The sequence below is a fragment of the Marmota flaviventris genome, chromosome 17 (assembly GCF_047511675.1).
Source record: "Marmota flaviventris isolate mMarFla1 chromosome 17, mMarFla1.hap1, whole genome shotgun sequence".
Taxonomy (NCBI): Eukaryota; Metazoa; Chordata; class Mammalia; order Rodentia; family Sciuridae; genus Marmota; species Marmota flaviventris.
In genome coordinates this window covers 27,339,690-27,916,405 of record NC_092514.1, presented here as the reverse complement: position 1 = coordinate 27,916,405, position 576,716 = coordinate 27,339,690, and the positions used below count along the sequence as shown (strand labels likewise).

Below are 576,716 nucleotides of genomic sequence, written 5' to 3'. Positions count from 1 at the left end.
TTTTAGAATTTTTAACTATTGTTCTTCAAACATTTTCATTTATTGTGACCTATATTATGCATACTTGTGTGTGTATGTATGTAGTTCTGATCAGATTCATTATTGACCTATATAAATTCATTTCTGACCTATATTCTCTTTTCTGGAATTTCTATTACATATTGTCCCCATGAATTTCCGTGGCCACATTCATTTTTCTCCAATCTTTTTCCTGTCTACTTTCCTAAGATTGGATCATTTATAGTGATCTGTCTTCAAATTCACTTATTCATCCTCTATCATCTCTAATCTGCTATTAAGCTCAGCCAGTACATTTTTTTTTATTTCAATTACTATAAATTTAAGTTCCAAAATTTCCCTTGGGTTCTTTTTAGTTCCCATTTTTCTGTTGAGATCCCCTATCTGTACATTCATTAAGATTGTATTTTCCTTTAGGTTTTGAATTCTGTTTATGCTTTAAAATCTCTGCCTGCTAAGTGTAAGATCTGAGCCATCTCAGGGTGAGTTTCTATTAACTGGGGTTTTTCCTTTGCTGGAAGTCAGTCACATGTTCCTGTTTCTTTGTGAATGAATCCTTGTCTCACCAGTCCCTGCCAGTTCCTATATACTGAGGGTCTCATGCTTTCAGCCCCTGTACACTGAGGGTCTCATTCTTTCAGCCCCTGCATACCTGTAACTCCACTTCATTTATAGTCTACACAAGGTATTACTTTGTTTTTAAATATGACTGCTCCTGTGAAAAATAAGACAATATTATATTTGTCCATGCAGGGTGTCTACATCTATATATATTATTTGCATGTGATTGAAGCAGAGCAGAGAGATTTCAGTGTGTGCTCATTCCAATGCCAAGTGAGATTGGAAGTCAGGAGCATTTTTTTTTATTAATATTTAGAGCTATTAAGAGAAAATGGCACAGGCTTTTAGAGTGTGAGTATTTCTCACTGCAAGAAAGCCTCTAGCTCCATACAGTGGGATGTTGTAGAGGAAATTCCTACATGATGAGGTCGCTAGAGCAGATGAACCCTCAGAATTTGTCCAAACACATAACCCATCAAATTTGAAAGTGCCCAGCACAGACCGGCACCTAAGAGAGGTTGGCAAAGTGCATATCCTGGTTACGATTGCCGAGCACTGGGCTCATCACAGCCCAGGCTGTTGCGGCCTCTCCTCTGGGTGACATTTACCTTTAAGCAGCAAAGAGCTCCAGTCCCAGTGCCCAGGATTGAAAATTGCTCCCACCATTTCAGAATAGAAAAGAAAATGTTTCTCAGCTGAAAACCATATTTGCTGGTTATGAAAATGATTCAGAGCATTTTTTTTGCACATTCCTGTATTGATTCCCAGCCTTCCTGTTTTATTGTACAATAACAGGCCCCGGGACGCAGAATATATTACGGCACGAACGTAGAAGAATCTCTTCCCAGGGAATTGTCTGCATACCAAGAGCTGTGGCTTCCTCGGAGTTTAAAACAAAGGCAGCAGGTGGCCAAGAGAGCATCCGGGTTCTCTTTCTCTGTGGCTGGTGCACTGGGCCTCAGAAAGCCCAAAATGGACCGTATGCCAGGATGGGTTTCCTGTCTAAGCACAGCACAATAGGGCTGGCTGCGAGTGGCATTGGCCCTGCGGAGGAACAGGTGAGCCTCTGATGTGATTGGAGCCAGTGGGTTGTCATCATCATCACCCCCTAATGGGACTCATCTGTCCACTGCCACCCCCCCACAACCACCACCACAGGCAGCTGCTAGGGAGAGGTCCTAATTGTCTTACTGGTGAAACCTCACACTTCCCCTCCCAGCACAACTAAATGACTGAGTAATGGCTCCATAAACGGCCATCTGATTAGCCTGATCCCGAGGGGAGGACTACATGGACCGGCAGAGTATGCAGAGCCGTGCACCGGGATCCCCATCCATCTCTGTCACCCCAGGTGCCCATGTTCATTTCTCAGCCCCTGACAGGAGCTGGGTAAAGAGAGGAACAATGGGCTCTTTGTTCCGTACCCACACAGGGCCCACTCCCCTACCTTCTCCTTCCTACAAGGGAGGTGGGCTCTGCAGAGCAAGGTGGGGGTCTTTCAGGGATGGAGAAGGCCTGGGTTCAGACAGGGGAGGGGCCCAGAAACTTGGGAGACAAAAGAAAGCAATGTCTAAGGAGAATACAGCCTGGAGAATCCCCTGAGAGCAAGGCCTTTTGTTTGACTTGTGCCGTAAAAGCATATAATTGCCTTCTCCACATCCACACCTAGGTCATGGAGCAAGCAGCCAGGGACCCCTTCCCTAGCTACCAGGTAAGGTCATGCTGGGAGGGAAAAGGCCAACAGATGGGCCCTCCCTTGTTCACTCCTCAGAGATTCTCACACTGGGCCCAGGACATGCATCCTAACCATCTTCTACCACCCCTCCAATGTCCCCAAGAGCCCCCTGCTGTAACCAGTCACGTGGTGATGGTGGGCACCCCTCCCCATTTGAGGAAAAGGACTTTAAGGCTAGACCAGGCTGAGAAGAGATCAGGTCAGGTCTGGTGACCCTTGCCTCTGAGCACTCAGGTTAAAAGAACTGTCTCCTTGACCAGCCACATTTTCTTCTCTGTCCTAAGAAAATCCTGATGGGATTGGGATGATCCAGAAGCAAAAGGGATTTAAAAAATGAGTCCCAAACCAAAAGGAATACACAAGCACCTGAATGCAAAAATGAACTGAGTCTGTTTTTCCTTGCACATAAAATGGAGATGTTAATCCTCACCCAGGGAATAGGCCTCAAAACCTTTAAAAGTGCCCAGCACAGTGCTGGACATAAGGAGGGCAAGCGGAACCATGCTGGACTGGAAAGGACCCAGAGGCAGATTAAGTTCAGGACAGGGAACAGCCTTGCCTCAGGAAGCTGAAGTCTCAGGACAGGAGGGGAGCTGGAGGGCTCACTGACTCTCAAGTCATGCTGCTCAAAGTTTGTTGAGAGCTGATCAGGAAACCAACAGAGACAGGAGACTGGCTGAATCAAGGAGCAGGCCTCTTAGCTACACACAGGACCACCATGTACCTGGAAGTAGCCGTGTCCTAATCCTGACCCTGATGGAGCCTCAATCTGGTCATGAGCCAAGACACAACCTTGGCCCCTCATCAAGCGAGCTGGAACCCTGTCACCAGTCTTGACAATTTGATTGCTCTCTGACTTTAAGCATGATCGAGCCCCAATCCTATCTGTGGACCGAACATTGTGCCTGCCCATCTGCCTCCCAGAATCTGCTTCTGGCCCCAAGGTTTGGAAGACCCTGGAAGATGCCCATGTCTTGCAGTGGAGGGGACAGGTATGAACGCTTTAAATCCCAGAAGTCCTTGTCCACCATCCCACATGGCAGAAGCCAGGAGCACTAGTGATGACCCCTTCTCCCCTCATTCCCTTCTGACCCCTTAACAGAAAAGCAAATTTTATAGACATGTGTTTATATGCCTAATTAGAGGAAGAAAAAGAGCCCAAATGAAGGAGCACAGCAGGCCCTGGGTGCAGCCATTAGGTCAGAATCCACAGGCTGGGTGCACAGTTCCATTCCATCCCTCTAGAGGAATAACTCCTGATGTCCTCAGAGATCCCCCTGGTCACAGAGATCCCCTGGCCACAGAGGACCCTTGTAGCCACCACTCTCCATTTTGGATGTCTTTCCTCTGAACTTGGTTACCATTTTTAATCCCCACTCCAGCCTCCACCCTATCCTAAACCCCAAGGCATTCTGAACACCACGGTAACTCCATGCCTTTCCCTCTGCCAGGAGCTGTCAGATATTAGACCTCTCTCTGTCCTCTCTCAAGGCTCACCAGCCATGTTCAGGCCACAGCTTCAGCCTGTCCCAGCATCCCTGGGGGACACCTGAATTTGCTGTTCCTATAGATAAAACCTGAATCCAAATAAGACTTCACACCAGCCAGGCATCCGGGCACATGACTATAATTCCTTGGTAGGTGGAGGCAGAAGATTGCAAGCTCAAGGACAGCCTAAGCAACATAGCGAGACACTGTTTAAATAAAAAAAATTAAAAAGGCTGGGAATGCAGCTCAGAGGTAGAATGCCCTGGGTTCAATCCCCAGTACTGAAAGGGGGGAAAAAAAGACTTTATGCCAGACTTCTCTAAATCCCAGATTCACATGTGCAACTGTCTGTTTACCATCTCCACTCAGAGGACCATCTCACATCCAGCATGTCCACTTCCAGACCCTCTCCTTTCATGCTCTCCCCAGCCACTCTTCTCCCCAGTCAATGAATGGAGTCCCAGGCACCATCGCTTCCTGCCTGCTAACTGGTCTTCCTGCTTCTACCTCCGCTGCCCTACAACCTAGTCTTGACAGAGCATTCAAAACACTTCAGCCCCAACCCTCCTGGGATCCCACCCCACTTCCCTTGGAGAGAAAGCCAATGTCTAGACAATGATCTGTGAGCTCCATGGGACCTGATTCTGGGTACCTTTCTGACCCCTCACTTGTACTGGGCCAATCACACTGGCCCTCCTTGCTGCTATGCAAATATCCAGGCCTAATCTATGCAGGGCCTATAAATGGGGTTTTCTTTGGACTGGCTAACTCCTTCACCTTCCTCAAGACTTTGCAAAGGTCACCTTCTAAGGAAGTCTCCCCTAACCATCTCACTTGCAAAACCAAACCTCCCCCAGCCCCCAAACTCTGGACATTCCTGATATCCCCTGACCTTGCTCAACTCTCTTTTTTTTTCCCCCAAAGGACCTGTCAATCTAACATACTGCCTGATTGCTTGATTGATTATACTCATCCTTGTTTGTCCATCCCCTCTAATAGAATGGAAGTTTATGAGAACAAGAAGATTTTTTTTTTCACTGATGGATCCAAATGCCTGGTGCATGATAGAAACTTAACAAATATTTACTGAACGAGTGGAACCAGCATGGGTTCTGGAGTCAAAGACAGGTTCAAACCTTGTCTCTCATTTGTGACTCTGTGACTTTGGTTGATTCACTTCTCACCTCTCAGCTTCAGTTTGGCTTCCACACCTGTAGAACAGGGATTGGGTTATTCCACCCCCACCAGACCATTGGGAGGACCCAGTGAGACAAGGCACTTAATAAATGGCAGCTGTTTTGAGGGCGACTGTGTATTGGTACCTGCCGTAGTCAGCGTGACACCTGGATGCAGCTACATCCACAGCACTCGGAGGAGGTCATGGCTCATCTGGCATCTTCCACCATTGGCCGGATATGAAGCATTCAGGGTCCTGGCAGGGGCATCCGTGGAGTCTGTAAATGCTGCCAAGAAGGAAGAGGAATGTTTAGACATCACAGGCTGCAATTCAGCACACGAGGCTGGTTTCTAAGGCTGGCGTTCAGAAGCACAGTCTCCCCATGAATGGACTCTCAACAGAGAGGAAATGATTTTGCTCAGCAGACGGAACACGAACGCCATCCATCTTCTATTGTTTAAAGGAAGAATTCATCTCCAAAGTGGGGCAGTGAAGGTGATGAAGACAGGCAAGCTGGGGCAGATTTCAACAATAAAGAGAGAATTCTCCATAAAGCAACGGAACCAGAGGGCGAGTGGGGCCCAATGGTAATATTCTGTGTGTGTGCCCTTTCTGGTAGGTGGAACATGGGGTAAAAATTATAACAACCTCTGTCATGTTAAAAATCATACCAACAACCTTTACAGATTAGAAAACACTTCCATATTCATTGCCTCATATAATTTTCATAAAATCCATTTGAGGTTGACATGACTCACTTGTTGTACAGATGGGAAGAAGAGGAGTCACAGACGCCCTGCTGAAAGGGCCTTCAACCTGCCACCGGGTCTTTCATTAGCTTGTTCACAATGAGTGTTCTGTTGCTGTGTTTCTTTTCAACCTTTTTATTGATGGATAGCCTACCTACAGCACAGCATCCAAAAATGCAATGAACTTGCACTAAGGGGACCCTGAATGTTGCCAGCAACCCAGCAGCCCTCCCCAACCTCAGACTTCTTCCCACTCACGCCCTCGTTTCCCCCAGAGTAATCTGACCTCTATCATCATGCATTAGTTCTGTCTCTGCTTTAACGTTCTGTACATGCAGTCATTTGGAATGTTGTTTTCTTTTCCTCATGATTATGCTTGTCGCATGTAGTTAGAGTTCATTCATTTCCATTGCTGTTTATTTCATTGTCCGAATATAACAAAATCAATTAATCCTTCCCATGGTTGACAAGACATTTGAGTCACACTGGCAATCCATCTAGGAGTGGAATTTCTATGTCATCCTGTGGACAGTATACTTAAATTTCATGTTCCAAATAATTAGGCACATAGCCTTCTAGAGTAAGTAGAACTTGTGTTCTACCAATTTACCCTCCCCGCAGAGTACAAGAGTTTCAGCTGTTCCGTATCTACGCCAACACTTTATATTGTCGGCTTCTTGAGTTTTAGCCATTCTGGTGGGTGTGCAATAGGATTGTATTGCGGTTTTAATTTGCATTAATAAGCTTCAGTTCCAATTCCAGTGTTTAATTGGCTCTTTGAATATCCTCTTTTGTGAAGTAGTTGACCAAGTGTTGGATTCATTTTTTATTTTCTTTTTTCTTGATTAATATGTGTTATTTATATATTCTGAAAATGAATCCTTTATCAGAAATATAAATTGCAGACCTGGGGGCAGAGATTTTTTCTTTTTTTCCTAATGGCTAGAGAATTGTCCCACCAAATTCTACCTTTCCCTTAAGAGAGTTTTCCCGTGTACTAGGGTCTATTTCTAGATTTTCTTTATTGTTTTCATCCACTTGCAGTTTACTTCTTCACCAGTATCAAACTGCTTTAATTTCTGAGTTTCAGGTGTTGTAGTATCTAATCAGGCTGGCCCCACTTCTATAAATTTTTCTTTTCTTTTTTTCTGAATTTTCTGTTATTTTTGCAGATTTTTTTTTTCTGGATAAACTTTGGCTTTTATTTCATCTGATTAAAAAAAATCCTGTGAATTCCAATTTTTAATTGGAATTTCACTTACATTTATCATTTTGAGACCAAGCTCATCTCTATGGTGTTTAATATTACCATCTAATAACATCTTGCTAGATCTGGCTTCTCATTTGAAGCATGCTTCAATATGTCTTTTAAATTAGAAGTCTTCTTCATAGGGAGATTTTGACCAGTTCTGGCTAAAATTATATCCAAATGTTTTGCAATTTTTCAATAGTTTCTATATCTTGCAACTGACTATTTTTAGCAAAGAGCAGAACTGCTGGTCTTGAATATTAATTAATGTTGAACTTCACCACTTTACTGAATTCTCCTTTTTATTTCTAGCAGTTCTTCAGTTGGCTATAGTGGCATATAGTCACTTTTTGCAAATAATGACACTGGGCTCCCTTCTTTTTCAGTATTTTTGAGTCGTCTCGTGGCACTGACTTGTGCTTGGAGAACAATGCTAAATATTCAGTGAGGTTACCCAAGAGAGCACAGCAGGAATTGTGCACACAAACCAGTGAACCTGAGAGCATAAACAAGGGTTTCTCTTCCTCAGCACTCCTGACATCTTGGGCTGGAGAAGTCCTTGTTGAAGGGAGCATCCTTCACATTGTAGGATGCTCAGGTGCAACCTCGACCTCTACCCACCAGCTGCTGACAACTCCACCCCTCCGGTTATGACAATCATGTCTCCAGACATTGACAAATGTCCCAAGCTGAGATTTTGAGCAAATCACCACAGGACATCTTCTTCTCTGATCTATTCATTTTAGATTCCCCAGGGCTGTTAGACCCTTTCAACCTCTTCTTTATTCCATCCCTCTTTGACCTCCAACTCCATAAATCTAGGATTTTTCCCTGGCTATCTTTTGTGGGTACTGTTCTCATCTTGTACGCCCTGGATTGAATGAGAACATCTCTAGTATTTCACCACTATTTCAAGGAAAGCTAAGCTTTTAAATTTTTACTATGAAGATATCAGTCTCAGCTGGTCACAGTGTTTTTGGGTGCAAATAATAGAAAGCCAATTCAAATTGGCTTTCCCATAAAAAGAATCCATAATCATATTTTTTGCATAAAAATAGCTCAAAGATATATAAGTTTCAGGTGAAGCTTGGTCAGAGCTCTAGTTTCATTTCTCTGTGACTCTCTGAGCTCTACCCTCTTCAGGCCAACTCTGTTGTCTGCTTGGTTTACCTCTTGGGGAAAAACTTGCCTGCCATGGTTCAGACCTATATATCCAGGTTATATGATATATATATATATATATATATATATATATATATATATATATATATATATATATATATAAAATCCAGAAATACAGGATTTTTCCCAGGTCATGGGTCCTTTTGTGGAGATTTTATATATATAATTATAGATAGATAGATAGATAGATAGATAGATAGAGATAATCTCCATCCCAGGAGAAGGAAAATATTCTCTTACTTTGTGGGAAAAAAAAAATATCCTATTCTTTACTCTGATTAGAACATCCTAGGTCTCTTTTTCAAATCTTAACTAATCACTTTGGTCAATTAAGTGATAGATCTGAACCAATCACTGTAGTGAGCTATTGCCCACCCTTAACTGTTCCCTGTGGTGATGGAATTATACTAACCAATCTGGGGCTATCGGTAGCCTCTCTTAGGACAGGGGTGAGCATCATCAGTTCAACCCAAACCCTTGACTACCCGCACTGGAGGAAGGATGGACAGTGGACAAAGCGCTACCTATCCCTATTTTGTAAGGCTAGTTAGAGCTAAGTTATTAGTGAATATTGAATTCTGTTAAAATTTATTTTTGCCCTCTATTGAGTTGACCCTTAGGTGGTTTTCCCCTTTGAGATGTTAATATAATTTCATGATTTTGAAAGGCCTGTAAATGAGGGCGGGGGTTCCCTAATTGAATATAATGTTTTATTCTTTAAATATGTTGGGGGGAATTTCTGCCATTACTTCATTTAAATTCCTTTTTAGAGTGGTCATAGTAAGACTGGCTTAACGTTTTCTATTTTTTGTGCTAACGTTGTCAATTTGGTATCTCTGCCATACTGGTTTTGAAAAAAAAAAAACTAATTTGGAATCCATCCTTACTTCTCTAGGCTCTGGTAGAGTTTAAATAGTACCCAGATCATCTGTTCCTTGAACATTTGAAAGAACTTACCTTTGAGACCATCTGGCTCTTGTACTTTTGTGGAGAATTTGCTTTTTTATAAAATTCCTAAATTTCTCCCATTGTTTTTAGTCTATTTAGGTTTTTTCATCTCTCACGGAGTCATTTTGATCATTTATGAGTTCTACCCTCTTCCTAGAAAAATATCGATTTTACTCATCTTTTTAAATTTACTTTGACTAAATTTTTCTCTAAATTTTTCTGTTTTAAAATGTTCCTTCAGATCTCTCGCACTTTCTCTTACTTATTTCTCAGGAGGCGCATTTGTGCTATTTTCTAATGATTTGTCAGTTTTATTGTGCTTCCTCCCACATAAACTACTTCTCATATTTATCACTTGTACCGTTTTTGTTTTCTAACTTATCCATGGCTTTTTTCTAATTTCCTTGAATTTATTAGGTTGGTCTTTCCTAAATCATTGAAGTAGTTGTCGCATCTCACGACTAAACCAGTCAGGGTCACTCCACGTGAATTTGGGGAATAAATAAAAACACAGACACAGAAAGAACCTTTTCTTTGGGTTCAGTGATCGCTCCTCAGCTGCAGCTCCCACAGCAAGAAAAGCACGTGCTGAACCCTTTTACTGGGGAAAAGCCAATGACGTTGAGCCAGAACCACCCTGCAAAGCCACTCCCCAATACCTGTCCTATAGAAACTGTGAGAAAATAAATGATTGTTGTTTTAAACTGCTAAGGTGGGGCAATGAATAACATACAAAAGCTTCCTTCAAATGTTTGGTAATGCTTTGTTGAGTTGTTTTTTTCAAGAATGAGGCTATCTAAAGTTGTGAGAAACTCTGAATACATGGACAGGACTTATCACTTCAGCGTGATTGAGTAAGGAGAGAACCAGAACACTGAAGACCTCCTAAATTTTAGGAAGAGGTCTCTCAACAGATTTAAGAAAAAAAAAAAAAAAACAAAAACAAAAAATAATACTCTGATGGGGGCTCTGGGTAGAGTATTTGCCTAGCACATGCAAGACCCTGGGTTCAATCCCCAGCACCACAAAAAAAGAAGAAGAAAAAAAAAAAGAACTCTGATGGCTGCCAGACTGTATTAGGCAGCTTTTTGCTTCTGTGACAAAATACCTGAGAAAATCAACTTAAAAGGAGGAAAGGTTTATTTTGGCTCATGGTTTCAGAGGTTTCAGTCCATGGCTATTGAGCTGCTTCACTCAGGGCCTGTGGCAAGGCAATACATCATGGTAGAAGCATGTAGCAAGCAGAGGAAACTTTTTCAACTCATGGTGGCTAAGAAGCAAAAGAGACAGGAAGGCACTGGAGCCCCAGAGTCCCCTCCAGGACATTCCCTCGGGGGCCTGACTTCCTCCTACTGGGCTAGGCCTTACCTCCTAGAGGCTCCATCACTTCCCAATAGCACCACAGGCTTGCAACCAAGCCTTCAACACATGGCCTTCAGGTACATTTAAGATTCAAACTACAACGGATTTTCTGTGGAAAGAAAAGGGAAAGAGGAACTGAGTGGGAAGACACAGAATTAATCCCAATTCTTAGCCCCCACTCAGTTTACTAGGGCTTTAGGATCCCACATCTCTCTGGGTCCTAGCAGGCAAATGGGCACCTTCTCATCTGTGTCCCTCTCCACTCGGACTCTGCACTGCAGCTTTCTTAACCCGTCCTTGTCCATCAACACTCTTCTATCTTTTGGGGGGTGGGGGGCGGCAAGAGGTACAAGGGATTGAACTTGGGGCACTCGACCACTGAGCCACGTCCCCAATCCTATTTTGTATTTTATTTAGAGACAGAGTCTCACTGAGTTGCTTAGTGCCTCACTTTTGTTGAGGCTGGCTTTGAACTCGGGCTCCTCCTGCCCCAGCCTCCCAAACCGCTGGGATTACAGGTGTGCACCACCATGCCTGGCACCACCCTTCTAATTTAAAGGAAACTGTCAGTCTCCTCTCTCTTGCTGGTTTTCACTCTTTGACTTTGGCAATCACAATGGTTGTTTCTTTGACTATTACTTTAGTAGGTCCCTGGAGGAAAAGACAATGTCTAGTCATTTAACCACGACTGTCTTTACTCTTAATCCTTGCATCGCTTTCTTTATAGTTCAATTTGTTTCTTAACCAAATAAGAATCTGTATTGTAATAACCAAATTTGTCTTATTTGTTTTCTCTAAACCATAGCCATATTTAATATTGTATCTTAATTGTGTTGTCTTAAATGCTTTTGGGTGCTCGTCATTTCCTACGTGGATTTTTCTCATTTGTTTTATTTGAGTACATGTTTCCTTCCTTGGAAAGTACACAAAATTCATTCCAGGTTTCTAAGAGTTGTCTTTCTAATTTATGAAGGATATTTAATCCATGCATTTTAGATGTCTTAATGCCTTGCTCTAAAAGAGGGCCACCATAGTTTGGATGTTGAACGTCCCTCAAAGGCCCATACATAACAGCTTGTCTCCAGGGTTGTGCTATTGGAAGGAGGTGGAAGCCTTAGGAGGTGGGGCCTAATGAAAGATCTTTAGGTTATTGGTGTCATGACTTTGAAGGAGATTGTTGGACCCTAGCCCTTTCCTCTTCCTCCTTTGCTTTCTGGCCATAAGGTGAGCAGTTTTCTCTACCATGTGCTCTGGCCATTACCATCCAGCACCCCAATCAGAGGCCTAAAAGTAATGGGTTTGCCTGATCATGGGCTGAAACCTCTAAAACCATGAGATGACATAACCTTTTTCTCTTTATAGTTTAATTATCTCTGGTATTTTGTTGTAACAACAGAAAGCTGACTGACAAGGACTCAAATGACCCTTTGTTGTGTTGATATTGTATAATGCTATACAAGACTCTGCCATTGGGGAAGGAGTCATGAAGGGGATGGACTACCTATCTGTGTAATCCTTTGTAACTTCCTATGAATCTGTAATCGTTTCAAAGCAAAAAGTGTTTTTAAAATACAAGGAATTGAAATAACAAAGAGAACATCATTGTAACAAGAGCAACCTTGAACAAAGGTGGGGATTATGCAGTGGTTATACAAAAATAAACACCTCAGCAGGGCCCAGGCTGATAAACCATCATAGTTTTCTACTAGCAAAAACAAGCAATTTATCACAAGACCTTCAGCACCTTAGTGAGACCCAAATTGTTTAAAAATTTAAAAGGACTGAAAACGTAGCTCAGTGGCAAAGCACTCCCAGAACAGAATACCCCTAGTACAGAAAGAGAGAGAATATAAAGAATAATAATGAAAAATAATTCTGACGTGACATAAGTGAAGAAAATGGTCAAAAATCCAAATTTACAGTTAAACACTATAAACAACATAGAAAGAGAAATAACAGAAAAGAATATACCAAAATATGAACAGGAATTTATTTTAAAAATTGAAATTCTGATGGCTTTTTCACTTGATAACTAAATCTTCTCTAATTATATATAAATTTTCTATAGTCATATTATGGTGTCTTTATGATCAATTGCTATATATACATGAGAAGGGACATTTTTAACTAGTTAACTTATTTATAAGAACTAAATCAGAAAGATAAAGACTCTCGGGACTCCATCTCATAAATGTTTCGGGATCCAGCCGAACTGTCTGGGGAGGGCCAGATTAAGACAAAGTGGTCTTGCTCATCATTTTTCAGTACTTGAACCCCGTCATTAGTGAGAAAAATTGGTCTTATTCCTCGGGATTCTGGAGAACAGAATGGAGACTCTCAGGGAAATGTCCCTCTGCTCAGCCTAAGAAGAGATTCTCCAACAGCAAAACTTCCCACCAAGAACCTGGGCTGCCTGTTGGTAGAGAGCATCCCATCGCTGGAGGTGTTTAGCCAAGGTCATCGCTGTGGGTCTCTGACATCCGGAAGGTGTTGAAAGCAGGTGGAAGAACTGGGTGTTGGCGTGTGCATCTGTAGTCCCAGTTACTTGGGAATCCGAGGTGGGAGGATAACTTGAGCCTACACATTCAAGTCAAGACCTATCTGGGCAACATTGATACCCCATATCAAAAAAGGGGGGGAGAAGCAAAAATAGAATTAAATGAGTGGTTGAGATGGGACCAGTAGCCTCTGTGAACCTGAAGTCTCTCTTGCAGGTTACTATAACAGGGGGTTCATTCCCAGGGGGTTCATCAAAGGAATCAGAGTATGAGGGAAATCCCACAACATAATAATTGTGATAGAACACAGGAGCCCCAGAGGACTCTAGAGGCCAACTAGGGTAGTGTTCCCCCATTGCCTATGAAGCAAGCAAGAGAATCAGAGTGGGCCATCATGTGCTTAGGGCACACAGCTAGTGTGTTCAGAGATGTTCAAGTATGCAGCCCAGGTGGCTGACTCCCAGGCCACCCACCCATTGCTACAATGCCTCCAGGGTGACAGACTCTCGCTCTAGCCCTGTGCCACTGGGCATTTCTGCCCTCCAGAAATAAGGACAAAAATCAGCAAGGACTGGGTCCTTCCACTTGGAAAATGAGAACAGAAACATCCAGAGTCAGAAGAAAAAGATGATGGCTATGCCACTCTGACTCTCTCACTTTGCTCTTTGTCACACACACACACACACACACACACACACACACACACACACACACACACACACAATCAACGGGTTTCTCAGGAAAAAAAAAATTAATGACCCCTAGGCTACTTGTTGTTCTTTCGTTCTAGTGACAAAAAAGCACTCGTGATCATCCCAGTTTCCTATGCAGTCAATATTAGAACGAAGGTGATATTTGTTTGGAAAGAATAAAATGTCTGAGCCCCAGGCACCCCAGTGCCCCGAGGTGAGGATGGAATGCACCCCACTTCATAGTTCATTCTAAAGAAATGCCCTTCTGTAATAAAAAAAAATTAATCATGTCCGTGTCGCTGGGTTGAGGCGAAGAAGCCACAGCATTTCTTGAGGAGACACAGGAAGAACCGATCAATAAAAACCATCAAGGACCCTGCATTCCTGAAGCACTTTCTGTAATCATTTATCCTGGACTTGGGAGTGATTGTATTGGGATCTTTTTTTCACAAGGAATCTGAGAAAACAAACAATTTGGCAGCCTAATTCTCTTTCCTGAAAGGCTTTGGTTTCTTCAAATGTGCACTTGCGGTTGATTCGAGCCTCCCAGGCAGCTCAGGGTCATTCGTGATGACTTTATTGTTGGCAACAGGTGTCTTAGGGCTGCTGAGGCTCCTCATTGGTGGGCTCTCCAGCTTCTGCCTGCAGGAAGCATGAGGAAAATTATTTGGTCCTTTTGAGAGCCTTGACCAAGAGTTGATCCGTCATCTCAAAGTCCTCAATGTTGAAGCTGATGAGCCATCCCTAGCCCACCACGGGGTGAGCAAGGCCTTGCGGCTTCTCCCACTCTTGAAAACAGAGGTTTGAGATGATTGTAGGTTTACATGCAGTTTTAAGAAATAATACAGGGTGATCCATGTACCCCCCAGCCCAGCTTCCCCCAAAGATAACATTTCACAAAATTATAATATGAAATCATCATTAGGATATTGGCACTCATATAATCCACCAACCTGTTCAGAGTCCCCTCGTTTTACGGGACCTCATTTGTGTGTGAGCAGAAGTGTTAAGTTCTGCACAATTTTATCTCTTGTGTAGGTTCATGCATACAACACCAGGGTCAAGATCCCAAGTGGTGTCTTCCTTCTACCTACCTACCTACCTACCTACCTACCATCATCCCCACCATCCATAGACCCTGAAACCACTAGTCTGTTTGAATATCTCAAATTCATCAAAAAATTATCCAATTTATCCAAAATGTTAAATAGGTGGATTATTCATACAGTACACAACTTTTGGGGATTGGTTTTTTTTTCTTTTCATTCCACATAATTCTCTGGAGGTTCATCCAGGTGGTTGTGTCGAGCATCCATCCGAGTTTTCATTTCTCTGAGATAAAAATCCAGAAGTGCAATTGTAGGGTGGTTGCATGTTTAGTTGATATATATATATATATATATATATATATATATATATATATATATATATATTAGTTTTAGGTGGACACAATATCTTCATTTTATTTTTATGTGGTGCTGAGGATTGAACCCAGTGCCTCATGCATGCCAGGCGAGCACTCTACCACTGAGCCACAACCCCCGCAGTTTGTTTGTTTTTTTTTATTTTTTATTTTTTATTGTTGGCTGTTCAAAACATTACATAGTTCTTGATATATCATATTTCACTATTTGATTCAAGTGGGTTATGAGCTCCCATTTTTACCCCATATACAGATTGCAGAATCACATCAGTTACACATCCATTGATTTACATATTGCCATACTAGTGTCTGTTGTATTCTGCTGCCTTTCCTATCCTCTACTATCCCCCCTCCCCTCCCCTCCCCTCCCCTCTTCTCTCTCTGCCCCCTCTACTGTCCTTCATTTCTCCCCCTTGTATTATTTTTCCCTTTCCCCTCATTTCCTCTTGTATGTACTTTTCTATAACTCTGAGGGTCTCCTTCCATTTCCATGCATTTTCCCTTCTCTCTCCCTTTCCCTCCCACCTCTCATCCCTGTTTAATGTTAATCTTCTTCTCATGCTCTTCGACCCTACTCTGTTCTTAGTTACTCTCCTTATATCAAAGAAGACATTTGGCATTTGTTTTTTAGGGATTGGCTAGCTTCACTTAGCATAATCTGCTCTAATGCCATCCATTTCCCTGTAAATTCTATGATTTTGTCATTTTTTAATGCAGAGTAATACTCCATTGTGTATAAATGCCACATTTTTTTTATCCATTCATCCATTGAAGGGCATCTAGGTTGGTTCCACAGTCTAGCTATTGTGAATTGTGCTGCTATGAACATCGATGTAGCAGTGTCCCTGTAGCATGCTCTTTTTAGGTCTTTAGGGAATAGACCGAGAAGGGGAATAGCTGGGTCAAATGGTGGCTCCATTCCCAGCTTTCCAAGAAATCTCCATACCCCGCAGTTTGTTTTTGAAGAAACAGACTAAATGTTTTTCACAGGGTCTGCGCCATGACACATTCCACCAGCAAGAGATGAGCGATCTGGTCCCTCCATGTCCTCACCACCATGTGACCTTGTCACTATTGTTTTTAACTTTATCCACAGATGCTGATATCTTGTAGGTTTAATTTGCATTTCCCTAATGGCTAGTGATGTTGAGCAGCTTTTCATATATTTATTGCTCATCTGTATATCTGCTCAGGTAAAATGTCTGTTCATTGAGACTATTTCCTAATGGGGATTTTGGGGGGGGGGCTTATTGTTGTTCTCTGCTTTTGAAAGTCTTAACCATTCAAGGCAAATTTCCACAGCAAGCACAAACCACCCCGCTGGCCTTGTCTAACAGACAACCCCTAGCCCACCACAGAGGAAAAGGTCACCTCTTCCCCTCCTTCCTTACCTCTTAGCTGGTCAATGTCATGGAGAAAGGGCTTTGCAACCAGCCTCAGGAGAATTAATTTGAATCCCAGCTCTGCCACAAACCTGTTATGCAGTCGGGGTGTGGGGGGGAGCCCATTCTTTCTTCTTCTAACCTTTATTTTCAACTCTATAAAATGGCAATGTTGGACTTAGTGATCTCTGGAATCCTAGAGCCTGGTTTCTTTCTTGTCCCTATCTCTGGGTTGGGCACACCACCACAGAAGCCAACTTTTTTTTTTTTTAATCTTTTTTTTTTCAATTTGTTCTTTTTAGTTATACATGACAGTAGAATGTATTTTGACATATTATACATACACAGAGTATAACTTCCCATTTTTGTGATTGTACATGATGTGGAGTTACGTTGGTCGTGTATTCATATATGAACATGGGAAAGTTATGTCCCATTCATTCTACTGTCTTTCCCATTCCCAACCCCTCCGCTTCCCCCCACGCCTCCCTGTCCAATCTGGTGAACCTCCACTACCCCTCTTCACCACCACCCCCACCCTGCCTATTGTGAATCAGCATCCTCATATCAGAGAGAGCATTTGGCATTCGGTTTTTAGAGACTGGCTTATTTCACTTAGCAGGAGAGAGAGAGACCAATATTTTTGCAAAGAGAGAGGTAGCTGATTGCACTCTGGCTCTTTGGCTCTGCCCAGCACCAAGTTCCCTTCACTTGGTTAGCAGCATTGAACATCCGGGCATCAGATATCAACTCTCCTTCCATCCATCCTGGTCCTTCAGAGAAAGCTAAAACCACCCACCAGCTCCTGATCCCTCCCCCATGAAGGCCAATGACCAACCCTAAAGCAATCAGGTGGCTCCCTCCCCTTGGAGATCTGTCACTTAGGCAGAGCCAACCCAGGAATGTCATTTACTGGTTAGGGACAAAAATATCATCTTCCCCAGAACATGAACCGGGGAGCACATAATCCCCACAAATTAGCAGACTTCTTAGGACCTCAGGGGGAGATTCCTACTCAGAAAAGAACTAATATGAAGGAGGAAGAGATGAGAAATCAAGAACCTGAGTCCTGGTCACATCATCGGAGGCCCCAGGATAAACACAGGCTCTGAACCAAGATAATTAACTTTAGCCAGTGGGATTTCTGTTAATTGCATCCAAAAAAGAGGCCCAGGGTGTATAGATGCCCTCCAGAAATCCTGACCACTTGGAGTAACTCGGGGACACCTCCCAGTTTCCTGGCACAGGGCATCTGCCTTTGGAAATGCTGTCACATGTACTATGTTTGTGAGCCCTGCAGTCCTTTCTCTCTCATGTTTTTAAAAATGGCCTGCCTTTATCTTGCTTGCAGCTCTGCAAATGCAGAGCCCTGACCTCAATATCCTGCCTGCCCCTCCGCCTAGCATCTTCCCTGGTGTGCAGAACAAGGAGACGGCACCTCTGCTCCTCACAGCAAGGAGCCCACCTTGAGGGGGACTTAGGAGGGTGACGCAGGCCAGTGCCTGGTGCAGTCAGGTGCTCACGGAGCGGCTCATCCTCGGGACCACCCTGCTTTGTGACCTTCCCAGTTGCACATGCTCAGGCTTCCTCTGATGGCATATTCACTGCCTGCAGTGACCCCTCCTTTCCATCCAGGCTCACAAACACCTCTCGCCTGCCTGCAGCTGTGCATGGTCAATGAGGCCCCTGTCCTTTGAGGGGTCTCTTGAGAGGTCATCCATTCCAAGGTTATGACCACCACTTAGTTCCCTGTTCCACTCTCCAACCCAGCATGGCTCCCTGGCAACCAAAACCACTCTGCCTGCCAGTGGCTTATATCACAGCCTGAAGCATAACAAGGGCCCAAGAGTTGCTTATCAAGTTCATAACCTCAGTGTACCAATCTGTGCAGTGGGCACATTCCTTTTCTCCACCAAAACCCTCTTCTGGGTTCTAGTGCCAGTTCAGTAACATGGGGGAAAATCAGAACCCATCTGTGGTTTCTGGTCTCACCCTCTGCTCACCTGGGAGGAACCAGGATCTGGCTTTGGGCATTCGGGCTGTGTCAGCAGCCAGGACTCAGTCTAGGGCCTCGGCCAGGCTCGGTCTGGAAGAGTGCTGTTTTGTTTTGCTGACAATCCCCTCATTGGGGTCACACTGACCCTGTGGTTCTGCCCTCATTAACACCATGTTCCAACCTCTGAACTGACAGGTCCCTTCTGTGGTCACCTCAGTGCATTCCAATTTTCCCAATTATAATTCCAAAGAGAGGGTTTCCTTTAAACACTAGACCAACACTTCCTGAGACTGGTGCTAAAGAGGATTCATCTCTGGGGACTCGTCCCCTTGTCCCCTGCCCCCTGCCCCAAGGAAAACACATGAGTGAGCAGGTAGCATTTTTTCAATCCAATGAAATGAGGTCTCGCTCCACATCCAAGCCAGGTGTTTTTGTGGTCAAAAACAATGAGGAGAGCGGTGATTTTGTTCCTTCCATCTCCACGTTTGTGAATGGTGGGATTCCACAATCGAGGACACAGCCCTCGAGTCCCTACTATGTGCTAGGTAGGCACTGGGCAAAAGACAAGGGACTTCACTATAAAGGATACAGCATAGCTCTTGCTCTCAGGATGCAAGTTTGGAGGGAAGAAGGATAAGAATTGGAGCAATGAGACCACTTGGGAGCCCAGGCTGCTGTAGAGTCCAAAGGAAAAGCCCCAGCTCAATCTTAGAAGATCCTGGAAGGCTTTCTACAGGAAGTGACATCTAAGATGAGACCCAAAGGATGAGTGGGATTAGGCAGGTGATGAGGGAGAACAGCAGAGGGAAAGAAGCATTCCACCCGAGGGCCCAGTGATAACAGCCAGCTGATGCAAACAGGGAACTTGAAGTATTTGGGGTGTCTGGCTGTCCTGGGCAGAGGGTGGCAAAGAAGGAGAGGCACAAGATTCAATCTAAGGGGCAAGCAGGACCACAGCATGGAGAGGCCTTTGGATGTCATCAAAAGGACAAGGGAAGCCATGGCTACCTTTGATGCAGGAGAGTGGCATGAACAGATTCCATTTTACAATACTCTCTCTGGCTACAGGGAGGAAAATGGACTAGAAGCTGAGGCCAGGTTGACAAGGTAGTGATTTGGAGAAATGCAGACATGCAAATTAGAAAGAAAGCTCCTCTGGAGTTCAAGGAAGGAAATGAAAGGCGTGTGGCCTTAGAGCTCTGGGTCACTGGGCACAGCTGCCTGACACTGACCTAGGTGGGTGGTAGCAAGATTCCAGGGAGAAACAGCTGTGGGTATGCAGGGGCTTCAGCCTGGCCTCCCATTTGGGCAACAATGGCTGTTTCCCCAAAGGGGACCTGGAGGCAACAAAGAATTCCCAAGACCCAAAAAGCCCTGGGTCCCTATCATGGGTCCACCTAGTCGTGCTCACAAAGGTGTAGCCTCACAGGGAGCCACAGGAAGGCAGGGCTGCTAGAGCCCAGAGCACTGTCTACACAGAGCATCCTCAGCATGGAGGGAAGGGGCTTGAGGACACAGAGCCACAGTCTGTAATATTTAGATAGTAGTGCTATTTGGGGACAGTTGCTGGGAAGACTGAGCATGACACAAAAAGCCAAAGGAAATAGCCACTCACAGAAGTCAAGCGCACACTCTCTCAGCAACAGTCGCTCAATGTTCCAGCCTTTGGCTGAGGTTCCTTCAGATGTCCCTCCCTTGATTCATTTGTGCTCATTAAAAAGATAAGGGTGGGGAAACACAAGAGAAGGGGGAGGAAATGGTCTGTCCCCTCCAGGAGCATTCAGTCTCATTGGGGAGAATCTGGGTTAAGTGCAGAAAATGGCAGTGCACTATTTGGATATGTCTAAATACCCGGATGCTTTCTGTTACATAGAGTTGACGACACTTTCTCGTTGCCTGCTGGATTATTGGTCATGGTAAGTGTAACTCGAAACCTGAGACATCTCACTGGAAGGAGAAGGATGACTTTAAGATCCAGAATAGCAGAATGGTCAAACATTCCAGAAACCATCAAAATTGGATTTCATCTTGGCCACTGAGATATAAGCCGTGTGATCTCAGGTGAGTTAGTTGATATCTCTGAGCTTCAGGGTTTCCAGATGAAATGAGGACATCATTGCTATTTAAAGTTTGATATGATGAGTCCCTCAATAAATCACTTAAATGAGATGATGTCCAAAAAGTGCATAGGACAGCGTGGCGTGGTGGCGCACGCCTGTAATCCTAGTGGCTCGAGAAGCTGAGGCAGGAGGATTGTGAGTTCAAAGCCAGCCTCAGTAAAAGCGAGACCCTAAGCAACTCAGTGAGACCCTGTCTCTAAATAAAATACAAAAAATAGGGCTGGGGATATGGTTCAGGAGTCAAGTGCCCCTGAGTTTAATCCCCAGTACCCAAAAAGTGCATAGAACAGAGTAAATGTAGCAGCTGTAAATATTTAGATAGCAGTGCTATTTGGGGACAATTGTGAGTTTCCATTCTGTGTTAAAGCCTGCATGTGGCCTTTAGATGCTGAGGAAGGTTAGACATCTTGCAATTGCAAAGTGAAATCAGCCTTCCCAAAAGGAAGCTGCCCATTATCTTAGCTTGCTCAGGCTTCCCTAACAAAATAGCACAAACTGAGTGGCTTTAACAACACACATTTATTTTCTCATAATTCTGAAAGCAGAAAGTCTGACATCAGGATGCCGGCAAGGTTGATCTTCTCATGAGGCCTCTCCTCCTGGCTTGTAGACAGCTGTCAACTCACTGTGTACCCACATGGCCTCTTTTTTGTGCATGAGAAGAAAAGAGCACTCTCTAGTGTCTCTTCTCATAAAGGCACTGATGCTTGGGATCACGGCCCCACCCTTCAGGCCTCATTTAACCTTAATTACTTCTTTAGGAGCCCCATTTCCACACACAGCTACCCTAGGGCTTCCCTATACAAATTTGAGAAGGGAAAGAAAATGTGCAGTCTGTGACACGGAGTTTGGGCGAGATGGTGGGATCAGCCAAGCCTGAAGGTTGCCCGCCCAACCCCTCTCATTGTCCCATGATCATTCTGGAAAACAAGACCCGTCTCCCTGCTGCAGAGAGATGCACGATATTGAAATTGCTCCCCCTAATCTTTATGCGATTGCCTTCTCCCTGATAGAAATATTGCCTCTTGCTGAGTATTTATTGTCTCCTTCTCTCCAAAGTATTGACTTTATGTAACAGTTTGATATACATCAAATCCTTTACGGATTTAATAAACTCCTCTGGTCAGCCTTCTGTTGTGAACACAATGAGATTTATAGTCGTCTTGGTGTAAAACCCTTTTTCCTTGAAATTTTCTACTTCCAGATATCAAAAGATAAGAAGGGAAGCATTTATCATCTTGGAAATCGTACCCCATGTCTGCCTGCTGGGTATTAGTCAGAAATGACTAGTGGTTAAAGGACTAAAATATGACAAATGTTTGACTGCCAAACAGCTGAGGCTGGGAGAAAAGTAGGATCTTTTAAAAAAAAAAATTTCTCTTCTTCCCTTCACAGAGGATTTTTCTTTGCAATTAATCATGAGAGCATGTGGGGCAGAGAACAGCCTAATTTGACTTGGATACATAACCTTGGGAAAACTTGACTAAAAGTTTAGCAAGTTGACTCAATTTGGAACCCATTTAGCAAATGCTCATTTCATACCAGGTGAGTGCTAAGCACCTGCAGAAAGAGGGCACGGTGCAGGATGGAGAGGGCTCAGGGAAGTAGGAGGTCAACCTGTGGACAAACTAATTTTTCCACCAGGAGCATCCAATTCCCCTGTTTTACCCCGGATGCACACAGTAGACCCACTTTATCTGAAGTTTTGCTTCTACAGTTTCAGTTACCTGTGGTCCACCACGGTCTGGAAATATTAAATGGAAAGTTCTAGAGATAAACAATTCATAAAGTTGTGTGCCATTCTGAGCAGCATAATGGCACGTCACACTGTCCTGCTCTGTCTCTCCAGGGACAGAGATGTGAACCACCCCTTGTGTAGAGTATCTACTCTGTATATGCTACCCATCTGTTAGTTACTTAGTAGCCATCTTGGCAATCAAATTGACTCTCAAGGTATCACAGGGATTGTGTTCATATAACCCTTATGTACTAGCCTAATGCTACATCATTTATCTCACTTCATCTCATCCCACAAACACTGTATCATCTCACATAATCCCAAGGTGGAAAAGGATAGGTACAGAACAATTAGATATTTTGAAAGAGAGACCACATTCAACTTTTATTACAATATATCATATATTGTTATATTTTATGATTAGTTGTTAATCTCTAACTTTGTCTTATTTATAAATTTTAAACTTCCTCGTAGGTATGTATACACAGGAAAAGCACAAGCATCTATAATGTTCAGTAGGAGCCACAATTTCAGGCATCCACTGGGGGTCTTGGAACAGATCCCCTACCGGTAAGGAGGGGCTACTATAATCACCTGCTTGGGTTTCTTTCAGGCTGAACTTTATAAGAGCAAAATCAGGCCGACCAATCTCCTAGAGGAAGAAGAGATGGCCAAAGTGTTCACTAAATGAATGAACAAGAAATAGTACAGAAATCTGGCCAGGATTAGACAAGAACAGGAAGATCATCTAGGAAAGTGACTGAAATATATTGATGTCTGAAATTTTCCTTGAGATCAAAAGCAACTTCCTGTAAGGAAACAAAAGCCGAACAAGTAGGTAGAGAGGGAGACAGGGAGAAGCCTCTTAAATGTTCTAGGTGCTTCTCTGAAGAAATTATGGGAAAGTGGAAAAGAAATAGGAAAGAGATTTATGGAGTCTCAAAGCCTCCTGTTAAAATTAAATGTGGTGAGGAAAGTGGGTTTCCACATTTAATTGTCTTTCTCCCAGTAACTGTGTGTCAGTCTTGCCTAAGAGCCTATTAATTCTGTAATTTAGTGCGGCGAGAGCAAGAGAGATCGACAGAGCCAGCGTGGGGTTTTTTTCTCTCCTCATTGACTAGCTGTCATCTGGCATGAATGTTAGGGTGGCTTTCTCCTTGAACACTCTAAATACCCTCAAATTAAAAAGTTTTTACAGTCTTTTTAATAATAAAAAAAAACCTGCTTGCACATCAGTTAGCAAAAATGGGGTCCATGACACTGTATGTTATGATTTTAATTATAGCTAAAAATAACCAGGCTTGTTGGAAGGGCCCCGTGGAAGCCAAGTCCTGGAGAGAGAGAGAGAGAGAGATGACTCAAGGCGCTCTACAGGGCGGTGGGAGCGGCATTCAAATAAAACAGTGATTTATTAATGTGGCCCCCAAACCCGCTGAGCAGTGCAAGCGTGGACATTTGATAAATAGTTGGCTTTGCCCTGTGCCAGCTATCTCCCCTACTGGAGGTATCATTGAGGACACTGTCTTGTCCTGTGTTTAATTAGGACCTCCAGCAGGACAGACTTCTTTAAAGAAAGGGTACTCTGCAGCCCATGGGGTACTGGCCACTGGCAGCCTGGGCTGTATACAAGAAGGATCTAGGGGCAGGTGAGACCCTGTGAACTTATACAGCTGTGTTTCCATTTGCAAAGGTCTCCCTGTACTTTTACCACATTCTCCCCATAGTCCACCTGTAATAGCACCGATCTTACATGAAAGAAATAGCACACATTTGCAGAGAAACACATCCAGCCCCACCTCTCTCACTTTCTGGCTGCACATTAAGGATTTGTTTTAATGTAAGGTATGAGATAAGGATCCAGAATTTATTATGCTGCAAATAGATAATGAATTGCTTAATAATGTTGTTTGATTGCCCTTTGATTTAAAAATTCTTCCTTTATCATAGAGAAAATGTCCTTACAAACTTAAGCCTGCTCCTAAATTCTCTATTCTATTCCATTGATTTGTTGGTCCATTTATGTGCTAATGGGCTTTAATTATTTTTACAGCTTCCTATTTATTTTTGTAAATTCATACCACCATTGTAAAGAACCAATAGCCTATTTGGTAAAATATAATGGGGTGGAAGAGAAAGAGAAAGATAAACAGAAAGTACCCAAGAACAGTTGCGTGGAGGTAAAGGGAGGCAAAGAAATGGGATCTGGGAAGAACACACAGTGATTTCCACAGAACTGGTTTTTTCCCCAGTACTTAGGTGGGAGGCTAGTTCATGGGCATATGCATTATTATCACGTATTGTTATGCTTCGTGACCAAGAGTACATATATTCTTCTGTATGTGCAGTAGTTCCCCATATCTGCAGTGTTGCTTTCTGTAGTTTCAGTTATTTGTAGTCAAACCACAGTCTGAAAATATTAAATAGAAAATTCCAGAATTCAACAATACATAAGCTTTAAATTGCATGCCATTCCGAGGAGCATTGTGAAATCTCACACCATCCATTTCCATGCCCCGAGGGATATGAATCGTTGCTTTCTCCAGTGTTTCCCTCCTATATATACTGGCTCGGTTATCGGATTGACTACCTTGGTATCACCACTCTTTTATATAGGGCTTACTATCATCCTTGGTTTTAGGCATCCTCTAGGGGTCTGGAGTGTGTCCCCCATGGATGAGGAATGACTACTGTACGTACTTCATTTTAAAAGAAATAATATTGAGAGAGGGTTTCTGATTCAACCTGGTAGACGAAGATGATTAAAGCCTTACTTTCTTCCCCAAGCCTTTCTAGCAGTGAGAGAGAAAAAAATATATCCATATTCAAAAATAAGGAATGGAAATCTCTAAAGCTTTTAAAGTAAGGCTCCTAAAAGAGATAGAAACAGGGCTGGGGTTGTGGCTCAGCGGTAGAGCGCTCGCCTCACACGTGCGAGACCCTGGGTTCGATCCTCAGCATCACATAAAAATAAATAAGTGAAATAAAGGTGCTGTGTCCAACTACAAATAAAAAATAAAAATATTTTTTAAAAAAGAAATAGAAACACAGGGGCCATGTAACAATATTAAGTAGAGGCTGAAACCACACACCCCTCCCCAGACTGCAGACCAGAGGCTTGCCAGAAGCCAAGGATCACTTCCTGTTCACCCAAGATAGTGCCAAGACCTTCTGGACCCAAGTGTCAAGGGGGATTTGAGGAAACACAAAACAGATGAGGATAGCAGTCATCGTGAAGGGCTAACAGCAAATTCTACACACACACAAAAAAATGTGGTTACGATTGAAGGAAGAGGGATCAAATAGAATGCTCCAGGCTGGACCTCAGAACAAGCACTGTGTTGGATTTACAGAGGTCAAGGCAGAAATCACAGCCAGGACACAAGAAATAAGATGATGGTGTAAAGAGGAAGAGGGTATGATAAGGAACCAATTAGAAATGAGAGAGAAAGGTAATGAAATGTCACAACTCAGTAGAAAACCCGACCAGAACACCAGATATGGCCAAAGAACAAAATTGAGAATGCAAAGATCAAACAGAGCAGAGTAAAAAGGAGAGAAGGAATTTAAGACTATGAAAAATAAAGCTGAGAGACATGAAGAGTTCTAGAAGCTCCAACAGAGGGCCAACCCGAGTTCCAGGATAAATGCAGATAACGGAGAGTCTGCGCTTGAAGAGATACTAGCCACGAATTTCACAGAGCTTAAGTGAAATCTGAGTCTATGGATCTAAAAATTCTATCAAGCATAAATTTTAAAAAAAAAATATTAGATCCATGATGATAAAACTCCAGAACATAAAAGATCAAGAGGGAATCCTAAAAGGAACTGCAGATAGAGATTTCTAGATGGGAAGGAGAACACATAGCCCAGTAGCTGAATGAGTGAGTACCACAGCCCAAGCCCAGTCCTGATTCCATCTCTTCTATCTTTGTGACCTTGAGCAGGTCATATGGCCTCAGTTTCCTCCTCTGTAAAAGAAAGGTGCTTCTAGTACCACCCCCATAAGTCTGCTGTAAGAATCAAATGACTTCATCTGGGTGAAGACCTTCGAACAATCCCTGCCCGGATTAAAAGATTGAAAAACATCTGTTTTATTAGATGCATCTATTTCTGTCACTATTGTCAAATTTCTTCTAAACAACACTAGAAAGCTGGAGAACAGTGGAACTTAGTGCAACCCATGTCCGTTGATGGGGGTGGTCTTTTTAATCATCTGACAGGAGGAGAAACAAGATCTGTACTTAACAGCTCACCTACCATGTATTGGGACTTTCACACAATGTCTCATTTAATCTTTGCAGCATTTTGAGATGACTCACGGTATTGACTCATCAGTATTGCTGAGAAGCTAAAGGACTTGTCCTAAGTTCCTCAGCCAGGAAATAATGGAATCAGTGGGCCCAGGGGTCTCTGACCCCCCAAAACGCATACTCTTGATCACCTGGTGGGAAGACAGGGGCTGGGATGCAGGATCCTGGACTTGAGTCTGGTTTCAGAGTTTCTCTCTTTAGAATTACCTCCTCTGGCCTCAGAAAATGCAGCGCTACCTTAGAGCAGGAAGGAAATAAACCATCCTGATTTCTTACAACAGCTTCAATAACCAACATGACATTGTGAAGGACGTGCCAATATTTGTAATCTCCCCTGACAAGTTGTTAAGTATTTATAGAAACATTTTCTCCTGGCCCTGCTTAAGGAAAGAACTGTATCTAATTTCCTCTGGAGACATGTGCTGGGGAAAATCAGAAAGATAATCTGTCATCATAAATAGCAATAAATAGTCACCCTGAAAGAGTTGCTTGTTTAGCAAGGTTGCTTGAATATTAACAGATTTTCTTTTAATCTTGCCTTTGTGAGGGCAAGTTCATGACTTGAGAAAGTGCTGAGTCCCAGGGGTGGGGTTGGGGGGGAGCTCAAGGCCAGGGGTGGTGGCTCCTAAGCTCAGGGATCAGACACAGGATCAACCTGGGGAAAGCACAGATAATGAGAAGAAGATGCATCTCCAAATTTCAGGGGGCAAAGCTCTCTGGGACCACAGGAACCCATAACACTCAGGAGTCTTCAGTGTCTCTCTTTCAGATAAAATATGATTTCACCAAACTTGAGAACCAAAAGATCTAGGATCCAATTTTTCCCTCCCACTGGGAGACATTCAGTTCCTCTTCTCGGAGACTCCTTCTTCCCCATCTGTAAAATGGAATAAGAGGCTAAAGCAGATTATCTATGAAGACATTTTTTGCTCTGAAATTTTATAAGAAAGGCTTGGAAAGGTCTGATACCAAATGGGGTTTGCATTCTGACCCTAAGATTCAGAGCCAGGCAGAGCAATCCTGATGGTTATTTGATCTGAGTACACCGGCATGGAACCCAAGTGGCCCAAACACACCTTCTCCATCCTTGGCAAATAACTGAAGTGACTTTTCTTCAGGTGTTACAGAATCCAGCAGAAGCTTGGAACTGCTTATTTTGTATGTCAGGTGACACCTGAAGAAGAGAGTTCTACATCTCCCTCCAAGATGAGGAAGAAACTGGAAGCCATGTGCTTAGCAGAACAGGTACTTGGTCCTGATGCTGTTGAGCCTTGAAAGAAGATTCTAGTGAATGAGCTCAATTTACAAATCTCTTCAAGACTGAACTGGTGAACCATGATGCATCTTCAGGTGGGCAGGCCCTAACGGGGACCAATCTCAGCTCAGTAGATGGCAAATGGATGCCACTGGAGATACCCTGGAGTTTTGGGGGGAGATAATGAATTTCCTATCACTTGGGCTGCACATGCTAAGTTCATTAAATATCTCTTGGGGATGATGAGGAAGGAATCCCTAGCCTGGATGGGAGCGTTGAACTAATTTACTCTTGGGACCTTCCTAATTATCTGATTTTATTTCCAGGTCTTCCAGTAGTTTTTGCCCCATTAGCTATCTTAGGACATGTAAAAATATCATTGGTCCTCTAAGATCCTGACAAGTAGGGGGTGACCCTTCCCACCACAGTGGCCAGCAACAGCATCAAGGGGCCTTTTTTTCCTCTGGACACACCTTCTCTCAACCTCCTACGTTGCAACTTTTGTTTATCAACCTCAGACGAGTCAAATATCAAAGCAAGAAACCAAAATGAACAAACTATGGTCCGGGGATTAGTGCCTGCTTAATGATTTGAACAGTGCATTAGTCATATTTCTACCGGTATGACAAAATAACCTGAGAACAATCAGATTATAAGAAGGAAAGGTTTATTTTGGCTAGCAGTTTTGGAGGTTTCAGTCCATGATTGCTTGGCTCCGTAGTTTTTGAGTCTGTGGTAAGGCAGACTTGTGGTAAGGCAGTCCTTGTTCCTGATGCCAATTCAATAAAGAGGACATGGTTTTGGAAAAAAAAAGGGGGTGGGGGAAAGGAAAGCTTATTGCTTTGCTAGCAAAGAGACCTGAAGCGATCAAGCTTCTCAGAGACCCCAAGGAGATGGTACATAAGCACTCCTAAAATTGCAGAAGATATTGCCCAGCCCAGGAGGTAAGGTCAGGCACCAGTGATCAAAAGGAGGCAGATTAAAAGCTGCTGAACAAGGCTTTATTGAGATTCGCTCCCAGGCAAAGACCCTGCAGTCCAATAGAGTACATCTGGGAATCCTGTCCAGGCTCAACTGGATTGGAATTTTATTGGGCTTAGGGCAGGGAGTGAGGGCTTGGGAAAGGAAAGGGAGGTTTTTGGAGTCCCTTGTCCTCCTGGGGTTGGTCAGGGATCTTGCTGAGATCCATGTCCTTCCAGGATTAGGCAGGACACCCCGCTGATTGACAGGTGGTTAGGAGGCACCATAATTGCTTGTCTGTTGGCGCCTGATTGGTTTTTCTTTCGCACTCGGGCTGCCTGGTACTTTGTTCCCTTAGCCGCCTCAAACCGACCTAACAGAGATTGAAAGGACACTGAAGGAATTCTAAATTTCTCAAGCTGTTGTTCCTGATGCCAATTCAATAAAGAGAACATGGTTTTGAAAAAAAAAAAAAAAAAGGGAAAGGAAAGCTTATTGCTTTGCTAGCAAAGAAGAAACAAGGGGACTTCTGTCCCAGAGGCTGTGATTCTGCCCGTCAGCAAGAACAGGGGGCTTTTAAAGAGGTGATTCAGCTGAATCAAGAAGAGAAGCAATGTGGTATAACAGCAGGGTGCTGTAGGTAGGAGGAAGGATATGGCATAAGGAAAAATTATAAAGAGTAAGCTCTTTAGGGTTGTAATTTATGTATATGTTTACATATAGAGAGATGTACTTTTTTTAAGTAAAATATAAGGTAGCATGGACTAGTTGGGAGAACGTTGTGAATTGAAATTTCCTATTAAAAACTTTCTTCTACCAAAAAAAAAAAAATTAAAAAGAGGTGATTCAAAGGCTACATTCCATGTGTTCTCTGTTGGGGTTATAATTCGCTTGTTAATTTAGGAGATAGTCATTTCTGAGATCTTCTGGTACCATCCCCAAAATCTGGATTACTTCATTCCTATGGTGAGTGTGTACTCAGGACAGATAACTCTGTCTAGGATGGAGAAGAAAGGTAATCCCTGCTATTAGGGATGGGGAGAGATTAGGGAGGAGCAGGGAGAGAAGAAGAGAAAGAAACATGTCCATTTAAAAAACAAGTCGCAGTGGCAGATCAGCAAGGCCTATATCCAAAGCATAAAGTGGGCCACGGTTACAGTTGTTTTAAGGAATCTGATGAACATGTAGGTATAGGGAAAGAATTCTGCTTCCTAGAGGCAACATCCACCATCATTGAAAGATTTTCATTTTTCTGGCAGAAGCAGTAACTTCCAGAAAGCAATGCTGGGTATTTCACACATTTGTGCATTTTATCTCAATCTTTCAACATAAAAGAATGCCAACTTAAAAGAATGTCTTTGGGACCTGGAGTTTATAACAAAGGCCATCTCTTGACCAAATTTATTTGGCATTTATAATGACTTGCCTGTGACCTGACTTTAACATCTTCTGGTGAAACGTCATCCTAGGTATAACCTGCAGGCAGAGGGCTCTGACCTAAAGAAGTCATGAGAACATGACAGGTACCTGTTTTAAAATTTTCTGTTGCTTTAACTTAATGCCACAGACCCAGTAAATTATAGAGGTTTATTCAGCTCACGGTTCTACAAGCTGGAAAGTCTAAGATTATGGTACCGGCATCTGATGAGGGCCTTCCTACTGCATATTCACATGACAAGAAAAGCAAGCTTGGTAGCTAGGGTCTCTCCCCTTCATCTTATAAAGCCACTATGCCATAGTTGAGACCCCACCCTCAAGACCTCATCTCATTTCCTCCCAAAGGCCCCCACCTCCAAATGCATTAACGTATGAATTTGGGGGGAGGGGGACACATCAAACCATAGTAGCACCAAACCATTCCAGACAAGCCAACCCTTCTCAGACTGCAGAAGGTGGCCTCTGTCTGCCTGCAGATGCCAGGGCACAAGGTGCCATTCTAACATGGGGGAAAGTCTCTTTGAAGGGATACACTGTCCAGAATCCACTTGAAAGAAGATGTCCAGGAAATATAGGAGCAGTCTGCATTCCCTGACACCCAGTGGCCAATGATCTGCAGGTGGCCTGGGTGGAGCCAATCCAGTCTTCTCCTAGGAGTTTTAAATTAGCACACACACACTGTAATCAGTCTCGAAGGATTATGAATCGGGAGGCCATGGAGAACCAAGACCAGGGTAACCGCACCTGAGCCATGCTTTAGATAAAATAGAAATGATCAGGCTGAAGATAGAGGAATGAATAGATGCTCAAAAGGAAATAGAAATCAGAGACCACCTGGCAATGAGGGCAAGAGGCCACCTGTGTCCTGAGGGTTTTCCTGCTGGGGACCAGTTCTAATGAGGCAATGCCCTTCAGCCCTGGGGTTCTGAGACATGCAGTATTTTAGTCAGCTTTGTGTGGCTGTGACCAAAAGATCTGATAAGAACAACTTAGAAAAGAAAGAGTTTATTTTAGATCACGGGTTTCGTTGATTCAGTCTGCAGTCAGCCAACTCCAGAGATCTGGCCCAAGGTGACAGAACATCATGGCAGATGGGTGGGTGGAGGGGTGCAGCTCAGGACATGGCAACCAGGAAGTAAGAGAGAGTTCTGCTCCCCAGGGACAAAATATAAACCCCAAAGGCACTCCCCAAGTGACCTACCTCCTCCAGCCACACCTTCCTACCTACCTATAGTTACTATCCAGTTAATCCATATCAGTGGATTAATCCATTAACTAGGTTACAGCTCTCATAATCTAGCCATTTTTCCTCTGAACCTTCTTGCATTGTCTCACACATCAGCTACGGGGGGACACAGCCAATCAATCCCTGCCCTGTGCTTATGCTACTCTAAGAAGCCTCTTGCTATTCTTTGCAATTTAATAAATACACTCTTTTCCAAAGTTATGCAGTCATTACAATGTTGAATTTCTATCATGGGCTCCTTCTCCCTCTAGCAGACAAGCCTTTCGGGAAGGAATGAGTTCTCAACATTGGAAAAGAAGAGTTGAACAGATTCCTCAAGACTTCATGAATTTCTTGATAGAATAGAAAAGAAAATCCAGAGGGATAAGGATTTGGCTGCCCAGAATATGGGGCCCAAGAGAAAAGGTCATGCAAAAACCTAGCACTTTGACACTGAGTTGGGATCAGCAAAAAGATAGGCCAACTTCTAAATTGTAGGTTAGGATTATTTTGTGGTGGGGAGGTGAGGACACGTACCTATTGATCATTTTAGATACCAGGTCAGGACCCTACCTGCTCACTTTTATTTTGTTCCAAAATTTTAGGCTGCATCTGACACCCAAGATTTTCTCAAACTGAAAGTTCGTTAAATATGCCCTAGAGCTGTCATTTTCCATGGCCACTAGTAGGGTCCCAAAGGGCTGAAGCAAACAGAAATTAAGCAAAATGCATAAGTGAAACCTATCACGCACATAAACCATAGGTAGAGTCCTCTGAAGGGAATGTCTGCCTTTTTGACTTAGGGTCCACATGCCCTGCAAGTGACCCTGTGAAAGATGGGCCGGGACTGTTCCCACCAGCCATATCAGGACACAGAACACAACTGCACTATGTGGATTTGAATGGGGTTTGAGTTGGTCCCCCAGAGTTCATGTGTTGGAAGTCTTGTTCCCAGTGTGGTGGTGTTCTCTCCTTCTCACACATACTCTCACCACAATACCCTCTACCACAAAGTCCTCATCACAGACAGCACCATGCTAAATGGACTTTTATCCTCCAAAACTATGTGCTCCATAAACCTCTTTTCTTTATAAAGGACCCCACTTCAAGTATTTCATTATAATAATGGAAAACGGATTAATACACACATGCTGGGAATGAAATCTACCAGCCTGTCACTGTAAAGGATATTATAGGCTGCACAGGCCCTGAAAGAACCAAGGATCACAAAAGAGCTTCCCACACACACACTCAATATCAATCAACATGAAATTACCAGGAGCAAGGAAACACAGCCTTGAGTGCCGTAAGCACTGCTTTGTTTCCTTCCTGTCAAGTGTGTTAGGGAGATCCAGCTCAAGCCCCGCGGCTTCCTCTTCTTTCAAGTTTTCTAGACCTGACTCCTCAGCCTTTCCTCCTCTTTTTGGGTCACAGCTTGGCCCCTTTTCCTTGACTCATGTGTTTCGTTGCCCCAGTATCTCCAACAGAAAAAAATGCTTTCCAGGCTTCAATAGCAGCACTGAAAACACCCAGCCAGTCTGGCCTTCTCTCTATCTCAGGGATTCTCCATCTCCCTCCAAATTCTGCTTCCCTTAGTAAGAAACTTAGGATCCATGGAAACTTAGAGAGGGTGGTTCTTTGCTGGTCATGGGACAAGACTCCAAGTCACTGGCCAGGAGGAGGTTCCTCAACCCCAGGTCAGTACCACTGTCTGCTCTAAGGATGGTATTGGAGACAGACAGAGGAGCTCTCCCCGGCCCTAGGTTTTTCTCAATGACCCTGTGCATATGCGTTTCTCATACCTTTAGTATTTCCACCAACACCGTCAGTAGATGAAAAATCAACCAAAAAATATCAGGGAAAAATCTTTCCCAAACATCAAAATAAAACCAAATGAAACATGAAAAATTGTCCTGGGATAAGCCTGCCACTCCAGGCAGATGAATCTCACCCACACAGTTCAAGCTGGGTGATTTCCATAAGCCCATTCGTCCTTCCTAGCAATGCTTGGTTCTGAACCTCAGATAGTAAACGTCAAGACAAGCCCCCCCTGAAAATCCCACCCCCCTCTAGCCCTGCCAGAGAAATAATTCTCAGGTTCATTGAGAGCCCTGTGGCTGGACAGCTGTGTTGGCTACAGCATGTAGCTACAGCAAAGGGCTGGGCTTCGTGAGGTCTGAGGTCTTCGCATCTTTAGCATTTAGCAGAGTGCCTGGCATGCACAGGATGCTCAATAAGTGTTTGTCAAAGTACCTTCCGGAAATCTCATATGCTACTCAATGGAATTCCAAGCCATCCTAGGCAAAACTCCAGCCCCTTTTCTGAAAGAAATGGAAAGAGTCACTGGATATTTACAGAGCAGTGAGCCATCAGTCCACCTTGGGAAGACCCCCAATCATGATCCAAGTTGAAACTTCTAAGTCAACTTTTTCTGTGAAGGACTGAATAGTACACTTTTAGGCTTTGCAGGTCATATGGTCCGTGTGTGTTCAGCTTCATGTTGTAGCTCAAGCTTAGGCACAGACAATAGGTGGGTGAAAGGATGTGGCCATGTTCCAGTAAAATTTTATTTACAAAAAATAAGCTAAAGGCTGGTTTAACCCATAAACCATAGATTGCTGATTCCCTACTATAAATTGTTAACAAACATTCAATTCTTCAGTAGCTTCTCATCCAAAAGTAGAAGTTCTAATACTTAGATTATCCTACAATAATGTCTACATACACCCAAATTCAAATCACCAAATTAATCAATTTTCAATGTGAGAAATATATCCAGTAAGAATTACCATCTGAGTAGCCAGGCCTGGTAGCATATGCTTATAATCACAGCTATTCAGGTGGCTGAGGCAGGAGGATCTCAAGTTCAAGGCCAGCCTCAACAATAGACCCTGTCTCAAAAATTTAAAAACTGGGAGGGCAGAGATGGGGGGTGGGCATATAGCTCAATTAAGAGTACTTGCCTAGCATGTGCAAGGCCCTGGACTTGATCCCCGTTATTATAAAAAAAAAAATTGCCAAGTGAGTCCAGCTAGAATTACCATATGTTATTACTAGAAGATATATAGCCTCATTTCATTTTATAAATGCTCTAATTTAATGTCCATCCAAAAGGTACATAAGGCAGTCTTCAATTTCCTCTTCCTATGAACCTGAAGTCAACTAATCTCCCTCTATTCATCTATCATTCAGCAAAAATTATATTGAATTCTTGCTATAAATCAGACTTTTTGTGCTGTGGGTCCACAGAAGCAATGGTGTGTAGGATCCGTGAGTCCTAGCAAAGAAATTGGGCACATAACTACATATCACATGCCCAGGGTCATGGGATGACAGAGGCACTAAGGAAGGTGTAGTCACCTGGACTAGGATGGATCTGGAAAAAACTTCAGAGAAGAAGAGAGCTCAGAGGAATGAAGAGCGTGGAGGTGCTCAGGGAGCAGGAGAGAAGGGAAGAGTGTTCCAGGACAAGAAGGAGGCCGTGCAGATGATGTGTGTCTGGAAACTCCAAACAGCCTGGCAAGGCTGAAGGAAGGGGGCGGGGGGAAAGGAAAGGAGAAAGAAAGCTGTAGGTCCTGAGTCAGGAAAAGTCCTGCAGGGAACTTCTTGAGGGCACAAGGAGCTCAGTGGGCATCTAGGTAGATCTAGGACTCTGGGAACCTACGGAGTGTCACAGAGCAAGAACGCCCAAAGGGAGGATATTGCAATAGCCAAAGAGAGCCCTGAGACCTGAGGAAGGGCCAAAGCAAAGGCGATGGAAGGCAGGAGGTCATATGTACGGTGACAGCAACAGGACTTTGTGACCATGGGCAAGGGCACTATTGGTCTCTGTTCTCTATCCCTCCACATCCTTTTCCATTTGACTTTGCAGCTCCTCCCACTTGAATGAGCTCAGCTGGGGAATGTGCTTCACTCATAGAGTAAGGCAGAAGTAACATGCTGTTCCAAGCCACAGTCTTGAGAGATTTCTTGTGTCTATTCATCGGGAAGGAAGAGGAGAGAGACTCAGAACAGAGCCACCATAGCCAAGCCCAGCATAGCTCATTCAACACCCAGAAACCACAAGGATGGTTGGTTTAAGCCATTGACTTTGGGGTGTTTTGTTACCCAGCCAGAGTCAACTGCCATGGTGATGGGACTATAAGGATTGGGGAAGAGGAAGGAATGGCAGTCCCTTCCAGGTAGTTTTGTTGATGGGATGCGTGGAGATGACATTAACCAGAATGTGAAATATAAAGACAAGGAACAGGTCTAGGAGAAAGTGACAAGTTCAGTCTTGATGTAGGCTGAATGTGCTATAGCTGGGGTTGGGGTGGACTTTACTACGGGGACATTTGGAAGACAGAGGATATGTGGGGGTTCGGCTTAGGAAAAGGATTTCCGCTGGGGAGATACAGTTTTGAGAAGCATCAGTTTATAGAAGGAAATCGAAGACACGGAAGATGTAAGAAGGGATGGAACATTGGCCAAGAATGAGTCTTGAGGGATCCCCTATATTTATGTGTCAGGTTAAAGTATATGACTATCCGATAAATACACCCTCCCTCCTTTATGGGCAGTGTCTAATACATAATGGGCACTCAAGAAGTATTTTGTGAAAGAATTGATCATTCAATGGGTTGGACAAATTATGGCCAATAAATAAGAACTCTTGCACATCAATTTTCTAAGAAAGTCAGAGCAGCCCTACAGGCCCCTGGCTTGTGAGTAAGAAAAAGAAGCAGAAAAAAAAAAAAAACCCACAGATTTCATCAGTAACATCTCATGTGTTCCATCACTTCTATTCAAAAGCAAAAGTTAGGTATTAGGCAGGAAAGAGTTAACATGGTAGGATTGAGACTGCTCTCCTAAGGCCTGCTTGTAAAGGTGACACCCGGATAGCATCTGGGACCTTGAATGGGAAATGATCCCTTACACTGATGTAAAACTGTAAATGATAAGAGTGACTCTCTGTGCCTAAACCCCATTTGTACAAACAATATGGTGTATGCTGAATATCTGCTTTCCTTCCAGAATGCTAGAGCTTTGGTACATGCTGCAGAGGGTATCTAGTGGCCAGCTTCCAACAAAAGCCCTGGGCACTGAGTCTCCCCTGAGTTTCATTAGCAGAGCACTTTCACACATGCTGTCACCATTCGTAGCTGGAGGAATTAACTGCACCTTGTGACCCCACTGGATGCCACTTTTGGAAGCCTACACCTGGTTTCTTTCAGACCTCACCCCAAGTGCCAAAACCTTTGACAGTTCTTTGTATCCTTTGCTATAAGGGACCTCAGCCATGAGAATAGCTCTATGCTGCTTCCCGTGAGTTCTCCTAGCAAATCCAACAAGGGAATGATCTTGGGAACTTCTGACAGAGGTATCATCTTTAATATTCATTAGTCAAATAAGCGTCAAACCACCAGACCCAAGTTCAGCAACCATATTTTTTTTTCTCATCCTAATCAATATACATCATCATTTTCGCTACCCCCTGAACAGAAATTTATATAATCCCCTGTTAATATTTTAAAAGTTAAATTTTGAAGGGATAAATCTCAGAAGAGAAAATTACAGTAAGAAATACATTTACTTCCATATTTACTGACCTTAGTATCTTAATCTCTGACCACACTATTTGTCCTGGGTGTGGAGTTCATTATTCTCACCCCGTGACCCACAGGCCACTGTAAAGTCTTGAAATGCACAGGGGAACGAAATGATCATTTTATAGGGCAAAATGCTTATATTATTTATATAAGCTATGTTTCTTGTAAATCTTATTCCTTCTATAGAGATACAACTACTTTCAAATGTATAAGGGTTACACGGAGGTTAATAACACATGGATTTATTTAACAGTGCAATTGCTTTTGTAGAGTGGGGATGGCTATATATCATTCTATGCAATGAAATAAAATGACTTTCAAAATCTATAACAGCCCAGGAAAACAATAAAAAGTGATGCTGGCAGTTCGGCAATGGTGAGGACATTTTGAAGAATGGAACTAGGACTTGATCCGAAAGGCAAAGAAATCTGAGGAAAACTGCTAAAGGAAAAGATCATGCTGAAGGAAGAAGTGGTCCCAGGGAACTCCAAACTGAAAAGCATTCCATAGAAGAGGAGGGATTATTCCCTGGTCATTCAGAAAAAAGGCGAACTGGGAGAAGCCATCACAGACGGGCCAGGCCCTTCCCTCTACCTCCAGACAGAGCAAAGCTATGCCCAGTGTGTCCATCAAGGGCCCTGGGCCATACAGACCACATGGAAGGATGGATCCGTACACCCAGAAAGATGAGCTCCTGGCAAACACTCTGTTCAGTACCTCCCACCCCGCCTCCTTCACAATCACTCCAGGCAAGCCGTGGGAAACACGAGGGTCTGGTACTCCACCAAACCAACACGGAGACACAGAGAAACCAGACTTGGCAATCTGATAGCTAAGAGTTAAGAGGCACTCAGAACAGACTTCCAAGGAGGAATAATGTGTCTTCTTAAAAGATTAAAATTTAGACCATAAGCCAGGTGTGGTGACACACACCTGTAATCCCAGTGGCTCAGGAGGCTGAGGCAGGAGGATTACAAGTTCAAAGCCAGCCTCAGCAACTCAGTGAGGCCCCAAGCAAGATAGCAAGACCTCACCTCTAAATAAAATATATAAAGGAGGCTGGGGTTGTGGCTTAAGTGGTAGCGCGCTCGCCTAGCATGCATGAGGCACTGGGTTCGATCCTCAGCACCACATAAAAATAAAATAAAGATATTGAATCCACCTAAAAAAACTAAAATAAATAAATAAATATTTTTAAAAACATTTATATATATATATATATACATATATATACACATACACACATGAAGGGCTGGGGATGTGACTCAGTGGTCAAGTTCCCCTGGTACCCCCCAAAAACTAGACCATTAAAAAAAACTCAGAAAATATATATTAAAATATTTTCTGTCTCAACATAAGGAATAGGAACATAATATATAAAAGCAAGAACAAGATCGAAAAATAGACTTGATCAGTAAAATTAAAACTGTCCCTTGAAAAATTATCAATAAAATGTACAAATCTCCTATAACAGCAATGAAGAAATATCAGAAAGGGGCAAAATAAATAACATTCAAAATGAGAAAGTATACTTAATTACAAATATGGAAAAGACTATTAAAAGCATAATATGACAGTAGAGTATATTTATGTGTAAGATTTTAAAATCCAGATAAAATAAATCATTTCTTTGGAAAATTACCTAAGTGTACTCAAGCAAAAATTCTGAATGGACTAATTGTAGAAGAAATTGAAATAATAGTCAACAATTATACCCCAAATAGACATCACCCCACAAATATTTGTGAGCCATTTATAACAAATCTTGAATACCTAATGATTCAAATTATCGAAGAAAATATAGAAATCATCCCATTCATTCTATAAGGTATCCATGATCATGTAGCAAAACTGAATAATACCCAAACAAACCCACATGCCAATCTCATTTAAGTTCTTTAATGTGAAAATTTAAAAGTATACATTAATATTACAACTGCATCAGTGTGTTAAAATATCAATACATTATTGTCAAGAATTTTCCAGAAATATAAAAATGATTCAAAATTAGGAAATTAGTATTTATAAATCATCTGATTAATAAAGCAAATGGATAAAGCCATAAGATTATTTCAATTGATGGTAGAAAAGTAGTTGGCCAAATTCAACATTCTTAAATCCCATGGCCCACTAGGAATAGGAGAATATTTTCTAAATCTCACAAATTTCATCTGTCAGTAGCCAGTAGCCCAACAGAGATCAGGCTGAATGGTGAAAACACCTGAAATATTTCCAATAATATAACTATTATTCCCCCCAAATTAATCCATAAATACAAAGTAATCCTATTTAAAAAATAAATTGGTATACACACACACACACACACACACACACGAAATTACTCAGCCATAAAGAAGAATGAAATTATAGCATGTGCCAGTAAATGAATGGAACTGGAGGCTATCTTGCTAAGTGAAATAGCCAGTCCCCCCAAACCAAAGGCCAAATGTTCTCTCTGATATGTGGTTACCAACACCCTATAAGAGGGGCAGGGGGCAGTAGAAGTTTATTGGATTAAATAAGGGGAATTAAGGGAAAGGAGGGGGGATAGAATCAGGAAAGACAGTAGAAGGAATCAGACATAACTGTCCCATCTTATATATGAATATACTACCAGTGAAACTTCACATCATGAACAACCACGAGTGGGATCTTAATTAGAATAAGATATACTCTCCATGTATATGTAATATGTCAAAATACACTTGACTGTCATGTGTATCTAAGAAGAACAATTTTTTTAAAAAAATAGGAAGATGACTGCTAACATGCAATTATACAACATGGCATTGGAGGTTTAGTCAAGGCCATACAGCTAGCAAATTTAAACTCTAATTGGTTGTTATACTGTTTCATTTGATTCTTCTGAATTTTCCAGAGAAGGGAATATATGGTATGAAAATGCTGATGTCTCTTCCTCTCCCTTCCTGAGAATTACGCATCCCGCTGAATTTCCTTGCCTTATGGCCTGACCATACAACCTGCAAAGCCAAAATAGTTACTATCTAGTCCCTTACAGGCAAAGATTGCCAACCTAAGGAATAGAACATTCCATTCTTATTAACAATGAAATCCAAAAAATATTTACAAATGAATTAGTGCGTAACTTACCCAACAATAAAAGTACAGAACTCAGTAAACTAAGGCCTAAGAGAAAATTTAAGTAAGTAGAAATATATCTATATCTAGATAGAGACATAGACATTGTGTGTGTATGTGTGTGTGTGTGTGTGTGTGTGTGTGGTGTATTGTTCTAGAACAGAAAAACTCAATATTGTAAATAGGTCTATTCTTTGCCGAGTGAATCCATAAATACAAAGGAATCCTGTTCAAAATTTCAACAAAAATTTGTTAAATTGGACCCTGCACCTCCAAAATATAAATGAAATAGAAAATGAAGGGTTTTCACTTTCAATAATGGCAAAACCATTTCACTTCAAACCAACTTCTCCTCACATACCTTAAAGACAAACCAGGTAGACGATAGATAATATTTAAAACCAACTTCCTAAATATATAGAAAGTGTTACAAGACAGTGACAAATTATCTTATCAAGATCTGAAAAAAAAAGACACAGCCAAAAAGATGAATCTGGCATTGAAAGACATCTTTGCTCAGCAAGCAATTACAAAATCTGAAGAGGTGATTTATAAGCTAAGAAACACTTTTGAAATCTTTACAAGACAAAAGAACAAAAGCTGGAGTCCAGGAAATGGACCCTAATTAACCACCCACACCCAGGGTTGAGATGCCAAAAGAGCTAGGGAATGAACCAGAATAGACCAACCCTCACAAAGACTGCCTGTCAGTTTCGAGTCTTCAGAATATTTCCAACCTCAAAGCTCAGAATGGATTAAGGTGACCGAGATTGCTCACCCCTGACAGAATCAAATGAAAAGGAACAGGCAATATACAACCCTTCAAAGCAGATATGAAAAAGAACCATACACAGAAAATTCTAGGCTGAAAAATACAATGGTTGAAATTAAGAGCTCAAGGCATAGCTGAAAAGAGAATTGATGAACTTAATAGTCCAAAGGAAAGTACTTACAATGAAGCACAGAAAGACAAAAAGATGAAAATTACAGACAATACAGGATGAAAAGTTAACAGGTGTTTAGTTGAAGTCCTAAAAGGAGAGGAGAGACAAAAATAGGTCAGAATGAACACTCTCCCAAACGAAATGGCTTTGAAGACCTCCAAAACGCATGAGAGAAATTAACCCATGGATCCAAGATCCAACAAATCCTCAGCAAAGTAAATAAAAAACAAATACACACCCAGACACAGCCTGATAGTGAAACTGCAAAAAAAAAAAAAAAGACACAGAGAAAATCCTAAACACAATTAAGGCTGGGGTTTGCAATAAATTACACTGGTGGCTAACAACAGCAAGAATGGAAGACAGAAGACAGAGGAACGGCATTCTCTTTGCTCAAAGAAAACAGTGAAAAATCTAGAATTCTATAGTCAGTGAGAAGACTCTTCAAGAACAAAGCAGAAATAAAGAGACTTTTAGAAAAGTAAAAACCAAGGGATTTTATCACTAACCACCTTTTGTTTTATTGGTCATGTAAATATTATATTTTTCTTTGTTGACAAGATTCTGCCTAATGGCTTACTGTCATATGTCAACCAAGGTAGTTAGTGTCTTAGAGAAATTTCCCCTAAAGACAAATTCAGGCTAAAGCTGGGACATAACCTTTCATAAAATCATTAAAGTAAAATTTTACAAGCTGTCTTTAAAAACAAAACAACAAAAACCAGAAGCTATCAGGCCAGGCATAGTGGCAAATGCCTGCAATCCCAGCTACCTAGAAGGCAAGTCCAAGGTCAGCCTGTGCAACCCAGTGACACCGTGCCTCAAAATAAGAAACTAAAAATGTGTACTAATGAAAATACTAAAGGAAAATTATCTCAGATGCAATGCTGAAAATAAAGAACAAAAAATAAAATGTAGATAAACCAAAATGAATACTGACTATGTGAAAACAGAAAAAAACCTTGGGCTAGGGATGTAGCTCAGTGATAGAGTGCTTACCTGGCATGCATGAGGCCCTGGATTCAATACCCAGCACTGCAAGAATAAAAAATTAATACTATATGTATCTAAACCCTCACAGGGCAATATTATTAAGGGTTTGTTTGTTATTTGTGGTCCTGGAGATTGAACCCAGGACCTCATACATGCTAGGCAAGAGCTCTACCACTGAGCTGCATCCCAAGCCTAAAATACATATAGAATTAAAATACACAACAACATCCCATGAAGCACTTGAATAAAGACAGCAGTAAACAGAATAAAAGTGTTCTGAGGCCCTTACATTGTATAGGAGGAAAACGAAAGTACTGGTTAAAGTTAGATTTTGATAAGTCAACAAAGCATGATATAATCTAGAGAGATCACCTTAGTGAGAGATCACTAAAGTACAGAAGAGCATATTCTAAATATTTTCAGAATAGGTATGGATGAATATACCCAAGAAAATTTTGATAAATAACTGAAGATGAGAAGATTTGTCCAAATAAAAGTTAGAACAAATTTTAAGCCTATATTTACTTAAGTGGTGTGTTAGACAAATAGAAATAATAATGCAGTGTACTAAATGTTATGCTCCATCCCTTCCCGCACCAAAAAAAAAATTTCACATGTTGAATCCAATTCCCAATGTGACAGTATCTGGAGATGGGATTCTAGGAGGAGGCATTTGGGTCAGGAAGGGTAGATCCCTCCTGGGGGATTAGTGCCCTTTCAAGAAGAGACAGGAAAGAGCCTGCTTCTTCTTGCTGTTCTGTGCCCTGTGAGGATACAGCACAAAGACAGCCATCTGGGAACCAAGAGAATACCTTCTCAACAAAATCCTACTGTGCTGGCTCCCTAATCTCAGATTGCACAGTCTTGGGAACTGTGAGAAACAAGTTTCTGTTACTTAAGCCACTCAGTCTATGGTATCTGTTATAACCATTCAAACTGACAGAGACATACAGATGCTTAGATCACAAGAATGGAACAGAATCTACAAACGGTTTTATGTATATGGCAATTTCATCTAAAGTGACAATAATAATAATATTATTAAAAAAGTGAGAACTGTTTTAAGTGTTCTACTTTAAATAATTTAATATACACATTAATAATAAAATATTATCTACTATAAAGATAACATTTCCAATTCCTTGGAAAGAAAGGGCAAATCAATAAACAGCTTAAAGAAAACTACAAATCCATTTGAAATAAATTAACTTACTTATATAACTTGCATGATACAAGAAAATAAATCCCTGTTACATTAAAATGGTAACTAAAAAAAAGGTACTATAAAAGAGCTGGAATAAAACTATAAAATAATTCTTATAACCATGGTATTGGACAGAGTTTCCTAAAATAAGATGTATAACCCACAAGGCATATAAGAGAGGATTAGCATTTTTAATCTCATAAAATTTTAAAATACTTTTGTTGAAAATGACACCTTAAATACAAAGTTAAAATACAAGCAGCAATTAGGAGACATTATGTAAAACATAGTTAACACGTACAGAATTTAGAGCCAGAGTATATCAAGACCTTATAGAAATCAATAAGGAAAGATACCACAATAAAGAAGACAAATGATATGAATAAGAAATTCACCAAAGAAAAATACAAATGCCAATAACCATATGAGAAAGTGCACAACTTATACTAATTGGGGGAACAGAAATTAAAACAATAAAGAGATGTGATTTTTGCACTCCTTATATTCCAAAACTTAAAAAGATTGATAGTAACAAATATTAACAAGGATATGGGGAAACAGACTCTTTGGGATATTTGCTGGATGCGATGTGAAATTGTGAGGCATCGCATCATCAGCCAGTGTTTAAATGTACCCCCCCCCCCCGAGCCCTGGCAATTTCACTACTGGAAACCCAGCTTAAAACACTAGAGGCACATGCACACCAACATATGCATACACTGATGGTTGTTGTAGCCTAATTTGTGTGAGCAAAACTTTGGAGGGCTGGGGATTTATAAACAGCATCAACAGGAGAGTGGCTTAAACTATGAAACCATGAGATTCTCTATGGACATTAAAATAATGCAGTAGACATCCATGTACTGAAACAGGAAGACGTCAGACACATACCACCAAGTAAAGTTAAATTAAAAAACATAGTACAGCACCATTTGCTTTTATCTATATCTTGTACATACACACTTGCACACATACTTGTGCACACATGCGCACACACAAGTACATTGGCAGAATGAACACTAAGATTTTGACATCAGGTCTCTATAGGGAAGGGACAATCAATAATGAGCCAAGAAATGACGACATTTGTGTCTGAAAGAAAATGTTTTGTCCAAAACTCAGACTGAAGCAAACTGTGTGTTCAGCATCTATAAAGACATGCGGGAGACATTTTCTGAGCGGTTTAAGGGAAGTCTGGGCCCTGGGCCGCTGAAAGCTGACACCTCATGGTGAATGGGCTGCTTGTCAAGGATGTAACCCTGTTGCTTGGTACATCCAATTAATAGCCCCTGATCGATCTGTTATCCTTTCCTTCTCAGATACATAACTTGGTGTTCTTGATTAATGAGTCATGTCTGATGGTGGTTCCAAATTATCCATGCCACAAATGTAACCCTAGTACTGAGAGAAATATGATTTCTTTATGACCGTGTAAAGTCAGGCAGAGAGCGATGTCCAGCCGGTCAACAATGGGACAAGAAAAAGAGGGTCCCATCCAGCTAAGAGAGGTAAATCTCTCCCAAGACGTTTGAATGCTTTGCTCCCTTTGCTGCCTGAGCTAAACCTTCATTAATAAGCAGTAAACCCTGACTCGTGTCTGGAAATTTTAATTGACCATCCGTTGCTCTGTACTATTTAAATCTTATAAAATTCTACCAATAGACTGATGTAACACCTGTAAAAAGTAGAGTCATATATAAGTGTCCCCAAACTGTAGCTTTTTATTGGACATTCTCTTAATCAATGGGCATTGAATGACTCATCTGTAAATTTAGAAAACAATTTAATGTTAAAAATAGTTTTTTTTAATACTCAAAAAGTTATTCTGCACTACGTTGGGTATTTTTCTCCGTAACTGCAATGGATGAAAAGGTATGAGCTGGAGGGAGAATGACACAGAAATAGATGAATTTTTCATCTTAGAGAACAAACCCCCAAAGAAAAGGACCATCACCAAAGCCAAATTCAAAATGAATCCCATGTCCCTCAAATGGCCTGAGTGCACGCACATAGCCTACCATCTGGATGTCACAGGCCAGTGAATCTGCCCCCGAAAAGTTTCCCTGCACCCCTCCCTCTGTCTATTGGCTACATCCTCCCGGAAAGACCCCAGCCTGGTCCAACATGATCATCTCACGTCTGCACACCTGCACTAGAGCAGGTAAGAGTTGGCCAGAAGATCACTTTAAATGAACGGAATAGGTACCCTTGAAAACCATGACCACAATCTTCAAACAAGGACACACTCCTCAGGGTTGCCCTCTGTGGTTTACCCTTGGGTTCTCTTTGTTGCTGATCATGGTCGGAACATGTTCTCCAAAAGTTCATGTGTTGACCTTTACTTAACCAGTGCAGCAGAGTTGGAAGTGGGGCCTAAGGGAAGGTGTTTAGGACATAAAGTTTCCACCCTCATGAATAAATTAATGCCACTCTTGCCCACGTGAGATAGCTCTTGTAGGAACTGGTTATTATGAAGACGAGTTCTGCTCCCTTTGTTCTCCCTGCCTTCTGCCATGTTAGGAAGCAACATGAAGGCTGTTTTGGTTTGGATCTGGAATGTTCTCCAAACACCCATAGGTTAAACTCTTGGTTCCCAGTGCTGCAGAGGTGGGGCTTTGGGGAAGTGATTGGATCATGGGGGCGATGACAGCATCAGTGGATTAATCCATTGATGAATTAATAATCTGAATGAACTTCTGGCAAGTGGTGAAAACTATAGGTCACTGGGGTATGCCCTCGAAGAGCATTTCTTGTCCCCAATCCCCCACCCTCTCTCTCTCTTTTTCTTCCCACCCCCCACCCCTTCTCCTGGATTTAATGAAGTGAGTGGGTTTCCTTTACCATTTCCTTCTGCCTTGCTCTTCTGCTACATGTTCTGCCTCATCTTGGGTCCAAAGCCATGGAGCTGACCAACCCACGGCCTGAAACTGTGAGCCAAAATAAATCTTTCCTCCCTTAATGTGTTTGTAAAACAAACACATTCACCAGTAGCCAGCATCATGCTGCTTATGGAATTCAAGGCCTCTGGAAGTATTAGCCAGGATAAACTTCTTTTCTTGATAAATTATCCAGTCTGTGGTATTTTGTTACAGCAACAGAAAATGAATTAAGATAGTCACTTTTTCAGAAAATGGTTATGTAATTTCTCATTCCTATGTTAACTTCTTCCTAACCCCACTAGGGCCAATGAAGGCACCTCACTCTACATGGCAGAAATAAAACAATCAACAATGGAAACTTTCTCCTCTTCCCAGCACCCAACCAGCCAATGAGCCCAAAGTTGGAGTCTCTCTCTCTCTCTTTCATGTCAGCTGAAAGTGCATCCTTGCTCTTCTCAGAGGCTTGTGTGCCCTAGAGCCCAAACATCCTCCCTTCCTCAAGACTTCATGCCTCTCCTGCATTTTAAAAATTAAAATTAGGTCTTTTCACTCCTCTGCTCAAAACTTTCCATGTCTCCAGGTACGATGGGCACATGCCTGCGATCCCTGTGACTCAAGAGGCTGAGGCAGGGGAATCAAGTTCAAGGTCAGCCTGGGCAACTCAGCAAGACCCAGTCCCAAAATAAAAAAAATAAATAAATAGAAACAGTTGGAGGGTGGGTTTCAAGATGTCAGAATAGAGAAGGTGGCTTTCCTGGCTACTTTGTAGCATGAAATCAAGAAAACAGACAGGCAGCTCCTCACCAAAGTGGGTAAAACAACAACAAAAAAAGGGGGCATTTAAAACAGATCAGGGACTCAGGAGGGTGGGTATAATAAAATGAGGAAGAAATACCTAGAGCCACAGCCACCGTCATGGCCAGAGGCACTAGCCAGAGTGGTCCCTCCATGAACAAAGTGGAAGGACAAAGGAATTAGAGGAACCAGCATATTGAGGAGTCCTGAGGCATGGCTGGGTAGGGAGAGTTTAGAGATCAGAGACACTAAACTGAAAAGCACGCGGCACAATATCCTGGTGTGGGAAAGAAGCTGAATCTCTCCTGGCTGTGTGCAGGAACAGAGGAAGGAAACATTTTGCAGTGGTGGTGCGGGGGAAAAGCAGCTGGGAGAAGTGATGCCTCACAAACCCCAGTTTGACCAAAAATAATAATAATAATAACAGGGCTGGAAAACCCACACTGCTCAACACAGAGTGTGTCTAGTGAGCAGGAGAAAATCAAACATGGAGGCAGATTTACAGAGGGCAATATTGGTCGTGGAAACCCACGCAGCTCTCCCCATCCCCCTCCAATCCAGCTGTTTACAGGATCCTGTATTTCTTAATAAAATACAGGAGTTTGAAAGGGCATTGATGAGAGAGATTGAGTTTGGAGACTGAACCTGAGACCAGGAAACGTGGGGTCTGCAGGAAACATAGTGTACCTGGGATGCAGTTTCCAATGTGGACCAGCAACTGCTGGGACCTGGAGGTGTGCTGTTTGAAAATCTCCCAACAACTGGCATTCAGTGAAGAGCCTGGAGCCTTCCTAAGCCTAAACACCACCTCCAGGAATTCTGACTATGGAATTAACTCTCACCCCAGCAACCTCACCTAACACTGCTGAGAAGCTGAGAATCTTTTCTCAGCTTCAATGGAAACTACTTTCCAACTTCAATGGAAACTACTCTAAAACCTAGAGACTAAATAATATGCTATTGAATGACCAATGGATAGCAGAAGAAATCAGAGATGAAATAAAAAAAATACTTAGACATAAATAAGAATAGAAATTCAATATATCCAAATCTCTGGGACACTATGAAGGCAATGCTAAGAGGAAAGTTCATTGCATTGAAATCATTCATTAAAAGAAGTCAACAGATAAATAACCTAACATTACATCTCAAAACCCTAGAAAAAGAACAAATCAACACCAAAAGCAGCAGCAGAGAGGAAATAATTAAAATCAAAACTGAAATCAATGAAATGGAAACAAAAGAAACAATCGAAAAAATTGACAAAATAAGAAGTTGGTAATTTGAAAAAATAAATACTATTGATAAATCCTTAGCCAGGCTAACAAGAGAGAGAGAGAGACAACTCAAATTACCAAATTTACATTGCAAAAGAAAATATCCCAACAGACACTACTGAAATACAAACAGTAATCAGAACTATTTTGAAAATTTATACTCTAATAAAATAGAAAATCTTGAAGACATCAACAGATTTCTAGAGATGTATGACCTACCCAAACTGATTCAGAAGGATACAGAAAATTTAAACAGATCAATTTCAAGCAATGAAATTGAAGACACCATCAAAAGCCTACCAAGAAAGAAAAGCCCAGAACCAGATGGTTCTCAGCCAAGTTCTGTCAGCCCTTCAAAGAAGAACTAACACCAACCCTCCTCAAATTATTCCATGAAATAGAAAAGGAGGGAACCCTTCTAAACTAATTCTATGAGGCTAGTATCATCCTGATTCCAAAACCAGACAAAGACCCATGGGGGGGGGGGGGGGGGTAGAGGGGATTCATACCAACATCTATGATGAACATGGACTCAAAAATTCTTAATAAAATACTGGCAAACCACATACAAAAACATGTTTTAAAAAATAGTGCACCATGATCAAATGGGGTTCATCCCAGGGATGCAAGTTTAGTTTGACATACAGAAACCAATAAATGTAATTCATCACATCAATAGACTTAAAGACAAGAATCACACGATTATCTCAATAGACACTGAAAAACATTTGACAAAATACAACAACCATTCATGTTCAAAATACTAGAAAACCTAGGGATAGTAGAAACATACCTCAACATTATAAAAGCTTTATATGCTAAACCCAAGGCCAACATGGTTCTAAATGGAAAAAAAAATTTGAAAGCATTCCCTCTAAAAACAATTGAACAAGACAGGGATGCCCTCTTTCACTGCTTCTATTCAACATAGTCCTGGAAATTCTAGCCAGAACAATTAGAAGAAAGAAATTGAAGGTATACCAAAAGGAAATAAAGAACTTTAACTATCCCTATTTGCCAACATGATTCTCTATTTAGAAGACAAAAAAAAAAAAAAAACTCCACCAGAAAACTTCTAGAATGCATAAATAAATCCAGAAAAGTAGCAAGATATAAAATTTAACACCCGTAAATCAATTTCATTCCTAAACATCAGTGATAGATCAATTGAAACTAGGAAACTAGGAAAACTATCCCACTGACAATAGCCTAAAAAAAATAAAACACTTGGAAATTGATCTAACAAAAGAGGTGAAAGACCTCTACCATGAAAACTACAGAACACTAAAGAAAGAAATTGAAGACCACCTTAGAAGATGGAAAGATCTCCCATGTTCTTGGATAGACAGAATTGATATTGTCAAAATGGTCATACTACCAAAAGTGCTATACATATTTAATGCCACTCCAATTAAAGTTATGATGACATTCTTTATAGAAATAGAAAAGGCAGTCATGAAATTCATTTGTAAAAACAGGAGGCTCAGAATAGCCAAAGCAATCCCCAGCAAGAAAAGTGAAGCAGGAGGTTTCTCAATACCAGACCTTAAATAATACTACAGAGCTAGTGTAACAAAAATGGCATGTATTGGCACCAAAATAGGCATGAAGACCAATGGGACAGAATTGAAGACACAGAGACAAACCCACATACATACAGTTATCTCATACTAGACAACAGAGCCATGAACAAATACTGGAAAGAAAGACAGCGTCTTCAACAAATGGTGCTGGGAAATACTGGATATCCATATGTAACGAAATGAAATTAGACCCCATCTCTCACCCTGCGTAAAACTAAACTCAAAGTGAATCAAGGACCTAGGCATTAGACCAGAGACCGTGTACCGACTAGAAGAAAAACTAGGCCCAAATCTCGATCATGTTGGATTGGGAACTGAATTTCTCAATAAGATTCCTAAAGTACAAATCAAGAATCAATAAATAGGATGGTATCAAATCATAAAGCTTCTTCACAGCAAAGGAGACAATCAAGAATGTGAAGAGAGAGCCTACCGAATGGGAAAAAAAAAAAATCTTTGCCACCTGCACCTCAGATAGAGCATTGATCTGCAGAATATATACAAAACTCAAAAAACTTAACACCAAAAAAAAAAAACAAATAACCCAATCAATAAATAGGCAAAGGAATTGAACAGACACTGTACTGAAGAAGAAATAAGACTGGTCAAAAAATATATGAAAAAATGTTCAACATCCCACTAGCAATTAGAGAAATGCAAATTAAAACTACACTGAGATTTCATCTCACCCCAGTCAGAATGGCAATTATCAAGAATACAAGCAACAGTAAATGTTGACCAGGATATAGAGAAAAAGATACACTTATATATTGCTGGTGGAACTGAAAATTGGTGCAACCACTCTGGAAAGTGTATGGAGATTCCTCAGAATATTTGGAATAGAACCATCATTTGACCCAGTTATCCCACTCTTTAGTTTATACCCAAAGGACTTAAAATCAGCATATTACAGTGACACCAACATATCAATGTTTACAGAAGCTCAATTCGCAATAGCTAAGCTATGAAACCAACCTACGTGCCCTTCAACACATGCATGGATAAAGAAAATGTGGTATATATACACAATGGAATATTACTCAGGCTTAAAGAGGAATGAAATTATGGCATTTGCTGGTAAATGAATGGAATTGGAGACTGTCATACTAAATGAAATAAGCCAATCCCAAAGAAACCCAAAGGCTGAATGTTCTCTCTGATAAGCTGATGCTGACTCACAATAAGTTGGGAATAAAGGAAGAGGGATGAGTAGAGAGAGAGAGAGGTTCACCAGATTGAGCAGGGGGAAGTGGGGGGTGGGAAGGGGAGTGGGAATGGAAAGACAGTACAATTAATGGGACATAACTGTCCTATGTTCATATATGAATACAAAACCAGTGTAACTCCACCTCATGTACAACCTTAAGAATGGGAAGTTATACTCCATGTATGCATGACATGTCAAAATACATTCTACTGTTATATATAATTAAAAATAACAATAATTTTTTTTTAATTTAAAAATAGGCTGGAGATGGAGACTGTGACTCAATGGTAGGGTATCACTGGGTTCAATCCCCAATACCAAAAACACAAAACAAAAAAAAAAAACTTCATGACACTCACTGTGCTTAATAGGAAATCCTTAGTTCTTAGCCGTGGCCTCGGAGCAGTGGGCCTGGTCTCTGTTCCACTCCCCAAAGAGTCAGCTGCTCCATGCTGTCATGACTACAGCTGCCTTCAGATTAAAAGTCATAAAAAATGGGAGACTTACTTCATGCCAGTCCCTTCTTCTAAGTTTCAAATACCCTACAAAATCTGCCTGCTTCTATTCTCTCCTCAGAGTCTTTAGGATTTTTATATTTTGTCTAGAGTTTATACTTAGTACCTAAAGGAGGGTGTGTCTGTGAGGAGATTACCCCCATGCTAGAAGAGGAACTAAAATATAATCAACACCGTGGCTTTGGAAGAATGCTCAGTGTCATCAGTTTGATTATAGCCATACTTTAATGCCAGTGCAAAGTCAAATATCATGAGAATGAGAATTTTCAGATTTCATTAGTTAATTTTTACTGTTTGAAAACCAAGAAACAGCAGCAGATGTATAGAGAACAGTTACGATAAAACCTTTCAGTGGAGGAAAGCAATTGAGAAGAAACTCTGGAATTTTCTTGCTGCCAAGAAAACAAGAAAAGTTATATGGATTGCCTATGATTTAGGGTCGAGTAATAGGAAACCTAACAGTTCATGGAGGAATTCACTCTTGTGGTCCTGAACTCAATGGTGTGATGTGGCCTCTCCTGTTGGTAATAATACTCACATATACCAAGTTTTTTCTTTTCTTTTTTTTAACACTGGGACTTAAAGGTTAAATGGAATGATTCAGGTAAAGAATTCCCCACCGTGCCCCGTGCCCATGAAAAGCAATGATCATGAAAACGAGGTAGGGAGGGTCAGCTGATAACGGTGGCAGTGGTGGTATGTTTGAAAAGAGGACCGCTTTCACTTACTGATAGATTTTAACCCACTGTGTCAATGACTCCTAAGTCTGAATGGCTCTGGTATGAAACTGTCTCCAAAAAAAAAAAATAGCAAAACCATCATCCTGGAGGCTGAACACCATCTGCTCCCTGGGTAGACTCTGGGCACCAGCCTCCCAGCCCCTCAGAGGCTGAGACAGAGTAAGCACGCAGCAGAGGCCTGGGAGCCAGCACTGGGGACTGCCTGTGGGGTCTTCCATTCAGTCTCCACATAAGTACCCGGAGCTTTGTTCTGAGGAATTAATCAGAGAAGCAATGATCTGGAGAAGGTGCTTGGGGAATGGGGGAAAGCATGATGCGCATTAATCAGCCTTGCGAGGGCAGCCTTTCTTATGTAGTACTGATGTTCCCAAGGCCTCCCCAGCCCCCAGCCAGAGGCCACCAAGGGAATGTGGGCTTTCAGTTGTGTCTCCAGGCATGAAGGAGGAGGGTACCCTGCAGAGAGTATCCACATCCCCTCCCTCATCCCTCTGTGCATGAGGGGGCTGGTGGAGTGTGGGCTGGTGGAATACAAGCTTGCAAAGGGTCAAAGGCAAGGGTTAGTTTGCATTTAAAATCAGGGCTTAATCTGTGACTGCAGTCAATATTTAAGCTATGGTCATGGGCAGAGGTCAGTATGTGGCAAGAATTAGAGAAAAATATGGTTCTCCCTTGATAGCCTCAGGGGATTGGTTCCAGGACACACACACACACACACACACTCAAGTACCCAAATCCATAGATGCCCCTGTCCCTTATATAAAGTGCCATAGTGTTTGCATACATCCTATGTAAATTACATCAAATCTAAATTACTTACAATATCTAATACAATGCAAATGCTATCTAAATAGTTCTTATACTGTGTTTTCAGGGAATAAAGACAAGAAATAAGTCAGTTTGTGGTCAAAACAGATGCAATTTTTAAAAAAATATTTTTGATCTTCTATTGGTTGAATTCATGAATGCAGAAAGCCCCAGATACAGAGGGCCCACTGTGTACGGCCAGGATCAGAGTTCTGTCTGTGGATCTGAGTTCTATTAGGACTGTCCTTGTCTCATTCAGTGACCAACATACTCAGCTTATAGTTCATCTATTAGGACACCAGAGACACTGATTAAAACTCAGATGCCTCTGAGGTCAAGGAGGTTACCCGCAGGTGTGAGGGAGCTCAGATGCACACCTGTCAGAAGCTGCATGAGCCATATATCCCAGTTGACTGGAATCTAACAGAAACTACATCAAAGCTATTTGGGGATGCTTCTTTAAAATGCAGATGTTGCAGCCTCCCCAGTTAATCCATGAATCTAGGAGTTTGCATTTCCACGATAGCTCCCAGGTGATCTGATACACATTAAACTTTGAAAATCTGCTTGAAATCTCCCCCCAAGGCTTCTGGGAGCCACCAAAGCCACACTCCTTCAGTCCCAGCACATCTACATGCAGTTCCCACCCCTCTCCCCACTTTGGGACTCAGGGCTGTGGCAGATGCAGCAATTCACTCCCTGTCTCCTGCCAGCACTTAGCCTTGGAACTTTAGATGCCTCAGAAGTCACCTATTCCCTCCTTTAGACAATAGGGAATGAAAGTGCCTTACACTTTCACTGTGTGCACCCCTGGCTGGTTTTCCCCAGTCATAGACAGCAGATCCTAAATGACAGTAGCAGAGATAATAAATAGTAGCAGCTCACATTTAGGGAACACTTACAGTTTAGCAGGCACATAGTAATGCATGAGCCACTTGAATCCCCATAACATTTAAGGTAGGCCACTCTCATTCAGAGATGAAAAGACTAAGGCCCAGAGAGGTTCAGAAGTTCCCAGGTTCAGAAGATTAGGGCCACATAACTAAAGAGAAGCAGAGCCAGGATGGATACCGAGCATGCTCCTCTTAACCTCCCCCTAAGTCATAGCAATCCGTGATGTCATTCCCCAAAAATGTGAGTGCTTGCTAAAATGGACACTGTAACAAGAAGCATCGCCCTCAACAACTCCAGCTATTTTCCTTCATTGCTTGATCAGATGCTGAGTTGATCTTAACTTGGCAAAATGGAACTTGTGCCTTTTTCTTATTTGAATTCCTTAAAGGTTTGAGAAAACTCTGGGCCTTGCCCCCAGTTTCTAGTTGTAGAAAGAGCTGTTGCTCTCTTCTCTGCCTCTTCCCACACATCTGCAAAGACTGTTACCCTTGCAGAATTCTGCTGTCTCCACACCCCAGGGCCCCATCACCCTCAGTCTCCCCTACCGCAGGCAAGAACAGGGCTCCTTTTCTGACCTGGCATTTTCCACCCATCACAGTCATCTCCCAGAAGCAGCTTCCTAAAGAAATATTGCTCTTTTTTCCCCTCTGAATCACTGAAGGCATTTGGACATAATTGGGATATATAGTGGTTTCTTTCCAAATCTAGGCCACCAAGTGGGTTGCGGAGATTTGCCCTTACGAGGTTCATGCTTAGCTGATTGGAATATGGCATTTTCCCCTCTAGTAGGTGATTTCAGTGGGAGAGGAAAGAAAATGTCATTTGTTTCATTTGTTAAATATGCATTTTACAGTCAAAGTAGTGTATACACATACTCTAAAAATTCAAGCCCTTCAGAAGGGCTTATGAGACACAGCCCAGCTCCTCCCCATCCCCAGGTGGCTCTTTGCAAGGACTCAGGAAATATTTGTTAATGAACAATTTCACATTTCTATTTATCTTTCTCAAAATCCAGCAGCACAAAAATGAAAGCCTTTTTTCCTCATTTATTTTATTCAACATCTACTTGTGAAGTGGTGGTCATTGCCAGGTTGGGCACAGGACAGAGACTATCAATACATATGATCTCCCACCTTGAAATAGTCTCTAAGGCCAAGGGAGTGAGCATTAAAACAGATATTTATAATGCCAGAAAGAAGGAAATAAGCAGCATAAAAGTCCAGGTGAACATTTTTGGAACCTGGGGGAAGATACATCCGGGGCTTGGGTGGGCATTGAGAGAGGAGAGTACTAGGCATCAGCCCTTCAGCCAAGACTTGAATGATAATAGGAAAGCAATGAGCAACTTCCTGCAAGTGGGAAAATTTACTGGATGTTATGGAGGAGTATAGTAGATTCCAGACCAGAAAGAGGCAGACACTCTCTGGCTTTCATGCTACAGGGCCTGAGGAGCAATATTTCAAGGGACCTTGATTTCTTCATCTGTAAGGTGGAGAAAGTATTACTGATCAGAATTGCATGAGGTAATACACATGGAGCACTTGGCACAGTGTCTGAGAAAAGTAAATTCAATAGATCTTAGCTAATAACATCCCATCCTCCTACTTGCCCCTCTACTCCAGCTGCCCAAGACATCATTTCCCCTCCAAGTTTAATACATGGGAGTCTCTCACCAAGATCCTCAACTGAATCAAGTGAGAGGCAGGGTCCAGGAGACTCTGGCAGGGACCTGGGTTGCAGGAGGGATGTTCTGAGGAGAGCCTAGTGCACACCTGCTCCGGACAAGTCAGTATGGGGCTTCTGGAAGCAGACTGCACAGGTGTCCACTGGTCCTGTTAGAATCCCCAGTGCATCTGCATACACGAATGTCAGGCAATAGAAGCTGGTTGGGAAGGTGATTTGTGCAGGGGTCTTGGCTCTGTGGGGCCTGCTGCCTTTCATCTGCATCTTCTCATCATAAGGGCAAGTTCAGCCTCAAACCAAAGCCCCAGGTCTGTTGTATCTCTGGCATCTAAAAGAGCAATTGCCACAGCAAGAGTTTGGTGAATAATGGCTAGCTAAGCAAGGGTGGACTTTCCTCCTTTCCTGGCAGTCCCTGGCATGGGGAGCCAATGGCAGTGCCAAGGTGTACCTTCTAGCTGGTGGCCATTGCTAGAATATTCTGTCCCTAGCTCCTCCCTGCTACCCCACCTCCCTGAGTCAGACTGAGGCTATCTTGCTCTTCCCCACCCCGGCATGGCGTGGGGAGAGAGACCAGGAATTCCAAGGCCGGCAAATCCCTAAGATGATCCTGTCTGATCATTGATGCAACTACTGACTGACAGCTTTCACCTCCCTCCTGGGAGCTCATCTAGTATTTGCTCACATAATGTTAGCTGCCTCCAGTGATGGGGTTCTCACCACCACATCATTCCTTCACTGAATTAGAGCAGATTGAGAAGAAAAAAAAATGATGGTGAGCTGAAATCTATCCATCCTGGGAAGGGTTAATAAGACAATCCCTAGACCCTTCTTGTCAGAGCCTCCCCATCCCTCACTGAGCCTAAAAGCATTAATTCCATTATCAAATGGTCAACCCTGGGGAATGAACTTTTAAAGGCTTAAAGCAAGGTAGGTTAATTAAAATCTTTGATCAAAGCCTCATAAACAGCATAAAACTTCCTTCTCTTAATTATCCTGGATGGTCTCACATGCATTAAAGCCAAAGAGAAGAAGATGAAGAGGCAGGGAGGTGGGGGTAGCAGTGAGGAGCTAGGGAGAGAATATTCTGGCAATGGCCACCAGCTAGAAGGTACACATTGGCACTGCCATTGGCACCCCATGCCAGGGACTGTCAGGGAAGGAGAGAAGTCCACCCTTGCTTAGCTAGCCATTACTCACCAGACTCTTGCTGTGGCAATTGCTCTGTTAGATGCCAAAGCACAAGAAGAAGGACCCAGATGCTTCCACTGAGGCGGTCCCACGGGGAGACCAAGAGTGGATACTGGCAACAGGGTGTAAGAGGTCCCCACACAGAGCAGGCAAGAAGGGGCTGCAGAATCCAGAGTGGGAGCTCCTAGCCCAGCATAATAAGGTTCAGAAACACTTCCTGAAGAGTAACCTTGAGCTTGGATGGGGCAGATGTCTTGGAGTTAGTGAAGTCCTGGTTATGAACAAGTGCCAGACAGAGTGGAGAGGTCTGGAGGCATGGAGGGGTCAGCAGGAGTGGGAGGTGGAGTCCAGGAGGGCAGAGATCAGAGATGAAGACCAGAACAGAGCGGATCACAAAACAAGTTGTGCTGAGGACAGTTTCCAAGGGAAATCCCTTAGAGATCTCGGTAGTTTAGAAGCATCAGTCTTGCTATTGTGTGGGGAGGATGGAGGGAGGGGCCAGTACCAGGAGACCAGAAGGCCAGGTTGCACATGTTCACTGTCCAGGTCAGAGAAGGTGCTGCCCAGTCTCGGGTAATTTCAGGAGAAGGGGTGATGGAGAGAAGCAAATGGATCCGAGAGATGTATGGAACAAGACAGGTGATGGCCAGTCTTCCTGATTAGGTGTCCGAGTAGGTGGTGATGACACTGAGTTGGTGACATCAGAGGGAGAGCAGGTAGAGGGATGGTGGAGAGTATGAGCTTCGATTTAGGCATTTGGATGTAATGGGCTGGTGATCACATCAAAATCTCACTTCTGGGCTGGGGTTGTGGCTCAGCAGTGGAGCGCTCACCTAGCAGGTGTGAGGTCCTAGGTTGGATCCTCAGCACCACATACAAATAAATTAATAAATAAAAGTATTGTGTTCAACTACAACTAAAATATATATATATATATTTTTTAGAAAACACCTCACTTCATTCACCCACTCACCCCTCAAGGACAACCCTCAGTGACTTTCCACATCTCTTAAATGGGATCCAAAATGCTCAGATGGCCTCTAGGCCCTGCCCAGGGCTCTTGCTGCAGCCTCATATCATACAACCTCTTCCACACCAACCACTCTCCAGCCACCAGCACTTCTGCCCAATCCACAAGCATCTCAGGCTCCTTCCTACCTCGGAGCCCTTCCACATTCTGTTCTCTATGAAATACCTTTTCTCTTGCCATCCCCTCTCATCCATTCTTTCTGCATCACTTCCATCATTTCATTCACAGAGAAGGATTCTCTCACCCCAATCCACCAAGGACTGGAGGACTGGGTTAATGTGAAGACTCTCTGGCCCTACTCCCCTGCAGGCCCAGATTCTGATTCAGCAGCTCCAGGAGAGGGCCCAGGGATCCTCATTTGAGCAAGCCTCCCACATGGTTCCAGGCATGTAGTCCACGGACCAAGATCTGAGAAGACTGCACTGCAATACCCTGTCTCACCTGGCAGTAAATCTCTACCATTAAGTAATGTGTGATGGCACCAGAGAGAGGTTGAGGAGAACTTTGCTGCCTTCCACTCCACATCTTCTGCTCCACGATGGACATGCATATAAATTAATAGCATAATATTATGTCCATTACAACCATAACTTTTGATGTGGAAAATTCATGCTTTTGCAATCTTAAGTAAAATTTAAGTGACAGCAACCTAAGAAAACTCCTGCTTTTACCAATTTGTATTCATATGCAACCCAAATAAACACAATATGCTTTCTATGCAATTGCACTTTCAAGGGAATATTCTGGTCCTCCTTCCCTCCAGCCAGGTTGTTTCTCTTAAGATTGCATGTAGAAATTCTGGCATGAAGATGTTGAAAATTCCCCAAGTCCCATGTTCCAGGAAAATCTCCCCACCCTTTTTCTGTGTTTAGGAAAACATTGAACCTCCAAGCACCATGCTTCCCCATAATCCTTAGATAAGACTTAAAGATGAGACCCCTTTGTTGACCAGGATAAGACCAGACACCGCCTCTCCAATTCCCATTCCTTGTCTCATAAATGACTAGCTCAATTGTTTGTCTTCCTGAAACTAGCTAGACACAGAGATAAACATTTCCTGTTTGGCAAACTTAAGGAGACCTCCCCGGATTACAAAAACAATCCCAACTACAAAATCACCTCACCTATTTATATCTTGGCTACTTCTCCCCAGAAAAGTCCAAGACACCCTATGGAGACACTGATCTCTGGATCTGGGTGCTCTCCCTATTGCATAAATAAAATCCATTGCTTTGTGTATTTGGTTTTATCTTCAACAGGCATCACTACAGCCAATATCTACCCATTGGGAAGATGATTGACCACCAAGGTCAGAACAAAGGACTGGGGCAAGGCCATATTATAGCTTCCAATAAGACCTCCAGTTATTGCCCAGAGAAGGTGGGCAAGGGGTGGGGGATTCTGTGTACAAGAACCAGGGGCTGTGTGAGCTCTGCTCTGGGCACAGCAGTTGAGAGGGTGGAGCACAGCAGGGAATCATGGGAGGAAAGGGGTTCCCAGGTCCAGAAAGGTAGGAGCAAAGGTCCAGAGTCTCTCCAGGGAGGTCCATTCCTAAGCACTGTGCAGCTGGGTCAGGAGTTGTGTGGCTGGTCCCTCTGTGGTCACAAATTAAGGGAAAATGAAAACTTTCCTGAATTGCTGTCATCCTGTCTGGAATCTTTTACACATCTGAATCCCGGAGACCACAGCCACTAAGTTGAGGTTTCCGGTGAGTGGTCCTCTTCCTCCCCACCTCAAATAGGCTTGCCTCCTTCTCGGCAGGTCCTGTTCACTCTTCAAGGGCTGATTTCAAATGCCTCCCATTCCAGAAAGCCCTCCTGGTAGTTTCTGTATTTTCTGTATCCTAGGGAAGGATGTGTTCCTTCCCTTGTACTCAGCTCTACAGCTGCGCCGCAACCTTGGCTTTGCCAACAAGAATTGAGTCCCGTGAAGCAGCACTTCACAGTGGGAAACAACCAGGTCTTGGAACCAGGATGTGCGTTTAAATTTTCCATTTAACTTCTCACATCCCGTGGCCTTGACTAAGCTGCCCCATTCCCACTGGGCCTGTTTCCTTGTCTGTAGAATGGGAATAATAGTCTGTACAGGAACCACCTGGGGGATCTTGTTAGGCTGCAGATTCGATTCAGTGGTCTGTCTTTCCAACAAGATCTCAGGCGATGTCATTGGTCCTGGTGCTGAACCACACACTTCCATAGCCAGACATCATACATTCAGTTCCTATGAGGGATGCAGAGAGTGTTCTAAAGGGCCAAGCTTATATGAGAAGCTAAATAAATGAGAGCTGTTATTAATCCTATTAGTATCTCTATCATCTGTGCTTTGGCAGCTAGTGATCTCTTCTTCCTGGGGAGTGTCCTGAGAACGGGATGTGTGCCTGAAATGCTTTGCACATAGAAAGTTCAACTATGCAGCTGTAAAGGAATCTCTGAGGAATAGTCCTTCTCTCCTGGGTTCTGAGCATATATGCAGAAAATTATGGCCAAGGAGGGACCCTGCCCAATGCCAGTGCAGCCCTGTCCTCTCCTCCTGGAGAAGGAGTCTGGGCTTCCCCCAGAAGCCTCCATCTTCAAGGGCCAATTTCAGATGGAAATGAACTCCCTGCCTCAGCGCATCTGTACAATGAGGGAAACAGTTGGCTTAGTAACCTTGGGGGGAAAAAAAGACAAATAAAGGAATCTCGGGAGATTTATCAGAGACCTCAGGAAGCCGTAAAACATATGTTGCAACAAATTGATCCTCGACAAACTCCACCAGCAGAGGAAACCCTTTCCCTTCCACCCTGGCTAATGAGGACCGAAGGGCAGTGTCCTCCCCGCTGCCCACCCTAGCAGGGTTCCATCTGCAAAGTCTCTATCTCAAGCCTGTCCAACCAGGTGAAGAATAATCCACATCCATTGGAGAACTCTTTCTGCCTTCAATGCCCCCAAGATACAAGTGCGCAGCCCAGGTACTGGCAACCCTACTCAGGGGTACAGCCCAGGTGCCCAGAGCCTTTCAATCTTCAAGTGCCATGAGATTAAGTTGACCTCTCCAGGGATGAGGAGGGCAGTTACAGTCTGGAACAATACTTTTCTTAAGGAGAGAGAGAGAGAGAGAGAGAGAATTTTTTAAATATTTATTTTTTAGTTTTTGGCGGACACAACATCTTTGTTTGTATGTGGTGCTGAGGATCGAACCCAGGCCGCACGCATGCCAGTCGAGTGCACTACCACTTGAGCCACATCCCCAGCCCTGGAACAATACTTTTCTACCCTGGTTACTTATTAGAACCACCTGGGGACCTTTAACAATTCACAGATGTCTAGGACCCACCCTCAGGAATTCTGAACTCTGGGGTGCTGCCTAGGTTTTTAAAGCTTCCTACATAATTCTAACCAGCATCCTAGGGTGAGAACCACTTGGCCTCAGTGGTTAAAAAAGTTATTACTCAGATTTAACTTTCAAAACTGAGCTTTGAAAAGATCTCCATATACAATAAAGTATTTTTCATTTGCAAGAAATTTTTTTTTAATGCCACTTGAAAAGATCAAATCCTGGAGGGCCAAGATCACAGAGTTGGAAGATGCTGAACACAGAGGGAGAGCAGTTTTTCCACTCAAAAGGAAATTAAATTCTCTTAGAAGAGAGCCAGTAGAAAGGACATCAAGCAATGTATCCATAGGAGGATATCTCCTGCCCCCAGATAAGGCTGAGAAGGGTCTTGTGTTTCCACACTAGAGCTCTGGCAGCCATCTGGAAGACTAAAGGGATGACATAAATAGAAGAGAAGTGATGGCAGAGAGGTCAACATAAAAAGAAGGGTCTGAAGGAACCTCCTGTGTGGTTCAGAGACCTGACCCTGGTCTGGAATCTGGAAGTGGTTATCACAGAATCAGCCCCAGCTGTGGCGCCAGCATCCGCCCCTGCCCCTGGTACAGAGGTGCCCCCCAAAGACCAAGGCACAGAAGAGCAGCAAATAGACCAAAGGAATGAGAGCCAGAGTGGGAGGCAAGGCCAGTGTTCACCTGGAAGTGACTAAGCCCGAAGTTACATGGACTCCAAAAGTGGGTTTGTTTCTGCTGAGTTGGAAATGGGGGGAAATTCAGGAGTGAGTTAACCTTAGTTATAAAAAATGAAGACAGGTACATTTCTGCACATCGGAATGTAACTATAAATCTCACACCTACTGTGAGGTCTGTTCAGAAAAGAAGAAATATACATGGCCAAGGAATAGGAAGAGATGCTCACCCTCAGCAGTAATCCGGGAATCACAAATCAAAACCCTAGCAATACACTGTTTGGGTCTCTCGGATGGGAGGCATTTTAAAATCTAATACCCATCTCAGCGAAGTTAAAGAAGCCAGTCTCTGATATATTGGTGGTGAAGTGCATGTAATTTTTTGAGGGGCAGCTGGGTAATGAGAATTAAAAGAATTACAATAAGCACACTTTTGGTGCAGCGGTTTTAGGAATTTATTTTAAGAAAATAATAAAGGATCAGAAAAAGCTTTAAGAATAGGGTTGTTCATCAGAGCCTTATTTCAATCCTGAAAAACTGGTGGACAAAACCCCAAATAGCCAACAAAGTAAAGCTGGACAAAAAGTACTACATTACTAAATACATCATGAAATAATATGAACCTTTAAAATATTTTTGCAGCTAGGGATATAGCTCAGTTGGTAGGGTGCTTACCTCACATGCACAAGGCCCTGGGTTCAAACCCTAGCACCACAAAAAATAATAATAATAGTAATAATTTTTTAAGAGAGAGAGAGAATTTTTTTAATATTTTTTAGTTTTTGATGGACACAACATCTTTATTTTATTTTTATGTGGTGCTGAGTATCAAACCCAGCACCCCGTGCATGCCAGGCGAGCTCGCTACCGCTCGAGCCATATCCCCAGTCCAATAATTTTATATTAATATAAATAGAAATAGTTTTAGAAATAGGCATGATATAGCTAAGTGAGAAAACAGATTAAAAATAATGTTTATTGGCTGGGCGTGGTGGTACATGCCTATAATCCCAGAGGCTGGGAAGTTTGAGGCAGGAGGATCATGAGGTCAAAGCTAACCTCATCAGAACTTAGTGAGGCCCTAAGCAACTCAGTGAGATCCTGTCTCAAAATAAAATACAAAAAAGGGCTGGGGATGTGGCTCAGTGGGTTAGTGCCCCTGAATTCAATCCCTGGTACCAAAATAATAATAATAATAATAATAATAACAACAACAACAACAATAATGTTTATTGGTTCCCAATCATTGTATACACATATATATTTAGATATATACGTGATGTTAACCATTGTTTTCTCAAGGTAACAGCTTTATACTCTTTATCTTCTTTCTTTTTGACTATATTTTCTAATCTTTCTATGGAAAATATTATTTATGATTTTTAAAAAGTTAAAGATGGCATATTAACACATGCATTTAGTTCTGCTCTGTCTCCTACCCAACTAAAACAACAATAAAATTGTTTCTCTTAAGGGATCAACCCATAGATTTTTTTTTAATAAGTGAAAAACATAACTAACAAAATTTTGGAATCTGGAAAGCAGTTGGAAGAGTTGTGACTAAGAAATCAATTCTCAGTCAAAAGTAAGGAAAGCCAAGAATGAACCTGGCTTACTTCTCAGACCACCCACTACCTCTACCTTGGTCCACTAGAAATGGAGATTAAAATGCAAGGAAAATAAAGCCATGGCTGAGAGTCTATTTAAGATCTCGAGACCCTGTCCCCGGAATGCCAAGCAGGACATGGGAAGATCTTCTGTACATCTGACAATCCCACAAGAAAAAAACCTAAAGATCCCAACATCAGGGCCTCCCAAAGACCAATAAGTTCCACTGAATAGCACAGCTTCCATTCAGTCTTTAAGCAGGAGTCACAACCATGCCCCACCCCAGACATTTGAGAGGAAAACATGGATGTGAAAGACAGGAACAGAAACCCACAGGAGCAGAAGAGCAACTTGGAGGAAGCAGAACCCATGCAGAGAACAGAGAGTGCTATCCATCACAGTATGGAGAAGAAGACTGCTGTCCAAAAAGAAAAGAACTGGAACAACAAAAACACCCAACAGCTCTCAAAATTGTTCAGAAAAGAAAAATCCAATAGAAAACTGGAAGATAGAAATCTTCTAGAAAATAGAAAGAGGACAAAAAGATGAAGAAAATAGAAGAAGATCTAAGATATTAGACCAAGCAGAAGGTCTAACTTGCAAATAATTGAAGTTTCTGAAAGACAGGACCGAGAGATAAAGGGGAGAACATCATAAACAGAAAAATTGAATATGAATGGCTGAAACTGGAGGATCCATGTTGAAAAAAGGATGATTTCCAACCAGCATGTCTTCACCCAGCCAAGCTGTCAACTATGTGCAAAGGTCAAATAAAGATCTTTTCAGATGTGAAAGATATCAAAAAAAAAAAAACTACCAATTTGGCACCATTTTGTGTGTGTGTGTGTGTGTGTGTGTGTGTGTGTGTGTGTGTGTGTAAACATTGGAGATAAGTGGCATCTAACCAACGGGTCAACAGAGAAAGAGAAATCTGGGATAGAAGACACAGGCAATTCAACCCAGAGAAGAGGAAAAGGGAGTCTCAATGGTGAGGAGACAGAAGTCCCAGATAACAGCCAAGCAGCAAGCTAAAGAAAAACAACTGAGATGGGATGATCAGAGACTTCTTCAGGAAAATGAAAAAACAGAATACCTGATACCTCTGAACACAGGGGACATTTTTAGACAACTGGTGAAGAGTTTGCCATCGGGTTGATGATGAGTCCATAGAAAACCAATGAAATGAAAAATCCCATGTCAATTATTGGCTACATGGAAGACAAAAGGTTGAGCAATGGTAGCACATAGGAAAAGTAACCACGGGATGCATCATGGTCCTGCTATGAAGGGACTGACATAGAGATCATAATGCAAACATTGCAGAGTGTGTTAGCTTTCCATGATGACAACAAATATTTCTGAGATAATCAAATTGTAAAGAATAAAAGGTTTGTTTTGACTCACGGTTTTGGAGGTTTAAGTCCATGAATGGTTGGATTTGTTGCATGGGGCTACCGCTTGAGCCACATCCCCAGCCCATTGATAATAATAAATTCTAGGTGATGATTTCCAACAGTACATCATGGCAGGAACACATGGTGAGAACATGTGACAGAGGAGTAACACTCACCTCATGAATAGGAAGCAACCAGGGTCCCACAGTTCCCTTTGAGGGCACACCTTCAGTGACCTGAATAACTCTGACTAGGCCCCAGCCCTTAAAGGTTCCATCACCTCCCAGGAGCACCAAGCTGGGTTCCAAGCCTTGAACACATGAACCTTTGGGGACCTTCCAGATCTAAACGATAGCACCAAGGGATCTCACCAAAATCATCCCTTACTGTTGGTAGGAGAAGGGGAGTGCTCAGCACAGGAGATGAAAGAGCTAAATCTGTCTCATCACAGTTGGAAATCAGTATCTGTTGCCCAGAACAGAAAAATAAGAAGTAGCTACACACTCATTATTTAATATAAGAGATTAAGACAAGAACAGACAGAGTTGAAAGTTGTTGCCTCTGGGAATAGGGAAAAAAAAAAAAGAAGAATTATTTCTCCTAACAAGTCTCATAGACTTATTGGGCTTTTTGAATTATATATGTATGTGTAACTTGGATGAAATAAAAATAAATGAGACCTTTTGGAACTTGGGCAGTTGAACTAAAGGATTTCTGAAGTCACTTTCCGCTGTGACAGTGTGTGACTCCGAATGAGTTTTCTTGAACTCTGAGATAGATCTTCCAACCTCACTTGGTAATTGCAGAATGAGCCCCTTAAGTCAGCAAATAAATCGGATTCTCATTTCCTCCGTGTATTTAGTTTGAGTATATTTTGGCACAATAGTGACCCTGAGCCCTGTGTTTCAACTGTAAAGCACAGGACTAATGAGATGTGGGTGCAGATCGGCTCCCCCACCAAACTCCCAACTCCTATCCCAGACAGACCTCTCACTGGCCAGTCAAGGGTAGCTTGGGTCCCCTGCAGGGCACTCTCCTCCTCTCTCCCCCTTCATGGGGCTGCAGCACAGGTTCCCTGAGATGGTGCCACTCTCCCTCAATTAAACACCAGTCTATGCTCCGCCACCTGTTCACCACCAGGATTGCATTTGTGCCCACTTCACATCCACATTGAGTGCTGGAGGCCATGGCCTGCGGCTGAGTCACTGCCCGGAAAATGCTCAGCAGCTTCCAACCAGAGAGCAGGTGGCACCAGCAGCCACCCAGCTTGGTCACCCCACAAACACAGCAGCAGGGGGTTTTCTTTACTGTGAAGCTAGCATTTATTATTCTTAAAATAAAGTGGTGCCATGAGGCATTAATTCAGGAGGAGAAGCTGCAAATTCCAGGCCCTTTTGAAGGCTTGTTTTCACAATGAATTAATGGGCCTTAATTTAACACTGCATCAACAAACCCCGGCTGCTGAAAGAATTCCAAGTAGCTGCTTTCTGCTCTGGTTCTGGCCCTCAGCGGCCACCACAGTAACCTCACTCATCATTGTGTAGGACGGTCACAGCCAGAGCTGATGTTTACTGAGCGCTTACTATGTGTCAAGCACCGTGCCAAATGCTTTATGTGCATTATTCCACTCCATCTTCACAAAAAGCCTTTGAGGGAGACACCACTGCAAACTATTTTACAGAAGAGAAAAGCTTACAAAAATGAAGTGGCTTAAGATCACATGGGTAGGGAGGGGTAGAACCCAAATATGCACCCGTGCATTGGCCAGAGACCTCAGAAAAATCCTGTTTGGGGATCCAGGTGCCCTAAATTTACCATTTGGTGACCAAGTACTTTCCTTTTGCTCATCAGATCATTTAAAGTCGATGACAGTGGGCTGGGGATGTGGCTCAGTGGTTGAGTGCTTGCTTTGATGCCTGAGGCCCTGGGTTCAACCCCCAGCACTGCAAAAATAAATAAATAGGTGAAAAACTTATCAGCTTTAAGTACAAACAGACTGATGGAAACTGATTAGAATTTAGCCATTCATCTCATTGTCCCACTTATGGAATATCTAAAAATCTTTTTTTTTTTTAAGAGACAGAGAGAGAGAATTTTTAATATTTATTTTTCAGTTTTTTGGTGGACACAACATCTTTATTTTATTTTTATGTGGTGCTGAGGATCTAACCCAGCGCCCTGCACATGCCAGGCGAGCACGCTACCGCTTGAGCCACATCCCCAGGCCATTAATAATAATAAATTCTAGGTGATGATTTCCAACCTGTTTTTAATGCATCTGTGTCAAGTTCATTGAACTATTCACAGAATTAAAAACTTGGGACTTAATGGGTTAGTTAGGAGGAAATGCTTTGTTTGAAATATAAAGAAATATAATTTCCAAGGCTTGTTGGGCTAGTTATACCTGAATGGCCCTGCCAGTTGGGTCCTGGCTATTCTCATGAAGAGTTTGAATTGGGCCCAAGACCAGTTCTCTGGGACAGCTGTGGCTCTGACTTTGCCAAGGATCTCCAGCTGGGCTGCTGTGCCACCTGCCTGGGAAGGTAACCCCACTCACTCAGCATCCTGCAGGCTGCCAGTGCCCCGCTCCCCTCCTCCTTCCAAGTATTAGTGGGTCTTCCAGGAAGAGTGAGAGGCTGGGACCCTTGACTCCCCAGGGGGAAGGGACTCCTTGCCTTCCTTCACACTAGACTTGGGCAGGTTGGAGGAAAAACTTGTCCAGACTGTTTTCCATGTCAGGCCTCATTTATTTAAAGCAAAAAGAGGCTGCTTTCATTCCAGCTCAGAACTAGAATTTGGGGGTTTTATAATAGGAGAAAACTCCCAGAACCTGTGTTCTTGGACCCTGCTCACTGCTGCCTCTCTTTTCTGATCAAGAACCTGATTTCATTTGGCCACATATTTTCCACGTGGTGGCCTCTTTTTGAGGCCTCTGGATCATAGAGATGAATCAGGCACAGTCCTGCCCTCCACAGAAGTTTCCAGACCAGTGGGAGAGCCAGACACACACTCCACTCCCTCTCCAGGAGAAGCTGGATGTTGATCAATGTCCCAGAGATAACAACAAAGGGCATTGGAGAAAAGGACAACTGGTCCCCCTGGGGGTTAGTCCTGGTGTTAGAGAAAATTTGATGTGTAAAAGATGAGTAGGATATCGACCAGGCAGGGATGAGGGGAGAGGGCAGGCACAGGGAAAAAGGAACAACAGGAGGTGAGGCAGGGAATCGTGAATGTGCACTAGTTCCTGCAGAGAAAAGAGAATGGTGTGTGGAGGGGGAATAAAAAGTTCAAAAGGGCAGAGAAGAGGAATAATGAGAGATGAAATTCTAAGGAGGCTCAGGAAGGCAAAAGCTCTGAATGTTCTGCAGAGAACTTGGGACATTGTGCTCCAGGTATGAGGGAGCCGTGCATGCTGCCAAGCAGGATGACAACATGGTCTAATCTTCGCAAAGAACCCACTGTGTCGATGTGGAGGACAGAATATAGGGAAAGAGGTGGGATGTGGATAAAAGCATCTAGAAATCAGCAAATAACTTCAGGCAACATCTTCTTAGTCTTGGATGGGAATGACATGTGTATAGGTTTTCTACTCCCCTCACCCCCAAAGGGCATCTGAAAGCTCTATGTGATCATAGAGGATGCTCTAAGCCCTTTTTGAAACAGTCACTGTGACATTCAGTCTTCTTGTGAAGAAACCTGAACGATAACGTTGTGATTTATATGCATGGTGTTTTTTTTTAAACAAAGAGATTCAGGTTCAAGATGGTAGGTTGAATATTCATACATATCTCCCCTTCTGGCCAGATCACATTAAAATGACAGAAGAAAACTAAATATGAGAAGAAGCCCATAGCTGCATTGGAAAAACAAGGAGAAATACTATTGTTAAAAGTTAGCAATCATGAACAAACAGCAAAGAAGTAAAATATAGATTGAAAAAATATTCAGAAAAATGAGGAGATAATAGCACAGTGGAATACATTAACACAAACACCTCTCTTGCAAATTATCTCATCAAGCATACCCCCAAAAGAAAAAGAACTCAATTAGAAAATTAACAAATATGATTTGATAGATACATCTAGAAGAACTTCATAACCTACAAGCCAAGCATTGTGCATTTACAAAGACTGGCCAGGATGAGGTCATAAAGAAAACTTCAACTGGTGGCACTTGCTTATAATCCTAGTGACTCAGCAGGCTAATGCAGGAGGATCACAAGTTCAAGTTCAGCCTCAGCAACTGTGTGAGTCTCTTGTCTCAAAACAAAAAATAAAAAGGATTGGGGATGTGGCTCAGTGGTAGAGCACCCCTATGTTCAATCTCCAGTACAAAGAAAGGGGGCAGAGAGAAAGATTCATTAAATCCCCAAAGATAGGATGTTTATAACGTCTATTTTCTGGCCACAATATAATAAAACTAGAACTATTTAACAAAGGAATGATATTGAAAAACTAATCATTGAAAACACTGTCCAAAAATAACTAAAAATCAAAATGACAGATCATTTAAAAGTCAAACATACAAAGATCACTATGTATAAAGTCCCACAGGGTAAATACCAAAGCCCAAACCAAAGAAAACTTGATCACCCAAAAGACTGTTAGCATTTTTCAAAAAAATGAAAATTAATCAACCAAGCTTCCAATTCAACAAGTTAGATAATAAACCATGAGACTTTTAAAAGGTAGGATAAAAGACTAAATCTCTGTGGTTTAAAGCAAGTTACAATACATTAAAAATGTTTTAATTCTATAAAACTAAACAAACTAAAAATTGGCTATTTTAAAATTTTAATAAAATGTATAAACTTCTGGCCTGCCTGCAAAGTATAAAAGAAAGAAAAAACAAATACTCAATCTTTTAAAGACGTGATTAGAGCTATAAAGATTTAAGGTCACAAGAGAATACTAGCTACAAGGCTGCCAATAAATTTGGAATAATGATTTTCCTGGAAAAAAATCAATATTTCAAACTTGACTGAGGGTGGAGCAAGAATCTGAGACCCTCAGAGAAGCATAGAAGCTGATTAGATTGTCCAATAAGCACCCCAAAATGGCACCAAAGTTGAAGGCTTTCCAGGGAATGCCTATTGAACATTCAAGGAATGAATGCAGTTCATGTCATTTAAATTGTTACACAGCATAGGAAAAATATGGAAAGCCTCTCAAATCACTCAAAGAGGTAAGCAAAATCTTGAAAACCACAGCATGCAACACACCGTGCATGCCTGCGCACACATACACCAATAATCTATCAACCAGGTCACTTATGAATACTGATGCAGCAATTCCAAATAAAATATTAGCAAATTAAATTTAGCTGTGCATTAAAAAGAAGACTTCAGCGTGTACAACTAGGATTTATTCGATCAATACAAGAATTGTTCAACATCAGCCAAAATATTAACATAATTTACTATATAACAATGGGTTACAAAAACATCCTTTGTGGAACTTCGGTTTCCAGGGAGATGGAAGAGACGTATTTGGGTCTATTCCTTCTATCAAGCACAACTAAAGTTCCTGTGTGAGTGTGTGTGTGTGTGTGTGTGTGTGTGTGTATGTGTATGTGTGTGTGTATTCATAACAAGATTTGGAAATGTGAAGAGAGGAAGGCAAACTTAGAACTTCAAGACACAGGGAACAACATAGCGGCCAATTTCCTGGGTTATCTTTTGGCCTCATTTTGAGGTGAAGAAGCCAGCCACCCCAATTCTAGTAGTGCAAACCAAAAGACCCCAACAAAGCCTGCTCTCTCAAGCCAAAGGGCCAGGGGAGAGGTATCCTGGCGAGACAGAAAACTTATAGCTAATAACTACTCCAACAAATCACCACATTGAAATACTGTGGCCTCTACTTCCATACAATTCAGCAAAGGCTAAATGAAGAAACTACACTTCCACCCCACCAGATAGTAATAAAGTCCCTCTCCCCAGTGGGTTGATACCAGAAGAAACCTATTAGAGTTATAACTTCTACTATCACCAGAAGTTATAAGGGCCCACACCCCAGTGATGTTACCAGAAGTTACATGGGGTTCACCAATGAGGCATTCCTATCCTCTCTCACACAGGGAAATACCAGTGGAAGCTGAGTGAGAAATGAAAAATCCCACCCTGCTCCCCAGTAACAGAGAGCTCCACCAATCCTGGCATCAGGAAAGCCAAGGAATTCTACCCACACATAGAAATAGCAAGGAAGGGTCCCCCTCCCCTGATGGAGTGGTATCAGAAGAATCCAGATAAAACTGAAAGTTTGAGTAAGGTCCAGAGTCTCGCCTATGGTTTGAGTATCCTCCAAAACAGTATGTGTTAGAAATACAGTACAATAGCATTGGGAGGTGGGGCCTATTGACAGGTGATTAGGCCAGGAGAACATGGAATGATGCTATTATCACAGGAATGAGTTGTTAGAAAAGGAGGAGTTTGGCCCTCTTTCTCTCCATTTCTCTCTTCACTCCCAATCCTAGGCCTTCTGCCTTCTGCCATGGGATGATGCAATGAGAAAGAAAGCTCTTACCAGAAGCTGGCTTTCACCTTGAGCTTTCCAGCCTCCAGAAATATGAGAACATAAATATCTGTCCATTATGATTTATCCATTCTGCGGTATTCTGTTATAGAAATACAAGATGGTCTAAGACAGTCTCATAATATAATGTCCAAATAGTCCAGGAACCAACCAAAAATTCTGATTAGCTAAGAAGTAGAAAAGATCTAAAAGTGAATTTTTTAAAAGGCACTCAAAATATACTCTTAGGGGTTGAACTGTGTTCATCTAAAAGATATGCTGAAATTCTAACCCCTAATACCATAGAATGGGACCTTATTTGGAAATTGGGTCTTTTCAGATGAGGTCATACAGGAGTTATCCAATGTGACTGGTTTCCTTCCTTCCTTCCTTCCTTACTTACTTACTTACTTATTTGTTTATTGTTTCTTTATTTTAAAAAAAAAGGAACAGATTCAAGATGGCAGGTTAGAGGAGGGCCGCATTCGTAGTTGCTTCATAGCTTATGATTCAAGTGGTGGGAGTACTGCTTCTCAAAGAGATAAGTGAAAGAGGGATTTCACTAAAATTCAATACTGGGTAGTCAGAGTGTCTTAGAGACTCAGAAATTCTGATTCATTGAAAAACAGAAGAAAGAGGACACTGGAGCCAAGTCAAGTGTGACAGCAGCTGCAACTGCGGCACTGCTCCACCTCAGAGGGGCGGGATCACAGAGAAAGAAACACAATTTGGTATAGAAAAACTGTAGATCAGAAAAGCAACCTGAAGTTAGCTGATCCAGAGGCTACGCTGCAAACTAGTGTTTGAAAAGTGCTCCGTATTTCTCAAGTGGCAAGCAGAGTTGAGGGAGAACTCACCTTGCAAAGGTCATGTGGAGCTTGCTGCTGCAGGAGCCTGGGAAGTCATAGCTAATGTTGCCATACTGTCCCAGCAGGGTCTACCATGTGACTCAGGGTGTACCTAGAAGACTGTGAGTGAAACAGGCACAGAGAAGATTGAATGAAGTGGAGCCCAATTTGCTTTTCCTTTGAGTCTGGAGCTCACATGACCAGCTGAAGAAGGTCAGGAATCTGAACAGGTGGGTGTGAATACACTCAGGGACTAACTGGGAGGGCTGTGTTAGTGGGTTGCAGAGTGGATGGACGATGGGCTCCCCTGCCCCATGAGTAGAATTCTTGGGAGGCTCCTGAGATCCAGATTCCTGACAGAGATCAGCAACTGCCTGGGCCTAGGGATGTGTTGATCTAATCTTTCCAGAGCAGATTCCACCAACAAAACCCCCAAGACCTGATTAGACCAAAGCCTCAGCCATAGGAACAACCTTCACAGAACATTGCAGCAGCCAGACCCTGGGAGTGCATTGACCTGGTCTGTGCAGACAAAACTCCACTTCCCATTCCATCCTACCTTATAAGTAAGAAGGGAAGCTGAGAGCTATTTGAACCAGCTTCAGTCTTACACCACTCCACTGGCAGCTCAGTGAGCAATAAAAAAGAGCAAGGGGTTAACAACCCCCAACTTTGTTCTCTCTCTCCCTCTCTCTCTCTCTCCCTTTTTCTCCCTCCCTCCCTCTCCCCCATAACCCAAGAAGAAATGGAAAGAAGGACAATTCAACATATGCACACATGTACATATACTTGTACATATGGATTTGTTTCCTTTTTCTCATTTTTTAGCATTTTTAAATATAGTTATTTTTTTCTTGTCTTTTGAGGATTAGGGTTTTTGATTTGTTCATTTGAGTTTGGGCTTTGTTTGATTGTCTTGTTTCTCTTCCCCTCCTTTATTCATCCACTAATAACCAAATTATTTTCTTTCTCTATCCCTTTACATTGCTTTTCCTATATCTTCCCCTTCCTTATAACCATCATTTGTTATATCTTGTCCACATTCTCTCTGTTTACATTGTAAACATTACAAACTCTCTCCTACCTTCCTATCACATTTATTTTTCTCTTAATGAACTATATGTGAGTATCTTTTAGAATTAATCCATTTTTATAACCCCTGCCTCACCATTCATGTTGTTGGAATTATTACTGCTACAAATGACATATTAAATGCCTGCTGTTTCTTTGATGCCAGATATAGTTCATGGTTATTTGTTTTTGCTGTTAGCAGTTGCTGACCCCATCACTCATGTTTTGTGGTAATTGGTGTTGTAGATGTCATGGTAGAAACCAGGTATTTAGTTTAACGCTGTATATTATTTGCATCCGTTGTTGCTATTATTTTTCCCCTTTCCGTGAAGTGCTGGAAACCTACAGGGACACTACAAGGTCACAGGGTAGAGACTCTACTGCTTAACTCAGTCAAAAGATAGCACACCTTGCTTCACACACAAAATAACAACACTGAAATTTCAACTGCACTTTAATACAAAGAATAGAAAAGACACAAACCCAAACTAACAACCAGGTCCCAAGTAGGAATAGATAGGGGTGGACACTCAGATTCCTCTCACAGATAGCATCTGCTACAGCAAAAGCAGAGAGAATTAAAACAAAGGCTGTGGATACTACACCTATGAGGGAATCTCAATCTAGGTCAATCTAGGTCACTTTCACAAGGGAAGACTGTGTCCTACAAAAGCCCACATAAAAGATTGTAAGAGAAATTCATTCCAACTTGCATAAAGCCCAACACAGGAATACAAGAAATATTTTTGAAAGGTATCATGACACTGCCTAAAGTTCATAATTGAGCAGCAACTAACCTCAAAGAAATTGAAATAGATGAAATATTAGATAAAGAATTCAAATGAATGATTCTCAAAATGATCAATGAATTTCAAAAGAACACAGAAGAATAACCAAATGAATTGAGGAAGTCAGTACAGGATATGAATGAAAAATTCAGTGAGATAGAGAAATTAAAAAAAAAAACTAAACACATCTTGGAAATGAAAGACACAGTAAATCAAATTAAATGTTCAGTTGAAAGTCTAATGGAGTAGACTGTACTGAAGACACCATCTCAGAGCTGGAAGACAAAGTGGCCAGCCTTGAATATTCAGATAGAATTAAAGAAAAGAAAATAAGCAGCAATGATCAGAGCATACAAAAACTCTGGGACAATATTAAAAGATCAAATTTAAGAATCATTGGAAAAAAAAGAATCATTGGAATTGAGGAAGGCTGTGAGATGCAGGCAAATGGAGTGGCTAACCTCTTCAGGGAAATAATAACAAAAAATATTTTCAAACCTTCAGAATGAGATGGACATCCAGATACAGGAGGCATTCAGAACCCCAAATAGACAAGATCAAAAAAGAACTTCTCTAAGACATATTATAATTAAAATGATAACATATAGAGCAAGAATAAATTCTTAAAATCCTCAAGAGAAAAATGTCAGGTCACATTTAGAGGCAAGTCAATCAGAATTACTGTCAATTTCTTAGCACAAACTCTAAAAGCCAAGATGGCTTGGAATGATCAGTTCCAAGTGCTGAAAGAAAATAAATGTCAGCCAAGATTGCTATATCTAGCAAAGATATACTTCAAAATCAAAGAAGAAATAAAAACCTTCCAAGAGAAGCAGAAAGTAAAAGGATTCATGACTACTACTTCAGCACTATGGAACTTACTTAAAGAAATACTCGACACAGAAAAAAAAAAAAAAAAAAACCAAACCCCAAAGCTCACAAATGAATAAATCTTATTTGAAGAGTAGTTAAGAAAATGAATTTGAAGAGTAGTTAAGAGAAACAATAGCAAGTTAAACTTTATAAGTAAATCAAAATGGCAGTAATTAATAAAGATTTTTTAATAATAACATTGAATATAAATGGTCTCAACTCTCCAGTTAAAAGACATAGGTTTGTAGAATGGATTTAATCATAAGACCCTACTTTTAGTTGTTTGCAAGAGACTCACCTTAGAGGAAAAGACATCCACAAGCTCAAAGTGAAAAGATGGAACTTGATATATCATGTTAATGGCACCTGAAAACAAGAGGAAGCAGCTACTCTCATATCTGACAAAGCAACCATCAAACTAAAATTAATCAAAAATGACAAATAAGATCACTTTTTATTGGTAAAAGGAACAATACAACAAGAAGATATAGTGATAGTAAATATTTATGCTCCAAACGTGGTGCAGCTAATTACATAAAAGGGACACTACTCAAATTAAAGCCTCGGATAGACCCCAGTATGATATGGGTGATTTTAACACACCACTCTCATCAATACATAAGGCATTTAGACAAACATGTAAAGACTCTGGAACTGAAAATTTTTATAAATCAAATGGACTTAAAAGACATCTATAGAATATTTTTTCAAACAACAGCTGAATACACTTTCCTCTCAATGATTTATGGAACCTCCTTCAAAATAGACCATATTTTGGGCCACATGGTAACTCCTGGAAAATACCAGAAAAAGGTATAATTTCTTGCATCTTATCAAATCATAATGGAATGAAATTATAAATTAACACAAAAAACATACAGAAAATATAAAAACACATGGAGATTGAACAGTGCATTTTTGAGTGATGGATTGGTGATTGAAGAAATCAGGGTAGAAATTTTAAAATTCTTAGACTTAAATAAGAGTAGTGATACAACATATCAGAACTTCTGGGACACTATGAAGGCATTTCTAAGAGGAAAGTTTATAGCTATGAGTGCCTACATAAGAAAATCAGAAAGATCCCAAAGAAACAGCCTAATGATGCATCTCAAGACCCTTGATAAACAAAAACAAACCAATTCAAAAGCTAGTAGAAGGAAGGAAATAATTAATGTCCTAGCCAAAATCAATGAAATTGAGAATTAAAAAACAATGCAAAAGATCAATGAAGCGAAGAGTTGGTTCTTTGAAAAGATAAACAAGATTGATAAGTACTTGACTAAAAATAACCAAAAGAAAAAGAGAGAAGATCCAAATTAATAAAATCAGATCAAAAAAGAGAAATCACCACAGTCATCACAGAAATCCAGAGGATCATTAAACACTATTTTGAAAATTTACACTCCAAAAAATTGGAAAACTTAGTTGAAATGGATACATTTCTAGATACATACAACCTGCCAAAATTGAATGAAGAGGACATAGAAAACCTACACAGACCAATAACTAGCAATGAGTTGGAAGCAGTAATAAAAAGCCTTCCAGAAAAGAAAAGCCCAGGACCAGATGAATTCTCAGCTGAATTCTACCAGATCTTTTTTTTAAATTGTTTTAATTAGATACACATGACAATATAATGATCTTGACATATCATACATTTGAATCAGATGGAGTATAATTATAACAGATTATGCTAAGTGAAGTTAGCCAATCCCTAAAAAACAAATGCTGAATGTCTTCTCTGATATAAGGGGGGTGACCCAAAATGGGGTAGGGAGGAAGAGCATGAGAAGAAGATTATCAGTAAATAAGGAAGAGAGGTAGGAGGGAAAGGGAGGGAGAAGGAGAACTGCACGGAAGATGAATTTTACCAGATCTTTAAAGAAGAACTAACTAATCCCAGTGCTCCTCATATTATTCCACAAAATAGAAAGGAATGGAACATTTCCAACACCTTCATTCTGTGAAACCAGAATCACACTTATCCCAAAAACCAGACAAGGACACATCAAGGAAAGAAAACTGCAGACCAATATCCCTGATGAAACTAGATGCAAAACTCCTTCACAAAATATTAGCAAGTTATGTTCAACAACATATTAAGAAGATTGTACTTTATGACCAATTTGGTTTTATCCCAAAGATGTAAAGATGGTTTAACATATGCAAATCAGAAAATGTAACTCATAACATGAATAGAATTAAGGACAAAAATCATTTCATCATCTCAACGGATGCAGAGAAAGCCTTTGACAAAATTCAGTATTCGTTCATGATAAAAAGCTGTGACTACAAGATCTGAGCAGAACAATTTTAGGGGAGGAAAAGTTCATTTAGGGGCTCACAATTTCAGAGGTTTCAATCTGTAGATAGCAGGCTCCATTCCTCAGGGGTCTAGGTGAAGCAAGATATCATGGTGGAAGAGTGGTCAGAGATAACCAGCTCACATGATGATTAGGAAACAGAGAGTGGTCTCCACTCACCAGATACAAATATATGCCTCCAAAGGCACACCCCCAATTCCCCCCTCTTCCAACCATACCTTACCACTTGAATTACTGCTCAGTTAATCCTTATCAGAGTATTAATTCACTCATTGGCTTAAGACTCTCACAACCCTCCTTTTTGGGTCACCCCCCTTATATCATTTCTCCTCTGAACCTTCTTGCATTTCTCACACGTGAGCTTTTAGGAGACACCTCACATCCAAACCATAACAGTATTTCCTTTAAAATTTATAACAAGACAAGGATGTCTGCTTTCACCACTCCTCTTTAATATAGTACTAGAAAAATCTAATCAGAGCAATTAGGCAAAAAAAGAAAAAGGATAAAAATGGAAAAAGAAGAAGTCAAACTATCACTGTTTTCAGATGATATGATCCTATATACTTAGAAGATCCAAAAAGTGCTATCAAAGACTGCTAGAGGTATAAACAAATTCAGCAATGTAGCAGGTTACAAATCTAATCAAAAAGGTTAAATACCTTTACAATGAAAACTACAGAACACTGAAGAAAGAAATGAAGAAGTCCCTCAAAAGATGGAAAGACCTCCCCCATGTTCATTTATAGGCAGAATCAATATTGTTAAAATGTCCATATTACCAAAAGCAATATACAGATTCAATACAATACCCATCAAAATACTAATGACATTCTTCATAGAACTAGACAAAAAAAGGCATAAAATTCATTTGGGAGAATTAAAATATCCAGAATAGCCAAAGCAATTCTAAGCTCAAAAAAAGCAATGCTGGAGGCATAACAATACATGATTTCAAATTATACTATAGGTAGAGCTATAGTAATAAAAACTGTGGGTTACTGGCATAAAAAGAGACATACCAATGGTACAAAATAGAAACCACAGAGACAAACCCACACAGATACCTTGACAAAGTTGCCAAAAACATACGCTAGAGAAAAGACTACAATTTTAACAAATTGTTCTGAGAAAACTGGTTATCCATATGTAGAAAATGAAACTAGACCTTTTCCTCTAACCCTGCTCAAAAAAAAATCAACTCAAAATAGATCAAAGACCTAGGAAATAGATCAGAACTATGCAACTTTAGAAGAAAACAGGGTCAAAACTCCAGCTCATAGGTGCAGGCAATACTATCTCAATAGTAACCCTAAAGGTTAGGAAATAATTCCAAGAGTTAATAAATGGGATGTCATCCAATTTAAAACTTCTTCACAGCAAAGGAAATTATTAAGAATCTGCAGATAGCACCTACAGATTTGGAGAAAATCTTTGCTAGCTACTCTTCTGAAAAAGGATCGATATTTAGAATACATAAAGACCTCAAAAATTTAACACCAAAACCCCCCAAATAACCCAATTAATAAATGGGAAAATGAATTAAATGGACATTTATCAAAAGAAGAAATTCAAATAGCCAACAAATATATGAAAAAAAATGTTCAACATCACTAGCAATTAGAGAAATGCAAATCAAAGCCACACTGAGATTTCATGTCACATTAGTCAGAAGGGCAGTCATCAAGAATACAAGAAATACATGCTGGAGAGAATGTGGAGGAAAGAAAAACTTTGAAACTCTTTTTGAGATTGTAAATTAGTACCATCACTATGAAAATCTGTATGGAGATTCCTTAAAAGATTAAGCATGGAAACACAATATGACCCAGTCATACCAATCCTCAGTATTTACCCTAAAGAATTAAAGTCATCATACTATATACATGTGTGTGTTTGTGTGTGTGTGTATGTATGTTTATAGCATCACAATTCATAATAGCCAAACTATGAAACCAGCCAAGGTGTTCATCAATGGATGAATAGATAAAGAAAATGTAGTATATCCACACAATGCAGTTTTATTCAGCTATAAAGAAGGATGATCTTATGTCATTTGCAAGGAAATGGTTGGAACTTGAGAACATTATATTAAGCAAAATAAGCCTAACTCAGAAGATCAAGGGTCATATGTTTTCTGTCATATATGGAAGCTAGAGAGGTAAAAAGGGAAAGAAATATGAGGTTGGGGAATCTCATGAAAATTGAAGAAAAATTAGTATAAAAGAGGAAAATGACCGGGAGAGGTAGGAGAATGAGAGAAAGAGTAAATAGGGAGAATTAATTATATTGGTCAAATTATATTGTTTTAGTGTGTGCATATACTAATATGTAACAACAAATCACACTAACTACAATGCACCAATAAAAAATGTGGGGGAAAAAAAGAAAGAGGGAATTTGCTTAAGAAAAAAAGTCACAGAGAATAACAGATATACAGAGAATCATGTGAAGACAGAGACAGAGGTTTGAGTGATGCATCTATAAACCAAGAAATGCCAAGAACCAGAAGTTAGATGAGAAGCTTGGTTTGGACTCTCCAACAGAGCCCTCAGAAGGCACCAACACTAACAATACCTTGATTTCAGACATCTGGTCTCCAGAACTGTGAGAAAAATACATTTTTGTTTTGGTTTGGTTTTAGCTACCAAGTTTTCGGAACCTTTTTTACAGCAGTGCTAGAAAAAACTAATACAGAGGGCAAAATTGATATAAAAGATATACTGGAATTATCTGATAATGATTGTAAGTCAAACATCGTAAAATACTCAGCCCAAAAGAAAAATGAAATTATGGCATTCACTGGAAAACAAATAGAACTGGGAGAACATCATGCTAAGTGAAATAAACCAGACTCAAAAAAAAATCAACAGTCAAATATTTTTCCCTCATATGCAGAAGCTAGAGCAAAATGAGTGGAGAAAGGAGAAATTCCATGAAAATAGAGGGATATCAGTGGAGCAGAGGAAGGGTATGGGTGGGGAGGAGGAGGGAGAAAAGAAAAGAACTACAGAATGAAATTGACCCAAATTATCCTATGTTCATATATGGATATACTACAGTGAAAATTTCACTTTCATGTATATCTTTAAAGTACCAATTGAAGACACAATAAATTAATAGAAGGAAGACCAATAAAATAGGGGGAGGGAAAGGGAAAAGGAAAGTAAAGAAGAAGTAGTGGGGAGTGAAATGGAGCAAATTATATTCCATGCATGGATAATCAGATCAAAATGAACTCCACTATATGTATAGCTATAATGCACTAATAAAAACATTTTTAAATACTTCAATGGGAAATTGCAAGCACACTGAAAACAAATGAAAAAAAAAAAAACACTTCCAATCAAGAAATAGGAAATTTTAAAAAAATAGAAAATGCAAGTAAGAACCAAATAGAAATTTCAGAATTGAAAATACAGTAACCAAAATGAAAGATTCAATGGATGAGCTCAACAGAAGAATGGAGGAAAAGAAGGAATCAGTGGGTTATAATATAGAACAATATAAATTAACCAACTAAACAACAGAGTTTTAAAAGAGTCTAACATTCATATTATCACAGTCCCAAAAGAATATGAGAAAGAGGATAGAGCTAGAAAATTACTCCAAAAAATGGTTAAAAACTCCCCAAATTTGGCAAAATACATAAACCTATGAATTCAAGAAGCTGAATTAATCAATCCAAATAAATCCATACGAAGACCCTTGAAAGCCAAACACTAAAAGTTAAAGACAGATTTTTAGGAAATTGAAAAAAGTAACATCTTACCTATAGGAGAAAAAGCAATTTGAATGACAGCAGAAATCATGGACACCAGAGAAAAAAGTTCCAATGTATTTCAAGCACTCAAAGAGAAGAACTGTCAATCCATAATGCTATGCCCAGTGAAAATGTCCTTCAGGAATCCAAAAGGATTTGAGCAATCCTCATCTGAAGGAAAATTAATTTATTCCCAAAAAAACTACCCTGAAAGAAGTTTTTTCAACATAGAAGAAATGATAAAGGAAAGATTCCAGGAATATCAAGAAAAAATCAAATATATGGTTAGATACAACAGATTTTCCTTCTTGAGTTTTATAAATTGTTTTTAAGAATTGAAGCAAAAGTTATAATACTTTCTCATGTGGTTCTAAATGTATATAGAGGAAATAGTTAAGAAAATGATATTAGATATGCAGGAGGAAAAAAGATTGTAAAGAGAAAGGAGGTTTCTACATGCCAGTTGATCTAATCAAATAACAACATCAGTAGACTGTCATAAATGATATATGTATATACATATATCATTTTTTAACAATGCAAAGACATACACTCAAACATAATAAAAGTTGAAGTGGGAAGGCAGAAAAAATAAAACAGAAATGAAAAACAGAGTGAGCAATGAAAAGATAAAATGAAATTTAAGCCCTAGCATACCAATAGTTATATTAAATGTACTTAATATAAATATACCGATTAGAAGAGAGAGATTGGCAAAGTAGATTTTAAAGTATGACTCAACTATGTCATCTATAATAAATGCACTTCAACAATAATGTCATAAGTTGAAAATAAGAGGATGAAAACATATATATCATTCAAATATTAAACAGTAGGAAACTAGAAGTGTTTATGTTGATAGAAAAGAGCTAGACTTCAAGCCCAGTGCAGTGGTGCATGCCCGTAATCCCAGGGGCTCGGGAGGAAAAGCCAGGAGGATTTCAAGTTCAAAGCTAGTCTCAACAACTTAGCAAGGCCGTAAGCAACTTAAAGAGATCTTAAAAAAATTAAAAGGGCTGGGAATGTGTCTCAGTGGTTAAGTGCCCCTGTTACCAAAAAAAGATCTGGACTTCAAAGCAAAGAAAATTGTTGAAGACAGAGAGATACCATTATATAAGTAATGATAATCGAGTCAATTCTAAATATATAAGTACCAAAATATCACACACACACACACACACACACACACACACACACACATACATATTGAACTAAATGAAGACAAAAATACAAAAAATCTTGTGGACACAGCTGAAGAAAGACTGACAAGGAAACTTATGGGACTAAATACATTAGAAAACAGGAAAAATCAAAATATCAGTTTTAAAATATGTGAAACAAGAATCAGAGAAATAAAGGAAAATATGAAAAGTATGGCTATAATTGAAAAGTTTTACATTCCTCTCTCTACAATTGATAGAACAACTTAGAAAATCAGCAACAACATAGAGAAACTCAACACCGTCAACCAAAATAAACTAATGAACATTAACAGGACATTCCACCCCAAACAGAAAAATGCACAATCCTTTCAAGTACCCACAGAGCATATGCCAAGATAGACAATACCCTGGGTCATAAAACCAACCTCAATGAATTTAAAGAATTGAAATCATAGAGTATGTTCTCTGACTATAATTGAATCAAACTAGAAATAAATAAAATAAACATAACAGGAAAATCTTTAAATACTAGGAAGCTAAACAACACACTTCTAAATAACCCACAGTTAAAGAAGAAATCTCAAGGTAAATAAAACACACACACACACACACACACACACGTACATATTGAACTAAATGAAGACAAAAAAACAACATACCAAATCTTGTGGACACAGTTAAAGAAAGGCTGACAAGGAAACTTATGGGACTAAATACATTAGAAAACAGGAAGAGTCTCAGTCATCTAAGCTCCCACCTCAGGCACCAAAAAAAAAAAAAAAAGCAAAACAAAACAATAACAATTGAATAACAAAATAAATCAACCAGAAGGAAAGAAATAATAAACAATAAAAAAGATCAGTGCACTGAAAACAGAGAAAAACAATGGAACCAAGATCTGGGTAATCTTGAAAAAAATAAAATTGACAAATCTCTCAAAATGACAAAACATTTAAAAGATACAAATGAATTCAGACATCAAAAGAATAATAAGAGAGTATTACAAACAACTGGTACACACAACTTTGACAATGTAGATGAAATGGATCAAGCATTTACAAATAAATGAGAGAAAATAGAAAAATAGGCAGAGAACATAACAAAGCAGTCTATAGAGAAAACAAATGCATATGGCTTATAAATATGCTCAGTGTCACTCATAATTTAAAATTGTAAGCATTTTCAGTGTGATGTGCATTTTCATGTACTTTCTCCTGCTCATGTGCCAACACAAAGATAGATTAAAATTTTGCTTTATTTTGTTATTTCTTCTGTCATATATTTACAACACTCACCTTACTCAGAACATTGTTATATTTCTCAATATATCATGGTCCTTTTACAAAAATCTCTTTCCTTTTAATAGCTGTGTACTGTTCCATAGCATGAATGTGTCATCATTTAGTCAACTGCACACCTGGTTAAGGACGTTCCAATACTGAACTCCTCAAATATTGAGACACTCTTGCTCTGCTACCTTTGATTCCTGGCATTTTCACCAAAAAATAGAATGCTAAGTCAAAAGGTACATACTTTCCTGATAACAAGGCAGGGGGAGAGGGCGGGGATCAGTTAATTTAATTTTTTTTTCCAATGCTAGACATTGAACCCAAGACCTCGCATATGCTAGATAAGGATTCTACCACCAATCAGGGCAATTTAATTTTTAAAAAGTCTCTATGTTACAGGTGTATCCAGAATTTAGTGTGACCTAGGAGAAAGAGAACTTAAGGCAGCCTGGAGAGTCAAATAAAGTCACAGAGGTGGTAGCATGTCAGCTGAGGCCTGAGAAGGAAACGGATGTTTGCCAGATGACAAACAAATGTGGGAGGCACAAGTCAGAAGGGAGAGAGGACACTGATTCCAGGGAAAGGGAACATGAGGTGCAAAGCCTGGAAGTTTCCAAGTGAGAGCCTGGAGACCATCACTGCTGACTAGGGAGACAGGGGTTGACCAGATGGACCAAGGGAATGATGCTCCAGGTGAGGAGAAACATGTGTGTGTGTGTGTGTGTGTGTGTGTGTGTGTGTGTGTGTGTGTTGAGAGAGAGGACAGGATAGTGGCAAGAAAAAAGATAGAGAATATGATTTACCTTAAATCCAACTGGAGTCCATTGAAGACTTTTAAGCAGGAGAATGACATTGTGAAATCTATTTTTTTTTTAATCTCTGTGGGGAGAATATCATCGATGGAAGAACCCTGGGGAATGGAGAGAGTGTGCTCCAAAAGAGGATTATTTACAAAGGCAATATAAACCCTTGCAAACTCACATATAGGGTGAAGGGATCAGTGGTCACTAAAGGACCTGAAGCATGTGACTCCGTGAATATGTCCCTGAGGCTTCTACTCGTGAGCTCCAGAGTCCGCAAGCACACGGAGTCTGCCGAAGCTGTGGCCACACAGGGTGGCTGATGTCAGATGTGTTTATCCACTGGAGTGAGCCCAACAGTCACGCCCTGCAGCCGTCCCCGACTGCTCCATCCCAGCATTCTCTCCACCCCCTTGGACACCCAGCTATGATTACACACTTTCTTAAGCATGTCCGTGTTCTGCATTGCTGTGCCCAACTTCACGGCAAGTCCTCCAGGGCAGAGACTCAACTTGGCCTCCATGTCCACGAAGAGTTGAAAGCAGGGCTCCAGCCCACAGGTGTTAGTAACACATGTGACAAGTGACTGACCAGCTGCTCTGTGGTCAATTGAGAATCACTCAAGTTGCTTGAGGTTTAGAGATTTCAAAATAGAAGACAAGAGTTGTTCTTTCCCCTTCATTCCCTCTTTTGCATAAAATATCCTAAAAATAAAATCAAGATGCCCTGTCTGCTATCTTCCCAATTTGAGAAGAAAAATCCTTGGCTTCCTTCCAATACATTGTCTTTTGCTTGTAAAGACAATGCTCCTGACCTGTCCCTCCTCTCAAGACAGGAACAGGAACTGGCTCTGCATTCTGTTCAAGGAAGAAGGCATTTACAACACAACACACACTTGTGACATAGTCTGCAGAGGTCACTGGGGCTTGGAGCTTGTCTTGGGATTGTCTGTTCAGGATCAGAGCTCCTTTAATGGCTGGGGTCAAAGACCACTGTGGCTTGATGAGCATGCCTCTCAGGTATCTCGTGACAACCATGGCATCCTGGGCTCCTGGATCTCACTGAAGACTTAGGAGGCCCAATGCCTCCAGATCCAAGACTGCAGATATTCCTAGTCCCTCAGTCATTCTGCTGCAGACCAGACCTGCCTGGAACTAGAGCTGCCTCGGCATCCATGCTACAGAGCAGCCTGACCAGCATCCGCCTCGGATGTCTGGATGCTCAGACACAGATTTATTATCCAGCCCTGGCACCTTCTCCCAGGATGTTATCTAAGTGTGTGCTGGGGCCAGCAGCGATCTGTATCAACATCACAATCATGCGGCAGCCCAAGCATCTCTTCTCCTTATTGTCTGTCTCTCCATCTAGGCCTGTGGGTTGCCTTTCAAAATTAAATTAAGAAGTAAGAAAAAGGAAAAAAAATTACTGTTTCCGCAGTGAGGGTGGTGCCCAGGAGTCTATTTATGAAAACCCAGGAATAGCACCTTATCTAGCCACAGCTGAGCCCTATCATGAATTAACAGGAGTCCTGGGTCCTGGAAGATGTCCCTTGAAGGAGAAGGACATATGGAAGAAGGACACTAAGCTATTAAGCAGAACTAGGGAGAGGGTTTGGTTCCCTGGGGATGAGGGAAAAGTGCCCCTGTTTTCACCAAAGCTTGGCTGTACTTAAGATCTCATTCTGCAGCTAGATGAAAGCTTCCTTATATGGCCTGTGGCCAGAGGAAGACTGTTATCCTCCTGGTACGCTAACACATTTTGTAGTAACTGGATCTGGTTGCAGCACAAGCTCCCTTGGCTTTGTGGAATCCAACAGTGTTGCTGAGGGAGAGCGTCATAGAGACAGCAGCTCTGTGGGCCGGGAGCAGCAGAGCAAAGACAAACACTGAGGGGCTTTCTCCAGTCTGCAGATTCACGCAGGGATGACACATATGGCTCTGGGACCAGATCAATGTGCTAAGAAAGCTTTTTACATCTTTCAAATGCAAGAAGAGGAGGGGAGGAAAAAGAGAAAGGAGTATAAGGAGGAAAGAAAGATGTGTCACTATATGTGGCCTGAAAAGCCTAGAATATTTACTCTCTGGCCCTTTTCAGAGAAACTTAGTACTGAGTCCTAGTCTAAAGCAAATGTCTAGAATTGCAATCACAGTCCACACATTTAATTGTGAAATACACACACACACACACACACACACACACACACATCACATGCTTTATTTGTTTATTTGTAAGTTTATTGTATTTACATCACCTGTTCTTCCAGGGTGGCATAAACCAATCTCAGTCCAGTTGAGAGCCTGCTCCTTTCCCTGGGGTTGTGGTCACATTCCTGCATAGTTCCAAGGTAACAGGATGCTTCAATGCGGTCCATCCACATAAGCATCCCCTGAGATTCCCATCATCCTCTCTGTTCCTCACAGGTCCCTCACTCCCACATCTAGGCCTTTCCAGTTTGGACACTCCCCCCTCTCTCTCAGTGCTTGTCTGCAAACTGAAGAATCATCAGCTGCTTCTCTACCGTAATAGGGGGCAGGAATTTCAGCAGATAGCCTACGACCCCATCATATCTATAACTTCTTTCTCTAAGCCTGGCTGTGGGTCCTCCAAGAGAATGTCCTCTCTGCTCCTAGATCCCACAGACATCCCTTGGGTCATGCTGTCTTTGCAGTTCTCTGTCCAGGGGGTAAAGAATAGATTGCCCTACATGGGACCCACAGGCAACTATACGCTCAGCCTTTCCTCCACCATTTTGTTTGTTCCCCATCAGCATTTGAATTTTTATCCATTCCGGAAACCATATGGTTGTTACTGCTCTCAATCCTCTAGTCTTAAACGGTTGTGTCTAAATGTCCAAAAGAGCGTTCTGTTCTGTCTAATTACATTATTTTAGAACACAGAATTCAGGAGGCAAATTCACAAGTCTTTCCCCACGACCATACCTCACTCCTTCTCTGAGGCAATGAACACAGAATGATTAGTCTGCTTGGAACTAGAGGGAGGGTTATACTAAAGGAGAAAAAGAAAAGTCTGGAATATTTTGCAACTGTCTTCCTGTCGTAATAAATTGTTCATTTATTTATTTATTTATGTACTAATGCCAGTTGGACTATTGTTGCCAATTGTTAAAATTTCAGGACATTTGCAAACTATTGGTAACTTGCAATTGACTGTAATAGGGATATTTACAACAAGTGGCAAGCATTGCAAATCAGGGCATTCTCCCCATGCACCTCCAGAGAGCTGATTGTTAACATTATTAGCACATCACTGCTGATGTAAAGAATTTAAGGTCTATTTTCCAAATTTTAGTGTGTGAGAGAGGTTAATCAATGCCAATTCCACTTATGCCCTTTTCTAATATAATTTTTTTCTAGTCACAGTTTCTGCTTTTAAAAAAATCAGCTATATTTTACACTACATGGCTTTGTCCTACCCCACCTCATACAGAGTCATAACTAACTGGCTTGCAGTGGGCCCTTGAAAAAAGGCCAAGCGATCCATACACTGGCTAGGAAACCATGTCTTGGAGACCTTGGCTCAAGAAGATGAGCCTGTATAGGATTCAACTTATGTGCCACCCCAGACCTGCAAATTTTATTTCCACCTGGAATGGCCATCACCATAGCATGTCCCATTCCTATGGTCTTACGGTCTAGTTGGTATTGCCTCTATCACTGTGGAAGATAAGGGACTTGCTCAAACCTATCATGGGCACACACAAGTGTCCCCTAACCTCATGCCTATTCCACAAGCCTCTTGCCTCCCACCTCTTGAAGTTCTTGTTGTCACTGAGAAAAGAGACACCAAGGGACCCAAGTGGAATTCACATACTGTGTTAGTTACTTTTCCATTATTTTATCAAATACCTTATATAATTCACTTATAAAAAGAAAAAAATGTTTTTCTGGCTCACAGTTTTGAAGTTTTTAATCCATGGTCAATTAGCCCCACTGTTTGTAGGCCTGTGGCGAGGGAGGACATCATGGCTGAAGCACATGGTGGAGCAAAGCTGCTCAATTCATGGCCTGGAAGCCAGAGAGAGAGAGAGAGAGAGGGAGGGAGGAAGGAAGGGTTTGGGTTCCCACTGTCTCTTTTGAGGACATGTCCCCAATGACCTACAGCCTCCCACACGGACTTACCTCTTAAACACTCCACCACCTCCCAACAGTGCCAATCTGGAGACTAATCCTTTAACAAATGGTCCTTTAGGGGACATTCCAGATTCAAACTACAGCACACAAACAATCTGGAAATGTGATGAATCAATATCCCATGATGCAAATTCTAGCCAAAGGGATATGGGAGCCAAGAGATAAATTCTTAATGTTTCTCCCCTTAGAGTTCAGACTCGATCAGTATTTCTCAGCCTCAACCCTGTTTACATTAGGGACTGGTCTTTGGGGATGCGGGATGCTGTGCATGGCAGGGTGTTTGGCAGCATCTCCTGTTTCCACCCATTCCATCACTAGACACTAATAGCATTCCCCCTAATTGTGACCATCAAAAAAGTTTCCTGCCAGGCCTGGTGGTTCATGCCTGTAATCCCTGCAACTTGGGACACTGAGAAAGAAGGATTTCAAGTTTTAGGGCAGCTTCAGCAACTCAGCAAGACCTTTTGTCAAAAAAAAAAAAAAACCAAAAAGGCCTGGAGATATATCTCTGTGGTAAAGCACCTCTGGGTTCAGTCCCCAGTACCCCCCACCAAAAAAAAAGTCTCCAGACATTGTCAAATATTCTCTAGAAAGCAAAATCACCCCAGCTGAAGAATCACTCACTCAGACCATTTGGAGATACCATAGTTTCATTTTGCATCTCCGAAGATATCCTTCAAGACCCAAGACACCAGCTCGTTAGCAGCTGCAGTCAGCTTTGCAATATACTCCCTTCCATTTGCTCCCCCCAGTTTCCCACTTCAATTCTTTTCCTTCACTCCTGCCTCCCTGTGCGTGTGCACTTCCCAATAACCCAGAAACCTTTTGCCTCAACTTCTATTTTCTACAGAACCTGGGCTAAGGCACTTGCTCATCTGATTCCATCTCAAGAATGTGAACTAGAGAGAAATGTTATTTGGTAATGGAGGCCACGGCTGGAAATGACTGCAGGGTAGGAAAAAGCCCCTGTGGCTGAGGTTAGGAGCAGGGTGCAAGATCTATGAGTGAGTGCAAAGCAGAATAAGCTGCAAATAAGAGAACAGAAGCACAGAGGAGCCACCCTGCTAGAGAGGGAGAGCTAGAGGGGGAGAGAACAGGGATCCTCTCCTGTGCTCACTGTAGACTCCTGACTTGAGTTAGTTTTAGAGAGTCTCTGCTTTTTACACAAAAAGCCTCCCACTGAAACATCTGGAAAGACCCTAACTTCTTGCAAAATTCATACAAGGCTGATTTCAGCTCAACTAAGAAAGAATATCAGAACAATTAGAGGAGTTCTCGCCTATAGTGGAGAGATGCAGGGCGAGAAATAAGCAGAAGCCCCTCTCCCACTGCAGTCCACCCAAAAGGAGTGGACAGCCAGCCTCTCATCAGAAACAAGGCAGGGGGTCTGCTCCCACACTGGAGAACTGAGGGGAGCCTTCTGGGGACAGTCCTTCCCCACTCCACCTCTGACTCCAAGCTTCCACGATTCCTGAACTTAGATTCAGAAAAACTGGGTTCTCTACCTTAATCCTCTTGCCAACTTGCTGTGTGCCCCTCAGCAATCTCCTGCCCTCGGTCTAGGTCTTGTTTTTCTCATCTGTGTAGAATAAGGTTTAACACCATACCTGAGAAATAGCTGAAAAACCTACCATTTGCATGATGGATGTCAGAATCAGGAGCCCAAGTAATCTCAGCAGTAGGAATGGAAGGAGTTCATCAAAGTAAAGACCTACACCTGAGTCCAGAAACGTGTCTGTGTTACACGGCGGCATCAACAGGCCTACAAAATGACTTGGAAGAAGTAGTTAACTGTAATTTCATTAACTAGCAGTGTGATATACCATCTGGGCCACATCAGTAGGAGTACAGAGTGCAGAATGTGGGATAATACTCCTCTTTACACGGCTCCAGGCACATCTGAGGTAGTGAGTCCTCCATCCTCTCACAGGGACATGCGCAAGCTAGACTTGACCAAGTGAGGGTGACCTAACCCTAAATGAAGGACCAGAACCCACTGCATTGGAAGAACATTCAGAAGAACCTGGAGAAGAAAAGATAGGTGAGAACAGGAGCACAAATTCAAGGACCCGAGGGATTGTCAGGGGTCAGAGGGAACTGGCTTCAATGGTGTGACCCTGTAATCCACACCTAGTTGGAGGTGAATGATTAGAAGCTACTCGACGACTGAGCACAGCTAAATGTGAGGCAGGGCTTTCCCATCCTTGTGGATTGGGTTGCCTTAAAAGGAAGGGAGCTGGATGGGGTCTGCAGGGCCTAGAAGAAAGCAATGATCATGGTTGCTGGCACTCCCGCTTGCTGAGTGCAATTTGCATGCCAAATACTCAGTTCATCTCTATAACGACCCATGAGGCAGGGCTTACCATCTCTAACTTACAATAAAGGAAATCGAGGTTTGGAGATGGTAAGTGACTGGCTGGTGGAAGATGTGGGAAGCACCCATCTATGATCTGACTGCAAAGCATGTGCTCCGGTGCTATTGAACTTGGCAGAGATACCATGGAAAAGACAGAAGCGTCAGCTGAGAGCAAAATAAAGATAATAGAGGATGCCTGCACGGCACCTAGGGAAGGTAGGCCCCATTTAGAGTGTCAACAACACAATCACAACAGCCCTTTGAGACAGGGACTATTATCATTCCCAACTACAGCAGGGGAAACTGAAGCATGGTGAATTTAACTTGTCCAAGGTTACCAGTTCAGAAAGAGTGGGGTTGGAATGCTCTTAGTTACTACATTACCCTGCCTCCTACCCATATGAGGACTAGAAGGTTTCTCTCTAGTGGCTTCTAGATTCAGCATATGTTACTACCCACCTAGAAGTCCCAGGAGAAAAATCCTTTTTCCCCAAGGCTCACCCCACACTCTTGCCAAAAATCATAATTTGGTAGGGGGTGCCTTTGTCTCCTATAGTAGCTGGGTTTTGTCCCTTGCCAGTTCCAAATCCATCTGAAACAGTTACTCCAATTCACAAGGGTGATGAACGATGTCCTTGGATACAGGCACCCGCCTCATCGCCAGCCCCTCCCACATCTCCAGGCTCTGAAGCTCGGCTCTGCCTCTGGGCCACTTCACTCTCCGACAAGGGCAGCTATTTTGGGTGAGAAATGGGGCAGGCAGAAAAAAATTTCATTCAAGCAATTAAAGAATCACTGCATTTTTCATGATTAACTTCATGTTCGCAGATTGAATGCAAAAAGCTGTTAGCAGAGCATTTCCATTTCTGTACCTGACATGAGCAATGGGAATATTTGTTCTGCCCGGGAGGATTACACCTTCCATTAATCTCCGTTTTATTGAAAGTTTAAATAACAGACAGACACAATGTGATCAATTAGCAGTGTAATTCCAAGGAGATGTCATAGTAAAATTAAATCTCGAGCACATTCGCAGCAAAGATGCCTGCAAGTTCTCTCCAGTTTCCCTTCACCATCACAGTGTGTATATTTTAATTGAAAGTTTATTCTGCTATGTGCCTCGTCTACTAAATTTTAATTTAACATTGTAATGAGGAGGGTGTTTCTGAGGAGCTCTTCACAGGCAAGTCAAGGAGGTTCCACAAATTAAGAAAACAAGTGAATTAGCGGTACTTTTCCAGACAGCCATAAGGAGGAAAGAAGACCCCCTCCACCCTATCCCCTCCACAAATCCTTTGGAGAAGATCTCAAGGCCTGGGAAAACAGCCCACAGCATCTGTGGCCATTGAGCCAAAGGGTGAACGCACCATACAAGCAAGCTTCCCAAGAGACTGGGATATCCAGCCAGGCCACTTGCAAAGAGCAAAAGGTATCTGTCTCCTCTCCCATCCCCTGTCTTCCAGTAACCCTTCAGCACCCCCTGTTGGCAAAACCCAGTGGGAAACCAGCTGTCAAAATAAAAATGACTTTTGCAGTCTCAGCCCCAGCTTGGCAGAGTATGAAAGGATAGGACTGGAGTGAGAGGCAGTCGCTGAGTAACCAATGAAACAATATTTGGGAATATCACTTTGCCTCTCTGACCTCTAGCTTCCTCAACTATAAAATGGGATTAATAATATCCAATTCTGAGGGTTTTGATAAGAATAAAGCAAGATGGAGACTGGCTGGGGGTTCAGAAAGTACAGTGCAGAGGCAGAAAGGATTATTAATTTCTGTTGCTTCTCAGAAAAATCTCAAGACTCCTTCTTTCCAAGTGACCTAAACCAAAAAAATTATGGCATAGAGCTGAAGTGTCAGAGAGGCCTTGATTGGATTGGGAAGTACTTTGAAGCTCAGGAGGAGATGGAATGTTAGAGCCCACAGTGACCCTTGACAACATAACAAAAGCAGAGTGAGCACTGGGCTCTTTTGTTTCATCAGTCATAAATTGGCCATCCCATGGGTCACTTCACCAGCACCTTGAATTTACAGTCCACTAGACTGTGCCTGGCTTACTGCTGAAACCCAGAAGGAGCCTCCATGGTCCCTGACCCTAGGAGGCCCTCAACAAATGTGGGATGGATTTCAAATGGAGGAAATTAGAGAACTGTAGGCATTGAATGCACTAGTGGCCACTGCTGGTGAAAGGTGTTATTACAACCCAGCTATATTAGACACTATTTCTGCAAAGAAATGTCTCTGAAAGCTGCCAATGTGGAATCAAGAGATTTCCAGGAAAGGGGGAGAAATGCTAATGGTAAATTTTTAAAAAGCTAACAAGAGAGGAAAGAGTTGTATTCTCTCTGACTCTACTTTTCTCCCACTCTATCCTTTGCTCACTCCACTTTAACCACAATGCCTTCCTACCCTTTCCCAAACATATCAAGTAGGCCCATCTCAGGTTCTCTTTCCTTGCTTCTCCCATTACCCAAAATACTTTTGTATATGAGAGAACATATACTATTCAAATGTCATCCCCTCAGATATGACTTCTCTGCATTTAAAATAACAAAAATCCCTGTACCTCTTGCTTCACTTTTTTTCATTGAATATTACCTGCCATTATCTTTATATCTATTCAATTTTTTGTCTGTGTCTTTCAGAATACAAATTCTCTGTGGGTAGATGTCTTTGTTGTCTCCTCTATTATATTCCCAGCACCTAATGTAATATAAGAGTCACTCAAAAAGCAAGTGTCATATTATTAGAGAAAATCAATGTAATATGACTTAGTAACTGTGCTTTGAAGGTGATTCCTACCTTCCTAATAAGTTGTGCTATGAAGACATTTCTCAGCTGATCCTTTGCAAGCATCTTCATGAGAAAGGAGCTCCAAATCTGGGATTCAAGGATCTATCAGGGTAATGGGTTCTGCCATTGTCCTTCCCTAAATGTTGATTCTTGTCTTCTTTGGTGAAGTGTGCTCTACAGCTCAGATATGTGCACCTTGTCTGTGGTGGAGGTAGTATGTCATACTCTAATGTCAGGATAAGAGAACAGTAAATAGTTCATCATGCACTCAAAGACCTTAGACAACAGTGCTCACAGGCCCTGGGCACTACTGTCTATGGAATATCTGTCAGTGCCCCACATTATATTGTTACCCACCTCTTGTATCCACATATGAGCAATCATTAAATCCTCTCTCTGACATCTCTCTCTGACTTAATACTAGACCTTAATGGAGAACTAGGATTCATTTTCAGAAATTAATTTTTCCATCACATTGGCTGATATACAACTCATTCTATAAAGCAATAACTACCCTGATGGTGTCACCAATCCCAACCAGTCTATTCCACCTCGTTGCAGACAACTAAAGAGGAAATATTGAGTAACTTAGGGACATAAAAGGTTTTTTAACAATAAAAGTTGAAGTACATTAAGGGCCAACAAGGTTTCCTCTTGAATATGGTTGATCTTGTGTCCATGATACACAAGAAAGGTGCTTAAGGAAACAGCACCTTCTTTTATAAACTTCAATCCAAGGTGACCTAGCCAAGATCAAGTTTACCTTATCCATTAGATTATGGTCTGCATCTTCCAATGGACCCTTCAGAGTCACTGTCACTGGATCCTGTGCCCCAGTGTCCAGTCACACAACTTAGTAGGCAGATAGAAAGGAGGTCTTCATCTGTGGCCTTCTTTTCCTCTTCCAAGAAGATGCTACTACATCTCACAGATAACATATCTTCCACCCCTCTGGCCCAAGAACTCTCTAGATCTTTGATTCATCTGACCTCACATGACTCACTTTCCAAAATTTTCATCCAGGGCAGGTGAGGATATTCCCCCAGCATCCCTCCCATCCAAGCCTTCCCATAGCATCTCACATATCTGCTATTTCTCAACTCCAGCCTTAATTGCTTATATTATACTTCTAGCTTCAAAGGAAATGTTTCCCACATCAAAATTCTTCATCAAAAGTCTCTGGTTTTCTTGTTAGAAATGCTTGTAAATATCACCTGTGTCTTTCCCATAGGAGGCTTTGATTTGGGCCTTTCCTCTATCAAAATAACCTTCCATTATGACAACCAGGCATATCAAGAGCCAGGTACCAAACAGACTCTTCTTGAGAAGGATTCTGAAGACCCCATGGTGCCCAGCCCTGAGGGCTGGTCCTGAGGCTTCTCCCTCCAACCTCCTCCATCAGCCTCTCTTTTTCTGAAAAGCCTTCACCCTACCCCTTCATTGTACCAAGAACCACACCAAAGTCAAAGCAAACCACATCCAGCCCACCATCAGAGGAACAAAATTATGATCAAGATGGCATGGCCCTGAGAATAGAAACCTTGTCAGTCAGTTCCAGCAAGACACAAGATTCAACTGAAGAGACGCAAAAGAAGAGACCCAAATGAAGGGACTTCTCCAAGCCACTGTGAGTAGAAATGATGAGGCACCCAAAGTCCAGGCACAGTGGGGAGGTGTTACAACGGAGGAAATAAGGTGACTAAGGTGACTAGAGCCCCAGAGTCATTAAAAAGAACCACCAGACAGGACTTGAAAGGATCCAGAAACTTCTAGAATTGTGACCCAAAGCAAAGAAGGTCTGAAGAAACTGCCCCTTAACACATGTCATCCCTCCTCCTTTTTCTCCTCCTCTCCTCTTTTCCAGTCTTCTATCAGTGCCTCAATGGTCAAATCCAACAAAATATGCAATAAGGAAGCCCTGGGTGGTGTCCTCCATATGAACCAGTTTACACAGTCACAGAAGAGAAGGTTAAGACATGGATCTACAGAGTGGTGCAAGGTTGCACAGAGAATAATAGCAAGTATAAGCAAAGTCGGGTCATGAGTATTTGTTCTTCCACCCCCTCCTTCCTCCCCAACACCCGAGTATCCCCCACAACTCCTCACCACTCTGTCCTGCTTTGCAGTCTCTGACTGTCTATCCTAGCTCTGTCTGCGGAGTCACTGGTGAACCTGAGGAATGTAGAATCTACCCAACCTCTGCCTCTTCTTGCTATTTCCTCCATTTTCTTGGGAAAAAAAATTCTCAAATATGCTTTTTACCTAAGTCCCTGGTCCAAGACAGCTCTATGGAGCCTAGAGTCACTTCAGTGGCCATGCAAGGAAGCAGGAGGGCAAACACATAGGATCCTCTCCTAAAATTCAAGAGCTAGGAGCCAGACAGGCATGGGTCTCCACAATTTCCTCCTCTGCAAACTGGCCAGGACCGTGGACATGTGTTTTTTTCTCCACAGGGCAGGGGATAAGCTGCTTTCTAATTCTTGCACCACCGCTGATTTCCTCCCAGTGCAGTTACCCATCTCATACCAACAAACTGCTAAAGAAGCCTTCTTCTTAAAAAAAGAAAAAATTCTATGGGAAGAGTCACAGAACTGGAAGAAGCTATCATTGTTCCTTTGGGGTAACTGGGGATTCGAGGCAAACCCAGCACTACAGACTTAATATACACTGAACGAGACGGAGATCCGTGGAAACCCCAGGGGTGAGAACTCCATTTTGTCAACTTGCCCCATTCCCAAGTTGAGCCCTAATCCCTCTCTCCTCCCCCACGCTAAGGCACACTCCCATGTTATTGATGTCTTTTCCATGGGGTGCTCCCATGGCAGGATTGCCTATTAAAAATGAGCTTCGCTGGCCATTCCACCAATTCACAGCCTTGCCTGACAGCTAACAAGCTCCGTGGCCAGGAAGCGCAGCAGAGTGAGGGCCCAATTACAGCCGAGGAGAGCCTCCTACAAAGGCCTTAAATGTGCTAACAAGCCATTGCAGAAGGGCAGGGAGCCCCTAATGGCCCGCCTGCTGTCAGAGAGGCAGCAAAAGGCTGAAAGCAAAACAGGGCCGCTCCACAACTGCAGCATGCGATGCTTGTCACAAATCTCTCTTGTTCAAAAATCAGTCCTGTTGGCCAAAATAAGGGGGAAGGCATCGCCAGGCCAGGGGACAAAGCAGAGCCATCGGGTCATTTTTGTAAAGCACGGCTCCACGTGACTTCTTATGCCCTCCTCAAATACTTTTAGTGGTACCCCATTGCCTGCAGAACAAAATGCCAACTTTCCCCTCTCCCCATAATCAGAAAAGTCCACTTCCCCACAGCTGAGGGCTCAAAGAGCAATTTGTCACCAGCATTTACTTACAAGGCAGAGGTGCATACTCCTTCCAAGTTTCTGAACTAAAATCTTGGGGGCAGGGCAGGAACTGGATTCTGGTTATTTGACCAGCTTTCCTGAGTGATTCTCAACAAATTCATTCATTCACTCATTCATTCAGTGATAGGTATTCAGTGAGCAGTGTCTCTGGGATAGGTGCCATGCTAGGAGCTGGGAAGAAGGAGGTATGCAGCAGATACTGAATCTCTGTTCCCCCAGTGGGGGGCACAAACCCAACAATCACATGTGTGAATGCATCCCTAATTACCAACTTTGGGTATGGCCAGCTCACACTCAGTGCCCAGGACAGCAGCATGACATGGGAGTTGAAAGCCTGACTTTGGAGTCAAACCCAGGCTTCTCTGGACTCTGCCTCTGGCCATGAGGCCCAGGACAAGTTACCACACTTCTCCAAGTCTCAGTTTCTTCCTCCATAAAATGGAGCTAATCATACATCCCTTGGACAACTGAGAAAGGAGTAAGAGAATCCACGGGAAGACTTTTCAACATGTCTAGTGCTTTGTAAGTGTGTAATAGATTTGGGCGGGGGGGTTAGGGAGGTGGCTTCTGGTGGCAAGGACTAGTGTTCGTTGTAATACATCAGCAGGTGTGCAATAAAGCTTTGATGGAGTTGAATTAATCTTTGACAGTTTCTCCTAATCATATATACTGATGTGGGTATCAGAGTTCAGTTGGGTACCAGAGTGCCTTGCTTTCCTGTAGAGTCAGCTGTTCTAACCCTGTGCAAGGACCAAGATCTGCCCCCCAGATCCTGGGCAGTTGAGACTGTCTCATGTCCTGGGTCGAATCGCTTGCTCCCTGAGCAGTGGCTTCCTCACCAAAAGAACAAGGAGAATGGACTAAATGATGGCTAAAAGCCTCCATGCAGGGATCAGTTTCTTGTTCTGAGCTAGGACATTTTTTAATGCAATCATTAATATTTTATTTGAGAATGTTATTTTAGCACTAAAAGAATAAGGAGGACATTGTTTCAGGGGAAAAAAAGGACAATCTTCCCCCCCCCAAAAAAAAAGAAATGTTGACAATATAGCACATATATGGCATTGACATTGGTTCTCACTTTTGACTGCCTGATGAGAACTTCCCTTCCAGACCAGCCCCAGTCTTCAGACCCACATTTGGGACCAATGATGATGATGATGGTGGTGGTGGTGGTAGTGGTGACAACGATGAAAGTAATATTTACAGTAAACAACATTGCACTCTCTATATCCCAGGCACTTTGGATCTATTCACTCAATGCTCTCTGCAGCTCTATGAATTAGATCTATGGTTGTCCCCCTTTCACAAGAAAAGTAACATTCCCAAAGTGTCGCTGGTGGAAAGTAACAACAAGTTGGAATGTAAACCCAGCAAATGTGGGTTAAAAGTCCAATACTCTTAAGCATGCCACTCTACAGATAGACAAACTGAACTCAAGAAAGAAAAAAATAATTGCCCAGGGTCACAAAACTAGTAACACAGCAACGATAGCACAAATCCTATCACCTCCTGACTTTTACCCTCACCACACTGGTTGATTGAGTCAGCCTTCTATGAGCCCAAACCCAGCTCCCCTCAGGCAGTCACACGTACTCCCATTGGCCCCTTGGAAAGAACCATATGAAGGAGCACAAACAATTCACATTTTTAAAAAGAGGCATCTCATCATTGGGATGATTTGATAGTTCTTTTCTGCCAGATTTTTCCAGCCAGCAGCCCAGGTTGCCCAATGGAGACAGTCAGCTGCTGGTGGATTCTACTGGACCTTTGGTGGCCACCGGGAGTGTGAAACCATGATAAATGGCTTGAGGGCCCAGCACCCCCAGACACAGAAGAACAAGTCCAATTAATCATCTCCAAGCCATTGCCAAAACCCGGCCATCCAGAATCACCACAGAAACCTGTGATAAGGCTGTTTCAGCCCCACCCAGAAGTCCAGCTGAGGCTGCTCAGATGCTCAGCGGGGAGGAGATGTCTGCCTCTCCTCTCCTCTTATCTCCAGCTCTTCATCTGGCATTGACTGGGCTTCTGCTGTATGTCAGGGGACTCAGGGATACATCAGAGTCAGGTCTGGAGTCAGAGCTTAGAAGGAGAAAAATGAACAAAACAACTCACCACAACACCATGCGGCAAGTGTCACAGCAAACAGGAGAATGAACACTGTGCAAAACCAAGGAAGAAACATCCGCCTCAGTGTGCAGCCTTCAGTGAGGATGTATTCTCCAAGGTACTTGACGGACAAGGAGGCTGGTTAGGGCAAGGTGAGGCCGTTAGCAGAATGTCCCCTGTGAATCCAACAGAGGCTGCTGAACCATGGAACGTCCCAACCTCCAAAGCAGGGTGGGAAGCCCCATGAGCCCTCTCCCCTCCTCATGGGGTGACCAGCTTCCCTCCTTATCACAGAGGAAAGACGTGAGTTCCCCAGCTGGGCCATGCCAAGCCATCACTCAGAGGAGGCTTAATGGTGGGGAACAGTAAAGAGGCACAGATGGCTGCCTGCAGGACCCACTTCCTCAGCTGAGTGCTTTCTTGTATTGTGCTTAGATTCACAGATGCATAAAACAGGCAATTTGGACTTGACCTCGAGGTTACTTTTCTGTGCTGGGAGGTAGTGATCTGACCCAGTAGAAACAACAATCTTTTAAATTTGCCTAACATTATATAGTTACACCTCATTTCATCTGGCTGGTACCTGCAGATGTAATCAGTGTTCACATTCACCCTTGTGATTGCCCAAAGTAATCCTCTGTGGAATGTGGTATAAACCATGCATCCAGCCCACCAGCCAATTCTGCCCTAATCTTTGTTGCCCATGTACCCAGGTGGATTCATGGCTTGGGCAAAGCAACCTTCCGGTCCTTCTGCAAGAGAATAAACTGTCCTGAGTAACTGAAGGGAATCTGAGATAATAGGCAATCTTAATGAGCAGCTCGCACAACACCCCGCTCGGTGGAGCACAACGAAGCTGACAGGAAACATCTCATCTCCAAACACAAACACCATGTCCTGCAAAAAGCAGCCAGCACAGGGATATGCTTGACTGAGAAAGAGAAAAATGACTCTGAGTGGAGGGGGAAAAAAAAATCCCAATTACCCCAAACTTGGCAATTGATTCTCCTTGCAAAAATGGAAGCCCAGCCATGCGTGGAGACCAGAGGAAATCTCCTGGGAGAGCAATGGGAATTGCTAGTGAAAGGTGCTTTGAGACTATTTGCTACACAGCCCCACGGAGCTTGGGGGACACAATGGATTGGCATTGGATCCATGTCTGAGTCGAAAGTGCAAAAGATTGGCTGAAGGGACCAGTGACAGCATTGTAGAAAGCTGGAATGAGACGATCTTAAAAGAAATTTCTCAAAAAGGGCTACCTGGGGAGGCAACAGGGCCCCCAAGAGATGGTCTGCATAAGGTCTCCACCACCAGGAATGAGAGACAAGGGGAAATGTCATAAACTGTCCATGGAGACTGTGTAGGAGAGAGACCCCAAATGGGGATGAGGCCATATATTGACTGATGAGTCATAATCATTCATTCCTTTATAATGATACAGTCATAGGCTGGTTATGGCCTTATGGTGAGCACAGCTAACTGGCATGACCCTCTACTTTGAACTGGGTCAAGGACTTGCCATGGCCAAATAGGTATCACTGGAGCAAGACGGGGCTGAGCAGGGGAGGACTGTAATGCCCTAACACAACAATTAGGCCTGCCCTCCTGATTTCCAGTGATCCACCATGTCTAGGCAACCACTTAGACATCCTCAGCCTGGACCACAGACTAAACATGGAGGTGCTATGAACCAAATCCATAACCTGGAGCCATGGCCAGCTGGACCCATGGACCAAAACAGACCCACCAGCCAAGCACAGTCTAGACCAGCCAAGCTACAGTCAACCTGCAGACCCGTGACCATGAGGATTAATGCTGTTTTGTATGCCAATGAATCTAACAGCCATTTCTTATGGAGCATTATCCAGCAAAGGTTATTAGTGTCACAGGTCTGAAAAACTCAGAAGCACCTGTGGGTGAAAGGGTCAGCTGTAATCAGCAGCAGATGCCAGAGGAAATCATTGCCAGACTCTCCTCACCAAGTCATTAAGACCATTCCCCCTCTCTCTCCTCTCCTCGTGGCCCAGCCCACTGGGGCTGTACTCAGACTCCTCATTAGCTAGTGGACTGCGGGTAGGAGAGTGTGATGATCAGTTTTATGTGTCAACCTAGCTAGACTACAATACCCAGTTATTTATCCAAACACTAATCAATATATTGCTGTAAGGTAATTTAGAGATGTAAGAAGAATCCTTAATAAGTTCACTTTAAGTAACAGCAATTGTTCTACACAATCTGGGTGGGTCTGATTCAATCTGTAAAAAGTCTTAAAAGCAAGACTGAGATTTCCATTAAAAAAGAAGAAATTCTGCCTACAAAGAGCTGCTTTCAGTTCATGCCTTCAAGTTCCACTTTCCTCTCCTGACAGGCTACTCTACAGATTTCAGACTTGCCTAGCCAGCCCCTATAATCATGTAAGGCAATTCCATGCAATAAATCTCTTAATGCATATCTCCTATTGGTTTTGTTACTCTGGTTAAAAGCTGACTGATACATATTTTTCAATGCCTGGAAATGAAGCCCTGCTATAAAAAATACCCCAAAATTGGGAAGTGGCTTTGGAACTGGGAAGGGGGCAAAGAATGGAAGAATATTAAGGAGCATGACAGGAAAGGCCAAGATTGTCTTAAACAGACTACTAGTAGAAATATGGATGTTCAAGACCATGCCAGTGAGGGTCCCAAAGGAAGTAAGAAACAGCATATGAAAATCTATATCTGGTCTATACCCAAAGGACTTAAAAACAGCATACTACAGGGACACAGCCACATCAATGTTCATAGCAGCACGATTCACAATAGCCAAACTGTGGAACCAACCTAGATGCCCTTCAATAGATGAATGGATAAAGAAATTGTAGTATTTATACACAATGGAATATTACTCAGCGATAAAAGAGAATTAAATTATGGCATTTGTAGGTAAATGGATAGAGTTAGAGAATATCTTGCTAAACAAAGTAAGCTAATCCCCAAAAAACAAAGGCCAAATGTTTTCTCTGATAAGTGGATGCAAATCCATAATGGGGTGAGGAGGATGAGTAGAGGAACTTTGGATGAGGCAAAGGTGATTTCACAAATGTGTGACCCTACTTTGGGTACAACCAGAAAATTTGTGCTCCATTTGTGTACAATGAATCCAAGAGCATTCTGCTGTTATGTATAACTCATTTAAATAAATAAATAAAATCTACATCATGTTTATTTTAAACATCTAAATCATCATGCACACACTGTTGTCAGAAATATGAATGTTCATGGTGTGTCTAGTAAAGAAAGTCTCAGAAGGAAATTAGGAACATTTTGGAAACTGGAGAAAAGGGGATCTCTGATATATGGAGGCAGAAAACTTAGCTTAAATGTGTTCTACAGTTATAAGTAATGTTTATTAAGCAATAAACATGGATGTTTAGATGAAAAGATTTCCAAGCCAAGTGTTGAAGATACAACCTGGTTTCTTCTCAGTGCTCGTAGCAAAATACCAGAGGAATGAGATAAACTGAGGAAATGACTGTCAAGGCTCAGCCTATCCATTTTTGCTAAATATTCTAAATTTGGGGGATTTATTGTCAAGAAAGTATGCACTGAAGAGAAGGGAGTGTAACATCTAATGGTGTGGGCCCACAAGCCATCGAGTGCTGGCAGCCTCTAGAAACTAGAAAAAGCAAGGACACAGATTAACCCTTAGAAATTTCCACATGGAATGAGGTTCAGGCCACCCATTTTAGACTTCTGAACTGTAAGATAATGGATCCAGAACTGTAGGATAATACATTTTTGTGACTTGATCACTACATTCATGTTAATCTGTTATAGCAGCAATAAGAAACCGATACTCGGAGCAAAGAGAGAGAGAGAGAGATACTCCAGCTTCCTTTTCTCATTGCAAGTTTTAAATAAAGTTTGGAGCTTGGGTTATTACACCAGTCTGGACATTCTAATTACTGAACTGAGATTTGAGATTGTCTGGAGGCTAAGGTGACCAGAGGACATTTTGTGATCTAAGTGTGAGCAGAGAAGTGTGGGACCTTCTGTAGATAGCAGGAGCAAAGAGAAGCCATCCCTATAGAGTGAGTCTAAAGAGGCAAAAATGAAGTTACTTTATGAAGGTATCCAGGACTCCCTCTAATTCCTGCTTGGACATTTCAGTGAAGAGACAGAGATATGGGTTTGATCCCAATACAGGGAGAACATGGGATGGTTTTGCTTAGGATGATTGGCATTGCTTAGGATGCAAACGCCATTACCATGGCTACAGCAGGATCCCAGCAAAGAGGAAGGTGAAGTCCTATCACATCAGCACCCTTGGACCCCCCTCATTATAGTTTGGCTCTGGAATGTCACCCAAAGATTCATGTGTTGAAGGCTGGGTCCCCAGTGCAGCAATGCCCAGAGGTAGGGCTTTTAGGAAGTGACTGAATCACAAGGGCTCTGACCTCCTTGATGAATTAATCCATTCATAGATTTATAATTTGATGACATTATCGGGAGGTAATGGAAACTTCTAGAAGGTGGAGTCTCACTGGAGGAAGTGAGTCAGTGGGTTGTGTCCTTGAAGGATATATCATGACACCAACTCCTTTGTCACTGTATCTCTTTACTACTAGGAGGTAAACAGCTTTCCTCTACCATGCTGTTCCTACATGATGTTCTGTACCACCTTAGATCCAAAGCCATGGAGCCTGCCAACCATGAACTAAAAACTCTGAAACTGTAAGTCAAATTAAATCTTTAATCATCTAAGTTGTCTTTCTCAGGTATTTTGTCATGGCAACAGAAAGTTGACTAACACACTGCTCATGGGTGTGGCCACTGGTTTTGTTGTTGTTGTTGTTTTGTTTTGTGTTTGTTTTTATTCCTCTGTCTTCAGCTCAATGACACTTTAAGCCTCTGGACTGTATCATCTCTGAGCCCTCTTAGCTGCACCCCAATGGAGGGTTAAGTCACATAAATTCCTTCAAGCTTGGGAGCATTTAGGAAATAACGGGCCAAAGTCCCATGCACTGGGTCCAATTCTAGAGTCAGAAGTCAATTCGCTGAACATGAAAAAAGAGACATGTTGGAGGCCATAATGAGCAGACCTAGGCACCGAACAGTGAAGCTGAAGCCTGGGTGGTCTTTATATTTAGATAGGACTGTCTCCCTCTCCAAACTCTGCCACTTCTGAGATGTGTATCTTGAACAACAACAAAAAAAAAAAAAAACTGAAGTTCTCTGGACCTTGCTTCCCTTACTGTGAGGATAGTGATGCTCATCTCATTGGGCTCTAGAGAAGGTTAAAGAAGACTGGTGCACTGGGTGGTGGATAAATGCTCAACGAACAGTAACTGGCATAACAAGAATTATGAACAGCTGGACACCCCTTCCTGCACCTGCCCCCGAGCCATCCTCCACCTGCACCTCCACCTGCACCTGCGGTGCACTGCCACCTCTACTGCTGTTCTCCGCCAACCCCAGCCCAGCCCCAGCCCAGCCCTACCATCAGCTAACGCAAGAACCTCTCTCCTGAAAGCCCTGCGGCCGTAAACAGTTAATGTGATTATTGCATTTAGCTCACATTTGCAATAGCTTCCTCTCTTTAATCACTTTGAAAGTATTTCAAATTCCTTTCCTACGTGACTGAAATCAAAGTGGCACCTGGGAAGGCAGAAAGCCTGACTGCCAGAGTGAGGTGGAGATGTAAAACAGTCAGGCTTTGATGGAGAGAAATTATGTCTTTCTTAATTCCCTTTACCCTGTAATTACCAGGCGCGGCCACGTGGATTCATAGCAAAAAATAACCTGACACATAAAGACGTTGTCTCTAGAATCCCTATTGGAGTCCTCATGGAAGACCCACAGGGGAGGCCCTGATGCAGCCCTGCCCCAGGCATCTGCACAGTGCCACGGCCCACCTTCCTCGACAGCTTCCCAAGGCCACCACTGACACCCACAACCATCAGTGGTCACAGGTTGCTCCAAGCACAGGAACCCAAGTTCAGGTTCAGGTGCTGGAGATGTCCACTCTTCCATGTCTCCTCCCGCCTCTGCAGCATTTGACTAGTAATCACCTCCTCTCACACCCTCCTGGGCTTGATGTCCCCCCTATTGCCATTCTCTCTCCCTGCCTTCACCATCAGTCTCCAGGGAAAAACCTCTCTCTCCTCCTCCTCCTCCCTTTGGCCCCGGGCAATCTCCTCCCTGGGGCTTGGTCAATGGGCATCTCTCTCGGCCTCCTCTCTCCCCTTCCTCATCTCTGCACTCCCAGACACCCACCTGTCATGTCCAGACTCCAGGACAGCAGCTGGTGCCCATTTAGCGTTTTGACTGGGCTCCCCTCCTGGGTCTACACCCACTCCCTCCTGAGTTCTCTCTCTCCAAATAAGGATTCCATGCCAAGGCTTAAATCTCAAAAGACTTCTCCACATTGTCTTTCTCCTCACGTCGGGATCCCATCTGAAGCCACCCACACAAGATCTATCACAGTGTGGCTTAGAGGAAATCACAGGTTGCTCCAAGCTCAGGAACCCAAGTTCAGGTTCCGGGTGACATGATTTTGGGCAAGTTATTTCAGCATTCTTATTTGTAAATGACAAGGAAAATTCTTACCTCCAAGTCCTTCTGTTGTTGTTGTTGTTGTTGTTTTAATTAACCTATTTATTTATTCTAATTAGGTATATGTTTTTTTAAGAACTAAATTACATGGCATATGCATGTAGTGAACACAGTTTCCCGACCTCCCTCCACCCCACTCTTTTCTGCCCTGCTTCTGGCTTTTTACTGAGTTTATATCAATCATCGTAGACTCTTCCCTTCCCTTCCACCAGTGCCCCCACAGCCAGAAAGCTCTTGCCAACACTCAGTTCTGAATCTCTCTCACTCCTACCAAGAACCCTCAGGGGCATCTCACCCCTTGGAGGGTAAAAGTTCAAAGCAGAAGACACATGGTCATGATGGAGGGAGAAGAATCTTGACCATGGCATTGTCCAGGCTAATTTCAAATCCTCGTTTCTTAATGAATTAACAGTTGGAACTTCCAAGTCTTGGTTTCCTCGACAGTTTTATGAGAATGATAATTCCTAACGGAACAGATTGTGCTGGGAATTAAACAAGCTATGACAAGGGCCAACCTGGGTTTCAGCCCCTGAGAGGTGGCTCCCCTGCCCTCCTCAGCCCACACACACCTTCCACCACCACCACCCCCAGGAAAGGTGGTCCACGCTCTTTCAGGCTTCAGTGTTTCTGCTTCTCAACCCTCCTCAGTTTGCACATCCTCCTCTTATGCTCTTTGAAAGGAAGAAATGATTTCATCTTTCTGCCTCCATGTTGGAGAATCCTCTGGGATGGCCAGACATGGCCCATGAGGCTATTGATGACACAGCTTGAAAAAAAAAATGTCCTCACAGCAGTGTCCACCTTGCTGGAAGTTTGGACAATGTGCTGAATAAATTCCTTTACTGCCCAAGATTTTTTTTTTCTATCCTTAAGTGGTCTCTCAATGAAGAAGTAGCAAAGGTGGCAATGCTATCAGTAGAGGAAACACTTTGATGAAGGAAACAGACCCTGAGTATCCACCTCCTGCCTCCCCAGGGTGGAATCTGAGCAGAACCATGGGAACAAGGACCCAGATGAAAGAAAGTCTCAGAACGAAGCCCTGCAGAGGGGGACACACCCCACAAGCAAGAATTCCTACAAGGGAGAAAATGATGATAGAAAGGTCAGGACTGATGTGCCCAGTTGGTTTTTATTGCTTGGTGTTATGATTTGGAAAGAAGGTCTCCCCCTTGAAGCTCCTGGGTTAATACAGGAATGTTTGGAGGTGAAATGATTGGATTGTGAGAGCTGTGACCTACCTACTCAGTTGAATGGACTAACTGGGTGGTGTCCGTAGGCAGGTGGGGCATGGCTGGAGGAGGTGGGGATGTACCCCGGAAGGGTTTATTTTCCCTGAGATCCCTTCCCCTCTCTCTGCGCCCTGGCCAGCCATGAACAGAGCAGCGTTCATCTTCCACATCCTTCCACCATGATACTCTGCCTCCCCTTGGGCCCACAGCAATGGAGTCAGCCCACGATAGACTAAACCTCTGAAACCATGAGCCAAAATAAACTTTCGCTCCTCGAAGTTGGTCTTGTCAGGTATTTTGGTCACAGCACAAAAAGCCGACTGAAACACTTGGTTCACTAATAAACATATGCAAGTGTCCATTTTTCCCTGAAAAGTGTTTACACACTGCTAATAGTTGGATGCTATGTAGCCAAAGGGTGGGAAAAATAATTTATGGCTCTTGCTTTTTCTTTCTTCTGAGAAAAAAAGAAATTATTTTGATCTACAAATATTTTAACTTTAAGCGGAGTTCAGTGGCACATGCCTGTAACCCAGCAGCTCCGGAGGCTGAGGCAGGAGGATGGTGAGTTTAAAGCCAGCCTCAGCAAAAGAGAGGCACTAAGCAACTCAGTGAGACCCTGTCCCTACATAAATAAAAAGTAGGGCTGGGGATGTGGCTTAGTGGTGGAGTGCCCCTGAGTTCAATCCCTAGTACCAAAAAAAAAAAATAGTTTTAACTTCAAAAAGTTATTTAATTGGTACATACAATTAGTATGTATTTATGGGATACAATATGATCAATAAGTATATGTCTACAGTACATAATTGCCGCAGTCTGGCTGGGCACAAATCATGAGCCACTGAAGCAGGAACAAACCTTATTTCTGAACTTCACCAGCACACTCCACACACGCTCCCCGGGAACTCCCCCGAAAGCCACGCAGCTCCTCCAGGAACCACCAACCAGAAATCCCTCCTCCGGCACTTTCCGAACCAATGCGAATTCTTCAGGAATCCCCGTGAGAGCTCAACCGGAACTCAACGGGAACTCCGCGAGAACTCACTGGCATCACCTCTCAACCACTCCATTCTGGCAAAAATGCCATGCGTCATTCTGACTGGGCTATGGCTCTCAGCACGTAATGATCAAATCAGTGTAATTAATATTTCCATCTTTTCCAACATCTACCATCTCTCCTTGCTACTCATGAACAGAGCCAATTGCAGCCAACTGTCCAGAGGATCGTGAACTTGGCTTCAGTCTGCAGTTGCCTTCTCTACATGCTCTGTGCCTTCTGAGCCCTCCTCTGACCATAGCCTCCCACCTGTTGTCCACCAAAACCTTCCCCCTCCTTCCTCTCAGCCCGTGGCACCTTACTCAGACCTGTATCCAACCACTTCCCCTTATTTCCCTATTGCATTTATAAAAGCCTTTTGTAAATTGTGTTAAAATATACCAAACATAAGGTTTACCGTCTTCACCATTTTTAAGTGTACAGCTCAGTGGCGTTAAGTACATCCACCCTGTGCTACCATTCCCCATCCTTCCCTAGAACTCTCCTCCTCTTGCTAAACTGAAACTTCACACCCATTAAACAACTCCATGTTCCCCCCGGCCCCCAGCGCCTGGCAACCACCGTTCTACTTTCTGTCTGCATGAATTCCACCACTCTGAGAACATCATACCAGTGAAATCGTGCAGTATTTGTCTTTTCGATCTGGCTTATTTCACTTAGCCAATGTCCTCAAGGTCTGTCCGCGCTGTAGCATGTGCCAGAATTTCCCTGCGTAACATTCTATGATACCACATTTTGTTTAAGCATTCATCAGAAAATAGACACTTGGGGGCTGGGGTTGTGGCTCAGTGGTAGAGCGCTCGCCTAGCATGTGTGAGGCACTGGGTTCGATTCTCAGCATCACATAAAAATAAATGAATAAAATAGAGGTCCATCAATATCTAAAAAATATATTTGAAAAAATAGACACTTGGGTGCTTCCACCTCCCGACTCTTGTGAATATCGCTGCTGTGGGCATGGGAGTCCAAATCTCTGTTTGAACCCCTGCCTTTGCTCTTTTGGGGAATGTATCCAGAACTGCCTCCCTTCAGCTTTAAAAACAAAAGAAAGCCAAGAAGTGCCCATTTTTCTTAGATACCAAACACTCAAGCCCCTCCCTTGTGCTTCCTCTTAGTGGGGAATGTCCCGTCATTTCAGGCCCTTGGGAGTGTGGTAGGAAACCTCACTTGCCAATAAAGCACCCTTTTGGTAGGACAGGGCAGCAAGGGCCAGAAAGTAGGTCAGAAGCCCGTGAGGTGAAGCTGACTTGACCCAGATGTGGCATTAGAAGGTGCAATGCCCTCCTGGGCCAGGTGTGCAGAGAGCACTGGGGATCCCAACTCTGGATCCCAAATGCCCAGGGTGCCCAAGACCAGGATGGGCCATCACCAAAGGGACTGGGAAGAGAAGTAAGCTAAACTGCGGGGAGCTGAGGTATCCCTGAGCCTCCCCTCACCCCCACCTCTCTCTCTTTAGGTGGGGTACTGGGGATTAAGTCCAGGGGCACTTAACCACTGAGCCACATCCCCAGCCCACATTTTACTTAGAGACAGGGTCTAACTGAGTTGTTTAGGGCCTCACTAAGATTCTGAAGCTGGCTCTGAACTCGAGATCCTCCTGCCTCAGCCTCCCAAGCTGCTGGGCTTACAGGGTATGCCCCTGTGCCCGGCCCCGAACACCTCTCTTGCTGACTTCTCAAGAGAGAAAACAAAAGCAAATCTGTGCCATGGCAAACTGGGGTCATGAATCATAATAAAGCAATACCAGACATGGCTGGAGAGGACTAATAAAGTCCCAACTTCAAGGGAGAGAAAGAGCACCAAAAGGAATGAGCAAGCCCAGGGAGAGTGCTCTATGATTCAGCCTCACCATCCCTTTGCGCTCTTCAACGAGGTAATTCTGCAGCCCTCCCCACCCCCAACCCCCAACCCCAGACCCTGACTTCAGGTTCCCTTATGACTTGCACTGACCCAGAGACTCCAGTCCAGCGATGCCTGGGCCTTTTGGGACAGACCTTAAGAGACCCTGTTGTTTCTGCTTTTGCCCTCTTTTTTTTAATTGATTTTATTTTTTAAATACATGACAGCAGAATGCATGACAATTCTTATTACACATATAGAGCACAATTTTTCATATCTCTGTATATAAAGTATGTTCACATCAATTCATGTCTTCATACATGTACTTTGGATAATGATGTCCATCCATTCCACCATCATTGCTAACTCCCTGCCCCCTCTCTTCCCCTCCCACCCCTCTGCCCTATCCAGAGTTCGTCTATTCCTCCCATGGTCCCCCTCCCTACCTAAGGAGGAGTCAGCCTCCTTATATCAGAGAAAACATTCAGCATTTGTCTTTTGGGGATTGGCTAACTTCACTTAGAATTATCTTCTCCAACTCCATCCATTTACCTGCAAATGCCATGATTTTAGTCTCATTTATTGCTGAGTAATATTCCATTTATTATGAAGACAAACAACAATAAGTATTGGTGAGGATGTGGGGGAAAGGTACACTCATACATTGCTGGTGGGACTGCAAATTGGTGCAGTCAATATGGAAAGCAGTATGGAGATTCCTTGGAAAACTGGGAATGGAACCACCATTTGACCCAGCTATCCCTCTCCTTGGTCTATACCCAAAGGACTTAAAAACAGCATACTACAGGGACACAGCCACATCAATGTCTATAGCAGCACAATTCACAATAGCTGAATTGTGGAACCAATCTAGATGCCTTTCAATAGAGGAATAGATTTTTTTAAATGTGGTGTATATACACACAATGGAATATTATTTGCTTTTGCCCTCTTTCTATCATGAAATTGCTAATGAAAGAAAATCCTTCTCAAGCAGCCAGATGGAGGTAAATTTGGGAACCCAGGCAACAGCCAGAATTAACTACCGGGCTTGCATTGCGAGGCCCCACTGACCTTCCACAGAATCAAGTAAGCCCATCAACACTGTGCAACAGCCAGCCAACCCACCCAAGCATAGCAAAACAAAAAGTCTCTGTGGTGTTGAGTGGCTAAGGTTTGCAGCATATGTGCAGAGAGCAGGGCCTAGGTAGGAGGCTGGTGTGAGGACAGGATTTTTTTCCTGCCACAGCGCAATGCCAAGCCAGCTTCTTCGAGATGGCAATGAAGACCCCAGCCTTGGCCACCTGCTACTGTCTCTCTTAGAGGCTCCATCATGCCCTTGAAGATGCCCTCCCAAGCATCTCCTTGCAGAAGAGAAAAAAAGAAGTCAGAGTCTGGAATTGGGTTCTCTTTCCACTCCTGACGTTACCCCAGCCCTTTCCACCTCAGACCTTGACCTTGATCACACCTTCCTACTTCCAGGTTCCCAGAGCCAACACTTGGGAGCTGAACTAACCTAGTGAGTTGGCCATTGAGCCCCTAAATCTCAAAATCTTACAGCGTTTGAAGGATGCAAAAGGGTTGCTGATTCTGGTTTGGCTCCAGGCAGAGGTTGGGAGCAGAAGTGGCTCAACGAGGGGTGTGAATGATCCATGAACCACCCAAGGGCAGCTGACGCACAGTGTGTGGCTCTCTCCCACACTTTTTTTTTTTTTGCATTTGGAGCTGGATGGACCAGTAAGCCAGGATTGCTGAGTGGACATCTTTCCCTGTTCCATAAAGTCCTTATTGAAGTGCTTCCATTAATCATGCTTCTCGACAAGTAAGCAGCCTGTGGGAAAAATCCATCCTACCTCTTGAATTCTCATTTCTAATGATCCTCAAGAAATTATTGAGAAAATCAAAACACTATGTTTCCAAGTGCTCTTCAATGCACACCACAGTTCAAATGGTTTCCATAAATCCAGAACGCAAAAAGCATTTTTCAAAGGTTTACTGTTCCCCAAATGACAATAACACCGTATTGACTGACTACAGGGGAGCCCTGGGAGTTTGGAAAAACCAGTCAAGCAAGCAAGATCTTTAAGTGAAAAAAAAGAAGAAGAAGAAAGTTGGTGAACTTGACAGTTTTGTTAAAGTTCGCAGCATTTTTCTGTTTTGACAGCATTTTTGCAGGTCTTGATGCCTCTGGGTGTCGGATCACACCATCCTCTCTGTCTTACAGCTCTGGCCTCCAGCATTGCCGACACCAGTCTGCCCTCCTTGCAGCCGCCGGAGCCGTCTTTCTAGAACACAAATCGAACGTCACAGCTCAAAAGCTCGCTGCAGCTCCTGGAGTGTTATTCTTGAAAGACACCATGACAGTCTTCCAACTTCTCAAGACACCAACTCCCCTCACCTCAGCTAGAAAAGAAACTTCTGGAAATATTGGCAGTCAAAGACAAATATTTTTTTTAAGTACCCATTATAGGCCACACCCTGAAGATTCAGTGATGGGAGGGGGGGGCGAAGACCCAAATCTCCGCTTTTGTGGGAATTGCATGATAGAGAGCAAAAGAGACAAATAAGATAAATAAGGAAGATACACTGTATGTGAGGGATACGTCAAAACATCAATTTGTTGGATGATAAAAGCGGACCTGGGCCCAAGATACAGGGCAGGAAGCAGGCCACATCCCTCCTCATTGATATCCACGTGACTCCCACCCAGTTGTAGCCCTCCTGGGAGTAGGTAGGGTGTCCCACCTGGGGTGGGGTTCTAGGATGCCTTGTTCCTACATCGTAACGCAAGCTGAACTGTCCCATCCTCTCTGCCCTCTTCTCCCCAAGGCAAACACATTCCTCCTTCTCAGGTACAAACCTCTCACTTTTTTTCTCTATTCAAGGCAAGCAGCCACTTAATAATGAAAGTCTTGCAAAGAGGAGGAGGGAGACAGCACCACAGAGTTCCTAATAATCCAGAGGGATTGCCCCATAGAGAAGTAGGAGGTAGGGAAAGTCCCCATAGCAGGCTGGATCTCAGAGAGAGGGCAAATGCATGCTGGTCCCCAGAATCCAGCCAGCGGTACTTCAGCCCAAATCAGTTGGCCCAGAAAGGCGAAGGGCTTGCCCGTGTCCGTAAAGCCCACTATGGATGGAGAAGCAGAACTGATCCCCAGGGGGCAGGTCTTCTAGGCAGTGTTAAAGTCTAAGGGTTCAGAACAAGGGCTTTGAAGGCAGAGAAACCTGGCCTTAAACTTGCTTTTTGCTAGCCATGTGCTACGCATACATCATCTCGTTCTGTGCCTCAGTTTCCTCACCTGAAGAATGGGGAAGGCAACCGTAGCTGTGTCCCAGGCAGGTTGTGAGAGCTGAAGGAAGTGTTGCCCAAATTGCTCCTGTTACTGCAGCATGTGCTTAGTAACGTTGTCAGCTCTTTGTCATTGCTATGCTGACCCCCAAATTGTCCTGCTACACCACAGCCCCACAGACTCCTACAAAGGTGCCATTCAGTCATTCACTGTCTCTGTGGTCTCTGTGCACCCCAGTGTGTATTCTCTGTCGGTTTGTGTGTTGGGGTGTCTATGTGTGCATATGTGTGCGCACGCATGCATGCATGCGCAATCGAACTCCTCTCTCTGCACTTCTATGTGTGTTCATCTATGACTGTGACTGTCTATTTCCAAATCTTTTTCTCTTTGTTTGCTTCTGTCTTTGCACCACTCTCAATATTTCTCTCTCCCTCCCTCCCTCTGTGTCTCTGTCCCTGTCTCTCCATCTTTCTCTCTCTCTCTCTCTCTCTCCTTCTCTCTATCCCTCAGTCTGCCCATCTGTCTCTGTGTATCTCCGTCCCTGTCTCTCACTTGCTCTTTTCTTCAAAACCAGGAGTGACCCCGCTGACTCTCTCAGTTCATTACCAGGAAAACATGGAACAATCATTCTGTGCTTGTGCAAGGAGCTCGACAGCTGGAGCAAACAATGAGAAATTCAGAATTAATTGGGCCCTGATTATTTGCCAGAGAGAGAGAAAAAAAAGAAGTTGTGAGATATATATGAAACAAAAGACAACCTAGCAACAGTGAATCCCTCGGCACGTAGCAACAAAAGCAATCTTAATGAAGCATGACGGTGCCAGTGTGGAGCCGGCAGCCGGCCACTGCAGCTCAAAGGAAGGAAACAAACGATTGTGCCGCCCAGGAGCCAGGCAAGGCCATTCAGGGGCACTCAGGGGCTCTCAACAGCCCAGCCACAGCCTCCTGGCACCTCCGTGCTGAGATGTCAACCCCATGGCCCACACATGGACCCGGCCCCTTTCACTCACTCTCCAGGAAAAATATAACAAAGCACGTGCCTTGGCACTAGAGAGGTGACCATGACCTAGACAAATAATGCCCACCTTGGACTGGAGGGGAGAGCAAACAGACAAACCACTGTGACATGTTACAAGAGCTGCAGCGCTGACCGCCCCGGAGCCCAGAGCAGTACCATTTTGGATATAGAGGTTTCAAAGTGGGAGTAACATGTGGGCAGAGTCTAGAAAGGAGAACAGAAGTTCATTACATGAGGAAAGAAGGACAAGCATAATATGCTCGAGGAAGAGCATGTGTGAGGAAGGCACAGTGGGCCCCAGGATCAAGAAATGAGGCCCAAGGTGGTTCCCAAAAAGGTGACTTATAGACTTACCAGATAACCCCACAATTTTACCCCTTGGTATAGTATATATATGCCCAGAAGAATTGAAAACAGGCCTTCAAGCAAATCCTTGTGCCTTAATATTCACTACCAGCCTTATTCATCATAGCCAAGATTGAAAACAACCCAAGCGTCCATCAGCAGATAGATAAACAAACCCTAGTACATACATACAATGGAATATTATTTAGCCATCAAAAGGAGTGGAAGTACTGGTCTAGATTACAACCACCATGGATGAACCCCGAAAACATGGTAAGTGGAAGAAACCAAACACAAAAGACTGTATGGGTATGTTTCTATTTGTACAAAGTGCCCAGAATCAGCCAATCCATCAATAGATTCGTGGTTACCAGGGGCTGGAGGGAGGGAGGAGTGGGGAGTGGCTGCCAAAGAGTACAGGATTTCCTTTGGGGTTGATGAAAATGTCTTGAAGCTAAACAGGGGCCATGAGCACCCAACACTGTGAAAGCACTGGATGCCACTTAAATGGTACACTTTAAAACAGATCGTGGTTAATTTAATGTTCTGCAATTTTTATGTCCGTGAGATAAAATAAAAGTAAAAGTAAAGGAACCACAGCTGAGGTTTAGCACTCGGGGGGAGACGGGGCAGGGCCCAGTTGCCAAGAGCCTTAAGTGCTGCTGCCTTCGCCTTATCAGTGTCAAGGGGCCCTGGAGGGGTCCTTAGGATATTGGATCTAAGAGGCGGTATCACCTCCCACATGCATACTTCAGGATTACCTCTGAGGCTTGCAGGGAAGAAGGACTGGAAGGAGTTCATCAGAGACAGCAAGACTCCGCAAGAGACTGATATAGCTGGGAGCATTTTAAGGGAGAGTCAAAAAGGCTGGCAGGTGACAGGCTCATTTGGAGGATGGGCACCAACAGGTACATGGGAATATGGGCTTGGACCAGCGAAAAAAACCTCAAAAGGTCTCTTCTCCTCAAGCTGTTCACTTTAACTCCCCAAAGCCCTGGTACCAGGTTCCTGGGCCGGGGGATGGGGGGGACGCTCAGGGACGTGAGCCCGAGCCCTTTGTCCCAGAGCGGGGCAGCTCTGGAAGCACTGGGGGGGGAGCTGCAGCTGAGGTGCAGGGTCCCATCATTAGCAACACACTCCAGCAGAACTGTCCGTCTCCGAGATTTCCCTCAGGAGCCAGCTTCCAGGTCTGTGCTTTAAAGATTTGTTTTAATTAGATCCATCTCAGTGAGAGGCATTGAACATTATCTCCATCTCGGCTGGCTCCATTCCTTTGCTTCTTTCCTATTGACTTTCAGAATCGCTGCCAACCACGTTGGCGCTTTGATTGTTTTTTTTTTTTTTTTTATAAAAAGCAAAGCAAGTTTTCAGAAGCAAAGAGCCTGCCCCTCTGGGAGTAGAATGGAAGATGCAAGGTAAGGCCCTGCATCTGGGGCGACTGGCTAATGGCCATTTTAGGACACGGCTCCCCACCTCCCGCAAACTGGCCCTGGTCCATGCATGCCCCCTGCCCCCGGCTTTGACCATGAGTGGCTCGACTAGAAGTGCTGGCATAGGGAAGGCGAAATCTGAGGATGGCAGGGACCAGAAACCAGCCAAACATGTCACCACATACCCGTTGAATGGGGCCCCCAGGCAGGTAGTAGGCTGGCTGTGCACCAGAGATACCAGGACAAAGTCCTGGAGGGTGACAGAAAGGGGATTCCGGGAGTGCAGGCCAAGCTGATCATGACCGAGCAAACCCCATCTATGCTGCAGTTCAACCATTCTTCCATGTGGTCATTTTCCATCTATTCATCTAATTACTGTTCACGGAATGCGCTCTCTGTACCAGTAACAGTTCCTTAACTCAACAGAAGATAATGTGGGACGATAAAAACAGAGAAAGACTAGGACCACATGATCAGGTGCTTCCAGCACCCAGAGCAACTAAAATGTGTTCAGAATTTGAAATCAGACAAAACATAAGAGGCCAGGAGTCTTAGAGGAAGTAGAGTCAGATTTCAGACTCCTGAGATGAGGCCACCACCATACAACACAGCAGAAGACCCAAATAGGAGCCCCCACACATGGTCACAACTGGACTAGCAAAGAGCACTCTGAGCCTACATCCTGGAACAGGCTTTTGAAGCTTTCAAATACCTCCTGGATGGACCCAGGGATGGTCCTGAAGCCTTCAGAGGAGTTGAGCCTGCAGGTGGGGTTAGAGTAAGGCCCAAATGAGAGATTATGAGACTTCAGGAAAGAGGCAGAGACTGAGACTCAGGGGTCCAAGCCCCATGGTACCCTTCACCTTAACTATGGATGATGCTGCATGTTTCTCTTCTGTCCACATCTTTGTGCCTCACTGTGCCAGCCAGGAATCAATTCTGGGTTCAGAAGCACTCCTGTGGTTTGCTTGTGAGAGCTGTTCTTACAATACTAGAGGTGGGACCGTGGACTTACTTGCCCAGTTTAGGGGGTCTAGACCTTATCAAGGAGGAGCTGGGCATGATGGCACATGCCTCTAATCCCAGAGGCTCAGGAGGCTGAGGCAGGAGAATTGCAAGTTCAAAACCAGTCTCAGCAACAGCAAGGTGCTAAACAACTCAGTGAGACCCTGTCTCTAAATAAAATACAAAATAGGGCTCAGGATGAGGCTCAGTAGTTGACTGCCCATGAGTTCAATCCTCGGTACAAAAAAAAAAAAAAAAAGAACCCAAGTAGGTCCTTGCTGACATAAAGCTGTTATCAATCTCAATACCCAAAGGGACATGTCCTTCTGGAAAGTGATATGGTGCTCAGGAGAAGAGGTGCCATTCCCTGAGTTCCTAATGTACTCCAAGAAAGGTTCAGAGTTCCCACTGAATAAAAGCATTTTGGAAAGAGACAAAATAACAAGCATCACAGCCTCCACCTGGCAGGGTATTTGGTGGGCAAGATGTGACCTGAGAAGAAGTGGGCCACCTGGCAGCAAGTTCATTACTACCTTCGTAATTGTTCTCATGGTTCTCAGGGTGATCACAGAAACCCGGGGAGGGAAACAGAGCTATTACAGGAAATGAATGTTTGTACCTGATGATGTCCCTTGTCCTTCACCATTTAGACAGTTACCCAGCCAGATTGAGACACAGGTCTCCCAACTGCCGCAGTCCGGCTGCAGCAAAATAACTGGGGGGGGGCGGGGGGGGGGGGTGCTGAACAACTTGTGTAGATTGATACGGCAGGAGTAGGAGTCGTTTATTGTAGGACAACAGAGGTATTTATACATTCCACACAGCTTATCTTAATTAGCATAAACTCGATACAGCAGTCAACCAATAAGGAATCTCCACACTTAATGGCTCGCTGGCTTTACTTCACAAACCACTCCCTCTGGCAAAATGCCAGGCGCCATCCAGACTTGTTTACAGACCTTAACATTAACCACTCCCTCTGGCAAAATGCCAGGCGCCATCCAGACTTGTTTACAGACCTTAACATTAACCACTCCCTCTGGCAAAATGCCAGGCGCCATCCAGACTTGTTTACAGACTCTAACATTTCCCCCTTTTGTTTAATTTAAATAACGACCATAGTGGTTTTTACACAAACACCATAAATAATCTGCTACAAGCAGAAGGGGAGGATACAAAATGCCACAATACCAAGCCAATTGATGGCTCCATGCAAGAAGCCCTTGGAAAAATTATACCAGCAATGACACCGTTAGCAAAGATACCGAGTTATAATTTGTTGTAGATTACAGTTTGTTGTCTCAGTCCAGGTAAAGCAGTGTCTCAATAGATTAACTCACAGTCCAGGTAAATCACAGTCCAGGTAAGTTCTGCAGGCAGCTAGCTTAAATCACAGTCCAGGTAAGTTCTGCAGGCAGCTACCTTGATCCGAAGTCTCGTCCGTTTCTCAGCAACATTGGAAATTCTTCCACTTTCGTTTTCACCGGCACTGGGATGAAGGCAGGAACTCCGGATGGCTAAAGAAAATCCTGTGGCATTCCACTAAGAAAACAACCTTTTGAACAATTTAGTACATTATCTCAAGGTTTTTTACATTTGAAATAAGCCTTAATAGTGCTCATTACTCATCAGCCTCCAGGTGTGGGAGAACCATTGTAGCTTAGTTATTGGCATTGAAAATGACCAAACATCAGGGACACTGGTAGCGTCTTCTGCCGGCTGCAGCGTCCTGGGCAGCCCCAGATGGCCCTGGGGAGTGTCCCGGACTCAAACTGCTACCGGGCACAGGGAGCAAAAGCTTTCGAGACTGGGCCTCCGGGTCAGGTCTGGATTTGGGCTCTTGCAGTGGTGTCCTACTCCCCCGGCAGGGGGCGGGGAAGAGCCGGCTGCCGCCGCTTGCAAAGTCCTTGCTGCGCCATGACCGGCTTGTGTACGTGGCAGCCGCCGCGTGGATTCACGCACCCTCCGGTAATGAAGAGTATTCAGTAATAGCCTTTTGCTGCAACTATTTTTCTGATAATCCTTCTTCTTCTGAACTTTCTTTTTCTTTCTGACTAGAGTTCCTGGGCTCTTATCAACACATGTCCTAACTATTCTTGGTTCCACTGGGGTGCCTTCTTCCCTTAGTAATTTACTTCTCACCCCTTCCATATTTTTGTCACAAAGACAATACAACATTTCAAGACAAAACAAGACACAAACATACTGTATCACTCTTCTCCATTTTCTCAAAATGGCCATTTTTCCTCTCGCCCTATCTGCTTAGGGATGAGCAGATTTGCTCCCGTCCATCTATGGACGGGCAGCTTTTTTTTTTTTCCGTCACTTACCCCCGAGTGTCCCAGGGCTCCCCGTACGGGCCACCATCTGCCGCAGTCCAGCTGCAGCAAAATAATCAGGGAGTGAAGAGCAACTTGTGTACATTGATACAGCAGGAGTGGAAGCCGTTTATTGTAGGACAGGAGTGGTATTTATACATTCCACACAGCTTATCTTAATTAGCATAAACTAGATACAGCAGTCAACCAATAAGGAATCTCCACACTTAATGGCTCCCTGGCTTTACTTCACAAACCACTGCCTCTGGCAAAATGCTAGGCGCCATCCAGACTTGTTTACAGACCTTAACACCCAACTCCACCCCCCACTGTGTCATGCCTCCTCCTCAGGACATCACATGGGATTGGACTGCACAGGGCTCTAGTTACTAGAAGGGTGTGCAAGAGAACAGGGCTGGGATGACATGGGCACCAAACCCACCAGAGGGGTTGGGGTTGGGAGGCAGGTAGTTTGGGACACCCCCAACCTCAGGCTATTTTAGACAGCAGTCTCCATCTGGAAACCTCCCTGGGTGATGAATTCAATATATTAATTTAGAGATCTCTTATAAATTTACCAATATTTCTTCTTCGGCTTCCTGTACAAATTCTCTCTCTCTACCTCCTCAAGAGTATTTGAAATCCTTTGTCGGTTCCCCACTTTATCTCAAGCCTAGTTACGTGGTAGACATTTAGCACCCACCTGAAAATGTCACCCACTGCCTGGTCTTTAAATCTAGGTGTCCAGCCAAACACTAGCAGCTCCATGTTCACCCTCCCCTAACTTAACAACAGCAACCCTTCCTTTCTGCAATGGTTTCTACAGGACCCCACCACGATGAGCCTACTCAGATCACCTGCCCATTCCTGGGCCATTTGCTGTGGCTGCAGAGGTGATATAGATAAAGACAGGCGGGGACTGAGTCCCAAGACCATCCCTGAAACTGGAGTGAAGAGGAGCTTAAGTAAGGTGCTGTGGCCAGAAAATAGGAATGTGGATGCAGGTAAAACTACTAGCTATGCCCCACAAAAGGGCCCAGGCTTTGGATGGAGCATCAGGAGCCCAGTGGGGCTTAGGCTTCTGCTACCCCAGTGTGGTTTTGAAGCCCCATGAGCTAAGCCCTCACTGCATAAAACAGCTCCATCAGTGGAATCAGATGCAGCCCTGAGCTCAGTAGAACCAAGAGGAAGCGAGTTAGAGAGAAGAGAGCTCCCAGCCCCTCACACCTCCTCCTTGATCAAAGCCATAGGACCCAGATATAAGCTAGCAGTTCACTCCCTATCAGTCAGAAGGATGGCCACTGCCCCCCCACACACACACATTGCTGATGGTCACAGAGCCATGGCCCTTCCCTTGCCAAAGAGAAGGGGATGTTACAGTTCGGGAAGTCTCAGCAAAGCTGTATGAAAAGGTCACAGTGGAATAAATTATGGAGATTAACAGAATGCCCAGATCTTCGGAGGTCCAACCTGCACACAGCCTCTCAGCTTTCTCTTTAATCATCAGTCTAATTCTGGGACATAAAATTACAAGCTCATTGATAATGATCAGTGATTTACCGGAGAAAAGCCCAGCCCTAATTAAGAGCGGGAGAAGCTGACGCTGCTTTTCAACTTTCTACCAAAGTCCAGCAAGGAAATTACCTGGTTCTGCAGAGCAAATCACACCAGCGGGCACGTGGGGGGCCTGGGTTACTTGATGAACATGTGCTTGGTCGAATTAATATGCAGAGAAGGTTGCTTCAAGTGTTAGCAATTTTCTAGTAATTGGGGCATTGACGGACACCGGGGAAGGAGGCTGAGCTCTCAGGTCCATGAACACAGGGCTGCACTGTCTGCTCTTACAGGAAGACAGAAGATTTGCGGACAACAGCCATGAACAACTCTCGCAGTAACCGCCTAGGGGTCAGAGGTCAAGGGCCAGTGTGTAGCCAGACTCTCAGTCTTTGTAGAGAGTCAGGGATCAGAGCTCAGTGATCAGCATGTGGTCAAAGAGAGGTGAGTCCATGAGCTGTTCTGCATCTGGGGTGAGGGGCTCAGGCTCCATCTGAGTCTCCGTCCTGTCCACTGCCCCTCCAGCTTCCCTTCTTATGCCTCGCAGCAGAATTTCTTCTCTGTGTATCTCACCTCTTGTTGCCTCCTCTTTCTCATGACCTTAGCCATAGAAGAGTCAGAGTTTACTCTCCCAGCATTTGTACAAAGGGAACCTATTCAGGCACTTTGAGGTAGAGGCTCTGACGGTTTGAGAGCTTTGGCATCCACAGGGCATATTGTGACACCCCCGCCCCTTGGAGTCATGGCCAGGGAAGGGCAGGAGGGCAGGTTGTACAACTCCAACTAAGGAACACCCCCCACCCCCTGCCCCGTAACCCTGAGCCCAGGATCCCCTCGGGGCTCTTGGTTCTCAGTGCCCCTCATCAAGGCACTGAGAAGTCTAGCAGGACAACTACTTGATCACGTCAGTGGTTCTGTCCACTGAATGAGGACTTCTTCCAATGCCAATTCATGGCGGTCTTCTCAAGATGGCTCCAGGAAGGAGGGCCTGGTGCTCCAAAGCACACAAGATGCTAGGGAAAGAACTGACGCTTTGGTCAACACCATCAGTCCAGATTTTCTGCCTAAGGGGTGTCCAACCTGGAAGGGAGCAAATACAGCATGCATCTTGTGATCTAGTGATGAACCATGTGGTTTCCCGGGACACAGGACCTTCAATACCAACACAGGGAAAGTCCCAGGCCAATTGGGATGGGTGGGCACCATAGATTCCCAGGAACATTTGTTCATCTTGTCCCTGGGTTCCAGGGCTGTTCTGAGCCTCCAATGTTCAAGCTGCAGACAGGGGGACAAATAGATTCGTCATGCAGAATGATAAAGCTTAGGAAGGGGAAAGAGGATCAAGAGTCAGAAATGAGATAGTGGATGTTTGCGAGTTTTCAGGTAGACTTGGAGGCAGATCTTCTATATGGACCTAAGTAGTATTTAGGGTTCTTTCCAGATTCATTTTTATTTAAAAATATTATTGATTTTAGTAATATGTGTTCAGCAATAATCCTGATAGCTTAGACCTCTTGTCAGGAAACTGGTATTCTCTCCCTAATAAAAACAGTAAACAATAGCCTGTTATTATTTTAACAGCAGTTAAAATGTATTGAAAGCATATTACCTGCCAGGTATATGGCAAGCACTTTGCCTGTAAAGTTACTTTTAATCCTTGCAACCCAATGAGAAAAGTGCTATCATTATCCCCATTTACAGATGAGAAAATTAAGATTTAGAGAGATTAGGTAATTTGCTGAAGCTGAATAGCAAGGAGGTGTATAAAGTAACTTGAGGGCTCGTGGGTTTTACAAGAGGGTATATACTATGGCAATGCATTAGAGAGGAGATGCCCCAGTTTCAGCCTATAATTTAGTCATATCTGGGTCAGTCTGAAGGTCTTGGGCATCCATTTATATAGGGGATGAAGGAGCTTCCTGCAAAAGAACTCCCTCTAGCAAAAGAGAGTCAGGACCCCATGCTTACTTCAAAGACTGAGAGGCAGGCTTGGGAGAAGCGATTCCGCATTTGGATTGTTACTGAGTGACACCCTCCTCCCAGACCCAAAGAATTACCTTTGCAGTTGGCCACCTCCTCACTGTGCTCACATGACCTGTGCCAGTGGAGGTGGATTCTGATGTCTCTTCTTCTTCTTACAAGGGTACATGCCTGTCAAATTATGGTCCCATCTTCATTACCATGTTTGTCCCTCACCACGTCCTCATAGGTTCTGTCTCCAAATACAGTCACATTAGGAGCCTAAACTTCAATGCATAGATGGGGGGTGGTGCCTAACACATTGGGGGGATAAACACACACATACACACACGTGCACACACACACACCATTCATCAAACCCAGAGAGTGAGTAGGTATTACTGTCCCCATTTTGTGAAGAAACTGAGAGAGGTTAAGTCACTTCCCAATACCATTAATAATCGCATGATGATTTTTCCAACACTTTTCTTCTGATTTCCAAAATGGTTCTGTTGGTAGCAGAGCCTGTCAGCACTCTGCCCCTGTCCTCTCAGCTCCTGCCATTCAAGTATATGAGTGTGTCTACTGCAAGCACCTGGGGCCACCCTCAGCCATGACAGGTGAACCGAAGGATGAGTCCCACAGCCTCCTCTGATGCACAGGTTTGCACAGAGCCCCCAACCGGCCATCGCCCACGTGGTGGTCCACTCAGCAAGGCACCCAGTTTCACTCCCTTCCCTTCCCTGTCTCCTCTCCCCACTCCCCTACCTGGGATCACCTCCACTCAAATCCGGGTCTCAGGGTCTGCTTCTAGGGGTACACAACCTTTTTTTAAATTTATTTATTGTGGTGAGAACTTGAGATCTACTCTCTTTTTTAAAATATCTTTATTTTTATTTATTCATTTTTATGTGGTGCTGAGGATCAAACCCAGCACCTCACACGTGCTAGGTAAGTGCTCTACCGCTGAGCCACAACCCCACCTCCACAGGGGTACACAACTTCAGACAATGTTTTTGGACAAAAGTTGGAAATCATTAAAAAAAGAAAATTCTCAAGCCCACTCACCAAGCTCTTTGAGTACCTGCCTACCAACTACATATCAAGTACTGTGCTAGGATTGGAAATTAATGATAAGCAACATCATCTCTGATGTCATAAAGTTTCAAAAAGAGATTTCAGAATCTGTATCTTACCCACTAGAAATGACATTTGTTACTTTCCTCCATAATATATATATATAAATATATATATGTATATATATATATAATTAGTAAGTATATTATATATGTATAAAATTATATACTTACTAAGCCTGACTCTTGATAGTTTTGAATCCAGTTTTTTTATGATCGTGTTGCAAGTATTTTCCTGTGTCTCTAATTAGTCTTTAAAAACCCGAGCTTTAATGGCTATGAAATATTTTCTCATATGTACCCCTGCTTATTTAGCAATTCCCCTGTTGTTTCCAATGTTCTATGATTACAGATAACACCAGGATAAACCTTAAGCAGATTCCAGGCATGCTGTGATAGAATCATATTAGCATTTGAGAAAAATCACCCCAGTCTCTCCGCAGAGGCAGATTCAAAGAAGATGGAAGCAGGGAGACCAGTTGGAGCCCATTCCAAGTCAGAGAGGGGTGAAGCCTAAATCAAAGTGTTGACGTGGAGGTGAAGGGTCAGGGAAGAGGAGATGAGAAAGACAGAACTGGGACAAGAGCCACTTCTCCACCTCCACTTACCACCTCTTGTATCTGATTTAGAGCTTACACCTTCTTTAATGGTCTCTGTATTATTCTTGACTTCCCTATTTAATTTTCAGTCCCTTCAAGGGAAAAGCCTGTCTTGTCCTCCAGATCCTTCACAAGACTTAGTACAGATCTAGACACATGTTAATGGGTTGAGATGCCCTCCTTCCTTTAATAGAAATAATTCTGGGGCAGGGAGTTCAAACAAAAAAAAAAGAAAGAAAGAAAGAATTCGGGGGGGCACAATTATGCTTCATAGAGATTACCAACATGGGTACTGTCATAACCAGGAGACATCCAAGGGAACCTCATAGAGTGTTGCAGAACTGGTCATTTGAGAAGGAAAGGACTTGATCAATTTGAATCCAAGACATCAATCATCTCTCTTCTACCAATCAATCAGGACCTGAAGGACACCGTTGGAGTCAACCATGGGAATGAGGAGAGAGACAGTCCTAGTACGGTCAAACTGACTCCAGGGTAGGAGAAATGGTCAAGAGAAGGCTTCCCAGAACCCTCCTTCAGGGATTCGTAGGGAAGGCACAGAAGGTAAACCTTGAGCTTAGGATAAATATATACAACTCAGACTGAAAAGAGATATCCTCTCCTAGAAGCCAAAAGTATTTTATCACAAGTGTGAAGTAGAAGTAAAATGAAAGTTCAGTGAGGTCCAGAGTGGCCCAAGAACATTCATTTTGTGACCACTACCTCTGTGCCTGGCCCTGTGCTGGCTTCAGGGGACAAGACGGTGAGCAATATAGGTACGACTCCCAACGTGATGGGGTTTGCAGGCTGACACATGTCAAGAGGACTGGGAGCCAGTAAATGATCTCATCTCACTCTCTCACGACCACCCTGTGAAGTGGGTGGGCTTCCCACTTTATAGCTGTGCAAGCTGAGATTCAGATGTTAAGGTAACCAGCTGAACGTCCCCATTGGTGAGTAATGAAGCCGGAACCACGACATCACTAACTCCACCATTCTTATATATCTTCCACTAAAGCAGTGGTCCTCAGCTAGCAGCCATGTTTTTTCCCAGGGAAGATTTGGCCATTTTGGAAGACATGTTTGGTTTTTGCAACTGGGGATAGGGAGTGCTACTGGTCTTTAGTATGAAAGGCCAAGGATACTGAGCATGGTGGACCACGTCTATAATCCCAGCTGCTCTGGAGTCTGGGGCAGGAGGATGGCAAGTTCAAAGCCAGCTTCAGCAACTTAGTAAGACCCTGTCTCTAAATAAAATATTAAAAGGGGCTGGGGATGTGGCTCAGTAGTTAAGTGTCCCCCAGGTTCAGACCCTCGAATTCCCCCCCCCCAAAAAAATGCCAGAAATGATACCAAACCTCCTACAATGTACAGAACAGTCTTTCACAACAGGATAACATCAGGCCCAAGATGTCAATAGCACGGAGATTGACAAACCCTGGGCTAGCATGTGTTCCATAAACATCTATAAGTGGGGGGTTTGATTCCCCTGGACAATTCTCAGGGTTTGCCTGAATGAACAGCCAGTCTGACCAGTGAATCCAGCTCTAAGCCAGTGGATAAGGTCAAGGCCAACAGAAGCTCACTCCAGGCTCTAGGTGAGGTTGGCTCTGGCAGCTGGAGTATGAGCCATCACAGACACAGACAGATAAGGGCAGAGATGGGACAAATGATGCCCACGAGAGGAAGAGAAGACAGGTGGCCAGGACAGCTCCCAGGGCAACTTTCCCTCCTTCGCCCCCCTCATGCCCTCCCCACAAACTGCTTGTCCTTAGCAGTGTGTTCATCAGCTCCTGGAAGAATGCAAAACACAAACAGTTCTTGGAGCTGCTTGCTCTCCCTGGACAACACTGAACTAATATTTGTTTTAGCAAATGGCTGAGCTGTTCATCTTCTCTGCGATGGGGATTTGTTTTCCTCTCCAGAAATCATTGAGGTTCTAAGTCTGAGGCTGACATCCAGAGGACCAGTCTCCTTTAAGCACAGGAAAGTGTAGTCCATCAGGAGGAGGCAAGAACAGGAGAAGTAGGGGTGAAATTTGCTGTGGTCCTACTGTGTGCTGGGTTTTATATGCATTGCTTCATTCACAAGAGTCCTGAAAGGGGCGGACTGATTCTTTAAGCCCATTTTTCAGAGAAGAAAACTTAAAATCAGAAAGATCAGGTACCTTGTCCAAGGTCACGCAACTCGTGAGGGACACTGAAAGGATTAGAACACTCACATGTGCCTGATTCCAAAGCCTCCCTCCTGTGCAGCAGTAGGGTCTCATCATGGAGGCAGATGTCTCTGCCCCATGCTTCTCTTTGATGAGATAAAGAAGAATCACACAGCCAGGCATAGTGGCATACACCTGTTATACCAGTGACCTGGGAGGCTGAGGCAGGAGGATCACAAGTTCAAGACCAGCCTAGGCAACTTGGAGAGACCCTGTCTCAAAATAAAATATTAAAAAAAGGCTGGAGTGTAGCTCAGTGGTAAAGCAAACTTGGGTTCAATCCTCAGTACAGAAGAAGAAGAAGAAGGAGAGGGAGAAGGAGGAGGAGAGAAAGAGGAAGAAGAGGGAGAAGTGTTACACAAGGAACTGAGAGAGGAAAGCCAGGCCAGCAGAGAACTCTACAGACCTTGATCCTACCAAGACTCTCTATGTTGCAAGTCAAGAAACTCAATTCAAACTAGTCTTTTTTTTTTTTTTTGGTGGGGCAGGGGGTACCAGAGATTGAACTCAGAGGCTCTCAACCACATCCCCAGCCCTACTTTTTATTTTATTTAGAGACAGGCTCTCACTGAGTTGCTTAATGCCTCACTGTTGCTGAGGCTGGCTTTGAACTCATGATCCTCCTGCCTCAGCCTCCTGAGCTGCTAGGATTACAGGTGTGTGCCACTGCACCAGGTTTCAAATTAGTGTTAATAGTACATTGATTTATCCACACATAAACTTGGAAGTTATGGAAGGTCAGGAAGGCTTCAGGGTCAATTGGATTTAATTGTTCAATATTCTCAAGGACCTAACGCTTTCTGTTTCTCCTGACGTCATTGGTGTCAGGTTACCACTTAGTGGCAAAAAGGCTGCAGCAATTCATAGTATTGCTTCTATATCTTCTATATCTTAGTATTGCATCTGGAGAGAGAAATGCTGGCTTCAGTAACTCTCTCAGGCCAGTGAGGAGCCTTCTTCTCGTAACCTCCTTACATTTCAATAGCCCAATGTATGTCACATACTCATTCCTAAACCAACCTCACAGGTAACGGGAAGGCCTTGCAGCAAATGGCTTAACCCTGGGTTAACTAAACAAGACCCTATAGCAGGGGGTGAAGATGAGGAAACTAAGTAAAAAGAAATCAGAATCAACCCTTAGGACTCGGATTGATGTTAATGCCATTTCACCTGTGGGAGGGGGATGGCAGAGAGGTTGGGAGGAGCCACTGAGTCTACCACAGGCCCTAAGCAGACTAGTTTCTGTTGGAGTCAGACTGGGGCTTGGGCAGTTATCAAGCACATAATGATTATAATCTGCAGAATAAAATGAGGATCCACAAGACAGCACTGATAGAGGCTGAGCATCCCTAATCCGAAATCCAAAGTGCTCCAAGCTCTCAAACATGTTGGGAGCCAACATGGTGCCACAGGGGAAAATACCACACTTGACCTCCTTGAAACTCGTCACAGTCAAAACACAGGTGTGCTGAAAATAGCGTGTACAATTACCTTCAGGCTATATGTATAAGGTGTATATGAAACATAAATAAATTTGGTATTTAGACTGTGATTCCCTTTCCCAAGACTTCTCCTATGTACATGGAACATTCCAAAATCAAACATCCAGAACACTTCTGGTCCAAGCATTTCACATAAGGGATACTCGTCCTATATAATAAAAACATGAATAAACAAATAATCAAAAGAGAAAGAAAATTTATTTCATTTAATAGAATTCCAACTAATAAAAATAGAAGGAATGATAGAAATAGAAAATCACTGTTTGTCATATACCATAGTAATAATTGCTTCAGTCAAGAATCATCCACGGATGTGAAATTGGAGGGGGAAAAAATAGAAGAAGCAGGATATTTATATAATCTCAAAGTGTCCTCCCACGACTTAAGTGCCAAGGGGAAATTGGTAACTTCACAGAAGAGAAACCTGGTACACACCATCTTAACCAACTGATCAAAGTTAATATAACTGGTAAAGGGACAACTCAATATCATGTTTCTCCTCATAAGAAGTACTGAGAAGAACATAATGTCACTTCTGTGGGATCTATGCCAAAAATGCATGACCCAAATTAATCATGAGGAAACATTCTATAAACCTAAATCTAAGGACACTCTATGGCTAGTTGCTATGGTTTGGGAAGAATGTCCCACAAAGGGTCACTTGTTGAAGGCTTGGTCCCCAGGGTGGTGCTGTTGGTAAATGGTGGAATTTTGGAGGCAGGACTTGGTGGGAGGTCTTTAGGTCGTGGTGTGCATGCCTTCGTAAGGGATTCTGGGACACCAATCCTTCCTCTTCCTCTTTTTTCCTGGTTCACGAGGTGAGTTGTTTACTCTGCCACATGCTCCAACCATGATTTGCAGGCTCACCCCAGGCCAAAAGGAAAGGGACTGATCAGTCATGGACTGGGACCTCCAAAACTATGAGCCAAAATAAACCTTCCCTCTTTAATTAACTCCAGGCATTTTGTTATAGTGACAGGAAGCTGACTAGCCATCAGTATTCTTCCAAAGTGTCAAGGTCATGCAAGACAAAGCAAAATGCACTAAAGGAAACTAAAGAGACGTGATAACTAATTGCAATGTGTAAACTGGATCCTAGACCACACTAAAGACATTAATGGGGTCCGTGAAAAATTGTGAAAAGAACTATGATAGAGACAATAATACTGTATCAATGTTAATCGCCTAATTCTTGCAATTGTACAATGTACCATGTTAACATTTGGGAAAGGTGGGTGAAGTGTTTGTGGAAATACAGTGTAGTATTTTTGCAGTTTTTCGTAACCATAGAATTATTCCAAAATAAAAAGGCTTTAAAAAGAAACTTTTTCCCTAAAAGACCAGAAATATCTAATATTTGAATTCAAGCTATTTGCTATGCAGTACAGCCGTCCAATTCTCTTCCATCACTCCCACATATTTAATGAAATGCTAGGATACCCAATCCCTTGGGATAGTGGCTTTTCAAGGAAACCAAGTTTGGTCTGACCAATAGGCATGAGAGTAAGGGAGGGTCAGACCAGGGGAAATGTAAGAGCTCCAAAAAATTCCCTGAGGCCTGAGGGCATGACACTAGATGTGCCACCATTTTTGAGATGGAGGCTGAGCCCATTTTTTGACTAGCAGAAGATTGAGCAGCTCCATGGAAATGCAGACCTCAGGCAGACTCGGAACTACTGGTCAGACTTGGTGAGGGAAAACCTGGTGAGGCTGCCCCTGGCCCGGTGTCTGAGAGAGGCTGATTTAAGAAGAACTGCCCATTTACAGAGAAAAAAACTAGTTTAACTATTACTGAACCCCTATTATGAGTCATTCATTCAAAAATAGAGAAGGAGGAAAATATCAGGAAAGGGTGCCATTAAAGAAGAGAGGGAAGCCTTGTGTCCTGGGTTTGTAGAGATAGGTATTCGTGCAAGGAGAAGGGAGCAGGAAGGGGAAAGCAATCAGGGAAGGCTGAAAGTAGGAGGCAGCATTTATTCTCGACTTTGAAGACAAAGATTCTGGCAGATGGAAGGAAATAGTGAGGTGGTCACTTGAAGCTCAAGAAAGAAAAAACAGCCAGGTGCAGCAGCACACACCTGTGATCCCAGCAGCTTGGGAGCCTGAGGCAGGAGGATCATGAGTTCAAAGCCAACCTTAGCAACTTAGAGAGTCCCTAAGCAACTTAGCAAGACCTTGTCTCAAAATAAAATATAAAAAGGGCTGGGATGTGGCTGAGTGGTTAAGCGCCCCTGGTTTCAATTCCAAGTACCAAAAAAAAAAAAGGAAGAGAAAACATGCTAGGTGCAGTAGCACCCACCTGTCATCCCAGCAGCTCAGAAGGCTGAAACAGGAGGATCTAAAGTTGGAGGCCAGCCTCAGTAATTTAACAAGGCCCTAATCAACTCAGCCAGACCCTGTCTCAAAATAAAAAAGGACTGGAAACGTAGCTCAATGGTTGAGAGCCCCTGGATTCAGCCCCCAGTATCAATTAACGAGAGAGAAAGAGAGAGAGAGAGAACTTAAAAACAAAATCCCCCCTCCCTCTCCCCTACCTCCTTGCACCCCCATCCACACATCCCTCCATCCCTTAGGGCTGTGAGCTGAAACTCCTCCTCAGATCAGATCAGGAACTGCTCATTGCTTCTCTCCAGATAACTCATTTGGAAAGTGCAACCAGGAGATAATCCCAATACAACAGGTGTGCAGCTCTGAGCCAGTGCTCTCAGGAACAAAGACCACCTGCCCTTTCCAGCCCTCTGAGCAGCTCAGGCTCCTGTCTGTCAAGTGCAAAGTCTCCGGGAGTGCAAAGGCAGGGTCATGGAAGTATGTAGAAAAGGAAGCTGGTCCAGCTGGGGGGTCCTTGCAGGACAAGCCAAAGTCCTGGACCAAGGGACCGAGGCCCCCAACTCCCCACCCTGGCAGATGTCCCTGAAATCTCCAATCCTCAGCTTCTCCCAGATGACTAAGAACCAAGAGCGGAAACCACAGCCTTCTCTTAGCCTTCCCCTGAGAAAGTCCATGAATAAGAGACAGAGAAGGAGCTGGGGGGAGTGGGGGACCTGAGGAGAATGAAAGAGAAAGAGCACAAGGAGAGCAAAAATGCTCCAATAGAGACAGGAGGTGACAGGTGAGAGGGATGGGCAAAGAGTTAGAAACCCTCACAGGTGGGATAAAGAAAGGACCCTGGATAGAGACAGAGACTGAGGAGGAGGGAGGAGGGGAAGGAAGGATGGGTGGAGAAGTGGGGGGGAGGGAAGCGGTTCAGACAAGACTTAGCAATGAAGGCAGGTCAGACTCAGGCAAAGGCAGGAGTAGAGAAAGAGACCAGAGCCCCCAGAATGAAACAAAATGACGGGGAGGGGAGGCAGACTTTTTGAAGGAAGAGTGAGATTGGGCCAGAGGAGCCCTGCGCCCCTGTCTGGCCCCTCCAGCCAGTGATTCTGCAACTTAAAAGGACCGGAAAGAATCAAAGACAAAAGAGAGAAAGCGATCAAGGGAAAAAAGAAGAGGGAGGAGAAAGCTGAAGAAAATTGAGAAGGCTGGGAGGGAGGAGCTATGAAGAGAAAGAAAGTAGAAAGAGGCCGCTGGGTTAGCTCCGGGGAGGAAAAGAGCCAGAGGGTGCCAGGGAGGGAGGGACCGTCCGCAGGGCGCCAAGTAGGTGACTCAGCTCCCGGGGCTCCCGGCGGAACCCAGTCCTGCTCAGCAGCTGCGAGCTCAGGGACTGCCCCCAAGGAGCCCCAGGTGCCCACGTCCCAGGCGTCGTCCTGATGGGGCTTGCGGGTTCCCGCAGCTGGGTCCGCGATCTGGCTGTTCTGCAGGGGTCCCCCCACCCCCGCCTGCTCTTCTAGGGGCAATGGGACGTGGCGGCGTCTTCGTTTCCTGACTTCCTTGGGCAACCAACGTTTCCCTACACAGTTCTGTCTAGCACTTATTATTTTTAAATGGAAATGTATCAAAATTAATTTTATTTTGAGAATTATCTGAGAATTTCACAGCCCCTCTCGAGAACATCAGTGGTACCCTAGGGGAGCTGCGAACGGAACTGGGAATCCTTCTGCGGCAGACGGGTGCCATCTGCCAGCTTCGGAGCGGCTGCCTGCCAACAGTCGATGCTATAGGCCCCCTGGGGGACAGCAGGAGCTCTGAGCGATGACCAGCTTTCCCCCACAGAGGTGAGTGCCAGGATGCAGCTGGCCCGGATCAGCAACCACCAGCCTGTGGCCAGGGACATAGGTCAGGCAGAGTCTACTCTCTGAGGTCAAGATTCCTAGAAAAGCCCAGGCTTCATGGCCTCCCCATGGGCTAGTGCCCAAGTTTCCTCCCAGTCCAAGCTCACACCACCTTCCCCTGTGCTGCCCTGGACCTGCCCAGCTCCTTCCCTGGGTCTCTGCCTCCCCCTCTGAGAGAGGATCAACCTCCCAGGAATTCGGTGGTTTTACAAAATCAAATTTGCTCTGGCCGGTGGGTGAGATGAATACAAGTACTGTTACCCAAAGAAATTTAAATAGGACTCTTGCCTCAGGCTGCCCAGCATGCTGTGCCATGGACAATACCTGAAAGCAAACAGGTTTAAGGACAGATCTTCCATCAGATCTGCTGGAGGCTGACACTAATAGTGAATGCATCAAGTGCACGGCCAAGTGCACGTGATCCCCCGCAACAACCTCAGGAGGTGGATACTGTTACATCCTCTCCCTTCTGCAGAGAAGCGAGCTGAAACACAGAGGACAGAAGCATCAACTACCAGATCAAGTGGCAGTGTAAACTGGACCACTGCTGACTCTACTGCACTCTTCAGTGACTGTAGAAGGAATTCAGGCATCCAGGAGGGAGTTTGACTAGATAGACTCCAAAGTCCCACTCAGCCCAATCTCCCATGAATAGATGTCCAAAAGTAGCCCAGGCAAAGGGGAAGGGACATGGAGAGCTGACCGTTAGTCCTTCTCACAGAGGGGAGTGTCTGTCCAGAAAGACACCTTCATATGTGTTTGGTTTTGAAAAGAGGTTTGTTGCAAACTTTGTGCTCACCTGGAAGGTCTGTTCTCTGCTGTGTGTGCAATTTACAGGGGAATGGTGTGGGCGGGGGGGGGGGGGGGTGTCTGAGCCAAGGAGAAGGATAAAAAATAATGCAGGCTGGAGCCCAAAGAAAGGAGAATAACATTGGAAATTACTTATGCCCAGGCCTAGCCAAGGGGTTCTGTGCACATGGATTTCTAACATCCCACACTCTGTTATTAACTATGCTGCTATCAGGAAGAAACTCCCTCCACTGCCCCAAATCTTTATTAAATTGTGCTTCACACACAACCCGGCCCCACTGGTGTCTGGGGAGTAAAGAAGCTGGGGAAGCGCTCGATGTGGTGATATGATAGCAATGCAAGAAATTCAAGGGAGAAAAGGGACAAAATGTTCAAGAATGCCATAGGATGACCCAGATCTTAGAACCCGAACTCAAGAATCCTCAAGGTATGAGGAGACATACTGAGCTTCCCATGACACAGGAGATACATTTCTGGTCAAAAGGTAGTAGAGAGAGGGGAAAAAAAAAAAAAAAGGCTAGTAGAATGTGCTGCAGACCACTCAGCACCACCCGATTCCTAGAAATTACATAGATGTTATGAATGAACATGCACATACGTGGTCCCACTTGAAAAGCACGGAGGGACTTGTTAGAGATCTGAATAGTGAGAGGACTTTCTGCAAGAATGAAAAAAAAATGCAGTAGATCCTCACTTCCTTGGCTTCAGTTACCTTTGGTCATCGGCAATCCAAAAATATTACATGGAAAATTCCAGAAATAAATAATCTGTAAATTTTATTGAAATACATTGCTATATTTGGTACCAGGGATTGAACCCAGGGGTGCTCAACTGCTGAGCCACATTCCCAGTCCCTTTTTGTATTTTATTTAGGGGCCTCTTTAAGTTGCTGAGGCTGGCTTTGAAAACTCCAGTAGCAACACAAGGCTGGCTTTTTCCTCCTGCCTCAGCCTCCCAAGCCACTGAGATTATAGGCATGTGCCACCATGTCGGGCTCTATTTTATTATTACTTGTTGCTGTTCATCTTTTTTTTTAAGAGAGAGAGAGAGAGAGAGAGAGAATTTTAATATTTATTTTTAGTTTTCAGCGGACACAACATCTTTATTTTTATGTGGTGCTGAGGATCGAACCCGGGCCGCACGCATGCCACGCAAGCGCGCTACCACTTGAGCCACATCCCCAGCCCTGCTGTTCATCTTTTATTGTGACTAATTTACAAATTAAATTGTATAATAGGCATATATTATAGGAAAAAACACAGGATTCAGTAGTGTTCATGGTGTTGGGCCTCTGTTAAAGGTCTTGAAATGCATCCCCTGTGGATAAGAAGGGCCACCGTAGAAGGAGTCAGCTAAACAGGGAACCATAGGCTGCCTATACACAGGGGAGGGGACAGTGCCCAGAGGAGTAGCTAGTACCGTGAAAGAATGAGGAGCACCCACCTCCAGAAGACCAGTCCCTGAGGTACTTGAATGGTGGCATGGCCCGTTCAGTCATCCTCAGTGTTCACTAAAAATAATCAGCTATCCACCCAGCACCCAGGTGGGCTACCCAGAAGTCTAAGAGGAAATCTCAATGACAAAAGTGAGTGGACAGTTACTCGGGGTACTTACACGTCACCAAGTGGACATGGGAATGAACTTGGATTAACTTGATTTAAATCTTGAAGGAAAATGTGGCCTTGGGTAAACTGAGGATTTGGAGACTTCTAGGTAGAAGCTATGGCTTCTAGAACCATCTTTCACTGACCTTCACAGAAGCAGATCCTAGGCCGAAAGTCCTTGAGATTAAGTAAACAGTTGGTCTGGGGTGATCAAGGGAGGAATGGGAAGGAGAAATAGAAAGGTCCAGGGGTTCAGGATTTACCCTCTGAACACATCATACCCTGATGTTATGGAATCTCCTCCCACCTCTGGTAGAACTCCCTAAATGAGCCCTTTTCATTTTCAGAGAATTCTTGGCATAATGTTAGCATCTTCAGATACCCTCAAATGTGAAATGAAATCCTGGAGGTGAGCAGACCACAGCAGGGGAGATAATGGATCACATTTTCTAGACATCAGTTTCTATTAGTTGCAAGCCGAGGTCTATATTGCAAATGGGGTTTGTCCATGAGGAGAGAACACGCAATGCAGTTAAATTGCAGCGCGGCTACTCACAGAGGCTTACAGACACACGCAGTTGCTGTCAGAGCAAAGCATTAGATTCATTCCGTTCAGTCTGCTTCCCTCTGCCAGCAAGTGAGAGAGGAAGTAAAAACCTCCCTGGACTTCTCTCCCATTCTTTTTATACTATTCTATACCTCAGTGGCTCCAACTCACAGGCCATGGCATTATTACAAAGGACCCTGAATCCATATATGCTCAGAGCATCATCTGCAACCTGAGTAAATTACATGCATACATGCCAAAGAACGGTTATGCTTCTAGTGGGTACAAATGCTCAGTTAATGAATTCGTGGTAGCTTTTTTTTTTAACATTAGGTATTTATTTACTCCATCTATAATTCATAAAAACATGGCTGCTAATATGTAGGAATCTCAAACATTTTGTGACATAATCAAGTTTCTTTATATCCCAAAAGATGATACCCAGTACTCAACGAGCTTCACCCTTTAGCAAAGGTCCATTTGGTTTGGGAGAAGCAAGAGAAAAAGAATCTATGCAATTAGGTGTGATTGAATCTGAATAAACATGATGGGTACTAATGAGTATGGTGGGTAGGGGAGAGAAAGATGGGACATCAGCTGGATATTACACAGATCAATGCATAAGATGGTTGGGTTTGGGTGAGCAAGAGAGGTTATGGGCGGTATAAATATCTGTGGGTAAGAATGAGTCTTGGTGGGCATGAGTGGGTATCCATAAATGTGAACAGGCGTGGGTGGGTGGATGTATAGTCATGTGTCACCTAATGTTGGGGGTGGGTATCTTCTGAGAAACACAGATGATTTCATCACTGGGCAAACATCATACAGTGTACTTACACAGTACTAACCTAGAGAGTTACAGCACACTGAGGCTATATGGTGTGTGTATATTAACAAATGTATATATTAAATCAAATATAAGAAAAAAGGATGTGATCAATGTATGAGTCCTCAGCCAGTGTAACTCAGCATACAGTTTTACAGAAAAGGTTTTTTAAGTACAAGAATGCTCTAAAATAACAATAAGTTATTAATAAATATATATACACAATACATAATCCTTTATTATCACTATCAAGGATATACTATATATAATTGTGTATGCCATACTTGTATACTATCAGTAACACAGTGCAATTATTTACATCAGTATCATCACAAACATATAAGAAATGCTTTGTGCTATGACAGCTATGACATTGCTAGGCGATAGGACATTTTCAGCTCCATCAGAATCTTCCGGGACCACAGGCATATATGCCATCCATAGTAGACTGAATGTGGTTCTACAGCATATGACCCATGAGCTTGAAGGGGCTCCTGAGGATTTGGCAGACAGCACAGCTCCCTGAGCTTTCAATCTTCTCCCACACACCTCTCAGCTGCTTCTTCCAGGTAGGAAGGACCCCTGTGGCTAGTCAAAAGTCTGTGGGCAGACATGACTCATGACCCTTCTGGGCTGAAGTACAGAAGAGCCACTGTGGGATCCCTTAGCTGTCTACCCTGGCACCGCAGTGACCAGCAACATTCCAGATGAAGACTGAAAATTTGACCCCCACATATAATTGATTGTCCACCTAGCATGAATGCAAACAGACTCGTGTCCGACACACTGGACAGCACTCAGCTCACACTCTGCATGGCTCACGTGCCCTCTCCTGACTCCATGGAACTCATTTGCTCTCAGAGTCCAGAACCTCAAACTCAATTGGTCCCTGCAGGTGTCCTCCATCTTCCTCGAAGGGTTTCACATGAGTAGGGAGGTTCTCAGAGAAGCCATGATGTTAGCCCACAATTAGGTATGGGGTTCCTTCTACCCACCTCTGTTAAGGCCCAAGGATACAACTATTTTTAGCCAGAGTTACAGGGTTTAAGATACCTTAACTTTTTTTTTTTTCAATAGCACTTATCATCTACCAACATACCTATTTATCCAATTAATTTTATTGTCTGCCTCCCGCCTGCTAGAATGTAAACTCCACAGGGATAGATTTTTGATTTTTATTCACTAATGAATTCCCAGTACCTGCCACATAATGTTGGTTAGACAAATGGAGAATGATGAGTACCTGCCTCTACCCCTTTATCACTGCCCCTTCTCACCTGTCAGTCATTCTCCACCACCACCCTGCATTAGCCAGGACAGGTTATGTTGTGGGCAGGAAAATCAACTCTGAAACCTCAGGGAGGAACACTTGCTATCCAGTCTGTCTGATGTGGATCTGCCTAGGACCTGGAACAGAGAGGTAAGAAATGAAATTAAAGTGTGCTGACTTTGAACTCTGCCATTTTTTCCTCCTTAGTTTCTTCCCATCTTTGGATTTGCACCTCAGGGTCTTGGGATTAAAGCTCTGGGGAGGATGGGATCCCATTGCTCCTTCCCTTTCCTGCAGCTGAAAGCACAGAGGCTACACATCCCCATTTCCAGACTTCCAGTCCTTCTAGGTAAAGATCCCCCAATTCGGTCATTAGCATTGACATCCCTGCCCTTCTCCCTCTCACCTTTTAAAATCATATGCAGTAAATAAAAGGCGTTACTGAGTCCAGCTTAGTAGAAAAAGAGGAGGTCTTGAGCCCCAGGAAGCTTTGAGGGCGACATTTGAAACCTTGTGTCTCCTGCAGCGCCAGACAGACTGTCTCAGACCCCTGGGAGGAAGATGTAACATAGACAGTCAGTTGACAGTGTAGAAATTAAGTACAGTTCATTAAAACACAATATCTAGGTATAATAATTCTGTAGGAGCCGCTTTGAATAATTGAAGATGCATTTAATCGACTGTATTGCTTTGGTATGAATACTAAAAATGAGACAATAGCAATTTTTAAAGTTAAGTAAATATTGGCTAATAAATTTTCAACATGAAAGGTCCTTGGTACCAGGCACCTATTTAATTCTGGGTACACACCTAAACTCATACAGGCTCTCAATTGGTGAAGAAGTTCATTTTAAGGTCTGCCAGGGTCCCCATTATCCGTTACTCACCCTACACGCCAGTTTCCACCCACCAACCACGAATCCTGATCCCTAGCTGCCTTTCATGATAGATCCTGCAGACGTGCCAAATCCATATTATTTCTGGATTTCTAAAATATCTGTTTCATAGTATAAAGCGAATAACTATGTTTCACACGAATGATTTATTAAACTTTTTAAAGTAAAAGTTCACATTTTCCCCATATACAATGAAAATGCCATAAAATAACTCTTCTACCCTTTTTTCTTTGGAGACTTGGGTTGGTCCTAGGTCCAGTTCAGCTAATCAGTAATTTTGTGTCATACTAAATAAAGTTCCAAGTTACTGGCCATCTAAGAAATTCCAGTGTTGAAATATTGGCAACAATGAAGAAGGAAAATAAAAATGAAAAAAAAGAAAAAAGAAAAACAGTCAATGGATATCTACAATACAATAACGAGACTGGAAAGAGGATGGAGTTATGGAAAAGTTTTAGGCAGTCATATGGGAAGAGTTCAGGGCTTAGAGTTGGGGGAGGGGCCTATGTTAGAAATTCAACTTCATCACTTTGTGTGAGCTTTTAAATATCAAGCCCTCTACTTGGCCCTTTCACATGCATTAAATTGTTCTTATCATCTATATTTAGGATCCCTCTGCTTTCACTCTTACATTTGACACTAAATATTACCAAACGCTACACATTACAATATAATTATAGGATGCTATATTGTAATACAATTACATGATAAAGTAGGCAAAGTAATTGAAAAAGACATTCATAAATTATGTGTCATAATTTGTAAGCACCTGAAGGATTTACAAAGCATTGGTCCATATATTTTTGTCTTCCATGATCTTCCCAACACCTCTTTGATGGACATCATCCTTCAACTCTGTTTTTCCCATGTGAGGAGGCTTAGAGAGCCTGAATGGCTGCTCCCTGTGGGCCTGGAAGCCAGGTCTACTGACCCTGGCTCCAGAGGCCAAGCCAGTCCTATTAGCATTCAATGGTCTATTGCCTCAGTGCCAATGAGATCCTGGTGACCTTCTTATGTTCTCTTTATGTCTTCCAAACACAAGCAGATGAACATAATTACCAGTGGACAAATAAAAATCTCAAGCATTACAGATAAAGAAAACTTTGTCTGACCATCACTTTTTATTCCAAGTTCTTTCCTCAAAGGTACTGCTGTTCTTAGATCGGTGCCTACACCTCCAGAATCATACAGACATACATGTATCTATGCTGTCATCCTTCAGAATCTGCAGGGGATCAGTTCCAGGACTCCCCTCAAGATATCAAAATCTGTGGACACTCAAGTCCCTGATATAAAATGCCATAGAATTTGCATAGAACCTATGCGCATCCTCTCATGTGCTATAAATCACTTCTAGATGACTTGTGATACCTAATACAAAGTAAATGCTGTGTAAATCATTGTTAAACTGAATTGTTTAGGGAATAATGATAAGAAAAGGTCTCTACATGTTTAGAACACTTCTTTTTTTAAAATGTTTTCAACCAGTGGTTCATTCATGATTGCAGAACCTAGAAACACTGTATATACTGTACATATACAATAGAGACAAATAAGGCAAAATATACATGTATAATGTAGACTTTATCAAGCTATACAGGGCCTTCTTTTGTGTGTGCATGTGTGTGTGTGCACGCATGAGCATGCATGAATTGTTTTCACTTATCACAATTTCTTGGGCCTCTTTTCCACATGAGAGTGGATAATTGGAAGAAAATAGAAGTTTCTAGTAGGTGACTTAGGGAAGACTCTTTAAAGAGGACTAACTCAGCTATATGTCTTGCACAGTTTCCTTCCTTTCTCATCCTTCTTTTTCCTGCCTAGAATGCAATCTGATGGCTGGATCTTAAACTCTGAGAAAACCATGAGAAATAAAACCACAGTCTTAGCATAATAAGACAAAAACATAAAATATTGGGTTTTTGATGTTCACAGAACTGTCATATCAGTTGAAAATATCAGCTTACCAGAAATAATTAATACTTTATGTGGATTAAGTCACATATTGGGATTTCAATATGTGCAGCTAGTCCAATCCTGATTTAGATTTTAGTACCAGAAATGAGATGTTCCAATACGTGAATTCAAAATATGGAAATGGCTAGAGGTAGGAGGCAAGGAGGTACCTATTTAGGACCCAGATCCTGCAGGCTAGAAAGCTAGCAACACTTATTATGAGATGGCAAAATATTTCATCAATCTTCTGCCTTGGAAAGCAGACCTCATGCTGTATGAGACTACAGTATTAAAGGAAATAATAAAGAAGATTCCAGAAAGTTAGAAACAGCTGATCCTTTTTCTTCACTTTTATAAAAGTTGGTAGCAGGCATGCATTCAGTCCACAGGAAGAAATAAAAGTAAATGCCACATTGCTAAGGACAACACTCTGCTTGTGGCCTACAAACTAAGTGGACTGAGAAGCCCATTATTTTGATCCTTGCAAAGTTGAAAAACCCTACTGTTTTTGTGACTCAGACTAAAGCCGTTATATGCAATTGAGAAATGGCAACCTTTGCAAGAGGTAGACTAATGAGTCTCCAACCAAGTTGGTGAGTCTGCCTTCCCCCCACCCTTGTCCAGTGTTTTTCATGGCTTTAAGACTTCACCCACTGAGAGGGCTACATCCTAGTAAGTAGGCTTGAAAGCCATGCCTCATCAAGGTCATTAATCAAAGGTACACCCAGATGATCTGTAGGATTCCAACCATTAGGGGAATTAAATTGTTGCTATGCAGATAGATGATGAGATAAATAGATAATAGATAGATAGATAGATAGAAGAAATAGGAAAGAGAGTTAAGGGGCTATATCTCTAGATGCTTCTTTACTTCATTTTATTTCATAGGGTCCAGCTTAAGAGCTTTATAAATTACCAATGCCTGGGTCCCACTCTGATTCAGTCAGAGTGGGATGTGGTCCTGACGGACTTGGACTGAGGACCAGGAGCTCAAACTCAGCCTGTAAATCTCTTTTATCAAATGAAAGAAGTTTGACACTCTATCTAGTTTAAAGAGACTTTAAATAGGGAATGGAGTTTTATTTGGTACTTTTTCTAGTTTTTTTTTTTTTTTGAGCTGAAAGATTAATTTGATTTTAAGCTCTCTTTTATTCTCATAAAAGCATTTATGGTTACAATGTTTCCTCAGGATATCATTTTTGTCTATAACTCTCAGATTTTGCTCTATAAAATTCTTTTTTACCAATATATAAAGAGATTTTAATTTCCATTCTGATTTCTTCTTTCACTCAAGGGTAGTTTAATAGGTATTATGTGGTTTTTTCCAAAACTTTCAAGTGGATGAGATCCCTCAGTTATCTTTTTGTTGTTAATATCTAATTCTAGTGCATTTCGCATACGAAAATGACCCACTTTTGACTTTCAGAATTTATCATGATTTCCTTCGTGGCCCAACTTGAGTTGATTTTTTTTAATCTAAGACATAATTACAAGGAATATAATTGAAAACTGTATTTTCTGTTAGGCACAAAAACTACACAACCCTCCTTTTTCCAAATGATCTATATCCTTAATTATTTCTTAACTCTTTGACATGTCAATTTATGAGTGAAGTATGAGGCAGTGTCGATTTTTCCTTTCATTCCTGTTTCAACGTCACATGTGACTGTGGCTTTGTGCACTCCTCTTTGTATCTCTCTCTTGTTTTCCTTTATGTTTCAAATGGATGCTGTGGGTACATGATGGTCGTATTAGGCAAGGTTCCCTGGAGACAGAACCAATAGGATACATACATAGATATGAGAGGGGATTTATTAGGAAAATTGACTGGTGGATTCTGTTGGCTCAGGCATCCACGACAGCCCACCTGCAAGCTGGAGACCCTACTGTGCTGGCAGCAAGACTGCATCCAGAAGCCTCAAAACCAAAGAAGCAGGCTTGAAAGCCATGCCTCATCAAGGTCAGTGGAAGGACAAAGGCTTAAGAACTTGGGATCTTCAGGTATAAGTTCTGGGGCATGAAGACCAGAGAGTCTGGAGTTCTGGTGTCCAAAGGCAGAAGGAGAGGGAGGGCATCCAGCTTCAGGAGACAGATGGACACTTTCGCCTTCTATGTTTTTCTTCTCTTCAGGCCTTCAGCTACTAGATGGTGCCCACTGGCATTGAAGGTGGGTCTTCCCCATCTAGTCCACTCAGACTTACGTGCCAATCGCCCCCGGAAACACCGTCACAGACACACCCAAAATTGTGCTTTGCCAAGGTCTCTGGGTAACTTCATGCAGTCAAGATGACCCTTAAAAGGGTGACCATCCTTTTTATCTACAAGTAGTGTCCTGACTTCATGCTTCTCACCCATTCCATTCTGCTTGACATGAATATTGACTTTTTAGATTTACTCGTTGATATTTTTTCACTTTATTTTCAACATTCCTTGGTTGTTTTAAGAACTTCTTATACAAACAGCATATATCTGGATATTTTAATTTTTTAATTTTTTTCCCTCAATCCAAGAGTTACTGTCAATTGATAAGTCAATTGAACCCATTGTTATGGTTTCTTGGACTCAGTCCTGCCCAATGATTTTATGTTTTCTATACTTTCTTATTGTTCTTATCCCCCCCTTTCTGACTTTAGTTAAATTGATCTCACTTAGCTTTATTTCATTCTTCTTCTAAGTTTGAAATTTACATATTATATGTAGGCTCCCACTGAATCGTCTCAGCTTCTCAAAGCATCTACTTAAACATATTTTTCTAGCACTATCCAAAGTACATAGGCTGTCCAACCCAGACCCTGCCCTGCCTCCCTGACCCTAAGAATCATACACTGCTCCCTGTTGAAAGAAGACCCTGTTGTTCTTTATTACCTGACAAATGTGGCATCTCCCATCAAGCACTCTGTCACAAGGTTTGGGGCTTCATCTCATTCTGGTACCTCAGACTCCAGGCTTGCCATACCCTTAAACCCATTCCTGTTTTCTGCAGCTTCTTCTCCTACGTTGGCCGTTTTGACTGCAGTTTCTTTGCTCAATCTAAGAGACTTCTCAAAATTTCTGACCATCAACAGTGTCTCTTCTTCCTTCTCAGCATGGTGATGGGAGTATCTCACAATAATTATCGTCACTTCTCAGAAGTTAGGGCAGGAGGGAGATACTGCCACATATACCTTAACTGCCCTCTTGAACCGGTTATCTAGTTACTTCTAAAAGTTTCTTATTCTCCAACTGGCTGCGCCAACCAACAGACTATTTTGGGGAGGATCGTGAAACAGAGAACAGATAGTACTGTGGCTTTCATGCATTTATCTCTTGTTAAGCAAACAGGAATTTTCTGATGGCCAAATATTTTGACAAAAGCTTTGCAATTTCCTTCTTGTACTCTCTCTAAGGAATAGCTTTTTCTTAAGCCCAGAGAGTCTGTGGATTGGCCTAATAATATAAATGCTCCTTTTAGTAATTTAGGTTTGTCCTGACCTATCTCCCACAGCAGGCTGGTTTTTATATACTATGCAGTTAAAAGGAGACTTTTTTCCTAATATCAGCAACCAGTACAAGAATTCCTGCTAGACCCAGGGAACATGACTTTAATGGGGACAGTTCCTAGAACCCACTCCCAGGATGGAAGCTGAGACTCTGCAGGATTGGAGTTATGTAAGGAAGGGATTTATTGTGGCATATGGGAGGATTCAGTGGTGAGTAACTCAAAGGAATGGGGGAATTGGGGGTTTGTACATCTAACTTAGTAAGGGAAAGGAAGTAGGGAAAAAAAGAACTCCTATAGAAAATATAAACAGATTTCCTTGGGAAAAAAAATAAATGAACTTTTTAGAAGAATAAATGGAAGATAAGAAAATTTGCAATAGCAATTTTCCATATAGGTATGAGTGGCCTTTCCATCTTCTTCAGGACCATAAAACTCCTGTGGCGGAGCGATTTATGACAGCCTCATTTTCCCAAATTTTGCTGCTTTTAGTCACATATGAGAAGATCTGAGAAGGCTTTTATCCAACATCTGTTGAATAGCAAATGTCTTCAACTAGAAATAATCTGTATACCAACTCTGGGATTCTGAGTGGGTTCCCACAGTAGTCTCCTACAAGCCTGAGGTGCTGGGGAGAAGACTGTTGATCCCAAAAGAGAGGAAGAGGAAGGGAGAAAGGAACCGTGAAATGGTGGAAGACTCTGGGGACCCTAAAAAGACTCCTTATGTCTTCAGTGAGTCCACTACACTCAAGAATCTTCTGTTGGGAGCACACTTTAGGGAAACCAATGCAGACAAGGGTTTGCATCCAAGATGGCTGGAGGCTGGCACTCTCTCAGAGATCTGATAGGAAAAGACTGAGGCATGACACTACCAGGAATTCTCCAGGCTCACGGGCAAACCCTGCACTTTCACCGACTGTGAATCAATCTGGAGGGCTGAACAAAGTTGACCTAATTTTCCAGGAATTAGAAGACTTGAGCTGAAAAAGGCAAATGCCAATCAAAACTTCTCAGAGGCATGGACTTGGAGCCGAATATTCAAAGAGGGGACTCAGAGCCACTTCCTTTCTGTGTCCCAGTCTTCCGGAGGATCCATCCCTCCAGGGGCAACATTCCTGATTCCAGAACCTTAAAAATATCCTGTAAATGCTGTATTTCAGCATCTAATTCATATGTCCCAATCAGTCACTCCTGTTCTTTCTGTTACTACTTAAGACCAAAGTCCTGTGTCAATCAAGTTTCAGTTTGGAGACGAATGGTGACAGTAGTTACACAACAATGTGAATGTACATCATGCCACTGAACATACACTCAAAAATGATCAAAGTGGTAAATTTTATGTTATATATATTTTACAACAATCATGCTTTTTCAGAGTTTTCAAAAGTTTTTAGAGACATAATTGACAAACACTAAATGGAAGTGCATGTAATTCTATATGTATCTGTTGACACTTATGAAACCATCTCCATAATCAAGATGAGGAACAAATCCTTCATTCCCAAAAGTTTCTTCATGCATCTTTGTGATCTCTCCTCCCACACAACCACTGATCTGCTTTCTATCATTGTGAACTAGTATGCATCTCATCATTTTTTAATGAATAGACTTATAGAGCATTTGTTCCTTTCTTTTTTTGGTCACTTCATACTTAGTTTTTGACTTTTTTAAAATTATTTTTTTATTTGTTCTAATTAGTTATACATAACAGTAGAATGCATTTTGATACATAATACATAAAGGGAGTATAATTTCTCATTCTTCTGGTTGTACATAACACAGAGTTACACAGGTCATGTAATCATATAGGCACATAGGATAATAATGTCCAATTCGATCTACTATCATTTCTATCCCCAAACCTCCTCCCCTCCCTTCACTCTAATACAAAAGTACCACTATTTTTCACCCCCTGCCCTTATTGTGAATTAGCATCAGCATAGAAGATAAAACATTCAGCCTTTGGTTTAGGGGGAATGGGTAATTTTGCTTAGCATGATAGTCTCCAGTTCCATCCATTTACAGTCAAATGTCAAAATTTCATTCTTCTTTAAGGCTAAGTAGTATTCCATTGTGTATATATACTACAGTTTCTTTATCCATTCATCTGTTGAAGGGCATCTAGGTTGGTTCCATAATTTGCTATTGTGAATTGAGCTGCTATAAACATTGATGTGGGCTGCATCACTGTAGTATGCTGATTTTAAGTCCTTTGGGTATAAACGGAGGAGTGAGATAGCTGGGTCAAATAGTGGTTCCATTCCAAGTTTTCAGAGGAATCTCCACACTGCTTTTTTTAACACACACATCCCACCTTTATGCCTAATCTTAGAAAGGCCTAGGAACAACATGAAGTGCACATGTAACAGCCCGTGTTTTCCATAGTGGTTGCACCAATTTGCAGTTTCACCAACATTTGCTCCTTTCTTGCTTGTCTTTTTTCACTTGATATGAATTCATCAATGTCACTGCATGCTATCAATCATGCATTCCTTTTTGTCCATTGAGTAGTGTTCCCTTGCATGGATGCACCACAGTTTGTTTATCCATTCATAAAAAGTGATGTCATCTACAAATAAGTAGAGTTTTATTTTTTTCCTTTATAATCAGAATGCATTTTCTTTTCTTTCCTTGCCTTGTACCTCTAGTACAACACTGAACAGAAGTCATGATAGAGGGTCATATTTCGGGGGGAAGATATTCAGCCTTTCCCAAGTAAGTATGATTTCAGTTGTAGGTTTTCAAAGATGTCTTTTACCACATTGAGTGTGTTTCCTTCTATTCCTAATTTTCCAATAGCTTTTATCAGGTATGCATGTTGGATTTTACCAAATACTTCTCTCTGCATTATTAGTAGCATGTAGTTTTTCATTTTTCACTTTGTTAACATGGTGAATTACATTGATTGGTTTTTGAATGTCAAATCAGTCTTGCATTCATCAGATAAACTTTACTTGATCATGGTATGTGATTCTTACAATATGTTGTTGGATTCAGTTTTCTTAAAAAAAAATTTTTAATTTTTTTATATTTTTTAAATCAATGGACTTTTTATTTTATTTATTTATTTGTGGTGCTGAGAATCGAACCCAGTACCTCACACATGCCAGGAAAGCACTCTACCACTGAGCCACAACCCCAACCCCCAGTTTGTTAAAATTTTTGTTTAGAGATTTTCATCTATGTTCATAAGGAATGTTGTGCTCTAGTTTTCTTGCAATGTCGTTTTAGTGGTATGCCACAACTGTGTTATCTTGTGTTTTCATCTTCATTCAATTTAAAATACTTTCACATTCCCTTTTGATATCTTCTTGGACCCTTGAGTTGTTTAGAAGTATGATGTATAGTTTCCAAGCATTTGAGGATTTTTTTGAGCTGTCTTTGCTATTGATTTATAATTTAATTCCACTGAGATCAAAGGGAAACATCTGAAGGAGAGACAGGATGGTTACCAAATTTTTATTTGTAGATGTGAGAGAGAAAGGAACGTACACAGGAAGCCTGCAACTGAAATGGAAAACACGGAAGATAGGCAGGAGAGGGTGAGGTTTTCATTTGCACAGGCTGGGTTCACATTCCCAGGAAAGAGGAGTCCAGAAGATGAATGATACCACTCTAGAACTCAGGGTAACAGCCCAGGTAGGGTTAGGTAATTGCCATGAGAGGGTTTAGGCTTCTTAGGAAGAGGTAGACCAGATGATCGACTCTGGCCAAGACCTAGCTGAAAGTAGGACTGTACATCCAGGGTTAGGTCTTGGGACTTGGGACAAGTCATCCTGCCTTTATGCCTAATCTTAGAAAGGGCTAGAAGCAACCTGAAAGTGCACCATGTAACCGGCCATTGAACTCTGAGGCTGGACACACACCACACCACAAAAGAGCCAGGGGGATGAGTCAGACTGTTATGGTTTGGACAAGTGTCCCCCAAAAGCCCACATACTAAAGCCTTTGTCACCAGCCTGTGGCACTATTGGGAAGTGGTGGAACTGTTAGGAAGTAGGGACTGGTGGACAGAAGTTAATTTACTCAGTGTGTTCCCTTGAGGGGGACATTGGGACCCTGACCCCTTCCTCTCTGTGTCTCTCTTTGCATCCTAGCTGCAACGGGAACATCTGCAAGGTGAGGTGAGCAGCTTTGCTCTATCACACCCTCCCCACCATGATGTCCTGCCTCACCCACCACAGGCCCCAAAAAATAGAGTTAACCAACCATGGATTGAAACCTCTGAAACAGTGAGCCAAAATAAACTTTTCCTCCTTTGAAAGTTGATTCTCTCTATTATTTTGTCACAGCAGCAGAAAGCTAACACAGACAGACCTAAGCTCAAATGGTGACTCTTATTGTTTACTGATCATGTGACCTTGGATAATTTCTCTTGGCCTCCATATAAAAAAAATTGCAAATAATAGTGCCTGTCTTGTGGAGTATACATGAGGATTAAATGAGAAAATCTATGGAAAGCATCAAGTAAATACATGATAGATACTCAAGAAATGATAGCTTTAGTCACTTCTTTAGTCCCAGCCACTTCTTTCTTCAGGGCCCATTTGATGTCACATGTCACATCAGTCTTAGATTAGCTCTCTCTAGACATTCTCTAATTCCGTCACTTGTGCTGATGAGAAACAAGAAAGCTACCAATTCTATAGCCAAATCATCCCTAAAGAATTAGTAAGTTTAGGTCTGGGGATGTAGCTCAATGGTGGAGCACTTGCCTACCATCTGCAAGGGCCTGGGTTCAATCCCCAATACCAGAAAGGGGGGGAAAGGCTCATTAATTTGGGAGGATTAGCAGGTTTAATGAGAAATGTTTTCATCAGACTGATCCATACAACTGGCTCCAGGATCTCAGACAAGTCACCCAAAGTGCCTGAGCCTCAGTCTCCTCCTCTGTAAATGGGTAACAACTCTGCCTCCTAGGACTGTTCTGAAGATTCAGTGAGATCCCAGACACAACCACACCACCAAATCTGGTATACAGCAGGTACTCAATAAACATTCACTCCTATCACCTTCATTCTTTCTACTCTTTGGAAGTCCAAAGCACTATCCACCTTCTGCCTCCTGTGACCTTTATTTCTGACAAAATCCTGCCTTCGCTCTAGACAGGGAACTGCCAAGGGTCAGGGACTATGGGTGACCCACCTCTGTCTTCCCCAGACTGTCTGGTTCACATTAGGTACATAGGAAATATGCTCTGAATAAATGGATGAATGAATGACTAAGTAAATGACATTGCAGTTACAACAGAAGCTGTGAGTGAGAGAAAATTAATTTGCAGATGGAATTATTACATTGTGTACCCAATCTTGCAAAACAATGAGGCACAGCTTGTAGGAGTTTCAAACACTTTTTCAGGAATTTAATTGCCAGTTAATTTTCCTGCAAAACACAATAATCTCTATAAGCTAAAGGAAGTAAGGCACGGTGCTGAAAACCTCATTAGGCTCTGCCTGAAACTATGGTGGCTTTTTCTGAGTCTGAAACCTGAGAATGCAAGCTGCTCTAATTGGCATGTCTTTGCTCATGTGCAGAATGCCTTCACTCTCCTTTCCCGCTTCATATCCTGCTGAGAGAACAGGGGTCCCACCTGTGACTGTACAGTGAGGGTAGCCTGAGCTGAGCCATTCACAACATCTCTCACTGTCTTCTGTGACAGTGACCAGGGCTCAGTCTGTGACCAGGATCAGGGCTCAGCCTGAAGCCAGAACCCAGTCTCAGCCTCTGTCTGTGATCACACACAAACAGCTGCAATGGAAACAAGACAGATATAATGCACATGGCAGAGATGCTTGCTGTACTACACAACAGATAATTATTGAATTTATAGTTATTGTTATTATTGGATTAAACAAATAAATATTGACTTAAACAAATGTTAGCTGATTCTTCGGAGTTCTAAGATGAGGTGGGTCATGGGTACAAGAGGCGGAACAGGTCAAAGGATGTCATCAGACCCTGGTGTGGAAGGACCCAATATTCGGGTGGATCACATGGGGTTAAATTTTGGCCTTGACCCATTTAAGCAGCTCTTGGCTGGATATATCACCTTCAGTCACATGGTAACCCACATTAAGACTGCAGAGTTCCAGACAGCCCGCCTGGAGACAGTGTGCCCTCCGGCCAGATTCTGTCAGCTACAGTAGCTGTCACCTGCTTGGGTATCACCCCTAAGTGGGTCAACACTTGCCGGCTACTCTACTGATTAATAGTGTGTAAAGACTACCTCGTGGTGACAGGAGCACTGTGTCTCGAGCTTGGGGAATACCACCAGGCCAGCAACGAGCCCACTCCTTGAGCAGCAGTGAGGTTCTGCGAGTGTTAAATCTTAGCTGCCACTTTTTGGGGGACATTCATGAATTTGTCCCTTGCTTGGTCTCCCCTCTCTGTTTCCTCCAGCGTCCCATGTGAAGGACACCTTTGAAATGAGGGATGAGATGTAATGAAGCTAGATACAAAATTAATCAAATATGACACAAGAATTGATGTGGAATGCAATCCTGTCGGCATATTATTCACCTCCTTAGAGTAGAGATCTTTGTTTACTGTTTGCAGCATGTGTGAAGGACTTGGCTGAGGAGCAACATCGGGGATTAGTTCTCACTGTGTCTCGCTGGAGACACTGAAACAATCACTAAGGCAGGTGGGTCCAATATTTAAATGCACTGAGGTTGTTTTTTCTTGTTTGGATCTAGTTAAAAGTGTCTTAAGATGGCTTCAGGGAATTTGGTTGCCATGGATTAGAGAAGAAACCATTCATTGATTTGCTGGTTCATTCATTCATTTCACCATATTTGCTGAGCATCTACTCTTGCCTGATCCTGGACTAGACACAGAAGCAAGTCAGCCAGAATAACAGTAGTTGTTGCAATAACAGTAGAATTTACTATTATTACTGTTAGGAAGTTTTTTCATGACTGTAACAAATATCTGAGAAAAACAGCTTAGAAAAGGAAAGATTTATTTTGGCTCATGGTTCCAAAGGTTTCAGTCCCTCATCAGCTGAGTCCAAGGCAGAAACATCATGGCAGAAGGATTCAGCAAAGGAAAGCTGCTCATCTCATGGCAGCCATGAAGCAGAGAGGTAGGGGCCAGGGACAAGATATAGTACCAGAGGACACACCCCAAGGATCCATTCCTTCCACTTGGTTCCACCTCCTGCAGTTCAACCGCCCCCCAATAATCCATTCAGATAATTAAATTCATCGATGGATTAATCCACTAATGATCCAACCATTCCCCCAAAAGCCCCACCTCTGAACATGGCTGTATTGAGGACTATATTAGTCAGGGTTCTCTAGAGGAACAGAATCAACAGGAAGTATAATTGTAAAAAGGGGACTTATTAGGTTGGCTTATTAGGTTGACCAGAAGCTGGATAGTCCACAATGGCCGCCTGCAGCCTGGAGAGCTGGAAGAACCAGTAACTGCACAGTCCAAGAGTCTGAAGCCCCAGAACAAGAGGAATCAACAGTGCTACCCTCGTCTGAGACGGAAGCCTTCTGGAGAATCACTGGCAGAGTCTGCTTTGGAAGAGTGAAGAAGTGAGAGTTCGATATCCTCAGACCATCACAGCAGCAATCAAGAACCCTTTCAAGAAGACTCAAGCTTGCATCTGCTGCTGCTTCTTTGCTCTCCCAACTTTTATTCCATCCAAGCCATCATCCTACTGGACAGTGATGCCAGACACTTAGGGAGGGTGTCCATTTCAGTTGGCTATCCCTCATGCCAGTCATTCCTAGACACGCCCTCACTGACACACCCATAAGCCTCTTGATCCTCAGCATCCCTTAATCCAATCAAGTTGACAGTTCAAGTTGACCATTACAGGGACCAACCTCAACACATGAACACATGAATATTTCAGATTCACACCTAAAGTTGCGGACCAACATTTATTGAAGATTTACCATTCACTGGACTTTGGGCTGACTCTTTGTAAGTATAATCTTATTTAATTGTCACATAACCTAAGAAGTAGATAGTATTAGTGTCACATTTTTACAGACAAGGAAACTGAGTCATGATGCAATTTAGTAACTTGCCCAAAGTCAAGCAAGTTTTTAAGTGGTAAAACTCATGGCACCAAGCCATTTGGGTCTTCCCTCCTTGAAATTCAAACTTCGAACAGAATTGCAAAATGATTAAAAGATGAATTGGAATTTATTTATTTATTTGTTTATTTATTTATTTTGTCCAAGTCATAGCTTAACAAGACTACCTCTGGCACTATCCAGATTCTTTTTTATGCCAAGCCTAGATCTTTAGCCTTTTCTTCAATCTTTCACTATTTCCCTTGGGCCACTACATTCCCTGTGACTGTAGTTAGCCAGAATTGACTTGTACTGCTTACAATCAAGGTAAACCTAACCAGACAAGTAGTGACCTCCTACCACAGAAGTGTAAGAGAGTAGAGGAGCCTGGGTGACCAAGTGGTGGGCCACAGGAAGGGAGTCACATGTGAAATGGTGTGACAGATTGTATTTTCCAAAGATGGTTGCAAAAATGTCTGCTAGCCCACATCCTCTTCGAAGCCTAGTCACTTGCCCTTCGTGTGGCAGGGTCAGTATCCTCTTCCCTTGAAACTTGAAAGAACTTTCTATCTACCTGGGCCAAGGAAGTGGTGACAGAAATAAACACTCTGTAATCTCCCAGGCTATGTCACAAAGTGCCGCATGCTCTGCCTTGCTCTCTTGGCATCCCTGTTTGGGTACCATATCAAACTAACCTATACAGGAAGACCACATGGGGAAGCTAAGAAGAGCTGCCTTCTCCAGTGGTCCAGCTGACAGCCAGCATCAATCTCCAGACATGAGCATAAACATCTCCAACCCAAAGCCATCAAGTTACAAACTCCCATCACCACCAGCAGCAGCCTTCAAATCTTCCACCAAGCTCCCGGACATGATGAGGCAGAAACACACAATCCTCATTGGGTCTTGTCCAAACGCCTGACCCATGGAATCTGCAAACAATATAAAAATGGTTCTTATTACCTCCCTCGATCTTGCAGCAACAGCTACTAAAATGGATGGGGTTTTTAGAAGAGAAGAACTGTAGAGCCATGTGCAACCTGAAAGCTCTTATCTCAGTGACTTCCCACAGGATCCGCTCCCCACACCCACCAATACACCAAGGCAGCCTTCTCACTGCTAATGATATCCCTGGTCTGAGGGCCCCAGTGCTACAGAGGCCAGTCTTTTGAATGAGACATGAAGCCCAGGATCTGAAAAACTAAGTCCTTGTGTTCAGCAGACAAACAGCCTATTTTCTGGGGAGAAGTTTCAACGGAGGAAAAGTACCTTCTGAGGAAGAATCCCATTTGGAAACTAGCAGAACAAGAGGGGAATCATAAATTCCTCTGAAGGGTGTATCCTATTTGTTATTCAGGAAAGGATCATTTGTATCTAAGGAACATCAAACAAACCAGCAAAGCCTCCTTTATGGGCCAGAGAGGGGGGGGGGGGGGAGCAGGTGAAATAAACAGAGTATGCAAAAAATGATAGCATCAGGAAGTTGTCTAGAGAGAAACAAAATGTCCTGAGCCAGCTGAGAATTTCATTAAGGCAAGTCTTTGTTAAAAGTAATTCTCTGTTCTTGTCACCTCTGCAATCTGGTCATATCTCTTCTGAAAATGGAATGGTATTCGTGCTGGGGACAAGGACAATCCAGAGTCTAAGGGTGTGTGTGTGTGTGTGTGTGTGTGTGTGTGTGTGTGTTCTCTATCCCCAGTCTTCTGTCTTGGTGTCTTTATTTTGTGGCTAAGGGGACAGAATCCTGAGTCATTATGCCTGGGTTCAAATCCTGTATAACCTTGGGAAAATTATTCGTTCTCCCAAGGTCTCAGGTATCTCAACTGAAATAAATAAATATAATAAATATATTTTATATATATATATATATATATATATATATATATATATATATATATATATATATATACACACACATATATGTATCTCCTAAATGTATCTATACTGCAGGCCTATTATAGGGTTTAATAAAATATTAGCATAGTCCTTAATACTAAAGGAATTTCAACTTTATTATTATCTTTATCTATCATTGAAAGCCTTTCTGGTTCTGTATAGGTATTCTGATTGATGAGGCCCTACACATCTGTGTGTCTATGCATTTCTGTATCTATACTCCTGTCTTCTTTCCCACTTCATGGACTTTCAAGAATTCCTTTTCTACCTATGTCTAAAATGAGCTTCTTCATTCTTCCTTGGACAAAGAGAAAGTTGGAAACCACTGAAATTCCATGGATGAACTAGGAAAAAAATATGAGCCCAACTGGTTTATGGTGGACCTGGTAAGTAAGATCAACTTCTGTAAGCAACAACTTCAACATGTCAGAGGCTTAACAAGATGCAGATTGGTTTCTTGTTCAAGACTAAGGCCTGAAGCAAGATAGGAAGTTTCCCTCAGGGTCTCTCTTCCAAACAGGGACACTCAGGGATCCAGGTTCTTTTTATTGTAAAACCACCATCGGGGACACATGAAGGGTTGTGTGGAATGTCTTAACCCCGTCTTGGAAAACATCTACATAATTTCTGCCTATTCTCCACTAGTCAGAACTCAGTGTGATCAATAATAGCATTGACTTCACTACAAAGAATGAAATCAGAGAAATGTTACTTTCTACCTACAAAAAAAAATGTAGAGCCAATTGCAAGTTGTTATTCCTAGAGCAGGGGTGTATTATGATGTAGATATGAAGTGTACACCCAAAGCTCCTTTGTTAATGCAGGAGTATTCAGAGGTGAAAGGATTAGATTCTGAGAACTTTAACCAAATCCCTTCATCCTAGTTTGAATAGACTGGGTGGTAACTGTAGGCAGATGAGGCATGGCCAAGGAGGTGAGTTTCTGGGGATGTGCCCTGGAAGGATGCATCTTTCCTGCAGATCCTTTCATCCCCTGCCACCACCTGTTTTCTGCCACCCTGAGGTGAGCAGCTGTCCTTCACCATGCCCTTCCGCCATGATGTTCTGCCTCACTTTGAGCCCAAAGCAATGAAGGCATGAGCTTAAATTAATTTTTCTTCCTCTAAGTTGTTCTTGTTGGGTATTTTGGTCACTGTGACAAAAACCTGGCTAACATAGGGTGCTTTTAAAGATCCTTTACTCAATCCATGTCCTCTTGTCCATCACACCTCCATGTAGGCCACCGGTCCCTCTTACCAGAACTGCTACAATATCTGCCTATTGCCGCCTCTGCCCCCACTCTAGCCTTCTCTTTTCCATCCTGCACAAGGCAACCAACTTGACTAAAATGAACATCTGAACCCATCTCTTTCATATACAATAATTCCCCATTGCTTGTGGAAATGGATTCAAAGTCTTTCTGCTTATAAAGCCCTCCCTGCACTTTCATTCACCCCCAGTCTCACCTCTCTTCACACCTTTCTTTGAACTCTGGGCTTCAGTTAGACCTTCCAGTGGTTCCTCAATTTTCTTGTGCTAATCTCATTTCTGAGCCACAAGTGCTATTGCTTCTGCCTAAAATACAGCTGCCCACCCACCTCCAACTCTTCCAGCTCTCTCAATCCTACCCATCATTCAACATGCAATGTCCTCCTCACCCCCAGACTGCATGAAGCGACCTCCTCTTCCTTCCCATAGCACATTATCTGAAAGCTCATCTCTCTTCATTAAGTTACTTGGAATCCTTATTCTTCTCCAAGATCCAAGAGGGCAGGGTTCACGTCCATGACCCATTCACTGCTGCCTCACCAGCAACAGCCCTGGTGCCTGGCACACAATAAGTCCATGGGTTCTGCACCCACAGATTCAACCAGAAGCAGATTAAAAAATACTCGGCGGGGGGGGGGGGGGGGAATCACCAGCAGATATTTTTTTGTTATCATTCTTCCCTAAGGAAGATGGTAAAATAACTATTTCCACTTCATCTACATTGTATTGGGTATTATAAGTAATCTAGAGATGATATAAAGCATGTGAGAGGATTGTGTAGGTTATATGCAAATACTATGCCATTTCATTTAAGGGACTTGAGAAATACACAAATTTTGGTATCTATAGGGTGGGGGTCCCTGGAACCCAATCACTCTTAAATACGGTGTTCCAACAGTTCTCAATCAATATTTGCTGGGTTAATAACTCCCTCTATCAGAGCATTCAGTGATATTCTATCACCTACTTGTTTATTCCAGAGTCATTTACTTGACAGAAATGTCTCAAGGTCTCCAGTATATTTTTGGTGCCTGAATCAGGACTTTGCACACAATAGAGAAAAATGAGGGATTGACTCATGTTGACAAAAAAAAAAAAAACTTATTTTTCATCTTCATCTGTCAGCTTTGACAGCGTATGAAACCAGTCATCACGTGAGCCAGAAATTAGGAAGAGGTTGACATCAGGATCCGGATCCAACAATGGTGAGTTGAGTGGTGGGATCCATTTCAGGCCTTGAAATTGTCAAACACTTCCCCGCAGAGCCACCTTCTCATTAAACAGACCCTAGGGAGAGTCAGGCATTTGCTTTTGAGACTCTGCCCTCTGTGCTAGTTAATTATCCATAGCGTACAGTAATTGGCTTTTCTCCTCAGGACAATATTATCTGAGAACTAGACCAACAGAGGCTTTCCTAGGATGGGGCAGCAAATCCAAGCCCCTGGTGTCTTTCCTGAGCTCTGGGGAGAGTCTAGGTGGGAAAGGGGCCAAAGCATGTATTTCTTCAGATCCCAGAGGGAAAGCAAGGTTGGGATTTCGCAGCACATTTTTCCTGAACATGAAGGGAAAGAAAGTCAAACAAAGTGATGGTTCGGCAACAGATGGTGAGCAAGATCAGTTGGGAAAATCTCTTTGGGGGTTCAAAGGAAAAACAGCAGAGATGCCTGAATCAAGGGTGACACCGACTCCCACCTACCTGGTATGTCTTTATTTTCTAGCCTAAAAAGCTTCATCCAAGGGAAGATCAAATCCAAAGAGCTGTCTCACACCTTTCATCTGAACCAGCACAGATGCATGTGCCTCAGAAGGCTGGGGAATAAAAACTAACTGGAGTCTAGCACCGTCAGGATCCAGGACCAGCAGCAGGGAGCTGGGTTTTAGGGATGGAGATGCTGATGTTCAGAAAGGCCACTACAGAGCTGGGCCGTGAGTTATGACATGGACAGAGGACGGTCAGTCTTCCCCTACGAGTGGACTAGGATGGAGGGGCTGTTGTTCTGATGTGATCCACATCACAAAGTCCCCCTGAGCAAGGTGACTCTGCTTACAGAATGGCTTCCCACCAGCCTCAGCCACACATAGATCACCTGAGACGGATTCACATCATGACCCTTCTCATAGGATGTGGTAAGAAAGGCCAAGTGTGGCTTCTATTGTCACATTGAAAAAAAATCAGACAAACCCAAATTAAATGACATTCTATAAAATAACCAGCCTGTACTCTTCAGAGGCATCAAGACCATGAAAGAGAGATAAAGACAGATTTAGGAACTATCACAGATTGAAGATTAAATGGGTATGACTGCTAAAGGCAATGAGGGATCCTAGATTCAGTTCTAGACCAGAAAAAGGACATTAGTAGAAAACTGGCAAAATTCAAATAAGGTCTGTAGATTAATCAATAGTATCAAGTCAATGTCAATGTTCTGGTTTCACTAACTGTACTATGGTGATATAGGATTTTAGCATTAGTGAATACTGGTTGGAAGGTATACAGAAATGCCTTAGATGGTTTCTGTGACTCTTCCATAAATCTAACATCATTGAATTGTTTTTTAAAGACCAATGAATCTGACCACAATTTTTTTTCACTGAGATAAATTTATTTGCTATCACTCTCAAAAACCAGGATTGTTAGCCACAAAGTGAATTGGTAAAAATGAATACAGTGATTACCAGGGGTTAGGGAGTAGGGACTGGGGAGATGTTGATCAAAGGGTATAAAATTTCAGTAGGCTTGGCATGGTGTAACACCCACTCAGGTGGTTGAGGCAGGAGGGTCCGAAGTTCAAAGTGAGACTTGGCAACTTAGCAACTTAGCAAGACCCTAAGCAACTCAGTGAGACCCTGTCTCAGAATAAAAAATAAAAGGAAGGTCTGGGATGTGGCTGAGTGGTTAAGTGTCTCTGGGTTCAATTCCTGGTACAAAAAAAAATCAGTTAAATAGGAAACATAAGTTCAGGAGATCTATTGCATGATACAGTGACTACAGTTAATAACAATGTATTATGTTGAAAATTGCTAAGAGTAGATTTTAAGTGTTTTCAACATGAAAAAAAAGGTAAGTATGCAAGCTAACTTTTATGTTAACTTGCTCAATTTAGCCATTCCACAATGCATACATAATCCAAAACCCCATGTTGTACACAATAACTTATATACAATTTTTATTTGTCAATTTAAAAGGAAATTAATTTATTTTAAAATGAATACAGTTAGGCATTGCTGCCCCCTGAAGCCTCCTAGCTCAAGACCTCTTTGTTAGAAAAGGAACTTAACTCTTAAAGGAATGTTCAAATACATCAGAGTTCAACAAGGACTTTGTCCCTGGTGGATCAGAGGAACAAAGGGATTGAAAGGTGATTCATTTTCTTACTGTGTGATTCAACATTAGTTAGTATATTGTCTATACACCCTTTTGTACATTTAGTTTTTGTTAGTGCTAAGGAAGGATACCAAAAGCATTCTCCCTCCAAGCTATATACCCAGCCCTTTTTATTTTGTTTTCAGACCAGGTCTCACTAATTTGCAATCCCCTAATTTGCCTCTAATTTGCAATCCTCCTGCCTCAGTCTCCTGAGTAGGTGGGATTACAGATATGCACCACTGTGCCTAGCTCTATGTACTTTTTAAAAATCATCTCTGGTACCACCTAAACTGTTTTGAAATCTCAACCTGCAGCGCTGAAGAACAAGAGTAAACAGTTGCCCGTGTATCATTCCTGGTGTGGGGAAGGAACAGTTGTCATATACTGATGATGGAAGTGTAAGTTGATTCAACTTCTTTGAACTTAAGTTTTGTCCTGGCCATTTCTCCTTCTAGGTATTTATCCTACAAATATAATTGTGAGTCATTACAGTATTATTGGTATTATTGGTAAACAGCAAGGTGACTTGCCCAAGGCCAGACAGCCAAATCAAAGCCAAGGCAATGCTAGAACCAGGCTGCCTATGCCTTGGACCAAAAGCATCTTGCCATACATGCAGCTTGTAATCCCCAGTCTACCGGCACTGACCAGAACAGGGTCTCCCCTGTGGATGGGCAGAGGCATAAAACACACACACCACGTGGGAGAACCTGAATGTGGACCACTCCTCAGAGGTCATCTTGTCCAATTGGATTGTTTTACAGATGTACAAAGAGAAGCCAGAATCACATCAGGCTCTCCTCTCTCTGAATGACCATCTCCGTGTGTTTCAGACGGGACCTTTGCACTCACCTGAGACCTTCGAATGCAGGATGAAGACCATGTATATGGAAGTGTTTTGGAGGCAGGATTTCAGGAACTAGCTAGCTCCCCATCCATTCTCCACAAGAGAGCCGGGAGGCTCCACCCTCGCCCTTTGTCTTGCCCAGAAATAATACAAACTGACCAAGTTAAAGTAGCTGAGTTTTCAGAAAGCAAAAGCCAATGGTTTCAAGAAAAGCCAAAGGGCTTTGAGCAGGTTGCTCTGCGATAATGCGCATTGGTTTTGTGTAGCAAATATGTCAGAGAATTGTTCTGCAGCAGATTTCATGCCTGAGCTGGGATTGGGTTTAATGGGAGCTCCTTCTGCAGCTCAGCCCATAAATCGTTCCCTTCCCCAAAGCTCTGTCCCTGCGGGAAGGGCTGAGGTCGCTGCAGCACTTATATCTCCCGGCCCCTACCCCACCCCCCATGGGTTTTCCTGGTGACTCTCCTTTCCTACCAGTCCCAGCGCCCCAGGAGGAAAGGATAGGAGGAAAAAAAAGGGAGGTGCCAGATGCTGGGTTGGGAGCAGAATGAGTGGGGCCCTGAGTCGCACTTAGGCCATTTTCAACTTTGCATCAGATGGAAATGCCTGTGAGCGGTGCCCAAAGCTCCTACAATGACTAATGTCGCCCAGCGAGCTCTAGGAACAAATGGATGCTAATTATTTTGTGGAAGGCGAGACAAGCGGAGAATTTAAACAGGAGGTCTGACTAAGCAGATGGTGGGAAGGAGCCTGAACACCCAGGCAGGCCTGGCTGCCCCTCCCCAGCCCCACCTGCCCCGCTCAGCTCAGAGGAGGATTTCCCAGAGGCCCTGGGTCTGCAGGGACACTGCTCTGCACAGTTCCCCAGATGGCCTCCCCACTCCTGGCTACCACGGGCTTCGCAGCTGGCCAAGTTGGGCTCACTCACAGCCATGCAGGAAGCTCTGGGATTGACGTCACAGGGCTTTAGGAATAAGGTGCTTAATGCCCCTTTTGAGTTCAACCCCAAGAAAAGAGGCACAGAGTGCTGCTGTGTTTTTCCAGGACAGACTGAAAAGGGCTTCAAACTAAGAAACTGAGGCTCAGAATGGTTAAGTAATTTGTCCCAGGTCACACGGCAAGTAAGCAAAAGAACTGGGATTGGAACTGTGGCTTTGGAGTCTGTGGCCACATAACTAACATGGAATTCCTGCCCCTTCCATCCCCACCCTGACACAAAACAATGCCAGTGTACTCAGGCATTGTCATTACCTGTGGGGATCCCTACCCAAGAGGGACTTTGGTAATCCTGAAGAGGATACCCAAGGCAAAAAAAAAAATCATCAACTTTTTTAGGAAAGAATTAACTGAGATCAAATGCATCTTCTGAATCAGGGCAGAGGTCCGGATTAGCCATGTCCCTTATTTGCCTTCATTAATCTATGGCCCCATCCCTTTTCAAAAAAATTAAATTTCCTGGATTTTCCCAGTGAGTTATTATAACCAGCCCAGAGAAAGCCTAGAGGACATTAGGAAAAAGAAGACCTGAGTACTGGTGCCAACTTCTGCTCCTCTTATTAGCTGTGTGACCTTGGATGACATCCTGAACCTCTCTTAGCCTGGGACTGAATGCTCAGCAATGTAATGAGATATGATGCCTTCACTCCGGTAGCACTGTGTTAGGCACTGGGAAATGAGGGTTGAGCAGCAGGTAAGATGTGCTTTGCTCCCAGTGTGGCAGCAAAGGGCGATGGGGTCAAGTTATCACTACACCTGAACAAAGTGGAGACAGAAATAGCATCAGGGGGGAGACATCATGGAGTACCCCGAGTGGAGTCTGGGATGGCAGCTAGGTGGTGGGCATGTTTGGAGAACAGCAAGTTGGTTCTTCAAGGAGTGCCAGGCGTGAGGGGTTGGGACAGGGGTGGCAAGTGAGACAAAGGTTTGTAATATGATGGCCACAAAGGTCCTTACAGAGCATCCACCCAGGATGGTGCACTCAGATGACTTCAGGACTCTGGCAGGTGACATGAGTGAAGTGTGCCTAACATGGGAGAGTGGGGAACCTGCCTAAAGGGATCCAATTTTATGTCCATGAAATATGTCTATCCAAGTTGAATGAGAACTCCTGCACTATTCTGATCCATTCACTATACCGACTGTCATGTTTCAAAGACAGGTTGAGGCCTGCTGAGCCCCCTTATACACACGTGGCTATATTAGCCACCCTCGGGTCCTCAGTCTTCCCCTTCCTCTGGACACACATGAGATCATGGCAGCAAGCTCCAAAACTCTCTTCCCTAGTTCCCTTCCTCTGTCTTCTTTAGGTCTGGTCTCCGGCACAATGTCCTGCTCTGCCACCCTCTGCTGGTGCCATAGAGCCAACCCAGCTGCCCAGTCCTCCTCTGCCCCAGTCACAGATCCTCCCCTTTGCTGCCTCCCTGTGTTGCAGAGCTGATGGAGACACGTGTCCTCTTCAGGGAACTTCACACACCAAGATGGGCCCCACAGCTGGGTTGCTTGGCCCTTAAGAATTATAGCTCTCTCTGACAATCACGTCTCTTCCCAGAGTGCATACCAGTTGCCATGGTGATTGGGTCACCAGGTGGAGGGGGAGGGTGGATTTTCAAACTGCAGACATCATACTAGTTCTCTCGGCCCTCCTGCTGAGCACTATGGGCCCTGTCCCACTGCTCCTGGGCCCCTTGCCATGGGGGATAGGAGGAGCTGCAGCCCCAACCCAGGTGCAACAGACACATCCACAGATGTGTGCAAACCAGTCAAGCACAGTCTGCAGGCCTCCTGGAGATGCTGGAGGTAGTGATGAGAGAGAAGTGCAGAGGAAGAGAGAGAGAGAGAGAGGAGAGAGATAAAAAAAGACTAGAGAAAGAGGAAGAGAGAGAGAAGTGGGGAAAAAAGAAGAGAGAGAAGACAGAGAAAGAGAAAGGAGAGAGAGAAAGAGAGAGGAGAGGAAGAGAGAAAAAGGAAAGAGAAAGAGAGGAGAGAGAGAGAAAGGAGAGAGATAAAGAGAGATGGAGAGGGAGAGAGGGAGAAAGGGAGAGGAAGAGAGACAAGGAGAGGGAGAGAGAGAGAGAGAAGAGAGAGAGAGATTGATTGATTGAGATTCTTACCAATCTCCACCTATCAGCAATATGCAAATCTCAGCTCAAGTCTGGCTAAATTCTCTGCTACATGTTTATGATCATAAAAATAACACAAGATCACTATGAAAAATTGGTGAAGGTGTTTACCTCATCTCAAATGGCCTCCTTCTAGAGGAAAAACTGATGTAAACATTTGACTTGGTTCTTTCTTGCCCTTTTTTCCAAGATTATATATGGAGAGATAAAGGGATGGAAAGAGAGATGAAAACGGAGGTTCACTAGTTGAACTCTATGTGCTATATATACGGTTGCAAATCCTCCTTTTTTAAATTAGATATTGCATCTTAAAGGGGCTGGGGATATAGCTCAGTGGCAGAGCACTTGCCTACCATGTATCATTCAATCTCTAGTGCCAGAGAGAGAGAGAAAGAAAGGCGGGGGGGAAAGAGAGAAAGAGAGAGATAAAATATTATATTATAGCATTCTCTTATTTCATTAGAATCATTTTTAAATGATTCATAATAATTTATCAAATGGATATATCATCATCTGCCATTGTATCTTAATGGTAGAATATTAAAACTGGATCTAATATAAGGTTGCAAATGCAAAGATCTTTATCTTTGATCATTTTCTTAGAATATAGTTCTTGAGTTGGAACTTCTAAGACAAAGAGTATAAATGTTTTAAGGCTTTGACAAACACCAAATGCCCTCTAAAAAGTTATTCTCCTATTGATTGATTGAAAATTCCCATCTTACCACATTCTATATACTATATTTTTTAAACCATAGAGATGTATATGTACCTATATATGATATTGCAAGATTCAAATTTGCGATTAACATAAATTGAGAAGCTCTGATTTTTAAGTGCAATTTAAATTAAAAGGATGTTCTTTGCCTAGCCCCAGCCTTTGGGGACAAACAGGCCTCACGCTGGAAGTGCTGCTAGGCCTGACAGTAGCGCCTGCCAGTAATGAGTTGGAAAACCCGTAGCCTTTACCCACCCCTGCTCCTCCTTACTCTCCCCACTGCTGACTGGGAGGTGGATAAATTGCTCTGTTGGCTAACCTTGTTCCCAGAACCCACTTCCTAGCAATACAAGGGGGGCCATTTGTCATTCTGCCACAGAGCCCAGCTCTGCCAGACATCTTATTCCACTTCCCCTGCCAAGGACATGGCTACCAAGGATCAGTCTCAAATCCTGGTCTATATAGAGCAATGGATGGAGAAGCTAACCAAGAACTGGGAAGGTCCAGTGTCTAACTTGCAGTGTGATCTTGGGCCAGCTACTAAGTTTCTCTGAGCCTGAGGATCTTCCGCTGGACTGCACCCTATCCAAGGGCGACCACATTTGGAGCTTTCCTGGTCCCAAGTGAGAAAAATGCCACCTTGTTCCTATTGATGGCCAGGGCCTGGCCAGCTAGTTGGAGCCCTAAATAAACAGCTGAAATCATATTCCTGGCCACGTAGGTAGACAGTACTACATGGGGGTTGGAGCGCAGGCTGGAGACGTGGAAAAAAAAAAAATCAGGGAAGCTCCCTAATGATCCACTGTGTCTTCCCTGCCAAGGTAAAGCCAGATGGGCAGGGAAGTGGATGGGGAGGGGGTGTCAACATGTGGAAAACTGGGCAGCAACCAAAGGAAGTTGGTAGCATTGTCTGACCGGCAGGGCTCTGAGCTCCAGCCTGCTGTGACAAACGGTGGCTCCCCGCTGCCATCAGAAAGGTCCCATCTCCCCCCGCTGGAGGTTAGAACAAAGACCGCCCCACACCGTCTTTTCCATGGAAACCTGTGTTTCCAGATGTTTCAGTGCCTGCTGCTTCCTGAGAAAAAGCAGTCGGGCGAAAGGTTCCGAGGGTGGGGGCGACGGGGCGGTCTGTAGATTTAAGCAATAGGAACCGTTGGTTTCAGAGACTCCCGGAAAGAGAGAGAGCGCTTTTGTTCTCTGTCCTTCCCGGTTTCCCGGGGGTTTGAATGGAAGCGGCTGACTGATCAACGGTCTCTGTTGAAAAGGACCACAAACAAGGTGCTTTAGAGCCCCGCGTGGGTGGGTCGCCACCGTCTTTACAGCCCCATGAAAAATACGATTCTATTTATTTCATTGCTTTTTGAATCGTACGAGGGGATTTGATTTTTGTTCTAGTAAATTGCGGCTTGCAAGAGCCCCGGGTGCCAATGCAATTCCTGGAAACGAGGGATAAGATTGTGGCGCTGAAGACTGGCTCCTCCGAGGGATTTGCGTCTTGGCCAGGAAGAAAAGCACCCGGATCCTGTCTGTGATTCTGCGAGGGAGGGCCCAGGGCCACAGCACTGCAGGAGCCGGGGCGCCAGGAGATTGGGGTTCTAGCGACCACGCTATCCCTGGCAGTCCTGTGGGCTGTTGAAGCCGAGTTAGTACAAAAAAAGCAGGCGGACGTTGGTGGAATGTTAAAACCTGTGCGCACCACAGTCCGGAGTTGAGCCTTGCGCAGGCTGTGACCCCCCTGCAGCTCCCCAAGCTCCCCCCGCTGCCTAAGTAGGGTGTCCACGACTGCACCGCAAGGAAGCCCCATCTCCGCCTCCTCTGACAGGGTCCCAAGTCTCTTCCCCCCCCCCCACCCCCAGCTCCCTATGAATATTTTTCTGTAAGAGTCGGGAAATTTAGTCTGAGGTTTTACAAGAGCGGAGTGCAGGGACACATGCATGCATCATGCCTGAGGAGATCCAGAGATCCTGGCAGCAGCTGCCTAGCCTTTCTGGGGTCCCACGGGGTCCCTTCTTTCTTCCCTTGAAGCCATCTTCTTTTCTACCCCCCTACTGAGTGTATCCATTCTACCCCTTTTTTCCCAGGAGCTGACATCCCTCTCTGCAGAAAGAATCAAGTATCAGAGGCCATCAGCCTCAGCTGGTGTCTTGCAAATTTTGCAGCCTCAGAACTTGAAAGTTGATGGCAATAAATTATCATTGAAGTAAGTAGGAGTCCTCGGTTCACCTAAGTGCCTTTTCAGTCCAGGTGTTATGGACTTTTCTCCAGTATATCTCATGCCCCCACAGATAGCCTTGTCCAGCTGAGCCTGTGAGAAAATGCACCCATTCAACTCACAAATATTTCCTGAGTGCCTATCATGTGCCAGACACTGAGCTAAAAGTTGTAGATACTGCCGTATGTAGGACAAAGATCATTTCTGCTCTCATTAGAGATAGACGTTAAATTAAATAATGATATGAACTGGATACCATGGTACACCCCTTTAATTCCAGCTCTTTGGGAGACTGAGGCAGGAGTATTACAAGTTCAAGGCCAGACTGGGAAACTTAGAGTGATCCTGTCTCAAAAAAAATGAAAAGGGCTGGAGATGTAGTGCACGGGTAGAACACTTGCCTAGCATGAGGAAGGCTCTGGGTTCAATTCCAGCACAGTGAGAGAAAAAAAGAAAAAGAAGAAAAGCATAAAATTACATAAATAATCAGTGTTGCAGTAACTTTTACAGGGCTGGAGTATAGCTCAATGGTAGGATGCATGCCCCACACACAAAAAAAAAAAAAAAAATAGAGTAAATAATATGGAAGACTAAACTCAATTGGAGGATCTGGAACGCTTTCCCTAAACAAATGATTCCTAAACTGAAAGTGGAAGGACTAGTAGAGGTTGACCAGGAGAAGGAGAGAAGAGTATTCCAAGCAGAAGAAACTGCATGTTCAAAGGCCCTGAGGCTTGAAGCAGCATTCATGGTGCACACAGGAACTTAAAAGATTGGTGCAGATGGAGCACAGTGAGCAAGGGATCGAGGGTTGCAAAATGAGTCTATCACCAGGCAAAGAAGAACTACATTGAGCAGAACTGTGGAGGTCACATTAAGAATTCCTGCTTTTCCTAAAAGCAAAGAAATTGAAAGGTATTCAGTAGAAAGCGATGGACCAGTTCTCACTTACGCAGAATACAAACCTAACTCCCTCCCTGTTAAGTTACAGACTTGGACTCCATTCCATCTTTTGGGACCACGAGACAATAGTGAAAAGCACTCATAGAACCTGCCAAGTGCTGGCTTCCATTTTAAGTGTTTTCTTGCAAAAGTCCTGGGAGATGAGTGCTGTTTTATCTCTATTTTATAGAAGAGACACAGAGAGCATAATTTGCCCAAGATCTTGCAACTAGTGTGCAACCGAACCGGGAAGTGAACCCAAGCACTCAGCCTCCAGGGGCTGAGCTGGTAGCCGCTAGGTTATTGACACAGGCAGCACCCTCATTGCTAAGATGGAGCCTTGAACATTTGAAGACAGCCATCCTGTGTCTTTTTAATTTTGCCAGAGGAAAGAAAGGAGAAGGAAGGGAGATTTAATGAGCATCTGCTCTCATTAAGTAATTTGCCCAAGGTTCCGCAGCTGGTCTGACTCCGCAGCCCATGCCGTCTTGAATACATCAAACATTCTCTATTGTTTTCTATTCCTTTCTCCCATCCAGTATATTAGCTGTCCCTCCCAGCATCAAGTCATTAGGAAGTCTGATAGACACTGCTGTGACTCGTGGAAGTAGTCCCTGTACAAAAGGCCTGTGGTGGGAGTACACCAAAGATCTCTCATTCGGCCACCAAATGCCACAGGCATCAACATTCAATCTAGAACACTTTCCCATCACATTGGAAACACTTCTCTTTCCAGTCCTTAAGGTCACACACAATGTCAAATGTTTTGCTAAAATCAAAATACATCCTGCAGAGTCATACAAATGGTCCTGAAGTAGAGACAGGTGAGCTGAGTTTGATACATTGTACGACTTAGCTGCAGGGTCCTGGGTGAATCCCATCTCCTAGCTCTCTCCTCTCATCTGTACAATGGGCATGATGTTGTAATTCCCTGCCTATTTCCTAGGACTACCGTGAAAGAGAGGGGAAAATAGGTGACAGTAAAGAAAAATGTCTTTAAAACTAGGAATTAGTGTGCAGCTGTGTGATCATTTTATGGTGTTTTCATGCTGGAATGAGTTAATAATTCTCACAGGGAAGTTCCTGGGCATGATTTGTCTCCAAAGAACCCACATTTGCTCCCTAGCTTCACTATTTTTCCTGCTCCCTATTCCCCTGTTTAGCTGGATGTTGTCATCCAATCCACCAGCCTGCAGTCTTTAATCTACATTTCCCCTTAGAGTTGTGGAATTTCAGGGTGGGAAGAGACCCTACAGGTGAGGTTATCCAGATCTCATGACAGGCTTCTGCAATACACCTCTCTCCCTCAACTGGCCACACATAATGCCTTCTGCTCATTGTGGAAGGTACAATTAATTGCACTGCTGTCCACGCTCTGGTGAAGTTGTCCTTGGGTCTGCCAGGAACAAACGGCCTCACAGCCACCCCTTAACCTGGGCTAAGCTTAGAGAGGTCAGATGGCTCTACCCAGGGTGCCAGACCAGGACTGCTCATAGTCCCCTCCAAAGAAGGGAACTCCAGGAGCATTTAGGACAAGCTTCAATGCAATATCTTAGGAACCTGGGCAGGTGCAGGTGTGTGGGTGTGGGCCAGAAGAAAGCATCAAGGGCCCCACTTGGAGCAATACCAGGACAACATGAGAAACAGTGCTAATCTGCAGGGCAAGTGACCAAATCTGAAGCAGCCTGCATGTCTATGATGACCAGAAACAGATGTTAGCAAGGAGATTCCCATAACATTTGAAGGAAGACTCAAATGCTGAAACTCGGGGTGGGATACTACATTCACCAGCTGGGGTATCACCAGGTATCCAGGTACAGAGGGACCTGCTTGTCACCCACGTTGTGGTACAGGCATCTGTACCTCAGCCCAGTCTCTGTGTTCAGACCCCCTTGCATCCTCTTTTCTGGGGAAAGTGTCTCTCCTCTAGAGCTCCAACCCCAGGGCCACCTTCCCTGAGTGCTGGGGGCCCGTCCCCCCCCCCGGAGCTGCTAAGACACCAGAGCGCTCCAGCAGAAGCCTCCTGCATGGCCAAAAGTGCTCCCAAGGGTAGGTGTGACAGAAACACCCCACAGCATGCCAGTCCAGCACACAGATGTCCTGGGGATCACCAGCTCTGATCCTCTTATGGCAGCCAGCACCCTTCAATCCCCACAGGACCAAGGCAAATGGTGAAATTAGCCTATTTATTGGGACTGCATGGGATGGCACATAGGAGCCCTGATGCTGTTGTATGAAACTGGGGAAGCAAACATCTCTGTGCCTCTGCCTCCTTAACTGGAGTGTGGGGATCATAACAACGCTGGGTTATTGTAGGGATTAAATTGAGACAATAAATGTAATGTGCCTGGAATAGCACCTGGCCGGTGGAGGGCCCATAGAAGCCCTGGCTAGCCTTATTATGAAGCGCCTCGGGATGCCTAAGAATGCTGTCTGGTAGATCCTCCTGTTTTTACTGGTTCAGGCTTGACTCTGTCTACACCACGCTTTGCCTGGCATCACATTCCGAGTGCTCCTGCATCCATGATGGAATGGGATTCATCCACAAGAAGTATGCTCAGCACAGAAATGGCTCCTGCTCCCGGGAACACCTCATCCCAAAGGGAAGCAAACCCCCCTCCCCTCATCTTTATCGGGAGACCCAGGGTAAGCATGCATCCTTGTTTGTTTCACAGTCAAGTTGAGTCAGGGAAGAGCATGCACATATATTTGCGCTGGAAAGGGAACAGACTTGGTTGAAGAGTCCATCGGAGCCAGTAAAAAAGAGCGATGTGTTAGGTATTTGGAAGAAGAAAAGAAAGGAAGCCGCAGATGAAGTGCAGCAAGAGGCGTTTTAATGTTCCCAGTAACTGATTTATAAATTCCGTGGACGGCTCTGCACATTTGATTCTTTGCCGTGAATACGGCATCTCCATTTTTCCATTTTATAGTCTTGGCGGGAAATGGCCTTTTTCGGAGCCTCCACTTAAAGCACTTAACTGTGCCGCAGGGCATCCTGGGATGATGATAAGAGCTGTCTTTGGCCTCTGGGGAAGAGTTATGCCTGTGAGGGCTTAGGCAGGGCACCTGCCCGCCCTCCCTCCCAGCCCCAGCCCCTCCTGCTCCTGCTCCTCTCTCTTTGCTCACACCATCTGCGAGTCAGAAAATTGCTCCTCCAAAACCACAGCCTTGGCTTCTTGGGGAATCTCTGAATAATCATAACACCATTCCTATTTTTTTGGAAATAGCCCCGTAGACTACATCTCAGTTGTTGTTTAAAGTGGGGATAAATGTGAGCCCATGACACATTTTGGAGGGTTTTTTTTTAAATGAATCTTTCTTTCGGCTGCCCTTTTGGCCTGAGTGATGGCAATGGATGAACAGTTTTTTCCGTGTTCCTTTCCTACAGGAATTACCTCTGAGCAGGCTTCTCTGAGTGGAGTGGAGAAGTTAAACCTTGCGGTTAGACAGACCTGGCTGGAGCACTTACCAGACGCAGTTTCCTCATCTGTAAAATAGGAATACCATTGACATCCCCCTCACCAGGCCTCAGGCACACCTGATACCACCAAAGTGACTCCTCAGCTGGAGCCCTTGGGGAAGACCAGGCTTTGAAGCCATAGCTCAGCTCAGCGTAACTCAAGGTCGGGCATCTAGAGCCCCTGGCTGCACCTTTCTCCTGCTGGAAACTGAGTCAGCGATTGCCCCCCAGCCTGAGCATGGAGGGTCTGCTTCTTCCACACCTGAGGGTCTGGGGAGAAGGGAACACAGGGATATCAGTGTCAACAAGTCCATTAACAGACAAATGGATAAAGAAAATGTGGTATATATACACACAACAGAGTTCTGTGCATAAAGAAGGAGGTTGTGTCATTTGCTGGTATGTGGAAGGAGCTGGAGAACATCATGCTAAGTGAAATAAGCCCAATTCAGAAAGTCAAGTGTCTCTTATTTATGGAACCAAAAAAAAAGGGAGGTTGGGAGGGGATAAAGTAGAAATATCATGAAAACAGAAGGAACTGAGAGTAGAAGAAGAGATGCGGAGGGAGGAAGGATGGGAAGGCAAAGGGAAGGACTGGGGAACAAACACCAATAAGTTATGCAATGTCCATGTACCAATGCACTACGATGTGCCTGGGTTTATATATAACCGTAATGCACTAATTGAAAATAATGGCAATAACAATAGAAGGGAGACAGTTGAGGTCTGGTGCAAGGACATCAGTGGGAGGGAGAGAGGGAAATGGGGGGAAACGGAGCTGATCAAATAATGCTATGTGCATGGTGAATGTGGCATATGGAATCCCGCTATTATATATCATTATAATGTAGCGATACAAAAATAAAGACCCAGGCTGTTGTTAAAAACAAAAATGATAAAGTAAAATCAAGGTAAGAGCCCAAATCAGCATTTCTGCATGACTTATCGCTCTCCTCCTCCTGTCCCCATCTTCTTCTTAATTTCCGGTCCATTTCCGGTTCCCCATGTGCTCTGTCCCTCCCCACATCTGCATTTCTCTCCTTTCCCCATCCGGCTCCCTTCTCTTCTCCCTCTCACTACCTCACCCTCTTCTCCACACCCCCTCCCTGTCTCCCTTTCCTTTTCTCTCCTCCCTCCCTCCTCCTTCACTTCCATCCCCCTCCTCTTCCCTCCCTTTTCTCTCCCTCTCCCCTTCCCTCTCTGACCATCCTCAGTTCCTCAGCAGTAAGAGGATCATAGCAGCTGTTGTGATAATCAAATAAGATAATGGATAGAAAGGGGCTTTGTCAACTGTAAAGCACTTTACAAATATTCACTTTTATGGAAGAGTCCTCTAGGGAGTTATCCAAAGAGGGGAAGCCTGGCTCCCTCCCAAGAGCAGCAAAGCTCTCCCTTCCTGCTCTCCAGATGGCAGTTTGGTACTCCATCACGTTAGAGAAGAACACCCAGGCAGGGAACTTGAACACCAAATCCAGGGCACCACGGTGCTTCAGTTGTTCAGCTGGGGCTGCCCTGTCCCTTCAGATTTGAATGAAATTGACCAAACACTGAATCCCAAGGAGTCTCTCAGTGATCAGGGATTCAAGTTGTTAGGATCACTTTAGGCTCTGCATTATAGCTTCAAATTTTAGCTGTTAGCCAGGCACAGTGGTACACACCCCGTGACTGAGGCAGAAAGATCATGAGTTCAAAGTCAGCCTCAGCAACTGCAGGGCACTCGGCAACTCAGTGAGACCCTATGTCTAAATAAAATGCAAAATAGGACTGGGAAGGTGGCTCAGTGGTTGAGTGTGCCCCTAAGTTCAATCCCCAGTTCCAGAAAAAGAAAAGAAATTTCAGCTGTTGTTAATCTAAAAAGTAACAGCCAAAGATTATTAAGCTCTTCACAGTGTTTGTGCATATTAGACCATTTACTTCTCATAACCCCTTATGAGGTAGAGATTACCAACCCCATTTTACAGATGATGAAAGTGAGGCACAGAGAAGTTAAATAACTTGCCCAAGAATACACAGTAAGGATGCACCAGAACCCAGGCTCTTAACTTCCGGTGCTTCTTTGTCTCACATCGGAACTCCCATGCCTGCCCCATCCTTTCCCTTCCTCCCTGACCCCAATGTGGAATTCTGCCCAATGAGACCTGCAAACCATGTCCTCAAAACCAAAGAGCTCAGGAAAGTTTGCTGGTGATCAAGGACTTTCATACTCTTGAAACCACATCACAGCAATGAGGGACATCACTGTTTCACAAGGCATTGGTATGTGCCCTGCAAGAGGGGGTGTAAAGTGGAAAATAGTGTGGTGGTCCCTGAACACAGCGGTACCATATGAACCGCAGTTCCACTTCTGGGTTTTTAACCAAAACAATTGAAAAAAGCATCTCAAATATATTTGCACAGCCATGTTCATGGCAGCATTACTCACAATAGCCAAGAAGTGGAAGGGACCCAAATGTCAATCAACCAATGAGTGGATAAAGAAAATATGGCTAGACATAAAATGGAATGTCATTTAGACTTAAAAAAAAAAATCCGAGTGCAAAGGCACACACCTGAATTCCCAGCGGCTCAGGAGGTTGAGGCAGGAGGATCACAAGTTTATAAGCCTGCCTTAGCAATTTAGCAAGACCCTAAGCAATTCAGTGAGACCTGGTCTCTAAAGAAACTATTTTTTTTAAAAGAGCTGGGATGTGCTCAGTGGGTAAGTGCCCCTGGGTTCAATCTCTAGTAACACTAAAAAAAAAAAGAAAGAAAGAAAAGAAATTTTGACGCATGTCACACTGAGCTAAGTAAAATAGACCAGTCACGATAGGGCAAATGCTGGCCAGTCACCGTGGCACACTCCTATAATCCCAGCAACTCAGGAGGCTGAGGCAGGAAGATAGCAAGTTCAAGACCAGTCTCAGGAATTTAATGACACCCTGTCTCAAAATTAAAAAAAAAAAACAAAAAACAAAATTAAAGGGCTGAAAATGTACCTTAGTGTTAAAGCACCCCTGGGTTCAACCCCAAGTACAAAAAAAAAAAAAAAAAGATCCCCCTTAGAGAAGGCTCCTGGAATAGTCAGATTCGTAGGAAAAAACAGAACTGTGAGTGCCAGGGCCCGGAGGAGGAGGAGAGGGAGCTATTGTTTAATGGGTGCAGAGTTCTATTTGGAAGGATGAGATGTTCTGAAGACAGATAATGGCAATGGTTACACAACATTAGGAATGTCCTTAATGCCACTGAATTGTCCATTTAAAAATAATGAAGTTGGTAAGCCTAATGTGTATTTTACAACAATTATAAAAACCACATTATTGGCGACCCTGCCCCTGGGCTCCTCCCTGGCGTCGAATCCCCAGGCTGTGGTCAGCTCCCCCACCCCTCAGCTCATCTCCTCTCATTTCATTATGCTAAGCAAGTCTTGCACTGTCAGTCCAAATCTCCCGCACAGCTGTGCATGAGCAGCTCAGGTGTCCTCCATCAACACAGAGAGCCTGGCCTTGAACTTCCACTCTTCCTATTCTCCCTCCCCTGATCTGTCTCTACCAATGGAAGATCTGGGATTTATTTCCTACTGATATGAACTGTGGATTGGGAGAGGGATGGTGGAAATGGATTAAATCGGTGGGGGATGAGCATCTCAGGAAATAGGGTGAGAAGAGAATGTTGGAACATCTGCATTTTTATATTAAAACAAGAAATTAAGCTAGGCACAGTGGGGCATGCCTATAATACAAGCTACTCGGGAGGTTGAGGCAGGAGGATCACAATTTCAAAGCCAGTCTGCAACTTAGTGAGACCTTGTCTGAAAATAAAAAATAAAAAGGCTGGGGATGTAGCTCAGTGGTAGAGAATCCCTGGGTTCAATCTCTAGTACAACATTTGTACTGGAGATTGAACCCAGGGATGCTCTACCACTGATATTATACATAATATTAATATTTTAGTAACGTTATACTGATATGTAATCTGCAGATGGATGATGGTATGATTTACAAATAAATATGTCTATATGGAGAATGGATGCTTAAAAATTCTTTACTCACAGGAATTCTCTTTTTTTATTTTATTGGTTGTTCAAAACATTTCAAAGCTCTTGACATATCATATTTCATACATTTGATTCAAGTGGGTTATGAACTCCCATTTTTACCCCGTATACAGATTGCAGAATCACATCGGTTTACACATCCACGTTTTTACATATTGCCATACTAGTGACTGTTGTATTCTGCTATCTTTCCTATCCTCTACTATCCCCCCTCCCCTCCCCTCCCATCTTCTCTCTCTACCCCATCTACTGTAATTCATTTCTCTCCCTTGATTTTTTTTTCCTTTTCCCCTCACATCCTCTTATATGTAATTTTGTATAACAGTGAGGGTCTCCTTCCATTTCCATGCAATTTCCCTTCTCTCTCCCTTTCCCTCCCACCTCTCGTCCCTGTTTAATGTTAATCTTTTTCTCATGCTCTTCCTCCCTGCTCTCACAGGAATTCTTTACTAACCAAAAGGCTTGAAGAACAAGGTGACAATATGGTGAGTTGGCCATCAAGATGGCAAGCAGGTAATCCCGCAGAGGACTGGCCAATCTGAAACCCAGTCTCCAGTGATCTGCCACAGGCCTCTGTCTGTCCTCCTGCGTGGTTTGGGAAAGCTTATACTCTAGAGAATATGGAAGTAAAATAGGTGTTGTGTTAGCCTATATTTTCCTGTCACATAATGACATTGTGCCATTGACTATGTATTCCAAACCCTCTGAGTTCTTTATTATCTACCTTACCCAACTAAAACACCCACTGCTTTTGAAAAAAAAGAATCAAAGGAAATACTCCCAAATAGAACGGGGCTTGTATTTACATGGTGACTATGCAGGTCATTTCACATCCTTTCTCTGTGTTCCAACGTGTAGCTCTACGACTTTCACAAAGAGCAAAAGCAGGAGCTCTTTTTCTGCATGAGCATTTCTCCCACCCCTCAGCATACTGCAGTTTCATGTGGCCTGTTGAGAGTCACACAGGAAACGGCTCTGCAGATGCTCCATTGTTCTTCGGATCAGCAGAAATGGCCACGGGTGCAAGGAGCACTAGCAGAATTTCCTTCACACCCTGAAGAAGATTCTAGCGATGACATTTCACATTTGGCTAGCACTCTGCCATCTGCAAACACCGTCCCCACCGAGGTGCTCCTCTGAGCTCAGGCAGACTCAGAGCTTCCTGTCCTTCCTGCCTGGAGCAAGGAGGGGTGGTTAAGACCTTGGCTGTGGGAGCCCACCCTGGGCTCAAGCCCTGGGACTTGATTACGCAGCATGGTGGGGACAGTGGCAGGCTCTCAGGGTGTTATAGGGTTAACTGGGTTGGTCCAGGCAAAGCCTTGAGAGTACTTCCTACACTTAGTACCTTTATGGAGGATTCAGCTGTGATGATTCTTTCCCCCGTGTCATTTGCTCAGAGGTCACCGCCTCCAAGAAGCCTTCCCTGACCATCCCATACACTCTCCCACACAGCTGTACTCTGCCACCTGATACCCGGGTTGATTTTTTTTTTCTCCATAGCATTTACATCTGTGTGCCCTGCTAAAATGCATGCCCCATGACAGCAGGACTTTATCTTCCTATACTCCAGGATAATCCCAAGTGCTTAGAACTCTACCTGGCCCATAGCAGTCACTCAGTAATATTTGTTTAAATGAATGAATACATTCTGTTTCTTTGTCCACCACCCAAAACACTTGAGAAAACAAACTCAGAGTTTAAGCAAGTGTCCAGACACACAGCCAAAAAGTGATCCAGAGAATCCTGGAGGCTGAGACTTCTAACCCCTGGAGGACCCCCACCTCTCTCAGTCAACCCCCTCAGAACCACCCAAAGCCACATCTAGTCTGTGATGGATTCACTCTTCCTGGTCTGGACACTCACCTCTGTCCTCCATAATGAACACCCTGCAGTCCCTTCATCCTCCTGAGCTATCCCTCACCTCTAGGAATTCACCCACAAAGCTCCCCTGCCAACTTTGAGCCATCCTGTGAAGCTCTTCATAAAGGCCTCTTCTTCCGGGAAGTCTGCCCTGATTCTCTTGTTCGGTTATGCACCCTTCCTCTGTGTTCCCATAGACTGCAGTCCCTCCCTGGCTCCCCCTCACCTCACTGGATTGTCAACACTTAATTCTTTCTCTTCCTGTCCCCCATCCCCATCTTCTAAGCTCCATGAAACAGAAACATTTCATTGAGCTCACAAAACTCCTGCTTTTATAGATGCTCAGCTTTCTTGGCTCAGCCTGTGCTTTGGGTCCACACAGACCCCTAATCCACCCCCAGGGGACCTCTCAGCAGAGACAACCACCCACTTCTTGATTCTGCTTTTCACCTTCCTGAGGACGTTCAGCAAATGGGCTGCTTGTGAGCTCTTCAGAAACTACCCACCCCCTTGCCTGGGGATCTCTTGCCTGCAGACCCCATGATTGGGCCATACTTCTTCTGCTTGACTTCCTGGGACCTCCCCCTCAGCACCTGGGTTTCCACTGGACCACCTGCCCTCAGGTCTCTCTCAGGACCACACAATCAGGCTCCCTTCCCAAGGTCAGACCAGACCTGTGAAATCTGCACCCCTGATTTCTACAAGTAGGGGTACCAGGGCACCAACTCCTCACCCCGACCTTCAGTCCTGCTTACCTCTTCCTGCCTCCTCTTCCATTCTCTCAACCCATAACAGGTCATGACTATGCGCATTTTCTGCAAACGCTGCTCTGGGCTCTTACACATATCAGCACTGACTTTTCATCACAACCCTGTAAGGGGGTCACCGCTTTTCTCCCCATCTCACCTAGTAAGGAGGAGGCAAGGCTGGGATTCTCTAGCACTGCCTAATGCTGAAGCCCAGTTACCCTGGAGCCCCGCCCACTCCTCTCTGATGACCCTATTCCTTCTGCCAGGATCTCCCTCCTCCCCTGACTGGGTTCCCCCTCATCCTTCCTCCACCCTTCTCCATGAAGCTCCTGTCATTTCTGCTGAGCGTCTCACAGTCTGGGGATGAACCTCAGGCTCTGCACTTACCCTGTAGATCACCCCGGTAGACAGGGCAGGGACCGTGCCCTCTGCTATATAGTCTCTGCTCGCAGCCTCCGACACCAGGCTTGGCAGGCAGGAGGTGCTCGTTAAATATTTAACAAATGAGCCCCCGAGGGATGGAGCCAAGGGGCCCCGACTCGCGCCTCTCCAATTTGGAATGCTCTCTCCTCTCCAAGACAAAGGCTTCGCATTACTCACGGATATAAATCGACAGCTTCAAAGGCTTAATCCTTCCACACTTACCGCAAACCCATACCCACAAGGAAATAAATAAGTTTCTTTTTTTTTTTTTAGGAGGAAAAAGGAGGCTTTTCATGGCGTCATAAACACAACGCTTTATTTGTCATCTCGCAGAGCCTGTCTGGGCTTGGTTCTGCTCGGGAGCAGATGAAAAATCACCGTCGCCGCCGCTGCCGAGCCCGCGGAAGAAGCAGACGTCTCTCTGGCTGTCCATCTGTGTGTGTCCAGCAGTCATCCATCACTCCCGGAATGGGGCCCGTGTGGGTGGGGCGGCTCCGTGGTGGGGGGGTAAACGGCAAAGAGATTTGGTGGAAGAGAGATCGTGTGGGCCTAGGGGGGGCTGTAAAGGACGGAGAGAAGAAAGAACACTAGTTCAAGAGTTTTTAAAACCCGAGAGCGCAGGTGCCTTTATGCTGGATTAGTTCCAAGTCGACCTTGTCGTTTTCTGTGCCCATCGACAGACAGTCGCTGAGCCCAGATAGGATTCTAACTGCACCACTCATTCGTTCATTTATGAGATCAGGCTCCACACCCAGCCCCTGGCTGCTTGAATAGCGGCTGTTTTGGGCTTTGGTTTGGTGTAAAGGGAGAAGAAGGCACCTGGAAGGAAGAAGGAGTGGTTGGAACCCCAGGCTCATGGCCTCCCCCTACTTACATGTGAGCCAGGCCCTCAGATTCCACGGGCCTCCGTCTCTTCATTTCACAATCTGAATGTGTAACTCCAATACAGAGATGTATGGGGATGTGCCTTGTAAACTGTAAAGTGCTTGACAAATGGTGACTGTTTCAGAGATTTTGTGAGTCAAGCTATGCCTTCTCAAGAAGCCAAATTGCAACCCCACTCCATTCCTACCTTGAACTCTGATGTCCACTGTGGTGTATTTGGAGCTGGGTCTCCTTGGGGAGATAATTAAAGTAAGATGAGGTCATGAGGGTGGGGACCTAGTCTGGTAGGATTAATGTCCTTATAAGAAGAGTCACCAGAGAGCTCTCTTGCCCTGTGTGAGGACACAGCAAGTAGATGGATGTCCACAGCCAGGAAGACAGCCCTCACCAGGAACCAAATTGAATGGTACCTTGATCTTGGACTTCCAGCCGCCTCCAGAATTGGGAGACAGAAATGTCTGTGTATTAAGCCGCCCAGTCTTTTTCTCTGGTATTTTGTTATGGTAGCTTAAGCAGACAAAGACAGCATGCTGTCCCCTCCTGATTGCAGAGCTTCACAGACATGGCACATACCCAAAGGAAACGAAGATTCCTAAGGATTCTTACTAAGTCCTTGTGTCCTCACCTGGGCTTGCCCAGTGTGGGCTTTCTCTAAGGCACCTCCATGATTGTTCATCTTCTCTTTCTATAAGGACACTAGTCAGGCTCTGCAAGGGCCTCGTTTTGACTTAATTACCTCTTATAAGGCCCTACCTCCAAACACAGTCACATTCTTAGGTACTGGCAGTTGGGCTTCAGCCTTTGAACATTATAGGAGGCATGATGTATTTCATAGCTGGACTCCATACATGTTATTTCTTACAGGAGGTTAAGATAGGAACACACTCTCCCCTAAATACTGACAGTGGAGGTGCAAATTTGCCCAATCATTTTGGGGTGCAATTGGGCATCATCTATTCAAGCTGAATGGATACATACCTTACTTATAACCCAGTAGTCACACCCCCACCAGAAATGCATCCTGTGTTCACCCAAAGCCAGATACCAGAATATGCATAGCAGTGTTGCCTTGTCCCCAATGGCAATCCAATAACAAGGACACGATTTTGAAAAAAAAAAAAAAAAAAGGAAAAAGAAGTTTTATTGCTTTGCTAGCAAAGAAGAAACACAGCAGATTCCTGTCCCAAAGGCTATGATTCTGCCCATCAGCAGGAACAGGGGGGCTTTTAAAGGGAGGATTCAAAAGCTACATTCCACGGGTTCTCTGTTGGAGCTGCACTTCAATTGTTAATTTGGGAGACAGTCATTTCTGAGATCTTCTGGTACTGTCCCCAAATTCTGGATAACTTCATTTCTATGGTGGATGTGTACTCAATCTGCCTAAAACGGGAAAGAAAGGTAACCCTGTTTCCCCAGAAATTAGAGGAGGGAAGAGATTAGGGAGGAGCAGGGAGAGAGGAAGAGAAAGAAACATGTCCATTTTAAAAATCAGTTGCAGTGGCAGAGCAGCAAGGGCTACATTCAAAGAATAAAGTGGACCACGGTTACAGCAGCACTATTCATAATAGCCCCACACTGGAAGCTACCCAGACACCCAACAAGAGGTGCCTTGATAAATAACAAGTAGTGTGTTTGCACAATGGAATGTGCCATAGTGCATGTAGAAAAGACCAACAACTACACACAACACCTGGGGTGAACCTCACCAACAATGTTGAACAAAAGAACTGGACACAGGCAAGCAAATGTTTTTGATTCCACTTATGCAAAATGTACAAAGAGGCAACACTAACAAAGAAGTGGTGTCAAAAGTGCAGGTGAGACCTGGGGCTGTAGCTCAGCTTAGCTCAGCAGCAGAGCACTTGCCTAGCATGCATGAGGCCCTGGGTTCAATCCTCAGCACCATATAAAAATAAACAAATAAAATAAAGGCATTCTGTCCATCTTAAAAAAAAAAGTGCAGGTTATACTTAACCATGGGGATGAGAGGCAGATAGGAGATAGAAGGGCATATACGAGCCTTCCAGGGTATTAGAAATATCCCATTTCTTGATCTGGGGGTTAGGTAAACCCATGCAAACTCAGAAAATCCATGAAGCTATACGCTGGTGATTTGCACAACTTTCTGTAAATGATACAGCAATTAAAAGTGTTTCTGGGCTGGGCATGGTGGTGCATGCCTGTAATCCCAGCAATTCAGAAGGAGGCTGAGACAGGAGAATCACAAGTTTGAAGCCAGCCTTAGCAATTTAGCAAGGCTCTAAGTGACTTAGCAAGACCTTGTCTCAAAATGAAAGAAAAAAAAATGCAAAGGGTTGGAGATGTGGGTCAGTGTCTAGGCACCCCTGGACTCTATCCCAGTACCAAACAGGAAAAAAAATAGGTGTTGTGGAGGAGACTTCCCACCTACGTAAAACCCATGGCTCTCTCTTCCACCTTCTGGGACCCCAGTCCCAGCTTCTGCTCTGTCAAGCCCCGACCCTCCAAATCCCATAGAGCCCCAGCCCTGACCTATGTTCAGATGGCTTCCCATGGCTGCCCACCTCTGAGGACCCCAGGTTGGCTCAGGTTGCAAATGCTCCCTCTCATCTGTTCCCAGTAAGCTCTTACCTGCCTGACCTGCTTGCCCTTGACAGAGCTGCTTGCTGGAGCAGGTTTGTGAACAGGAGTACCTTCCCAGGTCCAAGCCAGGAGGCAGATGGCCTGTCTTTGCCCTTCCCCGACCTCCTTTCTAATTCGTGGGACTGACAACTGCTCCTTGACCCCGCTCTTCAGGGGAGAAAAGCACATTTTCTACTGACCCAGATTCTGTGCCTTTGACAATGAATAAGAAGTTGGACTTTTGCCCCCAGAGATTGAAGCTTTGCAAAATGCTCACTCCAATCAGGTGAGAAAGAGGAAAGAAACCAATTGGCTCAGGGGCTGAGGTCACTCTTTGTGGAGAAAGTGCTAGCCGGAGGGCAGCGGGAGAAATCTGGTCTCCCAGCAGTCTTGGTAAGTGAGACTTCAACTTGTCCAAGGGTTTCAAGGTGCTTTTTCTGTTTCTTTTTAAAAGCTTTTCAGAGATATAATTTACCTACCATAAAATTCACCTTTCTAAGAGTACAATTCCCTGATCATTAGTTTATTACAGAGCTGTGCAGCCATCACCATAATCCAATTTTAGAACATTTCCATCCCTCCCAAAAGAAATAACTGTGCCCATTACATTCACTCCCATTGTCCCCCAAGCCCCCTCTGGCTCTAGCCAATCACTAATTCATTTTCTATCTCCATAGATGTGCCTATTTTGAGCATTTTCTATAAATAGTATTATACAACGCATGGGTTTTTCCATCTGGCTTCTTTCACTAACGTGCTTGAGGTTCATGCATGTTGTCCCATGCGTCAGGACATTGTTCCTTCCTGTTGTCGAATGGTATTCTGTTGTATGGCTATTACGCGTTTTCCTTCTCCATTCACCAAATGATGGACACTTGGGCTCTTCCACATTTTTGACTATTGTGAATATGACAGCCATGAACATATGCATAGAAGTTTTTCTATAGATGTTATGTTTTTATTTCTCTTGAATGGATACCTGGGAGGGGCGTTGCTAGGTCGTGTGATGGGAGTGGAACAGGTAACAGGGCTGGGCTTCATTTCAGGTCTGTCTGAAACCAAAGCTGTTACTTTTTATCTATTCTGCATTTCCCCGACCTCATAGCTCAAGGCTCCAGGATTCTGATAACCACAGAATAAGTGTTCCCACATTGGGTCACAGGGGATGAGGTTTAGAGAAGAATGAGCATTTATAAGGCAATATTCTAAATGCTTTACATAGATTAATTCACATAATCCTCATAATAAACAATAAGCTGGATTTTATTATTGCCGTCTTTCCTAGATTAGAAAGCCAGGCTCAGTGTCCTATCCCTTGGTCAAAGTCACCCAGAAAAGCAATAAATCTAACTAGGGAGTGTGGTTCCAGAACCTGAGATCCCACACTTACTGAGCCTGTGTTATTGGTAACCATTTCAGAACAGGAGCTTAGTTTATTCTAAAGTAATAGAGTTGTGTCTCCCATTCCCTGCCCGCTTCATTCTAAATCGTATTCATCTGCTTCTTGTGAGGAAAAACAAGTTTTTCCTTATAATGAGAACATACTCTATAATTACAAGGAAATACAGCCTGGATGGACCTGCTCTCAGACCAGGTGGCCTAAGTCCTAGGACCCTCCTCTGGTGCTGCTCGGTCCCCCAGGGAGCTAGACAGACATGCATCATCTCAGGCTCACTGCATACCTGCTAACTAAGAACCTGCCATTTAACAAGATTCCTGGTGCCTCATGTGTTCATTAAAGTTGGAGAAACATAGCACTAAGAGTCTATGCCCATGGTGGCATCTCCAGCCCCTCTCTTACCTTCTACTCTCATGACCACCACTTGGCACACCATCTTGGGGAAGCTCATCTCCCAAGCAACCATATTTTGCAAGCATCTGAACACCTCCCAGGTTCTTACCCAGAACTCCCCAGCCACCATCTGCATGCTCATCCTCCAGGGGACTCCCAGGATTCTTCTTTTCATTCTTCCAAAAGTCTCAGCAATCATGGGCCAAATTTTTAAATTTGCTATTGAATGTTGAATCCAAGCAACATGTGGACCAACATTTCCCTCTGCCCTCGCCACTCCCCATTGCTCACACCCATTTTTTTCCATCCTCCGCCTACCTGCCCAGCTCCTGAAAGCATGTGACTTTGTGAGTCCCAGCTTACATGCCCCTTGGGACAATGATTCCACAAAATACTGATCCCCACAAAATGGTTTAGGGAAAAGATATGCCAAAGTTAAGTGCACTTGGGAGACAGTAATTCCTCTCAAATAGATTAGGAGGCATTTTAAAAGTTCTGCAGTTTAAAAAATAAATTCTAATTTGCTCAGCATTTCCAAAATGTATTGGTAAACCAAATACCTGTTCTTAAGGAACCCCTATAAATATTCAATGGATATAGTGTCACCAAGAACACATCCTAGGAAAAGCTGCTACAGGCAGAGTCCCATTATGGTTATTTAAGGCCAGTGGGGCCCAGGTAATCTGCATTTCATCACATCATTGACACTTATTGGGTAATTTTGATGCAGAGTCACCATGTACCAAGCTTAGTGTGACTCGTGAAATCTCTGACAACAATTACCATTTCCTCAGTACTTCACAACTTACAAAGTTTGTTCCTATACCTCCTTGCCTTGGAGATGCTATAACATTCAGCTAAGGCTGCATAACAAAAACACAGCCTGGGTGGCTTCAACAGCAGAGGTTAACTTCTCATAGTTCTAGAGACTAGGGAGCCTAAGATCGAGGTGATGGCAGATTCAGTGTCTGGTGAGGACCAATTTCCTAGGTCACATGTGGCTGTCTTTTCACTGTGTTACCATGTGGTAGAAAGTGAACAAGCTCTCTCAGGCCCCCCCTTTCTAAGGGCACTAATCTCATTCATGAGGGTTCCATCCTCGTGACCTAATCACCTCCTCAAATCTTTACTTCTTAATCCCAGTATTTTAGGTTTAAAGTTTCATATGACTTTTGAGGGACAAAATATTCACCCCATTGCATTCTAACCTTGGCCCCCGAAATTCATGCAAAACACCCCTGTAGCCTCCCAAAGTCATAATGTATTCCAACATCAATTCAGAAGCCTGAATTTCAAAGTCTCCTCTGAACATCATCTAAACCAGATAGGGGTGAAATTCAAGGTACAATTCCTTCTGAGGTGAATTCCCCTCCAGATGTGAGCCTGTGGCATCAAACAAGTTAGATGCTTCCAAAATACAATGGTGAGACAGGCCCAGGACAAACATTCTTATCACAAAAAGTAGAACAGTGAAGGACAAGTTCAAAATCTTATGCTCGAGAATAATATTCATTAGCTCAGTGCTCTTCCCTGGGGTGGAAGTCAACCCACAACCTTTTTGGTCAGAGGTTGGTTTCAAAGACTCCAGGTGGTCCTGCTCCTCCCTGAGCTGTGTGGGGTCTATCCCAGGCATTCAGCCCTCACAGGTTGGAAACACATGCTTGTGACTCCCCAGAGCTAAAACCACACACAATGCCTCTACTTTTCTGGGGTCTCAGGAACAACCTCTCTCCTGTCGTTCTTCTGGGCATGGCTCTAGTCGAAGCTCTCTCTAGTTCTCTGCCTGGATCATGCATTCATGACAGTTCTTCAAAATCTAGGTATAGCCCTGCCACTATGGCTCAGTGCACTCTGGGCACCACATGCTTGGTATCTGTGACTTTCAGAGGAGTGACACCCATAGTTCCTGGGACATTGGGTCCCACTGGAGCAACACCTGGTAGTGGCCAATGACCAAAGCACAAGAGAATAGGGGCTTTGGTCCATAACCTGGGGGTCATGCTGCCAAGGTATGCCTCTTCCTTGGAAATTGTTCTGATGGTCTCTGGATCACCTTGTGGGTGAGGTGGGTCCTTCTTCCATCATCTTAAACAGGAGTTCCTCCTTCAATTTAAACAGCTGTCTGATCTTCTTATCGGATGGTAATTCCCTTAAAGTTGTCTTCCAAAAAATCCTTCTCATTCTTTACAATATGGATAAGCTGAGAATTTTCCAAGTCTTTAAGATCAGCTTCCTTTCCAATTCACAATTCCATCTTTAAGCCATTTCTCTCTTCTCACACTTTACGCTAAGCAGTCAAGAAAAGCCAAGCTGTGCCTTTAACACTTAGATATTTCCTCAGCCAAATATCCAGTTTCATCACTCATGAGCTCTACCTTCCATTAAACAGTAGGACACAAACACAACTCAGCAAAGTCCCTGACGCTTTGTAATACAGACCATCTGTCCTCCGTTGTCCAATAACACATTCCTCGTTTCCATCCGAGACTTCATCAGAATGACCTTTTCCATCTGCTACAATTTGAATGTGTCCCCCCAAAGTTCATGGTTAGGAACTTGATCCCCAGTGTGGAAGTGTCAGGAAGTGGGACCCAATGGTAATTTTTGAGTGGTTTGGGGCATTGCCCACATGAATGGACTAAGGCTGTTATAGTGGGAATGGTTTTTAGTTATCATGGGAGTGGGTTCCTTATAGCAGGACTAGTTCACCCCTCTTGATATCTCCTTCTTGTCTCCTCTCACTCCTCACCTTCTGCTATGAGATGATACTGCACGAAGGCTCTCACCAGATACTGGTACCTTAATACTGGACTACCCCAACTCCAAAACTGTGAGAAATAACTTTCTTTACTTTGTAAGTTACCTAGTCTCCAGCATTCTGTTATGGTGCAAAATGGACTAGGACGTCCTTCACGTTCCATCCACCAACATTGTTGATCACTTAATTATTCCTGAGGAACACTGAGATTTGCTCTGTAGCTCTCCTGTTTGCCCTCTGAGCCCTCATCCAAATCATTCTCAACAGTCCATTCACAGCATCGTAGACCTTATCTGGCATGTACCTCAAAACTCTTCCAGCCTCCACATGTTGCCTGGCTCTAAAGTCACTTTTACACTGTTAAGTATTTGTTACAGCAGTGCCTCATTCCTCGGTACGACCAATTTTCTCTTGTTATGTTTTGGATCTGGAATGTCCCCGCAAAGTTCCTGTGTTTAAAACATAGTACTCAATACAGCAAACTTCACAGGAGAGGCTTTTAGGCAATTTTAGTTTGGTTTTTTTCATCGCTGTAACAAAATACCTGACAACAACTTAGAGGAGAAAAATTTTATTTGGAGATCATGGTTTCAGAGGTCTCAGTCCAAAGATGGCCAGCTCAATTGCTGTGGGCTCAAAGTGAGGTATCACATCATGGGGAATGCAATCAATGGAGGACAGCTGCCTGGCTCTTGGTGGGGTCAGGAAGGAGAGAGAGAAAGAAGGAAGCAGCTGCAGGAAGAACAACCCTTCCAGATCACACACCCAGTGACCCATGCCCTACCTCCCTACAGTTACTACCCCGTCAGTCCATTCAAACCAGGATGGACTGATTAGCTTACAGCTCTCATAATCTAATCATTTTACCTCTGACTATTTCGACATCAACAGGAACTTTGTAGGGACAATTCATATTCAAACCATAACAGTAAATGATTGGATCATAAGGGTTCTGACCTCATCAGTGGATGAATCCATTTAATGGATTAATCCATTGGTAGCTGGATGGACTGTTTGGAGGTGGGACCTAGTTGTAGGAAGCAGGTCACTGAGGAAGGATTTATCTTCTCAGTCCCTTTTCCTCTCTCTCTCTCTCTATATATATATATATATATAGATAGATAGATAGATAGATAGATAGATAGATACAGATATAGATATATATCTTTCTCTTTCTCTTTCTCTTTCTCTCCCCCCTCCCGCCTCTGCCATTTCCCAGCTGCCATGAACTGAGTGGCTTACAGATTCCAAGAAAACAAAGCCTGTGATGGGTTTTGCTGACCCCTGCATCCCTAGCACCTCACAGAACCTGGCACTCAGTTGACACTCAAGTAAATATTAGGAGTGAATGAATGAAGTCATTCTCTATCCCTCTGCCTCTGCCCGCTCACAGATGGAATACCTTGTGCTGATATTGACTGTCAAGTTCTCAGCCCCAGGAAGGTGGTGACAGTATCTACTGGGCTCATCCAGTGACTGAGGGACACAGCTCCAGGCTGGAGGAGAAACAACTCTAATCATACTGTTTGGCTGAATGAAGTGGGAGAAGAGCTTTGCATACAGGCTTTGGAGTTAGGTATGGTGATCTAAGAGTGACCCTAAGCAAGTTACTTGATCTCTGTACACCCTGGTTTCTCATCTGAAAAGTGGAGATAATTACACACACACACACACACACACACACACACACATAGAATCATTTTATGGGTTAAATGAGCTAGCAATCATGAACCCTTAACACGATGCCTGGCACAAAGTAATCACTCAGCCGGGGCTGGTTATTATTATTAGGATCATTAATAACCACCAATAATGGGTTCTCAGCACAGGTTAGCATCCTTGCTCTTTAGGTGATAAAGAGCATCAACCTTCTGTCAAAGCTCCTGTCAAAGCACAAGATTTCCTTCCTTCCTTTTATGCAAAAAGACAAAGATTATGTTCGATTTAGACTTGAGCAAAGAGCTCTTCCTGAGACTACGGGAAGGTGAAAATGACTTCATTTTCATTCATCTTCCCCGGGCTCTTTCGTCTGACACTGGCAACAGAGCTTTAAGCATTTGATATTGGCTTGTCCTGATTCATTACCCTGGCCTCTTCCTGCACACCCACCTCTGCTGGCTGAGTTGCAAAGCTTGGCTCCAGATGGTCCCCATCAGAACCTGCGCACTCACCCAGGGAATGCAAAGCACCTGGGCCGCCTCTCTGCCACTCCTTGACTTGCAAAGCTTCCTTTCCTGATTTGCCTTTTCATCCCCCAAGAAGCACTACCAGACCTCCGTCGTCACGTAGAGATGACCGCCAGGTAATGGCTTTTAAAACACCAAGTTGCATCCAGTACAAGGGCTGTGCGAGTCCATCTTCAGTGAGGAATTTTCCCCTGTTTGGTTTGGCCGTCCAGCGGAGCATTAGACAGCAGTTTAATCATTATTACCAGTGCTGCACTGCGACTCTCTGGAGAAGCACTAAACTGGAATGAAAAGGAACTGACATAATTAGTCTGACACAGTTCAATAGGGAACTATTACACCAAAGGTAATGAGCTCCAATGATATGTTAATGTTATTGTAAGAAATTATGCCAGCGCAACAAAGTGGCTTTGAGTTGGGGGTGGGGTGGGGGGGCGAGCTTGGAATTTTCCCAGGCAATGGGCTAATGTGAAAAAAATAGAGAAGGTGACTATAACCCACTTTCCTACGACTCCTCCGAGATGCCTGTGGTCACTTGGGGCTGGGACTCAGAGCTACAGGGTGCTGCCAAGGCCACATGGGCAATGCTGTTTGGGTGGATATGCACAAGAGGCTGGACATTTGTCCAACTAGGAAAATTAAAAAGCTCCAGAAAATCACTGTGATCACTAAAAATCAATAAAGGGCCTGTTGTACTAATAGACCCTTCCAGTCACTCAACACCGCACAGTTTATAATGTATTTCCATGTCCCTTGTGAGAGGCAGAAGGGGGCGAGGAACAAGGACTTGGCCCCCCACACACACTAAATTGTGACCCTCGTCAAAGTGAACATCTACAGGTCTCAGTGTCCTCATCTCTAAAGTGGGACCAATAATACCAGCCTTCAAAGTGGAAATTAAAGCCCCTGTTGTGCAGTAGACACAGTTCATATGGTGCCTGTTGCTTGTGTTCGTATTTGCACAACGCTGGCGGAAGTCGGCTCAGAGGGTTGTCCACATTCACTACACCCCCTTGATCCACATCCACTCTTAAAAGAAAGCATGCAGAAGCACCATGACTGCCCCAAACCAGCAAATGTCAACATTTCCAAAACACAATGGACCATTTCCCAAAACCAAACAATGAGCCAATTCCATCTTCCTTGTTAGGGAGAATCCTGGCTAAAGCCAACACCCCAAACCCATGGTAGTGACTCTCTTCGTGACATCTCCACTTCTCTTTTCTCCCCTTGTTTAAAATTTAAAAAATAATTGGAGCTTTTATCCTGTCAGCCTTCCATATCCGAAGTTTCCGCATTGGCAAATTCAACCAACCATACATCAAAGATATTTGAAAAAAAAAATTATCTTTTTTTTCTTATCATTATTCCCTAACTATATAGCATAACAACTGTTGACACAGCATTTACATTGTGTTCACTATTGTCAGTAATCTAGAGATGATTTAAAAGTATGGGAAGATAAGTGTCGTTTATGTGCAAATAGGACTCCATTGTATATAAGAGACGTAAGCACCTGCAGGTTCTGACAGCTGAGGGGCAAGTCCTGGAACCAATCCCCCATCCCACCCCTAAGGATACTGATGGACGACTCCTTGTCCACAATTTACAGGTGACATATTGATTCCATACCCATTGCCTTATCCTCCCCAAACAATTCCAGAGAACTGTAAGGCAGGTCTTTTCATTGTTCTCATTTTACAGATAAGAAAATCAGAGATCAATAGGTGAAATGCGCCCCCAGCCAGTCACACAGCACAAAAACGTGGAGCAATATTTGAACATGAACTTTGATGCCAATCCCTAAGGTTCTGTCTCTGAGCTGCTCCCCACTCCAACACCCCACCACCTCTGCCAACCTCAGCACCTGGTGCAAGGTATTCTTGGCATTAACTATCTTAGCAGGACCCCCCTCTTTGCATCCTAGGAAGAGTGTCAACCCTTTGCCTCTTGGGGGAGTGAGTGACCCAGAGATCAGCCTTAGGATCTCAGGCTATAGAGTGGCTGGTGTTCTGCTATCCCCAGGGAAAGAAGGGCCAGACTCCAACCCCACGACCCGAGGGATTCTGTCCCACTCTGTTCCCCACTGATGCTCCCAACCTATCAGACTAAACCCTGTAAGTTGCTTTGATGTTGTTGTTATTGTTGTTCTAATTGGTTATACATGACAGTAGAATGCATTTTGATATATTGTATAAAAATAGAGCACAACTTCTCATTCCTCTGGCTGTATATGATGCAGAGTCACTCCAGTAGTATAATCATACATGTATACAGGGTAATAATGTCTGTCTTATTCTACTGTCCTTCCCATCCCCACAGCTCTACCCGTCCTCTCACTCCCCTCTATACAAACCAAATTTCCTTCATCCCTTCCTAAACCCCCACCCCACCCCACTATGGATCAGCATCTACTTATCAGAGAAAACATTCCGTTTTCGGTTTGCGGTAATTGGCTTATTTCACTTAGCATGATATTCTCTAGCTCTATCCGTTTACCTGCAAATGCCATAATTTCATTTTTCTTTAAGGCTGACTAATATTCCATTGTATATATGTACCATATTTTCTTTATCCATTCATCTGTTGAAGGGCATCTAGATTGGTTCCATAGTTTAGCTATTGTGAATTGAGCTGCTACAAACATTGATGTGGCTATCACTGTAGTATGCTGATTTTAAGTCCTTTGGGTATAAACAGAGGAGTAGGACAGCTGGATCAAATGGTGGTTCCATTCCAAGTTTTCTGAGGAATCTCCATACTGCTTTCCATAGTGGTTGCACCAATTTGCAGTCCCACCAGCAATGTATGAGTGTACCTTTTTCCCCACATCCTCGCTTGTATTCTTGATCTGTAAGTAGCTTTTTAGCTAAAAAACTCAAGTAAGTGCCCAGAAGGTGCCTGAGAACAAGAGGTAGCATCGAGCCCAGTAGCTCTCCAAGTGTGCCTCTCTGATCAGGAGAAATACACATTCCCAGGTCCTATCCCAGATCTGCTGAATCAGAAATTCTGAGGATGGGGCCAGCAATTCTTAGTGTCACACACCCTCCAGGGAACTCTGATGCACACTGCAATGTGACAGCCACTAGTCTAACATCTTGACCTTACATGTCACAGGGTGGAGAAACAGGATCAAAGACTCATTTGGGACACTCTGTCATTCTCACTCTCTCATTCCCAGTCCCTCTGCATCTTCCACCTGCAGCCTCTGCCTGTAAACATAACGCCATCTGCATCTTTCTAACCCTTTTGAGAGTCTTGCCTTTGGTCCTGCACACATCCACTCCATTGCAGCCAGATATCCTGAGGCTTCCCCCTCCCTGTCCCAGGACATCTAGGACTTCCAGGCTGGTGGGGGAATGAGCTTCAGTTCCACTTCAGGCTCTGCCCACCAACCACTGCTGCTGCCAGCTTTCTCCTGACAGTTTAAGGACAAATTTGTCTTTCAACCAAAGAATTGATTTTCTCCTGAAGACGTCACGTTCTAGTTTACAAGAGAAGCGTGTGTTCTTCCTACCAATATGACTGATCCCCCTCCTTGGGAAAATAATGGCTGCCCTAATTTACCAGAGCAGTACTTTCTGCCTCCCTGGGCTATTTTCACACCAAGGGGCCAATACTTGGCTGAAAGTGCCTCTGAGTCACCCAGGCTGGTCTTGATTTCTCACTTCTTTACCAATGGGGAGGTGTTCCGTGCATCCTAAGTCGCTCACTGCATGAGAAGCAAATTCTGGAAGGGCCGGCAAAACAGTAATCCAGGGGTGCTGGATTACTCACCAGCAGGGCCCCCCCACCCTCGCTGCCTCAGGAGATGGAAGCTAAGCTTTATCTCAGCCTCCATCAACACCTACTAGGGCTGAGCCATGTGGACGGCCACTGTCCCTAGAGAGGAGATAGCAGAGCAAAGCACCCAGGAAGGTGCTGGATTATCCCGAGCTTTCCTGGGATAATCCACAAGCATAAGACATGCCAAGATCCATGACCTGTCCTTTCTGCTCATCCCACATAGCCCAGGACCCAGAGCCTCCAGAAGGAGGTGGCCTCCAGCCATCACACAAATTGCTCCGGCAAGCACAGCTCTAGAAATTCAGAACCGCCCTTCTGCATTGTCCTTAGCTGTCCACATCACAAGGGCCTCCCTCCTCTCACAGCCTGCTGGGAGGCACAGGTGGAGCTGGCCCCTCATCAGCAGGTGCAGGGAACCCCTTGTGGTGTGCTAATGCCTCCTGTGTGGACAACAATGTTGCCCGTAGGAAGAGAGGGCCTTCCTCTCCCCACTGCAGCTGGGAAAGCTGCTGTCCTGGGTCCTGCCCAATGGTGAGCCAATCCCATGAGTCACAGGGAACCCATCAGGAGTTTTTTCCCAATAGGTTCCCCCATAGCCACAAGCAGGAAGACCACCCTTCCCCAACCAAGTTCTGGCACAGAAGTAGGTAGATTGGGTCCAGCCTCCAGCTGCCATCTTGTCAGATGGTGGCTCTATATTGCATTTGGGGCACTCCTACCATGAGTCCCCCAGTACTATCTCTGTCAAGCAGCAAGCACCATAGTAGTTAGAAGTTGAGGTACCAGACCCAGATGGACTGTGATCAAATTCCAGTCTCCCACTCCTATCTAAGCCCCAGGGAAGCTGTTTTCCTTCTCTGGATGTCTATTTCTTCACCTGTTTTTTAAGAATAATAGCAACAGCTACTTCATACTCACTAGCACATGGGACACACTCAATTTTAAATGTAGAAATTATTTTTTTCCAGTATTATCCTTTTATCCTCTGCAGCAGATGCAGGATGGAAGAACTTTCCACTAAGCTCTAGTAGAAACTTACAGGAAGGGAACTCTTACCCCCAAAACAGCCAGGCCTAAATCCTGAGCTACATCCAGCACTGGAGAGAGATGAGCAACCACACTCTCACCAGCACCTTGGCAGCCAAGGGGTTCCATCTGCGGTAGGGTCTGAGGCCTGATGTATGGCAGCATACCGACATATCCCGTGCTGGTGATTCTTCTATGGCCACCAGAGCAAGGTGACCATCAGCTTGGAGGCACTGTGACCTCATGATTTCCTCAAAGGGCAAAAAGGGTTCCTTGTGCCTAGAGTATGACCAGGAGCTCTGAGGCCCCCACCCTGCATCCAAGGCTGGGTCTGAGTATCCAAGGCTGGACCATTCCATAGCAGGATCAGGATACAAGCCAGGTCTAATATTTCATGTAACTAAAATATTTAGGAATAGACATTTTAAACATCAGCTGCAGGTATGGCTGGATGTAGGATCTCCCAGTATTTATTAGTTAACCAATATTTATTAATACTTTTATATTCCAGGTAGTGTTCTTAGCATGCAAACTAAACCTCTGTCCTCATAATAATTGAGCTGTTTAAGAATATATATTCTGGGGGCTGGGGATATGGCTCAAGCGGTAGCGCACTCGCCTGGCATGCGTGCGGCCCGGGTTCGATCCTCAGCACCACATACAAAGAAAGATGTTGTGTCTGCCGAAAAACTAAAAGTAAATATTAAAAAATTCTAAAAAAAAAAAGAATATATATTCTTACCCCATCTCTCTGAGTGGGCACAGCCAGATGCCCCCTCATGGTCACAAGTGCTATAACAGTGACTTTCAAGGCTATGTCCTTCCAGATTCAAATACATCAGAAAAGGGTGAGTCCTGGCAAAAATCCTGAAACAACTATCTGGACATCCAGGGGTCAAGCTCCCATCCCTGGAGCAGGAACTGTGGCCAGAGCAACAGGAAGTGGTGGCTGGCTCAGGCACTGGGCTCATGATCCATTCAGAGTATTGAAATGGGGGTGGGGGAAGGAGGGGCATGTACAGGGAGAATTGATGCTGGGGGGCAACAGCAAACCCCTTCTCTACTCCCTCTACCCAGGGTTTCCTTGCCTGAGCCTCACCTTCCTCTCCAGACACAAACAGCTCCTCAGATGCACTCAGCAGGGAAAGTTCTACTCGTCCTTCTCCCCTATTTCTACCCCCCCACACACACACACACAGGTAAAACAATCATAAAAATTTATTCAGGTATACAATCTACAGTTTGCACATTAATTTCACATCTGTTGTCTCCTCCTTTCCAAATGATCCCTGTGAAATAGCAAGTGCTACAGAATGAATGTGCCCCCACCCCCACCCCACCCCATCCCCCAAAAAAAAAACTTATACACTGAAGCCTGAATGCCCAAGGTGATGGCATTAGGAGATGGGGGCCTTTAGAAGGTAATTTGGGTTAGGTGGGGGCCTCGAGGTGCAATTAGTGTCTTTATAAGAAGAGTCAAAGGAGAGCTTGCTCATGCCACCCCCACCCCAACTGGCACAAAGGAGAGACCAGGTGAAGACACAGAGAGGAGGTTGAGCCAGGAAGAGTCGAGAGCCCAGCCATGCTGGCTCCCTGCTCAGACTTCCAGCCTCCTGTAGAAAACAAATGTCTGCTGTTAAGTTCTCCGTCTGTGGTATTTTATTGTGGCCACCTGAGCTAAATAATACAACAGCACAGGTTTCAGCTTCTTCCTGCACCAGACCCCCTCCGAGACCATCTAGAGGTGTGGCGCTTTGAGGAACTCACGAAGGAAGCAGAGGCAGGTGGAGAACAGGATGGTTCAAGCCAGCGTTTCCCTCCACAATGTCCTGCCTTGGACTCTGACACAGGAACCGGAATGTGGGATCCAGGAAGAGACTCGCTTCCGGTCCTCTTCCCGGGCTCTGCACAAGAGTGGGAACAAGATGAGAACTGGGGTGTGGGAGACCAAGTGCTAGCCACTGACTTAGGAGTTGGGACGCCTAGTCTTTAGTCTCAGCTTTGCCCCGACGTGCTGGCTGATCCTGCTGATGTCTTGCCTGCTCTGAGCCTCAGTCTCCATATCTGTCCCCACATACCTACCAAGATCTCTTTCAGTGTGGACCCACCAGTCCTGTGCTCTGGAGCTGCTGGGGACAGCAGAGAGAAGTGCACAAGGTTGAATGCCCAGGCGTCTGGACCTTATCCATCCCTCCTTCTCTCTCTCTCCCTCTTCTGGAGCACCCAACTGCTCCCAGCAGGACCAACAATCCATTCATCCCTGCATATTCCCCGCCTGGCCCTGGGGGTCGAGCTGCTGATAGAATTTCAGATGCTTAGTCATACTTTTCTGAGTAAATATCATGGTAAAAAGACATGACATTTCCGGGGCCGGTCTTCAGCATTAATAAAAGATTCTAAGAACAGGGTGACCTTTTCACAAAGGATTTGTAAATGCCAAAAACTACATAAAACCTCTCTTTCTGAGGCAGACAGGATTGTCACAGCTCAGCATTTATTCCCCCCACATGTGATACGGGCCAGTTCTATGTGCTGGCCGGTGAGGAGCTGGGAGCACTAGACAGGGGAGGAGGAGGGAAAGGAGGAGGAAGAAGGGGGAGGAAGGAAGGAAAAACATGGAGAGAGAAAGGAAGAAAGAGGAGAACCAGGGGCTGGGGATGTGGCTCAAGCAGTAACGCGTTCGCCTGGCATGCACGAGGTACTAGGTTCCATCCTCAGCACCACATAAAAATAAAAAAGATATTGTGTCCACTGAAAACTAAAAAATAAATATTCAAAAAAAAAAGAGGAGAACCAGGGAGAGAGGGAAGAAGAAAATGAAGGAGGAGGAGGAGAAAAGAAAGGAAAGCAGCAGGTTACAGAGCAAGGCCAGGCCTGGGAAATTGTGTGTATGGGTTGGGGGGAGGTGGTTACTTAACTGAGGGCCACTCATCCACTTAGCAGACCCCTGAGGACAAGGCATGTGAACTGCCACTCCTTAAATACCACCCCAGGGCTGTCTATGTTACTTCCGGGCTAGCCAAGTAAAGATGCTCCTATAGCCAATGCATGAGGACAACGAAGGTGTCTGAGTGGCTGGCCAGTCCCATAGATAGGAGCCCAAATACCCATCCTTTGCCAGCCTTCTGCAACCATTGAGAAACTAATGTGACTCCATTTTTGAGAAACCAGCTTCTACCTCAGAGCAAAGCCTGTCCAAGGAAGGGGGCGTGACCCTTGTCCTTGGAAAACCCACAGAGCACTCCTAAGCACATACCCACCCTGCTGAGTTGTTTGTCTGTAAATAACAGGAGAGGTCTGTGGCACCAGGTGTCCCTGACTCAGTTAGGCTAGGTGAGGACCCATAGCAACCGCCCCCCCCCAGCAACCTCCAATCAGCATGAGACAGGGAAAATACCTGGGATGCCAGATGACCTTCCCAGTAGTTTATGGTGGTTGATAACATGTTGGGAAACCATGTAGTTTAGCACGTACACCCCTCGTGGCCTAAACCAATCAGTTCAAATGAATCCCCCTCTTGTACTAACCAAGCACCCCTACCCAACTTGTTCCACCATTGAATGTGCTAATCAATGTTAAGAGTTGTTGTTTGACTTTCCCATGGTATGGAATGATTTGCTGTGTGGTGTTGTGACGCATAGAGTATCCCCCCAAAACCTATAAAATCTCACTGAACAAAGGACTGGGACTCACTCCCTGGGACCTCTGCGACAGGAACGGTTGTGAGTCCAGGCTCAAGCTTGCAATAAAGATTCTTGTGTGATTGCATTGGATTCGGCTCCTGGAGGTCTATTGTGGTCCCACGAATCTGGCATAACACCATGTCTCGCTGTACCTTAGGAGGAGGGCAGGCAGCATGGGGCAACGAAAGAACCCAGGCTTTGGGGTGAGACTCAACCTAGTTCCAGGCTAGACTTGCCAAGCCTCAGTTTCCTCATCTGTAAGGACTTCCCTCTTAAGGGTACAGGGATGATGCCATAACATCATGGACACAAGGAGCCACTCCTATTAGAGTCATGAGCTCCATCCTTCCTCTTTGAGGGCTTTGGCATTCGTCTTTTTCTTTTGTACTAGACTCCATTGTACTAGACTCCATTGTATTTTCAGAAGTGGACTCCACTACTGGGCCAGAAATTTGCATCAGGCCCTTTCCACCGCACTCTCCGGGACAGCTGCCAGGGACCTGGGAGGAGAAGAAGATTCTCCAGCGGAGCATGCATAGGTAATGACCAGGCCCCCAGAGAAAGGCTCCTCAGACAGCTGCTTCTGCTCTTCCGAAGCTTGATACGCTGCCATGGGCTGCCCTTTCTCTGGGTTCACTGTGTAATGGTGCTTGACAGATCCTAATTTTCTTTTAAAAAGACATGCATTATAGCAGAGGACATAATAATACACATCGGTGACATGAGGCAATTGTCCAGTTAGTGAGGATAGAGTGGGTTTCACTGCCCAACTCCAGTGCCTGACTTATGAAGGATTTCAGAATGTGGTTTGCAAAGAGTTTTCAATTTAAAGATCCCATTTTCAGGGCTGTGAACGGGCCAGGCCACATGCTGAGCAACAGGGAATTCCACATAGACAAGCCTGGTCTCCACCCTTTATGAGCCCAAAGATGAACCCTTACAACAGCCCTGTGTATTAGGTAACATGAAACAGAAGCCCAAAGGGGCACACAGATACATGTGGCAGAACAAAGGTTAGAGCTCAGAATGTTGCCTATTTTCCCACTGCTTTTTAGCCCATCCCATGGGAAGTGAGCTCAGGACTGATTTCCACTTATCTTTCAGATAGACTAGAATGATAGTTGAGAAAGCTGAACTCTGGAATCAGATAAATCTGATATTAGTTATAGTAAATAAAGCTGATTTCCTCTTCAGGGTGGGTAAGGTGATCCTGTTTCCTGGACAAGATGGTTATGTGGGGTCTAGATGTTGGAAAAGATTCTTACAATCTGCCCCTCACCCTACCTCCTTTTCCTGACTGGCTTGCCTTTCAATGGGGATGCTCAGAAAGTGACATAAAGTTGACTCTGGATGGATCTCAAGGTTATTCTGCAAGAGCTTTCTCTGCTCTTGGCTTTGTCCTCGTTATGATTCATTCATCCAGTGTATATTCACCAAGCACCTGCTGTGTCCCAGGCTTATGCTAGCTGGCAAGAATATAATAGAGAATAAACAGATCAAGTCCCTGTCTCCATGGAACTTACAGTCTGGGGTTTCAAAACTAGTAACCGCAAGCAAAATCCATTGAGGGTGCCAAGCTTGGAGGCAGAATTGCATCGGAGCATCATGCTGAGAACAGCATCCACAGACTTGTGAAAGGTTAGACAGGTAAACATAGGTTCCAGCCAAAGGGAATAACATCTGCAAAAGTCCAAATTTTTGAGGGAAAAAGGAGTCCTGCTAATAGTCCAGTAAGGCTAGAACAGGGACTTGTGGGGGGGGCGGGGTATGGATGTCCTGAGACATGAAATTGGAAGAGAAAGCGGGACCTTATCAAGAAGTGCTGGCACCCAAGCCTTCTCCAAAATCAGAAGCTATCCATTGAAAGATTCTGACCAGAGTTCCCATGGCCAGCTTTGCTCTCTAGAGAGAATTATCTAGTTGCTATTGAAGAAGGTGTTGAAAGAGTAAAGGATAGAAGGTCCACATAGCAAGCCCCAGGAGCAGCCCAAGTGGGAAATGGACATGGTTGGACTGTGGGGAATGGACAGAACTGAACTAGAGGTATCCAGGAAGGGAAAAAGATGGATGCTGGTGATGAAGAAGGTGCTACTGAGACTGAGCAGGATGCTAGCCGATAATGGAGTTCACATGGCAAGAACAAGCTGATGGCCCTCAGCCCCAGCCAAGGTGCACAAGTTCAGGGGTCAAAACCAAATTCACATCCATTAGAGGTAGTCTGAGGAGGAAGAACCAGGGAGATACATCCAAAACAGGTCATCAAGGGGGTCCAGATGTGGGAGCTGAGGGCAAAAGCCATAAAAGGTCAGAAAATCAGGGAAGGTGAGCCTAGGAGGGCTGGCCAAATCGGGAAAGGAGGGAGGGAATGTCACTGTCAGCCCACTACCCTTTGAGTATGGATTAGGTCAGTGTAAAAGAGCCAGAGCAGGAGAGATAGACAAGGTCCCAAGTCATAGAAGAGGCTGACAGTTAAACTGATGGCCACATAACAAGGCCAGGCCATGCAGCCTGTGCTCAGATGGACACCCAGGCATGCAAGTCTCCTGCTTGTAGCTGCTTCTGTGGAGAGGTCTGGGTGTCTCCATCTGACTGTAAGGTCTGTGCAAGCCATCAGCTACCTGCTCCTGCCAAGAAAGCAATTGCCTTCTCTGACTCCATTAATAGGAGTTTAGTGTCCAGATCAATGTGGCTGCGAGTCCTGCTGCACTTGGCACTTGTCAAGTTGTATCTGGAGACTGGGCTGTGAGGAGCCCACATGCTCAGACACCTCCCTGGGGACTCCCCAAGCCTATGCTAACCCTGTTGGGTGATTGCAGCACCACCTCCATGACTTTGGGCCTGCCTCCCCTGGGGATGTCCCACCTGCAGCAGGGGTTGACTGGGAGATGTAGCAGGCAGGAACAGAGGGCCAATGTCACCAGGCCATCCCTCATGGTAAGATAAGTCTGCACTTTAGATTTCATTTCAGTGAGACATAATAATGCTTAATATTGTCCAAATGTTATAGAATCGGTGTAGATCAATTGTGTCTGTGAACCAAATCAAGCCTGCAGCCTCCCATCTGTGATTTCTAAGCTAACCTAAACCTCCTTTTTTTAAAATTTTTTATTTATATATGACAGCAGAATACATTACAATTCTTATCACATATATAGAGCACAATTTTTCATATCTCTGGTTGCATACACAGTATATTCACACCAATTCGTGTCTTCATAACTATACTTTGGATAATAATGATAATCACATTCCACCATCATTAATAACCCCATGCCCCCTCCCTTCCCCTCCAACCCCTCTGCCCTATCTAGAGTTTGTCTATTCCTCCCATGCTCCCGCTCCCTATCCCACTATGAATCAGCCTCCTTATAGCAAAGAAAACATTTGGCATTTGTTTTGGGGGGATTGGCTAACTTCACTTAGTATTATCTTCTCTAACTCCATCCATTTACCTGCAAACATCATGATTTTATTCTCTTTTATTCCTGAGTAATATTCCATTGTGTATATATGCCATATTTTTTAATCCATTCATCTACTGAAGGGCATCTAGGTTGATTCCATAGTTTAGCTATTGTGAATTGTGCTGCTATAAACATTGATGTGGCTGTGTCCCTGTAGTATGCTGTTTTTAAGTCCTTCGGGTATAGACCGAGGAGAGAGATAGCTGGGTCAAATGGTGGTTCCATTCTCAATTTTCCAAGAAATCTCCATACTGCTTTCCATATTGGCTGTACCAATTTGCAGTCCCACCAGCAGTGTATGCGGGTACCTTTTTCCCCACATCCTCGCCAACACTCATTGTTGTTTGTATGCATAATAGCTGCCATTCTGACTGGAGTGAGATGAAATCTTATAGTAGTTTTGATTCACATTTCTTTAGTTGCTAGTGATGATGAACATTTTTTCATGTATTTGTTGATTGATTGTACATCATCTTCTGAGAAGTATCTCTTTAGGTCCTTGGCTCATTTATTGATTTGATTATTTGTTGTTTTTTTTTTTTTTTTTTTTTGGTGTTTAGCTTTTTGAATTCTTTATATACCCTAGAGATTAGTGCTCTATCTGATGTGTGAGGGGATAAAGATTTGTTCCCAAGATGTGGGCTCTCTATTCACCTGACAGATTGTTTTTTTGTTTTGTTTTTGTTTTGTTTTTTGCTAAGAAATTTTTTAGTTTGACTGAGACCTCCTTTCTACAAATGAAGAGGGCAAAGCCGCAGAGCACACAGCTAGACACCAAACTCACCTTGACAGAATTGAGTCCTTCCTTTGTTCTTTCTACAGCTGCACCCAATATCCAGCTCCCAGGTCTCTTTTTTCCCCCTAGTACTAGGGATTGAACCCAGGGACAGTCAACTACTGAGCTCCACTTCAGCCCTTTTTATGTTTTATTCTGAGACAAGGTCTCACTAAGACTGGCTTTGAACTTGTAATCCTCCTACCTCACTCACTGGGATTACAGGTGTGGGCCACCAAGACCAGTTCCAAGTCGTTATCCTGATCCTTAATCCTTGAGCCCCAGTCTCTGTGTCATGCCTAAATCTCAATGCCCCGGAGACACCGTGGAGCAACTTTCCAGGGATCCCTGACTGTGTGCTGATCCCAGCCCACGCTGAGGCCCTTTTCCACTCCCAGATCTGTCTCCATGATCTGTCTGCAGCATGAGTCTCTCAATGAGTCTGGAAAGCCAAGGCGCCCAGCTGCCCCACACCTGGGGTTTTTTGACTCATTGCACTTTTCCCTCTGACTGCTGTAATTTAGTGCTTTAAAACAACACAGTATGTTATCTGATGTTTCTGGAGATTAGAAGCCCAAACAGATCTCATGGATTAAAATCAAGGCATCAGCAGAGCTGCATGGTTCTAGGGGAGGACGTGTGTTCCCATCTCTCCCACCTTCTAGAGGCTACCTAGAAGGTAACCTTGGCTTCCTGGGCTCATGGTCCCTTTCCTCCATTTTCAAAGCCCCAACCCCTGTCTCCATCATTGTATCTCACCCCTGCCTCTGACCCTCTGCCTCCTTCTTAGAGTCCCTGTGATTACACTGAACCCACCTGGATAATCCAGGATTATCTCCTCCTGAGATCCTTAACTCCATCATAGCTAAAAAGTAGCCTTTGCCATGCAAGGTAACAGCTCCACAGGGTCCAAGTAGTCACATGTGGACATCATTGGGAAGCCATTATTCTGTCTTCTGCACTCCTTGTCCTTCAATATGAGCTCTTACCTGTCCCAACAGGGCCATTACTCATCCACCATCATACACTCTATGGATCCTGGTAAGCTATGGTTGTGACAAAAAGACATACATACAGATCAAAAGACATGTAGACAGAAATCCAGATCAAGAGCCAAAAGGGAAAGACAACATACATACGATGGGGAGGTGTGGCACTGGGAGAGGGTTCTCCTGCCTTATCTCCTGCTCACAGAGCTACATGTATTGCTACCTAAGCCCCCACCTCTGAGTCCACTCTCCAAAGTGTCAGGTCAGCATTTTTCCCCATCCCCAAGTCACTTACCAAATTGGATTAGCTGTGGACAGAGCCTATTAAACAAATGCACCTCCTAGTCTTGATTTACTGGAAGAAAACAAGAGATGTTTTCCTTTCTGGGAAGGTATCATTCTTGTGTGTGCCTACACGCAAAGACTTCACTCCTGCAAGATTTCGGTGTGACCGGCCTCAGTCAGACCAGGGGACCCTACTATTTAGAATCTCAGAGTCTCAGAGTTGAGAAGGGGCTGAGTCTTCATTCAAGCCAGAAAGAGGCAAGGATTTGAACAGGTTGCACCATTGGTCAGGAGAAGAGCAGGTTAAAAACGTCCTGGGTCCTAACTCCAGGGACCCAAGAGGCAGAGGAAGTTTGGAAGCTGAGCCTGCCAGGGAGCATGACAACTGACATTCACAGGTGACAGGACTTCAGGTACCGCCCCATCCCATCCCACACCCAACAAAAAGCTTACAGTGGGACCCTACTGGGCAGGGAGGAGGAGAGTTTTCAGACTAAATTATGAGCCGAGCTGATTGAAGAAGGCAGCATGCACTTGATTAGGAGAACAACTTCTAGTTTCAGACAAAACTGTTCTTAGTCCCTGGCTCCCTAACCATTCACCAGTCCCAGGGACCCAGGAAAGTCACTTAACACCTCTGGTCCTCAGTTTACCCTCCACAAAAAGGGAAAAAAAACTACCTCTTCTAGTTTTAGAGAAATAAACAGCACGTTATGTTCAAAGTAATCAGCACAGAGCTGACACCATGATCCCTATGATTCATACTATTTGTAAAATTCGAAAATAAGGACAGAACCAGGTGAGCAACCTGGGGGACTGGCATGGAGTTCTCAGGATGAGTTGGTAGAGTTCTAGTTTGGAGGTAGCTTTTACCAAGTCCCTTAGCCTTTCTGAGACTCAGTTTCTGTTCTACTAAATGGAAATGATTAGAATCCACTTCCCTGATTTGGTGTGAAGTTTAAAAGGTCAGGCACAAAAAGAGCCCTGCCTAGCACTGCCTCTACCCCTTGTGCCAGGCCTGGGCTGAGACTGAACCTAGGTGGAACAAGGAAGCTCACGGTCACCTAGAACCAAGAGACCCTGTCCACACACCAGCAATGCCTCTCTCTCTCTTCCTTCTGTTTCTTTCTCTGAACTCTCTCAGGAGTCGGTAAAAGCTATCTCCAAGCTAGAACTCCACCAACTCAGTCCTGGGCGTCCTGATCAGGCCTGAGTGGGACAGAGGAGGACACCAGACAAAAAGAAGCACTGAGGTCTGAGTGGTCTTGGGTAAAGGCTTTCTCCCCTCTGGGCCGCTGCCTCCTCATCTGTGAAACACAGAGTTGAACCCAGTGATCCTGTGGGCTCTTTCATCCAGTTGTAAACAACAGAATCTTCTCTCCAGATAGTTTCAGCAGAGGAGGGATTTATCAGGGTAGAGACAAAACTGACCCTTGCTCCTGGCACCATTATGAACAGCCCAGATCTCCCATCCGGAAAATATAAACCAAAAGCAAGGGGCTCACCCTATCTGGCGCTGACTCCCCAAAACAAATGAAATCTTGAGGCTTCCCATAGATGAGTAGCGTGGGAACAAAACAAACTTAATCCCTTACTTTGGCAATGCTGCTATCTGAAAATCTGTCCCCCTCTTTGTGGATGTTATGATATGTGAGAAAATTGCTGTTTTCCACCATCGCTGGACTCGCTGTGAACTCAGAAACATTGCTAAGTTCACCCTGAGCTTTTGGCTTTAAATTCCTGGTGTGTTTTACTTGATGTAAGACAGTCCTTATGAAGCCTGATTCCCTTGAACTTCTTTACAAGTTAGCTTATTCTTTTCTTCTCTAAATGCCAGTGTCTCTGGGCCTCACTTTCCACTAGATAATGGACATAACTGTTGAGCAGGGTAGAGAAACAAATTCAAGGTTAAGGTTCCATAAGGCACATCAAACCAGAACTGGCCTGACGTGGAACCACATGGTTGATACTGCTCTGCACTAAATGTATAGACCCCAGTGGGACAGCCCAGTTCAGAAGATGCACACCTGGGGACTAGTCCTCTGGGGACATCAGGCAAGTTGGTGACTTGTGCACCAAGATCAGCACAGTCCTTGGAGCCCTGTGAATGTGGTTTGGAATCTTGTCTGTACTATTCATGTTACATTGGGTAAGTCCCTTAGCCTTTCTGAGACTCAATTTCTCTTCTACTAAATGGGAATGATTAGAATCCACTTCCCTGGTTTGGTGTGAAGTTTAAAAGGTCAGGCACAAAAAGAGCCCTCGTTGTATATGACTTTTTTTTTTTAACTAGAGATTAAACCTAGTGGTGCTTTACCACTGAGCTACATCCCCAGTCCTTTTTATTTTATTATTTTTTTTAATTTTGACATTCAGTGTCATTAAGTTGCTGAAAGTCTCACTAAATTGTTGAGGTTGGACTCAGCCTTGGAATCCTCCTGCCTCAGCCTCCCAAGTCACAGGAATTACAACCATGCACCACTGCATCTGGCAATATATATGACTTTGCTTCCTGTTCTTGGGTCTATACGCACTAACATAGGGCGGGGGTCTAAGGCTAAGCTGCTGCTTACAGAAAGGGCAATCAGCAAACATAGGAAGGAGAATAGGTCCCAATATCAAATGAAAGAAGTAGAGCTTGGAATGGATTCAGGTGCTAGAAATGGGAACACATACCATTGGAGGGAGGGAGAAGGGCTGGGGTTCCAGACTGAGGCTAAGGAGGCCTGGTTAGCATTACTCAGCCCTAGAACTGGGGTCTAATGGGTTGATGGTAGGACTCAATGCTGAGCTCAAAAGGTGCTCAAAAGACTAGAACTGTAGGACTTCTCCTGGTACCAGCCTTGATCCTGGTACCTTGGCTCTGACTGAGCCTATTTCTGGGTCTGGTGGCCCTTCTACGGGAAGAGGAGGGTCTCACAGGGTTGCATCCAGAAGGTAAAGGTACCCTGGGCTATATCCTGGCTCCTACATCTCCCCATGATAGACTCAGATATGCCTATTTCCAAACTTGGCCACATTCCTTACCTCTGAGCCCTGCTCCCCAATCATCTGTTACCTAAGAACCTTCTAGCTCTGCAGACAATCTTGGCCATAGCCAGTAAAAGAAGTCAAGTTGCCTTTCAGCTCCAGCCCCAGGAGGCATATCACCCCCTCTCTTTGCAACCACACTCTGGTGGATCCTCTGTGTACACAGTAGCCAGTCTTCCCTGCCACTCAGCAGATGTGAGGGACAAGAGAGGGCAGGTGCAATGAGACATCACCAAGCACAAGTGTGGACCAGCCTGCATCCTGGTTCCTAAACCCTGGCTGGCCCTAGGGACCAGAGGCCTCCTTAACGAAAAAAAAAAAAAATCACCAACATAGCCACTGGATGTCTGCAAATGCTGAGCCTGCACTCCCCACCCTGACCCTTGGAAAGGCATCTTTGCTTTCTAGTACTGGGACTCAGGACTGTTAGACCCACATAAATCTTGTATAGACACATGGCTCACCCTTATGGGTTTACAAAGCATTTCCAGGTTTCCAATCTTATTAAATCCTTACAACAACCCTGATAAGCAGGCCCAGCAATAATTATCCTCCACACTGCAGTCAGAGCAACTGAAGCTCAGAGTGGGGCAGGTGATTTGCACAAGGTCACACAGCTACTAAGTACCAGAAATAAGATAAAAACCCAGGTCTCTGGCCTCAAGAGCTGTGCCTTCTCTTCTCTGCCTCAGGCATACTTTTCCAGAGGTGAGCTCTCTTTAAAATGAGAAACAGCCTCCCCCACTAACACCCCATCTCCACAGACCTGGGGTTCTCTACTTCAGACCTGGAGGACTTTGGATCTGAACCTTCCTCTCTCGTCCCCTCCTGGGAAAGAGAATTTCTGCTCTGAATCCCCTCCCTGCCTGCTGATCCCCAGCCTCCAGTTCCAGCCCCAGCTCAAACCCACTTTGCCAAAACAAGGAGCTTAGTTTCGTAGACGAATCAGCCCAAGCAATTGTCTGACCAAATTGACTTGTCAGTCACCCTGCTCAGACAGGACCTTGGAGAATCACCTGATCTGCACACAGGAAGGAATGATTTGTAAGCTTTGAGGCCAAGAGGGAAAACGCCCAGTGAAGACTCCGCAAAGAACAACTCTATTATCCTGGGAGAAACAAGAGGAGCTTAGGCCAGGATAATTTAAGAGATGGCAGCCAGCAATCACTGGCTTCGGATGCTGCTGCCGCTGAGTCGTCTGTTCCCACATCTCTCACGCAACCAGTTCCCTCCTCAAAGCCCCAAATCACCCATCTAACCCCCAGTCCCTGAATCCAAGCAAATGTCCCTCATGGAATGACTCACTCCCTCTATGGAGCCTGGAAGGGTCTGAGAGAGAAATCTTAAAATCATATTCACACAATACAAATAAAGTTTGTGTAATCTTAAAGTATCACATGGTTGTCCTGAGAATCTAGGAAGAAAGAGCTCCAGAAGGCCCAGCTTGCCCCCTCTAAGGCTTTGCATGCCCTATGGAAGATCCACACCTCAAATCAGAGCTATGAAAAGAGGGTTATTACAAATATAATGTGGGCATTAACTTCCTCTGAGATTGTAGCATTAAAAGTAGTTCTTTTGCTAAATGTGCTTTGACTTCATCAGCCTGATAGCATCTCATACTTAGCAATCGGTATTTCCTGTGCCTGCTCTGCAAATAATAAGAAATGCAATCCAGGTGTTGCGAAGTCTGTCCTGCTCTGTTCTGAATGGTTTTCAATCACCTGTGTGGGGTGAAGGGGGTGCTGGGAATTCAGGGAATTCAGAGAGGTCTTCTCTACCTCTTCTCCTCCATCCTTGTTTCTTTCCAGCTTCTATCTGTTTCTATTAGTCCATTTTCTATTGCCATAATCAAACATCTAAGGCTGGGTCACAAGAAAGAAAAGAGGTTTATTTAGCTCCCATTTGGGGAGTCTAAAAATCCAAGATCAAGTGGCCTCATCTGTTTGGCCTCTGGTGAGGCTCCCTTTGATTGTGTCCAACATGGAGGATGACATCAACATCATGGTAGGAGGGAGAGATTTGGCCAGTTTTGTTCTTTTTTATAACAACTCAATTTTGCAAGAATTAAGTTATTCCAGGAGATCAGCATTAATCCCTCCCAAGGGTGGTGCTTCCACTCACATAACCTAATCATTTCTCACTAGGCCACACCTTCTAAAAGTCCACTACGTCTCAATACTGCCACAATAGGGATCAAGCTTCCAACACATGAACCCCTGAGGGGAAAATCACATCCAAGCCACAGCACCCCTCCTTTGGTGACTCCCCCACCTCCAGTGGGCCTTTCTGCTGTGTTAATTTAACATGCTGCAGCTGGAAGCTAGTACAGCCCCCCTCCTGCTCCATCCTCACTAAGTCACAAAGCAGAGGGTGTGTATAGGGGCACTGAGTGTGGTGTATACAGGAACTCTCTGTGGTATTCTTGCAAATTATCTGTAAATCTAAAACTATTCGAAACTCACATGATTATTTAAAAGTTAAATAACCAGCCAAAGTGGTAGGTGAGGACTCTAGGCTCGAGACACAGGAAAAGATGGAGCCCCATATCCTCCTTCTGACTGCCCCCCACTCGCCATGGCTGATTTCCTCGTGAGTTCATGCAAGGTGCAAACACTATGTCATAGACAGTAATCATTTTTCCCATATGAGAAAAGGTTATTCCTCCTGCTAATACAACTTTGGCCTTGTCCTTTAAGAAAAATGACTCCAGCACAGGGTTGTGCTATGAAGCATTTGACCCTCCATTCTGGCTTGATTGACATTCTCTCAGAGGGCATGGCACCAACTCTAACTGGTGTTTTTTGTTCATATCTTACACATATGTGCACACACAGCCACACACACACATAAAAGGGGAAATGGCCCCAGTACCTCTTGCCACATCTTAAAAATTTAACTAACATATCTCTCTCTCTGTTCTTTTTGTGTGTGTGTGTGCTGGGGTTTGAACCCAGGGATACTTAACCACACTGAGCCACACCCCCTGCCCTTTTTTTATATTATATTTAAAGACAGGGTCTTGCTGAGTTGCTTAGGGCCTCACTAAGTTGTCGAAGCTGGCTATGAACTCGTGATCCTCCTGCCTCTGCCTCACATACCACTCATCCCTCTATACCCTTGGGTTTCACGTCCTTGGATTTAACCAACTATAGATCAAAGATACTTTTTTAAAAATTATGTATACTTAACAAGTACAAACTTTTTTCTTGTCATTATTCCCTAAACAACATGGTATAACAACTATTTAATAGCATTTGTATCATATTACACTGTTCTAGGCAATATGGAGATGATTTAAAATACAGGGAAGATGCACATATGCAAATATTATGTCATTTTATAAAAGAGATGTGAGCGTCCACAAATTTGGGCATCCTTGGGTATTCCTGGAACCAATCCCCTATGGATATTGGGGAATGGCAATATTCATGATTATTTCAGGAGTATTATATCATAGCATTTATTATAATTGTTTGAGCATTATTTAAATGCCAGGAATATAATGGTAGTTGAGATATATCACCTCCCTGAACCTATGTGTCAGCTCTAGGAGATATCTACTTTACCTCATTCATGGGGTGGGAATCTCACTCAACAGTATGACCACTTGCCTAAGGTGATTTTAAGGTCAATCAGTAGTAGAGCTGAGCTTAGCCCCAAGCCTCTTTGGGCGCTCAGAGTTTAGTGATTTTTCCCACAGCTCTGCCGTGAATAGCATGAATGGGGCTTAAACCAAGGACTTAGGACTCTTTGTCTAATGGTCTTTCCAAACCATTATTGATATGTAAGCTAAAACTTAATTCTGAAATAACGAACATGGAAAGAAGACACCAATAGAAAACAGGGGTTGATGGGGGAGGGGATGCAGCACAGCTGAAATCCTCTCATGCAGTTTTGCAGACTGAACCCAGAATGGGCAGAAGCATGTGTGAAAAAGGTAGACAACAAAAACAATTACAATCATGCCTTTTATTGAGTTTTGCTCTATGGCAGATATTGTACAGTATTCACATTGGAAAATCCCACTTAATCCTCAAATCAATCTTACTAGATAGATACTTCTATCAGCTAGGATATTTTAGGTTACAAGCAATAATATTTTTAAAAAATAGTTTAAACAATAAAGGAGCCTTCCATTTAAGATGGCACTGTAAGTTCATGCTTTGAGCTCTCCCTCTGGCCCCAACACATGGCACTCAGAAATAGTGAGAAGTAAGACGGCCACTTTCAAAAGCAAAATAAGCATCTTTCTTCACTAGAAATGGAAGAAAAGGACAAAGAGAAAAGACTGGCTGAGTTGTGGGTCTGCTGGATTGGAGGCAAGAGCTATAACCTGTGGGTCAAAAGGGATTCAAAATACCATACGTGAGGTAGGGATTCTGAGCCAGACACCTCACCTAGGTTAGAATTCCCCTGAGATGGGAAAGAGGTAAAAACACACTGCACCATACCCACCTCAGGCTTGGGGTTTGTGTGGTGCTATTGATTAGGGAGGTGGGAAGCAGGGACATGCAGGCTTCCAGCCAAGACCTAGGAAAAACCAGTCATGCTCTTGAATCTTCATCGTCTGCTGTCTCCTCAAAGAACCAGAGCTCCAACCACAAAGTGAGACCAGGTCCTTGGATGGGTGCCTCAGTGTCTGGGTTGAGAATGACTACAAAAGAGGAATGCCGGGCTGGGGAACTGGGGGGTGCTGTGGTTTGGATATGGTTTGTTCCCCAAGGGTTAATGTGTAAGGAGCTTCTTCCCCAGTGTGTCAGTGTACAATGCAATGAAGTCTTTAAGAAGTGGAGCCTAATGGGAGATCCTTAGGTCACTGGGGACACTGCCCTCCAAAGAGAATGCTAGCCTCAAGGGGTAAGTTCTCCTGAGAGCAGATTGAAACCAAAGCCTAAAAATGGCCTCCAGATTGGTCGCTGGCTTCCTATCTAGCAATGTAATCTCTCCGTCTCATATGCTATTCCATAGTGAAACTAAAGAGCATAAAGGATAAAGAAAAGGTTATTTATGAAGTGAGGTAGAAAATCTGGGCATAGTGGTACACACCTGTAATTCCAACTACTCAGGAGGCTGAGGCATGTGGATCACAAGTTTGAGGCCAGTCTGGGAAACTTAGAGAGAGATCTTGTCTCAAAATAAAATTAAAAGGGCTGGGAATGTAGTGTGATAGTCTAGTATGTACCAGGCTCTGGGTTCCATCTCTAGTAATGAAAAAAAATCCGATAGAAAACAAAAAGACAGATTATCTATCAAATAAAATAATATAGTTACTGCAAGCTTCTCATCGCCATAATAGAGGACAGAAGGGAATGAAGTCAGATCTTCCTATGGCTGAGCAAAAATATCCAGAGGCCTAGAATTATATCCCCAGCTAAACTAGCATTCAAGACTGTAAGTGAAATCAACACATTTCCAGACATAAAAGACTCTTAACCAGGCTGGAGATTTAGCTCAGTTGGTAGAGTGCTTGCCTTGAATGCACAGGGCATGGGTTCAATCCCCAGCAAAACACACACACACACACACACACACACACAAAGACCCTTTACCATCCAGAAAAACTAACTGAAAAAAAAATTAGCAATACTTCAACAAGAAGAAAATGTCAGCAAGAAAAAAAGGCCAATTTAGAAATTGGTAAATTGTGATAATGAATTTAATTATCACTATTTACTATTTCATTTCTATATAATTACTAAATAATGATAACCTCTAGACCAAAGTCAAGATGACAATAGTAAGTACACAGAGGTTCTGTGGGTAGAGTATCCTAAGGTTTTATCCATAGGAGAACAAAAATAATAAATAACCTTTGACTTTATTAGAAAAATTAATAGTAAAAGAGACACACTAAAATATAAAGCTCGTGGCGATGAGAAGAGTAGTACAAATTATAGTTTCCGAGTCAACAAGAATAAGGAGAAATGGAGAAAAGAAAACTTGATCAATCTAACAACAACTTAAAACAATAGAAAAATAGAACCCCCCCCAAAAAAAAAAAAACACAGAACAAGATGGTAAACATCATACACAAAATGTGAATAGATCAAACTTACCTGTTAAACAACAGAAAACTAGATGAGACTTCTAAATATCTAACTGTATGTTACTAACCATGACAGAGAATATTTGAAGTAAAAGAACAAAAAAGGGATCCATGCTAGACAAATATTAAAGGAAAGCTGGTATAGTGATGGAAATGTCAGATGACATTTCGGAGCAAAAGCTACAAGAGAAATAAAGAGACATTGTAAGTTATGATCAAAGGAACACACTCCACCAAAGAGACATAACCATCATGAAGTTCTATATATTCAAATTCCCTGCCTTAAATACATAAAGCAAAAGCTAGGAGAGTTACAAGAAGATGCTAATGAATACCCAATCACTAAGGAGAGTTTAATGCCCTTCCCCAGAAACAGAAAGATCAGCAATAAGGATATGGGTTCTTTGAATCACATAACCAAAAGTCTTGGTCTAATAGATTAATCTGGAATTCTGCTCTCAATAAGCATGGAATATTAATTCCTCTCCGGCACAGAAAGCACATTATAAAAATTGACTTTTTACTAGGTCACAAAAACAGTATCAATAAATTATAAAGAGTCTACATCACGCAGAGACTACTCTCCAACCAATGCACTTATATCAGAATTCAACAATAAGCATAGTTTAAAATGCATTTGGGAAGGAAAAAAACACACCCCCAAAAAGCATGAGTGAAAAAGAAATTCACAATGGAAATTTATGAAATATTTAGAACTAAAATGACAAAGACTATACTTCATATAAATGTGTGGGACATGATTAAAGCCTGTCCTAAAGGGAAATTTTAGCCTTCGATGGATTTACTTAAAACCGAGAAGATTAAAAATAAATGAGTTCCTTGTTCAGCTCAAGAAGCTAGAAAATCAGAGTAGAATAAAGAAAACAATGAAGATAACAGCAGAAATTAATGAAATGGAGAAAGTATTAGAGATGATTAACCAAAACTTGCCTCCTTAAAAGATTAACAAAATAGTCAAACCTCAAACCAGGAAAAAGTATATGATGAGCATTAGAAATCATGAAAGAAAACGATGAATGATTTCAATCAATGAGACATGGACAATTTTCTCTAAAAACATAATTTACAAAAACTGACTGAAAGAGAAATCTAACACTTGAATAAACCAATAACATTAAGAAAATGAAATGAGTATAGTCCAAATTTTCTTCCCTTTCCGAAAGACACCAAGCCCAGCTTATCACAGAAACATGTTTTGCAAAGCTCCAAGTGACAGGTGCTTCCTATTTTACACACTGGTTCAGAGAATCAGGGGCTGAGAAGATGATTACCACTCCCCCCACCCCATTTTGGTATGATCTTACTACCCAGACCAGCAAGAACAGTATTAAAATGAAAAAATCACACCTTGAGTCTGTTTATTAATATGGATACAAAAACAGTGAAAAATCCATTCTAACAGTGCGTGAAAGACATAACCAAATAGGGTTTATTCCAGAAATGCAAAGGAAACTCAATATGAAATCCTTCCACATAATGCAACATACTAGCAGGTTATGGTGAAAAAATTATATGGTCATAACAAAAAGATGCACAAAGAGCAACCCATTCGTGGTATTTTTTAAAGGGGAAAGGAGAGAAAACTCTTCCCAAAATACAAATCGAATGGGATTTCCACAAACTAATCAAGCATGCATACTAATAGCTCCCAGTAAAAATTTTACTTAATAATGATATTTTAGGGTCCTTCTTAATCAAATCAGAAAAAAAGACAAGGGGGCTGGGGACATAGCTCAGTTGGTAGAGTGCTTGCCTCACATGCACAAAGCCCTGGGTTCAATTCCCAGCCCTACAAGGAAGGAAGGAAGGAAGGAAGAAAGAAGTGGCATGATGAAAATTGTCCTGGAAGTCTAGCTAGTGTGCCAGGGAAAATGACTGGAAGGGAAGCCATAAGTATAAATTTGTCATTTTTTTCCAAAATAATATGATTACCCACATAGCAAAATAATCCACAGGTGGTCAGTGAGTGAGTGAGTGAGTGAATAAATAAAATGCAGTTTGGTTCTACTGGATGGGGACAAACTCACAGGAGAACTTCACAGCTCCTTGGGAGCACAGAGCAGCTGAGATCAGGTGACCAGCTCATCAGGCCACATACCTGTGCACCCCCCACCCCACCCCACCCCCCATGAAAGTCAGAAAGTCTTTCCATGTTACTGATCCAGTCGCGATTTAAAACACTGATGGTATTTCATCATGGATATTTTGAATTTGTTCTAGTTTTCAAGCACTGAACTAAAACATCATTTATCTCCATTACTGAGGGTTTTGTTGTTGTTGTTGTTTGTTTGTTTTTGGTTTTGGTACTCCCTTTAATTATTCAAGCTCCTCCTTGCCCTGCTCTAGCCCCAGCCCTGGATAGGTTGACGTGTTCTCTCGTACCCTGATGCAGTTCCCACCCTCCCACCCACACCCCCACACCCCCACACCCCCACACCCCCCACACCCCCACACACACACCCATACCCCCACCCCCACACCCCACCCCCACACACACACAAAAAGACTGGATAGCAACCCTCAGGGCTCACAGGCACCTGCTCTATTAAGGGATCCCTGCTTTAGTGCCTCCTACGCACATGTCATTGCTGTCACTCAGTCAGATGTGACAAGTGAGGCTGACAACAGCCTTCCCGTCTCAGTCTGAAGAGAAGGGAGGTGGAGCTGCACCTGGGAGCCATTTTTGTGCCCAATTCAGCGGGGGGGGGGGGGGGGGGGGGGGGGGTGTTCCTTTCCATAGATGGGCAGGCCCTGTTCACTGTTCAGCTGAGCCCCCTTCTGGTGGACTATGGTCGGGAGGACCCACCCTTCTCTAGAAGACCACAACCCACAGGGCTGCCATCCTACCACCTTCTGAAAAACAGCCACCTCACACAGACCCACAGGATCCCCCACTCTCCTGCCTGCTCTGCAATCTTGGCCCAGGAATCTGGCACTTGTGCTAAATGGGTCTTACTTCTTAGGGGTTGGGAGAAGCTTCCATTCCAATTCTAGCTAGCTCTACCATTTACTAGCTGTGTGCCCTCGAGAATGTCACATTGAATTTTTCCTGAGCTTCCGTTTCCTCATCTGTGAAAAGGCAATCAGAACACCTGCTCCCAAGGCTCAGGAAAGAATTAAATGGAGACAATGACCATAATGTGCTTGGCACAGTGCCTGGGACATGCCGTATTCTCTGAACATGGCCATCAACAATCACGTCATCGGTGGTATTTTAAAAAGACGCAAGCCATAGGATGTGGGAACAGAGCATGAAAAGGTGATTTTTTTTTTCTGGGAACAGGAGGGTTTTATGGAAGAGGTAGCACTGAACAGGATCTGGGGGAATGAGCAGATCTCTCCACGGGGAGAGAAGGAGTAGGGTGACATTCTAGGCTGAGTGTATACGAGCATGCTGGACCTCATAGAGCAGAGTGAGGTGGAGGGAGCTAAGGACAGGTGGGAAGATGCCCATGGGGTTAGCAGGTTGCTTGGGGTCAAAGTAAGGGGCTCCCCATGCTGTGTGAAGAGTCAAGCATATAGGAGGGAGCCATTGCTGCTTCTGGGGAAGAAGAGAGGAGTAAGATAGGGGATGGGGAGCCTGGTGGACCTTATCTCTTCCTATTTCCCAGTCTTACCTCTCTCCCTCCTTAGATTATAAGCTATTGAAAGCAGGACTGATCAGGTTCATCTCACCGTTCCTGATGTCCTGCATGTGGCCTGATTTGGTGCTCTGTAAATAAACTGTGGCTTTCCTTCCAGAAGACCTAAAGGCCCTCTATCCCATCTCTCTCTCCCCAGGAGGATGAGATCAATGACGAAGGCACAGCATTGGCACAGGAGGTCCACCCAAAGCCCTGATCCTGGCTATTAGAGCATTGGAACCCACCCAGCCCAGGGACAGCAGAATCACCCAGTAAGTACCACACCAGTCTTGCAGACAGGAAATATGTGGAGTAATGTCAACTTAGCTCAGATGGAACTGCATTTCTCAGAGTATCCTTGCGCAGGTGCTTTCAGGCTCAGGATGGCTCCAAGAGAAATTTGCACAATCTTTAGGAGGCAGAAATGAAGCACCAGCCATTACTCTCTGAAGGGCAGGTGAAAGACAGCAGACAGTGTTGCATTCACAACTGCTAGCTCACCTTGATGGTGCAGAGGGCACGTGGGCTGTGCCTCCTACAGATTCTGCTGGGTCTCCTGCTTCGATTTTTTTTTCCAAATGTTCAGCTTTTTTTCCAAATCGTCTGTTTCAACAAGATCGGAGACAGTGAGGAACAGACACAGCTTGTAGTCTATCCTTGTGGGATCCAGTCAATAATGTGCTTGTAAATATTTAACAACCAGCTTTCCAGTTATAGTTGCCACATGAATGTTGGTTGATATCTTTGTTTATGTTAACAAGTAAGATAAAAGTGAAACCACAAAGACGAGTGTTAGAACTTCACTTGTTCATCAACGTTGTAAGTTATTTCTTTGTTAAACTGAAAAAAAATAGTTTTGGATATCACAAGAGTATTTCCTTTATTCCCAACGTGTAATTTTTTGAAGTTTTATTTGCTTTATTAACATTTTCTCCTTTACTATCTTAAGTCTGGACCATCAATGAAATAATAAATCAAGTACTGATTTGTCGTATTCACCAGTTTTTGTGGTATAAGTGTTCCCATGGGGGCTAGTTGAAAGCTACCAACATGATATCACGGAATCTAGAATTGTCAAGAGATGCACAATAGCACACCATTATACAGCGTCTCCACCATACAGATATAACACACATAAATGTGTTCAAGAGTGTAGGTGAAATAATAAGACATAGCAAAATGATTAGGAAGTAATGAGTTTGGAGTATTTACCTCTGTCTTTAATGCAATGTATTTAACTGTAAGTTTGCTTAATCTAGTTTTTAATAATGACTATATTTAACAACTGGATCTAAAAAATCCTGAACATTTAATAATCAGCTCTCCTGAGTCAGTACAAACTAGTTTGGGCACACCATTCGTTGCGATTGCCTTCAGGATTTCCAGCTGGTCTTTTAAACTCCCCAAGTTCATATCCAGTTTTCTTTTCCCACTGTCAGCCTTGCTGAACCATGGTGACTTTGGGCACAATAGCAGATGCAGAAGTAGCAAGAGTCCTTAACAAGAGTCCTTACCAGCTTCTGCCATTACACAGTCTAGTCCTGTCATGTGTCCCTCATTCTATGAAACTCAATGTGTTTCTTCTTCCATATTTGAACCCTAACTGATACAAAAATGAAGGGATTTCATGAGGCAAAAAAGGACCCCGGACATCCAGGCAGCAGACCCTCGCGGTCCATGATGACCTTCTCTCAACAGTGCAAACATGTTCCCATCTTCCAAACTGCTCCTATATCAGGTAAATCCATACAAATATACACACTGTCCCTATGAACATGGGATGGAGGGATATAGAGTCAGGGTTTAGACCATTATTCCCAGCCTGACAGAGCAGTTGGAGTAATAGGATCAAGAATGACATAAAATGGACAGTGCTCTCTCAAGGCTGGCCAGAGTGCAGCAGGGTTGATCAGGCCTCATGCAGTTGGGCCTCAGTGAACAACTAGGGTCTCCTAGCATGTTTGGTACCCCAGCTGTGAATCCTAGTCACAACTAGTCAGGAGGGAAAGACTGTCTTTCATTAGCACCTGTTCATTCCTGTTCATTCACATTCTGCCAACTCGGGCTGGGCTTGGGGCAGAGTAAAAATAGATACTTAAAACAGGTCTTTATTTATTTATTTATATTTTCTCTACCACCTTCTTCAGTCTAAATCATCAACAAAATATCATATCACACCCTGATTTGTGGTATTTGCCAATTTCTTTGATGTGAGTACTCCCACCGGGGTTAGCATATCATGATATCCCATATTGGATTCTGGAATAGAAAAAGGGCATTTGTAGAAAAAACGGTGACATCCAAATAAAGTCCATAGTTAAATGAAGAAATAGTGCTTTATCAATGTTAATTTCTTAGTTTTGACAAAAAGCGCCATGGTTATTTAACATGTTAACATCAGAGGAAGCTATATGAAGAGAATACAGGAATTTTCTGTATTATCTTTGCAACTTTTGTGTAAACCTAGAATTATTCCAAAATGAAAATTTTATTTAAAATTGTAAATTTAAAAAAAATGAGAGGAGAGGAGAAGACTGTCTTCCTCCCACCAAGGCTAGGGCAAATCAGATTGGAAATAAGCAAGAGGAAGGTATGGTTTTTTCTCCCAGGAAGGATTATGAGGATTAAGATATTCACCTCACTTAGAGCAGAAACTAATCCCAAAGCATAAAGAAAGTCTCTGAAACAAAGACTTGGGTCCCCAGCTCAGGAACCTGCCACAGAAAAACAATGGAAGTTCAAAGCATCTTTATAGTTTCTATATGAAAGTCTGTTTTTCATTACTATAATTAAATATCTAAGGCAGGCTAATTTTATAAAGAAATTAGGTTTGTTTAGCATATGTTTGGGGAGGATGAAAGTTCAAACAGCACTGATTAGGGTTGACTGGCCTCCCTTGGATACATCAGTTCATGGTCAATGGCAATGTCAGAAGTATGTGCAGAAAGAAGAGATCACATCACAAAAACAGGAAGTCAGAGTGTAATTCTAGGGTTGGGCTCCCTTTTATAACAACTTGCTCTCATTCTCACAAAAGCTCAAGGTACCATGAAAGTTACCCTAATTCCTCCCAAGGGTAGTGATGTAAGGACCTCCCAGTAAGCCTCACTTTTAAAATCTCTACACCATCTCCCAACACCACCACCCTAAGACCAAGCATCCAACACATGCATCTTTGAAGGACACATCTAAATCACATCCAAATCATAGCAGCTTCTAATAAAAGGGAAATCTGGAGAGGTGACCCAAGCAAATGATAGAGTTTGTCTTGATATCATGTTTGACTAAGGTTGGTAGAACACTCATGGTTGGCCCATTATGTGATGGTAATGTGCTTTGTGAGCCAAGGAACTGTTGGTTTGGAGTACACTGTACTAAGAGGGACACTAAAGAAGGAGGACCACTCTTCTCAAAGAACACCTTGAACAAGCAAGTGCATCATCTCAGCCATGCTCAGGAAAACATCACACTGGTTCTGGACCAGTCTGCAACAACCATCCCATGTGGCAGCAATAGCATCAACTGCAGCTGAAGCCAGCCCGCCCATGGGCAGGCTGATCATATTTCCCAGTATTACCAGCATAAGAATAAGGAAGTCAACTCACCATTTAGGACCAAGTACACACCAAGACTTTTATAATCCAAAAGCCCCAAAAGATTTACTGAGATTTTTGAAAACATGGCAAGTGATGGGAAAATAGGAAATGTGACCAAATTCACGCTTATGAAACTGGACAACCTAGTTGCAGTAACTCGCTCAGTTCAGAATCCTTCCCTGATCAGCCTCCCTTAATCGCAACCTATTTGTCTATACCAGAAGCTTGTGCTTAGAGTTTTGAATGCAGGACTTTAAAAGCATTTTTTGTTTATTTTAAATAAAAATAAATGGTATAAGTGGATGAAGGTGCCTTGGAGCTGGAAGTTGAGGCTGCATTTGGAAGAAGGCAGAAGAGCAGCTCCAGCTGTTTACAGAATCCTCAGGCTGGGTTTTTATTGCCAATGAGAGGAGGCCCCTGGACTCTAAGAAGTTCCTTTTTCAGGCACAGTTCTGCTCTCTCTGGACACATAATGCAGCAGACACCTGGTCTCTTTAACCTCGTAAGCCCAAAAGTGTTGGAGAAAGCCATGGATTCTGAAGGTAATTTATCTCAAAGAGCACAGAGCAGATGGTCCCTTCCCTGAGGTAAGGAACTCCAACATCTTCTTTCTCCAAGTGTCCTCTGGTGTGTCCAAGGTGAACCTCTTGGCCATCTCAGGATGGATTTGCCAACTCAAACCCTGCCATCTGCCTGGGTCTCAGTCAGTCCATCAAAACAACTAGGCTGCAGGGATATCAGCCATAGCTTATCCTCCAAGACAGAGTCAGGGATGGGGCACAACGAAAGACACAAGAACTTGGGAGTCAACAGACTTGAATTCACTTCCCAGCACTCACTACGTTCCCTGCCTCCAACAGTGACCTTGGGAAGAACTCACAATTTCTCAGAAGCCTCAGCTTCCTCATCCCTTAAATGAGACACATACCTACCTCATTAGGATTAATGATTGCATAAGATAATGCATGGGAAGTGCCCACCCCAGAGCCTGATCTTAAAAAAGCACTTGAAAAATGTGAGCTATCAGAGTTTGCACAATGCTTGGTTTCCAGATTCCCTCATATTGATTTCTGTTTGATACTTACAGCAACTCTATGCAGAAGACTGAGCAGATATTTGCCCCTGGTTTCAGATGAAGAAACTTATCTATCCTCTGCCCAAGATCATAGAGTTAGGGATGGGCGAGGACTGCAACTTACTCATGGCTGCTTTTAAATTCTGTGATCACATTTTACCTCCTCAGAGCACCTGGCCCCTTCCCCTAATTGCTGATCCCTCTCCCAACATATCATCTGCTGACAGGGACCAAGAGAGACAAAAATCTCATAGCCTTCCTCATTTAATTCACTTTGGGTGATATTAAAGAAAGATTCTTTGGGGGTAAAGGGATACAGCTTTTGACATCATTCTCCTGGTAAAGGGTTTCCATGGAGAAAGTGCCTGTGTTTCTGGAAAGACACACACACACACACACACACTCACATTCACACACAAGGGAGCTGCTATGCACCACTAGAGCAGGAGAAATAAATCCTCTTCCAATCTGTTTCACTGCAGTCCTGAGACGAAGGAGGACCTGCTGCTCCAGCCCCCATGGAGGCCATATGGGCAAGTACAAGGCAAGATTAAGTGTGTTTGTGGGAAGGGGGCAGAAAAGCAGCTGCTCTCATGACCAAGGGGGGTCCTTCGTGCTCTAGAGGAGCTGGTCCCATAAGGGAAGTCACTCTACCTGCACTAGCAGATGGAGAACCCCTGCTGGTTGGCTGTTCAAGGAAAACCACCACCATCTATCTCTGTTCCCTAATGAAGGGTGGAAGACGGGAGCCTGCTGTCCTCATCAGCACCAAGGACAGCAGCCAGCTCCTGGGTCTGAAAAGCAGAGCTGGGCTCTGGGTCTGGCAAGAAGAAAAGGAAAGAGAGACAAATAGAATAAGAAAAAAGAAATGAAGGAAGGAAAGAAGGAGATGAGGAAGGAAGGAAAGAAAAAGAATAAGAGAGAGAAAGTGCACAGTGAGGGACAGAGACAGACGGACAAGTAGAGATAAGTACAAAAATTAGAGATCAACCAAGAGACAGGGGAAAAGAGACAGACTGAGATACAGAGACTAAGACAGACAGAGAGAGGAAGAGGGGAGAGATGGCATAGAGGAGGGACTTAGAATTTAAATCTTCAGTTAAGCCCATCTCTTCAGTTAAGTTAAACAACACAAATTAGTGCTAGTATTTATTAAACACTTACTGTGAACCAAGGACTGAGAGTTCAGCACTTTTGTAGATTCTAGCTCTTGATCCTCACAACAATCCTACAAAGTGGGTACTAAAACCATCCCAGTTTTTTAGATGAGGAAACAAAATGTATCCGCTGGGCTTCCACTGCCAAGTGCAGTCTCATGACAGCACCCTCCAAGATAACTGGCTCTTCTCTCCTGAGTATGATGATGCATGGCTTTTGGCTACTAAACACTGAAAAATGCCTCTTACATCCCCTCACCCCAACATGCAACTGCCTTTCTTTATGGAAGCAAGTTCTCCCTGAAAACTGAAGTTTATCTTCTCACACTCTGCTTATTAAATAAGTCTAGAAAACACCAGGCTTTTCCGACCTCGGGACCTCTGCACTTGCCATTCCTCCTGCCTAGAACTCTATTCTCCCAATCTTTGGAGTTATTTAATATAATTCAGATCTAATGCAGTGTCACTGCTCAAAGACACCATCTTTGAATCCCCAATATAAATATCTCACACACACACACACACACACACACACACACACACACGCTCATTCTGTTTCCCTATCCAGATTCATTTATTGCTTTATGTCTCTCTCACTAGAAGATAAGCCCTGTCAAGGGTGGGGATTTGTTAATCTTCTTCATACTTGTGTTTCTAGCTCCTAAATGAAGTCACTCATTTGATATTATTTGAATGAAATTTGTATGAACTCTTCCTCTGGAACCAAGGAGATACTGCCCAGGAGCCAGGAGCTATAAGTTGAGCAAACTGTGCCTCTGACTCCAACCAGGACCCCATGCTAGCAGCTAGCAATCCAGGAATACTTGATAAATGGGCTTTTTATGGTCCTTATAGCATTTTATAAGAGAATGTGAACACTGGACAGATGATAAGAAGTCACATGATGAAGGGGTCCTGACATCTCCACCAAGCAGCCATCTCGGGTGGATACCTTAATGTACTGCTCAGATCCCCCTTTGGGCCCAAGTCTCTCATTTCCTCAGCTCCCAGGAATGTGGGCAACTGGTGGCTCCCAGAGGAGCTGCCCTCCTAAGACTTCCCTCCCTGCAGGATAGCTACAACAGTGACTGGCCAGTGCGATATTGCAAAGGGCTAGTTCCCTTGCCTCAATTCAGAACAGAGCTGAGGGCAGTCCCAGCCCCAGGGTTCTCTGTAAGATCAGCTAAAGTTCTATTGCAGTTTTGCCACTGCTCAACTGCTCCCTCTGCCCTCTTGTTCATCCTTTACCAGGTATTGATCAAGAAGGCCCTCCCCAGTCCAGGTTGTGCACTCAGAGAGCCACCTCAGAGTTACATGCCAGGGACCTCCTTTACCCAAGTCTTCCTCAGACTGATCTGAAGTACACCTCTCTATATCCTCCCATCCCTAGCTACTAGTTCTCTCCTTGAGGGCCACACAAAACAAATCAGATCCTTCTACTATCAAACTGCCTCTCGGATATCGGAAATTGGCCATCACCTCTCCTGAAAGCCATCTACTACCCACTCCAAGCTAATCAACCCATTTCCACCAATATCCACATCTTTCTGCTTGCACAAATTCCCCTACTGAGGTGTGTCAACTACAAAAAAAATAAAACACGTCCCACTTTTATATAACACCCCTTCCCTCTTATCACCACCACACAGTAGGGCCACCTTCGTGATAGAGGTAAGGATGCCTGGTCTTGGACACCCTGGAAATTTTCTTCTGTTTTGGTTACTTCTCCAAAACCCAGGATCTTTCCTTTGGAGACTGACATGGGTAGACAGACCCCACCACTCTGCCTCCATAAGTTGTGCACCGTCACTGATGATTCTTTCATCAGCGACTACAATTCTTAGACAGAAAGAATCTAGCTCTATGTTACCCCACATGATTAATAGCCAGGTATCTCACCAGGAGAAGGTAATCCTTTTTTTTCTATATTTCACTTCGGTAGAATTTAAAATCTAATGAATATTGTTCTGTTGGGGGGGATAAGAACATGTTGTAAAATAGGCTGTTGTCTTTAAGGGGGAAAATTCTCATATTAAGGGGCGACACATGTGTTACTATGACTACAGTTTTTTAAAGATTATGAGCCAGCCAAACATCTTCTATTATTCATAAAGAAAAGATAATGTCTTGCCATCGCCAAATTATGTGCCCTGCATCAACATGCCACCTTTTATCTGGATGTGTGGAAGGGAACCACTTCTTCTAAAGTGCTCATCTTCTCCGTGTTGTGCAGTCTTACTTGCAGATCAGCACTCCACATCAGCACGGTGGTAATGCGATAATCAACTCTAAGTGTCCTGCTTTGGCTGAGACAACAGGCTTGGAGAGGCACCCATCTCCGAATAAATTTACACACTGGAACCAGAAGGGCTTTTGACTATCTCAGACTCCAAACAGGAAAAGGGAGGCGGTGGCAGAAAGGGGAGCTTTTCAAAATGTGGAGGGCTACTTCAGAGGTGTGAAGCCTGGGAAAGAAAATGAGAGGGTGACATCATTGGAGATGAAGCAGTGCTCAGAGTCACTTGGGGCTCTGCTAAGGGGAAGAGAGTGGAAGGCAGGGGCTGAATCCCCATATCAGAGATCAGGGCTGTGGAGACCATGGTATTGACTGTGCATCCAGCCTTATGCCAACCCCCGGGGGACAGAGATGGCAAGTATGAGACTCAACCTCATCATTGGAGAGCTCACATTATTATAAAATGATGTCTACAGAGTCTGGAAATTTCCCTAGAAACACTATGTGGCCTGTGCCCTAGTGAGAGATGGCTAATTGGTTTGGACTGGGATGGCCAACTTGTGTCCCCAGACCAGAAGCAACACAGTTTGATTGACCTGCCTAAAGGTTTAAAACTGGGAGAATTTACCTAAAAACCCAGCCTTACCTTGGAAAGTCAGAAGAGCTGACCACATTAAGGCCATGCCCTAAGGTGACAGCTATTATCCAGGACCCGGTATCAGCTGCTCCCATGGATGTACATGGGATCTCCAACACACACACACACCCTATCTCGGACTTCTCAATAGGAAGTCTGGAGCCTTCTGGAGTCTTCTATCCAGGAAAGAACATTTTAGATTAGCCATTGAATTCACCCAAGTAGGAGTCCTCCAGGTTGAGAGGATAAGAGGTAAGAAGAGTAGAGCTGACCAGATGAAGAACATTTCACATGCACAGGAACATGGGTGCATTAGCACTGTTTGCCCCAGTTGCTCCAGGTGGCTAGAGAATAAGGGTATGGCGTCTGGCCTGACTCCCCTGGGTGAGTGGGAGAGGTTGGTATGAGAATTCACAATAAGGAATATTATGTCTGCTGTATTCTTAAGATGGGGAGCTTTAAGGAGGGGACAGACCTAGCCGAGTCTGGAACTGGAAGGTAGTCATGACCCAAGGCAGATCTACTGTTGCTACCTAAAAAATCCCCTAAAACTTACTGGCATTAAAGCCACTATTTTGTTCATCTGGTAGACTCTGAGGGTCAAGAGTTTGGACAGAACCTGTCAGGGACAATTTGTCTCTTCTCTTACTGTCTAATCTCAGCTGGGGAGATTCTGGCTGGATAACTCAATGGCTAGGGGCTGGATCATCTTAAGGCTTCTTTATGCACATATTCAGTGGTTGAAACTCTCTGCTGGACCTCAGGAGGGCTCTTGGCCAGAATACCTACGTGTGACCATGTGACTCCTTTCCTCATAGCATAGTGACTGAGTCCCAAGAACAAGCACCACAAGACAGTGAGACAGAAATACTTGACAGATATACAGTTGCACCTTGAAATCACAGCGTCATTTGAGCACCCTCCCTCGGTCAAGGCAATCATAAAGATCTTTCCAGATTAAAAGAGAAACAACATAGATCTCACACAAAAGACTCTTAAGAACACAGCATGATCTTAAGGGGTGGGAGATATTGTTGTAGCCGTCCTTGGAAAACTTAATATGTTATATTTAGCTCTTTGGAAAGATCAATATAGACAGTTTCCATCCCGTGATAGGTCAACTTAAGATTTTTTCAACTTTATGGTGGTGCAAAATCAATACGCATTCAATAGAAACCATACTTCAAATTTTGAATTTTCATCTTGAGCTGATAATATGTGTTATAATAGTCTCTCATGATGCCCAACTGTGAGCTAATGTAAGAGTCTGAACATGCTTAAGGTGAACTGGACTAAGCTATGATGTTCAGTAGATTATGTGTATTAACTGCATTTTTTTCGACTTATAATATTTTCAAGTGAAAATGAACATGACCCCATTGTAAATCAAGAATCACCTGCACAACAGACTGGAGCTGCTCAATTGGTTTTTTACCCCCAAGAAAGTTGAATGTATGAGGCTAAGATTAAAATAGTGGTCTGAGCTAGAGGTGTAAATTTGAAAGTCTTCCGCAAGCAGTTGCTATTTTAAGACATGAGAAAGGATGGGATCAAGGGAATAGGCAAAGCTAGCAAACCAAAGAGGTACAGGGACTGAGCCCTGGGGTGCCCAATGCTTCAAAGTCTAGGAGATGAAGAGGAGCCAGCAGAAGAGACTGAGAAAGAGCAATTGGTGAGATACAGAGATACCAGAAGAATGTGTACTCTGAAAACCAAGCAAGAAAAGTGTTTCAAGGAGGGAAGAATTATCAACCAGTGATCCCCATAGTCCATTGGGAATCTCTGGAGCCTTTGCATCCAATAATGGTAAAGTCTGAGCTACATTTGGGGAAGAAATCTGGAAATGGTGTGTAAAACAATTTGAACATAAGGGGGAAAGGAGAACAAATCAAAGGTGACCAAATAGCAACCTTGTATCTCAGTCTTGAGGGAGTTTAAGAAACCAGACAGAGTTGCCCACAAAGTCTTGCAGGGAGAGTTGAAACTGAAATTGGAGGTGAAAGGGAGAAATGAGCAGACATTGATGGTGAGGAGGCCCCACCCTGTCAGAGACACAGCCCAGGCAAAGACTTCAGGCTGCCATAATGAGGGGTAACTAAGCCCAGGTGTCAAAGCTAATTACTTGTGAGCATCCAAGGGCTCATTCTCTGCTCTTCAGCCCCAATTTGACCTATAAAACACACCTCTCTTTGAAGACAAAGATTATCAAGGAAATAGGAGAGACTCAGTAACCCTACACCACTGTCAAGGAAATAACTACCTTCGTGTATAAAATAGACTTCAAATACCCTAGGAGGATGCTGGAGATCCAAAGCTCTGAAAACTAATAAAAAGGTTTTTTTTGTTGTTTTTTTTTTTAATTTTTTATTGTTGGCTGTTCAAAACATTACATAGTTCTTGATATATCATATTTCACACTTTGATTCAAGTGGGTTATGAGCTCCCATTTTTACCCCATATACAGATTGCAGAATTACATCAGTTACACATCCATTGATTTACATATTGCCATACTAGTGTCTGTTGTGTTCTGCTGCCTTTCCTATCCTCTACTATCCCCCAATAAAAAGTTTTTTTAAAGGACCATGGCAATGACTTCACTGCCTCCATTTGGCCTCAGTTTATTATTGATAAGGATTCTCTGCTCTGTACATTTAATACCAAAAAATTTTTTTTTAAATTAAGTCCTCTAGGCAGACTTCTGTACCAAGTTCCCTGAAGGAGGAGTTAAATGTTGCAGAGGCCTTCGAGGCTCATTTTCTTGGCTTCTCCTGCCAGGCAAGGACCTATTTGCTCTTTGTTACATTCTCTTTCTTCTTTGTAATTGGCTTGTTTGTCACAGTGTTTGCTCTGTGACCTGTAAGGAAGACATGGTCTCCTGGACAATCAAGCCCAGGGTTTTACTGCCGCAGGTCTCCTGACACGCAACTTTATGCCATTGTTAAAGTGACAGCTGGTGTTATATCTGTGTGTTCAGGGATGTCACAAAGGCTGTTGGCCGTAGTGGCTGATGTCATCAGTGTGACATGAACTTTGAGGATTTGATATTCCCAATATGAGCAGAAAATCCTGACCCATTAAACTATGTAGCAGCTTATAAATAATCTTGTTTGTAAATATATGAAATACATATTTATATATCACATTCTACTTCTTTGTGAGGGTTTGCATCCAATAATGGTAATGTCTGAGCTTAGTGCGATGCACAGGATGGGCACAGAATGTAGAGGGACAGGGACCAGAGGTTCAAATTTCAGCTCTGCCATCTACTAGCCTCCATTTGCTCATCTGTAAAACAAGATCAATAAACCTTCTCTGTTGGGTTAGCTAGAATGTATGCAAGACATCCAGCACATATTAGAGGTCTAATAGTTGAATGGTTGTTATTCTTATAATTAATAACTTCTCCCCTCAAAACTTCATTTTTACTCTCTCTCTCCTCATCCTGCCTATCTACATTTTTATTTATTTATTTATTTATTTATAGAAAAGTACCAGTGCCTTCTTTTAAGTGCAAATATCATCTCCCATCATTTGTGTCTAATGGAGTTTCTCACAGCAGTTGGTATGTAAGTAGGGAATTTCCCAGAAGGTCTGAGGTTCTGGGGCAAGAGAAGCCACATCCACAATTCAGTCTTGCATTAATCAGGAACCAACGAGGAAAAAAGAAGCCACCCAGCTGCTTAAGACAGAGAGACTTGAATGTGGGGAATTGGTTACAGCAGTGATGGGAGAATGACAGCAAGGCAATCAAGTGTTAGCATCACAGGAAGCCACCACCCCTGGGCCATAGGGACAGAGAAAGTAAGGATGAACAGGAGGCACATAGGTTACCCTGAAGAAGCTGAAATCACAAAAGAGGTGCAGCAGATACTGAAGTCTCCATCCAAAGCAGCCAAGGAAGAGATAAGAACCCTAGTTTCTCCCTTCTTCTCCCTCCCCACCTTCTACCAGTGCCTCCCATTGACTGAATCCCTCTGAGAGCCACTGACATAGAAGAGTGGGACATGCCGCCTATAAAAGTCAGCTCCTACCACAAACAGCAGGGCAGAGAAACGGGGGTGAAGATGGATCTCTTTCCAGACCAGTACAGTGCTCTGAACCCTCTGTTCATTCTTCGTGTAGTTCAGGCATCTGTACTGGGCCTGGCCCTGCCCTGGGAGTGGAAATGGAAAGAGGGGCATGAGTCTCATATGGTCCCTGCCTCAAGGAGCACATGAAAGCCAGACATAGCATGCCTTGCAGAATTTCTCCCCAAGGAACGTTTCCCCATTCAACATCTCTCAGTTTTTAACACTCATAACTTCATAGAACATTAAGTATCTCTCAATACAACATTTTTTTGGCTGATACTTAGATAGAAAAAATATTTATCTCAAAAAACTCAATCCACATTTTTAACAAAACACTACACGACAGTAACCATCTCAGCCTCCTATGTAGATAGATAGACGGTGGGCGGATGGATGGATGGATGTTTGGATGGATGGATGTTTGGAGAGTGGGTCAGTGGGTACAAATGTGGGTGGGTGGGAAGACAGAGGAAGGAATATATGGAGGAGACATGGTAGCTCCCATATGTGAGTGTTAGAAGAATGTATCACTTACTAGATAAGCTCTGGGAATGAGACTTTTTCAAAATCTGGCATGAATAGTGCACAGGAAATGTATGCTCTCTTAATTTTTGCTTCACCTACCCTTTTCCTACCACCTGAAGGAGACCTGTGTTCCTGTAGAAAAGAGTTCTGCAATACTGTGGTTCGTGCTTCAGCTACTGAGGGGCACCAATAAGCCATTTGGATCCAATATGGGTTCTAACCTATGAGAATCCCTTTTTAATCATATCTCTTGGTTTTAATAGACACAAAGTGTCTAAATTTGTTTCTTCTTCTTTCCATAGACCCAGGAAATTAATCACTTCTTCTAGTGATCCAGGGAGTGGAAAAGGAGGCACAGGAGTCCTAGACTAGAGGTTAAAAGCAGAACTGGTGGTATGGGATCTTCCTCAGATGAAGAGTCATAAACAAACCCCAACATAGAGTCAATGGCCATCCCATTAAAATGGAAAATGTGAAGGCTAGTTTTACAAGCAACTTGTCTAGACCATGGTCCCCAGTTATTCAATCAAACACTAGTCTAGTGTTGCTATGTATGTATTTTATAGATATGATTAATGTTTATAGTTGGTTGACTTTAACTGAAAGAGAGTGTCCTTGAGACTCAGGGTGGAAATGATCTAATCAGGTAAAAGGCTTTAAGAGCAGGACTGGCATTTCCCTGAAGAAAAGGAAATTCTACTTGTGGTCAGAAGTTTCAGCTTATGCCTATAATTCCAGACTGCCCTTGCTGGTGGCCTGTCCACCCAGCTCCCTCCCACCAGGCCCTTGCCCAGTTGTATAAACCAACTCCATATACACACGCACATACACATATAGTCATGCATCACTTAATAACAGGAATGTGTTCTGAGAAATGTGTTGTAAGTCAATTTCACCATTGTGCAAACATCATAAGCTGCACTTACATAAACCTAGGTGTACAGGCCGGTCACACAACATAGCCTCTTGCTGCAATCAAGAAACCTAGTAACCAGGAGCTACATGAAGATGCTGCCAGCATAACACAGTATACTATTTTACAGTGAACTGTATTTTTTTTTCTGTGTTGAGGATAAAGCCCAGGGCCTTACTCATGCTAGACAAGCACTCTACCACTGAGCCCCACCCCCAGCCCTTTATTGTTTGTTTGTTTTTTTGTAAGTAGAGGGAGTATGCACTAAAATAATGATAAAAAGTATTATAAATACATAAGCCAACAATATCCATTTATTACCATAGTCAAGTATCATGTACTATACATAATTGTATGTGCCTTATTTTTATATGGTGGCTGAACAATAGGTTTGTTTACACCAGCATCACTACAAACACATGAGTAATGTAGCTCGCTGTGATGTTACAACAGCTACTATTATATCACAAGGCACTAGGAATTTTTCAACTCCATTATAATCTATGGAACTACCAGTGCACACACAGTCCATCATTGACCAACACAACATTATGTGGCACATAACCATACATATTCATATATATGTCTAAGCATCTTCCTGTTTTGTTTCTCTATAGGAACCCTGAGTGATCCAGGGAGTGGGAAGGGAGGCACAGGAGTCCTAGACTAGAGGTTAAAAGCAGAACAGGTGGTGTGGGATCCTCCTCAGATGAAGAGTCAGAAACAAACCCCAACACAGAATCAGTGGTCATCCCCTTAAAGGATATGAAGATGCCCACAATGTAGGTGACTAGCCCCATCCCAGAAGTCCCCTGTATGACCTAAGGTGCTATTCAGAACCCAGAAATTGATCTAAGAGGCTCTACAACTCCTTGAAATGGTTCATTTCAGTGTTCAAGGAGCACCAAAGGCGTCTGCACAACAGCAGGGCTGGGGCCTCTCCTCTAGAACACTGCAGGCTTCTCCCCAGCCAGGCAGGGACTGAAGTTAGGACTGACCTGTAATCTGGGGTCACTGGTCTTCATGTCAGTCAACTGTTCCTTTAGACTGTGACCTCCCTGGGGCAGAAACGTCATCCTTTTTCTTCTCACAATTTTCTCTCTTTACGCGGACTCTCTCAGTTAATCCTTACAACCTCTCTTTTAGAGAGCTTCCCATATGATATCTTCTCTGCCAATGAAGAAACTAAGAAACAGAGAGAGAGAGAGGTTAAATAATTTTCCCAATATCATATAACTAACTAGTGAATAGTGGTGCTAGGGTGGAGAATGTAGGTAGTCCAGGTTGAAAACCACAGTGCCACACTGCCTAGTCAGAAGAAAGGGGGATCCAGGTAAAGAAGACACGGATGATATGTCAAAATACATTGTAGTGTCATGTATATCTAAAAAGAACAAATTTTCAAGACGAGGACATGGATATCATGCAGAACCACAGTAAAAACTGCATGCAAACTCTACTCTTTTCCAGAACTAGATTTTGAAAATATAACTGACAGCTAGGTATGGTGGCTCCTGCCTATAACCCAAGACTTGGGAGGCTGAAACAGGAGGATCATGAGTTTGAAGCCAGCTTGGACAACTTAGCAAAACCTGTTCCAAGTAAAATTTTTAAAAAGATTGGAGATGTAGCTCAGTGGTAGAGCACTGGGTTCAATCCCTAACCCCACAAGGTGCATGTGTGCATGTGTGTGTGTGTGTGTGTGTGTACACACTCACACGTACAGATCATTTGTTTCTATTAAAACCAAGAAAGTATGGGAGTATGAGATTAATTCTAGATAGGGAAGAGGGGTGGGAGGGAAAAGGAGGGGGCAGGGGATTAGCAAGGATGGTGGAATGTGATGGTCATCATTATACAAAGTGCATGTATAAAGACTTGAATTGGATGTCAACATATCTTATATACAAACAGAGATATGAAAAAATGTGGGATATATGTGTATTAAGAATTGTAATGCAGGGCTGGGGTTGTGGCTCAGTGGTAGAGCACTTGCCGAGCATGTGTGAGGCCCTGGGTTTGATCCTCATCATCACATATAAAAAATAAAGATCCATCAATAACAACAAAAAAAAATTTTTTAAATTGTAATGCAAACCAAATAAAGTACATGTATAATGACATAAAAAATTAAAAATAAAAAATAAAACCAAGAGAGTAAAATTGTAATAAATTCTGGCCTGGGGTAAAATCACTTACTGAAATAAGTGTAAAATCACTTATAAGTGTTGATACATCTACTTTTCTATTTCTCCAATATTTAAGTAAACCTTTTTTAAAAATATGCAAAAGCACACATATAAGGATGCACTTTTTCCCTTTGCTTCAGGATCCAAAATAGCTCAGCACAACAGTGTCAGAGCCTGTTTATGTGAAATTCTGATATACGTTTCATAATAAATTTTTAATTAATTTTGATTTTTTAAAATATTTATTTAACATATTACTGTCTTATTGAGATTTTTTTGGTAAGGTGAATTTTTTGCCTTACCCTGGTCCCAAGGCAAAGAGCTATGAGAGTCTGGTATAGCTAGAGTAAAGGTTGAATGTAGAAAATTCCAAAGAAAGGGCATTAGAAAGGCAATTTCAGGCCCATTTCTCCTGTGGGCAATGGGGAGCCACTGAAGTATTGTAGTGAATAAAATTAGAGTCAGACTTTAGAAAGATCACTCTGGCTATGGACCGTCCCGAAGGCTAATGCATTGCTAGGACAAGAAGGGATAAGCTTGATCTAAGGCAGGGCTATTGGATGACTGCTGGGGCTCACAAGGTGAGTGGCATTTCTAGGACTCCCAGGACTGAGCAGCAGGGAGTTCATGATAACCCTACAAAATTCATAAAGATGCCAAAAACAACCTCTAAGGCAATCCACCCATTTTTTTCAACACATTTTTCAGCCTTTAGTGAATCCATTCCAAATGATTTTGTCTTCCTTTTGGTTAAATTTTATACTCCCCATGCCTCTCCTCTGCATCAGAAGACAGAAGCTAAAAATTGTCCTTCAAATTTTTACCAGGAACCCCCAGCCCAGGTGGGTCCTATAATCTGACAGTGTCCAAGCCAAGAAGTTCCTGAAGAGGGAGAGACCTGTCCCCAAAAAGACTTAAAAACAATGTCTATAGCATCTTTATGCATTACAAACAAAAACTGGAAACAACCCAAATGTTCTTCAATGGGTGAATGGATAAACAAATTTATGCAATGGAACACAGCCTGGCAATAAAATAGAACAAACACAACATGCACAAAAAAAACACACAGCATAAAGGACTCTCAAAGGCATCTCACAGAAAGAATTGGATGCTAAAGATATACTATGTGATCCCATGTGTGAGTTCAAAAACAGGCAAAATCTACAGTGATAGATTTCAGAGCAGTAGTTACTTGGGAAAGAGGGAAGAGAGTGAGCTGAAATATTGGAGAAAGGGTACAAGGGAACTTTCTAGAGTGGTGGAAATATTCCATATATCGATTTGAGTGGTAGTCACACTGGCATATACAAGTTAAAAATTCATCAACCTGTACACTTAAGATTTGAGTATTTTGCTATATATAAATTATGCTTCAATTTAAAAATATATAAAAACAAATTAAATATTTTTTTAAAAAGGAAGTGATTGATGTATGTATGTGTTTTTATAAATCTCTGCAATGATGTTAAAATACAAGTTTGGACTGAAACCTATTGCTATAAATCAACACTGCCCAGCAGAATTTTCTTCAATGATATAAATGTTCTGCATCAGCTCCAGTCCAACATGATAACCACTAGCTACATGTGGCTACTAAAGACTTGAAATGTGGCTAGTGAGAATGAAGGATAGAATTTTTTATTTTGTTTCATTTTAATTAATTTAAAGTTAAATATAAATAGCTACATGTGGTTCATAGCTCCTGTTTTGATCATTACAACATGTAATCCAGAAGCCCAAGTTAAACAAATATGTGTAAATTTTCCACATTGACCCAAGAGTGAGACCCGTGGACAGCACATTCAGGGTGCTGCATACACCCAGGGTCAGCATGAATGCTTTGGAGAGAAGAGGCATTTTAGGAGTTCTCTTCAATTCCCCAATCATCTTGGTTTCCTCTGAAGTCAACTCTCCTTTTACCTTTTTCTTTGTCTGTTGTTCAGATTCTCCTGAAATGTATGGGGATCCTTGGTCCTTCATTCATGTTTTTGAATGAAATAACAGATACTCTGACCAGGAGTTCTGTGTCCAAGGCTGGGGCTGGCTTCATGCCACAAGAAATACCAGAAAGTCACAATTACACCCAACCAACTCACACTTGCTGATCTGATTCTGCCCTGAAACTTCAGACAATTTCTTAAGAAATAATCATTCTCAGGACGGGATGTTTGCAGTCGCACATATCTGTAATCCCCAAAATTTAGGAGGCTGAGGCAAAAAAAAAAAAATTGTGAGTTTGAGGCCAGTCTGGGAAAATTCTGGAGACCTTGTCTCAAAACAATAATTTTTTTAAAGGGTTGGGGCTGTAGCTCAATGGAAGAGAACTTGCTTAGCATGTGTGAGACTCTGTGTTCAATCCCCAGTACCAAAAGAGAGAGAGTGAGAAGAAAGAAAGAGAAAAAGAAAGAGAGAGGGAGGGAAGGAGAGGAGGAGGGAAAGAAGGAGTCTCATTTATTCAGGGGATAAATTTGATACTATAATCTGGTCTCCAACTTGAAAAAGACAAGTTTGCAAGGGTTATCTGTTTTTTCATATAACTTCAATTATTCCTCCTTGCTTTCTCATCTTAGGCCACCTGAATTACCTGTTATCTAAATCTGAGGCATCTCTAGCTCCACTAAGCATGTTCCCTTAGCATGTATTCTGAGCTAAGAGTTTCTCCACTCTGCCTCAACAGCCAGCATTTCTTTATGCATCTTCTGCCTGCCAGACTCATGTTAAAATCTCTCATCCACTGTCCCCACCCCCCATGGTCTTCCTTGCTAGAGGGTTATACTGGCTGTATTCCTTTACAGATAGCAAAAGGAAGAGAAATAACATGTGCTCAGTTCAGCCCATGGAACGGAATGACTTTACTAGGCTTCCAATCTTCACAACCTTTTGGAGAACATTCCTAAGATCTCATCATCATAAGATCTTACATTCATCCTCTAGACTAGGGGATGGGGCAGAAGGGAAAAGCAGCTTTAAAAGGACAGGAACTTCCACCCAAGATGAACTATAAAAGGACATTTAATGATCCCCCAACTCAAAACCACTTCAGGACATAGGCAATCAAGAACCCTGAACTTACCCCTGGTTAGTCCTGAGTAACCTTCTCAAAAGGCTTGGGGAGAGTAGAATGCCCAGACCTCCCAGAAAGCCAGACATCATGACACTAGAATGAAGAACAGAACCACAAGTCCTAAGAGCCATGCTGTGCCTCCGGTGGGGCTGAATGTGGTCAGTTTGACAGCTTTGGTGGGGACCAGACTGGCGAAGGCCCAGGGGTTGGCACTCACACATGCTGAGTGGATGTGTATTTAGATGGCAGGACTGAAAGACTCAACCTATTGGGTGACTATGTTTGAAGGTCAAGAGCTTGTCATCTGGGGCACAGAGAAAAAAAGTGACGGCACAGGTGGGATATGATTAATCCCCAAAGTATATCTGTACTGATCATAAAAACAACCAAAAGAGTCTTGAGAAATATCCACTTGGTGGAAGGGTCTCTGTGGTTCCATTACACACATGCTCAGTCCATTGCCCTCCTTTTCAGCATTATAGAGAGCTCCATGTGTGTCAACTAAATCATTTATGTGAATATATAGTTTGAACTCTGGTGGACTCCAGGGTTCCAGATTAGAGCTGGGAATAAAGTGGTCTATCATCAAGAGAGGAAAGCAGCAAACTTAAAAGCCTTGTACTACGCAGAAGTGCTACTCAGAGGTGCTACTCTAACATGGCCTAGGCAACCACCAACCAGAACAAACATTGACCTTAATATCGCATCCAAGAGCTGGGTATGGAGGTGCACACCTGTGATCCCAGCAGCTCGGGAGGCTGAGGCAGGAGCATCCAGGGTTGAAAGCCAGCCTCAGCAACAGCAAGGTGCTAAGCAACTTGTTGAGACCCTGTCTCTAAATAAAATACAAAATAGAGCTGGGAATGTGGCTCGGTGGTTGAGTGCCCCTTGGTTCAATCCCCAGTACCTAATAATAATAATAATAATAATAATAATAATAATTCCAAACATGTGTAGTCAGTCAGCTGCACCTGTGTGCACACAGCCTCTGCAAAGTGGAATGGGCTCTGCTGGGCTGCACAGCCTGGTTACTTAGCCATGCTGGGCACATTTAACCTATGAACTATAAAAGGACATTTAAGGACCCCCAACCCAAAACCACTTCAGCAGATTTGAGGCAGGATGTATTGGATAAACATTGCACAAATTTGTTTATCCGTTCACCCATTGAAGAACATCATTGCAGAGATTCATAAAAACACATACATATATCAATCACTTCCTTTTTAAAAAAATATTTTTATACATTTTTAAATTGAAGCATAATTTATATATAGCAAAATGCACCAATCTTAAGTGTACAGAATGTGACTTTCTGGTATTTCTTGTGGCGGGAAGCCTACCAGGTGGCCAACCCCAGCCTTGGACATGGAACTCCTGGTCAGAGTATCTCATTTCATTCAAAAACATGAATGAAGGATCAAGGATCCCCATACATTTCAGGAGAATCTGAACAACAGACAAAGAACTATAAAAAAGACATTTTAGGACCCCCCAACTCAAAACCACTTTGGCAGATTTGAGGCAGGATGTATTTGAGGCAGAGTATCCCGAGTAAATTGCTGCTTTACTCAGGATACCTGTATCGGAGGAATCTCTTGGAAAATCTCCTTTGGACTCTGAACTCCCCTTACATCTACCACTTTATAATAAGGTTTTCTCCCTTTGATCACCTGACCATCCCCAAATTATGGAGATGCCTGTAAGCCTTCAATCAAAAGGAAGCGGGTGCCGCACTATTACAACGTGCCTGTGGAAAATGAGGCTCCAGTGTTCTGCTGGAAAGGAAAGAGCATGTTTAGGTTTCAGTGATAGAATTTTTAAAAGTCAGTAGATTACTTGAGCATGAACCATCAGACCCTGAACACCCAACTATTCTTGGTAAGAGCTATAACTGTATAGCCTCATATATCCAGAGTTGCAAAACTAGTAACAGAAAAATGGAAATCATTGATATCTCCCTCATATACAGAAGTACTGGGTTAAGGAGTAAAAAGTATACCCTAGTAAATGGGAATCAGGATCCTTAGTCTTTCTGCTCCATCATCTTTAGAACATGGAAGGTCACCTAATGGAAAGCTGAAATTCTCTTGGCCTGGATCTTCTCCTCTTTCTTCACTGGTGGCACTGAAACTTAGACACCTGATTTCTCCATGGAAGGTCTACCCCTACCAGGAAACTGCTGCTCTTAACACCATCTTGAGTAAAGAAAATTAGCTTTGATCCAGCCAAGGTGTCCAAGTGGGGTACCTCAACATAGGGGTGAGGGTGGAGGAGAGAGAAGATGGTCAGGCCTCATTTGGGAGGGGCGGTTACCTTTTCCATTTTAGCTAATCTTTCTCAGGATTTTGTGAGCCCAGGGAATGAGGGTGATCCAAATGGACAAGTGATAGCATTAGAAACCCTTCTTAGGATGTGCAAGGGCATAGATTCAAACCCTAGGACAAAAAAAAAAAAAAAACTTCTTGGGGAAGCCAGCGACAGAGAGTCAGGGGTGACTTCTAACCTCAAAGAAATTACATCAGAAGAAATTTGCACTGAAGCCCAAGTCAGAAATTTGTACTGAAGCCTATGTGCCGAAAATGGTTCCGATCTTGACCTGGGAGGGAAGGGGCTGTGGGAGGGAGCATCCTCCCAGTTTGGGGGTTCAGAGAAACCATCGCTGGTGGCACTGGTTTAAGTTAATTTTTAATTATGGGACAGATTAAATATGGGCAGCATCTTTTGAGATGTCACAGTGGCAGGAGCACAGTGAGGAGAAGGGACCTTGCTAGCCTGGGGTTTTGACACTTTGTCCCTCCCTCTCCCTCAGGCTTCTTCTCTCAGCCCTTGAATTTCTTCATGGCTTACTGAGAAGGATGGTGGGAGACTTTCTTGCAGTTCTAGAGTTGTCCAGTAAGCAAGGACCAGCTAGTGCCCCTCAACCACAGCTCTCACCCCCTGCCTGGATTTGGTCTGCACACCACTGGCTTTGATACACTCTTTTGGACAAATTAATGGGTGAGCAAACGAGCAATTAAAAGGGGACCACCAGAGCAGCTGAACTTGCCCGTGGAGGGATGTTCTCCAAGCAGAGAACGCCAGTCTACAAAAGCGACTTTCTTGGGGTCCACTCAGGACTATGTCTCAAAGGGAAAAAGAAACCTGTAAAATATGTTTGTGGAGTAAAATGAATGATCCTGGTGTCAATTATTTAGAAACAAGCCTCTAACGTGAACAATCAGAAGTGAGGAAAAATCAATACATTTCTTCTCATTGTGTAGAAATGGGAAAAAAGGCTTCATTTTACTCCAGCCCCAGGGAGAAAAGAGCAAATTAATGGTGCCTGTCAAGGGCTTCTGTGCTACCTCTCAACCCGGGGTCTGGCTCAGGAAGGCGCCAGCTCCCCAGGTTAGGAAGTGGCTGATTTCAGGCCTGAAATCTCCAAGTGAATTAAGGGTATACACACACATACGCACACACAACACACAGGAGCATACATGTGTGTTCTTGTGCACCTCATTTATGTACGCTCCTACCTGCAGAGATTCATACTTATCTGTAAATGCAAGCACAACAGTCTACATGCATGCATGAGCAAGGATGGCATGTGTCAGGCCAAACATATGCACACAAGCACCCAAACATGGATGCAAGCTCACATGGATACTTACCTGTAGATCCTCTGTCACATCACTCTTACTGAATTAACTCACAATGTTGTGTTGGGCTGTGGTCAACTAGTAAAGGAACAGGTGGAAAGTGGGCAGCCCTCCCAAGAATCTGCTAGCTTCCTAGCCCAAAGGGGCTTGCCTCCCTCAAGGACATTTAGACTTTGATGAAATATACACACTTAGAAAAGCACCAGTGGCTGTACACAGAAAGCACACATTCAGGAATACTCATTGCATTGGTTTCCGATCGCTGTTATAACAAATGACCACAAACCTCATGGCTTAAAACAACACACATTTATGTTACAGTTATGGAGATCATAACTCCAAATACTGAGCTAAAATCAAAGTATCAGCAAGACGATTCCTTCTGGAAGTTCCAGAGGAGAATCTGTTCCCTTGTCTTTTCCAGCTTCTAAAGGCTCCATTCAGTTCTTCAACTGTGGCCCCTTCCTCCACTTCCAAAGCCAGCAGCAGAGCAACTTAGACTATCATGCTCAGTACAATGAGCCAGTCCCCAAAAAACCAAATGCAGAATGTTCCCTCTGATATGTGGATGCTTTCTTCTCATTGTGTAGAAATGGGAGGAAAAAAGCTTCATTTTACTCCAGCCCCAGGGAGTAAAAGAAGTAAAAGAAAGGAGGGGAAGAATAGAAGTTCATTGGATTAGACAAAAGGGAAGGGAGGGAGGATGGGAATAGGAAAGACAATAGGAAGAATCGGTCATAACTTTACTATCCTTATGTATGAATACACAATCAATGTAACTCCACATCCATGCACAACCACAATAATGGGATCCTAATTGGAACAAGTTATACTTATTCTGTGTGGGTAGAATATGTAAAAATATATTCTACTATCATATATGTCTACAAAGGGCAAATAAAAAATAAAATAAAAGCATAACAATTTAAATGTCCCTCTGACTCAACTCTTCTTCTCCCTCTTCTATGTATAAGGACCTTGGGCCCACCCAGATAGCCCAGGAGAAACTTTGCACTCTCAGATCAGCTGACTAGCAAAGCTAATTCTATCTGCAACCTCAAGTTCCCCTTGCCATCTTCGGGGATTAGGATATGAATAGATTTGAGGTTCCATTATCCTGCCTACCAAATTCACACATAAAGAAGACAGAGACATTAAAAGGCAGAAAAGCATGCTGAATTAGAGAATAGGTTTTGGAGTCAGATCCACCATCGAGTTCCAACTCTGGATCTGCCTCATGATCTTAGGCATGTTTCAAATACCTCAGTTTTATGGTATCTGTGAAATGGAAATAATAGCATCTATATTCTGGGATTATTATGAGGAGTACATGAGCTCATGAATGCACAGCAACTGATAGAGTATCTCTTAGTCCACTATTACTGCAAAACAACCCACAAAACCTTAAATTTCATTCCCCAAACCTGTGTTGTTGAGGCCACACCTCCAGCTTGGTGGAAAATCATTTTGTTTTCCCAGGGCAGTTTCTGTACTGTGTAGGTCCCTTGGAATTCTGCTTGCAAACTGGCCAATCCTTCTTAAATTTTTCACTTCCAAATGCAATTAGCAGCAGCCAGCTCATGCTTTCAACATCCTGCCTCAAAATGCCGTCATCCAACTTTACAAATGCCTCAGGCACATTTTCTATCTTCCAGCTTATTGCAAGTGACAGTCTTACCAAATGTTTTGCTATTACATAACACTAGTGAGTGCCATTTCACTAGCCTCCTAGGACACTTTCCTCACCACCTGTCACCCATTCCCAAAGCCAACGTCATGTATTTCAGGTTCTTGTTATGGGAACATTCCACTTCATACACCAGCTACTGTATCAGTTAGCTATTGCTGCATAACAACCACAGAAAAATCTCAGTATTATACAAGCATTTATTTCTCACCCATTTGCCTGTGGGTGAGATCAGAAGGGAGGAATTAGTGATGAACAATGATTTAATTCTATCACACACTGTGAGGACATGGTGAGTTTTCAATAAATGTCAGTCACTATTAGCTAATGTGCCGGTTCTCATATTGTGACTTAAAATGGCAGGTATGTAGAAGAACCGACTTTCAATGCCAACTCCACCATTACCTCACTGTGAAGCTTTAGAGAAGTCACTAACCACTCTAGCTTCAATTTCTTCATCTAAAGAATGAGGTTTATGGGGGCTGGGGTTGTGGCTCAGTGGTAGAGTGCTTGCCTCACACGTGTGAGGTACTGGGTTCGATCTTCAGCACCACATCAAAAAAAATAAAGTTATTGTGTCTAATACTAAAAATATTTTTTAAAAAAAGAATGAGGTATATGGGAGTAAAATGTCACATAACTAATACAACTGTCACCACTTCCCTTCACAGTTCATGACAGACTCAGATGGTTCAAGGCATTCTTCCTCTGGCATGAATTTGAATGCAGAATTACTCTCCCAAATGTGCTTCATGTGACCACTATGACAATGATTGGAGACCAATTTTCCAAATGAATGATTTTTTCCCTCCTGCACAAAAATTGCCCCCATTGGAGCAAGATGTGACATTGGTTATTGTCCAGGTTAACCTATCAATTTGAAGATAACAGAACTAAGGGCCAGAGAGGAGAAATACAAGACTTGAGGGCACATGGTCAATTAGTGGAGGGCCATGCTAGTGAACAGGTGTTCCTTTCACACCACATAGCCAGAAAGATGGCACCAGGTCTCAAACACAGGTCTTCCAACTCCCAGGATGCCCCCTTCACCAAACTCCCTCATAGACCCAGAGCTGATGGAAGGGATTCCCCTGGGTGTGAGAGGTGGGGCTTTTTACCATTATTTGGAAGGGGTAGAGAGCCCTAGAAACGTGGTGCCCTTTGACTGCCTTTTTTCTACAAACTCATGGTCTTCATTCACCTTGGTTCATTCAACATCTCTTCTTTATAGTCTTCAGAGACATCAGAGTGGCATATTAAAGTAAAGAGGATGCACACTCCAAGAAGGCTGGAGAGGAGAGTGGATAACAGCTCAGACTTGAGCAACATCACCTGGATTTGAATACTAGTTCCAACACTTATCAGCTCTAGGATGTTGGACAAGTCGCTTAGTTCTCTGTACCTCAGTTTCCCCACATGTAAAGTGAGAATGCTAATGGTTATTATCTCAGAATAGTTATGAGAATGTTATGTATTCTATATATATTTTTTTTTCATTTTTCACACTTTGTTTATTTCATTTTTTTTGCAAGTATCACATTTATTATTATTATTATTATTTATTGGGGTTAATTTATTTTGGGGTAGCCGCAATTTATTTTTTTATTTTTTATTTTTTTTTAATTTTTTATTGTTGGTTGTTCAAAACATTACATAGTTCTTGATATATCATATTTCACACTTTGATTCCAGTGGGTTAAGAACTCCCATTTTTACCCCATATACAGATTGCAGAATCACATCAGTTACACATCCATTGATTTACATATTGCCATACTAGTGTCTGTTGTATTCTGCTATGTATATATAAAAGACATATGTGGGGGCTGGGGTTGTGGCTCAGTGGTAGAGCGCTCGCCTAGCACGTCTGGTTCCATCCTCATAAAAATAAATAAATAAATGTATTGTGTCCAACTACAACTAAAAAATAAATATTTTTTTTAAAAAAGACACGTGAAACTTAGTGCATGGCACTCATTAGAACTATTATAAACTTATGCTATTAACTTATTTTATTACCTTAAAGTTCTGGGAAATGCACTGATTTGAAAAGCCATGCTTAATACAGCTCTTCCCCAACATAGCCACATTGTGTCACCTCCCTAAAGAACATTAAGGTTCCTCAGTCACCTCCCTAATGAACATCAAGGTCCCTCAGTCACTTCCAGGATATCCCTGATTTCTTTTATATCCCATGGACATAAGTTAGGTATGAGTCGCTACTGAGGGGAATTTCTTCATCAATTGAATGAGAAATTGGGATGTGATTTTCAAAAAGAGCCAAGCTCTTTTTGACATTCTACTACCATAAACCTCATTCTTTTAAATATATATATTTAGTATTAGATGGACACAATAACTTTATTTCAACTTTATTGTTGAAAAACCTATATGCAGTTGAGTACCTAAATTCTGGGTACAATGATGTACATTGCAGTATGGAAAATATAATCTTATTTTATGCTCAAAAAAAAATAGAAGCTACGTGTACAGCAGTAAGCAGCCACTGAGTCAGAAGTTTCAGAGGCCCTTCCTGTGGGTCTGTGTGACTCATTTAGAGCAATGGTGATAAATGAGGGAAAGTGGTAAAAGCCAAGAAAAAGGCAGAGTCTTGCTTCAGGTGGCAAGAGGGAACAAAGCATCATTGTTTGCAAAGGATTGCTGGAGGAAATGCTTCTTGCTTGTGAGTTGTTTGTAATTAACTCAACCTAGCATGAAAAATGTTGGGTGTATGAAAATGTTATACTACCTGTGTAATAATAAATCGTTAGCAGATGCTGCAGGGACGGAGATTGTTATTCATGACTTTGGGGAGAAAAAAAAAGGTTTGTGGGGAATGTTTGCTTCAGAGGGAGGATGCGCTTCTTGCTCAGCTCCTGTTTGGCTGGCACGGGCACCGAGGGTTATAGCACAGTGTGAAAAGCATAAAATCGCTGTGTGCATATGATCCGATCGGTTCATCCAAACTGCTGGGAATTCTGCTCCCAGAATGGGAAGGTCTGGAGCTCACCTGTGCCCTCCCACAGAGAGCCTGAATCTGCTCTTCTTCTGCTGGAGGTAGACTCTGAGCTTTTGGAGATCTGGAACTCATTTCTCCTATGCATCCTTCAAGGGCATCTTGGTGGAATTGTCAGATTCCACGGGAGAACCCACAATTTGGTTCAGCACAACAATCATTTTGGCAGGGTATTCATTCTGTACCAAATTCTCAACTGTCACCAGAGTGTTGTTCCCAAAATTTCAACCCTGAGAAGAAGCAGATAAGCCTAACCCCTCTTCTCCCAGCAGTCTTTCAGGTAATTGAGACGGGTAGCACATTCCACAAACATCTGATTTTGCACAAAGCTGAGGGTTCCCACTCCTCCTGCACCTCACATGAGACCAGATGGAGCAGGGCTGGATATATTGATGCTGGAGCTGGATATATTGATGCTGTATAGCTCAATGCTGGTTGACACTAGGCTGAAAAGCCCGGTCAAGGACAGCTCAAAGCTAGATAAAATGGGCTGGTTAGTGAAGTGCTAAGAGTGCTAAGTAGCTCAATGCTGGCTTAGTACAGTGCTGGTAGCTTAATACTGGTTAGCAGAATGGTTAAGTGTGGGCTTTGAGATCAGCCCTGATCAGGTGTGGTTGCAGCATTGCTACTTATTAGGGCCATGAGGGTTTGTTTTTGTTGTTGTTGTTGTTGCTGTTTTGTTGTTTGTTTTTTATAAATGGGCTTACCTCCCTGATCCTCAGTTTCTTCATCTCTAAAACTAATAAATTAATAGTATCTATCCCCAAGCACTTTTGAGGATTCCTTAAAATATATGAAACATGCATCTGGCCATGATTGGGCTCTCCAGGTGAAGAAATAGGTGAAGAGAAGTTAAATGACTTCCCCAAGGTCACTCAGTGAGGACGTTGGGATTCAAGCTCAACTGTCTCCGGTTCTTATTATGAAGAATCCAGGATTTGGCTGAGACAAGATGACAACCAAGGAGGAGGAGGAGGAGAGGGGGAATGGAGGGCTAAAGCACAAAGATCTGCAGCACCCCCGTCACCTCAGTGTTGGGCAGAGGAGGTAGAATGGAGATGTCTCTTGCCAACACAATCCTGGACTGAGTTCTGGGGGCATGGAATAAATTTCTGCTCCAGCTCTTCTGCCCACAGGATCTGGCAAAGTGGGAATACCCGGCCCTGAGGAGGCATGTGCTAGGTGCTGTGCAGCCCTGATCTCTCATGTGTGCTGAAGGATGGTGGGAGGGGAGACGCTGTGATGACGGCTTTGGAATGCCACCATCACAAACACATGAAGGCTGGCTGCGACTTGTCAAGGATTGCATACATGCTCTGCCAAGAATCTTGGAGCATGAACTTTGGGTTCCAAACCCTGCCTTCAAGCCCTGGCTCCTCCACTCACTCACTCTGTGAACTTGAACATGTGGCTTTAGTTCCCTGGGCTGCAGTTGCCCCACTTGCAAAATAGGAATAGGAACAGCACCTAGCACATCAATGCAGTTGTGAGGACTGAGAGATCAGGGCTGCAGAGCACCCAGTACCTTCCTTTTTAAATCCAAGGAAACCATCCAGAGGTTTGCTGAAAGACTCTGAGAATAAAGCTTCCTTGTTGTTATGGGGGGAAAAAAATCTTCTAAAAGATTTCTCTTCCTCTGGATTTGATATGTGAATGTAGAGCTGAAAAGTGCTACCTCTTTTTTTGTCCCCATAAAGAAAGCAGCCTGAAGACAAAGACAAAGCAAGAAGAGGGAACTGCAGAAATATGGACACCGGAGCAGTTGGATTAAACTGATCCTTATACCATTTATAACCTGGCCTTCACAGTATGAGCCAATAAATTCCCTTATTGTTTAAGCCAGTATGAGTCAGTTTTCTTCTATTTGCAGCCAAAGTCATCCCAATTGCCATCTCTCTCTCATAAAATGAAGAATAAATTTCTCCTAAATGGCTATGCTTCTCCTCTCTGCAAGTACTTCTCTCACCCTATCTAATGGCCAGTACTAGTCATGGGGTGACACCTTTCTGCCTCTGAGCCAATGGGTCTCTTCCCTGGGAATTAAAAACTGGTGTCCTTGTATTAGTCAGTAATCCCTAGAGGAATGGAACCAACAGAATATAAATATATATGTGTTATATATGTGTGCATGTGTACACACACTTATACATATTTATTAGATTGGCTTACACATTCTGAAGCTGGATGGTCCCAAAATGCTATCTGCAGACTGCAGAGCTGGGAAATTAGTAGCTGCTCAGTCCAAGAATCTGGAAGCCTTAGAACAAGAGGGACCAATGATGCAGCCCCAACTGAAGACTGGGAGCTCCCTGGAGAGTCATTGATGTGAATCTGCATTCAAAGGCTGAAAAAGCTGAAGTCTGGTGTCCACAGGTGAGGACAGCAGCAAAAGAAAAAAAAAATTGTCCTCACTCAAGAAGAATCCAGCTTGCACACACTGGGAGACTTCCTGCTTCTACAGCTTTTGTTCCATCCGGACCCCCAGGTCACGGGATATGCTGCCCATATTCAGGATGGTTATTCCCCTCTCAGTGCACTGACTCACATGCCAATCATCTCTGGAAACAGACACACACACAGAAGTGTGTTTGGCTAATTTTCTAAGCGTCTCTGGATCCAGTCAAGCTGACAATCAAGATTTAACAATCACAGTCCTACAGAAGCATTCTCTTTGATGTTTAAAGCAATGAGAAATAAGATGCAGAACTGCCATGTGTCCTGCCACGTGAAGAAAGACATTTATCACAGAGATAAGGCCCAATAGATAAGGTATGGAGAGAGGGGGGGGCGGGGGGAGGTGCCTGTTGGCCCTGAAATTCCTGGTTCCGATTGTTCTCGAGACTCAGCCACTTCCCTGCCTTCCCCACTGATGTTGACTGATGTGCACTTTCTGGGATACTGGAAGCCAATAAATTATCCTTTTTTGCTTAAGCTTCTTTGAAATTGCTTTCTATAATTTTCACTCTGAAGAAGTCTTTAAAATGTGCTCTGTACTCCATCCCTTGATATCATCCTTGATGAATTCAACATCCAAAATGATAACCTCTACTCTATTGTCTTACAGCTTCAGCCTCCTGAACGCCATTGACAGTCTCCTCTCTTCCACTGCCTCCCAAGCCTGGGGCCCTGTCATAACTCTGAATTCCACCTCCAACATTTTGGACACAGCTGTAATGCACACATAATGTACTAGATTCAGAGTCAGACAACCCGAGTTTATAAACAAGCTCCTGAAGGATGATTTGAGCTTACAAATCAAACCTACCTATTTTCACAGGCCAATATCTCAACTCCTGTTTCACTTATCCCCTTAACAAATTGTAAGCCCAGTTCTGCTCTTAGCAACAGGCTGGGATCCTTTGAACCCATGCCCTACAACCTTGCCCTCATGGTCAAGGACATTGCCCTTTGACCCATCTATAATTCTCCTACCTTTACTAGAAACTAAATAAGCATCATGTGTCAGCACTTCTCAGTCATTCATTCCACAAACATATATTGAACACCAATGATATGGAATGCATTGTTCAACCAGAGATCAATCAAACCAGCCTCTGCTTCTGCCAACTCTCAGTATAATGAGAGATCCATACTAGGAACACAGTATAATAAGTCCTACATTTTAAAACAGAGTATTCTAACAGCCCAGTGGAGAAGTATGCACTTGGGAAAGTGCCCTAGAGCTGGGGAGCCCTGAATTTAGTTTTAAAAACTAATAAGAATTTGAAGGCAAAGGATATTCCAAGCGGAGGGTAAATGCAAAGTTGCTAGAGTGTTCATTCATAATTCAACAAATATTTATGGAGCACCTGCTAAGTAGCAGGCATCGTTACAACCATAGAGGAGGCAGCGAACAAAACTCTGCCTATTCCTGTCTCTTTTCAGACAAGCTTCTCAGCTTCCCTTCAGCTGGGGGATGAAAAACCACGGCACATGCAGAGAACTATTTCACACCTCAGTCACCTGTGAATCTTCCTTCCCCCTCTCCCCAGCCACAAGAGCCATTGATTCTCACACCTTTATATGAGTAACACTTGCAATTTACCCATATTCAGTGGCCGCTTGTTAATTTCAGGCAATTCTGCCACCCTTTCAAAATCTTTTCAAATACTAAGTAATCATTCCATGCGCTCACTCTCACTTCCAGATTTGCATCACCCACAGTCAGTGAAGCATCTGCCCCTAGCATCTTCCTTCAAGCCACTCACAGAAGTATTTTTACACATTGTGCTAGAAATTGAATAAGTATCGTGTGCCAGACACCTTGTGCAGACCAAGCAGAGATGTCCCTCTACTGAGACCAAATCATTCCCTCACTCAACAACCCACACTCTATGTGCTTGACATTGCTCTACTGCTGGATAGACAGATCTCACTAACTCTGCCCTTGAAATGATCTGCATCTAGCCGCACTTACAAAGAAGGAAGCTACTGATCCTGACCAAGGGAAGGGGAACTTGATTCTAAAAAATGGGGACATGCGTGCTGGCTTTTGGCAGATGCATAAGAGTTTGCAGGATGGGGGCTGGGGCTGTAGCTCAGTGGTAGAGAGCTGGCCTAGCATGTGTGAGACACTGGGTTCAATCCTTAGCACTACATGAAAATCAGTAAAATAAAGGCATTCTGTCCATCTACAATTCCAAAAAAAAAATAATTAAAAAGAGTTTGAAGGATGGATAAGTGGAAAGGATTATCCAAGGGGAGGGAACACTACATGCAAACATGATGCATCAGGAATCTCTGAGCATCTGGGAGTGGCTGCATCTTGGGACATCTGGAGACTGGAACAGTGGGGTCAGTTACCAAATGATGAAGGGTCCCCAGAGTAATTCTTTAAATTCATGTCATCCTCCCTCATGGCCACAAAGACATCTTGAGAAGCCACCCAGTTTTGCTATGGGTCTGAAATGTGCATGACTTTCAAGAAGCATCTCTTCTTGATAAATAATTCAAAGCCCTGGATGGATTCACGGATCCACATACATCTTCCCATTCAAGGAGCACTGATTTATGAACACTTAGCTTTTGAACACAAAAGACTCTGATTCTATTTTGTTAAAAAAAAAAAAAAAAGGAAAGAAAGGCAGGCAGGCCCAGGATTTACTACTACACTGCTAGGCATGTACAGAAATGAGAGCAAGAAGGAGTTATGGGCTATTTGATATAAATATACAGGGATGCTAATAGAGTCTCACTGGGGAGGAGCTGTCCTGCCACTTATCTCCCAGTCTCTTCATCCCGAGGAGTGAAGGGGATCCGGAATGCTTTCTGGCAACCCAGATTTTTCCCTATTACCGTGTGGCCCCTCTGTATCACAGGGAAATTGTCTGAAGTCACACAAGAAGCACGGCAGAATCAAACCACTCAGAGCTCTGTGTCTCAGGCTACAGAAGGTTCCACTCTCTTGAGGCCGCAACAATTTCCAAAGTATGTGGCGACTTCTACACGGAGGGTGCACGTTTAAATAGAGCAGATCCTGATGTTAGGGAGGTATGGGTTCTACTCCTAAGCTGACATTCACCATCCACCTGGTCTTAAGCAAACTACTTTTTAATCTCTCTATTCCTCTGTTTTCTCATCTCTAAAATGAGGACGATAATGAATAGCATCATAAGGATTTGAGCATGTCTGCATAGTGTTGCCTACACTCCTAACTTTTGTTCAAAGGTGTGCCATCGGAGTCTCATGACTTTTGCCATCTTTTTCTTGGGCTGTTGTCTCTTTTGTATTATGTGTGCCTATTTGTGGCATAAAGTAGATGACTAAGTTACTTTCATATGAACATCTTTTTCACAATCGACATACACATTTAGTTGGATATTTCTTTCATCAATCAGTTATAAAATGAGTTATAAATCTAGTATTGGTTAAGGATGAGGATACAGGCTCTCTTATTACATGATCAGTGAAAATATAATTGGCACTGAATTTTGGAAAAAACTCTGTAAATATATAATCATATTTAATGTGTATATACTAGAATCCTGTAATCCCACCCTAGAACTCTCTCTTGCTCATAAGGCCATGTAAAGCGCCCAAGGTCACATTACTTTTAATGGTTTTTAAAAAGTAGAAACAATATAAATACCCATAACTGGATGAATAAATTATAGTACATCCCTACAAATAAAATTCTACACAAGCATTAAAGAAGTACCATATGTACCAACTTGGAAAGAAATCTACAGCATATTGTAAAGTGAAAAAGGAGGCTGAGGCACAATATGTGTAGTGTTCATACTCATTTTGGATTTTAAACAACATATATAATAAAAATAGCTGATGATTTATCAAGTACTTCTTCTTTGCCAGACATTTATCTAAATATTTAATCCCTACAGCAGCCTCATGAGATAAGTACTCTTGTCCTGTTTTACAGATGAAGAAACTGAGGCACTGAGGAGGTTAAGTGGCATTTCAGAAGTTGTGGAGTTACCCAGGGGCGGAGCCAACCCAAGCTGGCTCCTGAGTTGGCCCCGCCCACCACACTCTGTCTGTTGGAGTGAAGGAGAAGATCTCTGGCCGGGAGAGGGAGGCAAGGCTTTTCTCCACCTACTTTATCTGCCTTGTGTTGTTTGGATTTGTTACAATGAGCATGTAATTGAAAACTGAAATTTTTATAAAAGCTCTCAACCATGTGGAATCCACTCCTGGGATGGGAGCCAAGAGGGGGTGGAAGGAGCCACAGACGCTCTTCTCAGCTGGGCTGAGCTCGAGTCTGACTTCACGAGGGTCCCCAACCTACATCTTCCTCATGGGCAAGGAGAGGTATGTGGGCAAAGGCATTGGTTTGGAAAGAACGTAATCAGAATTCCATCCCGTCTCCTTCACCTACCAGGGGAAAGACCTTTAGCCAGCGTCTTCATCTCTCTGAGCCTCCACTTCACCCCTGTAAGGGACTAACACCGCCACCAAAGGCTTGCTGCCAGGCTTGCATCTCCAGCTGCGACAGATGATGACTGACACTTAAGAGTGTCAGGAAGCCACTGCAGTGTGTCTGCAGCCACTGGGTCCCATTCTCTGCAACAGTGGCTCCTAGGACCTGACATCCCATGAACTAAGACAGAATCTCTTGGCTGACACCAATCAGAAAAGTTTTTATTGCCACAGGGTGTCCGGGTCCAATTTTCAGGTCCAGAGTCAATTTACAGACAGAGGGTTTCACAATGATAGTATCAATTCAAAAGTCCAAAAATTCCTGTCCCCACCCCTAACTTCAAGCTTCCTCCCACTCCAAGAACAAAATCAGAGTGCTGTTCTCACTCTACCCAATGATCTAATTCCAAAATGCGGGGTTCCAAATCTGATCCAGCATTTGCAAGAAGTAATCGGCCTCAAGTTTCCTTGGGGGGGGGGGGCGGGTTTGAGAACCACCAAGACAAGTGGTGCAAAGCTGGGACATAGAACAAAGAATGACACTTGGATTCTGTCCTTGGAAACCCAGGCTTGGGCTAAGACTGTAGCTTAGTGGTAGAGTAGTTGCCCAACAGGTTTAATCCCTAGCACAGAAAGAAAGAGAGTGGTAGGAAAGGAGGGAGGGAGGGAGGAAGAAAAAGAAACTCAGATGTAAGGGTGCATCTGGGACAGAGAAGGTTGGGAGTTGTTCTGAGCCCCACCCCTTTTTGGTTTTCTTAGTAGTACCCATGGCCTCGTGCATGCTCAGTGCGTGTTCTACCACTGGGTACATGCCCAGCCCTTTTTATTTTCTGACAGGGTCTCACTAAGTTGCCCAGGCTGGCCTCAAACTTGTGATCTTCCTGCCTCAGCCTCCCAATCGCCAGGATCACAGGCATGCACCAACACACCTGCATTTTGACCCCTTTGAAGTCTCTACTTCAATCTCAAAATGGCTCTAATGTCAGTGCTCCCAGAATCATCCACCATCACCTGCACAGATGGATTGTCCAGATAATTACTGGAGTCTGCACCACCTCCACCTGCAGCCCCTAACTGAGTATCAGCCTCAGAGACAGAGCCTTTTCCATCTGAAGGTCCTTGCGAAGTCTGCGTGAGGCTGTGCAAATCTCCCCCAGCAGCTTCGTTTATCGCTATTGTGCGTTCCTACAGATTCTTAGTTTAATGACACCCTTTCTGAAGCAGCAGCGATGGTGCCAAATGGCACTTGCGTTTCCAGGAAAGCAGCCAAACTCATTAAGTTAATAAAGGAATTTAGCTGTATAGAGATGCCTCCTTCACATACATTCCCGAAAAAAACCCTCACTCTCACAACTCATCAGCAGCCATTAAACCTCTGCCTCCACCTGCAAAGCTCCAGTCCCACTGATCACACATCGGCCTGCAGTGGCCTGCAGAGGACAGAGCACTCCACGTGCAAGCTCAGGATGCACATCTCAGAGCCTGGCAGGCTGATGCCTCTGCCCTTCTGTCCCGAAAGCTGCTCACTGAGACCCCTCTCTCCATTCCAGAATGAGCCCCATGGATCCTGGTTGGGGACAGGACAATTCCTGTCTCTCTGCCTGGTTGTTTCAGCTGGACTGTTTGGGTCCACAGCATAGCCTGGGGTGGCAGGAAGCAGTTGGCAGACAAATCATAGCAGCCACCACCTGGGTTCATCTCCCTGTCTCACTCTTATTCCTCTTCACTCCTGCTTCCCTGTCACAGCCAGGATGATCTTTCTAAAGCACAAATAGGATTGTGTCACCCCCTGCCATATTGCTTTATCAGTTTTCCACATCTCACAGGAGAACATTCCAGCCTCCCAGAATCAAATCAGGCACTTCTGAGGGCCCCTTCCTCTACCACTCAGCTCTCCAGCCTCTCCTAACATTGTCACCCACCTGCCTCCACAGCAGTGCCCAAAACGCATCCTTCTGTCCCTCGTGACAGGTCTTTGGATACCAGTCTCTAGATGCCTGCAGTACTTTCCCCGACTCCACTGCTTCCTTTCTTCCTGCATAACCACAGACCATGCTTCAGGATGCCCCACAGACATCTCTTCCACCAAACTTGCCCAACAGGTGCTCCTCCTCCAAGCTTCCACAGCAACGGGCACATACCAGCACACTTATCACACTGACCCATGGTCATCTGCTTTATGTTCAGTCTCCACAGCCAGAGCATAAGTTCCCAAAGAGAACTGTGACTTCACCACCTCTGCATTGCCAGGCACCAGGCATGCAGAAGTGCTGATCCCTAGAGCCAAAAGATCCTGCTTGCAGAATGGGGATTGGGGCCCCTCAAGCTGGATTCCTATCTTTTCTGCCATCCTAGCTCCTCCATGACCTCTGTTGAAATGTCCTCCCTTTTTCTGGTCCCAGATCTCTTTCCCCCACTCTCTCTTAGCTCTTTCTTGCCTCCTCTCTCTTTGCTCAATGGGAGTCATATTTACTTGTCAAACTGAAGCTTTAAATATTTTCATTTCTCTGCTCCAGGGAAAGCTTGCACCTGGTCCCAGCCACTTCCTCAGAGTGGCGCATCCACCTCCTCTCCAGCCCTGCTCCCTGCATCCCAACCCCTCCACCAGAGGCTGTGGAGTCTCTTCACCCTCCTGCATCCTGCAAAGGATCCTGGAAACCACCAGGTGATCAGCCTTGGTTCACCCAGCACAGGTCTGATTCCAGTTTCCCTGAAGTATTTTATCACTGCTCCATAGCAGTAATGACCACATGACAGGCTCTTTCACCTTAATAGTAGTATACAGATCAATTGTTGAGTTCAGCCAGGCCTCTCAGGAAGGGTTTTATGTTTCCTATTGGCACCGACTCTTGGCTTAATGAATTGTTGAAGGTTACCACTCTCTGAATGTGTTTCAAACATTTCTCTTCCAAGTGTCAGGGCACAAAACATCATTAGCATCCTGGAAGTAGGTTGTGCTCTTGCACCAAGCCTCCCAAATTGTTCTTCCAAGATTCAAGATCCTCCTTCATAAGAACCAAAGGGCATGGAAGGATTGGTTGAGCCAAGGAGCCAGACCACCAACATCACCCAGTGGGAAATGAAAGGCATCCAACAGTTAGAAACTACATTGGCTCTCATAAGGGCCACCAATGGCTGCCTTGCGGGGACATTATGATCAAAGCAAGGTACTCATGTGGGTGAAACCAAGGGCAGAGGTTAGTCCAGGAACCCAGGACTGAACCTTCAGCATATCTAAGCAAGAAGACTGTAATACCCCCCCCCAAAATATGTAAAATGACTATGCATCAGTTTTAAATGAAAATAATTGGGTATGATGGCACACACCTGTAAACCCAGCTATTCAGGAGGCTGGGGCAAGAGAATCACAAATTTGAGGCCAGCCTGGGCAACTCATCAAGATCTTGTATCAAAATAAAATTCAAAAGGCTGGGGACACAGCTCAATATTAGAGTACTTGCCTAGCAGGCACAAGGCCCTCAGTTCAATCCCTAGCACCACAAATAATAATAATAATATTAAAGTATACTTTAAAAAATATTATAATGGTCAGGGTCCAGTTGGGAAAAACTGAAATCACTCCAGTATTTCAATCCCAGGGAATCAAATAGAGAAAATTGGCCACACGAGGCTAGAAAGACTAAGACACCAAACCAGATATTGTGAAGCGATCAGAATTAAGAGCAGCAGGAAACCAGTGTCCCTTCTCTACTCCAGGACACAGGGGATGATGGAATTACCAAAACCCAAAAGGCAGGGCCATCCAGTCTGAGCTACAGCAAGAGATGAGACCATGGAAGGAGAAGATGTCCAGAGGGGACTTGGAACAGCTATGTAGATACAGCCAGACCAGAAAATGTTCTCCTTGCCCAAAGCAGAGAGAAGAGGGGACCTGTCCTGGCTTCTCTCTTCTTTCCACACTCTAATCTCCAGCCAAACCTAGACAGAAACCAGCAGCCAATGGCCTGAACACAGCTTTTAAGATAAAGACTAGGGGTTGTAGTTGTGGCTCAGGGATAGAGCACTTGCCTAGCATATGTGAGGCACTGGGTTCCACCCTCAGCACTATGTAAAACTGAATAAGTAAAATAAAGCTTTAAAAGAGTGGCAGGGAGAGAGGGGGTCAATAGATGGGTCTACCAGCAAGGGGAAATGACCAGCCCAAAGATCAGGAGACAGATGAGAGAAGTTCGTTCAGACCTCTGCTCACCTTGGTGTTTTAGAGCTTTTGGCTGTGTTCTGACTCACCTTCCACCCTTTTAGATTAAAAGGTCCGCCCCCATAGGGAAGCCCTCTGGGTCTGCCCATTAGGCTTGACTGATTTCACAAATCTCAAAATACTCATCATGCGCCAGATAAGTGCCAGGCACTCTGCTGTGAGGTGAGGGGAAAGGGAACTCTGAGAGGAAGCAAGTGTAAGTCTTATTCTCAAGGAGTCCACATGTGCCCCACAGGGAGACAGAGGAGCACCAAGCCCTCAAATATATCCTTAGAGTTTGCATCTGGAATGCTCCCAAAGCCTCAGGTGTTCAAGGTTTGGTCCCCAGTTAGTGGCACTGTTGGGAGGTGGTGGAAATTTTAGGAAGTTGGGCTTAATTGGAGGAAGTAGATCACTGGGGGTGTGTCTTCACCGGCCCCATCCCCTCTACCCTGCGCGCGCTCTCTCTCTCTCTCTCTCTCTCTCTCTCTCTCTCTCTCTCTTTCATGGCCACCATGAAATGAGCACCTCTGTTCTGCCACATGCTCCCCATCATGATGTTCTGCATCAACACCGGCCTCAGCAATGTGACCATGGACTGAAACCATGAACCAAAATAAATCTTTCCTCCTTTAAATTGATTTACTCAGATATTTCGTCACAGTGACAGAAAGCTGACTAACACAGAAAAATAGGAAAATAAATAGTTTACGTGAAGGCAAAGAAGGAACTGTGCCTGGGGAAGTGAGAGGTTTCCAGCGCGGGGTGACATGTGAACGTGATCTTAGATGAGAAGTTCATCAAAGACAAGGAAGGCATCCCAGATAGAGTTAAGAGTATCAGCAAAGGCACCAAGTGGGTGACAGGACATTGTGGTTCCAAGGACACTGTGAAGTTGAAGCTGGAGTAGAGAACACATGGAGAGGGGGATATAGGTAAGGCTGAAATGTGGGCCAAGGCTAAAGAACCTTGAGTGACACCCAAAAGTGTGGAATCATTGAAGGGGTTTATGGAAGGGTGTGACGTGATTAAGTTTGGATTCCAGAAGAATCTCTCTGGCTGCCTTTGCAAAGGATGGATTGGAAGTGGTTGGATCAGACATGGAGAGATGCATTTGAGAGGTGATTATCACAGTAACCCAAGGAAGAAAGGATGGTGATCAGAGGGAATGGATAAGAGGGCAAATACAGAAAATGGAAACATCTCAGAGATAAATACTTGTAGGAAAGGATAGAGGGATGCAGGGCACCTGACTCATGGCCTTTCACTGGGCTTCTTCCAACTCAATGTATCTCTAAGGAGCTGTGGAGACCAAAGAAGTTCCCAGAGTCCTTCAAATAAGTGCTCCAGAGTTTGTGCAAAGAGGAGGAGGTTTGCCTTTTGCCCCCAATGCCCTGCTGGATGGTGCCTGGCCCTAGGGAAGATTTTTGCTCAGATCACAATGGGCACTGACATCAGGGCTCCCCACACCACACCAGAGCAAGATTGGGTATTTTCTCCAAATCACTCCCTGTATCTACCTCTGGTTCATCTATATGGATACTTCTGAAATTTTATTTCTTCACCTACTGGTTTCTGAGCTGCATAATAGATACCTACTTTCCCTACAGCCTGTTTGTCAAACTGTAGTCCCCAATCTTGGATTCGCTCCCCTAGCTCCACCTGTGCTCCTGATTCTTACCTTCATCATTCCTATCTTAACCTTGTATTACACATGAGTCTAAGATAGTGAGAAGCAACACAGAAGAACAAAGGACTGGTTCTTTTAGTCAATCCAGATGTAAATTAATACCAGGAAGAAATAAAAGGGAATAGGGATCATTCACCCTCTTCTCCTCTGAGAATTTTTAACTGAGCCATTCCAGGGGACTGAGCCTAGAGCCAGCCCACATTTCCATAACCTTTACACAGTTCTACACTATTAGACATTACACATCTTTTACTGAGTGCTTACTTTGTGCCTGGAATTTGTGCAGGACACTATGAGCACTCCGAGATAGACAAGGCACCTGCCCTGCACTGAATTCTCACCTGGAGGTTTCACAATCTGGCCACAGCTCACTCCTCCATCACCATCCCTTGCTACTTTCCCACCATGCACCCTTCACGGCAGTGATATGAGATGGACAGAAATTGAGAATCAAAAATGTCACAGAGGGGCTGGGGTTGTGGCTCAGAGGCAGAGTGCTCGCCTACCATGTGTGAGGCACTGGGTTCGAGCCTCAGCACCACATAAAAATAAAGATATGGTGTCCACCTATAACTAAAAAAAAATAAATATTTTTTTAAATGCCATAGATATGGAGGAGGAATGAGGCATTTAATTCATTTGGTTCTGTGCTGAGATGCACCCATTTGGACCTGATTTAGCAGACTAATTGGTGGGTCCCAAGGGCACAATAAGACTGTCAAGTGAGGAAGCAATTCAGTATATATATATATATATATATATATATATATATTAGGAATATATATATATTTGTGACAAAGCCCTGGAAAAAAAGGCAAGAAAGCAAAAGACCAATCCACAAAGGAAGCCAGGCCCTGGTAAGAACCCTGGACAGCTCCATGAATACTAGCTCATATCCTACTGATCATTCCTGCAGATTAGTGGGCCTTGATCTAATCATTCCAGGTGGCATATTTCATCTGCCCATGATCCACTGGGCAGTGCCCTGGCCTCTGAATCTGACTAAGAGTGAACACAAGGAAGCCTGGGTGATCCCTGAGAGGCCAAGGAGACCACCACATGTGGCATCTGCTTCTTCTTCTGTCTTTGTTATTCAGAGTTTCCCCTAGAGCCTCCAAATTTTCCTCGACCAGCCCACTCATCGGGGCCACTGTGTTCACAAGAAAAAATAAATAAATCCTTTCTTGACTTCAGAGCTTTCTAGCCTGTTTTTAATGCTTTCACTTGTGGCTTATTTCTATTGAACCATCACCACCTGGTGGCCTAAGCCAAATTTTGTAGAGAAAAGAGAGCCTGGAGTAATGGAGTTTAATGACCAGTTGGTATTGTGGATTTGTAGTTTTCTAGGGAAGTTTAGCAGGGCTGGCACAGGGGCCTTATTAATCATCCACCCTAAGCCTCCAACAGTTGAAGATCGGGCTTATTCTTTCAAGGGCACTTGAAGGGGATTCCATGCTCACCTCCGCTAACTCATTTCTATAGTTAGCACCTCTTCCTGAGCAGAGTCCTACCCTGCAGCAGTGTTACCCCAGTCCCTCCTGCTACAATGAAAGCCCCTTTGCTTTGATTGACATCAATGAATCTGGATATACTCACTCAGAGGTCATCATCCAACCTCTGTACTTAGTTCAAAAGTCTGAGGTGGAGGGCATGAGAGACAGTCCTCTTAATGCAAGACATGCAGGTGTGCCCCAAGAGGTCAGGCTTCCCTGAGTGTGAGGACCACAGTAAGCCTGAGGTTCACATCCCAACTGTCTTTCAGAAGCAGCCTTGGGAGTGACAGGGCCATGAACCTGTTATAGTTGGATATACCAGCATAACTTTCTACACAGCAAAGGCAACATGATGTGCAGGACAGACTTTCGAGTCTTGTAGATCTGGTTTTCATCTGCATCTAAGATCCCAGTCTTAGGAAAGTGTTGGGAAAGCAAGGTGAACTAGCTCTACAGAGGGTTTGCAGGGAACAGAGCTCTCTCAACAGACAGCTGTCTGTCTGTTCCCTCCCTGCTTCAGGGCTGTCATCAAAAACCTCCATTCAACCATTTTCTGCACTCATAGCAAAAAAAAAAAAAAAAAATGGTTGATTGAAAGTTTTTCTGGAAGCACTTGGTGCAAAAGTTACATTATGTAAAGATACAGGAAAAGTTTAAAATGCATTAAGTTAGTATGCATATGAAACAAAATGAAAATGAGAATAGGGAGAAGAGGAAACCAAAAGTGTAGATGGTATAGGAATCACATTCTCTGAGATTGAAAGAAAAAAAATTTATATATATATATATATATATATATATATATATATATATATATATATATATATATACACACACACACACACACATACACACACACACACACACACGCGTAATAATGTTTTTTTTTTTTTTTATTTTGAGACAGGGTCTCTCTAAGTTACTTAGGACCTCGTTAGTTGCTGAAGCTGACTTTGAACTTTCGATTCTCCTGACTCAGCCTCCCAAGACATTGGGCTTACAAACCAGCTTTTCATGTATATTCTTAAGAGAAGGATGATATATTTGACATTAAAAAAAATTTCCCAGAAGACAAACCAAAGAGTTATGCATATACATCTCCAGTCTGTTAACATAGTTCCCAAGAAAAGTGTTTTCCCCCAGAAAAGCACATTTCCAAACCAAAATTTTTACGTGTGTGATCCCTTCACCCAGAAATTTCTTCTCTTGGAATCTATCCCTTAGAGGTACTCACACATATGTGAAAAGATGTATGTGTGTACAAAGTTGGTCATAGGGCCGGGGATGTAGCTCAGTGGTACAGAGCAATGGCTTAGCATGCATGAAGCCTTGGATTCCACTCACCACCACCCCCAAAAAAAAGTCCTCAAAGTTGGTCAATGAAGCATGATTTGTAGCAGAGAAATGCAAATAAATCAAGCTAGATTTTCATCAAATTGATTTTTTAAATTATACATCCAAATTATTATATGACTACAAAAACAGGGGAAAGGGAAAAGAATGGTTTAGATCGATATGTACTAACATAAAAGGGTCTGCAAACCATTTTAAGATAAAAACAAAATCAACTCATGAAAACTTAGGTCCTGCTGGATACAGAGGCACATACCTGTCATCCCAGACACTTGGGAGGCTGAGGTAAGGGGAATCTCCAGTTCTAAGCCAGCCTCGGGAGGTTTTCAAGATGGCGGACTAGAGGGAGTCACTTTCCTGGCTCTGCTCTGAGGCATGAAACCAAGAAAGCAGATAGGAAGCTTCTCAGCCAGGTGGGTAAACAAAAAAGGTGGGGGCACTTCACTGGAACTTAAAACTGGACATTCAAAGCAGATCAGGGACTCAGGAGGTTGGATATAATAAAATAAGGAAGAAATCCCCAGCAGCACAGCCACTGCCATGGCCAGACCAGAAGCACCAGCCAAAAGGGTCCCTTTGTGAGCAAAGTGGAGGAAAAGGGAATTAAAGGAACTCGCACTTTTTTTTTTTTTTTTTTGCACCAGGGATTGAACTCAGGAGCACTTGACCACTAAGCCACATCCCCAGCCCTATTTTGTATTTTTTATTTAGAGACAGGGTCTCTCTGAGTTGCTTAACGCCTCACTTTTTGCTGAGGCTGGCTTTGATCTCACGATCCTCCAGTCTCAGTCTCCCAAGCCTCTGGGATTACATGTGTGCGCCACTGTGCCCAGCTAGGAATCTGCACTTTTAGGAGGCCTGAGGCATATCTAGGTATGGAGCATTTAGAGATCAAGGACATTTTCAGATTAAACTAAAAGGCGCATGCATAATATTCTTGGGCTGGAAAGAAGCCACCATCTCTCCCAGGCAGCGTGCAGAGGACAAAGGAAGGAGCCGTCTTGCAGCAGTGGCATGGGGCACTAGCAGCTAAGGGAGCCAATTCCTGACAAACCCAAGTTTGACCCAAAACCCAGGCCCAGTCAACACACACTGAACAACACAGAGTGTGCTTAAGTGACCAGCAGAAAATCATACATGGAGAGAGGTTTACACAGGAGACAACTGGTCTCAGAAACCTACCCAGCTCTATCCCTCCTCCTCCAATCCAGCTGCTAGCCAAAGAGACATATCTGTCTGGGAATTTGGAAGGGCAGGGGTGGGAGAAATTGAGTTTCAAGACTGAACCCAAGATCAGGAAACATGGGGTCTGCAGGTGACATAGAGGACTAAGAATTGGCTCCTCCACCACAGGAGTGGAAACCAGGGGGAGATCCCTGAGGTACAGTCTTCCAGTGTGAACTGGCAATTACTGGGCTCTAGTGGTGCATGGATTTAAAATCATCAGAACAATTGGCATTCAGTGAAGAGCCCACCTTGCCTCAAGGAATTCCATGTGTAAAATTGCCTCTCTCACTTCAGCAGTCCATAGGCTGGAGCATCATGCTCCAGATGACCCAACCTAAAACTGCTGAGAAGGGAAACTGAAAATCTTTTGAACTCCAATGGAAAGAATTCTTTTAACTTTTCATTGAAATTTTTTTTTCTTTTTTGGTTTTTTGTTGTTGTTTGTTTGTTTGTTTGTTTGTTTCCTCTGTTTAATTGTGATCTTAATGTTCATGGACATTTATACATACTCATACTTGGATTTTTTTTCTCATTTCCAGCAGTTTTGAAGCCAGTTATTTTTCATAGATCAGGTTTTTGAGGACTAGGATATTTGATTAGTATATTTTAGTTTTGCTTTTTATTCTTTTATTTTTATTTTTAATTTTTTAAAATTTTTACTTTATATATATTTTTTCTCTTACGTGTTTCTCTTGATTCTCTTTCTTTTCTTCCACTAACAAACAACCTCTATTGTTCTCTCTTTCATTCTTTCTTTAATTTTTTGCTTCTATCTTCTCTCCTTTCCCTCATAATCATCAAATCCTATACCACTTCTGTTCTCTCCCTGTCCACCATTTGAAATTGGAAACCCTTTTGCAAACATGCTGTTTGTCTTGTAGGCAATAACTGATCATATCATTTCTGTTTATTGTGATAATTAGCATTGTAGATGTTGGAGCAGGAAATATTTGGTTTAATGCTGTATATTGTTTGCATTGGTTGTTGTTATTATTTGTCTCTCCCTAAACAGTGAGGTACTATAAACCTTCAGAGACACTGTAAGTCCACAGGGTAGAAACTCTACTGCCTCATATCCACACTGTTACATGGGTAGACATGCAAGCAACATGAAAGGAAACAAATAGCCCCAAACAAACCAAGATATTCCAAGAATAGAATCTATTGATACCACAGTGGAAGAAATGTCAGAGAAGAAGTTTAGAATGTAGATAGTTAAACTGGTCTGCAAAGTAAAGGATGGCATAAGGAGTGAAATCAGAGAGAAAATACAGGAAGTGAAAGATCACTTCATTAAAGAGATAGAGATTCTGAAAAAAAAAAACAAGCAGAAATCCTCAAAATGAAGGAATCAATAAACCAAATTAAAAATTCAATTGAAAACATCACAACAGACTAGACCACTTGGAAGACAGAGCTTCAGGCAATGAAGATAAAATATATAATCTTGAAGACAAAGTTGATTGTGGAGAAAATATGTTAAAAGACCATGAACAGAACTTTCAAGAAATATGGGATAACCTGAAAAGGTTTATCAGAATAGTTGAAGACTTAGAGATACAAACCAAAGGAATGCACAAACTTCTCAATGAAATAATATTAGAAAATTTCCCAGACCTAAAGAATGAAATAGAAAATCAAATACAGCAGGCTTACAGGACCCCAAATATACAAAATTACAGCAGACCCACACCAAGGCACATTGTCATGAAAATGCCTAATACAGAATAATAATAGAATTTTAAAGGCTGCCAGAGAAAAACAATAAAATTTAGGGGAAAACCAATCTAGATCTCAGCTGATCCCTCAAAAGATAGGAGGTCTTGGAATAACATATGCCAAGCTCTAAAAGAAAATGGATGCCAGTCAAGAATACTATACCCAGCAAAATTAAGTTTCAGATAGATGATTAAATAAAAACATTCCATGATAAACAAAAGTTAAAAGAATTCACAACTAGAAAGCCTGCACTAAAAAACATATTCAATAAGATATTTCGTGAAGAGGAAATGAAAACCAGCAAGGGGAGGAACTACATTAAAAGAACAGTGACTCAATGGAGAAAGTAACTAAAATTAAAAACCAGAAATAAATCAAAATGACAGGCTCAGCAACATAGTTAGACCCCATCTCAAAAAAAGAATTCTCTGCTTTAAAAAAAAATCAGGTTCTACATATGTGGTACATAGAGAAGTAACTACATTCATGAAAAAATGTAATTTTTTAATGTAACATTGAAATATTCATGTAACATCCATGTAACACTGGTTACCCCTGGGAAGTGGTTGGAATGATAAGGAAGTCGAATATTTTAACTTTTTACTTTACCTTTTTTTTTGTATTATATTTTGTTATCCTAATAACTGATTTTAAAAAATAAGGGGGAAATTTCTCTTTAAAAATTAAGTGTATTTGGATAGTAGTATCAGATTAATGTTGAATTTCCAGAATCATATTGTGGTTATATAAGAAAATAACTATTTAGTAGATCCTTGCCAAAGTCCTTATAAGTGAAAATCCATGACATCTACAACTTATTCTCAAATAACCAGCCAAAAATAAATAAAAATAAATTGAACAATGGTGTACAGAGTTAGAAAGCAAATGTCATAATGTAACAATGGGGGAATCTAGATAAAGGTTATATGGAAGCTCACTGCACAACTCTTACCATTTTCCTGTACATATGAAGTGTTTTCAAGGTAAAAAGAATTCCTAAAACATTATGCATGATTTCTGGAGTGGAGATTTTGGTCTGCCTCACCTGGAGCATAGGAGGACCCTAGTGGTGGGTGATTTTTATGGGACATACACAGGAACCCATCATTGTTCTCGACTGAGATTTAAATGCAATTAAGAAAGTCAAATGAGAATATTCAGAGTAGGAGGATGTGTTTACTGTAAGTGATGTAAATTGACTGTGTCCCTTGGACATTATGTGTTCTTAGAAAATGGCGATATGAACATGTATATTCTTGTTGTAAAGGAATGTGAATGCTGTCATGATCAAAATGGAGCACTCGTGTCAATCTTAATTTTAAAAAAAAAGTAAGTAAAGCAGGGAGGTTATGAAAGAAGGATTCCAATACATGACTGCCTAATCATTACTATCACCAAACGCCACACCAGAACCTTATAGAAAAAGTACTTCTTCAGGGACATCTGCCCCACAACTTCTTAACTGTCTGTTCAACCTCAGACTGACACCACTCCTATTATTAATCATCGTGGTCAAGAATTATTGTTTCAAAATATCTGATGTAATCCTCCCTATTTTTGTCTTTGAAAACTTCCCTTTTTGAAAACTGGCCTTCCCCGCCCCCTTAGGTACTGGGGAATAAACCCAGGGACACTCTACCTCTGAGCTATATCCTCAGCCCTTTTTACGTTTTGTATTTTTGTTTGTTTGTTTGTTTTTTGAGACAGAGACTCACTAAGTTGCCTAGGCTGACCTCAAACTTACAATCCTCCTTCCTCAGTCTCCCAAGTAAGTGAGATGACAGGGGTGTGCCCCCATGCCTGGCTGCCTCATCCTCTTTGAATCCACCCATAGTTTACTATATCATGCATATTCCCACTGCAATATCTTGATATTCTCATGAACTGTTGTGCTTTTCCCAAATAAATATCGGTGTTCTTTACAGAATCTGTCTTTTTTTTTTCTGATATTGTCCAATTTCACACAGATTAAAGCAAACCGTGGTTAGGGGAGAAACACCAATTCCTGATATTTCCTTCACTTTGTACTAGAGGAAAGATTAGAAGGAAGAAGAGGAGCAGGCACAGTGGCAAACACCTGCAGTCCCAGCAACCCGGGAAGTTGAGGCAGGAGGAGCGCAAGCTCAAGGGTAGCCTCAGCAAATTAGCAAAGCCCTGTCTCAAAAACTAAAGAGGACTGGGGATTGGCCAATGGTAGAGCACCCCTGGGTTCAATCCCCAGTATCAAGAAGAAAAAGGAGGAAGAGGAGGCACAGGGAATGAGGGAGACTAGATGGACTAGATTGTACTTTTTTAACCAAGAATGACAAGTACCAGTGTTCGGTGCACAGTTTTAGCTAAGCCTGAAATATACCAAGTTGTAGAAGATGAATTGTCAGCTATTGTCTTGTTGGGTCCATAGTGCTAACCACACACCTAAAGGGTTAGATATAGTTCCATGTCACTCATCATGAGAGGAGGTCAAAGCTTCACTATGTTGGAATGATCTCTTCCTGGGGATCAGAAGCCAGACGGACCCAGCCTCCCAGGCATGGAGGTGACTGGAGAATCATGGAGCTGAAGAATGACCTAGCCATGTCAACAGAAGGCCAGACAGAGCTAGAGACTGCAGGCTGGAAAAGAGGCCTCAAGAATGGCCTTGGATCTGTGGGCTCCAAGAACACTGTTAGCAGCTGCCACTGTAAGACACCTTCTGCTCTCTTCATTTCCCTTTATCCCTGATCCTCTAAGAGGGTCTGTTCAGGGCTGGGCCTGTGGCTCAGTGGTAGAGCACTCCCCTAGCATGGGTGAGGCACTGGGTTCCATCCTCAGCACCACATAAAGATAAATAAATAAAGGTATTGTGTCCATCTACAACTAAAAAATATTTTTAACAAAACAAAAGAGGGTCTGTTTAAAGTTGTTATCTTTTTTTAATATTTTTTAGTTGTAGATGGACACAATATTTTTATTTATTTTTATGTGGTGCTGAGGATCGAACCCAGTGCCTCATGTGTGGAAGGCAAGTGCTCTACCATGAGCCACAACCCCAGCCCCTCAAAGTTGTTATCTTTATATCATGGTCTCAGCTGTGTCAGGGAGAATCAAGGGGATCCTGTCCCACATTTTAGGGGTGAGCAAAAAAAAGAACAGTGACCCCAGAATTGGTGGGCCAGAAAGAACAACAAGGCCCATCAATCTCAGGGAGCCAGAGATGGCATCTGAAATCCTGGGGACAACAGCAAGGCAGTAAGACCAGGAGGTCAGAGAGCATACTGAGGACTGACTCCAGAATCCCCATCAGGTAATGCCAAGGACACTTTTGGAAACAGCTGAGAGGAAACAAATTTTAAGGAGACCTACATCCAAGAGCTGCAGAGATTTGGCTTGAAGTCACGATAATTTAAATCTACAAAGAAAGCATTAGTTTACTCTGGTCAGGTAGGGGACACGTGGAGGATCCTCATTGGTCCTTTTTTAATAGAAAATAACATGACTTGAATAAAATTGGTTTTTTTATGTGCTCCTAAAAGGCCTGCAATGAAAGGAAGCAAAGACCCAAAGCACCAGAAACAGACAGGACTTTAAAAATCCAGGCCCCAATAGAGGTTTTTGTTTTTAATTATATGATTCCATTTATATGTGCCACCTGGGGATGCAGGGGGGGACTTTATTGGGAAGATGGGGGATGGAGCAGGGGAAAGATTGTATTTGGATGAAAATGAGCATGAAAAGAGTTAAATCCTCATGTTGTATAGCAGGAAGTCAAAAGCTGATACCTAAAACTAATGATAAAGAGCTAATAGTAGAAATGTTTATTTAGAAATGTGAAGGCAAATGTCAAAAAGAATAGCTAAAAAAATGAATGCAGGTGACTCTGGGGCATTATAATTACACGTGATAGAGAACAGATAACATCTATTTTTTTTTGGTTTATGTAGCTAGAAACTTGGTAAAATACTTTGCTTTTAAATTGTGTCCACAAGAAGCTAATTTTGCAATTAAAAAAAAAAAAAAGCACTCAGTTGGAGAGAACCAGAGATCCTCTAATTGATGAGGCAGTTTCAACCTACAGAAAGTACTTGAGTGCCATCTAGTGGCCAGAGTAAATAGCTGCTTAGAAGGATGAAAAAGGAAAGAAGTCAAAAAGACATTCAGGATACGTAAGCATTTATTGTGATGATATTGTGAGCCAGGCGATGATTTAGGCGTAGGGAATATAAGAGTCCATAAAACAAGTGAAATCCTGTCTTCCAAAAGTTAACATTCTATTTGCAGGTGAGGATGACACAAAGTCTATAATGTCAGGTGGTGTCAATGGAAAATAAAGCAGGGTGAAGGGTATTAGAGGGAAGGAATAATGCGTTATAGTACAGGTAGCAAGAGTCTGGATAGCTGGGGGAAGTCATTCCAAGAGAATGAACAGCCAGTGCAAAGGCCCGGGGGTGAGAATGTTTTTGGTGTGTTCAAAGACTAGGAAGGAGGCCAAGAGGACCCCCAGCAGAATGAGAGAGGGAAAGGGAGTCGGATATCATCCAGAGAGACCACAGGGCTGGATTACAGCATCTTGTGAGCCACTGGGAAGACTTTGGCTCTTACTCATAGTGAGATGGAGAGAACTGAATTAATTCATATTTTAGATGGATAATTCTGGCTGCTGGGCTAAGTAGACAGCAAAAGAGCAGCATCAGCACCATGGAGAAGAATTTGGAAGCTAGAGCAGCGATCCTGGTAAAAGAGATGCTGGCTGGACCAGCAGTCTCAATAGGCAGGGGCAAGAAGACTCGGGATCTCTCTAAATGATGTCAGCACAAGTTGCTAGATTAGATGTGAGGTTTGAGAGACAGGAGTCGAGGAAGACCCAATGTTTGGGGCCCCAGCAGTCATTTACTGAAACAAAGAGCATGTGATCCAGGCAGGCTGCAGGGGAAAAAAGGAAGTGATCTGATTGAGAGCTCAGATCCAGGATGTTTGAAGAATGCCTGCTGAACTGGAGGCTCTTGGCAAACTTATGATGTCCCACTTAATTAAAAAAAAAAAAAACAGACTGAGGCTCAAAGACATGAATGAGCCGCTCAGGGCGCCAGTGGCCAAGCAAGCCATGGACTGAAGTTCCTGACGCCTGGGCTCCTCCAGCTCAGGGCAAGTCAAGGCATCTTCTGAAACTCCTGGTGTTATTTATTTCACAATAGCAAATGAGTTGGGCAATGTCATTCTCCAACCTAGAGTCCCCAAACTCTGCCACTTTGACAAAAGAGGAAGAACATCTGTCTCTGATTCCCCCAGTGCCTGGCTTTGCGACGATAAGACAGGGACTGTTCCGCTTTCGGGTGGAGATGTTTGCTAGCTGAGAGCTGGGCAGCCTGCACAGCCCCCTCGATCTGGAATCTATCTATTCCCAGATAATATAGAGACAGATAGAAAGATAGATAGATAGATAGATAGATAGATAGATAGATAGATAGATAGATGTCAGGATGAGCAAGTGGGGTTCAGGAAGCCCCCAAACCATGAGAGGCTGGAAAGATGCTTCCCGGACAACTCTAACGTTTTCCACTAAGGAGCTCGCCCTGGCAGATATAGGGGGACCCCACCTACCCTCAGTGCCAGGGCGCACATCCCCAGCCCCTGCCTGGAGAATGTGCACCCTGGCCCTGCAGGCAGGCTCTGGGTGATGGGTGACAGGGTGCAATATGCACCTGCACACAGCATGTGTCTGTCCTGGATATAGATAGGCCTGTCCAGGCCCCTCCCCTTCCCTGACCACACCCCTCAGAGGTTTCCTCTGGGTGACTTGTCCTTCCTGCTGTGGCCAGCTCTGGGTTGTTCTCAACTAGGAGATGTCCCAACCAGGAGCATTCTGGAGAGACTTGCAAATGGGTCTGAGCTCAGTCCTGGGCTCTGAACCCACCACTTGCATGGCATCTGCCCCCCTCCAGCCCTGAGCTCAGTCCTGGGCTCTGAGCCCACTACTTGTATGGCCTCTGCCCCCCTCCACCTCACCTCCTCTCAGTGCTGTGTCTCAAGGGTTGATTCCAAGAGTCCAGATCCCAGGAGAAGGAAGAATCTGAGGAACCCAGAATAGTAAGTGTCAGTCACACCCTCATCTCCCCATCCCTCCATCCTCCCACCCCTCCCTCCTCCCATTCCTCCTCCCCCATCACCTTTCCTGACCAGCCCTGGGCCCTGCCCCAGAACCTCCATGGATTCTGACTTCTTCCAGTATCTTCCAGTCCCCTGGGGTCTCCTCCCTCCTGTGATTCTCCTACCACTCCTCTCCCCTCTGTCCTCCCGACATCATCTATATTGGCAGATGCCCTCAGTTTACAAAGCTGAGTCCCAAATGCTGAATCGGAGTTTGCCAGGCTAAGAGACATGATCCCCATGAGAGTCGTGCATTGAGAGACGTGCATTGGCCAAGGCAAAGGAAGATCACTCTTCTCTACCTGCCTGATGCCCTTCACCACCCACTCACTTACCCACTGCTCCCCCCATGAATATCCCCAAGGCTCTCCTGCCTGGGGCAGAGATGGCCAGAGGGACCCAGGACCAGCTGGCTCATTACCTGGAGCTACTGCCGAAAGAGGAGCTGAAGGAATTCCAGCTTCGGCTATCCAACAAAACACTCTTTGGGTGTTCTTCTGGTGTGACACCAGCTCAACCAGAGAAGGCAAGTGGCACGGAGGTGGCCTCACAACTGGTGGCTCAGTATGGGGAGCAGCGAGCCTGGGACCTGGCCTTCCACACCTGGGAACAGATGGGCCTGAGTCTGCTGTGTGCCCAGGCCCAGGCAAAGACGACCTTGACTTCAAGTGAGTAGAAAAAGACCCTACCTCAGTCCCACTGGGACTACCACCACTGAACCCTCCCACCAAGCCACCTCTGGGTGGGTGACTTGGGACTGCCCAAAGGAGCATTCAGGTGCCAGACTAGGCTAGAGCTGGAAGGCTTGCTGGGGGGGCTCTTGCTAGACCCCTTGCCCTATACCCTCTTCTGTTCCAGTGCATTTCTATCCCCATGTGATCCTCACAGTGCCTGGAGGGCTGATGGGGGGGTAGACTGGCATTCAGAAGGGTACAGAGAGGAGTGGGCATGGGTTTCAAGCCCGGCTCCCTAAGAAGCCCTTACAGAGCATTGTAGTTATGAACATAGACTGGGAGATAGGCAGAGGCAGGCTCCTGTCACAGCACTGCCACCCTGGACAAGTCACTTTACTACTCTGCTTCTGTTTCTCCATGAGAGAGTAAGAGCCTGTCTCCTTGGCCTGTGTGGGAGTTAAAAGAGATAATCCATGTGAAACTGTTAGCAGAGCCTAATATACAGTAAATGCTCCATAAATGCAAGCTCTTGCTATTGATGCTGCTGCTGCTATTATCACTATTGGCAACCCGGGGAGGCAGGTGCTGGTAGCCCCACGTGGGAGAGCTAATGCTCAGAGGGGAATTTTAACTTACCCAAAGAAGCAACATCAGAACCAGGAAAGGTAGGCAAATTCCCTGAGCCCCAGATCAGGACTTTTTGCCCAGTGGTGTCTGTGAGGATACCATTCTCTGGATGAGCCTGTTAGGGGGAGGTTGTGAGGGCCTCAGTGGGCTCATGGGTTTCTCCTGACCTCACTTGGTTAAGAAATGGGACCTGATTAATATGAAGAACCCCAGGCTCAGTCTGGCTTCTGTTCCTGCCCCTCGGACGAGCCCTCAACCTCTCTGTCTCCTTCCCATAGCCCACTCTTCCTTAATCATCGGCTCCCCAAATACACCCGCCATGGAGTCCCCTAGCTGGCCCACCTCCACAGAAGTGCTGAAGTTCTGGAATTTTCCTTGCACCGGGTCCACCCAGGAATCAAAGAGAATTTTTCCTGTAACACCTAGCCACATCCAGAAAGGTGAGTTAAGAGCCCTGCCTGGGACTGGGGTGGGGCAGTGAGTCAGCCAGTGGGTCCCCACAGGTACACATGGACCTTCATGGGGACCTGGGGGGCATACTATAGAGGAAAGATGAAAGAGACAGGATAGGGGTGGTGAGAGCAATACGGCTGGAAGTAATGGTCCTTCAAGGACCTCTCAGTGCTGAGACTGCTCCCCTTTCCGTTTGACAGATGGGGAAATTGAGACACATGTGCATCAGTCCTGTGTGGCATGGTCCTTGACCATGCAGAGCTCATCCCATAATCTTGGTGGGCACTGAAGATCCACAGGGTCAGGGTAGCCCAGAAGTTCAAAAGAGGCTTCTGTTCTCCAGATGAACACACACACACACACACATGCATGCATGCACGCACACACATATCTACTTGCACAAAATCTGAGCATGAGGCTGGGCTCATTCCTCATCCCCAGCCAGTTCCCTTTCCTAACTTCTCTTATTTTATTCTCTATCGTTTTGGTCACCAGGGTTCAAACCTCAGCTACACCCTTGCCTCTTCCTCTCCTATCCCAACAATCAAAATGGCCACCTCTTGACAGTGCAGAAGAGCTAGAGAGAACAGCCCGCCTGTTCAAGCTCACAAGCACTTAGGGGCAGAGCCAGGGCTAGAATCCAGAGCAATCCATGCCTGGGGAAGTTATTTCCTTCTCCACCCTGCCACTGCTTTGTGGAAGTCCTGGGTTTGCCCCAATTTCCTTCCCCTTCCTCTGTGCCCACTCTCACTCCTCTGCTCCCAAGTCCTGGCATGGGTGGCTACAGGCTCCAACTCCATTGCCCTCAGTTTTCATTCTGACTTCACCCACTTGTGGTGTGATGTGGAACAAGTCTTTCCACCCTCATCTGAGACTTCATACTACTTAATTTTAGCTCCTTGTACCACCTCCAACTCCACAGGGTAGAATTAAGCTACACACACACACACACACACATACACACACACACATGCACGCACACACATATCTACTTGCACAAAATCTGAGCAAACACTCTACTTTGATATGATAAGAGGGGCTAGACTGCTCACATGTCTCCCCCAACAAAGATTCCCCCACTATTTATGCCTCCCAAGAGCACTCTCCTCTTTCCCATGCCCAATACAGTACCAGACTGCTCTTCCGCTCTCTATCACTTTGAACAATTCAACTCTACCTCCAACTTGCATGGCCTGAGTTCTCAGTGTCTGGCAAAACTGTGCACTGCAGTAAAGAGGATCCCCCCTGCCCAGGAAGCTGCAGAGTAACTATGGTTACTTGAAATAGGTAGTTTGGCCTCTCAAGTGGTTCATCAAAATCTTGCAACCTTAAACACACTATACTCCCACCAACATGCTTCAGACCAGCCGTAAGAAAATAAAACTCTCCATCTACCTTGATGTGGCTTTAACAATAAGATCTTAACAACTAGTCCACAAGATCATTGTGAGAGTCAAAGTGCATTTTCAGTAGCTAATCATTTCTCTTCTGTCATCCCCCATCCCCCCATCCAGGAAATCCTCCCTTGTTCCTCCACCGAGCTCCTTCAAGCTCCACAGACCAGGAGTCTCCAAGCCAAGAGTCACCCAATGCCCCCACATCCACAGTGCTGGGGGGCTGGGAACCTCCACCTCAAACCAATGCAGAACCAAGGCATCAGGGAGCTCCTGAGACTGAGAGGCTTCTGGCTGAAACATCTGGAAATTATTACAGAGGTGAGGCCTTGCCTAGCTTCTGGGGCATGGCGGGGGTACAAAGGCATGCACAAAATCAGATCCCTGGGGTCCAGGTTAACAGGCTGAGCAGAGGACCTGGAGAACCTCTGAATCCATTCCCTAGGACCCCTAACACTGCAGTCACCACTAGACCAAGGCACTGCTTCTAGGAAGCCGCTAAAAATGCGGATGTGGGTGCATTCTCCAGCACAAGAAACATACTCCACTGGCCTAGGGGTCAGGTAAGCTGGATCTGATGTCCACAGAGCTTCTCACCAATCCCCTGCTGGAAGTGGTCTAGAGAAAGTCACATGCCTGCAAGTGCTTGCTAGACACCCCACTCCACGTCAGACCCTGTGCCAGTGCTTCAATTGCTCATTCTATTTAAATTTCACAACCACTCTTATGGTCCCATCTTGCAAATGAGAAAACTGAGGCTGAAAAAAGTAAAGTGTCACAATGTGGGGCAAAGCTGGAATTCAGCCTTCCTTCTCCCCAACACCACAGTCCACACCTTTAACCCCTATGTCCTACTCCCTTCTGCTGTGTAGGCAATGACGACAGTCATTTCAAAGCCACAGCCACACTGGCTTCTGGTGTTATGGTCTTAACCCATGCTAGGGGATGCTCCCTCTGTATCTGAGAGATGTTGAGTGAAAAGGAATCCTTCTACACACAAATGGGAGTTAATTACAGAATTCATGGACCGAAAATGTGGCCTAGGCTCAATGTGTGTCAACTGATTTAATTAGTCACACCACTTCCCATTCACAAAAGGAAAGAAGGAAGAAAGAAGGGAAAGAAGAAATGAGAAAAGGCAGAAAAATAGGAAGGAGTCGAGGCATCGTACAGAAACATACCAATGCACTATTACTAGAATGCAATAATGATAAAAAATTTTAAAAAGCAAGTATAAAAACCATGAAGGCAAATTAGTTGCTACAATTAAAGGTTCCATCGGTTCTGAGCATCCTGGCAAGCAGGGAAAAAAGAGCAATATAATGGGTTACATAATAGCTATTATCAATAAGAAAAGACCCACTCAAGGGAATGGGAGTCAAATTCCCTCCACAGCTAACCCATTTCCTCAAGTTTTCCCTGATTCTAAATTCTAAAGAAATTCTTCAAGGGTGGAAGTTGAACAGTTTCATAACAAGTACAGAAATCACACAGCAGGCTTTCTGATTGATCAAGAACAAAGGCAAAAAAAAATCTGCCTGTGTAAAGGAAATGATAAACAATATTTTAAACTCTGTGGGTCTTTGCCACAGCTACTCAAACCGGCCATCACAGCCTTAAGGCAACCATAGACGATACACCAGCAAACTGTCATGATTGTGTTCCAATGACACTATATTTATGGACACTAAATTTTGAATATCATATAATTGTCACAACATGAAATGATATTCATCTTTTGATTTTTTTTTCAACCATTTGAAAATGTAACAGTCATTCTCAGCTTGCAATCTGTACAAAAACAGGTGGCTGGCTGGGACTGGCAAAAACAGGCCAAATCCAGCCATCTTCCTGGTTTTTGTGGATTTGGATGGAGCTGACCAACACCTACCTGGTCAGGGGCGTAATATTAAAATGAAACTCATTCAAGGTAGAGGATTTTTTTAAGTATTACTTAATTCAAGAAAGAAAATATTTTTTAAGTGTGACTTGATTCAAGAGGAGAGTCCATGGTCACAGATCCATGAAAACTAGGAGGTTTTGGAAAAAGTGACATCAGAAGAGTTAAGTTCTCTCTTGGCATCTCAAGAGGCACAGCCTGAGCAGAGTGGGTGGTGGCCCCAGGTAACAATTGGCAGTGACCTATTGTTCCTAGAAGGTATTCACATTGCTAGAAATGTTCTCACAAGAGACAATAAAGGCAGACCCATAGATTATGATTTCAGAGGTGAGTTGGACCCTGAAGCTGCAGTCTCACAAAGAATAACAATATGAATTGACTCCACACTCCCTACTCTCCCCAGATTTTCTTCATCCCGCCTGAAAGGTAGGACAGGTAGTAACTTGACCTCCAGATATAGCCCACCAGGTGTCCTGGGGTAAACTGGTCTTCACCATCCCAGATGAATCATCTGAATCATCTTTAAAATTCATCTAGGGGGGAAAGCAAGAGACATTCAAAATGTTAGGAAGAGAAATGTGGGGCGAGATTATAACAATTGCACCATTCAGAATCTGACTTAATTTGGAGCCTGAAGACCCTCTGTGGGGAACGATCTCTTACATGATGAGCTCAGCTTCTCACTGTTCACTAGGCATCTTTCCATCTTTCACAGGTTGGTTCCCTTAGAAGCAGGTCCTGAGATGAGTTGTGTGTGCAGGTAGTTTATTGGGGAGGTGATTCCCCAGAGGCACTGGGAGTGAAGAAGGAAGTGAGTCTGGGGAGGAAGAATCCCTGAAAAGGTGCACCATGGAGCAGGCTACCCCTGTGAGCATCTGTCTTAGTTCATTTTCTGTTGCTACAACAAAGTAACTGAGACCATGTACTTTATAAAAAGAAGGGGTTTACTTATCTCCTGCCAGTTCTGGATGCCAAGAGTCCTAAATCAGATGGCCGCATCTGCTTAGTTTCTGTTGAGGATCTTGTGCTGCTCCATGTGTGGAGAGAGGGACAGGGGGCAGAAGAGCAAGCAGGAGGCTGCAGAAGAGAGGAAAGGGAGTCCAATTCCCTCCACAGCTAACTCATTTCCTCAAGAAATGAATGAATCTCTTCATGAAAGCTGCTCCCCCATGACCTAAATGCCTCCCATTAAGCCCCACCTCCAACACCACTACATCAGCAACCAAATTTCAATTAGTTTGGGGGGAAATAAATGACATCCAAACCAAAGCAGCAACTGAGGTTCAATGCTGTTGAGGATGTCTGGGAGACAATGTAGAACATTCCTCAGAGTTGCCTGTCCTGAGTACAGAGGACCCCATCTGTTGTCAGCTAATGCTTTCTCTAGAGCATTAGCTTTGCAGTCTTTCTGGCACATCCCACTGTGGGCCATGAGAGAGCCCTCAGACAATCACAGGTGCTTATTGAAGGATATGATTGGCAGGTCCTGCAATGGTGGGTGTTGAAAAGATGCCATTCAGGAGACAACAGCATCTGCTCCGTTATCTATGATTTCCACTCCTCCTACAAGGAGATATCAAAATGCCCAACTTACAGATGAGAAAACTGAGGCTCAGAGCAGCTCATGGCCCAAGTCCTAGGCTTAATGAGGGCAGACAGTTGTGTCTGTCAGTTCACTCTTTATTCCCAGCCCCTAGAGGAGTGCCTGGCATTTGGAAAGCCCTGGATAAATATTTGAATGAAAAAAATATATATCAGAGAGTATGACTTGGTAAAGATTTGAACTAAAATCTTCTACTCCAAAGCCCTTGTTCCTTCTACATCACCTGCCAGAACCCACCATTATCTGCAGTTAATGTGCTATGTGGCTCAGAGTAGATACCTAAGTCCATTCAGTTGTTAAATGAATAAATGATCAACTCTGTTCTGTACCATTAGTTCCCATCTTTTCCTCCCTTATTTAGGAATCAGAGAAAGATATCAAAACCAGAGAAGAGAAAAGCTCCGCCACGCACAATCCTGGAAAAATGACAATATGCACCAAAAATTCACACAGCTGCTACTTCTACAAAAACCTCATCCCAGAGGCCAGGATCCCCTGGCCAGGAAAAGCTGGCATCGTGATGTAGTGGAGGAGCAAGGACATTTGATTGAGATCCGTGAATTATTTAGCCCAGGCCCAGGTTTCCAGAAAGAACCTCATATTGTCATACTGCATGGGGCTCCTGGAATTGGAAAGTCAACACTGGCCAGGCAGGTGAGGGGAGCCTGGGAAGAAGGCCAGCTGTTCAGAGACCGCTTCCAGCACATCTTCTACTTCAGCTGCAGAGAGCTGGTCCAATGCAAGTTGGTGAGTCTGGCTGAGCTCATCTCAGAAGATGGGACAGCCCCTACAGCACCCATCAGGCAGATCCTGTCTCAACCAGAGCAATTGCTCTTCATCCTGGATGGTATCGATGAGCCAAAATGGGTCTTGGAGAATCAGAGTCCTGAGCTCTGTGTGCACTGGAGCCAGTCACAGCCCGTGCATGCACTCCTGGGCAGTTTGCTGGGGAAAGCCATACTCCCTGAGGCCTCCTTGCTGGTCACATCTCGGACCACAGATCTGCAGAAACTCATTCCTTCTTTGAAGCAACCACGTTGGGTAGAAGTCCTGGGCTTCTCTGAATCTGGCAGGAAAGAATATTTCTACAAATATTTCACAGATGAAAGCCAAGCAAACAAAGCCTTTACTATGCTGGAATCAAACCCTGAGCTCTTGACGTTGTGTCTCATGCCCTTGGTGTCCTGGATGGTCTGCACGTACCTGAAGGAGAACATGGAGTTGGGGAAAGAACTCCCACCCACCATTCAGACCATCACAAGCCTGTGTATGCACTACCTTTTCCAGGCCTTTCCAGCTCCACACCTAGGGACACAGCTCAAGGACTTCTGTTCTTTGGCTGCTGAAGGCCTCTGGCAAAGAAAGACTGTGTTCAGTGCAGGTGACCTCAGGAAGCATGAGTTAAATGAAGCCATCATCACCATTTTCTTGAAGAGGGGTGTTCTCCGCAAGGGCCCTGACTCCCTGACCTATAGCTTCATTCATCTCTGTTTCCAGGAGTTCTTTGCAGCAATGTCCTATGCCTTGAGGGATAAGGAGGAAAGAAGCCAAAGTCCTGATGGCCTTGGAGGTATGGAAGAGCTGCTAGATGTGTATGGAAGGAACAACCTCTTTGGGGCACCAACTGTGCGCTTCCTGTTCGGCCTCTTAAGTGATCACTGGTCAAGAGCAACAGAGAAACCCTTCACCTTCCAGTTGTCTCCGGAAAGGAAATGGGAGCTGCTGCAATGGGTGGAGGCCAAATCCCCACCAGGACAACCACACTCTCTGGAGTTTCTCCATTGTTTGTATGAGACTCAGGATGAGGAATTCCTAATGCAAGCCATGGACTGTTTCCAAAGAACAAGGATGTATGTCCAGACAGACATGGAGCTTCTGGTGTTCATTTTCTGCATTAAATTCTGCAGTCATGTGAAGAGGCTTCAGCTGAATGAGGGCCCACAGAAGGGACAAGGATGGAGACCCCCTGGAGTTGTCCTGTGAGTATCCTGACCTTTCCTCTCATCAGCTCCCACACACTTCCTGAACACTGCAGACACTCAGGCTCAGCCCCAGGGGCCAAAGGATGATGTCACCATGATTTCTAACTGCCCCATCCAACCACCATTCTCTACCTACTTAAGTCTGCATGACTGGGTACAGTGGCACATGCCTGTAATCCCAGTGGCTCAGGAGGTTGAGGCAGGAGGATAGCAGGTTCAAAGCCAGCCTCAGCACCTTAGTGAGGCTCTGTCTCAAAATAAAAATAAATATAAATAAAAAGGGCTAGCGATGTGGCTCAGTGGTAAAGCACCCTGAGTTTAATCCCTCAGTACCAAAAAAAAACTCTACCCTCTCCAAGGATCAAGCAATCCATCTGCCTCTGCTGCTCTCTCTCTTGATATGCTGTCTCTCCAAGAAATGATAAATTTCTCTTTCAACTGCTTTAAGCACACCTCCCTCTCCCTTCCCATGACAATGACATTGACCCTGAGATCTTCCCCCATCACTTCAGGATACATGTCTATGAAGTGGAGTCCCCAATTTTTCCCTGCAAAACTGATTTCCTTATTTGCATCAATGATGCCACTATTGCCCTGGACACTCAACCTGAAACACACTCTCTAAGCATAAAACAGTAGCTGTCTGAGTGGCCATCCAACCCCAGCAACACTGGGAACTTCCCCTGCCTGTGTGGCAGTATTGATCGTTCAGTATCAGTATGAGTCTATCTTCCCCCCTTAGATGGTTCATTCCAAAAATATTAGTTTAACACTGATTTTGTGCCATGCCCTACAAATTACAAATCAAAAAAACAATCCCTGCCCTAAGGAACTCGGAGAGAAAACAGTCATCCATCAAATAATTACAATAGAATTTGACGGCCTGCGATAATAGAGGTATGGAAAAGGTATTATGGGGGCCCAAAGAAGGGAATGAGCACACAAGTGAACCAGAAAAGGAGAAAGGCCCAGAGGAAAAAAATGTTTTATTTATTTGAGTCTTCTCTTTTCAGATTTTTAAAGCTTTTTCTCATAATAAAACCCATGTTCACTGTAGAAAGATTAAGATATGTAGATAAGCAAAAAGATGTATATTAATATCAATTGTAATTCCATCACTCAGAGATGACCATCATTAAGAATTGCGTTATTGCTGGGCATGGTGGCTCTCACCTGTAATTCCCAAGGCTCAGAAGACTGAGGCAAGAGGATTGCAGGTCCAAAGCCAGCCTCTGCAACTTAGCAAGGTTGTAAACAACCCATTGAGACCCTCTCTCAAAATAAAGAAATGAATAGGGCTGGGTGTGGCCCAGTGGTTAAGGGCCCCTGAGTACAATCCCTGACACCAGAAAATAATAATAATAATAATAATAATTCAGTTATGTCTTCTATTCATTTGAACCATGCTATACATTTTATATCAGTCAGCTTTATTTTCCTAAAAGGTCAAGACTATCTTCTTGTGTTATTAAGTCTGATACAACAGCATTTTGAATGACCATGGGGTCATCCCTCAGGAGAGCTCTATGACTGATTTGACCATTCCCCTATTCGTGGGATTGTTTCTAGTTATTCTTGGTTGTAAACATGATGTTGGCCTTAAAGGATGTGGACACAGGTGTTGCAAGTGGCAGTGGCCTGATGTGCATCCTGGAGAGGCACAGAGGCAGAGACCAGATGGGGGACAAGAGGAACCAGGGACACCAAGGCCAGAGAAAGAGAATTTGGAATGGATGGTAGCAGCATCCCATGGGAAAGTGGGGGGTATTGCTACAAGTGGAGAGGGAGATTTGAGAGGCTCCAAGTCAGCCAGGCCAGGCAGGGAGAACAGCCAGGAGACTAGAGTCCACCAACAAAAAAATTCCAGGAAAAGGGGCTAGGAATATAGCTTGGTCAGTAGAGTGCTTGCCTTGCATGTACAAGGCCCTGGGTTCAATCCCCAGCACCACCAAATACATCAAGGCAGGATGAGAGGCCTCAGGTATCTATTTGTCTTATAATCAAGCAACATACATTTTGAAGAATCAGTTTTGAATTTTGCCCTTCAGGTAGTATAAAATGCTATGTATGAATCAACAAAATCCATCCTTTGGAACTTTAATTATTTGATTTATTTTATATTTATTTAGTTTTGTAGAGCTTGAATAACACATGTTTAAATTTTTGTTTCAGTCAACACTGGCCACCTGGAGAATGTTTTTTTTTTTTTTTTTTTTTTTTGGATGCATGTGTAGCATTTGTATTTTTGACATTTATATTTTAATGCTTAAAACTGCACTAGGATTTGGGAGAGATTCTGCAGTATCTTATAATCGTCACACACCCTGTGCACCATCCAGTGCTATTGCTGTCCTGATTTTGCAACTAAGGAGACTGAATGAGGCACAGGGAGGGGGACTTGCAAGCAGGCAGCTGGTTCCAGAGCCTCTGCTCCACACCTCTGCACTGCTTTGGAGACTTTAGGGGAAAAATGAATTAAGACTGGACTGTAGTGGGTCGAAGAGTTACTGGAGTGTGGTGATAGAGACATCTGGCAAGAAAACAGAAATGTCACTCTGAAACATGGAATAGAGCTTGAGCAGTTGAAGCCCTGTGCTTCAGTAAGCTTTTGCATCTCTGTGACCAAAATGCCCAACAAGTACAAATTAGAGGAGGAAAAGTTTATTTACGGCTCATGATTTCAGAGGTCTCAGTCCATAGATGGCCAACTCCATTGCTCTGGGCTTAAGGTGAAGCAAAAATTTAAAGATGTGTTATTCAAGCTCTACAAAACCAAGCAAGCTCTGGGCTTAAGGTGAAGTGGAGGAAAGCTTCTGAACTCAAGACAAGGTCAGGAAGCAAAGAGAGGGAGGGGAAAGAGGCCACAGGGAAGGTGGACCTTTCCAGGGCACAACCCCAGTGACCTACCTCCTGCAGTCATGCCCCACCTGCCTATGGTTACCACCCAGTTCATTCAAACTAGAATGGACTGATAAGACTACAGCTCTCACAATTCAATCATTTCACCTCTGAATATTCCTGCATTAACAGGAGTTTTGGAGGGACACCTCATATCCAACCAAAACACCCCAGAAGCAAGTGAGATCATTAAAGTATTGGGTGAAAATGGAGAAAGTACATGGGTGGAAGTCATATAAGGCAGAGTCTACTCTAACACTCATGTGAAACTCATCATCCTCTCCCATCTGGGTTGCAAATATTCTCTCCTAGGACATTCCCTTTGCCATCTCTTTCCTGTGGAACTTCACCAAGGTCTTGCTGTCCTTAGAAAGTACAGGGGCCCACGAAAACCAACATGGAGAGTAGTAATCTAATCATATCCAACATCCCATCACAAAATCATCCTCAAACCGTCTCTCCTGGACTCTGTTCCCATCTCCTTTCTAGCCACTGGGACTCCAAAATTCTGTGCCAAAGACAGGTATGTCTTCATTGATGGGAGGAGGGCTGTCCAAATTTCCAAGCTCCTCCTCTATGCCAGGGGCTATGCTGAGTACTACAGATAAAAAGAGATACCAACTATCTGCCCCTGCATTCAGGGAACTCCCAGGCTCAGACAGAAAAAGATGGAGAGGATGAGCACATCGGTATACTATTGGTAAGGGTTGTAGAATGAGGTACCACACAGAGGAGGGCACCTAACCAGGTTGGCAGGAGCAGGTGGAAACGTGGGTCAGTCCTGGCAATGGCACTGCCCACTGAGGCCTGGTGCTCAGGAGGACAGAACCCCTCCCTGTTGTGCAGTGCTGTGCACATAGACTCTGCACATCTGGGTCACATCTCTCCTGTTCCTCTCTGTCTCCCTCAGGTCCAGATGGGTCCCCATCACCGACAACAGCTGGCAGGTTCTCTTCTCTACTCTCAGAGTCAGTGGAGGCCTGAGGGAGCTGGACCTTAGTGGAAATTCGCTAAGTCACTCTGCAGTGCAGAATCTTCGTAAGACCCTGAGACAACCTCTGTGCTACCTGGAGACCTTGAGGTAAGTCTGGCCTGGGGTGTCCAATGAAGCAGTGAGGGGTGCGAGATGGGAGGCAAAGGCTGAGTCTTAGGATGAGAGACTAGTCTTTGTATTTATCACATACCCATTGATCCCCTCTGACCGTGCACTGTGACGAATGTCTGTGCTACTATGGTAAACGCATGCACACAAAATCTTTTCCCGCAGTTTGTGAGAGACTGGCATTAGAGACCACAGCTAACAGACAAGTGACAACAGGCCCAGATAAAGCCTCTAGTGGAGAAAACTTCCTTGAGGAAGTAACTGGAAGAAAATCTAAAAATCACAGAGGATTTGACTAAGTGAAACCGGAGGGAAAATACCCCAGGCAGAGGGAATAGTATTTCTCTCCCACCTCTCCATGGAACCTCCATACTACTTTTTTTGTGTATTTTTTTTCTTTTTAACCAACAAGTGAGATCATGCAGTGTTCTTCTATTCTGGCTTATGTCACTCTTGGGGTTCATTTTGACATCATTATATAAGCATGGAATGTAATTTGCTCCAATTCAGTCCCCAGTGCTTCCCATTTACCTTTCCCTTTTACTTCTCTCCTTCCTTCCCCTGCTCCCTTTCCTCTATACTATTGATCTTTATTCTATCTATTTATAATCTGTTTGGGGGAGTACCAGATATTGAACTCAGGGGCGCTCAATTGCTGAGCCACATCCCCAGCCCTATTTTGTATTTTATTTAGAGACAGGGTCTCACTGAGTTGCTTAGGGCCTTGCTAAGTTGTTGAGGCTGGCTTTGAACTTGTGATCCTCCTGCTTCAGCCTCCCAAGCCCCTGGGATTATAGGCATGCACCACCACGCCAAGCTATGTATTCTAAATAAGTGCATTATGGATATACATAAAGGTGAAATTCACTATGGTATATTCATATATGTATTTAGGAATGTTTGGTCAGGTTCATTCCACCACTCCTCCCTTTTCCTGTCCCTCTTTCCTCCCCATCAATCCCTGTCCTCTACCTCACAAATTTCTCTTCCTATTTTCATGGCATTCTCTCCTCCTTTATTCCCCCTTACTTTGATCTAACTGCCATGAATGAGAGAAAACATTCGATCCTTAACTTTCTGGGTCTGGCTTGTTTCGCTTAGCATGATGTTCTCCAGTTCCATCCATTCACCAGCAAATGACATAATTTCGTTCTTCTTTATGGCTCGTTTTTCCATTATGTATATGTACCATATTTTCTTTATCCATTCATCTCTTGATGGGCACCTAGGCTGGTTCCATAGCTTGACTATTATGAATTGCACTGTCGTAAACACTGATGTGGCTACATCCCTATAATATGCTGACTTTAGATCTTTTGGATATATACTAAGGGATGGGATAGCTGAGTCATATTGTGGTTTCATTTGCAGTTTTTTGTTTTTTTTTTTTTTTTTTTGAGAAATCTATACTGCTTTCCAGAGTATTTATATTAATACTCAGTCCAACCAACAATACATAAGTGTACCTTCCCCCCACACATACATCTTAGCCAACATTTATTATTATCTGTATTCTTGATAATTGCCATTCTGACTGGAGTGAGATGAAATATCAATGCACTTTTTATTTGCATTTCCCTGATTTCTAGAGATGTTGTACATTTTTTCATATATTTGTTGGCCATTTGTGTTTCTTCTTTTAAAAAGTTATCTATTTAGTTCTTTAGCCCATTTATTAATTGGATGATTTGATGGGGGTTTTTATGGTGGTTGTTGTGGTTGGTGTTGTTGTTTGGTATAAAGGTTTTTGAGTTCTTCATATATTCTGGATATTAATCCCCTAGCTAAGGAGCAGGTAGCAAAGATCTTCTCCCATTCTTGGAGGTTCTCTCTGCACACTCTTGTTTCCTCTGCTATGCAGAAGCTGGTTAATTTGATGCCATCCCACTTGATTCTTGGTTTTCTTTCTTGCACTTTAGAAGTTATGTTATGGAAGTCAATGTCTGTGCCAATATGTTGGAGTGTTAAGCCTACATTTTTTTTCTACCAGTTGCAGTTTCTTGTCTAATTCCTCGGCCTTTGATTCACTTTGAGTTGACTTTTGTGAAGCATGAGAGATAGGGATCAAGTTTCAGTCTTCTACATATGGATATCCAGTTTTCCCAGCATCATTTGTTAAAAGGCTATCTTTTCTCCAACATATGTTTTCCACACCTTTGTCGAGTGTCAGATGACTATATGTATATGGATTTCTCTCTGTGTGTTTTCTACTCTGTTCCGTTGGTCTTCATGTCTTTTTTGGCACCAATACCATGCTGTCTTGGTTACTATAGCTCTCTGGTATAATTTGAGGTTAAATATTGTGATGCCTCCAGCATCACTATCCTTGCTCAGAATTGCTTTAGCTATTCTGGGTCGAATTGCTTTAGCTATTCTTCCAGATGAATTTTTTTTCTAGTTTTGTAAAGAATGTCATTGGTATTTTAATAGGATTTGCATTGAATCTGATAATGCTTTTGTTGACAAAAGTATTAGTCTTTTAATATGACAATTTTGATAATATTAATTCTGCCCATCCAAGAAGAACATGGGAGTTCTTTTCATATTCTAAGGTACTCTTCAGCTTCTTTCTTCATATTCTGTAGTTTTAATTATAGAGGTCTTTGACCTTCTTGGTTAGATTTATTCCCAGGTATTTTCTAAGATTATTGGGAATGGGATATAGTTTTCCTAATTTCTTTTTCAGCTGATTCATTATCACAGTTCAGGAAAGCAATGTATTTATGTATGTTGATCTTGTATCTGCTGCTTTGCTAAATTTGTTTATCAACTCTACAAGTCTTCTGGTGGAATTTTTTGAGGGTTTTTGTTTGCTTTTTGGAACGAGGGATTGAACCCAGAGGTGTTTAACCATTGAGTCACAACCCCAGCCCTTTTTATATTTTCATTAGAAAAAGGGTCTCGCTGAGTTGCTTAAGGACTCACTAAGTTGCTGAGGCTAGCTTTGAACTCATGATCCTCCTGCCTCAGCTTCCTGAGCCACTGAAATTACAGGTGTGTGCCACTGCACACAGCCTTTTTTGGTTCTTCTAAATATAGGATTATGTCATTTATGTCACTTTTGGATGTTTCTTGAAATACATTGAATGGGCTAGAATCAAGAATTCTGGAGGCTGGGGATGTGACTCAAGCGGTAGTGCGTTCGCCTGGCATGCATGCGGCCCGGGTTCGATCCTCAGCATCACATACAAACAAAGATGTTGTGTCCGCCGATAACTGGAAAATAAATATTAAAAATTTTAAAAAAAAAAAGAATTCTGAGATTTTTCTTTAATGCACTTTCATGTAAAGTGCATTACATAAGAGCATATTACATAAACATAGGAGGAGTTGTAAGAGAAGAGGATGGAGAACTCAGAGATCTAGAAAGAGCAAAGCCAGAAGGAGAGCAGAAGGACATAGGATCAAAGACACCTGAAGGAGGAGCCTTGGGCTTCTCTGGAACAAAGGGACAGAGACAGATTGTGTGGAAACATGGCAGCTGAGGAAGAGAGGTTGAGGGACACTGAGGGTTTCAGGTCCCACAGCAGCATCCCTTAAACACTGCCAGGCACTGTCCTAAACACACAGCACACACTATCTTCTCAGATCTTTACAACCACCTTGCACAGTAGAGTTAGCAAATCCATGTTATAGGTAAGTAAGTGAAACTCAAAGAGAATAAAACCTGCCCATAGTCTTCTACTGGTGACTGACAAAGTGAGACCTAAACCAATGTCTCTCTGGCTCCAGAGCCCTTATACAGTTCACTCTTTCACCCTTAGCCAGATAACCTCAGCCTCTTCAATGAAGCCTGAGGCCTGATGTCCTTGGTGGTCTGGGGAGAGGTTGAGATTTGAAGAAGGAGAATCCCTGCAGATGAAGAGGACCACAAAAGTGGCTCCTTGAGATCCCACCCACAACTTATGTGCACACAGCCCACCAAATGCCAGGTTTCCCCTCCCAGCAGTCACCAGACCCATGCACCTTGTCCCAGAGTGGGCGCAAAACTCAAGCCAGAAAGCATGTATGTGCCCATGGTTCTACTACCCAATCCACAGCAGATGGGAGAACCCCACCACCACCACCAGGGTATTGCCAGGATGCATGCGGTATCCAGATCATTAGTGGGTGAGTCTTGTTCTCACCAAATTACCAAATGAGCCATGGTTCTAAGTGCACCACCCTTATCCTCCCCATTCCTGATCCAGTCCCACACTGGAGACAGTGGACAACAGTGGTCACTGGGTTGAGGAAAAGGCTAGCTGATACCCTGTGACACCAGGAGGCAAGGAAGTAGGAAGCCAAGAACTCTTCTAGCTCAGGGAAGGAGAAAACTGACTTGAGATAAGAGCATATATAAGCCAAGATTCTGTTATTCCATCAAGCTTTGCTTCCAAAACATAAATTCAAAGATAAGCATATTTAAAAATCCAAGATGGCAGCCACCAAGAATTAAACCCCAATCATGGGCCCTCCTAAGCACTTGGAACTATGTGACAAGTACACTTAGTTGTGGACCTGAGAAGCTGACCCTGTCTCCTCTCTCATCTGCTTTCTCAGTAAGTGGCAGTAGCTTCAACTCCATATCCAACCCTGGTCCCAGAATCTAAAGAGTAACTGAGTGTCATCTAGTCTCCCAGAAACATCTCCCCACAGCCATGACTCTGACCCAGGTGTTCATTCTCCCACTATACCACCTGCTTCTTGCATTGCCCCACCTATCACCCTCCACTTACTGTCAGGGATCTTTCCAAAGTAATACAAAAATCACAACTGTCCTCAAGAACTTTCATAGGCTCATCAATGCCCACTGAATAAAGTCCAAACATCTTATAATGACAGTCGAGACCTACCACTATCTTGGTATCCTCAAACTTAATCTGTATGCCAACGAGATTAAACAACAAATGTACTGTGATTTCACATCCACCCTGCCATCCAGAAGTGCCCCCCACAACCACCCTCACCTTAGGGAGCCACCCATTCCAGGCACACCTTCATCCTCCTTCTTTTCTCAATCACTCATTCCTCTGCCTTCAGTGACCTTGACTTACCCCTTTTTTGATGCTATTCTGTGCATTCATCTACAGCCTTAAGAAATGCACTAACCCAGGGGTGGGAGTGTGGCTAATAACAAAAATGGACAAAACACATGGATTTTATATTATGAAGAGGAAGGAACACAAAAAAAGTCAAATAGCAAGTAAAATGCATTGTGTGTGATAAGGGCTGTAGAAAAAGCAAAGCAGAATAAAGTTGTGGGGAATCTGGGGGTGCATGTATAATCTTGAATAGGCAGAGTAGTGAGCAAGACTTCATCAAGGTGACTTACCATTGAGCAAAGATCTGAAGTTTGTAAAGGAATGAATCATGAGGTACTGGTTTGTTCCAGATTGCTCCAGGCAGAAGAAGGAGCAGGTGCAAAGGCTCTGGTGTATTTAAGAAACAGGGAGAAGTTTAGTAACAATGGAGCTAAAAGAGATGGGGACAGAGATGACAAAGATCCAGATCATCAGGATGGATCCTGGTGACCAGGATAAGAACCTTGAATTTTACTCTGAGTAATGTGGTAAAGCACTGTAGAGTTTTGATCAAAAACTGACCTATTGCTATTTGTTTCTAAGTCTATCCCTACCGTAGCATGTGCATTTCTGGGGACCTGAGATAAGAGGTCTTATAAACCTCCACCTGGACCACAAGTGTGGCCCCAATAGGTGCTCCATGGTTGTTTGTGGGTATACATTGAACCACAAGATGATAAACTTGAGGTCATGGATGTGTGTGTCTCCTACAGGTTGGCCAGCTGTGGCCTCACCGCTGAAAGCTGCAAAGACCTTGCCATAGGGCTGAGCACCAGCCAGACCCTGACTGAGCTGGAGCTGAACTTCAACTTGCTAACAGATGCTGGAGCCCAGCACCTTTTCCAGAGTTTGAGTCAGAGGTATTGCAAGCTACAGCGATTGCGGTAAGTGTTCCTCTTTGAGAGATATTGCCTGGTGAGGGTGGACATGGACAGTGGAGAAAGAAGCTGACCATGTGGCAGATTAAGAAAATGGCAGAGAAAGGGGGGACCTGCTTCGTGGGATACGGAGGAGCTTGCAGAAACTCAATGTTCTGTGGAGGCTCAGGAGGATGCTCACCCACACCTGGGCTGAGATGGGGTGGGGGGTGACCTCAGGGCTCCACATGCAACAAGAGAAGCCAAGTCCCAGTGTACAAGCCCTTCTCAAACACCTATCTTAGTCACCTTTGCTATTGTCCCATTGGTAAAAGAAGATCTCCTGATATCCAAGCCCAGATTCTAGGGGAGGAAAAAATAGACTCTAGTTCTTGATGGAAGGACACTACCATGGGGCACAGGTGCAAGGTGGGCACCAGGAGAGAATTTATGTGGCCAGTTCACAATCTACTACAGAGGATGATGGTAATAGCACAAAAGTGGATTGCTCATGTCTCCCTAGTCTCTCTGGAGCCCCTTGCCCCCTGATGCACAAAATCACACACACACATGCACTCAGGTCTCACAGTTGCCATCAGGTCTCCTTTTGGCTTCTGCCTGAGCCTCAAGAGATGTTTGTTCACATCTTTGGTCCTACGTGCATTTGACCTTCCTAAGGTCAAATCTTCTGCTTCACGGTGCTGTTGCCTGTTCTGCTACTCAATAATCCTGAGCAAAGAGGTAGAGGGGATGGGAGGATGGAAAGGGGAGCCACTGGGGTCTCCTTCTAACACCAGGGATCACCCATCCCTAGAAGGCTAGGGTAATATTTTATCCTTACTACATCTACAAAAGACAAAATGGGTCAAAGGTTAAATTATTTTTATAAGGCTGCATAAGTGGGAAGCAGTAGCACTGGGTTTTGAATCCGGGTCTGACATCAAAGCCTGGTAGTCCACTTTCCAAGCGCCCCCTCTTCACCAAGACCCTTTAAGGACTAAGTGACATGCTACCAGGTTGGTTTGCAAATAAGTCCTAAGTGTTCTGCTGTGAGCAGAGCAGATCAAGTTGTGGAAGCTGAGGGCAGCAGAAGTTGAACTAAGACACCAAGAGCAGAGGAGCTCTAGACAGCAATTACCTAAAGAAAGCCTATATATACATATTGCACATGCACAGCCTCTTCCTGTAGAAAAGGTCCCAAATGCTCTTCTGAACCTTGACTCATCATTAAAAGCAGATCTTAGAGATGGTCCTACATCAATACATATAGTTGCTTCATTCTTTTTAATGGCAGCACAGAATTTCACTACCCGAATTCACCATTAGTTTTTTAATCACTTCCTTAGGCATCTGGGTTATCGCTAATCTTTATCACCATAAACAGAGCTGCGATTAATATCCTCCTCTACGTATCCTGAGACACAGTGTATTATCTGTAGACTAAACTCTGAGAATTTCTGGGTAAAGACTATATGTACTGCTAATTTTGCCTTCTGAAAAGGATGTACTAATTAAGGGGAACATTGTTGAAGCTGGGCACAGTGGCACACACCTGTAATCCCAGCGACTCAGGAGGCTGAATCATGAGGATCACAAGTTCAAAACCAGCCTCAACAACTTAGCAAGACCCTAATCAACATAATAACTTAATAACTAAATAAAAAATGAAAAAGGTCTAGGAATGTGGCTCAGCAATTAGGCACCCCTGGGTTCAATCCCTGGTATCAAATAGCTGGGGATGGGTATTGTTTACCAAAATTAAATAGGACACATAAGCCTCAATCCCAAGCACCTACCACCAGCCCCTTCTCAGTGAATGTCTATAGCTACCCCACTTCTACAAAGGGGAAAGGGGGCTTTATCTGGAAAAACAGAGTAAAACCATCCTTCCACTCCATCCTTGCTTCTCCCAGATGAGCCATCCCATCCTCTCCCTATGGAGAAGATGGCCATGAACAGTAAGAATCAGGTTTTCCCGGACATCATGGAATATGAGCCCTTCTTCAAGCCCAGAAGCAGCAGACCAATGGATCCCTATGTCCATTCCATTTGACCTGCAGCTCGACTATAAGAGATACAGAGTTATCCAACAGATAAGACAAGGCATTAGAGCTTAGCACTGCTCAGAGCAGCATGCAGCATGTCAGACCTGGCCCTGGCTTGGGCCAGCATATGTACCCAATATTTACCCATATGTACTGGAGAATATAGGAAAGGCCCTCGATTCCAGTAGAACCTATCATATCCCCCTCAACTTCTGTTCATATATTAGAAACTCAGTAGTTTTTCTCCTAGACTGTGGATCCCCTTAATATTGAAACCCACCAGAGCATCCTGTGTCCACTGACTTTGAGTATTTGGCCAAGCCAATGTGGTTAACAACTAAACCCAGACACACCAATGGGACACTGAGTAAATTGTTCATACAAGGTGGATACAGTGCATGGGCAGATTTCATGTGACTCCCACAGGAGCATAAAAGGGAGGTGGCCTGCATCCTGAATGGCTCCTGGGTTGCAAATTAAATTTAATAATTTAATGATTAGTTTTCCTGAAAGAAAAATTAAAACCTCCCAGATTACCACAAGTCAGGAAGGTCTTTATGTTCCTTTAACATCACTTGGGAACACCAAAGGGCCACAATAATTAGAAAACGAGACCAGACCCCAGTTACCCAAAGGAATGAGTCCTCAGGACAATGACCAGTGGTCCGTGTGCGTCTCTCCGGCAGACTGGTCAACTGTGGCCTCACTTCCAGCTGCTGCCAGGACCTAGCCTCTGCACTCAGCGTCAGCCCCAGACTGTTGGAGCTAGACCTGCAACAGAATGACCTGGGCGACCATGGAGTGAGGCTGCTCTACAAGGGGCTCAAGCATCCAGCCTGCCAACTCACACTCCTGTGGTAAGAGCCCTGTGGGTCCTTTCTGGTCAGGGACAGGGGTAGAGGTGGGGTGCTGAGAGATGGGACAAAGGAAGGAAAATGGATAAATGCATAGCCCAGGTGGCCTGGGCTCCTTTTCATCTGTGCCACTCATACTGTGTGAGTTGGATAAGTCATTTATCTCGCCTAAAACTTGGTTTCTTCATCTATGTAATGGAAATATCATGCCCACCTTTTGGGTTATAATGAACTGCATATAAAAACAAAGATGGTACCAGGAAGAGAATTGAGCATGATCACATGATAATTATTGGGGAGACTGCATGTTCTAAGGGTCTCTCCCATGTTCACCTCATTCCAGGGTAGTACTTCATCCATTATTTACTCATACACCAATGCCTGGCAGGCTTCCCATGTGTCAGGCACTGCCCAGGCCCTAGGGATACAATAATGAGCAAACAGAAATGGGCCCTGCCCTCCCAAAGCGTACACTCCAATGGGAAAGAGAGTGTCATTGACCACCTGTCAAGACACCAATGTGTATTTACAAGCTCTGTTGAGTGCTATGAGGTACAAGTATGGAGTATTAAGAGAGTGCAATGCTGGGAGAGGGTGGAGTTGGATTGAAGGGCCAGGGAGGGCTTCTCTGAGACCTGAAGGAGAAATAGGAGTTGACTGGGCCAAAAAAGAGCAAAGGCACAGTATGAGGAAAGGCTCTGGAACAAAAGGGGACTTGAGCCCTGGAGGGAGGGCCAGGCAGGCCCTACGTAGTTGAAATGAACTGAGTCCCAGCCCTATAAGGTCATGCAAGCCAGCAAAGTCCCCATCCTGTAGCCGTGGAGATACCTGCCCTTCTCCAAGCAGCCACCACCACACTTTCCACCATTTCCTCTTTCTTCAACCTCACTGAACACAGCCCCTAGACCATTTCTAGCAGAACACTTCTCTACAGCTCCCCGCCAGGGCCATGTGCTCAGAGAACTACGGTTTAGAGCCATCTGGTTCTATCTGGCTCTCAGGAGGGGTCCAGAAAGCCTGTACCTTCAGGCTTTCTTCAGCCAGGCCTTCTGTCTTGACTCCCAAACCTAAAGGAGTAGTTGGGCAAGATAATGGGAATGAAGAACTTACATTCAGGTTCTCCCGTGGTTAAAACTGGCCATTTACAACCAGGGGAACTCTACCCTGGGTGCTAGTGCCTTGGTTCCCCACAGAGCTCTTTCAGAAGTCTCTCCAGAGCTGATGCTGTGGGTAGATCTGGATTCAGATCTTGCTCCGTGAAATTCTGAGATGGCTTCTGCATCCTCCCTCTTGGAGCCCAGGGTGTGGTAAACAGGGACAAGCTTCACTTCAAGAGCTCCATCTTCTTCCCCCAAAGAACAGTTCAACAGCAGTAACGGTGACAATGCACAGCTTTTGCAGATGTAGGCTCTTTTCACCCTGCCTCACCATGAGCAAAGCAGGAGTGACAAATCCCAGGTTGTAGATTGAGGACACAGGGGCCCAGAGAAGAGAGTAACTACTTCAAATACAACGGAAACGCCAGGACTCTGTCCTTCCAGCCTCTGGGAAGGAAACCCCAGACCTAAGCCCTAGGTGGTCACTCTGAATAGCCATTCTGTGGTGGACACTGTGAAATGTAGCCCAGAGTCTCTTCAGGAATGAAGACGTATCCCTCCACCACTGGAGATGCGATGGCAGCTGGCCACAGGGATGTCCTGTGCCAATGAGTGCCACCTCACCCAAGGACATCCCCTTCCTGGGATAGCCTGCATCCAATGACTGACCCATGTTGGGGTGTAAACTCCCAGTCCCTCATCCCATTTCCAAAGTATCATTTCATCCTGGCTTCAGAAACCCCCGTGAGCTAGCCAAGGCTGCCATTTAGACTATATCACAGCAGTTTCCACCCCTGCCCAGTTCTGCTGCCCTCCCTCCCCTTGTCCTGGTGTTGGCCCAAGAACACTCCCTAATAAACCTCCTCACTCTACCTCCAACTCAGAGCCTGATTTCCAGGGAACCTGTGGCAGATTCCTTTAGCAGGTGGTGGAACCCAGGAGCTGGGTCCTTGAGGAACTTAGGATCACAGGGAGAATCCCAGGAGAACCAGACCCCGCCCCTGTGCTTGCAGGCTGGACTACATCCCTTTGAGTGACCAGGTGAGGGAAGAGCTGAAGGCCCTGGAAGAAGAGATACCCAGGCTGCTCATCTCCAGCAGATGGTAAGGGGTGAACCAGGTCTCCCTCTGACCCACCCAGGCCCAGGGCTGAGCCCTTGCCGCTGGTCCAGAACTAAGAGGTGGACAAAGGGTCTTGGGGTGGTGGGAAAGACAAACAGATAAGGAATGGCCACCGGGACTGGAGATTTGGAACAGTGAAAACAATGACCATAAGGGGGAGACAAAGACAAAGACACTGAGAAACCTTTGGAGGAAAGACCACCATCACATCTCCCCTATCACCACCACCATCACCACCCCCACCCCCTCCCCACCACCACCCCACCACCCACCCACACTGTACCCATCCCCTGGACTTGAGTGAGCACCTCAGAGCAAGAGAGTCCATCCTCCACCCCAGGGAATGCACTGTAGCCCCCATGTTCTCTTAGTTTGGCACATTTCAGCACCTGACTGTGAAATCCTTCTGTCCTCAAGTTCCTGGAGGCTGTGTGCCTCACCATTAATGGAAAGAAAAGGGCTCCTAGGCTTAAGCCACAGAGTCATCCATTCATCAGAAGAACATGAGGCACTATTTGGGGATCTGAGGACACAAAAATAAACAAGACACAGTCCAACCTCCAAGAGCTCAGTCTATCACTGGAAGGGGTGAGGGAGGTCCTGGACAGGAAGTCCTGGACCTCAACTCAGAATAACGAGGTCCTTGACATACATCAGAAAAAAAGAATTTCAATGTGTCAGAGAGGCACAAGAAGAGATTTGTTCACAAAAGCAAGGAGTACATATTCAAGACAGAATGTGGGCTATCTTAAGTGAGAAAGCACTTTGGGGATCTTGTGTTCTTTAAAAAAAAAAAAAAGCAAACTTTGTAAGGGTTGGACTTGGGAAGGTATGGGGAGATGACATTTTTTATGGTGGTCTGGCTGTTCTCAGGATCTTTGACATTGTCTGCATTATCTGATCAATAGATAATGTTTGGAACGTTCCCTATGTTACAGGTTACTTAAAATATCACATCTCCCTTTGCTCCATCTGTTCTAAAAGTACATGGCACATTTTCCTGAGTGAATTTCCAGTAACACTAAGATTGTGAATAAAGATTTGGAGACTTCTCAGAAATTTGGGAGTGACAGGCCTCGGGGGGGAGGGGGGGGAAATTGGTTTGGGAAGTAACAGGCCTGTGAGGGATCCTGGCCTAGGATGTGAAAGTGTGAGGAACTTTAGCACAAGGCTTTCAGATTAAAGTGACAGTCCCCTTTTGCTTTCTTTTGACTCTTCTCTATCTCTTATGTCTTCGATTCTATCTCAAGTCCAATAGAGAGACAGGTACAAGTCCTGCCACAAGCCTGTGTAATTGCACCTGGGGTTGGTGTGAGCACCAACCTGTTTGATCTTGTCCAAGGAGCTGAGGGAAGTTCTGAAAGATGGGGAAAGGTCAGCTGAACTGAGAAGGGGGAGGATTCCAGACAGAGGCTCTGAAGCAGAATATAGCTTGGCTCCTTTGAGGAGTAGCAGGAGGCCAGGTATATGGACAGTGCCACTCAAAGTGTTGTCCACAGACCAGCAGCATCAGCCTCCCCATCACGGAGGAACTTCTCAAAAACGCAAATTCTCAGGCCCCTCTCCAGACCTACTGAATTGGAATCTCTGGGGTGGAGCCAGTTTCCCTCAATGGAATCTGTTTGAACAAACGCTCCGTTCCATTTTTAAGCACACAGAGTTTGAGAGCCACCTGTCTAGAGATCAGTGAGTAGGGATAAAATGGCCCAGATGGGGTTGGAGAGAGACAAGGGCCATAGCAAGGCCCTTTGGACCATTTTAGGAACTTCTCGTTCCCCCGCCCCCTCCCCCAGAAGCAATAAAGAGACATTACAGGACTTTCACAGTAAAATGATATGTTAGATGCATATTTTAATATCAGCTACTGTGCAGAAAATGCACTGGAGAGAGATCCAGAGCAAAAGCAGGGAAACCTTTGGTGGGATGCTGTAGTGGTTCAGGCCACAGATGCAAGGCCCTGGGACTAGAATAGAGGTGCTGGGGGCAGAGAATGGAGAACAGAAAGGAGAGCTACTGGGAGGTATTATCAAGGTGGTCTGCTGTGGGCAAATGTCTTACTTTCTTTTGTGCTGCCATAACAGGATATCTGAGACTTGGTGCTCTATAAAGAACAGAGATTGTTTCTTACAGTTCTCAAGGCTGGGAAGTCCAAGGTGGAGAAACTTGCATCTGGAAAGGCCCTTCTCTCTGCATCATCCATGGCAGAAGGCAGAAGGGCCAGAGACTACATGTGAGAGAGAAAAAATGAGGCTGAACTTGCTTTTATAACAAACCCACTTCAGCCTCAACAAATCCACCCCCTGTGATGATGACATCAACCTACTGATGAGAGCACTGCCCTCCTAACCTCATCATGCTTAAAAAGCTCCCACCTCCCAATACCATTGCATAGGGGATTAACTTTCTTATGCATGATCTTTTGGGGACATATCAAACCACAGCAGGGAGGAAGGAGTCAGGATGATGCTCCAGTTCTAGCATGGATGCATGTGTGGATGGAGACCATTCACTGAGACAGGGACTATAGAAGCAGTATGGGACTGGATTTGAATTTAGATAAGTTGAATTTCAAGTGGGGATGTCATATAGACAACCCTAGCTTTCCCCAAGATCTGAGGGAGAATGAACATCTCTAGCAGGAAGCCAAGTGTGATGATCCCTATTGGGGACCCGGATGAAGGACAGATGGGTGAGAACATGTCCTCACTCAAGCGGCAGAGACCACAATCAGGTATTTGAAGGGACTGGACTGGGGGCATCATGATGGAGTGGGTACCTGTAAGATATGGGATGATCTCCATCTCCCTAACTCTGGAGTAGGATGGGGTTCCCCATCTAGAAGGGTCCTGCCTCATGCAAGATATTCTTGCAAGAACCTGGACGAATTTCTGTTCCCCTCTCTCCCAGATTTGGGGGCTGCTGCTGCCCCTCTCCAATGTCTATGGCATGCATCAGACTCTGAAGCAAGGCCTTGTCCCCCATTCTGGGCTCCTGAGTTCAAAGAATCACCTCTCCATCACTGCCCATCCATCTTTTGATCTGTCTACCTAGGGCATGCTGAAAACAGTGACACCTCTGGGATTTTTGTTGTTGTTGCTGCTGTTGTTGTTGTTTTGGTACCAAAGATTGAACCTAGGGGGCACTCAGCCACTGAGCCACATTCCCAGCCCAATTTTGTATTTTATTTAGAGATAGGGTCTCACTGAGTTGCTTAGCACCTAATGGTTGCTGAGGCTGGTTTTGAACTTGTGATCCTCCTATCTCAGCCTCCCGAGCTGCTGGGATTACAGGTGTGCCCACCGCGCCCAGCAGAGTGACACATCTGATCCAGTGGGAAAGGGGAGGTGGACAGAGGCTGGGTCAAGGGTCAGTGGGGGGATATTCTCAGATAGTGGACAGCCCCAGGAAAGCCTGCTGTAGGGGGCTGGGGAGAACAGACAAGAGAACATACAGCTGACCACTGTCCTGCCTATTCCAGAGGAAAGCTCCCCACAAGTAGCACAAGTGGAACCCTTCCATCTGTCTTCTCATGCCTCTAATGAGGACTTGCACATGGAGCTTCTGGGGACTGAAGATAACTTCTGGGGCCCCACAGGGCCTGTGGCTACTGAGATGGTAGACAAAGAGAAGAGCTTGTACCGGTGAGTGAGGGGTCTCTGCCTGTCTCAGGCTGGCCTTCTCTTCCCCATTCCCCCTGGGAACTCTCCCCTTACCAAATCAGCAGGAAGGGACAGGACTAAGATCCTGGTTTTGTGCTTTTTATTATGGGAAAAAAATATGTTTTATTATGAAAAGTTTCAACCATACACAAAAATAGTACAAGGAACTTCCACATCCCATTGCCCAATTTCAGCCGCCATTTTGCCAAATTCAATTATTCTCTTTTATCCTTTTTCATTATTGTTACAATATTTTATTTTTTAATATTCTTATTGGTTGCTTTTTATTTTTTTATTTTATTTATTTATTTATTTTTTTTTTTTTTTTTTTTTTTTTTTTTTTTTTGGTGATGCTGGGGATTGAACCCAGGGCTTTGGGCATGCAAAGCAATCTTATTAGTTGTTGATGGACCTCTATTTATTTATTTTTATCTGGTGCTGAGAACCGAACCCAGGGCCTCACACATGCTAGGCAAGCACTCTACCTACCACTGAGCTACAACCACAGCCCCCTGTTACAATATTTTAAATTCAAGACATTGGGTTATTTTATCCTTAAGTATTTCATTTGGCATACCCAGAAAATAAAAATACTTTTTCTTCTATAACCACCATGCCATTATGACATCTAACAAAGCTGACATGAGTTTATGTCATCTAACACCCAGACTGTATTCTAATTGGCTCGGTTATCTAAAATGCATGCTTGCCGGTGATCCAAACAAGATCTGCTCGTTATATTTGGTTATGTCCCTTAACTCTCCTTTAATCTATGTGCTTCCATTGTATTAATAGCTATACTATGTGATAATTACCTACTGGAAAGGGGGAACCCTAAGATGAATATGGTAACCCTGCCCTCCAAGCATTTGTAGTCTCATGAGTCATAAATGCCTATAATCAAAATCATGATCTCTTATATAACACATTACCACTCACCAAACACTGTCAAAGTATATGTCTCTCAGCTGATGGGAGATAGTGTCACTCCCAACTTGCATTCACAGAAAGTGGCATCTGTCTACCCGACCATGTGCCACCTGGAAAACCAAGAGAAAATCTCTTAAGATCTCTAAAAAAGCATTGTTTTTAGCTCCAAGGGTTATCGTTAATATCAGTATGTAGATTGCTATTAACTACTGGTGGATAGGTCCTTTAATAATAAGAACGCTTGCTCATTTCATCATGGTTGTCATGGTAATAGAAATAGCTAAGGGCTCCCAGGCCTCTATGCTGACGTATATTAGATGACTCATCACTCACATCCCTATTATTCCTATTTACAGTCTGAGGTTATAGCTGCTCCGCTCTGTCCACAAGCCCCTGCCCCAGGGCTGCTTCCAGTAGGTGTTTGAGGAGTTTGTGTCATTTAGTATCATCTCCCTCTTCTTCCTAGAGTTCATTTCCCCATGGCTGGCTCCTACTGTTGGTCCAACACGGGTCTCACCTTTGTGGTGAGAAGGGCGGTGACCATCAAGATTGAGTTCTGTGTGTGGGACCAGTTCCTGGGCAACACTATCCCACCGCAGAGCTGGATGGTGGCAGGGCCTCTGTTTGACATCAAAGCTGAACAGGGAGCTGTGGCCGCTGTGTACCTGCCTCACTTTGTGGCCCTCCAAGGTAAATGAGGGCAGATTAAGGAGGAGGGTGGTAACAATGGGCCTGAGAATATAGAATAATGGATGATGAGAAAGGAGCTTGTGTCTTCCTTACTAAGGAAGAGAGTAAGGTTACAGAGGCAGAGACTGAGGTTTTCCCTCATTCCATTCTTGCCTGGAGATAGATAGATAGATAGATAGATAGATAGATATTTTTTTAAGTATATGTCTCTCAGCCTTATAATTATTTTTTTAAGAATTTTTTTTTAATTTTTTTCAGTTGTAGTTGGACACATACCTTTATTTTATTTATTTTTATATGGTGCTGAGGATCAAACCCAGGGCCTCACACGTGCTAAGCTAGTGCTCTACCGCTGAGCCACAACCCCAGCCCCTATAAATATTTTTTTAATATTTATTTTTTAGTTTTAGATGGACACAATATCTTTATTTTACCCATTTATGTGGTGCTGAGGATCGAACCCAGTGCCTCATGCATGCTAGGTGAGCACTCTACCACTGAGCCACAACCCCAGCTATAATTATTTTTACCTAAGCTTACCTGAAAGTTTCCCTAAATAAAAAATGATCAACCCTAAATCACAATATTAACTAGCATATTAATGTTAAGTGTTCTTTACTCCTTGAACACCTACTGGATGCAGCCCTAGGGCAGGGGCTTGTGGACAGAGATTGTACCACTCAGGGTTCCAGCAAGAGACAGGTGAGATGCTCAGTTGAGATTTTCAAGGAGATTTTTAAAGACACGATTATGTCAAAGTAAGGCAAAGTGAACTAACAGGGAATATTTAGTAGCCAGGGCCTATCAACAATGGTAAGCCATTACAACCCTGTAGGCAGGGAGAAGACAGAGTTGCCCAGTTCCACTGGAGAGCTGGAGTCATGGAAGAGGGACTTCCTAAAAGAAGACAGTAGTTATAAAGTCTTCTGTCCTCAGTCACCTCGAAAGACTTCCTACAAATAAAGTGCCAAATACTATAGCCTCATGGTAAAAAAAAATCTCGCTATCATTAACAACCACCACAAGTAAGAGCCAGAGGAACCACCAGGTACCAGATAAGCCCTTTAAATGCTTCAGTTACTGAAATTATCAGAAATAGAACAGAGAAAAAGTGTATATAACATGCTCCAAGAGATAAGATTACTACAGAGGTGCATGCCTGTAATCTCAGCAGCTCAGGAGGTTGAGGCAGGAGGATTACGAGTTCAAAGCCACCCTAAGCAACTAAACAAAGCCATGTCTCAAAAAATAAAAGTGCTAGGGATGCGCCTCAGTGGTAAAGCATCCCTGGGTTCCATCCCTTGTACCAACAAAATAAATAAATGAAACAAACAGGGCACACAGACCCCTGTTCTCCTCATGGCCTGCCCTCTGGCAAGGTGAAGTCCCTCATGTTTACTGTACTCACTCCTTTTATCCACCCATCCAAGGAGCTCACCCAGATTAGACTGCTGGGACCCATATTGGCTCTCTGGGACCAATACCTTCTGATTGTACAGCAGTAGAGAGCCCCAGATCTACTCAGGTTCAGCAAAATGCATCTTCAAAAGATCTTACTACTTTTTCCTTCCCAGACCCCAAGGGTTCCCAGGAGGACTGAGCCAAGTTGTTTGAGGAAAGAACCACAAGAGTCGAGTGATGATATAGTTGGTCAAGCTGCATTTCCATGATAATAAGGAAGTCCCTGCTACCCTAAGACACAAACTCACTCAATCTTCATAACCACAATAGGAGGTCGACTGTTCTTGGTTGCACTTTTCAGATGACGTATGGGGATGTTTTGTAGTTTGCTCTGAGCTACATTGCTAGGAGTCAAGTTCAGGCAATCCTTATCATTTAACCGCTCTGATGGACAGTCTTCATGTATGAATCCCACTGTCCCTCTTTGAGCAGAAAAGTCAATAGCTCACCTGAGTCTGGAAGGTGTGGACAACTCTCAGCAAAGGACAGGGCCAGGGTGGCATCAGGTCACAGGCCCAAGGGCAGGTCCCACAGAATTAAGATCCACCTAGAGAATGGGAGCAGCAGTGACCAAGACAATTGCTGGGCATGAGGCTGGGGAAAAGGAGGGTAACATGGTGCTTCACCTGACAGAGCACTTGTGATCCTTAGACAGTGATCTATTCGCTGTCTATCTTCCTTATTGGACCACAAGCTCCAGCACTGCAGTGTTTATGTATCCCAGTTCCCAACTACATCCATGGAGCATCCATAAGTAAATAGAAGGCCTTGGTCCCAGGCCTTGCAACAGAAACACTCTTACCTCTGATGGCTTATTCTGAATATGTCTAATGAGACCAGCCAAAGGCAGCTCCAGGCTGAAGGCCTTGGTCTTCCTGCCAATGATACTCGCCCCAGTCATCCCTCAAGCTTCTTCCCCTTCAAACCACAATCTTCTCCCTCTAGTCTATCAGACGAACACACTGTTGGTCAGGAAGTTGGGAGAAGGAAATTCTGCTACAGTCTGTGGGAGGGACAAAATATGTATTAAAGAGAATTGACCAAATCATCTTAGATGGCCCAGGACCTTCTTGATCTTAGCACTGAAACTTCTGCATTCCAGAAAACTTCTCAGGATACTGTAGCAAGAAAGTAAGCCGGAGAATCAGAGCACCTTCCAGAATTCAGTCAAAATTAGAGCATCTGTAAGTGCCACAGACTATGGTCAGAATGTCAGAATTTGTCACTAGGGCTGTGGCTGGCTGTGGGACCTTGGGAAAAGGGCTTCCTTCCCAGGATTACAGACATTTTGGTACTGTGGAGGTCCAGGTGAGCCCATTCACCTAGTGTCACCGATGACAGTGCCAAGCAAGCAGTACCACCCCTTAGAAAAGCAATTTGGGAGACCAGGGGAAGGCCATATGCTTTCATGTCCTTTTCTCATCCTTTGGTACTGATTGATTCCAAGTCAATTACCCAAAGGAAATAGAAAAGCTCTCTGCAGAAATGTGTGTACTGCAGTACTATTCATCATGGTGAAAACCTGGAAGCAAACTCAACACTGCAACCAGATGCAGATTGAGAATTACAGAGAGAGGCATCCACTGGCAGGGATCCCATGCTGTGGTTAGAAAAAAGATTAAATTGTTGATGCTTGCAACAATTTAAACCAGTGTGAGAAAAAGCAGGAGAAAAAGCTACCTGGACTAGGATGGATATGTGGAAAAAGTGTTGCTGCAAGGAACAGCTATAACAGAAAAGGGAACAATGATCATAATAGCTGTGTTGCTTGATTGGTGAAATTCGTAGGTGAATTCTTGAATTTTTTAAGATGTCCACCACTGTGACATTATTTTTCATCCAAAAATGCAATTAATAAGTGCTTTGTCTTAAGTAATGGTCCTCATGGCCCCTTCCAGAATTAATATCATTCGGTAATGTTCTGATTGATGCCTCACTAAGGACCTTGTCCAGCTAGATGGATGGCTTGCTGCCCAGATGCCACCTGCATTGCAGTGGTTGCTAGACAACATAGAGGTGAAGCCCGAACTCTTGATCTCTAAGCCAGTGTCTCTCCCATGCCCAGCCTTCATCGCTTGAGCTGTCTCTTATGGCTTCAACATCCCTACTTGGTAAACTAGTCAGAGATTACAATCAAAGAAACAAATTCTGATTTGTTTAGGAAGTAAAGGAATATATTAGAATATTCTTGAGTAGCCATATTCTTAACAAAAGGTCATGCGACAAGTCTAAGAGGTGGGAAAAGTCAGTGAACCAATGATGGTAAGAAACCAAGGACACAGCCAAGGTCACGCCAAGAAAATATAAAGCAATATCTACTGCAGTCACAGTCCCTGTGGGATCCTCCTGCCATGGGACCATTGGACTCTTGACCCCACTGCAACTGCCAAAATTATTTCCAGCCATCTCTTCATCTGAAATTCACCCCTCTAGACTCTAGGTCCTGATTAGGATCACCCTTTTAAGTCTTGGTCACATACTTGTGTCATAGCTGCCAAGGAGTAGCTGCTTCCGGGGTGGGAGTCTCAGTTTATCTCCTGCCAATACCCACCCAACAGTAGAGAAAGGGGTTCTTCCCAAAATAGTAGGGATTTTTTTGTTTTGTTTTTGTGTTTTGTGGTTCTTCCCAAAATAGTAGAGATTTTTTTTTTGTTTTGGTTTTGTGTGTGTGCATGTGTGTGTTTGGGGGGAGAGGTAACCAGGGATTGAACTCAGGGACCCTCAACCACTGAGCCACATCCCCAGCCCTATTTTGTATTTTATTTAGAGACAGAGTCTCAATTGCTTAGCACCTCGCCATTTCTGAGGCTGGCTTTAAACTCATAATCCTTCGTCTCTGCCTTCTGAGCCCCTGGGATTACAGGCATGCACTTCTGCACCCGGCCCCAAAATAATAGTCTGAATGGTAGCTAAACAGATAAACAAGGTAGGCTGCCCTTGGTCACTCCATTTTCCCACCACCACATCCTCCTTCTTACTCTCTACCTGCCTAGAGTCAAACCTGCCAGCATCACTCAACAGAAGAGTGATGTATTATGTAAATTTCTTCTTTGAAATATACACTTAAGTTGTGGGTTAATTCATTACAGGTTAAACTCAAGCCAGGAATTAAATGGCAAACAGCTGTTTGTATGGAACAGATCACTTCCATCTTATTTGAAATGCCTGCTGTCTTCTGAGTCGTAGGCTGTTAGGAGTGGTTCTAGGTCATCATCATCATCATCATCATCATCATCATCAACAACAACAACAACAAAAACACTCAACATTCAGTTACAGAATCCACACTAGCACAGGAAACCACAGTTTCAGTATCCGTTCCATCTCCAGGGCCAGGAGCTGGACCCGTGTCTGAGTTTAGAAGCTCAGCCGTTGGGGTTCCTGTGGTACTCTCACCCTAGAGACAGTATTGCCCATGGCCACTGAAGCCACCTTCCCCTACTGCCCAGACATGCTCCCTCTTCCCTTTTCTGGGTGTCTTGGTCCATTTGGGCTGCTCTAGTAAAATATTATTCACTCAATAGTGTATAAAAAATAAATTTGTTTCTCACAGATCTGGAGGCTAAGAAGTTCAAGATCAAGGTGCACTTAGATTCAGTGACTAGCAAGGGCCCTCTTCTTCATTGGATAGAATCTTCTAGTTGTGTCTTCCCAGGATAGAGGGATCCCTGGGGTCTCTTTTACAAGGGCGCTAATTCTATTCATGAAGGTTCTACTTTCATGACCTCCTCACCTCCCAAATACTTCTGGTGCCATCACCTTGGGGGTTAGGATCTAAACGTGTGAATTTTGGAGGACCCAAACATTCAGACCACAGCTTTAGGTTTTCCCGAGGATGATCTCTGAGCGAAAACCCCGATATCCTTCTACCTCAGCCAAGCCTGACCTTGTGAGGACACTGAATCCACACCTCTCAAATCCGTTCTTTGACAGAGGGGCATGTGGACATCTCCCTGTTCCATGTGGCCCACTTTAAAGAGGAAGGGATGCTCCTGGAGAAGCCAAGCAGGGTGGAGCCACACTATGCAGTCCTGGAGGACCCCAGCTTCTCCCCGATGGGAATCTTGCTGAGAATGATCCCCACCGCCCTGTGCTTCATCCCCATCACCTCCACCACACTGCTGTACCATCAACTCCATCCCAAGGAGATCACCTCCTTCCACCTCTACCTGATCCCTAGTGACTGCTCCATTCAGAAGGTGAGGCTAAGAACCAAAAAGATAGGGCCAGGGTGGGCTGACATTGACCATGAGATGCAGCCAGAGAGACACCTAGAGGGATCCTCAACTGGGAATAAGGATGGGACTCTTGAAGGAACCTTAATGGGGAATAATCTTACCCTCTGCTCAGGGTGGACTAGTCTTCTGACACTCAAGTCCCCCCAAACTGGGTTCACTGCTCCACTACTCACCTCTAGATAACCTTTTGCAACCTGTTTCTAAGAGTCAAAAGGATAGCCAAATTGTCTCCTTTCTCTATTCTCCCTTCTTCTCTCACAATGACCTCTTTTCTACCCTGAACATAGCAGAGGCCAAGCTTGGGGCTATCTACGTGACAGTACTCTGCAGAAGAGGGAGGCAGAGGTGGTGTGGTCCCCAACACAAACCCACTGACATACCCATACACCATTCTCACCGTATTCAGACCAGATTCTGTAGGGCAGATCTCCCTTACCCAATTTTCTGTATATCCCTCAGGCCATAGATGATGAAGAAAAGAAGTTCCAATTTGTGCGAATACATAAGCCACCCCCAGTGACCCCCCTTTACCTGGGATCCCGCTATACTGTGTCTGCTTCAAGGAAGCTGGAAATCATCCCCAAGGTGAGCAATCCGGATGTTTGCCCCTCAGTGAGTCAGAAGTCATGTTTAGGAGAGTGTATGGGGGCAGGTCTCAGGGCTCTCCCAGGGACTAGGTAAATTGAGATTGGGCAGAAAACAAGTGGGATTCAGGGTGAGTAAGAATGCTTCAAAGATTGAAAGAAAGGAAATTAAGGGAGGAAGGATCACATTCAGGATGGGGAGGATGATGGGGTTCAACCTGAGGGCACTGGGAAGTATTTGGACTACAGGGTATCAATGCCTTCCGGCCAAAATGCACCAGGAACACACCTGTAATCAAACACTCTGGGTTTATTACTTACTGCAGCAGGAGAATACACACCATGGGAAATCATAGGGCATTTCAGTAAAAGAATGTTGAAAAGAAGCTACCATATGGGCTGGGGTTGTGGCTCAGTGGTAGAGCGCTTGCCTGGCATGTGTGAGGCACTTGGGTTCAGTCCTCAGCACCACATATAAATAAATAAAATAAAAGGTCCATTGACAACTTAAAAAGAAAAATAAAAGAAAGAAAGAAACTAACATAGCATCTGGGCCTCAGTTGAATAATTTGAGGAAATTTCTAAGGAAACAGATTTACTTTAGATTGGATATTATCAGGAAGCAGGAGAATTCTATGATTGAGCATCTCAATAAATCTTATCTCTAGGAGGGCAATCTAAAGAAAGCAATTATATCCAGGCATAGTGGTACATGCTTATAATCCAGGAGGATTGCAAGTTCACAATAAAATGGTTTTTAAAAAGGGCTGGGGATGTAGATCATTGATAGAGTGCCCCTGGGTTTAATCCCCAGTACTGAAGGAAGAAAGGAAGGAAGGAAGGAAGGAGGGAGGGAGGGAAAGAAGGAAGGAAGGAAAGAAGGAAGGAAGGAAGGAAGGAAGGAAGGAAGGAAGGAAGGAAGGAAGGAAGGAAGGAAGGAAGGAAGGACAAAGCAAGAGAAGGGGACACACAAAGGGCATTTCATGGAACATTCTATCCCAAACAGGGCAAAGGGGTAATATTACAAAGGAATAGATGAATGTAAGTCAACCTCATGGGTGACATGCCCACATCTGAAGATACGCCCTCAACTTCCTGAACCGGGACAATGCCCAAGTCACTATGAAATGTAGTGATCCATCAGAGCCTCTTGCTTCAGGAAGGAAGGTGTGGGTCATTCAGAGTGATTCCCCACAGAGAATGCAGTAAAAGAGATAATCAGTATCCTTAATGGGGTTGGGCCGGGCCAGGAAGGTATCAGGTAAGGAAAGACCTTATTTGCAGGATGAATAGTGGCTTCTCACATGGCAACTCTTTGTCTCCTCAGGAATTGGAGCTCTGCTATCGGAGCCCCAGAGAACCTCAGCTTTTCTCTGAGTTCTACATTGGCCACTTGGGGTCAGGGATCAAGCTGCAAATCAAAAACAAGAAAGGTGGAACTGTAGTATGGAAGGCCCTGCTGAAACCAGGTAAAACCAGGACAAGTCTAGACAGCTCAGAAGTGGGGGAAAGAAGATCAGTGGGGGGGGGGGGAAGGGGAGTTCATAATTCATTAAGGAGAATAGCCCAGAGAAATTTTGTGGCTTTTTCAAGTTATGTAACAGATGATATAACTGGAATTTAAACTCAAGTCCATATAACTTTAAGCACCCATTTTCTTTTTTTTTTAATTAATTTATTTATTTATTCTAATTAGGTATGTATGACAGCAGAATGCATTTTGATTCATTGTATGCAATTGCAGCACAGCTTTTCATTTCTCTGGTTGTACACAATGTAGCATCACACCATATGTGCAGTGATACATATACCTAGGGTAATGATGTCCATCTAAATCCACCATCTTTACTGCTCCCATGCCACCTCCCCTTCTCTCCCTCCCCTTTGCCCTATCTAAAGTTCCTCCATGTTTTTCATGCCTCTCCCCTATTATGTATCAGCTTCCACTTATCAGAGAGAACAATTGGCCTTTGGTTTTTTGGGATTGGCTTTCTTCCCTTAGCATGATATTCTTCAACTCCATCCATTTACCTGCAAAATGCCATAATTTTATTCTCTTTCAATGCTGACTAATATTTCATTGTGTATATACACCATAGTTTCTTAACCCATTCATCTACTGAAGGGCATCTAGGTTGGTTCCACAGTTTAGTTATTGTGAATTGAGCTGCTATAAACATTGATGTGGCTGCGTTACTATAGTATGCTGATTTTTAAGTCCTTTGGGTATAAACCAAGGAGTGAGATAGCTGGATCAAACCAGCTATCTCACTCCTTGGTTTATACCCAAAGGACTTAAATTCCAGTTATATCATCTGTTACATAACTTCTCTTTTCCAAGGAATCTCCATAATGCTTTCCATATTGGTTGCAACAATTTGCAGTCCCATCAGCAATGTATGAGTGTACCTTTTCCCCCCGCATCCTCACCAACACTTACTGTTGTTTGTATTCTTGATAACTGCCATTCTGTTTGGTGTGAAATGAAATCTTAGAGTAGTTTTGATTTTTATTTCTCTAATTACTAGAGATGTTAAACATTTTTTCGTATATTTATTGATCAATTGTATATCTTCTTCTGAGAAATGTCTTTTTAGCTCCTTAGCTCATTTATTGATTGGTTGTTTTGGAGGGATTTTTTTTTTGAGTTATTTATATATCCTGGAGATTAGTTAAGCCCCATTTTCTCTCCAGTATACTGTTGTGTCTCCACACTGGGGGGGGGGGGGGCGGGGGGTATTTATTTCTATGTTTGTTTGTTTGATTTTGATACTGGGATTGAACCCAGAGGCGATATACTACTAAGCCACATTCCCAGTCCTTTTTTATTTTTTATTTTGAGACAGGGTCTTGCTAAGTTGGTTAGGATCTGGCTACACTGCTGAAGCTAGCCTCCTACTTGCAACTCTCCTGTCTCAGCCTCAGGAGTCACTGGGATTTCAGTCATATGCCACCACACCGGGCTCCACACTGCTTTTGAAACAGTATTTTGACATCCACTGGGCTTTTGACAGAGTTCCTCATGATAGCTTGGATATGAAATGAGAGAGAGAAAGCACTAGACGGTTCTGCCATTGATGGATTAAACCACTTTTGCCAACCTTGCACCAACATTATATAGACCAAGATCAGTCAGTATTTTCAAAATACACAAGAGAAAATCAAATAATGAACTTTCAGGAGTAAAGAAAACTTATAGTTTCTTAGCCCAGCACCAACGCCCCCCAAAACCAAAATCCCATAATCAGTACTTTTAGGGACAACCAGCCCTTGTCAGCTGTCAAACAATGGTGATGGCACCACCTGGACTGACACACAGGCTCCACAGCATGGTGGAAAGGGGATAGGCTGGACTCAGCCTTGGCTTGGGTACAACTACAGCGGGAGAAATAACCAGCCCCAGCCTCAGACCTGGTTTGAATCCCACCCCAGCATTTACTTGCTGGATAACCTTGGGAAATTACTGAACTTGTTTGAGTCTGGGATTCTTCATCTGTAAAATGAGGATCAAAATGACCAACTAGTAGGATTGTTGGAAAGACTAAATAAAATGTTGTCTGCCCATGCCTCAAGCCGTGATCCTTAATAAATAGTAGCAATATTCTTCTTCTTTCTCATGTTAAGCCAACCTCTTTCTCCTATCTTACTTCCGTCCCTTGAAGCTCACAGAAGTCTACCTCCCTCCCCAGGGAAATGTCTTCAGATACTGGAAGACTGAATTCACGGCCTCCTTATGTCTACCCTTATGCAAGCTAAACATCTCCAGTTCCCTCTATCATTCTTCTTATACTTTGGTTTTTAATCCTGGGTCTCCCTGTCACCTTTCTCAATAGATGCTCCAGTTTGTGCATGAGTCAGGATTGACTCCAAGATTTCTGAGTCAAAATTGAGTATGAGGAACACCATCCCCTAAAACCCACCGCAGCATACAAATGGACCCAGTGCCCCCAGTACCACAGCCTGGGTCCTTGTACTCACTTCCCTACCCTTTGGGTCCCCTGAATTTAGGGTCTGCTCAAACTCTCAGACCTCATTCATGTAAACTGATGTGAACTGCCCCTTCCCCTCTATGGAATTAATTATTTAAGCCACTTCATTTGCTGCTGTTTTGCTGCTGCCTCTGCCACTGACTTTCCTATTAAAATTCACTCATTATTCCCATGTGCAAAGGTTTTGCTTGTTCTTGATTCTGACATCCTAATTCAGAACACACATATTCGGTCTGTGTGCATGGAAGATCAAACAAGTACAAAGAGAGTGTTTTCGCTCAGAATAAGATGTCAAATAGTTTAAGCTATATGGCAAGGGACTTGGCTAGTTCTCCATCACAGATTCAGTGCTGGCCAAGACAGGATAAAACCTTGAGTCTGAGACATTGAGGGAGAAATTGCTATTGCTCATTCAGATAATTTCTCTCTTTATTAGTCCATGATTATCCCCCTCTGAGTCAGTTTCCCTGTCTGCCTAAGGAAGGGATTCATCTAGATAATCCCTAAAAGCCCTCCAGGACTTTTTCCAGATTCTACCCCAATTGGTCTGTAGCTTGTTCTCAGAATCAAAGAATCTCAGAAGTGGGGAGTCTCAAGGTGTGCCATACATATTTATAACCTTTACGAATGCTTCTACATCTCTCTTTTCCTCCAGGAGACCTCAGACCTGCAGCCACTCCGATCCCTCCAGTCACCAAAGGTCAGTAACAACTGTCAGAGACCACAGGAGCCAGGTATAGCCCTAGGGTGTACTGTCTGGTCTTGGAGGAACTTCTCTTTGCAAGCCTCAGCAGGGATCTGATTAAAGAGTGATGCATGCCCAGGGCAGAGTTCCTCCCCATCCACCTTGCTCCTGCCCATGGAGGCCCTAGCACCCCCACCCTCTGCCACAATGACCCATCAGGAATCCTTCCTCCCCACTCCATCAGAATGCCAGGCTAGATGCTGGCATGAGGAAGGGCTGAGGTGCCTTGCTGGTGTCCAATGCCTTTCCAGAGGGAATATGAAGCCAGAGATGCAGATGAGATAAGTGACAAGAGCCAGAACTGTGGGATCAGGGGTAGAGCTTACGGTGGGAGCCTTTCCTTGCTCATTTCCAGCCTCACCTTTACTCCCCAGATACCTTGGGCTCACTGCACTTTGTGGACCGGCATCGGGAACAGCTGGTGGCCCGAGTGACATCTGTGGACCCTGTCTTGGACAAGCTGCATGGACAGGTACTGAGCGAAGAACAGTATGAGAAGGTACGGGCAGAGCCCACCAAGCCGGGCCAGATGCGCAAGCTCTTTAGCTTCAGCCGGTCCTGGGACTGGGCCTGCAAAGACCAGCTCTACCGAGCCTTGAAGGAGATCCATCCTCATCTGATTGTGGAACTCTGGGAGAAGTGGGGGGGAGACTTAGGGAGTCTCTGACAAGCTCAACACCTGAAGTCTTGAGAGCTCGCAGTTGAGTCCTGGCTCTGTCTGATCCTTCTTTGGGTCTCAGTTTCTTCATCATTAATAAGTTATCATTTGAGTTTGCTGTCTAGCTATAAAGGGATGGATGATGCCCCCTGATGGACATTCCTGCCCTGAGATGCCTCACAGATCCCCAGACTACCTCCTTTGACTTTCACAGCCTACTGTCCAGGTGGGATAACAGCATCTCGGGGAATATTCCTCTGAGGCTGGCGAGATTCCTGCAGATCTTGAAGAGCTTGGTCTTGGTCTTGGGGCCCAGAGCACTCCTTGTCCCATCCAGATGCACACAGGAGCAGGGAGGTCATGGGGCTGTTGGCCTCTGACTTGAGACAATGGAAAAATGGACATGTGTACTTGGAGAGTGTGAATGACCTGTGAATAGGAGAGGGAATGATTTATTTTTCAGTTATTCTATCCAGCCAAACTCAGAGCTGGAGTTTCACCTAAAGTAATGACAGGGGAATTGCTGCCAGGTACTATCCCAAATCATCCCAAGATAGAGCTGGTTGGGGTTCCAAAGGAAAAATAATGCACTAAATGCCAGGGTGATCTTATCTAAAGCATTTATTATAGAGGGTATCAGCATCCTCTAGATGAAAATCAAGAAAAGGACATGTTTTATGCAGGCAGATCCATGAAAGAGGGTTGGGTCATAGAGTTCATGGAAATTCAGGAGCAGGGATAGTTTCTACATGTTTGCTCTCTCATTGTTTAATCTAGACAACTTTATCAGTACCTAGGAATGGCCAAGGCCACAGCTTGGGTTCCATCCTTCAGAGGAAAACATGCAGCTGGCCAGGTAACAGAGCAGTCAAGGTTATCTGTTTGACTTAGAAAAATAAAGAAAGGGGGGCAAGACTGTGGGCACCTCCCATTGTCATGTTGGACTTGGCTTTGATCTTGGTTCAAATGTTGTTTCTGAAATCTAGATGTATTCCTAGAGCCAGGAAAGATAAAGAAGGTGGCCTGGGGGGGCGGGGGATGGAGTCTAGGTTTTAGCTGAGAGATGTCCTCCTGTAGAAAGTGATGCCATGCCCTTCCACTGGGTTTAGGTATCACACTGCCCTGTGCTCCTGAAGCATCCTGTTTCCCTCTTGCCCATCAGACATGGCATCATCCATGCTACTTCATTGCTCATCTCCTTCCACTAAATAGTAAGCTTCCTGAGGGAAGGAGCCATGTCAAATGTGCTCATCAATTCCTTCCCGGTGCCTAGTATACTGCTTGGCACATGGGGAACTTATTAATAGGTAAATGGTAAAGGAACTTTCTCTAGATATCTCCCTTAGTTCCTTCCCTGACCATCACATTATCCATGTGATGCCAGGGTCCACCTTACTAATCATCTCCAAGTTAATAGACCACCCATGACTCCAGTGAATGGTAATCTTAGAATTGAATCCACCAGAATATTACTCAGCCATAAAGAAGAATGAAATTATGGCATTTGCCAGTAAATGAATGGAACGGGAGATTATCATGATAAGTAAAATAAGACAATCCCAAAAAATCAAAGGAATAGAGGTTCACTGGATTGGAATGTGGGGCGGTGGGTGGGGGGGAATGGAATGGAGGGGTAGTGGGAATGGGAAACACAGTAGAAGGGAAGAATGAATCGGACACAACTTTCCTATGTTCATATATGAGTACATGACCAGTGAAATTCCACATCATGTACAACCACAAGAATGGGAAGTATACTCCATGTATGTATGATATGTCAAAATACATTCTACTGAGAGACTCGCGTGTAACTAAAAAGGACAAATAAAAAATTTTGAAAAATAATAAAGTTCATGAAGCAAGAAGAAAAAAAAGAATTGAACCCATTGGTATTGTGACATTTATACAAAGGTTGCCTTTGACTCATGAGAGCAAAACTTCCCTCCCATTACCCCTGCCCAAGATTCAGAACCACAAGTTGATCTTATCGCCAACACACTTAAGTCCCCACCCTGTGCCCTTCCCATCCACTGTACAGTGGTGGGGCGGGTCTCTCTGGGTGGAGGGATCTCTTCCATGGTGTCCCTGACTTGAGGTTGTTCTAAGAGTGTCAGGAGATAATACATGTAGGTGCTCAGATCAGTGTCAAGCATATAGTTTGTACAGCAGTCCCCCCTTTTCTGCAGGGGATACATTCCAAGACCCCCAAGTGGAAGCCTGAATCTGTGGATAGTACTGAAGCTTATAATTATACTTTTCCTATACATACCTACCTATGATAGAGTTAATTTATAAATTAGGTACAATGAGAGATAAACAATAGCTGGGTACAGTGGGGCACACCTGTAATCCTAGTGGCTCAGGAGGCTGAGTCAGGAGGATCCCAAGTTCAAAACCAGCCTCTATAATTTACTGAGGCCCTAAACAACTTAGCAAGACCCTGCCTCAAAATGAAAAATAAAAAGAACTAAGGATATTGCTCAGTGGTTAAGCCTCCTAAGTTCAATCCCTGGCACAAAGCAGGCAGGGGGAACAACAATGATCAATAACAAAATACAATATATGTGTGTGTGTAGATAGTTAAATGAATGTGTCCCTCTTTCTCAAAATATCTTATTGTACTTTGCCTTTTTCTTAAAGGAAGCTCTTTGTGGCTTCTCTTGGGCATATCTGAATTCTTAGCATCACTACTCTTGCACATTGGAGCCATTAAGGAAAAGGAATTACTTGAACCCAAGGTCTATGACAGTTGGTCTGATAACCCAGACAGCTACTGAGTGACTAACAGACAGCAGCATATGCAGCATCATGTGCACACACAAAACAGGGATGATTCACTTCCCAGACTGTACACAGCAGGACAGCGAGAGATTGCATCATGCTACTCAGAATGACACACAATTTAAAACTTAGGAATTGTTTATTTATGGAATTTTCCACTTAATATTCTTGGGATACATTTGACCTTGGGTAACAAACTGCACAAATTGAAACCATGTTGGGGTGGCTGGGAGGGACTACAGCAGCAATAAAGGGTAGGTACAATCTCTTGGCTTCCCTGCTCACTGGATGGGTGAGAGAGGTCAGCATAGCTCAACCACCCACAACTATCCCTACAGAGAATTTAATAAGGTTAGTGCATAAGCATAAAACAAATTGGAAAGGGAGGGATTCACACATGTGACATTAGTCCCAGCTGCCTCACAAGCATGAGCCAGAGAGATGCCACTTTCTGGACCCACTGATCTTCATGCTCAGGCCACACTGTTAACAAGTTCCATAAATTTGGTTGATTCTATCAGGATCCTCGTAAGGGGATGAGAATGTCTCCGAATTTTTGTATGCCAGCTCTTAGATGTGCCCCATAATGGAAAAGGAGTCTCATACTTTGAAAAGGATGTTTTTACTTAAGATCAAGATAACTGTGGCTACTTTCTGCTGCTAACTGTATAAGACCCTAAGGCCTCTCAGGACCCTACAGCCAAGACTCTGTTCACTTCCAAAGACAAGAAAGCTATACATAATGAACTTGCTGCTTTAGATGGATTCCATATCAGTTCCCTGTGTCCACACAGCGTTTTATGTTTTCTGCTAAATGTGGCAGATTCAAAACTTGCATCTGAATTTGATTCCTCAGCTATCTTAAGGACAGGAGACCATATTTGTCTTAGACTTTGTTTCTTCTCTACATGACTGAAGGCCTCATAGAAGTCTCTCAGAAGCATAGAGAGATCAAACTATTTGCTTCTTTTGCCTTGCACTGCACATCACAGTTCTAATCTAGAGGAAGCTCTGAGCCACACCACCAGGAAGCTGCAGGTGGAGACTATTAGCTCAGGATCTGTCCAAGGAGCTGTCCTTCAAGTTGTAGCTCCCAGCTGGAGGTGCCACAGTTGTTGGGGCTGCAACACCAAGAGTCATTGAAGGCAGCCTCCAACTTCCTGCTGTGCCACCTCTGAGTGTCTGACTTGCAGGGAGACCCAAGTGTCTCTTGCTGACTTGCTGAAGGTAGAAGGGTGTTGAGAGCCACAGCCGAAGGGGCCCCAGCAAACTTCCGGCTGCCAGCAAACTTCCAGCTGCCAGTTGATGATTGGCTCACAGTGGCCCCAGCAAACTTCCAGCTGCCAGCTGATTGACTCCTCTGAGGTGATGCTCATTGGGCTGTTTCCCCGCCCTTTCAGACCACAGAGCTGCTCATTCGGGGACTCTTTTGGCTCCGCCCACACAACCCAGCCAATCAGCCTCAAGAGCAGGAGGAGTGGGGGTGTTGAGAGGCTTGTGGGAAGCCGGTGGTGGCAGTTGGGCTCTGAAGGTTTTCCTGAGGAGCTGTGTGGTTTGGTGTGTGTGTTCTAAAAATAAAGTTTGTTTCTTTTGACAAGTGGCTCCTGAATTGTGCCCAGCCAGACTGCGGCATTAGGGCATTTTCAATAGCTTTGGGATGTGTTCAAAGAGCAAGAGAGCACAGGTATCTTTGAAGTTCAACCAGATGTGTGAATACTGAAGTCTCTTAGCATGGCCCCCAACCCTGCCCTGTTTGAAAAGTGTTATGTCCAGGAGCTCATCTAATTCTAATGACAACCCTGTATGTCTCAGGATTCTCCAGAGAAACAGTATCAATATGATGTACAGAGAGAGAGAGATTTTTAAGGAATTGGCTCACATTATTATGGAGGCTGGCAAATCCAAAATTTGCAGGGTAGGCTAGTGTGGGGAGCCACTCTGAATGACCCACGCCTTCCATCTTGAAGCAAGAGGCTCTGACCTATGGATCACTACATTTCGAAGTGACTTGGGCATTGTCCCGGCTCAGGAAGTCGAGGGCGTGTCTTCAGATGTAGGTGTCACCCTTTGGGTTGAATTACACTCACCTGTCCCTTGTAATCCTGCAGCCGGCCTTCCTCTGTTATTCCCAGGAAATGGTCCCTGCTAACATCTCCTCCATGACCTGTCTGCTAGGGCTAGGGAGAAAAGGTCAGTTACAAACATGGCTATTTCTGCTACCATTTAACGTGCTGGGGAATGGAGCAATCGGGACATGTCCATTATATTCTGCCACTTGATTGCCCCTCACATGAGGACACACACACTCATCAGAACATACAAACGTTACATATACCACCCACACAGCCAAGCTTTCCTTCATCCACACTATTTCAAAGATGCCCTGGCCCAATTTAATCCCCTTTTGTTATACAAAATAGCAAATAGTAATTGCCCTCTGCAATGAAGACATCCTCTAAAAATCCATGTTTCTGCAAGCAGGGGTGTAATGGTGGAGACATGACAGTTCCTCTGGAGGGACTGGGGGTTCTATTAGTTTTCCAGGGGAGTGGTTAACCTCAAGGCAGGAGTACTAGGATCACCCCAAGTATTTCCTACAGGAAATATGGACATTTCCCACATCAAAGTCATTTTTGTCAGATGGGTAAAATAGATGAGAGCAGACAATTATATGTAGGGCAAAATACAGATTCTGAAAAGAGCTGTTTTACCAGTTGGCTATATACCACTGGTTAAAGAAAATTAGAGCTTCTTGGAATTTGGTGGGTGCCACAGGAAATTAAAAACAATATATTTCAGGGTCACAAAAGGAGTAGAAACCTATAGTTTTTGACAAATTTATCTTCTTGGCCCCTTAGTGGGCAATAACAAGTTCCAGGAATCTCTACATTGGATGCATTTCCAGGTCTTCAATGACAGCAGGCTATTTGTCCAACTGAGGCATGGGTGGGGACTCTGGAGCTAGTTTGCAAGGGGCTGAGTTCCATCTCCACCATTTATTTATTTATATATTTATTTACTGTTTAATGATATTAAATCATTAAAGCTGGGAATAGAAAACTGCCTCTAGGCTGTGATTGTTTCCCATTCTTTGTTGGTAAACTTCCTGTGGGACTCTAGGGAAGTTATCTAACATCTTTCTCTGCCTTGGTTTCCTTGTAAATCAAGGATAAAGATGAGAATAGTACTTGTGATCATAGGGTTTGTGAGGGTATGTCTTCAGATGTAGGTGTCGATCAAATATTACTCTGGATGTTTCTGTGAAGGTGATTTTGGAGGAGACTAATTTAACTTGGAGGACTTTGAATAAAGCAAATTGCCTTCCACAGTGTGGGGAGGCCTCATCCAATCAGTCGTAGGCCTGAAAAGAACAAACAGCTGACCTCCTTGAGTGAAAGGCAATTCTCCGGCCCGAGAAGGAGCACATCGGCCAGTTTGTCTTTGCCCTGGACACTAAGACAGCTATGGCTGGTGGTCTGATGATAAGGAAATTAGCTGCAGAGAAACTGAATATCCCTCAAGCACCATATCCGCTTGCAAAGAACAGCAAAAGGAAATCCAGTCCTTGCAAAGGACTCATTGAATCCTTATCCTAATTTCAACTTTAACATCTCTCATCAAGGGGATTATGCAGTGCTTACTACGGAACCTGAGCTACAAGTTGGAATTGATATAATGAAGACTAGTTTTCCAGGCTGAGGTTCAATTCCAGAGTTCTTTCATATTATGAAAAGGAAGTTTACCAACAAAGAATGGGAAATAATCAGAAGCTTTAAGGCTGAATGGACTCAGCTAGATGTGTTTTATAGGAATTGGATGCTGAAGGGATTTGAATTGCAGCGGCTTGAATTTGATATATCTCCATTAAACTTGGATATAGGCCAAGTTTATAAAGAAACACGTTTGTTCCTGGATGGAGAGAAAGAAAAATAATGGGCATCTGAGGAAAGCAAAATATATGAACCCCATTTTTTTTTTTTTTTTTTTTGCAGTTCTTAGGAAATCCAGTGGATCTAGACACAAGGATGTTTCATCCCAAGATGATTCTATACCAACCCAGAGGCAGTTTACTATTCCCAGATTTAATGATTTAATATCATCTGCTGTTCCCATGAAAAATCCTTTATTTGGGGACTATTTTTGCTTCACAGAAGAAATTCCAATCCAAAATGGCACAAAGTCATGACAAGATTCCCTACATAATAAAGGGAACTGAAAATTGTAATCTTCCATATTCGCAGAAAAAAAATATCAGTGCCCGATGGTATCAAATTTTATTTCACAAAACAATTTTTTAAAAACTGAAAACTTTTACTACTAAAAAAACAGACTTCTGGGGGCTGGGAATGTGGCTCAAGCAGTAGCGCGCTCGCCTGGCATGCGTGTGGCCCGGGTTCGATCCTCAGCACCACATACAAACAAAGATGTTGGGTCCGCCGAAAACTAAAGGAAATAAATATTTTAAAAAAGACTTCTGAAACAATACGTTTACTTACCTCTTCCAGTCAGAAACTGCATTGAATTGATGGAAAAAGGCTGGCAGAATTTTACATGTTCATTATAGAAAAAAAAAATAGTGCAAATATGGAATAAGGAAACATTTGGATCCCATCTTTCAGAGATAAATTACTCTTTAACTCTGAGTTATCTTTCCAGACTTTTTTTGGCCATTGAATCCATGTTAACTTTTTTTTTTAATGGGAAATACTGTTTTGTACATTTTTAAAACTCTTCATAATACCTCTGTTATATAAACTTTTAGCGGTTCTAAGGATTTTTTATTTTTGGCCTCAATTTATTGATTTTGCCTTAGGCTCATCCCACTCTCCAGCATAATGCTATAACTTCTAGTCTTATATCTTCCTAAAATTGCATCTACAAGGCACGAAAGACCATTTTTCCTGTAACATTTATTTTATGGGTGTGGAAGTTTTCTCCTCTTAGCCTCCAAATGATTTCCCCTCATTTTCCATCAACTCAGATTTGGTCATAGAGAAAGCTAGCATCTGACATTCTTTTGGCCTCTGTTAGAAGTAGACCCTGTTGGAAAGGAAAAAGCTAAAGGAGGTTTGGGATTATGGCATTGAGATGAAGCCCACTACTTGCCATAAGAAAGATGTGCCATAATGAACTTATTTTCTGTTGTTAGGCATTTTTGATCGTCTGCATTATGTTACTGTAAGTGGTGCAGTGAATGTCCCAGTACATTTTGAGGCACTTGCTTAATTATGTCTTTAAGAAACTCTTTAGAGGGGCTGGGGTTGTGGCTCAGCTGTACAGTGCTCAGCTAGCACATGTGAGGCCCTGGGTTGGATCCTCAGCACCTCATGAAAATAAATAAATAAAATAAAGGTATTGTGTCCAACTACAACTAAAAATTTTAAAAAAAATTAAGTTTTCAGAAGTGGAGTGACTGATCCAAAGGGCTTAAACATTTTTAGAGTTTTGGTAAGTATTACCATATTGTTCTTCAAAAAAGCTGTCCAATTTACACTTCCATTTAGTACAGTATGTGTGACCATGCCTATCTGTATACTCCCTGGTCAACTGTAGGTATTATCTTTTATTTTTTTCCTCCATATTTAATCTTTGTCAGAATAACTGAAGAATGTTGTATTATTTTTTAAAATTTGTATTTCTTTCATTACAAATGGGGTTGATAAAAAAAACATTACGGGTTATTTGTATTCCTTTTTTTTTAATGATCATCTTGTTCATTGTCTTCATCTGTTTGTTTGGTTGATTGATGCTGGGGATTGAACCCAGGGCCTTATATATGTAAGGCAAGCACTCTTACCAACTGAGCCTTCATCTGTTTTTATTTTAGTAAACAGGACTTAATTTAAAAAGCGAACATAATATATTAAGATGCCAAGACCATCATATCAATGACAGAATCTATCATATGGTTGTAGTGCATGTCTTGGGAAGTTAGTGTTGTTATTGTTAAATATCAAGAAATAATTTCATTGTTTCTATTACTAACATTGAAAGTGGTATGTAAACTGTATAAGAGTAGGTATTTTTGTTAATTAAAAATCTTGGAATGTTTTATAACTTTTTAAATTTTATTAAGCATGCTCATTTATTTTTTTTAAGACTTATTTTTTTTGAGAATTTTAATATTTATTTTTTAGTTATTGGCAGACACAACATCTTTGTTTGTATGTGGTGCTGAGGATCGAACCCGGGCCACACGCATGCCAGGTGAGCACGCTACCGCTTGAGCCACATCCCCAGCCCAAGCATGCTCATTTATTCCAAGCATAATAAGTAATGTGTTTAAAAAAGATCAAGTAGGGGCTGGGATTGTGGCTCAGCGGTAAAGCGCTCGCCTAGCACGGGTGGGACCCAGGTTCCATCCTCAGCACCACATAAAAATAAAGGCATTGTGTTGTGTCCATCTACACCTAAAAAATAAATATTAAAAAAAAACACCAAGTAGCATCTGTAAAACAGAAAGTATTGTTATCTCTAGCATGAGTGTAATGATGATATGAAAAACCATTTTTTCTTGTCACTATGATAATGAAATGATTAATACTTTTAAAAAAATCATTATTGTGTTCCTACTAATACAATATATTCAGCTCCTTATTGTTAGAACAAAGAGTCTAGGATGGATGCAAACTTCACAGATCATGTCAGCCTTTATTCAGGAACGGGACTACACCTACAGGAATGGACCCACTTTCCTGGTGGAAAATGAGCCCCAGAACAAAGGAAGGGACTGGGCTTATGTAGGTTATACTGAGAGGTGAATTAATTAATGAGTATGTCAGCTTGGGCACTCAGGAATTTGGGATCTCTTTTATTGGGCAAAAAGGGAGGGAGTCTAGGGTCAGCAGTCAGTCTCTGGGACTTATCTTACTACACCTGATGGAGGCCCTGGGGTCAGTGGTTGGTATCTGAAAAGGATTAATGCTTTGTCCTCTTCCCAGAGACTGCCTTTCTAGGTTTGATGGACACCTCTTCCCCAGGGTTTGTTTTATCACCAGGAATGAATGAATTGGGAAAGGATCAATGCTCTCAATGTATGGCTTTCCTTCTCACTCCTCTTTTCCCAGGTCTCACTATTTGGGGGGGGGGGGGGTGTCATTTTTCATATATACTACTTATTAGAACATTAAATTTGTGTCTATCAGCCCCTGTCAATCTAAGGTTCAAATGGGGCCCAACAGATACTATAGGGTATGAACTCCCCTGCCCCAACCCTATTCTGAACTGCATTCCTCAGTGAGCAAATGGCAAAGCAGCATATTGAGTAGACAGGGCACTACAATTGAGGAATATATGGAAGATGTTAGACTTTAGACTGATTACTAGGAGACAATACAGAGGAACAGTACAGGGAGGTGCCAAGCTCTCAGGGCAAGACAAGGGAAGGCAGGAGAAGGCCTATTATTAGGAGAAAAGAAGCAGGAATGTCGCAAGAAAGGATGAGCCCAAATACTGATGGGTCATTCATTAAAAAGCAGAGCCGGTCCTGAAAGGCCAGCCCCTTCGTTGCCCTAGATTTTCCCTGTTGCCTTTGGTCCAAGAGGTACCTTGTCCCCTTGAGAAGAGGCAGTTCCTTGAAAGTCACAGTATGACCATGTTGTAGGGACAGACTAGTCAGGACACCAGATAGGAAATCAGGAAGCAGGGCTGGGGCTGGGGCTCAGTGGCGGAGCGCTTGCCTAGCATGTGTGAGGCACATGATTCTCAGCACCACATATAAATAAATTAAAAAAAAAAAAAAAGATCTATTGACAACTAAAAAAATATATTAAAAAAAAAAAAGAAAACAAAAAGAAACAGGAAGCAGGCTTATTTGATTGCAACCAGGTTCAGAAGGGAAAGTTTTCACTGCAATCAATCAATCCCCCTGAACCCTGAGTTCAGGCAGTTTCAGAACTTTATACCCAGTGTGTAAGGGGAGGGGCTCAGAAGTTCACAGTATGCGGAAGTTCACACAAAAGCAGCTCTTTCTTTCACTGTTCTAGGCAAATTAACCCTTCAAGGACAGTCAGAATGACAAGGGAGAGCTTCTTCTCCCCTTTCTTCTCTCCTCCTGCCAGTTACCAAGGAGCCCAATTAGTAACATCTTCTCTTCTCTTTGAAATGTAAACATCTCTGTGAAGCTCCAGGCCCTAAGGCCTCTGGCCCAAGAGGCCTCATTAAAAAATCTGTCTTCCTTATCACACTCAGCGTTTGCAAACACACTTCCCACTTGAAATCTTTTACAAACTAATATGTATATTGTTACTATACTAGAAAGTCCATAAATATTTGTGGAAAAACTAGTAAAAGGGCATTCAGCACCTGGAATGCTAATCTCTTTCAGGCCCCTGGCCAAATTTATTAATTTTAAGATAGAGCAACAGGAAATGAGAAGCTTAAAACTACAGTTGAACTCTTTTGCAGAGATCCTTTTGCTGATAGTCCTGAGATCAATTATGGTGAAGCTTTCTGGAGAAGCTTCATTAAGATTTTCTGTGGAGGAGGGGGGTGCCACTACAACCAGGGAAGGAATTCCTTCCTTTACTCAAAGGCTCAGCCTTTAGGAGTGCAAAAGGGCTCAGCTGATCAATGCACAGGGAACCAAAGCTTTATTGCTTATTCCCCCAGAGGACCATTTCTACACCATATGGATATAAACAGCAACATTCACAAAGCCTCTGGCCTCTAACTGGAGCAGTATCACATGCATTCATTAAGGATTCCCCCAGCACAATGGAGTGACTGGCTAGTAATATCCCCCTCCCCCGCATAAGCAAATCCAAAGATTGCATCCTCACTACTTCCTTGGCCAAACAAGAATATACATAGTGCACCATTAGCATCTATTACAGCGCATGTGCTAGTCCAAGTTTGCTACAGGCAAGCAATGAATGGATTTTCAAGCAGCGATACACTTTAAAAAGTTGTATAAGTCATCCCTTCCCCCCATTCCTCCCACCCACCTACTAGTTTTTTCCATTAGGCCTGCCTTTCTCCCTTTGAGCATGTTTGAGCCATTCACTCCATAACTTTTCACCTTAACAATTTTAATACTGAATAGGTCTCTTAGATTTCAATATCCTTCCCATGCCTGTAAAAGCTTGCCACCACAGTACCCAAAGACTACTCAGCAAGCGAGTTCTAGGCCTGTGTCCAGGAAGATCTGCAGCCGGGGAATCTCCTCGTTCAGGACAAGTGCGGCGGGGGACTCCAAAGAGGACGGTTCCTTAGGCTTAGGAGTGTCTTCCAAGCTCTGCAGTAGCGACAAAGCCTTAGGCAAAATAAAGCAAAAAACAAAACTCCCAAAGTCCAGGTCAGCCAGAGCCCCTGGGTGCGAAACAATATAACCCAACAGACGTCCGGACATCTGCTGAGCGCTGGTGTCCTCCCTCGACCCGCCTCAACTCTGAGGCACAGCTGGCTCCTCTTCTGGGCGATGCAGCATTTACAGGGCTCCAGTCCAAGCAGGCCAAAGCATCGACTCTCCCCAGGAGACCCTCTTCGGAGGGCGGCTACCCAAATTTGGCTCTGCAGGAAGACCTGGAGCCTACCCATGGATTTGCAGACAGTGCAATAACGGAAAACGACGAAGAGACTCCTAGGCTGAGGGAGAGGGGCAAGGAGGTCTCTACTTTCCAGACTCCCCAAGCCCACTACCCTAAGCCCATCCATCCATCCAAGGGGCCAGAGAGGATGAGGCAACCCCCATGGCTCGGGAACAACCATTCCCCAAAGGAAGAACATTCTCTTCCAGGTGGACCAACAAATTCTAGGTAGGGATAGCTCCTCAAATGACACCACAATTGAGCGCACAAAGTAGGATTCAGCAACAGACTCCCAGTAAAGTTAGAAAAGATATTCTGGTACAAAATGCTCTCCTCCGTATTCCGGTGATTGCATTTATCGGTCATCAGTTTATCTTTACTCACTGGAAGAAGAGATGAGGAACAAACAGGTCCAGAGACCGATATCTAGACAAGTACTAGAGAATGCTCCCCCAAATCACCAGATGACGCGTCTCACCTATTTTCATTCCCACCCATCCCTCCAAGCCTGCCCCACTCAACCACTGAGCCACATCCCCAGCCCTATTTTGTATAGAAGTCTCGGAGACCTGAATGTTTGAATTTAAAGACTCAAATGGAGGTCGAGGGCACCGCCGCGGACGAGGTGGTACCCCCGTCCAGAGAAGCGTTCAGGTCGCTGGGCCCTCCCGCGTCCTCTCGGATCAGATCCAGCCCCGACCTCCTGGGGCGACCACCCAGATGCCTATGTAGGGAAGGCGAGGACGTCTCGTGGCGGACGCGGGAGGCTCGCCCCGACCTCTGAGGAGGAAATCTGGGGAAAACTGGGGCAGCAGGCTTGGTAGACCAGTTCGGGAACGCAGGGTGGTTTTCTTGCGCGCGCCTTGGGGATGGGGTCTGCTTTAGCTCGCAGTGGACCGCGCTCGGGACACACCCCTGTGCACAGAAATGAGAAGAAGGGGAGGGTGGAGTGCGAGGAGGGGCACCGCAGCTGCGGCTCCACCCCTGCCCCAGGCCACCCAGCCCCGCCCCCTTCCGAGAAGCCCCCTTCCTTTCTCCTCCCTCCGCCTGTCTGGAACTTTTGTTGTCTGACGCAGCAGAAACTACTCCCACCCAAATCGGGAGCTGTTTCCATGGCAGCCAGCTCCGAAGTGGGGCCAGTGGAGGAGTAGGAGAAAAGCCAGAAGCAAACAAGTGTGTGTGAGTGGGAGAGAGATGCACGTCTGCTTTGGATCCCAGTTCTAAGAGTGACAACTGGGATTTTAAGGAACAGATAGAGAATTGGGAATCAGATCCCGGCTCTGCTGTCCTCTAGTTGTGTGATCCTGGAATGGTATAAACCTCTCTGAACCTCAATTTTCCGTACTTGAGTGAAAGGGTTGTTTGATTATGAGGGCTAATGGATGTGAAGTTCCTATACAGTTACTCATTCAGAGAACAATCATTGGGCAAACGAACCTAGCTCCCTTGTGCCTGGGGCTGCTCTAGGTGCCAGTGAGCAGGCAAAGCCAAAGTATCTGCCCTCTAGCAATGTACATTCTTAATGTCAAGGAGATAAGAAATAGTAAATAAACAAATAGATAAGATCATTTCAGACACTGGGAGGTGCTTTAAGAAAATAAAATTGGTAGGGGTAAGGGTGTTGCTCAGTGGTGGAGTGGTAAAGCACTTGCCTAGCATGCACAGAGCCCTGGATTCAGTCCCCAGTGCTGCCAAAGGAAAAAGAAAAAGAAAAGGGAAAGGGAAAAAAATTGAGGAGGAAGATAGAGGTGGTGAATGAGGGGGTAAAATGACCAGGCAGTTAAAATGTCTACCAGTTAGCCTCCATTCTACCACAACTGGAGGCTAACTGGTAGACATATTAATGAGCGCCATCAAGGCCTAATTCAAGTAAGTGTAAAAGGCTTTGAAGCTCCCCTGTGGGAATACCTCCAGCCAACTCCTTTGTCCCAGAGGTAGAAAAAGGAAGGTCGGGATGAACCCAGATGAAGTTATTGGAGGGAAGGTGGGGGTGAACTGAATGGAAAGAACAATGATCGCCCTGATACCTTCTCCATGCCTGTTTAACAGTTTTTGCTCCTCTGCCCAGAACCATATATAAACTCCTAAACTGGCACACCAAAATGGGTTTTTCTGCTCTTAGGCCCCCTCCCACAGGGCGGGAGTTCTGTCTCTTCTTGCTTAAATAAATCTGCTCCATTTACTCTTCCCTTCCATGATTGTCCATGCATTTTATTCTTCAAAATTTGCAAGACAAGAACTCAAAGGGAGTTGGTGAGGCAGGGGATATAGTCTCATCTCTAAACTCTGGTTTCAGTGGTTGTATGTACCACTCTAATTAGGATGAGAGGATCTTCCTGAGGGGGTGACATTTAGGTCAGACCTTTGCTCACAGACATCCTTGCTATTTGGAGTACTGCTGTGGGTTTGGACCTTACAAATACAAGAGTTTTGATAACTATGTTAGGGGACATAGGTGCAAATAGTGGGAACACAAGATTAAGACAATAATTCTATAAAATGGGCCCACTGTGCTGACCCTCTCATGCTTTCTTTTCCAAGAAGCAATTGAACTGCAGCCCTACCTTGCCTAAGTGGACATGCTGTGTCACATTCTTCAGTAAACTACCTGTTATCTGCAGGAGAAATGCAGGCCCAAAATAATGTCAAGAAGAAGAATGCAAGTTACTCTAAAGGGGGAACTTTTGTGACTTTTTTCATGAACCAGTTCCTGAAACTCAGGGAGATAAGGATAATTCCTCCTAACCATAAAATCTGTAAGAATTTATGGTTATGAATTCAATTAGAACCAGTGAGCAGGGGCCCCGGGTCAGAGTTGTCATGGCAGTGGGAACTTGAAAGTCTGATGTCATCCTTTTGTCAGTCAAAAGTCAAGAGGTGGACGTGGGCAGGACTCTCTGGAAACTTCTCTGGGACCCCAATAAAACTGGAGTGCAGGAGAAGTAGACGGTCCCTCTCCTCTGAGAGGACCCATTTTCTCCCTTGAAAGTGTCCTCCTTTCCCTTTTCTATCCCTTCGATAGACTCATGCCTGTTACTTTGAACAACATGTCTGAAATCTTTCTGACTTGATCATAAGAATCAGGTTTGGGAGGGAAGTGTCTTTGTGCTGCCTCAGTTTCCCGAAAGGCCCCAGCTCTGTAACAACAATCTCTATATGTCTCCTTCCATACCCATTTCCAATCTTTTTTGGGGGGGTGGGGGCAGGTACACGGGATTGAACTCAGGAGCACTCAACCACTGAGCCACATCCCCAGCCCTATTTTGTATTTTATTTAGAGACAGGGTCTCACTGAGTTGCTTAGCACCTCGCCTTTGCTGAGGCTGACTTTGAACTCTTGATTCTCCTACCTCAGCCTCCTAAGCCTCTGGGATTACAGGCATGCACCACTGTGCCCACCTCTATTTCCAATCTTCATATCCTTTTATATTCACACTGACAATCTCTTCTTGACCAAACTTTGGTCAGACTCCTCTGAATCCTCTTTCAGATGATGCCTACACTTTATGACTTCTGTGTCCTTTGCCTTGTCTGATTTCACCAAGAACTCTGCTAAATCAGTGTAGCCAGAATGCCACACTCTCAATATCTGTTCATCCTGAATATCTGATAAGATTATTCATCCCCCAGGTGATAGCTAATCACCCTAGCCTGCCTTCAGCAAGAATCTTGTTAGGTCAGTTCAGCAAAGACCCACTGGACTGGACTGACCAGGCAGCCTCGCCCAGGGACACTGCCTAGATCCCAGCTGGCCTGATTCACCCACCTGCCCACATAAGAAATAGTGCCAAAAGGTGAAATGAACTTTATGCAATTTTATGAAACTGGGGAGAAGCAGCTAGATTGCTTCTCCACTGATGTCACAGAAGAGGTTATAATTTGTAGAAGCAAAAGCTAGGTGATATACATATATAGATTGAGCTAGACTATGCTTAGCTACAGAATATAACACAGTTTTACTTTCCTTGGCCTCTGTCATCAGCATGAGGAGGTTTTTATTCTCATCATGAGGAAATTCAGGAGCTCTCTGTTTCATTAGGCCATTTTGTGCTGCTATAATAGAATACCACAGACTAGGTGATTCATAAAAAAAATTTTTTTCTTATTTATTTCAGATCTAGAAGCTGAGAAGTGTGAGACTGAGGAGCTGTATCTGGTGAGGGTTTTTTTGCTCCACCATTCAATGATGGAAGGCATCACATAGGGAGAGAGTGCTCCAAAGAGGGAAGAAGGGGGCCTGAACTCATCTTTCTTTTTTTCTTTTTTTGGTACTGGGATTGAACCAAGGGGCACTTAACCACTGAGCCACATAACACCTTTTTGTATTTTATTTAGAGACAGGGTCTTAACAAGGTGCTAGGGCCTCGCTAAGTTGCTAAGGCTGGCTTTGAACTCGGGATCCTCCTGCCTCAGCCTCCTGAGCCACTGGGATTACAAGTGTGTACCATGGCACCCTGTTCCTGAACTCATCTTTCTATCAAGAAACTACCCCCTTGATAACTTATCCACAACAATTATCTGTAGGGACCTCACTCCCATGAAAAGAAGCATCCCTTAAGGTTAAAGGAGTAAAACACCCAAGGAGTGAATGAGATATAGGCATCCCCCACCCAAAAAGGGCAAATGCTTTCTTAGCTTGTTAGCTGATGAGAGAGTGGCGTGTGCCTTTCCCTAGCTCCTCACTCTCTCACTCGTCTTACTGCTCCAGAAATCAGGTGCATCATAAAACCAGATGCTTGCACCTTGACTCTGCAAGGACAAACAACATAAAGAGTAATACTGTTGAGGGATCACTGAAACAGCCAATTCTCTGGACCCTTAATCTGTTATTTGCATGGTTTGTGTTTTCTTCCACTCCCCACCTGTGTTTCCTTAATAGCTGCAGACTCATCCTTATCCCAAGGCAAAGATGAATATACAGGAAGAGCTGTGACATTTGGCTTCAGACTGAACACCCTTCCACAAAGAAAACACCTTAGAAAATGTGCCCAAAGCCAATCAAAATTCCTAGACCCTAGCTCATCCCTACAAGCAACACTTTCGCATGAATAAAACAGGCTCTCTCCTTTGTCCAGGGAGCCAGACTGTCACTTTATGGTCAATGCTATTTCCCCTCTGCTCCAGCTAGAATTCCCAGTAGAGTCTTGTCCCTGTCACCGTTGTGCCTTTGTCTGATTCTTCTGATGGAGAGTACAAAAAAGCCACTGAGCCGATAACGCCAAAGTAATGACCCAGTGCTCATGGCCCAGTTACCTCTCAACACTATTGCTTTGGGGATTAGTTCCCAGCAAATAGTTAGTTCCCTCTTTGGAGGGAAAAATTCAAACATGGCACCTACCTTTTTGATAATTTTCCATCCAACGACCTACCCCAGTTCATACAAGTCCCACTCTGTTCCTTGGCTATACATGAAAGTTGGACCCAATTTTTCTACCCTACTATAAAACCCCATTAAATCCTAAATAAAGTCTGTCTTTCCAATTTACCAAGAGTCATGTCATTTCTTAAATATACATACCCTCACACACAGGGTTTTTGTTTGATTTATAAAATAGGGTTAAATGTAAAAGATCTACCCTTGCCTCCCAATTTCTCTAACCCCCTCTCCATCTGCTCCTGCCACGGGGTCTCCTTAACAGACACGCTTCCATCTTTTCTACTATTTTCTCTGCCTGGAACGTTCTTTCCTCCATAGCCACAAGACCAACTCCCTCACCTCCTTTAAGTTTGACTTGAATCTTGCGTTCTCAATCAGGCATACCCTCTCTAATATATTCCACCCCCATACTCTTGATTCTCTCTACTCTACCCTAATTATTTCCATTTTCAAACTCAGAGCTCTATTTCCATGCGAAGCACACACTTCCACTGATGTATAAATGTATAAATCACTGACGCATTTCACATGCCTTAGGGGAGTCCCCGGCATATGATGATACTCAACAAGTCATTGAATAAATGAATATATATACATAATTTATATCATGGTAACCAGCAGTGCTTCTAGTTATGAATATATATAATTTTCCTTGTTATATTTGGAATTGGGCCCCATTTTTTCCCCCAACCATAAGACCCCACGGTAGTGGTCCCTGTACGTATCTTGATAGCCCTGGATGTGGATTCTATATACTTAGTTATCCCTGTTCCCTCCCGAAATCCCACTAAAATATCCATAAAGGAATAAAACAAGTACAGTCCCAGAGTAATGAGAACTAGGGAAAAATACAAGAAATGAAGAATGTCAGTACAAATATTGGAAGATGGTAAGCAAATATAAGCTCTGCTGTGGCAGAACAGGGAAAGCTAAGCCTGAGCCTGCAGAGTTTCAAAAGAAACCTAGGGGCACTTAACAATTTGCACTGCAGGACCCAGGAAAGATCAGGACCTGGAAGTGAGGGGTCTATCCCACATGGGCACAGAGATGCCAAAGGTAGCAGGATTTGTTCAAAGTCTGGATTAGGAGCAGCCAGGAGTTAGGCCCCTAGACCTCTCCCATCCTTACCAGCACTGTGGCTCCCCTAATCCTGCAGAAGGCTTCATGAATGTTGAGTCTCTTTAGGGGCTGAACCAGTCAGTCTCTGGATTCAGGAAAATCAGCCACAAATTAGACAGCAGAGTGAGGCCCTGTGCTGTAAAGAGTGCAGGGCTTTATTGAAGGTTGACATCCTCCCATTGGGACACACACACACACACACACACACACACACACACACACACACACAGGCACCATTCTTCATTAGACTCTCATGGTGCCAGGATTATAACCTAAGCCATTCTACTCCTCCCTGCTTACCCAAGAGGAGAATCAAAAGCACATGTCCAGCTTTATTAAGGTACAATTGACATACAATATATTTGATTGTGGAGAGCCATTCTCACGCGTGACTGGGTGACTCCCGGTTTGGGCCTGAGGCTTCTGGCTGTGTCGGAATTTTACCGGCCCTCTCCTGATGAGAGAACCCGTCTGTGTGGGGGTGTTACTGACCACTGACCCCGGGGGCCCAATCACTGACCCTGACCTTGGAGTGCGGCGCCCCCCTCAACCTTCATTGGATGGAATTCTCCCCTGAATTTCTTTTTCCCCAATAAAAGGCTACTCCCTGGCGTGCTCTCTCTCTCTCTCCTGCTAGCCCTGAGTAATCCTTGCTGCCCTACGGGTGGTTCGAGGTTGGAGCCAGAGAGGGGAGCCGTCTCGGACCTGGTCATAGAAAAAGGTAACTGAGTCTGTGTGTTTATTTCGATCTCTGCTAGCTAACTTTTATGCCAAGAACCTCATTAATGAAACCAATGCGCAGGCCGCATGGTGGATTTGATGTTTGACATGTGTATACAACTGTGAATCCACAAGATTTCCTGGGAGCAAGATGTTGGTTTACCAAGGATAGAAGAACCCCAACTGGGGCTGGGGATGTGGCTCAAGCGGTAGCGCGCTCGCCTGGCATGCGTGCGGCCCGGGTTTGATCCTCAGCACCACATACAAACAAAGATGTTGTGTCCGCCGAAAACTAAAAAATAAATATTAAAAAAAAATAAGAACCCCAATTGCACTGGAAGATTTCGTCCTGCCACTAGGATGATCATACTGAACAACTATCTAAGGGCTCAGGTTGGTTCTTCCCATTTTCTTTTCTTTTTTTTTTTTTATGGAGGTAGGGATTGAACCTAGGGGCACTTAACTACTGAGCCACATCCCCAGCCCCTTTTCTATTTTTTATTTTGACACAAGTCTCGTTAGCTTGAGGAAGCTGCTCTCAAACTTGCAATCCTTCTGCCTCAGCCTCCTAAGCTGTTGGGGTTACAGGTGTGCACCACAGCCCTTTGTCCCTTTTCTATTGCTATAACAAAATACCCAAGGCTGGGAACTTTATAAAGAAAAGAGATTTCTTGTGGCTCATACTTCTGAAGAGTAGATGGGCAATTGCCCTTGGAGAGGGCCTCTACTGTGTCACAATGTGGTGAACCATATCATGATGGGAGCAAGTGTGAGAGGTCAATAGCATGAGAAAGAGAAAGGGAATGAAGGGGGCTAGATGGTTACAATAACTTGCTCTCTCAGAAAATAATCCAGTCCTTTGAGATCTACCACACTCCCAAGAGACAGGCATTAATCCCTTCAGAAGGTGGTATCCCATGACCTTGGAAGTCTCCCCCTGAAAGTCCCTACCACCTCAACATTTCAGTGGGGGGAATTAAGCCTCAATGTGAGTTATGGTGGGGACAAACCTCAGTACATAGTGTCACTTCTTGATTTCCAACTAAGTCTCTTGCCTAGTTTCTCATGTAGCTACACTCGATTTCTAGTTATCCACTGTTCCAGTTATTATGGCTGTATAACAAAGCATCCTAAACTTTAGTGGCTTAAACAATGACAAGATTCCACACAGACACTGCAAAATGGGAACTTGTCTTAGTTCCACTCAAATTAGATGAAGAAACTCAAAAGCTGGGGGCCTGAGTCATCTAGAGGCTGCTCATTCACATGACTGGTGGCTGATGCTTGCTGTGAGTTGAGATGTTAGCTGGGCTACTGGCTGGAACACCTGCACAGTTCCCTTACAACATGGTGGTTGGGTTCCAAGGGTGAGCATTCCAAGAGAGTCAGGCAGAAGCTGCACCCTTTTATGATTAAGCCTTAGAAGCCACATTGCATCCTTTCTACCATACTCTAATAGAGCAATCATGCCCCCAGTCCAGATCCAAGGGGAGGAACTTAACCCCCCACTTCTCAGTGGTTGGTAGGTCAGTCACTTTGCAAGAAGAATATGTGACATATGTATTGGAGCAACCATCTTTGGCAAATACAATATATTGCATCTTTGAAACCTTTCCCCCTTGCATATTAAATGCCCTTGACCCAGGAGTTCTTAGTAACTGAGTGCAACCAGCAGGTTAGCTCTTTGCCATCGTCCCACTTAGAAGAGAGTGTCTGCCCTTCCCCTGGCTCTCTTCCGATTTGTTGGTTCTCAAGAGACACGTATGATCCTTCAGAATCTCAGGTTATGTACTTTGAAGACACCTCTGACAATTTTGACCAATCAGTAGGTCAGAAAAAAGCAACTTAGACCCCAATGATGGACCCAAGACACATTCCAGGGAGACCTCTATGAGTCAAGAAACCAGTCCATGGCTGATCTCAGGGTGAGTTCATTCACTCACATCAAGGTCCCATTTAGAAGAAGAGGGCCACCGCTATTCCCAGGAGGGCCTGTCTGGGAGGCTTTCTGGCTGCATTTCATATTGTTATCAGCTTATCCTGGTCCATCTTCCTCGCTTCTTTTTTCTTTCTTTTTTAAATAGAGCAGTCAGTGGGTATTAGGTAGAGTCGGAAAATGACTTCCTCAGGATGAAGGTGATGGTATAGCAAAGTGGTAGAGATGACAGGAACAAGTGCAAGATCATTTTTAACCATAGTGGGAAGTTGGAGGGTGTTTCAGGATTGTTGGGTTTAGATGAACTCAATGTAGATTAATTTTCTTTTCAAGGTGGGCTACTTGAAACATGGAGATGTCCACATGACCCTGTCAAAGAACTCATTCAAGAGTTGTGGATTTCATGCTTCTGTTGAGTCAGACACCTGCTGGGGTTGTGGAAGCCCATACTGAGGTCCATGCTTTTTTTTTTTGCAGGAAAAAGCAGGCAGAGAAGAGGTTCCCAGGGTCAAGGGCCTTCTGGAGTCTGTGGGTAATACTTACTCCAATGATGGGTTAACTACAAAGTTAAACTTAGAGTTGTGTATATACTCTGGTCTAGGCCCTAATTCTGGAGCGGGGGAAATAATAGGGTCCTATGGAAACAGTCATCACCTGTGCTCTGGTGGACTCTACAATCATGGGGTTCTACTGAGTGCAACCGGCAGGTTAGCTCCAGGAAGGTAGGAACCCAGAGGAGGGGAGCTGGAGAGAGACACTGCCAGAGAGAACTTGAGGGCAAGAGGCTGGCACTGGTATTTATGCTGGACTATTATTCAGGAGACCAGCTCTGTTCCTGGTTTCCTAGCAACTGCTGTTCAGCAGGTGGTTGCTAAGCAATATGGGGCCATCCAGACAGTTGGGTAAGGACCTTAGTCTTGTGGCCACCAACCAGAATATCACAGGGTTCACCTATTAATTGATTTTACTGTACAACGCGCACACACACACACACACACACATCAATGGTACACAAGATCTAGAAAAATGAGAAAGAGGTTACCTATGAATTCAACATCCAAATAAGGTAAAAATTACCATCTTTACTCTTTCCATCCCAGTCTTTCTCTGCAGGAGCATTATTTTCTTTTTATTGTCCTTTTAAATCTTGTGTTTGGATGATTTCAATGTAGATTAATTTTCTTTTTGACTTTAATTTGGATTATCACAAGAATCCCTCAAGCCACATATGAGTTTTCAGGATACTCATCTCTGATGACTGGATGACTCATGCAGTAGCCACAGTTTTGTTTTGTTTTTCCAGATCTCAGGATGGAAACCATATTACACCCCAGCCCTGGCTGCAGCATCATCTAATTAACTATTCTCCTCTTGTTCCGACAATGAGTTTGCTTCCTTTTTTTTTTTTTTTTGCCATGATGAACAGTACTGCAATATGCATCCTCTTGCAGACAGCTTTTCTTTCTTTTAGATCATTGCATCAAAATCAATATTAAGGGATGGGATGATTATATAAAAGGACATGAATATTCTCATGACAGTCTGTCTTGTTTGCTTCCCTCACAGCTGGTTTCCGTTTCCTTCAGAATGAGAAATGGACTGATTGTACCCCACCTGCAAAGTATTGACATTTCTTCACTTGTTAAGTGGGAAACTGAGACCCATTGGAGAGAAGGAATTGGCCCAAGGTCACACAGAACTTGTTCTAGGTCCCTGGTCTGACTCCCCTCTTGGACATCAGCACAGACACTTCCATCACTGAGTTTGGATCAAGTCAGGAAGGTTCTATGTACCTCCTCATCTATCTACCAGCTCTTATTGCACAGTGCAGGCTATAGTGTAATTCTTTTCTCAACCAAACATTTTGAGAGTGTGTTTGTGTTGAAAGATAGAAAAATACTTTATAAGTCCTGTTTGAAGGAGAGGATCCTTGGGGATAGTTAGACCAGTCACTACTGACACAAATCCCAAGCCCTTTTACTTGGACTGGTGACTTAGCTGGTCTCATAACTAATCAGAACAACCCATCGCTTGGTGTGGTGGCAAATCCCTGTAATCCCAGCGACTTGGGAGGCTGAGGCAGGAGGATTGCAGGTTCAAAGCCAGCCTCAGTTTTTAGCATGGCTCTAAGCAGCTTAGTGAGACCTTGTCTCAAAATAAAAATAAAAAGGGCTGGGGATGTGGCTCAGGGGTTAAGCACCCTTGGGTTCAATCCCTGATACAAAAAAATAAAAGAAAAAAAAAAAAAAGAACAACCTATTATATTATAGAAGTGTGGTTGCAACAGAGTTTGGAACCAGGCCCCAAGTCCCTTCATTAAATAACGTTTATTGAATGTTGCAATGTGGCAGGCCATGTGGATATAGCTACAAATAAGGACCACTTAGTTCCTAGGGTTATGGAGCTCATGGTCATTTGCAGGCAGTGAATGGAGAGATGAGGCAGAGTAAGACAATTTTTATTTATTTATTTATTTGTTTGTTTATCTATCTATCTATCTATTTTTATGTGGTGCTGAGGATCCAACCTAAGCCCTCAGGAATGTGAGGCAAGCATTCTGCCACCGAGCTACAATCCCAGTCAACAAAGGTCTTGATTTACAAGACCTTTGAAATAGACCGTTTTTATAGTTTGGGGAGAACAAAATATATCTCTATGGTTCTTTACAACTTTGTGGCAAAATATACATAAAATACAATTTACCATCTTAACTCTTTTTCCCTCTGCCTTGGCATTACTTGGGGTCAAACCCAGGGCACTCTACTACTGAACTGCATCCCCAGCACTTTTAATTAATTAATTTTTGGGGGGAGGTGGGGGAGATACTGGGGATTGAACTCAGGGGCACTCAACCATTGAGCCATATCCCCATCCCTATTTTGTATTTTGTTTAGAGACGGGGTCTCGCTGAGTTGCTTAGCACCTTGCTGGCTTTGAACTCACTATCCTCCTGTCTCAGCCTCCCAAGCTGAGGTGATTTACAGGAGTGCCCCACCACACTCTACCGTGACTTATATTAAACGTCTCTTGCATGGCTTTTGGTGTCTGACTTTAAATTTTCTTTTGTCAAAACACAAGAACCGAGTAAGATTTGGAGTTTCAGCTTCCTGCTTTCCTGTGATAGTGGTACACACCTCCAGCTACTCAGGAGGTTGAGACTGGAGGATTACAAGTTTGAGGCCAGCCCTGAGCAATTTAGCAGACCCTGTCTCAAAATAAAATAAAAAGGACTGGGGATGTAGCTCAGTGCTAGAGTACTTGTGTAATGTATGTGAGGGCATGGGTCTGATCCCCAGTACCAAACAAACAAACAAAATTCACCTACTTTATGTAAGTCAGTTAATTTTAGAAAATGTATAGAAGTGTGCAATCATCACTGCAATCCAGTTTTAGAACATTTCTATCACTAAAAAGTTGCCTTGAAACTGCAGTTAATGATTTCTTCCACTCCAGCCCCAGGTGATCACTAATCTGCTTTCTATCTCAATAAATGTATCTTTTCTGGACATTAAATATAAAAGGATCATATACTCTGTGGTCTTTTACATCTAGCTTTTTCTACTTAGTGTAATGTTTTTGAGGTCCATACAAATTTAGCATGTATCAGTAGTTCACTTCTATTTATTGCTGAATAATATTCAATTGCATAGATAAACCATATATATATTTTTTTATCCAGTCACCATTTGATGGATATTTGGATTGTTTCCAGTTTGGGGCTATTACCAGTAATGCTGCTATGACTATTCTTGTACTAGTCTCTATGTCATCATATGCTTTTGTTTCTTTCAGGTAGAAACCTAGGAGTGGAATTGCTGGGTCATATGGTAAGTGTATGCTAAACCTTTTATGAAGCTACCAGTTTTTAGTGGACTGGGATTAAAAGAATCCATATTCTGCAGTCTTGTAGCTGGAGTTTTAAGTCTCCTTTTGTTAGCAAGAGAATGCGAGTCTGCTGCAAAGAGCCAATCCTTTGGCTGAGCCATTCATTCAAAAACAAATTAAGTGAATACCTACCACTACCTGGTAGTGTCTGCCTATGCAAGAAATCCTTGGCAGCTTGGCCCAGTGGCACACACCTCTAATCCCAATGATTCAGGAGGCTAAGGCAATACCAGCTTTAGCAATTTAGAGACTGAAAGGAAAGTGACCACAACGTTTGGAGCAACCAAGAGATCTTTATTGCAGCAGTGAAACAGAGGCAGAGAGAGAGAGAGAGAAAGAAGAAAGAGAGAGCAAGAGCAAGAGAGAGAGAGAGAGCAAGAGAGAAGGGCCCTGCAGGAGGGAGTTTTTATAGCCCAAATCTAATGGGGTCTCTGGGTCGGCAAGCTGCCTTGTTGGCACACAAGGGGGTTAAGTGCTCGGCCTTGAAAGGCAGCGGGTTGAGTGTTCAGCCTTAAGGGGGGGGGGGGAAGCGCTCAGTCTTGAGCAGGGGCTTGGGCGTTTGGGCTTGAAGCAAACAGGTGATAAAGAACCAGACAGAGGGTTTGAGTGGCCAGGTCATCCTGCAGCTAACTTTGTTTGGCATGCTCTGCAGACAACTTACTCAGCCTGTCCTGCACCTAACAGAGACCCTGTCTGAAAATAAAAAACAAAAACAGACTGGGGATGTAGCTCAGTGGAGAAGCATCATTGGGTTCCATTCCCAGTACCAAAGGGGTGGGGGGAGAAGTCTTTGGCAACACTGTAAGACTGAGAAAAACAGCATCCTGGACCTGAGTCCTGGTGGAGGATCTAGTGGGTGAGGTAACAAGTTCCCTGATGGCAGTTAAAGTCCCATGAGTTGCATTTGCCAGGGTCTGCAAAAGGACCCCTCCGACCCACTGGGACCCATATAAAACCAAGTTCTCCATTCCACTAACCCGGCCTTGGAATTCAGACACAACAGAAGTGTCAGGAGATGGTAATGCCCAATGACTGTGGCAGTACTAGTGGAAGCCAGAGAGGGGCTTGAGTTGGGGGGGGGGCGGGGTGGTGAGGGTGGGAAAGAAATGGGCTCAGATAAGAGGTCTTTGAAAGGATTTGGGTTCATGCTCAAACGCTGGAGTCCATATGTAGTTCAATAGCAAAAAGAGAAAGCAGGATGTAGGGGTTGAGGATCATGCTCAGCATGCCCAAGGTCCTGGGTTCATCCTCTTGCACAAAAGCCAAAACAAACAAAACAACAACAACACAATGTATAGATACAAATGTGGATGGGTAGAGAAAGAAGGAGGGAGGGAAAGGCATCAACTCTTTAACGGTGCAATTTCAGGACCTTGAAATTGTTAAGTGTTTTTTATATTGCTTTCTAAATTTTAAGTTTTCTACAAGATTTCCTTTTCATGTATCAAAAAAAAAAAAAAATAATAATAATAATAATACAACTCTTCAATGAATATTTGTTTTAGCTGGGCGGTGGTGCGCGTCTATGATCCCAGCACCTTCAGAGGTTGAGGCAGGAGGATTGCAAATTCAAAGCCAGCCTTGGCAACTTTACGGAGGCCTTAACAACTTAGCGACACCCTGTCTCAAAAAATAAAAAGGGCTGGGGATGTTGCTCAGTGGTAAGCACCCCTGGGTTCAACCCCTGGTACCTAGTCAATAATACTAATACTAACAATAGTTTTAGGAAGGAGAGGTAAACCCTGGGGAAGCTCCGCACGCAGCTGTTGCCTGAGGGTCTGCATTCCACCTTCCTGCGCGCCAAGCTCTCTTTTCCCGCCAGGGGTTCCCAGCTAGCTTCCAGTGCATGCATCTACGCTGGTCGTCTGTGTGGTTGCCAGGGAGACAAAACCTGGCTTTGTGGAGACTTGCTAGCCTCTGGCCGCTGGCCGGGGAGATGGAACTGGGAGAGCCAACCTCTGCAACAGGCAGGGGGCAGAGGGAGGAGTCAAGGGAAGTGGCGCCGCCGCTGAGAGGCCCAGCATACCCTGCAGAGGCCCTCTACCTCACTGGCTCCGCCCCCTGTGCCCCCACTCTGGGTAGTAGAAATACAGCTGCAGCCCCAGCCGCCGCCCACTGCATTCGACCCGGTTGGGACTTGACTGTCGGGTTTGGATTTGATCGCCTGGATCCAGCAGACCCCCACCTGCCCGCGCCCAGTGCCAATGGCTGACGGTCTCTTTCAGCGCAAACCCTGGGGCACCGAACAGATGCCCACCGACTCCGACCCTGAGTCCGAAGGCCTGTTTGATAAGCCTCCCCCAGAAGATCTTCCAGCTGCCAGCGCGCCCAAGTCGGCGTCCGCTGCGGGCAAGAAGTCTGGTCGGCGTGCGGGCGGGAAGGCGCAGGGGATCCGCGCCGGGCAGCCCCCCAAGGCCGCCGCTCGTCCCCAGCTCAAGGAAGAGGCGCCTCCACTGGACGAGGGCTGCTATCTCGATCATTTCCCGCACCTCTCCATCTTTATTTACGCGGCTATCGCTTTCTCCATCACCTCCTGCATCTTCACCTATATCCATTTACAGCTTGCCTAAGTCGATAGGGCGGGAAGGGGTGGGCGCAGAGGGGAGGGGGGAGGGAAAGGGAAAGAAGGGCGCAGCAATTTGTTGTGGAGACTAGCTGCACCCCCTTCATCTAGCTTTCGATGCTTGTTTCTTTTCATCTCTGTTGTCGCTCTCTTTGTTTAACTGTCCATCAGGAGGAGGAAGGTCCAAAGTAGCCATTGGCAATGAAATAACGGTGCAATAGCACCCGCAGACAGGGGGCGGGGGCACAGCCCGCTCCTAATGTTTAGAATGCTGGGGTGCAATTGAACCCCGTTTATAGTTAGGATAAAGTCGCTGTAACCTACCACTTTGTGATGTGGGGGCTTGCGCAGCGAGCCCAGCATTTTGTGCTTGGTGAGCCCAACCTTCTGTTCTTCAAGGGATGAGCCAGATCTGGGCCCACGGCCTTCCAGAGAGGGTCCCATGGGAAGGATTGGCGCCCTGGCCCAGATTGGGCCGGAGCCCTGTGATGCTGCATGGCCCCCAGGAGCCAGCTGTGCCTCAGAGCTGGCGCAGTCAGTACTCAGAGCTCGGGGAGCTGGCGGACCTGGGTGAGCAGCGGGTACCGCTGGAACCCTGGACAAGGTGAGGGGCATTTGTCAAGGTATGGTGCCACACCTCCCGGGTTCGGACTGATCCGGAATGTGCGCTTTTCCTGCCTCAGGCTTTGTTGTCGCTGCCAGGCGGAGCCAAGACCTGTAGCCAGAGGAGGGTCGTTCCAGAAAGCTACGCTCAGGACGTATCCGGAACTGCGTGGGATCTGCAGCTGCACACTTCCCAGGACGCAGGCCGATTTCGCTGGGTCCACTGTATGAGACTGGAGGCCCTAACTGGGGTTCACGGGAAATCTCTACTTGGAGACTCTGGGGTGGCTTCACTCTATTCAGTAGCCCTTCACAAACTATGAGACCCAAGATGAAGGGGCTGGGGGATGTATCCATTGAAGAAATCCTGCAGAGGGTTTGTCATCTCCGACCCCAAATTCTAATACCAGAACCCACCGTGGCAGGTTATTAACCCACTTGCTTTCTTTGTTTGCTCATGAATGTCAAATGTCCAAATACAGCACTATAACACTGCATATTCTTTACGGAAATATCTGTAATCGTGGCACCTCTGATGGAATAAATCTTTTTCAGTCTCCTCTGTATTTAGTTCTTCATTAATTTCCAACTGTACAATGGACCCCTTCAGACTTCCTAGTCTGCTCCAACATGCCAGGATCCAATCTTGCTGTCTCCTAACAGCAGGTCTATTACTCCTCAGGATTTAGTCCCCACTTGCTTCCATATCAAGACACTTCTGGCCCAGTTCAGTCCCCCAATTAAGCTCTGGCATTTGCCCGTTTCATCCAGCTTAGGTTTTTATAAACTGTTTTCCAATAATAAAGCCTTGTCATTTCCCAATTCTGATTTCCCCTAATCCCATATCACTGTGTACCTTGGTATCTTGCCCCTCTACATCTTACTTCAATGCTACAAGTGTGCCATCCGCTGTTTCCCTAACATCAGCCTGTGCTTTATAGCCACAGTTTAAAATAATTTCCTCCAACAATTGGTGACACCATTTCCTCAAATCACAGCTCTTAGGTACCTCAATATACACCTCTTTTCCAGTTTTTAAACTTGGATATTGGATCTTCTACTATCCCTTAGTATTGATTCCCACTGAATCCCAAGATATGGCCTAGTGTATTCCAAACATTTGCTCCTATTGTTTCTCATTCACATATCCCCTATTATCTCTCATTTAACAATCCTTTGGTGACTTCAGAATATTATCCCCCAATATCCTTTGGTCACTTAATCACCTGATGGCAGACTCCTTTCCCATCCCCAAACCAAAGTCCTCTGTTCCTCAATCTTTGTTATTGTTCCACAATAACTGTTGTGCTACCAAATCTGGGTCTCCATTTTCTATCCCATATTCAAATATCTGGTTGCTTTGCTGATACTATGATTAATTAGATCCTGGGCCTGGGGATATAGCTCAGTTGGTAGAGTGCTTGCCTTGCATGCACAAGGCCCTGGGTTTGATCCCCAGCACCAAAATCAATCAATCAATCAATCAATGGTTAGATCCTACTGCCTCTACAATCTTTTAATAGTGATTTTAATACTCCTAAATATCCAGGCCCATTGGATCCCCTTATTTCAGAATCTACTGCATTTCTCCCCAGTTGGTCTAATGCTGCACTCTGACCTTCCTTAACATTCACTGCTATCCCCGCCCTGCACCAAGATTCCATTACTCTTCTCATAGCCTCATATTTTTTTCTATTCACCCATTACTTTTCTCACTCAAAAAAATACATACACACACACACATTCATACACACTCTTTTTTTTCATATGTATACCTATTTGTTGGAGCAGGGGGATATTGGGGATTGAACCCAGGGGCACTTTACCATTGAGGTACATCCCCAGCCCTTTTTTGAGACAGGATCTCATTAAATTACCTAGGGCCTCGATAAATTGCTGAGGCTGGCCTTGAACTTGCAATCCTCCTGCCTCAGCCTCCCAAGTCACTGGGATTACAGATGTGTGTCACTATGCCCAGCTATATTTTCTAATCAATATTAAATTTCCATTACTTTCATGCCATCCACATTTGCCTTTAGCATCATCATGTCTAATATAGCCAATTTTCCTCTTCTATAGTTAAGTATCCCAGGATATTTGGTCACATATCCTAATTGCCTCCTATACACCTTTTGCCCCCCTATTTCATGGTGACTTCTCTATATTGAATTTTCTCAAGTGTCCCTCAATTTCTGGGCTTCTAGTAAGAGTTTCCCCTATTGGGGGGGGGGGCTGGAGTTGTGACTCAGAAGTAGAGTGCTCACCTAGCATGCATGAGGCACTGGGTTCTATCCTCAGCACCACATAAAGTAAAACAAAGACACTGTGTTCACCTGTAACTAAAAATATCAAGCCTTTCTCTCCTATTAATGGATAGTCTTTTCAAAATTCCATCATGATTGTGCCCATTTTTTGGTACTTGTGCTTTCTTGTTCAAGAGTCAAATTCTAGGGGGTTCAGGGGTGTAACAGTAATATGGCACTAGCCTAGCATGTGCAAGGTTTAGGTTTAAATCCAGCACTAGGAAAAAAAAAATTCTAGGTAACATACCTTTTGGTTAAAAAAAAAAAAAAAGACAAGGCACCTCAAAGGGCAATCCCATGAAAATGGCAAGTAGTAGGAAAGAAATTCCTTCCCTGAAGAACACTCAGGTGCCATGGATGTTAGGCAGGTAAAAATAACAGCTCTGCAGCAGATCACAAATGATATAGAACCTATTGATTGGGGAAAGTGTTCTATTATGTATTGTCTGTAAAGAGCAGATATATGCAGACAGTGAATTAAGCAGTGGTTTCTGAATATTATGGGATATAATTTAAATTGAGGGAGACAGTTGGAATATGTTTGGGACACTAGGTATGAGGTCAGCAGAGCCACATCCTTTCTGCAGGCTCTAAGGAAGAATCTGTTCTTTGTCTCTTCTAGCTTGTGGTGGCTGCTGGCATTCCCGACTTACGACTGCATTACTCCAACCTGCATTTATGCCTTCTACTCTTGTTTCAAAGTCTCCCTCTGCCTAACTTATCACTTTTCATTGGATTTGGGGCTCATATTTCAAGATGATGTCATCATCTCCAAATCCTTAAATCAATTATATCTGCAAAGACCCTTTTTGTAAATAAGGCTACATTCAAAGGCTCCAGGAATTAGAACATAGTCATATCTTTTAAGGGATTACCATTCAACCTATTACACTAGGTGATTTTGAATAAGCTCAAATGTGAAATGGAAGTTTTCATTTGAGTAAAAAGCCATACTGAGAAAAAAAACATAAATCATGATATTATAGACAACACAAAATCAAAATCCAAAGCTTTTAGAACATATATATTTAATGCACAGGATTAGAAACAAGAATTAAATTAAAAAATTTTTTTAATATTTATTTCTTAGTTTTCGGCGGACACAACATCTTTGTTTGTATGTGGTGCTGAGGATCAAACCCGAGCCGCACACATGCCAGGCGAGCGCGCTAACGCTTGAGCCACATCCCCAGCCCAAAAGACCTTTTGATAATAAGCACAAGTTTCCTAAGTCTATGAATATTTAGTTGCAAATATTAATACTCCAAGTAACTCCTTCTTTACAGGAAAAACTCAAAACCCTGTTCTTTAGGAAGACATGAAAAGCAAATAACACATTAAGATCAGTCACTAGATCTAGGGTTGTGGCTCAGTGGTAGAGTGCTTGCCAAGCATGTGTGAGGCACTGGGTTCGATTCTCAACATTGCATGCAAAAAAAAAAAAAAAAAAATCAATCATTAATATTTCTCCCCTTCCCTTAGATAATCTGAGGGTACTAAACATTTGATGCTTATTACCCTCAGTATGAATAAATGTTAATTAAATATTAGTTATAAGGCAGAGTCTAAAACTAATTTTACTATAAAAAAGGTATAAAACCTGAGTCAATAAATACAAACTTCATTATTGTGTATGCCCCATGCTTCCTTTTCTTTTTTTTTTATTTACTTGTTTTTATGTGTGCTGAGGATCAAATCCAGGGCCTCGCACATGCTAGGCGAGTGCCCTACCGCTGAGCCATGACCCCCCACCCCATGCTTCCTTTTCTATTCCAATGGTATCTGCTTCTTTTTTGTCCAATGTTATCTTCTGCAGGACCCCAAGGTATTAAATTGCTTAACATCACCAGGGCCTCATTTATAAAAAGATCTATTTGGGCTGGGGTTGTGGTTCACTGATAGAGAGCTCGCCTAGCACGTGTGAGGCACTGGGTTCAATCTTCAGCACCACATAAAACATAACAAATAAAATAAAGGTATTGTCCATTTATAACTAAAAATATTTTTTAAAAGGAGAGATTTATTATAGAAATAAAAACAACTTTCTTGTTTACCAAAGATCAAAGATGGGTCTTTTTTTTTTTTTTTTTTTGCTGCTTGCTTCTTCAACCAGTTATAACATCTTCATGTAAAGCAAAGTTACTGGGCAAGAGCAGCACCCTATGCTGGCTATTTCATAGTATAATGGCTGGTTAATAAAGAAGCCACCCATTTAACCCTTTTCTCACCTGGTATTATCCAAAGAATAAGCCAAAAGGACCAGGATCACAAAGACTTATAAACAAGGTACAATTATATATTTTCAGCTGAGTTTTACTTCTTCAATCATGCCCCCAAATGAGCCATTATTGAATCAAGAATCTCTCTCTACTTATTAGAAAACTCTAATGAACAGATGCTTCAAAGACTAGTTCAAGGCAGTACAGCTACTTGAGAAGAGTGGACCAAAAAAGATGGGGAACATAAGAAAGAGTGAACAAAGGAAAACTACTTTTTTACAGGTTCTTTGTTTTTGCTACTGAGAAATTAAGATATTTTCAGTCTTTTGCTTTCCTTTTCCACATTGTCTTTAATGTTCTGGAGTTTCCTACATTTCTGGACCAGGGACACCAAACTCTCCCTAAAATCACTAGTCCCATGATCTCTGCCAACATTTTCAAGCTCATCAAACAAAGTCAAAGTCTGTTTGAGTTTGGCTTGAACAATTTTTTGCTCTTCTAATTCTGCAAGAAGGGCCTGCTTAGTACATAATTCAGTCTTATACTTTTCCTGTAATTCTTCAATTTCTTTTTGGAGAAGCTGGAATTCTTCTTCACTATAAGGATGCGTCTCCTGACATTTGTCTTCAGGAAGCAAGATATTTGGGGGAATACGCAAAATCAACTGCAAAAACAGCTGCTCCATTTTGCCAAAAAGTTTATCAAAACGTCCTTTCATGAAGCAAAGAAACTTCTCTGTGCATTTACGAATCTGGACTGGGCTAATATCACAGTCTGGGATTCCCTCCAGCTTCTTCATAATAACCTGTTCAACAGCCTGCATCACTTCAAATAGGTAATCTTGAAATGCAATATAGATCCTAAGCATGCAAGTCTCTGGTGTGAAGCCAAAGAACTGGGCCTCATAGGTCATTGGATCCATTGACATCTTGGTTTATTTGCTATTTTCAATTATGAAAAATCTGCAAATGTAAAAAGAAAACAAAAATTCATTTGGATAAAAAAAATGAAGAAAGTAATAGATCACATCACAAACAAGGACTCAAAGAAAAAAATAAGTTTGTGTTCCTTGATACCTGCTTTTATTTCCAGCCTTGATTGTCCATAAAAGGATACAAACCATGCTTCTCTGAGGCTCTTTCCTCATTCTAGAACCGACTTGCCCCTCTCCTCATTATTCATTTGTCTCCACCTCTCATGTGCTGAAGTCTTTGGCACACAGATCAATCTTCTGGCTCTGTTATCATCTTGGACAATTTTAAAATTTACATAGATGACCTATGAGATTGCCCCAGAGACATGAATTTCAATATCTACATCTCCATTCTTTCAGCCACCTGGTTCTTGATATTTGTTAACTTCTCTCCCCAACAACTCCTACTTTTTGACCACAACCTCCTATACTATTCTTCCAACTATCATTCACATATTCTCATTGTACTTTAATCTAATAACCTTCTCTTTCTTGCTCTCAGTCTCTTCAGTTCTTTCCCCAGTCCTTTCAAGCCTCGTGATCTTCTATTACTTTAAATACCCTATTGCCAGTGGCCTCAATCCCTTGCCTTCCACCCCAGCCATCTGAAAAAAATCCCTATCAAAAGATGAACAAGGGGGCTTTACAACACTGACTTGTTTTTTCAAGGGTGTGTGTGTTGGGGGAGGGGGTTTCATTTCTTTCAAATGTAAACATCTAGGAAAATATCACATATCTCCCTGTCACAATGAGATCAATCTAGACATCTTTGTCCTAGTTGTAACCATATGCCTATCATAGAAATAAGGAGTTTTTTTCTTAACTCCTTTAGATAAAGGTACATAGGGAATAATAACTGACATTTCAATTACCAGGTTAATTTAGGATGGACTTCATGACAACATGCAGGAAATGGTGTATCCAATCTTCTTATAGAAAACAGATACCACTAATCTTGAAATTTTATGTATATAATGATTTAAAATAGAGTGATTGTAACTGTGTGATTGTTTAAACAAGGTAGAATTTCTTTGTTTAGAGATTGTCTATAAAACATTATAATCTTGATGTTATTCAATAATAAAATTGCTTTCTTTTCTATTTTGTAGAGGATTCTCTGAATTTTTATTTTCAATACTTCCCTATGCCTCCAGGATCAACTCAAACCCTCTCAATGTGGTTTATAAGGGCCTTCATCATCTGACTCTTACTAACCACACTTTTTTTTTTAAGTACTCTACATGTCTAATTTGAGTTAAAACTTCTATTTTTGTCCTCTATTACTTATCCTTTTACTTTTCACCTCCCATCCTTAGTAGGAACCTAATTATAGTGTTTTTAATGTGTGTCTTTTAAATTCATATTTATCTGTGAATAGATATTTTATATATGTATTTTATACATATACATTTATTTTTTTGATAACTTCATATTATTATTTAAGTTTACTTCATTTGTTCTGACTAAAGTATTCCATCAACTCTATCACATTTAAAGATTCATTCTTGAGGCTGGGGATGTGGCTCAGGCAGTGGGCATGCGGCCCGGGTTCGATTCTCAGCACCACATACAAAAAAGGATGTTGTGTCCGCCAAAAAAAACCTAGAAAATAAATATTAAGATTCTCTCTCTCCCCCTCTCTCTCCTCTCTCACTCTCTCTTTAAAAAAAAAAAAAAGATTCATTCTTCTTATGACAAACACCTCATTTGTTCCTAGCATTTTCTTTGGGGGTGGGGGGGAGTACCAGGGATTGAAATCAAGGGCAGTCAGTCACTGAGCCACATCCCCAGCCCTATTTTGTATTTTATTTAGAGATAGGGTCTGAGTTGCTTAGCACCCCGCTTTTGCTGAGGCTGGCTTTGAACTTGTGATCCTCCTACCTCAGCCTCCCAGCCACTGGATTACAGGTGTGCACCACCGTGCCTGGCCTGTTCTTAGCATCTTGCTACCAGAAATTAAATGAACATCTTCCTATGATGTCTCCTTGGGGACTTGCCAGGTTTTTCAAAGGCAAGTCATTGCTAGGCCAAAGAGTTTACTCATTGATAACTTCACCAAATATTGCCAAAATGTTTTCCAGAACATGTGGGCTGATTTACATTCACACTTGTGCTAGATGACAGTTTCTTCCTCATATCTTTGCCAACACTCAACAGTATTCAACATTCTAACTTTTGCCAATTTGGCAGATGTAAAAATGTTTCACACAAGTTATTTTTAGAAAACCAAAATCATCTACCCTCAGACACTAACTGAACACTGAGAACTGAAACTGTCTATGTTCCCTCCCCCCCAACCTCATGTCCACATTAGCATGACTTTAATATTCTAGAAGACTAGAATATTCCCACTGTTCAAATGGCTTGGTTGTTCCTTACAAACTCCCTAAAAGATGGTCCACTCTTAGTGGAAACTATCAACAATCTGTATGCTACCATTCTCTAACCTTTACCTCAAGTTTCCATCTATCTTGGATTGTTGTATTATGATACATAGCACACTGTAATCAAGCCCCATACATTGGGAAATATACTTGAAACCAAACTTAGAAGTCTCAAAAAATTCCAATCTTATCCTTCTCCCCTAAGAGACACTGTCAATGCTCTACTGAGATGGTGGTCTCACACTAAGTAACAAACAACCATTGTTTAATCAACAGGCTGTGAAGATTTCTTTTTCTGTGAACTACCCATTCATACCCCCTTTTTACTGTAGGTTTTGTTTTGTGAGGGGATCTAGACAAGTTGCCTAGGCTAACCTCCAACGTGAGACTCATGTGATCCTCCTGCCTCAAACCCCCTAGCAGCTGGGACTATAAGCTCGTGCCACTGCACCTGGTCTTTTTGTTGTTGATGATGTTGTTGAACCACTTTCTCCAACCTGTTATTTGTTTTGTTTTTCTTCTCTGTTCCATTGAGTGACAGTTGCCACTGTTACAGTACCAGGGCAAGAATGCAATCAATGGTTTTCTCTCAGCACCAGCTACCAAATCCTGGCCCCACTGCCCAGGGGAGGACCTGTGAAAGTGCTAGCCAAACTTTTATTTGGTTCTTTCCTTCCTTACCACACCAGACTTGATGCTCCGTTCCTTGTTCCGAAATTCTTTTTTTTTTTTTTTGGTACCGGGGATTGAAGCCAGGGGGTGCTTAACCACTAAGCCACATCCCCAGTCCCTTTTCTTTTGAGACAGGGTCTCGCTAAGTTGCTGAGACTGGCCTTGAATCTGGGATCCTCCAGCTTCATTGCTCCGGAATTCTTTAGCGTTTTCTAACTTTGTTAGCCCACCCAATAAAGTATGATGCTCTTAACCTCTCCTGCAATGATTAGGCTAGTCTTTGCTCCGACCAAAACGAGCTATTTTTCTTGCCCTCCAGTAGGCATGCCTTGGGTAAACAGCCTTTAAGGGCCACTGCAAGCACCCTTTCCTGATGACCCACCACACCCTACTCTGAATTCCCATCAGTTGCTCTCTTCGCAACTGACTGATCTAGTCCTACGGTCTCATCTTCTCTGCTAGCCTTAGAGTTCCTTAAGGTAAGACGAGATTCAGGGCGGGAGACGCCCAGGCCATCTCGGCGGACTTAGATGCTTTAAGAGCTCGCGAACACTCTGGACAGGACCCAGAAGCGGCAGAGCTGGAGAAGCTTCCGGGCAGCTCCCGGCTCCCATCCGGCACTGCGATCCCGCTGCATGCCGGGACCTTCAGGTCGGGGCCCGCAGCAGGGCGGCGCGGCTCACCCACAGGCCGCTCAGGTCCCTCTACGTGGGGGAACCTAGTTCCCGCCTCCCCTCAGCGAAAAAGCGGCCCCGCAGCATTTACCGTAGCTACCATGGAGGTGATGAAGTCGATCACACACAAGCGTCCCGCTATCTCCTTTAAGGCACCGCGATCTGCCAAAGATGGGCGGCACTGCTGGCACCTCAAAATTCCGACTGATACGTGCCTCCACGAACGAAAGCAAAGGCGGGATGCTATCGCCCTCCCGATTGGCTGACTGTCGGGTCGGAGTGGGCACCTCGATTGGTGACGGAAAGGGGCCAGAAGGGAAAGCTAGCTGTGGCCGGCGGGGATTGGCGGAAGGAATCGATCTTTTCTCTCTTCTTTCCTACGTTGGAAGGAGGAGAAGGTGGGCCGGGGCGCCACGGAGACGCAACTCGTGATTGGTGGGTCAGCGATTCTTAACGCTCTAGTGATTGGTGGCTGGCCGATTGTGCGGCGCTGATTGGACAGTAGCGGGTAAGCTAAAGCCTGGGACGCTCTGAGTCCGCCCTGCCGCTTGGGCATACTGGCGGAAGGGGAAGTTGGGGGGTGGGCAGGCGGCGGTGGGAAAGATGGCGTACCAGAGCCTCCGGCTGGAGTATCTGCAAATCCCACCGGTTAGCCGCGCCTACACCACCGCCTGCGTCCTCACCACCGCCGCTGTGGTGAGCAGCTGCAGCGCCTCCTTCTCCTTTTCCGGGCTGGATATGACTGGTTCTTCAGGAAACTGGGGTTGGGCCTCGAGGAAGCCCAGAGGGTCTGGTCCCAGGGGTGGGTAGAGGCATACAAGGCACACTCCTGGGTTCGGGGTGGTTCCAAGAGTGCTAATTCAATGGCCCGAGAAGGGAGTGCTGCTCCATGAGGGATCAGATCAGTCTCTCAGAGATGAAACCGGACCTATAGGTGGTAAGGGCTGCGGGAGCCGCCCACCCAAAATGTGTCCGAAAGTTATAGTAATTTTTAGGTGGTAACGTAGTGATTTGTGGGAGAAAGGTCCGCTAAGTGAAGAGACTTAGGTATTGAATATAGAAAAGTATCGAGAGGGAAACATCATAGGGGTCTGTAGATAAAAGGGGCTGGCGGTAGCACCCAGTCCTAATGATGGCAGGGTCTCCAATCTCGTTATTTCAAGTAAGTTGTGTTTTCCACCCATCTGTTTCGGTGGTGCCCACGTAATGGGCAAATTAGTAATAGCTGCTCTTACGTAGACTAAATCTAAAAGTACCATCACCTGCCTGCCTCCTATGCATTCATGTGATCCTCAAGCATTGTAACATTTTTTTAAAATGTTGTGTTATTGAGGATACAAAGAGTTGTGCCAGGTGTAGACAATTCTTTACCAGCTTCTTCCTCTGGCCTAAGAAAGGCTTAAAAGTAATTCATCCTAAGTGATTTGAGAATTGGCACTTGCTAGACCTATTTACTAATCCTTTGCTGTAAGTGATGAAATTTTTTTGATTGATTTGTTTTAAGACGTTCTTTTTCTATTTCAGCAGCTGGAATTGATCACACCTTTTCAGCTGTACTTCAATCCTGAATTAATTTTTAAACACTTTCAAGTAAGTGGCCCTTCAAAACCATAGTTAATGTTTCTGTTGCTTCTGTTTTGAGCTGTTAAGTAGCAAACTCTGCCATGTGGCATCTCAGAAAAGAGTCCACTGGGGTCCTGAGATTGTAAATCATATTGTTGAGGTGTAAAGCAATGATTCTGCAAGCTGGCTGGGTTTCAGAGTCACTTAGGGAACTTTTAAGAGATTCACAAGCTTTTTATCTGTAGAAGCTTTTTAATTCTGTACTAAATCAGAATCACCAGGGTTAGGAATTTTATCTTTAAGGTTCCTTGCATGGTTTTCATGTGTTCAGTTCCTGTATTGGGTATCTCACTGTCTTATAGTTTATTGTAGTTTTAAAAGGAGACTGATTAGCAAGGTGCCCAGGGAGTTTTGCAGGATGGCTTTATTTTGTCCTTCACCACCTGTTCACACCACCTTCTTGTTATCATCATAATTCAGTTCATAAATTCAATTCTTTTTTTAAAATTTTTTTTTTAGATATACATGCCAGTAGAGTGTATTTTTTCATATATATATATATATATATACATATATATATATATATTTATTTATTTATTTATTTAAGTTGTTGATAGGCCTTTATTTATTTGTATGTGGTGCTGAGAATCGAACCCAGTGCCTCACACATGCCAGGCAAGTATGCTACCGCTAAGCCACAGCTCTAGCCCAGTAGAGTGTATTTTGACATACATACATGGAGTGTAACATTCTAATTAGGATCCCATTCTTGTGGTTATACATGATGTGAAGTTTCACTAGTCATGTATTCATATATAAACATAGGAAACTTATGTCTGATTCATTCTTCTGGCTTTCATAAATTCAATTCTGACAACACTTTTAAGTCAGTTCATCTTGCCCTGTGCAGTGGTTCATGCATATAATTCCAATGACTCGGAGGATCACATGTTTGAGGCCAGCCTGATTGTGCAGAGCCTGCCTCAAAAATAAGAATGAAAAAGTGTTGGGAATATAGCTCAGTGGTAGAGTACCCCTGAGTTTAATTCCCAGTACTGAAATAATTAACCTTCCAGGATCAGACTGTAGTAACATAACAGTAAAAGACCAGTATCTAAAACAATATACTAAACAATATATTAAATTGCAATGGAAGATAGTCTTTTCTAGCAATCAGAATTCAGAGAGAGAGATGCATTTTTCTACTTCTGGATGATCATACAGATTATTGTTGGAGAGGAGGAAAAACCCAAAACCAGTAGTTCTGCCCCAAACATAGTGTTCTCTCTGTCTCAAATGTTTCATTTATACTGAGCGTAGTGGCACATGCCTATAATCCCAGTGAGTAGGGACTCTTGAGGCAGGAGGATTGAAAGTTTGAGGCCAGCCTCAGCAATTTAGCGAGACCCCTAGGTTCAATATCTGGTATTTAAAAAAAAAAAAAAAAAAAGTTACCTGAGATGACTATATTACATATGTAAGCGCACTCTTCTGTTATGCGGATGAACCTATTTTTAAATTTTTATTTATTTATTTATTTTTAGTGGTACTGGGGTTTGGTGACAGGGAGACATGCTCCCACCACTAAACTATATCCCCTGCCCCTTTTTATTTATTTATTTTTGAGAAAAAGGAAAAAAGAAGGTTTATTGCTTTGCTAGTAAAGGAGAAACACAGGGGACTCTGTCCCAAAGGCTGTGATTCTGCCCATCAGCAGGAAGAGGAACTTTTAAAGAAGTGATTCAAAGGCTACATTCCATGTGTTCTCTGTCTGGAGTTGAAATTTACTTGTTAATTTGGGAGATAGTCATTTCTGAGATCTTCTGGTATCATCCCCAAAGTCTGGATTACTTCATTCCTATGGTGGGTGTGTACTCAGAACAGATAAATCTTCCTAGGATAGGAATGAAAAGTCCTGTTTCCCCTGAGATTAGGGAGGAGCAGAGAGAGAAAAAGAAAGAAACATGTCCATTTTAAAAATAGGTTGCAGTGGGCTTGCCCCTCTTTAAAATTTTATTTTGAGATAGGGTCTCTGTAAATTGCCTGGGATTTCCCCAAACTTGTGATCCTCCTGCCTCAGTATCTGAAGTTGCTGGGATTACAAGCACATGCCACTGTGCCTGGCTCAACCTAGTCTTGTCTTCAAACTTTTTCCATAATTTACCTAATCATTGTGAGTTGTTTTAAGGACAATCACAGTTCAAATTTTCTGCTTTTTTAGCTTTATAAATTTTACAGTCCATACAGTATTTTTTTGACTTTATGGTACATACAGTATTTTTCTGACTTTATGGTCGAAGCAGCACAAAAATCCATTGTCAGATTGTGTCTTCCAGTTTGGGATCCGTAATAAAATATCACCCTTTATGGCTTTTCAACCATTGTAATCATAAAATGTTTCCTGCTGATAAATTTTACCTAATCTTTCTTTCTCTCTCTTTTTTTTTTCCTCTACAGATATGGAGGTTAATCACCAATTTCTTATTTTTTGGACCAGTTGGATTCAATTTTTTATTTAACATGATTTTTCTGTATCCTTTATTAAGTGAAGTCAGCATCAAAACTTTAGGTTTACTTAGGATAGAGTAAATTAAGATTTAATTCTGATACTCTTATCTATGATTTCTGAGTCAGTTGTACATAGAGTAGATGGTCAGCAACATTTTGAAGGAGTTGTAGCTCACTCTTTACATGGGAGGTCTAATTATGAGAGATCATTACTTAAGTTGCTTACAAACCTAATCAAGGGGGGGGAAACATTTAATAGAAGCATACTTATAAAATGGTATCAGTAGGTATAAGTAATACATAACCTGTACATGGTCATAATTTAATTAGCAAGAGTTTGCCATGGGTTCATGAGAAATGGAGAACTTGAAATCTTGGGTCTTGATTGCTGGTTCTCCTGGCCAAAAGCATAGTACCATAATGTCTGCTGAGCTTGTCATGTTCCAGATTGTTAAAAGCCATGATCTGGGGCCACTGAGTTGTAATTCAGTTCATCAGCAGTGGACAGAGGGACTTGTAGCCATGGCAGGACTCTTGTCCTAGGATGATTCCTGTTTCTCCTATGTAATACTTTATTCTGGAAAGTGATGATAGTCTTTTCATTTTAATGCATCTTTATTGACTGATGTAAATATAGAAATGCTTTACCTGCCTGGCCTGGAAAAGTAGTTTATCACATAAGTTTTCTTTATGGGGATTTCTTCATGGAAAAGTAAGAATGGTGAGGATCAAGGCTAGGCTGAGTGTGGGAAAGATAATACTATAAATTTCAAAATGTTTAAAGGTGACTGGAAGCATATTTCTGTAACATCGGATTGGTTCCCCAGCTAGGGACATTCGTAGTAAAATATGGTGCTAGTTTTGGGCTGGGATTGTGGCTCAGTGGTAGAGTGCTTGCCTAGCACAGGCAGCACCACATAAAAGTAAAGGCATTGTGTTGTGTCCATCTATACCTAAAAAATAAAACTAAAAGTATTTACCTTATCACTCAAACATGCTTATAAAAATGAAGCCTGAATGCTTATAGATAATGTGGAGTCCAGGTGTACTTAAATGATACGTTAAACTTTACTTTCTTCCAATTAGTATGATTGACATTTTCTTAACTTGGAACTTAAGATATCGTTACTGTCGAATGCTAGAAGAAGGCTCTTTCCGAGGTCGGACAGCAGACTTTGTATTTATGTTCCTTTTTGGTGGATTCTTAATGACTGTATCCTTCAAAAACAATAGAACAAATACAGGAAAATGTTAAAGAACAGCCAGTCTCTTCCTAAAATGTTTCATCTGTCTCCCATGATTCATTAAATATTCTGAACAAACACATTAAAGTAGACTTCCAGATTTTAGCTCTTTAGAGTATGACCGTTTATTTTACAGCACACCTTCTGTAACAGCTTTCCAAGCATAGATGTTGGACAGGATGCTTTTTCTACTATGAGCAAGACAGAGGAACTTTTAACCCAGGTGGGTTATTATGAAACATCTCACGTTATATCACTGATGAGTGTATTTCATTTTTAAACTAAGTTGGTGAGACATGCATTTAGTCACTATCAAAAATGATGCATTTGGGGCTGGGATTGTGGCTCAGTGGTAGAGTGCTCGCCTAACACAGGCAGCACCTCATAAAAGTAAAGGCATTGTGTTGTGTCCATCTACACCTAAAAAAAAAAAATACTAAAAAAAAAATGATGCATTTAGAAGAAAAAAAATTTATCCTGTAAAACAGACTTGGATGTAGTACTGTCTGAAGAGATGATTTTGTTCCTGCTGACATTCATCGGTAAAAGTGCTTATGGTGAGTGAGCTTTATTGTAATTATTGACTAAAGAATTAACATTTTCCAGAAGCAAGAACTTCACAAAAGTAGAATATTAGTTCGAAATAGCTATACTCCAGATGATTTCACTGAAGTCAGTTTTTGTCTGATTGCTCTAGTAATTATCTTCAGGGTTTTTTCCTTCTTTTCTAAAGATGTAACTTCTCAACTTTTCTCATTTAAGCTTTCATTACAACTCAATCTTTAGTTCTCTTAGTCTTCCCTGTTATGCTTTTAATGTTGATATTTTCCTTAATGCCATTTGTTAGCTTTTTGGTTTGTTTGTGAGCTTAGTTTTCTTGGGACAGGCCTTTACAATAATGCTCGTCTATGTATGGAGCCGAAGGAACCCATATGTCCGCATGAACTTCTTTGGTCTTCTCAACTTCCAGGCCCCTTTTCTGCCCTGGGTGCTCATGGGGTTTTCCTTATTGTTGGGGAACTCAATCATTGTGGACCTCTTGGGTAAGAGTCTTATCACTACTTTTTCTATCATATTAATTTAAGTTTATTTTGTCACTGTTTTCACATTTATTCTGTCTGGCTTTCATGAATAACTATTATAGAATTATTTGATAGGTATATCTCAAAGACTACCATATCAGTTCATTAAGTTTTAGTTGTTATCCTAAAAATAAGCAACTTATGTTGGTAGGTCCACCTGCAGTTGAAATTTTAATACTCTTTCTCATCTTTTATTTCTGGTTGACTCTAGGTATTGCAGTTGGACACATATATTTTTTCTTGGAAGATGTATTTCCCAATCAGCCTGGAGGGATAAGAATTCTGAAAACACCATCTATTTTGTGAGTATTTAACCCTATGGTTTGTGCTCCTTGCAGACAAACCAGTACAAGACCCATGTTTGGGTATTTTGGGGCTCTCAGAGCTCCTGGTACACATAGTTCAGGTCAGTAAATATTTGCAGATTGAGGAATCTAGCCGCAGTTTAGGAGCAGTTGGATTGAGTGGGAACAGGCAGTGCCAAGGTTGTGGCAAAAGCAAGGTTAACAGGCTCAGGATGTCATGGGATGCCGTGGTAATTATTGCTTCAGGGGACCACTAGAACTTCCTATCCCAGGGGAGTCTGCTGGTTTTATGAGGCTGCTGTCCAGTTTAGACAGGTGAGGTAGCAAAATGAGCAACACAGATGAAAGTTTCTAATGGTAGGATTTCTGTCCTGCAGAACAGGTGGGAGAGACAGTGGAGTAGAAATAGCTTGGGACCAGAAATCAGGTGTAGTTGTTCTATTGACTGGTTATGATTTTAAGCAAATAAGACCTCTTCTATTCCAGAATTTTGTGTCTTTGGGAAATATTACATTAAGAAGAGTTCAATTGAGGGAAAATTTTAAGTTTTTGTATTAAAATGTTTGTTGTAGACAGTTAAGCAAAAAGAAAATAAAATCATCCATGATCTCACTACTTAGACATAGCATTGGCTACCATTGTTCACTTTTTTATAAGTATTCTTTAGTCTTTTACTGTCTATTTTTTTTTTTTCTCCCCTTTGTGTGGTACTGGAGATTAAACCTAGGGCCCTATACAAGTGCTATACCATGAGCTACATTTCCAACCTTTTTTATTTTTAATTTTATTTTGAGTCAGGGTCTTGCTAAGTTGACTAGACTGATCTTGAGCTTGTGATCCTCATGCCTCAGCTTCCTAAGTGGCTGGAATTTTAAGTGTGTACCACCATGTCTGGCTTGTCTGTATACTTTTTTTTTTTTTTTTTTTTTAAGTAGACAGACACATTTTATTTTATTTATTTTTATGTGGTGCTGAGGATTCAACCCCCAGTACCCAACACATGCTAGGCAAGTGCTCCACCACTGAGCCACAATCTCGGCCCATCTGTATAGTTTTTAAAAATCCTATTTCATAGCCTTTTAAATTTAATATGTTATGATCACTTGTCCATCATAAATGTCCTACAAAATTGTAAGTTACATGATATTTCATGATGTGGATTTTGCATAATTTTCCTAATCTTATATTGATGGACATTGATGTTAGCTTTTGCTTTTCCCTTCTCTAATTGGAATGGTGATAAGTCTGAACATATCCATGGGTTATGTTCAAAGGATAAGTCCATAGAGGTGGAATTGCTGGTGTTTTTGTTTTTTTAGTTGCCAGAACTTTCCAGGTGGATGTTCAAGTTTACATTTCCACCAGCAATGTATGTATTTATTTCCTGACAACCCTATCAAATACCCTTATTTACCCTTTTCTATTGAATAAGATGGTGTCTCATTTTTTATAATTTAAACAATTTTAAAAATTCATTTCAGAATTACAGAAAGAAACAAATAGAGTACAAAAGACATTTTTCCCTTAGCTATTTTTAAAGTAAATCGACAAAAGAATCCAGCTCAGATTCAGGTGTTTTATTTATTGACACGTTTCTTTAGTGTCCTTCCATTTGGAACAGCTCCTTATTCTCTCCTTGGCTTTCGTGACATGGGTTTGTTTGAATATTTTGGGTTCGTTGTATAGAATATCTCCCCAGTTTGTGTTTGTCTGATGTTCCTCACATATTTTGATTCAAGTTTTTCACCTTTGGTGGGAATATCAGATAAATGACACTGTTCTGATTGCAGCCTGTTAGCATGGGATTTTGACTTGTATTTATCAAGGTGATGATAATCATTTTGATTACTTAAGGTGTCTGTCAGGCTTTTCCATTGTAAAGATACTCTTTTCCCTTTTGTAGGAAAGTACTTTGAGACTATAAATATCCCTTATTAAATATCAGTTCCCATTTTCCTATTGGTGTGTTCGTTTTTTTGTTGTTAGTTTGTAAGAACCAAAGCTCCTTTTGAAACATAAATACTTGTTTCTGACTCTAATATAAAGTAGAAGTTTTTGAATACATTTCTGATTTTACCAATTGACAGCCTTGACAGCAAGTAGAATTACATATGTGACTCGTAGTAGAGGATGCTGCTTTAATGGTTCATACTTTAATGAAATTTTGAATTATTTTGTAATAGTATTTAAAAAGTCTTGAAAGCTAGGCATGATGGCCCATACCTATAATCCCGGCTCTTTAGGAGACTGAGGCAGGAGGATCTTCAAGTTCAAATAAAAAAGGCTGGGCTGGGGATATAGCTTTGGTAAAGTGCCTCTGGGTTCAAACGCCAGTACCCACCCCCCCACCCCCCAAAAAAAAAGACTTGGGAATTTATTATCTGTACTTATGTTCTGCAGTAATTTTTATTGGGATACCTTGTTAATTGATTTTAAATTTAATTTGTATTACCTAACAAAATTTATCATTTTTTAAAAAAATATTTTTTAGTTATTGATATATCTTTATTTTTTATTTATTTATATGCAGTGCTAAGGATTGAACTCAGTGCCTCACACATGCTAGGCAAGTGTTCTGCCACTGAGCCACAACCCCAGCCCCTAAAATTTACCATTTTTAAATGTACAGTTCAGTGGTGTTAAATACATTCATATGATAGTGCCGCCATCATTCATAGAATTCTTTTCATCTTAGAGAACTGAAACTCAGTGCCCTTTAGATACTCGCTATTATCCCCTTCCTGTAGTCCCTGACAATTACCATTTTATTTCTCTTTCTCTGAATTTAACTACTCTAGGAACCTCATATAAATATATAAGTAAAAACATGCAGTATTTTTTGAGTGACTTATTAACTTAGCATAACGCTGTCAAGGTTTGTCCATATTGGAGCACATGTGTCAGAATATCGTTTCTTCCATTATTTTTTCTTTTTTTAATGTTTTTTGGTTGTTGCCAGGGATTGAATGCAAGATTGAATATTATACCACCGTGCAACACCCCCAACCAATTCCTTCCTTTGTAAGGTTAATGTTCTGTCATATGTATATATTGTATTTTGTATATTCATTTGTCTGTTGATGGGCACTTAGCTTTTGTTATGGTGAGACATTCTTACCAAATTAAATGAAAGCTAGGTTAGGCAGAGTGCACGCATGCCTGTAGTCCCAGTGACTTGGGAAGCTGAGACAGGAGAATCTTTAGTTCAAAGCCAGTCTCAGCAATGACGAGGTGCTCAGCAATTCAGTGATACCCTGTCTCTAACAAAATACAAAATAGGAGTGAGGATGTGGCTCAGTGGCTAAGAGGCCCTGGGTTCAATCCTGGGTATAAAAAAAAAAAAAAAAGGTTAAAAAATAGAAGTGTGATGTACCTTTTGTAAAACCACAATTATTTATTCTAGAAGAATAATTAAGGTATCAGTGGAAATTATCTGGGAACTTAGGATATTTTACTCATCTACATTTCCTGTTTCTCTACAATTAACATGTAGTGCTTTTGTGATAAAATTAGTAAGGAGGTAAAAGTTAATGTAAATGTTAAATAATTAAAATGATAACTGTTTAATTAGCAGGCAGACCCAGTGCTCCTCCAATAGTGGAAACCCCTGTGGGAGGGAACTGACCTTATAGTACTTCAAACCTAAGATGATTCTGGGACTAAATTATATCTGTCATGTGTATTTTAGGAGGACTATTTTTGATACACCAGATGAGGATCCAAATTACAATCCACTACCTGAAGAACGGCCAGGAGGCTTTGCCTGGGGTGAGGGCCAACGTCTCGGAGGTTAAAGCAGCTGTGCCAATAATGAAACCCAGCTGGGAAGGACTTGGTGAAATCCCCATTGGGATTCTTTTATCCTTTGTTGCAAAAGTGTGGACACTTTTGACAGCTTGACAGATTTTAACTCCAGAAGCACTTTATGAAATGGTACACTGACTAATCCAGAAGACATTTCCAGCAGTTTGCCAGTGGTTCCTCACTACACTGGTACTGAAAGTGTAATCTCTTGGAGCCAAAAAACTGGAGAAAGATATCCTGCTGCCTCTAACAAGTACATAAGTACTTGAATTCTGTGGCATAAGGCAGGGCTTTTTCTTCTTCTTTGATAGACGAGGCCATGGTGTAAATGAAAGTTTCAGAGAGGACAAAATAAAACTGAGTTCCATCTCTCTTTCACTGTATTAAAGCTTTTGTGTGTGATCTTTTTAAATTATGATAGTGTATGCTAGTTCTCCCAAGTAGGTCTGGACTGAGCAGTTTACAGGCCTGCTCTTCCTGTGTCTTCACAGCTTTCAGATAGATTTCATTTCAAGATTGAAAACATGACTATAGTGCTGTAGCTATGTACATCTTACTAATTCAGAGTGCTAGCTTCAGTAGAAAGATTTATTTCTGTCATTCAGATAGCTTGTTTTCCATCTGGGAATTGCAAAACTTCAAGTCATCAGAACACAAGAAAGAGAAGGGAGGGTGATTCTTGTAGCAGAAATTCAGCTGTAGAAAAGTCAGCTGTAAGTAAAAGGCTCATGTGGTATCTTATTTATTCTGCTTGCTTTTCTCCATTAAGAACTATCCAGGGAGTGACTGGTAATGGCCACATTTTTTTGAAAACTATGGGAAGATGAATGAGTAGCAGCTAGGCATACTTTCCTCCCGGGTCATTGGCTGGTTAATATTTGTCATTTACTTCATGAAAAGTTGAAAACCTTTTCAGAGCCAAGTAAATGGTTACCTTCCCAATTAGGCAGAAATTAGGGTCCACAGAAGCAGGCCTTTAAATCATGCCTGTGGTTCAACAAATACTTGTCCAAAATAGTAAGTTCTTCCCGAATCCCAGCAGGTTTGTGTTCATACTGCTTAATCAGAACTCAGGAAAGTAAAAGAGTGCACCCCTAAGAAAGAAATGATCTCAGTTTTTTATGAATAGCATGTAGGTACAAGATCCTGTCCCCCAACTGGATTGTCTTCAGTTTTGTCTTGGTTAGGGATAGCTTTACAGAGTGAGATTTCCTCAGATTGACATAGGCTTAGATCAAACATAAAAACATCTTAAGTGGGAATTTTCAGATTATTGTTAAAGTACAAAGTATTTTAATGTCTTTAAAATTGGAATATGCATAAGTATGGAATTTCGTACGCGTATTTTACACGTTGCTAGTAAGTAACTTTGAATATGATTGTTGCAGTTTTATGGAATTTGGGTCAATGGGACTGCTTTTTCCTCTAAGCAGTTTAAGAAGTGTTTTTAAAGTTTAAATGCCATACTTAGATTGTATAATCCTTACGGGATTCTTAAATTTAATCATCTTTGTCTTTGTCTAGAAAGTTTTACCAATGACTTTTAGGAGTTTTTTTGTTTGTTTGTTTGCTTTGGGGCTAGAAATGGGTTTCTCTAGTTTTATTTGTTATCCTTGACTTAATTTTGGATTATCCAATTAATGGAATTTTTGTGGTAAAATTTTAATCCTAAAATCTATTCACTGACTGTTCATTTAATTAGGGAGTATCTGTACACATTCATGACTGGGTAAAACAGGAAACACATTTTGAATGTATAGCCTAAAGGCAGTCATTTATAGGATTTTGTTTCTCTGCTTTTGTAGGGTATAAATTCCTAGTGGCAGGACGCCCTGCTATGCTACTACACTGTGTCCTTGGCAGTGGTGATTTAAATCACTGACCTCTTATCAGTTTGGCCAGTCCCACTCCCACCCATCCCCAGCCCTGTGTTGCTTGACAGGATCCCCAGGCTTACCTGAACCTAAGGAAAAGTCCTTACTTCTTTCCCAGCTTACCTCTTGATCTTGAGTCTTCCAGAACATTTCCTTTTCATAATGCAAGTCAATTGAAAAGTGAGATTTGATATATGGAATTTTTGTGACCTATCAACCTTACATACATATAATTTGAAAGATTCCTGAATTCTAGTTATACTGAAAAGCACACACCTGATTAAAACATGTTTTTTTGTTACAGAAATACAATATATGTTCATTTGAAAATAAATGGACGAGCAAATTGCATCTCCCTAGGAGATACATTTTATACACATTTTGGTGTGTGTTTTCACTATGGATTTCTATTTGTTTCTCTCTTCCACTTGGTTCTTTTTTTTTTTTTTTTTTTTTCTGTGTCACTATTGTATGTCCTAATATCTTTCATACTTCTGTATTCTCTCAAAGCAAAGCACCCTTGTCCTGGATCTTGTTAAGGAAAGCCTCACTCAGTCTCTCTGGGCTTCTGAAAATTAGGAAATATGAGAGCTATGCTGTGTTGAGTAACTGGCTTCCTAGAATTGTCATCTCTCCTGCCAGTGTTTTAAGTCATGGTTCTGTTTTCCTTTGACAGGTGAGTTTCATCTTTGGTGTTAGCTAAGATCCTGTCATCATTTTTAGTGCTCTGCAGGATGCCCCTAAATTACTTACATATTTTATGAGTTTTCATTAAAGTTGTTGAACCTTATATGGTCAAGTTACTTACCTGCTCAAAAATCCAGTGAATTCTTAGCCCCTATATTAAATGCATACTTTTTGTCTTCTGAACCTTATTCCCACTTTTACCTAACAGGGACCTCAAGTTAAGCCTCTCTAATCCTTCAAGGCCTGGACTTGTTCCTGACACCTCAAGAAATCTTGATTCTAAAGCCTATTTCATTGTCTTCTTTGAATCTCTATAAAGCTTCAAATCTGTATGACATATTCTTACACCAAATTATATATTGTCTTGTACTGTTCCTAGCTGGTACATGTATATTAGTCTTGTCTCCCTCATGAGAATGTAAGCTCCTTAAGGGCAGGGACCATGTCTTAATTTTTGTATCCACCACAGTGCCTAGCACAGTGCTTGGCACATGGGTGCTGAATAAATACTTTGTTTATTAATCAGCAAACTATTATCTGGTATTTTTAATTACAAAGGGATTCATATGTATGCATGCAAGCTTGTGCCTAATTGCTGAGGCTTATGATTGTCTCTGAAATTTGGATTGGAGCAGAACTGAATGTGATCAGGGACCATGGTTTGGTGGTCAGGTGACTGTTAGCTTTTCCTCGCTGTGACCAATATAACTGACAAGGAAATGTAGATGAGGGAAAGTTTATTTTGGCTCAGGATTTCAGAGGTTTCAATCCATAAATGGCCAACACCATTGCTCTGGGCCTAAGGTAAGGCAGAACTTCATGGCAGAAGGGACTGGTGGAGGAAAACTACTCAGCAGAGCAGGAGGGAAGAGGGCAAGGCATCAGGGACAAAATACAAACCCCAGTGACTTACTTCCTCCAGCCATGTCCCACCAGCCTATCATTACCACCCGGTTAGTCCATTCAAATTATTAGTCCATCAAATGGATTAATTCATTAATTGGGTTACAGCCTTCATAATAATATAATTATTTCACCTCTGAACATTCCTACATCAATAGGAGTTTTGGGGAGACACATCCAAACCTTCACAATGACCACCAGCTGGTATGGTCATGGTCAGACCTGATAAGTCCACACAACTATTCAGACAAGTTAAGAATGAAATGTGTCTGATACATGACCTTTTAGAGGAAGAGCCAGAATATACTTTGAATAGTATTATTAGTGTGTCAACATCTGTAAATGAAAGCTGCTGAACCACAAGAGACTATTTGGAGGGGCAGAAGATTTCACTCTACTAATGGGGGAAATGTGGGCAATATAACTTGATGCTTGTGTAGGATTTAATTTTTTCAACTGACTGAGCTTAGAGGCTGCAGAACAGGATTACTAAGCCAGAGTTTATGGAAGAGTTTCGTATAGAAGTACTGTGTTCTTTGGTATTAGGGATTGAACCCAGGGGCGCTTTACCACTGAGCTACATTTCCAGTCCTTTTTAATATTTTCATTTTAAGACAAGGTCTCACTAAATTGCTGGGACTGGCCTCAAACTTGTACTTCCTACTTCACCCATAATTTCTGGGATTACAAGCATCAGCCTCCATGCCCAGCTCAATGTGCCATGTTTTGCATTTCAAGAAACACTTTTTTGGGGGGAGAGCATATATAATACATATTTTTTAATTTGTTCTAATTATACATGTCAAAATTTTTTTAGTCAATATTTTAAACACATGTCACATAAAATCTTCATTTTTTCGCTTTTCTTGAAAAAATAGGAAGAAAAATAGCCTGCATGACAGCTGTTGCCTAGAAGCAATTAATGGCCGCTTCTAGGGACAAGGCATGTCCCCTATCAAGAAATTATTTCGCTCATTCATATCACCTACCTGGATTCTTGTAACATATATAACAATAGGTTAGTTTGGAAAAGGACTGGGATCTTTTACTTTTTTTGTTCTGTTTTTGTATTTTTTGTTTATTTCCGGTCCATTACAACATTTATTTTCCCTTGTAGTTTTAGATCACCTTTCTAAATTAATATTTAAGAATTAAAAAGCAAAAAATTGTCAATTCTGAAAAACGTCTGTTGTTGGTTCAATGTACATTTTTAGTAACCCCCATTATTACACTGTCAAGAACTGAAGAAAAATGATCTCTTGACCTAGAGGAAAGGGAAAGGAGGATTTTAAACACATACTGAGGAGAATTTTTTTTCCACATACTGAGTTTCACGGAAATAAACTCCAGAAGATGTTCTTTCACGTTAGGTTGAAACTTATCCTTTATTCTCTGGAGGTCATATTTCCTGTATGCAGAGCCAATCTTCCTGGAGTGAATTAGTTTTTTGTTTATTTCTTTCTTTCTTTTTTTTTTTGTACCAGACATTGAACTCTGGGGCACTCAACAACTGAGCTACATCCCCAGCCCTATGTTGTATTTTCTCTAGAGACGGTGTCACTGAGTTGCTTAGTGCCTCGCCATTGTTGAGGCTGGCTTTGAACTTGAGAAGCTCCTGTCTTAGCCTCCTGAGCCACTGGGATTACAGGTGTGCGCCACTGCAACCGGCTCCTCTCAAAGCTTTTAGGAAGGAACAGAGGAACTAGTAATATTTTCTCTGCTGGAGTTCTAGATGTTTTCATTGGTTAGAGTATCATGACAGGGCTGGAGAGTTGTGAAAGGAATTTGAGAGTCTGGCAGTAATGATTGGGAGAAAGGAAGCGTTAAAGACCATTTTAGTTCCATTCAATTCCCTCTTTCCCTGCTTGTGTTGCTGAAGCACACAGCATCCATCCAGATGATCACTTTCTTAGGAAAATATGATTGTCAGAGTCATAGAATTCGTCTTTCTTTTCTGTTAATAAGGATGATTACATTGCCCTTTTCAAAATTAAGATTTTGTGACATTTGAATGACTTTAATTTCAGAAAACTCAATTTCTTCATTTGTAAATTGAGGGTATCAGGATCTACCATTTAACTCTAGAAGATCAATGCAAACCTTTGTATTTCTCATTGATTTTTTGGGGGGTGGGGTACTGGAGATTGAACCCAGGGCCTTGTGCATGCAAAGCAAGCACTCTACCAACTGGGCTATAACCCCAGCCCCTCTCATTGACTTTAAATAAGTAATTCCTTGAAGAGTGACGATTTTTGTGCACAGAGAAGGAGAAACTTGTTTTTGGGCGGTGGGGGGGGGGAAATGTACAGGGGACTGAACTCGGGCACTCGACCACTGAGCCACATCCCCAGCCCCATTTTGCATTTTATTTAGAGACAGGGTCTCACTGATTGCTTAGCACCTCGCTTTTGCTAAGGCTGGCTTTGAACTCGCGATCCTACTGCCTCAACCTCCGGAGCCGCTGGGACTACAGGCGTGCGCCACGGCGCCAGGCGAGAAACGCATTTTTGCTGGAAGTAAACCGGTGTTAACGTCAAGGAGAAGAAAGTCGTTATTCTAGACCAATGTCCCACGGAACCGCATACCCTATCTTTCTCTGTTGTTGCTCCGGGCTTTTTTGTGGTTGTACATCAGCCTCTACTCTCATCGCCCCTAAGAATTGAACGTCTTCCCAAACCCCCAATGCGTTCTGGGAATTGTAGTCCCCTCCCTAAAGCTTGGGGGCGGCCGTGAGGTCGTTGGTGGTCGCCCGGAACCGGCTGCACGTGGAGAGAAAGGGGCGGTGCTTACTTGGTGCCGGCAACCGAGAGGGGCAGGAGCTTCCTACTCTTGCGCCTCCTGCCGCGGCGTCCTGCTCTTGCGCCTCCTGCGGCGGCGTCCTCCCGACATGCCGGAGGAGGCGGGCTTCCCGCCGGCCAAGAGATTCCGGCCGGGCTGTGGGCCTCCGAGCCGCGCCGGTTCCTACCCTCCCGAGAGGCAAGTAGTGATGCTGCTGACTGCGGGCGGCGGCTGCGGTAGAGGTGGAGGAGGAGGCCGGCGACAGCAGCCGCCCCTGGCCCAGCCCCCGGCCAGTCCCTACCGTGAGGCCCTGGAGTTGCAGCGCCGGAGTCTGCCCATCTTCCAGGCGCGGGGGCAGCTCTTGGCCCAGCTCCGAAACCTGGACAGCGCGGTCTTCATTGGTGAGTGGCCGCGCCAGCGGGTTCCTTTTTACTCGGTTCCTGCTTTGCGGGAACAGTTTCTTAAGTGCTTCTCCCTTTCATTCGTTTTTGTTGTTTTTTTTTTTTTTTTTTTTTTTTAAACTTGAACGCCCCTTCTGTGCCAGACCTGGAGAGGGACGTCGGAGAAGAGTGGAAGTTACCGACGGTTGTAGAGAAAGACTCACTTTCGCTGAAAGGGTAGAGAAGCGTATGGGGGCTTTGGAAGCTTAGATGAGTGGATCCACACTAATCTGTGAGGAGACGGCTGGGGAGGTGAACCTGGAGGGAGTGCTTTCTATGTAGAAGAGACCGTGCCTGAGAGACTGGAGACTGGAAACAAGCCGATGGGTTGGGAAGTTGTAATTCTGATGCATGTAAGGAGCTGAGCAGAGCTGTAAGGCAGGGATTAATTTCAAGGAGCTTTGATCACCCACATTTAGTAAAGATCTCATGAAGATGAGCTATCAAAGACGGAAAGGAGACCCAGGACTGCTGCTTATCAGAGGAATATAGCTGTAAGAAGGCAGTGAGTAGATGCAACTGTAACGTTCAGTAATAGGTGGACCACTCAAAAAATTGCCCACTAGATTTGGTTGGGGCATATTTCTTTTTTTTTTTAATATTTATTTTTTAGTTATAGGTGGACATAATGTCTTTATTTTACTTTATGTGGTGCTGAGGATCGAACCCAGTGCCTCACCCATGCTAGGCCAGCGCTCTACCTCTGAGCCACAACCCCAGCCCTCTTTGGGGCATATTTCAACGGAACCATGGTGGTAAGAGCTAATGTGGCATTGAGTTAAGTAGGCAGAAGGTGAAGGAAAGAAAGTAGAGGGATCAGTTTTCTGTTTTGAGAAAAAAAGAGAGGTTGAGAAGAACTTACAGATATTCATAGGTTAAGGGAAAGAACTCAGCAGAGAGGGAGGCTGAAGATAGGATAGAACTAATAGTAAAGGTTGGGTGGGGGCCACTTGGCAACAAGGACTAGAGGAGAGCTGGCCTAGATAGGAGGAATGCTGTCTCAGGACTGTGGGCCCTGGAGAAAGGAAGCAAGAATGGTGTGATTGCAGATGCACTTGTAGAGGGAAATCACATTAGAGGACTTTTTTTTTTTTTTCTTGAAAGAGTTCTGCTGAGAATGGGAGTCTCAGAGCCTCAAGTAGGTCCTTGGGGAAGATAGACACAGAAAACAGGCTGCAAAAACAGGAACAAGATCAATGGTAGAGTTGGTGCCCAGATGTCTCTTAGCCCTACATCTGCAGCATTTGGTTGTTTTACTTTAGCAATGCTCAGTTATTCTGGTATAGGAGCAGGAAGGGGAGACATGGATCCAACTTGTTAGGATTGTGCCTAGGAGATTCAGCAGGAAGATTGCAGAATACTCAAATTCTTAGTCTGTGATTCTTGGCTGGGTCAGGAAGGATGAGCAGTTAAAGGGCTCTGATGACTGAGAGAAATGGGACTATAAGACTTTGAAGCTAGAGAGGGTTCATGATAGCAAGGAAAGAGGATGCCCAGGTTTCCCAAGTACTTGTTCTATTCTAAACTGTGGAGGAGCTGAATAGGAAGGCTGCTTCTATGCAGATGTTTTTGAGCTCCCTGAGTTCTTTGATCTAATTAGACACTGTTAAAGGGACCCACAGAGGGTAGGAAATAACATTTATTGGATACTTACTGTATGCAGGGTACTCAAGTCCATGGAAAGACAGAGACTGACTCTGCTTTCCAGTGCCTTCTGGTATTGGAAAAGGACAGAAACATTTAAACATTCTATACAAACTAGTCTGTTCAGTGCTAGGAGAGGAATAAACAGAACACAAAGGAGCCCAGATGAGGGCCACTAGTGCAGCCCTTGGGCCCCATTAAGGGCTTACCCATCTTATCGTTTTCTAGGTAGCAGTATGAGGGCAGGTATCTAGTTCTGGAATAGTGTGGACAGAGGCAGAGGGATTGAAAGAAAGTGGCAGGTCAGGGAATGGTCCGGAGTTTGTTATGGTTGCATGTGTAAATGACATCTTTTCTTGCTAATACATACCAATCTGTATAACAGTTGTATTTCATTTTATCTTATAACTCTACTAGCTACCTCTTGTTGAACATATATATTGTTTCCAATTTTTAAATGTCAAGAGCCGAAGTTTTTTTTATTTATTTTTTATTTTTTATAATTAAATGTAATAGGATTCATTGTGACATATCATACATGCACATAGCACAATTTAGTTAAGTTTTTTCTCTGGTACCTCCCCCTTTCCCCTATTCCTCCCTTCCTCTGGTCCCCTTCCTGTATGCTACTGATCTCCCTTCTAATTTTTATGAGCCAAGTTGAAGAAGTCATCTTTAATTATTTCCTTAGAATCAATCCCTGAAAGTGGAATTGTGGGTCAAATGGCACCAACATTTCAAATTTTTAAAAATATAGTTTAACTTCCCCAGAAACAATTCCAGCAAACACTCTGCAGCAGTAAACATGAGTGCACATTTTTCTGAGGCCTTTAACTCAAGGTATTTTCATATATATATATATATATATATATATATATATATATATATAATGACTTTAAGCTGTTTGATTGGAGAATTCTGTGTCAATTTACATCTAAGTGAGACTTTTTTTTTTTTCATTCCTAGGGGAAACTGGCTCTGGGAAGACAACTCAGATCCCTCAGTACCTCTATGAAGGGGGCATCAGCCGCCAGGGCATCATTGCTGTGACCCAGCCCCGCCGAGTAGCAGCCATCTCTCTTGCTACTAGAGTGTCAGATGAGAAGAGAACTGAACTTGGGAAACTGGTACTTCATTTTCTTGTTTAAAATCAGTACTGTTTACTGAGCAGTGCTCTCACTGTGCCTTTTGCCTTTTTATGTTTTTCTGAACAAAATTTCTTATACATGGCAAACTTCTTTTTTTGCCACAGCTGTTTAGGCCATTCTCGGAGTTCTTTCCCAGTTCTGGAGAGATCAGAGACTCTAATAGGGTTGCAATTCTGTTTGCTTTGCTTTCAAAAGCTATTGGAGCCAGGCAGGGTGGCACAGGCCTGAGATCCCAGCTGTTCAGGATCCTGCTGAGGCAGGAGGATCACAAGTTCAAAAGCAGCCTCAGCAACTTAGTGAGACCCTCTCTCAAAATAAAAAATAAAAATAAAAAGTGTTGGGAATGTGGCTCAGTGGTTAAGTCAATTCCTAGTACCACCACCACCCCCCCCCCAAAAAAAAAAAAACCCTTTGGAAAGTTAGATAAATTTTGAGACTTTAGTAACCTCTGTTAAATATTTTTATATATTTCTAGAAACATTGTAAGCATCTCTCTAACATATATGTAGGTATTTAAGATGAGTTTCAGAATTTTATAGAAGACAGATTTATGTTTATGTGCATGTATTCTAGCTTTACTTAAAAACATCTTGGACATCTTTTTCATATCTATATACAGCTTCATGTGAAACTTATTAAGTAGCTGGTAGGAGGTTAGTTTAAAATTCTTTGTAATGCTCACCATAATTGCAGTTAAAGGTACATGTCCCCTTCCTCGCTTATTGTGTGTTAACATCCACATATCAAGAGAGAATATTCAGCCTTTGGTTTTTTGTACTGGCTTATTTCACTTAGCAAGTCAGTTTCCAGTTTCGTCCATAATGCAGATGCTCAGCATAATTGCAGTTAAAGGTGCATGTCCACTGAGTAAACCATACGATCCCCAAGGGAGCAGGCCAGGGTAGTGTTGGTCTTGTGCACTGTGATATGTGTTTAGGACAGTGCTGGATACAAGGGGATGCTCAACAGATGTTTGGTGCATGAATGAGTTGTTCCTCCATATAGGTTGGTTATACAGTGCGCTTTGAGGATGTCACCTCAGAAGACACCAGGATCAAGTTCCTAACTGATGGCATGTTATTGCGTGAAGCAATTTCAGACTCCCTGCTTCGGAAGTACAGCTGTATCATTTTGGATGAAGCCCACGAACGGACTATCCATACAGATGTGCTCTTTGGAGTGGTGAAAGCTGCTCAGAAGAGGCGAAAGGAACTGGGGAAACTGCCTCTCAAAGTATGTGCAGCCAATTTAAGGAAACAGGCTTGTTTCTTTCCCATGTGTTTTCTTGCTTCAGAACCACAGAGAAAGATGAACATGATGGGAGTGGCACAGGCCTTGACCATCTGCTTTTAGGGCTTGGGAGGGGCATAGAAAGGCTGTCCAATGCCTACTTGCTATCCTCCTTTTTGTTCTCTTGCGAAGGTGATTGTGATGTCAGCTACCATGGATGTGGACCTGTTTTCTCAGTATTTCAATGGAGCCCCTGTCCTCTACCTGGAAGGTCGGCAGCATCCAATCCAGATTTTTTACACCAAACAGCCTCAGCATGATTACCTACATGCAGCTCTTGTCTCGGTCTTCCAGATCCACCAGGTATGGAATGGGGTTCAAATTCCTGACAAATTCTGTGTTCTGTACATTTGGTAGTGAGAACATTCAGCCTTGAAGAGAAAAGCCACTGTCAGGTGCAGTGGCACACACTTGTAATCCTAGTGACAGGAGGCTGGAAACAGGAGGATGGCAACTTCAAGGCCAGCCTCGGCAACTTCAAGGCCAGCCTCAGCAACTTAGTGAGGCCGAAGCAACTTAACGAGACTTGTCTAAAAGTAAATAAAAAGTCTGGGGATGTAGCTCAGTGAGAGAGTACCCCTGGGTTCAATATTCAGTACCAAAAAAAGAAAAGAAAAACCAGTGAATACACCACTTTGTGAGCATGTCATCAAGATAAATATGAAAGGTTGAGGGTGTAGCTCAGTGGTAGAACATTTGCCTAATGTGTAACACACACACACACACACACACACATACACAAACACACAGAAAGTTAAATAAGGAATTCAATTGCTATGTCTAGGTTTTTAGTCATGTTTATGGTATCTCTTATTTATTTATTTTTTTTAGCAAGATTGTTATTTATTTATTTTTAAATTTTTTAGTCATACATGACAGCAGAATGTATTTTGACATATAATACATACATGGAATGTACATACATCAATCATATTGTCTATTCTATTCTGCTTCTCTTATTTTCTCTGAAAAGAAAAATAATTCAACTCTGACCAGCAACTTTCCTCCACTGAACTAGAAAACTATCATATGTTAGAGCACTGCCCTACTTGGTTTTTTTTTTTTTTAATTTATCAGAAGCCCCACTAAAGAAGTACATTTTATATTATAACCTTCTCCCTCTTTCTCTCTCTTTGCATACACACACACACACACACACACACACACACATATATGTATATGTACATATGGATATATATAAACTATATTAAGTCTATGAAAAACTGTCTCCTTCATTACTTGTGATATAGTCTGTTATTTTCTACCTCATTAAAAAAGTAAAAATTGACTCAATAATGGGTTGCAATTAAGAGTTGTTTTTTAGGGTTGGGAGTGTGGCTTGGGTAGATTGCTTGCCTAGCATGCGTGAGGCTCTGGGTTTGATCCCAGCACCACCACCAAAAAAAAAAAAAAAGAGGTGTTTTTTTAACTTCATTAAAGAACTATTTCAAAATCCCTTCTCATTTTATTAAATATTTACTTTAAAAACTTGAATAATTAAATCACCTCATTTTTGTTTGATTTGTATAAAATTGTTTTTAATTTTCCTGAGAAAATCTAAAGGCAAAGAATTAACTTTTATTAGGTCTGTGCAACTGTCATATTGACACTCTCGCCACTCTCCCACAGTGCCCACGGTGATGCCCGTTACTGCTTCCTCTGGCTTCCCAGTCTGGCTGCACTGGGTAGGAGAGGGAACCTGTAAGTTTAACTAGACCATACTCAAGACTTTGAGTCAAATTCCAGGTTTCATCCTCTCACAACTTATCTTTACCTTGCTCCCCCAAGTCCTGAGCCTTTCTGGCTCCTCTAGGGAAATCACCTCATCTCTTGTCACTGGTCCCCTTAGTAGGCACCCAGGACACAGCTTCCTATGCCTATCATTCAGTGTCTCCCCCCCATCTCTTCCATCTTTCAAAACTGAGTTGAACACACTCATCTCATTGTTGTGCCATTTTGGGACAGTGACCCTTATTGTCAATTTGATGGTATTTGGGAAAGAGAAAAGGTCAGTCCGCCTTGTTTAACTGCCAAAAGCAAACTTGAAATGATGGATTTTTCATGAATGGTGGCTACTGGTACATTCCAGGGTATATAGTAGCTTTGATGAATTCTGCTACTGATAAAGTTTTGACCGTTTTACACTTTATTCTGTCTGTATATACCTCTGAAATTTGTCCTATTCATATTAGGCTCAAAAAAATACACACAGGAGCTGGTTGTAGTGGTGCACGCCTGAAATCTCAGTGACTCGGGAAGCTGAAGTAGGAAGATGGCAAGTTTGAGGCCAGCCTCAACAAATTAGTGAGGCCCTAAACAACTTAGTGAGACGCTATCTCAGAATAAAAAATAAAAAGAGTTGGGGAAGTAGTTCAGTGGTAAAGTACCTTGGGTTCAACCCTAGTACCCCATAAGTTAAAAAATACACACACATATAAATATATGAATGTGTATATGTACTTAAGTATATACTCATCCTTCAGCATTCAAAGTGGGGGTTAGTTCCAGGACCCCCCACTTGGATACCAAAATTTGAGAATACTCTAGTTCTTTATAAAATGTCATGGTATTTGCATATAATCTACACATATCATCCTGCATAATTTAAACCATCTCTGTATTACTTATAATACTTAGTACTATGTAAATGCTATGCAAATAATTGTTAGATTGTTTAGCAAATAATGACAAGAAGTCTGTTTAATACAGACTTAGTTTTTTAAAATAGTTTAAAATTTTTTTTAGATGTATATTGTATTAATGTATATTTTGACGTACGTACATAACTTATTCTAATTAGGATCCCATTCTTGTGGTTGTACATGATGTGGAGTTTCATTGTTCATGTATTCATATATGAACATAGGAAAGTTATGTGTGATTCATTCTGTTCTTTCCTAATTGTAACTCCTCTCCCCTTTGTCTAATTCAATGAACTTCTACTCCCCATCCTCACTTATTGTGTGTTAACATTCACATATCAAGAGAGAATATTCAGCATTGGGTTTTTGGTACTGGCTTATCTCACTTAACAAGATAGTTTCCAGTTTCATCCACTTTCTGGCAAATGTCATAATTTCATTCTTCGTTACAGCTGAGAAATATTCCATTGGTGTGTATGTACCACATTTTTTTTTTTTTTTTTGGTTACAGGGGATTGAACATAGGGGTGCTTAACCACTGAGCCACATCCCCAGCCACCCGCATTGTTTTGGCAGGAGGGACATGTACTGGGGCTTGAACTTGGGAACACTCAACCACTGAGCCACATCCCCAGCCCTATTTTGTATTTTACTTAGGGTCTCACTGAGTTGCTTAGCACCTTGCTGTTGCTGAGGCTGGGTTTGAACATGCAATCCTCCTGCCTCAGCATCCTGAGCTGTTGGGATTACGGGCGTGCACCACCTGGCTCCCAGCCCTTTTAAAAAATATTTTATTTAGAAACAGGGTCTTGCGTAGGGCTTCAACCTCCTGAGCCACTAGGATTAGGGGCATGCACCTCCATGCCCAGCATACCACATTTTCTTTATCCGTTCTTCTGTTGAAGGGCACCTAGGTTGGTTCCATAGGTTTGCTATTGTGAATTCAGCTGCTATAAACATTAATATGGCTATATCGCTGTAGTGTGCTGATTTAAGTCGTTTGGGTGTATACCAAGGAGTGGGATAACTGGGTCAGATCTATAGGTGTTTGAATCTGTGGATGTGAACCCTGAGGATGTGGAGGGCCAACTGTATACACATACGTAGGCACATAATTATTGCTAAATATTTTTCAGTTATTTTGCCATATGTATAATCTGACTGATTGAACAGATGTCAAAGAAAAATCAGGTAAATGGGCATATCATTTACTTGATCATTCTCTTTGAAGGTGAACAACCCAGTTAACCTCAGTGTCTCAAGCAGTTATATAGGGTACTTTTTTTTTTTTTTTCTGGTATTGGGGATTGGACCCCGGGTGCTTACCACTGAGCTATATCCCCAGCTCTTTCTTATTTCTTTTTTTGGTGGAGGGAGATAAGGTCTTGCTCAGTTACTTAGGGCCTAGCTAAGTTGCAGAGGCTGGCCTTGAATTTGTGAACCTCCTGCCTCAGCCTCCTGAGTCACTGAGATTATAGGCATGTGCCACCATGCCCAGCTATGGGAAACCTTTTTGGTATATGATGGCATCATTGAATAAGTACTCCTTTTCCAGCATGATTGCTTCTGGAGACTTCCATTGATGAGGATTTCCTTAAGTTGCCTTCTGTTTTATCAGTTTCATCTTTTAAGATGTTTGGGAAAGGAAGGCAGCTTTATGTAGATTTTATTTTCTTGCCTGATTGTGCTTTCCCTGGTATTGTCCCTTCAAAAAAGCAACCTGGTAATTTTCCTTCAAAATGTCCTTGGCTGGTTTCTAAACATGGCTGGTTAACTCACACCTGTTACATTCTATGTGTTGCTGGTAAAACTCTTCTCCCAGGGAGCTATCAACATTTAGGCTTCTTACATCTCCTCACTTTGTGAAATGTTATCAGTAAACATCATTTTTTCCCCCTCTTTTTTTAAAGGAAGCCCCTTCTTCTCAGGACATACTAGTGTTCCTCACTGGTCAGGAGGAGATCGAAGCAATGAGCAAGACCTGCCGAGACATCGCAAAACACCTCCCTGATGGCTGCCCTGGGATGTTAGTCCTTCCTCTGTATGCCTCCTTGCCCTATGCACAGCAGCTCCGAGTCTTCCAAGGGGCCCCTAAGGTGAGTTCCTGCTTCTGTCCAGCTCCATCCCTGGGCACCCAGTCAGATCCACCAGTGGGGCCCGTGTGACTTTCACTGGGCTCCAGATAAGATACGTGGGAGGGGTTGTCCAGGCATCAGTGAGCTAGTTGAGAAAATACAGATATATATCGCACAGCTACAGGTGGAACTGTCCTCTGAGAAGAACAAGGAAACAGTTTTTAGGGGATGAGGGAAAGTACAAAGGCCAAGATGAAAGGTAAGTGAGTGACTCTTGTAAGGGCTAGTATAAATCACAGTTTGTCCATATTATGATTTATTGTGTGCCTCTGCTGTGCCAGTCACAGTGATAATGCTCATGTGCACTCCCGTCATTCAGGCTCCTACAGGGGTATTGAGGCCCCAGAGGGGAAGTAGGCAGTGCTCACTGGGCACATATGAAATTGGCAAGGCCAGGATTCCAGGTCTCATCTAATTGTTTTTGAATCTTGTGCTTGTCCCATTACATCTCATCACCTCAAGTTAATCTTTAGAACTGCAGTGTCATTTTCTGCCTTCCCATCCCTGTCTAGTTTAATGACCAACTATTAATACTGATGACCACCATTAATAATGAAGTCATCTTTTCTCTGTCGTGAGTGATGGTGGAAATTAATGGTGAGAGTATGTTTTAAACTTCTGAATCATATATGTGTCATGTGGCTTTTTGGTTTTTTTCCTCCTTTTAGGGCTATCGCAAAGTGATCATTTCAACCAACATCGCTGAAACCTCCATAACCATTACAGGAATAAAATATGTAGTTGACACGGGCATGGTTAAAGCAAAGAAGTATAACCCTGGTGAGAATTTGTAGCTCATGAATGTCTCTCCTGTATATAGTGAGCAACCATTGAAACTAGTCCCACAATTTTCCCCAAGTGAGCATTTCATGTTTATAAGTAACTGAGATTTGAATGGCAGGGACCATAAGTGAGATAGTCTAGAAATCAAGTCCAAAAAGGAGACAGACCTAATGCAGGTATGAGACAAGAAGTCAAGACAGGAAAGGAGCCCACATTTAGCAAACCTAAGAACATGATCAGGGACTTGGGCAGAACATTTGAAAGCCCACTGGAAGTTGGGCAAGAATGATTGCTGGAAGACCACAGACAATCTGTTAGCAATCAAAGGCTCTTATGAGAAATAGTATTTTGTGTATGGCTGGTGTGTGCTCCCAGGTTTCCGAGGAAGCAGAAGGATCCTTTAATCTGGGGTAATGGGCAGCAGGTGGACCACCATCTGTCTCCTACAAATATGCAGTGGGAGACTTGCTGGAAGTTATTTTTGCTCATTTCTGTTTCAGCTGAAATTACCACTCCCCAGTATTTAATTGAAGTGCTCTGTAGCCACTGGTGGGGCTGACTGTCATGTGTAGATTTCCTAGAGACAGCATATGTGAAATGTTGTGGGTTTTCATGGCCTGGCACAGGAGTACACCTTTGTCCAGAACAGATGTTAGCCAGGCAGCTGGTTCATGTCTGTAATCCGAGCAATAAAAGGGTTGTGGATGTACTCAATGGTAAAGCTGGGTTCAATCCCCACTACCAAAAGGAAAAAGAAAAGTTTTAATGTCATTTATTCCTAGGAAAAAAACTTCACATGACCTGTTTTCTCACAGAAAACAGAGGATAGCCAGGCATGATGGTGCACACCTGTAATCCCAGCAGCTCGGGAGGCTGAGGCAAGAGGATTGTGAGTTCAAAGCTAGCCTCAGCAAAGGCGAGGCACTAAGCATCTCATTGAGACCCTGTCTCTAAATAAAATATAAAATAGGGCTGGGGATGTGGCTCAGTGGTTGAATGCCCCTGAGTTCAATCCCAGGTACCAAAAAAACAACAGAGAGAAAAAGCACACTAGTGACTCGAGGCATTCACTTTCTGAGTCATTGATCAGTAGTATGACCAACATTCCTAGCTTGCTAGAAACTGTCTCAGTGTTAGCATCAAAATTCCCATATCCACTGGGTGCAGTGGCACACACCTGTAATCCCAGTGGCTCAAGAGGCAGAAGGATCACAAGTTCAAAGCCAGCCTCAACAATTTAGTGAGGCCCTGTTTCAAAGTAAAAAATTTAAAAGGCTGTGGATGTGGCTTACTGGTTAAGCACCCCTGGGTTCGGTCCCCAGTACCAAAAAAAAAAGTCTTATATCCTAGAAACCTTCAGTCCCAAGCATACTAGGGTGGTTGACTAATCCATGCGATCTAATCCATGACTTCTGAAACTACTCTTCAGGCCCCTTGCTAGGAGCATGAGGCTTTTCTGATATTTTCATAACAGATTTACACAGGGCTCATTGCAAGGCCCTTTTTTACTATGGGACCAAAGCACTGGAGCAATCTAGTTTTGTGCTTTCACATTTAGCCTTGAGTTTTTCTGAACCCCCGTATTGTAAAAGGCTCACTGGTATTCTGAGGACTGTTACTTTTTGTCATCACTGTGGAAACAGTTTTTTTATGTGATGTGCAAAGCACTGATGAGTCCCATTCTCCCTCTAGACAGTGGTCTCGAGGTGTTAGCTGTGCAACGTGTGTCAAAGACTCAGGCCTGGCAGCGCACAGGGAGGGCTGGCAGAGAGGACAGTGGCATCTGTTACCGGCTGTACACAGAAGAGGAGTTTGAGAAGTTTGAGAAGATGACTGTGCCAGAGATCCAGAGGTCGGTTCAAGGCATGCTTGCACCCTTGCTGACTGCCCCTGTGTCACTCTTTCCTGTTGGCTTGTTTTCCAGAGCTGTGGTTTTTGTTAATGCTCTTCAGTCAATGGTTCTGACTGACTTGCTAGGGGTCAGAGATGAGTAACAATCCTGGTCTCGTACTCTTCACAGGTGTAACCTGGCAAGTGTGATGCTTCAGCTTCTAGCTATGAAAGTCCCAAATGTGCTCACCTTTGACTTCATGTCCAAACCATCTCCAGGTAAGTGGAGTCCTCAGTGTGACAGAAGGTAAATGAGTAGCTAACAAGTGTACTCTTCCCCAAAACAAGTATTTGGGAAGAAAAACAAGTATTTCCATCATCTCCTTTTGCTAATTTAACTTGTTGAATAACAATGTTGTCTTTCAGAGAAGGGTCTCAAAATCATGAAATGACAGATTCTATGCTGTCAGACCCATCATGCAGGGACTTACAGTCAGGGGACTTGACCTCTGGAACCAGTGAAGGTCATTAAGGGTAATCCATGGGATACTACAGAAATGAATTGTGCTTGGGTATGCAAAAGGACAGCAAAGATCAAATTTCTTGGCTTTAAATTGGAATTTGATTGTTCCCTGCCTTTTGTAGGTAATCTCCCCATGGTGGAAGAAAATAACAACTAGAGTCCTAATGATTGTAGCTTGTGGCATATGACATCACATCACTACTCTGTTGTCCTTTTATTTATTTATTTTGTTGTTTGGAATGGAACCCAGGGCTGCTTTATCACAGAGTTACATCTCCAAACCTTTTTATTTATTTATTTTTATTTGAGACAGGGTCTTGCGAAGTTGCTTAGGGCCTTGCTAAATTACTGAGGCTCACCCAGAACTTGTGATCCTCTTTTCTCAGCCTCCTGGGTTGCTGGGATTTCAGGCGTGCACCACTGTGCCTGGCTTGATTTTCCTCTTTTTACAATTAAAAAAAAAAAAAATGCAATCATAGAAAAGAAAGAAAGAGAGAAAATATAAACAATTGATGGTTATAAAGGGTCCTGCTCTGATCCTCAAGTTCTTAGTTTTCCTTTCCTAGAGCAGCTGTTGTGTTCATTTTCTAGTTGTCTTCTACAGAAAATGTATGCATATGCAAGAATGCACAGTCTCTTTAAAAACACCCATAGCCCTGCCAGGCGGGTGGCACACACCTATAATCCCAGACAAGAGGGTAGAAAGTGCAAAGCCAGACTGGGCAACTTAGTAAGACCTTGTGTCAAAAATAAAAGGACTAGTTGGGGGCAGTGGCACATGTCTGTAATCCTAGCAGCTCAGGAGGCTGAGGTGGGGTAATCGCAAGTTCAAGGGCCACCTCAGCAACTTGGTAAAGCTTCTAAGCAACTTAGGGAAACCCTGTCTCAACATAAAAAAGTAAAAAGAGCTGGGGATATGGCTTAATGGTTAAGTGCCCCTGGGTTCAATCCCGTGTCATAAATAAAATAATTCATAAATAAATAAATAAGGTGAATGGGCTAGGATATAGCTCCATGGAGGAGCATGGATGTAGCTCCAGCACTGTTTAAAAAAAAAGGAAAAAAGTCACAGAAATAAAAACACACATAGCAACACATATCATGTACTGTTCTACACTTGGGTTTTTCTTTTCACTGCTAAATTTCTACAAAGGATGATATGTATAAGGTGTAAGGAGCAATAAAACCAATGTCTGTGTCGCTGTTACCGGTGCCATTGAATCCCCAGGGACCCCACTTGGCTGCTTCTGCCTCCTTCCCACTCCCTCAGAACAACTGCCCTCCTGTATTTTATTTGTAAGTTTTTGGCTTTTTAGTGGTATCATTAATAGCTGTGAATAGTGTGCTGGGCAGTGGTTGGGTGGGTTTTGCTGTTATTTGGTGTGGAGTTGTCAAAAGCTCCTAGAAGTACTGAACTAGCTGTGACTTCTTTTTGGAATTTTGATCCTTTTTATGTCTCTGTTTTTTTAGATCACATTCAGGCGGCCATTGCCCAACTGGACCTGTTAGGTGCTCTTGAACATAAGGATGACCAGCTTACACTGACTCCAATTGGAAGAAAGATGGCAGCATTTCCTTTAGAGCCCAAATTTGCCAAAGTAAATGATACCTTCTCCTCAGTCCCTTTTCTGTCTGTTACAGGTTAGCTATCCCAAAGCAAACAATTGAGCCCTGTGGTTCTAATCTCACTTGTTCTCTTAAATAATTACTAACCCCTACTTTTGTATAATGTTGTGTGTGGGATTCAAAGGCATATAAGTCATGAGCCCTGCCCACAGGGATTTGGAATTAGTCAGGGAAGGCAGTCATCCCTTTTACAAAAATGTAAAATGACATGACTTTACATATAAAGTTATGGTTTTAGAGACCTTGCCCTTTAATTCCTTTGAATAAAAGCTAGAAAGAGTATACAGAAAGACTGTATTCAGAAGCTAGGAAAATAGTTGGTTTATACATTTTTAATTTTGATTTTCAGACCATCCTTCTATCCCCCAAATTCCACTGTACAGAAGAAATTCTGACCATCGTTTCCCTGCTGTCTGTGGACAGTGTTCTCTATAATCCTCCTGCCCGGCGGGATGAAGTGCACGGTGTCCGGAAGAAGTTCATATCCAGCGAGGGGGATCACATCACCCTGCTCAATATTTATCGGACTTTCAAAAACATAGGTGGAAATAAGGTAAGCCTTGTTTTGTTCCTTTTCTCAAATGCTAACTCCTTTTTTCAGGCATATATATTTTTTTCCTATTTCAGTGCTGGGGTTTGAACCCAGGGCATGTAACCACTGAGCAATATCCCCAGCCCTTTTTTGTATTTTATTTAAAGAGACAGGATCTCACTGAATTGCTCAGGGCCTTGCTAGATTGCTGAGGCTGGCTTTGAACTCACTATTCTCCTGCCTCAGCCTCCCAGGATGTTGGGATTACAGACGTGCACCATCGTGCCCAGCAACACACTCCTGGCCTTTTATTTTTTATTTTGAGACAAAAGATACCTGAATTTCCAAGGGTGGCCTTTTTTTTTTGTGATTCCCTTTCTCAGCTTCCCAAGTTACTGGGGTTATAGGCATGCCCCTTCCCTTTTTGGCTGGATCATCTGAAGAGCCACACAAAGAATGCCAGGTTTTATTTCAGAAATGTCTGAGTAGTGGGATATCACCTAGGAATAAATTTAATTGTGGACTTTGTTCTGCTTGTGTTTAATTTGTACTTGATGTGGACCAAATCAGTTATGTGTTTGGTGCTTCAATTTTGTAGCTATTTTATTAGTTTGTTTTTTGTTACTATAACATAGTACCTGAGGCAGACTAATTTGTTTATTAAGAAAAGAGGTTTATTTGGGCTCACAGTTCTGGAAGTGCTAGATCTGTGGGCCTCATCTTGTGGTAGTCTTCTAGCAGAACCCTGAGATGGCACAGAGCATCACATAGAAGACATCACATAGAAAGGATTCAATGGTGAGGGATTCGATCTAGTGGCTTTATCTAAACCTAGCCACTTTCCAGAGGCCCCACCTGTAAACATCATAATTGGATTAAGTTTCTACTTGTTGAACCTCACAATGGGGATTAAATTTCTTTCATTTATTTTTTGTTTTGATACTTGAGGTTGAACCTATGGAAGCTTTACCACCGAGCTTTATCCCCATACCTTTTTACTTTTTAAGACAGGATCTTGCTAAGTTGCTGAAGCTGGCCTCCGACTTGTGATGTTCCTGCCTAAGCCTTCTGAGTTGAGAGAAGCTTTAGGAAACGTTCATACCATATCTAGACGACAGCAATCACAAAATGTTTTTTCCCCTCACCTACCTCAAACTTTCTTCACAGTAGTTTTTGCTAGTGTGATAGTTCCTTGTACCAAGATAGAAAATGACAATATGTTCTCTTGTATATTAGTAAAATCCGCAATTATGCCATAGCGTGCACATTTTTACTTTAAAAAAATGCCACCACTCAGGGCTGGGGCTATAGCTCAGTGGTAGAGCGCTTGCCTAGCATGCATGAGGCACTGGGTTTGATCCTCAGCACTACTTAAAAATAAATAAAATAAATGCCTTCTCTCCATCTACAACTACACACACACACAAAAAAAAACACCATTCAGCTTTAACATTTCTATACTTTTTTGTACGTGTACCTTAGTTCTACTTATTTATTTATTTTAGGGATTGGACCCAGGGATCCTTCATCTCTAAGCCATATCCCTAGCCTTTTTAATATTTTATTTTGAGACAGGGTCTTCCTAAGTTACTTAGGGCCTCATGAAGTTGCTGAGGTTCCTTGTGATCCTTCTGCCTCAGCCTCCAGAGCTCCTGAGATTACAGGTGTTCACCGCTACACCAGTGCTTTAATTTATTCTTAAGCAAACAAAATATTGCTGATGCAGTAAAAACGCCAAGTTTTTCCTCCCTTATTGAGCACTATCCTATAGCTGGTGTGTATTTCCCATATGGGCGACTGTATTTCATATCCATCCACATTGTATACTCTAAACATAAATATTTTCTTCCACTATCCTTTGGCAGCTTCTTTCTACTTACAACACTGAGTGACCATCTGGTACAGGTCTCCCTATGCACACTGGGATCAACACCTAAGAGTGTATCTGCCAGGCCTTGGGATAGCTGTAGTTCAGTTTTACCAAGTTGGAAAGTGGCTCTCTCAAATTATCTGTGGTCCCTCATTCTGTATAAGAGTTTCCATTTCCACCACCCTCTCCAACTCTAAGTTGAAATAACTTCAATTTTAACCTAGTTGATGGATGTGAAATTGTATCTCAGTTATTCTAAACTTCATTGCCGTGATTCCTCAAGAGACTCAACTTTCTCACATAAGTTTATTGGGTGTTTATATTCCCTCTTCTGTGAGTTCAATCAGTTCATATCCTTCGTCCATTTTCCTCCTGGGTTGTTTTTTACAAATATATTCTGGAGGTACTAATATTTTATAGGGTATGATGCAAAATATATCAGTCTATCGCTTTTCTCATGGTGAATTGAAATAAGGAATATTTTAGTTTCTCTTTAAACTATTAATTTATTTTTTTGTTTGGTGCTACTGGGGATTTATAGTAGGGGCACTTTACCTCTGAACTGTATTCCCAGCCCTTTTTATTTATTTTTAAAAATCTTTATATTTTAGTTGTAGTTGGACATAATACCTTTATTTTATTTATTTATTTTTATGTGGTGCTGAGGATCAAACCCAGGGCCTCACTCGTGCTGAAGCTGGCCTCCAACTTGTGATGTTCTCCCTACACCTTCTGAGTTGAAGTGCTCTACCACTGAGCCACAACCCCAGCCCTTGATTTTTTATTTTGAGATGGGATCTCACTAAATGGCCTTTGAATTTGTGATCATCCTTGCTTCAGCCTCCTAAGTTGCTGTGATTATAAGCATGTGCCACTGTGCCTGGCAAGAGGTTTTCTGATAGTCCTTTTTGACACTGGAAATTTTCCCTCTGAATTCAACTGTGTTCTCAAAGTTTTATTTACATACACACACTCACACATTCTTTTTCAGTGTAGAAACGAGAGGATTGTGATATTTCTTTTTCTCCTATTCAGGACTGGTGCAAAGAGAATTTTGTGAACAGCAAGAATATGCTGTTAGTAGCTGAAGTGAGAGCACAACTGAGGGAAATCTGCCTAAAGGTATTGTCTCTTCCTGATGCTCTTTGGGGAACTAACCTGTCAGTCTTTTCTAGGGTAATATTTTAAGTTGCCTATCACTAGTGATTATAAAAGGAATTCTCATTGTAAAAAAATTTAAAACTAAGTAGGAAGTAAGAATTACCCATAATTCTACCTTTTACTATTTTGTTCTACTTCATAATAACACTATTTTTTAAATTATTTCATTTTTTACAGTTACTGTATGTGTGTGTGTGTGTGTGTGAGAGAGAGAGAGAGAGAGGGAGGGAGAGAGAGGGAGGGAGAGAGAGAAATGTACATATAGTTTATGTTCAGATTTATAAACTTTGTTTGCTATGCTTGGGATGGAACCTAGGGCCTTATGCATGCTAGGCAAATGTTTTACCATTAAGCTACACCTTGAGCTCCATCTTGACAGATGAGATAAAGGCAAGAAATAAGCTGGCCAGCACATATCTGTAATCCCAGCTACTCAGGAGTCCATGTTAAGAGGATCACAAGTTCAAGGCAAATTTATCAAGACCCTGTTGCAAAAGAAAATTTAAAAGAAAAGGCTGGGAATGTAGCTCAATGGGAGACCACTTGCTTAGCATGTATGAGAACTCTGGGTTTGATCACAGGACACTAGGGAAAAAAAATAAAAAGGAACAGCTGATTGCCAAAAACAAAAGCCCTTGAGGAAAATGGGGGATGTTTCAAAGGATGAAGAGGACAGGAAGTAGTCATACTTCACAAGAGACTGGAATAAGCGACTGGAACAAGCCATCAGGAATCGCTGGTTCTCTTGTTCTGTCTGCTTGCTTTGTTTCTCCTTCTCACTTCTGCCTCCACATGCACATGATGGCTTTACATGGTCTATCCACCCGGGGGCCGGTGAGCAGGAGCCTGACAGAGATTGATTAGATCTCCTATTTTAGACCTAAACATGCTAGCCTAGGTCAGGTAAGTAAGTGTCCACCACTGGTCTGTTGAGCCATAACCAGTGGTACAAGGTTCCACTACCCACTCAGCAAGGGCACAGAGCAAGGACATTGACTGATGACTGACATTCTCAATGCAGAGATGAGGACAGCATTTCCAGTAGGAGCGGCATATGCAGGGGCCAACAGCTAAGAGTCAATGCATGGATCTAGAGAAGAAAAGACTATTGATTATAGAGAATGTCTGCAGAAGAGGGGTGGGGCCAAGAACTGATGGGGTGGCCTGGCAGTGGCTCATCTTCAGCTTTATCATAGGAACTTTGCACTTTTTGCCAACAGCAATAAAGACACTAAGGGTTTTGAGTGAATGAAGAGGGACTGGAGTTGTGCTTCAGGAAGATTAATTTGGCAGCAATATGTGAGTGAGCAGTAGATGATGTGGTCAAAATGAAAGGGAAAGGCTTTTCCTTCCAGGGATGACCTGATGGACCTGCCTGTGGTCTGGTCATTGCATGAATGCTCCCTGGCAAATATTTCTGTTCTCAGTCTTCTCTTGCACTGTGCCTTCATCCCCTGCCTGTGCTGATGCCTAAGGCCATTGAGTCAACCACTGTAGAATGTCAAAGTGTGTTTTGACAGACTTGGCAGGATGCTTCATTTTAGGTCCCGTTGTTCCAATGCACTTGTGTAGTGTTGAGCAGTGTTTATGTTTGGGGTCTTTCCATCTCTCCATATCTCCTGAAACAGATGTCAATGCCAGTCATGTCATCACGAGGAGACATGGAGAGCATCCGCCGCTGCTTGGCTCACAGCCTCTTTATGAGCACTGCTGAGCTCCAGCCTGATGGTACTTATGCCACCACGGACACCCACCAGCCAGTGGCCATCCATCCCTCATCTGTCCTCTTCCACTGCAAGCCAGCCTGCGTCGTATACACTGAGCTGCTGTACACCAACAAGTGCTACATGAGAGACCTCTGCGTCGTGGATGCTGAGTGGCTGTATGAGGCTGCCCCTGAGTACTTCAGGAGAAAGCTGAGAACCACCAGAAACTGAGCTGCCCCAGGCTGTGGCACTGTGGCTGTGCCTGGAGCTTGGACCACAGTGGCCTCGTGGCATACTCCCAGGCTGGCACCTCGAGAAGCTGTGAGTTTCAGCACAGCTATATGTGCCTAATCTCCAGAGGCTTGAAATCATCTTTGCTGAAACTCCTCAGACTGAACTGTGTAGATGTGTACATATCATTTCAACCTTGGGCATTTCAGAATTATGCTTTTGGTCCACGGTGGGTGACTTTGGGTAACTTAGTTAATTCGTGAGCCTCAATTGGAGATAATAATCATACTAACTTATAAGATTGGTGTCATGAAGTTGAGAGAAAATGAATGGAAAATTACCTAGAGCTTTGCCTGACACAGATACACACATAGTAAATTATGAGCCATTATGCATAATGTTACTGTTTTCTATCTGATGTGAATTAAGTACAACAAGATACCATGAGTTCTTGTGACTGACAGGCATGGAGCTTGGATGTTGTCCTTGATTCTATTTAATGTCATTCTTTATACAGCTTTAAAGTAGAAACATAAGAAATTGACTTCTGTAGAAGTTTCAAGAGGGAGGTGCTGTTGTCTCTTATCTCCTGGGATGGCCATCCCTACTGAGCCTCATGTCTCAGGGTGCAGACTAGTCTTTGCCCATCTCGAACCAGAGATCAGTGAAGGAGTCTCTTGGCCCTTGGCGCATGTCCACATCAGTGCTTTCAGGAGACATGTAAGTTACTTGGGTGAAAGTTGATTGTACCTTCTGAATCATGTCAGATGTAGACACAAGAAACCAACCTGTTGGTGTAGTAGTCTCCTTACACACCCAGTTGTCATTTTTCTCTTTAACTGAGCACCTATAAATGTGTGCACATGAAGAGTAATTCTGTGCTCTGTTTCAACTGTTTCTCTGTGAGCAGGGCCCCTGGTCAGAGGTGCTGGGGGTAAGAGGGAAGGAAGAGGTTCATGGTCAGTGAGAACCCAGAGGGCATCTACTCCTCCCATTCACCACAACTGGCTGTTATAGTCTTGTATCTTGTTGATTTTCTGTCTTTTTTTCTTTATAGGGACATGGGGACATCTGGCTTTGCAGATGTCTCTAACCTTCATTGTCTACATTTGTCAGAGGGAATTTGAGGATCTACACAGTCTCTTCCTACTGGGGAAAGACTAAAGGTTCTTATTAGCTAGTTTATATCAAAAGCAAATAATCTTTCCCCGGAGAATGCTTGGACCTAGAAGCAACCAAGATTTAGCATGATAAAAGTTGTGCTTAATTGTTCCAAAATGCAATTTTGTCATTACTTTACATAGTGAATTGCACAATCCATTAAGCAGGGGGCCAAACTGCTTCTTCAAAGAAAGTGGGCAGTCTCTTCAATCGGGGTCCCATGAGCTCTTTTCAGACTGTCTCCTGATTGCTCACCTCCATTAAAGGGTCTCATTGGTGCACAGTTGTCTAAATTTAATCTGGCCTGGTCTTTATTTATAAAATTATCTGTAGTCTGAGCAATTTGACTTTTTAGCCCGTATTTAGGGTTGTCTAGGTACTTATTTCTGTTAGAAATGGTTACAGTTATGTCCACAGAAATCTAACAGTTCCTGTGGACCTTATTGTAGAGAATTCTTAAACTTGAACTGGTTCTTCCACAAATCAGCTTGTTCTTACCATTACTGACTTCCTGAAAAGTTCTCCAGAAAGTTTTCTTTTTAAGTATATTTTTATCATTCATAAGAGGGGGCTAGGATGTTTAGCCTGACTTGGTAGAAGAAAATATTGTGCTTTTTTTGGTCAGAACTTTTGTATAATCTTTTATTTTTATTGAGCTGTAACATTTTTGCTCTACATATTTTCCACAAGCAAAACTATTCCTTGTGATCTTGAGCTGCTGTGAAGTATGACAATTGATAGTATTATAAAAATGTTTCCATCTTTTCCTCATTGATAAAATCTTTGCTGTTGTACGACAACTTCAGTCAAAAAATTATACATAATAACTTGGGTAAAAGATTTAATCTTTGACAATATGATATTGATATGATATAAACAATCGAATCCATTAAAAATATTCTCTATCCCAGATCATCCACTTTTTATCTGGAAATACTCAAACTAGAAAATCTGAAAGCATGAAGAACTTTTCAAAACCACTTTCAAGAAGTGACAGGTCTGGAGACACTTGCTTTATGCTAATAGGGAATCCCTCCCTGTGGAAGTATCTTTAAGCCTCTCCATTTTCTCTTAAAAAGGTCTGAGAGAAACATTCACATCAGAGGGAAGAAAGATACATCTGACACGCAATAATCTTTCCAAGCATAAATATGAAATACCTGAATCAATACTAATTTCTCTTGTTCCATTTCTTTTAGTTTACTTTTTATACACACAAAGATAACACACACCCTAGAAAATGTTTCGCCCTCATGATGTTTCTTTTTTTGGGGGGGGGGGTACCAGAAATTGAACCCAGGGTCACTTAACCTCTGAGCTACATCCCCAGCCTTTTTTTATATTTTATTTAGAGACAGGTTCTCAGTTGTTGAAGGCCTCACTAAGTTGCTGAGGCTGGCTTTGAACTCATGGTCCTCCTGCCTCAGCTTCCTGAGCTTCCTGGGATTACAGGTGTGATCCACCATGCCTAGCTTCTCATGATATTTCTACACACTTACTTCCATAGCATGTGCACTCTCTCCCTGCCTGATTGTCTCTCTTTTTAACCATGGACTTTTCTGCCTTATGCAAGAATTCTGAATTTAATTTTATGGCTTACAAACACTTACATAGACACAATTCCCAATGTCCCTGGTGAATATTTTAATGGGAATCCTCTGGATAGTCCTTCTCTTTCTTCAGATTGATGTAGGAGAGAAAGCCATTTGTCCTTTTGCTCTGGAGATCTAAAAGTGGCCAAGTTGTTCACTGCGGGCCAGCCCAAGACAAAGGATGTCACAGAATTGATGTTCCCTTCTCCCGTTTCATCTACACAGCTTGCTCTGCACATATCAGTTTTATTTTGTTTTTTACCTTTAAGTTATGTTTGATTTTCATCAGAATAGATTACTGTAAAGAAAGAGATGCTACTTCTGCCTCTGTAGGCCTCTCTTGAGTTCTATCCGTCCATCAATCAGCAGTGTCACACTGGTAATGGGCTGTTTTTGCAGGACTTTATTCAGGATTAAAAATGGATCACTCCTCTTTCTTTCTACTGGTGATTTCATTTTCATAGAATTTATGATGAATTTTGCATTACAGAGGGCTTTGCAGTTGCTTTCATTTCTTGTTGAAATCATCCTTTGTGACTTGTTAGCCTCATTTAATTCCTACCAAGAGAGGACATTCCAAATTGTCTTTCTTCTTTCATTTCAATAACACTTATTTCCAAACATTTCATGTAACTTATATTAAATATTTTCTGTGTCTCAGAGAAATGTACACTTCCAGAGAGAGGAATCTTTTGTCCGTTTTTGTTCTCTGTTGTATCCAAAGCACCAAAAGAAGTACTTCGGAACTTTCTAGAAAGCAAACACTTCCTTGTTGGATAATTAAGAAAAACTTCTCTAGAAGCTTTGGCAAAGACCTTCCTCAGACTTCAGGGATAGACAGGGGTTTTCCTCTTGCTGAACATGTTCTCAAGTCAGAGCTGCAACCTTCCTGGCTCCTCCTGAGGCAAAGAAAGCCCTTAAGGTCCTGGAACCAGCTGCTCTTTGAACCAACTGATGAAAAGAAGGGATTGTAATTGCTCTTTATGTTGATTGGTTGTACAAGAGTGGTTTCAACCATGTCTTCCTTTTGACTCTCAGCATCACTGTTGTCAGATAAGGTTCTATTTTTTGGTTTCCCAGGGTCATTTTTTGCTTCATGTTTTCCTGGACCGATTAGCAGCTTCGTGTTATTCTTCTTTTGGGACATTCTTGATATGAGTTTTATAGTTGACCTCATCCAATGTAAGGCAGGAATTGCCAGAATCAGTTATATTGAGAAATCTTGATAAAGGGTCATCTTTTTAGAACTTCCATTCAGGTTTCAGAGGTCTCAGTGACGGCTCCATTCCTTGGGACTCCAGGTGAGGCTGAACATCATGGCGGAAGCATGTGGCATAGGGAAGCAGCTCACTGGATGAACAGGAAACAGAGCGAAATATTGTTTTTGTGTTTTCTGACTTGGTCACATCCTCAGCCCTTTCTTTATAGTTTACTTAGAAACAGGGTCTCTCTAGTTGCTTAGAGCCTTGCTGAGTTGCTGAGGCTGGCTTTGAATTTGTGATCCTCCTGCCTCAGCCTCCAAAGCTACTGGGATTATAGGTGTGCGACACTGCGCCTGACTAAAAATACTGTATTTTTAATAAAACATTCATCATTGCTGGTAATCAATGGGGAGTGGGGTAGTTTATTCCTCAACAAATTATCTCTATATAGAGGAGTTTGGGGGGTCAAGTAAACCTTGAGTTTTGTCCAGCTTAAATACCTGAACAGTTTCTGGAAATGTATATTCTCTGAGGAGTAAAGAATGTAAAGAGCTTCTAAGTAGCTTTAATGTTTCTGTATAGATACCTGTTTATCACTATAACATTGTGGTAGGATTTTAATAGAGTAGTTTTTTCTATTGGGCTTTTTTAAAAGCTGACTTTTAACATAGCTGCTCAGGGATTAAATCGGATGGAAAACCCATCTGACTCAACATATTACTACAGAGAAATAAATGGTTATTTATATTGAGCTGCAGGGGACAGTGCACTTTAAACTTAAACTTTCTTAAGAAAGTTGACTGTTTCACAATGATAATGCAGTATAATCTCAAGCTACTCTTTCAATTGGTAAAATATCAGATAGTGTGATGCTTCTTTTCCAATCTGTGCAATCCATATATGGACAAATCACTAGTTACCATTCCAAGCAGCTCTGCATGCATCAGGTGTTTATCTTCTATTGCCAGTAACCATGAAGTATGAAACATCCAGGTAATACATTCTATTACAGGGGAAAGGACTGCAAACACAGGTCCTTGGTGAAAATCCTTAATGCTACTGCATCTCTACTATTTAGAGATACTAAAGGGGAGCAAATTTTTGCACTGTGTATAAAACTAAATTTTACTATGGTACATAAATCCAAGTAATTCAGCCATCAGGAACTGCTTAGAACTCTGGCTATGCATCTAAGATGCCAATGCTTGAGCAAGAGGAATTTATAAAGAAAATAAGAATTTTATTATACTGTATTTGATTAGATTGTTACAACTTGCAGAAAAAGCTAGTGGGGTGACTCAAGCTTATGCTGAATTTTGAGAGTCTGGTCTTAGCCAATACAACTATGAAAACATCTCTGTATATAATGCTCAAATTTGCACTTGACTATCAAATCCATAAAAATGAAACCTGTACATTTTGTGTGTGGCTTCTTTGTTGGATTTTCTTTCCCTAATTTACAGGGTACTGTTTAGGAACTATTAAGTCTTCTCATTGGCACTCATTTGGTAAGCCATATTTTTTTAGTACAGTATATATCCCATGTTCCTAGGAAGTAAGATCATTGTGTTTTTTTTTCCTTTTTCTTTTTGTAAGTAGTAGTGGGGCCCTCTACTACTGAACTACATCCAACCCTTCTTAAAATTTTGAGATAGTATTAATCTACGTTGTCCAGGCTGGTCCTGATCTTGAGATCATTCTACCTTAGCCTCCCAAATAGCTGGGATTAATACCCAGCTTCCAAAAGACGTTTTAAATACCATTATATATTGCTTCAAAAATCTCATTAGAGAATGAACCATTGTAGCAGCACCCTCTATTAGTATTCATGTTTCTAATTGTACTTGCTCTCATTTGGTAAAATTAAAAATGTGTCTGAAAAATTTATGCAGAGTCAGAAAAAAGTTTATTACAAAAGGAGCTTTTGTGACAGTAGTGAGGATTGAATCCAGAAGAACTCTATCTATAAGCCACATCCACAGCCGCTTTTAATATTTTATTTTGAGACAGGGGCTTGCTAAATTGCCCAAGCTGGTCTCCATTTTGTAGCTGAGATTACATACGTGGCCATATATATGCCTGTAGATCACTGGTTCTTACCTAAATCTGATTTAGGCCACGGCTTCTTGCCCCCAGAAAAATGTTCCATTAGAGTTAAGATGCAAAGTTGGATGCTGCGGAGAATGGTCACTGAAATTAATCATGGATCCTGCCCTTGAGGATGTCATCATCTGGGGTGGGTGAGGTGAAGCTGCCAGGTACAGTGCTACTGCCAAAAGGATTGTGTTGAAAGGAGAAGCAGCAAAGGTGTTGGGTGAGTTCTGGTGAAAAGGATGAAGTTCCAGGAAGGCCACTTAAGGGAGGTAACCTTGGAGACTGGGGTGGTGGGAGTTGAAGCGACAAGAGCGTGTTCCACGAAGTCAGAAAGTCTGCCATGGTTTGAGAACAGTACATAGGAAGTTGAAGAGTAAGCAGCCACTGGATAGAGACAGGGCAAAGTCGCCTAAGAGCAACTACTCCGAACCAAGGACTCCCCGGAGGTCCCCAGCAGAGGGCGCGATCCCGTCCCGTTGCCTTCGGTCTTCAGGGCGCAGAAGTCGGAAACACTCCCGGGAGAGGGCGGGGCTTCCGGCGCCGCGTTAGGTCACGGGGGCCTTGGCCGGGGTTGTCCTTTGCTCTCGCACGTGTCTGCTAAGTCTCTCGGGATGCTGCCTCTGCTGCGCTGTGTTCCCCGAGCCCTGGGCGCCGCCGTCGCCGGCCTCCGCACCGTTACGCCCGCCCCTCCTCTCCGGCAACTGCTGCAGCCGGCGCCGCGGCCGTGCGTCCGGCCCTTCGGACTGCTCTGCGTGCGAGCCGGGTCGGAGCGGCGGCCCGGCCTCCTGCAGCCTCCCGCGCCCTGCGGCTGCGGCTGCGGCTGCGGCGCGCTGCACACGGAAGGTGAGGTTCGCGCACCCGGGCATGGTCGTGGGAGCCCGGGAGGGAGAGAGCAGCACGGAGAGAACTCCCCTGAACAGACACGCGGGGCCGGGACACTTTCCCGTTGGTTGACGACCAACGGGTTGAACTTGTGATCGCACCCTCCTCCCCCATTCACCAAGGGTTTCGTGATTTTGTTTTTGTGTTGAAGTGGAAATAATATTAAATACTGGAGGATACTTTTATCTTTAGTTTCTCTTAGTCTCATTCTTCCTTTTTTTAAAATTTTTCATACCCTGGGGCGCTTTACCACCGTGTTAAGTCCTCATCACATCCTCAGTCCTTTTCACTTTTTGTTTTGAGACAGTCTCGCAGAGTTGCTGAGGCTGACCTCAAACTTAGATCATCCTGCTGGGCGTGTGCCACCACGCCCCGTTATCCTTAGTCTCTTGAAAATGGAACTTTGGGAAGGCCCAAAGTCGTGGTTGAAAATATGAAACTCAAGCTTTGTGGTGTTATTTAAACTAATTGACTTTTCTATTTTTGAATCATCTGTATTTCCTTTCTAGGAGACAAAGCTTTTGTAGAATTCCTGACGGATGAAATCAAGGAAGAAAAGAAAATCCAGAAGCATAAGTCCCTTCCCAAGATGTCTGGTGGTTGGGACCTGGAAGTGAACGGGACAGAAGCTAAATTAGTGCGGAAAGTTGCTGGGGAAAAGTAAGTATTGTTCTAGGGACTGGGGACTCCAAGTGATCAAATCCATGACCTTGCAGGACCTGTCCTGAACAATCCCCAACAGAGCCTTGGATTAGGCCCAGTACTTTGTTAACATGGTTTTCAAGAGAGGATTTGTTGGACCTTATGAGCTTGAGGTTGCTTATTCACTGAACACAAATCTGCTCTGGGCTGATTGTTAGGGATGCTGTGCCCTCCCTAAATTTATTTCTGGCTTCTGCTTCTCTTTATTTTTGTGGTGCTGGGGATTGAATACAGGGCCTCACATATGTAAGCACTTGTTCTATCACCAAGTGCCCCTCCCCCAGAAAAAGTTTAAAATTTTGTCTTTATTTTCCCCCCCAGTAGTAGGAGTTGAACCAGGGCCTTGTGCCTTCGATGCAAGTGCTTTGCCACTGAACTACGCTTCCAGCCAAAAAGGGTTTATTTCCTTTTGTCACTTGTATTATTAGTTTCATCTTTAGGAAACCAGGGCCAGGTTGTGGAGATTTATGCTTGTTTTTTCTCTTAAAAGTTTTAGAGTTTTAGCTCTTATGTTTAGGTCTATGATCCATTTTGCATTAACTTTTTTGTGTGGTGTGAAGTAGGACTCTGATTCATTTTTGCCTATGGTATAGTGTTTTTTTTCTCCGTGCATATGTCAGTTGTATATTCTTAACTTCACCTACTGGTGACTACACCTGGGGCATTCTACCACTGAGCTACATCCTTTTTTTTTTTTTTTTTTTTAGATATTTTTAGCTGTAGGTGGACATAATACCTTTATTTTCTTTATTTTTATGTGGTGCTAAGGATTGAATCCAGTGCCTCATACATGCTAGGCAAGTGTTCTTTCTCTGAGCTACAACACCAGCACCCCTCCAGCCCTTTTTGTTTAAGATAGGGTCTTGCCGAGTTGATCAAACTTATGATTCTCCATCCTCAGCCCCCTGAGTCACTGGGATTATAAGTCATTTGCGTAGGGTTTTCATGACCAGTTTGGGGCCATTATAAATAATGCTCTGGTGAACATACTGCATTTCCATGCCCTGGAATTCAGCTTGATCAGCAGTGTTACAGATCAGAGATTTGTGGCAGAACCTCAAATTGCCATTCTTATAGGAAAGCAGCTTCATGGTAAGGCAACCAGTCAGTATGAATCCAGGGAGCAGCATTTAATGTACTCTTATATGGGGTGGGACCTGCCGGAGTAGCCCAGCACTTCGTTTCAGATCTCTTTATCACAGGAATTTTGACCCAAACATGATTTGCCAGGTCAGGATTCTTAACTCTTAAAGTTATTAGTTGATGTTTCTGGCCTGTTTTGTGATTGTGAAGAATGAATTGATACTGCAGCATTTATTGTGATGCCACCTTCTCAGGGGCAGATTTTGGGATGGGGAAGTTTTTGAAGGGACTTCTGTTCCATCTCATCAGCTTCTCAGCTGCTCATCTCCAGTGGATACCTGGAAAGACTAGGGCAGGCAGTATTATGAGATGGCCAGTGGACATGTGGCATTGGGCCCTGGGATGCTTGCCTGATGGAAGTAGCCCAGGTATGACTGGGTTTGGTTGAGATAACAGGCCTTGCTAATTCTACCACCCCACTCCTTGTGCTTGGGACAGAACCCAGGGTTTCATACATAGCAGGCAAGTGTTCTACCATTGAACCACACCCCCCCAGCCAGGGCCTAGTAATTTAACTTTGAGCCATTGGCACATGTAGGTAATTTGCCTGTTTTAGAGTTCTACAGATAAGATGTACAGCCACCTAGGATAGAGACATTGTTTCAATAAGCCTCCATACTTAACCTGTTCTGTTACTCAGTTAAAAGTATACCTTGCTATTGTGTCTTCATTTGCCTTTCTAGGATTACTGTCACTTTCAACATTAACAATAGCATCCCACCAACATTTGATGGTGAGGAAGAGCCCTCACAAGGGCAGAAGGCTGAAGAACAGGAGGTAAGCCTGTGCTGTTAACCAGACTTTCCATCAGTTCTAACAGGCAAGAACAACTGGTTCTTTTTTCTTTTAATTTTTTCTCAATACTTGAAGACAGTGGACTTACAGAGCAACAGAGTCAATAGGTTCTGGCCAGTGTTAGCCCCTGGGTTTGTGGCCCCTCCTTTCCCAGGGGCTGAATACACTGCCAGGAGCCAGCTCAGGCTTCATAGTTAGGCCTGTTTTCTATTAATGGAAAGGAACTGAAACTTTTACTCCTTAAGGAATGTTCCTAACAGGTCTTAAGCTGGTAGTAAATACTGACCATTTAACCAAGGTAGGAAAGCCAAGGGCCTCAGAGATTTTAACACTTGGTTAGGTGAGATCATTTCTTAGGTTGCTGGTTTTCTTTGTTGGATCTAGGTGGTGCTTTGTCTTGAGACATTTTAGGAAGTGGCCAACTAGTGAGAGGGCCCTGGGGTCCCCAGACTGTCTGTTTGAACAGTGCCGTCTTCTGGCCTACTATGGGAGCAGAGCTCTTGTGTGCTTGTCTTAGCTACCCTGAGTGGATTTTCCCTGACCTTGGACTGCTCCCAGGGTCACCATCAGAAAAGCTTCTGCTATTACTCAGCCAGTAGGGATAGCCATTTGACCAGAACCAGTGTGCCAGCCTTTGATCCTGGTCTGTAATACAGAAAGGATTCCTGAAACAACTAAACTGGAAAGAGTGTCTTAGAGCTTTGGGCCGTCTTTTCAGTGTCTCGGTGGAGAAAGAACAGGCCCAGGAAGGTTGAGGGACTAATCTAGATCTCAATTAACTGGTACCATTAACAGGAATTCAGATTTCTTATTAAACCCTATGTGTTTTTAAAAGTAGAGTGCTAACAGAAGTAAAACTCTTTGTAATACTGTGTTAAAGATCCTGGGCTCCTTATTTGAACACCATAGCATAGGACTATGAAAATGGCTAGATATCCTAATAGTGGTGGCCATCACTGAACTACCTGATGCCTTTGCAACAGTGACTTGTACTGACTTGTTTTTTTTCCCCAGCCTGAACTGACATCCACTCCGAATTTTGTGGTTGAAGTTACAAAGAGTGATGGCAAGAAAGCTCTTGTACTAGATTGTCACTATCCAGAGGATGAGGTATGTAAGCTGGAGTGACAGTCCCTTGGCACTCCCCCAGGCAAGGAGTGTGTCCTGGGATCTTTCTGGTCCTTTTAGTAGATACTTGTGAAACTTTCTAGACCAGCAAAGCAGGGAAAGATGTGGGGGTGAGGAGAGACGGTAGTTAGAACCTGGGAGTTTCAGGCTGCAAAGCCTTTCTTTGCCTGATTCTGGCTTTTCCTGGAGAACCCTTCAGTTTTCCTAAATGCTATTTCTTCTCAGATTGGACAAGAGGAGGAAGCCGAGAGTGACATTTTCTCTATTAAGGAAGTCAGCTTTCAGGCCACTGGCGAGTCAGAATGGAAAGACACTAACTACACACTGAACACAGATTCCCTGGACTGGGTGAGTTCTGGGTAGGATGGGGGATAATTACGCCTTGTAGGGGAGGGTCTCGGTTCAAGGACAAGAAGCAGCATTTTAATTAGTAAGCATTACTGATTGTTGTTGTACTTCTTTAAACTAATAAATGTTTCCTTATAGGCCTTGTATGACCACCTAATGGATTTCCTTGCGGACCGAGGGGTGGACAACACTTTTGCAGATGAGTTGGTGGAACTCAGCACAGCCCTGGAGCACCAGGAGTACATTAGTTTTCTTGAAGACCTCAAAAGTTTCGTCAAGAGCCAGTAGAGCAATCAGAGACACTTGAAGGCCTTAATATTATGGTGAGCTTTGACCAGTGAACAAAAACTACCCTGACACCAGACTATGTGCTTTGAAGTGGTTATAATCCTAACATCATGGGGGAAAAATAAGCAAATTTAAATTATTGCTATCATGCTCTCATTTACTATTCATTTGGTAGTTTTCCTGTACAAACTATTATTTCTAGATTTTTGTATAACATAATGATGGACAATAAAATTCTTTGATCTCCTCCAAGGAAGTTTGTCTTTTCTATTTCTTCACCTTCAACCTGCATCAAAACACCAAAACAGACATGTTTGAAAAATTTTAATAAAAGATAAATTCTAAGTAAAAGATCTGTATATACAGGAAATCCTCTTACAGGATTTGAGGATTTGACATGAGTCCAGGTTGGCTCTAGAGGATCACAGCCCATGTATCACAAACCTAAATTTAAACAGAAAACAAGTTAGCATAAATTCAATCGTAATCCCACAAGCCTTCCCTCGATATCCCATAATATGATCAGTGAACATTCCTCGCTGGCTTGGCCCCACCACTACGCTAAGGAATCACATCTGTCCTTTACTTGACTCCATAGAGAATATATTTGGCTTTTTCTGAAAGATGCTATAACCCTAACAGATAGCTTGGAACATTCCATCCCCTGGCCAGTTTCACATTTTCATATCTCAGTCCAAGCCCTTGTCATAGACCACCATCTTTTCTACCCACACCTATTTACTTCTACCTCATCCCCATCTATGCTAAATGGCCCTATAGCCTGATCTCACTAGATCTACAAATCCAGGGAGAGGCACAGATGTATATTCAGTAATTAGGCAATCTTTTTGCTTTTTTTGTTTTTTGGAGACAAAAGAGTCTCAATAAGTAGCCCAGGTTGGTCTTGAACTCCTAGGCTCAAGGATCTTGCCTTAGCGTGCTGAGTAGCTGGAATTCTAGGGACATGCCACTGTCCTGGCTGGTTTCCTCTTTTAACTGTCATTCTTATCTCTCTAGCATTTGGCCTGAGACTTTCATACTCCAGGAGCTACTACAATCATCTGTGCAGGTGACTCACTAGTTCATTATCCTAAGAAGGCAAAAGTTAAGGCCATCTGACCCGTGCCTCTTCAGCTCTTCTTCCTCCATTTATATAAAGATTAAGCACCTATTTAGATGCTAGGCATTGGGAGTAAAATAAAGGTATGATCCTTGCCCTAAAGGACAAAAGACATCAACAGGTAACTGCAGCCCTCACATTTCACAACTACACACTCTAGGTGAACTGGGCTGTGCAAAATGAAATAATTACAGAGACAGAAATACCTTTTTCTTTGGGTCCTGTGATGGCTCCTCTGACCTTAGGGGTCCATGGAAAGAGAGAGGAGCAAAGTTCTGAACCCTTTTTTATTGTGAAAAAGCCATGCAAATGAGGTAAGGGGTAGGATTACAAAGGAATAGCTCAATCCCTGCAGGTAGCAGGTGACCCCTACACCTGGAGCCATGCCTTGTGATTGGTCAGAGCCTCATGCTTCAGGACTGGAAGGCATGGTCATTCAGAGTGGCTCACCACGTGCAGCAGCATTAAGAGGGCTCATGGTATCAGGTACAGTTGGGAGCCCATAAAAGACTGGCCTAACTGAAGGGTTAGGTTTTACTGAGTATCTGGCATGCTGTAGTGTTCACTAATCCCGAAGTTCCCCTTGCCGGGAGGCCTAGAAGCTATAACATGTCATAGTGATGACTACTTCATTACATTGATTACTGTAAGAGACACTAGTTCTTATAAGAAGCTTAAGGTTTCAAGACAAATGACACCCATACCTACTTAGAGTCCTGTCCCTCACACATGAGTTACTACTTAGGGACCTAGAATCTGACCTTGTACCTCTATGAAGATTCTTGTTGAGAGACTAGCCTTATGCTGCTGTGCTGTGCTTCTTGTCCCATATCCATTTGCAGAGGTGGTGCCAGGATGGCTACCTGGGTTTTATGACCGTGACCTGATCTGAGGAGTCCAAGACCACTGAAGCAGATCTAACGAGCAGACAGTGCAGCTGGACACCATGATCCTAGGCTGCCTCTTTGCTTTTCAGCAAATGAAAATGAATGACTGATCTTTTAGGTGAAGTTAACTTCACTTTCTATGAAGTAAATGCTTCAAAAAATAAACCATTAAACATTTACCTGTCTCTAAAGATTATTTCCACCAAAATGGGAATAAAAGAAACTGCTGATCTGCTCTTACCACTGGGTCCCATGGGAAGCTTACCAGACAGTACATGAGAAGACTGGGCTTTTCTTCTGTTCCATCAGTGACTGAAAATTCAGGGGTATGGGGACAATGTGTACTGTGGTCATTTACACTATCTTCTAAATAGGTACGAAGCTTCTGTTCTGACAATTCTGGAGACTGAAAAATAAAATTCAACTGCAACTAAGTTACGTGATTGTCAACAGGTTCAAAATAATTATTCCTCATGCCAACCAATGTAACTCTAGCTCAATTGCTGTGATTGGATTGATTCCTTGAAGCTTTAAAGACAGTCCTGGGCCTAAGACTGTGCGAAGATCTCCGTATTTAACTGCCTCTCCAGTACTATCCATTCGGTCTTCAAAACACTGACTGCCACTCACAGCAGGAACATTCAGGAAGAGCAGGCTACTTTCTAACAACCTGCTTCTGCAGCCACTGGCTCAGTGTATTCTTACTAAGAATCAGCAGTGTCTGCTCCCAGATCTATTTGTGCTAACTGAACTTGCTACTGTATCTCTGAGATTTTATTTATGTAAACTAATGATACTGTATGAAAATAAAGTTTTATTTTTATGATAATAGAGTTTAGGAAACATTCAAAAGGATAAGTTGTTTAAAAAAAATCTGTTAAGTAAAAGAAAAATCCTAAAGTTCTATATTCAGCTTCTTGATCAACTTCAAAGGGATGAAACTGTACAACTTTGGACTAAGCAATATAGGAGTTGTTTTCAAAGTTGTTAGGAACTCACTATAAAATTATTCATTTTTATAATTTGCCATTTTAAGCAACTGCTCAATGAACTGGCAAACTTGCTGCCCCAGCATGTCTGAAAAGAGGGTTCCTTATGCATTTTAAGGTTACTGAGGTTTACATTCTAAATATTGGTGTCTTCATATACAGAAACTTTCTATGGAAGATCAGAGACAAGTGTTTCCAAACCTCTGTGATCACTCTATAGACTGGAAGCAGTGGTGGGAGACACACTGCCTACGGGGTGGGGGAGAAGGGGACAAAAGCCCTGATTTGTATGAAGTGTTTGCCAATTTCCATGCTGCATATGTTCTTCCCATGGCTGATGTGAGGCTACCAATCTGGTGTTGCTGAACACAAAATCAGGAAGAGATGTGTATATAAGCTTCAGCCCATGACTGAAGGTTCTTTAAAAAACAGATGTATTTGGAAAGAGATAGCACAAAACCTTTATGTGGAATACTTACATGAGATGGGATGTACAGGCCACATTGACACACAACCACACCATTTGTTATTCTCAGGTTGTACCTAGAATCAGAATTAGGATCTTCTATTATCATGGTGGTCAGACCTGGGCCCTCCGAACTTCTCAAGCAACAAATTTTTGGCGGGGAGGGGGATCCCACTCACCTTGGAATGAGGGATGGGAACCAATAATGCTAAAAAATTTGAAGACTCTTACTTTGTACAAACAGGACAAATGAGGGGCTTCGCTTCCCACTCAGCCAGCATGATGCTGAGATACTGTTCATCAAACTGCAAGCTCTTCTCATACTCGCTGATAATGGACTGTTCTGCAAGGCAAAAGGCAGCAGGAGTGCCTCACCATGTTTTCCCGGGGATGTCCTGTATTTAATGCCAGGTTTCACCTTCAAAAGTCTCTTCCACCTAAGGTAAAGATTCAGGCAAAACTCAGGCTAACATCTTGTTGGATCTCCGCAGCCCCCATCTACCACCTCCTTGTGAGCACAGGAGATAAAGTAGGCTAAGGGACAAGGAGATAATTTTCACATATCTCTACAGGCCACAGGAGTAAAGGTGTGAAATGTCGGAGTCTCAAGAGCAAATGGAGAAAGCTGATACTTACAGAGCATTTACTTCTGACATTAGGCTCACTGTTAAGCCTCAAGTGATCAGTTTCTCAATGGCTGAGTACTCAGAACCTATGTTGTTCAGAATCTGTGTTGACTGATTCAGCAAAAGTACAACAGTACCTAATGTGTGCTAGTCACAGGGGCACAGAGATAAAAAAGATTGCTCTGCCCTTGATGAACTCACAATCCAGACTTTAGACACAGAAGCAACCAACTACGGCTGTGCTCATTTGTTTACATACTGTCTGTAACTGCTTTTCCATCACAACAGTAGAGAGTACTTGGGATAGCTGGCCTTTTATAGAAAGGTTGCTGACCCCTGTTTTAGAATGTTCCAACTGGCTGACGGTAGCACAGCACAGTAAAACCTTATCATTTTAGAATTTTTAGTTAAATATACTCTGAAAGAAAGATTTACTGGGTCATATGTTTCATCATTCAGACAGGTTCTGTAGGCAGGGGGAAGAGAGAATCAATTACAAAAAGAAGATAACTAAACTTTAAGAACTTCACAATCCAACTGAAGTCAATCATAACAGCTATCTTTTGCAGAGCACTTACTATGCTTTAAATGCTGCTTAAATCCTTTACATATATTAGTTTCTTCACTATAAATATCTTTATTTCAAAGGTGAAGAAACTGAGGCATGGGAAAATTAATTACTTTGCTCAGTTCCACACAATTTATAAGTGGTAAAGCTGAGAAATGTCTCTTTACGGTCTGGTTCAAGAATGTGTGCTCATGCATTACCATAATAATAGCTACTGATTACTGAAAGCTTTCTGCATGTCAGACATTGCTCTAAGTTCTCTACACATATTATTTAAGCCTTATGACAAACTTACAGGGCAGGCCTATCATCTCTATTTTACAGATGATAAAGATGAAACCTAGTCAAGATAAGACTATATGGAATAAAAGACAATTATATGAGGTGCTAAAATTATGTATTCTCCATAATGCTATGACATCTCAAGGAGTAATGTTCACAAGATCCTGGGGAATCAATAAAGAATGGATGAGAGAGATGGCATTTAAATTGGTTAAAGCAAGGGATATGACCATGCACCACTCCACTGCATCCTGTAAAGTGACATGTTTACTATTAACCATTTTTTCTTTGTTTTATTTTTTAAATGAGGAGTCTTACTATATTGCCCAGGCTGGCTGGCCTCAAAGTCTTGGGCCCAAGCAATCCTCCCATCTCAGCCTCTGGAGTAGATGGAACCATAGGTTCAGGACACTGCACCTGGCTAAACCTATTAAAGAGCAGGACAGAACAAATGTGGGAAGTGGATTCACAAAATTTTGCTTCCCAGCTCCACTGATTCATTAATTGTACAATCTGTGTGAGAACACCACTTTCTAATATAATAAGATCTTACAGGGTAGATAAAGGGAAAGCAATACCATAGAATGAAAAAAAGTTGTTAGCACAAAACAGCAAAGCCCAGAACCCTAGAGATTCTTATTATTAGGAAGACAGACAGTCAAAAATTCAGAGTAAAACCAAAGAATTCTAGACACTTGACTGAAGATAGTGATAGAAAAGGCCAGTACTAAGAGTGGTTAAATACAGGAAGGACCACTGCCTAGGGTTACCTTGATCAATCAGCTCCTGCTGGATTTCCTCTAGCACAGCCAAGTCCATTGGCAAGCTCAACTATAAAAGAAAGTGGAATCATCTTAAATTTGAATTATTAATCTGTCCCCAAACCCAACAGTAATTCATACTTAGAGGCTGGCTTAAGAACCCAGATTTGCTGGGCATGGTGGCACATGCCTATAAGCCCAGAAATTTAGAAGGCTGAGGCAAGAGGATCACAAGTTCAAGGCCAGTCTCAGCATAGAGAGGTCCTAAGCCACTTAGGAGATAAATAAAAAGGGGTCAGAATGTAGTTTAGTGGTTAAGTGCCCCTGGCTTCAATCTCTAGTACCAAAAACAAAATAAGAAAACAGATTTACCTGAAAAATCAGTCCAGTCCTCCAACAGACTATGCTGAAAACGGGGTAATGTGGTCATGTTAAGTCATTGACAAATGATCAAACTAGCCAGTGATAAAATAACACTGTCAAATTTGGGGCAGACAGTATAGGGCTGTAGTTAAATATATGTTCTCCCAAGGTTATATAACCAGGAAGAGTTCTTAGTCTTTATAAGCCTCAGTTTTGACCTCTGTAAAGTGGGAATAAAATCCACCCAAGAGGACTATCATGAGTAGTAACTGTGGTGATGTAAGGCAAGCCACTGAACAGTGCCTTCCTATAATATAGTGCCTTGATAGTTTCAAAGCAGTTTCGGAGTTTTTTTCATATAGTCCTTACAACATTGACATTATTTTCTTCATTTTATAAATGTAAAAGCTAAAGCTCAAAGAGAGTGAAGTTAAGAGTCAGTAGCAAAACCAGAATTAGGATTCCTGAACTCCTGACCTCCAATCTAGTACTCTTCCTGATACACCATAAACGATTTCCTATTCATATTCAGTTTCCAACTTTGGCTGAGACTGTAATCAGAATGTTCCTAGAGACTTTTAAGAAGTCAAATTCCTAGTTCATGCCTAATTAATCAAAATTCCCAAGAGTGGAGACAAAAATTTCTTTACAGTTTCATAAGTGATTATGTTGCAAGTATATAGCAGGTCTACAGTCTAGTATTTAGGAACCACTGACCTAGAATAATTTAATGTTAAAGGCAGAAGAGCCTGGATCAAAGGCTGTTAGAATTCAAATTAGGGGTTGGAGAGTCAGTGGGTTTAGAGGGAATGCATAAATAGGTACAAAGAAGACACTAGGATTTCTTCATGGTGCAACTCCTTCTCTGAAAACACTTATCCAAGCCTGACCTGAGCCAAAGCCTCTGGACAGTACTCGCTTGACTGCAAAGACTTCCATTCTTCTTCCATCACCTCTTGCACTAGAAGGGCATTCTGACCTCTCCCTGGCATACTGCTCCCAATCTGGCGGTAACTGTTCAGGAGCCTGTCCCGGCTGTTTCTCATTCTCTCCAGGCATCCCTTGGAAAAAGCAGCAAGATGGGGGGAAATCAATTCCATAAAAAAAAAAAAAAAAAAAAAACACCTCAGATTACTTGACAAAATGTTAAAGAAAATTTATAGACACAAAATTTCCATTATACTCCTAACTACTGTTATTTTTGCATATCCTTGTCCAGTCCTTAATCGCATGTAGATGAGTAAAATTATAATACTTTGTTCACATATTTCCAGATCACCATATTTCATATTCTATCTTCAATGCCAAGTATGTAGCAGGTCTACAATCTAGTATTTAGGAACCACTGACCTAGAATAATTTAATGTTATCCTTAACGATTGGGTGCATAATATCTTATTTACTATCCTATTAGAGGACATTTATATTGCTTTCAAATTCTTGCTACTTTAGAGGTGGCTATGGTAACAATGTTTCTCAACTCAAGGTGATTTTATTCACCAGGGTACATGTGACAAAGCCTGGGTGATATTTTTGGTTGTCACAACTCTTGTGGTAAGACCATAATAATATTTAATGGGCTAGAGGCCAGGGATACTACATTTAAAAATTTTACAAAGTACAGAACAGCCCTACACAATAAAAACTCTCTCTCTCAAAATGTCAACAGCCACGGTTGAGAAACAAAATTTTTCTAATATCAGATTATTTTCCTGGAATATACACACTTGGAGAGGCAGTATCTTACTAGGGACTATGTTGTCTAAAGAAGAGGACAGAACTGAGGAGAGTTAACAATACAAACTTGGCAACAAACTCTTCTGACTCCTCTCTAGAATAAAAACAATTTCTACCTCACATGTCAAAACTATACAAAGTGCTTCTTTCCGTGTCCAATTAATAATAGGGGATGGTGTTATTGTAGAGGTGAGGAGAGTGCGATCACGATCACACTTCAAGTTTTGAAACTGGCCAGAATTCAAAAAGCAAAGCTTAGAGAGTCTGAGCCCACACAGGGTAATCCCACACCCATCGGGCCAAAAACCCGGGAAGGGGCAGGCGGTGACCAAAACCCAGGAAGCAGCAGGAAGTTTGGGTTCCGGGTCCACCTCCACTGGCCAGGGTCTCTAGGCACCTGCCTCATAGAGCATTGAAGAGTTGAAGGCACAGAGGACAACGGCCCTTGGGATGGATTCAAGGAGTGACCATGGCCCAAACCCCACACTCACCTGCCTGAAAGCCTCTTTCCAGGACGCCGAGCCCACCTGTTTGTACAGCGAGCGTCGCCGAGATCCAGCAGGTTCTGCCATCCCTTAGAGGGAGTCGCTGCCAATTGCCCCGCCCCTGAGAACGCGCATAGACCTCTGGGAGTTATAGTTTCTGTAGAAGATCGCGCGTGGATAGCAAGGAATTCTGGGAAGTGTTTTACAGATCAGCCCCACACGAGACTGATTTGGGCCACCTAAGGGTAGGTAGGTGGATAAAGAAGTGTCGTTTATGAAGTCAAGCCAATCTGGACTAAGAGCGGTAAGTCCTGAAGGAAAGTTCTGGATGCCTGGGTTTACCCGTATGGAGGTGTTCGAGATGCAATGACATACGCAGACCTCCGTCTTTACCTTAGGTATTAGATTCCGAGCAGAGAACCAAGGCTGACTCTAAAGAAGCACTGTTCTATTCACCTTGGCCCGCCCACTTTGACTTCTTAATGAATACCAACCTGGCAATTGGCTTGCCCTTGAAGATGCCCTTGCTTGATAGGCTAGTTCTCCTAAGTCCCGCCCCTAGCGCTAAAGTCGTGTTTCTGGGCTTCCTGTTCGATGATTGGCTGAAGCAATGGATGGCTAGCCGAGGATAGGCTGTGCTCAGCGGCGGGTCAAGCAACTGTAGCGAGGAAAGCAGTTGGGTCAAGATGGCGACTGCCGAGGGGCCGGTAGGCGACGGTGATCTGTGGCAGACCTGGCTTCCTAATCACGTTGTGTTTTTGCGGCTCCGGGAGGGACTGAAAAACCAGAGCCCAACAGACTCTGAGAAACCGGCTTCTTCATCATTGCCCTCATCGCCGCCTTTGCCGCCGCAGTTGCTGACGAGAAACCTGATCTTCGGCCTCGGCGGAGAGCTCTTCCTGTGGGACGGAGAAGGCAGTTCCTTCTTAGTGGTTCGCCTCCGAGGCCTCGTCGGTGGTAGTGAGGAGCCTTCGCTCTCCCAGTACCAGGTACGGCCTGGCCATCTTGAACGAGACCCTCGGTCGGGATCTGAACTTGTTTTTGTGTTTCGTTCTCATCTTGGCTGTTTTTCATCTTCTGGTGGGTGTGCTGTGCTGTTCGGGGACAACCCACTTCAAGCGGAAAAGCCCTTTCTATCCAGCATGTTTATTGACTCCTACCCTGCCCGACACTTGGCGGAACTCACGCTGTTCGGTGCTTGTGTTCCGGGGGTCTGGGAGGAAGGGGAGGACCGTGGAATACTTAATAAAACGTCGGTGATGGTTAAGTACTCTGAAGAAAACCAGTAGGGTAAAGGGATAGAGAATGTGTGGCGGAGTGGCTATTTTTAGAGGTTGTTCTAGAGAACCGTATTTTATGTCGTGACACTCAAATGGGTATAATCATAACTTTCTCTTGGGTTGTGAGCATTGCCAAGATAGTGGAGTTGAAAGCAAGTTTCAAGCCTGAGATGGAGGAACTAATTTTTAATTATTATTTCCTTTTAGTAAATTAGTTCATTCCCCAAATTGGAAATTTTTGGTATCGCCAGTAGCTCGTGAAAGTGAGTGTGATCGGAAAGTATGCCAGACTTGCAGGGATCAAACATCGCTTTGTGTAGATGTTTATTTGTAGGAAATTGGCCCTCCTTTTTCATTTTAAAAGTAAGTGTGGCAACCATTTTAGTGAATAACATCTGTTACGTGCCATGGACTAATTCTTTTTGAAAGGTGATTTGATTTTAACAAGCTACTACTAATGCTTCTGCAGTTTTCAAACAAAGTCAAGAGTCTAGAATCTGTTTACTGTAAAACTTAAGTTAAGAATAATTATTAGGTGTTCAGCACCCAATTTTTTTCTTTTCTTTTTTCTTTACCCTCTTTTTTAAGAGATGGGGACTTTGTATGTTGCACAGGCTGGCCCTCAATTCCTGGTCTCAGATGATCCTCTCAGCTTCCCAAGTAGCTGGGACCACAGGTGCACACCATTGCATCTGGATCCAGCACACAGTATTATCATAGCATTCTATATGCTATGTAGCATTTTGCACAGTAAACTATTTAAAATTATTTATTTATTGTCTTCTTTCTAGACCACAAAATTGGGAATGTGTGTATTTGTGTGTGTGTGTGTGTGTCTACCCTAACTCATTTTTGTTTCCCCAGCGCATGACAGTGCCTGGAATATGTAAGCTCTCAGTAAATACTAGTGACCATCTTCAAAACCTTCAGACTTCTAGAATCTCAAAAACTCAAGGTTAAAAAGAAAGCAGTTATCATGCATTATAACATTGAATATTAATAAAAGCATGAGTAGTGACTTTAAGAACAACAATAACAAAAACTTAGTTTCTGGGATTGTTACAAATAAACTAATGTGATCAGATATGTATCAGAAGCAAGGTTTCAATCCTCTATTTGGTTTGAGTTTCAGTCAAAATCAAGTAGAAAGAAGTTGGGGATTGAATATAGAGAACAGAAGGAAAGAACCTCTGATGAGAAAAAAAGTCAATGTGTTTAGAAACAGCAAAGGCAGCTAAAAGACACATGCTTACAGACATCCATAACAATAAGTAGAAGTCTCATATTTTGGAACAGTCTGATCTAAAATGATTTTGACTTAGGATGTTTCTCTAAACATAAAAAAGGTGACATATTGGCAGTCTCATAATTTTATAACTGAAAGTAGAAAGAAAATGGGGATCTGAGGTAGTTATGAGAGAAAAAATGGAAAGTACCAATAGAAAAAGTGAATTTTTTGAGGACATATACCAAGACAAATAACTTATTGGAACCCCCTTAAAATATCGTGTCTCATCTTTTCTATATCAGCATTAAAGCAGCATTCTGCTTGCTGCAAAAGTTCTTGAAACCATTTTATTGTATTATAATAGTTATTTATTAATACTTCTGAGTTTATTTTGTCTACTCATTAAATACACACACACACACACACATATATATACACACACACACATATATATATTGGAGGGGTACTGGGGATTGAACCCAGGGGGTGCTTAATCACTGAATCATATCCTGAGCCCAGTTTTTATTTTATTTTGAGACATGGTCTCGTAAGTTGCACTAAGCACATATTGAAAGTCTATGATGTGCCACATGCTAAGCTAGGATACAGAGAAGAGTGGCACATTTCAAGTAATCCATAGTTATATGTGTGAATTGAGCAAGTAAAAAAGTCAGTTAGAATGCAGAATAGTGGAATTATCCAGAAGGAACTGTGAAACTACAGAAAAGATACATTTATTCTTGCTCATAAGATCAGGAATATTTTCTTGGGGAGAAAAAGGCATAGAAGCCCAGTTTCTGAGAATGTGTTAAGTCTTGTTAGCTGGCTAATAAGAAAAGTGGCACTGTAGCAAGAGGAACGGTTGCACCAAAACAAAGAGGCATAATCATGGTTTCCCAGAAATACAGATTCATCTGATTGGTGTAAAGAACAAGTGGGGAATGGTGGAATTTGAAACTGGAGTTGTAGGTGTAGGTTGAGGCTTGAAAAATTAGGTGTAATAGTCTTTAATTATCATAAAGTGGGGAAATCTGATGCATTTGTTTATTATTTCAGTCTAAATGACTAAAAATGTTTCATCAACCCAAGTGTTGGTACTTACCCGGAATGCTTTGTTGTCCTATAATTATAGAAAATTAGAGCATTATAGTGGTTTCAAATGTCTACCATGTATATTTACATTAAAAATAACTATGCTGACCAATTTGCTTTAATTTTCAGAGATTACTTTGCATAAATCCACCTCTTTTTGAAATTTATCAAGTCTTGTTAAGTCCAACCCAACATCATGTAGCACTCATCGGAATAAAAGGACTTATGGTATTAGAATTACCTAAAAGATGGGGGAAGAATTCTGAATTTGAAGGTGGAAAAGCAACAGTGAATTGTAGGTAAGTTGTATGTCTACATAATTTGTTATACGTACAGAGAATTATTCAATATCAGGGATTCTTAAAGTATGGTTAGTATGTTACTGTTGAACCTGACCATTCCTTATGGTCTTCAGACTGGCTTCTGTGATATGAATGCTTATAGTATATGTATCGTTATTCTTTTATTCTGCTTGAATTGTCACATTTCTGTCTTATTGGAAGTTAGGCTATGTTTTGAATTTGTTAGAAATATGATCTTTAAAAAGCACATATTGTCTAGGAGCCAGAAGTTTGCTTAGATGTTTATTTTTATATATAATTTCTTTTTGAAAAAATAAAGAAAAATGAAGATCTGAATGATTACTGAAAAGAATATAAGGTGGAGACCTTTTATTAGCTCTATAGTATATAAGTGAAATCCCTTTGTATATTTTCTAGATCTGATTCCTAAATTTCAAAATAATAATGATAATTTCTTACTAATAAAAAGATCAGATCAAATACTGTTTTGAAAAATGTTTGTAAAGCACTGATAAAATATGCTACAATTGAGAAAATGCTTTTATTTCAATTCTGTAATATTGATTGAATAAGTGCTTTGAATGCTGTCTCCTCAAGATTTAACAGAAAAATTTGAAGGAAAGAAAAGCAGTGAATATTAAAATAGATTATTGTTTCATCCATGTTCTAAAAATATTTTTGAGAAATTTGTTATCTTTATTTTAGCACCACTCCAATTGCTGAGAGATTTTTCACCAGTTCTACCTCTCTGACTCTAAAGCATGCTGCCTGGTATCCAAGTGAAATGCTAGATCCTCACATAGTGCTGTTAACATCAGACAATTTAATAAGGTAAATTTTCTTTTTACCTCTCTTGTACCTTTGCAAGTGTGAAGGCTCTTTTTCACTTTGCTCATTCACAGCTCAGGTTTACACTAAATGAGTCACTGGATGTTCGAATGCTTTTATTTGATGGCTATTGTAACTCATTCTCATTCATAAGAATTGCCAAACTGCTTTCCCTAAGTTACATGCTTTAATTTCTGCTGTTCCTTCTCAACTAGTCTTCCTGCCTCCAGTATCTCTGTTCCTATTCCTTCCTATAAGTACTGTTTTCCCCAAACTTTTTATCATGTCACCCTTTGGTGATAGTGTATCACAGGGGAAAGAGAATATAAGTAGAAATGAGAAATTTGAATCTTTCCTCCACAGCCACTTCTATTATCTTTGAGATCTTAAGCTTCTTTTGGAGGCAAAGGGGCTTAGTTTCCAATTTTTAAAATGAGCAGATTTGATTTGATAATTTCTGAAGCCCCTTCCAAGCTTTGTACTCTGTGATTAAATGCTCTATCCCCACTCAGTTAACTTTCTGGATCTGTCTTTTGTAAAAAGTTTTATCAGGAGAACTCAACTAAACAGAGGTATAAATATCTCCAGTTATATTTTTTTTCCTAATCACTGCTTTTTACCTGTTCTCTACCAAATCTTGCTTCCCTGCGGAATGGTTGACCCCCTTAATAGCATCTTATACAGATTCCTTGGCTTTCTGGTTACTTTTAATTACTAAAACTTAGTGTGTCTCATTTAAAGCTCTGCTTGTGAAGTCAGTTTTCAAAACCATTATCCAAGACCCTTCATAGGTCAGACCTATGTCTGGAGGGACCTGAAATGATTAGAGAGGGTGTGCTCCTTTTTCATAATTTCACTCCACACAGTGAAGTGTAGAGATTGAGGCTGCCTCCTCTTTCTTCTCTTCTTCAGAGTGGGGATAGAGAGGGTGAGTGGGTGAGGCAGAGATCTTACCTGACTGATTGCTTTCAGGGAAGGGCAGGTATTCCTGATCTTGGTTGAATTTATTGCATCTGTTGCTTATTATCTCTAATGATATGGTAATCTCTGCACAGATGGGGTGTTTTGGGGGCCCAGTGTTTAACTGTTAGCTACCTCCATCACTGAGGAGATCTCTCTCCCATGGCTTCTGTCAGCTATCCATGCCCTAAACCCTCTCTGAAGATGGAGTATTTGCAAACTTGTTATCTCCTGTGCCTTATCACCTGCTGTGGTCTTTTATATGGAGCAGAAGTCTCTTCTCTGCCTTCCAAGGGCTGCAGAGAACTGGATGTACTATACCATAATCCTTTCTTAGGCTGCTCTAGCATACCTTCTTTAGAAATTTCCAGATAAATACTTAAAGTATATGCATGCTCTTAGACCCTTGGATGTAACAGGAGATTCATCCTAGAATTTCCTTGATGGCTTATAGATTTCTGCAACTTACCTTGCATTCAGGTAAGCACCATTCTCCCTTATTATAAGTACCTCCAAATCTGCCTGGTCCTTCTCTAAGAGCCTTCCTTGCTCACCCATTTGGCTTTGAAGTTGAAGGTAAAGAAAGAGGGGAAGGGAAACTGCCCCATTACAAACATGATTCTGTAATCCCAAGAACTCTTAGACACTTTCTCTTCTTAACCTTCTTGTTATATATGCTGGGAAAATGGTAGTGAGATAGCATAGGTCTCGTCCTTACTTCCTCATGTTAACTCATGTTAAGCTTTAAAGGAAGTATCTGGTCCCATTTCTTTCTTCTTTTTTTTAGGTACTGGGGTATTGAACCCAGCCAAAGGTACTTTACCACTGAGCCAAATCCCTAGCCCTTATTATTTTTTAATTTTAAATCAGGGTCTCATTAAGTTGTTTAGAGCCTTGCTTAGTTGCTGAGGCTGACCTCGAACTTGTGATCCTCCTACCTCAGCCTCTTGAGTGTCTGGGATTACCCTATCTGGCTGGTCCTAAATATTGAAGATTCTTTTAAAAATATGGGTTATTTAGCGGTTCTCATTCCCTAAACTTTGACAGAAAGAACATTGAGGGCAAAAGGAAATTCCCACTCATTGTTATAAGAAACATTTCTTTTATTGTTCTCCAACAAAATATTGCTTGAATTACTACTGTGTCTTTTGAAGTCAGTGATGACTTGTAGGAACCTAGGAAGACCAAAGTGAATGTGCGTTTATTTGGAGCAATTTGTCATTACAAATATTTTTTTAAGTACTTGTCACATTTTATTGATAATGGAGTAAACCAAGTTTAAAAATTCTTGGTGGAGGACTGGGGTTGTAGCTCAGTGGTACACTCGCCTAGCATGTGTGAGGCACTGGGTTCGATCCTCAGCACCACATACAAACAAAGATGTGTTCACCGAAAACTAAAAAATAAATATTAAAATTCTCTCTCTCTCCTCTCTCCCTCTCTCTCTCTCTCTCTCTCTCAAAAAAAAAAAAAAAAAAAAAAAAAAATTCTTGGTGGAAAAAAGATAAGTGACCAATTTAGTGCAGACTTTGGGGGCGACATTTGATTTCTAATAATGACATTACCAGCCTTTTGAAAAATAGTTTCCCTTTTAATATAGCCATACACACTGTGAAATATGTTACCTTTTTTTGTTTGTTTTTTACACTAGGGATTTAATGCAGAGACACCACTGAGCTCTACACCCCAGCCCTTTTTTTATTTTTATTTCAAGATAGGGTCTACTTGAACTTGCTATCCTCCTGCCTCATCCTCCTGAGTTGCTGGGGTTACTGGCATGTGTCACCACACTGGTTAAATTACTTTCAATTTAAATGATTTTTGGAAAAAAATTTTTTTTGACTTTTATACTTTTCCCTTGAGAAAATATGGATGATATGATATAGTGTTTTCATATAACAAAACACATATAGATTGCAAGCTAAATGTTATTCATATTTGGGCATTTGGAATGTAAAGAAGATATTTCCTTTAGGTGTCTAATAGAGACAGATAATTATAACTAAAGGGAAGCTAGCAGGCTTGGGGCAATAGTGAAATGATTAGGCAGAGAGTACAGCTGAGGACCCAGGATGGAAAACATGAGGTGCAATGGTATAGGCTTCTCGGAGTTTTTGAATAAGGCTGAACACTTATAATCTGACTGACTAATCTGATGCACACTTGTAATCTAACTGACTTGGGAGACTAAAGCAGAGGATTGCAAGTTCGAGGCCAGCCTGGGCAACTTAACAAGATCCTGTCTCAAATAATAAAAAGGGCTGGGAATGTAGCTCAGTGGTAGATACCCATGGGTTCAATCCCCATTGCGGGGGGGGGGGGGGGGAATGGGAATTTTGGAAAGGGGGCTGGGTTCATAGCCAGGGAGGAGAGAGAATTTTTTTAAGGGGGCTTGGGTCATGGTAGAGCACTTGTTTAGCATCATGCTCAAGGCCCCAACACTGCAAGTAAAAAAAAAAGAAATTTTGATATGGATAGAGAACATTACTTCAGGTCCTAAAGAAACTTCCCTCTTATATAAAGAACAAAGGAAGCAGGCTTCTTTGTCAATAACAAAATCTTTGGCAAAGAAATGGTTAACTGATGATATCCCATCATCATATATGTAGAACACTATAAAACTTAAACAACAAATATACCACTTATGGTCACCTTAAAATATTGTTTTTGGAGTTCTATTGAGAAAAGTAATAGGTGAATAATTTAGAGTACTTGAAAAATAAATGTATTTCACACATATAAGAAAAATATATTTCATAAATATATGAAAAAATACGTAAAGGATATATAAGCTATAGATAATTTCCAACCCATTCTAATGCACTTTTGTCAGTTTCATTGCACTATTTGGAGAACTGAATATTTGGGACATAATGGGTTTTAATAATTGGTAGGAAATTTCTCAAGTAAAAACTGACTAGATTGAGAGGAAAGTACAATTTTAGGAAATGAAGGAGAATTTTAAGTACTTGTTTTCTTCTCTCTTGATTGCTAGAATTTATTCTCTCCGTGAGCCACAGACACCTATTAAGGTGATTGTACTTTCAGAAGCAGAAGAGGAGAGTCTAATACTCAATAAAGGGTATGTTTTTATTTGTGTCATGAAATGTTTGTTCAGTTGTTTGTTGAGATCATAAATGTAGTTTTAAGAGATTTCAAGATTTTTCAGAGGTGACTTTGCATGCTTTTGGTAATGTGAGAAGTAAGCAAAGGTAGGCAATGTAAATAGGTAACAAGAAGTTATAAATCTGAATGTTATTGTAACATTATTTTCTTTTCAAGAAAAATCTAAAATGAGTGCAGAAATGGATTTTCCTATTGTAAATTAATAAGAGAATACATTATGAAATAATTACATAATTGTGAAAAGTGAGTATTGGGTTGGAGACCTACTTAAACCCTTTGATTCTCCCATGACCTTGGCTTCTTTTCATGTTTTCTTACCCACTACAGGCACATGTTCCTGTCTGCTTTGACCAGTTAAAGGAATGACCCTTTGAACTCACAAATCCCATTCCTCTTGCCTCCTGATAAGTGTTTCTGGTGATTACCATACATACACGATCACACAGTAGCAATATTTCTGAAGTTCCATGTCTCTGTGATGGTCATATCTAATATTTCTTATTTAGTTTTTGTTACTCTTTTATACATAGTTATTCTATATTTGACAGTTTCAGTATCTGAAGTCCTTGTTCTTCAGTTGCAATCATGTTGCTTTTCTTATTGCTGATCACTGACTGTGAACTTACATTTACTTAATCCTAATATTTGGGATTATTGAGAGCCTAAATTGGGGGTATGTTCCTCCAGAAAAGATTTACAACTGTTTCTGCTAGGAGCCAGGGGTTGTTACTAACCTGGGACCATTAATTCTCTTTGATGGCCCCAGAACTGAAGATTTCAGTTATAAGATGTGAATGTTTTATAGCACCAGCTTAAATTCTAGTGCATCCATCTCCTCATTGGCAAATACCTGCCTCTGGGGTTGATCCTGTTATTGGGTCAGGGCATTTTTCTCCTGCAACATGTTTTCCATAGCTAATCAACTTACTTTCTTTTGAGAGACACATGATCTAGATAAAAGGCAGCAGAGTAAATGCAGTGTTGTCCAGAGGTTTGCCCCTGGTATCAACCTACCAATCCTTGCCAGCTGTGGTATCTGGGCATATTTCCCAATTGCACTGAGCTTCATTTTCGTGACTGTATTCCATGAGTATAAAAAAAATTACTGGTTATTTCTTAGGTTATTGTACATAATAAATGAGATGCATAAAGAATTGCTTAGCTCCTGGGTGTATACCTGAAGGAAATAAAGTCAGCATATGAATGAGATACCTACATACCTATCTTTATTGCAGCACTATTCACAATATCAAAGCTATGGAATCAGCTTAGGTGCTTGTCAGCAGATGAATGTTTAAAGAAAATATGATGTATGCACATACACGCATAATGGAATATTATTTTGCCATAAAGGAGGAGGAAATCCTGTCATTTGTAGAAAAAGAATTGGAACTGAGGTCATCATGTTAAGCAAAGTAAGCCAGACACAGAAAGACATGTTTCTTCTCATATATGGAAATAAACAGAAAAATGATGTCCTAAAAGTAGAAGAGGAACGATTAGACAAAGGGTAAGGAAGAGAAAAGGGAGAGTTACTGAGGAAAGTAGGAAGGGTGACTACAATGAAAGCACAGTATTGTGCACATGGGAAAGTGTCACTGTGAAATCCATGAATTTGTACAATTAATATGAGCTAATGTTTATAATAAAAAAGTGCTTGGCATGGGGTTTGCACAGAATACTCATTCATTGATACCTAATATGATTAGGTATATTACAATATTTATTAAGTGTCAATTAAATTTAACTTAAATTAACTTCTCTGTTCCCTTTCTTTTTTGGTTTTTAATTTAACTCTCCTTTTATTCTAGTGTTTGGAAGAGAGATGTTACTTATAATACCTTCTAATGATGTTGACTTTCTAAACTTGGTGAAATTGTGATTTTAGTTTAACAATATTTATTAACCTTTTATAGATTAAGTCTTTTTAGATAACTATACTTTACTTTAAAATATAATAGCAGCATGATTTTATAATTTGTCCTTCCAGATTATACATGTAACATATCTATTGTAGAAAATTGGGGAAAATAGAGAAAAATATTAGGAAGAAAATAGAAATCTTTTATAATCTCTTATTCCCTAGCTTCATTAGAGCTGCCAAAATGATGCTTTTGATTTAGTTCAGACACTCTACTTCCCTGCTCTCCTCACCCCATTGATTTCCCAGAATCTACCAAGACTTATATGCCTATCACCTGACTCCCTCTCCAGCTTCATTCCTCCCACTGTGCCTTGGCTGTCAGAGCAACAGCCACCTTGTCCTCCTTGACATTCTTCAGATACCAAGCACCTTCTACCTAAGATCTTTGGCATGTGTTTTTCTTCCACCTCAATTGTGCCTTCTCCAGATAACTATAGAGCTGTTTCCTTACTTCCTTCAGATCTTTGCGCAAATATTACCTTTTCAGAGTCCTTCCCAACTACCTAGCCTAAAGTTACATCTCCATCAATATGCTTTTGCCGTATTTTATTTTCATTCATTACATCGTTTTCTGAACTTATACTATGTTTATTTCTTCTTTTTTCCCCCTTTTCTGTTTTTTAAACATTTTTTAGTTGTTGATGGACTTTTATTTTCACTTATTTGTATGTGGTGCTGAGAATCGAACCCAGTGCCTCAAGCATGCTAGGCATGCGTGCTACCGCTGAGCTACAATCCCAGCCCCTATTATGTTTATTTCTTCTCTGTTTATTGTACATCTCTCACCAGATGGCAGGGCCTTTAATTTTGCTGATGTATTCCCAGAACCTAAAATAGTGCCTGACAGAGCAAGTGGTTAAATATTTGTGGAATTAATGAATCCTGCTTCTTGGAGACAACTAATCCATGTTTTTATTTATATTTATACATGTATGCATGAATGTTTTTGTTATTTATATATCTGAATTTAAACCATTTAAAATTAAAGCAGCACCAAATAATTTTATGGCTTTCATTTAAATTTTTTTTTTTTTTTCATTTTAGGTGGACACAATACCTTTATTTTATTTACTTATATGTGGTGCTGAGGATCAAACCCAGGGCCTCACACATGCTAGGCGAGTGCTTTCACTGAGCTACAACTCCAGCCCAATTTTATGGCCTTCTTTTTTCACTTAATTTTATGAAATTTTTCCAGTGTTAACATTCTTTATAATCATATTTTTTTGTCTTTTCACTCCATTAAGTCTAAATTTTGTATTTACCCACCTCCTGTTACTAGAGATTTTTTTGTTTTTGTTTCAACAAGTTGTTTTTTCAAATCTCTTTGCAGAAGGGCATATACCGCATCTCTAGGTGAAACTGCAGTTGCATTTGACTTTGGGCCATTGACAGCAGTTCCAAAGAATATATTTGGACAAAAAGGCAAAGATGAAGTAGTGGCATACCCACTGTACATCTTATATGAGAATGGGGAGACTTTCCTTACATATGTCAGTCTGTTACATGGGTAAGTTGGGGTGGTAATCTACCTGAAATGAAACTAAGCTTGTGCTGATTGTCATGATTAGATTTGGGAAACCATATTTCTGAGTTTGTGGAAATGAGCTCCCTTTAAACATTTGCTTTGCTCATTTTGGAGAAAGAGTTGGTACAGATCATTTGAACTTTCATTTCCTCATTTTTGAGTAAGCTCTATAGTTTAGAATAAGATACAATTTGCTTGTGTTCAAAAGGCTAACTAAAAAAGTATTTATGGTTTATCTTATATGAACAAGGCACTATGGAAATGATTAGATAATAATCTGGTTTCTTTTGCCCTTTTGTGGAGAAAAAGATAAATATACACTTTTTGGAGAAAAAGATAAATATACACATGAAGAGGTAATTACCCATACCACATTACTGGGACACAGTAAGAATCCAGAGCAAGGAGAGATCATTCTGACTGGAGAAATTAAGAAAATTTTCATGGAGAAAGATTCATGCCATGTGGGATTTAGTCTCATGCAGGATTAAGTGAAGCATCAAGGAAGAGTAAAACCATTTCAGTCATAAGGGCAGCATAAAGCACAATGTAAAAACAAGCAAGTTACAAGTTTCATTCAAGGGTCAACGATTAGACATCTTGGGCTAGAGCAGAAGATTCATGTAAGGAAAGTTTTGCAAAATCGATTGTGTTCTAGGAGTTTGAACAAGGGTGGTGGTAGTTTAAAGGGAGAAATGAAGCATAGTAGATGCTACAGAGGAGTGATCAGTAAGACTTAGTTACAGTTTGGATAAGGAAATGAGCCATTAACAGAAATACTGAGATCAAGAAAGGAAACTATTTTTCAGGGGGAGATTTCTTCTTATAAATGATCAATGTGAGACAGTACTGAATAAAGTGGAAATATTGTATGGATGCTTGGAAAATGTAGAACGGTGAGAGACAATTGAGAAGATGTGAAAGTCATCTGTTAGGTTGAGAGAGTAAATAGAGGATAAGATTTGGGCAAGGTTTGTAACCAAAGGCAAATGGGCAAACGCTGAACATTAGTTTATTTACTTACTTACCAATCAACTTGACATATTTATTCAGGGTGCACCTTGTGGCAGACTATGGAAATACAAGTTTGGAGACAAGGTCCCTACTGTGTGGTTCCTTGTCTAACAAAAGGGCATTCAACTAAATAACTGTAGTAAAGTGCAGTGTAATGTGCTTAGGTCATCACAGGTTGTTACAAGCATCTGATGAAGTAAATGCTTAGTCCTATTATCTTAGAAGACTTTGAGGAAATTGTAATATTAAAGCTTGAACTTGAAGGATTTAGTAGAAGGAATTGGAAGCTGAAGTGATTCCTGGAGAGAGAAGAGGGTACACCAACTGATGAAGATTAGAAAGATGAAAGAGTTTGATGTTGCAGAATGGTGAAGATTTACTCTTGAGTACATTCCCTTGGCAGAAATGTTCTTTACCTTTCACACATATTTTTCCTGGGAGGGTTTTTTATGTTGTTGTTGTTTTGGTTTTTTGTAGTGCTGGAGAGGTAAACCCAGAGCCTTGTATACACCTAGGCAAGCACTCTTCCACTGAGTTACACTCCCACCCCATCTTGGGGAGATTTTGTGGTAACATTATCATCCTTACCCTTCTTCCCCTTAATTTTTCCATATCATGATCTACCTAGTAGTGTTAGTCCCAAACTTGTAGTCATCTACATCCTCTTGCATCTAATTGTCCCAAATTTTATTGATTTTTATGATAAAAGTTTCTTGAATGTTTACATCCTTATCACCATTCTTTTGTTCCTGCTTCAGATGTTTATCTTCTGCCCAGATCATATTCTCTTAAGTAGTTTCCTTTAATCCAATTTTGGACCCTTCCTGTCCTCCTCAGTGTTACCAGATGAGCTTTATAAAATGAAGCTCTGTAACTCCTGACTTACACTTCTAGTGATATACTCACCCAGAATAACTCTGAATATAAAATCTGTCTGCTTCATAAATCAATTCTAGATATCTGTCTAGCTACTTTTCTGTTGCTTTAGAGCTTTTACTTTGCTTCCTATCATAGTAAGCTAAGTTTCCTCCCTCTTAGTTCCTTGCCTTTCATGTTTCCAGAACTTTGTATAAACTATGTCCCTCCTACCCCCCAAGATAATTTGTTTCCAATTTTTTACACCTTTTTACCTGACTCATGTCTTTGTACCTTTTTGTTGTTCCATTGTACCCAGTACATCCTTTTTTTTTTTTTTTGGTCACACTTATTACATGGTGTAATAATTCTGGTTAAATGTCTGCTTCCCCATCTCAGTCATCAGTTATTGGGTGTACCATCCAGGACTAAATATATATGTTTGTCTAATTAAATAAAACGTGCATCCAGAGCTCTGAAGAGTAGCTGCATCTCAGAAGAAAAGATTTGGGAGTTGTCAGAATATATGGGTAGTTAAAGCAGGCACAATTTAATATGCTACCATGTAAATGTGTATTTTGAAAACAGCAGACCACTGGAGTACAGCAGTATTTAAGAAAGAAATTAAATTAGCAAAGGACATTAGAGGGTCAGGGATGTAGGTTATTGGTAGAATGCTTACCTAGCAATGTACAAGGCCTTGGGTTCCACCTTTATACTGCAAAAAAAAAAAAAAAAAAGAGAGGAAAAAGAAAAGAGAAAGAAAGAAAAAATTGTTATAGTGTGTTAAGGTGTCAAGAAGCAGTCCTTGTTAACCAAAATTAATGTAGCAGAACATCACTTAAGCCTTTTGGATTTCACAATGAGAACCATATGGATGATCTTTGCCAGAGTAATTTCAATAGATTGGTAAAAGGGCTACCATAGGCAGCTTAGGGTAAAACCTTTCAATCTCTGCATTATTGGCATTTTGTTCTGTATAATTCTTGGTTGTGGGATGTGGTGATAACACAGCAATAATTCCAGCTACTTAGAAAGTCTGAGCAGGAGTACAAGTTTGACCTAGCTTAGGCAACTTAGCAAGATCCAGTCTCAAAACAGCAACAACAAAAAGGCCTGGGATGTAGCTCAGTGATAGAGTGCCCCTGGGTTCAATTCCAAGTACCAGGAGAAAAGAAAGAAGTGAATGATTTTTTTGTTGTGATGGGCTGACCTGTGGAGGAATGTCTAGCAGCATCTCTGGCTTCTACCCACAAGATACTAATTTTCACACCCAGATCCCTGTTGTGACAATCCAAAGTGCTTTCAGATATTAACAGTATCCCCTCAAGGGCAAAATCAACTCTGGTTGAGAACCACAAGAGTGTTGGAATGTTAGTGGGAAAGTGAAAAAGTAGAGACATTGGGAATATATTATATTGTATATGGGGATTTTATAATATCTGGAGGAAGACCAAGTCAAAGAATGGTTTTAGGGGATGGGCATATCTATCTTCTGTTAACATTTCCTAAACATGTTTTTATTTTTTCTTTAGCCCTGGGAATATTGGAAAACTGTTGGGTCCATTGCCCATGCATCCTGCTGCTGAAGATAACTATGGTTATGATGCTTGTGCTATACTCTGCTTACCCTGTGTTCCCAACATCTTAGTGATTGCTACTGAATCAGGAATGCTGTATCACTGTGTTGTGCTAGAGGGGGAAGAAGAAGATGACCAAACAGTAAGTGCAGGCTAGTATTGGTCTATTTCAGATCTTTAACACCAGGTATACTTCTTGGCCCAATATGAATATTTAATACATGAGGAATTTTAGCTTATATCTGACACATCTGGTCCTTTGGAAATTAAACACAAATAATTGAAGCATATTAAAAACCTAGACAGATAGAAGTTAGGTTGCACTATTTAGTTGGTCCACCAATTTGCCTATTTATTTTTCTGACCTCTGTATTGCAGTCTCTGGTAGCAAGTAAAGGAACCTTTGAATCACTCAGCTGACTTTTCTATAGACTTACTTATTAACATATAATAATCTTTCTAAAGAAGGATACATTTTTCCTCTCAAGAAGATCAACACATTCTTAAGAAAGGGGATGGTTTGAACAGCCAACAATAAAAAATTTAAAAAAAAAAAAAAAAGAAAAGAAAGGGGATGGAATTAAGAAGAATTTGAGAGCATTGTTTGATCCAGCTTTTTTCTCCTGTTTTTTTTTTTTTTTTTTAAAAGAGAGAGAGAGAGAATTTTTTAATATTTATATATTTTTTAGTTTTTGGCGGACACAACATCTTTGTTTGTATGTGGTGCTGAGGATCGAACCCGGGCCGCATACATGCCAGGCGAGCGCGCTACCGCTTGAGCCACATCCCCAGCCCCTCTCCTGTTTTTAATTGTGATTATTTTCAAATGAATATGCAGTATCAAAATTATAGTACTTCTTTTACAGTCAGAAAAGTCCTGGGATTCCAAGGCTGACTTCATTCCTTCTCTGTATGTGTTTGAATGTGTTGAACTGGAACTCGCCCTGAAATTGGCATCTGGAGAGGATGATCCCTTTGATTCTGACTTTTCATGTCCAATTAAACTTCACAAAGGTAAGGAATTCATTAAATGTAGTTCTTTTATTCCATTGTATATATTTGTACTAAGTAGTCACAGCCTGTTCACAGGTAATTTATTTGTTTTGTGGTTCCAGCCTTTAAAAAAGTTAACTGGGGGGGCTGGGGAGTCTGGCTCAGCGATAGAGCGCTCGTCTAGCACGGGCGGGACCCGGGTTCGATTCTCAGCACCACGTAAAAATAAAGGCATTGTGTTGTGTCCATCTACACCTAAAAAATAAAAAAATTAAAAAGTTAACTGGGTTCTTTTTTGCCTTTTAGTCACTACACAGTACTCTTTCTCTCCAGTGAATATTAAACAAATGATTCTCAAATTTTAAGATAGTGTTCCTCAGTATGAATTCACTCAGATGTACAATAGTGACTTTTTCCTGCACCTATAAAAAGTAGATTTCGTGGTTAGTGGTAGAGTGCTAGGGAACAATACTGGCCAAATAATTGTGTGCATGTACAAATATGTAATAACAAATCCCATCATCATGTACAACTATAATGCACCAATAAAAAAATGTGGAAAGAGAAAAAAGTGTTATGCAGAACTCTAGTATATAAAACATAAAGATAATATAACATTAACTTATTGTAAATTTAACATTAAGGAAGTATGCTGTTAGTAGGAAATTTTAATTTAGATGCTTATGGATTATTATTGCCATCTTATCCAATTTACTATGTACAAGCTGGGCGCTATGGCACACACCTATAATCCGAGTTGGAGAGGCTGAAACAGGAGGATCCTGAGTTCAAAGCCAGCCTCAGCAAAAGCGAAGTGCTAAGCAACTCAGTGAGACCCTGTTTCTAAATAAAATACAAAATAGGGCTGGGGATGTGGCTTAGTGCTCCTGAGTTCAATCCCTGGTACATGAAAAAATAAATTTACTATGTACATTATTTGTATATTTTGTTATTTCAATATTTTAAAATTCTTAACCACAGAGATAAATGTTTACAAATAATAATATATTCAGGAGCTCATCTTTAACTTTTTTTTTTAGTTGTAGATGGACACGATACTTTTATTTTATTTATTTATCTTTATTTGGTCCTGAGGATGAAACCCAGGCCCTCACATGTGCTAGGCAAGTGCTCTACCACTGAGCTACAACTCCAACCCTCAGGATTGTCCTAATTGTTACTAGACTCAAAGGCAGTACAGAAAATTTTGGTTCAAAGCCAGTTACATTATCTTAATTAACAATTGCTCCCATTTCTTAGTGTCATAAACTTTGGACCTATCTGTAAATCAACATTATGAAAATACAAAACTTCACATCTCATTTGATGCCTAACTTATTACTTATGACAGAATATTCACTGAGGGGTTATGCTGGAGTCAGTGTAGTACCTGTGCTGTAGGAGTGCACTTACTTCAACTAGTTCATCTAAGCAGATGTGAAGCATAAGTTTTCTACAGAGCTATCATTCTTTATCACCATTTATCTTGAAGAACTTTAAATAAATGTATACATAGACCAAAAGGCATAATGAGTTACCTGACAGCAAGTTTTCATGCTTTGGTGGATTCCACTTTGTTGTTTTCTAGAAAATTAACATTTGAATTTTATTGGACTTTTTACTTAAAATATATTTGAAAATTGAACTTAAAAGTTAAAAATTTCAAACTCCTTGATGTGGTGCCACAGTATGAAATTCCTACAGACTTCCATCAACAAATGTTTTTGCAGACTACTAAGATAAATTATTTCAGTTTTCTAATGGATACCTTTATGTCATTAATGAGTCTATTTGCAGACCCCAAGTGTCCGTCAAGATATCACTGTACTCATGAAGCTGGTGTACATAGTGTTGGGTTAACCTGGATTCATAAACTTCATAAGTTTCTTGGATCAGGTGAGTTTACTAACTTTATGTGTTTTTCGGTAGGTTTTAGATGTTCTGTCAAACAAGTAGTTTGGTACAGGGAAACTATAGAAAATTGGTAAAAGGTTTGTTCTCTAGAAAGTTCAGCAAAATTGACAAACCTTGCCAGGCATGAAAACACATGCTTGTAATCCTGGCAGCTCTGGAAGGTGAGGCAGAAGGATCACAAGTTCAAAGCCAGCCTCAGCAATTTACTGAGGCCCTAAGCAACTTAGTGACACCTTGTCTCAAAATAAAAAAATAAAAAGGGCTGGGGTGGTTGCTCGTGGTTAAGTGCCCCTGGGTTCAATCCCTGGTACCAAAAAAAAAAAAGACAGATCTTTAGTTAGAGTACCAAAAACTAGAACAGAAAAAAAACCAAAATTATAACAATCTGGTACAAAAAAAGGAATATTACTACCAAGCTTACAGAAACCAAAGAAGGAAAAAAAGGGAAAGGGTACTGTGAAAAAGTGTATGCCAGTTAGATAATCTAGGTGGAATGGACACATTTCAAGAAAGAAAGAAACTACCAAAATTGACTCAAGACAAAATTTAAAAATTGAATAGATCTATAACAAGAAATTGATAGGGAAAATAACTAAGCAACAAAAAACACTATTCAAAAAGAAATTCTAGGATTAGTTGGCTTTACTTTTAAAGAATTCTTTACAAGCTTCTCCAAAAAAGTAGAAAAAAGTAGATGAGAAGGGAACACTTCTTAACTCATTCTGTGAGGTCAGGATGACATTTGTACTAAAACCAGACTAAGACATCCAAGGAAACAAAACAATGGACAGATATCTCTTATGAATGTAGACAAAAAGTCCTCAACAAAATACTAGCAAACCAAAATCCAGCAACATGTAAAAAGGATTGTACACCCCAACCAAGTGGGATTTATCCGTGGAATACACGGTTAGTTTAACATTTGAAAATCATTTAGTGTACATGTGAATAGAATAAGGGTCAAAAACCATGTGATCATCTCTATAGATGCAGAAAAAGCATTTAAGAAAATCCAACAGCTTTCATGTTAAAAAGCAGTCAACAAACTAGTAATAGAAAGGAACTTATTCTCAGACCGATAAAGAGCATCTCCGAAGAATCCGTAGCTGACAGAATAATGCTTTCTATATAGCTTTCTACTGCTGCTATAATAATTCACAAAAACTGGCTTAAAATACCACAACTTTACTACAGTTTTGTAGGTTAGAAGTTCTGCATGATCTTAATTGTGATCTTAATTCTACTTTGCTATATAGTCAGTTTCTAGTGATTGAGATGTGGACATCTTTTGAGAATCCATTATTCTGTGTACTACAGTCCACTCCTTGTCTACCTCCAGGATTCACATCTGACTCAAATGCAAAATATATTCACCTTAACATTCTCAAAAATCTCAAACAATACAACAGCAACACTAGTTCAACATCTCATCCAAATCTCATGAGTTTTTAAAAAGTCCCATATCTCATCATTTAAATCAACTATGGGTGAAGTTTTTCTATTTATGGACCATGAAACACAACAACTTACTAGTTCCCAGAACACAGTGGCAGGAGCGGCAAAAGATACCATTTGCAGACATTTCAATTCAAAGGGGAAGAAATTGTTACAGGATGAAGCAATTTCCAAATCCCAATACTCATAGATTTGAAGGCCTGGGGATAATCCTCAAGTTGACTTGTCCTGCGTCTTTTAGGGATGGTAGCATTTGTTTGTAGCTATATAGTTTCATCAGCTTGTTTCTTACCTGTAGAATTTTAGGGTAGAACTGCCTTCTCTCATCTTCTTTCTAGTCTTTTTAGTCCAAACCAGCACTGTTCTAGCTGTTATAAAATTCTCAAGAAACTTTTGGATTTCTTGTGTGTATCATAGAGATTCATTTCAGTAGGTAAGTGGTTTATCTACCACAGATCCTTCCTAGATAATCCCAACTCTACTTCTGGATTTCTGATGTGAGGGCTGAATAAGTCACACTTGCAATCTCTATTCTGTGTGACTAAATATTCTGACCTTCATGGGGTATTTAATAAAGTAGTACAGCCACACTCATAGCCTTTTGTCTATAGCATGATTTTCTGACAGTGAATCTCTTTATCATCTTTTGCCATCCAGATAGACTGAGAATTTCTCATGTCATCAGGTCCTTGTTCCATTTTATTAACTTCTTCCCTTGATTTTATCTTTCCTTGTATTGTACTAATAGCAAGAAGAAACCACTAGCCTGCATGTACTTCAAGGCTTTGCTTGGTAATCACCCCAAGTCAGTGACCAACTTAATTGTAAACATGTTCTTTCCCCGTAAGGTGCAAAACAGAGCTGTAACTCTTCATACCACTTCAGCATTGTAACAGAAGTCTTAGGAAGTTAGCTGAGAAAAGGTAATAAAAGATATCCAGACTGGAAAGGAAAAAACAAACTCTCTTCTTAGATACCATGACCTTTTATATAGAAAATTCTAGGGAATCTGCCAAAAAACTATTTGAACTAGTAATTATGTTCAAATTTGTAAGATATAAGACCAGTGTATAAATAGCAGTTTCATTTCTGTGCACTATCAATGAACAATATAAAAGCTAAGAAAACATTTCTGTTTACACTGGAATCAAAATGAATAAAATATGAATTTAACAAAAGAAGTGATGAATATACTTTTTTCCCTCTCTCTTTTGGTCCTGGGGAATGAACCCAGGGGTACTTTACATCCCCAGTCCTTTTTATTTTTTGAGACAGGGTCTTGTTAACTTAGTAAGGCCCTAGCCTTACTAAGTTGCTCAGGCTGGCTTCGAACTTTTGATCCTCCTGCCTCAGGCTGCCAAGCTGCTGGGATTACAGGTGTGCATCACTGTGCCAGACGCAGGATATACAGTTAATACTACCAGACAACGAAAGAAAATAAAACCTAAATGAATGAAAAACATCCCATATTCATGGATCAGAGAACTTAATGTTGTTAAATGGCAGTACTTCCTAAGTTGACCTAAAAATTAAGTGCAATCCTTCTCAAAGTTGTAGCTGACTTCTTTGCAGAAATTGACAAGATTACCCTTAAAATTCATATGGAAATGCAGGTAGACTGGAATATCCAAAACAGTCTTGAAAAACAAAATTGGCGAGTCCACACTTTGCAATTTCAAAACTTCACACAAAACCATAGTAATCAAAACAGTACGATTTTGGCATAAGGATACAAAAACAGGTCAATGAAATAGAAATTGGGAGTGTAGGAATAAACCTTATATATACAGTCATTTGGTTTCAGTGATGCCAGAACGATTCAGTGGAGACAGAATAGTCTTTTCAACAAGTGATGCTGGCACAAATGAGTATCTGCATACAAAAAAATTACCTTGGACTCCTGCTTTATACCATTTGTGGAAATGAACTCAAATTGGATCAGACCCAAATGAAAGACCTACCACAATAAAGTTTTTAGAAGAAAAGAGGCATAAATCTTTGTCAACATGGCTTAGGCAGTGGTTTCTTTGGTATATCATCAAAAGCACAATTAGAGAAAGAATAGATAACTTGTTTATCATCAAAATTTAAAACTTTATTATTAAAGGACACTGTCACAAAAATGAAAATCCACAGAACAGGGAAAATATTTGTAAATGGTATATTTGATAATGGACTTACTAGAACAAAGAACTCTTAGAATTCAATAATATAAAATGACTTGTCCAACCTAATAATGGGTAAAGTGGGGCTGGGAGTGTAGCTCATTGGTATAGTGCTTATCTAGCATGCATGAGATCCCAGGTTCCATCCCAAGAACCACAAAAGGGTGCAGGGTGGTGGGGAATGCAGAAGATTTGCATACGTATTGTTCCTTCAATGATATATAAATAACAGAAAATTTTTTACAACATCCTTAGTCGTTATGGAAATGAAATATCACAAAACCACAATAAAATATCATTGAATATCTTCTGAGATGGCCAAAAGGAAAAAAAATGGACAATTGCAAGTATTGATGAGGCTGTGGAAGAATGGGGACTCCCATTCTTCCACAGCCAATCTAACACAGCCAATCTAACAGATTGCTTAATGAGAATGTAAAAGGTGCAGTGGTTGAAAAACAGCTTGGCAGTTCTGGAAAAGATTAAGCATAGTTACAATATATCCAGCAGTTCCCCTGTGTATATACTCAAAGAGAAATGAAAACATGTCCACACAAATACTTGTATACAGGTGGTCATAGCAACATTATTCATAGTAGCCACATAAGTGTGTATCAACTGATAGATTATTAAAAATGGGTCTATCCATCCACACAATGAAATATTATTCACACATAAGAAGGAATGTAGTACTAATAACATGTTCCAATATGGATGAACATGGATAACTTGAAAACATGCTAAGTGAAAGAAGTCAATTAAACTATGAATTTTATGATACCATCTATATGAAAAGTCCAGTATAGACAAATCCATAGAGGCAGAAAGATGAGTGGTTGCCTAGCTCTGAGAAAGTTGGTAGAAACTGAGAGTGATCATTAATAGGTCTGGGGGTTTCTTTTAGAGAAATGAAAATATTGTAAATTAATTGTAGTGATGGCTATCCAGTTCTATTAATATAGTAAAACCCACTGGATTGTACACTTCAGAATGGGAGAGTTTGGTAGCCCAAAGGGTATTATTAAAAAAAAAAAAAAAAAATTAGTGTTGAAAAGGAAGACTGTGGAAGGGAATTATTCCTGAGATTATTCTCAGTGAAACGTTTCTCCATTTACAACCTGACCAAGAAAAACCTTAATTTCCTTTCCACAGCAGAAATCTAGACGCCTGAAGTAAGGATATTTGTTAGAAGGGAATAATCCTTTAGAAGCAATGGTTTGAGAAAAGTACTTTTAATTGCATTTAATATGGAGATTTGTCTAAGCATCAATTAATTTATATGCTTTCCTTTATAGATGAAGAAGATAAGGATAGTTTACAAGAACTTGCTACAGAACAGAAATGCTTTGTAGAACATATCCTTTGTACAAAGCCACTGCCATGCAGGTAAAGCTCATCTCTCCCATGTATACAATGATAATACTAGTTCATTTCAGTAATTCAAGTACGTACATACTTAGAATACTTCACCCCAAGAGTATCATGTTAAACCTTTCTCCTGTTTCAAGGCCATTCCACATGTTATTTTCTCTGTCCCAGTCCTGACCCTAGCTTACTATCCTCTTGGTTAACTCTTACTCTTGTTTTTGAGACAGGGTCTTGCTATATTGTAGACTGGCCTCACATGCCTGGGCTCAAGTGAGCCTCTTGCTTCAGCCTCTCAAGTAGCTAGGATTAAAGGTTGTACCACCATTCTTGCTAATCTGTTATTTCTTCAGAGGACTTCCTTGATTGATTCCTTCAGAGGACCTCCTGTTCTTTTTTATCATATTCTTGTATTGTAACTTGTGTTTGCTTAATGTCTGTCACTACTACTGCAATATGTTTGAAGAAAGCAGTTTCTTATTCTTAGTATATTCTGTTGGTCTTTTGTTTACTCAGTGTGTACCAGAGTGCCACTCAGTAAATATGATTCCAAAGTTTCTTCTAAGGATAAATGTGATACTTTTCAGACAATTGGAGACATAATGAGTGAATTTGGGAAGACGGAAGATGAATTACGCAGGCATCTAGAGTTTTATGTTCTCTGTAGGCCATCCAGGTGGAGGAGCCTACTAGCAGTTGGAGATAATAGGTCTGAAGTTTGGAGTGATCTTGTATAGGACACTAGAGATGGGGAATTGTCAGCATTGGAGCGATGATTCTGGCTCCAATGTAAGGTTACCCAGTAAAGGGCCTGAGACGAGTGGAGGAGATCTGCGTGAAGATCTTAAAGTATGAGCAGTGGGTAGAGACAGGAGCCCAGCCCTGGAAGGAAACGTGAATAAAGGGCTGCCAGAGACACTGAAGGAGAGAACCTGAGGGAAGGATGTCAAGGATACCAGGGAGGAGCTGTTTCTAGGAGAAGGCAGCAAGGAACTGGTGAGCAGTGATCATAGACTTGGCAGTACAAAGAACCATAGGACTGAGGCTGCTGCGGCATTCTAATTTTTGACCTGGGTACTGGTTATATAATATGTAAGCACTCTCTCAATGTGGGCTTCACACTGATAACAAAAGTAAAATTCTAGAATTTCCCAGATTCCCTCCCCTTTAGAAAGAGGATAGGAAATGTGTTGTTTGTTACTGTCTAGAGACTGCTATTCTAAAGGGGGAAAAGGAGAATTGGTCAGTGTGCAATTTTCAGATGAGAAAATGGCACAAATGTTCAGGGACAAAAACGTGCTGTGGCCTGAGGGTGGGATTTCATGGGGGCCAGTTGTAGAGTGTGTTGGCAGGGATACAGTTCCCATTTGAGAGCCACAGTTTGCAGTTTCTTTAGGTGAAGTAGGAAGGAAGTTAGAGGGAGGTGTATGCTAGGTGCACTAAATGAAGTCCTATGATAGATGTTGGCTTCACTGAATGTGTAATGTGAGATATACCCTAAAGTTCATTGAATCTGTTAGGCACTAGATGAGACACACACATATAGCTGGTATTTACGTGTGAGCTGATACATCAAGAGTGAACTTGAGTGTACTGTGACCTCTGAGATTATCATAAACCCTGTGAGCCTGTAGGTTCCTGAGGGACTTGGTAAATGGCCTCTTAGACTGATAAGTGGCAGTTTGGTTTAGACTGATCAGAGGTTTATTACAGGCTTCCATATCACCACTTTTGAGATTATGGCACTGATAGCATATCCCAGGTAACTATCAGCCTAGGCCTGAAAAGGCCACAGGCTGGTTACGTTCTTTGTTCTTGGTATCATTGGGTTATGTCTTTGTTCTTAGTATGATTGCATCTGCCGCTTTGTAACTTAACTGAATTTTTTCCTCCAGGCAGCCAGCTCCAATTCGAGGATTCTGGATTGTCCCTGATATTCTTGGGCCCACAATGATCTGCATCACCAGTACCTACGAGTGCCTCACAAGGCCTTTATTGTATGTCCTTTTTATATTTTCTACATAGTAACTGTTACAAACTTATACATAATTTTTTTTTTTTTTTTTAATTTTTGGTACTAAGAATTGAACCCAGAGGCAATTTACCACTAAGCCACATCCCAGCCTTCTTATTTTTAAGACAAGATCTCACCAAGTTGCTTAGAGCCTAAGTTGCCGAGGCTGGCCTTGAACTTGTAGTCCTCCTGCCTTAGCCTCCAAGTTCCTGGGATTACAGGAGTTCACCACCACACCTGACATATTACAGTTTGTTTTAGCTTCTGGCTTGAGGGTTGAAAGGGTGGATATGTCCGTTTTCCCTGCTGTGTCTGGAAGTGTTCATTTTAGACATGGTTTCTGGTATCTCCATCAAATAGCTGAAAATTGAGAGCTTTTCCTTAAAGTGTGGGAAAAAATACTAAAGTTAATAATGAATTCCATTATTAATAATGAACTAGATTTAATAGTCATCATGCTGTATGTGCCAGGCTCAGAAGTAAGCCATGTTCCTGCATCATGTCCTGGAATTATCAGAGTAGCCTTCAAAAAGAACACTGTTCCCCATCTTACAGAAGAGGAAACAGACTTGAGAGTTTAAGCCAATGCAGAAGTCAAGGAAAAGACAACTGGGATTTAGGTCTGACTGATTCTAAAGTTCATATTCAGTCTTAATTTCTTCTCTACCAGCCTCATCAGGGAGTGTGTAAACTCTAGAAGAAAGGTGGTATAAAGCCAAAATCAGCAGTCCTTGTTGCTTTTTAAGAAACTCAGATATTAAGCTGTAATCATCATTTTCCTTTTCCAACAGCTTTGGAAGGTCATTCTGAGTTTTACAAATGCAGGAGTGGGAATATCAAAATCAAAAGTCAGTTCTGAATGTTAAAGCCTAGTCTCCTGGTGTCAGTTTGGAGCATGTGCTTCTATATACTGATTTATGTAGAAAATACTAGCATTCATTTACTGTCCTTAGAAGGTCTTCTGTGAGCCAGGCGCGATATTGCATGCCTGTAAACCCAGCAACTTGGGGAGGCTGAGACAGGAGGATTATGAATTCAAAGCTAAGCCTCAGCAATGGCAAGGCACTAAGTGACTTGGTGAGACCCTGTCTCTAAATAAAATACAAAATAGGGCTGAGGGTGTGGCTCAATGGCCAAGTGCCTCAAGTTCAATCCCCAGTACCAAAAAAAAAAAAAAGTCTTCCACATTAAAAAAAAAAATGACACTAATACTACTTAGATGGGGAAAAAATTATAAATTTTGTGTTGCTTATACTAAAAGAGACTGAAAATTAGCAAGACTAAACAAAATAAAGTCACTGGAAAAATATTTGCTGTTTGCCTCAGCATATTTTTCAAAAGTCCACATACCTTTAGTAAAATAGGACCTAGTCACACCAATTTCAGAGTAAAGATATGAATCCTAAATGATGAAAAAACTCAATTATCTGGATACCTTCAAATCATGTTTCTGCCAACTCCCTAAAATACAGATTATCTATAAAGTAATGTCACTGTTTAACAAACCTTGTGAATTTAAATTGTCATTTTCAAAGTAAGTTAGTTACCATGTTGCCAAAATTTTATACTCTTTCAAGCACTTTCTAAAATTGCCTTTGCAAATATTTATGATTGAGGGCATACAATTTTTAGGAATCAAGTTATATACAACTGCATATGGCATATAGTTGTTATCTGTCTTAAATTGGTGTTGATCAAGTCTGTACCTAAGAAAGGAGTGACTTGTTTGTGGCTCTAGCGTATAAAACAAGTTCTTGAGTCCTTTGCGGAAAGGATCTGTTGTTAAGAGTCCAAAATGCTTTCACACATGGCAGCATAAAGGGACAACTTCTGAACGTGATCTCTTCAAGGTGGAAAACATACATTCTTGTGCTTTTGAGTAACAACTTTTTGTTTATGTTCTCCAAGTTCTGGATAAGTTTGGTTTATGCTTTCATATAGTAAATAACTCCATTGGTAGACTTTCATTTATCTGTTTTATAGAAGTACTGTCCATCCAGCTTCTCCTCCCCTGCTGTGTACCCGAGAAGATGTTGAAGTGACAGAGTCCCCTCTCCGTATTCTGGCTGAGACCCCAGATTCCTTTGAAAAGCATATTAGAAGCATTTTGCAACGTAGTGTTGCCAATCCAGCATTTCTCAAGTATGTGATTTGAGCATCCAGATTTTAAGAATGGGTTTTGTTCTCTCTCTTCAAAATTATTGTTCATCCTTTCTGTCCTCAGCTATTTCATATCTGCTTTACTGTGGTGGAGGTGGAAGAGACACAGGGCATATCTCATCAGTTAGTGAGTAGAGGAAGAGAAGTGACACCTGAGAGTGATAAACAAAGTGAAAAAGGAAGCTGGGCATGGGGGTGGATGCCTATAATCCCAATGGCTTTGGAGACTAAGGCAAGAGGATCATAAGTTTGAGGCCAGCCTCAGCAACTTAGCAAGACCTTGTTTTAAAATAAATAAGTGCAAAAAAGGAAAAAAGCAGCTGACTCATTCTGTTTTCACTAGTCTTACTTGGCTAAGGAAAATGATAGAAATTTTCATTTTAAGATCATCTGAAAAGGATTTGGCCCCTCCTCCTGAGGAATGCCTTCAGCTTATCAGCAGAGCCACCCAGGTGTTCAGAGAACAGTACATTCTTAAGCAGGACTTGGCAAAGGAAGAGATTCAGCGGAGGTAGGATGTCTTATGTTCACAACCATTAGTCCCTGGTTGGTAGCTGGTGCTGTATTAATAGCCCAGGCCTGGCTTCTGATTAAACTTTATTTTCCTTCTTAAAGGGTCAAATTATTATGTGACCAAAAAAAGAAACAGCTAGAAGATCTCAATTATTGTCGAGAGGAGAGGTAAGTGTCAAAACTAGGGAGAATGAAACAGTAATGTAGGGGACTGAATCTCACCTCAAGATGTTGAACACATCAGTGAACCCCAAGAGTCTTTGTTTCTTATGCCATCAGGAAGAGTCTACGGGAAATGGCTGAGCGCTTAGCTGACAAATATGAGGAAGCCAAGGAGAAACAAGAAGATATCATGAATAGGTCAGTGGGCTGTGTAATATTCAGTTCCCTACTCAGATACTAGCAACCTTATTAAGTACTAATAGTATTATGAAGAAAATAGACCTTAGCAGTTGCTCACATACCTATAGAATTGAATGGATCCCTGTTTCTCCTCTGAAGTATATGTTAGGAAAGATATGTCATTTTCCCCTAATCTATCCTGTGGAGACCTCCTCCCCAGATACCAGAGTCTTGAATTACAAGCTTTATTGTGATTATATTTCTCATAATTAGCGGAGATCTTAAGCTGAGATGTTTGCTTACCTTATCTAAAGGATGAAAAAAGTACTTCACAGTTTTCACTCTCAGCTCCCAGTTCTCTCTGATAGTGAGAGAGACATGAAGAAAGAATTACAGCTGATACCGGATCAACTTCGACATTTGGGCAATGCCATCAAACAGGTAGGAATGGGTACAAGGTGGTTAAATTCAGTCTTATTTTTTAAGCATTATGCTACAGAAAATAATTTCATAAAATATAACAAGAACAGATTAAAACATGTAAAAACGTGTGGCAAAGCATACTAAAATATTCATGTTCTGTTTGATTACTTAAGGTTACTATGAAAAAAGACTATCAACAGCGAAAGATGGAAAAGGTGCCAAGTCCTCAAAAACCGAGCATCACCCTCAGTGCCTACCAGCGGAAATGCATCCAGTCCATTCTGAAGGAGGAGTAAGTAAATGCTTATAAACTTGCTATTGTTGTAAAAATAGTTTTTTTCTCTGGAGTATGCCAAAGTCGACCTCTGTCTGCCCAGGTAAAGATTCCCAAGTTTTAGTGTCTGCACATCACTAATTACTAGAATAGGGACTTAAGCAATGAGTATGGAATATGATGGCTTTTCTATAATGTGATTTTGTTGTGTGGTCAAAAGTATTTTCCCAGAGAGAGACTATGTTCAAAAATATTTCCTGGGGTTGTTGCTCAATGGTAGAATGCTCGCCTAGCATGTGTGAGGCACTGGGTTCGATCCTCAGCACCACATAAAAATGAAATAAAGATATCATGTGTCCACCTTCAACTAAAAAATAAATATTAAAAAAAAAATTCTTGGGGCTGGAGGTATACAGCTCAGTGGTAGAGCAATCAAGTAGCATACACAAGATCCTGGGTTCTATCCCCAGTACTTAGCCACAAAAAATAAATTCCAGTAGTTGAACCAGTTTGCCGCCTTAAATGAGTAAATACCTACTATCCATCTGGAACCGTAAGTTGTTAATTTAAGCAAAGAAGTTCTTAGATAATTCAGCATTACTCGTTTCAGTTCTTAAGATTCTGTACTAATGACTTTCATCTCTAAAAATGAGTGACTTTATGATTTTACAGGGGTGAACACATAAGGGAAATGGTGAAGCAAATCAATGATATCCGAAATCATGTAAACTTCTGACACCAGGATTAGATTCACAACTGAAATTAACAAAACTGAAGATTCAAACCCATACTGTAAACCAAACAGCACTAATTTATAAAGAAGCATTTTTTTGGATGAATTTGGTGTGGTTTATCATTTTTAATATTTGTTTTATAATTATTGAATAAATATATTTAAAAATTGGAATGTGCTTTATAACTAAACTCAGTGATCGTATGCAACAAGGGCCCAGTATCATTTTCAAAAACAAAACCACCCTGAGACACAGGCTTTCAGCTGTACACTTCCAAGTCTCCTTGACCCTACTGAACTTTCTCTCTATTGAAGCCAGAATAAGAGCTGCATTTTAAAGTAGCATCACAACACTAGAATTCAAAGGAAAAGGCCACACAGTCTACTGGGCAGCAGCTTTTTTTAATTTGAACACTTCTTCTTAAGGAAACACCTTCAGTACAGTTAGCAACAGTTACACCTGCAATCTGCTCAGAGCAGAGCTAAAGATCCACAATTGCCAAGGCCACCTCTGCTCACTTCTCACAGGCACTATTACCTTTCAGAGCTGAGTTTGGCTGTGCTGTGTCTCGACTGAGTAGGTACAAGGTGCAAGTGTTAGCACCTTAAAGAAAGAAAGAAATAGCTTGGTAGGCAGTATATGGTTTTGTCTCAGCTTTACATCTTTTTGTACCTGCCAATATGAGTTCTGAAAGGTAATAACCATACCTGCCTAGAAATGGCCAAGTGACTGCCAATTAAAAACCACATTGTAAGGTACATTACAGGTAAGAGGTAAATTGGGTTAGACATGCGAGAGAACAGGTGTACACAGACTGAATACAAGCACAGGAACACTTGTGAAACCCAACTGATCTTTTCCTTAGAAGGGATAAATTTCACCTTCTTAAATCAGATTTCATTTATTCAGAAAATCCCACCTGGAGATTTATTCAGAAAATCCTACCTGGAGAGTATCACAGCAGTTTGTTTCATACCAGACTGTTAAAATGCAGTCTCAATTTGGGTTTTTCTAGGATATTTTTCTCAATTTAGTGGATTCCAACAGTTTGCATCTGCCATAGTACAGACCATGAAGAGTTCCCTAATCATGATTTTATTGCCCCAATACCCATCTTCTGGAGAAAAAAAAGGTGCTCAGTCTCAGCAGTTAACTGGAAACAATGGTTCAGAAAGATTACGAATTACTCCTCATGATTTATAGTGCTAAATAAGCTTGGGGCCTATGCAAGGAACTAGTCTTAACTGTGTAAATCATATTCTGTAACTAACAAAATTCCCTGTAACTCAAAGAGGACATGTTTCCTTTAAACCAAGTAGACTTTATACAAAAGGACTTCAATCAATTATAATGCTTCATGCATGACAAGCCTTTAGCACTACTTTCATAATTAGTATTTACTTTTAAATTCATAATCATGAATGCAAGACTACAAAAATAATCCATGGGATGATGTAATGTAGTCCTTATCATTTATCCTGTGGAAGAAAGATCTTTAGGACAAATCCATACTGACTTCATTTATAACAAAGTTCACTAATTCCTATAAGGTTCCTTCAGGTATCCCTCTGCTATTCAACATCAATTAAAAAAAAGTACTTAAACATTTTTCCTTTTGAATGTTGTACATGGTGAATTAAACAGAGCCTTCCACTAGCTGCTCTTGGGGCAGTACTGCAGCAGGTGAACAGTGAGCATGACACAAATTTACTGTTTCTGCAACACTTCATGAAGCTATGGCAAAAACAACTTGTTCCACCAAGGTTTTCTTCACACAAGAAACTCACACTCTTGGAAAATGACAGAGCAGATTTCCAAACTGATTGATACACTAAATGGATTTCCCCCCAATTTCACTGTGAGCATTGTCACTTACACTCCAGATCAAAATTGTAAAAAAAAACATCAAGTAAGTATCTGCCAAACCTCATTACTTTTCTATATTTGACACTTTTAAAACAAATAGTATTTAAGCCCACTGATTCAAGTTGAAAATAAGTAGATTTATAAATATATGATAGATGATGTCAGGTATAGTTTGTTTATTATTTTTTCACTGATCCAATAACTAGGCCAAAACATCAAAAGTCTGGTGCCAGTTCAACCCCGGCACCTGTGGGGCCCACGAAGATCTTCCAGGTATGCAGAAAAAGTGCTTCCAAATAGTTTCTTGTGCTTTTCCTTTAAACTCAACTTACAATACATACATATATATGTATACATACATACATATATACATACATATATATAATTATCCATATATAATCTCAGCCAAGTTTTCAAATCCTCCTAATTCTGTACTTGAACTGGTTTGGTTTGCCACAGTCTTAAAGTTCTTAGGCAAGTTTCAGTAGCATTTAAAAATCCTCCAATATAAGATAAAATGGTAAAAAGAAGAAAATGCACTAAACGAGGGAAATACAGTCAGTAGCCAATGGCCTGCTCTCAAACTTCATATTTTAATATAAAATATTCATACAGCATACTACACCTCTGTCTGCTATCTGAATACTGTTACTGATGAGCTCTCTAGACAACAGAAAAAGAAATTCTCTCACTATGAACAGAAAATGTAATTCCAAACACTACTGGGAAGTTGCTTTAGGGTAAGAAAATGTGTTTGAAAATTTTATGTTGGAGAAATCAGGCAAAGATACAGCCCTTTTCCATCACCAAATCTGATCCCACACCTGTTGGAATCAAGCCCGGAGTCTGGTTAGTGTTCATTGGAAAGGTCTGTTGGCTGCAAATGACCCTGGCTGCTGGCTGTCCCTGTGCTGCACAGTCTTCTCTCACCAGAAATAAGCATTTCTCCAATCGTCCTTTTGTTGTGACTTCGGCTTCTTCAGTTAAGAGTTAAATAATAATTAATGTTGATCTAAAGATGAGTTAAAAACCCCAAAGTGCAGACTAGAATCCTGCTGTCAGGGTGTCATGTCTCAGGGAGCTGGTTAATGTCTGTCAGTTTGGTATCATTCAGAATTGCCCGGATTCTCTCCAAGGAGTCTGCTTGCCGGATCCGCTCTAACTGCACCTGGAGAAACAATGGTGAGATATGTGCAGGTGGCCCATTGCCTAGATTTTCTCAGCCTTTGGTTTAGCTGAGATGCAGCAGATTAATTCACCAGAGCAGTCATTTCAGAGAAGGAAGGCAGCAGCAAGAACAATTTAATTTTTAAAATTCCCCAAAGCTACTTTGTAACAATCTAGTATTATGAATATAAATGCTGTGATTATGGAGACCTGACTCAATCCCCAAGAAGACACAGTTCAGCTGGGAAGAAAACAAGCTGACAGTCTACTAAATGTCACTAGACATTGACAGAGTGCCGAGGGAGCATGGTGGAGGAAGGAAGTACTTCAGACTCAGCTCAGGGACCTAGAAGGTTCCACTGAGAGGACAAACATAAGCTGGGCCCTCAAGGAAAGGAGTCAGGGGGAGACAAGGAATTTACTGGAGGGAACACCATGCTCTTGGCTGGACACTAAGTAGTTTTTTAAAAATTTAGGTCATAAAATACAAGTTTATACTCATATAGCAAGGTATAGAGGAAAGAGATCAAGGTTCTGTAGGTTCTGGCTTGATTGTCTAGGTAGACATTTGGGGTAGAGGTAAAAGCAGCTGCAGTCACTACATTGCTAGCTACTCTAGTGCTCAAGGATGGCAAGATTCTCTCCCCACAGTTTCACAGTGGTTCCCCAAATGCCTCACCTGAAGGGTTTGAGAAAGCTTTACAAAATCTCTCTGGACTTGTTCACTGACATCTAATTCTGTCTGTAATCTCTGAGCTTTGTTCTTCTCTTCAAACATTAGTTGCTCAACAGCAGCCTAAAATATAAAAGTTTTGAATGTTAATGCCAAAGAGGCAAAAGTCAGAATTACTCAGAAACTTAAACTTGTTACCTACTCCTAGGGAAGATATCTCCCATATCCCACTAATCTCTCTTTATCTATAGGACAAGGGTGCAAACTGGCCAAGATATCTGCTCTAGGATCTAAAATGAATTGGACACAAAAGCCAGTATAAAAATGGATTAAAGTACTGCACCAGCTACCTCTAGCAACTGGTGACAGTGATTAATATAAAAACAGCTGCTAAGATCAGTAGCTGTCACAGCAACAGGGATAGAAACCTCAGGGATTTCCTCTGACAATCACAACAGACAAATATCCACCAGGAAAATTCTCAGTAAATATGCCCCAGTCTTCCTTATAGCACAAAACTTCAGCAGGATGTGAACTGTTGCCTTTCTAAAGACAAGTGGCTATTGAATAACACCAACAGAACATTTCTGCACCTAAATGTCTGACCACACAGTTCACTAAGATGCTTTCTAGGCAACTCTCCCTACAATTAGCCAAATGCCCTTCAATTCTAACTGGATCAATCAATTCAGGCAGTAAATGTGGTTCAATACAATCATATGATCTGACACATCATTCAAATGAAATGAACATTTCAAAGCATGTTTCTAACTGGGCATTGCCCAAGCTTGGTTTAATGGCCCTGATGGCCAGTCTGGCCTACTAAAGCCTATGACAGGCCTCTAGGGCTGGCAGAATGAAGATTTACTCCAACTCTGATTCAAATTCATTTTCTTTTTGCAAGCAGCTAGTCTTCCCTACTTTCAGAAGGTGATATTCCATACCAGCAATATTGGTTTGATTTGGTTTTGTAAACAATTAAGATGTGTTCCTACATTCTTAGCCTTAAAAGTTAAATAACCACAAAAATATCACCTTAGCAGCAGTCTCTTTCTTTAACTGGTCTTCCAAATTGATCTTTATCTCCTGAAGATTCTCAAGCTGTTGAGACTTCTCTCTAAATGTAGAATCCAACTGTAAAATTAAAAAGGAAAAAGCTGAACCTTACAAACTCCCTATAGGCCAGAGCATGCTGCCTAGAAAAGCCTACAGGCTATGTTTGGAATGTACTTCTCACCTTTTAATGTCTGGATTCTGTTTTTCCTTCCAGAACTATTTTTTCATTAACTACTTATTGGGTACCTACCATGTTCTAAGGCTTAGAGCTGGAGAAATCAGGAGAGACCAGACATGTTAATAATTATGGCATGTGAACCCAGAAGAAGGAAAAAGTACTTAATTCTGCCAGAAAACTTAAGAAGTATTTCCTAGAAGAAATGCTGCTTGACTATTAAAAGATGAAAATGTTTATAGAGGCAGGAAAACAGGGAGAAAAGAAACAGAGACACTCAAAAAAGAGGGAAATGGTGGCATGCATAAAAATGCCTTCAGGAATGGTGGTGGGTTCTTACCCACAGCAGTGTCCGGGCTGTAGAATTTGAGGCATGTCAGGCAAGAAGAGATCTCTGGCTGGCTAAGGAATACCAACTTGTCCTGTGGATAAAGGAAGCCACTGGAAGGTTTTTCAACAAGAGACGTCATAGTTGAGTTTGTAATTTTTTGAAGATCACCTTGCTTTTAATATAGAGATGAATTTCAAGATGCTAAATTCAGGAGACAGGAAACAAGCTCTTTTTTGAAGCACATCCTCAGCGCTTTTGTGTGTGTATATATTTTATTTAGAGACAGGGTCTCACTGAGTTGCTTAGGGCCTCACTAAGTTGCTGAGGCTGGCTCATGATCCTCCTGCCTCAGCCTCTTGAGCTGCTGGGATTACAGGTGTGTACCACCTCACCTGGCTAGGAAACAAGCTCTTAAAATATTTAAGGTGAGAAGTGAGTCTGAAACCACACAGGGTGACAGTGGAGTAAAATGATAAGGTGTTAGTTATCTGAGTACAGTTTATTCCCTCTCTCATTTCTCCCACCCGCACCCCTGCTTTCTGGCACTAGGGACTGAGCCCAGAGCTTCACACACGTGGCTCACTGAGCCACACTACCAGCCCTATAGTCATCTCTATAATGCAATCATAGTAGCCAAGTGGAGGCAGAGGCAGGCTGCAGCAGGTAAGGACTGCTTGTGAGGCCCCTCTTCAAGAGTGTCAGCAAGCCAGGAACAGTGGCACACACCTATTAATTCCAGCAAGGCAGGAAGATCACAAGTTCAAGGCCAGCCTGGGCAACCAGTGAGACCCTGCCTCAAAATAAAAAATAAAAAGGGCTGGGGTACAGCTCAGTGGTGGAGTACTTGCCTAGTATGTGTGAGGCCCTACCTTAAAAGAAAAAAAAAAAAAAAAAAAAAAAAGATGTTGCACAAAAGCCAGGCATTCATGTAATCTCAGCTACTTGTAAGGCTGAGGCAGGACAGCTTAAGACCTAGAATTCAAGGCCAGCCTGAGCAACTCAGTGAGACCCTGTCTCAAAATAAAACTAAACAAGGGCTGAGAATGTAGCTCAGTGCCTGCCTAGCACATGCAAATCCAAGGACACAATCCTAAGCACTAAAAACAAAAATGTGGCAGTCAAGAAAAGAAAGGTGGCTTGAGAGAAGTGCAAAGAGAAACTTTCCCTTTTAATGGGAGACACCTGAACATATCTGAGTAATAGGAAAGATCAACAAAGAGCCCAAGACTCAGAGTGGAAGGCTGGAAAACACGAGAGGGATTCAGTGAAAGCACCTCTGCAGTGACATACTATGGTGAGAAATAGATCATCATTTTCTCAAGAAAGAAGAGAGAAGGCTGGGAATAAGAGCAGGAGAACAAGTGACCGAGGAGCCTGAAGATGGTCCTGCATTTTGACTGCAGAGTGAGCTCAGCATCTGCTGAGTGTGAGGGATTTGAGGTGATAATGACTGAAGTAGTCCCCACAGGGGATGGAAGAGAGACACCTTAGGACAAATGAAAGGCTGTCTGGGAACACCAGAGCCCCATCTAACAGCACAAGCAGAACTGATGGCATCAGCAGCCTGGGGACACCAGGTCTAAGCCAAAGTTGGGCAGTAATTAAATGAGGGCAGCAGAAGAACAAGGAATCTGGGGATTGGAGAATGTGCATGGAAGACTAGCTGAAGAGGCAAGGTGTTTAAGTTGCAGCTTGGAAGTAAAGAAAGCAAAGCCAAGAAGGAGTTACTTAATCCAAGAGAAAGGAAAAGTTAAAAGTTAGGGAAGTAAAGAAGTGGAGGAAGTACCCAGAAGGACCTGTAGGAGTAAGACCAGGATGATGAAAGCTGTGGCCAAGGAGGGCAGAGTGGAGGCCAAGATCTCTGACTAAAGGAATAAGGAGGCCAGGAACTGAATGGGTTACCTGCCACAGGTGTTGTGTTGTCTAAGAGGACTCCAAGCCAGCTAGACAGCATGCTCTACTTAGAAATGTTTTCTACACACTCCTACGGTAGCTTTATGTGTACATCATGTCAGGACCATGCCTGCCTGTTTCCCACGACAATGGAGACTCCAGGCTACAGTCAAGTCATCCTCTTCCCCTTTCCTCCTCCAGTCAACACAGCCTGACACACAACAGCCTCTCAATAAATGTTCATCATCATCCAAAGTTCCTTAAAGGCCAAGTATTGTGCTCAACTATTTCTTATTCCTTGGCTCTAAGATTAAATATCAACTGATTGTTGACAGAATTAATTTTAAACTTATGACTCACCTGTTCTTTTTCTACTTTTATTCTTTCTAATTCAGCCTTCAGACTAGAAATGGAAGCTGTAAGAGGAAAGGGGAGAAATATTAGCAATCATTTATTATTGTGCATTATTATTTTTTCCTTAAGCTATACCAAAGGACTCAAATATATACTGAACATGGGGGAAAAGGTCCTTTCTCAAAACTATCCCCAACCAAGCAGCATCATTATCAAGCTCAGGTAAAGGCAGAGTCCACATGAAAGGACACTATTATAAACTACCTCTCCATCAAGTATACACATCTGACTGTCAGGGGGAAAAGATACTCCTAGCAGTTAACACATCAAAGTTCTACTTGGAAATATCACCCATCTAACTGCATTCCCAGTGGCCTGGATTCCAGTGTTGTTTTCTGTTAGTAACTGACAAAGAAAGGTCATCAGAGCTCCTAAAAAACACAAGATTTTTTGTTTTCAGTTTTTTAGTTGCCATATTACTAGATATATCAGAACATCTGAGAAAAATGGGTTGAATCCTTACTTTTTTCCTATACTTTCCTCTTTTCCACATCCTATGACCAACTATTAATTTTCACAATCAGAGAAGTTTTATTTAATCCCAGTGACTCGGGAGGCTAAGTCAGGAAGATCCTAAGTTCTAGGCCAGCCTCAGCAACTTACTGAGACCCTATCTCAAAATAAAAATAATGAAGGGCCAGGTATAGCTCAGTGGTAGAGCACCCCTGGGTTAAATCTCTAGTACCGCTGCCCCCCCAACCCCCGCCAAGAAAAAAAGGAAGTAAAAGTTTTATTTAGTAACCAATTCTACACTATATCACTTTTATCTTCACCTATTTCCTCCTTGCAGTTTTCTATTTCTAGCTGCAGAGTTTCTTCAAGGTTTTCTTTTAAACACTGTTCTGCTTGAATCTGCTCTTTTAGGAAAAGTATCTCAGCCTTCAGCTTTTCTTCCATGTGGTCTGCTGCTGTCCGCACATGAATGATGTTCTCACGGTATTTTAATACCAATTCCCGGAGCACCTGGATTCAAGAAACAAGTAGTTATTGGATTTGTGATGGTGAAAGGAAGTAAAGAAACAAAAGATCTTCTACAACCAGAATTTCAGATATTGTTCTAAATGATTCAAATATTAAGACTCTGATCTTTAACCCACATAGGGCTTCAAAGGCACATGACATGTCATGTTAATGCCCAATGTTTCAGAAGAAAGACAATTCCAGTCAAAAATGTGTGTTGTGAACTACATGTTTCCCTCAACCTATTTCCTAAGCAAAACAATTAAAATGTTAAATGACTTGCAATACTAGGTTCACTAGAAATAGTAGCTTAAGTGAAGGGGGGAAAAATCCTCAGGAGTAAGTGTGAACTCTAAGAGAATGAAATTTAATTACTTACCTATTTATTCATTTAAACTGAATATCTACCATAGGCAAAATAGTATCTCAAGCCAGAGCTAAGTAGCAAAGGATGCTTCTAAGGTGATTAGCTGTTTTTCTATAATAAATTCAGTGCGAATCTTATTTTCCCCTAAATTTTAGTACTGGCATCTTCTAAAAATATTTCCAGTTATATCCTAAAGCAACTGTAAAGTAAAAACTGGTATTTTTAGATAACCTTTAAAATCTAGAAATAAAAAAGTCTGTAGAGAATACAGAACAGAGAAGTCTTTCTGACCAAAAGAGAAAAGTATAACAACTATAATTTTCTATAGACAGCAGGTGATAGTATAGTGATTTTAAGCTAATAAGCAAAGCACCCAGGTTTCCAATACCTTCTCATGAGCAAGGAAGAAGGCTCTCCTATGAAAGCCAGGAACCTGAACTAGACACAAGCTGTGGGAGGTGACTGCATGACTGCATGTGGCTAAAGGCAAGATAAACAATTGAATATAAATCATCAAATAAAAGTAAAAAATAACAATAATGTTAAGATGTGCATAAGAAAAAAGAATGAGGTCCATATTGTAGAGGTTGAATCTACAGAACAGGTTTAAGGGAAACACACAAAACTATAAATTTATTTAATGTTTGATTTTTAAATACATTTTTTAAACAATTATAATTTAAAATACAAAAGAAAAAGGGACCTTACAAACAATATTTTTCTGCTTCACTTTGAAATTGCTCTAAGAAATCTCATCTTCACCTGTACTGCTTATAGGGTTTAATAGGTTTAGTCTAAGAAGATAATTTTTATATGTTCAAACTCTAGAAATAATTAGGCTGGGGTTGTGGCTCAGTGGTAGAGTGCTCATCTAACAAACATCTAGAAATAAAAGTAAAAATAAAAAAAAAAAGAAAAAGAAAAGGGTATAAAAGTAGGATCAAGTTAAGGGGACAAATTTCCAAAGGAAACTGATTTTATAGCCCAGATTCACCCAACCACAGAAGAATATAAGTGACCCAAAGTATTTTCTTTATGAACAGAAAGATGATGGGTGTACTTTGACCTTTCAGAGCTAGAAAAAAAATAAATATAAGGAGCCAATGTGGTGACTGTTTTTAATTTAATTTAAATTTTAATTTCTGGCATTCTCTCTATCTAGTTCTGAATAACTACACAGATCTTGAATTTGGCAAAAGATTCTTACACATGACCCCAAAAGCACAAGGAACAGTAGAAAAGAATAGACAAACTGGACTTCATTAAAATTAAAATATTTTGTGCTTCAAACGATACCACCAAGAAAGTCAAAAAAGACAACCCCTCAAATGGAAGAAAACATTTGCAAATTGTATCTCATACAGGACTTATTCTAAATAATATAAAGAACTCTTATGACTCAGTAAGAAAAAGACAAATAATCTGATTTTTAAATTAACAAAGGATCTAAATAAACATGTATCTAGGGAAGATATACAAAAGGCCAATAAGCACATGAAGAGATGTTCATTACCACTGGTCATTAGGGAAATGCAAATGAAAACCACAATGAATTACCATCTCAAACTCATTAGGATGGCTATAATCAAAAATAACAAGAAGTGTTGGCAAGGATGTAGAGGAATCCAAGCTTTTACACACTGATGATGGGAAGACAAGATAGTTCTGTGCCACCGCTTTAGAAAACAGTTTAATTAGATTCCAATGATTTAAACAGAGTTCCCACATAACCTAGCAATTCCACTACAAGGTATATACCCAGAGAGATGAAAACATGGCCATACCAAACTCTGCATGTGGATGTTTATGCAGCATTATTTGTAACAGTCCCCAAATGGAAACAACCCAAATGTCCATCAACAGATAAAACATCCATACAATGGAGTTTTATTCAATCACTGAAGAAATAAATAGTGCTGCCCAATGAAAGAAGTCAGACCCAAAATACTATGGAATGTGATATGATTCCATTCACATGAAAGGCCAGAATAGGCAATCTATAGAGATAGAAGGTAAATTAGTAGTTGGTTAATGTTGGGGTAGAGGGGGAACAGGAGTGATGGCTAAAGGGTAAGAGTTTGTTGTTTTTTTATGTATGTTTGTTTTTAGGTGATGAAAATGTTCTAAGAGTGACTGTCATAGTGGCTACACTTATTTATGAATATACTAGAAAACACTGAATTGTATACTTTAAAAAGATTAAATTGTTTAGTAAATCTCAATAAAGTTGTTTTAAAAAAGAATTTATAGCCATTTCAAAAAACACACTTGTTTACATTTTGGATCACACAGGAAATACACTAACCTCTATCGTGTCTGGGAGGATGAAGTCTTCTGCTTGCTGCAAGGACACATGTAAGCTATGCTTTCCCTGGAGGCTGTCATTGTCTTTCTGTAACCTCAGCAGCTCTTCTGAAACTTGTTCCCGTGACTGCATCAGCACTGCCTGAAATAGAAATAGATACTAATCACAGCCAGAAAAGTAATTCTGGTCTAGTGATAGCCAGACCAGAGAAAAATAAGGCCAAACCCAATGAGATTTGAGGATGGAGGGGTGTGTAATAAAGATCGGCAAGACTTAGAAAGAGCAACTCAAGAATTTTTTTTTCTGATTGCAGCTTTTGTATTCAACAAGGAGATGGGCAATGAGACAAAGAACTAAGCTCATTCTTCCATATTTCTATCAATATCTCAAAAATAATGAGGTTTTCCCCCTGCCCCCATCTCTGGGCTATAGAAGACCACGATCTCCAGCTCAATGGAAGTTACCAATAGAATCAAGGCCTATATGGAGGTGCGTAGCAGAACAGGCCTATAATCCAAACTACTTGGGAGGCAGAAGCAGGAGAATCACAAGTTCAAGACTAGATATCTTAGCAATATTCTGTCTCAAAATAAAGAATAAAAAGGACTGAGAGCTGGACACAGTGGCGTATACTTGCAATCCCAGCAGCTTTGGGGGCTGAGGTAAAAGATTTAGGAGGCACTAAGCAACTTAGTGAGACCCTGTCTCAAATATTAAAAATCTGAAAAGGACTGGGAATGTGGCTCAGTGGTTAAGCACCTCCGGGTTCAATATCCAGGAGTAGAAAGAGAAGAAAAAGACCGCATCAAATAGAGATGTCCTCTAAGACAACTCCTGTCCTTAGGGCATGTATTCAACAGGAAGTGTAGCAAAATAAAAAGCAGTGTCTTCCTCTTCCATTACATGCATGTCTGTTCAAATCTAGGATCACTGTGAATGTCCCAGCAGTCCCAATGCTGCAAGCCATCAAGAGGATCTAAGCTCAGTTAACATGGCCCTTGAGAAGCTCATTCTTACAACAGAATATGCTTATATTCTTCCACTTGCTCAAGTGTAAAATAATTTTAGATATTTCATATTAATTTGTATAAATATAAAAGTTATTCTAGCTAATTTGAGTAGAAGTTATTGTACTACAAAAGTATTTCATTTCTGCTAATTTTTAATACTAAGTCATTTGCCATAAGGGCATACATAATGTAGATTACTCACTCATCTAATATTTATTCAGCAGCTACTACTCTGTGGTAGATGTTTTTCTGCCCACAGGGAATGTAAAGACAAGAGAGAGAGAGAGAGACTTTGCTCTGAAAAAGCTAAAAGTCAAGTAGAGAAAGACAAGTATACCAAAGCAAGTGCTGTAACAAAAACTATACTGAGCAATAAAAGGACAAAGGGGTACCTAATTAGGGGAAGGAAGAGGAGGCGATGAATGAGCTGCAGATAGGCAGTCAAAATCATTGACAAATTTTGGTTAAGCTCCACCGGCTCTTATTTTATTTTTTTTTATTTTAAATATTTATTTTTTAGTTGTAGGTGGACACAATACCTTTATTTTATTTTTATGTGGTACTGAGGAATGAACCCAGTGCTTCACACATGCTAGGCAAGCACTCTTCCTCTGAGCCACAACCCCAGTCCTGGCTCTTATTTTCTTTAGGCTACAATCAGCTGTGTTTTATGATCATTTTCCATTCATTTATAACTAAATATTAGCATCCTACTACCTTTTGAGTATGAAAAAAGAAAAAGAAGAAAATGAGTGTTTCTTCCTCTCTCCCTTTTATTAAAAAAAAAATAGTTGTGTGCGGTTGGCATGTTTAAAAAAAAAAGGGGGGCTGGAGATGTAGCTCTATGATTAAACACCCTGGGTTCAATCCCCAGTACCAAAAAAAAATTTTTTTTAAACAGAAGAATAAGTCAAACACAAACTGAAATGATTATGTATGGGAGCAGATAGAAATTGGGTGAAAGGGGCTGGGGTTGTGGCTCAGCGGTAAAGTGCTTGCTCAGCACGTGCAAGGCCCTGGGTTTGATCCTCAGCACCACATAAAAATAAATAAAATAAAGGTATTGTGTCCAACTACACCTAAAAAATAAATATTAAAAGAATATTTTTTAAAAAAGAAATTGGGTAAAAGGGATAGTGTTAGAGTCTGTAAACAAGTCAGGATGGTGCCTGGCATTTTGCCAGGGGGAGTGGTTTGTGAGGTGGCTCCAGCAAGCCATTAAGTGTGGAGATTCCTTATTGGTTGACTGCTGTATCTAGTTTATGTTAATTAAGATAAGCTGTGTGGAATGCATATGTACCCCTCCTGTCCTACAATAAACGGCTCCCACTCCTGCTGTATCAATCTACACAAGTTGCTCGTCACCCCCCCAGTTATTTTGCTGCAGCCGGACTGCGGCAGGATAGGAAAGAGAAGAGTATACACATTTAACCAGGCTACATATTTTTTTTTAAAAAAAAGTAATCAAGAAAGAAAAGTGGACATATGAAAATGTAGTACAAACAGAAACAAAGATACAAAACAAAGTACAAAACAAACTATCAAATTGATAATATAACCAAAAAGAAAATTCAACTCATGTAACTTCTGAACACAGTACCCAAACTGGAATCCTTTACCTTGTATACATTCTAAGGGGAGAAACAACTACAAAGAAATGTTGAATTTTACTTGGTAAGTTAACTGTTTTTTTTTGAAAGAATTTTTTAATATTTATTTTTCAGTTTTTGGCGGACACAACATCTTTATGTGTATGTGGTGCTGAGGATCAAACCCGGGCCGCACGCATGCCAGGCGAGCGCGCTACCACTTGAGCCACATCCCCAGCCCAAAAGTTAACTGTTAATAGCAATACTGATGCAGCCTGAAATTATTTTATCTCCACCTTAACCAATTAATCATATTTAACATCACTAATAATGGAACTACTCATCGTTACGTGCCTCATGATGTTATAAACTTAGGTAATATTCTTGCCCAAATGTCTGACTTAAACTTAATCATGAGGAAAAAATCAGAATAAGTCAAACACAAACTGAAATAATTATGTATGGGAGCAGATAGAAATACATTCTGCAAGACAATTAGCTTAAAACATTCTACAAGGCAACTGGACTGGACTCTTCAAAAACATTAAGGTCATTAAAAGGGGGAGGTCTGTTCTAGATTAAAGGAGACTAAAATAACATGATAACAAAATGAAATATGTAGGGGCTGGGGTTGTGGCTCAGCGGTAGAGTGCTCACCTAGCACGTTCAAGGCCCTGGGTTCGATAATCAACACTGAATTAAAAAAAATAAAAAATAAAGGTACTGTGTCCAACTACAACTAAAAAATAAATATTTTTTTAAAATGCAATGAGATCCTTGATTGGTTCCTGAACCAAAAAAGAAAAAAAAAGTCACAACCACCACACCAAAAAAAAAAAAAAAAAAAATCAAGAAATATTAGGGACAATTAGATAAACTTTGAGAATGTAATGAGGGCTGGGATATAGCTCAGTTGGTAGAGTGCTTGCCTTACATGCACAAGGCCCTGGGTTCAATCTCCAGTACCACCAAAAAAAAAAAAAAAAAGAATGTAATAAGTATTATGGTCATATAGAACATCTTAGGAATATTGAGAATTTACAAGTATCATGATGTCTATGACTCAATTCCAAATAAGTAGCAGAAACAAACCACAACATACATAAGCACAAATGATACAGCAAATGCACTGAAGTAGCAAAAGATTAGCAACTGGTGTACTAACATGAAGGTATCTCAGGAGTTGATTCCATAAACTTCCCTGCAGGTTTGAAATTTTTCAAAATAAAATGTTAGGGGAAAATATTAAGATTCCTAAGTCCACTATAGTCACTCTGCAGTGGTCTGAGAGATTGAGCTTTTCTCTCAGCATAAGAACTATTCGTGCTAATTTTGAGAAAATGATAAAAAGATTGGAGTTAACAAGACCTCAACCTTAATTCCAACAATTCTCCAATGTCATCCTGCAACACACTTGTTTAAAGTGGAATCAACCTGAAAAGTGTCTGCAAAGGAAGAGGGCCTCCAAAAGACAAGAAAGAAGAAGGTGCAAGGGGACCACAGCAGGAAACCTTGTCATCATTTATTTGATTGTTATTTTGTCTTCTCTGATCTGAGAATCAATTTGAACTCTCCAGTCAATGATTAGGATGGGTCTTCCCAGCCAAGAGGGCCAGGACTCAGGGATCTGCTCCAAGTGCATTCCAGACAATGGCTGAATGCCAATCAAAAACAAATCATTACCATTCCACATACAGACTTTTGTTTCTGTCCTTTTTTTTTTAATCAGTCATGCCTGAAACTAAAAAGGAAAAGAAAGTGGGGAGCAGGGGTCTCATGAAAATCTAAGGGAGACCAGTAGAGTAAAGGAAGGAATAGAGGGACTGGAGAAATACTGGCCAATGCATGTATGAATATGTAACTGAATCCCACTATTATGTATAATTATGCACCAAAAAAAATTGTCAGCCCTAGATGAACTGAGTAAGAAGCAGCTTTGTATGGTCATGCCAGCAGGACCAACTCTGCCATAATTTACTCAGGCTACCAGATGCAGGGTTCCAACTTTGAGAAAAAGGATGCATGAGGCAAATATAGCCAGGCTTGTGATGAAGGAGGCCTGAGCTTGGGAACTATTTTGCAAAGGCTCCAGCCAACCCTTGTTCTTAAAGCTCTCTGCTTTCATCCCTTTCAGAATTGATGGCCTTCAGAAAGTTCCCCTAATCCACAATAGGCACAATATATATTTTTTTCATAATCCCCACAAAATTACTGAAGTTATTCAAAGTAAATTAGCTGTCCAGGAAAAGCATAATGACTATTCAAAAAGCTGTACCAACTAAAACTCATGAGAGATTTCAATTTTTTAGCTTGTATTTGGAATTGAAAAATTAAACATTGATCCACACTTCATTGTGTTTAAGTTTCCAAAATCAGAAAAATAAATTGTGTTAAATAAAGATGAGAGATTGAGGAGAAGGGTGAGGTTGGTTAAAAAAAAAAGAAAGATGTCTTTGCAGGATTTTGTCTACTACTTTCATCCCATAGGCTCTGTAGAACATAACAGTAACCACTTTGAACAGGGTGATAAAGTCACGTCGGATGATTTAAAGATGGACAAGGAATAAATGTATGTAACACGTATTTAAAATATTGACTTACCATCTGTTCTTGAACATCCCTCTTTGCCTGGGAAAAGCCCTGCTGCAACTCTTCAAGTAAGATTTCTGATGCTTGGGCTCTTAGGACAAGTGCAGAGATCTTAAACAAAATGCATACATGAAAAATATACAGTTAGCAAATTAATTATTCTGAAATTAACAGTGCCATCTTCTGATTATTCTGGGTTCAGAATGAATATTTTACTGGTCCGTGGTGACCATCTCTCCTTTTAACAGACACATGCTCATGTGTTGTATATAAAGTACCAACCTTTCAGATAACCCAAGGTGCTGCCATGACCAAACAGCATTATATGGCTTTCTAGACAGATGTGAAACCAAGTGAACTAGTGACAGATAACAGTTTTTAAAAGACTAAAATTTTTTCATGGCATTTGCAGGTAAATGGATGGCATTGGGGAAGATAATGCTAAGTGAAGTTAGCCAATCCCAAAAAAACAAATGCTGAATGTTTTCTCTGATATAAGGAGTCTGATTCATAGTGGGGTAGGGAGCGGGAGCATGGGAGGAATAGACAAACTCTAGATAAGGCAGAGGGGTGGGAGGGAAAGGGAAGGGGCAGGGGGTTAGCAAGGATGGTGGAATGTGATGGACATCATTATACAAAGTACATGTATGAAGACATGAATTGGTGTCAACATACTTCATATACAACGAGAGATATGAAAAATTTTGCTATATATGTATAATAAGAATTGTAAGGCATTCCACTGTCACTTATTTTAAAAAAAATCAATAAAAAAATAAAAATTTTTAAAAAAGACAAAAAAAAATAAAAGACTAAAATTTTTTTAAAAAAATCAATAAAAAATTGGAGCTGTCTCCACACACAAAAGGTATACATTTCAAAGAAAAAAAAATTAATCTTTTCTGAACTAGCTACAATCTTCTAAGATGGAATACTGAAGGGCAATACCTACACAATTAACATCACTGAATTAACACCTTTGAATTAGTTTTAATGTTCTTAGGGACTTTGATGACTTAAAAAGTATAATATGAACCAACTAACCTACCTGAGAATCAGAAAAACTGTATGAAATTATAAATTATATTACTTGAAGACACTGGAAAACTAACAAAGAAAAAAAAAAATCTCAGAGCTAAGGACCAGGCTGAGGACATGTGGAGAGTATAGTATCTGAAATAGTTCTCTAGAAGCATGTACCTACTTCAGAAGAAATAGACATGACACTCAGAAGCTGAGTAGGATGTTTAAAAACCCCAGGATAGGGTAGCAAAAGTGAAGAGCCCAGAACACATCAAGCAAAGGGACCCCCGGGGTTAACATCCCACACTTGGGTTGGGTTCCCAGAGGCCCACATCCTAGGGAAAGGGAACAATTTTAAATAATCTAACCTTCATAACTATATATATAAGCCAGGCACAGTGATGCATGCCTGTAATCTCAGTGGTTTGGGAGGCTGAGGCAGGAGGATTGCAAGTTCAAAGCCAGCCTCAGCAACTTAGCAAGGCCCTAAGCAACTCAGCAAAACCTTGTCTCAAAGTTTAAAAAAAAAAAAAACTATATATAATCCCAATTCCTGTAACTAGATTAAAGTGATTCAGCACTTTGAATACCACGAGGCCTCCCTCTCGTAAGGAAAATGACATCATCGTAGGCTTTATTATTATTTCAATAACTTTTCAACTTACAATATGCAGCACTCAAATGTAACTACAGAAGAAATATACTTAAAAACAGACAAAAGAAACAGGTCTACAATACCAGATATGTAAATTATTAGAAACTTATTTAAAGATTGAAAAGACAAAATTTGGAACTGCCAGAGAACTAATGAAGAGTAACCAAATGGAAAATAATACATTGAAAAAAACAAATTACTCAAATGATAAATTTAAAGGATGGGTTTACAGAAAAGATCCATTTGAAGAAAAAATTAGTGCACTAAAAACAATACATTTGAAAAAAACAAAGGTAATATAATGGAAAATATAGAAGTTAAAAGGTGCATGGATGAAATGAGAAAGTCTAATATGTATATAAACATTTAAAGAAATAACAGCTAATGGAAATATCTAGTAGAGCTGAAAAATAAGCCTATGCAATAACCTTGTAATTTTACTCCTAAATTCTGGATGTATTCAACAGAAACGAGCCCACATGTGTACCAAAAAACATGTACAAGAATATTCATAGAAAACTTGACACCAAAAATCAGAAAAAACCCAAAGTCCCTCAGTTTTATCAATATAATATTCAAAGTATTAAAAATAACTGCTAACACAGAGAATATGGATGAAGATACATGATTAAGAGCAAAGAAACAAGACACTAAAGGCTATACACTATACAATTCCAATTATATGAAGTTCAAAAACAAGAAATAACTGAAACAGTGTCAAAATTCATAACAATGGCCACCTCTATATGCAGGTAGGTGGAGTATTTACTGACCAAGAAAGGGCATGAGGTGTATGAGAAATGATCTGAATCTTGATCTAGATGATGATCCTGGTAATATCTTTCACATGTTAAAATTCATCAAACTATACACTTGAGATTTGTGAACTTCACTTTGTATACTGTTCAACAAAAAAATGAGCTCTTAAGGAGAGATAATGGCTGGGAATTTTCCAGTTATGATATAAGACATCAACTTGGAGATCCAAGAAACACTGTGAAACCCAAACAGGAAAAATATACCCAGGTGTAGCTAAGTAAAACAATGAAAAACAAGACAAAATGAACATCTTTAAAATAGCTAGAAAAAATATGCATTTAGCTTTAAAGAAGCCAAAATAAGACCAATAGCTGGCTTTTCACCAGAAACATGGAAGCCAGAAGCAATGGAATAATAATCTCAAAGTGCTTAAGAAAATAGTATAAGTAATTAGAATTCTAACACTGGCAAAAGTGTCCATCTTGCAAGAAAGTAGAAAGAAAAAGTTACCTCTGAGAAACTAAATGTGAGAGAATCAAGACTTCTGGTGCTGTCTGAGATGGACTCTGCCATTAAGACCTTACTTTCACTGATTACAACTAAAAACTATGGATAAAAATATAAAAAGCCATTACTGAGGACCATGAAAAAGAGGCAAAAGTAGAAAGATTAAGAAGAAAAAAAAATCAAAACCAGAAAAAGCAATTTATACAGAAAAGAGTTTCCTGTTTACTTGCTCTTTTTACCCCACTTTCTCACTGCATCAATCTGAATGCAGTCCTAACTGTGAACTGCAGCAGGATAGGAGATAATACTTTCTGGCCAGGATGCCAAGAACAGGTTCTCTGTGAGCCACACAGCATGGGGATAATCTTAGAGAGATGAGAACTAGAAAAAGGATCCCCAAATTATGAATATGAACCAGCAATGGTCCTATACTCACCTGTGAGTTGGCACAGAAGGCCAGACCCAAAGCAGCATAACAAAGACTTTGGAAAACTGAACAGGCATTAGAGAAACTACCAATTCAAACAAATTAAAAGAGAACTTGAAATTAAAACTAACTGATATTTCACCTCACTCCAACCAGATGGCAATTATCAAGAATATAAGTAAAAATAAATGTTGGCAAGAATGTCAGGGGAAAAGTACACTCATACAATGCTGATGGAACTGCAAATTGGTGCAACCACCCTGGAAAGCAGTATGGAGATTCCTCAGAAAGCTTGGAATGAAACCACCATTTGATCCAATTATCCCACTCCTTGACATACACCCAAAGGACTTAAAATATGCATACCACAGTGACACAGCCACATCAATGTTTATAGCAACTAAATTCACGGCAGCTAAGTTATGGAACCAACTTAGTTGCCCTTCAACAAATGAGTGGATAAAGAAAATGTAATATATACACACAATGGAAGATTACTCAGCCATAAAGAAGAATGAAATTATGGCATTTGCCAGTAAACAGATGGAACTGGAGACTATCATGCTAAGCAAAGTAAACCAATCCCCCCAAAACCAAAGGCCAAATGTTCTCTCTGATATGTGAATGCTAACTCACAGTAAGGGAGTGGGGAGTAGAAGTTCACTGGAATAGAAAAGGGTGAATGAATGGGAAGGAAGGGAAGATGGGAATAGGAGAGACAGTAAAATGAACTGGACATAATTTTCCTATGTTCATATACAAATATACAACCAATGTAACTCATATGATGTACAATGACAAAAATGGTAAGTTATACTTCATATATGTATGTCAATATATTCTACTATCAAGTATAACTAAAAAGAACAAATAAAAAATTAAAATAAATAAGTAAAAGAGAGAACTTGGGCACTGAATCCAATCATGTTGACTACCTCCTATAACAAAACAATACAAAACCATCAACATTATCCAAAGGATTTTAACAGAACCCAGAGTCTCATAATAAAATATTCCTAATTCCCAAGACACTATAAATAAATTTGACACAGAAAGAACAAGAAAAATGTGACCAATGCTCAAGAGGAAAGAAAATCAACAGATGCCAAACCATAATGATCCAAGTTAGATTATCAAAGGTATTGAAATGGCTATTATAACTAAGCTTCATGAGGTAAAAGTAAATGCTTTGAAATGAATGAAAAGATAGCTCTCTCAAAAAAAAAAAAAGAACTAAATAAAATTTTATTATAAATCAGTATAGAATTTGGCATAAAAACAGACCAATGGAACAAAGTCGTGAAATTAACCCACACATATATACACTTGATAAATGATAAAGATGACCTTGCAGGGCAATGGGGAAAAGATGATATTTTCACAACACAGTACACAAACTGACTACCTAAATTATTTTTTATTTTTGTTTATTTACCTGTAGCTATGGAGATTGAACCCATCTTTATACAAGATACTAAGTACATACTACATCCCAGTTCCCTTGGCTATATATGTGAAAAAATAAAATTTTACCCATACCTACATCAAATAGATAGTGGCATGTATGTATAAACCAATTCCATATAAATTTTTATATAAACATAAACAACTTCATTCAATGCAACTTCTATTAAGCTAAATATGAAAATATCTTCATAATTACAGTATAAGAGAAGACTATTTTAAAAATCAGGACAGGGCTGGGGTTTTGGCTCAGTGGTAGAGCACTTGCCTAGCATGTGTGAGGCACTGGGTTCAATACTCAATACCACAATATAAATAAATAAATTAGATAAAGGTCCATCAACAACTTAAGAAAAGGACAAAAATCAATAACCATAAAGATCAATAAATCTGAGTATATTAAAAAGAAAAACTTCTACACATCAGAGTACTATTTAAGACATAAGCTACTGAGTAGAAAATGTATGCAGCAAATATAATCAAAAGGCTCTGATGAGATCATATAACAAGCACCAAGCAAATCAAGAACCAACAAAAAAGATGAAAAAAGAGCAGGATTCTCTCTCTCTCTCTCTCGTTCTCTCGTAAGTGTATATGCACACACACAATATCCAACAACCAATAAATGTAAAAAATGCTAAATAATTTCAGTGGTCATCAAAGAAATGCAAACTAAGCCACAATAAAATATCATTCATTACACATCCACCAAAATGACTATAATTAAAGTAATAAGATGAAGTTTTTCAAGACCTTGGGTTCTTCTCATACATCACTGGTGGGAGTATAAACTGGTATAACCACTTTGGAAAAGAGACAGGTATTTTTATCTACTAAAGGTGAATATACATGTTTTGACCTTTTTTATTTGCAGTACTAGAAACTAAGCCCAGAGATACTCTACCATTGAGCTATATTCCCAGCTTTTTTTTTTTTTTTTCCCTCTTCTCTCTCTTTTTTGAGACAAGGTTTGGCTAAATTGCCAAGGCTGGCCTTGAACTTTTAATCCTCCTTCCTTCTGAGTAGCTGGAATTACCAGCATCCACCACTGTGTCTGGCTATTTTGAGCATTTTGAACCAGATATTCTTTCTCCTAGATATAGACCTAAAAGAAACATGTTCACCAAACCCTATACAGAAATTTCAAAGTAACATTATTCATAATATCCCAGAACTGGAAACAACTAAAATGTCCATCAACATTAGTACAGATAAACTATGGTATATCCACTCAATAGTACAACACATGACATTGAAAATCCACCAGGCACAGTGGCATATACTTATAATCCTAGCAGCTCAGGAGGCTGAGACATGAGGATCATGAGTTCAAAGCCAGCCTCAGCAACTTAGTGAGGCCCTAAGCAATTCAGCGAGACCCTGTCTCTAAACAATAAAATATTTTTTTAAAAGGGCTGGGGGTGTGGCTCAGTGGTTAAGTGCCCCCGAGTTTAATACCCGGTATCAAAAAGTAAAATAACCACTACATGCATCAAGGCAGTACTTTCATACCCTGCCAAGTGAAGGAAGACAAATGCAAAAGAATACCTACTATGTCTCTTTTTAAAAATCAGAAAATGGACAAAACTAATGGTGTTAGGACAACAGTTACTTCTGTGTAGGAGGCTGTAAGTGATGGGGCTTAAGTGAAGGCTTCTGGGATACTGGCTAATGTTCAACTTGATCGAAGGGATGGTTACAAAGATGTTATTTGTGATATGCTTGATATAGTTATTGGATTATTTATACGAATGTTTTATCTAAAAATCATAATAATAAAAAGCTGGGCACAGTGCTGTACACTTTTAATTCCATCTATTCTAAGGTGGAAGCAGGAGGATCAAATGTTTGAGGTCAGCCTTGGCAAATTAGTGAGACCTTGTCTCTAAATTTGGCAAAAAAAAAAAAAAAGGCGGAGGGCTGGGGATGTAGCTCAGTAGTACAGAACCCCTAGGTTCAATCCCCAGCATAAACAAATAATAACTAACAAAGGGGAGAAGGAGAATCAGAGCCCCCTGATGTTAACTGATTATTAAGGGCAAAAGAAACATAACTAGCTGGGCACAGTGGCGCACACCTTAATCCCAGCAGCTTGTGAGGCTGAGGCAGGAGGATTACAAGTTCAAAACTAGCCTCAGCAGCTTAGTGATGCTAAGCAACTCAGCGAGACCCTGTCTCTAAATAAAATACAAAATAAAGCTGGGGATGTGGCTCAGTGGTCAAGTGCCCCTGAGTTCAATCCCCGGTACCAAAAGAAAAAAAAAAAAAAAAGAAAGATGACTATATTTTTACCCTGTCATTCCTATGGGTTACAATCTAAAACCCCATTTACCTGATGGCTTGAGTCCTCAGTGCTCTGCTTAATGAAGTCTTCCAGCTCCTGTTTATCTTTCATTGTCTTCTCCAGCTGGTCATTAGCTTGCCTTAGCATCACCTGCAGTTTTTTCACCTGTGTAATTAAAAACGTCAATTAAAAGGGAGAACTAGGTATTTTTTCTTTTTGGTGAAAAGGATCAAATGGAGGGCCTCGCACATATTGGCAAGTGCTTTACTACTAAGCTATATCACAAGTCCAGAATTATTTAGTGAATTAAAAAACAAAAAAAGGCAAAAACTCTTTTTAAGTCTATTTTTTCCTGAAAAACACCATAAGATTTGTCATTCTGAAATAAATGAGATGAATGACCTCAAGAGACAACTGTGCTGTGCTTTACAGTTAACAAGTCATTTTTTCACATACATCTCACTTGAAAATTGCCTTTCTTCTGGACACTCTCAGCCCTAACAATGAACTACCTAGTTCTCCTCTATCCTCTGCCTCTGATCTATAATCCACACGAACACTATAAACTTTACAAAACTGAAATACAATAATTTCTCTACTTAAAAGCACATGAATGCCTCCCAAAAGCCTTCTGATCAATTTAAACCCCTCCCATCACTGGCCCTTAGTGATCTCATTCTGGCCTAGGGTTCCTTTAAACACCCTCATGCCCAGCCACAGAACCACTCAGACACTTCCTAGAACACACACTTTTCTTTCGTAACTCTTTCCTCTAGACCTCTTTCTTCTCCCTGAACTCCCTATCTCTCCTTCACCACTTCTTTTTTTTTTTTTTTAATTTATTTATTTATTTATTTTTAGGTGTAGATGGACACAACACAATGCCTTTATTTTTATGTGGTGCTGAGAATCGAACCCGGGTCCCGCTCATGCTAGGCAAGTGCTCTACTGCTGAGCCACAATCCCAGCCCCTCCTTCACCACTTCTTTTCCCAACTAACTTTTACCCAGGCTCTACAAAAACTTAGCTCAAATGTTGCCTTTCCTGAACCCATGGTTAAGGTAGATGCCCTCCTTAATTTCTATGTGTACCTCTCCAGGAACAAACTATATTGAACTACTGTTTTGGTTCGAAACACTAAAAGCTTCACGGGGGTTGAAATTTTCTTCTAGCTGCATCTGAATCACCAGGACCCAGCATAATGCCAGGTGTAGATGAGGCATCAGTGAATGTTTATGGAAATGGCTAAGGAACCCAAGATAGCCCATTCCCATGCTACACTACCAAAGACAAACTATATTAGTTTTGCAAATACCTTTAGAAATTTACCTTTGAACTATTTAAGAAAAAAAGCATATATGGAAGAACTCAATGCCAACAACATTGAAAATATATGTATATTTTTGTTTGTTTGGTACTGAGAATTGAACCCCGGGCACTCTACCACTGAGCAACATCCCCATCCCCTTTTTATTTTTGATTTTGAGACAGGGTCTCACTAAATTGCTGTGGTTAGCTTTGAACTTGTGATCCTCCTGCCTCAGCCTCCAAAGCTACTGGGATTACAGGTATGCACCACTGTGTCCAGCTGACATTTGAAAATATTAAACCACCATTCTAATTTGCTTGAAGTTCTTTTTATTTTCAGTTGTTGATGGAAATTTATTTTATTCATTTATTTATATGTAGTACTGAGAATCGAACTCAGTGTCTCACATATAGTAGGCAATTGTTCTACCAGTGAGCCACAACCCCAGCCCTGCTTAAAGTTCTTTTGAAGACTAAGAGAATAATGTTCAAAACAACCAAAGGTCAGTTAAGAAATAGAAGAAAAATAATCTTTTCCTTACATATACTTTCAACAAATCTACTCTCATGAAATTCTACATTATTTCCTAAATTGTATCAAGGTACTCATCTTTCAACACTGTGTTTGGACAAGTACTTAACTGTCAATTTCAGCATTCCAAATTTACCAAACTTAATCTCTGTGACCCTGTAAATTAACCTTAATCAATTCAACAAATTTATGCCAAGAAGTAGGCAATAAGCAATGAAGATTCCAAATTCTGATTAATCACATTCAATTAAGCTTTTGTTCTACAGAGGCCATGTTCAATCTCTTCTGTCCCTAGTCTTCATATCATGAAGTATTCCAGATCAATGCCAATATCAAGTGTAGACAGTGGGTGGAAAGGGTAGGGTGGGAGAGGAGTGAGGGTGCTCCTCTAAGAGCTGAGGTGATCCAAATAGTATTGGCACATTAATAAAACACAGGTAACACCAAGGGACTCCCGCTGGAAATTTAACTGCCACTGTATGTGCCAGATTATTTCATAATTTAACAAGACAGATATGCTTCATTAAAGCAAATGGGGGGTAATTCTGTACCTCCAATGAAGACTACAACAGCTCCAATTTGGCATATCCAAATGAAACTCACCTGGTCTCTTGTTTCAGCCTCCTGAATTTGAATTCCTTGTAACTGTTTTTCATAATTGGAACACATATCACAACGTCTACCAAGTTTATTTCCAGCATTATGTACCTGAAGGGCACCAAAATTACTTTTTATCAGGCAGAACAAAATAATTCTTCATCACATACTTGAGGAATACATGCATAGTATTCTACTGATGTTACTCAAAGTATAGTACAGAATAAACAATTTCTCCATGGACTTTCAGAAAGAGTTTCAATTCAGGGTCACACTTTTTTTTTTTTTTTTTTTTGGTGATACTGGGGATTGAACTCAGGGTACTGTGCATAGGAGTTAAGCACTCTACCAACTAAGCTATAATTCTAAAAAGTCATAATCTCCAGTACAAGTATGAGAGGAAAAGGAGGGAAACAACACATCAACAAGAGGCTGAGGGCCACAAAACACCATATTTGAGGAAAACACAAAGCAAGCAGACAATGCTACACCGCGGCACTCATAATTTAAATCAATACAACCGGACCAATGAAAAAGGCAGAAAACACAAACAGTGCCAATTCCCCATTTCACCAGCTCCACTTATGAAATAGGTGTGAAACTATTAACAAGCACCTTCTCACATACGTTTTGCATGAGGCCAAGAATAGTTTCTTTCAGGCTCAACAGGCTATTCCACTTACTTATCAAGCACTTCTTTAAAGAGAAGTAGCCCTGAGCAAAGGAAAGCCCTGGAATTCAGAAAACCAGGATTCTAACCCAGGTTTTGCTACTAGGTCAAGGGGAACACTTAAGCAATGCTTGATCTCTCAGAGCCAATTTCCTCATCTGGAAATTGGGGACAATCATGCCCTGATTGCCTCATTCTGATAAGAAAATTCAAAGAGATGAGGTAAGTAAAAGGGCTTTGTAATCTGTAACGCATTATGCCAATACATATTTAAGTTTCTATCTTCTAATTTTCTGAGTTTGCAAATACCCTGAGGAGGAAAATTAAAGTTTATTAAAGTCTGACTTCTTATTAGTTTGCTTCCTTTTTTCTCCCATATTTTCTACCTACTCCTTAAACCACTACTCTGCATCAATCAATGATAAGCATTTGCATTCCAGACCTAAAGGAAAGACAAACTGAATCCTGAAATACACTCAGATTTAAGAAAACTTCAAAACAAATTCAGCTATTCTAACTTAGTAATGTTAGGAAGGTTGTCCCAGCTTCTGAAGTATGACCTCAGGGGGAGAAATTCACAATCAACACCAATAGCTGGTTAACACCCTTCTCTCTCACAGGCAGCAGGAAGAACCAAAGCAGACTATGACAGGTACCGGATAATCTGGGTTAACACCTACTTGCTGGAAACACAAGCCTGCATTGACTCCAGGGACTATCTACTCAATGACCAATAAATCCCAGAGTTACAGTAATGTCCCTCAGACTGAACAAGAGGAACAGATCATGAATAACTCACCTCTTTCTGCAGGAGATTCCACTCAGTCTCACTGACTAAGCGGTAACCACTGGGGGACACGTAAGCACTCTCCATACCCTGGGTAACACTGGAGAGAAGGGATGCCGTCTCTTCCTGTTCTGGTGTCATAGCCTTGATTGCTCTTTCCTGATCTTTGGTTAACATAAACCCACTTGGCATCTGCAGTGACCCAAGGGATGCAGTATCAAAGTTCTCAGATACTGAATCTGCTCCTACCAGTGGTCCAAAATCCGACTCATCCAGGTTTCCAGCAGATTTTGCTTTGTAATTATAGCCTAAAGCTTTGGATTGCAATGAGCCCGAGGTTCCCAAGCTGTCTGTAGACTGTGCTCTCCTGAGTCCATCTTTAAACATGTCATTGTCCGATTTACTAAATGGATCTCCAGATGGTAATAGCAAGTCTGCATCTAAGGAATGAACTGAACCATGGGTGCTGTCTAAGTGCTCCTGAAATGTGAAAAGAGATATTGCCAAATTAGACAATGTTCTGTATCTTCAAAATATATCATACACTTGGCATATTTTACCACATTACACGTGACAATCATTAACACAACCTTCATTTAATCATTATTCAGTATCTAAATATGTTGGGCACTAAGCAGGTGCATAAGCTAGACACAGTGGCACATGCCCATATTCCAATGACTTAGGAGGTTAAGGCAGGAGGATCACAAGTTCAAGACCAGACTCAGCAACTTAGCAAGACTAATCAAATCAGCCTAATCCTGTCTCAAAATAAAAAATAAAAAGGGCCAGGGATATAGTTCAGTAGTTAAGCACCCCTGGGAGACTGAGGCAAGAGGATTTCAAATTCAAAGCCAGCCTCAGCAACTTAGCGAGGCCCTAAGCAACTTAGCAAGACCCAGTCACACAACAAATAATAAAAAAGAGCCGGGGATGTGGCTCAGTGGTAAAGCACCTTTGGGTTCAATTCCCAGCACAAAAATTAATTAATTAATTAATTAGGAAAATATTTTCACTTGGTATAGTAAAAAATTGGCATCTTTTATGTTAATTCCACCATTTCTTTATTTTCAAAGATTTTTACTTTTCTGAAACAGATGTCTGAAAACACAAACCTAGGCTATATGAAGGTAATGATGGTGAAAGTCCCAAATAAGTAACCTAATAAAAACTAGAATAAGAACCAATTCTGGTAGCTCACAAAAAATTTTTTCTTCAGCCAAGCATGGTGGTGCATAGCTGTAATCCTAGCTACTCACGAGGCTGAGGCAAGAGGATCACAAATTCAAGGCCAGCCTAAGTAATTTAGTGAAATCCTTTCTCAAAATAAAATTTTAAAAGGGACAGGAATATAGCTCAGTGGTAAAGCACTTGCCTAGCATGTGTGAGGCCCTGTGTTCAAGCACCAGTACAGAGGGGGGAAAACATACTATGAAAATAATCAGATATATCCATACTGATTTTTGCCTAAGGAAAAATTATATATAATAGCATTACTTAATGAAAACTTCATGGTAGTAAAAAAACAGAACCAACCTGATGATTAATTATCACATTTTTTATTTCCTATATTTCATGATGTTTTAGTGTCTTGGAGGCCCTGATGGCTAGAGAGAGACTGTGCCTCCCAGAGTCAGCTAATGCCTAAAGATAATAAACAATTCACTTGACTATAACATACCTTTCATAAGTAAACCAGTCAATCCCAAAACCATACTCTAACCACCTCCTTTATCTGATTCCCATACCAAGCCACTACTTTCCCTGCCCTAAATCATCCCAGGAACAGATAGGAACCAAATGAAAGATACCCCATAAACTACAAAGTCCATGGGAATCATTCAAATTAGCCAGTCCTGTACTGTTTGCCCTGCTCTGCTTAAGGAAACCCCAATGACTGTGGTCCATGCTTTCCCTTTGCTCCTTCTGGCTCCAGACCAGCTCTGGTGTTTCCCAATGAGGTCCTACAAGTCATGCTGCACCTCTCATTTCTAGGGGAATTTTGAGCTCAATGAAGGAATTCTTACCCAGCATGCAAGAACCCTGGGTTCAATTCACAATTTTTGGAGGGGGGAGGGACTAATGACATTGGCCTCTCCATGTTAACACCTAGTCACCTTTATAAATTAAAACTTGGGCACAAATTAGTTGGAAACTGACTAACGGAATTTTGGTACATTTACATTGCTGAAATTCTATCAGCCATCAAATGTCATTTTTTGGGAAAACAATGATGTGCCAAAACCTTAGAGTACATTTAAGTGGGAGGAAAATGTATCTATTATGTAGTTGCAATATAAAATATGTTTTAAAAATACAAATAGAAACTTTTATGCTATCTTTGAAAAAGAAAATAGAGGGAAAGAAGAAACACACATCAAAAATGTTAGAGGTAAGGTTATCTCTGGGTTACAGGATTTTCATGACCTTTTCTTGTACTTTCCAAATTTTACATAGTATTTCCATATTATTTTTGTATTGAGAAAAGCATATTTTAAGCATCAGGTTAAAGACTATGTACGATCCTATAAATTTCAAATGTCTTTAGCAATAAATCTAAGTCTCCACAGCATTACATATTAATTTTAAACTATTGACTAAAGTAAAATCGTCATGACTTTTTTTTTTTTTTTAGAGAGAGAGAGAGAACTTTTAATATTTATTTTATTTTTTTATTGTTTTTTTTTCGGCGGACACAACATCTTTCTTTGTATGTGGTGCTGAGGATCAAACCCAGGCCGCACGCACATGCCAGGCGAGTGTGCTACCGCTTGAGCCACATCCTCAGCCCTCGTCATGACTTTTAACACAATAAAGTATACTCAAAATTCAAACTCATCTGAAAAATCTAAAAGGTATTTCAAATGTTAGAAAGTATATATACAATGTCATACAGATTTGTTAAGACATAAGCAAAAATAAGAAAAGTACTTTATCATAAATCATAGCAAATTTCCCTTTCCTGTTTTCCTGATTTTCAAACATTCCTGGGTAGATAACTACATGATGCAAAAACCACATAATATTTGGCTGTATCCCAAAATTGAGAGATTCTCCTGGAGTTAACTATTTAAAAAACACACAGCACAATACGGCCAAGTAGTTCTCAGTGTATGTTCCAAAATGAAGAATGTGCAAAAACAATTACATTGTAATTTTCAGTGTCTATGAGGATATTTTTAAAAGTCTTAACATTAAACTATCCATAATCATGAAAATATAAGCCACCAAGATGTAGATCATACATGAATCAGAATAAATCCTTAAACTACAGAGAAATGTGATGCCTCTCAAAGAAAAAAATATTTCACCCGCCACCCTTTTTTTTTTTTAATCAGGGATTGAACCTGGGGACACTTAAACCTCTGAGTCACATCCCAAGCCCTTTTTATTTTTTATTTTAAGACAGGATCTTGTTAAGTTGCTCAGGGCCTTGCTAAGTTGCTGAGGCTGGGCTTTGAACTTGTGATCATCTTGCCTCTGCCTCCCAAGCTGCTGGGATTACAGGTGTCTGCCACTGTGTCCAGCCCTTTATCCCAGTTTAACTGATGCTTGTTCACCAGACTGGGAATTAAGGTTGAGCAGGTGTGCAGGGAATTCTTTTTTGTTTGGTATTAGGGACGAAATCCAGGACCTCACACTCAGAAGGGCTGGAGTGCTGGAACTAGCCACATCTCTAGCCCCTCTGAGTACAAAATTCTAAGTAGCAGGGACAGTAAAAACAAGGCATATAAACATGAACAGCAAGCAGACAGGTCTGTTTGTAGTGAAATGAGAGCAGGGATTAAGAACTGAAGGGATGTTCAGTTAGGAAAGCCAAGCTAAGAACTTACTTTTTTCTCCTAAAGGAAATAAGGGAAACATTTTTCTTAATTAAAGAGAAGATATCAGCATGAGCTTTGAAGGATGAGTAAAAGGATTTCAACATTCAGAAAGATGGAGGGAAGCACTAGGGATATAGCTCAGTGGTAGAACTCTTGCTTAGTATGTGCAAGGCCCTGGGTTCAATCTCTAATGGTGGGGAGGCGGGGGAAGCAGAAAAGAAAGAAAGGCAGAGAAAGACAAAAATTCTACTTGAAGGCAGCCAATTTGGAAAGCAGTATGGAGATTCCTTGGAAAGCTGGGAATAGAACCACCATTTGACCCAGCTATTCTTCTTCTCGGACTATACCCAAAAGACCTAAAAACAGCATACTACAGGGACACAGCCACATCAATGTTTATAGCAACACAATTCACAATAGCTAAACTGTGGAGCCAACCTAGATGCCCTTCAATGGATGAATGGATACAAAAAATGTGGCATATATACACAATGGAATATTACTCAGCACTAAAAAATAACAAGATCATGGCATTTGCAGGGAAATGGATGGCATTAGAGCAGATTAGGCTAAGTGAAGTTAGCCAAACCCTAAAAAGCAAATGCCGAATGTCTTCTCTGATATATGACTCAAAATGAGGTAGGGAGGAAGAGCATGAGAAGAAGATTATCACTAAATAGGGAAGAGAGGTGGGAGGGAAGGGGAGGGAAAAGGGGAATTGCATGGAAGATGGAAGGAGACCCTCACTGTTATACAGAATACATGTATGACGATGTGAGGGAAAAAATAAAAAGAAGTGTGTCACATTAGATTGGGTAGAGAGAAGTGATGGGAGGGGAGGGAAGAGGAAGGGGGGAAAGGAAGGACAGCAGAATAAAATAGACTTTATTATTGCTGTGGGTATATACGTGACTGCATGACCAATGTGATTCTGCAACCTGTACATTCAGAAAAATGAGAAATTATACCCCATCTGATTCAAATGTATGATATGTCAAGATCATTGTACTGTCATGTGTAACTAATTAATACAAATAAAAAAATTTAAAAAATAAAAAAAGAATTCCACATGAAGGAAACATCATGCAATACAGAGTGTAGCACAATACAATAACCAATGTGGCCAAAATGGAATCCTTATTATGAAGAATTTCAATCCCCTCATTGAAGGATCTGTATTCAGTGATATACATAATGGGAATGAGTTGTGGTTTTTAAGTAAAGGAGTGGCCTGAATGCAGCTGCACTTAAGAAAATTAATTTGACAATGATGCAAGTGTACAATGGAGTAGAAAAGGCTGAAGGCAAGAAACCCAATGAGGAGGTCTTTGTGACACTGCAGGTGAGAGATCATGAGACTACAAGAACACCATCTTATACTTTGCACCTCTGGGACTCTCTACTATATCCATTCTCAACATCTGCAATGTTCTACCAGGCCTCACCACAATCTGTCAAACTTCACCCTCTATTCTCAGCACTAAAGACCTATTTCTGCCAAATGTGGTGGTGCACTCCTGTAATCCCAGTGATTTGGGAGACTGAGGCAGGAAGACTCCAAGTTTGAGGCCAGCCTCAGCAAGTTGGCAAGACCCTGTCTCAAAATAAAATTTAGAAAGGTCTTGGGATGTAGCTCAGAGGTAAAGCACCTTGGGCTCTATCCCCAGTGCCACAAGGAAAAAAAAATAATAATCCTAGTACTAGTTAAAACTCTTACATGTGCTACAGGAAGCTAAATGTTTCCACACTTTAATCTCCTTTAAACAAACTCCAAGTATTAGTAACACCATTCACTTCAAAAAAGATTTTATACACGTCACTTAAAAGATTCTAAAGTATCAAATTTTGAAATTACTGGTAAAAAAATTATTTCATAGGGTGAATGAAACTCCAACATATTTCAGATAGTGCTACCTATAATACTTTCTAAGCAACCAAAAGAAAATACTATTATTTTATCTAATTTCTAGCTATTTACTTCCAATATGAACAATGTAATTGGCTGATGTTTGAGTAAGTGAACCGTATGTGACACTGAACATATAGTATTTTTGTTTTCTGAGATGCCTTCAACTCCTGGGCTCAAGTGATCCTCCCACCTCAGCCTCCCAAGTTCAGGGACTTACAGACACGTTCTGTGCCTGGCTAATGCAAAAATTTTAATTACAGATTCACTATACCTCTTCATTTGATAACTGGGCAGAAGATTCTTCTTGAGGTAAAGCACATACTACTGGTATTTTTACTTCTTCCTCAATATCTGTTTTTTTGTGATCCTTTCTCTTATTAATTCTTTGTTGTTCATCGTCCTCCTAAAAGGAAGAAAAAACATTTATCAAGGTAATCTTAACAAGTCACAGTTCTTTAATCACACTAAACAAATAAAAAGAACAAAGAGCTTTATACCAATAGAAAATTGGACACTTAAAGCTTATTTGTTTTGTAATAATATTTAGGGGCCTCTGGTCATGACAAAATATTTTAAAACTGCAAGCACAAAATAAGAACCCTGCTACAAAGAAAAATATCAGGAAACAGCTTTCAAGAAAAGCATATATATGAAAGTAAAGCAAAAGAAAACTAACTTCTCCCTTCAAATGATCAAAAAATATTTTTTTTACATAGAACATTCCTTCTGATTATTGTAGAAAATAGGAAAAAAAGTTGTTATGACACTACACATCCATTAGAAACACATAAAAATTTGTATAAAATACAAAAACAATGATCAAAGTTGATGTAGAAATTCATTCAACAAAGGTGAATAAGATACCTTCTGGGTTCCCCCAAAGACTGTTTAGTAAGGAGAGACAAACATACAATTACATTACAAGGAGGTACAACGTTCTGCAGGAGAAATACAAGATTGATTTCATTTGAGGGATCGAGCAAAGGAGCCCTAAAGGAGGCAATACTTCAGCTGGATCATGGAAGATCAGTAAGATGAGCTTGCCACTTGCCTAAGAGAAGGTAGGCAAGGGTTCCAGGGAGAAAGGAAGCATGTACAAAACAAAGAAGCCTGGGAAGGCAGGCTTATGGTGGAATGCTGAATAATTCAATGTGTCTGAAAAGTGGACAGGTACATAAAAAGTGAAGGACACAGGAAAGAGGCAATGATTAAGTGCTTAGACTCTAGAATCAGAAATTGGCTCAAACCTCAGAGCTGCCATTACTTCTCACAGCCTGCTTCCTCATTTATAACATAAGAACAGTTCTGTAGTGCCTACCTCGTATGGACGGTTTTGCTGTTTTCTGACAACCACTTGAGATAAAGCTTTACATATAAAGCCTTAGCACCATGCTAGCACATAAACACATAGTTAGAGCTCAATAAATGTTAATAATGGCCTTAAACAACGATCTTAGTAAGCTTAGACTGTTTCAATGAGCAGCAAGAAAGGCATGGCAATTTGTACTTTAGAATCTAAACCCTTAGGCTAACCCTTTGTGTGACTGCTGTCACACAAGATGAATGAGTCTGAATTAAGTGATAAAAAAAGAAATTTATTTATGAATGATACTGCAGATTCAACCCAGCAGTACTTTATCACTGAGCTTTATCACTGAGCTAAGTCCCCAGCAACCCCATACACACACACACACACACACACACACACACACAAATATATATTTTAGTTGTAGATGGCCACAATACCTTTATTTTGTTTGTTTATTTTTATGTGGTACTAAGGATCAAATCCAGTGCCTCACATGTGCAAGGTAAGTGCTCTACTGCTGAGCCACAACACCAGCCCTCCCATCCCTTTGTGTTATTTTGAGACAGGGTCTTACTAAGTTGCTTAGGGCCTCACTAAGTTGCTGAGGCTAGCTTCAAACTTCTGATCCTCCTGCCTCAGCCCCTGGGTTGCTGGGATTACAGAAATGCAATACCATGCTAATGAAAAAGAAGAAATTTAAAAGAGAAACTTCTGCAAAACAAAATTTAGCTGGGCACAGTGGGACATGCTTGTGATCCCAGCTGCTTGAGAGGCAAAGGCAGGAGGATCACAAGTTTGAGGCCAGCCTGGGCAGCTTATTAAGACCCTGTCTCAGAATAAATACTAAAAAGGGATGGGGTTGTATCTCAGTAGCAGAACATTCCAGGATTCAGTCTCTAGTACCTAAATAAATAAGTAAGTAAAATCCAACCTAAGTCACATAAGGCAATTTAAAATACTTCTTAAAATACCTAGAAAATCAATGCAAACTTTTATATAGCCACCTAGGGAAATATCTGTGCACGTATACAATATGGTATAAGATATGTTAATAATGGCCTTAAACAACAATCTTAGTAAGCTTAGACTGTTTCAATGAGCAGCAAGAAAGGCATGACAAAATCTGTATTTTAGAATCTAAACCCTTAGGCTAACCCTTTGTGTGACTGCTGTCACACAAGATAAATGAGTCTGAATCCATGAGTCTGGATTAGCTATGGCATTACTTAAGATGACAAAATAAGGGGGGGGGGTGGAAATCTAGATGTCCACATGGAGAAATATTAAATTATGATATATACCTGCTGCCAGTTAATGAGATAGAACTCTGGTATGAAAATATATCCAAGATGATGCTTATGAAAAAATAAGTTATGGAAGAAATACTTTTATGATCCAAGTATTTGGGGTAGAGGAAGGAATCACCCTAACTATATGCTAACAAACACACAGAACTGATCTGGGAAACTATCAAACTGCTAAATGCAGTTATTTCTGGAAAAGAGGTATCGAGAGGGATTTCACCTTGATCACTTCATATGACTTTACTATTTCATTTTGAATTTTAAACAAGCAACTTTCAACATGAAAATGCATTTGTGCATTATTCATATAAGTAATTATTTTTAAATAATGAGGAGAAACTTTGCAGCACCCTGGACAACTATCTTTCATATCACTCAGTTTTTCCATCCCCATCTTGTCATCTTCTAATCAGGCTTTTAGAACAAAGTCACCAAAAGACAGCACTGCAGACAAAGATTTCTCAGAAACAGGCACTGCCACATCCTGCAATCTCGAAGAGGATCATTTATAAATCAGTATCCCCCTTCTGAGATAAGGCGATATATGAAGCTAAAAAACAAAATTCCTCAAACACAGCTATTATCTTTTTTTTTAAGTGGCATTCAAAAAAAGAAAAAAGTAACAAAACAAACAAAAAACTATAAACAAGTACATGCAGCTCAGCTGCCCCTAACATGGGCAATGTCCTGGATTCCATTCCCAGCCCTCGATAATAATGGCAATGATGATAATAAAGTGGTACACATTACCTTGTTCCAGCTTAAATCAACACAAAAAAAATCATACAATAATGCAATCAGGAGGAGGGGTGCTGTTATTAACAACATAAGCAAATCCTAAAAAAATAGTATTCACCTGATCTTTCTTCTTTAGTTCTTCTACTTGTCGGAGCTGTTCTGAAGTTAACACAATCTCCATTCGCTGCATGTCTCTCATCAGTAAACGCTGAGATTCCAGAAACTGGTCATTGGCCTTCTGCCATGTATGTTTTAACTGGTTATGTTGTTGTCGCTCTTGCTCCAAGAGATGGCAAACTATTAGGAACCCCAATCAAAAACACTGAATTTTAATGGAAGAAAATTTCTTTAGCATAGGGCTACTAGACCAGAACCAGTGGTCTATTTTATCTATATGTTTGTTCTTGATTGGCCCCAAGAGGCAATCTACAGATGAATATGGCAGGTATCTCTACACCATCTCTCTACTGCAGAGCCTCCCAAAGTGCGCCCAAGAATATATGAAGAAAGGACTTCTGTGTCCATTTAAGTTTAAGAAATTCTGGGTTAAGTAAATTGTTAAAGACTACAGCAGGATTTTGAGTTGAGGGTCTTCATTATATGTATTTTCTCTTAGAAGGTGATATATGCTGGGCATGAGGGCTACACACCTATAATTCCAGCAGTTTAGGAGGCTGAGGCAGGAAGATTACAAGTTCAAGGCTGGCCCCATCAAGTAAACCAGGCCCTAAGCAACTTAGTGAGACCCTGTCTCAAAATAAAAACCAAAAAGGGCTAGAAATGTAGCTTAGTGGTAAAGGGCTCTTAGGTTCAATCTCCAGTACCCGCCCCCCCAAAAAAGGTAATATGTAATATAGCATTTCCCAAATTTATTAGACAAATAATAACAAGGACTGGGGATGTGGCTCAGTGGTAGAACACTTGCCTGTCATAAGTGAGGTCCTGGGTTCAATCCCCAGTATCACAAAAATATAAACAAATAAAAACAATTTTTACAGTTCAGTTTAAATAAATGAAGGGAATACACTTTGGCAAATGTTGTTCTAAAGGCCCATGTGTGGTAACTACTCCTAAATATGCTTAATACGTTTTGATAAATCTGTCATTCAGGAATCCTTCCTGGGCCCATTTAGTTCTGCCTCCTTAGGATAAGTTAAAAAAAAAAAAATTTGTAAAATATATACATTGTTGATACCATCAGCTCAGCCATCTTACTTTGAAAACATCTATCTATGTTTATCTTTATCAATAGATAAAAGCACTATCTATCTACCCATCCACTCATCCACCCAACCACCCGAGTCAGAAACCTGAGAGAATCATATTTCTGACTTCGTATCCCCATCTATCTTCTGATTTCTGGCTTCTGCCTTAGACCAGCCCTTAGGATTTAAGACAACTTCAATGGTAGTCCCATTTTCATTCTTCCTGAGCTGGCCTTTAGATTGGTCTTGCTCTCTCTTTCCTATCCTCCACACTGCTATTAAACCGAAACTTTTTTTTTTTTTTTTTTTTTGGTACCAGAGATTGAACCCAGCCATGCTCAATCAACCATTGAGCCACATCTCCAGCCCTTTTCTTTTGTTTGTTTGTTTGTTTTATTTTGAGACAGGGCCTCATTAAGTTGCTAATGCTAACTTTGAACTTGGGATCCTCCTGCCTCAGCCTCTCAAACTGCTGGAATTACAGGCATGCACCACTGTGCCAGCTTAAACTGAACTTTCTAAAACTCAAAAATGATATGACTCCCCAGTTTAAAATCCTTCAGAGAAGCCAGACACAAAGGGGCATATATCATATATTACAAAATTCTGTTCAAATGAAAAGTCAGAACAGGAAAACCTGGAGACAAAAAGTAGATTTGTGATTGCCAGGGGCATGGGAAAAGAGAAATTGTGAATGACTACAAATGGGTAAGGATTTCTGAGGTAATGAACTGTTTTGGAATTAGATAGTAGTTGATGACATATAATTCTATATTAAAAACCACTGGGCAACCCTCTTGGAACCCCTTCCTATGTGTGCTCCACTTTCTGTTTCAAAAATAAATTCTTACTTACTCTCAAAAGAAAAAAAATTCAATTGTACACTTTAAGAGGCTGAATGTAAATTATATCTTGATAAAGCTGTTACTTAAAAATAACTGAGACAGGAAAATCGCAAGTTTGAGGCAGCCTCAGCAACTTAGCAAGGCCCTAAGGCAACATAGTGAGACCCTGTCTCAAAAAGTAAAGAGCTAGGGATGTAGCTCACTGGTAAACTGCCACTAGGTTAAATCCCAAGTACCAAAAAAAAAAAAAAAAAAAGCCTCTGAAGAGGCTCTTTAAAGCCAATCTGATAAAGTTCAACATCCTGAGCATAAGACCACCATGATCTAGTCCATGTTCACTGTTCCAATATTACACTTTGCCCATTTTCTCTTGCATCCTAATCGCGCTGAACTACTCTCTTCTACTTCCTTAACTAGCTGTACTACATGCAAATGGCCTTGCATGCCATACTCCCCTCAGACTCCTGTCAAGTATTCACCCCTCTCTTAAAACTTCACTTAATAAAAGAAAACAAAACAATGACAAAAAAAGAACAAGCTAAACTCTACTAAGAATAACTTTTTTCAGCCAGGCACAATGGGACATGCTGTAGTGCCAGCTACTTGGGGAGTTGAGGTGGAAACATCACCTAAGCCTAGAAGTTCAAGATCAGTCTAGAAAACACAGTGAGAGTTCCATCTAAAAAAAAAAAAAAAAAAAAAAAAAAATTAAAGAATAATTTCTTTTAAAAAACTCATCTATTCCTAAGAAAAAAGAATTGGGCCTTTGTTGGTGACATTGCTATATCCTAACATACTTCCCAGCATAGCACCTATAACAGGCACTTAAATTAATTTGATTGCATATCTAATTCCCCCAATTTAGGCAGCAAATTAAACTGCTGCTCAACTTTTCTCTCTTTCACTCAAAAACACTATTTTTTGTAGTCATTTTAGAACAAAATTACTTCTCTTATCCCTTCCTCATTTTCATTATAATTTCTCAATTACTTGTCTCAGATATATTAGAAGGTTTGATAACCTCAACAACTTATTCTAAAAGAGCTGGGATACAAAGTTTAAACCAAGATTGTACTTCTTTTGGAAACCCTTTGACAGTATGGTTATCTGTTTGATTGTAACAGTAGTAATATTTGAAAAGTATGTCCTGAAGGCCAAAGACCCACTCAAAGTTTGGGTTATTTTCATAATGTTTTCTGAAACAATTTTTTAGGTTTATATCATTTTAGCATTCCACTATTTGGAAAAAAATAAATATATGGCTAAGTTATTTATGACTCTGTTTTCCATAGCACTGAATGTACTTAAATTCTGTTAGAATTCTATCAACACACTCCAAATCCTGCACATTAAAATGTTGCTAGTATAAGCTGCAACAAGTCTAGGATTTCAAGGAATCCATATACTAGGATAAGGAAAAAAAAATCTTTATTTTCAATATTCTCTAACTGAAATTCACCATTTCCTTCATTGTAAAGTCTAGGCAATACAGTAGAAGAAAAAACATGACTTGACCATCATTAGAAATCATAGATATTTTTATCTGTACTACAGTTGTTGCAGATTTTTTTTTTTGCGGGGGGTGCTGGGGATTGAACCCAGGGCCTTGTGCATGCAAGGCAAGCACTCTACCAACTATATCCCCAATCCAGCAGACCTCTTAATGTATCATTTATGCACAACACTATTTCAAAATGACAGTAGTTAAACCCAGCATGGTGGAGCACAACTATAATCCTTGCAACTTGGGAGGCTGAGGCAAGAGGATCAAAAGTTTGAGGCCAGCCTCAGCAATTTAGCAAGACCCTGTCTCTAAACAAAAATAAAAAGGCTAAATGGGTTCAGTTCCCAGTACAAAAAGAAAAAAAGCAGTTATTAAATCTGCTGCTAGACCTTGTTATTTAGTGTATAAAATTAGCTCATTTGTAAGTTTTAGGGTTACTTTTTCCTTCCATACCTGTTTTAGAAAATACAGAGTCAATGTATACGTCACTCTCCTACAAGACTAGTAAAATCCAAAATAGTCCCTTAAAAACAAGGATGTTACTGCTGGGCGCACGCCTATAATCCCTGCAGCATAGGAGGACGAGACAGGATGATCAAGAGTTCAAAGCCAACCTCAGCAACTGCGAGGCGCTAAGCAACTCAGTGAGACCCTGTCTCTAAATAAAATACAAAATGGGGCTGGGGATGTGACTCAGTGGTCAAGTACCCAAGTTCAGTCCCAGGTGCCAAAAAAAAAAAAAAAAAAATAGGGATGTTAACTGAGTATATAGATATGAACATCTACAACTATATCTACAACTACTCTCAACTACAATGGAGGCTGAGTCAAGAAGATCACAAGTTTGAGGCCAGCCTGGGCAACTTACTTAGTGTGGCTGTCTCAAAGTTTAAAAAGGGTTAGGAGTTGGGCTGGGGATGTGGCTCAAGTGGTAACGCGCTCGCCTGGCATGCACGGGGTGCTAGGTTCGATCCTTAGCACCACATAAAAATAAAATAAAGATGTTGTGTCCACCGAAAACTGAAAAATAAGTATTTTTAAAAAAAGGGTTAGGGGTGTAGCTCAGTAGTAGAGTGCCCCTGGGTTCAATCCCCAGGCCTGTTAAAAATAAATAAATAAATAATAAAACAAAAATAAATAAATAAATAGTAAAACAATCTCTGGTAAGGTAATTCCAAAAAGGGCTGGGGGTGGTGGCTGGGGTGTGGCTCAGCAGTAAAGCACCTGCCTCCATGTGTGAGGCACTGGGTTTGATTCTCAGCACCACATAAAAGTAAATCAACAAAATAAAGACGCTGCATGTACAACTAAAAACATTTAAATAAAAAAGCGGGTGGAGGCTGGGGGTTAGCTTGCCAACAAGCAGGAGGTCCTGGGTTCAATATCCACAACTAGGAAAAAATAAAAGGATGTTAAACTGGACACAATGGTGCAAACATGTAACCCAGCAACTCGGGAGGCTGAGACAAGACAATCACAAATTAAAGGCCAGCATGAGTAACTTAGTGAGACCCTTGTCTCAAAATAAAAAACAAAGAGGGCTATGGATATAGCTCAGTGAAAGAGTGCTTGCTTAGCAAGTCTAAGACCCTGGATTCAAGTCCCAGTACTGTTTTAAAAAAAGGAATGTTAATAAGGCCCACAGAATAGATTGTCTGCCCTCTCAATCGCATTCTCACTTTTGCTAATTCACATCCATCAAACAGGGTATGCAAGCAAAAGCAGTATAAGCACACATTTCCAGCCTTATTATCTTTCTGCTAAGAGCTCACACCTTGTACAGTTATTGCTGAAGTTATGGAGGAACATAAAAGCACTATCAATCCAAGGACCTTTAGTAGTTCTCACAGCTTCAGCTTTGCGTAAGAACATTCAAATTGACTACAAAGCTTAAACTGAATCACTAGACCACTGAATCACAGCCACTGAGCCAAATCCCCAGCACTATTTTGTATTTTATTTAGATACAGGGTCTCACTGAGTTGTTAAATGCCTCACTGTTGCTGAGGCTGGCTTTGAACTTGCCATCCTCCTGCCTCTGCCTCCCAAGCTGCTGGGATTACAGATGTGTGCCACAGTGCCCAGCTTGAATTGGAATTTCAAAATTTGTTATTATTAGTTAATATCAAATTGCTAACATAGTTATCTTTAAGACTGAAATAAAAATATTTAGAACATACATTTACCTTCATGCAATTCTTTCCGGAGTTTCTCAGCATCTTCCTGTAGAACAGATTTCTGAGTATTCAAAACAGCTACGTACATCTCTAGATCAGTCCTACAAGATTTCTCAGCTTCCAAATAATGATTCAGTTCTTTAACCTGAAAGATGATGCATCTATCAAACTGAAATTTCACAACAGTTTCTACATTAGGTATAATGTCCAGTACTTAAAAAAATAAAAAAAGGTAAGTTCTGGAAAAAATTTACATTTACTTTTACATAAATTTATGTATACACAAAATTAACATTAATAATTTTAATTCTAAAACAAATATATACTTATGAAAGAAAACTTGGAAAATAACATAATTAATAGATGTTATCCATAATTCCATCACCTGAATAAATATGCAACTGAAATTACACATAATTGTTTTATAGTCTGCTTTTCAAAAAAGTTCCATTTTCATTTTCAGAGCAATGCAGGTGCTTATTTTATCCCATACTTAGTAATATCAGGTATGGATTGAGTTTTTTAAATAGCAGCTAATTTCTAAAGATAAAAATGACAACCTATTCTTGTAACTTTGATTTTCTTCAATTTCTGGTAAGGTAATTCCAAATATCTTAAATTTATAAAAAGGAGAAATTTTCACCAATACTTATTCATGGAAATTAAAAAGGAAGTCTTGATGAGAAGTAGTGCCCTTATGTGCCACTAATCACATAAGGGCATAATATTTTTTAAAATCACATCATTTTATAAAGTGCTTTATTTTTGTTAAACAATTAAACTGTAATACCTAGAATATTAACAACACAGCCTAATATTTGAAATAGATATAACCAGAAAATCTAGGATTGTAAGTCATTTTTTTATACTTTCACATAAATTGTTCATTCTAAATTCTAACCATTTAGTTAACTTTTAGCTTTTTACATGGCTATACTATATCTAACTTCATACTCAAGGTCACTTTCAGCCTTTTTCTATTTCTTCAAACAGCTGGCTTATCTGTTTTCAGTTATCCTTATTCCTAGACCATTACACCGTACTAGTCAGACTAAAATGATTACTGACACTGCAATTTGATGCTTTACTGGAGGTCGTCAGTCAACCACAAGGCACTAACCAAACAAAGCAAAGTGCTTTCCCTGACACCTGTTATCATCAAATGGTAATGAAGAGACAAAAGAGCCATTATAAATGACGGTATACAACTGCTAACTCTATCAGCTCTAACTTCTTAGAATAAAGATTTCAACTGAATTAAAAATTAGTGAATTTCTAATATTTGAAAGCTATTAAGAAGACTCTGGGAAGATAGTGGAAGCAGCAGCATAATATTTTTATTTCTTTGAATTCTACAACCCTAACAACTCATCAAAAACTTACGGACATCTACAAAAATCCAGGTAACACAGAGTAATAGTATAGCTGAGGGCAAACCACTGAAAGACTGAAAGAGAAACCTGAATGAGGCCCAGTACCACAAAAACAGAGAGAGAGAGAGAGAGAGAGAGAGAGAGAGAGAGAGAGAGAGAGAGAGAGAGAGATCCATATGGTATCAGGAGAAAGTAGAAAGAAGTAACAAGGACTCCCCCACATCAAGAACCCCAAAATAGTGAACTTGGGATCTGATGTTATGACAGTAGCTGAAACACTACAGCAGTAAGTTGAATGTAACAAATTTATTCTGTAAGATTTATAACCTGGTTAAAATGGTATCCCACTTTCATCTGTATTTTTCTGATTTCTTAGTATAGCCAGATATTATTTTTTTACATTCCTTGACTATCTAATTTCCTCTTTTGTAGCTACTCATTCATATACTTTACCTGTTTTGCCAATGGGCCTTTTGTCATGCACGGACTTGGCAATCTTTATAAATTTGGGCTATTAATTGTCAGGAATAGGAGCTATACATATCTTCTCACAGTCTACAGCTTCTCTTTTTCAACTTTTTGTAGACCTTTTAACAAGGAATATTATATTCTAAGGTAGTCAAATTTGTCAGTGTTTTGTCCATAATCAATAGTGTTTTCTTTTTGACCCCAATTTTTGTGTGCACATTTGTGAACTCCAAGGCCTTGCACGTGCTAGGCAAGTGCTTTACCAATGAGCCATACCCTAGCCCCATACTGTTTTTTAATATCTGAAAGTTTTAAAGATTTAATTTTCACTTTTAGATTTTTAATTAACCGAAATTAATTTCCATAAGGTATAAGGTATAAAGTTCATTTCACTTTATTCTGAACATATAACTATTTGAAAATCTTCCTGCCCCCAATCCCTTATACTGAAGATTGAACAAGGGTGCTCTACCATTGAACTTCAACCCCAGCCCTTTTTATTTTGAAACAGGGTCTCATTAAGCTGCTCAGGCCGGACTCAAACTTGAAATCCTCCTGCCTCCACTTCCAGAATCATTGGGATTACAAGTATGCATCAGTGTTCAGCAAAAAGTATATTTCAAACAATCTGTACCTTCGCCACTAATTTGTCTTGGTTTTGTTTGCTGTTGTTTTTTTGTGGTGCTAGGGATCAAACCCAGGGCCTTGTACATGCGAGGCAAGCACTCTACCAACTGAGCTATACCTTCAGCCCACCCTTCTCCACTAATTTGTAATGTCACCTGCCACTTACCAATTTCCAGACATATGAATCTATCTCTGGGCTCACTATTCTGTTTCATTGATCCATTTGTTTATCCAGAAACCAGGGACAAACTATCTTAATAAATAGTAGGTAGAGCAAGTCTACTGCCATGTCTTCTTTAAAATTTTGCTGGGTGTATTCCTGATCTGTTATTTCCCTGTAGGAATGCTATGATCTAATCTGAATTTACAGATTAAATTGGGAGTATACCGATTACTTTACAATGCTTTTTATCAGGAGTATACACACAGGTCTTCATTTATAATGTATTCTATAAAGGTCTTACCCACCTTTGTTTATTCTTAGGTAATCAAGAGTTTTTTCTGCTGTTGTGAACGGGATCCTTCTTTCTGCTACATTCTATAATTGGACATTACTGGAGTATAGAAACATCTCTTTTTTTTTTTTTATGTTGACCTTGCTGGAACAGCTTTCAACTAGTTGAATTCTTACTTGGTCTAACAATCTGTTGTGCATTTTCTGGCTTTTCTATGTAGACAATCAAATCAGTTTCATCAGATTCTTTCCAGTTCTTCTCATTTCTTTATGTTGCCTTGCTATATCATCTAGGACCACAAAAACAACCTCAACAAAATTCCTGAGCACAGGTCTCCACATAGTGTTCCCAACACTGCTAAACATTTGTTAACTGTGCTTACTGAAGGTTTGATAAACAGCCCTTTGTTTAACGTTTAAATTTATCAAAGGCCTTCGGAATCCAAGACAAACATTGCTCTTCTGCAGTCTTTTTTGTGGTACATCACAGTAATACGCCATCCTGATACATGAAAGAATGATATGCCATCCTTAAGTTGCTGGGAATACTCCCTACTTGGTTGTGATATGTTTTTCCCTTCTTCTTCAGTACTGGGGATTGAACACAGGCTAGTGCTGTACCACTGAGCTACTTCTCCAGTTTTTGTTTGTCTTTTGAGACAGAGACTTGTTAGATTACCCATGGGCCCTTTGAGCTTGCAATCCTATGGCCTTGGCCTCCCTAATCACTGGGATTACCGATGTACACAACCAAGTCTGGCTATTTTCCACCCCTACCCCCAACAGTTTAACAAATGTTTAAAAAAAAATTTAACTTCCAGATTCCTGAGACAAATCTATGATTTTGTTTTTTTATACTACCTTTCTATGTGTTGGTTCATTATAGTAAGGATCTACTAGTCTCAGAAATGAAAGGAGAATTTTTTTTCCTCTTCTATTCTCTGACACAGTGTGTAAAATATAAGGATTCTCTTTCCAAAAGATTCTGAAAAATGTGCCTGGAAAATCAACTGAGTTTAATGTCTTGGAAAGAGGAGGCAGGAAGAACAAAAATTTGATTCTAGACTAATTTTCTTCAATAATTACTACTTTACCTTGCCTATGTCATCTTGGGAAAATTCTGACTAAATATATTTCATGAGAATTTTTTTCATTTCATTTTTTCAAGTTTATTAGTATATCACTGTAGCATTTACTATTTTTAACTAAGGATTTGCAATCATGTCCCATTTCATTTCTAATGATTAGAAAATTTTTTCACTTTTCCTGATAAGACTTTAATATTAGAGATTGTCTAATTACTTTTTCCAATTTCTCATATGTTGATTATTCTCTATTACTCTTTTGCTTTTCTATCTCACTAACTTCTGCTCTTACTTGTACTATTTCCTTCCACTTACTTTCGGTTTTTACCATTATTATTTTCTCCTTTACATTTTTTTGGGGGGAATTGGGGGCATGGGTTAGGGTTAGGGTTAGGGTTTGAACTCAGGCACATTTAACCACTGAGCCACACCCCCAGCCGTATTTTGTATTTTATTTAGAGACAGGGTCTCACTGAGTTGCTTAATGCCTCACCGTTGCTGAGGCTGGCATTGAACTTATGATCCTCCTGCCTCAGCCTCCTAAGCCACTGAGATTACAGACGTAGGCCACTGTGCCTAGCTCTTTTTTCCTTAATATTCTTGAGCTAAATATCCCCATCACTCTACATATTTTGTGATTACTTTTTCCATGATTTTCCCCCCTTTTCCAAGCATTTTATTTTGACTATCTTTTTTATTGTGAATAACTGAATAATCTGGGATTGGACAACTGGATCTGTAGAACATCAATTCTTTGAAATTTGTCAACAATTCCTTTCTGACCTTATGAAAAAATGTATCTGAAAATACACTATAAAAAGCTTAATGGGCTGGGGATATAGCTCAGTTGGTAGAGTGCTTGCCTCCCATGCATAAGGCCCTGGGTTCAATTCCCAGCACCACAAAAAATAAAAAAAATAAATAAAAAGCTTGATGTATCATAATGCTAATATATATCATGAAAAGGATAATGTATCTAATAATAATAATATATCCCATATGCTATCCTAAGGGTTCATATTTATTAACTCGAACCATCCTTATAATATCCTTATAAGGTATTATAAAGGGTATTATAAAATGTCCCCATTTTATAGCTGAGAAAAGAAAAACAGAGTAAGATTAAGTAGCTTTTCCCAAGGTCACCCACACTACTAAATGCTGAGATTTTAACTTCTATGCTCTACAAAATATTATCTTTCTTTTTTGACTATTAAATCTAAATTTGATGTGTATATTAAATCTAAATTATGATCCTGATTTTTCAAAATTCCTGTAGCCCTACTAATATTTTTTTCTCCTTGCTCTAAAGATCAGTTCAAATTGCGTACTGTAACTGTGTCAATTTCTCCTTGTGGTTGTCACTTTTTAGTTCACATATTTCAAGACTACATAAGGCACATTCAAGTTCATAATTATCTTACTGATGAATTATTAAGTAGGTTCCCTCTTTATTAGTTTTTTCCTCCTTATCCTATCCATTTGATATTACACTTCCTCTATCAGTTTTCTATTGGCTGGAATTTATACAGTATATTTTTCTATTTTGGTTTTTCTTTGTTTGTGGCTCTGGGGATTGAACCCAGAGAACTTCTACTGCTGATCTATACCCTATTTCTTTTTGAGACAGGATCTAAGTTGTATTTATTTTCAATCTTACTTTGGGGTTTTATTTTAGGTGAATCTCTTATAAGCAATATCAACTTATGTTTATCAGTTAAACTGATAAATCTTTTAGTAGGTCTCAATTTACATTTACTAGGATTACAGATACATTACCATTTTTTTATATTCCTGTTTTCTGCTGTTATCATTTTTCATTATTTGTTTCTTTCCTACTTTTAATCTTTACTTTTTTTTTTTTTTTTTAATTTTGGTGGTCCCGGAGATCCAACCCAGAGTTTCATACATGCTAGGCAAGCACTCTACCACTGAGCTATACTTCTACTTTCATTTTTTTGTTACTGGGATTAAACCCAGGGCACTTTACCATTGAGCTACATCCCCAGGCCTTTTTATTTTGAGAGAGAATCTCACTAAGTTGCTTAGGGCCTTGCTAAGTTGCTCAGGCTGGCCTCGAACCTGTGACACTCCTGCCTCAGCGCTCTCAAATCTCTCAGATTAGATGTTTGCACTACCACACTTGGCCCTAATAAAATTTCCAACAATCCATTTGTATTTTCTCTGGTGTGTCTTTATGGACAACAAAGTCAGTCATTATTACAGTTACATTCTTGTTAAAAGATCAAGTCTAGGGCTGGCATCAAAAAACAGTCAACATTGAACAGTTTATTTTCCAAGATAAAAAAAAAATTAATGAGATTGAATCATTTTGATAAGAAAATAAACATTAAATTTGAAACAAGGTAGCAATTTATGATAGGACATCATTATTATAATTATTTAAAATATCCATAAGAGAGAAATCATCTCAATGCTTTTATTTGTTTGTTTGTTTGCTTTAGTGGTGATGGTGGTGGGACTAGGGATTCAACCAAGGACTTCACATGTGCAAGGCAGATACTCAACTACTGAGGTACACCAGCTCCCTCACCCCACCCTCACTCTATTTTATTTACTTACTTACTTATTTATTAGTACCAGGGATTGAACCCAGGGACCACATCCCCACCCCTTTTTATTTTTTATTTTGAGACAGGGTCTTACTATGTTGCTGAGGCTGGCTTTGAGTTTGCAATCCCTCTTGCCTCAGACTCCCAAGCTGCTAGGGTTACAGGTGTGCGCCACCATGCCCGGCTCCTTTTATTTTGTGACAGGGTCTCCCTGAATTGCCCACACTGGCCTCAACTTGCAATCCTTCCTCAGTCTCCTGAGTAGCTGGAATTACAGGTGTTCTCAACCAGGCAGTTTTTTTATATTATAAACAAAAGCAAGATTCTTTTTTTTGGTACCGGGGATTGAAGCCAGTGGTGCTTAACTACTGGGCAACATCCTCAGCCCCTTTTTGGTATTTTATTTAGAGCCAGGGTCTCACCGAGTTGCTAAATGCCTCACCAAGTTGCTTGAGGCTGGCTTTGAACTCACAATCCTCCTGCCTCAGCCTCCTGAGTGGCTAGGATTACAGGTGTGCTCCACCGTGCCCGCCAAAAGCCAAGATTTTTAAGACTCATAGTCTAAATTAGTTTTTCCCCCTTAATGATTCTAATTTTGCTCATGGCATTAGGGCAGATGGATTTCAATGTTTCACAACCTTTGAGGCCTCCAGCTCTTTAATCTTGTCTTCAGCCTCTGTCAGTTTATCTTTCAAAGCTGCAATTTCCTTCTCCATTGGCATCACAACAGACCGAAGTTTTTCAGCATCTTCTTGGGCCTATGGTTAAAAAGAATTAAATGGTACAACTTACTCATAAAAACTAGTATTACAAATAACTACACCAAGCACTTTACTGACATTCAGAAAATTAAACTGAATCTAACTTTAAATGTCAAGTCATAATCAGGGTTTTGCCAAATATTTAATTTACAATTTGAAATAGAAAAATTGATTTTTTAATTGAGTAACTGAGTTAGTAAGTATCTCATGTATAACCGAAAATGCACACAATAAATATTTTTTCAACTCCTGGTTACTATGTTAATAAAACATAATTTCCTTTTTTTTTTTTTTAACTCGGGTGCTCTTCACTGAGTGACATCCCCAGCCCTTCTTTATTTTTCTTTTGACACGTTACTATAAATTAGTATATTTATAATAATAAATATACTAATAATCCATTACTATAAATTAGTAAACTGATGAGAAACTAAATTTTCATTTTTTAATATATACATTACATACACATACAGAGAAACGACAACTCGAAAAGCTGGAGTTCTTCCTGCTAATAAATATGAAAATTAACCTTAGTCACTCAATGTAAATGAGCAAAAATTTATCCCAAATTGTTTAGGACAGGGAAACATATGCACAAATATAAAAGGGACTTTCAAAAAAAAAAAAACATCCCCTGGAAAAGAACAATTCATATTCACTTTGTTTTTAAATCCTTACAATCTTCATTTATTTTATTTTGAACTAAGTACTGTTTGGAAAAGACATGTTAGTTTTAAACATCTTCACAGTTAGTTTGGGATCACTTGACAAAGATCATTTGGAGGTAGGGGGAAAAGGTGAGAGAAAGTAAAAAGTGTATCATAGTTATTTATTTTTTTATTATTATCTTTTTTTTTTTAGTTGTAGTTGTCAATGGACCTTTTATTTATTTACTTTTATGTGGTGCTGAGGATTGAACCCAGTGCCTCACACATGCTAGGCAAGCACTCTACCACTGAGCCACAACCCCAGCCCCCATAGTTATTTATTAATACAAATATAACCTCACAATTCCAAGTGTTAGATGTCATTGTAAACAAAGTTTTAAAGAGCATCGTTAAAAATCAAAGAAAGGTCATTAAAGGCAAGGAAAATCTGAGAAACTGTAATAACCAAGAAGAGTCAATGTGGTATCCCGGACAAAGATCTATGAACAGAAAAAAATGGATATTAGGTGAAAACTAAAGTAATCTGAATACAAAGAATGTATCTTAGTAATAATGAGTGGATATGAGTTTATTAACTGTGACAAATATATCATATTAATATAAAAATCAATAAGAAAAACTGGGCATGGAACATATAGGAACTGTCTACTATCTTATAAATTTTCTGTTAATCAGAAATGGTTCTAAAGTAAAGTTTATTTTAAAAATTAAAGCACTTTAAATAACAAAGTGGCATATTACAGAAGTAACAAATATGTACATTATTTGGATTAGTAATAGAAGATCATGCTCCTATTGACAAAAATTTATTTTGAAAATTTTAAGATAATGTGGTTTTAAAAACATGGATGTAAACTGAAGTTGTAACTCAGTAGTGGAGCACTTGCCTAGTATGGGTGAGACATTGGGTTCCATCTCAGCACAACATATAAATGAATAAATAAATTAAATAAAGGTCCAATAACAAAATATGTATGTATATTTAAAAATATGTATATATATAAATAAAAAAATACTTAGCTTAATTATCAAACTGGGCAAAAGGTTATTTATATTTTCTCAATGATAAAATGTCTCATATTTAGTAGCCTTGTGTTCAGGCATCAGATGGTAATATCTCAAGCATTCTGTCACACAGGAACCAAGGTAAACTGAGAAAGAAGGAAAACTGACACCTGTTCTAAAATTTTGGTTTAAGTGCAATCATTAAGCAATGAGCCTTATGCAAAAAACATTTATTAAACACCTATGTGGAGCTGGAGTTGTGGCTCAGCATTAGAGCACTCGCCTAGCATGTGCAAGGCCCTGGGTTCGATCCTCAGCACCACATAAAAATAAATAAAGGTATTGTGTCCAACTACAACTAAAAAATAAATATTAAAAAAAAACCTATGTGTTAGATTCTATTCTAGGCAAATAAAAAAGATTTCTACTAACATGGAATTTTATTCTAACAAAGAAAGGTGGCGAATAATAAACACAATAAAAAACAAACTATTTTAAAGAAATATGTGCTTATAAAAATACATGCATTGAGGGCTGGGTTTGTAGCTCAGGGGTAGAGCACTTGCCTGACATGTGTGAGGCACAGGTTCGATCCTCGGCATCACATATAAATAAGCAAATTAAGATGCATTGACAACTTTAAAAAAAATGTTTAAAAAAATACATGCATTGTTTTATAAAGAAATAGGATGTTTTTTATGGTCCCCAAGACAAATACAACATGACACCTTATCTACCTATCTGAAAGTAGGAAAAAAGGGGCTTATTTCGATATTTTACTATAACCCAAGAATTTAAATTGAGACAATTCTAAGGAAATCTTTATAAAGATGACTTTATTATTTGTAATATATTTTTATTTGTTTTAATTAGTTAAACACTGACAGCAGAATGCATTTTGACACATCATACATAAACGGAGTTATAACATCATTCGTCTGGTTATACATGATGTAGAGTTACACAGGTCGTACAGTCATATATGCATATAGGGTAATAATCTCTGATTCATTCTATTATTATTCCTACCCCCATACCCATCTCCTTCTTCACTCCCTTCTGTATAGTCCAAAATACCTCTATTCTCACCACCCCCATTGTGAATTAGCATCCACATATCAGAGAAAACATTTAGCCTTTAGTTCTTTGGGATTGGCTTATTTCGCTTAGCATAATATTCTCTGGTTCCATCCATTTACTAGCAATTGTCATCATTTCATTCTTCTTTAAGGCTGAATAATATTCCATTGTGTGTATAATATTCCATTGTGGTGCTGAGGATTGAACCCAGTGCTTGACACATGCTAGGCAAGCACTTGTGTGTGTGTGTGTGTGTGTGTGTGTACACACACACAATATTTTTTTTTAGTTGTAGTTGGACCCAATATCTTTATTTTATTTTTATGTGGAGCTGAGTGAGGATCGAACCCAGGGCCTTGCACGTGCTAGGCAAGCGCTCTACCACTGAGCCACAATCCCAGCTCCTATATATACCATATTTTAAAGATTACTTTAATATAAAATACATTATGTGAAAGACATGGAAAGAGGAAAAACTGGAGTAAAATATGGGAACTCAGGAGTTGTGGTAGGTGGGAAAGGGAGATTACAATGTGAAATAGGGAGGTCAGGACAGCCTCATGAGGTGCTCATGTCTAATCAGAGATTTGAAGATAAGGGAGTGAGTCACATGCATTGTCTAGGAGAAGGGGAACACATTATCTAGTATTATAACCATATTCATTAAAGCACTTGCACCTGGATTCAAATATTTCTAAAGATGAACATATTCTTTGGTACCTTTTTCATTTCGTTTTCTAAATTTTCCTCCTCTTGACCTTCAGACAGTCTTCTTCTTAAATCAGCTATTTCCCTTTCTGCAGATTCTCGATATTGTGACCATTGTGCTCGCTCCTGTTCCAGCCTAAGGTGAAACTGGTGCTCATAGTCGCGAACTGTTTCTATAAAACATCACCACGTATTTCATGTCTAAGCATTGGTACACTAAAATTTTGTAGTCATAAAAAGATCTTATGCTTAATTTCTGAAAATCTATTAACTCTCACACAAAAATGAAGCTAACATTCCTAGTTCTTTTTTTTAATTTGTTTTCCTTTTTTTTAGTTATTATATGTAGAATTAAAGGGCTTTATTAAGCTATGATCTCCAATCTTCATAATAAATCTATGACATACATTTTATAAACAGATGAGAAACCAAAGGATAGATTAAATAGTCTACCCGATGTTTCATAACCATAAATAAACAAGGCTTGAACTCAAAAGTCAACTCCAAAATCTGTGTTCTACCATCAAGGCACCCAAGACAATTACAACATGTCTAAATACCTAGAAGTGGAGGAAATGGATTTATTTCTTGAATATTGTACTATAACCAAAGATACTAATTGAAATAAATTCTATGAAGTATTTATATTTACATTTAAATGTAATCTTAAAACATTATGTGATAGACACATTGATTATTAATTTTCACTCCGTCTTCTTTACTAATAAAACCAAGTTTTGTTTAGGAAGTCAATGTGCCCAATTTAAAATCTACATTTTCAAGTCAGGTGTGGTGGCACACCCTGTAATCCCAGTGACACTGGAGGTTAAGGCAGGAGGGTCTCAAGTTTGAGGCCATCCTCAGCAACTTACCGAGGCCCTAAGTAACTTAGCAAGACCCTGTCTCAAAAACAAAACAACAACAATGCAAAAAGTGGTGGGGATGTGGCTCAATGGTTAAGTAACCCTAAGTTCAATCCCCAGCACAAAAATAAAATAAACATTTTCATGCTGCGGGTGTATTTCAGTGCTTTTCTCACATGCATGAGCCTTGGGTTGGATTACCACACCACAAAAAATAAAAATAGGAACTACACTTTCCAGTTTCCTTGTAATTATGGTGACTATACACTTGGTCAACAAAGTATGAGGGGAATGTATGTTGGTAGTTTCTTGAAAACTTGCTTTTCTGATGCAGACTAGAGGAAGAGCAATCATTTGTGAGCTATGAGGCAAAAACAAAGTTGAAAACCACATGCAAGGATGAAGGAACAGAAGGACTGCAGAAGTTAGGGACTCTAGTGACATCACAGGACCATTTAACTTGTCCTAGATTACCTGCTGGACTTTAATGAGAAAAACTAACTCCTGTTTGAGGAAACCACTATAATCAGATTTGTTAAAGGAAGCCTAGAGTAATCTTTACTTGATAACTAGAGACTCAGAATTAGGGCTTGTCTTCTCACAAAGAACACTAAGGAAAAAATGACATACAAATGTGAAGATACTGAAGGAGTCACATTTATCATGTTAACTAATTCTACAATCACAAAGGTTCAGGGAGAAGTTATTTCATTTTTGTCATTATCTTCTCAGAAATGTGGAAAATGCAATTCAATATTAGTCCCAAAAGGAGATAGAGGCCAAACTACAATACTTCCTTCAAACAAATGTCTCAGACTAGAAGCCCATAAAGATATCCTAACTCTTAGATCATTCTATCCCCTTTAGTGCAGTGAAGATTTCACGTACAAAAATCTAAACAACATGGCAACACTAGACCAGAAAAGCAATAATCAGCTACAGCTATTAAGTGTAATCGCTTTGTCTTCTGCATGGCAGCTCTCTCTAGTTTATTACATTCCCTGTGCCCACACCTTATTCAATAACATTATATACCTAACTCATAAATCCCATATTTAAGCCCTGCTTTATACCTAACAATTAACTGTAGTCTTCATTTAATGTATTATCTCTATAATACTCTCATTATACTCTTTATTACTAAATCTGTTAAAGACAGAATAATACATCCATTTACAGTATCACGGCTGACTTCCTCCCCCGCCACCCCCAGCAGTGGTGGGGATAGAACTCAGGACCTTGTATGAGCTAACCAAGTACTTTAGCAGAGATTGTACCCAGAGGCACTTAATCATGGAGCTACATCCCCAGCCCTTTTTATTTTTTATTTTGAGACAGGGTCTCATTAAGTTGCCAAGGTTGGCTTTGAACTTGCAATCCTTCTGCCTCGGCATCCCAAGCCGCCGGGATTACAGCCATGCACCACCGCACCTGGCTTTTAAATTTAATTTTGAGAGAGGGTCTTGCTGAATCACCCAGGCTCAAAATTTCAATCCTTCTGCCTCAGCCTCCTAAGTAGCTGAGATTATAGGTACATGTCACTACACCTGTCCTACTTCCCTTTTATTTGACAGTACATCTTTGAAGATGACAGCACATAAAGCCACAAATGAACTCAGGATATACATTCAGACTGTGTGAAAATATTCTTATTGCTAAAATTTGGTTATCTTAGAAAGCCATAGAACTGATCTTTGTCTTTACCTTTCATAACTGCCTGAAGGGAAGCAACTTCTTCCCTCCACTGCCTTTTCACTTCATCTATAGCTTCTTGCTTGGTATTCTCAGAGACTGTCGCAATTGCCTTAATATTCTCCATCTCTGCTTGAGCTTCCCACAGCTGTGTCCGAAGGTGTCCCAAATCATCCTGCGCAGCTTGTAATACTGCATTTTGCCTCTTCAGATCCTCTGGAAAAAAGTAAAGACATTCTATTAATGAGGCGCTCACTTTATCAGGCTGACAATCTAGTGAAGAAATTTAGATTTTAAAATGTTAGGCTGGGGATATAGCTCAGTCGGTAAGAGTGCTTGCCTCGAATGTACAAGGCCCTGGGTTCAATCCCAGCACCACAAAAAAAGAAAAAAAAAAAAAAAAAAGAAAAGGTTAACACAGAAAGTGACACCATTTGCAAGAGATAAGATTTAACTATGCTGGGTACCACAAGTAAATTATTAACTATCTAATGATACAGTGGTTAAGGTCATAGTTTTAGAGCTATATTTAGGCTCTTCCATCACTGACTAAATGAAATCTGGCAATTTATTTAAACTCTCTGGCCTAAGTGTCCACAAGTACAAAATGGGGATTAAAAATTATCAGTACAACAACTGTGAGTTCTCATTGTTCTATAACCACCATTCCAGTCTTTTCACAATTTGATACTGCCATCTTCATCATCATCAAATCTCCATATACACAGGTCTGGTTTGGGAACTCCACTGTATAAATATGATCTATTTGTCTATTCTCATGCTAATATTATACTGTCTAACACAGCATTACTTATATTACTTTGTCTACTCTTGTATACTTGTTTTCTTTTGTATTGGGGATTGAACCCAGGGGTGCTTTACCACTGAGCTACATCCACAGCCCTTATTTATTTATTTTTTTTGAGACAGGGGAAAAGTTGCTGAACCTAACCTTGAACTTGCCATCCTCCTGTCTCAGCCTCCTGAGTTGCAGCAATTACAGGTGTGTGCACATTTAAATTTTTACATAATAAAAGTTTAATAACAAAGGTCATAATAGTTTCAAATAATATAGGGGGATTTCCCCCACCAAATATCCAAAGTTATTATAAGCCCCGTGAATCTACCAGCCAGCTCCATCAACCATACACATATCTTGCCTGATCCATCCATATGCACTCCACATATACCGAGCCAAATCTCAGATTTATTTTTTAATTAACAAACTTTTTCTGAGCAGCTTTAGATTCACAAAAAAAATTGAGAAGTATAAAATATTTCCCACACACCCCATATTCTAATATACACACCACTCTCTCCCCTCTAGATATCCTGCACCACAATAATATAATCATATAACTGGTGAACCTACATTGGCAATTATCACCCATAGTCCATACATAATTTACATTAAGGTTCACTCCTGGTATACATTCTATGGGTTTTGACAAATGTATAATGACATGTATCATCACTGTAGTATCTATTGTCCAAATAGTTTCACTGCCCTAAAAATCCTGAGCTCTTCCTATTCATTCCTCCCTCATTCCACTCCTAGCAATCACTGCTCTTTTTATTGCGCAAACCCAGCCCCGTTTTGCCTTTTCTAAAATGTCTTTTACTTGGAGTCACTTATTATATCATCTTTTCAATTTCCCTTCTTTCATTTAGTAATATACATTTAAAGTTCCTCTCTGTTCATGACTTGACAGCTTATTTCTTTTAGCATAGTTATATACCACTGTCTGGCTATATCAATTTATTTATCCATTCACTGACTGATGGGCATCTCAGTTGCTTCAAAGTTGTGACAATTTGCTGGGGATGTAACTCAATGATAGAGTGCTTGCCTATCATGTTGAAAGCCAGTGTCCATTCCCAGTACCACAAAACAGGAGGAAAAAAGTACGACAAGTTGTGACAATTATGGATAAAGTTGCTATACACATCTGTGTGCAGATTTTTGTGCAAACATAGGTTTCCAAGATATTTGTATAAATTGCAAGTATAATGACTGCAAAATCAAATATGAATTATGTTTAGTTTTAAAATAAACCATAAACAGTCTTCTAAAGTGGATACACCATTCTGCATTCTCCTCAGCAATGAATGAAAATTCTTATTGCTCTGTGTCCTTACAAGGATTTGGTATTATCTGTATTTTGAATCTGGACCATTCTAATAGGTGTAAAATTGTCTATTCTCATGCTAATATTATACTGTCTAACACAGCATTACTTATATTACTTTATAATATTTATTATTTCATTGTTTTATTTATTTTTTATTTTTGGCATTGGGGATTGAACCCAGGAGAGCTTTACCACTAAGCCACACCCCCAGCCATTTTTATTTATTTTTGAGACAGGGCCTTGCTAAGTTGCTCAAGAACTTGTGATCCTCCTTCCTCAGTCTCCTGAGTTGATAGGATTATAAGCATGTGCCACCACATCTGGCTCATTGTTTTAATTTACAATTCCTTAATAACATATAATATTGAACATATTTTCATATACTTACTTGCCAACTGCATATCTTCTTTAGAGAGATTTCTGTTTGGGTCTTTGCTTATTTTCCTATCATTGCATTTTAAGAGTTCTTTGTACACTTTGGATAATAGTCTCTAACTGTTTTGTATGTGGATGTCCAACATCATTTGAAAAGACCATTTTTCTCCAAATATTATCTTTGCTCCTTTGGCAAGAATCAGCTGAACTATATTTACAAGTGTGTATTTTGGGGGCTCTCTACTCTGTTCTACTCTCTACTTGTGTTCTACTGAGCTATTTATCTATTCTTTCACTTAATAATAATGTAGCATTATGTAAAGTCCTAAAGTCAGGTTGCATCAGTCCTCATACTTTGTTATTCACCTCCAATACTGAATTCACTATTCTAGGTCTTTTTGCCTTGCCATATGAACTTTTGAATCATTTTGTCAGTGTCTACAAAATAACATGCTAGGATTACTCTGAATCTACAGATCAGGTTGTGAAGAACTCACCCCTTGACCGTACTAAGTATTCCTGTCCAAGAATATAGGACATTACTCTATTTACTTTGCTCCTTTTTTTTCCATTGCAGTACTGGGGATTGAATCAATGATCATATTGAACCATATCTCCAGCCTTTTTTTTTGTTTGTTTAAATGGTGCTGGGGATTGAACCCAGGGCCTTGTACATGCAAGGCAAGCACTCTACCAACTGAACTATATCCCCTGCCCTCTCCAGCCCTTTTTGAGACAAGTTCTCGCTAATTTGCAGAGGCTGGCCTTGAACTTGAGATCTCCCTGTCTCAACTTCCTATGTAACTAGGATTACAGGCATGTGCCACCATGCACAGCTCTTTATTCTTTCATCATGGTTTTATAGTTTCACTCATATAGATCTTATACCTATTATTAGATTATATCTGAACATTTTTATTTTTTCATGTTAATGTAAATGGCAATGTGTTTTTAATTTCAAATTCCATTTGTTCATTCTGGTATGTAGGAAAGCAACTGACTTTTCTTCATTAATCTTTTATCATGAACATTGCTACACTTGCTAGTTCCAGAAGTCCCCATCATACCCAGTTTTTTTTTTTTTTTTTTTTTTTGCATTTTCTACATAGATATCATGTCATCTGTGAACAAATAAAGTTTTATTATTCTTTCCCAATCCATATACCTTTCATTTCCTTTTCTCATCTAACTGCATTAGGTAGGACTATGTTAAAAATCAATGGTGAGCTGGGCGCAGTACCACTTGCCTATACTTCCAGCAGCTCAGGAGGCTGAAACAGGAGGATCACGGGTCCAAAGCCAGCCTCAGCAAAAGCAAGGCACTTAGCAACTCAGTGAGACCCTGTCTCTAAGTAAAATACAAAGCAGGGCTGGGGATGTGGCCCAGTGCCCCTGAGTTCAATCCCTGGTAACCCCACCCCCCACCCGCCCCCCAAAAAAATCAATAGTGAGATTGTTGCTCCTGATTTTAGTAGGAAAGCTTCAAGTTTCTCATAATAAGAATCATGTTATTGCTAGGAAATGATGTTGACCAAATTATATTCTTATATTGTGGCATGTATAAATATGTAGCAATAAATTCCACTATTATCTATACTTATAATGCACCCATTTAAAAAACGGAAAATAAATTCTCACTTCAGCAGCACATATACTAAAACTGGAACAATACAGAAGAAATTAACATGGCCCCTGCACAAGGATGATACACAAATTCATAAAGCATTCCATTAAAAAAAAAAAAAAAAAAGACAAGACTAATGTTAGCAGCTGGGCACAGTGGTACATGCCTACAATCTTAGCTACTCAGAGGGCTGAGGCAGGAAGATCCAAAGTTCCAGGCCAGGCTGGGCAACTTAATGGGATATCTGTTTTAAAATAAAGTTTTAAAACGATGGGGATGAGGCTCACTTGTGTAGCATGCACAAGGCTCTGGGTTTAATTCCACCACTACATTTTTTGTTTTTCTCTGCTATACTGTTACACTAAGCTACAAAACCAGGCTTTTTTTTTTTTTTTTTTTTTTTTTTTTTATGACAAGATCTCACTAAATTGTGGAGGCTGGCTTCAAATATGCAATTTTCCTGCCTTAGCCTCACAAATTGCTGAGATTACAAATATGCACCACTGCATCTGGCTATCATTTTTACCCCCAGAACTAGTAGGTTAAACCCAGGGCTACACTACTTGAGCTACATCCCCAACAACCCATCCCCACCCTCTTTTTTTAATTATAAGGCAGGGTGTGGCTAAGTTGCTGAGGCTGTCCTCAAATTTGGAATCCTGCCTAAGCCTCCTGAGTCACTAGGATTACAGAAGTAAGCCACCATACCTGATTCTCAAATTTTTTGTTTTCCTGATGACTTTTGAGCACCTTCTCATATGTCTACTAGCTATTTGTTTATTTTCTTTTCACTTTCTTTTTTTTTAAAGAGATTCTTTTTTTTTAAATTTATTTATTTGTATGTGATGCTGAGAATCGAACCTAGTGCCTCATGCATGCTAGGCGAGCGCTCTACCCCTGAGCCACAATCCCAGCCCCTTTCTTTTCACTTTCTTGATGGTGTCCTTGAAAGCACAAAAGTTTGTTGTTGGTGGTGGTTTTTGTTTTGTTTTGTTTTGGTATGAAGTCTGATTTTTCTTTGGTTGCTCCTACTTTTAGTCTCTTATACAAAATATATTGCCTGATCTAAGATCAAAAAGATTTACCTCTATGTTTTCATTTTTCACATCTGTCTTTATGCATTTTGCACTAATTTTGGGGATTAATGGTAGAGGTTCAACTTAATTCTTTTGCATGTAGGTATCCAAATGTCAGCAGAATTTGATGAAAAGATGAATCTTTGTCCCGCTGAATTGTTTTGCATCTGTAGAAAAGCAACTAATGATATATGTAAGGGTGTATTTCTGGAGTCTTAATTCTATTCCATTGATTTATGTCTGTCCTTATACTAGTGCTATGTTTGATTATTGTTGCTTTGTAGTAAGTCTCAAAGTTATAGAAAGTGAATATTTGCATTGTGTTCTTTTTAAAAAGATTATTGTGACTATTCTAGATCTCTAGAATTTCCACGCAGATTTTAGGATCAGCTTGTCAATTTCTACAAAGACACCATACAGGATACTGAAAGATACTACACTGATCTATAGATCAATTTGAGGAATAATGCCTCATAATAATATTAAGTCCTCTGATCGATGAATATGGGATGTCTTTCCATTTATGTAGATTTCCTGTAACTTAACAGTGTTTTGAAGTTTTCAGAATACAAGTTTTGAACTTATTTTACTACTTTTATTAAGTATATTATTTATGTTAATGCTTTTGAAAATGAAAAAAACAGAAAAAGACAATCAATAAAATTTAATACTCCTTGGTAGTGGAAACTCTAAACTAGTAACTAAAGGGGAATTATCTTACTCTGTGACAATGTTTGTAATAGAAACCTATAACATATATCTCCTGGTGAATCAAGAAGGCCTGTTATCAGTTCTCTGATTCTTTATTTTACCAGAAGTATCCCTAGCCAACTCACTAAAATTAAAAAATAATAATAATTATAAAATTATAAAATTTAAGTTTTTCCCTCATGAGGAGATCATAATATGATTTAAGAATTATTCAGCATTAGCAATGAATTCCACTATTATGTATGTGAGGCTATATAATGGCATATTATTGAATATAACATATTACTAAATTTATTTATTTATTTATTTATTTTTTACATTTTACTTTTTTTTTTTTAAGAGAGAGGAGAGAGAGAGAGAGAATTTTAATATTTATTTTTTTAGTTATCGGCGGATACAACATCTTTGTTTTGTATGTGGTGCTGAGGATCGAACCTGGGCCGCACGCATGCCAGGCGAGCGCGCTACCACTTAAGCCACATCCCCAGCCCCCATATTACTAAATTTAAAGGCAGAGCTAACACCATTACTTTCTAAAACTATGGCCAAAAAAAAAAATAGACTGGGGGGACATTCTTTGAGGTGAGTATTATCCTGATATTAAAACCAAAAAAGACTTTAGAACAAAGAAACTTGGAAAAATATCTCTTAGAAATATGAATGTAGAAATACTCAACAAAGTACCAACAAATCAAATTCAACAACACACACCAAAAAAAATAACACAGCATAACCAAGTGGAATATATCTCAGGAATGCAAGGATGGTTCAGCACTTGACCCATCAATAGATTAAAAAAAAAAAAAACACTACATAATCATTCCAGTAGACAAAGACCTTTATAAGATCCAAAACTCTTCCATTGTAGAAACACTAAACCAGGAATAGAAGGAAACTGTCAAGCTGATAATGGGTATCTAGAAAAACTCACAGCTAAAATCAGCCATGTTTACAGTCTGAATGCTTTCGTCCTAATATAGAACAAGACAGTGATGTCCATTCTTACCATTTATTTTAGCACTAGACTGAGGTTCTGTTCAGGACCATTAGACCAAAGTGGGGAAATGAAGAAAAAATAAATAAAAGGAATCTATATTGGAAAAGAAGTCATATAAGATGTGAAACTATTTACTATTCTCAAATGACATAGTCTTTTGTCCTGGAAATCCAAGGGAATCCACTAATCAGCTAATGAAGTCAGTTATATCAACAGATGTTCAATGGTAAATTACTTTTGCATCCATAGTAAGCACTTCTAGTAGTATACCGTTTTTTAACACTACTAACATCAATTTTATTTAAGATTTTAAGCTCTAGGATCATAAGTAAAATTGGTCAGTTACAGTAGTATTAGTGCTTCTTGTCAGGTATTAAGGTTATAGTAATCCCACAAAATAAATTGTATAGCTCTGACCCAGGAGAAAAGACTGAGACTACTTGTTCCTTGAAGATTTGATTGCACTAAATGTTTCAAATCATGAAGTTTTAATTTGAATTTTATGTACTGATGATAGAATGTATACTTCATATATTTTTAAAATATGTAATGCTTCATGAATTTGCAAATAATTATTGTGCAGGAGCCATATATAATTCTAATTTTAGTATGTGTGCTACTGTAACAAGCACTGTTCATATCTTTTGAAACATAAAATAATTAGTTTATTTATTATTTTGGAAGTGAGGATTGAACTCAGTGGCACTTTACCACTGAGCTATATCCCCAGCTCTTTTCATTATTTTATTTAGGGATGGGATCCCAATAAATTGCCAAAGCTGGCCTTGAAATTGTAATCCTCCTACCTCAGGCTTCCAAGTAAGTGGGATTATAAGCATGCACCACAGTGCCTGGGTAAACTTTAAAAATGTTAAATATCAACTTAAGCAGGGTTGGTGGTTCACACTTATAATCTCAGCAACCCAGTAGGCTGAGGCAGGAGGATCCCAGGTTAGAGGCCAGCTTCAACCATTTAGCGAGGTCCTCAATAACTCAGCAAGACCCTGTCTCAAAAACTAAAAGGGGCTCGGGATATAGTTCAGTGGTAAAGCTTAATAGATACAAATTTTAGACCACACCCAAATATATTGTGGTTAATCATTTCTCTAGGTGACTTTTATCCAAGTTAAAGTTTGAGAGCACTGTTCTAGACTAAAGCAGTTTTAAAATTTTAGCATGCATCTAAATCACTATGGAAAGCTTGTAGAAAACACCAACCTAATGCTAATCCCAGTTCTTAGAAAATGTGAGATGGGACCCCAAAATTGAGCATATTTTTTGGGGGGGATACTGGGGATTGAACTCAGGGACACTTAATCACTGAGCCACATCTCTAGCCCTATTTTGTATTTTATTTAGAGACAAGGTCTCACTGAGTTGCTTAGCACCTCACTGTTGCTGAGGCTGGCTTCGAACCCGCGATCCTCCTGTCTCAGCTCCCAAGCTGCTAGGATTATAGGTGTGCACCACTGTGCGCTGCCAAAATTGAGCATTTTTAACAACTTTTCCTGGTGATGCTGATAATGCTGTCTACAATAACACTCTGAGAGCCCTGGGTCTGTAGGACATGGAAACTATATCCATATTGCTATAAGTCAATATCCCAACCTTTTGAATTAGGTCCCCTATCATGTTCTTTCATATATTTACCTATACACTTTCCACATATTTAGTCTACATCTCTTTTCCTCACTTAAATTCAATCCAACTAAAGAACTATATGAATCTTGCATCTTCTGTATACCCAGCACCTAAGTACAATGTCTCAGAGTAGATACTTAAGTATTCACTGAAAAATTACCAAACATTTGTCATATTAATTCCATGAAATGTCAGTTTTGATATAACGTGATTAAAAACTATTATTAGAATGCCAACGGTCCTGGAGATATACCTCAAGTGTTCAAGAGCACTGAAAGTGTCAAGTCTCAGGATTAAGTATCAACACTTAAGATCAGAAAACAAGAAAAAAAATAAAAATAATGCATGTTCCACTTGTTTTTCAATTTCATTATTAACCCTAACCTTTAAATAGTTTTTTTTTTTTTTCGGGGGGAAGGGATGTGTACTAGGGAGTGAACCCAGGGATACTTTACCACTGAGCGACATCCCCAGCCCTTTTTTATTTTCTAATTTGAGACAGGGTCTCACTGAGCTGCTTAGGGCCTCACTAACTTGCTGAGGCTGGCCTTGAACCTACAATCCTCTCACCTCAGCCTCCTCAGTAGCTGGGATCACAGGAGTGTGCCACCACATCAGGCCTTTTCAATAGTATTATTTTGTTATAAGTACACATAAAATCAAGCTTTATGCAATGACAAAATTAACACTGTACTACCAAAAAACTTAACATTTAAAGGCAGTTTTAGCTTGAGGGTTTGGAGGAGACTTTATAAACTTACCCTCTTTAGCCAAATATAGCTCCTTAAATTTTGCTCTCTTTTGATTAAATTCTTGCTCAAGCTGCTGCTGTGCACGTAAAAATTCTGCATTAATTTTTTCCAATTCTGCTACCCGTTGCTGAAGAGAAACTGGAAAAAAAAAAAACTAAGTTAACAAGTAATTTTGTTTACAAATTAAGTAACAAGAATAAATTAGTATTTCAACCAAACAATGCCATACATGGAACAAGTAGTCAAGCTATTCCCAAGATCTACTATATTCTTAGAAATTCTCATTTTAAAACTTCTATTAAACTTAATAAACAAACTGCGAATGAGTCATGTATAGTAAAACAGCATATAAACAGAGAATCACATAAAGCCAAATCCCAAAATAGCTTCCAAAGTTCTTTTGTACAATTGGCAGAATGTCAACTTGAGGTAGGATAGAAGAAACACGAACAGGTAGAAAGGACAGAAACAAGGAAAGAAAGAAGGCCTATAGCTTTAAATCTAAAAACTCCATAAATGTCCTTCCCTTCACCCCTTCATCTGTTTTCTTGCAGGCCTGAATTCTTAACAGGTCCAATAAATCTTAAACTACTGTAAGTCCAGTTAATTAGTGCTTATATACCTTATTGCTTACAGAATATATTTTTAGACAAGTTAAAAGAAACTTACAGAGAGATTGTTAGAGACCCATGATATGGGTACAGTCTGAAGATTCTAAGAATCAGACCACCACGACCTGCTCTGTGCTCCACAATCATTAGGCTGACACCACTCCCTTACACATTTCATATTCCCCATTTTCAAGGTTTCCTTTGAAAGAAACCTGGCCAGGCTGAATGGCACACACCTGTGATTCCAGTGACTAGAGAGATTGAAACAGGAAGATCTGAATTTCAAGGCCAACGTAAGATATTTAATCAGATGCTGTCTCAAAATAAAAAATATAAGGCCTGGAGATGTAACTCAGTGGTAAAGTGTGCTTAGGTTTAATCCTCAGTACTAAAAAAATAAAGGAAGCCTGAGACCCCCAAAAACGGCTCACTTTGGAATACTGGCACACCTTGGCTTGCTTTCCGGAATAAATCTTGCTTTCCTTTTTTCCTTTTGATTCTGGGGATTGAACCCATGGACACTCTACCACTGAGTTATATACCCCTACCCCTTTTTATTGAGACAGGGTCTCACCAAGTTGCTGAGATTGACCTCAAACTGGAGATTCTTCTGCCTCAACCTCCAAAGTCAGTAGGATTACAGGCATATACCACCACATAAGGCATGCTTTCCAAATAATATGTGTACCCTCAAATCCCATTCTGTGATATAAATCAAGAACCTGCCAGAACTGAGCTGAGGTCCCTTTTTCTCTTCTGGGGATCTCCTCAGACCTTATCTGGTAACAAATCCACTTTTAAAATTAAGTATTGGATTATTTAAGGTAATTATCCTACAATTATCCTACAATGAAGCCCACTGCCAATACTGCTAGTTCCTGTTTCTCTCAAGTGTTACAAACAAAATCTAATGGGTTCCCTGATTGGAGCAGCCATACCAGTCAGAACTATTTTTCCAGTTTCAAAGAAATTCATTAACAGTATTCTGAAATCAAAATCAAATAGGTAGAATAAAGAACTGTTCATTCTGTATGAAATCTCAAAAACACTAAAGATTACATGGTTTTCAAATTACCATTGATCATGGTGTGGCAGGGTCTGGGACACATTTTTGTCATAGGGACTTTAAATTTGGCCAAAACTCATTAAATGACTGCCTGCTCTGGCCAAGTCCAGCGACCGTTTTGGCTGAAGAACATACTCTTGACCTCCTCCTTTGCTCCAACTGAAGCCCAACCTTAAGACCATAATCCCTTCAGGAGATATCCATCAGTACTAATTAGCCACTAATTATTTGGATAAGAGGTCTAAGTTCCCTACTATAAACTACCCTAGGATAATAATTTGTCTGAATTTTTTAAAAAAATATAGTTATAGATGAGCAGAATGCCTTTGTCTTTTTTTTTTTTTAATGTGGTGCTGAGGATCAAACCCAGTGCCTCACACATATGCTAGGCAAGCACTCTGCCACTGAGCTACAGTCCCAGCCCTTGCCTATAATTTTTACCAAGATCTGAGATTATTTTTGAAGGCATACCTACTCCCCAGCCCATTGTTCAATTTAATTCAGAGCTAATTTTATAATGCATAGAAAAAAAGACTAGGAAAAATATGAATGATATATCTACACATAATAGAATTATGACTCATAATTTGCTTCTCTATACTTTGCAAAGTTCTCTACAATGAGGGTATACACTTCTCTGATAATACATAAAAACTAAAATCGGTATTTATTCATTTCCATAACAAACTAGCCTCACTAAATTTATCATTATTAATATAACCCATGGCAAAATGAGGAAATGACCACTGCTTTGAGTTATATATCATTACAGTTAAGGAGTCATTGTGAGGGACAAATATCTAGAGTCTTCGGGTTAAAGCAATGACCTCATATGAAGGCTTAAAAACTTGTTGAGAGAGAGAGATGGGGAATACATCAGAAGGAGAAAATATGTGATTTTTTAACATTTTTTTAATTTTTTTTTTTTTTTGGTACTGGACATTGAACTCAGGGGCACTCAACCACTGAGCCACATCCCCAGCCCTATTCTGTATTTTATTTAGAGACAAGGTCTCTCTCACTGAGTTGCTAGCACTTCACCACTGCTGAGGCTGGCTTTGAATTCAAGATCCTCCTACCTCAGCCTCCTGAGCAGCTGGGATTACAGGTGTGTGCCACTGGCACCTGGCCAGATTATGTTATTTTTACCATGTAAAATCATGAAGGAAATTTGTTCTCTGGGATCTTTATCTCTGCTGGTATTTTTATCGTTAAATTACAACAGCTAAATAAATAACTAATCCATCAAACACTTTATTTGTTCGTGTTAGGGATTGAACTGAGGATGCTCTACCAGTGTGCTATATCCCCAGTCCTTTTTATATTTTGAGACAAGCATGGTTTCACTAAATTGCTGAGGTTGGCCCCAAACTTGCAATCCTCCTGCCTCAACCTCACCACCACTGGGACTACAGGAATGAGCCTTAACACTTTATTATTACTGGTAGCTCTTAATTACTGCAAAAACAGGGAAGGGAGCCTGGCCTGGCAGCACATGCTGGTAATCCCAGTAACTCAAGAGGATAAAGCAGAAGAATCACAAGTCCAAAGATACCCTCAGCAACTTAGCTAAGTCCTAAGCAACTTAGTAAGACCCTGTCTCAAATAAAAATTTTTTTAAAGTGGCTATGTATGTGGCTCAGTGGCTAAGCACCCTGGGTTCAATCCTCTGTACCATAAAAAGAAAGGAGGAAAAAAGAGCAAGGGAGAGGCTCTGAGGAGTGAATAAAAGAGATAACAATTCCACACTGTATGTATACATCAAAACACCATGTTGGACATGATAAAAACACACAATATTTTTCTATCAATTTAAAATAAACAGCTGGGTGCGGTGGTGAACGCCTATAATCCCAGTGACTCGGAAGGCTAAGGAAGGAGGATCAGAAGTTCAAAGCCAGCCTCAGCAACTTAGTAAGAACTTGTCTTAAAATAAAAAGGGCTAGGGATGTTGCTCAGTGGTTAAGTACCCCTGGGTTCAATTCCTATTACCAAATAAATAAATAAGTAAATTGAAGAAAAAACAAGAGCCTCTCCTCTTTCTTTCCCTAACAACTACATCCCCGTCCCAATCCCTACCTTCCACCAAATCACAGACATGCATGCACAAAATGCCTGCCATTTAACATTATTACATTTAGGTCAAACAAGGCTAATGAAACCACAACACAAAATTAGCAGAAGTCTATAACCCCTGTGCCTTGGAAGGTAGAGACTGGAGGACTGCAAGCTGGAGGCCAGCCTCAGCAATTTAGCCCTAAGAATTTAGTGAGACTCTGTCTCAAAAAACAACAAAAAAAAGGACTGGGAATATGGCTCAGTGGTAAAGTGCCCCTAGAGTCAGTATCCAGTGCCCAAAAAAATAAAATAAAATTGCAGCACACTACTTTAATAAAGCTGCTCAGGAGACTGAGGCAGGAGAATCAAAACTTCAAGGCCTGCTTAACTTAGCAAGATCCTGTCTCAATACAAAATTTTTAAAAAATGAAAGAAAGAAATAAACAATAATGGAATTTGAGAATATCATATTAAGCAAAACAAACCAAATTAAGAAAGAATAGAAGAAAAAGAAAGAAACAAGAACTGAAAGTATAACTCAAAGTAGAATCTTCCTCAGTTGAGCCCCAGTACCACCCAAAGGGTGAAAAAAAAATTGCAGCCAAAAATTAAATGTGTTTCTCCACTGCTCCCAACCCCATTCTGGCTTTTACCCACACATCTTACTGGCTCTCTGTAAGATTCAGGACAGTTTTCAATTCCAGGAATCACGATCCATTTGAGGGTATACCAAGTAACTCCCTATTCTCATTTTATTTTTGCTGTTAATTTTTAAATAACATGGATATCTCAAGCACTTCTAACATACTACAATTGTATAAATACTGACAGACCCAAATAACTACTTCTTATAAGAATGCCTTTACTATCATGTCTTAAAAAAAAAAAATCAACAATCATTCTGAACAAAGGCAAAATTACAAATAAGTATAATACATTAGCAAGCAACTACAAAACAAACTGAAAACGGCTCTCATCACACAAAATACCGCATTATTTTTCTAACATGGTAATAATTAGATAATAGTTCAAGTACTTAGCATTGCATATAGAAAACTATGAGCATTTATTAAACTAGTGGTATTTAAGGTTTAACAAGGAGAGGTTTATTTTGGCTCCTGAAGGTCCAAGATGAAGGGTGTGTAACTTGTTGGCAGAGTCCTGAGGCAGTGCAGCTCATCACTTGATGAGAGGGAATAAGTATTAAGTGCATCTTCCAGCCCACTCTCATCCCTAGTGCTGGTGACTAAACCCTGGGCCTTGTACATGCAAGGCACTGTATTACCAAGTCATATCCCTAGTCCTGGGGGATTGAGGGGGTAATGAATAAATAAAAAAAAGAAAAGCAGAGTGATTAGGTACCTTTGTATGTAGCCACAGAAGACCAGAAGTCACTTCCAATCTCATGATTTTGACTCAGTTCCATGCTTAGACTTCCAGCTCACACTTTTCTTTTATACCATGTATTTCACAGCATCATGAACAAACTAATTAGTGTCAATGACAGCCTTCAATCGTACTAAACCTTCTGAAATTTACCAGTTCAGAGTTTTAGTCATCAGCCTTTCTGAGTCATCCCACACATTCCATATACTGTTACCTTCATTTAAGTAATAAGAAAAAGGGAAAACCTAATGTTTGACATCCAAAGGGAAAAATTACTATACCATTTACTGAAAATATGTAAATTAAGCAACAGTAATACAGAAAGAAAGGAAAAAGAAAAAAGAAGAATATCATAAAGGAAAAAGCCAATACTTTGGTTACCCAATATATTGCCTACATGACCTAGCTGAATCTCTATCCCACTCTAATCTTGTTTATATTTGCAACAGAATGCCTGAAGCCACAAATTCCTTTTCAGACAGGCTAGTCAGAACCAGTTCAATCTAGCCAGGCAAGGGAGTGTACACTTGTAATCCCAGTGATTCTATAATCCCTGGGACTCAGGAGGCTGAGGCAGGAGGATCTCAAATTCAAGGACAGCCTCAGCAATTTGATGAGACCTATCTCAAAATAAAAAGGGGACTGGCATGGTAGCTTACTCCAGTAATCCCAGTGGCTTGGGAAGCTGAGATAGGAGGATTGCAAGTTCAAGCCAGCCTCAGCAATTTAGTAAGGCCCTAGGTAACTCAGCAAGACTCTATATAAAATAGTAAAAAGGACTGGGATATGTCTCAATGGTAAAGCACCCTTGGGTCCAATCCCTGGGTGGTAATAAATAAATAAATAAGGCTGGAGATTTAGCTCAGTACATCTCTGTACCCAGTACTAAAAATCCCCAGTACAAATAAATAAATAAATATCTAAGATGGCTGCCAAAATGACCACCAGACAACCTCTAATTTCACTTAATTCTATCTGCATGCTATCTCTCTTTTTCTCTCTCACATACACAGACACACACCTCTCCCACACAGTGACAAATGCCATGGCTACAAAAAAAAGAACCATAAAAGCAAATTATGGTGTGCTCATGTAATAATAATGTAATGAATCCCACTGTTATAATTAAAAGGCACCAACAAAAAATTATTTTAGCCACAAAAGGAACAAAAAGAGCATCTGAATCCCTGAACATCCCAATCTATTCTCAGAAAAGACATCAATGTTCCTCCCCTCTATTAACCTTTCTCTCCTCATTCTTTTACCCTATATCCATAGCCTCCTGACATCCAAGGGTCAAGAAGCTGATATGGGGGCCTTTCTTCCAGCTTCCATTCTTTTTGGCCAAGAATACCCTTTCTTTACTGCTCAATCCAGGCTTTGTCTCATTTATTCATTACAAGATTCTAAGAAAGAAAAAGGACCCAGTTTGTGGTCAAAACTAATAACAATTTTTAGATACTTTATTTTTCCTAATTTTGCAACAACTTGAAATTATTTTTAAGCCCCTCACTACATCCTATTACTACATTTTCTAACAAGGAAAACACTGTACTTAATAAATAAATGGGCAAATGAATTAAACAGACACTTCTCAAAAAAAGAAATACAAATAGCCAACAAATATATATTAAAAAAATGTTTACCATCTTTAGCAATTAGGGAAATACAAATCAAAACTACACTGAGGGGCTGGGGTTGTGGCTCAGTGGTAAAGCACTTGCCTAGCACGTGCGAGACCCTGGGTTCAACCCTCAGCACCACATAAAAATCAGTAAATAAAATAAAGATATTAAAAAAACTACACTGAGATTTCATCTCACACCAGTCAGAATGGTAGCCATCAAGAATACAAATAATAATAAATGCTGGAGATGATATGGAGAAAAAGAAACACTTTTATACTGTTAGTGGGATTGTAAATTAGGATGACTACTATGGAAATCAGTATGGACATTCCTCAAAAGACCAGGCCTGAAATCACTATATGACCCAGTTATACCACTTCTTGGTATTTATTCTAAAGAATTAAAGTCATCATACTACAGTGATATATGCATGCCCATGTTTATAACAGCACAATTCACAACAGCCAAACTATCGAACCAGCCTAGGTATCCTTCAACAGTTGAATGGATTTAAAAAAAAGAAAACATGGTATATATACACAATGGAGTTTTATTCAGCCATAAAGAAAAATGAAATTATGTCATTTGCAGAACAATAGATGGAACTAGAAACCATTATTTAATAGAAATAAGCCAAACTCAAAAGGTCAAGGGTTGTATGTTTTCTCTTATTATGTAAAACAGAGAGGAAAAAAAATAAAGGAAAATGGGGGCAGGGGTCTAATGAAAATCAAAGGGAGATCAATACTGTGGGCAGGAAGCAAGGAGGGAGATGGAAAGTGCCAGGGAGTGATACTGAGAATTGAACCCCAGGGTGTTCTACCACTGAGTTAGATCCCCAGTGCCTTTTTTTTTTTTTTTTTAGACAAGGTCTCACTATATTGCCCAGGCTGCCCTTGAATTTGCAATCCTCCTGCCTCAGCCTCCCTAGTTAGCTGTGATTACAGGCATGAGCCAACTTGCCCTGCCAAAATAAATTTTCAAACATTTCCACCTAGCAAGCTCTCATGTGTGCTCTAAAACTTATCACTCCAGCCTTTTCTAACAATAAAAGTGATTATTATTTACTGTAAATCCACTGAATTATACATAGCATACCTCACAGAGGAAGGGTGGGAAGGAGAAAGTACAATGCGGATGGTAGGGATGGTAGGGATAATCTTACACTGTTCTCTAACAAATACTCATGACAGACAAATAGTAGTCCACGTAAAGGTAATTGCATTAACATACCAAACATTTTACAATATTTGAAAAAACAGATGGTATTAGGTAATCAAATCTTATTCAGTTTTTCCATAGTACCAAAGATAATCAGTTCTTTAGTGCAAGAAAAAAATTGTCCCACCTTACATAATTTCATTTCAATTCAATTCATATAATCCCAAAGACACCTGACTTTGACAACTTGTAGAAAATGCATCCTTTTGTCCTGCCCATTTACAAAAATAAACCTTTTTTTTTTTTTGTACTGGGAATTGAAACCAGAGTTACTTTACCACTAAGCCCCATTAACCGGTCCTTTATTATTATTTTTTAAGGCAGGGTCTTCCTAAATTGCTTAGGGCCCTGCAAAGTTGCTGAGGCTGTCCTCAAACTTACAGTCTTCTTGCCTCAGCCTCCTGAGTAGCTGAGATTGCAGGCATGCACCACCATGCCTGGCTTTATTTTTATTTTTTTGATACAGGGTCCCATAAGTTGCTTAGGGGCTCACTAAATTGCTGAAGCTAGTCTCTGAACTTGTGATCCTCCTGCCTCAGCTTTCTGAGTCCCTGGGATCACAGGTATGATCAACAGGAACTAAAATGTTTGAAAATTTATTTTGGCAGGGCAAACCCACATGACCAACAGGAACTCTTAATAATATTCAGTAAGCTTATCCTAGTGGGGTTTTTTGTTTGTTTTGGACCACAACTCCACATTGTTAATGTTAGCCCACAAGACTGACATAATCTTACACTGTTCTCAAAATCCTTTCCACTTAAACTGCTATTAAGCCAACACTCTCTCCAACCTAAACCTAGTATAGTTTTAGTAATGTTGGAGGGTTGTTGTTATTTGCAAAGTTTTAAGCTTGGATTTTGGCACATTATCATGAGATCTTAGTAGAGGTTAATACTAATATATTAGAAAGATTGTTCTATCCAATCATCTTTAGTATCAAAATATATTTCTTCCTCTTACCCATGACTTTATAAAAATTAAAAAGTGCCAGGAGTGGTGTGCAGGCCTATAATCCCAGTGACTCAGGAAGCTAAGGCAAGAAGATTATAAATTTCAAGACAGTCTCAGCGAGATCCTAAGCAACTTTGTGAGACCCTATCTCAAAATGAAACATAAAAAGATCTCACAATATAGCTCTGTGTAGAGGGCCCATGGGTTCAATCCTCAGTACCAAAAATAATAAAAAATTAAAAAGTAAGCTAACCAAAATTTTTAAGTAAGAGAAAGTTGGCCAAATGTTGGAAAGGTTAAACTTTTTGCATTAGGTTTCATTATTAAAATGCACAGTATCACAGATTATGAGCATTAAACACAGCATATTTTTTTAAAAATTTCACATAAATACAATCAAATAATAGCTGTTATTAACAATTTCAGGTTCTTAATTCTGCTAAGAAATGAAGATGTTCATTTGGTCCAACTTTTTCTGGGGATTCATTCTAGTAACAACTATATCACTTTACTTTCTAAAATGCTCATAAGCTACTTATGTGTAATAATCCACACATTTTCAAATGTTCCATAAATTGTATTCAAGCAAGATAACAAATTAAGACACACAAGTAAAAAAAAAATACTTTGAGAAAAAGCAAAAATACAAAGGGGAAATAACTGTGAAAAATTAATAGTTTTTTTGCAGTATAATAGAAAAGATAAGAATGGAAATACAAATAGAGAAAAAAATCAGTAGGCTCCGGAAAGGGAAAACAGGAAGGTCTGGGATAATAATGAGGGGCAGGAGAGCAAAGAAGAGATAGTATATTTAGGGCAATTATTTTGGGATGACTGGATGTGAGTGAATGTTCAATAGACTACTGATGCAGTATTAACCGTATTGCAGGGTTTATTCCTTTATTATCATCATATGTATTGCCAAATGGAACACCCAGTGACAATGTAACCATGAAAAGGGCTAAAACAGGATTCTTTTAGAATCTATTATACAGCTGAAATATACTATAGAAGCCAGGTGTGATGGCACATGCCAGTAACCCCAGCAGCCCATGAGGCTGAGGCAGAAGGGTTATAAACTCAAGGCCAGTCTGGGCAAGATGGCTTCTCAAAATAAAAATAAATGCTAGAGATGTAGCTCAGTGACAAAGTGTCCTAGGTTCCATCCCCAGTATATATACACGGGTGTGTGTGTGTACGTGTGCACATATATGGTATATATATAAAATACATATATGGAGGTGCTATTGTTCATTAACATTAACAATCATGACATGTGGAAGGTGGTAAATCTACATACTAATCTTTTGCTTTTTAAGTGAATATTTTCAACTTTAAAAAGTTCCACATAAAGCTGGTTTTTGTTTGTTTGTTGTTTGGGTTTTTTTGGCAGGCAGGGGCGAGTAACCTGAAATTGAACCAGGGGCACTTAACCATTGAGCTACATCCCTAGTCCCTATTATTTTTTGAGTCAGGATTACTCTTAAGTTCATGTGCCTTGATAAACTGCTAAGGCTGGCCTCAAATTTGTGATCGTCCTGCTTCGAACATGCAAGCAGCTGGGATTACAGGCATGTACCACTGTGCCCAGCATAAAAATGTTTTTAAATAAGACAAAGGAGTCAGGCTAATCTTTATTTCCATTTTGTCATTTCTGTACCTGAGGGTTTTTACCAAAAAATAATTTACCCAAATAATACCACTGCTCCACCATTCCAGTTAATGGGGCATTATACACATACACATACATACATACACACACACACACACACATATACTTCACAATAGAGAACTATTAATTTAAAATTTTTAATTATTAGGGTGGTATGTAGCTTGGCGGAATACCTGCCTAGCATGGATAAGGCCCCTGTATCACCACCAAAAAACACATATACACATATGCCCTTATTAACTTCTTTTAATATAAAATTGTAGTTAGATTAAAATATTCTGAATATCTTTACCATTTTTAGGGGGAAATGCCTAATGCAACAAAAACCATCTCTTAGAACCATGTTTGATTAAACCAAAAAACAATCAACTTCCCCATGTATTTATTATCCTTTAACACAAAATTTTAAATGTAGACATAATTATTCTTTTCCCCACACTTGTGTTATAAAAAGGTTACACTATAGCTACATATTCTATTCCACGGATTACTTATCAGAATAAAAGTTCATCATAAATAAGTAATAAAAACACGAGGATCATATTTTATTTACAAGAAAGTTGAATGCATTATTTATGAGCTTTTCAGAAATATCAAGTTCATAGATATGGATTTGAATTTTAAGAAATACCCATCTTACCTACATGTGGATGAAGAAGATTAACTGTGTGTCTAAGGAGGGGAACATAAGAACCAACAGGTCAAAGAAGTTTCAAGGACAGAATGCTAATGTTAAGATTTAAGTGTCGGGAGAACAAAGAAGAGGTAGTATTTTTAGGGCAATTATTTTGGGATGACTGGATGTGAGTGAATGTTCAATAGACTACTGATGCAGTATTAACCGTATTGCACAAAAAAATGAAACAGAAAATAACAGGAGATAAAAAATTAAGTATCAATGATATGCCTCGTATTATATGGGAAACAGTATAACATAATAGTTGGGAAAACAGGCTCCAGAATTAAATTAAGATTTGAATCCCAGCTCTACCATTTATAAACTGATTCCTTTGCTCTATATGCAAAAATAGGAGCAGTTAATAGTACTTCTGCTTAGGATGTAAAGATTAAATAATCCAAACAAAGCTCTTTATTGAGTGTCAGAAAAGTAATTTTATATACTGGCTAAATAAATCTTCAAAACAATGAACAATGCAGGCATCATCACCCCCAGTTACACAAAAATATTCCCTAAGAGACTGAATAATCTCTCTGTTGTTATATAGCTAATAAGTGGCAGAGTTCAAACACTGACAAGTTGAACTGACCTAGTTGGATTTCTCTTTGACTACAAGTATTTAATATAAGACACTAATATAGAAGATTCATATATCACATGAGCAGGAGTTACAAATATAATACCATCTCTCCTAAAGGTGTTCTTTTAATGTATTCCCACTGTTCATTTACATGAAATACAGATTATTTAATTATAAATTAGTTTCCTCTATAGAAATAAGGGCATTATACTGTTGGGGTTTGAGAGGTTTTTACTTGGGGGGTTGTTTGGGAGTGTTTTGTTTTTGGTATTACTGGGAATTGAACCCAGGGGTGCTCTGTCAATTGAGCTACAACCCCAACCCTTTTTATTTTGAGACAGGGTCGTACTAGGTTGCCCAGGCTGGCCTCAAACTTGTTATCCTCCTGCCTCAGGCTCGCATGTCGCCAGAGTTAAAGTTCTAAAAACTTTTTTTGTTAATTAAGAAGAGAGTCATAAGTAAATAAATTTGATTTCTTGTTCCAAATCAACCAGGTCTCTCAATAATACTCAAACAAAAAGGCTTCTACTTTCTTATCACCAAACAAGAAATATTCTAATTATGGGAATAAAAAGAAAAAGCTTTATCTTTAAGTGTCTTCTGTACAATCTTCAAGGATCTTCAAAAAATAAACAAGGTCCATAGATACCAATGTTTGCATCAATTACACAGTCACATTAGGTGATGAAGGGTACCAATGTCCACATTAATCCCACAATTCCATCGCTTGTTTTCCTTTGATGATTTTGACAAACCAACTCAAATTATGGCAATAGAATTTCAGCCCCCCACCAGAAAAAAAAGGTTGGAGTAATGTCCTTGTGCAGAAAGCTCCTCATATCAGTAAAAAGATAACTTGCAAAATAACTCCAAACTCCAACAGAAACCAAAGAAATAAATTTAAACAATATTTTTTTGCTCATCAAAATTAGCTAACTTGCCAGAGATGGTGGCACATGCATGTAATCCTGGTGACTCAGGAGGCTGCAACAGGAGGATCAAAAGTTTAAGGCTAGCCTCAGCAACTTATCAAGAACATGTCTCAAAATAAAAAGGACTGGGGGTATAGCTCAGTGGTAAAGTGCTCCTGATTCAATTCCTAGTACCAAAAAAAAAAAAAAAAAATCCTATTTTGGGGGCTTGGTGATAGAGTGTTGCCTAGCACGTGCAAGGCCCTGGGTTTGATCCCCAGCACCATGAAATGAAAACAAAACAAAAATAGATAATGTTTTTGTGGATCTCTTTCTAAAGATACCACTACCAGGTATTGGCATGCTCACACACTGCTGATGAGATCAAAACCTCTGACAACCTTATAGGACAAAATATTAATCATGTTTCTTATTTTCAATATAACTCTTTGACGTTGTAGAAATAATGCTTAACAGGGAAACTGCCCCTCCAAGAATCATCAAATATTGAGAGCAAACAATTCCTCCCTCCCACCCGACAAGAGTATACCTTTCATTTGCAAACCAACCACCTCTTTTGTCTAAGGCACATCAAGCCACAATTGCTCAAGCCCTAATCACTCCAAGGGCCAGGTAACAACTAAAGACTACCCCTACAGTTAGAAATACACCAACAATATTCAAATTATCCAATCTTTTTTTTTTTAATATTTATTTATTTGGCAGACACAACATCTTTGTTTGTATGTGGTGCTGAGGATCGAACCCGGGCCGCACGCATGCCAGGCGAGTGTGCTACCGCTTGAGCCACATCCCCAGCCCCAAACTATCCAATCTTAAACTTACTCAGACTTGTGTACTTTACCTGCCCTGTCCATTCCTTCCCATAGAAACCACTATAAAGGTCTGGCCCATGCTGTCCTGTGATCTTTCTGCTTCTCACTCTCTTGGGTAGCTCTATGTGGCAAGGCATGCCCTTTCTCCTGGGACCTGTAAGTAATAAACTCTTCTTTTAAAGACAGTTGTCTCCTTACACACGATCTTAAAAATCCAGGGTACATTTCAAGACAGACGGCTATGTGATAATCAATAGTAAAACTCTTTAACATTTTGTTTATTTTTTAAGCAATTTCACTGCCAGGAACTTAACATATAAAGAAATAATCATAGATGATGTATAAAGCTTTAATTGTAAGAATACTGACTACAGTATCAGTTAAATTTCTAAAACATTAGGAAAAGCCAATACAGTGGTCCTCCTTTATGGTTTCACTTTCCATGGTTTCAGTTACCAGGAGTCAGCTGCAGGAAATATAGAATTCTTCCATTTAAGAAGTATTAAATTGTACACTATTCTGAATAGCATGATGAAATTTCATGTCATCCACTCCCACCTGCCCAGGATACAAATCAATTTTGTCCAATATATCTATGGTATATACACCAGCCACCCTTTAGTTACCCAGTAACCATCTAGGCTATCAGGTCCACTGTCACAGTATCACAGTACTTGTGTTTAAGTAATCCTTATTTTACTTAATAATGGTTTTAAAACATAAGAGTAGTGACGCTGGCAATTTGTATTTGCCAAACTGAAGCCATTAAGTGCTTCCTTTAGCAAAAAGATTAAAGTACAATAAGATATTTTGAGAGAGAAAGAACACATCTATGTAACTTAATTAAATTATTATACTCTTATAATCATTATATTTTATAATTAGTATCAATTTCATACTAATTTATAGATTACATTTTATCATGAGTATGTACATGGAGGAAAAAACATAGTATATAAGGTTTGGTACTATCCAGAGTTTCAAGCAACCACCTGGGGCCCCATGGTTAAGGGGGACTATGCCATCTCTAACAATAAAAAATACAAAAATTGTATACAGGGGCTTGGATTGTGGCTTAGCATTAGTACACTTGCCTAGCATATTCGAGGCCCTGGGTTCGATCCTTAGCACCACATAAAAATAAATAAAATAAAGGTATAAAAAAATTGTATTCACAAATTTCAAGATGAAACTTGAAAAAGAACACAAATTCTATTAAATCTACATGAAACGTGATTAATATTTTATTAATATTTTGTCCTATAAGGTTGTCATAGTTTTTGCTCTCATCAGCAGTGTGTGAACATGCCAATACCTGGTAGTGATATCTTTAGAAAGAAAGATCCACAAAAAACATTAACGGTAAAGTAGAAAACAAAAAATTTGAATCTCTGACATATTTGAATAGTCAAACCAGCCTTAAAATGCCCTATTTATGAATGTGTTATACATAAAAAAATCTGAGCCTTTTACTTTTTTAAGCCACTGGGAGTTGACATTCCAATTGCTTTCAGTTAAAGGTATTCCTAACTCATACAAAGGAATACATCTGCTGGGCACTGTGGTGCATACCTGTAATCCCAGAGTCTTGGGAGAATAAGATCACAAGTTCAAAGTCAGCCTCAGCAATTTAGCAAGGCCCTAAGCAATTTAGCAAGACCCTGTCTCAAAATAAAAAGGGCTGGAGTTGTTGGACTCCTGGGTTCCAATGCCGGATGCCAAAAAAAGGTCAAAATTTAAATATATCAAAAATATCAATTTTTAAATATATATAACATTTGAAACAACAGATTAGATTGAAGTATTTGGACAAATAATTAAGAGAGAGATATTCAGATGTTTATGATAGCATCATTTGGAATGAGAAAAAAACCCTTTTAATTAATTTTAAATATTTATCAGAAGATTAAACATAATGAATTCCATTCATTAGAATATTATTAGTTGTTGAGTACTGTTTAAAATAATGGTTTTTAATAATATGTCAAACATCACTTTATTTAAGTGGAAAACAACAGGCTGTAAAAGTGTTATAATGGCTGGGCACTGTGGCACACAACTGAAATCCCAGTGACTCAGGAGACTAAGCAGGAGAATGACAAAGCAACTTAGTGAGACCATGTCTCAAAATACAAAAAAAAAGTACTGGAGATGTAGCTCAGTGGTAAACTGCCCCTGGGTTCAATACCTAGTACCAAAAAAAAGTCTTATAATGCTTTTGTTTCCTGAGTTGTTTGCAATGCGCAATAAATTTTGTCTAAAATTATAACTGTTGCAGAAAAGAAAAATAGCAATATAAAATGTAAAAGACCTAACTTGAAAAACAGCTCACAAAGAAATAATTTTTTTGGAGGGGGAGGAGGGTACTGGGAGTATCACTGAGCCACATCCCTGGCCCTTTTAGATTTTTTTAAGATAGGTCTAAATTGCTAAGGGCTTCACTAAATTGCTGGGGCTAGCCTTGAATTTTCAATACTCCTGCCTCAGCCTCCCAAGTTACTGGGATTACAGGCATGTACCAACACGCCTGGCAAAAATAAATAATTTGATTAAAAATGATATTGAGCCAGGTGCAGTCGCATACACCTGTAATACCAGAGGCTCAAGAATTTGTAATCCTGCATTAGCCTTCCCAGATCACTGGCATTACAAACATGAGCCTTCACACCCAGCCAAGATAGATAGAATAGGTATTTGAAACTGTCAAAGCATTACCAAAAAAATTGTTCAAATGAATCATAGATTTCCCTATACAAAAATTACCCCAAAAGCTATATTAAGACAAAGGACAGGACAGGCACAGTGATACATGCTTATAATCCCAGTGACTTGGGAGGTCAAGGCAGGAGGATCATAAACCAGCCTGCCCACTTAGTAAGACCCTGTCTCAAAATAAAAAATAAAAAGATATGGGGATGTAGCTCAGTGGTAGAGCACCCCTAGGTCCAATCCCCAGTACCAAAGTAAATAAAGTTTATTAGCTTCCATATGGATTTTCCTTTCAAATTGTTTCAAACACTTACAAATTGTTTCCCCAAAAGTATTACTTTTGATGCAAAAAAAAATTAATTTCATTAAGAATTGTATCTGGGGTTGGGTTGTGGTTCAGCAGTAGAATGCTTACCTAACATGTGTGAAACACTAGGTTTGATTCTCAGCATTACATTAAAAAAATAAATAAAATAAAGATATTGTGTCCATCTATAACTAAAAATATTTAAAAAAAGAAAAAAGGCTGGGCATGGTGGTGGATATATGTAATCCCTGCAACTCAGGAGGCTGAGGCAGGAGGATCGCAAGTTCAAGCCCAACCTCAGAAATTTAACAAGGCCCTTGTTAAATTTAACAATTTAACAAATGGTGCTAAGAACAACTGCATATTCACATGCAGAAAAAATGACCCTAAACACTGCCCTTACATTCTTCACAAAAAAAATAATAAACTCAAAAGAGATCACAGACCTAAAATAAATGCAAAATGATAAACTTCTTAAAATACAACATGGGAGAAAAATCTGGATGATCTTGGCTTTGGAGATGACTTTTCGGATATAACACCAAAAGTTTAATCCCTAAAAGAAATAACTGATAAATTGGACTTCATTAAAATTAAAACCTTCTGCTACACCAAAGACACTGTCAAGAGAATGAAAAGATAAGTCATGCCAGGCGCACGTCTATAGTCTCAGAGGCTGGGGAAGCTGAGGCAAAAGGATTGCAAATACAAAGCCAGCAACTTATCAAGGCCCTAAGCAACTCAGCAAGACCCTGTCTCTAAATAAAATAAAAAACAGAGCTGGGAATGTGACTCAGTGATTAAGCACCTCTGAGTTCAATCCCTGGTACCAAAAAAAAAAAAGACAAGCCATAAAAATTATTTGCAAATGTCATGTCTGATAAAGAAAGGGCAGTTATCCAAAATATAAAATATAAAAAGAACTCTTAAAATTCAACAATGGAAAAATGAACAACCCAATGAAAAAATGGATGCGATCAAAATGGATACCTCATCAAAGAAGATATACGGACGGTAAGTAGACATATAAAAAGATGTTTAGTATCATATGTCATTAGGGAACTGCTATTTTTATTATGAATGTGATACAGTGGATTAAAACAAATTGAGGGCCAAGAACGGTGGGAAGCCTGTAATTTCAGATACTCCAGTGGCTGAGGCAAGAGAATCAAAAGTTAAAGGTTCCCCTGGACAACTTAGATCCTGTATCAAAAATAAAATAAAAAACAGTGGGGATGTAGCTCAGTGGTACAATTCCCCTGAATTCAATCCCCATACCCCACCAAACAAAACTGAGGGAAGTTGGTCTACACTGAAGATAGTTAGGGGTTCTTATTGAGAAAGAAATGTTTTTACTGTTCTTTGCACAAGTCACATAGGTTCTATATATGGAATGTTTTTGCCAATTTTTGATGTACCAATTTAAGAAGAACACTAGCAAACTACATGGTATTACAGTATCTGGCTAGCTTAAATGTAGCAGGAGTTAACAGAAAGTTAACAGGAGACAAGTACAACATGCTGCAGGTATTGTACCCTCATGTGAGGAAATGCCCAAATGAAAAGAAAGCTCAATATCTTAAGATCTTTTGTGTACAAGATAAATCAGCCCATTTTGATTTGTTCAAAGAGCCTAGAACCAAGGTGAAGAGGGGAAGTAATATGGGCCCAATAAAATTAAGAATACTCATACTTAATACTATCCCAAAAGAATGGAAATTTTCTAAAGAAACTAGATTTCCATCTGTTTGCAAAACATTTTCTTGCAATAGAGACAGACTTAAACTGTTAATGTCCTTTCATGACACTCTGCAGAGCCCTAACAGGTTCACAGTGTATTAAAATAAAGCAGCAGTTTCAGAAATATTCTGACACTTGAGTAATTTAGAAAGCTGGGGAAGTAAGATCGAGATGAAGAGGGGTAGCAGAAAGTAGACATCAACTGAGGCTAAAAAGGGAAAAAAAGTTCATCTCAATCTTTGATTGCTTTAACCAAAGGAACAGAAACTCACATCATGGTCTGCTCCCCACAATTCATCAAATTTATAATACAAACCTAATCATATCCTGCACTTATTATTACTCTACTAGTCATTTTTACCGCAGTTTCCATGAAAGAACTAAGCTCTAATGCCCAGGGCACTTGATATATATAAAGAATTAACTTCTTCCCTGCATATCTATAATGGTACTGGTTATAACATATTTAAGATAATTGGGAAAATGGCCAAATTATTTTGTGTTCTTTAGTTAAGATAACCCAGGAGGGGGGCTAGGGTTGTGGCTCAGTAGTACAGCACTTGCCTAGCACATTTGAGACACTGGGTTCAATCCTTAGCACCACGTAAAAATAAAATAAAGTTATCGTATCCATCTACAACAACAAAAAATAACCCAGGAAAGACCCAGAAGAAAATAAACAATGTAATCTATCTGACAGAAAAATTCTCAAAAATATAACCTCCATGAGTACAGGCATCTGATTTACCTTGTTCAGAGTGTTTACTCAAATCATATGTCTGAAGAAATGTACAAAAGAATGGAGGTCCAGAGGCTGAGGCAGAACAATCGCAAGTTTGAGGCCAGCCTCAACAATTTAGCAAGGCCCTAAGCAATCCAGTGAGACCTTAATAGTAACAATAAAAAGGGCTGGGGATGTGGCTCCAGAGGTTAAGCAACTGTGGGGGTTCAATCCCTTGTACCAAAAAAAAAAAGAAAGAAAGAAAATAAAGGTATGCAGAGTATATCTAGTCAGTCTCTTCTACCTCAGTTTTCTCACTCATCCTTTCCTCTCTTCTGTTATGAAGGATAAGGTCCCTGTCTCTCCTACTGACTCATCCTCTTGATCCATCTCATCTGCTCTCCATTTTCCTGAGGCCTAGCCCCACCTATCATCTCCTTATTTTTACATTTTCAGGCTCTCCCTTTCCACTGGTAGTTTCCCCAGCATCCAATTATTTAAATTTCTCTTCTTACACACACACACACACACACACACACACACACACACACCTTTCTATTCCAAGAAGTGACTGTCCTACTTTTATGCTTATCTCCATAACTTAAAAAGTTTAGTCTACACATGCTGCCTATTTACTCCTTCTTTATTGAAATTCTTCTTAGAGGTCTTGATAATCGCTTAATTGCTAATTTCAGAGATATTATCTGAATTCTCTGCAATATTCATTCAGATTGATGATCATCCCCTCTCCTCCCTCAGACTTTCTCTAGTGTTGATTTCTCCTACTAATCTTTCTAACCAGGTTCACTGGCTTCCCTTCTTCATCCAACCTATTGGTTTATCTGTGGCCTTCCTTATCACCTATACTTTTCTCCCTGAGCACTGTTCATCTTTCATGATTTATAAGCCACTTCACTCCCAAAATACATCTACATCACCGACTTCTTCCCTGAACTCTAGGCCTATATTTCTAGCTATTTACTATATATTTCTACATGGCTGCTCTACTAGTACTCCAGAGTAACCTACCTAAAACCAAATTGCCACTTCCTACTATAAAATTTGCCTAGCTCTCTAGACTGGTACACAGCATCTACATTCTCAATATCCTCTTCAATTTCTCTCCTATCCACCTCCCAAACCAAAATTTCAGCAAGTTACTATTTCACCAGTACAGTATTTCTAATATCTATTATCTCCTTCTCTCCATTTCCATTGACTTAAGTTGATAAACAGTTATCTACATTCTCAGAATGTGAGTTTTCTCCTGCATTGCCAAATCTAAAAAAAAATAAAATAAAATAAAAATATATAACATTGGGAACTGAACTTAGGGGCGCTTTACCACTGAGCACTTTTTTTTGGAGACAGGGTCTAGGTTGCTGAGGTTGGTTGGCCATAAACTTGCAATCCTCAGGCATGCACCATTGCACCCAGTAATCTTTTATCTTCTTGACAACTATCATTCTAACTGGAGTGAGGTGTTATTTCACTGTGGTTTTGATTTATATTTCCTTAATTAGCAACAGTGCACATTTTTTCATATACCTGTTGGCCATCTGTATATCTTATTTTGAGGAATGTCTATTCAGGTGTTTTGCTCATTTTTTTTAACTAGATTGTTTTCTTGCTATAGAGTTCCTTATATAGCACGGACATTAACCCTTTAATGTCTGGTTTCCAGATCTTGTCTCCCACTATGTAGGGTTTTCTTCACTATCGTTTCCTTCCCTTTGCATTTGCTTCTTAGTCTGATGTTCTCTCATTGGTCTATTTTTGCTTTTTGTTGTCTATGCTAGATATTTGAGGTCACATTTAAAAAAAAAAAATCACTGACCAGAATAATGTGAGATTTCCCCCTTTTTCTTCTAGTAGTTTCATAGTTTGGGACCTTACATTTATGTCCTTGACTGGCTTTTGTTTGTATTTATTTATTTTGGCAATACTGGAGATTGAACTTAGGGGCCAAGTGCATATGCTAGGCAAGTAAATCTAATTACTGAGTTCCATCCCCATCCTTTTATTTGGAGACAGGGTCTTGCTAAGTTGCCCAGGCTGGCCTCAAACTTGTGATCCTGCATCAGCCTCCCAAGCAGCTTGAATTATAGGCTTGTGCCACCCACCATACACAGCCCTTCATCAACTTTGAGTTAATTTTTGTACATGGTAAAAAGGTCTAGTTTCTTTTTTTTTTTGTAAAGAGAGAGTGAGAGAGGAGAAAGAATTTTTTTAATATTTATTTTTTAGTTATCGGCGGATACATCTTTCTGTATATGGTGCTGAGGATCGAACCCGGGCCGCACGCATGCCAGGCGAGCACACTACCCCTTGAGCCACATCCCCAGCCCAAAAAAAAGGTCTAATTTCATTTTCTGCTTGTGGATATTCAGTGTTCTGACATCATTTGCCTATGTATTCTTGGCATCTTTGTTGAAAGTCAGTTCTGTTGTACATGTGGACTTATTTCCAGATGCTCTATTCTGTTCCATTGGTCTACGTGTCAGTTTTTAAGCCAATATCACATTGTTTTGATTACTATAGGTTCCTGGCATATTTTGATACCAAATAGCATGATGCTTCCAGCTTTATTATTTTTGTTCAGAGTTGCCTAGGCTATGCAAGATTTTTTCTGATTCTATACAAATCTTACTAGTGTTTCATATTTCTCTAATGAATATTATGGGTAGTTTGATGAGAATTTCAATTAATCCATAGATTGCTTTTGGTATGGACATTTAAACAATATTAATTCTTCCAATCCATGAACATGGGATATATTTCCATTTATATCATCTTTCATCAATGTTTCAAAATTTTTAGTGCTAAGATCTTTTACTTCCTTAGCTAAACTTTTTCCTAAATTGTTTTCTGTAGCTATTGTAAATGAAACTGTTTTCTTCACTTCTTTTTCAGATAATCTGTTGTTAGTACACAGAAACACTACTAATTTTTGTAATGTTGTTGTGTGCCTGCAACTTTACTGAATTATTTTATACATTCTAACAGTTTATTTGGTAGAGTTTGAGGGTTTTTAAATATATCATTAGCAAACTAGGGCAGTTTAACTTCTTCCTTTCAAACTGGATTCCTTTTAGTACTTTCTCTTGCCTAAAGCTCTAGGTAAGGGCTTCAGTAATTCCAGTACTATTCCAAACAGAAGTGGTAAATATGACAACCACAAGAATGGGAAGTTACATCCATTTATGTATAATATATCAAAATACATTCTACTGTCATGCACATCTAAAAAGAATTTTTAAAAATCCAGGAATTTAGATTTAAAACTTTAAATTTTCCTATCATATAATGAATATGAAGACATAAAAAAATGTGAACAAGATAATGGTACCCAAAGATGCCTACATTCTGCTACCTGGAACCTGTGAATGTTAGGATACATGGCCAAGAAGAATTAAGATTGCAAATCAAGGTTAATAATCTCACTGTAAATGTGGGGGATTATCCTGTATTATCTGAATGGGCCAAATGTACCCCAAATTTCCTTAAAGAGGGAAGCAGAAGAGGCAGTCAGAGAGGTTTGAAGATGCCACCCTTCTGGCTTAAAGATGGAAGGAGCCATGAGTCCAGAAATGCAGCAGATTCTAGAAGCTGGAAAAGGTAAGGAAACGGATTCTCTCCTAAAGCCTCCAATAGGAGCCTGCCAACAGCTTGATTTTAGCTCAGTGAAGCCAATTTCAAGCTTCTGGCCTCTAGAAGTAAAGGTTAATAGAAGTGTTATTTTAAGCCACGAAGTTTGAAATAGTTTGTTTATAGCATAAACAGAAAAATGTTAGTCCATTATGTTGCTACCTAAGAGTATGGCTGAGACAGAGTAATTTATAAAGAAATTTATTTATTTACTTATTTATTTATTTTTAAAGTGATGGGACTGGGGTTGTAGCTCAACGGTAGAGTGCTTGCCTCACATGTGTGAGGCACTGGGTTTGATCCTCAGCACCACATAAAAATAAATAAACAAAATAAAGGCATTGTGTCCATTTACAACTAAAAAAAATTTTTTTAATATGGTAAACATGGGTATCCCTGTCTTGTTCCAGACATTAAGAAAAAGCTTTCAACTCTTCCCTATTCAATATATTTACTGTGGTTTTGTCATCTCTGGCCTTTATTGTGTTGAGGTTTTTTTTTCTTCTAGACCTAATTTCTTGTGTTTTGGTCATGAAGGGATATTGAATTTTGTCAAATATGCTTTATCTGCATCTATTGAAATGATTTTATGTTGGTGAGATCACTTCTACTGAGTTTCCTATGTTGAAACATCATCATTCAATCCTACTTTGTCAGGGTGAATAATCTTGTTAATTTATTGAATTTGGTTTGCTAATTTTCTGTTGAAGATTTTTGCCTCTATGTTCATCAAGGGTATTGGCCTGTTTTTCTTTCTTTCTTGTATTCTTGCCTGATTTAGGTACCATGGTGATATTGGCATTCAATTTTCATAATGTTTGAGAAGAACTAATGTCAATTCTTCTGTAAATCTTTGGTAGAATTCAGCAGTGAAACCATCAGGTTCTGGACTTTTCTCTTGGGAGACTTTTTATTACCAATTTAATCTTCTTACTCATTATTGGACTGTTTAGATTTCTTTTCTTCATGATTCAATCTTGGCAGGTTTTTCATATGTCCAGGAAATTATCCATTTCTTCTCCATCTTTCAAAATATCTATACAAGCTGGGCACAGTAGTGCACACCTATAATCCCACCAAAGTAGGAGACTAAAACAGGAGGATGGCAAGCTTGGGGCCAGCCTAGGAAACTTAGCAAAAACCTGTCTCAACTATTGTAGGACAACAGTTACATGTATGACTGCATATTTGGTGCAATGCTACATCGTGTACAGAGAAATGAAAAGGTGTGCTGCAGTTGTGTACAATGAATCAAAATGCATTCTGCTGTCTTATATACCTAACTAAAATAAATAAATAAAAATTTTACAAAAGAATCTGTCTAAAAAAAAATTTTTAAAGGGTTAGATATGTAGCTCATAGGGAAGTATCTATAGGTGAGATCTGAAACAGGAAAACAAAATTCTACATAACTCTCAAGACTCTTCATAAAATGTCTCTGCTGGATTAACAAAATATTGTGACTGGAGCCAGGGAAAGTGATGCACACCTAAAATCCCAGCTACTGAGTAGGCTCAGGCAGGTTTTCAGTTTCAAGGCCAGCCTAAGCAACTTCGAAAGACTATCTCAAAGGCTGTGTGGGGCATTGGAAATGCAGTTCAGTGGTACAGCACCCCTGGATTTAAGTACCAAAGAAACACACCCACACATGTTTATATTTACATATATAAATACACACACACACACACACACACACACACAGAGGGGGGGGAGTGAATGGGAAAGAATTACCACATAATTGTAACTGCATGCTTTTGTTTGACTTTCCTTCAACAAATAATTACCACTCATACACTAGCAGGCTGTCTCTCCCTCTGTAGATGTTCTCCCTTAAATGTGTATTCCTTGCTTTACCCCAAAGGTATCTCTCTTGAGATTACCCCATTCTCCTTGGCTAGGTTATCCACTTTCCTAAATAAATCTGTCTATACTTTTGACACACAGAGAGAAAGATACACCACTATCAGAATTGTTCTTTCCTTGTGGTATCTATATTCCGCATTAGACTTTTAAGCCTCATAAGGACCATTTCATTTTGCTATATTATCTCCAATGCAATACCCATTATCAATAAGCACACACAATAAATTATCTTTTAAAAATGGAAGTACTGGGGCTACAGGTATAGCTCAGTGATAGAATGCATGCTTTGCATACATAAAGCCTGGGGTCTGATCTCCAACACCAAAATAAATAAATAAATGTATTAAAGAAAAATAAATGATTATCAAGACAGTCTTAAGTGTTCTGACTATAATCAGTCTCTATTAATTCATGATTCTTTCCAGGAAATATCTGGTTCTAAAGAAAGCTTATTCTACATAAAAAGAAACAGTAACCAGCAAAGAGGTGAGGGCTCCTTGCTATTCCTAAATTCCAGTACTGGCTTTACTATAATGCAAATCACTTCTATTTGGTACTTAGTTTCCTAATCTGTAAAATGAGAAAGATAGTGAGTGTCCAGGATTCCTTTCAGTTTTATGACTCCACTATTTTGTGTAAGGAGATCTAGAACATCAGTACCATCAAAAGTCATTAACAACTGGAATCTGTCTGAAAGAGAACCAAAAGAGGGCTGGGGTTGTGGCTCAGCGATAGAGCCCTTGCCTGGCGATCCTCAGCACCACATAAACAAAATAAAGGTACTATATGTCCATCTACAATTTAAAAAAATTAAAAAAAAAAAAAGAGAGAACCAAAAGAACATTAAGTAGGTTCAATTCATATATTAGGAGAAATAAACAAAATACTCTGGGGAAAAAAGGATTATCATCACGTTTCTTCAGGACTAGGGAGTGTTGTAGTTCAGTGGTAGAACATATGCCTAGCACATGTGAGGCACTGGTTAGACCCTCAGCACCACATAAAAATAAAATGAAAGTACTGTGTCCATCTACAACTAAAAAAAAATTTTCTTCAGGACCAATATGTAGAAAAAATCTTTTCCTCCGCGTGGTTCTAGGGAAGAGAATGTAAAACAATAGGTAGAAGTTAGAGTGAGACAAGTTTCAATTTAATTAAAGGTAAAATAAGTATCAGACCCAGTTAAACTAGGAGGTAGTAAGATCCTCTCCAAAAGGAACAGAACTCAGGCTACCACTTGAAAGAGATTCAGGTGTCTAATGATAAAATTGACCGAAGATACCTTCCTTCAACAGGGAGAGAGAGGAGGGATAATGAAATACTGGGGACTGAAATGGAACAAATTATCTTCTATGAGTATGATTATATCAAATGAACCCCATTTATATATAATTATAATATACTAATAAAATCACTTTTTTAAAAAAGATCTTTCTTCATAGCTCTTCCTTTTCTTCCTTAAATCCAATAGCACTGACAATTTCCATTTTCTCACTGGGCACCTTCTCAGTTCACATGTTACTAAAGCCTATTCCTTCACTAGAGCACATAAAACTATTAAAAATTTGGGGGTTTTTGGGTTTTTTTCCAGTACTAGGGATGAACTCAGGGACACTACCACCACTGAGTTACATCCCCACCCCACCTTTTTTTTTTTTTTTTTTAACTATTTTTTATTTTGCAAAGGGTCTTACTAAGTTGCCACGGCTGGCCTGGAACTTGGGGTCCTCCTGCCCTACCATGCCAAGTCACTGGAATTACAGCACACACCACACTGGGCTTATACATGATTAATTTCTATTCCCCAAACACACATTATCTGGCACAACAGTACCACACAAAAATAAACAATAAATGCCTAGTAGATATTATTATAAAGACTAAACTCATTATTGTTATAATGACTATACAAGAACATATCAAATTTCACGCAATAAACAAGGCACAGCCAGGCAGGTAACAAACGCTTGTAATTCTGGCAACTTGGGAAGCTGAGGCAGGGGGCCAGCCTTGGCAACTCAGTGAGATGCTGTCTCAAAAGAGAATAAGGATTAGGAATGTAGCTCAGGGGTAAAGCACTCCTGGGTTCAATCTCCAGTACCACAAAAAAGAAAAATTAAAAATACTGGGGAGTGATATTGGCTCAATTATATTGTTATATTGTGTGCATGTACAAATACATACCAAAATTCATCACCATGTACAACTATAATGCACCAACATAATATGTAGAGAAAAAAATAAGCATATATGTATATGTGCAGAGTCTTATAAAAGTAATGCATATGTTTACATACATAAATTTGAATATTATCATTCCCCATAATCCCACTCCCAAAGGCTCACCTCCTTTATAAAGGTTGTATTTCTATTCTTTCATTATTGTCTTCTATATTATAATACTAATTCAATTTTCACTCAGTGACTACCATGTATCAGGTACCATTCCAGATACAATTAAAAAAAAAAAATACAGAAAACTGATTTAAAAAATAGATAAACTACACTCAGTAGCACATGCCTGTAATCCTAGCTACTCAGGTGACCAAATGCAAGGATTATTTGAATAAATAGTGTTAAGACAACTGGCTGTCCATTTGGGGCAAACATAAGCTCATATCCCTATGTCATAGCAAAAATAAACTCCAGATGTAGACAATTTCCCGCAGCAATCTACGAAGCTGTTTGTTTACAAGCAAGTTCTGCTGTAGCAGCACTTCAATGAACTCTGTCCTGTAAAAAGCCACAGTTTTGTCCTCTTCACCCTGGTCTGGATCTCAGTTCTGAAAACTGCTTCTTCTAGATATGCTCCTTCCTTGCTCTTCCTCAGCCCTGGAAAAGTGGCTACTCCTCTCTATTATTACTGCTTTTTGTAAGATTTTCTTTTCTCTTTACCAGGTAATCTGTTAATGATCCTTTATATTAAACTTCCACTGTTTAAACTTAAAAATAAACTCCAGATGAATTAAAATACTAGACAAATGACAACTATAAAGGTGTAGAAAGAGATGTGAGGTGGACAGCAAGAGAGCTGGGGAGGCCTTCCTCAAAGAACAAGAAACTCAGCACCACAAATGAAAACAATGGTAAGATCTACATAAAAACTGATTTCTGCAGAATAAAAGAAAATAGAGATAAACAACAAACTTGGAGACCAAAATTTCTAAAACATACAGAAAAGCTAATATAGTTTACAAAGACCACCTTAAATTAATGTGAAAAGAACAATCCAATAGGGGGGAAAAAAAAAAAGGCTGGGCATGGTGGTGCACACTTGCAATACCAGCAGCTCAGCAGGCTGAGGCAAGAGGATGAGTTCAAAGCCAGTCTATGCAATTTAGCAGGGAACTGAGCAATTTAGTGACACCCTATCTCAAAATAAAAAATGTGTTGGGCATGTATGTATTATATGTCAAAATACATTCTGCTATCATGTATGACTAAAAAATAATAAAAATTTAAATTTAAAAAAAAAATGTGTTGGGGATGTGGCACAGTGAATAAGCACCCCTGGGTTCAATCCCTGATACAAAAAAAGAAAAAGAAAATAGATTTAAATTGCCAATTCATAAAAGAAATAAAGGTGGCAATAAGCTAAAAATATGCTATAATTAACAATATAATCAGCCAAGCCAGGTGGCACACTTCTGTAATTCCAGATACTTGAGAGGCTGAGACAAGGGGGAATCCCAAATTCCAGGCCAGCCTCCACAACTTACTTAGTGAGACCCTATCTCCAAATAAAAAAAATTTTAAATGTGTGTGTGTGTGTGAAGCGGGGGGCGGGGGGGAGACCACGACCCACATACCAATATGATTACTAATGATTAGCAAAGTGCAAATTACAAAGTTAACATGTCATCTACCTGCTTAAAACCTACTTAGAGAATGGCTTCCTCTACAGCTCTAAGGATAAAAGGCCACACAGGCTAGCCCATGCCCATTTTACACACTTGTTCTCTCTCTCTAGTCCAGGCACACAGACCTTTCTTCAGTTCTTTCACTCATCCTGCTTCCTCTGAGAAAGGGACTCCTGTTCATCCATTATATCTCAGATTCAGGACCACTTCCTCAGAAACCTTTCCCAACCTCCCCTCAATGAGTCAAATACCTTCCTCAATTACAGGCATCATAATACTATGTATATCTCACAGTTGTTCGAGCTAAAAACCTTTAGAATTCCTTGACTCTGCTCTTTCTCTTCCACCCCATATCCAATGTATCAGAAAACCCTATTGGCCATACTTTCAAAAAGTAACTTCCATCAATACTTCCTTCTCCAAAACCCAACATCTTTTTTCCTGGATTCATGCCTCCCTTGTTTCCCTATTACCTTACTGCCGATCCAGCAACCAGAGTAATTTTTTAAAAACTTAAGTCAGATCATATCACTCTTCTGTTCAAAACTTTTTCAATGGTTCCCCATAGTGAAAGCCAATACTTAATATTGCTTCTAGGGCCCTACAAAAATATACCCCTACCTCATTGCCTCTCTGATCTCAATATCCTATTACTTTCCCCTCTCTCATCACCATTCTGGTCACACTGATCTCCAACATGGCAGACATGTTCCTTCAAGGTATTTGCAAAAAAATAAAAAAGATCCCTCTGTAACACTCTTTGTCCAGATTCCTTCAGTCTGCCTCCTTCAAGTGTTTGCACAACTGTCATTTTCTCAGTAAGATTACCATTATACTCTATTTAAGGCGAGCCCCACCCATTCCCTTTATTCTGTTCTTTTTTGTTTCTATGCACTTTTCACCTAACAATCCATCTTTCATGTTTGTTGTTCAGCATCTTTTTGTCCCACTAGGGCAGCATTATTATCTGTGTTACTCACTGAGTGCCGCAGTCCGGCTGCAGCAAAATAACTGGGGGGTGACGAACAACTTGTGAACGTTGATACAGCAGGAGTAGGAGCCATTTATTGCAGGACAGGAGCAGTATTTATACATTCCACACAGCTTATCTAATTAGCATAAACTAGATACATCAGTCAACCAATAAGGAATCTCCACACTTAATGGCTCGCTTTTGTTACTTCTTAAACCATTCCCTCTGGCATTTTGCCAGGTACCATCCAGACTTGTTTACGAACTCTAACATTCCCCTGGCAAAATGCCAGGTGTTATTTTGACTTGTTTACAGACTGTAACAACTGAGGTATTCCAAATACCTAGAACTGTGCCTGGAAAGTAGTACACATTCATATTAATTGAATAAATAAATGGTTTTATACCTATGAGATCTCTAATTAATGACTAAATCATTCACACGTAGGAATAGGGACTAGGTCTGGTTTACTTCATCCCTGCATTTCCTAGAGACTAACAGAGGGCTTGGCATGATGCAGATACCCAACTACTAGTTAAATGAAGAATACTACATTTTTTAGCTGGGTGTGATGGCATACACCTGTAATCCCAGTGACTTGAGACTGTGCCAGAAGGATCACAAGTTCAAGGCCAGCCTGAGCAACTGAGCAAGTCCTTGTATCAAAATAAAAAATTTAAAAAGGGCCGGGTGAAATAGCACACACCTGTGATCACAGCAGCTCAGGAGGCTAAGGCAGGAGGATCATAAGTTCAAAGCTAGCTTCAGCAACTTAGCAAGACCCTGTCTCTAAATAAAAATACAAAAAAAAAAGGGCTAGGGATGTGGCTCAGTGGCTAAGTGTCCCTGAGTTCAATCATTAGTATCAAAAAAAAAGGCTGGTAGATTACCCCTGGGTTCAATCCCCAATACCACCAAAAAAAAAAGTATACTTTAAAAAAAAAAAAATCAATCAGAAAATCCCAGCTTTTGGGAAATACAGGAGGGAGACCACAAAATCAAGGCCTGCCTGAGTAACTTAATGAGACACTGTTTCAAAATAAAAAATAAAAGGCTGGGCTGGGCATGGTGGCATGCACCTATAATCCCAACAACTGAGGAGGCCCAGGCAAGAGGATCACAAGGCCAGCAACTTAGTGAGGCCCTGTCTCAAAAAATTAAAAAAAGGCTGGGGATGTGACTCAGTGGTTAAGCACCCTTGGGTTCAATCCCCAGTACCAAAAAATAATAAATAATAAAGGGCTGGGGAGGTGGCTCAATGGTAAAGTACCTGAGTTCCACCCCTTGAGGTGGGGGTGAGGTAGTGGGGTTAACAAGGATGAGACAGACTTATAATCCTGACATGGAAGTGCTCCATATGGTCTAGCAACTCAGTCAGAGGGTGCTGGCATCAAAGAGTCTATTTGAATTCTGGGTCCCCTATTTACTAGCTGTATAACTTAAGGCATATTTCTTTAACTTCTCTGTTTCAGTTTCCTCATCACTAAAACAGAAGCAATATCCACTTCACTAACATGAAGATTTCCTGAGATATTACCAACAAAGCTTATATAACATTCCATGGTCATTTACATGGTCCATGTACAGGCAAGTAATTATGATGCTAACATTTGTTAAGTGAGACAGGCAAGTTGTAGAACTATGTATGCAAGCCATGTCCAGCAGGGATAAAAGGTTGCCTGAGTCTATGTAACTAACAGAAAACTTATTGAGTGGTTACCTCTGGGAAATGAAGGAAAACATACTTCTACTTTTTAATATATACATTTTTTCTGATACATAAAAGCATAAAAGTTGCACATATTAAAAGCGTACCATGGGACTGGGGTTGTGGCTCAGTGGTAGAGCGCTTGCCTAGCACCTGTGAGGCACTGGGTTTGATTCTCAGCACCACATATAAATAAATTAATAAATAAAGGTCCATCGACAATTTTTAAAAATATTTTTTTAAAAAAGCATACCATGTCACATTTTGATACTTGTATGTAATGTGAAATGTTTAAATCATTTTAAACATACTATCTTTTATGGTGAAAACATTCAAAATCCTTTCTATATACACACATACTTTTTTTTTTTTTTTTTGGTGCTACATCCCAGTCCTTTCTTTTTTCTAACTGAGAATTGAACCCATGGACCCTTTACCACTGAGCCATATCTCCAGCTTTTTTATTTTGAGATAGGGTCTCACTAAGTTATCCAGCCTGACCTTCAACTTGCCGCCTTCCTAACTCAAGACTCCCAAGAAGCTGAGTTACAGGCCTATGCCACCATACCTGGGGGGCTTGCTCTCCCCAGGCCCTCTCCTCTCCCCACTATATATATATATATATATATAGTTGTAAATGACAGAATACCTTTATTTTACTTATATTTATGTCATGCTGAGGATCGAACCCAATGCCTCACATATGCTAGGCAAGTGATCTACCACTGAGCTACAACCACAGCCCCCATATATATGTATTTTTAATGGAGGGATTATAAAAAATAGAAAGCTTAAATAAAGTAATGAAGTAAAATTAGAATAAATGCTTCTAAAATATAATTTAAGGTTAAATTAAAATATGAAGATTTCTACAATCTGAGTTCTCAAGGGAAAACAAATTAATTAACTGAAATATGACTATTACAATTACCATTAATCTAAATTAGTAAACTAAGATGAACCACCCAAAAAAAAGCAAGACTTTTTCAAAAATCTATAAAATAAGGAATTAAAGAGAAATTTTAATAACATTTCATCCTATCGATTTACACACAAATCTACTCTTTTCTTAATCCCATGAAAAGAAATTCAATATATTTCAAAAAGGAAAACAAATGTCATAAAAGACAATTGCTTTTGAAATGGAATAAAAGCAAACAAAATCAAAGACTAAGCAGTTACCTTTTACTGTCGGTTTCATGCAAAAGAATTCTGCAATAGTTTTGTTTTTTAAATCAGCAGAAGCTAGGAAATTCAAGTGTGCTTTTGACCAATGAGTTCAACTGCAGAGAAAAATTAAATCCTAAGATGAATTGTGAAGCAGACAATGATACAAAGCACTCAAAACACAGGAAATTCTCTCCTTTTGTGAACAGTAGCTGTAGCCACCCATTTACTACATTAATTTATAATAAAAACTGCAATTTATGCAAGCTAAATCTCATCCAATAGTCATAAGATTTGAAAAATAGGAAATAAACCTGCACTAAGAATAGCAAGAATACAAGATTTCCCAAAGCTAATGTTTTCCTAGCCTCTTTCAAGTGCTTAGTCACTTCTGTCTATTTACAAGGAAGACCATTTCACATCTTGAAAGAGGCAGAGAATTTAGATCACAGACTGTCATGTCACCTGAGCTGCCCTAGCCATTTGTTTCCATGCAACTCAAGAGAAAGCAGAAGCAGCAAGGCATACCTAGCACCCCAGATCAGAGACAGAAGCCACTGAGCTTTCTCTGTATTCTGCCTCACTCTGCAGTATCAAAGGTTTGTCAAGTGCTAAGTTTTCTTCCCTGGCATCAAATGCAAAAGGTGAGGAATAAATTGTCACCTGAAAACATCCTAGGTTTCCTCGGACAGCCCACCAGACATGCCTCCCTTCTCCTCTGCTGGAATAGAACCAGCAAGGTGATTCTTATGTCCACTTTGGGTGCTGGACATCTTACCTTAGGCAACTAATATAACCCAACATTTCAGGCTAACAGGCTTTGGAGTGCAAAGAGAGCAGAAGCCTTAAAATCTGATAACATTGTTTCCAGTTCCCCAAAGGCAAGAACAAACACTAAGGTTTTCATGAAAGGTTATTACAAGAGACTACCCTGGGCAAAGCAAATTTTTAAGTAGCTTCTATGCCAAGCACCGTATCTCAACATTCTATTCACACTCAAAGATGCTAGGCACAAAGGTCGATTATACATTCACTACATAAAGGAGGCTCTTGACAAAGACTAAGCATATTCTTTCCAAACATAACTCCAAGTAGTAAATTCTGGGTAAATGTGGTCAATCTCTGAAGCAGAGCTTAGTCCACTTCCCTGAGAGTAATGAAGGGCTCTGACAACTAACTTGGATCATTCAGGATGAGGCTCTATTTCCTCCCAAGAACATAAATGCTATAAGAAACAGCTGGGCTGGGGTTGTGGCTCAGTGGTAGAGCGCTTGCCTGGCCTGTGTGAGGCACTGGGTTCGATCATCAGCACCACATAAAAATAAAGGTATTGTGTCCATCTGCAACTAAAAAAAAAAAAAACCTGGGTGCGCACCTGTAATCCCTGCTACTCTGGGGGATCTTCTGAACCCAAGAGGAGGTCAACCTGAGTAAGAGAGAACCAGATCTCTTTGAAAATAATAATAGGGCTGGGGGTGTGGTTCAATGGTAGAGCACTTGCCTAGCAGGCATGAGGCCCCGGGTTCAATTTCCTCCACCACAAAAATATTTAATATTTAATAATAAACATTTCTCGATTTCGGTATTCTCATTATTCCTAACACTCTCAGAAAAATACAAAGCTATCGGTTAAGTAAATAATGTTACCATCTTAATAAATAAAACAGGCAGAAATTAACCTCATCTGAATATACTGAGGCTCTAAGAGGATAATATGGTCAGAGTTTGTTAGTTAAGGATCCCAAGCCCTAACATTTAACCATTAAGGAACACTGCCACTCAAGGAATGCTACTAAATCCATTTACTGATCCGAACTAGTTGTATGCCACAAAACTGGGTGCAAAGAGCGTGGACTTGGGAGGAGGGAGCTGGTGTGAGAGGATACATCAGCACAACCAAGATTTTGTTGTTGGGTTGTGGTTTTTTTTTTTTTTTTTTTTCCCTTCCATTAACGAATACAGCACATGTTCCCGGTCTCCATCCTCCCCACGGAACCCACGTGCCGGTCGCACAGCAGCTTCCTCACCACGTTCCCCTGCTTCTCCCAGGTCCCCGCAGCCTCCCCACGCCCTTCCCTCGGCCCGCCTGCGGGTGCAGCAGCCGAAGCCTCTCGCCCCCTCCCCAGCGACGGCCGCCCAGGCCCCCGCGCCGCCTTCGCGCGCCGCCCGCGCCTGTCCCGCGCGCTCCCGCCTCCGCCCGGCGGGGTCACCCCCGGGGCCTGCGCACGCCCTTCCCGCCGCACGCCCCAAGGTTCCCCCGCGACGCCGGCGCCGGGCAGGCCGCGCCCGCCGCGCCTGCCATGGTGGGCGCCTCACCGTCAGGCTGGGGAGCCGGGCCCGGCTGCGCCATGGCCAGGGACCGGCCTCGGGGAGCGGGGATGGGCGGGGAAGCGGCGTCCCGGGATGCCGCGGGCTCAGCTGGCGGAGGAGGCGTCGACCGAGCCGCCGCCGCCGCTGCCCAGGGAGGAACCGCTAAGGCTGGAGCCGCCGGCGCCGCCACAGCCGCGGGCAGAGACGGACCCGAGCGCCGACCTCCGCCTCCTCATCCTGACAGCGGGAAATAAGCACTGCGCAGGCGCGGGGGGATGGGGCGGCACGTGACGTTGGCCTGAGGGGAGGGGAGGGGCTTCGGGAGGGTGGGGGTAGCGCGGGGAGGTTAGGCTCTGGAGTGGAGGGGAGGGGTCGATAGGCACTGGAGGGAGGTTTAATACAGAGGAAGAAGTGAATTTGCAACTCCGGCGGGAAAGGCTCGGCCTCCGGGAGGGTCCGCTCCCAGCACTGAGGCAAAAAAGAAAAGGACGAGAAGAGACCGAATGGTGGAGAGTAAATCAATCCTCTATCTCCCTAACTGTGTGACCTTGGGAGAGTCACTTAATCTCTTGGAACATCCATCCTAATAACGGCTAAGAACAGTTTAAATAGGATAAAAAAAAAAATTAGGAAAAACTGTTTCTGACAGAACTGGGGCCAGTCTTGTGTTGCAGAGGCTGGTTTACTTTCCATTAAGCAATAACTCTTAGTTGCCAGGCACAGAAAGAGCTTGCTAGGGATACAGCCAGACATTGCCTGTACTCATGACAGGAAAAGAGAAATAATATACAGAAAGTACTGTTTTTATACCTGGGCCTGCCCTAGGCCCCATACTTCACAGGCTCCTCTCTACCCACCCCAGCTTACCCTAGAGTGAGTACTTAATAGAATCTGGCACATTAGGACCAAATGCTGGGAACGTGTGACCCCAGAATTCCCTCCCCAAATGACTGAAGCTGTGGCCTCTTTCCCAAGTTCATTCTTTCTAGGGCAGAATCTGGGCATTCCCTAAAGTGTCAAAGGGCAGCTAAGTTTTGAGGAGGTGGCCTCAGCACTTGAATATTTAAGCTGTTATGTCCACAGATTCCTGGTGATGCAAGACTAAGGTAAAAAAAAGAAGATATGTGAGCCATGGGCCAATAGTTCAGCCAGAGCTTATGCTACCCTCACCACCTCATTCTATTGCATAAAGCCCAGGAGTCCAGCAAATCTAAATTCAAGGCCACTCTTCAGGGTCATTAAAGATAGCATATTTGTCAAAATAGAAGAATAGACTATATTAAGGTTATCAGTTAACCAGTGGTTTGCAATATTAAATAATTTAGGCAGACATGTGACATCTATTTGATCTTTTGCCCAGGTCTTCCTAACATTAGGGGAGAGGAGCTTTATTCCGACTTTTTTTTTTTTTTTTTTTTTTTTGAGTTTTTGAGCAGTTAACATCCTCACGGCTGGTGTACCTTAGAAATAGCAAGCAAGGCTGGGCACAGTGTCATATGCCTGTAACCGTGGCAACTCAGGAGGCTGAAACAGGAAGATTACAAGTTCAAAGCCAGCCTCTGCAACTTACCAAAGCCCTAAGTAACTTAATGAGACTCTGTCTCAAAATAAAAAGGCCTGGGGATATGGCTCAGTGTTTAAGTGCCCCTGGGTTCAATCCCCAACATCAAAAAAGAAAGAGCAAGCAGGGCCCTTTTCCACCACTACCCTTACATGACTTTCCTGAGTGAGCAAATCCATACTAAGCACAGAGACCTTTGGCCAGGATAAGCAGCCCCAGTAGTTGTGATGATTAACAGGACATAAGGGCCATAAAGATAACAGACACTAATGCCCTCTACAGGAGGGCTTCTCTCAGTGAATGAGTTGCTCATTTATTGCCATTGATAATCAGGCTTGAAACCAGGCCCTTAAGATCAAGGTCATTCTGAACGGGTCAGGCATCTGATTTGGACACCCAGAATCCCCGCCCCCCCTCCCCCCCCCCCCCGCCCCCAGCCCCCAGCCCCGTGCCCTGGCACCGCCAAGGGTTGAAAAAGCAATTCTGAAATCAAATCAGAGTTACCTACATTTTTATATTTTTAGGTAAACCCTAAGATACAGCAATTCAACTCCTAAGTATATATGCTAGAGAAAACTAGTGTGTGCTCAAAGGCTTTATTAAGTATAAAAGAAGTGACTCTTGGATTCTGAAGAAAATTGAGAGATAAGACATGAAATAATGACATGTCAATTATATTGCATGTATGCACCAGTAGACAAATGCAAGAATGTTAATAGGCCACTCAGAAAGCTGAGGCAGGAGGACCACAAGTTCAAGGACAGAGCAACTTGGCAAGACCCTTTCTCAAAACAAAAAAGTGAGAAAGACAAGAATAGGATCCTAATTAGAATAAGTTATACTCTATGGATGTATAATATGTCAAAATACACTCTAGAGTCATGTACATCTAAAGAGAACAAAGGAAAAAAAAAAGGGAAAAGGACTGGGGATGAAGATCATTGGCAGGAAGCCCCTGGTTCAATCCCCAGTACCACCAAAAAAAAAAAAAAGAATATTCATAGGAGCATGGTTCATGATACAATAAGTGACTCAAACATTCATCAACAATAATTTAAATTTTTTGAATTAAATATTCATTATATTGGATATTTAATGGAATACTCTATAGCAATAAAATGAGCAAACTAGAGCCACATAGTCAATATAGGCGAATCTCACAAATATAATTTTAAAAGAAATGATAAAATCATATAGCATGATTCTACTTATATAAAGTTCCAAAACAAGTAAACATAATGAGTGAATAGGAGATACGCTGTAAAGAGAGGAAGAGAACCAATATCACAGAATGAACTTAGTCATGACTGGTTCTGGCATGCTGTTAATAAGGATGCCTAAAAGAATACCTTCTAGGAGGCTGGCTTTGTGATTTTCATTTTCTGATAATAGAGACTGAACCAGAGGAGATCTACCACTGAGCTACATCCCCAGTCCTTTTTATTTTTTATTTTGAGACAAGGGTCTCCCTAAATTGCTAAAGCTGGTCTTACACTTTCAATCCTCCTGCCTCAGCCTCCTGAGTCACTTGGATTACAGGCTTGCACCACTGTGTCCAGCTCCAATGTGAAATTTCTTTTTTTTTTTTTTTTTTTAGTTGTAGATGAACACAATATCTTTATTTATTTATTTTTTATATGGTGCTGAGGATCAAACCCAGTGCCTCACTTATGCTAGGCAAGTGCTCTACCGCTGAGCTACAACCCCAGCTCCCCAATGTGATATTTCTTTTTTTTTTTTTTTAATATTTATTTTTCAGTTTTCGGCGGACACAACATCTTTGTTTGTATGTGGTGCTGAGGATCGAACCTGGGCCGCACGCATGCCAGGTGAGCGCGCTACCGCTTGAGCCACATCCCCAGCCCGTGATATTTCTTAATTTGGGTCCATTTAATTGGCCCTCCATAACCATGGATTCCACATTTGCAAATTCAACCACCTTCATGTTGAAAATATTTTGGAAAATATTGCATATGTACTGAACATATACAATTTTTCTCTTGTCATTATTCCCTAAACAATATAGCATAACAATTTACATATCATTTACACAGTGTTATATATTATAAATAACCTAGAACAATTTAAAATATACGGGAGGATGTACCCAGGTTATATTGCAAACACTTATATAAGACATTATATAGAAGGGACTCTAGCATCCATGTGGTGGAGAGTGGGGGCTACATCTTGGAACCAATTCCCACGGATAGAGAAAGTTGACTAAATCCGAGGAGCACAAATTTTTATATTATTTAGGTGGAAAAAAAAACATTTAGTGATATTTGCCAGTTAGAAAACTAAAATGAGCAAATTTGATGGAACTTTTGGAAAGGACTCACTTTGTGTTTCATTAATAGATTCATACCATGTAGATTATAGGTGGTGATGCCTTGCATGCAGTTTGCCCTGATAGGGTCACATCAGCAGTGTTGATTGTGTTTGTTCTGGGCACCATTATTAGCAAGGTGACAATGACCAGCTGCAGTGAATGGAACCCCAGGGAATGCAGAATCTAAAAATTATTCTGTATAAAGAAATGACCTGGGCCATGAAGAGTTTCCTCAAATCGCTGGATTTGAGTAGGTACAATGCCCAGAGATCAGAAAAATAAGGTTCTGCCTTCCAGGGAATTAACTCTGGTTGCTACAAGAGTGCAAGCAGAGCCAGGCATGATAGTACACGTCTGTAATTCTAGTGATTTGGGAGGCTGAGGCAGGAGAATGAAAAGTTTGTGGCCAGCCTCAGCACTTAGCAAGGCCCTAAGCAACTTAGACCTGTCATCAAAAGCAAAACAAAAAAATGGACTGGAGTTTTAGCTCCATGGTAAAATGCCCCTGGGTTCAATCACCAGTTCCATAAAAGTAATAAATAATAAAAATAATTAAGAATGCAAGCAGAGATGGCTGGTGATTCAGACATGCTAGACAAGGAATCCTTGCTATGATCAGGGTATTAGACTGGACTATTTTATTATCTTCAGCTCCCAAGTCTCCATAATATTAATGACAATAATTTTATAGCTCCCAAGTCTCCATAATACTAATGACAAGACTTTTATAGCTCCCAAGTCTCCAAAATGCTAATGACAATAATTTTACGGTTTGTTTGTTTGTTTGTTTTTGGTACTAGAAATTGAATTCAGGAGCACTCTACCACTGAGCTAATATACCCAGCTTCTTAAAATTACTGTTATTTTTTATTTTGAGGCAGGGTCTCACTAAGTTGCCTGGGCTGACTGTGACCTGCTTCAGCCTCTTAAGTTGCTGGGATTATGGGAATGGGCTACCAGGCCTGGTGGTTTACTACATATTTTTGCAGCATTTAATTTTCTTAGGTGCTTTCCCACGAATATTATTTCATTTTACTCCTCACAACAACCCAAAGGGTAGCAATAAATACAAAATAGATAGCCCAAATTCTTCTTGAAAAATTCTACCCTGTAATTTCTGTTAAGTATAGATCAGGTGTTCCAACTTAGCACTCAGCTGATAGTATTCACCACTTTAAGTGTTCTCCCTCACACTTAGAGTCTTCAGAGTAGGATAGGAGCACCATACTTCCCTGGGCTTCAATAAGAAAAAAAAAATGAGACTGGATCTTGCTAAGTCCGTAGGGACTCACTAAATTGCTAAGGTTGTTCTTGAACTTTTCAATTTTCCTGCCTCAGCCTCCCAAATAGCTGGATTACAAGTGTGTGCCACTTTGCCCAGCAATAAGGGACATTTGCAATGCAGGCTATGGGAATAGGGATCAGAATCAGACACTCTCCCCTAGAGAATTTGTCTATTCCCAGACATTTGGAGATTCATATAAAGTCACAGCCTGGGTACCGGTTTCCTTACTGCAGCCTTCCAGGAAAAGCCCATCAAGAATAGACACCCATGATGTGTTCAGCCAAGATGATTCCCTATACTGGTCCCTTCTTCTCCAGTTATCTCCTGATCCATTTGACCAAAAGTATCTGGAACCTAGAGAAGAAAAAATGGCAGGTGCCTATAATTGCTCCAATCTACCCTTGCCCTCCATCCCTCTCCTAAGCAAAGAGCCTATGGGAGGAGTGCCCCAAACAGAACACTGGCTTCTCTTATACCTTCCCAAGATGCAGCCTGCTATCCAGGGAAGAGCTCCAGGCTTCAGATCAGATCTGGAAATTCTGGCAAGGATTAAGTGTTCACCCAAAACATATTATTTAATCTATTAGAGATATGTACATATCTCTAATAGACCAAATTTATGGTGCATCAGGAAACTGAAGACCCCAAATATCCTGACCCATGGTGGTTGCTCTGTAAATACCTGCTTTCTCCTTTCCCTCTCTCCTTTTTATCCTCAAAGAGTAGTTTCCATCCTGGGAAATAGGGGTCTAGACCATAGACTTTACTATGTGAAAGTTTTCCTGGGAATCCAGGGCAAAATTACCAATATTTACAAAAGTCTAACGGAGCTGTTCCATTTACACTAGATAAGGTACTGGGGTTAAAATGTCAAGTTTCTTGGCTTTGAATAGAAATTATATCACATTTCTTATCTCATGATGATTAGGGCTCTTATTTCAGTTCTTTATCAGCTATCAATTAATAATGCAAAGAGAGATTCACTATTAGTTATATATGTAGCTTCTTAGATAGACCAGTATTTTCAGAGCTTGTGCATGCTCCCTTCTCTTGCAATTACCCTTTTATAACATTAACCACACAATGGCAAAATTGTCTGGAGATAAAAAACAACTGTCATTTTCTAATGTATATCATGTGCCAGGCACATGTCTTAACTTTTTTAATCCCCTTAAAAACCTTATTATGGGGATATTGGTTGTGGGGAAACTGTTGTCAACCTCGTTTTGTAGATGATGAGACCAAAGAGGTTAAGAGCCTGGCAGTGGCCCATGCCTATAATCCCAGCTACCCAGAAGGCTGAGAAGCAGGAGGATCATGAAGCCCAGCCCAAGAAACTTAGTGAGATGCTGTCTCAAAATAAAAATAAAAAAGACTAGAGATGTAGCTTGACCAAAGAGTGTTTGCCTACTAAGTATGAGGCCCTGAGTTCCATCTACAACAAACAAAGAGGTTAAATAATGCATCTAAGGTCACAAAGATGATAAGTGAGAGATTCGTGTTGTTTGGGGCCAGTGTCCATATGCATAATCACCATGATACGTGGCCAGCCAGCTAGCTATGTATGTCTTTCTCCCACTGAGGAAAATGTCAAGTCCACAAAAATAGGGTCAGAGTCTATTTCTAACACTGTATGTCTACAACCAACATAACAAGTCCTTAATTAATGATTTTTGAATGAATGAATAAACAAATGACTATCAATAACAGTACACAAAGCAAACAATAAGGAATTTTTTTTTTTGTACTAGGGATTGAACTCAGGGGTGTTTAACCACTGAGCCACATCTCCAGCCCTTTTTATATTTTATTTTGAGACAGGATCTTGCTAAATTGCTTAGGGCTTCTCTAAATTGCTGAGGATGGTTTTGAACTTACCATCTCCTGCCTCAGCCTCCAGAGCCACTGGGATTACAGGCATGTGCCACCACACCCAGCTAGTTCTATCTTTACAGTGGTAGAACTGAGTCACCTGTTTAGCATCTAAGTGTCAGGTAGATATTGCATATACAAATCTGCAGCTCAGATATGGGGCTATAAATATGGGGCTATAAATGGATGGAAATATATAAAGAGCTCTTTTTAAAAATCTAGAGAACCAAGACTAAACACCTGATTTTTAAAAATGGGCAAAGAATATGGAAGTCCATTTTAAGGTATGGCAGGACTCAGTGGCACATGCCTATAATCTCAGCTACTCAGGAGGCTGATACAGGAGGACTGCAAGTCAAAGCCTGCCTGGATAATTTAGTAAAACCATGTCTATAAAAAGCAGACAAAAGGGCTTGAGATGAGGTTTAGTAGTAAATTACTTGCCTAGTATGTATGAGGCCCTAGGCTCAATCCCCAGTACCACATTAAAAAAAAAAAAAGCATCAAACGCTTTTTTAAAAAATATATGAAAAGATGTCCACATCACTCAAAATATGATTCAAACTGAAACTACACTGATATAGTGGTTTTGAATCATTTATTGGAAAAATTCAAATAAATTTGTCGCCGTTCTCTTCATGAAAATATGAGGAAAATAAGTACTCTATTCCACTGCTGTTGGAAATGCAAAATGGAACAAATATTACAGAGGAAATATTTGGCAATATTTAACAAAATTTTGTATTCATATTTATTTATTCTCTGACCCAGCAATCTCTTTCATAGTAAATTATCCCAAGGAGACATCTGAAAAAAATGAAATGAGTGCACAAATTTATTATTTATAATGTTGTTTTTCATAGCAAAATGAAGGTCATAAAATTGGGCTGGGCTTGTGGCTCAGTGATAGAGCACTTGCCTAGCTTGTGTGAGTCAATGGGTTCAATTCTCAGAACCGCATGTAAATAAATGAATAAAATAAAGGTTCATCAACAACTTAAAAAAATTAAATAAAAAAGACAACTTGTATGATTCCATTTATATGAAATGTCCAGAATAGGAAAATCCATAGATGAGGAAAACAGATCAGTAGATGTCAATGGTTGGTGGGAAAGAGGCCTAGGGTACAGGGTTCCTTTGTGTACTCATGAAAAAGTTCTAAAATTGATCATAGCGATGGTTATATATGTTTGTGAATGTAACTAAAAACCAGTGGAGTATATATTATAAAATGGTGAATTTTATGTTAAAAAATTAAGTAATACAGAAAATATAGGATATATATATATATATATATATATATATATATATATATATAGCGTCTGGCTTCTTTAACTAGGCATTATGTTTTTAAATTTCATCATGTTGTGACATGTATCAATATTGTGTTTCCTCTTATAATATGGATATACCTTTTTTTTAATCCATTACCAGTTAAGAGACATTTGGGGTTATTTCCATGTAACACTGCTATGAATATTTGTGTACAATGGTTTATGTGGACATATATTTTCATTTCACTTGTGTATATAACTAGGAGTAGAATTGCTGAGTCATAAGGTAACATTGTGTTTAGCACTTTGAAGAACTGTCAAACTGTTTTTCAAAGTGGCTGAACCATTTCAAAATTCTACTTGCAATGTAGAAGGATTTCAAATTCTCCACATTTTTGCCAATACTTGTTATTTATAGGCTTTTTACTTTTAGCCATCCTCGTAGAGTGTGAACTGGTGTCTTGTGGTTTGAACTGCATTTTTCTGATGACCATATTGAACATGGCTTCATGTGCCATTTGTATATCTTTGGAGAAATATCTATTTAAATCCTTTGCCCAAAGGAACTGATCAGGCACTTCACAGAAGAAATGCAAATGGTCAACAAATATATGAAAAAATGTTCAACATCTCTAGCAAATAGAGAAATGCAAATTAAAACGACACTGAGATTCCATCTCATTCCAGTCAGAATGGCAATTATCAAGGATACAAGTAACCGGACTGCGGTTGTAGCTCAGTGGTAAAGTGTTTGCCTAGCACAAAATTCTACATTGCAGGGCTGGGGATGTGGCTCAAGCGGTAGCGCACTTGCCTGGTGTCCATGCGGCTCGGTTCGATCCTCAGCACCACATACAAACAAAGATGTTGTGTCTGCCAAAAACTAAAAAAAAAAAAAAAAAAATATTAAAAAAAATTCCACATTGCAAGTAGAATTTTGAAATAGTGCAGCCACTTTGAAAAACAGGGTCAATCCTCAGCACCACATAAAAATAAAATAAAATAAAGGTATTCTGTCCATTTACAACTAAAACCAAATATTTTTTAAATAAAAGGATCCCAGCATCTTGGGAAGCTGAAGCAGGAGGATTGTGAGTTCAAAGGCTGCCTCAGCAACTTATTGAGGCCCTAAGCAACTCAAGAAGACCCTGTCTCAAAAAAATATATAAAGAAGGTCTGGGGATGTGGCTCAGTGGTGGAGTGCCCTTGGGTTTAATTCCCAGTGAAAAATAAAGTAAATTAAAATAATACAAGTAAAAACAAATGTTATTGAGGATCTGGGGGAAAAGATACACTCATAAATTGTTGGTGGGACTACAAATTGGCGCAATCACTCTGGAAAACAGTATGGCAATCCCTCAGAAAACTTGGAATGGAACCACCATTTGATCCAGTTATTTCACTCCTTGGCATATACCCAAAGACTTAAAATCAGCATGCTACAGTGACACAGCCACATCAATGTTTATAGCAGCTAAATTCACAGTAGCTAAGCTACGGAACCAACCTAGGTACCCTTGAACAGATGAATGGATAAAGAAACTGAAGTATATATAGATGATGGAATATTACTCAGCCTTACGGAAGAATGAAATTATGGCATTTGCTGGTAAATGGACAGAATTGGAGACTATCGTGCAAAGTGAAATAAGCCAATCCCCCCAAACAAAAGGCCAAATGTTCTCCCTGATATGTAGATGCTCACACACAACAAGAGAGGTGGGGAAGAATAGAAGTTCATTGAATTAGACAAAGGAAAATGAAGGAAAGGGATAGAGGATGGAATTAGGAAAGACAGTAGAATGAAATGGATATAACTTTCCTGTGTTTATACACGAATACCTGACTGTGTAACACCACATTCTCTCTCTTTTAAATACTATTGGCAGGGCTGGGGATGTAGCTCAGTGGTAGAGCGCTGCCTAGCACATGTGAGGCACTGGGTTAAATCTTCAGCACCACATAAAAATAAATAAAATAAAGAATCCCAGCATCTTGGGAGGTTTTGTGTCCATCTACAGCTAAAAATAAAAAATTTAAAAAATACTATTGGCACTAACTATTTTTTCCATACATTTAGTGTATTTGACTTTATATATTGCTCTTGGTACAATACATAGTTAATGAGGTTTTTTTTTTTTTAATCCATTGCCTATCTTTACATTTGATTGGAGTATTTAGCCCATGTACATTTAATGTAATTAATGATAGAATAGGAAACAAATATATCCATAAACATAAATACTGTTGCTTTTTTTTTTTTCTTGTACTGGGGGTTTAACTCAGGGGTATTTAATCACTGAGCCACATCCCCAGCCCTTTTTATTCTTGGTAGGGCAGGTCTACTAAAAATGCATTATTGGGCTGGGCACCACATAAAAATAAATAAAATAAAGGTATTGTATCCAACTACAACTGAAAAATAAATTAAAAAAAAAGTATTATCTTTGTTTATCTGGGAATATCTTAATTTTTAAGGATAATTTTACTAAATCTGTCCTTCTTGATTGACAGTTCTTTTGCTTCATCACTTTGAATATGCCATTCCCCTGCTATCTGCAACTATGGTTTTTGTGTTTGGCTGGTTTTGTTCTTTTATACTGGGGATCAAACCCAAGGGTGTTTAACCACTAAGCCACATTCTCACCTCTTTTTATTTTTTTCTTTTGAGACAGGTCTCACTAAGTTGCTGAGGCTGGCTTTGAATTTGTGATCCTCCTGCCTCAGCTTCCCAAAATGCTGGGATTACAGGTGTGTGTCAACACTCCAGACTTGGCCACTATGGTTTTTTTATGACAAGTCTTCTGTTATTGAGGATTTCTTGTACATGAGGAGTTGGTTTTTTTTTTTTTTTCCTTCCTGTTTTAAAAGGTTCACTCTTTGGTCTTGGCTTTGGTCAGTTTGTGAGACATTCACGTGTGCATCAGTTAAATTTATGATACTCGATGTTTGTTGCATTTCTTGGATGAGCAAATGAATGTTTTTCATCAAATTTGGGAAATTTTATGCCATTGTTTCATTAAATGTTCTTTTTGCCCTCATTATTCATACATTGATTTTCTTAATGGTATCTCACAAGTTTCTTAGACTTTGTTCATTATTCTTTACTCTTTCTGTTTCTTAGACTAGATAATCTCAAACAATTTTTTTTTTTTGTTGTTGTTTTTGATAGTGGGAATTAAACCCAGGAACACTTAACCACTGAGACTTTTTTTTTTTTAATCATTTTGAGACAGGGCCTTGCTAAATTGCAGAGGTTGGTTTCAAATTTGTGATTCTCCTGCCTCAGCCTCCAGAGTTTCTGGGATTATAGGTGTATTCCACCATGTTCAGGTTTTGATATGGTTTTCTTTGTTTGCTTCTGGTACTAGGGATTGAACCCAGGGACACTTGACCACTGAGCTACACCCCGCAGTTCATTTTATTTTGTTTTGGCACTGGGAATTGAATCTAGGGGTGCTTTACCACTGGCTACATCCCCAGACCTTTTTATTTTTGTTTATTTTGAGAAAGGGTCTCACTAGATTGCTGAGGGTTGCCTTGAACTTGTGATCCTCCCCCCTCAGCCTCCAGAGTTACTGGGATTTCAGGGGTACAGTACAGCATCGGCTTGTTCAAATCTTGTGTTCAGCCTCACTAGTGAATTTTTTATTTGAGTTATTGTACTTTTCAACTCCTAAATTTGTATTTGCTCCCTTTTTAAATTTCCATATCTTTATTGTTCTTTTCTATTTTTGTGATACATCAATTTAATAATTTAGTGACTTACGACATGTTTTCTCTTTGTTTTTTTGAACATATTTGTAATGTCTGGCTTCAAATATTTAATAAATCCAATGTTTGAACTTCTTCAAGTACCACTTTTATTAAATGATGTTTTTCCTGTGTATGTGCCATACTTTTGTTCTTTGTGTAGTTCATTTTTTTTCTTTTGTCAGAAAGTGGATATTCTAATAATATAATGAGGCTGGATGTGTTGGCACACATCTGTAATCCCAGCAACTCAGGAAGCTGAGGGACTCAAATTCAAAGCCAGTCTCAGCAACTTAATAGTTAATCTCAAAATAAAAAATAAATAAATAAAAAGGGCTGGGGATGTGGCTCAATGGTTAAGTGGTTGATTTTCCTAATGGTATCTCACAAGTCTCTTAGACTTTGTTCATTATTCTTTACTCTTTCTGTTTCTTAGACTAGATAATCTCAACCAACTTTTTTGTTTTGTTGTTTAATAGTGGGGATTAAACCCAGGAACACTTAACCACTGAGACTGGATCAAATTCAGTCCCCAGCACAAAAATATATAAATAAATGAGGAAACTCTAGAAATCAAATGCCCCTATTCCTAGTATTTGTCATTGTTTCAGTGTGTAGTTGTTGCTATTGTTGTATTTTTAAATAACTCTCCTGGAATAATTCTATAAAGTCTTTATTTCTTGTTTATATAGTTACTGACATTCTCCTCAACTAACTTAATGGTCAGTGAACAATTGGACAGAGTTTCTTAAATGCCTTGAATCAATAAATCTCATAGCCCTTGCCAAGGGGCTTCGAGTATATTGGATTACACCTTCAATGCACCAATAGTTTGCAACTTTGCCTTACCCTTCACTTTCTCCTCATGCAAAGGCTCAAGGTCAGCAAGAGGTGAAGAAAAACTGGGGATTTCCCAGATTTTTCTTTGGCATATGCATAGCTCTACACAGGCATGTGTTCCAAGAATAAGTCAGAATGTATCAAATCCCTCTGCAGACAACTCATTCACCAGTTTTTCTTTTGGATGTTTTGGTCAGTCAGGTTGGTGCCACCACATGCCTGTAATCAAGGCTGAGGCAGAAGAATCACAAGTTTGAAGCCAACCTTGGCAGTTTATGAGACTCCATCCCCAAAAATAAAAAGGGCTGGGGATGTAGTTCAGTGGTAAAGAACCCCTGAGTTAAATCTCCAGCACCGCCAAAAAAAAAAAAAAAAAAAAATCAAGTTCTTTGTTAAACTTCCTGTTAACCCCAATTGGCATTACCAGTTGCAGCTGATTTTTTATTTTTCAGCAAATGCACTGGGGATAGAATGTTTGCCTGTTTGAACTCTGAGTCAGTATAGATAAAGAAATCTTACTCATGGATGTTTTCAGGCTGTCAGACAGATCAAATAGGGACAATTCTCTGCATGTCAAGTTGAGGGGGAGGCTCAAGCCTACTGTGCCCCCTTGAGCGACTGCTGGTTTTCACAGGTATGGTAGTTTCAAGATCACTGCAAAATTAGAGAAGAATGGGACTAGGCTAACTTAAGACAGCATAGAGCTTTCTGTTCTTACCTAGATTCAGCTGTTTTTCTTGAATAAATCCTCTTCCAATTTTTGTGATATTTTGATTAATTTCCAGAGCTTTGAGAAAGTTGGCTTTGACAATTTTTGCCAGCATTATTGTTACTATGGAAGAGCAGAGGGCTGTGGGTGAGGTCTAGTGGCAAAACACTTGTCTAGCATATGCAAGGCCCTGGATCAATCCCCAGAAGAATGTGCACTTACACATGGACACAGATACACATGAAACAGCAGATTTTCAGAGATATTTACTCAACCACTGTGGAAATGTTTTTTTCTGTATTTCTTTTTTTGACACAATAGGTTTGAACTCAGGGGAGTTTTACCACAAAGATGCATCCCTAGTCTTTTTTATGTTTTATTTTGAGACAGGGTCTCACTAAGTTGCCTAGGCTGGCCTCAAACTTGGGGTCCTTCTGCAAGAAATGAAAAGTCACTGGGATTGCATGTATCACCAAGCCTGGCCTGTTATTTTTTATTCAGAAAGAAAGGAAGGAAGGAAGGAAATTAGTTCAGGATAAACCAGAAACTAATAAAAATTGCTATTATAGGGACTAATATTTTGTGATATTATGGGATAGGGCTAGTAAGAAAATACACTGACTTTGTTGAGAACCAGGATTGTCATGATGGAGAAGGAAAAAGCAAATGTATAAGCATAAAGGTGGAATGGTATTTGTTGGATTTGAATTTATGGTATTGGCACTGAATTATGATTTTTATACATTTAGTTAGGTTTTGAGTTTGTGATTTTTTGCTCTATCTAATGAAAAGGCCTGAAAATAATGATACCTAATAGCAACGAATATACCTAGCACTCATTTCTTGGTTCCTAAGTACCATGCTCTATTAACAGAAATCATGAAATAGATGATTCCAGGGCAGGTGCAGGGGAAGTGGAAGGTAAGTCAGAGACATATTTTTGTTTCAGAAAGCAAAGAAGTGCTCAAAGACTATTGGCAAATGTCAAAAGGATGTAGAAGCCAATTTGAAGTGATTCCAATGGCCAAATTAATGATGATTTGAGCATAAAAATGAATAATGTTAGTAACAATTATTGTAGTATATTGAATTTAAAATTACCATTAGTCCATAGTAATACTAAAATGACAAAGAGGAAAACAAATGAAAACTCTTCTTTACACAAGAGTGCCAGCAAATAATCATAGACACAACAATTAGTGTCATAGTTGGTTCAGGCAAGGATCATTGATAGATGCTGAAAATTGCAAAAAAATATATTTTGGCAATAGAATACTCACAATATCTCCAAGTATTATTGCACAGATTACTTAAAAGGGGGAGATGGGAGCTGGACACAAAGGTAAATGTCTCGCAGTGCTGGTGACTCAGAGACTGAGGTGGGAGAATTCGAGTTCAAGGCCAGCATTAGCAATTAAGCAAAATCCTATGCAACTTATTGAGACCCTATCTCAAAAAATAAAAAGGGGTGGTCCCCAGTATTGCAAAAAAGCAGGGGGAGGATATATCTTTGCAGTGGACAGATAGAGTTGTCCCTGCTTAAATAACTGATCAGACTTGGGGACCAACAAAAGGGACACTTGACAGGAAGAGCCTCCTGATGAAATTCACTAAAAACCATTCGGTCATTTGTATAATTTTCTCTGGGAACAAAAAGTTGGATACTAATTTAATCATGAGTAAACAATCAGATAAGTCTCTAGTATTGTTTCTCAACTTCAGCACCCCTGACTTTTTTTTTTTTTTTTAACAATCTTTGTTGGCTTTATTTTGGGTGTAAGTTTCTTGTTTAGCATATGGACGGCCATCTTAAGTGGCAGCCACCATTTTAAGGAAAAAGTTTTGCTTTCCCGCCCAAGGGCGTTTCTGAGAAAGGCTCACCACTCCTTCATACCAATCCAATCCCTAACTGCCTGCATTAGGACCTGCTCAGCTCTGATTCCTGAGCCTGCCCCATAAAAGTCCTGGACCCAAGCCTGTTTTGCCTCTCTCTGCTATAGAGAGATGGCCTTTATTTGTCAGCTCTGACAAATAAACTCTTGTGTGTATCTCTGCCTGGTCTCCATCTTTCTTGCTCTCGTTCCTCACTTTCCCTTCATTGGGTATGTATGTGGTACTGGCGATCAAATTCAGGACCTCAAGTGCTCTACCACTGAGCTACATCTCAGCCTTTTTAAATCTTATTTTGAGACAGGGTTTCTTTCAATTGCCCAGGCTGGACTTAAACTCAATTCTCCTGTCTCAGCCTCCCAAGGAGGAGGAGGAGAAATAAAAAGCAGATTGGTCATTTCAAATTTATTTTCCTTGCAAGGTGGGGCAGGAAGATAGAACAATAGAGAAATAACTGATTGTTTAACCTCAGGTTATTTCAGGTAACTTCTTTTGTATCATGCCAACTGAAACCAGTCTGTTTGGGAAATGTGGCCGTTATCTCCGTAATCCTAATTTCTTAGAAAGTCAAATAAACAGCTTGGTTTCAGCTTGGAACTTTTAGGGTGACTTCATTTTGATTTTTACCCTAATATGGAGTCTGGGGATGTGACTCAGTAGTAGTTCTTGTCTAGCGTGCATAAGTTCCTGGATTTGATCTGCAGCACTGCCCCTACCCCCAAAATAATAGGCTATGTATGTAACTCAGTGGTAAAACACTTCTAGGTCCCCAGTACCACACATAAAACAAAGTAACTTAAATAACATAAAAGGATGTAGCTTGGTGGTAAAGTGTTCCTGGGTTCAATTTCCAGTGGCGCTTCCTCCACCAAAAGAGCAAAGTCACCCAAAAGAGCAAAGTCTTTTCATACATTTCTTTGAGTTCTTCCACTCAAAGAGAGACAATGTGGTGCTCATTAACAACATTTTGGACTGGATAACTGTAGGGACTGTTTTGGGCATTGTAGAATGCTTAGCAGCATCCCTGGTCTCTTCCCACTAGATGACAGTAGTACCTTCATAGTTGTGACAACCAAAAAATGTCTCCAGGCATTGTCAAATGTCCCCTAGGGGGCAAAATTGCCCTGGTTGAGAACCACTGATGGACAATGCATTCTACAAGAGCAGACTCTTCAAAGAAGTCAATGTTATGAAGCAAAAAATAAATAAAGACGAAGAGTCTATTTATCCTACAATAAATGGGAATAGAAAGATAGTGACTAAATGCAATAGGTGAATCTTAATTGGGTTGGGGTCTTGGATTAAAAAGAAAAACTTCTCTAGAAAGTCATATTTTAGAGATCTGGGGAAATTTGGATATGGACTGCATGTTAAATGATATTAGTTTGTGTTCATTTTTTTTCTTTCTTCCTTTTTTCTTTGGGGTGGGCGGTGCCCAGGGTCTTATGCATGCTAAGCATGTGTGGTACCACTGAGCTATAGCCCTAGTCCTATTGCCAGTTTTCTTAGATAAAATGATAGTATTATAGTTTTTTTTAACTTTTATTTTATTGATTTATTTTTTATGTGGTGCCTGGGAATCGAACCCAGTGCCTTGTGCATGCTAGGCAAGCACTCTACCACTGAGCCACAACCCCAGCCCTAGTATTACAGTTTTTAAAGAAAATCTTTACTTCAATCTTGGGATATATATATCCTAAAGCTTTAAGGAGAAGTATATTGATTGAAACTAGTTTTCAAATGCTTCGGCAAATAATAATAATAATAAAAGTGTGTAGGGGAGTGTGAGAAAGAATGTGTGCACACAAATGTTGGTAAATTGCTAGCAAATGGTGAACTTCATTGAAGAGCATTTAGGTGTTCACTTTCTTCCTGCTTTTCAGTAAGCTCGGAATTTTTCAAAATAAGTTGAGGGAAAATATAATAAATTCATGGAGGCAAAAATTAAGTTGAGAGGCTAGAAATTACTTAAGGAGAGAATGTAGCTAGAGGAGAGAAGATAACTGTTGGAAGTAAGGAGGTGCTGCAAAAAATCAAACACGCACTCAGAAGGGTGCGCTCGCTCCCAAAGCGAATCCTCAAGCAAGCACACCTGGGCAGGCAGTCTGCCAACAATTAGCCCTAGCAATTGGCTAATCTTAGAATTAGGGCGAGCAAAAGGGAAGGACTACAATTAGATCCAATTAAGGCTGAATACTAGATTTTGAAAATGAACCACCCGACTTTCTGTTTGTCACATACCTAAGGCCAGAGTCCAGAGAAAGCCAAGTAGATTTGAGAAAAAGGAGACCCAAAAAAAGGGTGGGGGGAATGGGGTGGTAGTGGGGCTATGAGGCCATGGGATTCTCAGAATCCCTGTTTCAAAAAGGACAAGATGTTCAACAGCCTCAAATGTCACTAAGAAGTTCAATAAGTGCCAACAGAAAAATCAAACAAATCAACATTGGCTTTGGCAAGATGTAGGTCAGTCATGACCTTGACTGCAGAGTGAAAACAAGAGCCCAATTGAAATGGTTTAAAGAAAAGTTGGAGATGAGGGAGAGTGAGAACAAAAATAGAAAATCCAAGTGATGAGGTTCACTGGGAAAGAGGAGGTAGAAGAGGATATGGGTTTGGAGCACATATATTTTTTGTTTTGTTTTTGAAGATGAGTGATATTAAGACATGTCCATTCTGGTAGGATGATCCAGTAGAACATGAAAGAGATTATAGGGGCAAAGTCTTTGAGTAAGTGAGAGGGGATGGGATGCAGAGAGGAGGGGAAAGGTGGCAGTGGTGGAAAGAGAAGACCAATAGAATAGACCTCTTCTATTTGCACATATTTCAACTAGGGATCGCTTAGAAAGACATCATTGGATGAAGGGAGATATTGGAGATGGAGTAGAGAGAAATATGAAATACTATCTCAGAAAGTTAAAAAAAAAAAAAAACAGGTATAGTGGTGCATGCCTGTAATCCCAGCCACTCAGGAGGCTGAGACAGGAAGATCACAAATTCAAAGCCAGCCTCAGCAACTTAGCAAAATTAAAAAAAAAAAATTAGAAGGGCTGGAAATGTGGCTCAGTGGTTCAGTCCCCAAAATAAGAAAGAAAGGAAGGAAAGACGGAAGGAAGGAAGGAAGGAAGAAAAGAAAGAGACAAAAAAATATATAAGAACTTACTAGGAAAGTGGATAGAATAGTCCGGCAGTGTTGCAAGTTTATTTGAGACTGTGGCCATACACTGTGAATGAGTTCAATTAGGACAGTGAAGTGATTTTTCTTACAATATGCACTTGTTTGGGCACAGGTGCAAAGTAAGAGGATAATTTAGGTTCGCCAGATCTAATAAGCCTTTCTTGTTTTTTATTGGCTATTCAGACTCCAAAAGCTGTCCTTACATATTGGAACCCCTTTCCTATATTCCCTGTATTTCCCCCACCCTAACAGTTTTGTTGAATGGCATAGCCCTCCTCCCAACACAGAAGCTGAAATTGCCAGATACTCTCCCATTCTCCTTTTCATGGAGGACTGAGCACATGACGTAAGTGCTTCAATCAGATGCACTATACTGCATTTTTAATCAGGAGCTAAGAAATAAACAGAGGCAATGAAGCATCCTCACTGGCAATAGTGGAGATGGTGGCAGTGGTGGCATCAGTGACAACAGCTGTGGCACTGCAGCACCTACCCCTCTGGAATAGCAGCAGAGGTGTCCTCAACCACAGCAGTTCTATGCCATAATTTTGGTGGTAGTTCTTACCATAAAATCTCAAACTTGGTTCTCCAGCTTGTCCACAGTCTTTGATTTTTCCATGCAATGCAAACCCTTCATTATAAAATGGCATATTAGTTATCATAAAGTCATTGAGCTCATTTCAAATCAAGCGAGCAAATTCAGTTTACTACAACAAGCATCTTTGGGAGCCTAAATGAGTAAATATAATGTCATAATAAATGCATTTTACAAGTTCTGTTATTACCCCAAACTGGTGGTTAAAGGTTACATTCCTGTGAGGTTAAGCAACAAAAAGCCTCTTGTGCTGTAATGGATGGATAGCTCATGGAATCCTTTTCCTTCCTTCTCCTATGAATACCAGTAAACACAGTGAGAGGAACTACCAACACAAGGGCAGGGAAGCAAGCATGTGTAGTTTAATCACAAGTTAGATCTTTGGTGACACCTGGCTTGTCTCCCATCATCTAACCTTTTCTTCTTTCTTGCCAAGATATAACCAGAACAATGCTAGCATTCTCAAATAATTTTGGCAAAAAATATACTTGTTCTCCAGGCCTCTCATTAAATATTGTGACCCAAAGCTTTCCCCACCCCCCGCCCCCTCCAAGGCTGAATTGAAGTTTTGAGTCTTATAGTTTCGAGTCTATATTTCTTTTTCTTTCTTTTTGAAGGGGAGGAGGGTACTGGGGATTGAACCCAGAGGCATTTTACCACTAAGCTACATCCTCAGTCCTTTTTGTTTTAAGACAGGGTTTCACTAAGTTGTTTAGAGGTTCGCTAAATTGCTGAGGCTAGCCTCAAATTTGCAGTCCTCCTGTCTGTCTCAGCCTCCAGTCTCTGGGATTGCAGGTGTGCACCACCACACCCAGCCTCATGGGTGCAATTTTAATTTTGCAATTGGGCTCATCCTTCAGTGACCAGTGTAAATCCATTTTCCATCATAGTTCTAACCCTGGACTATGGGAGAAGGTAAAGTGGATAAAATTTGACTGCATATATATAATCCCTCTTTTTATTGATCTTGGTCTGCTAATCTTCCCTCTGCCCTCAGTAATCCCACCTTTGCTTTTCAGACTTCCTACATTAATATTCTTTGTTTTGTTCAGGTTTTTTTTGGGGGGGTGGGGGGACCAGGGATTGAACCCAAGGATGCTTTACCACTAAGTTACAACTCCAGTCTTTTTTATTTTTTAGTTTGAGACAGGGTCTCACTGGATTAAAGAGGCTGGCCTCCAATTTGAGATCCTCCTGCCTCAACTTCTCTAGTGCTGGAAGTACAGGCCTGCCTCACCAGCTAGGCTTTGTTTTGTTTTTGAGATGCTCTGTAGCTGAGTTGTCTAGAATCCTTGTGCTAGAGCCATCCTCCTGTCTCAGCCTCTCAGTAGTTGGGACTTACAGGCATGCGCCACTTCACCCAGCTGCAATAGTTTTATTTTTTGTTGTCAATTTCCATTTTGCAAGTGAGTAATGTGAATCTCCAAGGTTGGAATTTGAAGTCACACAGTTAATTAGTGACTGCCAAGTCTATCCCAAGAATTTTGTGGGAGCAAGTCCAAACCCTTTTCAGGATATTCCACAGCTGCTGCGTTCTGCAACTTTGGTTTCTGTTCTAACTTAAGATCCTAGAAGGCAGTAATGAAATTTTTCTACATTTACATAATGCAAATCACTTAGCCAACAAGCACAGATCTTCGATTGAATTCAATATCATATTATTGATATACATTGATTGAATTAAAAAAAAATCTCTGAAGCTTGAATGAGGAAGTAGCTCACTGGTAGAGCACTTGCACCATTCACAAGGCCCCGAGTTATGATCCTCATAATGTGCCTGTAATCCCAGCAACTGGGAAGACTGAGGTAGGAATATCACAAAACAACACAAACCAAAACCTCCTGAGGCTTATTTTATTTATTTTTTTAACAGAACTAGGAATTAAACCCAGGGATACCACTGGGTTATCTCCCCAAACCTTTTTAGTTTTTGAGACAGGGTCTCGTTAAGTTGCTTAGGGCCTCTCTAAATTGCTGAAGCTGGCCTTGAACTTGTGGTCCTCCTGCCTCAGCCTCCTGAGCCACTGAGATTACAGGTGTGCTTTGCCCAGCCACCTGAAGTTTTACAAAAGACCTCTTCATACAAAAGTGTTTCATTTTGATAGGAGATGAAAGTATCATAAAAGTGAATGACCAATAATATTCTAAAATCATACTCTCCAGGTGTAATAGGTACATTGGGAACAGTGACATATGCCTGTAATCTCAGCAACTCAGGAGACTGAGGCAGGAGAAGCACAAATTCCAGATCTGTCTCAGTAAATTAAGGAGACCCTGTCTCAAAATAAAAAAAGGCCTTGGGGTGTAGCTCAATAGTAGATCACCACCCATGGATTCAATCTCCCAGTACTGCAAGAAGAAAAAGAAAAAAGAAAGACATACTTTATGCTCTCAGTGATTTTTTTTCTTATTTTTTGGCACTGGGACAATTTACCACTGGGCTACATCCTAGATCTTTTTATTTTTTATTTTGAGACAGGGTGTCACAAAATTGCTCAGGCCTCACTAATTTGCTAAGGCTGGCCTCGAATTTGTCATCTTCCTGCCTCAGCCTCTCCACTTGCTGGGATCACAGGCACTGTGCCACAGCCCAATAAGCCTAGTCTTCACATGAGAAATGTGAGACAAATTCCAGTATAGGAACATTCTATAAAATGCCTTGCCAGTACTCCTCTAAACCATCAAAGTCAAGGCCAGCAACAGATTGGGAGGCTGAGACAGGAGGATGGCAAGTTCAAAGCCAGCCTCAGCAATTTAGCAAGGCCTTAAACTGTTCAGTAAGACTGCTTGAAATAAAAAATAAAGGGGGCTGGGATGTGGCTCAGTGGTTTAAAAAAAAAAAAAAAAAACAGAATGAAGTAATGGATAGGGTGGGAATGAGCGGCAATCTACTGGCAGGAGGACACTACTTAGGTAAGGAGTTTGGAGACAATTTTTCTGAGGTGATATTTCAACTGAAGATGGAATGGTGAGAAGTCAGCTGTGCCAAAAGCTAGGGAACAGTGTTCCAGGTGGAGGATCCAGCCAGTGTGAAGTCCCCGAAAAGTAGAAAAACCCTTAGCACTGTGCAGGACCAGAAGGAAGGCCAGCATGGTTAGAGCTTTGTAAAGGAGCAGCGAAACTGTGGGACTTGAGATTAGAGAGGATTGGGGTCACGTTCTAGGATGGTGTTTCATTCCAATTTCTCTATTTCACTGCATCATAAATGACACTGCAAAATTATTGCACTTTGGTTTTTCAGTCCAAAAACTGGTTTATAATCTTTCATCTTATAATCATTACATAGTATAATTCTGTTCCTCGGGGCACTTAAAAGTAAACAAAGCAGCAGCATGTTCACCAGCGGCATGTGGATGCGCTTTGGTCTTGGACCGCTGCGAGCCTTGAACCTAGAATTCTCAGCGCATGCGCACGGTCAGTGTATTTCCAAAAGCTGACTTGCGTGATTATTAGTAGCAGCGCAGTAGTTTCTGAGATCACAACAAAGTGAAGCAACTCCTCCATGAAAATGAGATGTAACAGGTAAGTCATTCTCGGTGGCCTAACATTTATCTCTCTTGCAGCCACTGGATGTATATGTAAACAAATCTTTGAAGTCCACTTGCTGCGTTTCTATAACAGTACATGATGAGAGGTGATGCCTGTTGGAAATATTAAGGGCCTGTCCTTGGAACTGTTATGAGCGTGGGTAATTAAGAGCTAGGATCTTTTACTACACTGAAGTGAAAAAGCTTCAAAACGGCGGGAATTTTGGGTGCCCGCCAGTTATCCCAGCTACTTTGGAGGCTGAGGCAGGAGGATCTCAAGTTCAAGGCCATCTTGGGCAATTTCTGAGACTCCTTCTAAAAATAGATAAATAAAAAGAGCTGGGGGAGAAGAAGAAGAAGATGAAAAAAAAAACGCTGGGGATGTACCTCAGTGGTAAAGAGCCCCTGGGTTCAATCCCCAATGCCAAAAAAAAAAGGAATTTTGAATGTGCTAAATGGATCTGAAGGTGAAGCACTGTGGCAGAGGGAAGAAGTAAACATATCATCTGAATGGTGCTGAGGATGGCAAGTCAGACAACAAAACCAATGATAGAGGTACAAAATTATCTATCATACACAGGAAAATTAAATTTTGTAAGTCTTTACTTTTTTTTAATATTTATTTATTTTTTTAGTTATCGGCAGACACAACATCTTTGTTGGTATGTGGTGCTGAGGATCGAACCCGGGCGGCACACGTGCCAGATGAGCGCGCTACCGCTTGAGCCACATCCCCAGCCATGTAAGTCTTTACTTTGCAACACTGTAGCAAATTTTCTCAAGTGTAATATTTTGATTGTAATGCACATATCAATAGTAACTAATGTGTTTATGTTATTTTCCAGACCAGAAAAATGTTCACTAAACTATCACAAAGACATGGTGTGTGTTGATTTGGACTGTTCAGTTTTAACGTACATTCACAAGTATATTCTGTGCATCTTGCCCCAAAGATGATTTAGTAATAACTGATTTTTAAGTAATGCTGGCACATAGCCAGGCATTATTATCCCAGTGACTCTGAAGGCTGAGGCAGGAGGATCACAAGTTTGAGGCTAGCTCCAGCAATTTAGTGAGGCCCTGGGCAACAAAGACAGTTTCAAAATAAAAAATAAAGGGCTTGGAGCTGGGGTTGTGGCTCAGTGGTAGAGTGCTTGCCTAGCATGTGTGAGACATTGGGTTGGATTCTCAGCACCGCATATAGATAAATAAATAAAATAAAGGTCCATTAACAACCAAAAAAATAATAAATAAATAAATAAATAAATAAAGGGCTTAAAGATGTAGCTTAGTGGTAAAACACCCTTTGGATCAATCTCCAGCACCCCCCAAGAAAAGAGTAAGCCAAATTTACTTTAAATTAATAAATAGAAAAGCTTCATAAAATGGTCCCACCCCTTCTTTTTTTGCAAAAAAAAAAAAAAAAAAAAGCATAAAATCTGCTATGATTATGTGGAAAATATAGTTGCCTGGGAGCCTGAGAGGGTCCAGTTGACACCTATTGTCTGGCTTGTTCTGCCTTTCCCCTTTCAAAATTATTTGGGTTTGGAAGATAAATTATACAGTTGCCCTACTCAAGGGCCACAGCAAGGGATTTGGATTTTAGTCAGGGAAATTGAGGATCCCACATTGGATACTGCCTGAAGGCTATGTCAGAGCTTTCTCCACCCCTGAAATAAGACAGGGCAATTGCCATGGACCTGTTCACACACATCCATAAAATGACCCCCTGAAGTGAGTTTGCATTAAATCCCCAAACAGTGAAATATATCAAATGCAGTTTAGGTATATTATGTAGTTGACACTGGCATCCTGATGTGTAGATCAGATCATTTCAAGTAAAGCAGGGTGCACAGGTGTCCTGATAGGTGAGGGAGAGGCCACTTGCCAGTGGGGGGAGCTCAGTGGCAACCATGATCTTTGATTTCACCATATTGTGATGCATTGCAGCTTAAATGGACCCAGTTAAGTATATTTTCTAATTATATTATCCAGTTATCACTAACCTAACTCTCAAAAACTGGACATGAGGCTCACAAAAATTCACCCATTGAATATAAATTAATAAAGCCAGCACAATTCCCAAACAAGGAAATGACAGATCTCATGCTTCTCCTATTCCTGGTAGAAATTGTTTTTTTTTTTTTTTTTGTTGTTGTTGTTGTTGTTGTTTTTGCTTTGTTTTTGGTACTGGGGATTGAACCCAAGTGTCCTCTACCACTGAGCTATATCCCCAATCCTTTTTATTTTTTATTTTGAGACAGTGTCTCACTGAGGTGTTGAGGCTGACCTTGAATTTGCAATCCTCCTGCCTCAGCCTCATGAGTCACTGAGATTATAGATGTGTGCCACCGTGCCTGGCTTGGTAGTTCTTTGTCAGCAACGTTATGAGGCCAAAACAAGATGAGCTAATCAGATCTGACCAAAATCCAGCAAGCAAGTGAGGGAGTCAGAGAAATTATCAAAAACGAGTTTTGAAATACACGTTTATATTCTCTATCGTTAATGATCTTTCTTGCCTGGATGTGTAGTCTGTTTTAAGAAAAATAATCATAATAGTATGAGCAATTACAAACAAAAAAATTAGAAGGGTATACTGAAATGTTTTCTTCGGGCCCCAAAAAGGAAAAAAAAAAGTGTTCTGTTCAGTTTCGATTCACTTAAATCTGGATAGCATTTTATTTCAGTGACTGCATATTTCTTAATGAATTTAGGATTGTTCTTTTTCTTTTCTTTTCCTTTCTTTCTTTCGTTCTTTCTTTCTTCCTTCCTTTCGTTCTTTTTCTGGTACTGATGATTGAACCCAGAGCATCAAGTATACTAGACAAAGACTATACTACTGAGCTAATCTGCAGCCCTATATGACATTTTAATTTTTTGTTGTAGTTGTTGCAGCAGTGCTAAGGTTTGAACCCAGGGCCTTGTGTGCATGCGAGGCAAGTACTCTATCAACTGAGCTATATCCCCAGCCCCCCTATAGAATATTCTCAATGCCCTAGCACAGTGTTTGACCCAGAGTAGGTACTCAATATATTTGTTCAGTGAGTTAATAAGTAAGCCAATGAATGAAGGCCTTCAAGATCCAGAAGCTGCCAACCTGCCCAGCCTTGCCTCACCACATCCCATTCTGCACACCCATCTCACCCTAAGTACCCAATATACAGACTACTTAAGGTTCCTTGAAGACAAGTTCAGCCCATCTGTCCCACCCTGGCACACCTCTCTTAGCTTATTCCTACGAATACTTCAGGACTTGAGTTTGAATGGGATCACTTCCAGCAAACCTTCCCTGACCCATCCCCTCTCCCAGATCCCTTATTATATATAGTGTTTATAATGATTTATGGTTTTGTGGTCTTCAGTCTCTGAGGCAAGGTGTAGTTCTTCAACCAGGAGTTAACTAAATATTTGCTTTCATAAATGAATAAAGGGATGAAGGAATGAGACACTTGGGTTGGGCAGAGTATTCAGACACCCATTTGCTATTAGGATATCAATCAAAGGCTCCTGGCAGATTCCCCATTGGGCAGGATGAGCCTTACAGAAATCTGTCACATAGGGATATTAGTTATTCTGCAAGGTTCTTAATTCTACCTCTGTTTTGGGTTTGACTCCCAGCTTCTTTTGGGCCAAGCTCTGTCTCCATCTCTGTGGATATGTTCGATCAGACTATGACCTTGTGGCTGGCTGCCCCAGGCAGTAAAGATCCTGGTCTATAAGCTTTGTGAAGGTAAATGTTCTGGTTTCTTGCCCTTTGCACACAGAAAGCCAGCTAGCCAGTTATATTTAGATTTCTGTCACCTGATGGGGGTCACCCATGAATCAGGGCCCAGTGGCAGCTGCAGTTTCAAGAGTCAACTGTGGTGGGACGAGAAAGTGGGCAAGAAAACCGGGCATTGATGCCAGGCTCATTTAAGCAAGTCACAAGGCACGATGAAAAATGCCTGCTTTACATTACACATAAAGAGTTGGAGGACAGCCAGAAGGAGGAACTTGACTTCAGAGAGAAATCACTTCTTGGCTTGCACAGGGTAAAGTGGGAGCCCTTGTCATCAGCAGAAAGAAAAACAGGTCCCTGGAGGCCTTTGCCGCCTTGAGGTGGAGATGCAGGGGCAGGCTCCTTCCTGCTGGGTGAGCCAGACCTGAGCCAGTAGTTCTTAGACAGGCAGTAACACCCAGCTGAAGTCAGAAGAAAGAACTGCAGTCACAGGACACCATTTATAAGGGAGAAATAAAAAAAAAAAAAAAAAAAAAAAGCAGATATGGCAGGATTTGTTTTTACAAGCTCCCAAGGTCCTTCTTTGCCCCAGATTTGGTTTATCAGGTGACCCTGCCCTGGGAGTAGGGCATCAGCCCTAGATTATCATGGATCCAGTTGTTTCTCCTTCCTTTTAGTTCTAGAATCCATCCTCATCACCACAACTCCTTGCTTTTCTCCTGTGATCTATTTCAGATCTCCTACCCACAGCATTGGTTTTCCACAATCAAATCCTGTCTGAAGTGCTTGGATGCTTGCCCCTCACTTTGGAATCATCTATACCTCTCATTCTGGCTCCAAAGTCCTTCATGCTCTGATACCTGGTCTCCCATTTCCACCTCACCCTAGATTGACCTTTTTGGGTTTTTTTCACGGTACTCAGCATTGAACCTTGGGGCACTACCACTGAATCACATCCCCAGCCCTTTTTTAAGACAGGGTCTCACTAAGTTGCCCAGACTAACCTTGAAATTGGAATCCTCCTGCCTCAGCCTTCCGAGTTGCTGGGATTACAGGCATGAGCCACCAGGCTCACCTCTTTCTTTTCTTTCTTTCTTTTTTTTAAAAAATGTTTTCGTTGTCAGTGGATCCTTTTATCTACCTAACAATCTACCTATCTATCTACTTATTTATTTATTTATTTATTTATATGCAGTGCTGCGGATCCAACCAGGGCCCCACATATGCCAGGCAAGTGCTCTACCACTGAGCTACAACTCCAGCCCCTCCAGTCTTTTTCTTTTGGCATGAAATAAACTGCAATCACAATAATAAACACATCTTTCAGCCTCAAAGTTTCCTCTTGCCCTTCTCACACTCCCCATACCCCCCAACTCATCTACTATAGTAACCAGTGATCTGCTTTCTGTTGCTATGGACTAGTTTGCAATTTGGGGAGTTTTATACCTTTTTGTCTGGCTTCTTTCACTGAGTATTTACTCTGAGACTCATCTATGCTACTGTGTGTGTATCAAGATCTCATTTCTTAGCTTGGCACAGTGATGAACACCTGCTACTCGGGAGGCTGGCAAGTTCTAGGCCAGCCTGGGCAACCTAGTGAGACCCTGTTTCAAAATAAAAAATAAAAGGGGCTGGGAATGTAGCTTAGTGGTATAGTGTCCCTGAGTTCAATCCCCAGTATTACAAATGAATGAATGAATAAAAGGGATGTAGCTCAGTTAGTAGAGTGCCATTAGATTCAATCTCCACTACCCCACCCCCAAAGAAAGAGCTCATTTCTTTTTATTGCTGAGTAGTATTCCATTGTATATATATATTACAATTTGTTTATGTATTTACTGTTGAACATTTAGGTTGTTTTCAGTTTTTTACTCTTTCAAATAAAGAATGAATATTTGTACACATGTCTTTGCATAGAAATTTGTTTTTACTTCTCTTGAGTAAATTTGTAGGAGCACAATTACTGGCTATACAGTAAGTGCATATTTAACTTTTTAAGAAACTACCAGATGTTTTTCCAATTGATTTCTATTTTTTATACTACCATCAGCAGTGTATGAGAGTTCCAGTGCCCGCCACATGCTTGCCAACACTTGAATGGCAAGTATTTCATTTTAGCCATTCTAATGAATATGTAGGTATCTCATTAAGGTTTAAATTTTCATTTCCCTGATAGTTAATGATATTAAGCATTTTTTCATGTGTTGTCATTTGTATATCTTTTTGGATGAAGTGGTCTTTTTTTTTTTTTTTGTATTAGGGATTGATCCTGGGGTTTTTTACTCACTGAGCCACATCCCCAGCCCTTTTTTATATTTTATTTAGAGACAGGGTCTCACCTAGTAGCTTACAGCCTTGCTAAGTTGCTGAAGCTGGCTTTGAATTCACTATCCTCCTGCCTCAGCCTCCTGAGCTTCTGGGATTACAGGTGTGTACCACTACACCCAGCTTGGTGAAGTGTCTTTTCAAATATTGCCTCCATTTTTTAATTGGGATTGCTTGTTCTCTTATTACATTTTGAGAATCCTTTATATATTTTGCATAAAACTTTATCAGATTTGTGATTTGCTAATACTGTTTCTCATGCCATAGCTTGTCTTTTCATTCTCTTAACAGTGTCTTTCAAAAAGAAGTTTCTAATTTCAGTGAAGTTCAATATATTGATTGTTTTTTGAATGGATAGTGCTATTGATGCAGTATCTAGGAAGTCTTTGTTGAACCAAAGGTCATAAAAATTTTTCTTCTATTTTCTTTTTTTCTAGAAGCGTTTGTGATCCATTTTGAGTTTTTTGGTTTTTGTTTTTCAATTTGCTTCTTTGGGTCCAAGCACACTGGCACACACCTGTCATCTCAGCTACTCAGGAGACCAAGGCAGAAGGATCACAAGTTTGAAGCCAGCCTCAGCAACTTATCTAGATCCTGCCCAAAATAGATTAAAAGGACTGGGAATGTAGTTCAGTGGCAGAGCGCTTACCTAGCATGTGCAAGACCCTGGGTTCAGTCCCCGATACCACACACACAAAAAGGGTTTGTTTCTTGTGCACAGATTTCCTACAGTTCCAACACTATTTGTTGAAAAGACTATTACTTCTTTCTTCACCAAATCACATTTGCACCTTTGTTGAAAATCAGTTGACCATAGATAGTAGGTCTATTTCTGGACTCTCTATTCTGTTCTACTGACTTATTTAAAGAATGGAAAAGCTATTCTTTCTCTGATGAATTGCCTTTACACCTTTGTGAAAAATCAATTGCCCATTCATATACAGGTCTGTTCCCTCACTCTTGGTTCTGTTCCACTGATATATTTGTGATTATTCACACCAATGAACACATCATTTTTATTAGTGTAGTTTTATAATGACTTAAGTAGGGCTTCTAACCTTGTTTTCTTCGATGTTATTTTAACCATTCTGGCTCCTTTGCATTCTTATCTGAATTATAGAATTAGCACACTCTAAATCCCAAACCTGGGATTTAGGTTGGAACTGTGTTGTTTTGTAGATCAGTTTGGAGACAACTGACATTTTATTGATATTGAGTCTTCTGATCTATGTGAGCCAAAAAGAAGGGTATTTCTCCCCGTACTCTCACACCACAAGCAACACAGAAGACCTCTGATTCCAGGTGTGGATTTCTCCCCACCAGCCAGCCAGCAAGCAACTCTGCAGCAGTGGGCATCAGACAGGTGTCATCTGATTTAATTCAGTCCTGATACTGTCTACCTGAGATAGTGTCAGATCCCACAGGTTGGGGTTCAGTGTCCAAACTGCCCTCCACTTATACATTTTAGATGCTAGTTGCAAGTTCTAGGTTGATTCACTTTGTGCTTCTGACTCACTATATAATTGGGGTCCCACAACCTCTTCCTTGAGTTCCCTCCAGGAACCTCCACATGTTCAGCTATCTGAAAGATCTCTAAACCTTGTCTTTTTGGAGTTTTATGGAGATTTCATTGCATGGGCATGATTGAAGCATGGACCACCATGTTGAAATGTGATTGGATAAAAAGGGTATGATGTAATGCTAATAAATGGGGTGGAAAATTTCATCAAGGCCTGGCTGCTTCAGCATTCTTGGCTTCTCTGTGCAGCATTCCATCCTTCACGGCAGAGGCAGGGCCCTTTTGGAATGAGGAGGGTCTTATGACCTACTATAAAATAAGGGCAGGTCAGAGAATTTTTTTCTTTGGTATGGGGAATTGAATTCAGGGTTGCTTTACCACTGAACTACCTCCCCAACACTTTTTATTTTTTTTATTTTGAGACAGGTCTTGCTAAGTTGCTTAGGGTCTAAGTTGTTGAGGCTGGCCTGGAACTTGTGATCCTCTTGCCTCAGCCTCCCAAGTCACTGGGATTACAGATGTGTGCCACTGCATCTGGCCAGAGAACTTCTTTATGGCCAGCTCCAAGACAGAAAGGTGGGGGAAAGTTTGAGTTTCTATGGCCTGTCTTGGAGAAGAGAAATTCAAGATTTTTTTTAAATTCCAGTTTGTATGCTTGTGTTGAAGAGGGAGATATGAGCTGGAAGCTGGAAATGAAAACAAAAAAATATAAATTATAATGTCACATGATATATGAACATATTATAACTCTCCATATATTTAGGTTTTTAAAAAATTTTTCTCAGGAATTTTTTGTAGTTTTCAATGTTTAAACACATCTTTTGTTAGATGTCAGAAGAGTCTTAAGTATTTAATATCTTTTGATGGTTTTGTAAATAGTATTTTTAAAATTTCAATATTTGATGGATTGTTGCTTGTATATAGAAATAAAATTTAGTTCTGTATTGTATCCTGCAATATCGTTAAACTCACCCATTATTTCTTGGATCTTTTCTATACATTCTATGGAATTTCCCACATAGACAATGATAACTTCCGTGATTAAATATGGTTTCACTTTTTCTTTCCAATCTGGATTCCTTTTATTGATTTCCTCTACTTTATTGTTCTGCTTAGGACTTCCAGTACACTATCAAAAACAAATAGTGAAAGCAAACATTCATTATATTTCTTTTCATTTATTTATTTATTTTTTGGTACCAGGGATTGAACTCAGGGCATTTTACCATTGAGAGACATCCCTGGCCCTTCATATATATATATATATATATATATATATATATATATATATATATATATATATGTGTGTGTGTGTGTGTGTGTGTGTGTGTGTTTTATTTTTTTTAAATAATTTTTATTGTTGGTTGTTCAAAACATTACATAGTTCTTGATATATCATATTTCACATTTTGATTCAAGTGGGTTATGAACTCCCATTTTTACCCCGTATACAGATTGCAGAATCACATCTGTTACACATCCACTGATTTACATATTGCCATACTAGTGTCTGTTGTATTCTGCTGCCTTTCCTATCCTCTACTATCCCCCCTCCCCTCTTCTCTCTCTACCCCATCTACTGTAATGCATTTCTCCCCCTTGTTTTTTTTCCCTTTCCCCTCACTTCCTCTTGTATGTAATTTTGTATAACCCTGAGGGTCTCCTTCCATTTCCATGCAGTTTCCCTTCTCTCTCCCTTTCCCTCCCACCTCTCATCCCTGTTTAATGTTAATCTTCTTCTCATGCTCTTCTTCCCTACTCTGTTCTTGGTTACTCTCCTTATATCAAAGAAGACATTTGGCATTTGTTTTTTAGGGATTGGCTAGCTTCACTTAGCATAATCTGCTCTAATGCCATCCATTTCCCTGCAAATTCTATGATTTTGTCATTTTTTAATGCAGAGTAATACTCCATTGTGTATAAATGCCACATTTTTTTATCCATTCGTCTATTGAAGGGCATCTAGGTTGGTTCCACAGTCTTGCTATTGTGAATTGTGCTGCTATGAACATCGATGTAGCAGTGTCCCTGTAGTATGCTCTTTTTAGGTATTTAGGGAATAGACCAAGAAGGGGAATAGCTGGGTCAAATGGTGGTTCCATTCCCAGCTTTCCAAGAAATCTCCATACTGCTTTCCAAATTGGCCGCAACAATTTGCAGTCCCACCAGCAATGTACAAGTGTACCCTTTTCCCCACATCCTCGCCAGCACTTGTTGTTGTTTGACTTCGTAATGGCTGCCAATCTTACTGGAGTGAGATGGTATCTTAGGGTGGTTTTGATTTGCATTTCTCTGATTGCTAGAGATGGTGAGCATTTTTTCATGTACTTGTTGATTGATTGTATGTCCTCCTCTGAGAAGTGTCTGTTCAGGTCCTTGGCCCATTTGTTGATTGGGTTATTTGTTTTCTTATTGTTTAATTTTTTGAGTTCTTTGTATACTCTGGATATTAGGGCTCTATCTGAAGTGTGAGGAGTAAAGATTTGTTCCCAGGATGTAGGCTCCCTATTTACCTCTCTTATTGTTTCTTTTGCTGAGAAAAAACTTTTTAGTTTGAGTAAGTCCCATTTGTTGATTCTAGTTATTAACTCTTGTGCTATGGGTGTCCTATTGAGGAATTTGGAGCCCGACCCCACAGTATGTAGATCGTAGCCAACTTTTTCTTCTATCAGACGCCGTGTCTCTGATTTGATATCAAGCTCCTTGATCCATTTTGAGTTAACTTTTGTGCATGGCGAGAGAAAGGGATTCAGTTTCATTTTGTTGCATATGGATTTCCAGTTTTCCCAGCACCATTTGTTGAAGATGCTATCCTTCCTCCATTGCACGCTTTTAGCCCATTTATCAAATATAAGATAGTTGTAATATTGTATTGGTTTCTGTGTCCTCTATTCTGTACCATTGGTCCACCTGCCTGTTTTGGTACCAGTACCATGCTGTTTTTGTTACTATTGCTCTGTAATATAGTTTGAAGTCTGGTATCGCTATACCGCTTGATTCACACTTCCTGCTTAGAGTTGTTTTTGCTATTCTGGGTCTTTTATTTTTCCATATGAATTTCATGATTGCTTTATCTATTTCTACAAGAAATGCCGTGTGTGTGTGTTTTATTTAGAGACAGGAACTTGCTGAGTTTAGGGCCTTGTTAAGCTGCTGAAGCTAGCCTCAGCCTCCCAAGCTGCTGGGATTACAGGCATGTGCTACGGTGCACTGCTCAAACATCCTTTATTTTTTATTTTGATTAAGGGGATTGAACCCAGGGGTGCTTAACCACTGAGCTATATCCCCAGCCATTTTTTTTTTTTAAATTTTGAAACAGAGTCTTGCTAAATTGCTTAGGGTCTCACTAATTTTCTGAGGCTGATTTTGAACTTGGGATCCTCCTGCCTCAGCCTCTCGAGCTGCTGGGATTACAGGTGTGTACCATTGCACCTGGCTAAATTATCACTTCTTCTATTATGTTTTCTGACCTTAAGACATAATTAGAAAGTCAAAATGCATTCTGCTGTCATGTATAACTAATTAGAACAACAACAAAAAAGACCTAATTGGAAACCCTTCACCACAATTCAAGAATGTTTGTTTTATTTTTTTACATTTAAATTTTAACTAAAATCTATTTGGAATTTTAAAATTAATTAATTAATTGTTTTTTAGTCCTGGGGATTGAACTCAGGGACTCCCTACCACGGAACTACACCCCAGCTCTTTTTTTTTTAAATTATTATTTATTTTGATACAGGGTCTCACTAAATTGCTTAGGGCCTCACTAAGTTGCAGAGTCTGGCCTGGAGTCTGTGATCCCCCTGCCTCTGCCTCCCAAGCTGCTGGGATTACTGGTGTGTGCCACCGTGCCCAGTTTATGTTTTAATTTATTGAGAAACTTCTCTAGGGCTTTCCATAGCAGTCACACCATTTCACGTGCTCACCGACAGCACACAGTGGTTCCAGTTTCTCTACATCCTTGCCAATAGTTGCCTTTCTTCCCAATTCTTTGTTTTACATAGTAGCCATTGTGATGGGTATAAGATGATACCTCATCATCATTTTGATTTTTGTTCCCATTAGTGATGTTGAGCATCTTTCCGTGTGCTTGTTGACCTGTTGCTTATCTTCCTTGGGGAAATGTCTATTCAAATTGTCATTTTTTTCCCACCACGTTGGCTTTGTTATTGTTGTTGAATTATTTTTTTTTTTTTGTGTGTGTGTGTGTGTGTATGTGTCACTAGGAATTAAACTCAGGGCCTTGTGCATGCTAGGAAAGCAGTCTACCCACTGAGCTACGCCTCCAGTCCTAAACGGATGATTTTTTTCTATTATTACTTTTTAAGAGAAAGGGATTCCTTATGTTGCCCAGGTTGGCCCCAAATACCTGGGCTCAGGTGATTCTCCTGTCTCTGCCTCCCCAGTAGCTGGCATGTGCCACTGCACACAACTTACCGATAAATACTTTTGGGTTGGAATTTCAAAACTTTATATGAGGGGCTGGGGATGTGGCTCAAGTGGTAGCGCGCTCGTCTGGCATGCGTGCGGCCCGCGTTCGATCCTCAGCACCACATACCAACAAAGATGTTGTGTCTGCCGATAACTAAAAAAATAAAAAAAAAAAAAAACTTTATATGAAATAAAGTGAAACAATAAAAAGAATAAGGGTAAAGTTGAGAGAGAGTTGGAGTGAGAATTTCTGGCCAGGATTTCCTTTCCCTGTCTGGGCTCTCAGCCACCCCAGCAGTGTTTTCCTCTGTTCCTCCCCTCCACCCAGGGACTTGAAGCTCCCACAGTTTCTTCATATCTCCTGGGGAAGCAGGATGGGTTGGGTTCTGACAAACTCCTTTGTAGATATAAGGGCTTATTGTAAAGTTTCACAATTAGTCAACGAGGGGATGATGTGCATCATCTGGTGGAAGAAGTGGGAATGTTTCCAAACTTTTGGCAATTTGGAATTTCTACTGAAAACTGGTGGTGGGCCTCCTGCCCTCAAAGTTGGATGGAGGTAGAGGCAGGGTTTAATGGCACTAGCCAGGCTGTAACTCTTTGAGAATCTCTTCACTTTAGCAGGTACTGAAGTTCTTCTCACTCAGCTTTGGAGTGCCAGGATGGAGACCATGGGCAGAACTCCCCAGGTCTATGTTCACCGGGGATCCAGGATGCGCCCCCACTCCCAGCAGGAATCACCTCACTGAATCCTGAAATTCCTCCCTCAGAGAATCCCTGGGTTCCACTGGGGTAGTTCTGTCCTATATGGCTCTAATTCTAGAGTGAAGATCCTCCCCGTTTTCAGGCCAGGCCCTGAGAGCCTCCCTGGCATGAAGAACATCCAGGCTGCCCCTGCTTTAAGGGGCCTAGCTTTCATCAGGCTGCCCTAATGGCCAAAGTGCCCTTCCCTTCTGGCTTTACCTCCATCTTGAAAACTGGTGGTGGGCCTCCTGCCAACAAAGCTCTGGGATCCAACCTTGTTTTATGGTTCCTTCCTTCCTGGCTGTCCCTCAAGTAAGCCCTCACATCTCTTTCATCAAAGAATTTCACTGTGGAATTCAACAGGAGCCCAGATAATAGATAGCAATGGAAGCTCTGTTATCTCCCAGAACTAGGAGGGCCCTCATTCTTGTCCAGAAACATTTTCTGATACCCTTCTTCTCCCAAGCTCTATCGACCTGCTCTTCTTTCTAGTTCCTTAGATTCAACCATCCCATCTCTCAGCTGTACAAAATTTTCTGTTTCAGCATAAAACTATGCATTGTCTAAATTCGAGAGGTTACCCATCCAGGTTATATGATCACGATTCCCTATTAAGTGTAGAAAATCAATAGCAATGCAAAAATACGTCTTGCCTATAGATAGGGAAATGCTGTTCTGGTTTGTAAAATTGAACTGACTTTCTTTTCCATCTATATTAGCATTCTGTCACTGTGACAAAATACCTGAGACAATCAACCTTTAAGGAGGAAAGGCTTATTTCAGGTCACAGTTTCAATCCATGGTCGATTGGTCCATTGCTTTTGGATCAATGGCAAAGCAGTTCCTCATAGTGAGAACATATAGTGGAGGAAGTTGCTCATCTCATGGCAGCTGGGAATCAAAGAGAAAGTGGAGGGGTCAGAGTCCCAATATCTCCTTCATGGCACCCCCAATGACCTAACTTCCTCTCAGCAGGTCTGACCTCCTAAAGGTTCCACCACTTTCCAATAGCACCATCATCAGCCTTCAACTCATGAGCCTTGAGAGAATGCTGGAGATCCAAACTATAGCACCAACCTACTTGCTTATGGGAAAATCATTTTTTCTTACATTTGCATATGCATTTCAATATTCTGGATTTATAACTGTTGTCTTGTCTTTGGATTTTTCTTTTAAATCTACTTAACATCTCCATGCTTCTTTTATTGATTAATGAGTAGAATAAAATATTTCACGGTTATTTTGTTTTGTTTTGGTTTGGGTGATGGTACCCAGAGGCACTCTACCACTGGGCTACACCCTACCCTTTTAATTTTTTATTTTGAGAAAGGGTCTCACTAATTGTTTGAGCCTGGCCTCAAACTGGTGACCCTCTCACCTCGGTCTCCTGAGTTGCTGAGATCACAAGCTTATGCCACTATACCTGGTTTAACAGGTGTTCATTTTTATATCACCGTGAGATTTTGATTTTACCTTTTCTTTAAAATTACCTTCTAACATTAAACTGAGTAGGTCCCTGCACCCACAAATGCCCTACTTCAGTATTGAGACCCTTGTCAACAGGAAAAACAGGTGTGACCTGGCTCCCCTTCAAATGGCCATTCTCCTCTGGTGGAGATGCACACCTCTGACTTGAAGGAAACCACACCTGTGTTTGGCATGAGGGCAAAATAGCAATGGCTTGGAGAATGCTTGCTTTGAAGGTCTGGTTTTGTTTGGCTCAATAACAGACAACTGGGAACCTGTCCATGAGTGCATTTACCAGGAGGTAAAATGGTTGGCTTTGAAAGTTTTGGAAATGCTTTTTTGATTTTTTCAAGATAGAGTTTCTGCCAGGGACAGAGGCATGTGACTATAATCCCAGTTATTCAGGAGGCTAAGGCAGGAGAACCACAAGTTTAAGACCAGCCTAAAAAAAAAATTAAAAAGTCTGCTGGGTCCTAAGAAAACTTGGAATGGAACTACCATTTGACCCAGTCATCCCACTCCTTGGTTTATACCTAAAAGACTTAAAATCAGCATACTACAGTGACACAGCCATATCAATGTTTATAGTAGCTCAATTCACAATAACTAAACTGGTACCCACCTAGGTGCCCTTCAACAGATGAACAAATAAAGAAACTGTATAGATACACACAATAGAATATTACTCAACCTTAAAGAAGAATGAAATTATTACATTTGCCAGTAAATGGATGGAACTGGAGAATATTATACTAAGCGAAATAAGCCAGTTCCAAAGAACTAAAGGCTGAATGTGTTCTTTGATATGTGGATGCTAATTCACAATAAGGGGGTGGGAAGAATAGAGGTATTTTGAACCAGACAGAGGGGAATGAAGAGAGGGGAGTGGAGGGGACACGGGGTAGGAATGATAGTACAATGAATCGGACATTATTATCCTATGTGCATATGTATTTACATGACCTGTGTAACTCTACATTATGTACAACCAGATGAATGAGAAGTTATACTCCATTTATGTATGATGTGTCAAAATGCATTCTATTATTATGTATAACTAATTAGAACAAATTTTAAAAATAGGGTTTCAGTTTATTTTCCAGACACACACACACACAAAAAGGCCACTAGGGACATTGCTCAGAGTGTCCAAGAAAGAAAGAAAGAAAAAAAGAGGAAGAGTTGGCTACTATGGGCAGTAGGGAGGGGAGAATGGAGGGAGTTAGTGTTCAGTGGATTCCACTTTGGGAAGATGAAAATATTCTGGACCTGGATGCTGGAAATGGATGCATGGCGATGTGAGTACACTAACACCACAGAACTACACACCTAAAATATGAAAATGATAAGATTCATGAAACATACAGCTTGCTACAATAAAGAAGAAAAGAAAGGTTTGCCAACTGGAATACTGTTCTTGGTGGGTTTCTGTTGGGATAGTTGAAATTGGTAAGAGTTCACAGGTCTCAGAGTGTGGTCACTTTTTTTTTGTTTAACTGTGATTTTAAAAATACATAAATAAGTAAACCTTTTTCCTTCCATCTCACCCTCCTCATTTCTCAGCCAAATCACCTTATTGATGGTGACCTCACCATCAATAAGGGTCCATGGACAGGAATGAAGGAGATAAAAAGAATATTGAATAAAATGGGGCAGTATTTGCAATATAAGCTACACGTACCTCTCTCATATTTTAAGTCACCTTTAAGCTTATTACAAGGCAAATGCTTTGTAAATAGTTTCTATACCATTTGTTTGGGAGATAACAACAAGAAAAAAAAAAAAAAAAAAAAACCTTGTGCATATGCAGTACAGGATGCAATTTTTCCCAAAAGATTTAGATCCACCATTGGTTGAATCCATGAATGCCAAACCAGCAGATGGGGAGGGCTGACTGTACTTGCTATTGTTCTGAAGGGGTTGTTTTGGTAGCTAATGACAGTAACCTTCCTTGGATTAATTTAGACATAAGCAAGAAGGTATCAGGAGGCCCCCAGAGGTGTTGAGGGTATATTAGTTTCCTGTTGCATTGCAGCAAAGCATCACACAGTTAGTGCCTCAAAACAACACAAATGAGGCAGGGGATGGAACTCAGCAGTAGAGCACTTCCTAGAATGTTCAAGGCCTTGGGTCCCCTCCCCAGCACCACACACACACACACAAAGACAAAAATAGAAAAACCACAGACATTTTCTTAGAGTTCTGGAAGAGCTAAAGTTCTGCAGTCTGAAACGGGTTCTCTAAGGAAGAATCAGTTTCTTTACCTTTTTTTTTTTTTTTTTTTAATCTTCTAGAGGCACCTGCATTCCTCCGTAGGGGTGGGGAGCAGTAAATGGGAACATGACGGCTCTGACTAGATATAGATATGATTGATAAGAGGGATAGAGATTGAGGGGGAGTGTTATTCACATTGAGGAAGGAGTGAAGGCCCCAGGAGACAGAATAGCAGGTGTCCACGCTAGCTGTGGTAGACAGGTGGGCCAGGTACCAGGTCTTCAGTGACAGGGGAGTTATCCTTGGAGGCATAGCAGTGGGTGAAATTGTAGAGAAAAAGTTATTCCAGTCATTATGGATATGTAACAAGATACTCCAAAATATGGTAACTTGTAAAACCATTTAGCTTGCTCATTAACTGTTTTTTTAAATTTCATTGTTTGAATATGATACAATTACTTATTCCTTTATTTATTGATGAAGAATTTATTTATTTATTTAGTATGTGGTGCTGGGGATTAAACCCAGGGCCATGTGCATGGGAGGCAAGTACTCTACCAACTGAGCTATATCCTCAGCCCCTCATTAGCTTTTTTTTTTTAAGTAGTTGATGGACCTTTATTTTATTTACTTATTTATATGTGGTACTGATGCTGAGAATTGAACCCAGTGCCTCATGCGTACGAGGCAAGTGCTCTACTGCTGAGCTACAACCCCAGCCCCTTGCTCATTAACTTTTTAAAATATCTTTTTTTAAAGTATTTATTTATTTATTTTTAGTTTTTGGTGGACACAACATCTTTATTTTATTTTTAGGTGGTGCTGAGGATCGAACCCAGCGCCCTGCACATGCCAGGAGAGCGCGCTACCGCTTGAGCCCTTAAAATATCTTTTTAGTTGCAGATGAACATAATACCTTTATTTTATTTTATTTATTTTTTATGTGGTGCCTAGGATCGAACCCAGTGCCTCACACATGCCAGCACTCTACCACTGAGCCACAACCTCAGCCCCTGCTCATTAATTTTTGGGCCAAGGATTTAGGAAGGACTTTCTTAGGCAGCTCTCACCCAGTGTATCTCCAGTGGTTGTCAGATGTCTTCTGAAGGCCAGACAGAATTGGATGATCACTCGCACAGGTGGCTGTGGAGGCCACCTTATGTGGCCTCTCCTGCTTGGCAGGCTGGGCTTCTTATAGAGTTGCTGGCATTCCCATAGACAGGTGTATCAAGAGGATGAGTTAGAAGCTGCATAACCTTTTCCAGCCTAGCCTCCTAGGTTAAGCAGACTCACTCTGTCACTACATTCTGTGGTTCATGCGTGAGTCACTAAGGACAGTCCAGATTCAAGTAAATGGGTATAGATTCTCATCACTCAGTAGGAGGAATGTCAAAGAGTTTATAGGCGTGTTTAAAGCCACTGAAAAGTTAAGTTTAAGGGAAGATGCTGAAAGAGTGGTAGATAACCAGGCTGGATTATATTGTTAGGCCACAGACAATGTCTAAAAAATACTGACAAGTTAAAAAAAAGAGGTAGATTATGACCAACTTGGCTCCCAGTGAGAGATGAATAGGGATGAGTCTAGTGAACTTGCATTTGGGAATGAAGAAGAGCAGAGAAAATCCAGCAGGGAGAAATGCAATTCCTACTGTCTCCACAGCCTGGTCCCAGGGTGAATCCATAGCCTTACCTTTTCCAGCAACTTGAAGCTGCCAGCATTCTGTGGTTTCCTCCAATGGTACCAGCTGCCACACGAGAAGCTTCTACTCAGTGGTTCTAGTTCTATATTTTGATGCCACACAATACAAGTGGAACCTTTAATGTCAGCAGTTCCATGATTAGAAGCATAAATATTTGTCCCTTGAACTATTACTTCAGCCCTTTCTTTATTTGTTGCTCAGGATACTTTTGAAGGGTCACAGAGCTGAGGCCCTCATTTTATATGTGACTTGGCTGACTCCATGAGAAGAAACAAAAGGCAGAAGCAGGTTCCACCTGGCGGATAGGATGTTGACAAGGACATAAATCATGGGGTGGAACGATTCCTTCTGGGCACCTCTAATCTGACAGTCTTCAGCTTTAAGAGGTGAAGGTCTGGTGTGTCAAGCCAATCCCCACCCCCACCCCACCCCACCCCCCGGGGTGGGGGGGTGGGGTGGGAGTGTCAGGGCTGGATGGGACTCCTGAGAAGGGGAAAGCACCACAGATGACCACCAGAGGGTGCACCTAACCCTCCTCCACCCTCTCTAAGAGCTAATCTGGAGCTCTAAGGGGCCTCCTTTAGTCACATGGCCCTGCAGGTGGCATTTCAGACATGCAGTTAAAAAAAAGACCAGATATGACCACCCCAATTTCCTTCCCTCCTTTTGTGGCATAAAGACAAGTGGTACAGTCATAGGAAGAGTGTAGGTGGCAAGGAAATGGGCAGATTCAGATGCCCTGATGTGGGTCCCTCAGTTTTGCTTTCAGGTCTCCTTCTGCTTATTGCATTCACTTCTGGTCAGCCACACAATCATGTGCTACTCTCAAAACACTCTGGCTTTGTTTGGCTACATTCTCTCTACTTGGTGGGCTCCTGCACATCCTTTCAAGGTCCAGTTCAATGTCACTACTTGGATCTTCTTCGACCTCCCATTTCTGTGCTTCCACAGAACTAGCACTCATCACTTTGGCTAGTCATTGCATCTCTCCCTGTGACACAGGGCCTGGGACAAAGTGAAGAGCATTGAACTTCACCTGCATTATATTATGTCTTTGCCTTCCTCCTGCACCTAGAGGGTTGAGGGACTTGCTACTCACTCATTCACTTTCTCTCTTCCTTCTTTTCTTCTTGCCTCCCTCTTTTTCTTTCTTTCTTTCTTTCCTTCTTCTTCTTCTTCTTCTTCTTTTTTTTTTTTTTTTTTTTTGTGTGTGTGCTGGGGATCACTCCCAGGGCCTTGTACAGATTAGGTAAGCACTCTACCACTGAGCAACATCCCCAGCCCCGAGGGACTTTCTTGACAGTGGGCTCTTAGTCTGATTCTTTTCTCTGGTCCCTGTACTGTCCAGCACAGACAGACTTTGTAGAATGACTTTGCCTCCTTTAGTGTATGTGGCTAACTGCTCTCTGGGGAAGACTCAGCTCCTTTATTCAGTCAACAAGTACTTGTCAGGCATTTTTATTGGATTCAGGATAGTGTTGAGTGCCATGGTTGGGGAGGATAGTTAGAAGATGTCCTATTCTGCAGGATTTTACCACGTGGGGAGAAGAGACGAAGCAGACAGAGAGTTCAAGATGCTGGAACAGGCATCTTCTACTCTCTCTCTCATCTCCCTTATAGTGTAATATTGTTTTTTTTTGGGGGGGGTTGCAGTACTGGGATTGAACCTAGAAGCATTTTACCTCTGAGTTACACCCCCAGCCCTTATAAAATTTTATAAGGGACTGAGGTTGTGGCTCAGTGGTAGAGCGCTCGCCGGGCATGTGCGAGGCCCTGGGTTTGGTCCTCAGCACCACATAAAAGTAAATAAATAAATAAAATAAAGCTATTGTGTCCAATAACTGAAAAATACATTTAAAAAAATTATTTTGAGATAGGGTCTTGCTAAGTTGCCCAGGCTGGCCTTGAACTTGTGATTCTCATCCTTCAGCCTCCCATGTAGCTGGGTTTACAGGCATGCACCACCATGCCAGTCCAGTTCACTGGTTTTGACAATTATCCACCGACTAGTGGACCTTTGTGGGAGGAGTTCCAGCACATCACTGGAGCAAAAAAATCTGTAAGTTGGCACATTGAAGACAGTAAAAAGAGTAGTTTCATTTTACCTATGTCCCCAAGGAGTAAAGAGTAGTTTCATTTTACCTATGTCCCCAAGGAGCTATATAGCTCAGGGCCAGGAGATATGCCCTGTGCCCACAAGTCCTTCCACAGAAGGAAGCAAGTGTATAAATGAGTGACTGTTCAGCTTTCCCAGCTTTGTGGGACACTGGCCAACAGCCTTGCCTCTTTCTTACCCCAACGAGAATACTGAGGGGATCAGCAAGGCTGAGCAGATGGGAAGCAAGGAAGAAAAACAGTGCCCCACAAAATCAGGGTTCAAAACTCAAGTAAGTCTGGGCACAGTTGTGCACGCCTGTAATCCCAGTGACTTGGGAGACTGAGGCAGGAGGATTGCAAGTTCAATGCCAGACTCAGCAATTTAGCAAGATCCTATTCAAAATAAAAAGGACTGGGGGCGCTGGGGATGTGGCTCAATCGGTAGTGCGCTCACCTGGCATGTGTGGAGCGCTGGGTCCTATCCTCAGCACCACATAAAAATAAAAATAAAGATGTTGTGTCCACCAAAAACTAAAAAATAAATATTAAAACTCTCTCTCTCTCTCTCTCTCTCTCTCTCTCTCTCTCTCTCTCTTTCTTTAAAAAACAAATGACTGGGGATATGGCTCACTAGTTAAGCATCCCTGGGTTAAATCCCCAGTACCACAACAAAAATAAAAACAAACAAACAAAACTCAACTAAGGACCATATACTAATTGCTTTATAGACTCCATCAGGAGCCATGCCAATGAGCTGTTTGGGATGCAGCAATTGCAGACTCCCTAGCTAACTTGTGGACACCCCCAATGCATGTCTCATACCCCAAACCCCGTGGCTTGTTCCCTGCATATGCCTTTTGATGGCAAGTATGAGCCTCTGCAGCTGGCTCATAAGCGCACACAGTCAGCTGGTTTCACTCTGAAGGGTTGGGAGAAGGCACTGACATTTGAGCATTTCATGGCACTATTCCAGGGAAAACAACTGGGAGACTCAGCACATGGCCTGGCTTTGCCAGATCAAGAGAAAACATGAGACCTTTTCAAAAGTTTTTCTATTAAAAAAAAATGTTTCTAGGGCTGGGATTGTGGCTCAGTGGTAGTGTGCTCACCTAGCACATTCGAGGCCGTGGGTTCGATCCTCAGCACCACATAAAAAATAAATAAAATAAAGGTATTATGTCCATCTACAACTAAAAAATAAATATATTTTTTTAAAATTTCTACTAGCCTTGCTAATATTCTCTGCATCAATCCAATTTTAGTAAATATGCTGCCAAAGAGAGCACAAAGCCATACAATTTTAAGACTCCCCACAACGCCTCCCAGACACACAAAAGAGAGAGAACAAGAGAGGTGGAGCAGGTGAATCCACAGAAAAGATCTGAGAGTGTGTCAGAATCCCTAGCCTGCCTGGCTGCTGAAGATGGTTTTCTCTTGAAGCCAGTAGTAAAGACTGCTTCTTCAGATACAAAGTCAGCAAAAGGAAGACACTTCAAGGAACACCCCCCCACCCACACACACAAAAAAAACGACAACAAAACATGACATACCACTACCAAAGGAACATTTTCCAGTCACTGACCCTCAAAGAAATGGAGATTGTTATGATTTGGATCTAAAATGTCCCCCAAATCTCATGTGCTAAAGGTTTGATCACCAACCTGTGGTGCTATTGAGAGGTGGTAAAAACTGGGAGGTGAGGTCTAGTTGAAGGAAGTAGACCACTGGGACATGTCCTTGAAGGTTAGATCTTGTCACCAGCTACTTCCCTCCACGCTCGCCCCATCCATTCTTCCCAATTGCCAGGAAGTAAGCAGCTCTGCTCTATCATATGCACCCTGCCATGATGTTCTGCCTTGCCACAGGCCCAGAACAACAAATCCAAATGACCATGGACTGAAACCTCTGAAACCATGAGCCAAAATAAATATTTCCTTCTTTAAGTTGATTTTTTCAGGTATTTTGTCACAGTGACAGAAAGCTGAATAACAAAGATCTATTAATTGCCTGATGAATAATTCAAAATTATTGTTTTAAGGAAGCTCAGCAAGCTATGAGAACATGGATAGAACTGGGGATGTGGCTAAGTGAGTGAGTGCTTGCCTGGTATGTGTGAGGCCTTGAGTCTGATTCCCAGCACCAAAAAGAAAAAGGAAAAAAGAAAAAAAAAAGAGAGAGAGAAAGATGGATAATAACAACAACAAATCAGGAAAACAAAACTTGAACAAAATGAAATGTTCAACAAAGAGATAAAGATTATTTTTTAAAACTTCTGGAGCTGAATGGTGAGACTGCAAATTGTTGCGGCCAATATGGAAAGCAGTATGGAGATTCCTTGGAAAACTGGGAATGGAACCACCATTTGACCCAGCTATCCCACTCCTCAGTCTATACCCAAAGGACTTAAAATTAGCATACTACATGGACACAGCCACATCAATGTTTACGGCAGCATAATTCACAATAGCTAAACTGTGGAACCAACCTAGATGCCCTTCAATAGATGAATGGATAAAAAGAATGTGGCATATATACACAATGGACTATTACTGAGCAGTAAAAGAGAATAAAATCATGGCATATGCAGGTAAATGGATGGCGTTGGAGAAGATAATGCTAAGTGAAGTTAGCCAATCCCAAAAAAACAAATGCCGAATGTTTTCTCTGATATAAGGAGGTTGACTCATAGTGGGGTAGGGAAGGGGAGCATGGGAGGAATAGACAAACTCTAGATAGGGCAGAGGGGTGGGAGGGAAAAGGAGGGGGCAGGGGTTAGCAAGGATGGTGGAAAGTGATGGACATCATTATCCAAAGTACATGTATGAAGACACTTTATATGGTGTAAACATACTTTATATACAACCAGAGATATGAAAAAATGTGCTCTATATATGTAATAAGAATTGTAATGCATTCCACTGTCATTTATTTTTAAAAATCAATTTAAAAATTCTGGAGCTGAAGATACAATGAATGAAAATTTTAAAACACAATAACAGGGACTGGGGTCCTGGCTCAGCGGTAGAGCACTCACCTAGCACTATTCAAAGACCTGGGCTCGATCCTCACATAAAAATAAATAAAATAAAGGTACTGTGTCCAACTGCAACAAAAAATAAATAATTTTTTTAAAAAGCACAATACACACAAATGGCACGACTCTATATCATGTACAACCAGAGAAATGAAAAGCTGTGCTTCGTTTGTGTACAATGAAACAAAATGCTCCTGCTGTCATGTATAACTAATTAGAAAAATTTTTTAAAAACACAATACAGAGCTTCAGCAGCAGACTTGGTCAAACAGAAGAAAGAATCTGTGAACTTGAAGACAGGATATTTGAAAGGAGGAAAAGGAAAATGAATGAAAAGGGATGGAAAAAGATCACAGAATTTAGGGATACTGTCAAGAGAAATAATATACAGATGAAGGAATTTCTAGGAGAATAGGGAAAGGGTGAGAAAATTAGTTAAAGAAAATAATTGCTAAAAACTTTCCAAATGTGGGGAGCAATAAGGACATCCAGGTACATAATGCTCAAAGGTTCTCAAGCAAGATCAACCCAAAGAGGACTGCTTCACTGAGACACAATCATGTTTTCTCAAACAAAAGGAGATTCTTTTTTTTTTTTTTTTTTTTG

At 41.6% G+C, this 576,716-nt stretch overlaps 9 protein-coding genes, 1 long non-coding RNA gene, 2 other non-coding genes and 1 pseudogene across 34 annotated transcripts; 8 read left to right on the top strand and 5 right to left on the bottom strand.

The window, feature by feature from the left end:
- Positions 1 to 177,053: 177,053 nt before the first annotated feature.
- On the bottom strand, positions 177,054 to 344,916 carry Mis12 (MIS12 kinetochore complex component). Of its 16 annotated transcripts, XR_003580710.2 has the most exons (9): positions 297,405 to 297,561; positions 297,052 to 297,149; positions 294,461 to 294,561; positions 291,921 to 292,086; positions 267,503 to 267,608; positions 266,614 to 266,795; positions 266,052 to 266,115; positions 228,912 to 229,098; positions 177,054 to 177,310 (listed from the first exon to the last, which is right to left on the bottom strand). XR_003580710.2 is itself a non-coding variant. In XM_027922648.3 (2 exons), exon 2 carries the CDS (start codon positions 340,775 to 340,777, stop codon positions 340,157 to 340,159), a length of 621 nt encoding a protein of 206 aa, XP_027778449.1. In that variant the 5' UTR covers positions 340,778 to 340,811; positions 344,644 to 344,916; the 3' UTR covers positions 339,631 to 340,156. The 16 variants fall into 16 exon arrangements, 2 of the variants coding, with proteins under 2 accessions (XP_027778449.1, XP_027778450.1); XR_003580711.2 differs by lacking the exon at positions 267,503 to 267,608; XR_003580713.2 differs by lacking the exon at positions 267,503 to 267,608 and having other exon boundaries at positions 291,991 to 292,086.
- Nlrp1 (NLR family pyrin domain containing 1) lies at positions 265,897 to 306,863 on the top strand. Of its 3 annotated transcripts, none has more exons than XM_071603315.1 (17): positions 265,897 to 266,132; positions 266,557 to 266,860; positions 267,772 to 267,933; positions 269,461 to 269,661; positions 273,205 to 274,822; positions 278,634 to 278,804; positions 284,602 to 284,772; positions 287,477 to 287,647; positions 289,755 to 289,844; positions 292,499 to 292,593; positions 293,341 to 293,503; positions 294,918 to 295,141; positions 300,536 to 300,801; positions 301,300 to 301,425; positions 302,752 to 302,893; positions 306,069 to 306,113; positions 306,533 to 306,863. In XM_071603315.1, the coding sequence occupies exons 2-17, from the start codon at positions 266,578 to 266,580 to the stop codon at positions 306,823 to 306,825; spliced, it is 4,221 nt and encodes a 1,406-aa protein (XP_071459416.1). In that variant the 5' UTR covers positions 265,897 to 266,132; positions 266,557 to 266,577; the 3' UTR covers positions 306,826 to 306,863. The 3 variants fall into 3 exon arrangements, with proteins under 3 accessions (XP_071459416.1, XP_071459415.1, XP_027778445.2); XM_071603314.1 differs by having other exon boundaries at positions 266,362 to 266,860; positions 292,502 to 292,593; XM_027922644.2 differs by having other exon boundaries at positions 266,362 to 266,860.
- LOC114081073 (L-aminoadipate-semialdehyde dehydrogenase-phosphopantetheinyl transferase pseudogene) lies at positions 311,540 to 313,783 on the top strand (annotated as a pseudogene).
- Positions 334,242 to 335,893, top strand: LOC114081063 (uncharacterized). The gene is made up of 2 exons (XM_027922651.3): positions 334,242 to 335,328; positions 335,408 to 335,893. The coding sequence occupies exon 1, from the start codon at positions 334,366 to 334,368 to the stop codon at positions 334,729 to 334,731; it is 366 nt and encodes a 121-aa protein (XP_027778452.2). The 5' UTR covers positions 334,242 to 334,365; the 3' UTR covers positions 334,732 to 335,328; positions 335,408 to 335,893.
- Positions 343,727 to 343,855, bottom strand: LOC114081099 (small nucleolar RNA SNORA30/SNORA37 family). Its single transcript, XR_003580721.1, has one exon. It is a non-coding gene; the product is annotated as a small nucleolar RNA SNORA30/SNORA37 family (small nucleolar RNA).
- A 199-nt stretch (positions 344,917 to 345,115) lies between the features above and the next one.
- Positions 345,116 to 358,149, top strand: Derl2 (derlin 2). 3 transcript variants are annotated; one of them, XM_071603316.1, is made up of 7 exons: positions 345,116 to 345,248; positions 346,080 to 346,142; positions 348,573 to 348,646; positions 349,743 to 349,836; positions 350,715 to 350,910; positions 351,161 to 351,251; positions 354,943 to 358,149. In XM_071603316.1, exons 1-7 carry the CDS (start codon positions 345,156 to 345,158, stop codon positions 355,046 to 355,048), a joined length of 717 nt encoding a protein of 238 aa, XP_071459417.1. In that variant the 5' UTR covers positions 345,116 to 345,155; the 3' UTR covers positions 355,049 to 358,149. The 3 variants fall into 3 exon arrangements, with proteins under 3 accessions (XP_071459417.1, XP_027778446.1, XP_071459418.1); XM_027922645.2 differs by having other exon boundaries at positions 346,077 to 346,142; XM_071603317.1 differs by lacking the exons at positions 348,573 to 348,646; positions 349,743 to 349,836; positions 350,715 to 350,910; positions 354,943 to 358,149 and having other exon boundaries at positions 346,077 to 346,142; positions 351,161 to 351,249.
- A 3,211-nt stretch (positions 358,150 to 361,360) lies between these two features.
- On the top strand, positions 361,361 to 386,231 carry Dhx33 (DEAH-box helicase 33). The gene is made up of 12 exons (XM_027922690.2): positions 361,361 to 361,701; positions 364,351 to 364,511; positions 365,538 to 365,765; positions 365,955 to 366,125; positions 370,375 to 370,560; positions 371,268 to 371,379; positions 373,075 to 373,234; positions 373,403 to 373,491; positions 375,206 to 375,333; positions 375,711 to 375,914; positions 378,799 to 378,885; positions 380,553 to 386,231. Exons 1-12 carry the CDS (start codon positions 361,410 to 361,412, stop codon positions 380,859 to 380,861), a joined length of 2,127 nt encoding a protein of 708 aa, XP_027778491.1. The 5' UTR covers positions 361,361 to 361,409; the 3' UTR covers positions 380,862 to 386,231.
- Positions 386,232 to 387,452: 1,221 nt separating this feature from the next.
- Positions 387,453 to 392,448, top strand: C1qbp (complement C1q binding protein). The gene is made up of 6 exons (XM_027922564.3): positions 387,453 to 387,753; positions 388,302 to 388,452; positions 390,321 to 390,414; positions 391,447 to 391,542; positions 391,786 to 391,908; positions 392,047 to 392,448. Exons 1-6 carry the CDS (start codon positions 387,522 to 387,524, stop codon positions 392,194 to 392,196), a joined length of 846 nt encoding a protein of 281 aa, XP_027778365.1. The 5' UTR covers positions 387,453 to 387,521; the 3' UTR covers positions 392,197 to 392,448.
- On the bottom strand, positions 392,217 to 400,711 carry Rpain (RPA interacting protein). Of its 3 annotated transcripts, XM_027922566.3 has the most exons (8): positions 400,487 to 400,711; positions 399,149 to 399,319; positions 397,905 to 397,965; positions 395,890 to 396,001; positions 395,672 to 395,735; positions 394,469 to 394,609; positions 392,576 to 392,640; positions 392,217 to 392,482 (listed from the first exon to the last, which is right to left on the bottom strand). In XM_027922566.3, exons 1-7 carry the CDS (start codon positions 400,565 to 400,567, stop codon positions 392,611 to 392,613), a joined length of 660 nt encoding a protein of 219 aa, XP_027778367.1. In that variant the 5' UTR covers positions 400,568 to 400,711; the 3' UTR covers positions 392,217 to 392,482; positions 392,576 to 392,610. The 3 variants fall into 3 exon arrangements, with proteins under 3 accessions (XP_027778367.1, XP_027778368.1, XP_027778369.1); XM_027922567.3 differs by lacking the exon at positions 392,217 to 392,482 and having other exon boundaries at positions 392,506 to 392,640; positions 399,212 to 399,319; XM_027922568.3 differs by lacking the exons at positions 392,217 to 392,482; positions 392,576 to 392,640; positions 394,469 to 394,609; positions 395,672 to 395,735 and having other exon boundaries at positions 395,909 to 396,095.
- A 354-nt stretch (positions 400,712 to 401,065) lies between these two features.
- On the top strand, positions 401,066 to 430,654 carry Nup88 (nucleoporin 88). Its single transcript, XM_027922563.3, has 17 exons — positions 401,066 to 401,469; positions 404,210 to 404,379; positions 405,088 to 405,213; positions 409,166 to 409,252; positions 412,554 to 412,730; positions 416,153 to 416,339; positions 417,064 to 417,211; positions 418,988 to 419,086; positions 424,020 to 424,110; positions 425,985 to 426,086; positions 428,087 to 428,245; positions 428,649 to 428,774; positions 428,879 to 428,944; positions 429,056 to 429,136; positions 429,433 to 429,559; positions 429,715 to 429,833; positions 430,488 to 430,654. Exons 1-17 carry the CDS (start codon positions 401,167 to 401,169, stop codon positions 430,549 to 430,551), a joined length of 2,232 nt encoding a protein of 743 aa, XP_027778364.1. The 5' UTR covers positions 401,066 to 401,166; the 3' UTR covers positions 430,552 to 430,654.
- Positions 430,655 to 430,931: 277 nt separating this feature from the next.
- Positions 430,932 to 530,281, bottom strand: Rabep1 (rabaptin, RAB GTPase binding effector protein 1). 2 transcript variants are annotated; one of them, XM_027922653.2, is made up of 18 exons: positions 530,052 to 530,281; positions 495,447 to 495,575; positions 486,142 to 486,345; positions 483,587 to 483,747; positions 479,991 to 480,110; positions 472,782 to 472,917; positions 467,160 to 467,338; positions 463,962 to 464,093; positions 457,970 to 458,437; positions 456,507 to 456,611; positions 454,112 to 454,228; positions 446,957 to 447,055; positions 441,757 to 441,897; positions 438,898 to 439,087; positions 438,071 to 438,126; positions 435,291 to 435,389; positions 434,262 to 434,378; positions 430,932 to 433,583 (listed from the first exon to the last, which is right to left on the bottom strand). In XM_027922653.2, exons 1-18 carry the CDS (start codon positions 530,083 to 530,085, stop codon positions 433,482 to 433,484), a joined length of 2,589 nt encoding a protein of 862 aa, XP_027778454.1. In that variant the 5' UTR covers positions 530,086 to 530,281; the 3' UTR covers positions 430,932 to 433,481. The 2 variants fall into 2 exon arrangements, with proteins under 2 accessions (XP_027778454.1, XP_071459859.1); XM_071603758.1 differs by lacking the exon at positions 530,052 to 530,281 and adding an exon at positions 527,751 to 527,792.
- Positions 490,267 to 490,373, top strand: LOC114081096 (U6 spliceosomal RNA). Its single transcript, XR_003580718.1, has one exon. It is a non-coding gene; the product is annotated as a U6 spliceosomal RNA (small nuclear RNA).
- Positions 530,282 to 560,768: 30,487 nt separating the features above from the next.
- On the bottom strand, positions 560,769 to 564,999 carry LOC114081020 (uncharacterized). Its single transcript, XR_003580694.2, has 3 exons — positions 564,861 to 564,999; positions 561,393 to 561,549; positions 560,769 to 561,106 (listed from the first exon to the last, which is right to left on the bottom strand). It is a non-coding gene; the product is annotated as an uncharacterized lncRNA (long non-coding RNA).
- Between the last annotated feature and the right edge of the window lie 11,717 nt (positions 565,000 to 576,716).

What these genes read in the sequence shown, in the direction of transcription:
- Nlrp1 (XM_027922644.2), top strand. Translation starts at nt 266,542, where the DNA reads ATGAATATCCCCAAGGCTCTCCTGCCTGGGGCAGAGATGGCCAGAGGG. An exon ending in GTGACTGCTCCATTCAGAAG is followed by an intron (nt 300,802 to 301,299) that starts GTGAGGCTAAGA and finishes TATATCCCTCAG; the next exon opens with GCCATAGATGATGAAGAAAA. An exon ending in GAAGGCCCTGCTGAAACCAG is followed by an intron (nt 302,894 to 306,068) that starts GTAAAACCAGGA and finishes CTTTTCCTCCAG; the next exon opens with GAGACCTCAGACCTGCAGCC.
- LOC114081063 (XM_027922651.3), top strand. Translation starts at nt 334,366, where the DNA reads ATGGCTGACGGTCTCTTTCAGCGCAAACCCTGGGGCACCGAACAGATG.
- Mis12 (XM_027922648.3), bottom strand. Translation starts at nt 340,777, where the DNA reads ATGTCAATGGATCCAATGACCTATGAGGCCCAGTTCTTTGGCTTCACA.
- Derl2 (XM_027922645.2), top strand. Translation starts at nt 345,156, where the DNA reads ATGGCGTACCAGAGCCTCCGGCTGGAGTATCTGCAAATCCCACCGGTT. An exon ending in TCCTCACCACCGCCGCTGTG is followed by an intron (nt 345,249 to 346,076) that starts GTGAGCAGCTGC and finishes TTTCTATTTCAG; the next exon opens with CAGCTGGAATTGATCACACC. An exon ending in CTGAAAACACCATCTATTTT is followed by an intron (nt 351,252 to 354,942) that starts GTGAGTATTTAA and finishes TGTGTATTTTAG; the next exon opens with GAGGACTATTTTTGATACAC.
- Dhx33 (XM_027922690.2), top strand. Translation starts at nt 361,410, where the DNA reads ATGCCGGAGGAGGCGGGCTTCCCGCCGGCCAAGAGATTCCGGCCGGGC. An exon ending in TCTTCCAAGGGGCCCCTAAG is followed by an intron (nt 370,561 to 371,267) that starts GTGAGTTCCTGC and finishes TCCTCCTTTTAG; the next exon opens with GGCTATCGCAAAGTGATCAT. An exon ending in ACTGTGCCAGAGATCCAGAG is followed by an intron (nt 373,235 to 373,402) that starts GTCGGTTCAAGG and finishes TACTCTTCACAG; the next exon opens with GTGTAACCTGGCAAGTGTGA.
- C1qbp (XM_027922564.3), top strand. Translation starts at nt 387,522, where the DNA reads ATGCTGCCTCTGCTGCGCTGTGTTCCCCGAGCCCTGGGCGCCGCCGTC. An exon ending in CGGCGCGCTGCACACGGAAG is followed by an intron (nt 387,754 to 388,301) that starts GTGAGGTTCGCG and finishes TTTCCTTTCTAG; the next exon opens with GAGACAAAGCTTTTGTAGAA. An exon ending in GTCACTATCCAGAGGATGAG is followed by an intron (nt 391,543 to 391,785) that starts GTATGTAAGCTG and finishes ATTTCTTCTCAG; the next exon opens with ATTGGACAAGAGGAGGAAGC.
- Rpain (XM_027922566.3), bottom strand. Translation starts at nt 400,567, where the DNA reads ATGGCAGAACCTGCTGGATCTCGGCGACGCTCGCTGTACAAACAGGTG. An exon ending in GCCTGTACATCCCATCTCAT is followed by an intron (nt 394,610 to 395,671) that starts GTAAGTATTCCA and finishes TTTATTTTTCAG; the next exon opens with TCTCCAGAATTGTCAGAACA. An exon ending in GTCTTCTCATGTACTGTCTG is followed by an intron (nt 392,641 to 394,468) that starts GTAAGCTTCCCA and finishes GTTTAAATTTAG; the next exon opens with GTTTGTGATACATGGGCTGT.
- Nup88 (XM_027922563.3), top strand. Translation starts at nt 401,167, where the DNA reads ATGGCGACTGCCGAGGGGCCGGTAGGCGACGGTGATCTGTGGCAGACC. An exon ending in AGTCTAATACTCAATAAAGG is followed by an intron (nt 409,253 to 412,553) that starts GTATGTTTTTAT and finishes ATCTCTTTGCAG; the next exon opens with AAGGGCATATACCGCATCTC. An exon ending in CAGTCCATTCTGAAGGAGGA is followed by an intron (nt 429,834 to 430,487) that starts GTAAGTAAATGC and finishes ATGATTTTACAG; the next exon opens with GGGTGAACACATAAGGGAAA.
- Rabep1 (XM_027922653.2), bottom strand. Translation starts at nt 530,085, where the DNA reads ATGGCGCAGCCGGGCCCGGCTCCCCAGCCTGACG. An exon ending in CTGAGGACTCAAGCCATCAG is followed by an intron (nt 447,056 to 454,111) that starts GTAAATGGGGTT and finishes ATTTTGTTTAAG; the next exon opens with ATCTCTGCACTTGTCCTAAG. An exon ending in TCCTCCCAGACACGATAGAG is followed by an intron (nt 439,088 to 441,756) that starts GTTAGTGTATTT and finishes TCTTGAATCCAG; the next exon opens with GTGCTCCGGGAATTGGTATT.